General features: G+C 42.4%; 8 protein-coding genes and 1 long non-coding RNA gene across 18 annotated transcripts; 5 read left to right on the forward strand and 4 right to left on the reverse strand.

Moving 5' to 3' along the window:
- Positions 1-35,756: 35,756 nt before the first annotated feature.
- On the reverse strand, positions 35,757-44,310 carry CISH (cytokine inducible SH2 containing protein). Its single transcript, XM_080625549.1, has 3 exons — positions 43,650-44,310; positions 39,265-39,491; positions 35,757-38,746 (listed from the first exon to the last, which is right to left on the reverse strand). Exons 1-3 carry the CDS (start codon positions 43,694-43,696, stop codon positions 38,244-38,246), a joined length of 777 nt encoding a protein of 258 aa, XP_080481675.1. The 5' UTR covers positions 43,697-44,310; the 3' UTR covers positions 35,757-38,243.
- A 10,028-nt stretch (positions 44,311-54,338) lies between these two features.
- On the forward strand, positions 54,339-102,022 carry MAPKAPK3 (MAPK activated protein kinase 3; the record flags this gene model as incomplete). Its single annotated transcript, XM_080625669.1, has 10 exons — positions 54,339-54,563; positions 88,016-88,155; positions 88,969-89,033; positions 91,158-91,237; positions 92,962-93,085; positions 94,943-95,018; positions 95,195-95,319; positions 97,282-97,367; positions 99,980-100,060; positions 101,580-102,022. The coding sequence occupies 10 exons, from the start codon at positions 54,339-54,341 to the stop codon at positions 101,736-101,738; spliced, it is 1,161 nt and encodes a 386-aa protein (XP_080481795.1). The 3' UTR covers positions 101,739-102,022.
- Positions 102,023-153,959: 51,937 nt separating this feature from the next.
- On the forward strand, positions 153,960-365,615 carry DOCK3 (dedicator of cytokinesis 3; the record flags this gene model as incomplete). Its single annotated transcript, XM_080625333.1, has 53 exons — positions 153,960-153,996; positions 176,917-177,000; positions 187,321-187,361; positions 190,229-190,284; positions 193,185-193,281; positions 224,333-224,481; positions 232,896-232,980; positions 238,393-238,434; positions 240,357-240,511; positions 262,551-262,632; positions 269,072-269,132; positions 272,005-272,152; positions 278,470-278,558; positions 282,834-282,959; positions 292,747-292,871; positions 298,165-298,327; positions 298,813-298,919; positions 299,624-299,795; positions 300,479-300,576; positions 302,464-302,547; positions 302,895-302,995; positions 304,283-304,364; positions 309,898-310,068; positions 313,621-313,813; positions 315,624-315,751; positions 316,716-316,862; positions 318,927-319,025; positions 321,154-321,248; positions 322,068-322,143; positions 323,044-323,144; positions 323,420-323,478; positions 325,445-325,593; positions 327,454-327,539; positions 329,513-329,539; positions 329,660-329,755; positions 331,346-331,406; positions 331,827-331,920; positions 332,799-332,947; positions 337,913-337,999; positions 339,683-339,787; positions 343,894-344,035; positions 345,285-345,451; positions 345,989-346,075; positions 346,536-346,715; positions 347,683-347,766; positions 348,970-349,086; positions 350,200-350,321; positions 351,843-351,978; positions 352,458-352,605; positions 358,152-358,270; positions 359,183-359,270; positions 363,210-363,292; positions 363,790-365,615. 53 exons carry the CDS (start codon positions 153,960-153,962, stop codon positions 364,294-364,296), a joined length of 6,087 nt encoding a protein of 2,028 aa, XP_080481459.1. The 3' UTR covers positions 364,297-365,615.
- Positions 330,663-377,240, reverse strand: LOC308224939. Its single transcript, XR_013957625.1, has 5 exons — positions 377,101-377,240; positions 376,446-376,528; positions 367,468-367,561; positions 335,752-335,842; positions 330,663-331,674 (listed from the first exon to the last, which is right to left on the reverse strand). It is a non-coding gene; the product is annotated as an uncharacterized lncRNA (long non-coding RNA).
- Positions 377,241-377,464: 224 nt separating this feature from the next.
- Positions 377,465-382,253, forward strand: MANF (mesencephalic astrocyte derived neurotrophic factor). The gene is made up of 4 exons (XM_080625437.1): positions 377,465-377,610; positions 379,981-380,108; positions 380,884-381,025; positions 382,033-382,253. Exons 1-4 carry the CDS (start codon positions 377,523-377,525, stop codon positions 382,215-382,217), a joined length of 543 nt encoding a protein of 180 aa, XP_080481563.1. The 5' UTR covers positions 377,465-377,522; the 3' UTR covers positions 382,218-382,253.
- Positions 382,254-382,534: 281 nt separating this feature from the next.
- On the forward strand, positions 382,535-391,516 carry RBM15B (RNA binding motif protein 15B). 3 transcript variants are annotated; one of them, XR_013957639.1, is made up of 4 exons: positions 382,535-385,534; positions 387,971-388,151; positions 388,331-388,520; positions 391,401-391,516. XR_013957639.1 is itself a non-coding variant. In XM_080625368.1 (1 exon), exon 1 carries the CDS (start codon positions 382,663-382,665, stop codon positions 385,426-385,428), a length of 2,766 nt encoding a protein of 921 aa, XP_080481494.1. In that variant the 5' UTR covers positions 382,535-382,662; the 3' UTR covers positions 385,429-385,692. The 3 variants fall into 3 exon arrangements, 1 of the variants encoding a protein (XP_080481494.1); XR_013957640.1 differs by having other exon boundaries at positions 388,331-388,459; positions 391,401-391,496; XM_080625368.1 differs by lacking the exons at positions 387,971-388,151; positions 388,331-388,520; positions 391,401-391,516 and having other exon boundaries at positions 382,535-385,692.
- Positions 391,517-391,652: 136 nt separating this feature from the next.
- DCAF1 (DDB1 and CUL4 associated factor 1) lies at positions 391,653-446,462 on the reverse strand. Of its 7 annotated transcripts, XM_080625363.1 has the most exons (25): positions 446,326-446,462; positions 440,896-441,013; positions 436,465-436,541; positions 435,867-435,940; positions 434,757-434,870; positions 431,376-431,513; positions 429,858-430,361; positions 428,577-428,678; positions 427,191-427,349; positions 424,553-424,732; positions 423,548-423,757; positions 422,210-422,379; positions 420,366-420,490; positions 418,040-419,300; positions 416,907-417,105; positions 416,126-416,208; positions 415,163-415,247; positions 413,555-413,788; positions 412,921-413,014; positions 412,343-412,447; positions 411,459-411,532; positions 410,160-410,264; positions 395,967-396,222; positions 392,650-392,705; positions 391,655-391,793 (listed from the first exon to the last, which is right to left on the reverse strand). In XM_080625363.1, exons 2-24 carry the CDS (start codon positions 441,003-441,005, stop codon positions 392,686-392,688), a joined length of 4,479 nt encoding a protein of 1,492 aa, XP_080481489.1. In that variant the 5' UTR covers positions 441,006-441,013; positions 446,326-446,462; the 3' UTR covers positions 391,655-391,793; positions 392,650-392,685. The 7 variants fall into 7 exon arrangements, 6 of the variants coding, with proteins under 6 accessions (XP_080481488.1, XP_080481492.1, XP_080481489.1 ...); XM_080625362.1 differs by lacking the exon at positions 392,650-392,705 and having other exon boundaries at positions 391,653-391,793; XR_013957638.1 differs by lacking the exons at positions 391,655-391,793; positions 392,650-392,705 and adding an exon at positions 400,902-401,288 and having other exon boundaries at positions 396,085-396,222.
- Positions 446,463-491,712: 45,250 nt separating this feature from the next.
- On the forward strand, positions 491,713-535,611 carry RAD54L2 (RAD54 like 2; the record flags this gene model as incomplete). Its single annotated transcript, XM_080625670.1, has 21 exons — positions 491,713-491,863; positions 517,050-517,248; positions 518,599-518,738; positions 520,355-520,486; positions 521,244-521,476; positions 522,307-522,489; positions 522,764-522,897; positions 524,184-524,380; positions 524,900-525,242; positions 526,849-527,026; positions 527,614-527,865; positions 528,463-528,581; positions 528,889-529,004; positions 529,962-530,061; positions 530,406-530,611; positions 531,779-531,954; positions 532,680-532,876; positions 532,991-533,187; positions 533,657-533,746; positions 534,308-534,400; positions 534,619-535,611. 21 exons carry the CDS (start codon positions 491,713-491,715, stop codon positions 535,605-535,607), a joined length of 4,425 nt encoding a protein of 1,474 aa, XP_080481796.1. The 3' UTR covers positions 535,608-535,611.
- Positions 535,612-539,742: 4,131 nt separating this feature from the next.
- On the reverse strand, positions 539,743-551,721 carry LOC308225013 (semaphorin-3D-like). Of its 2 annotated transcripts, XM_080625460.1 has the most exons (17): positions 551,428-551,721; positions 546,806-546,966; positions 546,085-546,147; positions 545,741-545,860; positions 545,311-545,413; positions 544,745-544,873; positions 544,310-544,455; positions 543,990-544,104; positions 543,764-543,833; positions 543,272-543,416; positions 542,970-543,192; positions 542,765-542,853; positions 542,276-542,317; positions 541,905-542,062; positions 541,670-541,734; positions 541,348-541,478; positions 539,743-541,270 (listed from the first exon to the last, which is right to left on the reverse strand). In XM_080625460.1, exons 1-17 carry the CDS (start codon positions 551,549-551,551, stop codon positions 540,854-540,856), a joined length of 2,301 nt encoding a protein of 766 aa, XP_080481586.1. In that variant the 5' UTR covers positions 551,552-551,721; the 3' UTR covers positions 539,743-540,853. The 2 variants fall into 2 exon arrangements, with proteins under 2 accessions (XP_080481586.1, XP_080481585.1); XM_080625459.1 differs by having other exon boundaries at positions 543,764-544,104.
- Between the last annotated feature and the right edge of the window lie 2,415 nt (positions 551,722-554,136).

Below are 554,136 nucleotides of genomic sequence, written 5' to 3' on the forward strand. Positions count from 1 at the left end.
TGCTTCCTTGCATTCACTGTCAGCTGCAGCTTTGACAGTTTCTGAAGCATTTCAACACTTCTTAAATGTCTGACTGTTTCTGCTTAGAGAATATTTTCTTTGTCCTATTCTTCTAGCATTTAGCTTAGAATGTGAAGAGCTCTTCCTAATAAAAATATGAAAGCTAGTGATAGAAAAAAAAGGTATTTTTAAATGTAATTCTCTTATTCAGCCCCCCAGTAGAAATTAGAGGATTAAGAAGAGAGAAGAAAATGGAGTCTTCTGGCTTATCTTGAAAGACCTATTAATAGTGAATTTGAACAAGTGCAGTGCCACAAGCTCGTGCCTTCTTTTCTTGCTTTGTTAAGTGCTGCTGCAGCACTGTTGCTGCCTGTTCTATGCAGTTTGTACGCTGGATTAGTCTTTCAGTTACTGTTTTCTAAACCTGTTGCTGTTCACAAAAGCCACTGACAGAAGCAGGTTAACATTATTGCAGAGGTACTTCAGACAAGTCATTTCCTTCATCTGTTAAGGATAAGGGGCTCAAGGACGTTCTTATTGTACAGTGAATTACAGACCATGACAGTTACATCTGCTCAGTAATTCCTTGTGCGTGGGCTGTGCTCTCTGAAGTGTTTCATGCAATCCCTAGCCTGGGTCACTGAAGCCACATTTCATTTGAACAAGGGTATATTCAGCTGGCCAGGATGAGTGTTTGGAGTTGAAACTCATGGTGGTTTCCTCCTGTCTCCATGGGGCTGATAACCACACATTCCTTTCTTTTAATTTCAGCCCTCTGCAGTTCTAGGAAAAGGGCCTTGATTAAGTACTGAGAAACCAGTCTATTTGCAGGTCTAATTTTGTTGCTTCAATTACATTACTGTATGCTAAATATAGGAAGGCACCAAGCAAATCCCCAGTTCCTGGACTGAACAGGGTGTTCAAGACCACTGTTTGAATTTAAATCTTGTGGCTTGGGCCTCTGTTTAATTCTAGCTAATGAGCCTATTTCTCATAGAGTGTAAATCAGCATGTCTACATTGATTTATGGGCAAGTAGCTGGGTCATCACAGTTTCACACAGCTGAAAATGAGCCTAGTGCCCAAGTCTTTGCTGCCTGTTTCTAACTGAAGGCAGCAGAGATAAATGGTGTGTCATGCTGGTGGAGGTCTGAAGTCCCAGAGGGACAGCAGAGTGCTTTGATGTCTTAGCTGCTGTCTGAGAACCTAGAAATCAGCAAGTGGAAAATGTCTGACAACCTGTAAACTGCTGCTGACTCTACATTGCTTTCTGTGCTGTTCCCTGGGTGGGTTTTGGTTTTATAGCCCCAAAATCCATAAAAGAGAACAATGAAGCCTGCTTGTCTTCTAAACGTCGGCACTGCAAGGTGCTTCAGAGTCCTGTGTAAATGCGGATTTGCATTTTCCTTCTGTGCAGCAGGTGAAAAAACACACCCAACAAACACAAAAGTGCAGCATTTTAAGTGCATGGAGCGCTTGTGTTAGGTGAGAGACTGATGGCACTGGAGACAGACGTCTTATCTGCGGAACAGCTCCTGTGTATCTGAGGGAGCAGCTCCTCCTGCAGTGCCTCTCGCAGCTGTGGCCCTGTCCTGGGGTGACCAGTTGTTAGTCTGACCTGCTGTCTGGCCCGTTCATTCCTGGCCTGTTGGCCAAGATGCCTGGCAAGGGAGCCCGTTTGCTGGGTGCTCAGCTGGGGCCTGTGGACACACATGTCACAGCCTTTCTTTTCATTTCCTGCAGGGAGACTTGACTCTGTATGAAAGATGGTGTGAATTCTCCTCCAGCCACGCTGCTGCCTGCAGACTGCAGCAGGATTTCTCCCTCTGTTCACAGCTCTGTGCTGCTGCCTTGTATTTCAAGGGCAGCTTGTGAGGAACAAACTCAGCCTGATTCCTGTTTTCCTTTTGTGTGTGCCTCGAGGCTCTCCTCGCAGGTGGTGACTGCTCTATTTCCCTGAATCTCATTCAGAGTACTGTACCTACAAGCCAGATACTTGTCATCTCTAAAAGATGTTTGTTTCCACAGAAGAATAGCAATGAGGTTACCGTCTGCTCCCTTCACAGTCAGCCAGGCTGGGAGAAGTCCAAATATCCAATCATCCCTTGGAATTTGTATTGCATGAAGATAAAGCAGCCAAAAATAGTTTCCATGAGCTGGATAGTTCTATAGCTTTCTGTGTTTATCTAACAAGAAAATGTTAAGAAGTACAGTAGGTCGTGCACTAAAGTGAGCAAAATCATGGGGCATGTGGGAGTTCATGGAGATGAGCTTATCATTTATTTATGAGATTAACTTAACCTCTCTCTGCTTAAGAATTGCCTGCAGTTTTCTTGCCTTGCTCTTATGTTTATCTGATAAAAGGAAAAACCAACCCAGCTGTACTGTGAGGAATTGGAGATGCTGAAAGAGGCTTTTGGGGAGGGGAGAGAGGAGAGTTTGCACAGCTCTGCCAGAGCCTTATTTTTTCCTGCCTTCCAAGAACAGGGCTGTGTTCCATCCCCTGCTGCCCCCTCAGCTGGTGCTGGGAAGAGCAGCTGAGTTTAGCTCACTGTTCCTGGAAGTCACTGAGACACTGAGCATCTAGAAACCAGCATTTTCTGTAGCAGGCTCTGCTTGAATGGAAAAGATGAGCTGATCTTCATCCCCCTTGTTAGCTAGCCTGGATTAACCCTCACTGCACCAAGACAGGCTACAGAGGCTACAGAATGTGCTGTCTTAGGAAGGGACAGCAGCTTTCTTCCTTCACTGGGGCCATGTGCCTGGAAGCTGCTCTGAAATACGACGTCATATCACCAGCCAAGTGTATCCCTGATGTAAGTCAGGTTCCCTAGATTTATTCTGTCATTTACTATTTCTTCCCCTTGCCTATCGGATTTGTAGCCGGAGCAGCAGTTCAGCCAGGCAGTGGCCAGTGTCCTCCTGGGCTCCACACTTCAGTAAGGAAGGTGCCTTTTAGGGTGAAAGGAACTGCTCAGCCACAAAATCCCCCCAAATTGTCCTGGTCAAGGTATACTTTGAGAGGGTAATTACAGGATGGTGCTGGGTACTGGTGCACAAAGGGTTTGATAATTTAGAACCATATAAAGACTGTCCGTGCTGTAGAGTAAATTTCAGTCAGTTAAATGAAATTACTTATGTGAGGGTCTGCGTTTGTGTTATAGATAGGGAGGAGGAGTTTGTGGTTTGTAATCTTGTCATTGGGATTCTGTTCCTTGCTGCATGATTGGGACCAAGTGCTGTTCTCCTCTGCCTCGGTTTGCCCTGTGCAGTATAGGAGGTACTGATAACTGTGGTTCAGCTGGGGATTGTGAGGGTTTATAAATACCTGTGAGTCCTCAGGCAGAGATCTCTCTGGAAACACAAACTATTACTGGATCACTGGAAAGGCACTGGCTCATTTGCTTCTTTCTTAGGGTGACTCAAAGCTTATTATTCCACAGCTCTGACTGTCACAGCTGTAGCCCCAGTGCCAGATTTATCTGACTTTGATGCCTGTGATGAATCTGACAAGGCCCAGAAAACAGTTTAAGGTGACAAAACCAAGCAGATGTGTGCATTTCTATTGCTATTTCCATGGATGCAATTAGCTGAAAATGAGTAGTCTAAAGGTTTTTCTCTTTCAATATTTCTGGCTTTCTTTATTCAGGGAAAAAAGAAAATCTATTCCTTTCCCTCTGTGACTGAAAATAGTCTAGGCACCTCACTTGAGGCTTGCCTTGCTGCCTTTCAAGTTTTGTGCTTCATACTCAGCAACCTGTAGTACTGCAAAGCAGACAGGAGGCTGTGGTGTGTGAATCCTGTCCAAGAGTATGGCCTCTTGGGAGGGAGCTGAGTGAAGAGCCCTATCTCCTGCCTTCTCCCTGCCACCACCGAGGAAGCACTGTGGTTTGGTTAGCTGCCTGGACAAACAGCAGTGGGGAGGTTTTCCTGCATGAGCACATTCTGGGGCAGTGTAACAGCACGGTGCTGGAGGCTGCCCACCACCCCTGGTGTCTGCAGGGTGCTGAGGTGCTGTTGGGGCAGCTCTCTGTGTGCGTTGCTCAGCCCTTCTGTTGTGTGTGGTCTTGTTTTAGTTTGTGCAGATTCTTGCTGCAGCGTGGGAAGGTGCCAGAGCAGTGATGCTGATGAGAGTGTAGAAGTTTCTTTGACTGCTTCAGTTCTTGGAATTGGTTTGGGCCAGGCAGCATCCTGAAAACCAGTAACTAGAAAAATAAACTCTATCTGCTGATGCGTTGCTATCAGCACAGATTCAAAGGGGAAGATGGAGCTGCTGCAAAAGAGTGCAGACATCCTGCATAGGCATGAGGTGTCAGCAGCTGAGCCAGGCTCACAAAACATCATTTAAGCAAAAATCCAGGAGCACCTGCTTGGCTGGGCACAGCTTCCTCACTCTATTGTGTTCACAAGGTGGGTGAGTGCTTGCAGGGGGCAGAAAAAACTAACACATGCTTATAAAGCAGGATATCAATAGTTTCAGTCCTTGCCCCTTGGCCTTACAGATGCTGCCTACAGGAACAAAATATACTCCTTTTTCTGAGTAACAGACTGATCACAGTGCAATAAGGAATTACAGTATAGGATCTCACTGAACCCATTATAACAACCACAGAGTTCCACGAAATTGGTTTTCCATCAGCCTCGAGTTTTCATGGGTGAGGAATAAGAATTTCCTTTGATTTGGGTTTTACGATAAAATGTTGCTTTTCTGGTCACAGAAGCTGTAGCGTTGGTTGCCTGGTTGCCTGCTCCCTGCGTGCAGTTCCTGTACACAGTTCTTCTTTCCAGGCTGAATAGCCCTGGGACATTAGGTCATATGAGCTGTGACATTTGTCCTAGAAATACCAAGCTTGAACCTTAAAGTACTCATTATTATTTCCATTACAGAACTATTCAGCATTTTGCAGTTTGGGATGCATTTATTGTTACAGGCATATACTGTCCAGCAGCCAACACCCAGGAAACTTGCATTCAATACCAGTGAGGCAAAGAAAAAGGGAGAAAAGGGACCTGGAGCCCAAGATGCAGAGTGGTTTGTCTCAGGATAGCTGACAGGTTGGGGAAGAAATGAAAATAGGCTTTAGGTCTTCTGAGTCTCAGCCAGCATCTTCACTGCCCCTTAGTTGTGGGTAAAAGTCTCTGAAACTGATGGTTTGATCACTTCCACCTCCTGACTCAATCATAAAGAGCATAACAATTTGCAGTTGAAAGACTATAGAGTATTTTTTAGTGCCATATTGTGCATGGTTAGGACTGTGAAACAGTGCTTGAAATACAGTGTATATCTACTTCAGATGGGCAGAGTGTCTGTCCCCCTGTAGCCCCAGAGCCTACTTGTGTGGTGGAGTGTGAAGCTCTCCTGGGAAGCACAGAACAGTCCCTTCTGAAAGTGATGCTTCTTGGGAGTGGATTACCTGTGTGGGAAGGCCTGGGCTTCCCTAACTTATGCTGTGTTTGTGACTGCTGAGTGGGTTTTGACACCAGTGAGTTGGGACAGGCTGGGGCCCCTTCTGACTCCATGGCAAGTTTTTGTGCAAGCCCACGGGTAGCAGCAGTGTGTCCATGTGCAGCCGTGTCTGCGCTGGGACAGCAAGCACTTCCTGCTCTCCTCAGTCAGGGTCAGTAGTTACTTTGCAGAGGCAAGGTTTTGTCTCTGCGGAGCAGAGGGTTGGAGTTTGGAAGTTCAGTTGGTGCCTGGGAGCTTTACTTGTACAGCAGAGGTTTCCGGAAGTCTGCTCATGCTCTGAGACCCTTTTGCACCAGGCACTGTCCTAACACAGGCAAAGGGCGGACCTTGTGAGTGCTAATGCTGCTTGTCTCTGCATTCATGGTGAAGAAACAGGGACAGTCCTGTATGGCTGAAAGAGAGTGAGTTTTGTGTCATGTTCCACCCTCCTGCTTTAGGGCTCTGGTTGTTTTCTAGGAGCAGCCTTTGCACAAAAACTCAGAAATGGCAACTCTGGCTCTGGTGTGTAGTGAGAACTCAAAATGGATGGTGGCCTCTCTCCCTCAATGTAACGTTTCTTTGTTCTCTCAATTCCAAGGGCATTTTGTTTTCACTGTACTTTCCTCATCAGTCTGAAGTGACTCTCCCTACAATCTTTCCTCCATGTTCTCTGCCCCCTTGCTTGGCCTGCACTCTTGGCTTCTTTCCTCCCAGTATCTCAGGTAGAGCTCTCCCCATCTGTCCCCTCACCAGTCCTGACTGTACAGCCTCTTCTCCTCCTATTGCCACCACCCTTGTCCTCTTCTTTCTCGAATTCTGTCTTTGTTAAAGCCTCCCCTCTGCTTTATAGCTGGTTCCTCTGCGGCTTTTCTCTGCCTGTGAAAGGAGACTCAACAGACTAAACAAGATGTTTGCCAGTTCTTTGCTGTGCTCCTGATAAATGCAGCGCTTCTGTAGCTGCCGGTTCTGCTGCCGGTGCGGGCAGGGAGCCCAGCATCCCCCTCCCACACAATGAGCTCACAGGGAGCTGTCGCAGTTTATTCTAAGAAATCAGCTAATGTACAGTACTCGGCAGACGCACCCCTCCCCTGGGAGGATCAGCAGAATTAGGATGTGCAGCAAGTTATCTTGGGGATTACACAATCTTATCACCTCCTCCAGGGTGCCAGGGAGCAGAGAGCACCAGGCCCTCTGAGTCACACTTCCCCCTGAAACAGGTTTCCTGACTCACTTCCTCCCAGGTTTCCTTAGGTCTCTGCACCAACATCACAAGCCAAAAAAGAGTGTCAGAGACAGGGAAGTCAAGGCAGCCATGGCCTCCAAGCCATCGTAGTGCCTGTTTCATATACTCTCTGCATCTCCTGACTTTGGGTGGAAGGCAGTGCTGCTCAGCTCCTGTGCTCTTGCAGTGTACAAGAGCCACTCACTCTCAGTGCTGGGAAGGTGGTGAGAGTTTTATTTGGCCTGCTAACACAGCTGGGACCTACCAGAACATTTTCAGTTCCATGGCTGGTTTGTATTTTTTGACTTGCAAACACCCCATTATATATCTACAAATGACATGTGCATGAGTGATCACCTTTGTGGGACAGGCAGCTTGTTCTTGTACCATCTGTGTGTGGAACAGAGAGAAGGGGTAGGAGTTGGGAGTGGGCAGAGATGCTGTGGCACAAATCCCGCCCAGGACCCAGCTGGTTGCCAAAAGCAGATGATCTGGGCAATGCAGGTGACCTTGCCTTTCTGCTGGCTCTTTGAGAGCTGGCTCCAGCATCAGGGGGATTCTCTGGTAGTTGTTAGCTCTCTGCATACTTACTGGTTTTCTTCAAGCCTCTGGCTCTGGATTTGTAATTCTCTCTCATGATGAGATGGTCTATGATTTCCTTTATTTTTTGTTTTATTTTTAACAAGCTCTCAGCTGTTGTAGTGACAGGGAGAGCTTGGAAAATCTGACTTTCCAAGGAATCAGTAGTCTGAGGCCAGTAACCAGCCGCATGCAACTGTTCCTCCCTGACACCTCTATTACTAGCATTTCAGTCTCTTGATTTCTTGAGATCTGACTCCTGGGTTCAGAGCACTTGGAATAATGCTCGTGTCGCTCACTCACCTACTTCAGTGGAGTGGGAGGAGAGTGCTGAGTTACTGGAATAGCTGTCTCTTCAATACCTGGAAACATTCTTTCTCTCTGCATCACAGCCTAATTTTGGAGTGCACCATGTGACATAAATTGAAGTTCAAGTTGCTAGTCATCCCCAGGCCTCAATTTTGTCAAGCCTTTATATGACAGAAAGGATCTGTATGAGGTCTAAAAGGTGCGGCTTATCTTTGCAGTGACCTGACTGGCAGCGTGCGTTTCCATGACACGTTGATAGGAAGTCAGAGCCGGGTTTGGTGTAGCAGTCCCATGCAGAGCTCCAGATCAGACTGTAGCAGCTGGCGGACTTCCTGACATCTGCCCCTGATACCACCCATGTGCGCTTTTAAGTCAGTAATATAAAGTTATCCTTCTGACCTGCTAGCTTGGGTCTCCTCCCTGCTGTTCGAGGACACATAAAAGTGAATAGGCCTTTCCATGTTTTTTAGTATGACTTCTCTGAAAACACTAGAAGGAGCTTAACAGAGAGTAAATGTGACATCCAGTTCCCGTGTTTATTTGCATGCTTGTAGTTTGGCTGCTAGACAGGAAAGGGAAGTGTGACTGTATGAGACTCCAGCTGGGACTCCTTGCCTCCTACCCAGGGTGCGTGGTGTTGAATGGAGATTTACTCACACTAGTTAGTGAATAAATTGTCCCTGGGAACCGGATATGAGTTAGTTCTTTGGGAAGTTTGGCTTTCTGTACAGGTCAGTAGGATGGCATGGGACAGCCAGGCCCCACTGAGATGTAGGCAACTTGTTTTCTGCTTCACAAATTAACTCTTTACAAGGGATGGAGTGCTTTGAACTGGGTAGAGTGTATTGTTTTCTGTTACTCTGGTAGCAGAGATGATAAGAAGGGGGTTTTCTTCTTTCTTTCTCTTTTTAGTTCCCCTGTCCCCCCCCTTGCCCTCCAAGCAGCCACATACGCTGCTCGTCTTGTTAGCTACTGCTAGCCCAGGAATGCTGCATCCCAGCAATGATGTCCCTCTGCCTCAGCCAGGAGATAATAGTCATACAGAAGCCAGCAACTGTATTCGTGCAAGGATCATATGGTCAAGTACTGGTTTTAGAGACTTAAGGAAAGACACCTAAGGTTTCCCAGCTTTAAGTTTTCAGAAGGGAAGAAAAGGAGAGCCTGCAGCACACCTGTGTTTGGAGAACAGGAGTAAGAGCACTGGCCTCTGCTTTGGGTAGGGGGAGATGGTTTGGGGAGTCTCCGCAGTAGGGGAATAGGAGGGGCCTGTTGCGGAATATGCCAGAGAGTGTCAGGTTTATCGCTTTTGAAAGGAGGGATTACACATGTGGCCAGATCTTAACGCTGAGCATGTGAGAAGACTGGCATCTCCTCTTGGAAATACGTAGCAGCTGATTACTGTGCCCATTCCTGTGTGTGTTGTGTGACTGTGTTTTTCCATTTCTTTTTGCTCCCTTTGGCCTTTAGACAAAAAAGCTGTAGGATAGAGTGTTGAATTCCTATTAGGAGTGGCATAGGAGAAGCCTGACCTAACACAGCTGATTCTACCACAGGCCCCTCTTCCCCTGTACTCCCACAGCATAGCTTGTGTGGGAGTCAGGTGGATTGAAGAGCAAGGAATGGCTTGGATGTGACTAGCGGAGGAGAGGCTCCTCTGCTAACTTTGGAAAACAGCCAGCTTGGCCCTAGCTGTCCCATGCTCAGAGAGGTGGAAGGATTTCATAATAGCACCTGGTCCATTCTTCCTTCCTCCTCTGATATTCCTGAGTACTATTCTGGAATGGTGGGAATTCATCCCCTGTCTCTACAAAGATTTTCTCTTAATATATCTGAGAGTTAAAGTAGTAGTTTTACGTTCTTGCCTTATGCTTATGGAAAAAGTCCTTGCTTGGCAGCTCTTGCAATCTAAAAAATGCAAGATAAAACCACAACAGATAAAACACAGGGCATGAATCGCAGGAAGGGTTAGCGAGAGAACAGCTTAGATGTAAAATAGTTTAGACAAACTGAACCAATTTATGGTTTTTTTCACAGGAAAGGTTGAAGTTGGTCACAAGAGGAGAGGACTTTCCTTGGAGGCTTGCACTGATTTCATAGATCTGGTCAGAATAGAGCCCTTTGCCCAGCTGCTTCCATGCCTCAGTCTGCTAAACCTGCAGAAGGGGAAAGTCTGTGCAGCAAACAAAAGGCAGCTTTGACGTCAAGACCTGGGACTGTTGCCCTGACACTGGGAGGTGGAGCACAGAAAGGAATCCACAACTAATAGGCCCTGGACTGGAGTGCACTTTGGCAGAGGGACAGCTACTACCCCTTCTTTCCAGGAATAATATTGTTTATTTCTATCTCTCTCTCTGGCTAAAGTTACCCTAGTCAGGTTTCAATTCACCTGTCTCTACCATAAAGTCATCAGCGCCCAGGCAAATCTAATCTGTAGGCTCCCTGTTCTCCATGCCCTCTTCCCCGAAGAGCTACGCTGCATATTTGTTTTGTTGCTTTGCTTTGATGAGTTCATGACCGCAACTTTCTCTTACTGAAGCTCTTGCTGGTGCAATTTAATAAGCGCATACACATGCAGTTTGCTCTCTGTGTGGCTGCATGCGTATGTGTAGATGCTCAAGTGAGGATTGTTCTTGCCTGCGAAGGAGGAGCAGTCTCTGTGTGTCTGTGTACATAGAACTCACTGTTAGCAGCAGGAGGTTCATTTCAGATGGCTCTGTCCTGAGGAGAAAAGGTTTGTTCTGGGAAGTTTCAAAGTGTTGCAACACAATGCGGTAACAACCTGAAGTTCAGTGGATTGGTTGCATGGCTCTGGATTTGTTCAAAGAGGCACTATTTTTACATCAGTTTCAGGTTGCCAGCCTTTCCTGGGCAAACTTTACAAACTGTTGAGTCATGGATCAGGCCTTTAGTAAACTGTCCCGTATTTTCTGTTCTATTCATCTTTCCTAGCTCTGCAGTTCAGGTCAGCGCATAATTGCCCTCTGTGCACTTAGGAACACTTAGGAACAGCCTTTGAAAGTTTAGGAGCTGAATCCCAGCCTGTGTACAGGATGATAAAGGCACCCTCAGGTATAGCTGTGTTTGGATGCGCATGACCCAGATGAAGGAGAACTTCACGACCAGCTTTGGAAAGCTTCACTAAGTAAATCAAATGCAAGTTTGTCTCAGAGTCCTGTGAGTTGTAATCCCAGGTCACTTGTTCTTCAGGTTAGCTAGAGGGAGAAACCTGTAAGTAAAGCATTCCCAACACAGCTGCTACTCAGGCTGTTATAGTAACAGACTTTTCACCAGCTCTTATTTAAACCGTTCAGAGATTTAAGATCATGAAAGTGCGTTGCCACTCTTTTTCCATATGCACACAATATGAATGAGAAGTCTATGAGATATTAGTAGCATGAGAGTTTACAACTCTTTTTGGGTCTGAGATTTTTGAATTAAATTCACCCCTTTAAAATACATGAGTTCGTTTTTCCATTCAGTCAGTTACTCAAGATTGTCCCTGGTGAGATCTGAGTTACTCTGCTGTGTTGGCGGTCATTTGCTTCCACCTCCCACTTCAAATGCAAATGTTAAAATCGAGGAGATTGTGAACTGAGTGTTCATCAGCCTCTCAAATTAAGGAGCATTTAAAAGGGCGTATTTTTCCTTCCAGTTCCTAGTACAAGCCTGTTGCTCTCATCTTACAACACGCACTTGAGGATCTGCAAGTTTTCATCTTGGTTCAGAGCTGTCTGCGTTTCTCTCTGTACTTCCCTAATCTGAATTCCTCACTGTGTATGTGTTGTAAGAGTTTCTTTATGTGTCATACTACACAGAAGCCAGATCCTAAGAAACAGTGAAAGCTTCTCTTTAAAAAATGAGTTTCCTCTTACAACCTCTTGCCCCTCCTGTATGATCAGTGGTTGGCAGATGAGTGATTCTGCTCTTGACTTGTATAATTTCCTGGAAGAGCCTGGCTGCTGGCTGAAGTTACTGCAGGAAGGAGGATGGGAGGGACTGCCTTGTAAGAACGCTGGTGGCAATCAATGGAGAAGAAGGAGTTCTTGGATCTAGTTTAATTTCCCCAGCCTTCCCAAGAAAGGGAGGAAAATGAATGCAGCTCTCCAACACTGCACTGTTCCAGCTGCCTTCTGCCTTTCCAGATAGGCAGTAGCTCAATGTTTTCATATTGAGCAACAGAGAAGATGCTCTGGTCTGTGTCTAAAGAATCTTAACACTTTATACTTGGGTTTCTTGCTTTGTTTTCCATTGCGTTTTCATTAGAGCTTATATTAGGTTGTCACTTAGAGCCTTTGTTGTCTCTTTAGACTGCACTGTGAGAAGAGAAGGTGCCATCCAGCTGTTTCAGCAGTGGAGGAACGGAAGGTGGAGCACTTGGAGACAACAGAAGAGGACTTGAAAGATGAGCACACTGGCTGGGTGCTTCTGATAAACTGATTAGCAGTGAAGTAATTAGCACAGGCACACTGCCATCACTGAGTATTCATGCAATTGGCTTGGATCAGGCTTTCAAGGGTTTTAGCCCAAGTCCTGGTCCTAGCAACCCCATTGTCACAGTAGAGGGGAAACTGGGTTGATAAATTGGATGGCTGCCCAGCTGTGATAGTTGTAGCTGGGAGATGAAAATGGGCAAGTAGAGAATTTCTGAGTATTGGTAAAGGAAAATCAAAACCCTGTTTGAAAACCAGGTGTATGGGAAATCATAGAATAGTTAGGTTTGGAACAGCTTTGTGTTTTATGCTAGCTGGACAGAAGTGCATGATGTGTAGTAATTAAAGCCCAAGAGATGAGGCTGTGACACAAGTAATTTGTTGGGAAAATGCAGCCGATACCTTAGTGGTAGATGAAGAAGTTAACTGAGAAATGGGCTGTGTTTCTTTGGACAGACTTTCAGTGAGTTTCGTGCTCAAACTCTGAGAACCCAGAAGAAACAGGGAGAGGCACGGAGAACAGCAAGAATGGGGAAGATGCTTTTTGTTGGTTTTATTTATTCATTTATTTTTAACCATGCAGTGGTATGAGATCAGGCAAATGACTGACTGCATTTGCAGTGACTGTTCCTTTTAGTTTAGAACATTTGTGCATTTATGTTGAGATCAGAAGAAAATAGGGCAAATAGTTGAGGGGGAAATAAAGGATATTGGAAGTCCCCTTTGGAAAATGGGTAAGATGGGGAGGGAATGTGTGATAGAAGAATTAAGAAACTGAGGGAATTGTGAAGTCTAGAAATCGACTGAGGAGCCACTTTCTTTTAAAGAGTGGGAACAATACAGGGAGTGAAAACAGCAGTTGTGAAGGAAGAGAGTGAGTGGAATATGGCCTGAATAAAACAGGCAAAAAAAAAAAAGCAGCAAAAGTGTGTGAATTGATGTGGGTTTTAATTTGGTTCTGTATGTTACTGATTTCCATCGTTCCAGCTAATGGCAGACTGTTTGCTCCTTCCCAGCTTTACATTGTGTGTAAATGTGCGGGAGCTTTTGTGACAGAGGCTGGGCGTACAGTGACAGCCGGGGTTGCTTTGGCCTCAGTGAATGTGAACAGCATCTTGCTGTCCTTGACAGGGCACAGCTTCATCTGCTGTGCTGGAGGCAAAGTCTTCTCTGGCTCATCAGGAATTCAGGGTTCCTAAGTCTATTGCAGACCTACTCTTTTCTCCTAAATGCTTCCTTTCTTATACCTCCGTCACATGGGATGTAGTGTAAAAGACAGATTTCTGATGCTGTAGCAATAATGAGTGAGTTTCAACACCATCTTGAGGATTAGATATTATTTATAGTTTGGGCAATTAGGCCTTATGGCTGCAGACAAAACTAAAGAGTAAGGAAGGAACATCTTGTTCAGCTGATCAGCCATTCTCTGAGAAAAGGTGCAAGCCCTGCAGTCCTGTCATAGGCAAGATAAAGCAGTGGCACAATTAAAGCTGTGGAGAAAGGAATTAAGGACAGCCATTTCTCAGACTTGAGTACGGCTGCATGTGCAAATTGGTAGCAGCGATGGTACACGCTGTATCAAGAGGTGATTACATGGAGGAAGAGTTATGTACTCGGTTTTGTGTTGCCTGGAGTGTGGGATCACACCTGCTTTGTTTCTATTATATTTTGCTGCTGGGATTCAAAACTGCACTGTTCTGGCTAGCAGAATCGGGATGAAGAGCAAGCATAAAAAATAGCTGGTTTTCTAAATAGAAAAAAATGGTTTTCTTGGAGTGCTTCCTACATCTTCTCTCATATCAATAAAATTACCAATCCTGCTTTGCCCAAGGAAGAGTTAATTTTGCTCTATTGTCTATAACTTAATAGCAGCTTGAGTTACAGCAACTGTAACTTAAACAGCAGATTTAAGGTGTTTTCTATGTAGCTATATGCTTACTAAAAATGTTGCATGTTTATAGCTCATATGCTATATGTCAGTACTTAAGAGGTAGGTTACTCTTAATACTACTTAAGAGGTAGGCATTGTAGTAGAGCTGCCACCTTCTCAGAGAATTGTCCTTAAAGCTGTTGCCCAGCTCACCAGTTGTTCTCCTGCCACTCTAAAAGGGATTTCTGCTTGCATCATGTCGGTGCAGTCAGAAGGGGTTAAGAACATGATTAAACCTTTTCACCTGTCTGCCATCTGCAAGAGTTTAGGATCTGTTGTATTGTAGTCTCAGTTTTAGAGATGATTACTCAAGGAAGTAATTCGATGGGTGGACCACTCGGGGGATAAAGAACTGGCTGGATGGCCGCACGCAAAGAGTTGTGGTCAATGGCTCAATGTCTGGCTGAAGACCGATAACGAGTGGTGTCCCTCAGCGATCGGTGTTGGGACCGGTCTTGTTCAACATCTTTGTCGGTGACATGGACAGTGGGATTGAGTGCGCCCTCAGCAAGTTTGCCGATGACACCAAGCTGTGTGGTTCGGTTGATACACCGGAGGGAAGGGATGCCATCCAGAGGGACCTTGACACGCTTGTGAGGTGGGCTGATGCCAACCTGATGAAGCTTAACCATGCCAAGTGCAAGGTCCTACACCTGGGTCGGAGCAATCCCAGGCATGGCTACAGGCTGGGCAGAGAAGAGATTCAGAGCAGCCCTGTGGAGAAGGACTTGGGGGTGTTGGTCGATGAAAAAATGAACATGAGCCGGCTTCAGTGTGCGCTCGCAGCCCAGAAAGCCAACCGTATCCTGGGCTGCATCAAAAGGAGTGTGACCAGCAGGTCGAAGGAGGTGATCCTGCCCCTCTACTCTGCTCTCGTGAGACCTCACTTGGAGTATTGTGTGCAGTTCTGGTGTCCTCAACATAAAAAGGACATGGAACTGTTGGAACAAGTCCAGAGGAGGCCACGAGGATGCTCAAGGGCTGGAGCACCTCCTGTATGAAGATAGGCTGAGAAAGTTGGGGCTGTTCAGCCTGGAGAAGAGAAGGCTGCGTGGAGACCTCAGAGCAGCCTTCCTGTATCTGAAGGGGGGCTATAAGGATGCTGGGAGGGACTATTCCTTAGGGACTGTAGTGACAGGACAAGGGGTAACGGGTTCAAACTTAAACAGGGGAAGTTTAGATTGGATATAAGGAAGAAATTCTTTACTGTGAGGGTGGTGAGGCACTGGAATGGGTTGCCCAGGGAGGTTGTGAATGCTCCATCCTTGGCAGTGTTCAAGGCTAGGTTGGATGAGGCCTTGGGTGGCATGGTTTAGTGTGGGGTGTCCCTGCCCATGGCAGGGGGGTTGGAACTAGATGATCTTAAGGTCCTTTCCAACCCTAACTATTCTATGATTCTATGATTCTATGAAGCTGCTTGGTATTTAACAGGAGGAGCTAAATTAGGAAGGAGTGAATATAGCTCAGTATGTAGGTAGGAGAAGGAAGAGCACCCCTGTAATTCCCCTCCCAAGGTATTCAAAGACTCAGAGAAACTGTTTGCAACTCATCACTTGGGGTCCTGGTTGTCAAAACTTCAGGCATGAGTAACTCAAAAACTTCCCATCAGAAAGTCCTCCTGACAGCAGGCTTCCTCTAATTAATTATCTTCTATGGATGTTAACAGTAATCCATGGAAACCCCCCACGTTCTGAGGACTGCAGCTTGAAAACCACGTAAGCATAAGACAGCTTGATGGTGCCTCTGGTAAAATCAGTGTGTATTTTCTGATGTCTTTTCTTCCCTTTCTGCGTCAGAAAGGGACTTGAATCTGAGGGAAGTCAGACTCTGCATTCCCATGTGGTCACTGTAGTCATTGTGCTGCTGGGTCAAAGCCAGTGCAGATTTGTCCAGAGACAGTGTTGGTGAGACTTCAGCATCAGCTGGTATCCTTCCCCATCTGGCATGTTCCAACCTCAGGAGGTGTCTCAGGAGTGTGGGGTTTTGTCCATCATTCTGTGTTTGGGTTGAAGGGGTTTTTGCAGTTGTTCCTTCTGGAAAAGTGAGACCAAGTTGTGGACTGGTGTCAGGCTTCTGATCCTCTTGATGTCTGGCTGTTTCTGCAGCCGCTGCAAACAGAAAAAGGACTGTCACCAAATAGACCATGGAGTTTGGGGATGAGGACAGTAAGACAGATGCCTTTTGCATCGTGTGTGTGCTTGATGGCCTCTTTTTAAACTACAGTTTGTAAGTGTGGGTCCATGAAGTTACATCCTGTTGAGGTTTCCAACCTCATAAAGTAAGCTGATAAGCCATGCCATTGGGTTTTTGTGTCCCATGGAAAAGGCAGTGTTGCTCATTGCTCACTGCAGCTTCTGTCTACCTATTTAAACATAGATGTGAACACAGTAGCCCTGATATTATGGTGGTCCATAGTAACAGTACTTACTCTTAGAGTTCTTCCACAGAGATCCGTGTGAACAGCAACCTGGATGTGCCTTGTCTGTGATCGTTGGCTGCAAAGGACCAGGATTGTGCTCTGGGAATGCCATAAAATCTAGATCTTGACATTTTCTTCTTTTTCCTCTTGTGAGGAATAAATAATCTTTTAAGAAGCTGTTGAGAAGGATGTGGAATGAGACTGAAATCCTTCTCTTTTCCAAATCCCACCCCCCCAGTATATGTAAGCAGCAGTAAATATTTTTCATGGCAACGGCCACACTTGAAGATCATGAAGGTGAAAGTCCATAGTAAACTTTCTGTGTTACCCAAATACAATTCTTTGACCTTATGAAAACCAAATAAACACAGTGTATCGTGGCCTTGGGGACAGGCCAGGAAAAACTCTGTAAATGGAGCAATATCATCACCTTTCATTGCAGCACGGATGATTGAAGGAAAAATGTGTGCTGTTGGAGCAAGGAAACCCATTCAATTTATTTACTGTCTTTCAGCTCCTAATTTTCTTCCCCCGTGTTCTGGGTTTTTCTGGCTGTTATTTTTCAGCCAGGTACTCGGGAGAGCTTCCTCCTGAACAGGCTGTCTGTCTGCAGCTACATGCTGTACTGGGGGGAAGCTGCACTGCAGGCCAAATTCTTTCTCCATCACCTTGGCACAGTTTTCTTGAAGCAAGAGGGATTGCATGTGGTTAGTTAAGAAATTGGTCCCAGGCATGTCTGGCTCACTCTATAGACATCTATACTCTAGAAGTACATTCTACAGTTAGGTGTGTGATGGGCTATGCAAACAGCTGCTTAGAGCAGAGTTAGGAACCACGGTGACTCCATGTGAATGCTTGGGAAAGCCATGATGTAGAAAAGCTGCACTATAAAATGAGCACGCTGTCAGAAGTGTGATGATACAACTGCAGTACCATACAGCCTTTGTACACAGCCAGCATGCAGGGAGCTGGTGATGGACATCATTCCCAATGTAGGTTGCCAGTGTTAGGCTTAGTCCAGTTTAAACACTCACTGTTGAGTGGAAAGTTTGCTTCCTAGTGATATTTGTTACTGCTGATGTTTCTGGGTGTAACGTGTGCTGACGCTCGGAAAGGAGTTTTGGAGTGATACTAGGCATGGCTGCCACCTCTAACAGAGTAATTTTCAAACCCAGGAGCTGGAATTACTGAAAGCAAACGCAAGGTATGGCAGGAGCGGGAGGCAGCACCAGGCAGGGGAGCAGGGGAAGAGGTGGGAGCCGCTGCTGACAGTGCAGACAGACTGCAGCTTGGCTCATCCCTGTGCTCCCCAGGACTTAAAAACAAGGTAAAAATAATCCTCTTGGGATTCACATGTAATAGGAGAGGGGAATGCCTGGAGAACTGAGGGGTCTGTGCAGCGTGGTGCCTTCCCTGTCATCCTTTGTCCCCTCCTCTGCCCCTCTTCTCATGGAGCCTCCCCAGCCCTGGGGGGTGAGCGAAGGCCCGGCGGTTCTAGGAAGAGCTTGAGCAGAGTCAGCAGCCGCCAGTTCCGGGAACTGTGGCCCTGGGCCCCACGGGACGCTTCAGGGAATTCTCGCTGCTATTCCAAGGATGGCAAAAGAGCTCGTCCAGTGACCTGGGGCTCCCCAGCGGCAGGGGGCAAAAGTCTGGAGTCACGCCATGGGACTGGGACTATTACCACAGACTTAAGGGCCTGGAAATTTATGCCCCGCTCAGAACTGTACTACAGTAAATTGTTTGGCTTCTTGAGGCAGAGAGAGAAAGAATTTGCTACATAGGAGATACCAGTAGTGACCACAGGAATTTAGAAAAGGGATATGGAGTTAAAAGGTCAAAATTTCCCACTATCAGTCATCATCTCCTTGGTAGGAGTTGGAGAGGGTGCCAGAAGCTCAGACAGATTTCCAGGCCCCGAAACCTCCCACAACCACATGATCTTGAATAAATTAAGCAAGCAGCAGTTAATCGAGGTTGAGCCTGGCTTATGCTGCTGTGCCGCACTTTGTGCTTCCCAGTGCCATGGCTCTCATCAATCATTTGCCTATTTCGGGTTCAGGCCTGCTACATGTTCACTCCTTCCAAAGCAGCAGGCGATGGGAACTTTCTTCCCAAGCCTTGCAGAGCTTCTAAGGAAAACACTCAGCATGACACTGACAAATTAATGTTGTTATTGCTGCCCATTTACAAGATAAAATGATTTCACATGCTGCTGGCAGCCTGGGAGGAGTGAATTTCTCACAGTGCTGGACTTTAAATGCATATTGTACGTGCAGTTACTGAGTTGCTCTGGGTCAACTTCACATGAGCAGAGATTTGAGGGAAGGAAGTATTGAAGTTGGGTATTGGCTTGCAAGATACTTTTATAAGTCACTGTAGCAATGCTGCAGGCTGCAGATAGTGCCTGCTCTGTCTGGGTTCGTGCAGTGCACACGCTGAAGGGCTGCGTTCCTGGAAGAGGCAGTCAAGCCCCCTGCGAGCTGTTCAAAGAGCAGAGGCAAGGAGTCACGTTTATCTGGCCACCTTCTAGGCCAGACCAGATGGGTCCTGTAGGCCTTGACTTCATCGGTGCCATGAATTTTATTGGATATTATCATTCTGCACACTACTCTCGGAGAAGTCCTGCAAACTCTTCCACTTCTGACTCTGAGTTTTGCTGCTCTTTTTTGACTTGAGCTGGTAACCACAGCTCTGTCCCCTTGTGCTCCAGGCCAGCAAGTGCATTGTCTTCTGGGGTTGTTCATTTAATGCCATCAGCTTTTCCGTAGACACTGTAGCAGATTGTTTCTTGTGTCAATATTTAATGTCTTTCTAAGGTGTCAGTCAGCCTCCAAACCTCTTTCTTCCCATGTATTTATTGTGATTCTGCTTCTAGTGTTTGATCAGGCTTTCTGATATTGCTTTTGAGCCTTTCCGCTTCTCTATTTTTTGTTACATTTTTCCTGCGTATTTTTCCATTGTGGAGAAACTTTCACAAAGGAAGAGCTAGCAAAATCTTTTCAGCTCACGTATGCCCTTGGTCTGGGAAGACGCATATGCACGTGTTTAGGGGGAGGCAGATGTTTTTGCTTTTTATGTAAAAAACCTTAATGGATTCACAGGATTATGCTGCTGGAATAGCTGTTTCATCAAAGCCATAGCAACTTTCTTCTTTGCCTTTCATTTTCTTCGTCTGTTAGATGTATTTGGTTTCTATGAACAGCTAATTAAAATGCAGAAGAGTAGCTCTTTATTAAGGTTTTATTAACATTTAATTTGCTTTTTAGTTTTTGGTAGGAGATCAAAAAGCTTAGCTCTTTCCTAGAAAGATAACAAAGGGTTGCAGTGCTGTGCTGAGATAATCTCCCTTTAATAACATCAGTGCTCTCTGAAGATGTGGGCAGATTCCTGCCGGGGGGGGGGGCGTAGAAGGAAGGTGCCGAATGGATGTGTGCCCGTTGGCCAAACTGGAATTTGGGATGCTGACGGTGCCCCAGGCAGGAGCAGCTCTGCCGGCGGGGCTGCGAGCATCCCCCCTGCCCGTGGCGTGGGGGTGTCCTGCACTCTATGTGCTCATCTCAAATCCTAAATCCAAGCGCTCCAGAGTCTGCCCTCTCTCAAGCCATCTCCCTGTACCTGATGCCTCCTCCCTGTCGTGCTGGAGGGTGATGCTTAGTAGGGGGTGATTTCTTGTTACAGCTTCTTCATGGTCTCCTGAGGGTCTGCTGGTGTGTAGTTGATGCAGGCTGTAATGAATGAGAGTGGACACACTTAGCTGTCTTTTAAAGACTGCCTGTAGACTCTCCATCTGGAATCTTCTTTCTTCTCCTAACAGGTTCAGTTTCTTTTTAGGGACCTTTCTGTGCAAAGTCCTTGAGGTATGGGAGAGCAATATATTTGGGTTGTTTGTAGATGCTTTGCTTAACTCCCTTATGGGAGAGACCCATACTCTCAGACCTTTTAGGGTGTCTTCACTGTAACTGAATGTAGCTAGAACAATGTGCACAGCTTTTTCTTTCACGTCTCTATTTTTTCCCTCCTTCACCAAATACTCTTCTTTTGCACATGGGCATATGTTTGAAATACACAGGTTTCCTTCTAGGTTTTGTGACTTGTTGCTTTTTTGCAGAAGAGTCAAGATGGCGCTGAGGGAGAAATTCTATACCAGGTTAAAAAAAGAGAGATCTTTATAGCTTCTCTCTTTCTACTGCTGCAACTGGCCTAAAAAGGTGCAGGTGCCACATGTCATTATTCTCTCAGTTATATGCAATGTCAGCAGCTACTGCTTAGTGGATAGAAACTGCATTTCAGATGTTACTTACTGCTAAGGTAGAGGGGGCTTTGGATGACACAAACTTCTTGCTGCCACTGCTCTGATAGAGTAGTAGAGCAGTTACCATTTTTATTTGCAAAGTCTTGAGTGATTCTGATCCAGCCATTCTTGCATTTTCTATTTACTTTCTTCCTAGGAAAGGTATGGTTTGAAGTTGTGGCATAACTTGTCTATGATGTGTGTCTCCAAAAGGTGAAACAAGTCTCATCTTTCCCATCTGTTAGCTTTCAAGCAAGCTGTGCAGTGATTCCTCAAAGTAGCTATCGGTGAGTTAACTTTTTATCTAATCTGAAGGATAAGATGTTCAGCTTGCTTTTCCTATGGGAAACTGGTATCCTAAAGCAAACAGATCCTACCCCCAAACATACAGATATATTGCTGTAATGCTTCCTTTGTCCTGCCAGAAGAGTACCCCCCTTTAATGCATCATTATTTCCTTTAATTTTATTGTAATCTATTTTCTCTTATTTTCTATTTTATTATTTTATATTAATTTTCTATTCTATTTCCTTTAAATGCATCATCATTTCCTGCCAAAGCAAGTTCCCTTGCAAGTGATGAGCAATGCCTGGGATTTGGCATCTGAGCATGGCTGCACCCTCTGCAGCTTGGCCTGGCTATCCATGGCACTGTGGCTAACTGAGTTGTGCCAGATATTGTTTTGGCTCCTTGAGCAAAGAAGCTTTTGCCTTTTCTCCTCTTGGGTGTTCTCTGTGCCACACTGTCATGCCAAGAGTTGCAGTGGAAAATCCTGCTTGGTGGGCTCCATGGAACCTGTGGGCTGGCAGCAGGGGGTTTGGAGTAACTGGAAAGTAGCGAGAAGAGTTGTAGCATAAGGTTTAAAAACTGTCCTGGTCAATTTGTGGTGGCCTAAGAAGGGTGCAGAAGGTATGAGACTCCCTGTTCTGTTAGCCGTGGGAGACATGGGTCCAGTCTGAAATTAGCACTATCATTGGAAGAGGCTTTTCCCCACAGACTCTCAGGTGGGTTTTGGAGGAAGCCTGTGCAGTTTTCATGCTCAGTGGCGGGTGGAAAGCCTCCAAAGGTATTCACAGTGCCATATGGTTGCAACATGATCTAGTACCAGTGTATTAATTCCCTCCTGATACTGCATATCTCTCCCTATTTGTTTGCCTTCTCACTTGTTAGTTTATTCTCCTGTTGCATGAGACTATCTATCTGGGAGAAGGTTGGAGGGAACAGAGAGAGGGAAAAGGCTTACGAACACCCAATACCCTGCAGTCATGCAGTAGCAGTTGTCTTCATTGGTGCTTCACAGTCCAAAGGAGATGTTTAAGCAGCTTGAAGACTGTACAAACCATCTGTGATAACAGCAGATCACAAGGTGGAGGCTGAACCTGAGCTAGTGCAGCCCTCACTCACCCCTTGTCTGGAAACACTGAGCCTCTGAAACTGCCTGGATGCAAATGGGGGGATCTCTGCAGGATTTCCACCCTACCAGCAGCAATTCACTTTGGCAGGAGGACCTGCTGGTGCCCAGCTATAGCTATGCTGCCTGCAGACCCAAGCAGGAGAGTGCATGCAGTGTGGGCTTGTGCCTTTGCAGCTGGATGATCTGCTACAGTGAGAACATCTGCACTGAGCTCCCCTTCCCTGCTCCAAGGCCTTCCTGGGGAGGGCAGCCACATCTGCAAGGGGCCATTGGGGGTGTTTCCTGCTCAGAAATATTAGGAATTTGATAATGTTGTTTTCTAGCTGCAAGTGCTGGAGGAATTTAAATAGAATTCATGAATCTGGCAGCTACACAAGCCTTTATGTGAATTTACTCCCATAAATAGAAGGTAGCAGGGAGACATTGAAGATGTCATCTCAACTCTGTTCATCCTTCCACTTGATGATTATCTGTGCCTGAGCCCTTCACCTGGCACAGCACTGGAAATCCACTGTTCACATGGGAGAGATGTGAACTTCTAGGCAAAGAGCCCAAGACAGTGTAATGTAAAAAAAACGAGCAATAGTATTCACATGCTGTCCAGCCTATGTTTATGGATAATGTGTTTCACCTCCCTAAATTCCATGTGAACACTTCGTGGTTTCCAAACTGGAGTTTAGAGGTACTGCCTAGTAAGGAATTGTTGTCTTTGTTTTGTAAGATAGAGATGTATGGAGTAATTCTTACATATCCTTTATTGATTTGTGCATCAATATATAACACGTATAAATATCCTTTTTCATAAATTCTTTAGAAAACCTCACATGGAAAAATCTGTAGAAGCCAATTGCTATAAATAGCTGTGGTATGTCGCTGTGTTTCTGTTTATCTTGACATTGCAGCGAGGACCATGATGTGTATGAGGTTTCAAAGTTTGTTTCCTATCTGCTCCGTCTTTATGTTCCATACCCATGAGCTACAGTAGTGAGCAACCTCATCTCTTTTTGAAGTCTGGAGAGATGTTTGTGTACTGCAACAAGTCAGGTTGCAGAGATGCTCAAACCAGAGCTCGTCTGAGCTCCTGCATCTGTTCAGTACTTGGCCATGATGGTATCGGCTTGGGTCCCAAGAGCACCATAGCTTTTTATGGGACCCTGTGTCCCCAGTCTTATAAAACCATGGCCAGTGCCTGATGGGTGCATTCCCATTCAGCCCCATGTGTGCTCTGGTCCATTCTGAGATAGCCTTTTACTTCTGAGTGAGGTTGTAGGGAGTATAGGTGGGATTGAATGGGGTCATCTTGTATAATCCCTTCCACTTTTTAGGTAATCAAGGTATGAGTCTCCCAGCCTTTGCAGTGCTCTAGGTCCTTATAACATCGGGATTAATTATGGAACCCAGTGCAGCAGGAAGATAAGTTGTTTTATGAGTTATTACAGCATAGAGAGAGCAACTGGAGCTCTCCAAATGCAGAGTGTGTGCTCAGTGTCCTTGGCCTTATTGCCACCACTTTGGTGTGCTAATCGCTGCCAATGGGTTTGTGTAGTCCATAGCAGTTCCTGTCACATGATGGATTCTGAGTCATTTTTTGCCCCACCGCTTGCACTGAAAAGCGCGTAAAACTGCCATCTCACTGCTTTTTCCAGGCATTGACCCCCAGACCCAGGCATCCCTCTGGCAAAGTGGATGGTACAGGCTGGGTGTGGGTCTTATGTCCCTTCCAGATACCAGGGAAAGTTCATCATCAGCTTTGTGTGGTTCTGTGAATGCAATTTCCAGCTGATCCTGTGTCTAGCATCTTACCCCCTGGGTTTCCTGTTTCACAGAATTTGCCCACAGAGCAAAGCAGTGAGTGGTGTTTATTATTTTTTCTTTTCCTTTTTTTTTTTTTTTTTTTTTTTGTGTTGTGTTTTTTGTTTTTTTGGTTTTTTGTTTTTTTGTTTTTAATAAAACATATTCAATGAGCTGCTTTAGAAAAGCCTCCCTCAGAGCTCTGATTGGGTATCTGGCAGAGGAGGGACTGCTGTCAGCATGTCTGAGTTCCTGGAAGAGCGAAAGTGCAATGAAAATGACCCCAGGGAGCAATGGGCTTTCCACAGAAACCTGACAGTCTGGGGGAGGGCTGACGGAAACTCGATGGGTTTAAGAGCTCATTTAGTTTCCTTTCTGCAGCCTGACAGAGAAATGGAGGGACCAGTAGTGCTGCACAGAGCTTTAGTCAGAGCCTGTATCAATAGAGTCTGAATGCTCCCTGCAGCACTGCACAGGTAAAGGCACTTCCTTGATGTTGCTGTGTGCTGCAGGGCACCCTGCGGGTATTGTCAGCATCCTTCTTGTTCCTGGAGACTCAGCAGCTCAGCAGATAACTTGTTCACTCCTTATTTACACTATAGATTTTTAATTCTAGATTGTATTCCCATCTGTATGATGTTTTCCTTCCCTTTCACTATTTTACTTGCGCTGTACTTGCCTCCCTGCTTTTAAAGAACCAAATGAACTGCAGATTTCATAGCTGTGATCTGGCCTTTTCCTTGGCTTGTGCCTCTGAGCTGATCTGATGATAGGGCCTGTTCTCATCTTTTTTGATCATTATCATCCCACATGTTCTGGTATTTAGAGAGTCACTTAAAGCTTCTGTCTTCTTTTATCTGAAACAATTGCCTTTTTTCTGAGGGCATTCAGGGAAGAAGGGAAAAATACCACTTCAGTCCTCATAGCAGAGGCCTAAGGAAATTAACATTAAATGAAAATCTGCCTATGCTACAATCTGGAAATAGCAGTAGAAAGGAAAGATCTGGGGCTTGCTTTCCACCCCAGCTTGATGCCTGTGAGTGCAGAGAGCAGTGTCCTTGGTGCAGTCTGAGCTGTGAGCAAGCAGGGGAAGGTGCTCCTGCTTCGGTGCTGTCAGCCTGAGACTGCTGTGTAGGAAAGTGCATGTACCTGCTTTGCATGAAAGCAGTTTTGTTGCTGTGTGCTGCGCAGCAGGAAGACAGCAGACCTTTGGAGCCTATGGCTTCAACTGCCTTGAGTTCAGGAGCTTGTCTTTATCAGGCAGTCAAAGTGCACTAAGCCTGTGCATGGATTTATATAGTGTGCTTGCTGCTTTCCTTGTACTTGCGGTGTCTTCCAAGAGGTCAATTTTATGTTACTTAATGACTTGCTGAAATGATTTCATTACCTTGTGTCTGAAACTGAGACCAGAGCCATGGGGGACTTGAGGTACTCTGTGGGTGCAGGGTTATGCCACCCTCCTGCAGGTTCTGCCAGGCTCTGGGCATGACAAGTAACCCACTCAGGATTTGTTCCCACTCTGGCCGTGTAGGGCGAGCATCACTTGGGACTGCAAGCTCCACTGGCACTAAGATCTGAAATTGTTTTCTTGCCTGCAGAGGTGATTCTTCAAAGTTAAAGTAGAAGAAAGAGGCATGCTGCTATTGGTGTTATGCTTGATCTGTGGCTGCATCCTGCTCAACCACAGCAGATGGAACTCATCTTCTTGGCTAGTGAAAAGACAGAAGCAGCTCTGCTTTCATTTCCCACCCTAGGACGTGTGAGCAGCCCAGTAACAGGAGTTTCCCCACTGGCTCCGCCATTCCCACATCAAAGCCCTTCCCTGGGCTGTCTGCAGTCCCTGCTGCATGTAGTGTGTGGGACTGCCCTTTCGCATGCACTTCCACAGCTTGGGTGACTTAGCTGGGAGCTGCACTGCATTCACCACAACAGGGGAGAAAAATCAAGCCCAAAGTATGGTCCATAGGTTACAAAATATTACTGCACCATATGAAGGGGCAAAAAGTACCTTTCCAAGCAGGGAGGTTGACTACAGTAAAAAAATTATCTTCCCAAGCTCCTTTGATCTGCCCTGGAGACTCAAAAAAGTACGTGTATGCATAACAGAAGTACTTGACATTTAACAGCACCGGGAAATGAAACTACTCAGATACGTGTATGGAGACAGCAGGAGCGAAATGCTGTTTTGTAGCTGGTTTCTTTCCAAGCAAATCATCTTAGTCATTTGTCAAGCAAACACAGGGTGGAATAGGGGTTTGTCATCAGAAGGGTGTAGCTAGATGTAATTAGTAACAGAATCCAACTTTCATGAGCTGACATGGGGAATCAGACCTGTTCAGGTACTCTAATGTTACACTGCTCCTGCTAAATCAGAGTGAGTTTTCAGAGAGGACTATAATTCACCCCAGTCAGCACAAAGCTACCCACCACCACGATGGGGAAGGATGAGCTGTCTTTAGCCCTCCAGCAAGCAGAGTGCTTCTGTCTGTGCAAGAGCAATAAAAGCATAGGGTGCGATCTGTTGGGCGAGAGGTGAAGTTGGAGTGTTTTCCGTTTGAGAGAGAAAGGACCAAGGGGAGACCTGTGTATGGTTTGGAGCCCCAGAGACAGCTTTACTTCCCGAGTTCACAAAGCCAGGATTGGAAATGTGGGGTTTTTTTCTCTACATGGGGCTATGCAGTTCTATGCAGTTGGTTGCCCTATGGACAAGAGGACAGATTTAGTTAAGTCATTGTGCTTCCTTCTATTGTTCTACCAGTCTGGTGGACTTGCCTGTCCTCTGACAGCGCTGGGAAGAAGGGAGGTTGGGCCATTTACAAACTGCTCTTGCTCAGATTTGAGGCAACATTGCAAAGCGCAAGAAAAAGTCACCTTTGTACAGAGTAGCTTTGGGCCTGACTTGCTTTTTGTTAAGGTTACTTGTATCTGTTTGGCCCCAGCAGGGGCGGCAGCGCCGAGAACCAGCCCCTTGTGTGCTGGCCGGAATCATTTCTCCAGAGTTGTTTGTGAGGTTGTTTTCACATTGCACTGCAGGAGACTCTTTGGGCTTGGGTAGAGCTGCGTTCACTTTGGTGATGGGCTTTCTGCCCATTGTTCATAAAGGGCACTCCCGTTGCGGCGGTTCCCAGCCGGGCGCGTCGCCCGGGGCTCTGTGCGAGGCTTTGAGCTGCTGCTTCAGGTCACAGAAAGAAGTCCAGGGGACTCAAGCTCAGTGTGGTCCCCTGTGCCCATCACCCAGAGGATCTCCTCAAGGCACACATCGGCAGCCTTTGTCTCTGCACCACCACGTGTAAATTCACTGACTGGAGTGTTGGTGCAGTGCTGTGTCATCCCCGCGGATAAAGGAATGATTTGAACACAGCCTCTGGTCTTCGGTTGTTCAGAGGATTTTTAGTAAGGTACACAGGATTAATTTTAGCTTAAGATAGCAATAGGAGCTGCCTGATAGCTGGAATAGCTGGTTTGAGTAAACACAGCTATGGTGAGTCTGGTTTGAATTTGACATTGAAGAAATGACCTACTTTTGGCTGGGAGAGCTGTCATTTTAAAACAGATGTCAAATTGTTACTTGGTAACTGTGTTGGGTTTGAAGTGTGTGTAATAGCCCTGCTTTGTCCTCAGCTGCTGAATTCTGTAGCTGCCTTTGTGTGTCTCAAGGTCAGGTTGGTCACCACTGATAATTTTGTATCCCTCAGACATTTTCTAATGATGTGGAAGCAGATCACCAGTACAGGGAACAGAAAGGAGGAATGCCATGGGAACTCCACTCGCCCAAGTACTCATGTCAAGTACTGTGTAGGGGATGTACATTCAGTCCTTGTGTCCTCAGGTTTTCAGTTGCTGCCTCCCCACTGGAGGCCATGGGGGGAACACACGAAGCCCCAACATCTCTCTGCCTAGAAGAAGAAACTCCTTTATCTTCCAGTTTACCTTATGTCCCCTAGACGTGCACATTGTTCAGCTGGGAAAGGAGGGGGGGAAAAAAACCTTAAAAAAAGTTGCTGGGGTTCATAGATTCAAACAATTAAAAAAAAATAATAAAATCCAGAGACTTCTGTATATAGATTGCTGAGCTCTTTGCCATTTCCCTATACTGACCCCATTGCTATAACTGTTTATAGGTTTGCTAGTACCTGTGTACCACCATCCTTTTCCTTGTTGCTGTCAGAAAGTATCATAGCCATGATTCTTTCAGGACAGGGAGTGAGTGCAGGGATTTGTGTCCATGCAGTAGGACTTCAGAACATGTTTCGTGTGGGGTTTTAGCATTCATCTTGGCATACATACTGATCCTGAGGTTTAGATGATGGAGTTGGAAGATGAAGCTGGAGAAAGCCTATGTGACCAGTATTTCACGACTAGCATTCTTCACACACAACATACGTATGATTCTGGGGGTGTCTTTCCCCATACTGAGCTGGGCTCTTTCTCTGGAACTGGTTCCAGCTGGCATGAATGCCTAATGACAGAGACAGTGAAGGGCCTGGTTCTTCCTCCTTTTCCTTTGGTTGATACAATAACACATACATCTCATTTGACTTCATCTCTCTTTGCATCAAAAAGCCAAGACAAAAGATTCATGTAAAAATCAGTGTTCCCTGACATAATTTGAAGTGCTTTCTTTTGTAGGCTTTCATCACCAATTGCCTCTGAAACAGCCTTGCTGTACTGATTTTTATCAGCCATAGGAAGGTTTGAGTGCAAGGGTAATAAAGCAATCCCTTTATACTTTGGTTTCCTGTGATATCATCTTTTGAAGTGCTCATCCTAGAAAGCAAACACAGTGGGACAGCAAGGCACAGGGAATATTTATATCTCTGTAGCTGGTCAAGGTAAGCCCTGTGAGGAGTGTTGACCTCAGCTAGGTACGTCATCCAGTATTTGTTGGGTTGTTACAGGAGATAGCTGGCTACCTGGAATCCACCAGTGTCTGTAACGTGTTCCATTTTCATTAAGTCATTTGTTTTGTCAATAACTGCAGAGAGAATTTTGAGAGCTTTCCATTTCTCCTCCGATAAGAACTAATGATGCTAGGTACAGGGATCACCAAAGGATATACAGCATTTGCTGTAAGTCTTTGGGGGTTTAATTCCACCTAAGAGGGATGCTGGCAGCTGGTGCTGATAGGGAATGGAAAGAGATAGTTAGAAGACAACTTCTTTGACAGTTACCTATTTCCCTTAGCCCAAGCATAAGAAGAGAATGCTTCCTTTGGCTTACAGGAAAAGGATTGTCCTTGGTTTAAAAGGCATTTTGACAGATGTATTTCTCTTCCATCAACTAATTCCTCTAAGAAAAGCTGAGAGAAAGGAGGTGATTATGAGAGTAATAATAGGCTACAAGGAAAACACAAAATAAACATACGAAATCCTGCTTGTTGCCTCCTTCAAACAGGATAAGAAGTAGAAGCAAGATAAAATACTTCTTTTCATTATTAGCTGATAACAATGATATGTGTAGCAGGGGTTATCTGGTGTTGTAAAGTGGACCGTCTCCTCCTGAACTCACCTCTCTTCCCATCCAAGACTGAGTGGAGCATTTCCCCTTCCGGTAGCTGTGATGGACCCTCCCTTCAAAACCATGATTTATATGCAGAAGTAATAACAACATGTTGTTCAATGCATATTTTGTGTCAAAACCTGCTTATACGCTTCTGTGTTAGGAAACAACAGAAGCCAGCATGTGGCATTTTTATGTACTACACGCGTCCGTGTCACTCTGACTTGACACTAGCATGAGTTACTATGATTTCAGCTGCGTGTCTGGTTTGTGCTGGTTTGTGTATAAAAGGCTCATCTTTTCACATAGGACAGGCTGTGTTGTACAGCCAGGCAGCAGAGGGCTAAGGGATGGAAAAAATAATAGTCTCCAGGGGCCTTCTGCACATGGCACATCCAAACAAGAGGGACCCATGTACTAGGGAGTGTGTGGATCTGGACTCTTTCCTGCCCAGCACACAGACTGGCAAGGCACAGTGGAATTCTTACCCTAACCCAGAGCCAAGCTAGAAGGTTATGTGCAGCCTGGGGGTACATGAGTGTATCAGGCGGAAAACAACGTGGATGAAAAGAGATGGAGTGAATCAAGTAGGAGTGGTGTACCAGTCCCATCTGTGTTACCTGAGGGATCCACATTGAAAGTGGAAAGTGCGGCTCTTCACTTTGTAACAGAATCAGAGTCTTCTGTAGCAAAGTGTTTTCCCCTCCACCATAATGACCAAACTCTGATCTCCCAGCTAGTTTTCAGTATCCTGAGGCGCTGAGGTTGTTCTATTTGCACACTCTTGCTTGGAACTGCTGTTTGCGAATACCCCTGAGCCAGTACATTAACTCCACTCCTAAGGGTTCGATCAGCAAGAAGAGGTTTTGCATGCCAAAGGGAAGCCTTTAATCTCCTATATTCTTGGAGAGAAAAGAGTATTAGAGAGTCGCTATGTTGGCCCCACATGGGCACTGCTCGCCCCCAGCTGATTTTTGCCTTGCAGTGTGTTTTTACATGTTTTTTCCAAAGTGTTGCCCAGCACCTTCCAGCCATAAGACAGGACTGGGGGGAAGGGAATTAAAGAGGGGTAAATTGCAAAGTATCTTAGAAGAATGTAAGGCGTATTCCAAATCCAAAGGCTTAGAAGAGAAGACTGTTATTTTCAAAGAGAGTTACATAGGCTTTCCAAAAAGTTCCCTGGCAATAATATTAGGTCATGATTTAGACTTTTTCAGATTCACATTTGAATCTTAACAGCACCTTTTATTACTACTTAACACTTTCAGACAAGTGCAAACACATAACATGTGCACTGTGCAACATGTTTCTTCAACATATTTACAGTCCTGGAGGTAGTGTTTTGAACTCTGCCTCTACAGTGTTTGGCAATGACTGCAATGACACTTGCATGATGGGAAGAGTTGTTGCCAAGTTGGGTAACTTCTGACAAGTATAAACGCAGCTCTGCCTTCTGTAAACTACATTTCAAACTGTTCCAGGGAAGAGACACTCCTGACATTAAAGGCTAGACAGTCTCTCTGATCAGCTGTTAAATCTCTCTGCTGGTTTGCATTGAGCGAGGCCATAAAGAACAAGTAGCCAGGGACAGCTGGGTGGGAAGCGTATCCCAGAAGCTTTGTACTGGGTCTTGCTGTCTCCTTGTCACAAATATAACCCAGATCTCTGGTTTCTAGGAGTTCTCACTGAGGGCTCTGTCTAAGCCAACATAAAACAAGTTGCCTGAGATCAGTCCAGGTTTGTCTGCTCAGTTTTCCATGGACTAATGCTTACATCTCCAGGTGGCATTGCAAATGTTCTGACAGGCATATTAGAGGTGAATTCAAGGGAAGCTGGAACTTAACTGTACAATGCATGATGAGCTTTCCTTTTGCTTTTAAGGAAGAAATGTCCAGGCTATGGTGTGTGCATGTTGGTGGAGCAGTGTGTAAAGGAAGGCTCTAGGTAAGCTGCACTTCAGTGTTGCATTTTCCTGTAATGGCAAATTCATGTCAGAATTACATCAGGGATAAAATCCTTGTCTGTAAAACTAGGCCGATGAAATGGGCCAAATTCTGCCCTGGCATAAATGAATTCCCACCAAACTCAATGGGAAGTGAATGGGATTCAGCTCATTTTGCTTTTCAGTTTTCCTAGGCAGGGCTGTTTCTGTAAGAGCAGCATTTCTCCAACGGCCGTGACTGGAAAAGGTGCAGCATATCTTCTAGATCAAGGCAATCACATGGTGAAGTCATGCAGGCTGCCAGGCTGGAGGCCAAGAAGCTCAGGTCTGGGCTGAGCCCTGCCGCTGAGTTTTGGTTGACCAACTCTTCCTTTGTCCTTCCCTTTGGCAGATTTATAGTGCAGGGTTTTGAGAAATACCAACTCTCTGATTATATGTTTGAACAATCTAATGTGCGGTAGCCACTATTATTTCAAGTCTTCATTGTCACTGCAGTTATACAGGGGTACATTAGAGCAAATGCCTTTTCTGCCTTGATAGTGCTCTTAAAATAGCTGGTCATACAAAGCCTGGCATTGTATTCATATTTGCAACTCAAATCTGAGCTGCTTCAGAGTGCAGTTACACTGCATTTAATGGCATTCAGGAGAAAACCCTTGCCAGTAAGGGCTGGGAAAGAGGACCAAAAGGGTGAGAGTAGTTCCTGTTCACAAAGGGAAACCCCTTTCTGCAAATCTAGGTTGGTGCATCCGATGGGAGCAGATCTGACTGGATGCTTTCCTTTGCTGGGGCCAGCTGCTTTCTCTGGGATTGGTCTTTCCTGTATTTAAATCATTCAAATAATGATTTTGCCAGAATGCAAGACCAGCTTTACCTGGAGCTGACCTGTGGCCATCAAGCCCAACAAACTGCCTCCAGCTGTGATCACGACCACTGCCACAGGAAATTGCAAGGACTAAGCCACAAATGATTTGCAGTAAAATTTCCTTTTTTATCAAGTCTCATCTTTAGTGAATATTAGCTAAATTTTGAAGATTTATTGCATTCCCTCCACTTTCCCAATCTAAAAAGCCCTCTACATTATTATGTTAAGATTGTTATTATGTAAAATCCCAATTATATTTTACTTAGTTTTCATAGTTTCCTTTTGAGGATTAATGCCCAGGCTAACAGTGAAGCTGTTAAAATAATCTCTCTTCCATCTGGCCTACCTCCTGCCTCCCAGTAGCCTTTTCCTCTGAACAAAGTAATCTTTTTTAAGGTGAAAAAACAAAACCAAAACAACTTAGTTCTTGCTAAAATTTGGGAGAGAATGTTTGTGTGCACTCATCGGTCTATGTGACATGAATACGGAAAGACTCTCATTTTATTCCCAAGCCCACTTTGTCACTGTTCTTAAAACCTGGTTTTTGATGTATAGCGGATGTGGTGATTGCTGTCTGATTGATGTTGCAGCATTATGCCTGCTCCTGAGGGCCACTTGTGTTACTTGCTTGTGCACGGTGTAGCAGAAGCCACGAGCTGCTGGTGTTTCTCAGGAAGCAGAAGTGAAGCATGGAAATGGGGTTCACACGAGGCAGCGTTAGCCTCCAGATAAAGCTGTGCCTCCCTGTGTGCACATTCCCTGGCACGCTGGCACCCGTGATTATAAAAAGCATAAATAGGCAGCACTGGGTGTGGGCAGAAAATAGACACGTCTCAAAAGAAATGAGTCAGAGTCTGAACGTGTTATCAACACGCTTAGCAACTGCAAAGCCCTCTCTTTGCTATTGCGCCGTTAGGCAATACTGGCAGCACTGGCTTCCCTTGTACTCCCTCTTTCAAATTCAATGGTATGTTGCTGTGAACAGAAAAAGGCAAAAGGATGAATGTTTCTGCCCAAGGACAAGGCAGATCTCTTTAAATAATATCTTATTTTTACCTTGGGCTGGTTTGTTTCATGTAGAGCTGCCTAGTCTGGTGGGTTTATCTTTTGTTTTCTCCTGTGAATGATAGCTGGGGTTCACTGAATGAGATATAAATGTTGTGACAGTGCTGTAGCAACTGAGTTGGAAGAAGTTACTTGTCATCCCCAGTTGCTCTGGCACCTCCTTACTGGATATTGCTTCACCACGTGCTCCAGACCTTGGGACTGCTGCTGAGTTCATGGGTGGGGAAGAGGACAGTGCATTTCCATGAGGATTGCAAGTGCTTCAGCAGTCAGCAGGGAGAGGCAGGAAGGGACTGTGATAACTGGCTTCTGACAGATTTGAACATGAGATCCAGCAGAGCAGAACCACCATACATACAGTGTCCAGTTAGTTTTGATTTTCATTTTCTTAATTCCTTAGGTAGCATGCTAAACTGACAATGGAATTTGGACTAGAAATGCCACAGAGTAGGTAGATAGCTGGCAACACCTGATCATGTCTGTCGTAAGAGAACTAAATACACTCTGCTGATTCACTTTGTTTCTTGCCGGTTCATCTGGCTTGGGCTAAGGGAAGTTATTAACTTGAGAGGATATGGGGAAGGGAGTAAGATTTCAGGAAGTTGGAGAGGATAGGAACATGTGCACATAAACGGGTTATTTTTCCCTTGCCTGTGTTGCCATTTCAGAAAGCTGAGTATTTAAGACAGAAAATGCTACCATATGTGCCTGACAAGCTGCAGGGTATTTGTGCCGTGGCAGTGAGCCATGGCAGCATGGTTTCAGTCATGGACTGGGACTTCTATTCCCAATCCTGTCAGTATGCTTTTCATCCACTGTCAGTGAGGGCTCCACATCCAAATTCCTATCTGTAGTCAGAAACTGCAAAGCAGGAGAGAATCCAACCAAATCGTATGCATGGGCACAGCAAACTATGCAAGTGTCACTGAGAGAGGTGTGGCAGTTCTCCTGCAATGATGATAAAGGTCAGTCTACATTTCCACGCATGCTCCTGCTTCCAGAGATATGGAACTCTACTGTAAGACTCAGCTCAGTCTGCATGGAGGTTTAGCATGGGAGCTTTCAGAACATGAGCCTGTTTGCTTTAACAAAATGTGCTGAAGATGCAGGAGTGGGAGTTGTTAAGATAACAGCGATGCAGTAAAACCGTGTGTGACTGCAGTTATGTGTTGGCTTGACTCGTGCCGATCGATTCTGCCTTCAGCCTGTAGAAAGGAGCAGCAGGGTTTCATGTATGTAGCTGGGGGGAGAGTTTAGTCCAACTAAGAAATTAAGAAATCACTTAAGAATGCATCAGAAATGCTGCATCTTTCTTTGCAGTATTTTCCAGGGTTTTCAAAGTTCCCTTTCAAAGATTGATGCAGCTTTTCCTTCCTTTTGTCTTCATTTTTGCACTGACTTTATTGTGTTTTCTTTCTACCTTGTCTAGCTTGCTTTCCGCATTTCCGCTAAACCCAAGAGGGATGTGATTGTTTTTGTTTAACAACTTAAACTTGAGCGGATTATTCCGTTGCCAACATTTCCTGGTTGGCGTGCAATGGAAATTACCCATAGGCTCACATTGATGAGGTTGTGGAAACAATGTTCGCTACTGAATGCCTGCCCCACAACTGGCATAGGAAAGACAGCACATGCTTTAGAGACACTTTAAAGCAGGATTTTGAACTTTGAAGCCAGGGGATTCAGAAAGGGAGAATGACAGAGAGGAATTAATGGAAATTCTTTGGTTTTGTGAGCTTATTTTGGTGTTTCCAGTGGTTTAGAGCACACCGTGACTTGCTTTGAGCAGGATGGGGGCACTGTGGCAGGAGCATCTCTCCTGGGAAGTGAGTGCAAAAGGGGCCCAGTGGAGTCATGTGCCAGGAGCAGGGTGGCCTCAGGGTATTCCCTGTGTTTTACAGAGGTGAGAGGGATGAGGTAGCCTCTGGCACCATAGGGCAGATCCAGCTCCCAGTGGTTTCCCCAGCTGTGTGTCTGGTGCATGAGGTGATGAGGAGGGGAAGGGGTGCCGGGTCAGACTGCAGATACGAGGAGACTGAGGCCCAGCAGCAGCAGCAGCACATGAGGAAAAGCTGATGATGCGTCTCCTACCCAAGGCATGGCCTGCCCCTTATGGACTCCATTTTCAGCCATGAGCAGAGTTTTAGGGCCAACTTGAAGCCTGCTCTAAACAAGTTGCCAAATTTCCAGTCACGTTCCGTTTCCTTTCCCCTAGATTGTAATGGTTTTCTATGGCACACAGAAGCAAGGCCAAAACCATTGCTGTGTTTTTCTGCATCATTAAAGAACGTTCCTTCAACCCATACTAACTTGGGACTTGTGGTCTGCCGCTGCTCATCTGTGTGTGGTAGAAACCAGGCCCACACTGATGATGATTCTGGTGTTAACTCTCCCAGTATCCGAAGGGCTTTTCTTTTTGTTAAAGGTTTTCGTGTCTTGTTGAAAAAAATTGCTCAAGAATTTGCCCAGTCTTCTTGGGGAGGATTCTCGTGAGTAGGAAATGAATTCATCCATTTGGATGTTACCAAAGACCTTTACATTGAGTGGCTTCAAAATACATTTAAAATGTTTATTGAAAATCCAAGTCAAATGATTTTTAACAAACTGTCTCAAGATAGAAGAAACTGAGGTTTTGGAGTAAGTCTATTGTTTATTCTTGGTATTGCAGTAGCACCTAGAGAACCCTATTGTGCTAGATGCGGAACAAACATACAACAGAGATGGTCCCTGCCCATGTGAGCTTACAGCCTTCAGCTCAGCCTCTGCATCGTCCTGCTAGGGGTGGAACAGGCATTCATTCTCCTCACATGCTTCTCCCGTTTTAGCTGGGCTCTCCTGGGGCAGTGTGGTCAAACCTGCAAGCTTGAATTCCTCCTTACCCCAGCAGAGAACAGACTGAATAGGAGGCAAGTCTCAGAGCTGAACAACTCGCCCTTTCTCAAACTGATTTTTCACATGCTGTAGATACCAAGCCTGTGGCTGAGCCATGTGGGCTTCCTGAGATCACTGCTGCTCCTTCAAGAGCTGTGGTTCCCTTGTTCCCAGTGTCCTCAGGCAGACAGAGGTGTTAGGATAAAAGGAAGCCTTTTCAGTGGTTTATGGTTTATATCATTAAAAAACCAAACCAAAACACTTTTTTGTTGTCTCCTAAGTTTTCGTTCTCATTTGGTACCTTCCCACAGTTACTGCCATATGGGGCAAGGGGGAAGGATGTAATAAAAAGCAAATCTGACATCACACATGCACTCTGTCAATCATCAAAGTATCAAAACCAAAGCTTGCAAGAGCACAAACTTGTATAAATGTGGTGAAAAAAGAAGGACAGTGACTGAGCACATCAGGCCATCTTGTCCCTTTGGGCAGCTTTAAGATAGGATGGAAAAACTCCACCCCTTTTTTGATCTTGTCTCCTGGATCACCATCCCATCCTTTTCCACCTCCTGTTCCAGCCCTCAGGTGTAGCTGGGGTTTGTCTAATCTAATTTACAGAGCCTCAGAGAGACAGTCCCATTGATTCAAGCATGGTCAAGTCACAGGGTCTTAGAGGCAAAAGAAGCTGAAAAATAATTGCTGCAGACCTTTTCTGTTCCCTTCTGTGCTCTCACTTGATGGTGTGGACTGGCTCCTACAGGTTGGGAAGGCAATGGGATCAAGCAAATTAATAGGAGGGGGCAACTTCTGTCTATGCGTAGTTTGGGGCAGACCCCATCTGCTGTTTGTTCCTCCTACCCACCAAAGAGCAAGGGAAAGCCATTGTGCTTCGTTTGCAGGGGTGTGAGAAGTAAACCCAAAGCAAAACATCCAGTGAAGGATATCCAACATGCAGGTCAGAGAAAGGGAGAGGAGACGTCTGGATCTAGGCAAACAGAAACGCTGAACTGTGATTTCCAGTGTGTGCTAGAGCCTTGCTCTGATTGAAGCTGCGTGCTTCCTGAATAACGCTGGCAGAGGCAGAGCAACTGCAGTCTCGCATTGTGTTAGCAGAGGGGAAGGACAGCTCTTTCTGCTGAGGTGCTTCTAACTTGGAAACCCCCAAATAAATAAATAAATATCCTGAAGCTGTGTGTGTCACTGGTGCAGCTCAGCAGAGCTGTCTCTAAACCCCCACACTTGCTTGCAAGGCAAGGGTAATGTCAGGAAACAGCACTTTCAAGACACAAGCCAAATGCAGAGTGCTCTGAAACCAGCCTGCAAATAAGAAAGTTGGGGTTCTGATTACTTGTTTCTAAATGTTTTGTCATGGACACAGAGAAGATAGAAGAGAAAAAAAAAATGGGATGAGTGCTCCCTGGCTCAAGCTCAATATTGAGAATCTCTGCTTAGAGCTGTCAAGGAAGAAGGGCTTCCTTGGCGAAGTTTCTTGTCCACAACCTGTGGTGCAGAATGCATCTCTGGGAGCTACCAGTGTGCTTTGAGGTTATGATACCCAGTCCCCTGGAGCTAAGAAGGGAAAAAAAAAGTACTCTTTACCTCCGCAGAGGTGGGTCTGAGTCCCACATACGCCAGAAGTCTGGGGGAGCTTGAATGGACTCCTGTGACCTGTTACAGGGACAGGTTCAAACAGATACTATTTGAATGCAAATCCAAATTCCCACAGATTTCTGGCTGTTATTTGGCTGGGAGACTTTCTTCTATTCCACAAAAGAAAAAGAAACAAAAAATAATAAAGTAAAAAGGTGCTTTTAAAATACTATGAGGAGAGAAACTGCCATGGAAATAAATAGTGAAAATAACAATGTTAACATTGCCGGTGTCACAGCAGCTCTGAAATTCAAGTAGTGTGACCATGCCTACAGCACTTTCTCACAGCCACTGTTGGCGCGGCCTGAGGTTCAGAGCTTGGATTGTGTCCCATTGTTCACTGAAACAACCAACTCCTCCCTGGTGCTGGAATGGATTTAGAAAGAAAGGGAGAGGAAAGTTTGATGCAGTCTCTGCTGATAATCAGGTCTGTACTGTGCCCACCTGATGTCGTGCTTCAGCGGGGCAAAGACACAAAGTTCTCTTTATTTCTGTCATGCCTGAGATGTAATGGCCATGCTTCAGAGTTGGAAAGGGTATTGCTTCAAATAGTCCCCCATCCGCCTGGGCAGAGGGAGCTGGTCCACGTTGGCTGTAGCCTTGTTAATCCGCAGCCGGCAGAGGTGCTGGAGACTGGGGATGTTGTCTTTGCGGCTCAGCGGCCGGATGAGTTTCAAGTGTACTGCAGCTGCTGCCATCTCTTTCTGCAGGGGAGGTAGAGGAGACGGAGGCGGGTAAGGAGCCTCGTTCTTGCTTTCTGTTGTGCAGGACATGACATAGTGCTGGATAAGACTGACCACATCTGGGAAGGCCAGGATGCGAGGTTTGGACAAGTAGTTGGAGTCTAGCCGGAACTTGCTGTCAGTGTATTCGATGCGCACATTGGTGGGGCCTCTGTTTGTCTTAACAGAGAGTGTGAACAGGTAACTGGGGTGAGTGCTGTCCCGTACCAGGAAGGTGCCCTCAGGCATCTTTTGGAGATGCTGTTTAGCCTCACTGGCAGTAATAGATCCCCAGTACCAACCTGGAAAAGCATCCCAGAAAGAACTCGTTAGGCCAAGAATGTATTAAAGGACTGGCACTATATTTAAGGAAGCCTTGAAGCCTACTGAGCTCAGAACCTGGTAAGCAACCAAGCCCAGTTTCAATAAGACCTTCAGAAATAGACCATCTCTTAGTTCTTAGGGTTCTTGGAACCCTTCGTTCTAAGGGTTTCTTACCTATGCTTGTCATTGCCATGCTGGGGCTGGGGATGAGGATGACTACTCTTGCAGCTACTGCAGTTTGCAGAGAAAGAGAGGCTTTTTTTGCAATACTCTGTCTTGACTCAGTTATAAAGGACAAAGCGTTTGCTTATGCTAATAATAAATTACTTCAGGATACAAGTTTGTAGAGACTGAAAATACATTTACTGCATCCACAAGCCAGCTATGGCTGTAAGAGAGCCAGGTTCCTATCTGAAGTGAGATCAGGAGATTGCTGCTGGAGCTCAGACTGCAGAGTTGGCTCTCTGCAGCCGTGACTTTGTGAGCTGAACCTTACCAGATTCTCGAAGATAGGAGAAAGTTTTTGCAATACAGAGGAGGTCTTCTTCAGGGTCTCGGATCTGAGGTGGGTTGCTGTCTGGAACTGGTGCTGCAAAGGCAGGTGCAGACTCCTCCTGGAAGGCCATAACTGGGAGAGGCTGCATGATGGGCTCTGACAGTTCCACCGCAAGGCCTCTGAGTGAGAGTCTCCTGATCTTTTCCTCCGCCAGCAAAGGATGAGGTCTGAAAGGAAGAGCATACTCTGCTATGTTTCCTTGCCTTGAAATAGGTTGCAGTGTCTGTTCAGTGCACACTGCATACGTGTTACGTTAAGCAGGTCCTCAATATGAGAATGTTTCAAACAGAGAGGAAAGGGGGAGAAAACTACACAGGTAAAGATGAGCCTTTGAAACAGGGAGAAATAGTTGGCCTCTTCCGCCTTGTAAAAGGTGATCTATCTTGCAATTTAGGTTGATTTTAAACCTGATATTTTTAGATGTTGGCTTGTAGCCTGTAGTTTCAGAGGCAGCAAAGTTCACAGCATCATTACGGCTTCATTTGCACAACGACAATGCTGGAACATTTCTTTTTGTGCCACTGGGTTTGTTAGTCATCTACTGTAATATAATTAGAAGGAGAATTGGGAATAGCTTCAGGTTTGTCCTACCCAATTCCTGCTCAAGGGTGACCTGATCCTAAATGTATCTGTTAGAAATCAGGGTGAGCTGATCTTGTAGTAGAATAATGGGACTTCTTGTTTTAGCTAAGCCTGTTCACCACACAATTGCTAGTGTTCAACTGCATGGCAGAGATCTCAGTGCAACTGTAATCCCTGCAGGATTACAGCAGGAGGAGGTTCTGCCATGACTGGGCTGCTATGAACATTAATCCCTCTGTAGCCTAAAGAGAGTGTCAGTGTAGCCATCCAGCAGGTAAGTGCAGTTCCACAAAAGCTGGAGCTCTCATGGGCCATAGGTGCTCCTTCTCTGCAGCAGAAGGATTCCTAAAGGAAAGCAGAGTCCCAGGGGGAGGGCAGATGCTGGGGGCCAGGGAAGTCTTCATCCCCAGGCAATCTCCTGAACAAAACTATTAGTCTTTTCTCCTAAGCTCTTTGCCTCTGTGTGCCCTGTACTGCTGCATGCCCTGTGTTGTGTTACCCACATGCACTCACTTGCTTGAGACATTCTTTCAGACACTTAACATAAGATAGGTGAGTTTCCAGAGAGATTCAAAGTCCTCAACGTGAGACCATCACAGCACCACTGGAGCTGATGGTGATTGCAAAGGCAGCAGCCTCGTCCTCCCATATCAATGAGAAGTGGAAAGAGGCTGAAGTCATAAGCACTTCCCTTCTCATCTTTCTCCTTCTCTGTGCTTTATGTGAAGAGTGACACTTGAGGTACATACATAAATGTGTTGTAAACTGATGTGCACACTCCACCATCCTACGTATGGGTATTGCAGTACCTAGCAAAATCCCACTAGTGTTTAGAAAAGAACATTCTTTTTTCCTATGGCAAATCACATTTCAGAAGCAGGATATCTACATGACATTCATGATATTTGATGTTCATTATTTAGTTTTTGTTAATGGTTAGGAAGCCAAAGCTAATAAAAGTGATTGCTGGCCCTTCCCCAGGCACCCTTGATTGCATGGACTGTGTTTTCAGTGGCTTTCACAGAACCGTGGATCTGAAGACTTTTCTATCTGGATATTGGTGTTGGGAAACATCTGAGTTCTCTTGTAAGTCCCACCTGAGCTACAGTCGTAGGTGTTGAGGGCTGTATATTTCAAAGACATTTGGTTATCTCCATCTTAATGTCATGGTCTTTGCAAGTGTCTGGCTGCTTGCCTTCCTGGGGGGAGGAGATTCCTGAGATTCTCCACTTCCCCCCATTTTGAGCAAAGAGGTCTATAAACCAGATCCTTCCCCGTACTGAACCTGATAGAGCAGTTTGTGCTGTGCAAAGAGGGTCTGTTGGCAGAGCATTCTCCCTAGGTGTGTTCTTGTGCCAACTATTCACTGAGCTGAAAAGGACAGTGGTCAATGTTAAGTAAAATCAGTCTGCACTGCTTACTGCCCATTTGCTCTGCAGAGCTTGGACACTGCAGTCCAAATTGCAAATCTCTCTGTACTTATTTTCCTCTGGAAGATTTTTCTAGCTACTCTTTGGTTTTGAACAGGAAGAAAACTTTTCTTGTTTTCCTAGCATGGAACTACGTTTTATATATGCCTACTTTTGAGAGGGAATTAGGAGTTGACCAAGAGCCTGGGAAGGAAGAAAGAGAGAGCAAAGTTACGTAGGGAAACGTACTCCTGATTCACTGCAGAAAGTTGTTCGTTTCAAGGGCTGAACCAGCTCACAGTTGAGTCCTCCGAAAGACATCAACTGTGTGAATTTGTCAGTAGGTTTAATAGAGCCACTGTGGATCTCCGAAGCGGAGCCTGTGTGCTTGAGATGAGGTTTCCCACTGTGCTCCCTCATTCTGGCACCTGAAGCTGAAGGAGCCCAAACCTCATGTAGTGGAACAGGGAGGGGGAACTGGAAATTCTCATAGACTGGGAGGCAACAGCATCTTAAACAACTTTGTGTGTGGGTTGAAGACAGAGGGGCTGCTGCTGTGACCAAACAGAGCAGCTCTGAGCACACGGAAGGGAGAGCAGAGGGATCAGTGAGTAACAGCAGACTGCAAGTTTTAACACAGTTACATTTGCAAGAGGGTTAAGAAGAGTTTTCTGGGATAAGGACATGTTGAAAAAGGTACTGGCATGAAAAGTCAGCCCTTTAATGGGGCACAGAAAGTACTTGAAAATAAGGAGCACCTGTATGAAACAAAGTAGAGGGGAGATGTGAAGGATCAGGACTGAGCAAAGCGTTAGTACAACAACTGTGATGCAGAAGAAAACAAATGTACAAAATACAGCATATCTAGCTGGTAGCCTGTGTGGAGTCTGGGGAGAAACAGCAAATGAACTGCCTTGTGCTTTGACAATTAGTCTTTCTACAGGCCATGGAAAGCCAAGAAAGTTTAAGAGTATCAGATGTGTCTGACAACATTTAGTGTTAGCTTTGCAGTTCCTTTGCTGATAAGCTAAACTTTGTGACAGAGTACAAATAGTACAAGAAAAAGTGTATCGAGCTGCTCTCCCTTCCATCAGCCACATCCCAAGACTCCCAAGGGAGCTTGGTCTGAATAGGAGAGAGAGGATGGAGCCCAGGCTATATGAAATCCTATAGGATCGTGAAAACTGGGTAATAAGTTGTCATTAAAATAGATATTAAGAGACAACCATCTACACTTTGGGCTACATAACAAGTGCTTAGTGAGTGAAGGGAAGCAGTAGCTCTGGAATGTTAACCCTGGAGAAAAGCTTCACATGAGTGTTTCACAAAGCCCGAGTTGAAATGTGAATTCCCTTTGCCTATAGGGGTATAGGAGCTGCAGTAGCAGACTGCAAATGCAGGTGAAAACAATCCCACTTGAGTAGTAGGAAAGTGTTGGTAAGCATGAGCTCTGCGTGTCAGTGGAACAGATTTGGGGGGGAAATAGCGAAAAATCCCCATGTTTTAGTCATTTAAAGCAGACAAGGCAAATGCGTTGCCTCTGCGGAAAACCCGCATAGGCAATGCTGGCGCTACAGCTCAGGCTGAAACAAATGCTGACACCTTCCAAATAACGCAGTGTGTGTAAAAATGCTGAATGATTCCTGCAGACCAGGTATTAATGCATGTTGATGACTTTAGCTGGTCACAGAGACACTGGAGTGCCAGCACACCAATACCAGACACTGATACCAGAGAAGGGACATGGTCGTTACCTGTTCTACTGACCAAAAGGGGTGTAACCATACATGTGCCCCCTCAGCTTTCATTCTACAGAATGCCATATGTGGGTAGGTCTGTATATATGTACATACATTTAATCTTTACCCATAAAAGCAATTAGAAAATGAAATTAATGAGTTTAACATAAATATTTACTTAGAAATAGGCAAAAGCATTTGAACTGTGGGGAAGTTTTTCCCTGTAAGCAGTTTGTTGCTGCTGGGAAATGAGAGAAGCCCTACAGTCCCGGGTTGGTGTCCCCACTGGTGTTACACACCCCACTGAACAACACACTCCGAGGTTTTATTGATTTTTACTCCCCCAAGACTTTGAATACCATGTAGCTTGTCAGCAGAAAGCAGGAATACTTCATGGTCCTGTGATTTCAGCCGTGGAATCTAAAGAGCTGATACATAGGACACACAGAACTCAGCAGTGGGCTAGTGTAAGCCATTGCTGTTCCATTACAATCACATATGGCAACTCACATGAGCCAAAAAACTATCCCTGGGAATCTCACTAATTACAATTATCAAACCACAGCATTTAAAAGAAGGTTGCAGAGTCTCTTACCCCTGAACACAGAGGATCATGTCACTCCTGGACCAAGGGAGAAGCATTAAGTCTTCAAGAAGGTGGGAAATGGTTTCTCCTCTTTTCTCTTCTTGTCTCCTTTTTCTTTGCTTTGTTGCCGGAGCAAGCCAGTCCCAGCCTCTGGTTAGAGGCTCACAGTCAGAGAAGGCTGGGAAGCCCCAGCAAACCCCTTCCACTGAAGGGTGTGCTTCAGACACAGAAAAAGCCAAGCCGAAGGCGAATGGGATTGTCCGAGAGAGGCTTCACAGAGCATTCAGCAACTTCAGCCAGGAAGATGTGTGCCCTCTCCCTCTGTGCTTCAGAAAATGAAGTGTTCTTGTTCTGCTTTCCACAGAAGGACAACCAAAAAAGTTTAAAAAATAACCAGAGAAAAGGGAAATTACATATGTTTAAAGCGGAACTAATCTTCCTTCAGAGCAGTCTGGTAGAAAAAAAACATCCTAGAGCGCTCTGAAATAGCAATAAATAGATAGCAATAAATAAAGGTGCTGGGGGAGGAGAGCGGGAGCGCAGCGCCCTGCGTTGGCCCTGTCTGCCCGAGTGGAGAGGCTCGGCGGGGAGAAAAAGAGAAAAAGCCTCCTCGCTAATCTTTTGTGTGCCCCTTTTAATCTGTTCCAGGAAGTGAGGGATTCCTGGAATCGCATTGTATTCACATCACTCTTCCGATATCAGCCACGCGGGAAGGGGAGGGGGGGGGGGGAAAGAGAGGGTATAAATAGCTGTGTCCGTAACGGCCGCGATGCTGTCAGCGCCGCCGGCCGGGGCAGGCAGCGGAGCGCGGCGGGCAGGGCAGGGCAGGGCGGGCTGCGGCCGTGCGGGGCCGGCGCCGCGCGTGTTCGCGGAAACGCCTTTGATCCATTTCCAAGAACTTTCCAGGAACGCGGGGCCGCCGCGGCGGGTGCTGCCAATGGGCGCCGCCGCTGCCGCCCGTCCGCCAATGGGCGCCGCCGCCGTCGCTCGCCCGCCAATGAGCGTAGCCGTTGCCTTCCCCGCCCGCCAATGGGCGGTGCCGCGGCTCCCCCCCACCGCATGCGCGGGATCGCCCGGGTGGAGTGCGGAGGGCCGTGGGAAGCGGCTCGTCGCGGCTTGGGGATCTCATAGCCGTGCCCGCCCGTATCCACGCCGCGCTTCCCGCAGTCCGCTTTAGCGTTCACTTGTTCACACGCGTTTATTTTTACCCACTCCCATCCGGTTTTATGCATTTGTGCTGTTTCTGGGTTTGTAATTTGCGGCTTATCACCCTCCCCGCGTGTCAGCATCCCCCCGCACCCGCAGCGCCTCTCTGGATCATGGGAATGTTTGCGCAGTTGGGTGCTGAGGGAGGTGGTGGCTGTGGGGCTGAAAAGAGAGGCTGCATCCCCCTCTGGTAAACAAGGGGGTTCTGTGGGAGGTTGTCACACTGCACAGGGTGGTTTCATGCCTTGGTCATCTAGGAATTCCCTGTGAATTTGGATTTCAGACTCCTGGGGAAGGTTCGACCACCACCACCAGTTTGTCCTGTGTTTATAGGTCATTGTCAAGTTAGAACTGGGTAACCCAAGAGGAAGAATTTCAGTTACTTACAGCCTTGTTGAACCTTTCATTTTCAAACGCTTTATAACAGAAGCGTGATTGTTCTTTCCCTGCCATGAGTTGCCACCTCTTCACATAGCAGACAGTAGAGAGATTGTGAGAGTGGAGTGTCTGTCACCTCCACTGAAGTAGATTGAATATTTAGGAATATTAGTTACTCTGCTGTTCAGAACCAAAGTGGATGGGATGGGAACAGAGGGGAGGGGAAAGTGATGGTAAGGATAAGGTTTGGAGGATGCTCTCACAGGCCAGACATGAGCCTGAGAGCAGGAAGCCTAAGTTCAGCTCCTTACTCAGCCTTTGCCTCCTGCTGTTTCATTTAGCTGCTGCATAGCCTTCTGCATGCTTCCATTCTTGTTCTTTACTACATCAGGGGCAGCACAGTAACAAGCGCTACTGCCAGTACCGAGCTGTCCAAAGAGAGGTGCTGAGGGCCCTCTAAGCACTGTCCAGTGGGATGGGAATGTCATCAAGTGTGCTCCGCTAAGCAGTTTGCCTCTCAGCCTGAGGCTAACTTCAGCTCAGGCTTCATCTGGATATGGGTAAATTCACAGGAGAGGTGAGGAGCTGGCAGAGGAATTTCAGTTCTCACCTGCCCTATGCAAGCACAACAGTCAAAAGATCATTCAAAGCTGTAGTCCTGGCTCAGAGTTGCAGGGGAATGCCTGCATGCAGGTGCTCCTTCCTATCTCAATTCAGCATGATTTAAAACCTTGTGTTGGTGGTTGGTGGTGCAGCAGCACAATGGATGTGAACAGAGCTAGCCTAGAGAGTAGGAAATGGGTGCTGCCTCCCGCAAGCTGTAGTTAACCTCCATGTTCAGAATGTGTTTCGTCCTCAGCCTTGGAGAGGACACAGGGATTTCAGCTGTTGCGTTTCTAAGGCAGGAGCACTGCAGCCCAGTGCAGACATTGAGAAGGGAGCTTTACTTGCTTTTGTACTTAGAATTGGGCTCCATCTAGTGATCTTCTGGAAAAGTCTTTGTGTGCGGGCTCTGTGCTGTGGGTGGAGTAGCCATTTGTATGTCGGGAGCAGAAACACAACGCTAACGTACAGTGGAAACATTGCATGGAAAGGGGAGTCTCGGTCAGCAGTTCAGTATTTATCCTCCGTGGAAGCAGTGTAGGTGTTCACACCAGTGCAGACCCTACATCACTCAGTATGCACTGCATTCCGATGCAGTGATTTCCCCCTGCAGTCACTAGACCCATGCTGCTCTGAGTCCTACAGGGCCCTGAAAGATGACCATTAAATTGAAGTGGCTGATGTGAGTTATTAATGAAAGGAGCTGTCATTTTCACTGGAAACTTTTTTAGGGGCCCAGCCCAAACCAGTATTCAGGCTAATGCCTGGGTTGTTTTATCTACAGAAGCAGTGATGGGTTTTAAGTCAGGAGTGTTCAGTAATACTTCATCACTGCCTAACCGTTTTGCCCCTCACTGGCATTCCTCACGTACTGGTAATGCCCTAAGTAGGAAACAGAACAGTGTGCCTGCTTTGCCCATGCCCCAGGGTTAGTGTTATTGGTTGCCTGTGCACAGCCGATATAAATTGCTGCCATTTCAACAAATTGGTTGTTTAAACCCAGTTTATACTGGTCTAAGTGGCTCTTCAGGGTTCAGTGTTGAAGAATTAGAAGACTGCAGAGACAGTAACAAGAAATCCTGTTGAGTGATAGGCTTTATTATGAAAGGCATCAAAGAAAGCCCACGATAAAGTCAGGGAGGCAGGAAAATCCAGAAATAGAGATCCAGGTTGTCCCTGAGGAAGTTCACCAACACAACAGCACCATCTACTGATGAATGTGTGTTTGAGAAGGCAGGCGGCCAGAGTCGCCTTCCCACTGCGGGCAGGTCACGCTGCTTCAGCTGCACATTTCTGTAACCTTGTAGAGTTGGTGAAAAAGAAAAATGACATCCAAAATCGTAACTCTCTAGAGTTGTCTCGAGGACTAGACTTGCCTTTTCTGTAAGCTTGTATATGAAAGACTGGAAGTTGTTCCTCTGGCTGCTGTGTGGCTGTAAGCCATCTCTGACCCTCACCTGTGTGGTAATGTAAGGAGTAGCATGTGACCCAACACACATTACAGCAGTAAGCATCTGTCCTTGTTTAGATGGACCATCTCGTTGCTGGGTAGGGCACACCAATTTCTGTAATCATGACACAAGAGGGTGATGAAGTTACTGTTGTGGTTTTGATTCCCCAGCCTGGTGTGGAGTAATGGAGAGGTCTCCAGTGTGTGGGTGAGCTGTGCCATGGAGACAGCCACATCTGAGCTGGTTCCATGAGAAGTGTGGGACAGGAATGGGCTTCATTTCAGACTACAGACACCTTGGTGTTCCTTTAAGGAACTCACTGTATTCATTGTCCCTAGATTTGCTGGCATGTGGTGGCCTAGAAGATGATTGCAGTCCCTAACAGATGCTTATCTGTTAGAGACTTTTCTGCCCATATCAAATGGTGTGTTTCTGCAAAAACTGCCTTCCTGAGAGGCCTGAAAGGCCACCCAGGACTATGAGACACTGTTGTCATACCACTAACTGCAGGATATTTTTCAAATAAGAGATCAATTTCTTGTGTTCCACTGCAGCATAAAATTAAGCAGCATCTTCTGTAGATAGATTGGAAAACTTGTGATGCTTTGAATTTATGATATTTCTGTGAAAACCCCTGCCATTTTTTTTTCTCTCCCTCTGCTGAAATGGAAATGTCCAACCCCCTCAGGAAATGTCTGACTCTCTCTGTACATAAGCTGTGTCCCAGAGCTTCTTCTGCTCTGAGGTCCCTGGGCAGCAACTCTTAGTGGAGGAGCAGGGATTGGAGCCTCCCAAAACATTTGTGATAAGCAAGACAAGGTATCTGCAATAAGGTGTCTGAGTCCAGGATTATAAAAGCAACTGTTGTAGCCTCACCTGTATTTCTGTGGCAAAATGCCTGTTGAGTATGTGGGGATTACAGGGAGGAAGTGATCTTGAGGAGCTGAGGTATTAGAACATGCTCTCCAGGTAGCGAGACTGATGCGCTTGAGACTTCTCTTTCCTTCACTGGCAGCTGGTTCATAGCTACAATTTGTAATTCCTCCTAGAAACCATGTTATAATCCCAGGTCAGGGCAGAGGATTTGAGAGTAAAAAAGGGGTTGTTCCAGTTTGGTGATCACAAAGCATGACGTAAACATCACTGCCCATGAAAGAACTTTATAAGCTGGTGTTACCTCAGCCATGGAGAGAAAAGAGGTTGCTCTGTTTGCTGTTGAGCCTTCCCAGTTGTTTGGATTATAGAAACTATTTCAGTTTGTGGCTTGTTGTTGGGCTTTTCTTTCTCTTTTTGTTTTTTCCCCTTCTTTCTTGACTTGATAAGTCTGAGGCAGACATCTCCAGAGCAGAACTGCAAGGCAGGAGAAAAAACATGTACATAGTCTCTCTTAAGACCACTGTGTACATGACAGACTGCACTAAAGATCCTACAAGAAGCTTTTCTTCTCCCTCATATCACAATATTGTTCTGTAAAGCTGCCCTTCCTTTCTTTTAGTGTCACAGACGCAGTCTCTGAAGAACTTCCTGAGAGATTTAATAAGCTTTGTCTGACTGCAACCTCCCAGTCAGACAAAGCTGTGTCCTCACTTTAACCTGACAATAGAGGACTTTCTCTTTGGTGACATCTATATAACACATCCCAGAGAGTGGATTTTTCATAATGCCAGAAAAATATAAATAGCTATTACTCAGAGAAAGGAGTGTTTCAGAAAAAACAAGTCACAATATTTTCAGCTGATGGTGATAATTTGTTATTATAGCTGGTATTGATTTCCACAAGACACTGCTATCAAAGGACTGACCTCTGTGCAAATCAGTTCTGTATGTAAATAAACTTAGGTAACTAGCATTCCAGTATTACTCTTCCAAAATAGGCTATCCCTTAAAGAACATTTGATGACATCAGCTTTCTTAGCTCTCCAGATGACAGCAAACTCAGATATTTCATTTCATTTTTGCTAAGAAACATGATATTTGAAAGTCTGAAATGTCTCTGAAACCAGATATTGCTGTTGTTGAATTGCTACAGCATGTTCAAAAGGCAGTGACAATAGCCAGTGGGATAGCCAAAATTAACCTGCTGTATTTCAACAGTAGTGCTTTCTGTGTGTAAACCAAGTATCTGTGATTTCCAGTACATTATAAGCTTGGACAGGGGAGAATTAGATTCAATATAAGGAAGTTCTTTACTGTGAGCGTGGTGAGGCACTGGCACAGGTTGCCCAAGGATGTTGTGGCTGCCCCATCCCTGGCAGTGTTCAAGGCCAGATTAGATGGGGCTTGGAGCAACCTGGTCTAGTGGAAGGTGTCCCTGCCCATGGCAGGGGGTTGGAACTGGATGAGCTTTAAGGTCTTTGCCACCCCAAACTGGTCTTTGATTCTGTGAAGTAAGGAACAAAGTGCTGGCTATAGTACAAAGCTGCACTTGGTTAGCACACTAGCTTAGGGAAAAGGGGCTGCTTCCCCAGATCTTGTTCCAAGATTAAGGCTTTATTGTTTGGTTATTTTCTCCTATAAGCTACTCTTCTAGTTTGGGGCAAGGCAGGCACAGCTGAGCTACTAAATTCACTCTTGAAATAAGTTATTTTGTGTTGTTGCTGGTGGGAATTTTTGGTAAAAACAGGATTAATATTTAATTTATTGTTTTAGGGATTTTTGTGAGGATGAAAGAACTTTTGACACAGTGGGGCTGTTACCCTATAATAGTACTGTGCTTGGGGTTTTTTAAACTTCAAAAAGCAAACATCAGTAAATAAATAAAAAGCCTCTTTTCAATGAAAAGTCTCCTGGCTCAGTCAGCTGCAGTGGGCCTGTCAAGCATGGCCTCCATCAGTATGTCCAAAGGATGCTAACACAGCTTAACCTGCCACAAGCAAGAGAGAAGCTGCAGGATTCATGGAGTAAGTTTCTGATCTTATGAGATGTAATTCTCAGGGAGATGTAAAGCTGGCATTTAAAGCAGACATTGTGGGAAGTGCTCTCAGAGCCAGACCAGGGGGCAGCTGCGGCCAAGGTGACCGCATGGCGCTTGCTTGAGTTTAGGATGCCAGAGGTGTCGGGGTTAAATGATTAACCCAGATGTTAACTCTAAGCTGTGTGCCTGGACCCAGCATGCTTGGCCCTTTCCAGGGCTTGTCAGAGAAATTATAAAACCTTAAGCAGCTTAAGAGAAGGACATTGCACAAAGGAATGTTCTCAGCTCTGTGCAGACTGTGCGTGGATTGCAAAGGCCAGGATTTATGAGTGTGGGAACTTCAGAGAAGGTACCTGGCACAGGTCTGCAGGTCCATTCCCCTGAGATGCCACACCAGGTCACTGTAGCAGTCATTTCACCGGTGCAGCACCCAAACCAGACTGCCTTGGGGCTGCCCAGCATGGTCAGAGTAACTCTGAATAACCAGTATCAGCTGAGCATGATCAGGGGAGATGCCCAATGGCAGAGATTCTGAAGTTAGCACAAGAGCACGGGATGGTTTTGGCTGTTACTTATATCTTCTCACTTTTGAAAACACTGTTAAGACTTTTAGATATTGAGAAAAACTCTCAGCAGTATTAGGTTTTCTGCACATGATATTTGTGTTTTGCCTGGGGTAGAGATATGCCTTGTGCTTGGACAGCCTATCCAAGACAAAAAATGCACACAGAAAGCAAGGGAATGTATTTGCTCTTTGTTCCTCAGCTGTGGTTATCCTGGTGTACAGTGGGGCTGTTTGATCCTTGGGCTGGTGCTGGGAAGCCTTTTTCAGAGTTTATGGTGGGTGAAATTAGCAGAGGGTTACTGTAAGGCCTTATTAACCATGATTCACACTGGAATTTTAAGGTCTTTGCCCTGATTAAATTATTACTGGTTCCTGGTAAAACAGTGAACTTTGCTAAGAGCATATACAGACAATACTGAGCAGTGTACCCAAACAAGCACAGCTTTCAGTAAGGTACCCTTTCCAGCAGTGACTTGAAAAATGTGGTTTATATCCTACGAGTTGAACCCTTCTCAGTGGGAGATGGTTTGTAACTGAGACATGTAGAACCAAGTATCTTCACATGGAAGAATCCTGCCTTACTCCCTCATCTTTCCTCCTTTCTTTCTAGGCAAAGCTAATTTTGTAGGAACTCATTCTTGTAATAGTTAGAGTCATAATTCTTAATGAAATTCCTTGCTTCTGACACACTCTGTAAAAAATAGCAACCCCTTGAGTAGACATGTGTTTGGAATTTTTTTCAGTGTTTAATATTTCCCAGAATAGGGCCATGAATTACCTTCTGCTAAACTCCAACGTGCTAGTCATTGTAACTTCTGCTTGCTTTGGTCAGCTATAGACTTCTGTGTAAGAGTTAGAGGGAAAGATCAGTAGTGGGGTGGGAATGGGACCTACACATCAGTGTGAGTATATTTCTCAAATTATAGAATACAGAAGAGATCTGGGAGATTGAGAAGTTTTCTGAAGGGTCTGGCCCCCAGTGACTGAGAGCTCGCTACAGGACTATAGTTACCTCTTGCAAAGAGAAGGAAATTACCATCCAGGACAAATAAACCAGCCGGTACAGACAGAAGCTGTGGGAGGGGAAATAAGAGCAAGCTGCTGACTGCAGAACAGTGTTACTGAAGGTTTGCAGCCTGGGAGCTTACAGTTACGTATACATTTCCCTGAGATGTCACAGTGGGAGGTGGTGCAAAGCCTAAGAAGGCTGGAAGCCAAACCTGAGAAGGAAAGGCTGGAAATAGCTGTTTTCCTCTGGGATTTGATTAGCCCAGAATAGGTGAACAGAAGTAGGGGACCAAGCCCTCCAGTAGCTGAACTGCTGAACGCCTGGAAGGGAAACCTGAGGCAGAATAGCTGTAGCATCCTATCACGTGGCAATATGCTGCAGATCTTCATCCTGCTAAGTTGAACTAGTTTTTATTCCTTGGAGAAAGGACTCATTAGCCCTTTTAATTATTTCCCTAACTGCTAGAACTCCAGATGCCATTATGTTATGTAAAATGACAAATGTATTTTTAATTTGTAAAGCATGTGAACTTTAAGCTCTTTCCAGTGATACAAACACAGCTCCATTTCAACACATGACTCATCTTCACATGTAGGAAAAACTCAGCGTTTCACATTCTTGTAACTGCACCCTGTGCACCAGTGATGAGTGACAGTTGCTGTGGGAACCATCACTTTTAATATCCTGACTGTGCATACAGAAGGTCCAAGAAATACCGACTGCTTATTTGGCAGAAAAACAGCACCGACTCTTTTGGTAGCCGTAGCACATGAGGATCAGTGTCCAGTCTCTAGGCTTTGCTCCATAGCAACAGCCTCAGTGTTTGAAACAGGTTTCAGAGGGAACATGTCGGTGCTTTCCCCTTCCTAAGAGGATGGCGGAGGGAAGGGGCCGGCGCCGCTCCCGACCTGGTCTGGTCTGGTCTGGCCTGGCCTGGCCTGAGCTGGCTTCGCCTCCCGCCCCGCCACCGCGCGGGCGCGCTGCGGTACAAGCCCGGAGCCGCCGAGGCAACTCCATCCCCCGCCGCTCCCCCTCTAGCAGGGCCGCTTATCCCGGTAAATGAGTGACGTGGCCGGTGCCTTAAAACCACCACGTTCCCCACCACGCACTCCTCCGTCCCCGGGCACCGCCCGTCATGCCCCACGCAGCCGCGGGGGTGAGGTAGCTCCGCCCGGGGCCTCGAGCTCCCCCCTCAGCCCATAGGGGCCCGGTCCAGCCCGAACCCCAGGGAGCAGCCAGGTTCTCTCGAGATGGGATCGATCCGATCCGGGCCCCACCGCCTGCAGGCTCCCCTTAGCGCAGGGGGGAGGCGGCGCGCACCTGCCCAGGGCGCCGGGGCGGGCCCAGGCAAACCCCGCCCTCCGGGACTCCGCACCGGGAAGCCTCGGCTGGGGCCGCGCCGCACCGCCACAGGCAGGTAACCGTGCTCCGGCGGGGCCCAGCCGTGGGGCCCCCCTGTTACCACCCTGGCCGTCCCCCGCCGCCGCCGCCTCCTCCCCCCTGCGCGCCGCGGGGCCCGCCTCGCCTCGCTTCACCTCACCTCACATCAGGGTTTCCCGCCTCGCGCTTTTCCCGCCCTCCTCTGCCGCGCCGAGGGGGGGCTGAAGGAGCCGCCCCGCCGCCGGCCCTCGCTGGAGGAGCTGCTCCTCACCCCGGGGCTGCGCTGTGCGGGGAGGGCCTCGGCGTGAGGAGCGGCCTCGGGCTCCTCACGCCGCTTCGCCGGCTCGTGGCTCAGCCGTGTTATCAGGGCTCGGAGGCCCTGGCAGCGGTTCCTTCCCAGGGGCTGCGGTCCGGAGAGGTCAGGGCCTTCTGGTCCCTTCGGTGTCCAGCACGTCCTCGCCTCTGGGAGCCATGGCACTGCCTTTCGACACACCCGAGTTCCTTGGGTGGTTTGATGGTCCCCTCAGTAATGCAGTACCTGCCCTGCGCTCTATGGAGCAGGGAGATTTGGTAAGTGCTGGCCCAGCATCAGGTCTAATACCTGTCTAGGCAGTGCCCTTCTTGGGTTTAACCCAGGTATTTGTGGTTCTCTTGCGTAACTCGGATAAGGCAGGGGACTGTTATGGAGGTTTCTACCTGAAATGCTGAGGCAACAAGTTGTTGATGCAGGTTTATAAGCTCCTTGAATCAGAGGTTATCTCTGTTGTGTTGTACAGAGCTTATCTGAGTGAGACCTTAGTTCACAACTCAGCACAGACCCTTGTTGCGGTAAAAAGTAATGTATAACTTCAGACTGAGATACATATATACGTGTGTGTATATGAGTATTGGAATGGGGGTGACTGGTCTATAAAGCTAAACCAAGTATGCTTTCCTGAGGTGAACCTCCACTTCTGGTCTCTCTAGAGCCTGGTCATCTTGTTAAGAGAGGGAGAGAGAAAAGCAGTTGGGTGTAAGAACGGTCAGTTGACATCGGTTACTAATACCCATTTACATTTTCACTCAGGACTAAATGGCCAGCAGATGGACTGTTTGAAGCACTTGGTTTGATCACCTGAGAGGAGGGACTTTGCTGAGGATACCCTGCAGGGAATCTGTTGGGTATCGCTGTCATCTCAGACTCTTCCCTGATATGGAGCAAAGTGAAGGTGATCAGGAATCGCAGCCAGAGAGTCACGTGGATAGCAAGAGCAGCGTGAAATCCTTGCCTGGGGGAGAGGCCCATGTCAAGCTAGAGATAAAAAAACATGCAGTTACAGATGACTACAAACTCTCCAAACGGGTGCTAGGGTTAGGAATCAATGGCAAGGTACTGGAGTGTTTCAACAAGGAGACAGGCCAGAAATGTGCTTTGAAGGTATGTAGGCTTTTTCTTTATTTCTTTATTTACAGTTTGGAGGTGAGAGTGCACTCCCAAGGCCCTGTAAAAGCTACTTGTTCTGTTGCTTACATTTCAGAGTGCTGCGTGAAGAATTTGACCATGTGGAGACGTTTGCTGTTACTTACAGGGTTGTAATTCAAACTTGAGTCTTTTCCAGAATTTTCTGTGTGAGTTTCCAGAAGAATGTTATCAGTTACGTGCATTTCTCGTGTTCATATTTAAAAGACAAAAAAGCGGGGGAGACAGCAGTGTCGTGTGTTCTGTGAGAAAACTTGCTACATTTTGAATGAACATATTATGCAATACTTGGGAAGGAAACTATTTTGGATCTTGTGCAATGAAATAGTCCTAAATGGGGAAGTGTTTAAATTCTCATTTGTCTTCAGGCTTTCCTCCCTTTGAAGACTTTTCTTAAGGGGCATTTCTAGTGGTTTACTTGCTTATTCTCCACTTTATTATTGCGATCCATTTGCAGAAGGGTATTACCTGGCAAAGCACTGGTTACACCAGTATGCCAAGGAAGTTTAGTAGATATTTATGGTGATAAGTGCCACTTAAATAAATGGGGCAATAACCATTCTTTAGAGAACATAAAGCTTACCTGCCTTTTGCTCTGCAGCTTTTAAACTTGAAGACTTCCCTGATGCCTTTAAACCACATCATTAGAAAAAAAGTAGCCCAGATGAGGACCAGAGTGGTTCTGTATGGTGAGACTGAAAACCAGCTGAAGTAATTGTCATGAGAATTGCTTAAGAAAGTTACCAAGTCCTTGTTGGTGTTAATCTGATTAATTGGTATGTTTAGAAGGCTTTTAGATACCCTTCATTGTATCCATGTTTGCTGACAGCAGAACAAATCTGCTAGTGGTCACCTAAAAGGTCTGTCAGGGTCTGGGTAGTCTTACCTTTACCAAGCTACAACTATCCCCAGCAAAGCCCTTGAACTTCGATGGAGCAAACTGAAAATATCTGGTAGCTTTGTGTATTGAATAGATTTTTAACAGAGAACTAGGAAAGCTTATAATATGGTAACATGCTGATTAATTCACATGTTTCCAGCACTCATTTTCTTTATCACACTGGTTTTTGTATTGGCGTCACGTAGCTGACTCATAGAAGTTTATCATGGGGATACTGGAGGTTTTGGCAGACTGGAACCACTGGGGTTTTGCGCCTGCTTGGGGGAATGTCAGGTTTTTACAGCTCTGAGGTGATCCATTAATCAGATCTGTCTGAAGTGCTATCAGCATTAATTTCTATACTTGGCATACTTTGATGAAGGATAATAGCTAATACTGAAGCCGTTCTCCTGTTTTGAAGAGTTCTGTGGGTTTGTTGCTAATTATAGACCATTCGTACTTCAAAAGTTTTGCAGTCATAAGGGCTGGAAGCATTTTAAAATGAAGTTGCTTCTCCAGAGCACAATCCAGTGGTAACAAGTGTGTTCCAGAGCAAATGGGATCAAATGGGAAATAAATCCCTATGGATGGTAGCATCTACTTAATTAGTTGCTCAGAGTTGGGTGAGGATAAGGGGACTAATGTTGCTGTGCCTTGAGAGTGTCCTATGCCTGGTGAAGAGGAGGAATCTACAGCAGATCCTCTAATACTAGTTTCTGTTTAGCACTAGTTGAGTTGGCTGACTTTTCTCAGAACTTTTAATGTGTATTAAAGACCAAAGTACCCCCCTGTTCACAAACTGAAGTTTTGTTAGGGATGGGGAATGTATCACTAAATTGTTATATATATGTGTTTGTCATCTTCACCTGCCCAGCTCTGGAATATCTGCGCTTTTCTTCTGAAAGGGGCAGAAATACTGAGATTTTATGAGTTCGCTAGGGAGTTTAAATGGCAGATAATAGTTTGCTGCTTGCATGTATGTGTTTCTCATCATTATGCGTTTAAGATCTGAATAAAAAGTTAAATATGCAATTAAGTAAAACTGCCAGCAGCCCAGAGAGAATCCACTATTCTCTCCAAAGATGGTCTAATGAGAAGATTACCCAACAAGGAAAGATAAAAACTGTGCTTGGTTAATTGGCAAGAATAGAAAGATCTTTTCCTAGCCCTGGAGATATTTGCAGGGATGAGAATATTCAGAGGAATTTTTTCTGCTGTTTCTTGTGAAACCTGAACTGTGCCACACAGATCCCAGACCTGCTCCAGGTGAGATTTCAGAGCAAACCATCCAGTCAAACCTGCTCCAGATGAGATTTCAGAGCAAACCATCCAGCCAAAACAGTTATGGAGGAGGGACAAGAAATTTAGGAATGTTGAGAAACAGCCTCAGCGCAGAATCCTTTGTGTAGGTATAGTAGGGCCTTGGCATTTCTGCCTTGCCACTGCTCATACTTCCTAGGTGTGATGGCAGGGTTTGTCGTTCACTTACAGGAGTAGAAAGTGGAGGCTGATGAAGCTGTCGCAGGAAGAAAACAGCTGGCATGACAGGTAAAGAGAAAAAGGGGATGCTGGATGGAATTTTATTCTCTGAAGGCTGCTTGTGCAGAATCCGTTGATATCTATGTATATTTGTGGACAAATACTTCAGGCATGAGCGTGCTCACTGTAACCTACTCCTGGGAAAGGAAAAACATCACTCCTGCTGCTGAAGATAAAGCATAATAGTTTGTTCCCCTTCACACCACACTTGTCCATTAAAGCAGCTTCTGACTTGGCAGATGGCATTGCTTTCTGCCGGCAGGTTTTCTTTTGTATGGGAACAAACCCAGCACAGCCAGGATCTGGATGGAAATTACTCAATGGAAGGAATTTTAACTGAAGTACTCAAGAGGAAAGGGCTCCAACAGGCGGAAACATTCATCCCCAGATCACTACGTACTGGAATTGGGAGGTCCCTGTTGTCTTCTTTAGTCTGTGTCCATAATTGGACCTAGTTAGAATGTCACTAATCATTTTAGAGTGGGGAAAATACAAGACATCCTCCCAGAGCTACTGCTGGTTTTGTTGTTCCACCCCCCAAAAGTATTATGTGGCTCAGTTTACTCTGCTTGGCATTGTGATTTGCCACACGCATTTCCAGTGTGCTTTCAGCTTTGTTTCCTTAGATTGAAATGCCACACGCATTGCTGTCCTGCTCCAGAAAATCTCATCTGGGTGCTCACTTAGATGCATAATGGCATTTTGTGAGAGCACGGGGATTTAGAAAAGTAGCAACATAAAACTGCTGTGCAGGGCTGGCCTTCTAGAAGGCAGCTATGTGTTGGTCTCTCTTTCTCTTACAAATAGAAAACCTTCTCAGATCTCTCCCCATAGCTGATCCAGAAATAGAAGTCAAGTGAAGTCTAGTCACACTTCTAATTTTATCTCTTCTTTGCCAGCCTGCCCCCTTCTGTTCACTTTACCTTTTGGGGCTAAATTTTAACCTCCGCTCTTTTAACACTCTAATCTGCTTGAGTGTTCTCTGCTGCTCTTCACACTTCTCCCTGTTTTTAGGAAGAGGAGGAGACCAAAATAGCTGACTACCTGTGAGGATAAATGTAAACTCTTGGGATTTGCCTCCCATTAAAAAAAACCCTAACCTACACTTTCTTGTTCTTTCTTTCTTTTCCCTTACTTCTTTTTAATTTTTGGCACAAATTCCTGCTATGTGGTGTCAAAATAATATTTCAATATGTTTGATGACCTGCTTCATTTTTGTGAAAGATGATAGAAACAACTCAGAGTGGGATTGAGAGCTAGAGAGTGTTCTGCAGGGGTATGGGGACTTCTCTGCATCTGTAGCTTCAGGACTTTGGTGGATGTTTCAGAATGTCAAAATAGTGTTAGTGTCATTGTCATTGTTCACCTGCAGTAAACAGATGTTGCTTCTTTCCAGGAGAAGAAAAGGAAGGACAATTTGGGCATAGCAGCAAAACAAAGACCCTTGGAACTTCAGGAAAACAAAGTACACTGGTTATGAGCATATTGGTACTTCTGGTGTGAAAACTCTCCTGAATAACAGTGAAGCAGTTGTGAAGTACTTCTGCCGTAAGCCCTGTGCCTATACTGCAGCTGCCTCCCAGGCACCTGAGACTTCTAGCTTAAGGTGTAGTATATATGAATGGACCTACTAGTTCATAGAATTAATTGCAGAATCATTTAGGTTGGAAAAGACCTTTAAGACCATGGAGTCCAGCCGTTAGCCCAGCACTGCCAAGCCCACCACAAAACCATGTCCTTAAGTGAACATCTACACATAGGCCTTATCCTGTAGAATAAGCAATGACCTGCCTCATGGAAAATGTCCTGTGCTGCTAAGTGCCAACAGTACAGTGTATGTGACTTGCTGATTTGAAGACAAATAGGTGAAGCCCAAATGTTAAGTAAAGCAAAAAGCAAACACAAAAATTAGTAGGCTCTTTGCCTTTTAGGTTTAACACTGGTGAATTTGATTGAAGATTTGGTGAATGATACAAATTCTGATCATGGAGTAGGAGGCTCTACTGTTATTCATAAGAGTATTAGCATAACTTTGTGATTAGAAGGAAGGGAAACAGGTAATGGAGAAAGAAATTTTGCAGAAAGAAGTCCTGAAATTACTTGGAAGGCACACATAGGATTATGTAGAGAATGTTGTTCTGCTTTCCAAAGTGGAATCACTGTGGAGAAAGGTAGTCATTCTGCATCACCTTAATTTCATTTAGTCTAGAGCTACATTTCTGCCTTTCACTCAACTTTAATGTTTCTGGTTGCATTAAATAATACTACATCACATAAGCTAATTGCTGGATAGTCTGTTTTCAGTTAGGATACCCTGAAGTCAGGTCATGGTTGCTCACAACTGGAAGACTGTACAGTCTGAAGTATGTTTTTTAAGTTACTTAAGTAGCTGTTACTTGTAAAATACCCTGTTTATTGCCTGAAATAAGATGATGTTTAAGGAAAAGAAGGAAGCAATGAAGAACACAATGCATACAGTGAAAACAAAGTTATTTTAGGCTGATGACTGATTGTTGAATAGGAAATGTTAACAGTCTTCTTAGGTGCTGTAGAGGGCGTTTTTAGAAGAGAAAAAAATTATGCCAGATTAGGAATGAAATATTTCAACATCTTTAGAATTAGGAGGAATATATTGTACTAAGCTAGAACTGAGGTGGGAACTCAGGAGACCCAAGTGTTGGTTAGGTTTTGTGCTGGATAAAGGAGCTCTTGCTTTAGTGGAGTGACTGTATGTTTCTGGAGGAAGTGAGCACTTTCTAGTGTAGTATTCTGTAGTTCCCTTTTACCTACCATGTTTCCTGTAGCCTATTTATACTGGTTTATCTAATGCTACAGGACATTCATGTCAGTAATGCAGCTGAGTATGAGTAATAAACTCTAGGAGCTGTGTATTGTAGATCAAAGCCAGATATGGTGTAGAATGAATATGAGTTCAGAAAAGTTCTAGTTAAATGGCAGCCCCGAGGCTGGAGGAGTACCTGAAATTTGGATAGCATGAGACTGGTCCTTGAATTTTATCCTTCAGTGCCAGTCTTGGTAAGTATTACGTAAATATGCATAAAACACCTAAAATAACATCCAGTCGATTAAAAAGTGGGTCGTTTCTACTGCTACAAGAGTTGCTTTTTAAACCAGTGAGTCATTCAAGACCTGAGTCTTTGAGTGCTTTGTATGTATTTGGACCAGAATGGCACCTTCCAGAGTGTCAGCTAGACCAGTTAACTTAAAAAAGGTGGACTTTATCAGTTTACTTTGAAGATCTGATATTCTTGACTGGTCTTCTTATTTGAAATACAGCAAATAAATAATAAGATAAAAAGAAGGCAGGCTTAGTCTGATACAATAAAACCATGTGTGGTAAATTCTTACAAGGTTCAGTGGCACTTCATGAAGCCTAAAAAGGGCAAGCAGAAAGACAAATGTTACAGAGCAATAAGACATCTTGGAGAAAAAAAAAACAAACCCAAAACTGTGTTGATGCTGCTTTGCACTTTCTATGTTCTCTTGCAGTCTACGAGCAAGCTGGCACAAGTTATACCCTGACTTGTGTAGCAGCAAAGCTTGGGAAGATCTAGGTGTGTTGCCCTGCCTTCAGTTGCAAAGATCTGAGAAAGTATTATAGATATGTGTCTTATTTCAACTGCGAAGTTGCTAAAGGAAGGACATACATGTGTGTTGGTCAGACAGAACTAATGAAGTGACATCCTCTCTGGACTAGAAGAGCCCTTCTCTTTATCTTTCCCTCCTCCCCTTAGAATCTAAATCCCCCAATTCCATTTAACTTAAGTAAAACCTCACTGATTCATGCTAGCTGGGACACTTCTTACAGATAACTAGATTTTGCAAATCAGCTTTAGTGGAAGGGAACAATAAAGCATTTTAAAGTTCATTTACAAGACAAGTGTACTTCAGGCTCATTGACTTACAGTGATACCATCTAAAGAGATGACCAGACTAGAAAAGCCTGATAGCAACTTTCAAAATTTTGGGGGAACTGGGGCTACAACAGAACATCATGGATCACACACAGCTTTCTTTTCCTTAGTATATTTTTCTCTGTCTGTGGTAGCAGCCTGGTCTGAGAATAAGTGACTTCTCATGATATCTTGCTGCCAGTTAAGTCTCAACAGAATAAAGAGATTATCTTCGTGCTGTGATAAATTCATGCGTAGAAAAGGAAGACATCACTGTCATTGGGAGGAAGAGCCAGCGTGAATTCGAGTAGGCTGATAGATGAATCTCTTACACATAAAGACTTTCGTTTTAATGGTATCTAGTGATTATTTTCTTTCTAAACAACAACAGCAACAAGAAAAAAGATGCAAGCATTGATTTATTTAATTATTATTTAATTATGTGCTACATTTTGGGTATTGCTTGACCCCGAAAAGGTTCCCATTTCTCATATAGTGTTCATGTTTTCTTGTCAGAGTTTTTCCATGTTAAATACATCTTTAGAACACCAGACTGTAGGATCATGTGTAATACTCTAATAGCAAAAGTACAGCTGTCTGCATAGCTCCCCTCATTTCTTTGGGTACAGTGAAGTTCTGTGAAGGATTTGTCTTTTGGCTGTTATGCTATGAGAAGACATGGACACATTCATGGAAAGGGAGGTGGCAGAGATGTGGCCAGTGTTGTAGACGACCTGTTTGCTTCATTGGAAAACCATGAGAATGCCTTTCCATCATTATCAGTGAAAGCTAGTGGTGCAGTCTGTCTGGATTAGAGTGTAGAAACTGTGTGGATTGTGGTATTTTACACAGACTTCCTAAGTACTTAAGACGATTCAAAGCTCCGTAAATGAGATTAAGCTGTAACACTCCAGCATTTTAATACCTCAGGAGTGAAGGGGGAGAGAATTCTCCTTCAGCATGTCAATCATGCATGGCCCTCTAGTTCCTGAAGCTTTGTAATAGATGGTATTTTGCACTGAGGCTTTCATGGCTTTTTTTAAGAGAAAAAGCAAATATTAAATTAACTAATTTTTCTTCTAGAAAAGTTTGCTGCTGAATGTACTTAAAAAACCCCAAACAAACCACCCTGAATGTGCCATCTTTAGGAGTGATTTCAGATGTTCTGGCTAAGGAGCCAATCTTATTAAACTTGCACTGTTCACAGATCTTCAGTCTTGCCAGTTCAAACTCTGGCTCTTCTCCATGGGCTTTTTCCCAGGATTATTTTTTTTTTGCTTTGAATACTCTCCTAACTACGCTGGCGTTCCAAGGAACAGGCCCTGAGGCAGCTCCCGGGATCTGAGGCAGCTGAGGACAGATTTATTAAGCCCATTGTAAGGGCTCAGAAAAACTTTAGATTTATTTTTTTTTTTGGACAGCACTGCTCATATACCTGAACTGGAAGGGGCAGGCTGTGGAGTGACTCATGCTCCTCACCCACTGAACTGTCTTGAATGGTGGAATTTAGGTTGCGGCTTGTGGTTTGCCTAGGTGTGGATCAGCTGTGAGCCTTATGAAAGCTCTGGACCAGTGATTTGTAGCTGCTCCTGGTTTCTGTTGTACAGTGGGGTGGAGCTGGGTTTTAGTTTTGTTTTCAAAGGACAGCAGATAAGAACTGGGCAGGGAGCAGCTGCCTCACATCTGGTGGGGCTCCTTAGCACCGAATCTACTGTGGATTTCAGGGGTGGAGAGTCCTTAAAATCCCATTTGCAGTGCTATAAGGCCTGACATTCAGCACTGCTGTAGATGCCAGTGTGGTGCTTGCTTGTAATTCTAATGAGGACAAATCCTATTCTTTACTTGCTTCATTTTTAACCAATAATGTATTTCTTTTTCTTGTAAAGGATGAATTTCTCTCCGGGCCTTATTCCGCTTTCCCACATGTTGCTGGTAGTCAATGTGGCTTTGTCAGAGCAGTCTGGTTTCCAAGCAACGGGGCTGTAACCCCAAAGATGTCAGTGCTGAAGGTAGGGAGGGGAGAGGGCTGCAGTTTCTGGCTCAGCTGCCTTGCCACAGTGGAGGCCCTTGCTGCAGCCACGCTACAGTACAACATCTCCATTGTCTCTTTGAAGAGTAAAAGCCTTTCATTTTGTTCTACTCTTCCCTTTCCAATCAATTTACAGTCAAAATTTGACACTTGAGAGGATGACAGGGCTTGATGGTTCCTTGATGCTTAGAAGCTTCCTGTTCTTTCAAGCACTCTGTTCTGAAGGGCGCTGCTCTGTAGTCTGCTTTTCAAAGAGTTTGTTGGTGAACAAAATAGCACTTGCAGACACACAAAACCTGTAGCAGTAAGTTTGTGATAGAGGAGAGTTGAGCACCATTCTTTCTGACACATCTTTGATGTCTGCTCATGAATGCTAACATGAAAAATGATAGTCCTTTTACCTTGCCCAGTAATGTGAGACCTGCTCTGATTAAACCTGCTTGGATGGGTTTTCTGAGGCACTCATCCCCTTAGGATGGGAACTAAGCCTTGCTCCTATTGACCTTGGAAAATTGCATTGGTTAAAAGTATTTTCTCATACATAGTTAACCTGTGAATTTCATTGCCTCAGGAGGTGAATGGTAGCAATGCTGTGAAGATCTTGAGAGAGAGCAGCACTGCTCTGAGTATTGCCACGTTAAAAACCCAGTTTCAACAAGCTGTACAAGTTTCCTTCTGGATCATGTTGTTACAACTTGTAATTACAAACCTGTCAGGCTAAATAATGAAACTTTGATCTTCAGAAGGCCTCTCTTGTGTTAAGTGTATTTTACACCTTGCTGCTGTGAGTGGATGGGAGAGGGAGGAGGAGCTTCGGGCTCAGCTTTGCAGGTGGCTGTGGCTCTGGGTAATGTCCATCGCTTGCATAATAGTTTCATCTAAGGGTGTGACTTCCTGGTAAGTTGTTCTTGTCTGAACTAGGGTGTAAACATGAAGTGAGATAGATTTTTCACAATGGCTGTTCATATTTAGATCCCTGTTTGTTGAGGCTTTTTTTTTTTCCCTCTAATGAAAGGCAGGGCAGGAAAGCACTTTACTAGACCTGACCCATGGAAATGCAAACAGTGTAATGTTGGAACTTCTTTCCTGGCTCATTCTGGTGCTTATTTTCACTTTAAATAGAAATTACGGTAAAAAGCAGCTAAACTCAGAAGCTGAAACTTTAGTGAAATGGGAAATGAATGCTTTAAACTGGCTCAAATACATGATGAAATCACATACCCAAATGCAGATATGGTTTTAATTCAAATTTTGGATCCCTATTACTAATTTTTAAAGACTAAGCTTTGTGTCTGCAACTTAGAATAGAATCACAACCTGCTTTTGCTAACTGCTTGTGTTCTTACTTTTTATTTCTGTCACTTAACAAGTATCTGGCTCTGCTCTGGAGTTTTTGGTACACAAGTCATTCTTACAGAAGGCAAAATCTCTGGATAGGTGTCTTGTCTACTGGAATTACATGTTTTGCCAGGTTTATCACATTTAGTTGGGTGTTTTTTCAGTTTGTTTTCTGTATGTTTGGAAACCTACAAAGTAGCATCTCTCAGGATTTCCAGCACCAGAGTGCAGGGAAGCAGACTGACAAAGTGAGAGTGGTGGATGAGGAAAGGTCAATTAATTTAGAAACAGTCTCTGTTCCGGTGGATTGGTATCAAGTGGATTTTTTCCTGCAGTCTTTCAGCTCTGTAATAACTTTTTCCTGGTGCTGAGATGCTGTGATTAAAGGCCTCCTGAAGGCAGAGGGAATGAGAGCAACTTTCAGTTCCACCTGCATTTTGGAAACCCTGATTGCTAGGCATGCCTCTGTTTTGGCAGGTGAGTGTAACTGCCTTGACTAGGCCTGGGCCATTATGCCTGTTACTGTTGAAAAATGGGATGTGAGACTCAAGATCTACAAAACCTAACCTCTTACTGCAGTAGGGAGGAGGAGAAAGCAGCAGTATACATTACTGATAAAAGACTTTATACAAGAGCAATTAACTCTGAGTCTTTCCCACCTCTCTGCTGTCTGAATCACTGTTGTGGAGGTGTGAGGAAGGGTGAATGACTGCAGTGTTGAGTGTTTGTGCACAAAAGCCAAGTCTCACAAGGGAAATGTGGAGAAAGTTCTCACAAGCGTTGGTTCAATAAAACAACCAACACAGCAATAATAATCTTTTATTAAATCAAAATATCACAAACTGGTTCTTGGTATCCTTGGGAGTCTTGATTTTTGGCAGTAAGAGTTAATAACGATGTAGGACTGTTTAATTTAAAAACTAAAGTAGAAGTTCACCTGCATCCTATGAGGAAAGGGGCATGTTTCACAGGAGAGCATTTCTGCAGAGGGAGAAGGGTATGAGCTTGGAGCCTGGGTAGGGTCAAGTCAGTGTGAGAAAGGGTTGTGTGGGAGTCCCCTAAGGGTAGGCTTGGAAAGCATCCGTGATCCTGCTGAACGTGGAGTTTCTCATATGTCATCTATTCCATCCATCCCAAGTGTCAAAGGTCACGTGAAGGTTGGTGCTCTCTGCTTTTGTTCAGGTAAACTTTGTGAACTCAAACACCTGAGCCTGTTTGTGCTGTGTGACCTTGTACTGTGCTGAACAACCATTGTCTAACACAAGCTCTGTGTGTTCTGGATACGATTTCTTCATTTCTTCATCTCTGTTGAGGATGCTCTGGCACAGCAGACCAAAATGATCATTTCTGTCTTTTAAAACTGATCTACTGACCTGCATTTGAGCAAGTTAAAGCAGGGATGATTTGGGATTGTTAATATCACTGCTAGTCACCAACTTCTCATGTGCACAACACACCACCTACGTCACTGAGGAACGCTGTGCTGTTTTACATTCAAAATTAGTAACATTAATGTGTTCCATCCTCTCTTGGTTTCCTGCTGTGTAGAGGATTACCAGTAGACAGCTGCATGTTATTTCTCCTTTATGTGTACAAGAGCATTAAATGCTCTTTGGTTGAGATTAGCCATGTTAATATATTATTAATATGAATCAAGGTTCTGTTTTATGGTTGCTTCTTATTACCCAGGGGTTCCTCATCTTCTCTGAAGGATGCTGTCTTTCAAAGCTCCCTAGTACATCAGGCTTTTTTGTAAAAGAGATCACCAGAGTAGAGTTCCCTCAATTTAAGTACGTAACTTCAGAGGATTCAAAGGAGGAATGCTTTTTCTAATGTGCTGATCCTACTGAGAAATCAGGCTGCATTGAGTTGTCTTAAGCTGTCTGCTGAAGCCTTCAAATAGTACTTTAATTAAAAAAAAAATTAACTTTAATCAAGATCATTTACCCTTTCATACCACATTTAATCTAAATCCTCAAGTTATTAATCAAAATACCTTATGCCTTTGGACTTTAGTCAGGCTTTAGATTCCTTTGTGCATTTTGTTGCATGATCACACAGAAGTTTTGGCTGATAATTTTGCATTTCAGCTTGCGTCTCCATGGAGTGATTGGTGTCCCTGCTACAAAACCCATGGGGATTTTCCTCTTCTCCAGTTCCTTTTTTAAAATAGATTAAAGTTAGAAAGTATTTTCTTAAATGACTAAAATCCTGTTCAGATTCTGAGCTGTGCTGATTCTGTGTTTACTGGTCACTCATCATTGCCATCAGGAGCAATGATCTCTTTTCGAGTTCAGGATGACTGATTAGCATTAATGGTTTGTAGCTGACTGCTTGTCTTTTAGGGAATATTTCTTGGGAGCCCAAAAATCAGTATTCCTGAGACTTCTGACATCCTCCTTCATGCCTGGGAGAACTTAATCTGCAAATATTCGTGGTTTTGTGCTTTTGTTCGGTTCATTTCAGACACTTCTCCATGTTTTTTCTTCTGTGTAATAAGGGCAGAAGTCGATTCCCTTCTCTTCCACCCCCACCTTTTTCTACTATTCATTCTCTGGAAAGATTACATTTTAACTGCTAAATGTCAGTAAATGTCAATTTTTCCTTCCACCCCAAAACTTCCATTTTATTATTAAAAATTATCTGAGGGGAATGTAATGTCAGACACTGCTCCTCACAGTTCTCCCCTTTTGCATCTCTTGGATCCATTTAGCATTCAATAAATAGAAACTGTACTTCCAAAGTAGGATTAAATTTGCTGTTAGTCTTCTTCCAAACACCTAAATTAGGGGTTTTCAGTATTGAATTTGTCATGTAATAGTTTGATACATTGAATACTTCAATACATTGAAGAAGAAAACAGTAAAATTGCTTTAAATATAAAACAAGTATTTGTATTCATTTTCTGAGGCCAGGTAGAAGTGATTTTCTTTGTAGCTGATATGCTCCCCAATTAGTTAGTTTTTAACGATTCCTTGGGGTTTTTTACTAGTTATATGTAAGTTCTGGTACATTATTTGCTTGTTGTTTTCTGAAATCATAGCTCTTGTTAGGCCAAAGTAAAATACACTGGGTTTTTTGCATGTTTGTGTATATCTTTGTGTGAGAACATCAGAGCCAGAATTTGCATTATATAGAAAAAGGGTCACAAAGAAACCTTAATTACAGGGAAGTGTAGCCCACTAGAGGCTTGTTTACTAAACACAACTATCCAACAAAATGAAACTTGCAGGATGAGTAACTAAACCCAAAACGTTAAATTCCTTTTTGCCTTCTTCCTGAAAAGTCTGTTGGAGTTTGGCTTGAATTAGTAGCTCAGTTTTGGCCTTCTCTTTGTTTTCTCACTGACTGTGAAAAGAGAAGTCAGTAAGCATTGCTGTTTTCAGGAACTACTCAGGCTTCCATGCATAGTATAAATCAAGGATATAGGAAGTAGTCCTAAAATAGATGGCATACCACTGCTGCAGTTCAACGTAACTGTGCTGCATTTGTGCTTCTGATGACCCAGTGGTAACCTATATTTCTCTGATTTAACACTGGGGCTGTGAGGTCTATGTTCCAGTTTCAACATTTACGTTTTCCTGTCTCTCCACACAGAATTATAATTTGCATCTCAAAAGCTGACGAATGTGTGAGGAGAAAAAAATTGCAAATACGAAGCTTTCGCTGTCTAGTATATACCAGAGTTTACTGAGTTATTTTTGTTTTGTATAGGTGCTGCTATGGGAGCTTTGGAGGAGTTATGTTCATCCAGTACTTAAACTGTTTGGCCAAATGCAAACAGTTGCATATTACATGCAGTTGTTACTTTTCCATGCAGTTCTGAAAGGGTTGGAGTGCACTGGGGAAATATTCCCTGTGTCTGTTTCCCCCTGGGCTGTGTTATGAGTAGTGCATTACATTGTATTGCGCAGCAGTGTTGCCTGCCTGCAGAGCTGTTCTGTGGTACACATCTCCAGAGCAACTGCCTGTAAAGGACGGGCTTTGATTACACAGGAACAAGGGATGTGTGCATCTCTTCTAGCTGTGCATGCTCTCCACTAATCTGAGTTTTCCTTAACACATAGTCAGGTTGGTCTTCCAGGATGGCATCTTCCTTATCACCTTTCAGGTGGCTTCTCTGTTGAGGTTGTCACAGGTACAGAGGTGAGAGAGGATGATGTGGAATGATGACCTCACAGATAAGAAGTGCCCAGCTCAAGCTCTTAGCAAGAGGGCTGTAACCTGAAATTGAATGCAGGTATCAAAGACTGTAGTCTTCTGTAACTTGAAGTTACAACATCTCATTCTGTGTGAGCAGTAACATTTTATATAGTGTCTGGAGTTAGCTGATTGAAAACATGAGCCAACTGTTAACACTGCCTTCCAGGAAGCTTGGCTGCACCACAGGCTGCTTCTACGCACTGTACGTCAGCCGCCTTCCCCTTGCTCTTGCTGTTGAACTGGGGTCTCTGCTTTAGCAAGAGACATAAGCATTAGGCAAAGCCTAGCACAGACCTGGTCCAGTAGTCTTTGGTATCTTTAGCTTGACTATGTTTATTTAAAATTCTCTTCTATTCTTAAAATGTTGTTAATTGGCCCAAAAGTAAGGCAGCATGAAATAAATCATAGAATAGTTAGGGTTGGAAAGGACCTTTAGATCATCTAGCTCCAATCCCCCTTCTATGGGCAGGAACACCTCACACTAAACCATGTCACCCAAGGCTCTGTCCAACCTGGCCTTGAACACTGCCAGGGATGGAGCATTCACAACATCCTTGGGCAACCCATTCCAGTGCCTCACCACCCTTACAGTAAAGGACTTCTTCCTTATAGGTAATCTAAATTTACCCTGTGTAAATTTAAACCCATTTCCCCTTGTCCTGTCTCTACAGTCCCTAATGAAGAGTCCTTCTCCAGCATCCTTGTAGGTGCCCTTCAGATACTGGAAGGGTATCCCTTTTTCCAGTCATTGGCAACTTTACCTGACTGCCATGATTTTTCAAATGTAATGGCAGTGGCTTAGCAGCTTCATTCTCCAGCTTCTTCAGGACCCGCAGATGGATTTCATCAGGTCCCGTGCACTTGTGCACGTTAAGGTTCTTAAGATCTTGAACCTGATCCTTTCCTACAGTGGGCCTGGGGTCTTCATTCTCACAGTCCCTGCATCTGCTTTCCAAGACTTTTTCTAACTTCACCCATTTTATTGCTAGTTTGAAATAGGAAAATAGGAGGCAGTGAATTACTTACATGTAGACTTTGTACAAAGAAGAAATAAGGCATGGCCATGATCTAGTGTTGCTCAGCGGAACTGAGGAAAATAACAACTAATAAATGTACCGGGTTTAAAAGACAGAGATAATGACCACTGCTGAAAGAGGGGACAGTTGGATAAATGAGTCTGAAATATTGGTTTTATTATTTTAATTAAAATAAACCAAAATCAAAGTGAAAGAAAATTACATTTTTTAAAAAAAGCAATGTAGTGGTATGATTTTGTGTAATATAGTGGTGAAATAATGCTAATGCCTAGTTTTGTTTATTGGTTTGGGCAGGCACTAATAACATAAGGCTTTTTCTTCAAGCCTTGGGTTCTCTGCTACACCCATTCTTCATAGAAGAATTTGGCTGAATTTGAACGAAGCAAATGAAGTTACAGTAACAGATGCTGAGAGTTGTGTTAAGTCACAGTTCCTCTGTTTTTGTAAATGATTTTTAAGCAGAAGTAAAAGGTACAGAGTAATGACAGAGTAAAGTAATCAGTACAGTGTTAGAAAATGAAAACAAAGTGGAAGAAATGTAGCTCTCCAGGCATGGGAGGAATAGGCAGAATTAAAATACTGAGAATGGTGCAGACTGATACTTGAGTACAAGTTTATTCCTTTGGGGGACTGATTAATGCACAGCAGCATTGAAAAAGTTGAAGAACTTCCTATGCAGCTGCGCTTGGGGATAGTCAGTAGTATTTGGTGCATCAGGGTTCCTCTGAGTCTCTACAGTAGTGCTGCTGTTGGAACTACTTCATGTGTGGATGGAATTCCCATCTGCATCCTGCAAATTTCAGCATCAAGTGACAGATCTGCCTATCAAGAGAGATGGGGAGCCATCAACTATTTGAATTGTTTCAAGAGTAGGTCATTCTGTTTAATGGGTTTTTGCAAGGGTGAGCAAACATGGAAATTGAATACATATGGTTTGAAGGCAGCATCAGGAAAAGACATCTCAGATCAAGCCGTGATTAGTTTTCTGATATAATTAGCTTCTCATGAAGTATCAGAGTTAATGGTGGAAAGAAACAAAAATAACTACTAAGGTCATTGTCTTTGCTCAGGCAGATATCTGTTCACTTCAGAGAGTGGTTTGTCTTGGTGAAGACATCACAACTGTGACTAATGTGATAATTCTTATGTAAATATCAAAAGGTGATGATCTTGTGAGGTCAGTGGTGTGAGTGCTGTTACCAGGGAACTCAACTGTGCCTCTGGGAAGATGCAGAATTGGGCTGGCCAAAACCTTGCCTGTTGGCAGGGCTCGTAGCTTAGCTTCCCGATGGGATTGCCTTGGTCTATGTGGCTTCTCATCTTACTATTCTGACACACTTGAAGGATGGTATTTCCTGTGCTGAAGAGAAATAGTTTTGCAAGAGTTTTTTGGCAGAATTTTTTCAACCTTTGCCAGTAATAAGCCTAGAGGAAAAAATAGTTTTAAATGCAAATTAAGTTTGTAGTAATTTGCCTGTTACTTGGATTTGAAGTTATTTTCAGGGGGAATTTTGTTCCAGGAGTGTCTCTGCTTGTCACCCTTAAAGTCATCCCAAGTTCTACTGACCAAATTAATGGTCAGTAGAGATGTGTTCACTTTGCCGCAGGTGTATTTGCACTGGGCATGGTGCACACTACAACTGAGCAGGTATTTTCCCACTTGAAAAAGGAATTGAATCCCTGTGCTCCTGAAATCTGTCATGGCTCTGGACAGAGGTACTAAGAGAAACAATCTCTAGTCTGGCCTTTGACTCTTCTACTGTCCCCAAAGGCACAGAGGAACAGAGATCTGCTGGGTACCTGCAGAGTGAAGGAGGAGCAGAGAAGCAGGGGCCTGGAGGTGGTAGAGAATGAGATCTGCTGAGGAGGCATTGCTGAAGGAGCAGGACACAGAGACGGAGGCAGTAAGATGATGGACCAGAGGGACGAGGCTGAGTTTGAATGAGGAGCCCTGACACAGATGCAGAGACAGGGAGCCGAGGGGTAGAAAATGGCAAGAAAAGTAACTGGCCTCTGGGATTTGGAGGTAGAGGACAACAGGAACCAAGGAAGATCTGACAGAGTAAGCGCTGTGGTACTAGTTTCAAGGAGGGGGAAAAAAGGTCATTTGGGTGATGACGCTTGCTAGCAGAGGGTGACAGGATTAAGACAAGGGGTCAGAGGTGCAGATGGGACCAGCCTGAGGATTGAGGCTTTGTTTGTTTGTTTGGTTTTTATTTTCTCTTTTTCCAGAAGATAAACAGAAATCTGCCTGACACAGTGCTCCCCCCTCTAGGCAGGAGTGCATCCCAGCATCTCCTAGTGCCCTGCTTTCTCTCAGACAGCAGTAGCTGTGAAACTCATTGGTATAAAATGTTTGACACCCTCTTGTTTATCCAGAATTCTTATAGTCTGGTTTTGTCATTATCTCCTTTTTTAGCTGACTGTCAGAGGTCTGTGCAGTAGATATGTGAGCTTTAGCTCAGCAGATAAGTCATGAGGGATATTGGTATGAAGATGCATAAGGGGATTTGTTATTTTCAGGGTTGTTTTGCTGTTGCTAGAAAAGAAAAAAAAGCATACCACAAAAACTAGGCAATCTCTCACACATAACTGCTTCCTAAAGTAACAATTTGGGCTGGGAAACTGAGCATTCAGATGTAGTGATTTTCAGGATCCATGCTACCTATATACTTTGACTGTCTTGCACTCTATTTTCTACCACACTTCAGCCTTTTTCAGTGCACAGACAATTATTAGATTGTTAAATGATTGGTTTCAATAGCTGGTTTCACTGTTATTGCTCAGTGTATGGACGAGGCTTCTTCAGGTAATTGTAGACCTACTCTGACAACAGATTTTTTCATTTCCTCCTAGTAGTGCTTTGTGGTTTTCACTCTAATGTGGATCACTGTTATTTCCACAACATTTGCTTTAAGGTAAGTTTGCATTGTCCTTACCTCGCATATGGGGAGCAGAGGAATAGGGTGGGCTTCTAAGAGTAAATGAATGCTCTGAATTTTGGGAGCTCCACTTGAAATACCTGGGATGAGAGTGCTCCTCCCTACCCCGCACACTGAATCGCACGTTGCGCTTTAACTCAAGCCAAGTTTTTTAGACCCAGGCTCTGGTACAGCCGCTTGTGCCCAGCACCTTGCAAACAAGGCTGCAGTTCAGGCTTCTCAGAAATGAGGTATAGGCAGTCAGTGACTACCTGCTTGGCTCAGTTGACTTCCTGAGCATTGCATAAGGCATCAGAAAGGGACAAGAGTAGAATCCAGATATTTGAGAGTAGCGTTCAGCTGTGATAACCACAAGACCTCTCTTATATTGCACTTTCCAGTTTCTATGTAAAATGAAGAGGAGGTGGAAAAGGCTCCAGATAGCAGTTCCTGTCACTCTGCTTTCTGACTTGAATCCCTATTAGGTTCAGGTTGTACTCTGCCTGTTGTAAGGATGAAGTTGAAGAGGGAGGAATAGTGTATAATAATACTGTCTTTAATACAGGCATACAAAGAGAGCAATGTTCAGGTTACTTGGTAGACTAATGGTTCTTCTTTCATCTTCAACACTGAGGGGGTATTAAATGGTTCAGAGAAAATTCAGAGAAACAGCAGAATGATGAAACTGCTACAGTGTGCTGCATGCACCAAATTTATTTTATCAGGAGTTATTACAGCCTCTGTCAGCTCTGTTTTGGAGATTCTCAATTTGTGCCAGAAGCACCCCATTGCAATAAAACTTGAGGAAAGCGAGATCCAGAGACAATTTTTGTCCTAAAAGAAGTCTTTGACCTAGAAAAGGATCTGAGATTCCTGAGTCCAGTGTCTTAATGGCAAGAGCATAGCCTCTTAACCATTCAGTCCACATGTTGCCTGTTTGTACGTTAGTTACTCTGTCAGAAAAAACCCGTGGTATAACCTTACAGGTGCTTCCAGGGCTGTGAGCTGCAGAAACCTTGCAGTCCACACAGCGTGTGAAGGCTGTGTTGCACGACAGCTTTCAATAAGCACTGCTCAGAGATTCAACTGCTGGTGGGGTTATTTTTACTTCTGCTATCAATCACTTCCAGTAAAGCATCGCTATTCTTCCTCAATTTTACTGAAGCCTCTCCAGTGAAAACTGCAACCTGCGCCTTGCCTGCTTTACTGCTAGTTTTGTTGTTGCTGTTGTTGTTGTTAGGAATATGCAAAGAGGGGGATTCAGCATTCTTTTCCTTCATTTTGTTGTACCAAAGTTGCCTCATTTGCCTAGACTGGATCAGTACTTCAGACTTCTGAACTTCCATGCAGTTTCTTTTACAGGTGCTTCTGGATGTGTGTAGTGGTTACAATAGAGTGCACGTGGTTCCGGTGGGAAAACAAGAGGCTGTGTTTCCCCATTTAGCTTTTAGTGGCATGGCTTTAACAGCTTAAATCTGTAAAAGAGTATGAATCTATCTGAAATATCCAAACGTTACCTGGAGGTTTTAAACGCATAGCTCTGCATATTCTGAGGAGTGAAAAGAGTCTGTCGGAGAGGTGGGAGGCTCCAAATGGGCTGGGATGGAGAGAGGGGAAGACATGGGGTGTGCATGTGATGTCTGCTTGCTTTCAAGTGTTCAATTGATGGGACTACCACAGTGAGCTTCTATGCTACCTTTACCCAAATAGTAGAAGCTTAGAGAGAGGATGTCTGAGCTAAAGGTACAATAAGTAAACACATTGGTTGCTGATAATAAGGAAATCTGTGGCAACAGGATTTACAGGTTAACAGCCCATAGATCAAAGATAGGAAGAGGAATGTGGCTGACTGTTGACTGGGTGTCCTGAATTTTGGAACTGGCAATAACACATGTTTTTTGGAAGGTTTGTGTAGTCAAAGGAGATGATATTATCAAGTGCCCTAGATGAAATCTGAACTGAGGAAGACTGCAACAATCTACAGTCCTGTGAAGTATTTGTAATCTATCAATCTGTGATCTTTACATCTGTTAGCATCTTTGCAGACTGGAACCTTTACGTTTCACCTTTAAATTGCCAGGGAATATTGCTGGATCCTGGGATTTAAATATCTTTCTCCCTTTGGCTTTTTCCAGATATTTGTTGGGTTTTGTACGCTTTACAAGGTGTGTAAGACAACTGGGTGGCAGTGTCTATCGGAGAACAAAGCTTTTGCATGTATTGTAAAATAGCAGCGGATTCATGAGCAAGGCCTGCAGGGTTGCAAAGGGAACAGAGCTCAAAGGGGAGTAGCATTTATTTCCAGGCTTCCAAAGACATAGAGGCTCTGCAACCTTAAAGGTTGCAGTGAGGCCTTTCTTGGGCTGATTTTTGTTTAGTTAAGCTTTCCCAAATAATTGCTTAATCCAAATCTGAAGCTGTGTATGCATTATAATGTTGCTTTTCATTTTTTTAGGGGGGGGTTAGAGGGACTGTCACAAAAAATATGTGCTTAGTCGCTTAAGCATCCAGACTTCAGTCGTGTTGCTGTAGCCAAGCCATATGCCATCTTTCTCAAAAGGCAAGATAATTTTTCTTTCTGATGCAGAGGCTGAGACACCCTCTATTAGAACCTGTTATGAAACAGCTTCATGTTCCTATTTCAAGTCCCAGGTTCTTGTGGTCTTTTCACCTAAGGCTCATAGGGATATATCAGTGGAGCAGGCATAGATATTTATATAACTGTCCTTTGGGAAATGAGCAGTAATGTTTTCTCCAGTGCTTGCTGTGTCAGTGTATGTTCTAGAAACTAAGTGCAGCTATCGCATGGCATCCCCCCAGAGACCCTGTGAGAGTCCTGGTGTACAGCTCTCTGACTCTACCACCACTCATGAAACTTGCCTTAGAGGTGTCTTGTTTTCTCAGGTTCTCTTCTGCACCCCCCTCACGCTGCATGTACCCCCCACGCATGAGCGCATGTACCCCTGAGGAGGTTTCCTCACTAAGGCTTTTCCTTTCTTTTGTGATAATTGTTTTTAGAAATACATCCCTTCAAACTGAACAGGAAATGGTATTTTGACTGTGTGAAAACTTTATAAAATAAAATAAAAAAAAAAGTGTATTCCCCACACTTAGAAACATCCAGGAACTTCTAAAACTCCTCATGAGAAATGAGAACAGCCATACCCATCCCTAAAGTAGTGGTTGCCACATAGCTGGGGTCTGAGGAATTCAGGGCTATGTCCCTACTTTGCCAGCTTGTGTCCCAGTAGTGGAAACGGAGAGGTGTAGCAGACTAAAGAAGCAGAGTTCCCTATAAGAGCTGTAAAGACATAGGCAGTGAATTGTAAGACCCTGATGCAGGCACAGCAAGGATGTGGAAGTGGATTGTGCACCCAGACTTAATAACCAACAGCTGATTTGCCTATCTGGGATGTAAATGCAGGGCCTCTTGGTGGGTTTGAATGACAGTTCTGTCCAGAGCCTAAGGAAGCTTCTCTACCAATCTGTTGTATATTTTTTTGTGGAAACTTTTAGTTTTAACTAAAATCATTCTGATCCTGCAGTTGGAGATACAGCTAGTGATGGAAGATTATAAATTCCCCATATTCAGAATATCACAGCCTCTTAGTTTAGAACAGTCAACTGCAAAGAAGAAACTGAGACTTCAAAAGCTCTAAGGTTTAATGCATGAAGGTTTGAAAAATGTCTCCAGATTCTGCAGTAGTTGGTGTCATCATTTAATATTAAGAAGTGTTTTGAAAGTGATGGCATTTGATGTGGTTGAGCTTGTTACCATAGTTGTGAGATGAGAACCATCTATCACTGTCTTGGTGTTCTTTCACTGGACCTTCAGGGATTCTCCTCCCTCACCCAGAGCCATGAGAGTCAAGGAGCTTGCAGTGGTAGGGATGCTGGGGTGCTCTTCCAAGCTGGGCTCTTGCTGGTTGTGAGCAGCCCTTATAACAGGAGGGTCATAAGTGTGCCTATGAATTTGGGCAAATACCCCTCTCCTCCATCTTCTGACACATGATTCTCAAATGGTGAAGACAAACCAAGAGGTTTCTAAAGGTTTTTAAAGTGGCCACAGCTTGGAAAAGGATTGTATGGCCACATGTAAATAAATACAGAAGCATTTCGTTGTCCCTGCCCATGGCAGGGGGTTTGGGACTCGATGATCTTTAAGGTCCCTTCCTTAAAGGGACCCTTCCAACCCAAGCCATTCTGTGATTCTGTGTTTTTTGGTGATAGAAGGGTTAACCCATGAAAGTTGAAATAACTGCCACCTGACAGCTCTTGGGCAAAATCCTGCTTATTAAGCAAGTATCAGCCAGGTCTTACAGAGTGCTGCATGATGTTCAAAATCTGCAAATTTCCCTTTACCCTTCCTGTCTCCACCTGGGGATCTGTATTCTCAACTGATGGGAAGCACATCATGGCCGAGTGCCTTCTCTCCTCACTGCTGCCTGCTGTGGAGTGCTGCATCAGCTCTGCTGTGAGCCCAGCAGCTGCACAGCTCAGACAATCTGATTCTCTGCTAACATGGCTTTAGTGTGGGTATGTTTTCCTGTCACATCTGGGAGAATGATACCGGATGGCACATTGCTTTTGTGAAATCATCACCTCAGAAGTCATTAACACTTTCATGGAGCAGCTGTTTCCACAGTACTAATGTCAGTTGTGACTTTTGGCCAGAAATGTCTTCTGAGTCCCTTTTCTCCTTTGCCCCTGCATTCTGACTCCCTCCTCCTGCAAGCCCAGACTTCTCTTTCCGGCATGCTGACTTGTGGAAATGAGCCAGCGTTGCAGTGTACCACAAGCAGATACTGCTGCAGGGATAGGGGGAGGAAAGGACAGTGCCTTAAGACAGAGAAGTGGATGTATGTTTCAGATTGGAAGGATGAAAAGGATTTAAATTCCTGGAATTATTTTGGTTCAGCAGTGCTTTTGTTACATCTCATTTATCTGACCCCTGTGCAGTCCTCAGCATGGCACTGCTTTAGCCAAGGCATCAAAACATTTGACTTCCAAATATTCTTGGGATCCTCCTCCTCTTCCTTTTGTATGTATAGTCATGAGGCAGCGAACATAACACAAGAGTGGAGAGAAAGTTATTCAGAAATATGAAGGAAATGTTCTTGACTTTGTCAGAAAAGTGCCCTTCAATTTAAGCTGCTCTGTTCTGCCGTTGTTGGTGTCTGACTGCTTTCTGTTATCTGGTTGCAGGGAACGTGAAGCAGTTCTCTAACATCTGAAAAGAAATAGAAGATGGCTGTTGGGGAGGGAGCCCTCTGCTCCCACCTCTGCCTCCACAGCATATCTCAGAATATGAAGAATGTTTAGCAAGAGGCTGGGTGGCTAAGAACTGAAATACAGTGGGCAGCAAAACTGAAGGATATTCCTTGCCTTCTGGAGCTTAGGGGAGATGAAGTCTGGTTGGGGCTAGCAGAAGTGCTGGGCTGTTGAAGGAGAACCTCCAGGGGTTTGGGGCTCGACCAGGCAGGGTGGGAGCCTGGATGGACTGAGCAAATACCTAAACAGGTTTGGATGAAGGGGAGCTGTGGCTCAGGAGGGGGTTAGTTTAGATGGGGCATTTATGTGGCGAGGGAATCTTCCTTAAAGGCAGCTTACATGGTGTTTCTTGAAGGTTTCTGAAAGGAACTGGGAAGGACTGTTATGCTTGGTATGAACTGGCAGCTCCCACTTCTAGGAAGTATGTCTTCTAGGAAGTATGTGTTCTCCAGTGTCCTGGATATTAAAGAGCACTTAATCAAGTAGTGAGTGCTGTAAAGTATGAGCTGCTCCAGGAGGTGCTCTGGGGCTTGGGAGAAGAGTGATGGTTTGATTGCTAGATCTTGATGCTGTTGGGCAAAGCAGAGCTGGGAACCCTGGGTGGCCAAGCTAGTGCACTGAGGAAAATGAATCAATGAGAACTGCAACTTAAATAACGGGTTTACTGCACTGTCACTTGCTTATGTTGGCTCCATCTGTTGAATTCCCTCTTCCCCCAGTTTATTTCTTTCCTTTCCTATGTAATAGTTTCCTTGGCTTTAGAATATATGTTCAAAATAAGCACAAGAAGTCTTGGGAGAGAAATTTACTTTCCTCATTCTCTTAATGGCTTCCTTTGCGTGTCTGTCCTCTGCTAAATGCTGCAGGGGTTTGTTTCCATTCACAGTCACACCATTCTCTGTCATATTTTTGCTATATGCAATAAGAAGTTCTGAGGATCTTCATGCTTGATGGAACTTCAAGCCATCAACCACTGAGCTATCTGAGTTGTGACTTAGAAATAGCTTTAGATCTTTGCTTGCAAATGCCAGTGGCAGAGCTTGCACAAACGTAAGTGCAAAAGCAGATATAGCAATGATTTGAAAAGAAATCTTACAAGTGTCCTTGCTGAAGGTTTTGGGACTTTGTTTTGTTTCTGAAGACAAGTCAAGTTCCCACAGGTGGGAGCTTTCAGGACTGCACGTTTGATGTTGTGCTGGACAGAGTCACTCGACTTAGGTTCTCAAGAACTGGGTGAAGTATCAGTAAGCGAGGGATATGAGGTTCTGTCAGTGCCATTGATGTCTGGGATTTAGCAAGTGTCCCCCGAACTAAGGCTTGAAAGAAGAAGATAAGCCATATGGAATGGGAGAAGGAAGATTTGAGAGTTCTTTGTTTGTTTCTAGGTTCTTGTGTTTGGATGGTTTAGGACTACTTGAGGTCGATGATGTAACAGAAGAGAGAGATACTGCTTGGCCTGGCATGTCACATGGCAGAAAGCACAAATGTGGGTGTAGAGAAAGAAAAAGTGAAAAAAAGGAAGAACAGCAACACATCAGAGAGAACTGCCCCGGAGTGGCATATTGCCAAGCTTTGCATGCATGGATGAATCTTAAATTCACGTGGAAATGAAGGGAGCGTTAGCTGAAAGGGAGTTTGGGTGTGCAGGCAGTGGTATGAGAGGATGGTCTCTTCATTCTGAATTTTGCTACCAAATGGTGGGGCTGCAGAGGAGATGGCTGCAGTTGTGGGAGGAAGCTCATTAAGATATTAACTGTTAAAACGTGGGGCTAGGGTGCAGAGCAGAGTGACAAGACACATGCATGGGAAGTGCCTACAGCATGAATCCAGCATGCACCCTAAGAGCCTCTGTGTACTGGGAAAGGATGGCAAAGACTTCCTGGGAGCTCTCGAGTGGTTTAATCTTTATGACTGTAGTCACACATGCAAGAGCTATAGAGAAAGGCTGGGAGCATCACAGACTCCTCTTGGAGCTGCTGTTATCTGTTGTTAATGAGATTAAGCATGTTGCTAATTTTTGCTTCTACGTTGTTCAGTATTATCACTTCTGTGTTAGTTTTGATACCGCTTATTAGCAGGAAGACTAGAAATAGAACATCAGGCTTAGATCTTCTCAGTACGTCTTTGTTCTGGTCTGTGCCTTCTGCCACATCCTGCTCCATCAAAGGTGCACCATGCCTTGCTAATCCTGGTGTCATTGTCCTGCTGTCCTACACAGCTGTACAGGTGGGTTTCATTGCAGTTTGCATGCTAATGAGCATTAAGCACTCTGCATAACATCTATAATATTTGCTCTTTCATTTGTTCATTTCTTAAAGAAAAACAGAAGTGTAAGGCCATATCTATAACAAAAAAAAGAATCATATTGTTGGGAGGAGAGGGTGTTAGGGGTGGTTAAAATGGAACTTACTAACTGTGGCTGTCAATACTGGGAAGCCTGTGAGAAGGTCACATCCTGGCAGATGCATGTTCCATCCCATTTCATGACCATGAGAAGTGCTAGCATGTTTTTGGGGTATTGCTGCATCGCAGTCATTGCACAGGAGAGAGCTAAAGGTAAGGAAATACAACTGACACTTAAAAAAACAGATGAGAGGCTTTTGTGATGGCCATAGTTCTTGTGGAAATCTGTGTGTGTCTCCGATTGGCCCCAGGACAGGTCTGACTCCTGTAAAGGCAAGATGAGTCTTCACTGTGGGAAGTTTCACTACAGCAGGGTAGCAAAACTTGGCCACAGCGTATGTCCCAAAGGTTTAAGTGATCTTTCATATGCTTTGATTCAAGCATATAAAGTGTTAGATACTCAGGAGATCAAGGTTATAGTCTTGAATTAGTTTTACTGTTCTATAAGTTGCTGAAGTCAAAGCAGAGAGAAAGTTTGATGGGCTTGTGACCTGAGGAAGTGCCACAGTATTTTATACTGTTGGAATCTTCTTAAACAGTAGTTTCACAAGCAAGCTGTATTACTTTTGACCAGCCAAGGACTGAGAGATGTGAATTACTGAAGCCAAGTCACCTGAATCCTTGTTAGGAGAATTCATGAACTCATAGCTGGCAGGAGTGAAAGTTTTGTTGAGGGTATTTTTCCTCTCTTTCTTTTCCAAATGCAAACCTAATATCAGACACTAGAGTGAAACTATAAAGTGTCATAGTTTTCAGCTGGGATTTTAGGTTTTCTTTTCCTCAACTCAGAAACTTAGAGTAAATATAGTGGTGGAGCTCCGGATTATTTTAATTACAACCCCAACTTATTGTAGGTATTTATGCTGTACAAGTTTAGGGAAAACTTGGCCTTATGCTGGTACCCTAAGTGCACTGTAGGAAGAGCAATGCTGCAGAGCAATCAGCCTGAGCATGCTGTGGTTTAGGTGCTGCAGCTGCCGAGTGTCCTGTCCTGTGTGCCTGTGAGTGCTACAGCCAAATCCTTCTTCGAGGAAGTAGATGATAGTCGTGGTGGTGAGGAGCATCTTGTCGTGGAGCAGAACCAGATCAGGGTCCCACAGACCAAAGATCAGACACTGAAAGAGTGTGAATACAAGTCCTGTGGCTTCCCTATTGGTCCCGCATTTCTGTCTGTCTCCAGAGAGCAAAGAGGTTTAAAAACCAAGAGTGGAAAGAGCTTCAGAGCAGTGCCCAGTTTTGTTTCACCTTGAATGGTCATAATATGCATATTAAAGAAGCAGGCTAAGAAAGGATATTTGTGGTGTGTCTGGGTTTCAGAAAGACCTTCATAGCAGGTCTCCCTGGATGCTGCATATTGACTGCAGGTATTGAGTGCTGCTGTCAGTGCTGGCTACACAGCAGTGTTCTGTGGAAGGAGTTGTCAGGAGGAGAAGGTGGAGAGAAGAGATGATCTCTAGGCCTTCACTTGTAAACAAGCATTTGAGGATGTTCCTGTCTGGTAACAGCATGTTAGTAGCTGGTGGTGATTTATTTTTCTTTTAAACTACGGTTGCAATGTTTTGAATAAAGTAGAAGCTGTGTGTAGCTGGTTTGTAGCTGTCACAGCGGAGTCTAAAAAGAATCTTAAGGTGCCAGTAAGAATTATTTTCGCATCCACATAGCAGAGCAAGTGCAGTATTAAAATGCGAACTAATATTATGGTTGTAGCAAAATGCACAGCCTGCTTTTTATTTAGATTTGTATATATCCCGCAGTATTGGATGGACAGTCGCATGCCTTTGGCACTGCAGTTCAAATAGCTTTGTGTAATATTATCAGAATATTCCTCAGGACAGGAGCTTTTCTTCATGAGCATTTTTTGCTCATTTTTGTGCCTGCCTTTTGTTAACCTCGCGTGTTCAAGTGTATACTGGCGCACTGCGTTGCCATTTCAGTTGTATTTGCCATATTTGCTAGCATTTATGAACAAAGACAGTTGACCTTTACAGAGTGAATGGCTAGGTGCATGTGTAATTAGAAAATTGATAGTGATATGTCTCATTTATTTATCTCAGGTTGTAGAATCAGGTTGAGTGCCCAGTGGTGATTTGAATACTGATATAATAAACAACATTCAGAACCACACCAAAGTGATTTTTAGAAGACCTGGTTGATTCACTACAGGAGAGAGGCTTGGAGCAAAATAATATTCATGTGATGTGTGCTCCCTGGGGAAGGAGAAGCAGGACTGCTCGGAGAGCTAAACTCTTCAGCAGATTTGCTGCATGGCCAGTGCACAAACTCTTACAAAGGAGCACATCTTAACCTGTTCTTTTTGTCCGTTCTACTCTTCCCTCCTGTTTTCCCCTTACAGTGCGTGCTTAAGGAATGTGAAGCCCTGCGTGTCAGCAGGAAATTGGTTTCAGAGCGTGACTGACACCACATGCGAGCAGTCCCCTCTGAGCCCTCTTCGGCTCGCTTACGCTGGCAAGATACCAAAGATCTGTTGTAGTTTTTTGCCATTTCAAAGGATGAGCTGAGGAGAGATTGGAAGCATGGAGAGCAGAGGTAGATAAAGAAGGGTCCCTCACTGCAGACAGTAAACCCTGATACACAGTAGATTGAGTGAAAGGGTTAGATACCACAGGCAGGAGTGTTGCAGGATCGCACCACTTGTCTGCTACTACTGACTGTTACTAATGAACTTGGAGGAGCCCACCTCTGGGAGCGGCTGTCTGCTTGAGCACTGATGGAGATGCTGGGTAATGCCACCTGCAGTAGCAGCTTGGGCAGCTCTGTGGGAATCAGGATGACAGTTTGTTTCAATGAAGCCTCTGAGCAGATTTAATTTCTAATAGCCTAAGCTGGATTTGAAATAAAAGCAGAAAAGGGAAAGATTTAGTGATGATCCACCACCTGAGCCTACCCTGCACAAAGTGCCTGTCTCTTGTCTCTTGACTGATGCTTCAGTGCTAATTTGAGCAGAAATGTCTTCTTTTTTTAGTTTAAGAAAAAATTCAGTGTGTGCTTTCTTTGGGATTTGCATATGTGGATTTCCCTTCTTGCTGGGCTGCTGTTGCAAAGCGCCACATGCTTCTTGCTGCAGCTTGACTGACTGGCAGTGCTGGTGCGTGAAGAAAAAAACCTTGATGATTTCAATCTCTTTACTGTTCTAACACAAAGAATGGCTTTATCCCTTGTGAAGAGATCTAGAAACACATAAAGATTGTTAACATTGTATTAATGGATGTAGTGCAAACAATCAGGATATAATAAAAGATAAAATGTTCAAAGCCATAGTGATAGGTCTGTTGTTCTAATCCTCTTCTTTTTGTAGCATAGAGGAGAAAGAGAAAAGAAACACGATCCAAGCCTCCGTTTGCCATCAGCCCCTCTTGAATAAAGCAAGCCTGGAAGAGCTGCTCTGCAGCAAACCATGTTAGTTTCTGTGCATCAGTGTGAATTTAGATTCCAAGGCTTATTTGTAGGATTCAGCATTTTTGTGACAGCTACGTGCAAAGAGGAAAGAAAGCAAAAGAAGTCAAACATTTACCCACTTATGCCTTTTTTTTTTTTTTTTTTCCAGCTAGCAAAATAAAGCTACATTTAGGAGCCTATATATCAGTATTACATGCTGAGTATCCCTAGGAATGAAAGTTTCTGCTGTCCCTTTTCTGTTTTAATAATGGAAAACCTTCCTAGGAGGAAGATAGTGTAGAGATTATAAAACTGCTTGTTTGCTGAAGGGAGAGTTCAGATTCTGGAACTGGTGCAAGTAAGTAAAAGGCGCTTGCAGTGTCAGGTGCTGCTTTAACGTGGCACATGCAATAGATGAGAGCTGAAGTTGTAACACTTCCAGTTCAAGCACCGCACCTGTTTGGAACTAGGAGGAATTGCTGAAGTTTAAAATCAATAAAAGGCATATATGGGGGGTTTAATCCCCTCTATAGGGAACAGACAGCAGGTGTAATAATAATCTGGGTAACCCACTAGTGCATATTAAAGTCACAGAGAAGTCATTGCTTCGTTTCCTCAGCCTGTTTCATACCTGTGCCCAGGGATATCTTCTCTCTTTGTTGCTACAATTTCAGAGTCCAAAATCACTTGCCACTCCCTGGAGTCCTTAGAAGGCTATTTTCTGTATATCAGACTGTTATGGTGTGAGGGTTCCTGCTATCCTTCCTTGCTTACACGACACTGAATCCGTGGAAAAGCAATCAGAAGATACTTGTTGCTTTTTTTAGTCTCCTGTCTTTTCTGGTTTTCTGTTGAGATTCTGCAGAGGGAGGTTTCACACAGCTGGGCAGTTTGTTTCTGCATGGGGTTGCTAACCTGAGCTAGGCCTTTACCCCAGAACAATGAGATGAGGCCTCTCTCCACTGCCCAGGCCCTGAATTACCCAGGGCATCCTGGGCAGTCTGCCTGTGCCGTTGATCCTCAGAAGCAGGCTGCGCACACCCTATGGCTTAGCTCTCTTCCCTCTCCAGCTTTTTCAAATACTAAGAAGAGTTGTGTGAACCACTAAGAGTTAGAGCTCCTGTACTTTCTTGCCTTTCATCGCCTCTGGTTTTGGTTATCTCTCTGTGAGTAGCTGTTAATGCTTGCTGCTTCTGCTTTTTTTAGGTTCAGTAATGCTGAGCTCCAGCAAAAATACAGTTTTCTACTGTGCGGTTCCTGTTCCGGACTATGGTGTCTGACCACAGACATGGGCATCCCCATGCTGCTATGCAGAGGATGCAGCTATGCAGATCCCATGCACTGTGCATGGGATTGCTGATGTTGCTTCCTGAAAAGCATGGCACATGTCTCTTGGATTTGTATTATTTTGAAGTTAGGTCAGTTCATGATCCTGCCCACAGCCCATCGTGACAAGCTGTGGCTCAGCCAAACTGTGTGGGAATTCTAGAGGGATGACTGGGGACTCCTGGAGCTTATAGTGTGACAAACCAGCATGAACCACAGTGCTGCAAAACTTACCTGTTCAGAACTGCTTCTGCACTTGTGCAGAACATCAGGGCAACCTGGTCATAATCTGCTCAAAGCTATTGCAGCAGTAGAAGCACAGCCTCTCTTCAGGCTAAAGAAGGTGGCATAATGTCCATTTATGTTCTTTGCAAGTGTGTTAAATACTGCAGGGCCAGACTTTCAGTCTGTGGTTTTAAATCATCCTCTAAATTTTGTAGGAATTGGTGTTTTCAACCTGCCTGGCTTTTGTTTTACAGGTGTCTGCATCTTTAAGATGTCTTAAAAGGTATAGTTATGGCTTTGAGTTTTAGACATAAGGAAAAGATTTAACTTATTTTTAAGGCTCAGAAGGAGAAATCCAAAGGTTAACAGTTGTTTGATGTATCAGATGTTGCTTGATATGAGTATCTGCTCTTTATTTTTGCATTTCCTTTTCTCTGCTTCTCCAGGTGTCATCTTGACATGAGTACATTCAAACTTGGCACTAAGGAGTACATGAAACTTGCTTTTAGGGGTGGAAAAAAGAAACTGCAGCATCCTTGTGTGTATCGAAATGCCTTGTAAAAGCTCTTTAGAAAGCGAGAATCCAATTCTGTGAAGCAATTTTCATGAGTGTTTGGTATAAACATGAAAAACAACACCTCTGCACACTGTGGAAGCACAGGATACACAGCTTATAGTGCAGTTAATGTTTGTAAAGAGAATGGTTATGTCTCATGAGTAGCACAGGATAGGTGAGAAGGTTTTGAAGCTTAGAAGTGGCATTAATCCAGTAACATCCAACCAGTAGACCCTATAATGCTTTTCTAAACGGCCTGGTTAGTCCTGAGAGTGTTTGGGCTTTATTTTTGCACACGTAGTTTAATGAACTTTTAAAAGAGACCTCTAGGCAACAGCCCAGACTCAGAAGGGCAGAGGAGAAAATGCTGATAGACAGTCCCACTGAGCTAGAACACAGTGGCTGTGAAGAAAAAGTTCCTGAATGGGCTGATGGCTGAAAGAAGTAAAGCAACTGGCTTGGACTCGCTAATGGGCTTTTTGTCCAAATTGGAGCCATCTCTTTCTTTAGGAAGTTATTTGTGTTGGAAATCAGGCCACAGCCAGGCTGGAACAGGAAGGAAGAGGCGGATAGTGATCTCAAAAGGGTGTGCTTTGGGTGCAGAATGACAGCTGTGGAAGAAGTAGGTTGGCTACGAGGGCATTGAACTTGGCAAGAAAGCTTCTTCAGCTCCTTGCACTGCTGCAAATCGTCATGCTGGAGCCTTTGGAGCAGAGCTGAGGGAGCCTGCAGGGTGGTCACAGTGGTGGGGCTCCCTGCCCTTTCACTGCTTCTGAGGCCACTCATCCCCTCCTGCAGCCTCTCTGTGCTTCACAAAAGTGCACTCAGCAGGGGAGTACTTGTCACCATTTTCCTGTTCCCAGCCTCAAAAAGGAGAGAAGCCTCTTACCTTCTGTCCAAGTGGTTCCCAAGCACTTCCCCAGCATTTGGTAACATGTTACGGGCCTTTCCTGCCTGGTTATGGTGTCTGTTCCTGAAAAGGATGTTGAAGCACCACTGTAAGTTTTGGGTTGTGGTTTGGTTTGGGGTTGGGGTTTTTTTGCCTTTTTTTTCCCAGTGATGCAAATTGTATTGGAGTCAATAAAGAAACCAGAATTTGCAACTTCTTTCCTTTAAGTTTCCCTATATTGAGAGGTGCTTGTGACACCATTTGTGCCTTAGCTTGGCAATTGGGTAGAAAAGCAATCCTAATCTGATTCATTGGTCCCTAATGACAGGCTACATGTTAATACTTGTTTTCAGCAATTACACTGGAGTTGTGTTTGACTGAGACCTGATAGCAGACATGAATGAGAAGAGCTTCAGGCCAAGGCCCAGTAGTGCAGCAATGATCCTTTTTGCTGTCTGTTTGAAAACAGTGTCATTGTGTGTCCCCCGGAGTTGGTGTAGTCCTTTTCCAAGGCGAATAGATCAGAGATGATTGTTCTTGGCTTCTTTTTTATTCTGTTTCAGTGCATTTAATGATGCTTTATATACCATCAGTTTTGTTGCTACTCCATCATTACAATTATCATTACTATAGGGCTTAAAGTACCGAACTCAGATCACAGCTGCATTGTGTAGGAACCATACAAATGTGCAGAAAAGAGTTTCACGAAGTGTTAGTGGTGTCTAGAGTGATGATGCAGATGAGAAAAGGCATGATTCAGCACAAAAGCTCAGTTGCAGAGTCTGATGCAGAGCAGTTCTTCAAATAGGCAAGGACCTCTTTTGTACAACCTTGTACGCATTTCTTGTGGACAAGGTTGCAGAATCAGGAAGGATGAGCTCCTACCTCCCCTCTAGAGATTAGCGCCTTTAAAATAACCTGGCCTTGCATGTGACCAAGAAAGGTGTTCAAGCATCTAGATAGTTAAAGATCCCTTTCTGACCCTGATAGGGTCAGAAATTTGTGTAGTATTTAAGCATGTTCAGAGTCAGTGTGAAGGTCCTCATTGTTTTAAATCTCACTGAGCTGAAGGGATCTGCAGTGAACCTACAAGTCTCTTCTCCGGGCAGGTGGGAGTGTTACTGTCCTTAGCAGAAGGATTCTTCTCTGTTGGCAAGTATTGCAAGAAAGTAGGAAAAAAACTGTGGTTTCCCATCCAGAGGTGGGAGAGATAGGTCTGTCTTCATCTGAGATTGAAGATTTCTCCTTACTGCCACTCAAGGTCCTTCAAGTTCCAAGGGACCAGTTGCTTCTGTGTTCCGCAATCTAGGAAGTTGGACAGCCCAGAGATAATGAAAGTCTTATGATGTATTGTCATCCTTTGGCTGGAGAAAGTGCCAGGAGTAGCTTTTGCCACCATCTTTGAGCTCAAATACATGTAGGTGCCAATTTAAAGCAGAATGATACTGGCTCACTGACATTCTTCTCTCCTATTTCTTTACAGCTCCTGTATGACAACCCAAAAGCCCGTCAGGAAGTAGAGTATCATTGGCGAGCATCAGGGTGTCCCCACATTGTCCATGTTCTGGATGTTTATGAGAATATACATCATGGAAAGAGATGCCTCCTCATTGTCATGGAATGGTATGTACCAGCAGCAGCATTGCCCTTTGAGGGGGTGGAGGGAATGAGAGAATATGTTGACTTACGTGGCAGTTGGGTGAGCTTTCTCAGCAGTGGGATTTGGGTTTACACAGCAAACCTTTTGCTGTCTTTATGGAACCAGTGGGGAAATGTAGGGCTGCTTCAGTATCTTCTATGAGAAACCTTAACTGAAAATAAGTTTTCCTTGTAGTCCATGTCAATTGTCCTCATTAAAGCATTGACTTATTAATACAGTCTTAAAAGATATGTCTGTACAAATATGATGTGCTTTGATTGTGATTGTCATTGATTTCAGATGTAAATCCAGTGATCTGACATGTTCCTTTTTGCTGTATTTTGACTTGACCTGTAATACCAAAGTTATTGTTGTCTTCACTGGGGACAAATTAATAATAATTTTCAGTATCTTTGCTTCCTTCTTTCTTTTTCTTTTTTCTCCAACCCTTACAAAAAACCAAGATTGCTATCAGCCTCCCAGTGCCAGCGTATCTGACTTCCAAGCTTCCTTGTGGCAGGGTACATTAAACTGAAAGCATCAGAACTCCTTGGTCTTCTTTTGTTTTCAGTTTATTGTTACCGTTTTGTTTTCAGTTTATTCTATATCAGAAAGGCTTTGTGCATTGATTCAAATGAGTGTGATGTTCAGGAAGCTTTGGCATAGGAGGCAGCATGTAATCTTTTGTAATCTGCTCCTGCCATGGTTCTGTGTGATTATATGGATGCATAGTCAGGTGTTAACTTGATCTTTTCTGCTCTTGTAAGGTGTGGGGTTTTTTGTGCTCTTTGTTTCAGCATGGAAGGAGGAGAGCTGTTCAGCAGGATCCAGGAGAGAGGAGATCAAGCTTTCACTGAGAGAGGTGAAATTCACAAGTTCAAATTGAAGTTTGTGAAAGATTGCTTCTCTCTTTCTCTGTCCCCTTGCTTAGTTCCCTTACAGGATTTTTTCTTTGATTTGGATAATTTATTTATTTATTTTCATTGAAGTCTGTATTAAACAGTTATTTTTCAAAATTCCTGAAAATCAGGAATTCCCAGAAATGATCAAGTTCAGGCACAATGTGGAAGGTTTAGAGGAAAACTCTTCATACAAATCTGCTCAGCTTCTCCATTTCTGAACCACCGCAGCCTCTGTTGCTCAAGTCCCTGGGCTCCTGCCAGACCACCTCTAACATGACCAGCACAGCTCCTGCTGTGTTTTCTCTCTGGCTGCCCCTCAAGCAACATCACTGTGCACAGCTATACTGTGAGGTGATGAACATAATGAGCAAATCACTTTTGATGAAACATCTCTTAGTCAAGGGTTTTAAGTACTACTTGAAAGGAAGTGTTATTAGCCACACTGTAAACAAGTCTGCTTATCTATATAGGGACTATGTGCAAATTGAAAGACCTCCTATGAGTCAGTGACAGAGCTTGCAATAGACTAGTCTTGCCATTTTTATTCTCTTAGCTATATATTATTTGCAGAGTACCACAGGTGTACTTGATGGTGGTTCTCCTTATCCATTCACAACAGATAAAGGCTTGTTTCTGCTCAGGAGTAAAAATGTTAATGTTTGTAACTAGCATTCTGATAAAACGAAGACAAATTTACACCTGCACTTGTAAATTACTGTGGCTGTTTTGCAAGTCTGGTGTAGATGCCAGGGATTTTTTTTTTTGATCCTGTGTTTTGCAGCCTTTAAGTGGTATTAGAGACTTGTGCGGGGAAAATGAGCATTTTCAGGAACTTTATTTGTTCCTCTCTAAAATGCCAAATTCCAGGAGGGAAACTGGTTCTGTGATCATTAGTGACTCCACTCTGCTAAAAACATGACTTTTCTACATTAGATAGTGTTGTAGAGCATTCTAAATACTTACTCAGAAATCATCTGGGAGTCTTAAACAGAAAAACCGCCTCCATTCTTTCCTGAGATAAATGAGCCCAGTTCCACTGGATTCCCCAGGTTCATTGGCTGTATATGTATCAGCCGCAACTGCCCATTAGGAACCAAGGGTTGTGACCTGGGCAAGGAAGGTTTTTCCCTGAAGAAGATGAGTGTTTATGCCTTCTGATTGTCCTTGCCTGAGATGGTGCAGTTTCAGTCTCAAGCATGTGAAAAAAGGTTCCGGGCTGCAGTATGAGAATTTCTAACTCTTTCTCACTACTGCAGCTGAGGTTTCTGCCTATGCAGAAAACAGAGGATCCAGTTAAAGTTGCTAATTGTTTCCTGTCAGCAGAGATGTAATATAATGCTCACTTAATACAATGGGAATGTCACTTCTCCCTGCTCTGAAACCTTTCCCTATGTAACTGAACCCTTCCAGGCTTTAAGAGTACTGCTGCTGCAAGGCAGGTCACCAAACACTAATTTCCCACTGGCGTTACACTGAATTTTAAAAACAGTATTTCCAAGGTGGCAATTTGGGCTTTGCAGAACTGAATTGATGATTTTGTTTCTCCTGAGGAAAAAACTTCTAAAGACAGTGAGGAATGAAGATATGACCGATCCTAAAATTGCTGTGTTGTTCTGGTGCTCTATTTTTAGAAGATCTGTTAGATCCTCCTATTGCCTATTACTCCTGAACTAGAAGCTGAGAGTGAAACTTATGTCTTGGGCAGTGGAGGACATGTCCTAGACAATCAGGGACATGTCCTGGTGGGGGCTTCTTTCTCCTCAGTCTTGCATGTTGCTTGCATACCTGCTCTGCTCTTGCTGCTTTTCTGGCGAGCAAATGAAAGCACAGCTTTACAAGCTCATAAAAAGCAGGATCTCAACCGTTCCATTCGGTGCCTTCTCAGGAGGAAGCAGGCCAGGAATTAGGGGGAATGGTTGCCTGCAAAACCAAAACACAGCTGTTAGGGCTAATTTTAGGTTTTCTAGTCTTGACGCTAGCCCTATATTCCAGCAAGCTGTTTGTAAGTCGTAAGCATTCCCAGGCATGTCCCTGAGTTACAGTGGGAATGTTAATGTGACCTTTCTCTAAAATTGTATTTATAGAGGCCTCTGAAATAATGAGAGACATCGGAACAGCCATCCAGTATCTGCATTCAATGAACATTGCCCATAGAGATGTCAAGGTGAGGTCTGAAGGTGTGTGGGCAGAGAGAAAAGAGCATAAGGTAGAAAAATAAATGGGCATTGGTGGTTTAAATAGACCTAGGAATACAATCAGATGGTCAAAGTGTTCCCCTTCCTGTGCCAGCATGAGAAGGGATCTCTTCACCCCTAGTGTGCAGCTAGGTAAAGGTCAGAGTAGTTGTATGTTAATGCCTTCCAGGTGTGTACAGGATGCAGAGGAATTTTGTAATAGATGGTTAATTAAAAAGCCTGCTGCAATCCATTTAATTAACAAGAAAATAACATTGCCTGAAGTAAACATATACTGGATGCTATACCTCAATGCACAGCCTTTACCAGGTTTTAGCTGTTTTTAGAATCCTGCTTGTGTAAAAAACAATCCATACCACCCAAACCCACAAAACAAATAAAAAATCCCCTTTTCCTTCAGAAACAGGAGAACCTGCATATGTGGGAAGAATAATGCCAATTCCATGCATCCAAACCACTTTAATAGTATAGGTAAATGTTTGGGAAAATGGGGAGTTTCCCAATTCCTACCAAGTGGAACTGTGTTTTATGAGATACAGTTTGTACACAGATCTTGTTGTGGAGATTTGACAGAGTTTGTAGTGTTGTGTTTTGGTTTCATTCTGTGAAGAGCAAAGGCAAGAGAGCTGCACCGAGGGGGTTCCAGCACAGTGGTGAGGCAGTGTGGTGGAGAGCAGGTTACATAATGGTAGACTGAAGCACCTGATTAATTCTGCAGCTCTGAGTATCTGAATTCTCTACAGATGCTTCTGTGTGTTTAGCTGGAGGGAGAACTGTCATCGCTCGGTGTCACTGAGTGGGATGTTTGAGGGTTCTTTAGGTAGGAACTGGAACAGTTTAGACTAAAAATCTGCTCACTTTTGTGGAGCTGTGTGCCATTGCCTATCCCACCACGGAAACCAAAGCTCTTAGCCCCAAACACCCCCTAACCACACTCAGTGAACTCCCATAGAAATAGTTCACATTGGTTCCAATCCTAAATCCTGTTTTCTTTCAAGTCTTTCCTTCTGTATGTCCCTAAACACTAACATGAGAGAGGCTGTAGCTTCCTTAAAACTGAGAAACTGGAAAACAGGTTCAAACAATTGCAGGTTCTGGAGATGTGCTGTTGCCCCTGCTCTTGTGCACAAGCACTTGTACTTCCCTCTGTGCCACTTCTGGTTTTGGAGAGCCTTAATGGAGTATGAAGCTAGAATGGAGTTAACTCTGGTTTCACGAGGCAGAGGTGGGAGGTGGGGGGCAGGAAGGAGGCTGTGGCTGTACCAGTTAATTCTGATGAAGTCATGTCAGTTGTTCATAGAGAGTTTGGATGATGACTTCTCTTGTCTTCCACACTAGCTACTTTAGTGTGGTGCAGAGTGCTGTCAGATCAACTGGTGTGTTGATCAGACAGAACAATGCTAGAAAAGCGTGTAAATTAGAGAGAGGGGTTCAAGAATCCATTAAACCTGATGAGAGTCTTGTGATTTGCTCTCCTAAATACCATGTCAAAAAGGATGTTGATCCTTAGTCTAAGCAAAAATGCTACATGTTGGGAGGGTACTTTGTGCATGGTATGGTGGGGGGATGTGAGAGAAGTAACAAGGCACAGATGCTGGTGGTGATCCAGGCAAGCGAGAATGGTTTGATCTCTGAGCTCATTAGAGACATCTCTTCATTGTCCATTTTATCCTTTGTCTCGGTGGTCTTTCAGCCTGAAAACTTGCTTTACACATCTAAAGAGAAGGATGCTGTACTCAAACTCACAGACTTCGGCTTTGCCAAAGAAACCTCTGTAAATGCACTGCAGACCCCCTGTTACACTCCTTATTATGTGGGTAAGTTATCCAAAAAGCATTGGTTTTGTCTTCCATTCTGTCATCCCTCCCCTTGTAGTGAGCCTGTGGACTGTAGGAATGGATGGGAAGCCTTCTATTGTGAATGTAATGTAAAGAGGTAGCATGCGAAATTTAAACTGGGATCTAACCCAAGCCTAGTCTAGTTCCAGTACAGTTCAGTGCTCCTGCTTTCTTCCTTGGTTGCAGAGAAAACAGCCTTAACAGGGGACACAAATGAGGATCGAGGAGAGAGAACATGTTGCCTCATAGCAGCCTTGCAGTATCTGAAGGGGGCTATAGGGATGCTAGGGATGGACTATTCATTAGGGACTTTAGTGACAGGACAAGGGGTAATGGGTTCAAACTTAAACAGGGGAAGTTTAGGTTGGATACAAGGAAGAAGTTCCTTACTGTGAGAGTGGTGAGGCACTGGAATGGGTTGCCCAGGGAGGTTGTGAATGCTCCATCCTTGGCGATGTTCAAGGCCAGGTTGGACAAAGCCTTGGGTGGCATGGTTTAGTGTGGGGTGTCCCTGCCTATGGCAGGGGGATTGGAACTGGATGATCTTAAGGTCCTTTTCAACCCTGACTATTCTATGTTTCTATGATTACGCTTTGAGCAATCCTGATATTCTGTCTGAGTGATGTGATAAAAACCACAACTGAGCTCTGCTTCATGATTGTTTGAGCGTTTCCTTGTGAAACTTCCCTCAGCTTAACTAGTGCAGTAGGAGAGAACTGGGAGAGCACTGCCTCAGCTATAAAGGTTCTTAAAGCTGACAAATGTAGGAGTTACTAATAAAAGACCAATGTCACTTAATCACAGCTAAATTTTTGCATGTATTTTGTCCCAAGACAGGGCAGTGCGTAATGAAAGCCGCAGTAGGCTGTCCTTTCTGCCCTCATTTTAAAGTACGTTGCTTTTGGTCTTTGAGTGGATAGTCATTTTCCATATGGTATGACTGAGGCAGTCCACATTTGGAATTTCGTTGGAGAGAAAAAGGCTATATTTTTTTTTTTTTTTTGAAGAATTATTTCTACTCTACAATGTAAGTTTTATAGTTTGGGGTTTTTTTGAAAAATACTGTTATTCATTGTTAGCAGCTAATTACAATAGCAGGATTTTTTTCTGATGGTTTCTTCTATATTTCTTCAAGATGGGATTAGTGATAAAATGTGAAGGAATTTACAGATATAGGGTTTTATGCCTTTATATTTGTTTATAAACAAGCTGACATTTCCTTTCTCAACACCTTTTTATAAACCAGCATGATTGCTCATATGTCTAGAGAATCGTTTTCCTCACAAAATCAAGCTCCCTGCCAGTTCACCTGCCTCGAGGGAAAGAAAAAGCATCCCCTCTAAATGGGTATCTCTATTATTTTGTTACTTAGTGAAAAATATAATACTCTGGAGGCCAAAGTAAAATAGAGTGCTCTGTAGTTGCTGGAGCTAAGCACACTCCAGCTAGGTATCATTCAAAAGTTTATCACAGCTCAAATAGGTCTTTTCTGTTCTGATTTCTGGAACATATGCTCCTGCTTCTCTCAGTGCAGTGTCTCCCTGTACACATTTAGCTATAGCTCCTTCTGCTTTTCTGTAATCTTAGTACTCTCTTGAGCAGAGAGACACCAAGGTGAAGAGGAGGGCATTTTGCCAACTCCATTCCTCCTGGTTTAAAGCTATGTCAGATGTGTTTAGGAACTTGTCAATAGAAAATATGACCCAGTTCCTGCAGTGAGTTGCATTTCTTTAATGCATCTGATGCATGTTGTTGAAGTGTGTTGCTACTTACAAGGTGATGAAGATGAAAGGTGACATCTGGTACTCTGCTAATTTCTGGTTTTAATCTTCTCAGCCCCAGAAGTCCTTGGTCCTGAGAAGTATGACAAATCGTGTGACATGTGGTCGTTGGGTGTCATCACGTATATTCTGTAAGTATTTGGAAAGAGGCTTGATGACCACAAGGACACATCTTGTCATATCTGTGCTTACCAGTAATTAGTCACTAGGATCATGCAACCTGCAGAAGAATATAAGCTTGTATGGGACTTTTTAAGAGCTGAAAGGACTTTCCAAGTTCTAAGAGTTCTTTTGTCCACTCTTCCAGCCTGTGTGGGTTCCCTCCATTCTACTCAAACACTGGTCAAGCCATTTCTCCAGGGATGAAGAGAAGAATTCGGATGGGGCAATATGGATTTCCCAATCCAGAGTGGGCTGAGGTATCAGAGGAAGGTAATGATGAGCATGTGTGTGGTGGTGTCCTTCTAAAAGCCTGTCTTGGGTTATGTTTCCTTTTGGTTTAGAACTGAAATTATTTTTTGTAAGGCGATACAGAGAACAACTGGAACTCAGGTACTGGCCAGCAAACAGTGCTACAGAAAGTAAACGACTACAGAAAACTTCCAGATTGCAGCTAGTGCTAGTGAATGCTGAGATTAAACCCTCTGGAAACCAAAGTCTTTAATCCTGAGAAACGAGACTGCCAGGACAGCTGCAATGCAAGCTGAGCTGGGAGAAAGGCAAAATGTATTAAGAAATTATTCAATCTTTGGCCTCCTTGGTGATGCAGTCCACAGGGATGGCAAGTTTTCCTGCTAGCTTTTTGTGATGTGGGAATCTGCCAGCCACCACTTAAATGAAGGTCAACAATTTATTTTGTATAAGTTGTTGACCAAAATCTGCTGCTGTTCAGCTGTGACCTGGATGGGCTCAACCAGTGTCCTGAAAGTGGATGTTTTTGATACCCTCTTATTCTGATGGTATGATAAGCTAGAAGTCTCACTTGCCCTTCCTATTAGAGAGGAAGGTCAGCAACCTCTGAGCATGTCTTTCTAACAAGCCCTTTACATTGCTGTTGCTTGCATCCTGTTATTGTCTGCTGTTTAGCAATAACAAATTACTGATTTGTGCCATTTTAACCCCTCATTGGATCTTATGGCTGCATGTACAGCACAGGCTACTGAGGATTGATAAGGAAGATGTTTTACTTGGAGGTTTCTGGCTTAATATTTTGACTGGCTTGGCTCTTGTTCTTATTACAGCAGTAACTAAAATTCATGGGAAGCTCAGTGAGAGAACATGCACTTGGAAAATTTGGAGGGTTTCTGTGTGCTTGCTGAATGAACACAGATGCCCTCTACCTTTGAACCTATTAAATCAGCTAGTTTATGTGTATTCTTTTAGGATGATCAGGCACCTTCAGCAGACTGCTTCTTTTCCCTCTTTTGTACTCTTCTTGTCATGCTATTCTTTAGTCATTCCATCATTGCATCAACTATGCAGACTTCCCCTGAATTCCCCTCCAGCTTCTGTAATCATTTTAGTGGGTTCTTTCTGTGGTCCCCTCCTTTTCTTTCCTTGTACATTTTAGATTCTAGGTAATCTCTGCTGCAAAACTCTTTTGCAGCCTCACTTGACAAACTTGTACCTCTGGCAGCTCCTTACAAGCATTTAGTCGTCCTGCATTTGATGTTTCTGAAGGAGAACTCTTACTCAGAAGGATTTTTAGGTTTTCCCAAGGAAGTTATGTGTAAGTCTGTCTAAATAATGTTCCTTGGATGCAGTGTTTCCAGTCTGGCTACCCGCATTAATGAAACTCTTGTCTAGACTCTCATCATCTCATATCTGCTACTTAGTACTCCTGCTTTGGCAGATACCATGTTCACAGAAAGCTGCTGCAAAGCTTGTTTGTGCAATCCGTTTCTTCTTTGTTGTCCTTTTAGTGGCCTCTAGGTTGTCAAAAGTTTATTGTCCTTTTCTTTTCCACAGCCTGTGCTAGTTTTTGTTGTGTGTCATTTCTCAAAACATCAGCTTATGCATTCATTCAGACCATAATGTCAGGCTTGTTACCATCTTTCAGACAGGCAGCGTGGCAGCTTTCTGTTCCTGTGTTTCTCTTTCTCTCAAGTTCTTGTTCTCCAGACAGTTGGTTTGGTGATGTAGATAGCATAGCTGGAATCCCCAGTCCTTTGTCTTTCCTTCATATCTCTTGTTTTGCATGTTTTCTTGCTCTGACTCTTTCAGCATAGTAGCCTACCACACTGTACATGGCTTCTTAACATGCTAATAGCCATAGGTAGGTGTTTTGAGTTATGCAACATTATCTTTCTTCATTCAGCAGGTCTTTGCATTCTCAAGGTTATTTGGGAACACAGCAGTAGGCTACAACATGCCATTGTTGGTCCTGTTTTTCAGCCAAACAACTGATTCGCCATTTACTGAAGACTGACCCGACAGAGAGGATGACAGTTTCTCAATTTATGAATCACCCTTGGATTAATGTGAGTTTCGTTCTCTTTTCCCGAGATGAATTCTTACTTGCAGAACTTACTGTGCTATGTGGAGCTACATGTAAGAGAAGGATGATGATTACTGCTAATAACTCAATTAACTTACTGTGCCCTCCACAGAGGGTCATCTGCCTGCAGAGCCACAATTCTTCTTGGTGTTACCAGAGGACATACAGAGAGACACCCACAAGAGCATTCTTGGAAGCAAAAGTCGAATGTATCTCTATCTCCTGTGAGCAGGCAGTCACTGTTTGACTCTGCAGCATATGCATGCGTTACTCTCTTCAAAAATATAAAAATAAACTCTATGTACTTACTTCATCATTGCAGGATTTGAAGAGAGCTATTATTAGTGGTCTCAGGCACCATTGTGCATAGCTGCGTTAGTGTGAACACAGTCCTGGGCTTAGTGGGGATTCTCATCCTTGGCAGAATTTGGAAATGCTGGAGGGAGGAGTCAGGGTCTTGGCTTAGTGCCCTGGGAGAGATTGCCAGGTAGGGTGGTACACAGAGCTATTAATGGTCCTAGCTCAGGTTTCATTCCCTGACTTGGTTGAATTTACTTTTCCTTAAAAAATATTTTTGGGTTTAAAAAGACCCCCAAACAACCAACTCTAATAATGCAATATTAATTATTTCAAACAAGAGACTGGAGTCCCAGGAGTTACCAGGCTGAGTTTCAGGATATCATCTCTGCTCTGTAGGTGTCGCTCAAAATAATAGCTTGTACTTCTCACATTTGTGCCTGAAAGGACACCAGTCTTGTTCTCACTGCCTAAAAAATCGTCAGCCAGGAGCAGAAGCACGTGTACTGCTGTTTCTCCCATAGTGCTTTCTCTGTCTTTGCTGACCCTCAGAGGCAGGTGCAGAAAGAGGCCTGACTAATAGCATTTCTATAGTGTCTGTTGGAAGATCTGAAAGCCCTTAGAATCATACAGAAATGTAGCTGTATAAGATCCCGATGAAGGAGATTTAGAATTGGGAAAGCTGAGAAATTGAAGTTACAAAAACTCCTCAGAACTCGAACAGAACCTAGACAATGTTTCTGTCTTTTCTAACCAAATAAAATTGTCATCACTGTTAAGAATAAATACCTCCAGCTTTAAGTGTTTGAAGACCCAAGAAGGAGGTGTTTCAGAAGTCAGCAGGCGATGAATTTCACAGAATGAGTGGCTAATAGCTAAGGAAGCTACCACCTACAGTGACACATGTTACTTGAAATGTGCATATAACCAATTAATAAGGAGGAGATTAGAGACAAGGTCTATAGATTCTGCTGCACCAAAGAGCCAGGCTAGAATACTGTTCCTGGAAGAATGCTCTAGGAGCTGCAGGTTGACATTTTTTATTGCTGAACCTATTGTTCCTCTGAGGCAGAGGGAGGGAGGGGGAAAGACCAACATAGTGAATGCTTGTGTTCTTCTTTTTCCTAAATCTTAAAGTGAGAACATGTCTGGGGTGATGCCTTGCACAAGCAGGGAAGGAGGATGTTTGTCTTTCCTCTTTTTTAATATCTTTTTTTCATTAAATGGATGACAGAAGCATTATTGTGGACTATGCAAAAATTGGCAGTTAGCTTGTAGGTAAGATTGTTTTATCAAGTAGCAGCTCACAGCAGACAGGAGGGCACCTGCAACACCTCCTCAGGGACACTACTAAATCCTGTCTGCTGGTTTTCTATTTCTCTCATCCCAGCTGGACTTGATAAAACTATACCTGGACAGCTAGGGGCCTTTCCAGAGCATGCAGGAGTCATGATTTCTTCTTCTGTAACTACTGCAGTGCTGCTGTTAGCTCGGTGGGGTCTAGGCACTGCCTCCAATGTAATGCTTATTTTACAGTGGTGTGTGTACAGGAATCTCCTTAGACTTTGTTGATATGTAGCTGTGTCTGGTGTAGGATGCCAGTAGACAGCAAGTCTGGGTAGAAAGCATAAGGAAGATAGAATATCCAAATGAAATTATAAGACTGGTAAGAAAATACCATGATTCTTGCTGAATTCAGCTAGGGAGCTGTCCTTCGTGTTTTAGAAATTGTACCATATTCTAATTTAAAGTATCTACTGATCTTCCATGGCAGGTGAGCATAGATCTTGGTTTTATGTGGAAGAGAATCTCAGGTGGTTCATTGTCTTCCGAACTGTGCCTTACTCTGAATAATGGTATAATTTCCCCTTATGGGCACGTTTATGATCTGATAAACTGGCAATCTTAGTTAATGTATACGTACAAGAAAATAGGTCCTAACACAAATCCTAGAAGATAAAGGTCAATGAATCACTTTAAAACATTGGCTAATGAATAGTGAAATGCCAGATAAAATCTAAAATTAACATAAAAATTTATCCAACACTTGGCTGAATTGAAGCAGAGTCAAAGAAACTTGCCACTGATTTTTCTTTAAAAATACCGTTATGTGGTGACTACAGTACTTTTCTATCTCACACATGACTTTGCTTATTGAGTGTTTAAAAGCATGAATAATGAGGGCCACTGAAGGGCATTAGATAGAGGTTTATGTCCTCCATACACATAGGAGACCAAGCAGTTACTTCCCAAATGTGATTTTGCACACCACTTGTTTTGTGTTTTCCCTTTTCTCAGAGATCAATGGCAGTGCCACCAACCCCTCTTCATACTGCACGGGTCCTGCAAGAGGATAAAGACCACTGGGATGAAGTTAAAGTGAGTCAATCATAGTTCAGATTTCTTGAAGTCAAGTCTGGTGTAGGAGATTAGATGGGCTGGCTTTTCCTTGATCCTTGGAAGATCATGGCTAGTTCGAATAAAACCATGTTTAACAAGGGAAGCATAAACAGTCTTGGTAAAAACAGTAGTGTGTATAACTGTTAAAAACCAGAACGCTATTTGAGCTTCATCTGACATCCTTGCAGCTGTGCCAGATGTGTAAGTGCCAGGTATAACTGATGCTACCTGCTGAGCCCCTGTATGTGATTACAGAGGAGAAGGGGCAGCGTTGAGGGAATTTCAAGTTTGTTAAAGTGAAGAATATGATGGAAGTGTAGGGGGACAGGGTGGGATGGATAAGCTGCATTCTGGTTTTCTCCTCTGTTCCTGTATTGTAAACCAGCATTAAATAGCCTTAGCCTTGGTTATGACATCAGAGGTGAGAAAAACAATGTATCTGTCTTTCCCTTAATCTAAGGGGGTACCTCACCTACAGCTTGTACTGATGACTGTTGAATGTTTCCTGCGAAGTGAAACTATAGAGCAGACTAAAAGTTGTTTGCAAGCCTTAACTCTCTCCTGCTGGCCTTTATCAGGTGGGCATGCTTTTACAGTTAGTTCTGAATTTTCTCCACTGACAATGCTTGGCATGTTGATAATTGCAACATTCCTGAGGTATATTTTACTGATTACTGATTTTATTTAAATTACTGATGGATTTAAGTGGATTTAAATAAAATTACTGATGGCACGGATGTACCCTTACATAGCTCAACAGGCCCAGGTGTTGAGCTGTGTAATAGTAAAATTTCAGAGACCTAGGCAACTTTTGCCGCCTAAGTCAAAGAGATCAAACAGATCTTTTCACTCAGCCTTCTTCATTTCCATTCTTGTGCTTTGTCTAGGTCCCAGAGGTATTCCGTTGGGCCACTGACATTCCCATAATATTTAATCATTTCCCTTTCCTGAACTAAATGCCTAGATGTTCATTAACATCTTGTTGTTCACAACCTCATTTAAAACTTTTAAATTTGCCTACAATTAAACATTAATTCAGACTAAGGGAGCATGTGAATTTGAAGCATATAATTTTAAGCAACTTTATGTGGGCTCTTTATTCCAGTTCCTGCTACCCTAGTTTGGTGAGAGAGCAAGGCAGGCAGTGTTCCGAGTCTGGTACAGGCAGTTCCGGCTCAGAGGCTGATAAAGGCCCAGAGCCAGGCAGTAGGAAATGCTATGCGTAGAGACATGGTGTAATTTAGGCCAGTGGAGTGTGGTCCTGCGTGCTCATGTATGAAACACTGTGTGAATAGTTCCTCCTGAATGAGTCCATGAGTAGAACGAAGCCTTTAGTCACAGTCCACCGCAGCAGGAAGGGCTCAGCTATTTCTGGCCGTCGTGTAACAGAGGGTTCCTTTTTGTACATTCATCTCCTGGCAGTAGTGCAGTAGTGGGGGGGAAGTGGCTGCATGCTCACTGCCTCAGGGATTTCAATACATTGCTTCCTTGGTTTCAGGAGGAAATGACCAGTGCTTTGGCTACCATGAGAGTGGACTATGATCAGGTGAAAATCAAAGACTTGAAAACATCCAACAACCGCCTCCTGAACAAACGCCGTAAGAAACAGAAGCAGGCAGGCACCTCTTCTGCAGCCCCGGGGTGCAATAACCAGTGAGAAGAGAAGCCAAGGACCTTTGGGTGGAGGGTAGAAGTTAAAAGGAACAACTGAAAATCAGTCTGATCAACTCAGTCCGTACCACAAATCTGGGCAATGAGATCACGAAGAAGCTATCCTGCCAAGAGGGAGCAGTGTGAATGATTACATTTTTCTAACTTGAATCGGGGCTTTGCTTTTCAAGTCTTAACATATATGACATGATTCTATTGCATATTGCTGGGGAAGGGACAGTAATACCAGAAATGTTACAGGTTTTTGTTCTGGCTTTGATACTGTTGGATGAGAGGAAAGATCAGGTGGAACTCTCAGAATACTAATGCACTGAGGCTTTAACAGCCATCTACAAGAGTAACTTCTGCTACTGTTTTAAACTTGGGAATAGAAAAATGCCAAGTGTTCTGCTAGGAGAGTTCTAGTAGTTCAAACATGAGTAGTGAGAAAGGAGAAAAATGTCACTGCTCTTTATACAAGTAGCACGGGTGCAGCTCTATTATGGATGCATATGGACAGCATTTCATGTTAGAGTTGGTAATAGTCACTTATTTCCAAACTTACCTCCTATAGTTACAGAATATCACCTCTAAACAGTAATCAGTTATTCCTGTTACAGGAAAAAAGCATCCATACATTTCCATTTTTATAGTTTTCCTCTGCGCTCATGTGAAGATTTGAGTTTGTCTTGGATTCTCATTTGATAACATGTAAGTTTGCTAAATTGTAACCATTGTGTCATGTCTGTGCCAGTCACATCCCTCTCTTTTAATGTTTTTAATTTAAATGGTACTTTATGTGAAGAGTTTAATAAGGATTGAATCAGTTGAAAGTATCCTGCAGAGGATATTGCTGTTCCTCTTGGATCCATAACCTCTAGGGTGTGCAACTGGACATGCAATTGTATACAAGAGACTGCTCTAGAAGAGAGACTTCAGAAATTCAGGAAGAAGTGGTAAATGCCTGTCCTCTGAATGGACCCTGGTGTATGCCAGCATCCCTTCTGGTAATTACCTCCAGGTCCTGTGCCTGACAGCTGCTGATCAGAACAAGTTTTGGGGTGCTGGGGTTGGTTTTATTCCTGGGGTCAGGGAGGGGAGGATGCTACTTTATTTGCAGTGCTTTGTCAGTGTTTCTGCATCCAAAGATTTTTGCCACCTAAGAGAGATCACCTTTGAGTATAACCACCTATTTTTTTCCCCCCATCTTTTGTCTTTGTTTTATGGGATTCTAGCTTTGGTTTGCTGATTTGTTTTACTTTGTGATCAAAATAGTTCCTCTCATTGTATTTTGGTTGTTTGGGGTTTTTTTGGTTTTTGTTGTGGGTTTTTTTTGAAGTTGAGGTGAAACAAGTATTTGTGAAAGTATTATCAGAGTCTGGGGTCAGAATCCTGTGCTTCCAGGGATGCAGGCAAAAATGACGTTGTGGTAGGCAAATAGGGTACTGTAGTGGTAATAGGCTCAGAAGAATGTTGTAGGTTAAAAAGGAAAACAAGGCACTAGAGAGGATCCTAGTTGCCACATCTGACTGCCAAACAGATTTGGTCACCCCCAACAAAGATCAGCTCAAGGCTTTGGACCTTTTTTGGGGAGCCCTGTTCCCAATCTTCAGAATGTTGGATGAGACTTCCATTCTTCTCTGTGAACTGGCCCTAGGGTTTTATAAACTGATTTTAATAAATCATGTTACAACATTCCTTCCTCCTGTCATCACTGATTTGTTGAGATGCTGCAGAGTTTGTATTGCTTTGCAAGGTACATCTGTGTTGAAGGTGGTTTTTAAGATTACAAGGATTTGGTTTTAAAATCAACTCCTGCAAAAGTGTGTTTTAAAATTATTTTGTGAATATAGGTATTTCTGTGATTATAGCGTGTCCTGGTATATTACCCCTCTGAATTATGCAAATATTATTCACTACCTATAAATTATAACACAAAGAGCTGTGACATGTTCAGGGTGCAGCAGTTGGGATTAGAGCCAGATCCAAGTTTCTGTCCCTTTAGCCCAAGTTTTGAGGGTGCTGTGTACATGACTCCTACCTTCCCATCTCTGTGCACCACCTGGGAGATGCATGCTCCCCCCTGTCGTAGCTCATAGGGCAACCTGTGTGTAATGCGGGATGTCCTGGCTGCCTTGGGTGCTGACATTGTTGCAGCCCTTGTTTTTGCTACTGTCTTGCCCAAAGTTTGAGCAGGAGCACTCAGTTTCCAGTTGGCATCTCGTCAGTTTACTCTGCAGCTTGAAGGCATGTATCTGTTCCTGAGCAGTTTTCCATGGGGAACTGTAAACCTCTGATTCCTTCCTGTGGGGCTCCAGTCTATACTGCACTGCAGTTCAGAAGCTGGAGTGATGAAGTGGTGCACTTGGGCGCAGCACTTTCAGCTTTCAGTCCCTATATAGTAGAACAATACCATCTCATTAAATTTGGACTAATAGTTCTTGCCTTCTACCCTGCAGTGACAACATCCAGGAATACTGTAAAGATCATGAAAACCTGAGGAGGGCCTCAAAATGGCAGACATGAAGTGTATGCAAGTGTTGTACCAAAGTGTGCTTATTTTGCTGAAGAAAGGAGGCAGCTCCTTGGGAAGCTGGGAAGCAGCTGAGCTGCAGTGTAGGCACCCTCAAACTGCCATACAGCTTGTGACACAGCTGCCTCCTGTGGCACAGTGGGAGCAGGGGGTCAGAGCTTTCCTCTCATGTTAACCGTATCTGAGCCAACTGGAGCTGTGAGAATCGGCCATGGCCCAGATCTGAGGGCTGTGTTTGCTGCCACCCCTTCCTGGGAGTGCACATGTTCCCCCAACAGTGTTTATGTCTCTGGACACATTTGTACCTCCCTGCAGACATGTGTGGCAGCGTGTGTGTGTGTGTGTGTGCACAGCTCAGCCTCCACTGCCTGTGTGCTCCCTCTGCGGCTGCAGGGCCCTGGCTGCCGAACTGAGCACTCCCGAGAGCTCCCACAGCTCCTGTAGCTGGCATCGATCTCGGGTTCCACGTCACATTTGTGCTCTTGCCCTGCAGGAGCCTGAAGGAGGAGGTTCATGTGTAGTTGTGCAGCAGAGCTTTCCCTTCTGCCTGCTAGCTCTGTTGGATGAAGGGCCCGCCTTCTAGCTGCATTCACACACATTCTAAAGAACTCTGATGTGCTAGTGGTGGTATTTGTGTCTTGCCTGTTCCCCCAGCCATATAGTATAATGGTCTTTTTAGAACCTGCTGCTTAGGATCCAAATTTATAGCCTGTTTTTAGAAAGGATAGGCTATTATAGAACTGACTGTACATTTGCATATTCATCAGCCATATAGAGGAGGTAAAGGGCTGGGAAGGGAAAGAAGAAATGAATGGTCAATAGAGAAGGATCTGAGGAGAACACAGATTAAAAGGTCTATTTATTTTTTTTACAGCAGAAGCTAAAAAAGGACTGTGCACAATTCACCACCCCCATTCCTTTTCATAGCAATTGCTTATGGACCACTGCTTCCCCTTGTGTTTCTCGGCACTGTACTCCTCATAGACATGCATTCTTGCTCACAAGTGCACTTTCTCTGATTCACACTCAAGTGTGTACACAAGCACAGATCAGATTCCCTCCCTCACTTTTCCATTTCTTACACTACACACTTTCTTACCTCTTAGACCACGTGTACCATATCATGAACCTTTTTTTGACGTGGTACAATTAAAAACTAGCATTGATGGCAAGCTCTTGGCCTACTTCTGTGTTTTTCTATTTGTCAAAACCCAGCGTGCAGTCCTGGGATTGCTTTTCCCTCTTAACACTTCACTGCCTAGAGTCTGGAGGCCCAATTATGTAACTGCTTCTGACTTATCTGACATGAGGGATAATGAGAATGCTACATACTCAGTTTGATCTAATTTCCTGTCCTCCTTTTCAATTCAGACTTTATTTGTTCCATGTTTAGACAAAGGCACTTTTGAGAAAAGGAAGATTTAGTGACGAGGAGAAAACTGAAGGTTTTAATCCTTGACTGTCATCATAAGCACCTGCACTGTTTTAAACATGTGCTGAAGGTAGGGAAGACGTGTTAATCTGAATCCAGCTGCTTTGATATATTTCCATGCTTAGCCTGAGGATAAGGCCAGCCATGGGAGCCAGCTCTGCTGTACATAATGGAGTAAAACTTGTCCTTGAGGTTGTACCCCAGCTCATTGACCAGTGCCCTTTCACACTCTCAGCCACAGGGAAAAAGATAGTGAAGGCAAGAAGGGAATGGATTTACATGTTTTGGAGAGGTTTTTTTGTGGAACTACCAGAATTCTTTTTTTCCTAGGTTCCAGGATTTCCCAACTACACCTGGCTGTTCTCAGCAGTGGAGCTGGCACAGCTGAGAATGAAGCTGAGAATAGTTGATTCTCTTCTAGAGAGCCTAAATAGAAGGAAGACAAGAAAGCACATTTGGAAGACAGAGAACACAGGCTTGAAACCTCAAAGAAAAAGGATATTGTTAAAAAGTCTTGCAAGCTAACAAGCCAGGTTAGTTCAGGAAAATACTTAAATGCATCTGGAAAATTGAGGTTAGAGCAATCCCAGGTCGTAACATTTGCTGAAGAAATGTTCCCCTGAAATCTTTGCACCAGGTAAGAAAATGCATTTTGAGCATTAAGTACAGCTTTAAAATAGGATTAGTTTTTTCAGTCTCTGTGGTTAGAAGAATTAAAGAGGCAAAGAGAGTAGAAAATGGGAGATGATATGCCATGTTGAAGAATAAGATATGTCTGCTGTTGTATTCTACTCTAACTTACATTTTTACTGCAAGTGCTACCTCTGTAGAGACATAGCAAGCTAGATTCAAGTTTTTATTAGACCTTTTTTCCACTGGAGGAGGAGGATGTTCCTGCAGTCTAGGGAAATGTGGAATATAACCTTGTGACTGTAGATGAGCATTTATGATCTAGGTCTGCTGTAGCTGCATGAAGGCACAGAGGCATTATTGTCAGTGGGCTTTCTCATACTACTTGACACTGTAAGAAGAAGAAATTGCTGAAATGTGCTGCAGCATTTACCTTCCAGGAGCCACAAGTGAAAAAAATGCAGCTCTCAAGTAGCTGGTGATGACATGAAGGGACAGAGGTGGGTGGTACTTGAAAAGAGTGTACAGGTATCTTCACCTTCTTTCACTTCAGCTTCCAGATCTGTTAATAATAAACATGTTTTAGCAGTATGGGGCTGTGGGCCCAAGTTACCAGTAAAGTCTCTGCTGCTTTGACAGCATGTGGGGTTTTTCCACTGTTAGCCACTGAAACGTACTTAACTTGGTTCATGGTTGCAAACCATTTAGCATTCATGGTCCTGGGGCTGCAATGAAGCTGAATAATTCAGAAAAGGAGGAGTTGCATCGTTTTGTTCCATTTTAAGCTTCTAAATTTATTCTGTTGAATTTTACTGCATTCAAATTAATTACTGGTATTGCAACTGTAACCACTGCTGCTTCTTGCACCTTCCTTATTTGTTAACAGGGAGCATGGCAAGTGCTTCTTTTAGGGAGTGTGTCTTTTTGTCTTTTGCATCTTAGCAGGTTTATTTTGGTTTTGAAATTCACTGGCATGGTTATTTTGCTTAATACTGTTCTCCCAAAACAGGGTAATCCATTTGGGAAACATGGAAGATGTTCTCAAGAGATTTCTTATTGCTTAGCTACTGAAACACCTGCTAAAGCTGAGCTCTTTAAAAAACTGAAAATTATTTAAATGTGAAAAAGAGTGGGTTGATCTGGAAAAGAAACTTCTCAAAAGCCTAAAATTAGAATGAAATGTGTTAGAAGAGAAATACTGGTGGGGGAGGAGGACTAAGGGGTTTTAAAATAAAAATGCTACTGCTTGAGTAATGCTCAAGGAAATTGGGGTTAGGATATTAGCTGCTGCTCCAAGCAGAGCCGTTCCTGAAATCCAAAATAATTATGTTTCCCTAAAGAGAAATCTATAATACAGACTCATTTTTTTTTTTTTTCTCTTCCTGTGGTAGTCTAAAGCAAGGCTCAGTTCACAGAAGCACAGAATGGTTTGAGTTGGAAAGGACCTTAAGATAATTTAGTTCCAACCCCCTGCCATGGGCAGGGACCCCTCACACTAAACCATGTCACCCAAGACTCTGTCCCACCTGGCCTTGAGCATTGCCAGGGATGGGGCATTTACCACTTTTTTGGGCAACCTGTTCCAGTGCCTCACCACTCTCAAATAGCAGTTTGATATTTATAAATGCGACTTTTGAATAAATGCTGTTAGTATCCCACATAAATGGCCCTTTTTTTTTTAGAGCAACTAAGAACAAATCTGCGCTGCAGATTAAGTTGTGCTTTTCCAAAGTTGCCTGAGTGAGCTCCGTTTCTGCTTGCAGAAACCTTGTTAAGGTGAGGTTAGCTTTCTTATTTGCTTTCAGACATTTTGCATTTCTATCTTGCATTTTCTCACTCTTGTGTTTGACTTTTGTCTTAAGTAAAAGTCTAATTAGTTGTCTTGAGCTAATGTTCCATGATCTGTTTTCTTTTTTGGCTCCATTACAGTTGTACCACGTCTTTTATTTCTGAACTTCTTGTGGTGTAAAGTATTGGAAGATTTTTAAGGAACTCCATTACCTGGCAGGAAACTAGAAACTCCATTGTATGTAAAATGGTGAAGAGGAAAGTACCAAGCGATGAGTAATGGTAGGAAGAATATTCCCTCTGAGGGTGATAGAAGACCTCCACAAAGAAATGAACCCCACTAGAACTTAATACATTTTCTGCCTGTTTGAGAATGGGCTGGGGGTATATTCTCCAGTATTTACAGGTGCCTCCTTTAGAGGTAACCCAAAAGGCTGCTGGTCTTCCTTCAGGGTCATTGAAGTCCCCTGTTTGCTGGTATGATGAGCAGCTCTGCTGTGCTTGCCTCCCTGAGACCTCCCAGAGGTTGATGCACTTCTTCCATCATCATTTCTCATCCCCAAGGTGCTGTGGTGAATGCAGGGGTATAAGTAAAGTCATCGGCCCTTTCAGCTCCTGCACACAATGTTTTAAACTTTGCTTTTTTTCAGCTTTATACAGAATAAATATGTTTAAATTTCTTGGGAAATTCTGTTACTTTAAAATCCTATTTCCCATGGGATTTAAGCTTCTTTTTTTCTTTCAATCAGCTCTGTAAAGCACCGTGCTAGTGCCCTGGATTATAAAACTTAATCCAAAACCTCTTGGTGTTGGTTGTACATGATCTCACTGAGAAGTAGCCACTTAGAGCAGAAATACTTTTATTTCCTCCTTCTGGCTTTTAAGTCCTTATGTGAAATACTTCATTTAACTACAAAGAGTTAGATGAGGTGGTCTAGTTATTTTCCTTTAAAATCCTTTGATCTTCTTCTTGATTTTGCTAGTTTGATGAATTTTGCACTGCTTGGAAGTCACAAGTGCTTCCTTTAGAGAGACTTGACTGCAGTATCTCAGTTTCTTAAATATAAAAAAATCCTATAGAAGCTTCTTTTTGCTATAGGATATTTTAAAGCCAAGGAGTAGGAAGGAATTGAATTTCCTGATATAAAGTGACTCAGCTAGGTCTGCCTTCTTGTTTCGTAATAGAGTCTCTGCATCCAGCTCAAACCTTGGCTGGCACTCAGTAGAGTTATCAGATGTTTTCTCGATTAATTTCTTGTTCTGCACAAAGTCAGATTTTAAGCTGTTCCTTGAGGATCCTGGAACAGCTCTCTAGTAAGCTCAAAAAGTGCTTATGACTCTGTGTCATAAGGCATCTGGTGTTATCACTTGAAGCTTCCATCATCTGAAGGTAGCTTGGCTAACAGAAACTCAGTAATAATAAGGGATTAGTTAATACTGTTTGCTTTCCTAGCAGATCTACAGTCATGCACACACAAACCTTCTTCCCATAACTCCAGTCTAATATATAGAATTACTTTATTTGTCCATAAAACCTAAATGGTGGTGTTCTGTTTAGGCAAATTATTTTAAAGCATTTCTTCTAAGTCTGAAACTTTTCTGTGTAGGATTCCTGAGACTGTGTGTTTCCCTTTGGAGCTGATTTTGTTTCCAACTTCAGAAAATCATTTCCAGTGAAAACTTGAGAAGAAAGTTCATAATTGTTAAAAAGAAAGTTGATATTTGTGTGCCATGTAGCATTGCGTATGTTTAAGTAATAATGTGAAAGAATCTAATGAATACCATCTGGACAACTGAAAACCGTGAGCTTGCTTGATTAGGATTAACCACTGCATACAAGAAAGGAGAAATTTCATTCAGATTTCTATTAATCAGAAGTACCATTCCACCAAAATTACTCGTTTTAGGAGACTGTTTGACCACCATGGCAAGACTGATTTTGTGTGCTTACATCTTTGAAGTTATATATCCTAAAGTTAAGTACACATGAAAGTACTTCAGCTATTGTGGGCCTAATGCTTTCAATTCAGAAGTACAAATCGAATCTATATTTACATATGTAGAAGCACATGCTCTGGTGCAAAGCATCAAGAAATTCAGTCTGAACTTTCATTGTCAGGTTCACTTATTTCTTCCCACAGGCTCAATAAAGCAAGGTTCTCACTGCCTGTACGTGTGTGGTTTCATGTCTCTGTCATGTCTTTCCCATCTGCCACCGGACATTGCTTAGTCCAAGGAAGAGGAGTGAAGCAGTTGGGAAGAGGTCTGGCTAGAATTGCCTGTATTAAGGAAGCCTGGCAGGTCAGGTGAAATGGCATAGTTGTCTGTACGCATTGGTCAGTATCTGAACCTCAGCTCTATAGGAAACTAGTTTTGTGGGAAGCTGCCTGGCAGATCACGTCCTATCATCCTGTCCCTGAGAACAGGCCCAGTTCTAGTAGGCGTATGTTGGAGGAGAGAAGGTGTTAGCACAGAATGAGAACTGTGCTGTAATACAAATGGTAAACAGGCGTGAGCAGTCTGCTCTGAGGGCTGGGCTATCATACAGTGTCTAGCAAGGGTTACTGGCAGTCCTCCCCACTTATGGTCTGCTGAGCTGTGTGGCAGGTGAGGGGTAAAGCAGACTGTCTGTGCTGCGTCGGTGGTTAGCACTTGACTGACCACTTGTAAGTCATACTTAAGGGGATTTTCTGTTTCTCCTGACAGAGTTGGATTGTAAGAAGAAAACTATGTTCCGTTAAAATAGCTGTAGCGTTAGTGAAAGGCTATTTTATTTGCTGAACACTAGCTTTGTGTTCATTAGTATGTCACAAGCTATCAAGGAGCATGGCGAAATATTAACTCTTGACCTGAAATGCTGCCAGGCCCAAAGATGTCAGCATGTTTGTTGTCAGTGCTCAGACCAGGTTTGGAGGCTGTCTACCTATCTTTGTAAGTCCTGAGAAGTCCAGGTGACACAAGTCAGTGTGTTGTGGCAATGTCATAGACCAGTGATGTCCAATCTTTCTGTCCAGCCCCGGCAGCATGAACAACATCATCTTCTCATACAGAAGGACACAGCGAGGTAGGTGGCAATTTCTGCAACAAATGTTTGAATATATTTTATCATCTGTGTGATGATTTGCAGGAGCAGAACTTCATCTGTGACTGCTTGTCACAAAAGTGGCAGTACACCACTCACATGTGCAAGACATGTACCAAGGTGCTGTCCCATTATACAGTGCAACCAGGAAAAGAATGACCAGGAAAAAAAATCATAGGGGAATGGCCAAATATTGAATTTCATGTCCTGTTAGACTGTATGTTTAGCTCAGGGGCTGAACATCAGTCTTGTGTGATACAGAAATTAATAGATTCTCTTTGAAAGCAGATCAGAGCAGAGTATGTTCAACTATGCACCGAAGTGCAGAAATACAAACGTTAGACTAAATTCCAAAATCTCAGCATGTGTAGGAACAAAGAGGAAAGCCTTATAAAGTGTACAAGCAGACTTAACATCGCGCCTTGCTTTGAAAATAATTCATAGTAATCTGGATGTTGTTTACAATGCTGTCTGTGGGCATTAAATACTTGTTTTAAGAAAGAACTGTGTGATATTCCTATCTTTGGAAGTTGAAAGGGACTTATTATACACCTTGTGGTGTTTGGAATAATAATCCTAAGGTTTAATTCTGTATATGCTTTCAAGGGAGGTGAGAAAAAGGAGGTGAATCTGAAAGGAGTTGGGATGAAGAGTGGGCTGCACTGAGCATCAGTTCATCTGTATCTGTCTCTGCCGCTGTAGGACTGCAGAGGAGAGTAAAATCCAGGCCTTGGTGATAGCAGAGGATAGACCTTGAATTCCTGTGACTCCTGCATTGGAGGGCAGAACTGAGGCTACAGTAATTTGTTTCTCATTTAGTCCTTCATCTTCTATCTTTATTCATGTCGCTAGAGATAGGATCACTCTGACAGCTCTAAAGAAGGGAGCAGGACATTTCAGGCCGCTGACTGCCATATTTGTGACAAATGAAGAGCCCCATCCATGCACAGAGTGAGCTGCGGAGCTCGAGCATGTGCTGAGTTCCAGCACAGCGTGTATGAGAGATCTGACCTTGTGCTGCTGGAGACAGGGTCCTGTGCCTGGTATCACAGCTGTTCCGTGTTCAATACACCTTTTTTAAATCACTGTTTCGTAGGAAAGATGTGGTCATGCAAAAGACTCCTGTGCTCTTACTTCTGACTTGCATGTATGTCCATTTCCACTGTTTTCCTGGAGTAAGGTTCCTTCCAACGCAAACTATTCTGTGGTTCTATGATTCACACTGTCATTGGGAGTGAACAGAGATCACCCTATGGTCACCTAGTCTAAGCACTGGCAGACCCATGCAGCAGCTATTGACGAAGGGGAGCTAATGTCCCTTTGAATGTCCCCAGTTAGGTTAATTCTGGTTTTTTGCTGTTCATTCATTAGCAGAGAAGTAAACAGTGCAGACAGAAGGTTGTGAAGCAGGGTGTTTATTCACTTGTTTTCTAGCCTTCTCTCCAGATTTGAATGAAGTGACTCACAGGCAGTAATAATGTGCTCAGAGGGGAATTTAAAGAATAAAAAATAAGGTAGGACATGTGAGGCCAAATATTCCTGTCAGGGCACCCACATCTCACCATCCTGACATATATGATTTGATTCTGTTTGCTAAATGGAAAGAATGGCTCAGTTTTACAGGTAGCGAAATCCCCCCAGGTCAAAAGAATCAAACAGGCATCTGATAAGTGCAGGTTGGTTTAGAGATGTGTGAATGGAAAGGGTTGCAGGTGACAATGTAAGGCTATGCAATTCCTTGTAAATGGTTCTGTGCAAAAGTACTTTAAAATCTTTTTCTACCTTCTGTGCCTCTCTGACATGTTGTATGCTGCCAGTCTCTCAAATGCCCATGCCATAATCATGCTCAAACCCCTCCCAGTCTTACGAAGTGATGAAGGTGCAATAGCGCGGCTACGCTGATTTCAAAGATACTCAGGGACTTGTTTGCCTCAGAATCTGGAACTGAAAGACTGGGAAGGGTTACATGGACTTTGGGCAGAGAAGGAAACTGAACACAAAACTAGATATCAAAGATGCACTTTGAGCACTGAACCATCTTTGTCCTCTCCTACAGCCTCTGAAGGAACACTCAGACCCATCTTCATGAAGCTCATGTATCTGCTTTTGAATTGTTTACTAATAAAAGTCTACAAAGTTTCCATATAGAAAGCTGCATGAGTGACAAAGCACAGGTATGTTTTAGCATAACAGCAGGAATTTTCTGCAAGGTTCAACAAACTGAAAGCAGGATAGAGGAATGATAATTGTGGAAATCCTGGGAAGAATTACTTATACTACCAGCAAATCTGATGCTGGAAAAAATAAACTGATATGCACCTATGTGATACTTTCGCATACAGAAAATACTGTTCAGCACTTGTATTGGATTCTGAATTGATAGTAATATCTGTGTTATTTAAGGGAAATAATAGGTGTAGTACTGTCATAAAGACCTCTCTGAATATGGCTTTTTCTCCATGGGAGTACATAACACATGGAAACCTAAACCCTTCAGCCAGCTCCTGCTCTGAAGTCTGCTTAATTTACAAATACTCCAGAAATTGGTACACAGCCAAGATGTTCCACTATTTATTGTTACTTTATTTAAAACTGCTTATTGGTACTTTCTGTGTCATTTCATTTTGAAAGGAGCCAGTATGTCTAGGATGGAGATTTAAGCCACATGAGGCAAAAAATGGGGATGAAGCTGGAGAAGGAAGAGGACCTTGTCAGAGCCTGTAGAGAAGAAGTGAGGATAATTAATCAGACAAATGGAGATAGAGAGCAGGTGTGCAGAGGGAGTAGTCTGATGGAACAAAAGGCAGTGGAATGAAAATGAATGTCAGTTGAGGTGAGTTTTTCTCTGTTATAAATTGTAAACTGTAGCAACAGGAGTTTTCCTTGTCAGCCTGAATTTCTGTTTTGAAAAAAACAGCCTTGCAAACATGAATCAAAGCAGCAGCATTTTAAATGTGTTTTCTTTTTAATTGCAAATTGTTTATTTAATATAAATAAATTGATTCAGTGCTGACTGTTTAAACAGTGGGATAGGAAGCCCACTCACAGCCTATGAATTCCAGCAAATGACTATGTGAAAATGTAGTTTCTGTAATATGGGTAAAGGAATTATATTAGAGATGCTAAACTGGGAAGAGAAAGGGAAATGTAGAGCAAGGGCAAAACCAGTTTTCTGTTGACATGTTTGTAAACCAAACATCGCAGTATTTAGGTCAGTGCAGGAGGCAAAAAATGTAGTTTATAAACTGAAAGCAAAGTGAGCAGTTAAGGTTCATATCCAAGCAGACAGTCTAAGGTCAATGCTCCCATTTCTCTGTGCAACAAAGTAGTGTCACCTACTTCTCCAGGGAGCAAGAGTGTGGCTGGCAGCCCCAAAGACCGTCAGAAATGGAAATGCATTCACTGCTGTCGCAAAGAGAAGCAGCTGGGATCACTTACTTGTCTGAGATAGGAGGGAAATGCTCTCTGATGCCATGTTTTGTTAGCAGTTCCTACACAGAGCTGCTAAGGAGCCTGTTGCTGCACTAAGGCTTTTCAGGTCCTATCTGCACTTTTTTCTCTTCTCAGAGTAGTACTGGAGTGTTTTCTGTGGACATTTTGTTGTTCCCTGGAGGCTGCAAGACTGGGAATGGATGAGCACACCCAGAAGGTTTGCAGGGCAGATCAAAAGGGTTGGCTTTCCTAGATGATAGGAAAAATTTGGAGGAGTATTTTGGAATGGATAAAAAGAAATGGGAAGGAAGGAAGCTTGAGGGATCCAAAGACCATGATCCTACAGATTGGCAAATGGGATCATCTGAGATGGTAACACACCTGAGCTGGTTGTCTGTGGTGTGGCAGCCAAGACTAATGGGAATGCCTACTTCTTTTCTTGCAGCTGGTCCTTCTTCTGACTGAAATGACTAGGAAACACTAAGTGTGATGATGTAACAGCACAGCTGAAGAAGTAAGTTGTTGGTAAAGGAATAAGGTTTTTTAGTAGTAACTGTCTGAAATATCATCTGAGTTTACCCAGAGCATTAGAGTAAGTACAGAGGTGCATGGATCAGGCCCTCTTGGGATGGTGGGGTACAAGTTAGTTGAATTCAGAGTACTAATTCTGATCATTTCTCCTGTTCATCGGATCGAAGTTATGCCTTTAGTGTAAGTTGTCAATAAATTACAAAGAAAATACATTTTGAGCCAAGTGAGTATCAGTGTCTGGTACCTGCAGTTTAATTGTGTGATTTACTCTTCCCACAAGATGACGGCAGGTGCCATCTCTAGATGCACCCCTCCTTGCAGAGTTTTATGATAACTATAAGCTAGCTTTTTGCATGAGGAATCAAAGACTGTTCTAGGTAGGTAGGAAAGGTTAATGGAACTTTTCTGTTCTAGTGCAGAGGAAGCAAACTGACAAGAGTTGTTGCAGCAATTCACAGCCTTTTTTGTTGTAACTCCAAGGAAATATTAGCAGAGACTGGTCTGGACTGAACACTGAACAGGTTATTCCGTAGGCAAGCTCAGCAAGGCAGACTGTGTTCGCTCTTCCCTTTGTCCCTGTGGATTTAACCAAGATGCCTGTTTAGGTCCAGGGTCAGTGGGATCACAACTGTGGTATTTGTACCCGTTTGCTTTCCCTCAGAAGTTCAGTGAGAGCTCTGCACGGAGATGCCAAAGGGTAAAGTCAGTTGTTTCTTGGTGTTAAAGTAGACTAGCCAACACAATTTTTCCAAGGTCATCACTGTTCTTGAACTCTTTGTACTGCAACTTCTCTGCAAATAGGTGAGTTTTGTACTCTATTAGCCAGTAACCATACACAATACACTAAACCCAACCTACCTTCTTCCAGGCTTTGCATTCTTTTATGGAAGATAACCTCACTAAACCATGTCTAATTGTGAACTTAAAATGATGCTGATGAACTTTCTGAGATTAGGGAATTTTTTAATAGTGGTTATTCCTGGAGTTTTTTAAATAATTGGCCTGTGCATGCTGTGCTAACAGATGCCCTGAAGGGCTGCATCAGAGCCCTATAATGGGAAAGTCCAAGAACATCTTTCTTGTATTAAAAATAAAAACATTTAATCCCTGTTAATTTAGTACTTGTGAAAGGAGCAGACTTGACAGCTTCAGTGGGAAGTCCTTTGCTTAGCTATAAACCAGAGCTATTGCAAAATGCTTCCTTCTGTCTGCATCAGCCCTACATGAGATTTCATAATACCCTTAAAAACTCATTCCTGGTGTAAAATGTGTCTGTACTCTCTCTCCAACCTTGGCATCGATAGTTGTGGCATCACAGATGCTGGACCTGTATCATGAGCTCTCAACAATGGCATTTAAAACTATTGTAGTGGGGTGACAGCTGCAGAAGTAGTAGGTTTGGGTCACTTTCATTTAGCACTGCAGGGAATGCACTTACATTCTAAATAACTTTTTCCCTCATTTGTAGGCGAACTTGATACATGGAGTTTGCAGTCCAGTTCTGTTAAAATTAAGTGATAATAGCTTTTAGATTAGCCCTTTCATGTTCACTTTATTATCAATACCTAAATATTTCCTATGTTGTTTAAAAAATTATCTGGATATTTATTTATGCTTTACCCATAGGACATGCCCACAAAAATCAAAACAAAATGTCAAATCCTTAAAGCCTCCATGGAGATGCTGGTGGGTGATCTCTGCTGCTTTACAAAAAGGAAGTTATAAATTCCGTGTTACCAATCCAGTAAGTTAAGAGTGCAAATGTCTAAAGCAGTCATGAATCATTAATTTAACAGGAAAATCAGAATAAGCTCATGAGAAAAATGACTCCCATAGAGAAATCTGTTGTCTATCTCTTTTAATATATGGTATTTACCGTAATCCAAGGTGAATTTCTTTTCGTCCTGTAGAGATTTGAAAACTAAGAGTCATCTTTTATCTGCTTGCTAAGGATAAAAATGTGCCTAGAATACTTTAGGGCTGCTGTGTTCCATAGAGGGTCCCTATTGTGCTTTGTGTAATGTACTCATAGCTCACCATGGGTGTTCTTAAATGGCTTCATTTTTTTGTGAAGCCTTCTTATTTTTAGAATAAGCTTATGCTCTGCTGCAGGTTCCCAACGTTTCATGGATATGCAGATGGAAGAAAATTGCTACCATAAATCAATCTTAAAAGAAAGAGATTGCAAAAGTAGGACAAAGTCCCATCTTCATATGTTAGAAGGAAAAAAATAGGTGGGATTTGAATTACTTCTCCACTGCCTGGGTAGCTGGGTGTTTGCATTAAGTACCACAGTGACTTCTGTTCAGGGGATAATATTTATCTGTAATGCGTTTCCATGGTGTGCTTCAGATAAAAGAAGACACCTCAGCATTTAGTTATGAGCATTGACCTTGAGAGCATGACAACACAGCAAACATTTCAGGGATTGTCTATGGCAAGTTACACTGAAGAGTTTGTGGCAGGGAGGCACAACACTACTTCTAACAAAGCAGATCCTGGCGTCATGTGTGGCATGTGTAGCAGCACACTGTCATTGCAAGGAAGGGAGTATGTGTACATGTTGCTTAGCTAATGGGTTAGGAGCATGCTTGTTAGGGGGTGGAGGGAGATGATGGAACTGGCAGTAAGCACTGAGGGGAAGCACCAGGCACATTGTCAGTGTGGTGACTGTGATAGCAATTCATTGTTATTTGCACTGACAAACTCCTATGTCACTCATAGGATTCATACATAATGCATCAATATTTTCAGAGTACAGTTGTATTCAAGCTCAGAATTACTTTTTTGTGATGTTATTTATTGTGGTTTTCATTGTATCTTGGTTTTAAGTTTCATTTGATTGGGGGTAAAATTACTCATGGAAGTAATACTTTAAAGTTAGTTCTTATGCCACACTTGAAAGTTTATGAGCCTGTCATGTATCTGTTGATTTATCTGATTAAAATGGCTTTTCTTCCCTGGCCTGCTCATAGACTGGAGTTGTGTGTTACAGGCAGTGCAGTGACGACCAGCCAAGCATAAAACATCGCAGGGCAGGCAGTGGTTGCACACAGATCTTTTGAGAAATATCTAATAAATCTGAGGAAGCAAACAAGATTTGCTGAGTTTGTCTTGTAGACATGTGAAGTTAGGAGGCTTCTCACTGCTTGGTTCACTCTTTTCCCTCTGTGTCAGGGATACCTGCATACTTAGGGATACCGAGTGGTGGTGATCTTACAGCATCACCTAGAAACAGCAGATATTGCCACTTCCTCTTTCTCCAGCTTGTTTAAGCAGTGAATCAAACGGAGCATTGCATTACAGTCTTGGTAGGTTGTGTTTCTACTTGCAGGAAAGAAAACTTGCACTGGTGAATGAGAATTAAGTTGTGAGCAATACATGGATGACATCCCAATTCCTCTAAATTCTCTAGAACCAGCACTACTCCTTGAAAAAATAAATCAATTGATTTTAAAAGGCAGGCAATCGTGAAGGGAAGCTAATGAGATTTGTGCAAACATGATGCAAGAGATCTTGGTGTTGGACTGAGAGATGAGAGACATACACTGTCTGTTGCCAGCCGGTGCACAGGTTTGGACAATGACCAGTATATTTTTGTTGGTTTTCACAGATTTCAGGTTTTTCTTTGTGTAGCATGGGCAGTACTATTCCTTTTAACATCTCTCACTTTTTAACTTCCTCTGATGTTGTAAGGTAAATATTTGCTACATTTTCCTTTTTTTGCTTATGGTTTAAATTTCAATTCTCTAAGGCTTTAGGAGCTTGGATTTTAGATTGGCCCGTATCTTTCCCAGTAAAATACAGGAAACAGTGTGTTTGTTTGTATGTATGCCTACATATGTACACATATTTAAATTAGGATACTTGAATACTTGCTGTACCTACATGGGATTTGGCAGGAACTGAGTTAACAGCACATAAGGAGCCACAGTAGGTGAGTGTTGTGTGTTAAATGTTCAGGTGACTTCTAGGGCCTAAGTGAACTTGGAAAGTGCATGTAAGACACAGTATTGCTTAATTTGGGGCCCACATTCCTGAGAATTCAGTAAGCCTCATTCTTTTAGCTTGATTCCCTCTAAGTGAATTAAATTCCTCTGAAATAAGCATGTGTAGGAACAGTTCTGCTTAAAATTCATGCAGTATTTTAATCTGATTTAACTTGCTAGATAGACAACCAATTTTCCTCTTATCTTGCATAATTCACTATGTGGCTAACACTGTAGGATATAATAAATAAAGATTACTTTTCTATTTGACTGGTTTTATGTTAGGATAACCCCCCACAATTGTTAGGAAAATACAGCATTGTAGCACCTTTCTGTGCTATTTTTATGCATATTCCCTATCAACAGCATTAAAAGGAAATTATTATGGTTCCTCTTCTTTTTCAGTGATTATTTAGAGCTAGGAGATTGTTATCTGGAAGATTTGGCTTGATAGTGATCCCTTCTTGTTAATCTGCTGTTCTTAAAAATGAATTAGGATTAGGAAAGTAACCCTTTATCATGAATAATGAAGACTAAAAGAAGGTCACAAGAAGGTTACCTGTAACCCCCATCTGGGCATTTCCTGTAGACAGTTTTGGCTGGAAGGATTTTGCTGTTACATTTTTCTGAACCTGTTTTATTTTACTTTTCTCTTATTGCTGCCCTATAGCTCCAATCATCTGAGAATCTTTTGCACATTATTCTAATTACTCTTCTAAGTTTCTCTTCTCTTTCCTCTGCTGTGTGTCCTCTTGTGGCTGTGCTCTTTTCTGTCCTCCTTTAGTATATCTCGGTCTCATCTTTATTAATAAGCATTTTTTAGCTTCAAAGTGCTTTGAAGAACAGTAAGTTGTTTACAGGGTTCCTATTAGGCAAGTTGTACACCAATGAGGAAACTGAAATTAAAAGAATTAAGGAATTTGCCTTGGGGGAGGTTTGGTGTGCAGACCAGGATTAGGGATCTGTTCCTAACCTTCCATTTTGTGGTTCAGGTGGCACTTTCTTCTTTCTTCCCTGCCTTGTCATATTTCTTTTTCTGTATTCTCTTTTCTTTCTTCCCTGCATAAATTCCCTTTGTATTCATTGAAAAAACATCACCTCTGACCAGGACCTTTGCCAGACGGCTTTGCATAGCAAACACAAGTCTGTTCTGGAAGCGCTGATTCAGCACAGAAAGAGATAGTTTTGTGGCAGTGACAATATTCAGTGGAAACTGTTGGAAAGTGTGCTGGAGCTGGACAGAGCTGCAGTTTGTCACAGGCTGATGAGCCTTCCCAGAAGCTTTGCTTAATGAGGACCTTACCCATAGACGGGAACGTTTCCTGCTGCTGCTGTTGCGTGGTGGTGATGAAGAGTTCCTGCAGAACTGCCACTTTTCCTGTCCCTGCTGTGAAGGGCTCTTAGAAACAGGATCCTACAGACTAAAATCCTGATTAGTCTGTACTTGACCTTAGAGTTCAGTCATGTGTCCAGTGGCAAATCTTCTGCCCACTGTGCATTATATGGAGGTTTTATAGTCAGGTTTTGGATTATTTTTTTAACTTCAGCAGGTAACTATTTTACTTAAATTTAATGATTGTTACCTGTTGAAATCAGCTGGTGATGTTAATATCTGCTCATCCTGTCTTTCCCATAAGAAATTAAGATTATGGTTAAAGAGGTCCCCTCTGGTCTGATTTTCTCTTGAAACCTTAAGAGGTTTTTTTAACTTATATGAGGGAAAGTAAAGTTTGGAGGTATTCAGAATGCCTTTCTTCATGTTGGTTTCATTGCAGCTTCACAAATCTAAAATAGAGGTTCCTGATGAAATGTAATTTATCCCAAGTAGGAAATCGTGTAAGCTATCTTCCAGCTAAGTAACATAAAGAGGGAAAAACATGTCAAGTATGGTTCAGCTTTGTTTGTCTGTGTTTCTTCTACGTATAGGCAGACAGGTCCATTCCTGTAAATCAGAATTTAAAAAATTTTATGGTCCCAATCCTGTGTTATTAACTAAAGCCCATATGGCAAGGGGAAAAGAAACAGCTAGTAAGTAATCCATATTCTGTCTCCTACTGTAAGGCGAAAGATATTGAAAATGGTGTGTGAATGTAGAGCAAACTGCAGCTTTCCAGCTAGAACGGAAAGGTCTTAACTCTCAGTCAAATGACAGTGGGATGATTTAACAAAAGAAACGCAATTGAGACAAGAGATGTGGGGATTTGAAGTCTGGCATCCCCTCACTCAAAAGAGTGTAGAACCAAATCCAGTTCCTTTGACGTGCAGCTTGGCATAGGGCATCCTCCAGTGAAAACCACTGAGAGCTGCATAAGAACAGGCATCAGAAGAATGGCTGAGTGGAACCAGAACACGTCTTGTTTGTGTTTATTCTTGCTTTTACAGAACATTTTCAGTGAGATAACCCATTATTTGATAGTAAATTTATTGATACTGTTTGGGCTTAGCCTTCTGTTCAGAGCACCCTGTGAAGGATTAATACAGTGGTCAGGGTAAGTGTTCTATGGAATTTAGTCCAGCAACAAAGCACCTATTCACTTTTAAAATTAATGGGTAAAGGGAAGAGCTCTGTGAGGAGAAAGGAAGTAATTTGGCATCATTTTCAGTCCCCAGGTCCGTAACCTGCAGTTTCCAGAGACAGAAGAGACCACATTTTCTGATTCAGAGCGGTTACCAGTTTGTGGTCTGGAGATTTGCAGGAGGCCTGAGAACTGCTTTTGAGTGCCCTACCCAGAGAAAGGTTACTTGGCTGTTGCAGGCCTAAATTCAATTGAAAATCCTATTTCTATTGTAAAATATTTTTTGGAAACTGCATGTAAGAGAGTGTGTTGAAGGTATGTGCATGCTCAGGGAGAAATGGAAGGTCCATCAATTAAGTAGCTGAGATGTACTCAAAGGGCACCAGGTTCCTGACCACTAGAAATAACAGCTTTTCCCCTTCTGCTGTCTGAGCTCTTTTGAACTTGAGACTCTCTTTTGCTGCACTGAGGAAGTTGAGGTTGTACATGATGAGGGCAGAGCTGGCTTCAAGGGCTTCTTGGAGGCAGGTAGAAGGAAAGGAACCTTTTGTTCCTTCCTCTAGAACTACCATTTCATTGTTAAATTGGATTCTTTGGACTCTTGTTCATGTGGCATTTGTTTATGTGGTTTTGCAGTCTGCATGGATAAATATTCTATGATTCTGGGAAATACGTACTTCTATTTCTGTTTTGAAGCAAAGCCGAATATCCCATGCATTACCTGGATAAAGAAATCTGCCCAAATTCCATCATTGTTTAGAAGATAATATTGAGTCTTCTTTCAGCTCTAATCCAAAAATATTATATAGTACCACTTTAGAAAGGTACTATGAACACAAGAGAATGCTTCTTCTGTAAGCTACTGTTTCCTTTTTGGAAGCTGGGAAAAAGATGCTATATAACTTTTTCCAGAGCATGGTTTTTATTAATTCTCTGTTTTCCTGTGTGGCATGTTCAGAATGTAAACGTGTATAAAAAGCAGTCACTTAGTGTTCCTGAGCAACCTTTGCTTGCAGAAGAAGGACAGGAGTGGAGGAAGGGTATTGTAATTATATGTTGACCTCTTGCTTCTTGAAAGAACTCCAGAAAATCTGAAATAATTGCCTACTGCACTTGTCTCCCTTTGGGATTAATAAATTCAGGTGTTCTTGTAGCCTCTGAGGTATCTGACCTTAGTGTGATGTGCACACAGAGGCCATTCAGATCAGCATGAAGCAGCATCAAAGCAGAAGGAGAAAGCAGTGGTGATAAGTGCCCCGTGTGGCAATGGTAGATCCAGGCTCTATGTCTCTTACAGGCTCCATGGACTTGCAACCATTGTCACTCGTTTGCCAGGGAAGTCTCTTCCTACAAGGTTAGATATTTGCCTAAGGCTAGGAAGATAAAAAGTCAAGATTCAGGGGGTTGGAGAGAATGAAAAAGGATTAAAAGTTTCATGGTGTGCTAGGGAGGCCAGTCATGGAAGGCTTCAGTTTCACTTCCCAGGGCTATTGATACTTGGTCCCTCTTTATTGGATAAAATACATAACCACTTTTCCACCATCAAAGCTGTTTAGTGTTTGTGCAACCGTTGAATTACATAACTGGCTCCAGATCCAGCACTAGCTTTGTTGTTCCCACTGTGGGCCACTGTGCAGTGTGGATAAGTCCTTATCCAGATGTCTCAGGTTTGTAAATGTGCTAGACCAGGGATGGATCTGATTCAAGAAAAACTCTTCAGTCTTTACTGTTGGTTGGTTTAATTACTGCATTACTCTATGTATTATGGACCTGCTTGAGCATGTCCAGAGGAGGCCACAAAGATGCTCCGAGGGCTGGAGCACTTCTGTTATGGAGACAGGCTGAGGGAGTTGGGCTTGTTCGGCTGGAGAAGAGAAGACTCTGGGGAGACCTTAGAGCAGCTCCAGTGTCTGAAGGGGCTCCAGGAAACCTGGAGAGGGGCTTTGGACAAGGGCCTGTAGGGACAGGCCAAGGGGAATGTCTTTAACCTGCCAGAGGGGAGACTGAGATGAGCTCTTAGGCAGAAGCTCTTCCCTGTGAGGGTGCTGAGGCGCTGGCACAGGGTGCCCAGAGAAGCTGTGGCTGCCCCATCCCTGGCAGTGTTCAAGGCCAGGTTGGGCACAGGGGCTTGGAGCAAGCTGCTCTAGTGGAAGGTGTCCCTGCCCATGGCACGGTGTTGGAGCTGGATGAGCTTTAAAGTCCGTTGAGTCCCAAACCAGTCTGTAATTCTATGATTATCTGTTGTGAAACCTGCTTTTAGGTGCCTGACTTCTTTTGCGTGAGTTGTGCAGTAAGTTATATCTCCTCTGTGAGGTGTGGCATTCAAAGTGGGAGGCCAGTGTGATGACCCTCTGTGTCCCCCCGCAGCTCTTCTCATCTAGGTCCTGTTCCCTGGGTACTTCTATTAGCGCCTCTCCTCTTGGTAGGGTAAAATGAGTGCATTATTTCTGCAGGAATTCATTTGTGGCTGTGTTGTGTATTACACAATGGGGTATGTGGTTCTGCAATTCCTAAGAATATATATAAAATATTTACTGAAAAACCATATTTATGCCAAGACATCACAGAAGTAGATCTGGAAGCACTGGTATTAATAAAAATGTTACCTTCCTATGCATTCACATCTCGCTTGAGTGACCACAGTATCATATATGGTGCAGGTTGAAGACATGATTGTTCTTTTCCATGTAGTGGTTATGTGTTTATGAGGACTCGCTCTGCTGTTGCTAGGAAGGCGTGCACATCAGTGTTTTCCCCTCTAACTGCCTGTTTTGTGAATTTATAGGAGCTAGATGACTTCTCAAATCAACCAGCAGGTTGTGGGTGGAACAAAAGCAAAAGACAAGAGATAGGAGTACTGTTTCAAGCAAAATCTGTTTTCATGGTTCGTTGTTTTGATGGGAAAACAGACTAAAAATGCCTCTTCATTATGTTTCCATATCTTGAGATTTGAATGGAGTTTGTGTTTGGGGTTATTTGTGTGTGTTTGTTGCCTTTTCGTGGTTTTATTGAAACAGAGCAATGTTATTTTTTTAATGCTTAGGAGGCACTGAACTTAGGACAAGCAAACTATGCCTAATATGAAAGTATATGGGTTTTTTGCCTTTCCAAAACTGCTATTTTTCAAGCTCACAAATGTAGTTTTGTCTTTGTAATGACATTGGTAATCATCTGACTTCCTTATCTCCAATGAAAATTGTGTTATTATCTGAATGGATGGGTGCATGCAACACCAATGAAGTTTCTAAGCTACAGATATAGAAAGTGGCTTAGGGCTTTCTTTTTGTTCATTAATTTACCCTGCTGAGGGTTGTACAGCAAAATGGATTGTTTATGCCGTGCAGTTTCTCACAGCACAGACAGCTATGACTAGAGTTTAACAAGTGCAATTTTCTTTCATAAGTTTATTTTGGAAGATGCACATCATTTATTTTCTTTACAGTTACCATGAAAAGTCAAGTTTCCAACTAGTTTGAACTACTGAGGAGTTGTAGCCTTGTAAGTCCCTTGATACCGAAATGCAGAAAGATGACTTTATACAAGTGGCACACAGATCACATTTTGCACCTCGTATCAAGAGATACTAATCCTATGACAGATCACGTTTTACATAGCTTTTATCTTAAGAGTACCAGAGAGCTTGCCAAGTGATATATTCATTCCTACTTCAATTGCAAACACCTGTAAGGTGAATTGATGTTTATCAGCTCAGTGTCTTATATTAAGAAGACAGCATGATCACTACGGTATTTGGATAAAGCTAACTGAATTTAATGTGATAGGATGTAAGCTTGCTTACCATTGCTTAAGAGAAACTCAAAATGCCAGCAAATCTTCACTGGGCTCACTAATGAACTAGTATTAAAATGATCTTCTGATAGAAACGAAAGCAGTCCGAGTAGGCAGTTATTTTGAAGTATTCCACTTCTGCAAAATCTTTCAAATCCATTTAAAAACCTGCAGCCTGATGTTTGAAAGGAGTTTGAGCCTTCTAAAATTGCACTGTATAATTAAGATTCCAGCCATGTGTCATCAGATTCAAAGTAGCACATTGTTTTCTGCCTGATAACATACACTGATACTGTGCTAGCCCTCAGGAAATCCACTCTCTAAAATCTGTAAGGAAATAAAGAGAAGAGGGACTGCCTGGGTCAAGAGTCCAAGCCATTTCTATCATAAGCAATCATATCAGTATAAATCCCTCTGGCAAATGGATTAAGCTTAGTTTCAGAAATGTAAGTTGTCCCTGAAACTCTTCTTGGAAGACTGTAATGGAATCTTATTCCAGTTTTCATTTTGCTACAACCACTTTCTGTCCATTGATTTGTGATGCAGGTGTTATTTAGCCTGGATCATTGTTTTCTCCTTTCCTCCTCACTTAGATAAGTTCTTAAAGCAAATAATAATTCTCTTCTTAGCCTTTGTTTAGACAAGCCAACCTTACTCCTTACGAAAGGTAGGCTTTCAGTTCCTTGTATTTTTATAGTAGTCCCTCAAACTGGTATTGGTGCAGGAAATTGTTACTTATAAAAATGCATTAGCAGAGTTCTAAAGGAGGTAGCTTACCTGATGGTGCTCCTCTACCTCTTCTTGACTTTCTCTCTAAGTCCCAGCATGGCTCTGCAGTGTTCATGATGGTGTCACACAGGTGATTTTGGATCAGCTTTAGATTTACTAATAAAGAGGTTTTTTTCTTCTGTCATTGGCCACAGGTAAGGCTGAGGTTTATGGCAATCTTTTTATTTTATTACTAGTAGCTGTGTATTATTAAATTTTTATCTGTTTTGATTATTCTCTTAAACAAGATCATCCATGAATAAAACTCTTGTGTAAAGCTTAGCCTCTGCATATTCTGCATATGCTGACTATGCTTCCCTTAGGTTGTCAGGAACTCTCACAAGTGCTCTCCTACTTCTTGTACCAACACTATTAATTAAAATACTAAATAAAAATGGTCCCAAATGCAAAGCTGGGAAACACCAGTAGTGATCATCTTCATGCACAGCATTTTCCCATTCAGAGCAGTGCAGTCAGGTTTTTATACTGCTCTCTTTTCATCACTCTATTATTTTTTATGTGGTTCTATACTGCCTGTTTCACAAAGGCACAGACTGTGTGGCATCCAGGTCATAACTTTCCTTAGATGTAAATAAATCTTAAATTGCAAGCAAAGCCAAGTTCCTTGGAGATTTCTTATCTGAGGCTGCCTGTGTTCATAGCCCATCGCAAAGTCTAGGAAATGGGATGTTTTCCTTGCTTTTAATAGTTTTCCTTGAAAACAGAATAAGAATAAATTGAGTAACTCACAGATTGAAAATGCAGTAACTAAACTGATTCAACTAAGACTGAAGTGCTGCAATAATTCAAGTGGGTATCTACAAATTAATATACCTGTAATGAATGCAAAGTGCTGGCATTAGAATTGTCTAGTCTCATTTAATAAGACAATAATCTGAAGGGAACGTAAGAAGCCAGATTCCTTTTAGTCGGGCACCCCATCCGCTGCTATAGTCAATGATGTCTAATGATTTAGCTGTTGGTAGGCATAAAGTATGAGACCCTCAACATAGGTATTTGTTCTGGTATTAAACCCTCTCAAAGAGAAACTGTTAATTCTGATGGTAAAGGCTGATTGGGATTGCTTTATGGCAAAATGGGGGTTTGATTTTCATAGCACTGCTTTTATTATCTGGAATCAGTCAGTGGAGGTTTAGTTGGTGCAGCAAAGCATGTGTGATCTCACATCCAATTAGACTAGTCAGCCTGGCCATAGCAGTAACTTGGGCATTTCACCTTTTTCTTCTGGATGGCTTGTGAAGAGAAGAAAGGAATAGATGTAGCCTCCAAAATTTCTGGGTCATTCTTGATGCATTTTGCCTTTATGCAACCTTTGCATTTTATGAGTGCCATTTACTTCAGGAACTGTGCTCATACCTTCAGCATCTACTTAAGCCCATCTGGTCTACTTCTCAGAGAGCAAAATCCGAAGGGTGAATCAGAAAAGATTAAATATCAGCAATGTGAAGAACAGGATATGTGAGTGGTTTCTGCTGGTAATGTAACAATATCAGGCTTTTGACAGAGACTATGAGATCAGTAACCATAATTTCTTAGAGTTATCTAAGAATCTAATCAACATATTCTTTCCATGCACATGTTCTTGTCATTGCAGTGATCTTTGTGTGCTCACCCTTTCTCTCTTTGAAGTAGTTCCCCAAGACCCTTTTGCTAAATAAAAATCTGGGAGCTACCATCTCTTAATGAACAAACTCTATTTACATTTTATGCAAAAATTATGTAAAAGAATATGCAAAATGATTTATGTGAAAAGAGACTGCGCATATGTGATTATAGGTTTCAGAGGGACAGCTTAAATCAAACCTTGTGGTTCTCATCTGCTGGTTCCTTGTTCCATTGCTTGAATCCTGGTCTTTTAATTTCTTGCTAGGAATTGCTGATTGGCCTAACATTGCCACTTTTGTGAGAACTGGCAGGACCATGGACAGGATAAAAAGCTTCTCAGCTGTAATTACTCATCGTTTCTGAGAATATTCTGGTATTTGCATTTTGCCTAGCTACTAATCTATAGATTAATTATCTATAATGCAATAATAAATTGATTACTATCACTAAACAGTGAAGAGGAGCAGTGACTTCAAAGAATCAGACAGCTGTAGTAAGTCTGAAAGTCACATGCTTGAAGAACTTGCTCTATCTTCAAGCATGGGCCATCTGAATGAAGTTCTTTTATCTGGAGAGAAGTGCATCTGTGCTTCCCTCAGTATGTGTGCAGTTCCTGTCAGCATTAATTGGAGTGCTGGGTGAAATTCATAAAGAAAATAGACCCTGAGCTGTTGGTTTCAGAGCCAGCAGCACAGTAGATTCTACAGTTGTGTATTTGTAATTGTGCCACCGTGGAACAAGCCCTGGGCAAGCAAAGAGACTTGGAGATTCCCCACCTCCCTGACAGCTTTTCTGACTAATTCAGCTGTGCTGGCAAGTACTGCCAGTTAGCTGCATTGCTATTTTCAGAATAAAGAGTATCCAGTACCAGGCAAGAGGTGACAAGAGTGACATTTCCTCCTTTGTTTAACCCTTCTGCCATGTGTAACAGCCATTATGTGGGTGTGATAAGACTTCAAAGGTCCTTTTGAGTATTAATGAAACATTGGCTTCTTGCTGCACAATTGATCTCTCCTTAAATTGACTCCAGGAGTTTAAAATACAAATACCTAGAGGCCTTTTTAGTAGTAGCTTTTCCCTTCTGTAAGCATGTCTGAGAATCTTGCTAGCCTGGGAAAGCAGCCTGTTTTGATGTGTTAAGAAACAGACTGCTTTACTTGAAAGCTCTGTCTTCCAAGAGAGATTGCACATGAGCTACACCTTGCTCACTCCAGCCCACCCGAGCTCTGCCTCTGTATGGGAGCAGTTCTCAACTAGGTCTTTCTCCAGCCATCTGGCATGGGGTCTGCACAGTCTGTAAGTGGACAGACCAAACTTTCTTGTACCTCTCATGATGTCCCAGTGAAGTACGACCTTCCACCCAGCTTCCACCGGTGTGTGGTTGGGACTTCCCTTCCTTTGACAAGACTCCAGAGGAACTCTTGCTCTCTGCTCTCATTCCCAGCTTGAACCTGATTAGATCTGATTTTTAGTTTGAAGGAAGTATAGTAACAATATAAAGGAAGGGTAAAGAATACCAGCATGATCATCTTGTTTGATTTTGCTTAAGATATGGAGAAAAGAGAGAAGTCTTCTTCCAATAAGAAATCTATTTATTCCATAAATTAATAAAATATTTCTGCAGAAAAGTGCAATAAAGAGGTAATTTTTAATGCATAAAGATTACCAGAATAACTTGACTGATCAGTCTGTTGTCTTCTGGTGAATGCAAAGTTTTTTATGCATCAAAAATAACTGCAACTCCAGTTTAAAGCCCGTTTGACTACAGGACCATTCCTTTAAATTTACTCTGATACTCTTCTGATAGCCTTCTAAAACTAGCAGGTGGAGATTTCAGCTTATTCCTTTGGAGCTCACTGAGGACCAGTTTTCTTGGTGGTTTTTTTTCTCCAGTTCTTTTGAGACTGCTCTTGACGTGTGCCATAGCAGTCATTGTTTTCTTTTAAGCAGAGAGAAGCCTGTGGGGGTCTGTCTTCTGAGAGCTTCCCAGATGAGATGAAGTTAGAAAGTGGATGGAGTTATAATGTGGATTTCAGGAGCAGCACGGTCATTGCCTGACACTGAAAGTGTGATGAAAATTGTGTCAGTCCTTTTTCAGAAGTTGCCAGCATTCATTTTTTATGTTAGCAAAATAATGTGTTTTCCCTACTCTAGTTTTGTTGTTACCATCCATCAACCAATGTTGTTACCATTAAACAACCCATCGATGAGGAAAGTAAGCAAATTACCCTGCAGGTGATGTTCAGCATCAAAATATTGAGGCTAAATGGATGAAGTTTGGCAAAATTCTAACTAACTGAAAACTGAGGCTCCTGATTGTCAAGTGTCAGAACAGCTTTAGTGAATAGTATTAGTTCTGCTTTTGCACATTTATAGCAGAAACTTCAGTGAGTCCTAGAAGGTAACAGAGTCAGCTTAATGGCTGTGGAAGTGAATTAATGGCTGTGGAAGTGAAAACTGAAGGTTTTTTCTCATACTGTTTAAATGTCTCTTTGTGTTGGTGTTGCACTACTCAGCATAAAAGTCTAAATGGATTTCCTCAGCTGAGTAAAATAGTACGCAATATCCCGCAGCTCTTGCAGCAGCATTGCCAGGTCTGCTGCTATTAGGAAGTTGATAACTTACAGGAATAACTATAATTCAGTTGAATTTGAAATAAAAACTGTGGAGAATATGTTGCTTTTGGGGAGATGAAAATATACCAGCAATATTGATCTTAGTACCATATGATGTTCCTGCTGAATTCAAATCTGACAGGACAAAACAGATTAAAATGAAGAGCTGGCTGCCTCTCACAGGATTCAGCAGCCCTCTAAAGGCAGGGATGTTGCTTTATGTTTCTCCTAGCGGTTGCTCTTCCTTTCTCTGGTTAGAAAGAGGTGCAAAAGGAGAGCCTCCTGGGTTTCTAGCTGTTTACTTTTTTATGAGAAGTTTTGGATGTGTTTGTTTTGAATAAAGAGCTATTCCTTGAGGCTAGGACATAAAAGAGGTTTGCAAGTGAAAGAACTTGCTGCTTGTAGTGAGTAATTCTTCTCCAAACCCATAATTCTTTCGAAAAGTATGTAGGACCCTGTCCCACTCTCTCCCTGAAATTTTTGCTTTCTCTTTTTATTTTAGGAGCACGAGCGTTTTCATTCCTGTATGCCAAGAACGGAGCTTAGAGTCAGTATAACCATGCAGACTGTATCAAAAAGTGATGAAACTTTAAGGGTAGCTATATATGAAGATTCTTGTCTACTAGGGGAAAATACATAACCTACAAACAATTAAGTTACTGAGTATTGAATTCATCTAAAGGAAACAAACACGTCCCCAAACATTATTCTCGGGTTTCATTTACAAGCTTTGGGCAGAATTTTACAAGAAAAATGATTCCATCTGTTCAGCTAAAGACAAACCTAAAACTTATTTTCAATACAGAAGCTGTAACTGAAGGTGATTAAGTAATTTATTGTAGTTTACAAGCCAACAGCAATATATATATCTATATCTATCTTGTAAAAATCCATATGGTGACATGCAAGCATTTCTCTCCAATAGTATATGTTTAGAAAATGTCTGGCCGTGCCAGTGCTTGAAGCAGTTTCAGAGTAAGCCTTTGGCTAGTGTCATAAAGATCTTCTGCTCGTCTCTGTTAAAGAATGGTGTAAACCAGCTGCAGAACCGGGGCTGGGGCTGTGCACCACACTCTTTCAGATCTTTCCTAGGGCAGAGGTCCAGGTATCTTGGTTTTTGTTAGGTGGAAATACCGGTGTTTCTTGCAGTTGTTTTCAGTGGAGTCTCATTTATTTATTTCAGCAGGCAGAATAGCTTTGTCTGCCTCTCTGGTTATGAATCCAGATCATGAAGCTTTATGGCTGATTGGACGATGTGCCTTTGCAGCTTTGAACCGGCTTGTTCTACCATTCACTGAGAAGTTGGAAGCTAGGACAACACGGAATGTGAAAAAGCAGTTCAGTGCTGAAAGGAATGTACAAATGCAACTAGTTTCTCTGTAGCCCTTTTGCCACGTTCTGGTGAATCTTTTAGCAGCAGCAGAAATGTATCTTAACATCCCTGCTGTAGTTGTGTAATACTCTGAACTGCACAGCACATTTCCTTGCTTATCATTTTCACCTTTCTACTTGAGTTTTCTCTAAGAGTTTTCTGTTAGAGAGGATTAGAAACCCTGGAACTTTTTTTTCCCTATTACTAGGGTAAGATTGTGTGTAATATCTTTCACAGTTCTGGCTACCAAGCTGTCGTCATCCACTTCAGTCATGTTTGTGTCTGAGGACATGCTGCTGGCACCATTTTGTTTTATCTGTGCTAGAAGACTGCCTCTTCTCCTTCTGTTCGTGTGCTGATCTAAGTCCCAGATTTTTCCTTAACAGGAAAGCTCGTTATGTTTCTGTCATTGCAAATTCTCATTTTAGTTGAGTAATCCTGTTTTTAACTTTCCAATCAATCATTGTAAGGTAACATAACAAGACTTTGGTGTGAATGCAGAGTGATCTGTGTTCCATCATGTCTCTTGAGAATGTGTGCAGCCACATAAACCCACCGGCTGCCTGATTCAAAGTGGGCCACTTCTAAGAATATGAGCAGGCATGGCACTTGGATTTGGGGCCAGGAGTGCTGGAGATGATGCTGGTTGTATTTTTGTTTAGGTTTTATTTTTATATAAGAAACAGAAGCAGGACAAACTGTTGGGAATGATAGTGGATATGGCATACAGGAAGATCTTGGAACAGGCAGGTGGCTGTGCTTAGCAGATAATAGCCAGCCATAAGATTTTTATCTATATTTAACTTGCCTTAATGAACAGACTGGTTTGTATGCAAAACTGTTTTCACATTAAAAATGGCAGAAGGAATATTACTTTGAGAAAAAATCAGTAATAGCTGGTGAAAGACCTAAGTTTCATCTTTTTGTTCAATATGGGTTGTTTTCCATTTGTGATTTCCAGAAGTGTTTTCTAATGGATAATCTCTTGAGTAAATAAGCTGTGTACTTCTCTAACAATTCCAAATTCTGAACTTCCATTTTTGTCCTCTCTTGCAGTCACTTCAGTTCTGCAAGGGAACAGAACATTATCCCAGTAAGTCTTTAATGTTCTGTACAACAAGGGAAATTTGGATGGTTTTTTGTTGGTGGTGGTTTTGGATTTATTTTGCTTGGGGATGGGGTTCTTTGATAAAAAGTGTCTTAGACCTAAGTAAACTTAACTTCATTTCAGACTCAATGTAACAAGTCTTTTATCTTATACTGTAGAATGTGCAGATAAATTATAGCTTTGAAGACACTGTAGTCTGATAGAGGACATGCATTAGGCCAGCTCCTCTGCTTGTAATTATTTGGGTGTAGCTAAGCTAATTTACACCAAAAATATGTGTGTTGCTGCTGTCTGAAGGAAGCTGTCGAGCAGCAAATATGCTGACTGAGGTCTTGATAGAACAAGAACTGGATATACTGAAGTCTTGTTTAGAAATTATGTGGGTTTATATATTTCCATATGGAAGGATCTTTCAGGGCAGGAGAATCAAGATGTGTGAATAACTTCAATGATTAAAGTATCCCACAAATGGATCTGTCATGCTGTATATACAGTTCAGAAAAACCTCATTGGGAACAATTGCAATTAATCGCCAAGTGGCCTTTTTTTTCCCCCCAAAGGAGGACAATCTATAGATTTTTTCCATTTCCTTTATGCCTCTCTGGCTTCTCTTGTTTCATTGCCAGTATTCATAGAGTGAAACTTTAAAAATTATATCCATCAAGAAATGTGTATGCCAGGCAAATGCATGCAAAAGGCTGTGTATTGTGCAATGTTTCTGTTCTTTCTCAACATAACAGAGGGGTGAGGAAAGAATAGAAAGAACCACCATGCTTGTATCTTTGAGGTTTTCCAGGGTTGAACACCTTGGGTCCTTGTTTACATACGATGGCTGTTTTCAAATCTAGAGTTCAGTGAAAATTCTTGGATCAAAACTCTTGTTGTGTGCACATCAAATTCAGTCCTGTGGTGCCTCTGGAAAACAGTGCTCTTTTGAAGTTTGTGTAGCCCCTGTTTGTAAATAAGAGCCTCTGACAGTTTACAGTGTTTGGGCCAGTCTTCAAAGACTGGCTCTGGGATTGCCAACTTTCTTCAGTCTCTCTAACTTCATGCATCAAGAGACATTAAACTCCCTTTTCTGCACCTTGTCACAGTACTGGTACCACTCCAGGTCCTGCAGATGAATTCTTCCAGAAGCAGACCTGTGAGCTCTGTTGCTGTTTCTGCACTGGAGTTCATTGTATTTGCCCATACACAGGAGCTCAGGTGGGTAAGAAGAACCTGCCTCTTAACACTTGGATTCACTTTGGGAACGGTGCAATTCTAGTGCAAAGTGTCTGGAGTGATCCAGGTTTTAGAGAAGTTTCTAGATGTGGAGAAAAAGCTATCAGTAAGTTTACTAACGGTTAACAAATGAACATGATATGTGCAGAGTGTGATTGCAAATTTAGGGAGCTCTAAGCCTCTGTTTCCGAACACTGTGAATAGCTCAGGCTTTCTGGCAGTGTCCCTGGGATTATATTAATTTCTCCTGAAGCTGCAAATCGATTAAATTAAATAAATGCAAGACCCCTAATGACATGCTTTAGTTTTCTTTCGATTGCAGCAGCATGTTAATCTTACATTTGGAATTTGCGTCACATGGTAATTTGCTGTTCGAAAGAGCAACTAGTCAGGATCTAGTCATATGTAATACAGTGATCACAGCTACTACAATTAAAAACAGAAGACGGAAGGCTTACCATCCTGCTTCATACACACTTCTATGGTGATGGAAAAAGGCTGCTTTTTTCAGTCATTTTTCATAATTGTGTGGACTTCTAAGGATGTTCTCTAGGTGTAGTGCTGAAACATCTTTTCCAAGAAAATTTCTCTATTTGCTTCTGAAAGCTTCAAAACCACTCTGAGTGTGTGTCACTGGACTCCAGGATTGTGCAACTTGTAGTGTTAACGCCCACTGACGAAGCCATAGATTACTTTTTTATGCTCATACACAAATACACAGGAGATGGATTGCTCTGGCTCACTGGGACAGTAGGGGGGCTCTGGCCACAAGCTTTTGGTGGAATCTCATCTGGTTTTATGCATTGAATTCTCTTCAGCTAAAGTTTGTATCATAATGCCTCTTTTTGCTCCCTTCTCACCCTGTTTCCTGAGCTATAGTGAGGCTTTTGACACCTTGGAGCAACTCTCTTTATCTTGCATCCTGTCCTTTCCTGGTGTCCCTCTGCCATGACATTGCTGCTGTAGCTCTGAACTGGTATCTTTGTCTCCTGGGTGGCGGTTGGAACTTACGTGACTCAAATCTATTTATTCCTTATGGCATCCTTCATCCACTTCCATCAATATCCCAAGTCCCTTTCACTTTTCTTTAAGAAATGACTGAATAGTAATTTCTTATTTAAATGAACCCTTATATACTGTGGGATTGATGTAATATTTTCCACCTCTCTATTTTGCTTATATATCACAGCACTATCTCTAGCTCATGTCTGAGTATTTGTTTAGATTGTAATTGCCTTGAGGTAGGAACTGTTTCTGTGCATGTGTGTGTGCATGCATTGTGCCCATAGGAGCAGCAGCTCCTTTTCTGTCTGTTGAAAACCAAAGGGTTTTCAAGTACATTCCATCTACTTAGTATAGTTTTAAAATATTTCACATAGCCTGATCTGAATTAATGACAAAATATTTAAACGGTTCTATGTTGAGACAGTTCCCTTGACTTTAAATGAGATTTGGGCATTGCTTAAGGTTGCACCTTGAAAGTCTTATCTCTAAAACTTTTTTAATCAAGCCAAAGTCAGGATTGTATCTAAATTAGTGTAATTTACATTTTCTTTTACCTGTGTCCATATAAACCATAATTATTTAGGTTCCCATTTAGATACTCCCAAAATGAGCTTCACATCTCATTTATACACTGCTGTTGCAATTTAATTAAATTAATTCTTACAACAGCCTCAAGTAACAGAACAGAGATGCCTCAACTCTGCACAGTCTTCACTGATTCAGGGCGGTTTATGTAGTCACAAACCAGGCTTTCTGAAAAGCTTGTTTGCTGTACAAGCACTGTCAGTGCTTGTTTCTCTAAGCATTCAGCGTAGTGGATACTCAGCTGAGTAAAACTTGGCCATAGTTGCTAGTGCCGAGCCACACAGTCTGTCTCAGAAGATCGTAGGGGTTTATTTTCTCAAGTTCTCTCAAAGCTGGGAGATGAGGAATCCCTTTGAAATACAAAACCAGGCTCTAGATAGCTCAGAAGTGAAGTGAGTATTTCTTTCTGCTGGGAGGTGTTTTACTGATGTTGGTTGCAAGAATGGCAAAGCTGAAACTGGACTAACAATAGAAGAATAGAAATATAAGGAAGAAATTCTTCACTGTAAAGGTGGTGAGGCACTGGAATGGGTTGCCCAGGGAGGTTGTGAATGCTCCATCCCTGGCAGTGTTCAAGGCCAGGTTGGACAGAGCCTTGGGTGACATGGTTTAGTGTGAGGTGTTCCTGCCCATGGCAGGGGGGTTGGAACTTGATGATCTTGAGGTCCTTTCCAACCCTAACTATTCTATGATTCTGTGAAATTGCTTTTGAAACAAATTTTGAAATTAAATTACAAAGTTAGGCTTCTTTAGTGCTGTTGAGGAAAAATGCCAGGTGATTTTGCTAGTCAACCGCATAGTTGTGTGTGTGTTTTGAAATGCAATTATACAAGTTCAGTATTTGGTATATGTGGTTTTTAACATCAGTTTTCACAGCAGGAGTAAAATTGAGAGAGCAGAATCACAGCCTCTTTTCATAGGAACTCCATACTGAAATTTCTCCTGTTATTAGCTCATCTGGAAACAGTTATCCTTGAACAAACTGCACATATTTTTGCCCACATAAATGGTTGTCCCTGTAGTAGGAAAGCTGTGATTTTTTTCCTTGATGAATTCCTTTGTATCTGTTCCTGACTATGAGGTTCTTGAAGGCCGTTTTTCGCATAAACCAGCTTTACTCTGTCAAGCAACAGTCACAGGAAACCAAGGCTGCAGAAATCCTGCAGGGTCCTCCCACTCAATATTGCCTGGCAAGCCAATTAGCTTGATATTTTTATCTCTAACCTGATTTGGAACTAATTGTAAATTACAACTTCACCATTCTGTTTTCTGTGATAAATGTCCTACTCAATTATTATTAGATCTGCTCCTAGGACAGATGAATCTCCTTTTTTCTATGCCTTACTGTTGTGGCTCTGCAATCTAAGGAGGATACAGAAGCTACCTCTCATCCTACTTCACTAATTCTTGCTCTTAGCCCAGAGAACAGGAGAATGTGTTCACTCTTCCAGACAGTGCAGGATTTTGTGGTAAATCCTTGGGAAAATATATTTACCACAAAAACCCTTCACTGTGGTAAAAGTACCTGTTTATATGAAGGTTCATATCAGTTGTTTTGTATGTCTCAGGCTGCCTTCAAAGCAAAGCCTAATTCTCCACACTTAAATTAAGAAAGTTAGAGCCAGTTCTCATTTTACTCCAAGTCAGTGTTCTCTGAGATTACTATTTTCAATCTCAGAAGGGTCTACCATGAGATGACATTTATTTCAAAGCATGAGATGCAGTTTTTATCATGAGTGCATCTGCCTTTGATGCAATTTTGGAGTAATTCTCTCAGTCGTTCCCATTTTCTGCACCTTCCCCCACATCACTGAGTGGTGTCAGAGCACACAAATGGGATTCTTCCTGGTTAAAGCTAAACTAGAACATGCACCCCAGGAACACCCTTCAATGTCCATTAAGCAATTGGAGAATGTCAGTTCCTGGGTCTGCACCAGAACTTATCCAAAGTGACAGCTATTGTTGATGCCTGGTTCTCGGCACCAACTGTTTTGCTATGCAGGTGTTCTCCTGTCTCACTTTGCAGTGCAGGAACACTGAGTTGACAGTATGCATGTGAATCTTGAACAGAAAGTAGGGCTGTGGTCTGAGAAGGTTCTTCCTTGGCCCAGTTTTGGGAAGTTCATTGGAGATGGAGAAGTAGGATCAGAGAAATAAATAGCTCTGCTCATTACTGACTTTTCTCCATTTCTGTTCCTGCTCTGTGCTAAGGGAACTGAAGATCTTGCCAACTGTTTCAGTTAAGGCTACTGAGCAAGCATGCTCCTGTGACTGTATCTTAGATAAATTACCTGGATCCAATAGCACAGTGTACAGGCCACTGACAGAAGAAGCAGAAGAGCAGTTTGCAAACTGAGTTTTTAGTGTGTCCTAAGTGACAGTACCTGCCTAGCTACAGCTAACAGGAATCATCAGACTCACACCCAGCTCCCCACAAATCTTAGGTACCTTGCTCCGTATAAGTACTGAAAGAAAATGCAAGGTTAATCTATCCAATTTTATCGTCTGCATCTGAGCTTTTCATGTAACTTCAGTGTGGTCATTCAAGCCAGCAGTTCTCTCACAGGCAGCTGAGTTCATGCAGTCGTGCATTGGAAAGTCTCACACAGAAGCGAACTCTCCAGATCACTGAGACAATACCTTTTCTATTAGCACTTTAATCAAGGCCTTTGCTACAGTAAATGTTTAGGACTGTAAGTAATCGGTAAAGACTGCTGATCTGGTAGTACTGCAGTAGGTTCAGCCTAATCTGACAAAAAAATCCCATAAAACATTTACTGCATTAGCTGATGCAGTGAATCATCAAAATAGCAAAGCATGATCTGAATGTTGTGTGCGGCAAGTAGAAATATGCCTAGAATATTTCAGAAGGGTAACACAGAGAAGAATTAGAAAAGGCTGCCCAAAGAAGAGCATTTTCCATGCTGCTCCGTGGGAGCTGTCACACAGAGACCCCCTCAATCTGCTCCCTTTGGCAGCAAGAACCAGTGTGCAGGTGTGGAAATACTGTGTCTGCTTTTAGCATCACAAAGTGATTTTTTAATTGGAAAGTGTGCACAAAGTCGTGATCTTATTGGAAATTCATTCTCTGCCTTCTGAACATCTGACTTTTAGCCACTTCTTAATTGATTCAAGGATTGTGTGGTTCAAAAGCAGTACATGGCTAGGAAAGCTGTTAGAGATTACAGAGTATTAAGAAGTCCTTTTTCCCTTTCTCTAAGCAAAAACAAGCTTGAGGAAACAGTGGAAGGCTCGTCACCTTAGCACAGAGCAGGTGAGTATGAAGGCTGGAACAGAAGATAGTGGATTCTTTTGCATTTAATTCATTTGCTTGGGCGTGAGTGTTGGGCTGAGAGCCCTCGGGTGCTACCCCTGCCTAGCGCGCTGTTCTGCCAGGGAGACAGGAATGTGACAACAAACTATGTGCCAAAGGGTGTGAGACCCTGTCAGCCTCCCACCCTTTGGCACAGGAATCAAGACTGAGGACTGATCATAGTCTGAGAAGAAAGAGCAAGGGTATGGACAGCCAGATAACAAAACAAACGTAAGTAAATATCATTAGAGTTGCATACTTAACAACTGCTAATATGTGGTCTGTATTGACCATCTCACTGACACCCTGCTCGCTAAGCCATCATTTCCAGGATTTATTGAGCCATTCCAAATCTCTGAGGAGATTCAGCCAGCTGCATTTCCTAAATGAACAGGCAGACCTGTAGTTCTCTCCTTAACACCAAATGTAGATGGTATTGCCCACTGAGACTAAGCATAGTCTGTCAATATGCCAGTGAGAGCTGTCAGCTCTGTAGCATCTTCTGGTTTATTGAGCCTTGAAGGAAGTTTAAAACTACAAAAATAAGAAAATTCACAGGATCCTCACAGCTGCAACATTTTTTTTTCCTGGTTGTGAAAATTCCAAAGAAACCAAAGTTTGTGGACGTCTTTTTTATTTTTAGACTCTTTCTGGCAATACGTAATGAGGCTTCTCTCCTTTGACTCATGCACAAATGAAATTCTCTGTGGAAAAGGCTACAAAAATGGTTTTAGTTCTTGGACTAGTTTGTTTCCATAAAATAGACATCATAAAACCCCCCATGTAGCATTTAGTGATGTAACTTTAAAACAAGACCTATATGTGCTAGCATATGTTATAAATATATGTTAATTTTTAATAATGAAAATATATTTGAGTGAGGATCACCTACTTAATAATTCATTCTATAGAAAATGATAACAATAACCAACCTTGAACAACATGGCTCTGAGAATTTCAAGTAAGAATTACCTCAAAACTGTCCTTTCTGGTTGAGCTATTGAATCTCTCTGCCAGTGACAGCCAACCTGGAGTAAAAAGCTGAAACACGAAAACTGTTTTACGTGTTCTGGTAAGTTGTACACATTTTCCATTTACTCCTGTGATTAAAAGTCTGCAGCTATTCCAGTCTGAATAGGTCATCGGCATCGAGCCTTTTCGTTTCATGATGCCTTTGTCTGATAGATTTAAAGAAATCTCCATGAGAAATCTCCTTGAGTGTATGCTCCTGACACTGATCATGTCTCACACTTCTTCCTGTTAGAGCTGAAGAGATTGATCTCTCTAAATCTCTGGTTTAGGAAGCTTTATTTTATTTTTTCAGACCTCAAGTTGGTTTTTGGCTATTTTCCATGAAGAGTTTCTGTTTTCCTTTAGGGGAAGGGTGGATATCACAAGTTAGCACAGTATGTTACAATATGAAAGGGATGCAAAACTCTGTGGTAAGATTAGATTCATGCAAGTTAGAAATAATTGCTTTCCTTTTCATCTGAGTCCATCCAAACTCCATGTTGCTCTCACAGAGACTTGTAGCAGTATGAGGCTTGTTATGATCAGTTCTATAGCTGATTATCGTCTGACTGCTTCATTCGAGTTGTCTGGACTGAGCTACTGCTAGTAACAGTAGTAAAGTCTTCAGAGTGTTGTATTAGTCTGTAATAGATCTGGAATGCCCAGGATGCACATCAGTGGTACTCTAGGAATGACAGTTACCATTATGGTTTTCAGTCTTATAATACTTCTGTCCCAAAAGCATTTTAGCTAACACATTTATATGACATGAAGTGGTAAGCCTCTTATGATTCATATTCCTTGTAAATAGAAATATTTTTTAATATTTCAGCAAATAATCCTAGAGAAATGAGGCATCTGTGGATTGTAAAGATCTGAATCAGTGAAAGTTATTCCTAAAAGTATATTGGATGTCTTACAGCTTCAGCATGCAAAGCTCCTTGCGTAGCATTCATCATTATTTCATAGTTTGCTGGACTAAATCATATGGTCTTGGTTGGCCTCTGAAGCAGTATTTCCTAGGCTGCAATTCCCATAAACATGTATTTAGAATAAAATATAAAAATGTCACTTCTTCAGGTAGCTCACCCTGTTTCTCTGTTGTAAGCAAGCTAATGTACTGTGCATGTATTTCTTGTAGATCACTGTGTCATTTTCAGCATAATACTTGTAACATTATGCAAAGTTCACAACTGCTCTTGGCTATGATCAGTAGATGGTATAGTATTTTCTATTATTGTACTAAATTTCTCCTGAAGTGCCTGTAAGAGGTTACTCTTTGCGTGTCATGTTCCATGTCTGGGAAGAACAAGTCGGCTCCCATGCAAACAGTTTAATGTACATTCTGGGTATATGCTTTGGCTCCTGCACCTAATCTGTGTCCTGTTACAGCAGCAAAAAGCCAGGCAAGTTGATACTACTTCTTTTCTGTTTTGATCATTGTTATGTGATACGTAAATTTTCCTCCCTCCAAAAGAAAAGAGTGATAAATGTATTTTAAAAAATGGGGGAAATGCCCTGAATAAAATATTTGTTTTATTACAGTAGCAATATAATACCTTTTTACTGTATAACACAGTCTGTCTAATGAACATTGGATGGACTGGCAGTGATCTCCTAACAGCAACTGCATCTTCTCTTTGTTTTTGTTGGCTAGACCAGCAAAGTTTCTTCTCTTCGTTTCTTGTCATAGAGCTTCCATTTACCTAATTGTTCTAATAGCCTTTCTTTGGACTTGCATTAATCTTACTGGAAGATGGGTGATGTTGATACATAAAGTACTCCTGACTTTTTGCTTACAGTTTTTACTGAGGCTTAGTTGAGCAGTCTGTTGTCAATGAAAAGATTTGTTCTGTTTCATCCTAGTACCATGTTTGCTTTTTTTTCCCCCTTGGTTGCACCACAAAACAGGCTGATCCTGTGATCAGCCCCACACAGGTTGTTTCCCTCCTCAGTCATCTTCAACCATGTATCTTAAGCTTATAGCAGATGTTATTTCTGAGAGCATGATTTTCCACTTTCTTCTATTAGGATTTATCCCATACTGATTGCTCTGTCATTAAAATTTCTCATTTCTTTCCAAAGCACTCTGATCTACTGTTCTTCCACGTTGTATTGCAGTCAGTTTGTATTAATACGGTTTCTGAGTTTTGTGGAAATGTTATTAACATAAATACTATGTGAAAATATGATCTCAGAAAGAACCCTTGCGGGACTCACACCTCTGAAAACGTGAGCTCCAAAAGAGATCTTTTTTCTCTACCTTGTGTCTCATTGACTATCATAGATCATAGATTATATATAGTTTTATCTAGGAAAGTAGTTACTTTATATTTAAATAAAGCTTATGTTTTGTCACATTTTCTGATTTCCCTGTAGCTTTTCACTCAAAACATTTGAGAACCTTGCATGCTGCAGATGATTGACTGCTAAGGAAAGAGCTGCTTGGATCACCTGTTCTGCATCTAAATGCAGGTAATGAATCTGTCTCATTGTAAGACTGGAATCCAAAGATTAAATATATCACAAATTTCAGATTTCAGAAGAGGAGACACAGGTATCAAGATATTTCAGGATTTGGAGCTGGATACTGTGAAGATCCTGATTAGGCTGTGTTGTGCTCTTTGGCTTTTGCCTTCTACATGTACTTCTTTTCACATGTACACCAAATGCTGGTGTTAATTTGCCATTCAGCATGTGAACCTGTCACACGTGCTTACTGAAAATTGAAAAGGGTTTTTTTTTACTAGATTACCTTTAATTGGCAATAAGAGTGTCTCATTTTCACTGCAGGATAGTCCCACTTTTTGTCTTTTTTAAAAAACATGGCCTGAAAAATCTTTTATTTTATTGTCCTTTCCAAAGTTTAGTTCAAATTGATTTCTGGAAGTTCTGACTTTCTCCCTTGTAAGTTGTACCTCTCTCTTTGATATCGTACTTTTTTAAAGTCCTTTTAGGTTTTTCATTTGCACTATTAACTTTCTTTGGGGTGTTTTTTCTTCTGCAGCCCGCTTTTACTGAAGTCTCTTTGCTTTGTGTTCATGTTTTAGAAATAGTAATCAATTTACAAATTGAATACATTCTAGACCTTCATGTTCAGGTTCATAAGTTTTTCAGCCTCATTAATTTCAGTAAATAGTTACCATAGTTACTCAAAGACTCTTCTTCTGAAATCAAGATTGAGCCCAATGTTTGTTCATCATTCCATTTCATTTCAATTGAATCATCTTATGTGCATTTGCTGCAAGGTTGTTTGATCTACTCTTTTGTAATGTCTTTGTTGCAAATCAAAATCACATTCACAATAGTATCACTTCATGTGCATTTGCTGAACATTTGGGAAAGAAATCTGTCAGCTCTCACACTAAGAAGTATATAGATGCCACCACTAACAGGAACATTTATTTTCCCATCTCTGTCTGAAAAGCTTGTTCCTATATTGATACAATTTCCAGAAGCAAATTAAAAAGTTTTCTAATTAAATCCAATCCTAGAATGCTCTTGAAAATCTTGAGCAAACTCACTTGTTTGCTCATCATTCTCCAAAATCATTTTGGCTCAGACAAGTTGTGCTTTGTCCATGCTACCTCCATTTCTTTAACCTATTGTCTCCTTGTTTCATGGCACAGGTTTATCTGTATTTCTGCAATTTATTTGTATCACTTTTTATTATAATTTGCCATAGATGTTTTCATCAGGTTCTATTAAATGATACGTTAGACATGTGGGTTAATTATGAGTTGCTCAGGCAGCTATCTCACACCCAGCAGTAAAATATTTCACTTATATTGTTATATATTCCCTTTTTTTTTTAGTTACATTTTTTTATTCTTCAGGGATAAGCTGTATTTCCTAATTCCAACTATAATTTGGTATATTTGTGTAATAAATTCTAGTCCTTGCTCTTTAAAGGCACTGGTAGTTATTTTAGTAACATTATTTCTTCAGTGGCTTGTGTGCACAAAAACGTAACGTGTCTGTCCCTTCCCTCAAAGTTACATGAGTTGCTCTAATAAAAGATGCTTACACTGACTTCATTATTTGTGACAGAATGAGCAGCTTGCAAACTGCAGAAATCAATATGAATTCCAGACTAGTTAGTAAGGAATAGTGAATTTATTTTAGTGGGTGAACAACAGATTTTACCAGGTTGCAGTAGAATTAGTATTAGTGGAAGATTACCTGTCCTCTAGAAATCCTACCATTAGCTCCTCCAGACAGCAGCTTGAAATCTTAAATCTCTGCTGAATGCATCCTGTCTGGAGGGTGACAAGGAACAGCTGTCACGGTTCAACTCCAGCTAATGCAGTCAAGCATTTTGAGAACAAAACAATATTTTGAACTACAGGGAATGAGATGCGTATCAGACACCAAAGGGAAAGATTTCAGAGTAATAGGAAAATGTGATAATTCTAAACAGGACAACATCTGCAGCAGTGTATATACTAAGTCTAAATTCATGGAGATCCTTCTCTATTACCAATAGGGAGAAAAAAGGAGTGATTAAAAATTACCTGAATTTTATCTTCATAATCCTAGCAGGTTCAGTTAGCCAAGCAGTCTGTTTGCAGTGTGTGTTTACTTGACAGGCATGTTACATTTGTATATTGGTTGCTGGGTTTAGTACTACTAAACAAACACGTAAGTTTCTTTATCCTGTGTAGGAAGGTTGCAGTGGCTGTAGCCAATCCAAAACCTGATGGTAATCCACCTGATGGTGGATAATTCATGAATCATAGATGAAAAATAAATCTTGTAACTGAATCTATCCTTCACTATGTGTCATGTGTATGTAGGTAGAAGTATGCCTGTAAAAAATAGCTTTTGCAAACACTTCCCTAGGTCTTCCTTTCCTTTTGAAGGAATGAATGGGTTTAATAAAATCTTCAAAGTTGTGCTTTTGTGGCTGAAACACTACCTGGAGCATAGCTGGTGTCTGAGCAGTCATTTAAACTTCTGTCCTTGTTATGTTTCCCATGTGTGAGATTTTGTGCCTGACACTTACCACTTTACGGTATGGGTGTGCTTTCCTCTTTCAGTGGCCTGCCTTCAGATGGAATGTTTCTTTCAGAGCTTTTCTGGAGAATGCTGCACTCCTGCTTCTGACAGTTACGCAGATTTATGTTGCTTTTTATTTAGTATGTTAATGACAACATAAAGAATTAAAGTTTTATTGCATAGCTTTATAGAAGATAAAGAACATATTGTTTGCCTTTACCGAGCACCTGCACAATCTTAGATGGTAATTTCTCTCATGCAGAGGACAGCCTGCTTAATCTAGGCTTTTTCTCCCTCTGATTCAACCGCCTGATTCAGTCACTTCATGATATAAGGTCATTTCTTTCCGTTTTTCAGGAAAGTGCTTCTTGTACAGACTGAGCTGTTTGCATGTCTGTAACACCTAAACAGCATCTTGAGGGGCTCTGGGCTAAGTCTTTACTGCTTGAGTTTAGACAATGGCTGTTCACTGAGCTGGGGTGTGGGAGGATGACTGCAATCCATATTCTTTTTGCCTTGTTAACAACTATCAGCAGTGTACTTACTCTGTTGCTAAAGTGTCAAGAACTTTGTTGAGGAACAGCGTATATTCAATGCCCTTGAGAAGACACATGGATGTAATCTAACTCCATTTCTCTGCTTCTGAGTAGAAGGTAGCTGGATATATCAAGAGCTCTGTGCCAGTCTGACCATACTCCATTATGGCTGGAGAGTGTGTTTGTGTAATTAGTGATTACTTCCTTGTGGCAATAGCTGATGGAAGTGTTCATGCTTTTGTTATTCAGATGAATCAGCTGCTGGTCACTTTGTGCTGATTCACTCTCAGAGCTGGATATAAGTATCTGGATGGATTCACAGCAACTTCATTCTTTTTACTCCAGCGATATGCCAGTCTAAGTAATTGTTATGACTAATTGTTCTGTGTCAGGTAACAAAATACTATTTCTTTTATTCTTCTCAAGAAGATCTTAATTACATTACATAGGTCAAAGCTCTTAAAATAAGTTTCTGTCTTTTTTTTTTCCACTTAACACAAGTGGCACATGTGAGTATCTTTGGATGTAGCTGTGAGTTAGGCATGCATGAGACAAACTTTGCTCTGCAGGAGACAGAAATGGTTTTGGCATGCTGGGAACACAAGTAAAAGATATCTCTTTCTCTTAAATATATGAATATTATAATGTCTTTCACAAGGACTATATTTCAAATACATTTTGGAATCTGAAGCTCATATGAAGCCTTAAATATTGTATACTTCTAAGTGGAAAATCTCACTTTGGGCACATGACATCAGCAGTTAGAAATGTGATTTGACTATCTATTGAACTAATTGCATTTTAATTGTTCCAATCTTAGCAATATTTATTGTTTTAAGGCTCTCTAATACTATCAGAATATATTTTTTAAGTTATTTTGAATATACATACATACAATACTGAATTTATCTCGATTAAAATAACCAAATAATTTTGCAGGTAAGCATATAGGACTGTCATCTTTTTTTAATATAAATATGTAGTTAATATGGACAGTACATTACTAGAAATTGTTAAGCAGTGTTTCCTGGGTATTGAGCACCTTGCTATGACTGTATATTTCCATAATCATTCTTCTCAGTAGCTGGACTGGAATAATATGCCCACAACTAAACTGCATGCACCAGCATTCCTATAAGAAAAAATGAGATGACTTTAGGCAGGTCTAGCATGACTGCAAATTATCCATTACAGTATTTCTAAATTCCATTTTTACCAATTGTTTCTGTTAGTGCAAGTTTTATTCCAAGATAACAACCTATTTCTCTGTACAGGTCAAAAGGTAACAACCTTTAAGGCTGATAACATTGAGTTCAGGGTTGACCAACATGGCCAGCTAGTGCTCTCTTCATGGAAATGCTGAGTTATGGAAACAGTGGGACTTTGTGTCCTTTGCCGGAATGGCTGCGGGAGGTTGACCTGAAGTGATGTATGACAGAGGAGGATGGTGAACTCTTGAATTCAGGAGGTCACAGGGAATGGCCCCGGACTGGTGCCTCATAGGCAGCCCTGACCGCGGTAGGAAGTCAATGCCTTTGGTGTGGCCCCACGGCAGTACCACGGACAGCGCCCGCGCCGCCAGCCCTAGAAGGACAGTGCCAGCACCGGCACCGCACTGAGCAGGGCAGGAAGCAAGAGGGACTCTGATTTCATCTGATCCTGCGGCTGTCGTGACCAACACGTGGAACAGAAAGGCTGTTTTGACCTTTCAGCCAGTTCAAAATTAAATACATCTGCTCACATTTTCCTTTTACAGATCAACACAGTGTATGTAAATAAGAGTCTAGAACTGTTCAGTTATTGCAGAATGGTTTGGGTTGGAAGGGACCTTAAAGCTCATCTGGCTCAAACCCCCTGCCATGGCAGGGGTACCTTCCACTAAAACAGTTTGTTCCAAGGTCCATCCAACCTAGCCTTGCACACTGCCAGGGATGGGGCATCTACAGCTTCTCCAGGCAACCTCTGTCAGTGCCTCACCACTCTCACAGGGAAGAGCTTCTTCCTAATAGTTAATCTAAATCTCCCCTCTGTCAGGTTAAAGCCATCCTCCCTTGTCCTATCAGCACATGCCCTTATAAAAAGTCCCTCTCCAGATTTCTTGTCAGCCCCTTTAGGCACTGCTCTAAGGTCTCCCCGGAGCTTTCTCTTCTCCGGGCTGAAAAAGCCCAGCTCTCTCAGCCTGCCTGTATAGCAGAGGTGCTCCAGCCCTCGGAGCATTTTTGTGACCTTCTCTGGACTCACTAATCCCCGGAGGTGTGTTAGATTGTTCTTAGTGAACAAAGGTGCAATTTTCCCTGAAACAAAGCAATAACTTAGAGAGAGCACTTTAAAATAACAAATGAAAACAAAACCAAAACAACCTAACAAAAATCCCCAACCACATTCACTTGTAGAGATTTTGCTAGGACTTGATTGAGTGAGCACTAAAATCAGTTAAGGCAGCCTCTGGAATGGCAACCCTGTTGCATTTCCATGAGTGATGAAACAAGTTCTCTGATGTCTTCGTTCAATAGTATAAATTTCTTAGCATGAAAGAGATCTCTTTCAAGGCAATAAAGAAAAATATGATAAAAAATACGTAAGGTCAGAAATGAAAAAAGACTCAGAAGAGCATGCTCACAAGAAGAGTTCACAAATGTTTCTGTACTCTCATTTCAAAAAATAAGACAGGAGCTAATTATTAATTTGGAGGGTTTCCTATATCCTGCATATTCAAAGAAATTAATAGGAAAAGACATCAATTTGTCACAAAAGTGCTAATTAACATTCTATGATTTCTGACTCTTCTAATAGGTAATTTGCCGTAGTGAGAACATTAGAGATACGTGAGAATGAGGCTGCAATAGTTTTCTTAAATTTCTTAATTATTTATTAGACATGATTGAAATGACTCTCTTCCTTTTTTACTAACTGAAGAACAAAAAGCTCTGTGTAGTATCAGGAAAACATTTTCTGGCATAATCTCTGATCTGTTTTAAATAAATATCCAGCTTACTAAATATTTACCACCCACACTGGCAGTTTTTGATAATTGTACTTGATGTGCTGCTGTTAAACATCAGTCAGTCCAGTCTTTACTGTTGTGCTAAAAAAACCCTAAAAAATGGTTGTCCTGACTTAATCCAGATGCCTCCTAGGCAAGCAACAGAGAAACTTCAAACTGTGATATGTTGGCATAACAGCATTGATCTATGCTTGTCCCTACACAAGTCCTTGTCTTCTCTGGTTTTATAATTTGTTTTCAAGCAGTATTACAAATGGAGTAGAAGTAACTCCTAACATTTTATTTGTAACTATAAGTTGTGTTATTTGTTCTTAGTTGGTGTTATTGTGTTTGGTTTTTTTTTTTTTTAGGTAAGGCTTAACTCCAAATGCCTAATGTTCTGGAGGGTTTTGAAAGTACTCCTTGCTCTGCCTGCTCTGACTTTAGATTATCTTTGCTCTGAGGAAGATAACACCAGGAACAGGGAATGTACTGGAATATTTTATGCTGACTCCCATTCTGCATGAAAGAAAAATTTTTGTACTAAAGGGATGGATCAATAGAGCTATTGTAATTGAGATGTTTCTAGGATTAACAGAAGGTTACATCTCACATGATAAAGTTAGATGTGTGTTGGTTGTTTTCAGTCATGAGCTTCTACTTCAGAGATAAGGAATAGCTGATGGAGTGATGACTTAACTGCAGGCTGGAAGTGCTGCTTGGTGGGTAGGGGTCTGCTTTCCTTTCCTGCCACTCTGAGAAATGTTGAGGGTTGGGAGCAGGCTTGCTTACAGGCAGCTCATTCTGAATGAGCTTGAAAAAAAGGAGTCTTAAGAGAATGGCCTTTAAAACATTTCTCCAATGCTGAGCACTAATCAGAAATCATCCTGATGAAAGAATGATTAAGTGAACGAAGTTGTGGGGCACCGACACTGCAGAACTGCTGTCATTTGCTGCATTGGACTCATAATGTGATGGTTTGGTCTTTTCTTCGTAAGGAAAAAATCCATGAAGTGGCCTTATGCAATAAGACAAAGAATATAAGTTGACATCAGAAGCTGAGACCTCCTGCTTAAAAGTTTTAGAAGATTACCGCATCAAAGGAAGCATAGCTCCGTTCTTGGGACATGTGAATACCTATTTTGAGGCACAAGCAAGAAACACTTGGTGCTTCAAAAAGACCTGCGAGGTTGTCGGAGATGATGGTAGAGCGTATTTGCTTTGGTTCCTTTTGTTTCTCCCTGCAAGGTGAAGAATTTATAATTTAATGGGAAGTCAAGTTGCTTAATGGCTTAAACCATCTTATCAACAGGGAAAGAATATAAACTTTAAAGAAACAAGAATGCAAAGTTGGAACATCAAGTGTAGAAAAGGAGGTAACTTAAGCAAATTGACTGTCAGAGGGAGTTAAAAATCATCCTTCATTTTTTTTTCTGATAGCAGGGGCTCAGGGCCATGTTTCTAAACCAGGAGTTTGAAGTAATAATAGAAGTAGAAGTAGCAGGATCTATAGCCCGGAGAAAGTGTAAAGTATGGGGATGCTCTTACCTGAAAGAGAGGGCAAGAGGGTGATGTGTTCCATGACACCTTAAGGCTGAAATAACTGAGAAAAATTTGCTTGCAGGGAGGTATGAGAATCGCTCTGCTTTCTGCACTCTGCCCTTCCATTGTCCCTTGCAGAGCATTTGAAAGGATTGTGCAGTTCCCTTGATCTATTTAAGAAAAAGAAACTGTGTCAGATCTCTTCAATCCCGAGCCAGCTGCCTTTCAGATCACATCTATATTATGGCAGGATAGTATGATGTAAGATGAACTATTTAATGTGTTTTAATTAATACTGTGTTAAATACCAACACGTATTCTATTTGGTTAAGGACAATCGTGTTTGCAGTAACTTAACCATAAGCAACTCACCGTAATTCTCACATAACAGCTCCTGTATGCAGTGGGCATTAAGTAACTTTCAGCAGTGTTACTTAAAGTGATCCGTGCTTTCCTTCTAATTTGACTTGTTCAGTTAAATAAAGTCCTGAATCATGTATTTGCCACTATTTCCATATGGTGCCACACAGAAGTTGAGTGGCAAAGACTCAGAATGGCAGCTCAGAAGATTTCTGCCAAGAGGAGGCCACTTTTCTCTGAAACCTGTTAGTGTTGGGGATCCATGATATCCACCAACAGAAGCTGTTCTTGTAGGAGCTCTGACATTTAGAGCAGATTTTAACATTCAGTTCAATTCCTGAAGTTATTTTTTAAAACTTCCAAAAAACCAAAAAACCAAAAAAAAACCCCACCAAAACCAAACCCAAAACCAAAAAAACCCACCTTAAAACCATTTAAATAATCTAATGAAGGCATAGGGTTCTAATTTTGTAGCAGTAGTTTTTAAATGTGCCATTTTTATGATAAGAAAAAATAAAAACACCTTCAGAAGGAAAACTCCTGGAGCATATAACCCTCAGAATTTCTTTTTTACGGTTGCATAATACTACTATGCTTTTCCCATGCTTTACAGAGTAATATGAATATTGAGGTTGGCAGGAGTGAGCTCTAAGAGAGGAAGCAGACAGGAGAAATAATTGTCCTGCAGCCCAGTGCAATGGTCGCCGTTTGCTTTGGTCTGTCTCCTTTGCACGTGGTGATCCTGAATAACTACTTGCTGCCTGGGAGATTAGTGCCTCTGCCTCTTTCACACGATGAGATGTTTGTTCTGTGCTACACTTAAGCTAAGAATATTTACTAAAGCCGTCAGTATTTATGTAGAGGTGATAGGAGACTCATCAGACTGGTGAATGCAGGTATCAGAGGAATGGGTGCAAATATATTCGGTAACTTCAAGTTATGCAAACTTGCATTCCACTGACTCTACAGTGAAATACACACACACATTTTTAACTTCCTGAAGTGGGTCATATGCCCCCCTACTGAATCTCGCTGTTCCAAAATAGGCATCACCAGCAGCAGTGCAAAGAAGTGTTAGGAATAAATATGTAATAATGTGTACTGTATTTCAAATCCAAGTAGTCTTTCAACAATAGGACTGGACCTGTTAGTGCTATCATTTACATGTCCACAAATAGCATAGTTCCCTTTAAACAAGATGTTTCTTGTATACTGTTAGTTCCTTGTGGATCCCATTCTGTCGTCTATTTTGGTGTTCCCCCCCAGGGTTTATCTAACCTTGCAAGGTTCTCACCTTGTCTTCCTGAGTTCACCTTCGTTCCATATTTACTGTAAGAGTCCATTCAGACATGGTAGTATTTTGAAAAACAAAATGAAATTGAATCTGCTGTGTTCTTTCTTAAAGCAGGAAGAGTTTCTGTTCAACTACAGGTTAACTGGGCAGCAAGAAGAATCCATGAAGTGCTGAGGCTGGAGAATGAAGAGGCTGGAAGAATTAACTAACTCCTGTCATTATGGAGGTTTTCTGCTCCCAAAGTTCTACAAACAGATAAAGAGGTATTAATTATTGACATATGCATACATATATATATAAAAGAAATCTTGAGCCCAGCAGCAGCCTATCTCCAACAGATGCAGCTCAATGACTTTGTCAGGCTTTGTCCCTTCAAAAAGCTATTCCTGCATGCTGTGGGAGTGCCTCAGGAAGGAAAGTAATGAAGCTATTGTAAATACATATGCCTAAATGTGAATATGAATTAAGGTATGACTGAATAAGTTGGTTTTTCTAAATCAATAACGCGCAGCCGTGCTTACTGACTGGCCACTTTCTGTTTGCACTCTGCACAGGAAAGCAAAACCCAGCAGCCCAAAATCAAACAAAGGCGCAGACAGAAAGCTGTCCCCTGCTCCGTGTTGAAACAGAAGTTGAACATGTTAAAAAAATAAATAATGAAGGTTTCCACAGCAACCTAAGTTCTGCGGTGCAAATTGATGACTTTCGCTCTGGTTTATTATATAATGATGGAACAGATAGTCTATAAAAAGTGGTGGGTACAGCTGAAGTTTAGTTACGTTATTGAGAAGTTCAGTGCAATCTGAAAACTTCACCCCAAGCAATTTGCTTGCAAAGGTTTCTGAAAATGCTGTGTCAAAAGTGCTGGTTTGTGCCTTTTAGCTTTGGGAAGGCTCTGACTGGAGCAAAGTCACTTGTCTGGCAGAGCATTTGCAGTGATCAGAATTTCAGTTACAGGAGCAGGTTTGAATTACATGAATCAGCTTTTAATTTGCTGTGAGGAATTCAAGATTGGGTTTAATGGAAAGAGCGAAAGTGAAGGATGAACTCAAGATGAAATCTAAGAACTGTTTCAAATTTTGGATGATTATTCCTTGCACAACCTCTACAGAATTTTGCCAGCTCCTCAGAAGCCTTGGAAATTTACTCTAAAACAATATATTAAATCACAGTATTGGATGAATTTTGATCTAGCAGCTGGTGGTGTCACTAGTTAGGGTGCTGACAGCATGTCCTGATTCTACTCCAATGCCAACCTCAAATGCTGCCACTGTACAGCTAGTAAAATCCATTATTTCTCTTTATTTTTAAGCCTAATAACTCATTAGATAGTTTAAGATGATTGAATTTGAATATCTTTAATTGCTCGAAGTAATTTGGAAAGGTTTCCATGAAAGCAGCAGGTGGACTGCGGGTCTTGTCCTGCTCCGAGGCCTCGGCTGGCAGCAGGAGCATCACCTCCGCGCGGCAGCAGCGCCCGGACCGGCATTCCCTTGGGACAAGGGCATGACCAGGAGCGTTTTATCCCCTTCACCCAGATTGATTCCGGCCTCGGGACCAGCCCCCTCCCCCACCCCCTTCCCTCCGGGCCACGCGCCACCGCCCCCGCGCCTCGCGCCCGCGCGCGCCTCGTGCGGCCGCGCGGGGCGGGGAGCGACGGGGGGGTTGGGGGGGGCCAGTGAGGCTGCGCGAGCCGCGCATGCGTGCCGGGCTCCACCGGGAGAAGCGGGGGGGGCGCGGCAGCCGGAGTCCTTCGGCGGTGGCGACGGCGGCGGCGAGAGCGGCGACGAGGAGGCTGAGGGGCCGCCGAGCTCCGCGGGGCCGCCGCGTCGGCGGGGCGGGAGCCCGCTGGGGCGGCAGGGCCGCGCTAGGAGAGGCGCGGGGCCGGCGGCGAGCGCCCGCTGAGCTCTGAGGGGAGCGGCAGCTGTTGCTGCCTGGGCGGGCGGGGGGCGACCTCCCCCCTCCCCGCCCCCGGCAGCGCCGAAGCGGCCCCTGAGCGCAGCCCCGTCCAGAGCGTGAGGCGCGGGCTGCCGGCTCGGCGGCCGCGGAGCAGCGCCCCCGCGGAGGGGGGGAGCGGGAGCAGCCGCCCCCGCTCCATGAGCGGCCCTCGCCCGCCTCGAACTGACCAGGGGAGCCACGGCCGAGGTCGGCTGCCGCCGCAGCAGCATGTGGAGCCCGACCGAGGAGGAGAAATACGGCGTGGGTAGGTGCTGCCACATCTTCTCCCCCGCCCCGCCGACCCCCCTCCCGCGGCTCTCCGCAGCGGCCGGACCGCGGGGGCTGAGGGCAGGCAGCGGCGGCTGCTTCCCGCCACCCCTCTTCGTCCGCCACTGCTTCTCTGAGGGGCGGTGATGGTCGCCTTAACGGCGCTGCCCCTCCCGCTGCCCCGCAGGTAGAGAGCGGGGAGATGGCGAAGGGGGATGGTGGGCCCCGTCCCCCCTGCTCTGCCCGTGGGGCTCTGGGAGGCTGCTGGGGACAGCGGGGTGGGCTGTGCCCGCCGCCTCCCCTGCCCGCAGAGCCCGGCATCCCGTCAGCGTGTGCTCCGACATGGGCTATCGCCCCGAGTTCTTCCGCCGCGAAGCCACGGGCCGCGAGAAGAAAGTCGACTTTCGGGTCCCGATGGCGTAAATAATCAGAAAACGAGTCGCTGAGCCCTTAATCTACTTAAGCCCGCGATTCCTTTTTTCCTCTCCGTTTTAATCTGCGGTTTGTGGTGATCTTGTTGATGTGGAGTTTCGGGCGAGGGAGCTGCTGTGGCGCGGTGGCATTAGGGGGCGTCGGTGATGCACCTGCTCGGCGGCCGCGGGCCCGGTGCTGCCGGCGGCTCCGTTCGGCCGGGCCGGGCCGCGATGCCCGTGGCGCACTGCGCGCCCTGCCAGCGGCTCCGTGTGCTCCTGGGCACGTTGTGTCGGCATTTTAGGTTGTTGGCGATGAATCAGGTTTTATTGCCACAGCGAATCGCGTTTGCGCCCTTGAGAAAGACCATCGCTGGTGGCGTTAGGTTGGTTTGTTTTGGTAATTTTAGTGTGCAGTAATTTCTGAGGAGAGCAGCAATGTAACACCTCGTGAGGTGGAAGGAGGACACAGGCTGTCCTTAACTTCCCTTCCCTTTATTTTGGTCTAATTTATAAAAAACAACCTTGTTGACATGGATGATAATGCAAGTAGGTGGTGTTTGCCGTCGTTAGTCACCTAAATGCTTCATTAAATTTATATTTCTCAATTGTTCGTACTGATTTTTAAGTTCCACAGTGTGTAGCAGTGGTCAGTTTCTGCGAATATTTAAAGTAAATATCGAAAAAGTTGCTGCAAAGATTTGTGAACGTGGACTGTCAAAGTGGGATTTGGACGGCTCACTTGTGGGCAGTTAATGCCGGTGAATATTCACAGCACGTTTTGAGCAGGTAGTTAACAAACAACGAAATGGATCAGTACTTTTTGTTAGTTTTTTATCTTTTGCAAGAACTATTTAGTTTAGTACCTTTAGCATATTTATAATGAATAGAAGTACAGAATTCACTCTTTTTTTATAAAAACCATACTGTGTTAGATGAGAACCTCTAAGTGTTCTTACCTAAGGGCAATATACACAAGTGGGTTAAAATAATACAAGTCATTACTTACAGTACTGTTGCTATGTCACTGGAAGTCTATAAAGTTAACAAGCTTTGTTATGTCTCAGCCAGATGGATGTTCAGAGAATACAAAGCTTCCAGGCTTGCTTATATCTTACCTATTGGTGAAAGACCATCTTTGTTGTCCTAGTACTGAACTTTCTGGTGTCGTTGTAATAGATACTTCGGAGGAACAGAACATTAATTTTTCAAGTCTTGTTGGTTTCCCTCTGTTGCAGTCACATCATCATTTCTCTTTGCTGTGTTGCAGGGTTTGAGACTCAGTTTTGTTTGTGTTTGGCCTGTGTTCTCAAATAAGAAAACACATATGCTACCTGAATCGAAAAGTAGGTGAGCTAATTGTTTTTACACAGATGCATGCGAGGAAAGGGTAGGAAATCTTCATTCAGGCTGTAAACAAGTCTAGAAGAGGCAGCCGGAAGACAGTGAATGAAAACAAGTGTTAATGAATAGTCTGTAGCCTTGAAAATATTCGTGTGAAGTTGGATTTTCCTTTTCAGACAACACATATATCAGTAGGTCTGAGATAATGGCTAAGTCTGAAGAATTTTGGTGATCTTTGGGCAAGTTTGCTATATTCTTGAGCAGCTTTAATTACTTTTCCTAGCTTGATAAGCCTCCAGAGAGTGAGAATAGATGAAAAATGCTGCTTAGGCCTGGAGTTTACAAGTGGGGAGAGGAGTCTCAGTTGAGAACCAGTATTTCAAAAGTAGATCCGTCATTGCTTGCTGGAGTGGTTGAGTTTGTGCATTTTGGAGAAGCTTGTCTATAGATGGGGTGGGGGAATTTGGGTTGTTTGTTTTGGCTTTTTTTCCTGATGCAAGTTGTACCGATTTCATAAATAAAATAATATTTGCAAAAATAGTTTTCTTGGCATGAGTTCCTGAGTTGTTGGTATGAAGGTTATGCCTTAGGCTTTAGTTGTTTAATTTTGACCACAGTCTATCACAAAAAAGCCCTGTGTGTTGTCTCTGTGCTTTTGTTAAACAATGAAAAATTTTTGATCTGCCTTTGGATTAAGGTAATAGACTTTATGTCCCTGTACATATAAGTTGGGAGGGAAAAAATGAGTTATTTCTGTGGCTGGAATACCACAAAGAGCTTTCAGGTGAAATACAAAGGTACGACGTCTGGGCATCCAGGCCCTGTACTACATACCTGTTCACGTGAATCAAGGAAGTGAAAATATCATACAAAGTATGATTTTCTCTTTGAAAATAAATTGCAGTCTGTGTCATCTTCTTATCTACGTAGTTGGCTCAGAGATGTTGATTTATGGAAATTGTTCCTTCAGAAAGACACCACATTCCCTCTCTCAACACGTGGGTACAGAAGGGCTTTGTATTCTACAGTGGCTTTCAAAGAGTTTAAGCCAAAGACATTTCTTAACCTGCTTGCTGGAGTCCCTTCACAGATGCCCCTTTACATGCTCTTGACTTTGCACATGCACTTGACTGCAAGAGCCCAGGTTAAATTTATTGATGTGGATGTCTGGTGGTGCATTCTGAAGTTCTCTTTTCTTGTCTAGCTGTGATTGAAAGAAGCTTTCAGTGCTTACAGTTGTAGACTGCGATTGTATTGCCCAATTCTTATGCAAGTCATTGTATACTTCTGCAACAAAGATATTAAAGGATTACTCAGGATATTTATAAATAAATAATTAAACTGAACACTCCTGTAACAACATTGAAGTTCTTTGCTTGTAGTTCTCAGCTACTATAGCAACTACCTGGTAGCTGTTGTGCATAATTCCCTTCTGTTCTATTTAGAAATACTTCTGTTCAGTGGCTCCAATCCTAACTACACTTTTAGAACTTCAGACTCTGTTGAAAGGCAAACAGGTTTTCCACAGAGGCTGAAGATGACCAGTTATGAAAACAATGAGTGAGATTTCTAAACTGGTTACTGAAGATAAGCTAGCTCTCTAGCCCTCTAGTGTTTTAGTGTTCTTAAAGCAGTCTCTGTCTCTGAGAAAGTATTTACTAAAGTGATCTGATTAGTTACATTAGTCTTCTAAAGCAAGTATTAAATAATAATGAATTAAAAGAAAAAGCAGAGAGAACTCTTTAGTAAATAACTGCTAATTAAAATTTGGCAGATGTGTGAGAGCTGATTATGTATTTCATTAGACTGTCAGTTTATGCTGCTTTAGTTTTGTGCAAGGAGCACGTTTAGGTTATTCACAAGCAAGTGTGGGGTGTTTGTTTTAAATGTAGCTAATCCTGTACTTTGTGTGGCAGACCATATTAAGTAAATATGTGGAGAAGAAGGAAAACCTGCCTGCATAAGCAGCATTTACTTCTAGTTTATTCAAAGAATTGATGTTAAAATCTGGTAATCGTATCACTTAAAATGAATTTTTATCCTTGTTTTCACCACTTTATTGGTAGCAATAAAAAACAAATACATAAGCATGAATACATATAACTAATAGCAACTGTGCCTTGCTCCTACTAAGAAAAAATGTAACATTGCAATGTCCTAGTTACAGTTCTGTGCTGCAGCTTTTGCTTTTTGATCACTATCTTGAGTTTTGATTTATTTTTCTTCCCCTCTCACTAAATTTTGACTTGCACACTTCCCAACTCATATTTGTGTTTGGAAAAACAGGACTGCAGAACTTCTACCCTGTTCCTACCTGTTCACATGGAAGGCAGCTGCTAAACAAGGAAGTGCTTTGCATTGATTGATACTGCAGTTTCTCTGTACTACTGAAGCAGTTTGTTATAGGTTTAAAATGAAAAGTTTCAGAGAGAGATAAAAAAAGTCCCTCCCTGTATTAGGCAAAACCCCATCTTCAGTAATCTGGGAAGTGACATCAATCATTGCAGCTGGGTTCTGTGTTATGGGACGTATATTGTCTTTCACCTTCGCTTTTGTCCCCTATTGCCAGAAACTGTACTTGTCTGGCAGCAGGAGGGAGGTGACTAAGGATATGCTTTGGTGAGCTGTCCTGGAACCAAAGCTACGTGGAGGGATTTACTTGTAAACCTGTGCAGCGGTGTTTTGGGAGGTGGTGGCAATACCTGGGGGCTTGCTCATTAATCAGGAAAACCAGATGATCTGTGGGCTTTGCCCCTAAGGGCCTTTTTTTACCCTTAGGGCTTCAGAATGAACAAAAGAGTTTGTCAAGCAGGGGTCATAAAGGAAATGTATATGTGTTATTTGGCTGAATGAGAAATGAATCACACCTTGAAATGTCTCTGGAAAAGAGCAACTCCCAAGATGCACCCAACTGGAGACTTTCAGCATAGACAGGAAAGTTTAGTGAGGTTTAGTAATGTAGTGGGTAATTTTAGTTTCAGTCTATCATAAATCTGTATTTCTGTTGTTGAGATATAACTTGGAGATTAAATATACTGTTTTGTGGGAAGAGATTAATATATTTTGGCTCATTTATCCTAGAAAAGACTAGCCAAAAGACAGCGTGGTTACTCTTATGAATACTGGGTCTACAGAAGTGAATGAGAATTAATCTGTAAGGTATTACTGGTTTGAGATAATCTAAGTATCAGTTGTCCACAAATACATGTACAGTAGAAATTAGTGCAAACTTTCTAAATACAGGAGGAATGAGGCTGAGAAACAGCTTTTCAACTTGCTTGCAAAGACAAGGAATGATGTGTGTATTTAGCAGTTTATCGTGTGGTTTGCATGGGAATATGGGCATGATCTTAGAGTAAGAAGTGATAGTATCGCAATATGGGGTTTAATGTTTGATGCTTTGATGGTTGTGAGAACAATTTTATCCATTTATTTGTAGTTAAGCCATATTACATATTCAGTTAAGACCTTGAAGACTTCAGCTGCTTGACAGTAGGAGAGCAAAAGTGGTTCCTCTCTGACCTTACCCACAGTGCAGAATTAATTTTATGTTCATACCAGTTTCCTAAGGTTGGAAGTCCAAGTGTTCAGGCTTTTTGTCTGAACATTTGGACTCCGTAACAATGCCTCTTATCTGGTGATGAGAGACACTTATGTTGAGAATTGGCTGTCTTGGGCATACATTTCTTACTGACTTAATGAAAATCGATGGCTGGGCAGGAAAGAAAACTTGCTACAGTAAGTGTGGATAGTAGTGCAGATAAGCAGCTACTGACTTGGTGAAAAGAATGGATAATAAAGTTCTGTGAGGGCTCTTCCTGATGCAACTTTTTTGATTGTTTGCTGGAGAATGTGAAGTGGAACTCTTAATGTGGAGGGGGGCTCTATAGACAGGAGTGCTCAAGAACAGGACTGGGAATAGTGAAAGATTGAAAGTCCAGTGGTTCTGTGTTTGGTTTGTCATGGAACCGTGAGAGAAATGGAGTGAATATGAATATTCATTGGTAGGGAACCAGTTATTTTTCTTTCCTTTTTAATGCAGCAGGTGTCAGTTACAATTAAAAACATGGTCTATGACAGCATGCCTTGAGTGTTTGTGGTTCTTGGGAAATTTGGGTCATTATTTCGTGTTACTTATTTGTATGCGTTGGGTTTAAATTCATTGTCAAGTCTGTAGTGCAGGAAGGGAGATTCTTCAGTGTGAAATTAGCGTGAAAAATTTGAAGTTGTTTCTCTTTTCAATAATTTAAGGCATAGGAATTTGGTGTGTGAGTGTGGGGTGATGATGGTGCAGGTTGTGGTTTGCACTTGTATGTAGGAGGAAGAGAAGAAAGATGCTATTTTTACTAATCCTTCTAAAGGCAGGTTTCTTAGTTTACAGTCAATAGCTCAGCTGGACTTGAGTCTCGCTGTCTTTCAAAGCCCTTCTTCTCAGCAGTTCTGTACTTAAAAAGTCAGACTCCAGTATAAACATCAGGGAAACATGTCAACTATGGCCAGAACTTGTGATCTAGAAAATTCTCTACCAGGTATTTGATGGCCTTTAAAAGACCACAGAAAGGGAATAATTGGGAATGAAGAAGAGTTCTTTGTCTTCATGTGCACAACAACATGTAGGTACACAAGCTTTTTTGATTAATACTCTAATTATTTGGAGCATAGCTCATATGTGGAGGAGCTGTAAATGCCTGATGACCTCCAGCAAGCAGAGTTATCAGTGGCCATACGCATTTCATAGCTTTGTTCTCTTGAGAAATGGGAGCTCTTTTTAGATGTGGCGGTGAAAACTGACCAAAGAATGAAAAGTCTTTGGAAGATTATTCAGCTGTTAAAGAGCCTGATGCAACTTTCTCCTGCTTCAGAGCAATTTTGTTGATTTGTGTAGTGAATTAAGTTTATTGTGTTCTTCTCTCAGCTGTGATACTCATGAAGAGGCTAAGGGAAGCATACAGTAGGTTCTTGGTTCAAAACCAGTTGCAACTGACAGCAGTCTTTTCACTGATTATTTTTAAGCTATGAATCAGCCTTAATATCAGTTCTTTTTAATTTTCTTTGTTGTTTCAAAATCTATATGATCACTGAACCTCAAGGCGAAGAGATGAAATATCTCACTCAAGTGACTGATGTTAAAATCAAACTTGCATTCAGATTTTTGCGTGTCAAAATGAATGTTATGATCTCTTCTGAGATCCTGAAAGCATCTCCTAAGGTTTTTTAGCTGTAATTCCTTCCTCTTAGACATATCTTAGTGTTTGTTTAAACAAGTCTTTTTAGTAAAAATTTCCTGAGGGTATTAGGAAGACTGGTAACTGTGGGTTTGAGCAGACCAAGTGCTGTCCAGTGTAGTTGTGAAGTGATTACTTACTACAAAGATAAGACCCCACTTTAGCGTTTGGCTACATTGTCATTTCTTGAGTGTCTGGATATTAGGCCTTAAGTAAAGCTTATGAAGTGGTGCCAGCTAATTCTTGGTGATTAAAAGCAGGTCATCATTCTGCTTTCAGAGGTAAGCTGATACCACTTACTCTCTGAAACAACAATGAAAGGTTTGTCTAGGTATTATAAGGAAGTTTATGCACTTAAACACTGTAAGTGTTGGCAGTAGGTAGTTGATGGAGTGGTGCATTGTTTTATTTTCTTTGTTTTGAAGATAGCACCCAGAATGCTAGTGTGTAGTTCACTGAGCTTTGGCAGGTGATTTACTGTTCCAGAATGCTCTTGTTTCTGTGTATTTGAACAGCAGAGGCCTTCTCTTCCCTCTGGTTATGTTATGAATGAGATGTTTATGCCAGCTGTTAATGTGGAGTACCTGCCCTTTCAGTCTTCCTCTTGATAAATGAGGCCTTGCGTACATGTCAGAGGAACCAGAAGAACTGTTAAACAGAAGCCTGCTGAAAGACATGTATAACTTTTTACTGGCATGTTTGGGTATTGGGTTGTCTACAGTCCTTTTTCTTGCTGGGGTGTGTGGTCTACCAAAACGAGTTGTAAGGAAGTAGAAAACCTTTTATAGGAGACTATCACAGACAGTGTTAATAATCTTTGTGAGAAGCAGTACGTATGTTTCCAATAACTTCGTCTGGATCTGGGAGGATAGGAGGAGATGTTTCTATTTCACCCATCTCCTCCTTTGTGGAGAAAACGCCTATGGAAATGCTTGTGTCAAGTTGCCCACTTTACCAATGCACATGTTCTCATTTATGTAAGTTTATGTATATAATATACATATTGTACAAAATGAAGCTGTATCTACCTTTGCACCTGGCATGAAGAGAGTGAGCAGGTGAATCATCTACGTACCCATGTTTTTGTTTAAAGGCTGCATTTACTGTCTCTTCCTCTGGCAATGACTCATTAGTACGGGAAGAGCTGGCCCTGGGCACAGAGAGACCAGCTCTGTAAGCTGATGTGCTTGGACCTGCTGTCTGCTGACCACGCAGCTCAGCATCCGCTTGGAACAGCTTGTGCTCTGCTGTCACTAGTACTCCTCATCGCCTTGTCATGCGTGCAGTAATCTGCAGCTATCCATTCTGCCCACTTGCTGTTCTGTTTCAGCCTATCTGAGTATGTTGATCTGATTAGAATTATGATCAAAGTTGCTCTATGTTTTGGGTTGACGTTTTGGTATGTGGTTTGGGTGGAATTTTTTTCCCTTTCTGATAAGTATACGGTTATCTCTGTGGTCCAAGGGTTTTACACCAAGGAAGACTGCTTCTGAAGCATTGGTCTTGCAGAAACAGCTACTCTTTTGACTGTGGAAGTGGGGTAGAAAATAGGCTTCTCTCTCTAAATTTATGTATCACAGCGGGGCCCTAAACTTCTGGTTTTGGGTTGTTCTAGGGTTCTTTTCAGTTCTGGAGTGACTACATTTTGGGTTGCTGACACAAGGCAGTCATCTTCTTTAATAATGAAGGAAAAAAATTATTTCAACCTGGGTGGAGGATGCAATAAGAGAAAAAAGATTTTCCCAATGTTTCAGTTGATGCTGACAACATTAAATAATGTATGTTTGCTTAAGACAAGATTAGAAGAGGTAAAAATTCTTTAGGTCTCATGGAAAAAAAACCCAGCATCTTCAGTTATGTCAGGCAATTACTTCATTTTTTTTTGTATTTTAGTAGCAAATAGTTTAGCAAAAGGGCCAATGTTCTTGTGTGGGGGTTGAAAGGTTTTTTAGGAGTCTTCTAAGCTGTCTTGAGATGTCCACAAATGTTCTTGTGTGATAGACAAGCACGTATAGGCTAAAACACAGTTTTCAACTAAGATGCAGGAGCTGGTATTCTAATAAATATACCTTTATAAATCTGCCCTATTCTTCCCTTTCTCCTTCTCCTCATTTACTGACCATAAATGTCAAGGTAACTTTAGCATGTTATGAACTTACTTAACAGTTAGACAGGAGGACTGAAAGTCTTATGATGTAGTCAGTATAAAATGGGATGGTATATAAAATGCTGTGGGATAATACCTATATTTTTGCATATGTGAATGTGAGTCAGTGGTGCTCTCTTATAGCTAGCTGTATACTAGGCTGCATTCCTGTATGACCAGGATGTTGATGGAAGTTATCATTTCCTTCTTTGGGGAGTCACTCCTGGGGCCTCATCTAGAGCACTGTATCTCACAGTATGAGGGGTGAGGTTAAGAAATGGTTAGGAGGCTGGAGCAAATGATGAGAGAGGAATGTCTGCAAGGTCTAGGGTGGTAAGACCTGTAGAAGAGGAGGATAAGAAGGGGTCTAGTTTGTGGTTACCTACCTTTTGTGGAGTTATGGAGAAGACAGAGCCAAACATTTCTGCACAGTGAAAGGAGGAGCAGTGTTGGTGAAATAAAGTAACGGACATCAATTTCCACAATGCATATGGTACAGCACTGGAGCAGGTTGCTAGAGAGGTGCTGCAGTCTTCAACCTCCAGGATATTCAAAACTTGACTGGTTTCTCACTTTATTTCCTAGTGTTCAGCAGTAAAGTGCAGCCATTTCTGGCTCACATTTGCATTCTGTGGAATGCAACAGTGGAGAATGACTCCACACTCCTCTATGCAAAGGGTGGTATAGTCAGTGTTTTTCTTTTCTTTGGTACTGGAAAGAGGGAGAAGGGTTTCAGAAACTGAAACATCCTTTGTCTCTGCTTAAAAGGGAGAAAAAGCAACTGCTGCATTTACTTCCCACAGAGAGGGAATGAGGTATGGGCAAGGGACTTTGGTGCTGCCAGAGTGGAAGTTGAATGAACTGATACAGATTTACAGGAGGGGATGAGTAACTAGGATGGATGCCTACAAAGCTAGAAGCTCAAAATCAGTCCGTTAATATAGGTAAAGATAGTGGACATGGCTGTGGGCTTTTGGTCTGTTCCTTCAGTTCTACCTGATGCCACCAGGATGTGCAAAACTATTTTAAACAGCTCATGATTTTCCAACCTAATCTCTATTTTTACCTCGGAGGGTAGAGGAAGGATGCTAGCAATAATTCACTTTGCTTGTGAATGATCACCTTCTTCTCAGGCATCTGTTTCTTTTTTACATGAATATTTTCATAGTGATGGCATGACTCAGTAGAAAGAGGCGGTGTTGCTAGGCAGCACTTTGAGCACTTTGCAGATGCCATGTGATGGCAGTAAGCTGCCTTGTAATAATCCATTGGTGGCAGTATTCCTGGCTGAGGTTCTGTACTGCACAAAGAAGCATCTCTGACAGGAGCAGATGCTGCCTAGCAACTGCCACTGCTCCCTAACCAACCTGAAATACCTTCACTTAATTGTAGTGTAATTTTGGTAATACACAGAACCTAAAGTGTAACAGAGTGCTGAAGTATATTTTTCTTCCTCAAGGTTTTGCATGAAAGTTCATTCAGACCATTAATAAGGTCAAAAAATTCTTTAGCCCTCTTCTAAATCATGTCTTTTGTTTAATCCCTACTCTTCAATTGTAATGTTTGGATGGCTTTTAATCAGCTTTTGATAATCTTTTTTTTGTATGTGTGTGTATTACATTAGTGCTGGCAATTCCAATCGGATTAGAGCACTGTTCTGTCTCACATGTACCCATATACTCTGTAAGAAATGCCCCTTGCTGCAAAAACCTTGTGTTTTTTTTGGGTAGTTAATTGAGTATGTACTGTCCTTCATACCTAAATTCTTCATATTGTCCATCTTGCTTAAATAGCAGAACGTTTTAGAAGTCTGGGGTTTGTTCCCTCTTTCCTTTGTAAGCATACTCGCTGAATGTGGCCTGAACTTGCAAATAAAATAATTTTGGGCAAATAATTGAAACTCGCACCCACAATTAATCATTTAAATACTTGGAAGCTATACTGGGAAGGTCAAAACATTCTTCTAGGTATTTGTAGAATAAAATGAAAATGCTTTAATTTTAATTTCCTTGTGGTTCTGCTTCCTTGTCAAATATCATCAGAGTCTAACTGTGCAATTCATGAGGCTGCCAGCTTTAATCAGGCACTTCCACAAAAAATTAATTATATTGGCCTTTAATTTGTTATTAGAATGTGGAGAATTTTTTTCCTTCATAAATTATCTTTGTCTTTTAAATTATTAAACCCACAATTTTCTGTTTGAAAGAACTACCACTTTGTGTTGGGAAAAGGTTGGTAGTTCTGAGGGGCTGAGACTGGAAGGTATGTGGTGGTTTGGAAAGTATGAATTCTTTGCTGCCTGTAGGCATGATCGTGCAACACAGTTGCCTTAGAGAAAGGTAAAGCTAAATCTTGACTCTGGCTGTCTTTTCCTCTGCATGGTAACTTCTGTCAATGTTAGGTTTTTTCCTTGTGCGGTTACATTGCTGTGGCTTAGAGGCTTTGCCTTGTCTGCCAGATCTAGACACAAATAATGAGCATCTGTCACCCTTCTTGGAAAAGAAATTATTAAGAAAAGGTAGTTTGGAAGATTCTAAACCCATAAAAACTGTGTAGAGGAAGAATAGAAATTGATTGATCACTTGGTTTTAATACAAATCCTAGAGGCATTGGTGATACTAGATCCCAAGAACTAAAAACTGCTTTCTATATGATGCGGAAGTGAAGCTTGGAGTTCTGGGGTGATGTTGATATGGTTCAAGAATACGTGGCTGGCTCTGTAGAAGAAGCAGTATAGAAAGTGCTATTAAATACATATATAAAATTAATACTAATAAAACCTACTTTAGGAAGTCTCAGTCCACGGATGACTCAAGCTGGGGAAAGCTACATCCTTGCCCTAATCTAACACCCTTCCTGCACCTCCCGTTTTAGCCTCTGTTAAGGAAAAGGTATAGGATGTAAAGCCACCTTACCTGCTTCAGTGACTCTTACATTATGTTGCATGGAGCCTTAATTATCATCTGGGTATTACAGGGAAGAAAACAATCTTATTCAGCTGTTAAGACTATCTTATACTGCTTGATACTAGATATTTTTAATAGATGGATTAATACAAAATCCACATTTTAAGGGAAGAAACATCCTCATCATAACATTAATTTATTAGTCTGAAGTAATTACATTATTTTCTTAAAGTTTAATCAATATTAATCAATCTTAGGCTCAGGGATTGACTTATCCCATCTTAACTAGTAATAGTGAGAATGACTAGTAGTTAAATATGAGGTTTTTTATAAGGACTGTGCCATTTAAGAGTTTGTTATTTGTGTTTACCCAAAGTAAAAATGAACACCAAACTCTCGGCTGGTGTGATGAGAATTGTGAGTTTAAAATATGGTTATGTGTTACAAAGCATAAATTACACCATCAGAAAACTTTGACATTTGTAGCATAAAACACAATTCAGTATCTGCTGACTGTGATCATGAATTGGTAGGGTATGGAATTAAGTAATCTGGGTATAGAGCAACACAACTGCAGCTGTGCTTCTCCCATGCAATACCCTTGCCAATTCGTTCTGAAATTAATTTGGTCAAAGATATACTTAGGACTTGATCAGTGCAGTGCCTGAATAACTGCAGGCTGAGTGTCGTACAAAGCATTTACAGAAATTAAATGGCAGGCTTTAATCTGAAATGCTTGTTCTGCGAGTGCCAGCTAAAAATATTGCAAGTTACCAGAATTTTAATAAGACTGATAATAATAATGAGTTGATGTCCTGGGTTCAGCTGTAGCAGTTATTTTTCTCCTTCTTTGTAGCTGCTGCAGTGCTGTGTAGCTGAACCTAGGACAGCTGTGAACTGGAAAATACTGTCACAAAGGCCAAGGGCATGTGTACTTTGAAGCCAGTAATAAGTAAATAGAGATTTGTTGAAAGTTTGCAAAGTGATGATTGTTACAGTGGAAGGAGTTTAGGAACTTTTTGTTGTCACATTATGCAACTAAAAAAGGCCCAGTGAAACAAACAAAAAGAGGCATGTTCACAGCTGATAATATGAAATGTAGTGGGTTTTTCTCCAAAGATAACCCATAGAGTTCATTAAATCAAGGCCTCACCAACATCTTAGAATAAACAAATGTGGTTTAGCATATTGGATCTTTTCTAGCAGCAAGGATTTCTATTGGGGAAGAGAAAACATGAGGAGTAAATAATAGTCCAACTTTATGATTAGAGAAACCTAATTTAGATTTCTAGAAGGAAGACGGGACAATGGAAACCTCCTGAACTGATTTTGTTTTTCAGCCTTCATCTAAATTAATACTTCCAATTTCTATTGGCACATCTTGGATGGTGGGGAGGGAAAGGGCAGGAAAAGGGCTCTGTTCATTTATGAAAATAAACAAATTCCTTATTATGGGCTGAACTGTTATTTCATCTTGTAAATAGAACATTAAGCTATGTCAAAATATTTTTGTAGGCTTAACTACAATGTATAGAAATAGGTTGAGAAAAACAAAGTGTGTGAGCAGGCATGTGCCTGAGGCAGTTCATTGTGCTGCAAAACATTTCTATGTATATACTAAGAAAAACTGCTGTTTCAGGGGAATTAGCAGCTAGATGCTGCGTGATCTGGATTTGGCTGTATTGTGCTGTATTGTCTCTGGCATTTACCTGTTCCTGTTTTGGGTTTTCCCACTGTTCATACAGAAAATGTGACACATTTTTATTACTATGTTTATCACATAATGAACATAATTGACATAATCCATTTGAGAAGAAAAATGATGTGTGGAAGCATTGCAACCCAGGTAAGACTGGGTGGGGAAGCTGGGACATAGGGAATTTAATAGAAGGAATTACGAAAGGAAGCCATATTTTAAACTGTACCACAGCAAAAGGGGAAACAGCTCTTTTGTTTAGGCAGGCAGCAGAAAGTAATAATGACACACATGAAATCTAATTTAGCATTTCTCTTAAGAGTGAATTGTATTCTCTTTTTACCATAATACTGTTCACATGAGGTCACAAATCAATAGACTGCAAGAGGCGGCAAAAGTTCAGGCTGTGATCCCAATAATAACAGTACGAGAGCTGTCATAACACTTCAGCCACTTGCCCACCTCATTTAGTGTCCTGCCCTTGACAGTGACCAGCAACAGGCATTTACAATAGGTAGCACAGCAAGGTGAGCGTATGTGATGCTTTCCCAAGACTGAAGTGCTTTCTGGGTCAGGGACTTGTAGAGCCTCAGGTATTGCACATCCATTAATTTGCCCTGTTTGCTTTTGAACAAGTGATTTATGTTTTTATTATCTTTTTATCACCCCCAGCATCTCATGAGGAGTTGCACAGTTTATGCTCTGTGTGGAAAAGTACTTTATTTAGTAAAGTCCTGCTTGGCTTTTTTGTACTGGAAGAGATGATCAGCAATTGTTCCTTGTTCACCCTGTCCATGAAACTTACGAGTTACACTCTCTCCACCCCTTTCAGCTGTCAGTCTTACTGGGGGTAGAGTCCTGTCTTGGTTAACAATCGTACAAAAGCCTTTGTGCAGTCCCTCTCTTGCCTTACTTTCTATCTTTTCTTAATCTGTTCCAACCTTTTAGACAAAGAGGAAAGGGGAAAACTGGCACATGGGGGTTCACTGTGGATTTTATACAGTAGTAGAGGTAATCATAGAATCATAGAATAGTTAGGGTGGGAAAGGACCCCAAGATCATCTAGTTCCAACACCCCTGCCATGGGCAGGGACACCTCACACTAAACCATGTTACCCAAGGCCTCATCCAACCTGGCCTTGAACACTGCCAAGGATGGAGCATTCACAACCTCCCTGGGCAACCCATTCCAGTGCCTCACCACTCTATAACAGTAAAGAACTTCTTCCTTATATCCAATCTAAACTTCCCCTGTTTAAGTTTGGACCCGTTACCCCTTGTCCTGTCACTACAGTCCCTGATGAATAGTCCCTCCCCAGCATCCTTGTAGGCCCCCTTCAGATACTGGAAGGCTGCTATGAGGTCTCCACGCAGCCTTCTCTTCTCCAGGCTGAACAGCCCCAACTTTCTCAGCCTGTCTCCATACGGGAGGTGCTCCAGTCCCCTGAGCATCCTCATGGCCCTCCTCTGGACTTGTTCCAACGGTTCCATGTCCTTTTTATGTTGAGGACACCAGAACTGCACACAATACTCCAAGTGAGGTCTCATGAGAGCAGAGTAGAGTTGCAGGATCACCTCCTTCGACCTGCTGGTCACACTCCTTTTGATGCAGCCCAGGATACGGTTGGCTTTCTGGGCTGCAAGCGCACACTGCAGCCAGCTCATGTTCATTTTTTCATCGACGAACACCCCCAAGTCCTTCTCCACAGGGCTGCTCTGAATCTCTTCTCTGCCCAACCTGTAGCCATGCCTGGGATTGCTCCGACCCAGGTGTAGGACCTTGCACTTGGCATGGTTAAACTTCATAAGGTTGGCATCAGCCCACCTCACAAGTGTGTCAAGGTCCCTCTGGGTGGCATCCCTTCCCTCCAGCCTGTCAACAGAACCACACAGCTTGGTGTCATCGGCAAACTTGCTGAGGGCGCACTCAATCCCACTGTCCATGTCACCGACAAAGATGTTGAACAAGACCGGTCCCAACACCGATCGCTGAGGGACACCACTCGTTACCGGTCTTCAGCCGGACATTGAGCTATTGACCACAACTCTTTGCGTGCAGCCATCCAGCCAGTTCTTTATCCACCGAGTGCTCCACCCATCAAATTGATGTCTCTCCAATTTAGAGACAAGGATGTCGTGTGGGACAGTGTCGAATGCTTTGCACACGTCCAGGTAGATGACGTCAACTGCTCTGCCCCTGTCCATCAGTTTCGTAGCCCCATCATAGAAGGCCACCAAATTGGTCAGGCAGGATTTCCCCTTAGTGAAGCCATGCTGGCTGTCACCAACCACCTTGTTGTTTTTCATGTGCCTTAGCATGCCTTCCAGTAGAATCTGCTCCAAGATTTTGCCAGTCACAGAGGTGAGACTGACTGGTCTGTAATTCCCCGGGTCATCAATTTTCCCCTTCTTGAAAATGGGGGTTATATTTCCCTTTTTCCAGTCATCGGGAACTTCACCTGACTGCCATGATTTTTCAAATATGATGGCCAGTGGCTTAGCAACTTCATTCGCCAGCTCCTTCAGGACCCATGGATGGATTTCATCAGGTCCCATGGACTTGTGTACGTTCAGGTTTTTAAGATGGTCTCGAACCAGATCCTCTCCTACAGTGGGCCTGGGGTCTTCATTCTTACAGTCCCTGCGTCTGCCTTCCAAGGCTTGGGTGGTGCAGTCAGAGCCTTTGCCAGTGAAGACCAAGGCAAAGAAGTCATTAAGAACCTCAGCCTTCTCCAAATCCCGGATAGCCAGTTCTCCTGATAGCTTCCGGAGGGGGCCTGCGTTGTCCCTCATCTGTCTTTTATTCTCTACGTACCTACAGAATCCCTTCCTGTTATCCTTAACATCCCTAGCCAAGTTTAATTCTAACTGGGCCTTAGCTTTCCTAACCTGGTCCCTAGCTTCCCGGACAACATCCCTGTATTCTTCCTAGGCCGCCTGTCCCTGCTTCCACCTTTTATAAGCCTCTTTTTTCCTTTGAATTTTCCTGAGCAGCTCCTTATCCATCCAAGGAGGTCTCCTGGCCCTCCTGCTGCACTTCCTTCTAGTTGGGATGCAACACTGCTGAGCTTGTAGCAGGTGATCCTTGAATAACAACCAGCAGCCTTGGGCCCCCCTGCCCTCTAGGGCTATATCCCATGGAACCTTACTAAACAGGTTCCTGAAGAGGCCAAAGTCTGCTGTCTTGAAGTCCAGGGCAGTGAGCTTGCTGCACGCTCTTCTCACTGTCCCGAGGATCTTGAATTCGACCATCTCATGATCACTGCAACCAAGGCTGCCCTGGAGCATCACATTTCCAGCGAGCCCTTCCCTGTTGGTGAGCACAAGGTCAAGCGTGGCACCTCTCCTTGTCGGCTCCTCTATTACTTGCAGAAGGAAGTTGTCTTCCACACAATCAAGTAACCTCCTGGACTGCCTGTGCCGGGCCGTACCTGCACTCCAACAGATATCAGTGTGGTTGAAGTCTCCCATGAGAACAAAGGCCTGTGAGCATGAGGCTCTTCCTATCTGTCTATAGAGCACTTCATCCACAGATTCCTCTTGATCAGGTGGTTTGTAACAGATCCCCACAGTAATGTCCCCCATCGCAGTTGTCCCTTTAACCGTGACCCACAAACTCTCTGTTGACTTCTCACCCATCCCCAGAGTTCCATACTCTCCAGCCTATCCCTAACATAAATAGCAACTCTCTCTCCCTGCCTGCCGGGCCTGTCTTTTCTAAAGAGCCTGTAACCTTCCATTCCAACCCTCCAGTCGTAGGAGCCACCCCACCATGTTTCTGTGATGACTATTATATCATACCCCCGTAGACGTGCACACATCTCTAATTCCTCTTCTTTGTTCCCCATGCTACGGGCGTTTGTATAGAGGCATCTGAGCTAAGCTCCAAATGAAGCCGGCTCATTGGCTGGAGCAGCTGGAATATCTCTGCATCGCTCTGAGCATTTATTATGGGGGCTGGCAACTGACTGGGAGTGCTGGGATGGAATGATGCCCCCCTCCCCCAACACATCTAGTTTAAAGCATCCTGGACCACTCTGGCAAGCCTCCTACCAAAACCGCTCTTTCTCCTCTTTGCCAGACTAGCTCCACCAGCCCCCAGTAGACCTAGTAATAGTGTCTTCCCTTTTTTTCCTCCAAGATGGCATTTTGCTGGGATGTCTTAGTGGGCAGGGCAGGTGATGCTGGACAGTGGCTGAGCATTGAGCTTATTTCAAGAACTGTGGATGACATTTCAAGGTTTTACTCAGTGCTGTAAGAGCAAGGGGAGAGGCAGTCTTTTTCTATGTAAGGTGAGGATTGTTGTTCTATGAAACAACATGTAGATGAGCTCAATGGTGTTCATCTGCCAGTTCCATTTGTGGTACTTTGGGCCACTGGCAACTCTTTATTACCCCAAATAGCTTGAGTGGCTTCACAAATTTTGTCACTTTTCTAAATGATCAGCTTTTCTGGAGCATTTAGAAATATTTCAAACAGAAACAGCTCCAACAGAGATCCCATTAGAGCTTGCTGGTCAATCTGTCTTCACCGAGAAAACCAGCTGCTACTTTTATATCTTTTTTGCTAGTCATTTATCTGTGCAAATGCCTTCCCACTTTATCACAGCCACGCTCGGTTTGTGCAAGAGCTTTTGACAGGGGCTGTTTGAGAACTTATTTTGTAAAGCCTGCTGAATTGTATCAACTGCATCTTCTTTGTCCACATAGCAAGCAGCTGCTTTAGATATCTAATGTAAATGGAGTAAGCTGTGCACAGATGCACTGACTCTTTCTTAAGATGTCATGTTTATCTCTGAGCCTTTATTCTTTTGAAGCAGTTTCTCTTACTGCTGGTGGCTTACAATGGAGTGGCTTATACTGTGTCAGGGCTTGTCCATAAGCAAGTAAAATGCTTCTGAGTCTGTCCTCTCCTGGATCTTTGGCCTCCAAACTGTTATTCCAATGCCATCAGTTCTTACATGTTATACCCCGCAGTTCCTCCATACCTTCTGCTGCAGCTTGAGAGTAACTGCTTATGCAAACTAGTTTGTGATTTTCTTGTTGATAAATTACAGAGGTACAGAGGGTTTATTTTGCTGTGGCCCACTTTGATACAGTTCAAGTACCACAGTTAAGGAACTTGTGGCTTGGAGATAATTCCTGAAAGTGGCATGTGCTCTTTGGCAGAAGGTTGGGTTTAACTGCTGCCTGAAATGGCATTCTGTGCGGGGAAACTGTGACCTTATAAACTTGAATGGTAGCAAGGGGGTTTAATAAAGGAAAATAGATGCTAAGTATATCAGCAGTCTGTCCTGGAATCCCAGAGGGATCATTCAGATCTGTTACCTGGTGGGTAAAAGCTTTGCTCTGTGCCTGTTTTGATGATGCATTACTTCTGTATTCTGGTGACTGAGGAGATGACTGTTGTAGACTTGTTGGTTGATGGACAGTTTGGAGATGATCATATGCTCTAATGAATTTCTCTGTGGGAAGGACAGGAGTCAGTTACCAGAATCCTCTCTGTGAATTATTTTCTCCAGAATGGTTAAATTATTCCGTATTTCCTACACACATTTGTGCTCATATTTTTCAAATAGTACTGCTAAGAAGAATTCTATATCTGAAACTGACTTCATCAGTAAGATTGAGTTGCATAATGCATTTTTAGCTTAACGAATGATTAACATCCGTAACTTTGGGAGTAATTTTGGGATCGTATACTATAAAATAGCCTCTAATTTCCAAGATTCTGTAATAATCAGTAGTTATTTTTACTCTTCTTTTTTTATTTCAGAGGTGTTAAATTGTGATCTTGTTAAAGAGTTTTAACAAGGTATGGTTTGATGTATTTGGTCTCGTTATTTGGGTTCCATAGTTTTTCCTGACTTGGGTTTAGTGTGGCTGCAAAGTTCAGCTGTGCTTGAGATTTGGCATGTATTGTTTTGAAAATGTGCATTATTACTTTTCACACCCGCTATTGATTATTAAAACGGTCAAGCAGAAGAGACTTGTGTAATTTATGGTTGACAGCCGACTTATCAATGAAGAAATTGGATTTCATACTGCTGTGTGAATTCAGAATGAGGAACATGAGGGGGTGTTATTTTTGTATGAGAACTTATTTTGTAATTGAGAATGCTCATCCCAATTGTATCTGCAGCTGATGGGATCAGTTCATCTCTTTTCTGTGATTTTTGGTTCGTTAGCCTTTTTTTTTCTTGACTGAAGTAGATCTAAGAACAGAGTTTTGGCTGTTCTTAGTAATAGAGTACTCTGAATGCTAAAAGGCTGATTACATGTTGATGCAGTAGAGTCCTTATATTTTCTTTGTGTGACCAGTAGAACCCGTTTATAAATGGACAGTTTGTATCTATAAACTAGCAGATCTATTAGAATGACTTCTTGTGAGCCTCAATATATTAAAGTCGTTATTCTTGGCCGTATTTTCAAAATCTATTGTATCTGCAGTTGGAAAAAAAAACAGTACTGCATTTTCCTGCTACCTTTCCTTTGGCTTTTGTTCCAAGCTCACTTTTTATTGTTAGATAAGAGGCAGGTATTTGATGACCAGAGTACTAGTAGCTGCATCACACCCAGTTTCTTTCTTGGTCGTATTCTTTATTTAGCAGTTTTCATATAGTAAATAATTGTCATAGGAAGCCAGCTGTTTGCCAGTTAAACACTTGAAATGCAGTGTTAACATGCAGTGATGGTTTTCAGGCTGTTTCTTGTTGGGCTCAGTAAGATCAGTCAGTCATTAATCTCTCTATAATTCAAACTACTCATTTGCCTACAACCACTAAAACTCATGTGTCCCGAGATTGGTGTCTCTATGTCATGATAGTCTTGGTTGCCATGTTCAGAAAAGCTGAAAATAGCCTGAAATTTTGATTTAATATTGTCATATATATTAATGTTTTAATAGTTATGTATTTAGAATTTCTCTCATAAATGCATGAATCTTGTTGCTGTATTAACATTTCTCTATTTTTCTGGTGTTCTCAGTAGTAGCTTTTCACCCAGGATTTTTAAAATCTTGTGGGTTTGAGACATACTTGGATTTTTTAGGAAAACTTAAACAATTTAGACTTTGGTGGTCTCTACAGAAAAGTCACATTGTTTTAATGTAGGATTTTATTTTGCAAAGCAGCTTAAAAATCAAAGGTGCTTGTACCTTTCTGTTAAAACTGCCTATTAGAAAGAGGAATATCCTATATTTAAAGGACACTGGTATCTAAAATACTTAATGAAGCTGTTAGAGGTTTGATTGTGTCCTGCATGTTAAGTGTTTGGCAGTTGTTGGTGTTCCTGCACTTTGGGAGAAGCATTAAGTAGTTTTTCTTCGGTTAAAATCCATATTTATGATTTCTCTACGGGCAAAGAATGAATCCAGAATGCTGATAAGCTGAGTGCTTTCCTTTGATTATGTTGTCTGTGTTACTCCAGTCTGGAGCCAGTTGCTGTGTTTCTCCTCTCTCTGTAAGCAAGCATTTACAACTTCATCCAACCAGCATTGACTTCTGGGCTGAATGAGCTGAGAGAACAGTTTAGGTTTGTTGATGGAATCCCTGTTTTTGTTTTGCTCTTTAATGAAACACTGCATTGAGTCTCACTGTGGAAGAGCAAATGTTCGATGCTGTCACAGCAGCCTTCCAGTATCTGAAGGGGGCATACAAGGATGCTGGAGAGGAACTCTTCACTAGGGACTGTAGTGGTAGGGCAAGGGGTAATGGGTTAAAACTTAAACAGGGGAAGTTTAGATTGGATATAAGGAAGAAGTTCTTTACTGTTAGAGTGGTGAGGCACTGGAATGGGTTGCCCAGGGAAGTTGTGAATGCTCCATCCCTGGTGGTGTTCAAGGCCAGGTTGGACAGAGCCTTGGGTGGCATAGTTTAGTGGGAGGTGTCCCTGTCCATGGCAGGGGGCTTGGAATTAGATGATCTTAAGGTCTTTTCCAACCCTAACTATTCTATGATTCTGTGATTCAGATTCTTTCTCATATTGGTGTCATCTGTGTGGGTATTTGCCTTTTGTATGTAGTTTGTTGGGGTTTGCTGTTTCCCTGTGTGAGATCTGTGTATAGAGGTTGAAACTGTTTTGTTTTGATGGAAGTTTTCACTATGCTTTTCTCATATTTTTTTTAAATTCAAGGTTCAAGAAACATCCCTTGTGGTGGGTTGTGCAGTTGATAATCTTAGTTTCCATGCTGTTCCCCTGGACTTCAGAGTTTTTGGCTAACTGCTTGAAGTCCTGCAGAGGGAGGCTTTTAGTCATAAAGGATTTGGTGGCTTTGACACAAAAAGGCGTTCAGGGAGGAGATGAAATGCAGCTCCATCCCATGGGAACATCTCACCCATAGCTTGAATGTTTGCATTTAAAGGAGGTTGTTCTTTTAAATTGGGAAGAAGGAGGATGCCCACTGGAGGTCACTGTTTCAACTCATGCAGTTTCACTTGTAGTGCTCTGGTGTGCATGTGTAGGTGTTGGGACATACTCTGTGTCTCAGCATGTATTTACTTACGACAAAGTACTTGAATGATTGAATTAAATCTGAGCCTAAGTGGGGTTTTGAATGCTGATAAACAGGCATTACAGGACTGGGGGTGGGGGTGGGCCTTATTTGCAGTTCATCCTTTTTTTGACATGTTATGTTTCAGGTAACTACCCATGTCCATGTCCCTGTTCTATTTTGATTACTATGGTTAAAGAATAAATCATAATGATAACTTTTTAAAAATTATTTTTAAAGTTGTTTCGTTTCCTAATTTTTGCAGTGTATTAATTGCACAGAGGATACTTAAATAGTTTCAACTTGGAGGCAAGTAATTCCTGCAGTTGACTTCCTATTGTAATCTTTGCAGTTAGCGCTGCCTTTTCCATTGATGGGTTGTTACTAAGAGGAAGAATTGTGAGATAAGGAAATCTCTGTATGTAATTTGAATCAGAGCTTGGTGATTAAAGCGATTACAAGCCTTGCTTAATTCAAAACTCTTTTAAAAAGCACAGCTTTTATGTTGCTGCTAAGCTCCATTTCTGATAAGGGCCAAAATAAAGATACCTGCTGAGGAAAAGGGGGCTGACAGGTTTTCTGAGCAGCTATGTAATAGCTATTTTTATGTAAGGAGTGAGCTAAAGTGCTATGCTTAGGAGAAAAATTCACACAAAGATTCAACCCTCATATGTGTGTCTCTCTTCTTCCCCACCCTCTAGTGATATGCAGCTTCCGAGGAACTGTACCGCAAGGCTTGGTCCTGGAACTAGGTGAAACTGTCCAGATCCTAGAAAAATGTGAAGGTAAGTGTGATGTCCAAGAAGGAATCCCATTTTTTTATGGAAGAATATGCAAATGTTTTAATCTAGCAGATTTTAATAAGTTGTTTGCAAATCATGATGCATCAAATCAAAGCACTTAAATAAACCTTATCTGACCCACTTTCCGTAGGAAAGGCTGAGTGCTCTTGGCACTAATCCAGTCTGATAGGGGGTCAGTGTGTTTTAAGTTAACCATCTGTCCAGAAAATCTTGAACCCTGACCTGATTGTTGTACTGTAATTGGGTCTTGCAGTGAATTTTCATAATGTAAAATATATAATCAGTATCTTATTTTACTGTATTTTTCTCAGTGCTACTGTATTTCAATTAAGTATATCAGTGTGTATTATTTAGGAGCATTTGAACACATGAAAAATGTTACTGAAGAAATAGGTTAGCAAATCATTTGGGAGCAACACAGTGAAAAATCTAAAGAATATGGGTTTAGGGGGGATTGCTTTGCATTTATCTTTATGCGTGGTTTTGTACCTAAAGGAAAACGCTGTTGTAAGCATATAGCTATAGTTTTTTCTTCAGTGGCTGGAGATGTCTGTGTGTTAACAAATTGAATGGCCTGATCCTTTTGCTTTATTCACATGAATAGTGTGATTGAACTTGTTGTATGTAAGAGAATTATTTTTAACCTAATGTTCAAGCAAGTTGTGTAAAACATGTCTGCTGAGAAGTAGGTTGACAAGATGCAGTATGAGAACATGTTTCACTACTGACTGAGGTGGAATAATGTAACCTTAATCCTCAAGTGTTAAAACAAATTTAAACCCCAGATCCGCACATTTGAATTCCAAATTAACAGAGAGTTGTAGGTTTGGTTTTGTGTTTGTTTAGTTTACACCATTTTTCATCTCTAGTGTTAGTGTTGCTACACGAACCTTCTACATGCTTATCAGGAGGCTGCTTTTCTTCTCTCATGCCTAGATCTGTCTTTTGCTCATGATGATTTTTCGTCTCAGGTGTTTTGTTTCTTTACCTACTGACTTAACTCTTCATGAAAAAGTGACTTCTTACATGCTGTTTTTGAGAGGAAAGTAGTAGCTTCTTCACCTACACGTGTAAAAAAAATTCTGTGGAATGGAAGTTGTACAGTGCAATAGTGATGTTTAATCCATGAAGAACTGTGCTGTGAGCAATACCTGCAGTATTACACCTGCAAATGATAATGTTTAAAAAACCACACATGCTGTAATGGGCTAAGCTTTGCTCAAGCACCGTGTGGTGATTGTAGTCATTCTGTCAGATCTTGTGAATTAGTACGTGGTGCAAGCTCAGGAGAAATTTATTACTTTATATGGGATAGCATAACTCTAAGATAAAACTGTGCATCTTGCTGAAAGCACTCATGGTGTTTTCAAATAAGACCTGGTAATCAAGGAAACTTTCAAACCCCTGGGAAATAAAAGCACAATCTCAAAGGAGCAGGGTGCTTACAGGAAAACAAAAGGATAATCCAGTGTCTCTTTACAGTGTAATAATTAGGCTCTGTATTTCCTTTGCCAGTGGTTTTGAGGATGATCCCTTAAAGCCAGTTCATGCCAGTTTTCAAATTGCTGAGAAAGGAGGTCCTCAGACAAAGTGCTTTCCTGAGTGGAAGGAGGTGTTTGCGCAGGGTTTTTGGGGTTTTGTTTTCTAAGCCCTCTATCCTGTTGTTTTACTGAAGGTGCCTTTACCCCAGACTTTACATACAGAAAAAGATATATTAATTTTGATTATAGTATTTGCAACTCCTCATGATGAAACTCATCTGAATATTCAAGGGGTTTGTGCTGCAGCTCTTGTATGTGTGAATTAGGCCAGAAGCACACTAACTGTGCAAAGTAGGTTCTTAAAAGAAAAGCAAAGTATCCGTTGTTGAAGCATTCTTGTCTGAGTGGTTCTTCAATGTGGTTCTTGGTTTGCCTTGAAAATCTAAAATGAAACATACTTCATCTTCTGCTTCTGCCTTACTTCCCAGGATTCTTTTGTCAGACAAATTGGATAAATTAATGTGAACCCATGCAAATAAAGGTCTCTGCTGCAGGAGTTGACAGAAGATCCATTGCTGTTTCAGCTTCACTTCTTAGAACAGTTTGTGCATAATTCTCTACTAAGTAGGGACTTTGCTGTCTGGGTTAAAAGGATTCTCGTACACACGAACCTTCTAGTGACGTGAAGAATGATTTCAGAGACTTGCTGAAGAATTCAAGGCTGCAAAAGATTCAGATAGCTAGCTATATTTCTGAATGTACGTATTATTAATCAGAATGACTTACTGAATAACTGTATTATTATTCTAAAAGAGCAAGTGCTCTTTTGTAGTGACTGGTGTACAAAGCATTCAATTGCTGCATTTAGAGCAATTGAATGAAAAAGCAGGCAATGTAGGGAATCTCCCGTACTAAGTTCTCACGTACCTCTGCAGCTAAGTTTTATATGTATTCGTAGAATAAAGGAATAAATATATATGCATACACACACATATGTATATGCACATGTGTATTTGTCTCTGAGTCTTACAAATCTGGATACCAATTGATAACAAATTTAACTTTCATTATGGTTGTGTATGCATGTTTTTAAATAAAATGCAGTGAAATAGTTGTCTTTGTTATTCTGGATCTGTTCATGTGCTTGAAATTGGAATTTTTGAGTTTCAGTCAATTTGTGTGCCTGCCATTCTGCATGCTTTCATACCAGGACACAGAAGTCTAAATGGCTGTTTTCTAACCCTACCTAAACCTGACGAATGTCTCCTACTGCATTCCCCTGTCTCTAGTTTAATGTGACAGGGTTGAAACCCATGTGCTGTAGCATCTGCCTTTCCTCTGAAGCTACCAAAAACTCTATCCATGTTTCATGAAATGTGGTGCTGTCTCTGAAGCATGTGATGTTGCTGTGGTAGTTTTATAGTTACTCTTTGCTTGAAGGGCCTCATTCTTGACTGGTCTCACTCAAAAGTTATCAGGACATCAGTTGTGTGCATGCTTGGCTTTCACAGCTTTTCCCTCTCTCTGTTCCCTTCTCTGCATCCTTCCACTTATGATCTTGCCACTTGAGAGAGAATTGAAACAGTAAGTGGTATTCCCTGCTCTACATGCTATGCATTGAGGAGGTGACAGGGTGTGGCAATAGTTTGCCGCCTGTCAGTGCTGAAAGACAGTTTTCTTCTGTCAAGTGACAAAGCTTGAGCATACTTCTTGATTGAAATACACGTGGGCTGCATGTTCTAAAGAACACTCCATTTTTCAAGTAAAATGGCTGTAGCCCTGCTGCTCTCAGTAGCTGTGAGTAACTAACAGCATTCAGAGCAAAATTTTAAATGTCTGTTTTATCCATTTATTCTTATTGCTAGGGAGCAGGTTTATTCGGATTAAAAATGTTACAACTTCAGTGACTTTAATTATTACCTTGGGACTCTCATATAGTCACTGAAGAAACACTAGCTGATGCCTGAAGCACCAGTTAAGAGTATTATCTTACCCATGCAAATTCTGGTATCCGCACAAGTATTTATTTGCATGGTGTTAATGCGTGTGTATGTTAATAACAGTGTTCTTAAGCCATGAGTGTGATATCTTTAACGTTTCCATTACTCCAGCAGTGTGGCAGCATGGCCAAATAAAGGCTGTATGGTATTTGGGATACCTAAGCAGCAGATACAGCTTGAAATCAGGGCTTTTTTTTTGAGAAGTGATAATCTTTGCCATGCTTCCAAGTTGTGCCATGCAGATGAGTGAGGAATTGCACTTCACACTGTCTGTCGTTGCTGTGGAAAAATGCAGATTTCCTTCCACCTCCTGTCCTGTGGCTGGGCCAAATTGAGTCCCTCCTAAGGTCTCCAGTGAGATACCTCTTTTCCCATTTCATCCCATTTCCTCTTTGCCTGTTGTGGAATATGCCAGTGGAGCTGAAGTTGCTTGGACCCACACAGCTGCTGTAGATCTTGCCTAGCTATTAAACTAGTCTTTGGAGCACAGGAGTGGCTTCTTGATGGTCCTCTATTTGGCTAAGGCCAAGATAAAAATCGTTCTGTCTCTTCTGCTTTTGTTGCAGCATTTCTGAGTTCATTGTTAGCGTATTCCTGTGGTTCTGCTGGCATGAGGCTGCTCCCTGACGTGGTGTTGGCAGCCTGGATTAGGTATTCATCTGCTGCTTGTCCTTGTCCTGGCACTGCTTGGAGCATCAAGCTCAGAACAGAGTGGTCTTGGCATTGAGTGGTTTCGGCATCAAGAAGCTTTTGCTAAACAAAGTTACAATCCCTCTTCTGGGTCGCTTTGAATGCCTTTAGCCCTGCACACTAGTTATATGCAGGTTAAAAGATAAAAGCAATTGTTTATTGGCCATTCTGTGCAAAAGAGAGCTTTCTTCCTAGAAAAGATTTGAGGGTTACTCACGCTACTGCAAAGTATACTTATTTTTGTAGGACAAAGGTTTGAATTCTTGAAACCGAATCTCCTAGCAGTGCTTTCTTTAAGTGCCAAGTTCAGCTTTAGGACTTGCCATAAATACTTGTGTAGTTTATTTTCAGAGTTCTGCTGGTTACGATACTGTATGTGGGTTTTTTTCCTGCAGTCTGCAGCTGATGTGACTTTATTTAACCCAGATAGTTGAGCTTTATTTTTCTGAGAAGAGATCAATCCCCTTCAATTAGGACCCTTTTGTTTTTCTGCTACTGGGTTTTCCATGCGGCAGACCTCTTGTTCATTAAGTGGAAATCTGAAAAAGGTTATGAGGTGGCTTTTAGAAATAATATCCTGTTTTGCTCAAGGCACTTCTGAGATCAGAAAACTTTGGTAGCTCTTCTAATTGCTTAGATTAGGAGATTGAGATGTGTGGGCCTGCCCCAGAGCTCGTTTTGCTATTAGCTAAGCTTGCACTATTGCTGGGACTTGTGAGTGAGATCCATCTTTGGAAAGACTACTCTTCATCCGAGAGTATGCAGGTTTCTGGCTTCATGTTTCCCACACTGTGAATTTCCATCTGTACAGGTAGTTGCAGGGGAATGATAGGTTATTTACCTAAGCCTTTTTTTTTTATATGTGGTGTTGTGACAATCCATTTTTCTGTCCTGCTTTTCAGAGGCCTTGTTGAATTCTAGGGTTCAGAGGAGCTAAGCAGGAAGCCTAATGCTTTCTATTGCTGAAAAAGCCCTAGAAGCAAAGGGAAGGGCTGGGGACGCATTCTTGGATATACTGCTAAGTAATTTAGCTTTTATTACTGGCCCTCAAGTAGCCTCCAGTGTGAATATATGTACAGACAATGCATTTAGAAGGAAACATTATAAGTAAGTGCTGGTCTTGATGTACAGGGGAACAGGCATAATGGGGCACTTTTCCTTCTGTTTTCCTCAGATTTTATTCCCATGGAAGTAATTCTTCTTGCAGCTCCTTGAGGGATTCTTTGCTGGGCAGGGTATACAGGGAGCAGAGCTGTAGATCAGCTTACTCTTCACTTTTCTTAGCTTGTATCAAGTGTTGTTGGTATTGAAAAAAACAGTTGCAAATGATTGTGTGCTTTCCTGGGTTCTGTGTTTCACCTAAGAAACATCCTGTTTAGGCTCTATGGTAGGTTTAGCTGGAATGGATCAGTGTGTGTGACCACAGTGTGGTTGTATCACTTTGTGTAGTCTGCTTGGTTTATCTTCTGCACTGTGCAGTACAGCCTATGTAAAAGCAAAGTTGAAATAGGGCTTTAAGATACAGTGACTTGTCCGGAACACACTGGAATGGATATGATTGGTTCTGTTTTCTTTTAGAGTACTTGGATTAAAAGTTTGTCTTGGGCATAGTGAGGATATAAAGCATGAGGTGTTCAAAATCAGTTAAATTGGGAAAGCATAGGTAATTCCTGTGCTGTTCAAGGCCAGGTTGGACACGTCCTTGAATAACCTGGCCTAGTGGAAGGTGTCCCTGCCTATGGCAGGGGGTTGGAACTGGATGCTCTTAAGGTTCTTTCTAACCCGAACCATCCTATGATCCTATCTGGCATACTCAAGTTTCTTCAAAACAAACAACATTGCCCCTCCATTCATCAGAATTTATCATGTAGGTGTCTTTGTCATGGTGTTTACCCAGAAATACACATTGATGCAATGTTAAGATGCAGTCCAAAGTGCTGCATTTGTTCCCTGTCTCCTCATAAATGTTCAGACATAACAACATGTTCTTCAGTTGTTACTGTGCAATGGTGGAAGCAGTAGGCTCATCCTATGCCTGTCTTCTTCTGTGCTCTAAAGAAAAAAGGAAAAAAAGTTTGCTTCCAGTGTCATCCATATCATTGAAAGTATTTTTGCCTCTTATAGGATGCCTTTGTCATTTTGTCTACTTTATTTTGACGTGAAATTCATCAGACCAGTGTGGGATGTATTTAGTGTTCTCCTTCCTATCCTGAATAAGATGTTGTTTAAAATGGTGCTTTAATAGACTAATTTTTTGTTTTCCTATAATAAATGATGTTATACAGTATGGAATATTGCCCCTTTAGCTGATTCAAGTCAAGTATCTTAGTTAGCACCTCCCAGCTTCTTGCCTACTCCCAGCCTACTTGCTAGGGGCCAGCACATCAGGAAAAAGAGGAAGCCTTAGTGTTGTACAAGCACTGTTGAGATGTAGCCAAAATGCAAAAGGTTGGTCTCTTAATAGCAGTATTTTAGCCCTAAACCCAAACCACATGACCAGACAGGCTGCTGTGGACAAAGTTAACTCCATCCTAGCCAGACCCAGGATGGGAGATTTGTTTTTTGAAACCCAGTTAGAATTATCTGTCTTCCTTTCCCTAGGTCATCCATGAGGCCAGGCAGCTTGAGGATATTCTTTGCCATCAGAAAATTAGATGGGGGGAGGTGTTGTTTGCTTGAAGTACAGCTTTTCTCTGTTCCAGCTCTGGTCTTATGCCTTAAGTTCATCTGTCTTCGAATTCTTATTAGTTACTGATAATTACTAGACAGTGAATCTGTTCAAATTGTGGACGCTTATGACTGTTGTTTCACATCAACTTACAAAATTCTTGTAGTTTCATAACCATGTTTTTCTGATCCTTAAATTTTAAATCCCATCTTTTTCACCATTTTCTTGAAGTCAGAACCCCTTAAAGTCCATGTACCACTAGAAAATGAATGTTATAAAGAGTTAACAACTACTTATTTATGATATAGTAACATCTAAAAACCATAGTCACCATTGAGGTTTAACTATGTAGTACATGTTTTAATCACTACTAGCTGAAGCACCTGCCTGGATTTGTTGACTGTTGTGATTGAATCCTCCAAAATAAATGTTCTTTAAAATATATTATGATATCAGTATTAATCTATTTAACACTTAATTCTGGAATGAAGGTTTAGTGCATTTTAGTGAAAAATGGAATGCAGATGTAATTTTCTGTATGTGTTTTTTAAAAAAAAGCATTGTGCCTTTTCTCATAGCTTTTACTTTGAGATACAGAATGAGGTTTTGGTGGTGTTTGCTTTAAGCAAATAAGGAATTACCATTTAGTGCATTCAGGTTCTGATGAGCTCTTTTTACTTTATCTTGCTTGCATGGTGTTGGAGGAAACTTAGAGAAGGGTGATTCTAAAAACGTACCACATTGAAAAAACAAGAAGGGAAAACTAAGATTTGGAGAGCACAATCTACAAGTTAAAAGGGAAATAGAAGAATTTTCAAATATATAAAAGTACCTACAGAAAGGAAGTCAATAAAATGTTTTCCGTAGTCTCCAAGAGAAAAAAATCCTGGATTCAAATAGCAGCAAAGAAATTTCAGCTTAGAAGGTGCACGGACGTTGTCTGAGCCACTGTAATAGGTTGTTCAGTGAGGATTTGCCATCTCCATTTGACATTAATATTCTACGTTTTTAAGTTTTAAGTAACCTGTGCAACACCACCACTTTTAAACTGATCTGGGTGGGTGTGGAACAGCAGAAATACCCTCTGTTTCCTTGGAATACTGTGCAGAAATACCTTGGAATTTAAGTTTAGTGAATGTTGCGTGGATCATTTTCCAGAGGCAAGGAGGGCTGTGTTATTCAGTCCTCATAATAAATTACTGGACACCGTTAAAAACAGGCGAAACCTCTGCGAGGAGAGGTTTAAGGCATGAGCTGGGGGATTTCTCAAGGGTGCTTCCATTCCAGTGTTTTACAGCTCTGTAAACACATAATGTTTCAGCTGTGAGGATTTGTTTTGAGATTAAGAACAGGAAACTCAGAAATAAGGTAGTTTTCTTTGATATGTGTTTTATCCTCTACCCTGCCTATCTCTAAATCATTGATAGACACCTTGGGTTGTGTTCTCACTTCTGAGTTCTGTTCAGCAAACTTAGAGGAAACCATGTTTTTCCATATTGCCTGACAAGTTTGCCATTCTGAGTATCTTGAAGTTGAAATGTATGTTTATTTCTAAGGTTCAGAGTCTGTGAATGTAGAAGGTAGCGGCAGGCTGTTATTTAATGTTGGTAACAATGAATCATAGGATAGATACGTCATTTTTTCTCCTGTGACCTTAAAAATATGTAGCATCTGTTACTCAAAAACAGGTGTTGCAGGCACAGTTGTGTGGACTTACGGAAATTACCCATTTTAAGGAGCTGTATGTGATGTTTGTGCATATATTTATATTGATGTGATTGCCATGAAGTTTGATCAACTATAGAAATAAATGGAAAACAGTTTTACTTTTAAACATAAGCAGTTGCTTCATGGGAAAATAAATCTTTTTGTTATGTCCTATCTTAATGAGAAATTTGTGTGATAAAGAAGATGGATTTTAATTTTTTTCCATGCTAAGATTTGTGTATGTCTTGGATTCATCAATTATTTTCTTTTATATTGAGTCAAATTTCCTTAATAAAACTGCATCAAGATTAGCAGGCTGTGTTTAAAACAAAATCAGTGCGCTCTTTGCCACTTCCGAGCCTCTTGATGAGACTCGTGCCATAGTTCAGCCAAGTATGAAGTCCTTTTTCTGAGAAACAAAATATACAGTTACTTTCGTCTCTTCTTCTCTGTTCTTCATAGCAAATTAATGACAAGTTTTCTTAGCACTCTTTTAAATGTTGCAGATACTAAATCATGTCTGTCCTTTGTCTGTAGGAAGAAAAACATTAAAAGTAGGAAGTTGCAAGAAAACATAAAGAATTTTTAAGGATAGTGGCTTTAGGTTATCTGAGTTTAGTTTTACTAAGTTTGGGTTGTTGCCTGTGTGAATACTGGGCTGCAGCAGGTAGAAGATGATGTGCAGGCAGGTGAACTTGCTGCTTGTGTAGTAGTTGGGCCTGGCCAACTTTGCCTGTAGATCTTTGATGGTTGGGCATGGCCAGGCCTCCTCCATAAAACTCACACCCTGGAACTCATCGTCATCCATGCTCCTGTGGGGTTGTCCAGGCTCAGTTCTTATTGGTTGGTTAGTTAGCTTTACATTCTGGGGCTGGAGCATTAGTCCCAGATATGAGGAGAGCAGCATATTTTAAACAAGAATTCAAGTATTGTGTATCTTACGGAGCTTGTCTACCATGACGACTGCAGTGTGCTCTGTTTCCGTTGTTGAACTGGATGGTGTTTTCAGCACATTTTTCCTGAACCTCGCATGGAGTGACGTTACTTTCACCTGTGCAAAACAGGAGTAACTGGGTTCTGTTCAACTTGTAGCTTTTGCAGCATTGGCTTTTACTCCTGGTTTATTGAACTGTCTGGGGCTGCTAACTGATAAATACAAGAAAACTAATTGGGTTTGTGAATTTAGATCTGAAAGTCTGTTCTCTGGCCTCACAGACATACGAAAGATCAGACACGCACAAAGGATTTATGTTTGTTTAAACAACACTAGAAATGCATGGTAATGGCTTTACCTGTCTTCAAAAAGCCAGGTTTTTAAAGTCTGTACTACTTGTAAAGTACTACAAAAAGGCTCATGTACCAGCACATGAAGAAAGTGTTCAGTAGAGGGTCTTGCAGGAGTGCTGAATGCATCTTTGCCACAGTGGCTAATGAGTGTGAGTACAGTGAGTTAAGTATACTAAGCTGCTTTTATTCCTGTTGGGAATTCCAGGTTCTTAATAGCTTGTCATCACTGCAGAGCAAAAGAACCATAAAATTAAAAGGAAACACCACAAAACCCCCTGAACAAAACTAAAAAAACCCAAGAACAAATAAACAAACAAACAAACACCCAAACCTTATAAAACTTTTGGCCTCTGTGAGGCACAGCTGGTTTTTGAGATGATCTCAGTGGCTGCATATTTCTCAGTCACTTGCTTCTGTGTGAAAGTAAGCAGTGCCACAAATTAACATAGTGTGGTTTATCTGTTTTCAGGCTGGTACAGAGGTGTTTCCATTAAGAAGCCCAATGTAAAGGTAAGCATATATACATCTTTCTAATCTAGTGGGAGATTATATCTATTTTGCTCTTGCAACCTAATAAACTTTTTGTTTTCCTCACCCTTAGTATTTTACTTCTCTAACTTGTTTTCCTGTGGGAGGATTGGATTTATTTTCTAAATTGAGAGAATGATACTCGTTAGTTACCTGAAGGATCAGAAAACTTGCTGACATGTACCATGTAATCTTTCCATCATTTCTAATTCTCACTAAGAAAAACATAGCTGGGGGATCTAGCACTGCTTAATTCAGGGTTTTTAAAGAACATGTTTAAAAAATTGTATTATTAATCTAAGACAACTTTGAAAGAAGTCTGATGAAAAAGGGTATTGTGATTTTGTTCTTTTTTCAGATTTTTATACTTGCATTTGGTTGTTTGCCAGTCATATCCCTTTATTGCTCTTGGAGGAATTTTTGAGTGTTCTGATATGAATTATTTGCAAGTGCATGTATATTTTTGTAAATGTATATATGTATATATACATATGTATATATGTATTTTTGTAAATGTATATACAGGTAAATAGTTACTTCTATATAAGCATCACTTCATTGTCTTTTGGTTTAAATATAGCTTGTGTTTAAAAAAAGAGAGTACCAGATTCCTCATGCTTACCTGTATCATGGAATATTATACTACCTGTATTATGCTTTCATGGCTATAATACTCTCTTAATGGGAAAGCCTACATTCATTGTGTGTGTGTTGGTACGACTTCTGCTTGCTTGTATGTTCAGTTTTGATAGGAGAGCTCTTCAAAGCTTCCTTGGTTTCTTAGGTAACCAGTACAGGATGACAGAAATAAATGGCATTAACTGGAAGTGAACCAAACCAGAAACTGAAGTAGCATTTCTTCCTTTTCCAGACTTCCGTGTGTCTGACAGCATGAACATTTGCTTTATTTCTGATGAAGTCATTCCTGTTAGAGTCATCTTTTTTCCTTCTGCAATTTCAGTCTTGCCTATGAAAAAGGAATTTTTGTTACCATTTTGAATCATCTTTGCTTAGTATTCCTTTCAGCCCCTGCATGGAAACTTTTCTTCCTAGATTGTACTGCTTAAAGCTCTAAAAATTTAAAGCTCAAGTGTGACTTGAGCACTGACATTTTTGTCAGAGGCTCTCAGTTGTTTTTAACCTGAGGATTACCAATCCTGTAATATATATATATATAATATATATAAAAATATATTATATATTATATATTTATATAATATAATATATATAAATATATAAATATAATATATATAATATATATATTATATATAATAATACAATACCTGTATGCCCATGGAAGTGCAGGCTTACTGGTCTTACACACTGGGTCTGCTGTGGGGATTCAGGGCCGTGTGTTTTACAGAGATAATGGACTGCTATGAAAAGTTGGCTTATATTACCTCTTTCCTCGTGTCTCACCACACAAGAACACAATGGCACAGGCGAGGTTAAAATCCAGCCATCATGGGAACAGCAGGAGGCAAATAACTGGAGCTAACCCAAGTGGGTTTAAACAGCTTTGTGTTGGAAAGAGGGAGGAAAACCGGATAGCTCCAGTGTATGCAAGTAATACATTTATTTTTTTTCAAAACCTACATCCTTGTCATCTAATGTAATGTAGCATTCGGAGGCCTGGTCTGGAAGGATACTGATGCTGTGCTGCAGACTGCACAATAGCCACTTCTCTGGCTGTCTTGGCTGACTTACATCTCTCCACTAAATGTTCCCCGTAGTTACCTCTATTACTCACTCCTTTCTGCTGACTGCAAGCTGTCCTCTGAACTCCTCCTACTTGACACACCTCCTTCCTGCTTGCTCATCACCTTACTGGATTATTGGGCTCACTCAGTCTTTGCAGTGGGAAGACAACTGGCTAAACTTAAATGTTTGCTTTTAAATCAGTCTTGTCCCTTCCAAGGCAGCTGTGGAGGTGGTTTGATTCAGTGTGCAGTCCTGTGCTAAGAAGGACTTGATACGCGGGTAGACTCCACAACTCATTAAAGTTGTAAAGTAGGTATGCTTTATTCAGCGCTGAGGCGCACAGGGGATCACCCCTCCAAAATCATGCGCACCTTTCCTTTGACACTCAGTTTGTTTATATTACATGTAATGATTACATAAATGTGAGATTGCTTCACACCTCATACATACGCAAAACCTATTCCCGTCTAGTATTATAATTAGTTTTCTGGCATTCATTCCATTGGTGCGCTTGCGCAGTGCCTCCCGGTGGTGGTCGTTAAGGGGTCGTGAGGATGAAGGCCTGTAGTTCCTCTTCATCACCGCAAGTAACCTCTTGCTTTCACGCAGACTCAAGAGGGTTTCAGCTCCTATCCAAACCTCAGGTTTGGTACAAGCCAGTTTTATGTATCTTAAAGCAGAAACTTGTCAAGCTTGCAAATTTTGTTACTCTGGTTATCTTTTGTTCCTTTTCTTTCTATGGATACTATTTAAACAAGAATGTCTTTTAAATGTTCATCACAGAAGCTATGAATCTCTCCTACTACAATTCTGCCTAGCAGCTGTAACTCCTACAATTCTGCTTCACAAATCTAGCAACTTTAACTCCTAAGGTTCTGCTTCACCAAGCACAATGACTGCTTAAACAAGCAATGTGATAAACGTTAAGCAGGCACAATGTTAACCCTTTATTCCCAGGTATCAGACTAATGTGATGAATTGTGACTAATTTGCTTGGTGACTTTTGACTCTGGCATCTTCTTTGGCACAGTGTTAGAGGGTTTGGGTTTTTTAATAGATATATTGACAACTTTTTATTGTGGCTTAAGATATGAACACTATAAACTGCAAATGTATTTTTCTAATGTACAGACATTTTTCTCTTGCAGGGGATTTTTCCTGCAAACTATATTCACTTGAAAAAAGCAATCGTCAGTAACAGAGGGTGAGTATTTTTCCATCTTTCTAAGAAGCTGCTGTGCTGCTCATCTAGAAGGGAATCTAAGCAATAGTTAATAAAATTGATAGAGTGGGTTTAGGGTTTGAAAATTAAATGTAATTCTGCAGAGCTTTAGGGAGTTTTTTGTTTTTTAATAAAGCAAGACTCAGTTCTCTCGGTTACCCCTGTTCATTTTTAGTACCTCTAAAATTACAATTTTATGAGCACCTGGAACACAAGCATTTTCAAGAACTCTATTAAATATTTTTTCTTTCTGCTTGTTTCTTCAATGGTAAAGTTCTCTATGTCCCTGTTTGTTGTGGAGGCACTGGCGTGTAGACAGCCCATCTCATTTGTCAGCAGAGTTTCAGTGAGACATGATTGACAAGGTAGCCATGTTACTTTGCAACTTTGCAAAAGGATCCAACCTGCCACACCTCAAACCAAAGAATAATTGAAGTACGCTGCTGGAAATACTGTGCCTTCACTGTGTTTATATATAGCTTGTATGTTGCTGGAGGTTGGTTTAGTTTAGTCAGTGTGAATAGCAATACTAATGGCAGTAGAATGTCAGAGATTTTACTGGGAGTAGGCTCTAAAACCTGCAAAGTTTCCTGAGAGATTGACTGAGACTCCTGAAATCAATATCTTGTGTCTTCACAGCTTCTGTAACCTGCATATTCTAGATTAAGGCCACTGCTGGGAGATAAGTGCAGCATTGCAGACAGTGACCCAAGGCAACAAATTAAATGTGGAACATAAACCACATTAAATGGCATTTAGTGAAATACCTGTAGAAAAATGTGACTTCTGATAGTCTTGCTTTGTATGTTTGCCCTCAAAGGGACTGTGTAAAGATTATTGAGAGCAGCTGTAATACTAATGCTTCATAAATTTGAGGTGTAATAAAATTATATATATAGCATAAAATGACTGCTCGTAATGCATACTCTTCTTAGGGGGAAGACCTGTTTCCTGCAATCTGTAGTTAATTAGGACTTAATTCAGAATTTATAAGGGGCATTTATTATTATAATATTGTTGTGGTTTAAGCCCAGGCCGTAAATCAGAACCACGAAGTCCACTTCCCCCCCCACCTTTCTTCCCTCCGCTCCTGGAGGGACGGGGAGGAGAATCGAAAGAATGCAACTCCCACGGGTTGAGATAAGAACAGTCCAGTAACTAAGGTATAACACAAATCACTACTGCTACCAGCAATAAGAATAATGATAAAGGAAATAACAAGGGAAGAGAATACAACTGCTCACCGACCGGTACCTCGCCCCCACCCCACAGTGATCCAGCCCTTCCGGGGACTCTCAGTTCTACGTCCTGGGCATGACGTGCTGTGGTATGGAATACCTCTTTATCTAGCTTGGGTCAGGTGTCCTGTCCCTGCTTCCTCCCAGCTTCCCCTCCTCCCTGGCAGAACATGAGACTCACAAAGTCCTTGGTCAGGGTAAACATTTTGACCAGCAACCAAAAACATCGGCTTTATCAGTATTATTCCCAGGCCGAAAGTCAAAACCACAGCACTTCACCAGCTACTAAGAAGGAGAAAAAATGACTGCTACTGCTAAACAAGGACAAATATTTTACTTAATTTCAGTTATTAAACTGTTGTTCTCTCATCCCATGGGTTTTACCATTTCCTGGTTCTCTTCCTCATCCCACCTTGGGGCGGGGAGGGAGTGGCTGTGTGGCTGGCTGGGGTTTGTCGGCTAGAATTGAAAACACAGTGCTGCACCAGCTACTAAAAAGGAGAAAAGTAACTGTTACAGCTGAATCCAGGAGAGGGTTAATTCACCACGGTGTGTTGTCAGCATCATTCTTGACCTAAATCCAAAGCCCAGCACTATACCAGTTACTAGGAGGAAAATTATCCCAGAGGAAACCAGGACAGCATGATATATAATAATCTTGTGTTTGAGTCATAGACCCAGTGTAATGTCATAGAATCATAGAATAGTTAGGGTTGGAAAGGACCTTGAGATCATCTAGTTCCAACCCCCCTGCCATGGGCAGGGACACCCCACACTAAACCATGTATATAGTAATTATAACAGAGGAAGTGCAGGGTTAGAGGGATGAAAAACATCCAATTTACACGGTTAAATGTTGTCCTGATGTGTATTCTTTTTAAATCCAGCCATATTGTTGAAGGCTGGTCTTCCAGAATGTTTTATTTTTCACTCATGCCAAAAGTTATAAATTTATTTCTAAAAATAATATTAGGAAAACACCTTTCATTGGTTTTGTTTTTGCCTCTCACATTAGCTGAACAGTATAGGGTGATTCCTTTCATCCATTAGTTTTCTGTGGTTTTCTGATGCGATGTTGAACTATTTTGAGTCCCTTCCCTGTAATGCCATTTTATGGATATTGGAAAAGAGCTGTGTTTGGCTTGATAATAGGAAGAAACCTGTGATCTGCTTTAGTGTCCTGCAATATTGAAAAGGTCTCCTGGATAGGAAAGATTCATAGATGGTAGATCTTCTTGGTATTTAATGATATTGGCTAACATATTAATTTGAGGGGAAAAAAAAAGGTTGGTCTGGCTTAAAGAGAAGGGATACAAACCTGTGAAGACCCCACTTCACAGGCAAGTTAATTTAACGTGCTGTAATCATGAAAAGTGTTTTCATTGACCTTGATTAGAATGAAATTGCAGATTTTGAACAGGTAACTGGGAAGTGCTTCATATAAGTTGTTCTTATGGAATGTAATGGAGGAGCAGCTGATACGACTCTGGAGTTGCTTCAGACAAAATGTTCCTCTTAAGATATTTTCCTTTCTGTTAAACAAATTCAAGTTGTAGCATTTCACAAATTACTGTGCTGACATTTATTTCTTTTTCTGCCTTTTCCAGGGCACTTTTCCTAACTTCTTCCCCTCTTCTTGTCTAGGCAATATGAAACAGTTGTTCCGCTTGAAGATTCTGTTGTGACTGAAGTCACAGCGACTCTGCAGGAATGGGCCGTGCTCTGGAAACAGCTGTATGTGGTAAGAACAGTACTTCCTCACTGTATTTTACCTCTCACATCTCTTTGGAGATATGTTGCCTGTATTTCAGTTGATTAGGAAAAAAGCATCATCAACATAGAACTGTTAGATTTATATTATCTCCTGGGGGGTCCGCTAACTGCAGATCACTGATCACTGAGCCGCAGTGGAAATTTCAGCAGTTTTGAAATAAATAAACAAATTAGTGTTCTTAAATAGGAAAGAAATAATATATGTGTTGAGTAACACAAAATGGAAGCCTTCTGTAAGTCCCATCAAAGACTTCAAAGAATTATTCAGACAGTATATATTTGTTTTAGCATCTAGAGTTTGAAAGAAGAAGAACTTGGAGGTGTTTTTGTATTTTTTATTCCTTCATCTATTAGGAATAAAAACTCAAGATAATACCTTGAGTTCTATGCTCATCTATTTTATATAATTTTCAGTTGCTGCCACATAATGTCACCTACTTCAGTTTTCGTTATGTTCTTCTCTTCTTAATTGCCAAATCCCATAGAACAGCAAATAAAACTTGCACATTTGAAAATATTTTTTCTGGTTGTTTGAAGTTTTTTCTCCTTTTAGCTTAGTAATTAAAAGCCAGAACTGTAGGTTGTACAAGCATCAATGTCCTTTCTTTCCTTACTTTAGAGAAATAAACTATATGGGAGTGCAGCAGCTTTGTCTCCTTATTTAAACCTGAAGTGACAGTAGTTAGATCTGTAGGAAATAAAACCAGGAAAGACGCAGTTAAATGAGTCTCGTGTATCTCTAGCATAAGCAGCCATGTCCTGTACTCCCTTCAGAAAGCAATCAAGTCTATCATGAAATAAATTTTACTTTTGTTGCGCTCACTTCTCCTATGGGGATCCTATGCCTCTGAAGAAATTTTCTTGGAAAGTGGCATCTGACCTACTTGGGGGGCATGGCACGCAGTATGCACACTTTTTAAAAACCACTCTTACACCTAGGATTCTTTCTTTTTTACCAGTTCAGATAGTTACCTCTCTGGTGTATGAATAAAGCAATCGTTTCTGGTTTCCTTCTGTAAGATTTCTCTCTCCCTAATGTCAGATGAAGAGGACAACAGTAATACTGACAGTGCTATTAAATTGGAGAAAGTGGGATCATTTTACCTACAAATGAGTTACGCTTCCTCTCTACTAATCCATTTCTTTTTTATTGTTCAAACTAGTTCCTTGAGGGGAGGGAGAAAGCTCTAGCTATAAACTTTCAGTTCGTGATTTTCTTTCTGGGACTTCTTCCTCTTCTAGCTCATTATACTTATTATAACATTGCACATAACATTATTGCACTCTTAAATAACAGGGGAAAGAATTTAGTGTTTTCATAGAACTTCAGAAGGAAGCATCTGTTCCATTATGAAAGAAATTGGCAGAGCTTCAGAGTAGAAAATTTTTGTGGTGGCCTTCTTCCAGAAATTGGGCAGGAGTGGGGATATCTAATCTAGAAATAAACACAGAATTATTTAGGTTGAAATGTCTCTTGAGATCATCTAGTTCAACTGCCCTCCCAAGTAGGGCCAGCTAGACCAGGTTCTCCAGGACTGCATCCAATCAGGCTTCGAGTTTCTTGTCAGTGGGGACTCCACAACTTCCCTGGGCAAAGCTGTCAGTGTTTCACCACCTTTAGTCTTTTCATACGTTGAAGACTACTGATGTAGTACCATCGCTTTTCTAATGTGAGAGAGCAATCTACACTGTTGTTAGGTGGGGAGCAGAAATTTGTCCCATTTATAGACTGTAAAGTTGAGGCCTCAGGAAGTGTACAGAGGTGCACAAAAGGATGTGGCAGAGCTGGAATTAGGATTTTATACTTTGTATTCAGGCTAGAAGCTATGCTGTAAGGTCATATCTTAAAGTATATTAAGAGACTAAATGGCAATACTTGCTTGTTGTTGGATCAGCAGCGGCAGAATATTTTATTAGTCCCACACTGTAATAGGAATCATGTAAGAAATCTAATTAATGTTATTTATCATGCCGCTGTGCCTACTCAGCTTTGTAGAAGAGTTTCTCATTGTAGTGAAAGTTCAAATGCTAATTGTTCCTGCAGATGCTTTCAGTAGGTCAGTACCTATAAATGGTAACAGTACGCACTTCATTGTTCTGTAGCATTGCACTGTAAGACAGCTGTCAAGCAAAATGTACAGCATCTCTTCATGCCTCTGAATAAGCTTAAATGTTCTTCTTGTGCTTTGATACAAAATTCTTACTTGGATTATGGTTTGAAAGACCCAAGTTTGTTTCAATCAAAAATTCTAAGAACTTGCTTTATTGTTATCGTTGAGATACATTGTAAGGTTTGTATTTCTCCTTCAGTTAAACAGTAGGAACTGGACTGCAATGCCCAGGAAACCTGGAGTGATTAAAACACTGCCTGAAGAGGAATGCTATGTTGTTCGTAGATAAAATAGGTCGGCTGGCAGAAAACTGGAGGGAGGAGGAGGAGGACAATGAGAAATGGAAGAGCAAAGTGAAGCACAATTTTGAGAGACACAATAGTAGAAAATTAGTTTGTGTAAAATACTGGCAATTTTCCTCAGTTCCTTCTGACCGCAGAAAGTCCATGATATTACTAGGAAGAGACTGTGCATGGGGAAGCTTGAATAGATTTGAGTTATAAGAGCTGTGCAGTCATTTTAGTTTGTCTGTGAAATACCTATTGGACAGATTAGCCTGAATTCACTATACTACACTGAGCTGTGATATTTCTGTAATTTTTGCCATCAGGGTGAAAGCAAAGTGCTAGTCATAGTAGAACTAGAAGCTGAGACTGAAGAAAAAGGCATTTTTGTGCAGGAAGTTCATAAAGGAACTCAATGCACGAAACTCATTGTCAGCACAGCAGACAATGTCAGACAATTGATCATTGTGCTGACAGTGAATTTGAAATAAAAAGATGTGTGGTGTGTTATTTGCTTTTCTGTAATATGTTATGCTCTTGGTAGCTGGATTCTGGTATTACAACTCCTAAAATGCTAGCAAAATGATAAGATTTTGGAAATGTAAGAGGTTTCTTTCAAATTAGAAAGGGAAAAGGATACAAGTAATACTGGTATGGAAGCTATTGGAATTTGTTATTTATAGTGGATGTTTTCTGTAGCAGTCATAGAATAGTTAGGGTTGGAAAGGACCTTAAGATCATCCAGTTCCAACCCCCCTGCCATGGGCAGGAACACCTCCCACTAAACCATGGCACCCAAGGCTCTGTCCAGCCGGGCTTTGAACACCGCCAGGGATGGAGCATTCACAACTACCCATTCCAGTGATAGAATCATAGAATGGTTAGGGTTGGAAAGGACCTTAAGATTGTCTAGTTCATGATAACCTAGTTAATTCTATGCCTACCTAAAAATCACCTTCCTTGTTACTGAGTAATCAGTAATAGAACTTCAATATTTTGTATTTTTAAAGGAGTAAAGATGATACAACTTTTATGGTTCTGGGGACAGACTTTTTAGCAGGGCCTGTTGCGATAGGACAAGGGGTGATGGCTTTAAAACAAACGAGGGTAGATTCAGACTAGATATAAGGAAGAATTTTTTTACAACATGAAAACATTGCCCAGAGAAGTGATAGATGCCCCATCCCTGGATACATTCAAAGTCAGGTTGGATGGGGCTCTGAGCAACCTGGTCTATTTGAATATGTCCCTGCCTGTGGCACAGGGGTTGGACTCGATGACCCTTAAAAGTCCCTTATAATGCAAACCATTCTATGATTCTATGAAAAGAGCACATTTTTTCCCCCTATTTGAATGTATAGCCTGTGTGCAGATAGATACAGTGTTATGACACTGAAAAATAAAAAAGCAGTTCTTTGCTTTCTGATCTGTGTCCTGGCTTCTAATATGAGCACAGGAACAGTAAGATTTAGTAACTGCTTTCTGTCAAAAAGGTCATTGTTTTATTTAACCTACTGGGTTTGGGTTTTCCTACTTTCTCTGCCATTGTACAAAATCTTTGTGAAGGAGCTCATGGGAAGTGAGTGTTCAGAATCTGCTATTTAAACACTGTATACCAAATTGCTGGTGAGTTGGGTAGAGTTCCTGAGAGCCAGAGCTGACCAGATGTGTATATGCATCTGTATGCACACATACACACAGATATGTACATATACTGTCACTGAGTGTATGGACCCTCTATGTATGTTACTGTTGCATGGCTCAAATACTCTGTGTTGTCTTCAGATCAATTTGGACAGGATGCCTACTTTGTTTTGTGGGAAGCCTAAGAAATTAAAAGCAGGTTCTACTTATCCTTTCTTAGTATTACAAAGGCTTACAAACAAAAGACGCCAGTGATTCACTTCCCCAATGCTTTATTAATATGGAGTGGAAGAGGAAAGAAAAGTTAGATTATTATTGGTACCGCTATAGGAAGCTGAGCTTGTTCTTGTAACTACTCCAGAGGGACAAGGAAGAGAGAGCAGAAAAGATAAAATGAATCTTTGGGAGACTTCTTTAGGCACAGAGGTGGATAAAGATGCAGAATTGCATTTGTTATGGGGAAATGTATGTGTGCAGCTCTTGTGTAGTTGCCCAAATGAGTGTATGACTTTCACTGAGACAGCAAAATAACGCCAGTAAGGTAGATCACTTTCTCTCTTATTCTGTATGTGTTGATAAGATTTGTTATTTTTATAGTACTTCTGGAAATGATCCGCAAGTTCTCTGTCACCTTTTGTTAATTAGGTCAAACAAGACTCCTGTGAGTAAAGTCAGCTTAAAGAGATCACTGAAATTCACAGTTGGAGCATAGTAGCTATTTTAACAGTAAAACAAATTCCTCAGAGTTTAAGATGTGATGTGAGGACTATTTCAGTTGAAATGGCAGATAAGTGTAAAGAGAACAAACGTAACTGCTCAATTTAGAATTTGGTCAGATCAGCTCAAGAAAGGTAATTTGCTACTTTTATGCAGTAGGAGAGCGGGGGAAAAAGTGTGGAGTGACTTCTAGTTTCAGGAGTAAGACCTAATGGCTTGGGGAATAGAAGGTATTTTTTGCCAGTTGAATCTGAAACAAATTTCGTGTTGTCTCCTTTTAAATTTTCTGAGGATTGTGATCAAGGAAAAGAGAGTGGGTAACAGGACTTGGTGCGATTGAAGCTGATTTGGGTGGTTTAGGGTGTCCCTAAAATTGAAGCTTTACTTGAAAACTCCTCTTAAAAACCAGCTGACAGACAAACCCCACCAAAACCCATTCACTGAGTCACTAATGTAGTTTACTTTTGTAGTAGAGTATTTTGAGGCTTTTTTCTTTAGTTAGGTGCCTTTTGCTTTATATCTGATCAAATATGGAACTGCTGATGGATTTTTGTAAAATATGTAGACAGAAAAAATTGCTGCGTGATCCAAACCAGACATACTGCACCTGAGGTCACTTCAGAAGGTCTCCCTTGAAGGAACAGAATTCCTTCAAGTTAAGGCTGAGCATATTTCATACATACCTACAGTTCTGTGCAAGCAAACTCGTGGAAAGATGAGGTATTTGTGCCAAGATATACTTACAGAATGGTACTGCACATTGGTATTGGTCCTCTCTCCTTTTTTGGAGTCGTTTTCAAGCATACCTGAAAATAGGAAATTCCTTTAGGATGGTTGTTCAGGGCAGGGGGGTTGGAACTAGATGATCTTAAGGTCCTTTCCAACCCTAGCTCTTCTATGATTCTAGTCTATGATTGTGAAAGACACATCTAAAAATAATCTTAAGAGCTAGTCTGGCCGTGGTTGACTTTAAGAGGGAGACACAAAAGTTACCACTTCATTATCTGTATTCCTGTGTTCTAATGTTTGGCAGTATTATGGATATTTTTACATATTTATTTTATGTGGCCAAAACCTCAGATACGAGTTTGATGCAGTTGATAGCCTCATTAAGTGCTGCACAGAATATAGGGGAGACTAAGAGTAAATATTTCCACTTCTAGTAGCATCCAGTTCTTCAGTTTCTCAAAGGGAGCAGTGCACTGGAAAAGCACCCAATTGCTTAGCAACCTAATTGGAGGGGTTTAGCAGATTTGTCATTTGATTACTAGAAAATACTTGAACCTTTTTCCTGATTGGGTTGTGAAGGGTACGTGCAGAATGATTTGGAGGATGTAGAGTGATGAACACGTCCGTGCTGTATGCATAAGGTGGATATTTTTATAATTTTATATGTTCAGTCATGGAAGGAGAAAAATCATAAAACCATAGAATAGGCCAAATTGGAATGGATCTTAAAAGATCATCTGGTCCAGCCTTTGGTGGGAAGGGGGCCTGGATGAGATTATCTAGCCCCCTGTCCAGTTGCATCTTGGAAGCATCCAGCATCCCTGGGGGAGTTATTGCAGTGAATGGTTGTTGCTGTAAAAAATTTATGTGAGATGAAACCTTTCCCAGTGCAACTTACGCCAGTTGCCCATTTGCTTCTCCATGTGGCTCTTTGTGAAGGCAGAGCCTACATCCAATCTGTAACCACCCTTTAAGTAGTAGAGTACTGTGCTGAGGGTCCTCCTGTGCCTTCAGAGAGAAAAGACCAAACTCCTTTTGTCTTTCCTCACAGGGCAGGCTCTCCAGCCCTTTGATCTTTGCGGGCCTCCTTTGGACCCACTTCAGTCTGTCTGCATCTTTCATGAATTGTGGGGACTGGAATAAAAAAAACACAATATAGACATGTCACAGTGATTTATATCTACTCATTACCTTAGGCAGTTAGAAGATTTTGTACCTAAAATCATAGGCTTTTGTGCTGCTTAAGTATGTTGTGTTTGGAAAACTGAGTGAAAGTCCTTCTCATGCTTTATTAAATTGAGGCTTGCATTTACATAAATTAATTAGCCATAGTTTCTTGGAGGTCTTTAATGGATGCCATGACCGCTACGTTTCTTCTCTGGTGGAACAGTACTCATGTAGAATCTACACAATATTTATTAGGTCACTACTGTAAAATGCAGTCCAGTTGAGTACATCTGCCTATTAGCACTGACTTGTTGAAGTTCAATGTAAGTGCTTCATATTTTAAGACTATAAAGGGTTCCCATTAGTATTATTTTTCCCTTCCCTATTTTCAAGAGATTTTTTGCAGTCAACCTCTCATAGCGATTTGTGGAAGTCTTTGAGCTTTAAGGAGTTAGAAAGTAGGCATAAGTTTTTATGAGAGTGAAGTGTGATTAGTTTGTAAGCAACTCTTTTATCATTAAAATTTGAAAAATAACTATAATTGGTTTGGAAGTTACTTTCCTTTGCAAAACACAAAACTTATGGTTAGTTCATTGGATTCAAAGAAAAATATAACCAGGAGCAATATCTGCTGTACCTTTCATTTACTTCCACATACAGATTTATGATGTCATTTAAGATTATTAGCATCAACTAGACAGTTCTTAGGTATTTTCAAACAAACAAACAAAAGGTTGACTATAAAACAGAAATTACAAAGTATTAATCAGACTCTCTGGGAGGAATATGTGTTTTGAGTTACCATGGAGATTTTAATAGATTTTTCAAATCAAGACAGAATTAAATGTAAGTCACCTTCTGGTGTCCTTGGCAAGTCCTGCTGTGACAAACTGTGTGCAGGGTGGTTTTATCATTTCTTGCTTTGTAGGAGAATGTTATTTAGGTATTGATACGAGAGGCCATAATAGGCTCTTTTATTTTAATGAACAGAAGGGAACCGCTGCCTTCCCAATACTGAAATTCATGGCAAATTGTGGGAGGATTTGGAGGGTTTGGGGTTCTTTTTTTTTTTTTTTTTTTTTGAGATTAATTTTAAATCTTTGAAGTTTAGAGTTAACAAAGAGCTCTTTCCTTTCAGAACAATATCCAGTCTACTGCATGTGTTACAGTGTACGTGTGAAGTACATGTGCAATATTAAAACATGGGAAATGGATTTTATTGAATGCTGGATTCAAACTAGCTGTGAACAGAAAGCCAGCAAGGAAACAAAATAGAATTTGCTCAGGCGAAACTAGTGGCTGACCTGCAGATGCTTTCAAACTGTTTCTTTTCTGCTGTAAATATACTGAACACTTAATTACCATAGATAGGGAAAGACAATATTAATCCAAAATCCAAACAGGAGTTTGAGAGTTTCTTCATCTTTAACTACAGAGATCTGGTTTGTTCCAAATATGATGTTATGACAGAATTGCACTTGAAATAGGGGCAAATAGTAGTGTGGTTTGATTTTAGTCTTCCAGAGATGTATTTTGAGGAAACATGGCAGTTTGGTTTGGGTTTGTTTTAATTTTAAAGAACAGAAAATAGAGAAGAGGGGGTGGGGTGGGGAAAGAAGGTAGGGGAAATGGCAATCTGGCTTTTTGGTGAGTGAGCAAGCTTGTGTGCATGTATAAAACTGAGAAGGGAAAAGACTGATCACCCCTAAAGGGCATTTATTGGAACTGAAAAGACAGTTTGTTGGATTTCATTTTATAGAAGACAGGGATGTTTTTAAAATAGAAAAGCAAAGAACATCTGTCCTTTTGGCAGCCTGCATGGCACTGTCGTCCATGTGGAATCAGGAAGTTTCCTTCGGTCTTATCTTCGTGTCTGTTACTTTCTAACCATAACCATTTCTGTTGTTGCTAACCATAACAGAGAGGAAAAGGTAACAAACATACAATAATTATAGTTATTAATAATTATTGTAAATTATATATATATGCAGCTATTTAACATAATTATATGTGTTTTCTAAGGAAAGTGATTAATAGAAGGTTTCATGAGTGGGAGAGGTAGAAAAATCACTAACAAGGGTTAGAATGTGTGCACAGTAGTAGTAAAAACCTGGAGCAGCATAGACCGCTGTAGCTGCAGCAGTGCACAGCCATCTCTTGGCCTGCCAAATTTGATTACTCTGCATTGTTGCATTTGGCTGGAGTGGAGGTAATGGTTGACTATTGTGTCCTTCTAAAAAAACCAGGAATAAAAATGCATCTAAATTGCTGGAAGATGAATAGATACTTGATTTTACATAAGGTATTAAGGTGAAATTAAAACATTTAACAAGATTATTAAAGACTCATTTCTTTTTCTTTATTTCAACTTTCAGCCATATGATTATGGACATACTGTTGAGATAATTGGTAAATAAAAATTAATGTAAAAATTAAGTAGGATCACAAATGAAAGCATTGAAGAACCAGGGAAATGCTGCTGCTCTCAATTTAGTCTACTTTTTCTGTAAGAGTTATAAGACCTTCTATTTTGTGGTCAGTTGCTGTATGGTAATGAGCCTGTAGACCCTATTTCTTGTATTTCAACTATTCTCCAGTGAGCAGTGAGTGAGTGTGACTTCCAGAAAGAGGGAGAGCACATAGGGTGCTGAAGCACATAGCCTTGAAGCACTTGGTTGTTGCATGTTAGGTAAAAATGCTTAGGAATGGGGAATATCTGCCTTCATTGTAAGGTTTGAATAATTTTTAGTAAGATAAGCCCTGAGAACCATACATTGAGCCACTGAATGGCTGTTTGTTAGATTGTCAAAATAGAGAAGTTCTGCATGTGGTCATGCAATCAAAAGCTATTGTAAATCATATGTACAGGAGCCAGGGTTAATTTTGGTTATTGTTTGTCCTCATTTTCTTGAGTGCTGGACTTTCTTTTTGAGCAATTTCCTCATAGCATGTTTTTTGTGAATGCTGGAATGAAAAGGGGGAGGATAAATTTAAAATGTATCTTTGGAGACCACTCACATAATTCTTTAAATTGGTTGCCTCTTAGTTTTAAGCTAATAGTGATTCATGGCCTTTGGAGAAATGTGTTCTCCTTTCAGAAATTCTGTCTCCTGAAGTTTTACTGTTTAATATGAGTTATCATACAATGTTTTACACATAAAGATTCTTAATATAGAAGGAATACAAAGAAGTTAATGTATGCACTAATTGCACTAAGGAAATTGGGGAGGTTTCTGCATGAGCTGTCATTTGGCTTCTTCACATCTTTATTGTGTTCCTCTTCCTGTAAATTTCATGGTTGTTTTGTTTCATTTTTCATTTAGAATCAGAGCCTTGCGCTAGCTTATTGATCATGGATACAGCTTTGGGTTTAGTCATAAATGTTGATTGAATATTAAAAGAACAGTGATTGCCAAGTTTGATTTCAAAGTATTTAGCTGCTATCTCTGTACTCTATAGTAAGTGCTTCTTCAGGTGGTGAGAATACTTTATGATTGTACATTACCCCTAAAAATAACATACTGCCTTTGAGGAAAAATAAATACATTATCAGTTGATAGGATAAGTTAACACCAAAAGATAAATGAATTTAGGACACGCTGACTTCTTATAAAACAAACACCCATTTCTTTTTAGTGCCAGTATTCACTGCCAAGATCTAGTGTGTTTCGATGAGATCCAATCCATATTGTGGAAAAAACTGTTGATGCAGTAATGGAAAACATAAATCACATCTACGCTTATATTATTTTCTGATAATCACTGTTACACATATTTCTCTTTGTATCAGTGGCTTCCTGTTGGTATGGGCTGTAGTTTATTTTCTTTCAACTCAAATGCATGCTGCTGCTGGTCCCAAAGAGCATTGCAAACGTTGACAGCACACAAACGCTGCTTGGCCAAACGCTGCCTCTCGTGTGTGGCCAAGAGTGGCTCCTGTGGCTGTTGCACCAGCAAGTTCAGAGATGTGGGAAATTCCAGGGGTGAGGGGGGAAGTAATAGCTTTGGGTACAAAGAAATTGAGTGTTTTTTTGAAAATGCTGAAGTCCACTCTTTTGCTCAAAGCCTTATCCTCAGCAGTTAAGATTGCATGTATATGTGACTTGTCGCAAGACTTTCTGGGGCTGATATAATACATGAAGTCTTTCTTTTCACTATGTTTTGCTGAGCTGTGTGTTGATTTTGGAATGTGCCTGAGCTGAAATGACTTTAACAGATTTTGAAGATCAAGAGTCCCAAGTTCTTTACCTGAATGGTTTTTTTGGGAGGGGTGTTTTTTGGGGTGGTTGGGTTGTTTTTATGTTGTTTTGTTTGCTGTTGGGGAGCAGTTCGGTTGTTTTTTAGGGGGGTGGTTCTTTAGTAAAATGACAGCAGTCTGAATTCAAAGACCATTGCACAACAGGGGAAATAGCATTCTTTGCCACCAAGCTTTAGCTTTTGATCTAAATTAAATTGCAGTTGATGGAGCAGATTCCAGTTTATTCTTTCAGAATTGTCCTTAGAGGTGACGGGGAATTTGTGAATGCTTGCTCTGTAGTCTCTGCAAGAGCAGGCATTCAGAAATGAAGCTGAGATTGCATCCTTTCAGAAGGAAAGGGAGGCTGTTATTTAATACCCCTCAATACCTCGCATGCCACTGTAAGCTGGCACTGCAGCTGAAAGGGGCAGTTTGTCTCCTTCCCGTACCCCTCCCAGAGCCCATTCCCACCCTGTCCTCTCTGGCAGCAGTCAGGTATGTAGGCACCAAGTGGACTGAGGAGCTGTCCTGTGCTGTCACTCGGCAGCTGATTAGGGGGAGTTTGAGCCTCACTCTTGTTTAATCCATGACTTGATTATAAACCTGCATCTTTGATAAACATCAGTGTCACAGTTCTAGGAAAAGGCATGATTACCTTACAGTAAAGTCTTTTAATTTCAGAATAATAGTTATTTTTTTCTTATGAATTAGCTTAAGCTCAGTTTATTGTGTAGAAATGCATGTGTTGTCAGTGTTTCCTAATGCAATAATTAAAGTGCTAGTAGTGACCTTAGTGCCATTACTTTTCCACACCTTCCACTACAGAGAGCACGTAATATTTTTGTCTGTTTTTAGACAGGGTAAGCCAGTAAAGCATTGAAGGCAATAATTTTATTTTGGGAATCCATCTGTACCTTCCTCTGTTATTTCTCCTGAGACCCTCAGAACTTGAGGTAATAGTTAATAAAGTCTTCTTGTCCTATATATAACCTGACATTCTTGGCCATCTTGCAGAGTACATGCTGAAGATGCCATGAGTTACCTGTTTTAAGGAGTAAGGTAGTAACATTTTTGGTCTCAGAGTTTTTGTTTTGACCTAAATAGCTCAAGTTTAATTTGAAGCGCACAAGGCCACTTAGGTTCCGCAGTGAGGTAAACTGCAGTTTCTCTGTGCATCAGGTCTCTGCTTAGTGAGTATCTAGTGACTTACACTGCTACACAGTGAGCATCTAGTGCTTACACTGATGCTATCAGATGGACTTGTTGTTTTATTAGAGGAACATGCTTGGAAGCCAGCTTAGACAGGATTTAATGAATTTCTAAACTGTAGCATAGCTTAGTGGCTCATAATATTAAATGAAAATTATCTTCTTTTCTGGGAAAACTGGGAAAGAACAGCATCAGGGGTTCTTTTTAACCTTTCTTTCTGTGTGTTTACTAATGAAAAGGAAGCTGTAAAGAAACAGGTGTCAGGTTTTCACGAATGTGTTGATAGAGTTAATGGAGTTAACAGAATTAATGTAAATAAAACATTAATTAGGGAATGTTTGGTGGAATGGAGGAGAGGGAAGAAGAAAATACGATCGTAACCACTCTCGTGGTTTTTTTTTTTTTGTAACCACAAAGTAACTTTAAGGGTATTGTATGTAGCTATTGCTAGGATCCTCATATCAGTGTGTGTGGTGACAGAAGCTTTTGATCTTGGAAGTTCCTGGCCCATGTGCTGGATCCTTAGATAGATGTAGTATATTTTTTATATTTTAAAGTATTTTTTTAAAGAAACCCTCCTGTCACTTTGAATGGGGAGGTGCGTATTACATAAACACTGTGTGCTTTTTCAGAAGACATCAAACTCTGTCATCTGTCTCCTGCTCAGTCAAAAAGACCTGTGCAGTGTGACAGATCTGTTTGAATTGGCACAGCACTGGGCTCTGAAGATCTACCCCAGGTTTCTCAGAACTTTTGACAATTATTCAATGGACCTCAGATGTTAAAACAAACAAAATCCCCACCCTAAACGTTGGGAAGCTTATGATTCGTACTTTCATGCAGGAAGCTCAGCTACTCCATTTCTCTCATATTTTGTCTGTCCCCTTTTGTCTCATTCTTTTTCAGGATCCCAATCTGAGCTTGTCATAACCTTTCCCAGGTTCCTTCTCAGTTACTTCCCGTCAGTCCCAGTGATGCATGTATTTGTCTTTATTTTGATGAAACCTTAGTATGTTTTCTTCTGTTTGCTGAATTTTATTGTGTACTTTCTGCTTTCCTACATTACATCATTTTTTGTTTGTTTATTGTTACTATAACTGTTATGAAAGGACAAAGTAGAGTTAAGTGTTGACTTCATTTTGCCTGCAATTAAAAAATTGTCTGGATGATTTATTTAGCTGTCAAGAAGTGATACACAGAGATGTTTTAGTGGTTACATGCAGAGGTACCAAAGTGAAACGGAGAATATCCAGTTGGCTTCCACAAGAGGGAAATATGGCGACCAATCCAGTGCTGAAAAGATACAAACCAAAGAGAAGTTTTTAGTCGATTTTTGTCTGGCCCTTGTGTCACAGGATGTAAACAGAATAGCAGTTTGTTTTCGGGGAGCTAGCAGCACCACTGACAAATTTAGAATCGGATGGGTGATTTTAATGAGCCAGTGTTAGGCTTGTTGTTGGATTTTGGTGTCGTACTCGGAAGTAGCTGCTGAGTTTGCCATCTCAGATCTGACAATAATTGCAGGCATGTCAGCTCTCACTGTAATACTGCTGGCTGTCATCATGTAAATCTACATTAGAAACCCATCTAAATGCAAGTATTTAACAGTTACTCCATTACCAGTATGGTAGTCTAGAAGTAACATAATTGTGATTTGATATTTTTGTTTAAATAAATGGCATTGCTATGTCAGGTAAAGCATTTGAGTTAAAGTATTCAAATAGTTGCATAAAAAGGAAAGACAGATGTTGGGTATATTTCCTTATTTAAAAATGATGTGTGTGAAACAAGCTAAAATAAATCTTTTCTAGTTGTCAGGTTAGTTTTTCCTAAAAAGGCCATACCCTGTTCTAAGATAAAATTTTTCACTACCTTAGTTCTGCATTCCGCTACTGCCTTTAAGGTTTGGTTTCTTATTTTCTAGGTAGATGTGGGAAATACATAATTATGTAGCTCACAGGGATTGCCAAAAAAGCCAGGATTTTCTTACACCTGGACTGAAACGTACACCGTGTGTATAACGTCTATACATGGTGTGACTTCCTAATGCAGAGAGTGATACTATCTCCGTTGCCTTTTTTTTGAGAGAGAAAACATTACTGTGCAGTGAAACCCACCATATTTCTGGTGAAATTATCCCATATTATTAAAGGATATCAGAAAGACATACCTTATGAATCAGCTTTTGTTAAAGGTCCTTAAACTGTTGAATCTCTTTACCAGTTCTAACTCAGACAAAAAGATTAATTTTCTTGGAAATAAGTGGCAGTGTAGAGGGAAGAAATGTTATTTTATTGCTCCTTCCATAGAAAGCACTGGAGTGCGATTTCATCCCTACTGTGAAGCAGACGGTAATTCAGACAGGAACAAGCTTTGAGAAGCCAGGCTTCGTAATGTACACTGCTTCTTGTCCTTATGCCTTATGCACTAGTGTCTGTGCAGTGAGAGTTAGGGAATTCTCCAGGTGAACACTAACCATTTTTAATTCTGTTGCCTTTTTCTGGCAGATTTGATTCTTGATGGGGTTCATTGTACAAGTGCCAGTCAGAGTGTGCATAAAGGAGGCAATACAGTGAGGAGGTTTGAGACTACTTGCATCTGTTTTTTTAGCAGCATGTATTTCTGGTGGGTTAAACTGGCTGTGCTGCCACAGTGTTACACTTTAATAAGTAAGAAGTTACCAATAAAAGATTTTTTTTTATACTATTGGTAATAGTCTAATGGCAGGGGTTATTATATGGGTTATTGCAGATGCTTCTGTTGTGGTTCTTGATTACTGCTGTGTTTATCTCCATCATAGAGTTTTGGCTTAAAAACCAGACAGAAACAGGCAAAAATTACTCTCATGGCTCACAGGCAGTTTTAGTGTTGTGTCTTAAGTTTTACAAGCCTAGAATCTAGTAGATTGAAAGGAACTTTGGGGGGGCTCCAGTACAACCTCTTCCTTCCCTGAGCAAAACCTACTAGAGCATGTTGTTGAGGATCTTGTCTGGCTGAGTATTTGTGAAGATCCCACAACCTCCCTGGGCAAAACTGTGTTCCACATTTTGATCACCTACAAGGGAGGAATATTTTCCCTTTATCTAGTTGGAATTTCCAGTGCCTGTTGCCTTTATTCCTATTCTGTTTCACCTGTGAGAAGAATCTGCATTCAGCTTTTCTACATATTCTCACCTGGCAGTTGTACATGGTAAATAAGTACCACAGATGTCTCGTGACTAGTGAAGAATTGTCTCCCCTGACCTGCAGGCTACATATACAGCTTAGTATATGACTGGTCTTTGCTGCAAGGACAGCACTGCAGCCTCCTGTTCAGCTTCTTCACAGGATCACCAGGTTGTCTTCCATAAAGCTCCTGCCTGCCAGTTGAGTTTCCCTGTTTTCTAGTGCTGACCTTTACTTCAGAAATTGTCAACCATGTCAGAGATAACTGTGCACATCCTTAAATCTGATTACAAGTTGCATTGATAGCAATAAATGTAGGACTTCTGCAGGCATTAACTAACCCTCCCTTGACACTGTGATTAAAGAATTTAACAGTGCAGAATTAGATACAGTATTTGCAAAATGGTTTAAAAACAAATGAATTGATAATAAAGCAGTTGAAAATGGAGAATTGTTATTCAGTGCTGCTGCTTGTAATAGGACTCTGTTCTTGCCTCCTGTTATTTGCTGTTCTCATAATAGGATCAGAAAAAAATGGTGCAGTCTCATAAAATTTGCTGGTGATGCAGAAGTAGAAAGTTAAATAACGATTAGTTCAGAAACAGTACAGTTTCTGTCAGAGACTTGGCTCATTCAAACAGCATCTATTCTAATACATCCAAATATAGAAAGGACCTACAGATGGTGTTTGTGTCCTGAAGTGCAATGACACTTAACATGATGAAACATTATTATGACTAACCAATTGAACATCAGCCCCTTCCTTGATTTTGGTAGTTAAGAGGATAAGAAATCTTGCCTTTATAGGCAGAGGGGCAGAGAAGGAGAGTAAGAGAAAATTTCTCTGTATAGACTAAATGAGGTGATTGTTGAGCAGTTGCTACAGATTGATTCTGCAGTGTCTTATTCAGGATAGATGTGGGAAAACTAGGAAAATTCAGAGGTGATCTGCAGTGCTTGATTCTTGCAAGGTAAGGAGAGATAGGAAGGGGAACATAGTACAGGAGGGAAGGACCTAGAATGGATCTTCGGGTTACCTGGTCCAGCTGACTCCTTTAAAGGCAAGTTCATTTCTAACTATGTGTCCTGGGTTCAACAGTAGCAGTCATTTTTTCTCCTGCTACTGCTGAACCCAGGACACTACGGTATTTTCAACATGTGCTTATCTTGCCTGTTTTTAAAAAACACATCTGCAACAGTGGATATTTTGCAACCTTTCAAAAAGTTCAGTGCGTTTTGGCCCATAGTGTTAAAAGACTTTTTTCCTGAAACCTATACACAGTGTTTCTTTCTGCTGGTTATTTCTTATTCTGCTTACCTTGGACAAGGAGAATAGAATATTGCATTTCTCTTTCATGCAAGTTTTTGGTTAAAATTGTTTTCCTAATTCTTGTCATTTCTAGACTAAAAAAACCTACAGTCAAACCCAGTCTTTAAATATAACATCTCATGGATATTCTTAGTATTGCTTCTCAATGTATAATAGATAAAATATCTAGAGAAGTAAATATAGGAAAGTGACAATAATACTCCAGCAGAAGCCTGGCAAATGAAGAGTGAAGATATTATTTTGGCCCACAAAGCCAACTGTATCCTGGGCTGCATCTAAAGGAGAGTGACAAGCAGGTTGAAAGAGGTGATCCTGCCCCTCTACTATGGTCTCATGAGACCCGACTTGGAGCACTGTGTGCAGTTCTGGTGTCCCAAACATAAAAAGGACGTGGAACTGTTGGAACAAGTCCAGAGGAGGCCATGAGGATGGTCAGGGGACTGGAGCACCTCCCGTATGAAGACAGGCTGAGAAAGTTGGGGCTGTTCAGCCTGGAGAAGAGAAGGCTGCGTGGAGACCTCATAGCAGCCTTCCAGTATCTGAAGGGGGCCTACAGGGATGCTGGAGAGGGACTATTCATTAGGGACTGTAGTGATAGAACAAGGAGTAATGGGTTCTAAACAGAGAAAGTTCAGGTTAGATATAAGGTTAAATATAAGGAAAACATTCTTTACTGTGAGTGTGGTGAGACACTGAAACAGGCTGCCCAAAGAAGTTGTGAATATTCCACCCTTGGCAGTGTTCAAGGCCAGGCTGGATGGGGCTTGGAGCAACCTGGTCTAGTGGGAGGTGTCCCTGCCCATGGCAGGGGGTTGGAACTTGATGATCTTGAGCTCCTTTCCATTCCAAACCGTTCTATGATTTTATGATTTATACAGACAAACTGCATAAGTTCAGTGAGGAGGCAGCCTGTTCATGACTTACAAATGGGTACATGGAGAAAGGTTTAAGGTAGATGATTGCTAATTGAGATAATCTGTCAAAAATCTGTCTCAAGCTGTCAGTTCTGTCAAAAAAGATATAACAAAGTCCAGTATTTACAAATGAAAGCGATGCAAATTCAGAATGGAAATGAAGCCACTTTTTAATAATTGGGGTAATTAACAATAAATTAATCATGGAGAGCAGTTGTTTCTTTATTACTGATATCTTTAAAGCAAGACTGTATTGGATTTTCAGTGATCTGTTACCACATTATTTTATAGGAAATATGTTGCAGCAAGCTGTGAGTGAGTTTCTATGGCATGTGCCCTGCAGGAAGTCAAACTAGATAATCACAATAATCCTTTATAGTCTTGAAATTGATGAATCTTTAAATCTGTTTAGTCAGGACCAGCTGTGTTGAAAAACAGCATTACTAAAATACAATAAAAGATGCTAAGAAAGAGTGGATATACTGCACTGATGTGCTTTAATTCTTTCAGGCAAGAGTTGCATGCAGAAGTCTAATGGTTTTTTAGTGATGTCTTTCTGCTAATTCTTGTACCCCTTTAAACATACTCTTTGTGGTTTTTTGATGACTTTTCTCCTTGGCAAAGGCTCGCTTTTCAGCTATTTATATATAAACTGTGAAAAAGATTGACATTCAATACTTTTTTTGGCTGGCTTATGTTTCAAACAATGTAGAGAACCACAGATATTTTGGATGTCTTTGAGTGGGAGATCACCAAAAATCATTCAGATGCTGTGTAAAGGTGTAAGAGTGAGTCAATAGCTAGTTCTTTCGCTTTTGAGGCTGTACTGCTGCAGCAGCTGAGCATCAGTAGTGTGCTTGAGGGTACTGCATTGCCAGATGCACTATGTTTCAGTCAAGATATAATGCTGACATAACGCTTGTCTGTTATGTATTAACTGGAGTTTTTAACCATTACTTCTAAGCTGAGTGTTAGCCTAATGAGAAAATGTAATTTTTCTTCCTTTCCTTTTGTCTTTTGGCTGTAGAGCACCCTATAACGTTTTAAGCACTGATGGAATCACCTCACTTCCACCTCAGAAGGTGACCCTCTTTAAAATAGATGTAAAACACCTTCAGTATCCCACAGTAACAGGAATGCTTTGGGGTTTTTCTATTTTAATTTTTCTTTGTCATAAGTAAGGAGATGCCCTTAGTGGAAACTGTGGTTTTGTTTTGATGTTACTTGCATCTTTGTTTCAAATTCACAGTTTTGACAGCTGCCAGCCACAGGTCCATTACAAATATTTGCAGTGTTATGTCACTTACATGAAATGAACGTTTTTAAATTGAAGAGGTTGGGATTAGTTCTTTATCCTGGGTGTTGTACCTGTTTTCTCTTAGCTTTTTATTTGCAGCTCTGCTGCTCATCTTTTAACTATTTCAATTTTTTATTTACCAAAACATTGACTGTCTTACAGAGCAAATAGTTATTTGAAAAGAGGCTTTACTTGTAACTTACATCCTGCTTGCTGCATTCTACTGGGTTTTGTGCCTTTTGTTTATCTACTAAATTGTAATTTATGTTTGCAGTCCTGCTATGTCATGAAGTGGCTGTCAGCCCAGTGCCAGAGTTTACAGCTGATCTGCTTCACACATTGTTTCATAGGGTGAAGGAGGTTATCTTTATCTTGCATTTGAATCAGTTATTATCTTACTAGTACTTTTCCCAAGGCTGTATGTGGTGCTGTGTTTACTGTTAAGGCAGAAGAAATTACTTGATTATATAAATCTAATTTTGCTGGACCAGACTCTTGAAAGTATTTCTGGCTGTTCTGAAACCCAAGCCATCTTGTCACAGAGTTGATTATATAGTACATTTCCGTTTGTTATTAGCTGTCTGGAAGCATTTTACCTAAAACATGGGGATATTTTGCACCTAAGCATAGCCAACACCGCCTTCGTGGTTCAGAGATGTCTGCATCAGCGGGGTTGCCAACTAAAACAATTTCTGCTTTTACTAGCTTTGTGGCCTTGACCAGGCAGCTGAGATAGAGGCTCCAGTCAAATGGTGCTACTCATTGATATAACTGATACACTTTGAATCTTTCTCTTTAGGAAAGACTTTGTTCGTCATATATGAACACTAAAATCTGAACTTGAACATGTAAAAAAGGACAGTTGTTCAGTCAGTAGTAACTGTTGGTTTTATGTGTGTGGATCCCATGACCTGCCCTTTATGTCTCCTTCTGTCATGCTCTGAAGTAGGAGTAGCGTAGATGGTTTGCATATAGCTGTGGCTGCTGCATTCATTTCCCTTTTCATAATAGTAGGGGGAGGCATATAATATATCTGAGACACAAATGTGCATCACTGGTAAAAATGTTGGTACATCAATATGAGTTTGTATAGATTGAAATGGCTCAAAGAACCATAAAAAAATTATTACTCTCAGTAAGTAGAAAATACTCATGTATAAGGGAATTTTGGGCTTCAGTTTTCTCCTGTATTTTCCTCTGCTGAGGAAAATTGGTCTCTGATTTTGGAACATCCTTCAGTTAAGATTCAGTATTAGAACTTTCCAATACTTCAAGGAGATATTCTGGTTTTTCATCTTGCCTTTTTCCTCTCTCTTCTTAAAAACAAGGATAAAGGTTAATGTTTCTAATGTGTGTAAAGCACTTACGATTTTATCAGTAGCATTGGGTTCAGTAATCCTCTCCTGACAGAAACGTGAGTCTTGGGTTTCAATGTATCAGGTAAATCTGGTGGATTCATTTCATTCAGCCTATGAAAAGACATATCGTACTGCCTGTGCTGCCTTTAACGGCACAAGAATATGTGCTGCAGGTAAAATGTGAATATAAACTTTTGCTTCCTATTAATCTCTATCTAAACAGCATGATACTTCTTAAGTTCAAAGTCAAGATTTTAAGAACAACAAATGGGATTTTGGAATTAGGCAATTTTTCATTTCTTAATGTAATTTAAGGAAGTGATGCTGAATACTGGGGGAATTACAGTAAATGTTAATGATATTACTAAGTAGTTGTTTGCACAATAAATATTACGCAATAAAACCAGAATTTCCATGTTGTTTGCTGACTCTGAAACAGATTTTTGTGACCAGAATCATAAACAAAATGACAGATGCTACCATAGGTTAAGGCATAAGAAACCAATATGCTTTTTAAATTAGAACTGTTCCTCTTAAGTTGAAATTGTCACTTCTGAAGGGGTGACGTTTACTGGAACCTGTCTGTGAGAAGCAGAGCTGAAACATTTTTGCCATTGAACAATATTGAAATGTCTTTATTTTTTAATTTACATAAGAAGTATGTAGTTAAGAAACTGTTGGAATACATTCAGCCATTTTCTTTAGGGCTTCACAGAAATGTTGCAGGACAAATGGTGGCATCATGCCCAGGGTCATCATTACAAAATGTACTAACCAAACTGGTCTGCAAACAGTGGTCTGTGTTCTGTATATTATTGGAATAAGAGTGTGTGGTTTAGTTGTGGATTGTTTTCCTTAACATTTAAGTGCCCCAATAAAACTATAAAACCTGGCTTTTTAACGTAATGAACTCATGTTGCATGTCCTGTGTGAAGGTCCTAACACAGACAAAGAATTGTCGGAGACTTTTAAGGTTACATGTATTGACCTGGTATTGACTCTGTGACTGCTTTTGAAACTTTTCTTCTTGCTGGTGTCCGTCAGGTCCAAGTTCTCATTCTGTGTGTGTGAATGAGAATATTAATTTTGTGTGCTGCATGATACTATGTGAGAGGAGCTGGAAAAAGGGTGAAAGTACCAGGTTATACACTTGAACTACATAGCAGTGGGTGTGAATTTCCTGTTGAGTATGTAAATAGCCTTGAAAGAGCAAATGTTTAACTTAAATGCAGTGGAAATGTTTTGGGGATAGAGTATCTTTCAACTTTAGTGTTTGGTGCTGCTAAAAGGAAAATATTTACCTGACAGCACGTGTTATATACTGTTACCAGTTTGCATTTCATGGTAGATATTTATCAGGTAAGTTGTTATTGAGACAGGTTGATTATTGCTGAGTAGTGTGAATGTTAATTATTAATATACCTTCTAATAAAAATAGCATGTTTCTTCAAAGTGGAAACAAAAGCATTTAACTCTAGTTTAAAACCCATGTGAAAGGTAATATGATTTCTCTGTCATGCAGAAAAGTTACCTTAAAATACTGATTTATGGGGTGGATTTGTTATATTTGCAAAAGAATATAGCCATTTGGTCATGGGTAGGAAGCTTTCTTCTGAACGTTACAAGTTCTTTTGCATTTAAATAATGGTAAAAAGCCTACTAGAAGTATGAAATATAGAAGCTTTCACACTTATTCAATACTGCTCCAGTTTCTTTCAGAGCAAAATGTTTCCATTTATTACCTCTCCGACGGGTAAATACTGCCAGTTAGTATTGAATGCAGTGTCTTCCTCACATCTGCCAGATTTATGTATTTTTCAGATGGAGGCCCTACAGCTTCCTCTTTTCTAATACATCAGAGGATAAATGGCTTCTGCTGGTACTCAAAGAGTGCTTCCAGCAGGAGGCATTTTGAATGACTGTAACAGAGATGGTAGCAGGAGGTTGAAAGTCCTCCTCTTTCAGCAGATTTACGAATACCCTAAGCTTTGCAGGGCCAGAACTTCTGGGGGAAAATCCACTTTCTGTGGATCAAGATAATCAGTTTTACCTCTGGGAAACCACATAATTCAGCATATATATTTTGGGATGTTAAGCACCGTTATGACTATGATTTTTCTGTAAATAGAGGACACAAGTCTCCAAAGAAACTGATGATGTGAGCAGGGAACATTTGATACCAATTTTAGTTCTGCTTATTGAAGCTTGTTCACTACTGGGACCTCACATTTGCAAACAAGGAAGAGCAGGTTGGGGATGTGAAGGTCAAGGGCTTCCTTAGCTGCAGTGACCTCGAGATGGTATAGCTAAAGATCCTGAGACGATGCAGCAGGACAAAAAGCAGGATAACAAGCCTGGACAAAATCTGACCTCTTCAGAGATCTGCTTGAAACAGTCCTGTGGAAGGAACTAAGGAACTTGGCTGTTTCAAGAATTACCTTGCCCAAACTTAAGCAAGAGTCCATTCCAGCAAGCAGCAAAGATGCCAGAAGGCTTGCATGGATGAACAAGCAGCTTCTAGCAGAACTCAGAAATAAAAAGGAAGTATACAGAAGGTGGAAGAAAGGACAAGGAATCTGAGAGGAATATAGCGATACTGTCCAAGTATGCAGAGACCAGGGTTAGGAAAGCCAGCAACCCACCTGGAGCTGCATCTGATAAGGCACGTCAAAAGTGGCAAGAGGGATGGAACTACTGGCGAGAGTCCAGAAGAGGGCTCCTGGGATGTTTGAGGGACTGGAGCATCTCACATACAAGGAAAGGCTGAAAGAGCTGGGACTGCTCAGCCTGGAGAAGAGAAGGCTCAGGGGGAGATACTAGCAAAGTGTATACATAGCTGAAGGGAGGGTATAAAGAAGACAGGAGCAGGCTTTTATCAGTGGTGCCCACAGTGACAAGGCAACAGGCACAAACTGAAATGCAGAAGGCTCTATCTGACCATAAGGAAGCACTTGTGCTGTGAGGGTAACCAAGTACTAGAACAGGTTGCCTGGAGTCCATTGCCCATGGAGTCTCCATTTTTGGAGCTACTCAGAAGCCATCTGGACGTGGTCCTGAGCAACCTGCTCTGGTTGACCCTGTTTGAGCAGGAGCATAGGACAAGATGACTTCCTGAGGCCTTTGACAGCATCAGTCATTCTATGATGGTTTCTGTTGGTGACAGAGTAACCAAAGGTCCATGTAGATGATGCAGCGAAAGAGTAATGGTTTTTGTCAGAAGCAGCATTTAATCACTTGTGATGCCTCTGTCTTCTGTGGAGGAAATGGTGTTGAGCATGACTAGCAACATGCTTAAACAGGTATTCTCAGTGCTGTCCAATTTGGAGATATCACAAGTCTCATGCTATTTATAGTTGTTCTCAAGCTCCCAAACTCTGCAGTCTTGCAATCAAGATAATGTATTCATCATGTAAAAAAGGAAGAGGAAAATTACGCTTTTAAAGCTCAGAGAAGGTCTGGAAAATGTGAATACTCAGCACAGAAGATCTTTATGCATCTTCCAGAGGCACAACAGAATTATCAGAAGTCATGTACGTGCCTATAAGATTTTTTTTTTTCCCCTTTAGTTGCTTTACAGACCTTTCTTCTTCACTTGTATTTCTGTTTTGGTTGAGCTGATCTTATCCAGAGAGATATTTGGGGCCACGTGCTGGGGAAAAAGGAAGCCTCTTTCATGTTCTTAGGCTCTTTCCTTCATGTATTATCTTTCAGAAGTTTGACGTATTTTTATCTATTTATTTAGTAATACTTCTGAAGAAATATGATAAAGCAAAATGTTGTCTTCTCCTGTTGTGTCCTTTTACATAGCATGAAGCCTTCCAAAAATGGGACACAACAGGAATCTAAATCCCAAGAAGTCATTCTTGATTAAATAGCAAAACCCTTGTATGCATAGTTTTTGTCCCTCAGAAGAGAAACAGAACTTAACCTGAAATTGTATGTTCTTACATTTCACAATAAAAACCAAAGTAAATACATTTAACATACAGAGGATTTGGAACTGGCTTTGATAAATGTAATATGGATTTAAAAGGGGTGGGAGTGTTAATGTTGCTTGTTTTACAGTATTAGGAATGAAGAATTAAACCTATAAGTTTATCAGAATAGTTATCCCCTTCAATTACATTTCCTTAAGCTTTGCTAAAAGTTTATTATGATGATGTGAAATGAGGTTAATGTTGCTGTTACTCCTAAAGAATTAGGAACATCACCTGAATTTCAACAAAATAATGGTAAGCTGCAGTCTCTTCTGCAGTCTTATTCTGTAGGTTTTTCCAACACTTGGCTACCATCAGTTGTAGCCAGGATATAGGGGTGGGCTGGAGACAGGGGGTCCCTTTAGGGTATTTCTTTAACCAAATTTTTCCTTTTCTCAAGGTAATTATCCCACCTACTTTTCTTGAAGAAGCCCGATCTCCCTTCTTTGCATTTATTTTCTGTTAACAAAAATAAACCCCCTAAGCAGCACTAATTTACACCCAGAATACTTGTCTCATTCTGGCCAAGTTGCGTTTCCTGATGATGATGCAGACCCTAAAAGTAACAAAAGCTTCACTAGTAGCATGAAGTCAGACACAAAAGCTGTGCCAAATTTGTTTAAAATTGTTTCTGTAGCTGTAAATGTTGTCATCTGTTACTTGTCCCAATTTCTGTATTAGACAACTCCGGTATCTGAAATGATAAACTTGGAGTTATTTACATGTGTGGTATAACTGATTTTTAAAGTGGAAAAGTTGTTTATACAGGAAATTGAAAAATAGAATTTTCTTTGTGCCACACTGCATTGCTATCAATAAAAATAGATTCTAAATTGCATCTTTAAGTTAGACGTTCAAGGCCTGTGAAGTGATACAAACAAATAGGAAAAAAGTTCTCATCTTGAACAAGGGCAATAGCATCATACTAACCCTTCATAAATCTTCATAATATTCTGTGAAGAGCTCTGAACTTGAGAAGGTTTGACTTGTTAAACACAGAGCATCGTGGTAATAGGTTTAAATATTACTTACTGTCCTTCATGGACAGTAATGGAGATCTTGGAAAACAGCCCTTATCAAAGCTCTTTGTTCTTGAAATCATTAGGAGGACATGCCATCTTCTGTGTTGTGGCATTACCTTAAATGTTGCTATTGCTGTAATGTTACCTGGCTTCTTCTCACCATGATGTTTATAGCTATGAAAAGCTTGTAGGGTATTAGTTTGGTTTGTAACAGATAAAACATATCACCAGATTTTTGGACTTGTTGGTAGATAGCTTTGATTTAAATACACCATTTGGGTTTTGAAGCAGATCAAGTAATTGGTTGGTTTTTGTTTATCTTAAAAGGAAGAAGCAAGTGGACATAGTACAGCCATCAGAAAGTTACTCTACTGCTAAAGTTTGATACATGGTGATGCAGATATGTCATTTAATACAAAGGGAAGGCTTGTAGCAACATCTCTGTTTATCTTGTAAAGGCTTTATTTTGTTGGTTTGCTCTGCTTTTGCTTTCTTTATTGATACTCCATCATTCTTTTTACCTCTGAAGTTTTTGCTTTGTCATGTGTCAGCGTTTTAAGCTATTTTGCACAATTGCTTTGGCAAAAGAGTCTGAAGAATTTATTTTTCTGTCACTAATTTATTCTGCTTTAATACACTCTGAATACAGTATAGAATCAAGTAAAAACAGATTTATAGTGCAATAATTACTGTTTGAAACTAAAAGCTTTGAATATTCATAGAAGAAAATAAATACTATTCATGTTAACTTATGCTTACTAATAAATGGAGAGCTAGTAAATAGAGAACTTCAGGGTAGAAGAATGAAAATAAACCTAAACTGAGGTGCTGTCCTTTCTTAGACTGTTACTTTGAAAGACTAGTGTTATTTATTGAATACTCAATGGTGTGATGTCAAAGAAGTGCGAGCTCAACCCTAAACTCCAGGATGGTACCACAACCCTTTGTAAATGTACTTTGTAGTTTCTGTTGGGAGAGGGTGTAATTTACTCAACTTTATTCTTGCTTTTTCCTATGTCCTTTCTGTATTTTTAACTGTTATTGAAGTCCATTATGTCTAGACATACACATAGACTGCAAGAATATGTTCAAGTACTAGTTGCATACTCAGATTGCTTTGCTTTTCTGTGGGTGGCAGGCTTGATACCTGTGCACTATCCACATCTCCCCCACAAGTTTTACTTCAGTTTCTTTCCCTGTTTGAGACATCCTTGTATTAACCTGTAAAATCTGATCTTTATTCATCAACAGGCACTTGAATACTGTCTGATTTGATGGGTACTGTTTAAGGTTTGCGTGGTAATAATAGTAGAGATTTGTGATAAGATTAAGCTATAATTGTTGCACAAATCTATGAATTCCATCAGAGCTTTACTATAAAATAATTTGCTTAATTAAAAAATCGAGACAAAACTGAAAAGAAAGGGGTGAGTTTGGTGTTTCAGCTTTAGCATTTCCTTTCATGTGCTGTTGATGTTTGCAGGCTTTAATAGCTAATTTAGGTACTGAAATCCATAACAAGGAACCTGGGAAAAGCTATTCACTTGCTTTTATAAAGAAAATAATTTTTGGTGCCCTTCTCCCCCATTATAGCCTAAGGCAATGCTATAGGAAATTTCCTAAGGGACTGCTCTCGAGAGAGCCTAAATCCTGACTTCTTTATAGTACTGTTAAATGAAGTCTTGGTGACAAAATGACTATAAGTAGGTTATCCTCCATAATACAGCATTCCATATATTCTCATATGATGTGGTATTTCTGTAGAGAAGAATGACAAAGGCAGCTTTAGTGTTCAGAGGCACCGCAGGCACGAAGCAGGAAGCTCATGCTGCTGTGCTGCAGCAGGAAGCAGCTTTGTGTCGGCGCGAGTGCGGGCTGGGTTTGTGGTTCCCCTTAACCCCCATCACCTGCGCTGGGTCTGTGCCCAGGTGCGCGCCATGTCCCTGTGGGGAGAGGCCGGTTCCAGCCGGTTCCACCACAGACCCACCTCAGCACACAGCTGAGCCCGTTAGCTGAGCCGGCAGCGCCTCAGAGAGAGTAGGGTTGGGAAGCAGCAAGTGGTCATGCAGGTAGTGAGGATGAGGAGGAGAAGAGTGAGGAACAGCCTCAGAACATCCCAGCCAGAGCAGGAGGAGGAGGTGAGCAGGTATCTGACTGTGGTCTGAGGGAAGGAGCACACTGAGCAGGTTTGTCCTGAAGTATTTCGGCCCAGGGGCAGAACCCAGCTGGAGCAGAGGAAAAGTGTGAGGAGGAAGGAGAAGCAGAGAGAAGCTGCTGGGGACTGACAGCTCCAGTTCCTCTGCTGGGAGGGAGAAAGGGCATGGGTCTTGGGGACAAGGGGCTTTAAGGGGGTTTCATCTTTGTTTCTCACCACCAAACTCTGTTTTAATTGGCAATAAAACGAATTTCTGCCAACTGGATGTTTTGCTGGGGTGGTCATTGGTAAGTGGTCTCCTGTCTTTATCACATCCCATAGATATTTTCATTTTACTCCTCCCCGCTTGGTCTGTTGAAGAGGGGGAGTGAGAGTGTGTCTGGGGGGGGACGCCTGGAAAAGGTCTAAGCCCACCACAAACAACCCCAGACCCATCTTCTGACATGATCTCCACAGAGTTAATGTGGAGTTAGTAAATGGGGAAAGAACCCTGCTGCCAGAACTCTGCCTTTTGATGTGTAGCTGTAAATGTGAAGATTACCCAAGTGTTGATAAGTGTAACTTGTTAGTAGTAACAGAGCAAAGCAATACAGCACATGGGTTTGTGTCTGGGGATAGTAAAATAAGGCAACAAGATGTGCTCGAGGACAGATGTGCTGTTTGTGAGAAAAGAGCCCCCCGTTCATCAGGGCTGTCCAGATTCTTTATCCCTGACACACCTCATTATTACTACCAAAGTTTTTCCATAAATATTTTTATATTCCGGATGTGAAGCGTTTGCAAAGTATGTTCATAAATGCGCAGAGCAGATCGTTCTGGATGGACTGACCAAGTGTTCATTGCTTGGTAGCTTGTGACAAAGCCAGGTGAAAAGTGTGAGGTTATAGGTTGTAGGAAAATTGACTGTAAAAGAGAATGGACACTTGCATACCAGATTAACTGGTATTTTTTTACTCAGCTACTTTCAAGATGATAAAGTTTTGAGTTAGTTTGTGGTGCTACTCTGACTACAGTCATTAAAATCTGTGCATCTTCCTCCTCCTCCTCCGAGAAATTTAGTTTATTAGTCCCTAGAGTCTTGAGGTGTGAGGAGGGGCGTTATAAATTGCTTTCCGACTGTTTCAAACTCTTTTTAGCCTGAATTAAGCTACATTTAACTTTGTTCTAGCTCCCCTTTCACACAAGTATTTTCCTTCACTTAAATGGATTTTGCATCTGTGATTCACTTCATAAGTGTTTGCCTGAGATCACAGCTACAGCTTCCCTGCTTTCCATTTGCTGATACCTCTTTCTTCGTTCCTTATAGAGGACCTTGTGTTGTATGTTTAGATCTCTGTATATCAATACTTGTTTTGTTTTTTGAAGGTGAAATGTTTTTTGAAGGGATAAGTCTGAGAACTAGAACTGAAAATGGCATATTGGAACACAAGAGAGATTGGAGGTTCGAGAGAGGGTTGAGTTTGAGGGTTTTTCTTTTTTAATCACTGCATAGGACCTAATGTGACCAGCTTTTACAAAACTGTGTTCCACAATCTCATTTCTCATTTGTATTTAAAGTAAGTACTTCTGATATGTAAAAATACGTAAAAATACATACAAAAATACATTTAAAAAAATAGTGTAATTTAAAAGCAAAGTGTTCTGGACTTGAATTCACTGATAGCCTTGAGCCATCAGTACAAGAGTGAGGGTGTAGCTCTTTCAGCAGTTCTATTTGGAAAGTCCTAATATGATGATTTTTGTGCTGATTCATTTCATTGCCAACTGTTTTACTAATAGACCCATTAGACGTTTTTAATAGACTGAATTTGCTTATTTGATAGTCACAAACTCCATTGTCTTCACCTTGTGTTAAAAGTTAGAACCTTTTCTTGTTCACGTTATTAGTGTATTACAGTGGATATTTCCTGTCTTCAGCTTATATAGAATTTACTTTGGACCACATCTAGTGGTAAGATCTAACCACAAATCTAGTGATTTTTATACTTACAGCTATAAACGATTATCTTCCTACAGTAAGTATTTTCAGCCCTGGACATGTATGTCTTTGTGTTAGATCTGATGTCTGTATTTCATTTTTCAGGCAGGACGAGAAGCAAGGTTGGTGCATAGTTGAAAGCTTGTGCATCTTTTCATCTCGAAATTGATAAGAACGCCAGATGATTCCATCTGTGCTTAACCTGCTTCCGCAAAACAGATGTATATTCAGGTTCAGAGAAGTTCACAAATTACTGATCAAAATTGATTGCACTGAAATCTGTTTTCCTAAGTCATGCAAATCTAGTGGTCTCTCAGGAAAACAAACTCAAGTAGATGGAATTTCATCTCATCTTACCTATTTTTTGGTAAAACATTTTTTTCTAATAATTTTTTACAGTAGAAAGCACATCTGTTTTTCTTTATGATGTTATTCTGTCAGATCTAGTTTATAAGCACAGGTATCTTTATTTAGAGACCTTTTATAAAGCGCTCATTTACAAGCAGAAACATGACGAGGACAGTGCTAACTTAGAAAGTCTCACTTTCAGGACACTAGTCAGCTTTTTCCCAAGTGAGATTCGGACATTTCAAGCTTTGTATACAAGTGGGAATGGTGCTTATTTGTTTAAAAAACAGCATTCTGCTGTAAAAGGAGGTTTTATTTTTCAACTTTTTCTTGGGGATCCTCATTCATTGCACATTGGCAATTTTATGCAGTGTGAGACATGGCCATGTGGAAAAGAGCTGCCTTGACACACAGTTTTTATCTAGCAGATATTGGAATAGTTTGGACATGCTTGCCTACCTTAGGGTGCCTCAGACTTTCCTTTTTGTGGGTTCCCATATGTCTATTTCCTGCAGGGGCAAAAAGTATTTACACTTCTGGCTGGACTTGGAGAGTTTGGTTTTGCTTTCCCCTCCCTCCCCCTTCATTCTCATATTTGAAGAATGCTAAAGAATAGTAGTTTTTTTAGGAAGGATTGTGGTGGTGGTTTAGACTTCATTTATTTTTCCTGATGGGTGTGGTGTGGGGTTTGTTTTGGGGTTTTTTTGGTACTCTCTATGGTAATATTCATCTTTTAAAGTAGTTTTGCAGGTGGATTTTATCATTAATTGCTTTAGTCCATATTAAAGTGCAGATAACAAATACTCATATCGCTCCCAACACAGATACCTGTGTCAGTCTTAGTAACTGGGATATAAAAAATATTAGGAGTGGTTTTCTTCTGTAGTGAATCATTGTTGCTACTGTTCAGAGCCATGATGTTAGTCACTGGCAGAAAAAGAACTTTTTCACCTCTCCATTACTTTAAATCTAAAATATTGGATTTATTATATGATTGGAGTAAGTGGTTCCTGCTGTACATAATAAATTGTCTTATCAACAGCATTAGGTTCTGTCAGAAAATGGACCCCATAGCAGACTGAGCCTGAATTTTTAGAAATACAAAGTTACTCAGTTTAAATAGCATCAGTTAACACTACTTTTTGGTAGAACTATTTTAAAGCTTGTACAAACTCGATTAATGTTCCTGTAGGGTAATAAATGAAAGTTTGGTAACTTATTAATCTCTCTCTCTTTATCTCTCTTTGTCTTTCTCACACTTTTTCTCTTTCCAAACTTATTAATCTCTCCCTCCCTCTTTCTCTCCCCTCCTCCCCCACCCTCCTTTATCTCTTTCTCACTCTCTTCCCCTCTCCTCCCAAAAATATGCCTTTACAGAAACATAAGGTAGATCTTTTCTACAAACTGCGGCATGTGATGAATGAGCTCATTGACCTACGTAGACAGCTGCTGTCAGGTCACTTGACACAGGATCAGGTGCGAGAGGTCAAGAGACACCTCACAGTGAGGCTGGACTGGGGCAATGAGTAAGTACAGGTACCAGCTGGGTACTGTTTGTTCTGATTGTTTTGAAATAGCTTTTATAAAACATACAAGCAAAACAACCAACAGCTTTTACCTTCCACTAGTATTTGTACACAAGAAGAACTTCTGAGCATTTGGAAATCAGATATAACATTTACAGTGAGATTATTGTTTAGTTCTTCTACTATTAGTATAAAATGAGCTGTCTGCTTATTAGTAGATCTTTTCCAAGTCTCTCTGCACTTTTAAAAGGATTAGGTCACTTTACATATTTTATATGAATGTAGTGAATATTAGGCCTGGGAGGATGTTTTTATAGATACTAAATCCACATTTTTTCAATTGAAGAAGTGTTTTCATGGTTGACGCAATAAGAGGATTTCACTGTCAGCAGTGACATTGGAGCTGGAGGTGTGATATTTAGACTTTATTTTAGGTAAAGTAATTTCTCAGAAGTTTAGGCTGTCTTTGGTCAGTTCCACAGTGAATTTGCTGAGAGGTTTTTTCAGAGCCAAAGATGAGTGCAATTCAGATAAAAGCTGAAATGGAAATAAATGGCTATTAGACAAAAACTAGCCCTTCACCAGAGTTGGTTTTCTTCTGACATAATGTTATCAGACAGTAAGTTTTGTGTAAAACGCATATGGCCTTTTCAAAGGAAATCTCGCCCTCCTCAGACGTTGCTTTTCATCTATAGGAGGAGGATTAGTGCTAATTAATATATGGGGGCAGGGAGGAATTCTGGATATTGACAGCTAAGGAAGAAAGTCAAGTGTTTTTCACTAACGTATCTTTGTTATGACTGTTCTTTAGTCACCTACTTCAGGACTCCCTCTGAGAGACATACTTTAATAAGTTCCAGATCTGACTAGCCCCCATGCTACATTTCATTTCTCTCTTGTTGAAAGCAAGCTTTGAAGGACAGACTAATAGATTTCATCAAGTCATTGTTCTGCAGTGCCAAGTTACAGATATTTTCCATTATCATTCCCAGTGGATTAAACAGGAACCAAGAGACCATTTTTGAACATTATGCCTAGATGGTTTTATTCCACGGATGTATAGATAAAATCAGCATCAGGAAGCTGAAAAAATGTTAGATGAGGAGAGTAGACATGGGTGCGGCAGTGAAGAAAATAGGTTGTTCAGTGAGGTGGCTATAGACATCATTATTCGTGTAAAATCATTAAATACAAAGTACATTAAAGCTATAAAGGTAAATCTAATACATGACAATTATGGAGAAGCATCAGTAAAAACAGTAAATACAAATATGTGATTAAATTAATCTGCTCAGGATGCTTATTTAGGAAAAATATATTTGTATTTCTTACTACATAAAACCAGGTACTCACTTCCCTAGAGAAAAAGGTGTATACTGTCAGAGAGATACATGCTTAAACAGAAGAGGGTATTAATAAAGGAACTGCATAAAAAGGCGTGTGACTGCAAAGGTATTTAATGAAATCTGTACACCCTGCAGTCTGGGATTTTGGAAGGTCTTTCTGCAAAATCACTCTTTTCTGTGGAATTTCTGGGAGATCCTGTCACTTTCTTGTGCCTCCCTTCTCCTGAGTTTATCATAAAACTCATGACCACGTGGCTTAATCTTTTAAAAAACCCTAATTTTCATATACATACTCACACAGTACTGCCCTTTCTCAAATAATGTAATAAAAGAATGTTGATTGCTGATATACTTGACACTTGCAAATAAAAGAAATAAAAAATGTTGTTACTAATGTTCTTTAATGTTAAGTGAGAACCTTAAAACCATGCAGTTTGAGCAAGTCTGTAACTATTCAAACTAGTACAATCTAATAAGAAACATTCCATGACCAAGTAACTTTCAGGAAACAGGTGATCTTACACATCCAATGTGTAGCATGTATGCTTATCTAGTGTAAAGCTACTTTTATCCTGACCTTGATCATTCATGTATTGTATTATTTGGGAAAGACATGAAATTAACAATTCCTGTCACCAGCACTCAGGGTTTTTTTCCATGTGTCGAGCTGGTATCATTTTCCCCTAAATACACTGGCAGTGGTTCTGGTAGTCATCCCTGGTGTTCTCATGGAGTTGGTGGTGATCAAGGGACAGATGCACTCTTTGGATTAGTAAATAAAGAATTTTTTGTAAAAGAAATCAGACTAGTGTCAGAAATACTACAGGGAATTTTTCTTATTTCTATATGCTTAGTCTGAGAGGTTTTGCTCTGTAGTTTGGTCTATTAAAAGTGTAGAAATAGAACTTATTTTACAGTTATTGCCGCTAACCTTTTGTATTGTTGCTAGTAGTTCTTATAATGCAATACTGATGTCCACTTATTTTAGCAATTTGATTTTCTGTTGCTTATATGTTTTCTCCCCACGACAAAAATATGATCCTGGATGCATCCTTTTTATGATGCTTCGTTACTTTTACCAGTTACCCACAGTTAGCTTGGTTTTGTGTGCATACAGTGAGTGGTACTGCTGTATTTCCCAGTTGTTCAAAAGAGCAGAATTTACTACATTCAGGTAAGCATTTAGTGGGTTTAGACATTCAGTTTTAAACATCCTTCTGTGTATTTTTGTAGAGGTGAAATCTCAGATGGTGTCTTTTTTCCTAGAAATCTTACCAGGTTTTTTATACAGAATGTTACAAATACTTGTGTTTTTAAAAATGTTTCACTTGGATACAATTTATTAGACTGTTGATCTGTTGAAGTCTGAGATGGTATTGGAGTTGTCCAATGGTCTGTGAATAACAAGGGGAGAGTTGTATAGCAGGAAACAAAGAAAACATGAAGCTGAATTCTGTAATTTATCATCATATTTTAAATAATGTTATGGAGTTAAATCTGTAGTGCTTCATCTCGTTTTAAATCATATTGTAAGTAAAACAGAAACTTGATTTTTAATTCTTTGGCTTTGTGGGTTTTGTTTAATGAATAGTTAAGTTTTTCAACTTTTACTAGTGATTAGAATGGGAAACCAGAATTAACCTTTAGTAAAAGAACTGTTTCATTCTACAGTCTTTGGCATCAAAAACAGATGAAAGAATCTCACAGAGCTTCTATTTGAAACGTGAATTCTCTGCTTCTGTTCCAGTGCAAAAAATTATTACAGTAGTACATGCTTATCTTACTTACCAAAAAGGCAGATGAGATTTCTTCAAACTAATATAACGTAAAAATCAGAGGTCATCTTAAATCGTTTTCAGGATTGATTCTTTCAGGTTAATATAAAACCTGTCAGGAGATTAACAGAAAGCATCCAGGTTTCTGAGCACAATGAATTTCCTTTTTATACTGAGGGAAGACACTTCTTCGCTATAAATGTGGGGATAGATACTCTATTCAGGCTCAGAAGCAGAGTAGGGAATGGGGAGCCACCAATAGTTTGAGATTTTTGAGAGATAAAAGCCATAAACAAGATGAGTTTGTAGGCTTCTGTTAATTTTTAGTCAAAGGTTATTCTTTTTCACATAAAATGTTATTGAAGTCATTGCATTAAAAGAAATCTTCCAAATAGTTGCCATAAATTCTGCAGAGAAAGATCCACAGAGAGCCAAAAGTTACAAATGAACATTGAAAAGGAAAAGTAGTGTGTGTGTGTGTGTGTGTGTGTGTGTGTGTGTGTGATGTTAGAAATAAATCTTTCACACTGTCATACAAATAAAATGAAACACTGTTTTAAAGCCATGGAATTTCCCTTCTGTCAAAATTGCAGTTGCAAAGCCACTGGCTGTTGCGATGTTAGTACCTACTGGCTACTAACATATATATTATATACTGTTGAGGGAATAGTGTGATCCAGTGAAGTAAGCATAGTTTTTAAAGTTGTCCTAAATTTCAGTGCTCACATCCTTAGAAGATTATTTTTGGACTTTGAGTGACATACCCTAGTGTCATTTTTTCTAATTGACGTAAAAGGAATAATAATAACTTCCTGGCAGTTTTGCAACTATTAGCTCGAAGTTCATAAAATGCATTTGGAGATATGTATTAAATGTACATACTTTATTTTTCTAAGAAGAGATTGCTTCTGTGAGCTATGCAAGTGGAGACCATAGGAACTATCTCTGGCAGTGCTTTGCAATGTAGGTCGTGGATTCCCCTTCAGGTTTCTTTAGGTCTGCTTTTCTCTGTCTCTTGCTTAGATACAGCCTTCAAGGCCAGGTTGGACAGAGCCTTGGGTGACGTGGTTTAGTGTGAGGTGTCCCTGCCCATGGCAGGGGGGTTGGAACTAGATGATCATAAGGTCCTTTCCAACCCTAACTATTCTATGTTTCTATGTTTCTACATATGACATCGTAATAGCTGGAAGTCAGTTTGAGAGTTAAAGAATTTCTTATTACAGTAGTTGTTATTGTTGCAGGTAATATAAAGTAGTGAACGATTTAAACAACCATAATGAAATGCCCTCAAGATTGCAAGAATAGTTGCCATTTCTCTCTAAATATGTATTTTTCCCCTCTCCTGAATATACTTGTAGTAATGGTTGAATAAGAATTAAAACTGTAAGAAACTTTTGGATATCAGTCTTTGAGGAAAGCCTTAATTACCTCTCTCTGTGGTCTTATACTTCCATGCTCAGATGTATTTGCCGCCATTTCCTTTAATCAATTCCTCACTAAGATTGCTTACCTTCATCTCATCAGCTTCATGTTAAGAAATAATTTCCTGTGTAGCATTACATCAGTGCTTTACTAATTTCTTTACAGATTACAGCCCCTGCAGTTTTTTATATAACTTAAAATAACTTGATTCTGTCAAATAAGTTGTATTTGCACAGAAAACTTTCACAAACATGTTTTTAATCAATTTCATTTTCCATGGTATTTCCTTCAAAGTCTTATTTCACAGTCTGCACATAATTTATGGGAATCACTGTCAGGATCATTTCCTTTCCTTTCACCACCTTTAGAAATGTGTTTTTGTAAGAGAAATATGAATAATATTAAGTGAGGCTTTCATATAGTAAGAGAAGGAATACAAGGAAAATGGGTGGCTGCAACATTAAGGCTGAAAAGAGTCAAGGTAAGTGCACATTTATGGAGCAAAGGGGATGAGATCTTGCACACTAGAGATGTGACGAGTTCTCCCAGTCTGTTCTTCAAGAGTGGATGTGCATCTTAAAAGCATTTTTTTTAGTCAGATGGCATATTTCTGCAATATTCTTCTAGGAAGAGTTGTTAGGACTTGGGGTTTTAGGAATTCTAAATGGTGTAGCATTTGTATTATAAGGAAATGGAAAGGTTAGAAATTAGAATTGTTCTTTGAAATTACTGTTTAAACTAATTTGACTTTATCTAGAAGCCCAGTTAATCTGAAGTAGTCTGATGGCCATCCCTTTCAATATTGAAAGTGCTATTTCTGTTTATCTGCCTGTTTCCGTATTAGTTCTGAGACACCTAGAGACAGTGTGTAGTGGACTTTTAATTTCTTTTTTCTCCAAAGAAAGGAAAATTCTCAAGACTTCTACATAGAAGAGGAGGAATATCTAAATTTCAGCTGGAGTTATCCCAGGCATATGCTATCAAGAGCTTATTGATAGGCTTTGGGGCAATTCTGTAGGTATGCTCAGGAAATATTGTTGAAAGGCAGTTCAGTGTTAAAGCAGAACAGAAAACACATAAATTTGCTTGTAAAAGAAAGTATTGTGGAGAGAGAAACTGTCACATAAACAAACCAGCACATTATCTAATTTTTATGCATGCTGTGTTGTGGAGAAATACTGCTTGGCAGCTCGTGCTCTTATATTCCCACAGTGTTTGATACTGGAGAGTGCAAGTGGGCCACTGACTGGCATTGCCATGTCAAGTGTTACGTTGTCAGTCCTTCGCAGGGACCAAATCAAATATACAAATGAAGTGCATAAACCCAGACTTCCACCTGCACAATAAATGGCAGCATGTTAGTAATAAAGCACAAGGCACCTTTATTTGCTGGGATCAAGTATTGTGCAGGATTAGCATAGTATTAGAGAATGAGAATCTTCTGGGCTGAAAATCCATGGTGTTAAGGGATTTAACTAAAAATAGGCTATCGGATAAGTTTCACAGAGATGCCACTGCAGTTGTGTTGAACATTATTAAGCAGAAGATAATACCTCTGTCATGAATTGAGTAATGAGTTCAACCACTGTTTGACCTCAGTTCTCTAGAGAGTTGAAGTTAGGAGAATAGAACAGTATCAGGCCATTGCTTAGCTTTGGCAGCTTTTTCTGTGAAGCTTTAACAGTGCTTTGTAACTGAATTGGAACTGTAATGCACTTAAAAGCGAGCTTGATAACATTAGGAAATAATTTGTTAATATCTGTATGTTGAGGAGAAATTCCTTTATGAATGTACTTCAGGGCTGGGTGTGTTTACCTGGGAATAATGGAATTTTGGAGGTGGTTTAGATTTCAGATTCAGGAAAACTTCTGTGAATATGATGAGCATTAACTTTTTTAAAACAAACTTTCATGGTGCCTCTTTGCATGTTACTGTTTTAGCTCTTAGCATCCTTTTTCTATTATATTTCTTTTATATTTCTATTTATAGATTTCTGTTATAAGTAGGCTCAAGCAGCAGCTGCACGTTAAGGATTACTTAGTGCATTCTTATTTTAATCTTTTAGTTTGGTGAATAGATACAGTAATTTTCCTCTTTGCTGCTGCAGTTTTCAGGTACTGGTTTTGGGCCACTTGTGTCTGTCAGATTTAATCAAAACAAAGCACGGAAAAGGTGTATAACCATCACTTTCACGATTTAGCCTTAGAGTTTAGAAACCAGTATTTGGCATGAAAACTGCATCAAAGAGGGAAAATTGCTCGTTTTTCCATTGAAAATAATAATTGATTTTGGCAAAGAACTAAGAATGTGGAAATCACAGTTTGTCAGTACACTATTTAAATTGCAGTTATAGTAGTGCCTAACAGTTGTTTGCCAGCAAGTGGCCTAGGGCTGAGCTTAATTTTTGAGATGTCATGGTTTAGGGATATAATTAAAGAAGGAAAAACCTGATTAAACAAAGTTTCAACAAGAATTAGGGAGGAATATAATGAAACTTACGGGTAAACTCAGCAGTCATCTGAGGTTCTTCATACAAACCGCGCGTCAAGGGCTTCATACAAACCATGCATCCTTCCATGCTGCTGTCTTAAGTTCATTGCTCAGAAAGACATACTGTGTTGCCTGGAGCCTTCTGTTTATCGCACCATTCAATTACTCTGCAGTAACTGAGAGGTTGTTTCCAACAAATTTTTTCATTTCCATCAGGAACAAGTTTGTGCAGAATGTTCCCTCTCTGATTACAAAATTAAATTGACTTTCTCTTTTCCTTTATGATCAGTGTCAGAGTGCAAAGGTGGTCCATGAGGGCACCTCTTCTGATTTTTTTTTCTTTAAGACTATAAAGTAGTTCAGTATAAAATATCTGTAAATTAAGTATCACAGTTACAGAAGATGAAAGCAGGAAAATGGTTCATTCAGCTGTTTTTTCAGTTTTATCCTGGATGTGTGTGTTTAGAATAGCTTTCTGTTATAATGCTCAGATCTACTTATGCCTCAGAACCTGAAGATCTACAGGGCAAAAGTTGGGTTTCGACACCTTTTAGATTGTCTTATTCTGCACTCTACAATTGTTACTTAATATTGTTAATAGTTGTTAATTTATTTCTGTGGATGCAAAATACCTTATGCTGCCTACTGCTCACATGCAGCTGTGACCTGAACTGCCTTCTTTACTGCAGAATCTTTTAATTAGTCACCCTCTTCACACTGGTATGCTTTTTTTGGTAAAATATTTTGGCTCAAATCAAATGTATAAGCTGTTATCTCAGTTCAAAGTAATTAAAAGAGGTTTTTTTTGTATGTGTGTGTTACAAATACAGATTGAAATTCTTGTAGATGTTGCAGTTATTGTATGTTATAAAAAAACCCAACTATTTATACAATAATGAAGTTGGGGTTTTAGTTGCATAAACACCAATGTCTGTTTGCACAGGGTTGCTAGTAGAACATTTTCATTATGTGTTGAAGGAACCTACTCAAGTAATGCAGCAGAAACCAGAGTAATACACATATATATATATACACACATATATATATACACACACACTTTATTTGCCTGTTGCATTTCCATGTATGAAATTAACTTGTTCTGGATTCTGCACCAATATATTGGCCAAAAGTTTTACCTCACATTAATTGCCACAGCTCCACTGAAGTCAGTGAACAAAAAGTAACAAGTTCATAGTGTATTTTTGGTATTTGCATTTGATTTTATTTAGAAGTATTAGCTGTTTAACAATCAATAATTGCAAAAAGATTTAAATAGTTTCATATTGCTTGTATCATTGCCCTCGAGTAAGCACATGTTATAGATAATAGTGAACACTCTAGTGTATTATAATTACCATTGTTCCTTCATTTTCTTTTGCAGACATTTGGGCCTAGATTTAGTTCCTCGGAAGGACTTTGAGGTTGTGGATTCAGATCAGATCAGTGTTTCAGATCTTTATAAAATGGTAAGAAATCTGTGGGAGGTGCCTTTGGGTTTTCACTTTGAGAGGGAAAGGAGGGGGAAAGTGTATTCTTTAATCTTTTTCTTGATTAGAACAATGTCATAGGGTGAATGTGTTTTTCATTTGCACCCCAGCCACCGGAACAGTCAGTGTCTCTATATCCAGAGTTTAGTAAGAATGAGCCAACTTTCTTTCAGAAATGGTCTGTGTATATGTATTATAATTTTAATTTACAAAGTAACATGGTATGAAAACTGGAAAAGGTAATTTTGAATGTTGTTTCTTCCTACAATTTTCTTGGGTTTAAAATCTATTGTTTCAGAAGCTGCAAAGGAAGTTCCAAAAAAGCCAAATCCATGACATACAGCTAATGGGAATCCCTTTAAACTTTTGCAGAGCAAAGTTAAGGTTGTTTTAGAAAATGTGGATTGTGCCAGTAATGACCTGTAAAGCTGTCGTGGTTTAAGCCCAGGCCGAAAATCAGAACCACGCAGTCCACTTCCCCCCCCCACCTTTCTTCCCTCCGCTTCTGGAGGGACAGGAAGGAGAATCAAAAGAATGCAACTCCCATGGGTTGAGATAAGAACAGTTTAATAACTCAGGTATAACACAAATCACTACTGCTACCACTAATAGTAATAATGATAAAGGAAATAACAAGGAAGAGAATACAACCGCTCACCAACCGGTACCTCGCCCCCACCCCGCAGTGCTCCAGCCCTTCTGGGTAACTCCCAGTTACATCCCCCGGCATGATGTGCTGTGGTATGGAATACCTCTTTGGCTAGTTTGGGTCAGGTGTCCTGTCCCTGCTTCCTCCTGGCTTCTCCTCCTCCCTGGCAGAGCATGAGACTCACAAAGTCCTTGGTCAGGGTAAACATTCTGACCAGTAACTGAAAACATTGGCTTTATCAGTATTATTCCCAGGCCGAAAATCAAAACCACAGCACTGCACTAGCTACTAAGAAGGAGAAAAAGTGACTGCTGCTGCTGAACCCAGGACAAAAGCCACTAATGCATTTTACAATTTAACTGCATTTGGATTCTGCTTCGTTAGTAAGACTATGTAGTACAGTTAACTTTGTTATGGGTAATGATATATGTGTAGATGGAGAAGCGGCATGGAATGTTCAGTGAAAAGTGAATGAAAACCTTTCCTGAGGAAAAAAAAAACCAACAACCAAGCAAACCAGCAGCTACTTTAATACAATTTCTTAGCTTAATGTCTTCGAGAGAAAATAGTGGTTTTTCTACATAAATATTCTTACAGTGTCCCTCTCTTCTAGTAAGCTTTTAATTTCCTATTTTAAAATGATTTCGGCTTTCAGCTACCTAAGATTAGAGAGTAACAGATCCATGCCTAGGTGGGGAGAGTTTGATATGCAAGATACGCTTCCTCTTAAAACAAAGTCATGTTTTCTAAACATGCTGTTTCTGATTTGGATTCTTTGCACCATGTAACAATGGATTTCATGGAAAGGAGTTAAAGTTGTTACCTTAGAAATATTGAAGTTCATCATTCTGTAGTATTGCTAATGTTTGTTCCTGATTTGCCATAGTCCGAGGTGAGTTTGGTGTGATTATAGCAGAGTTTTCCTTCAAATATAGTATCGAAATAACTCGGTACAAAATTCAATTAGTAATGACTCAGAGAATGCAAGGCAAGCTGCTAATAGGATTGCTTTATTACTCTGTTTCATTCTGCAGGGTTCTTTTACTCTGAATACCTGGAGTACAGCAGAAAGCTAATGAATTGTCAGAATAGTCTGATTATGTCACTCGTCTTAGTCCTGAAGAAAATGTGCACAGCACAGTTTGCTGCTCAGTGCTGTGCTGGTATCAGGACATGACCATTAGTCAGTTCATGCTTGTCTCTTGCTTTGGTTTGTAGATTCAAGAAGACACTGCTGTCTTATCGTATCTAGTTCATAGCTAGAAGGCAATTTCAGGAATGAAAATAGCTGAAAACCTGTTACCTTTTTAACTTAAATTGGTCAGGAATTGACATAGGGGAATATGAGTGGGTGTTTTGTTGTTCTGGGGGGTTTGGTGTGGGTTCTGTTGTTTCCCAAAAAGTTGGGGAGAGAATCCTCCTTTTTCCTGGCAAAATACTGAGCAGTTTCTCAAATGAGCAACAAGGTTGTAAAATAATCTTGCTGGAGTAGTTGGGAGAGCCCAATTAGTCTCTCTTGTTTGCAGGATTGTAGAATGTTAAATGTAACTTAGAAAACAGTCTCATATTAGCAGAACAATGGCTGAGATGACACATAAGGCTTTCCTATCTGTGACAGCCAGTTCAGGCATTTTATAGAGTCATTAGACTCAGAATTACTTTCCTTGGTAAATTTAAAATAATTTTCAAAATTTGAGCACCATTTTCAGCTCTCAGTTTTATTGCTGAGTATATTTGTGACTCCTGTATGACTGCTGTATTCATCTCTGTCAGAACTGCTGTGCTTTGAGGCCTTGTAGCTCCTGTTTCTCCAGGTTATTCATGGTGAAGCTAAATACTATTGGCTTCAGGTTGCACAACATTTGTCAGAAATCATTGCTTTACTCCTGAAGGAAACCAGATTGCCCTTTCCCTGGGACAGTGTTTGTGATTTAAGCTAATATGATGGAACACGTTTTTATAATTTACATTACTTTTGAAATTGTGGGAAAATACGTTCTCAGAATCCTGCCACAGAACTCAGTTGCCACTAGACTGAAGCTGTCATTTAGCAGCACAAGTCCAGCAGAATGTCAGAAAAACTTGGGTGGCACTTTTTAGTGAAGGGGTTTACAAGACCCAAATGTTTGAGACATTTGCAAAAATCAGAAATGTTGAAACCTGGTGATCAAATATGTTTGGCTTTTCTCTAAATTTATTGATTTGTGTATGTGTCTTCAGGGTGAATTAAAAAGGTGTGTGTAAGACACAACTACTGGCTGTTACTGCTGGCTGTTAGCCATTACTTTCAACTATCTGAAAAACACCACCAAGAGTTCCTAATAAATAGCCAAGTTTAGAGTTAATGCTGCCATCACCTCATAACTGCTTATTCTTTATTTAAGCGGAAAATGAGATTGGTAAGAGCGCACAGTTATAAAAATTGAAAATAGAGACTTCAGTTGCCCAGAACTCTGCTAGAAAAGGAAACTGACTGGACACAAACTGTGCAGGAACCTCATGAAATCTGTCAGTTGTTTGTTTGTCTAATGAAGACTGGGGGAGGACAAATCTGTGTACATTTGGTTCTAACCCCTAGTAAGAAGATGTTGGTTGAGAAAATGGAGATAGAAAGTGATTTGTTTGAGACTGACTTAGTAATGATAGGACTCGTTCACTTTCCAAATATCATTAGGAAACGAAAAAGGAACAACAGTTATGAGAAGCAAGTCTGATGGGGGGAGGAAAGAAGTAGGTAGGGTTGATAGTTCTTTCAGTAAATCCAGAACATAGCCCCAGTATACTCTCTAACAGGCCAAGTTGGATAAATTAAGAATTCTTCATTGCCTTCAGTCACTAGAGTAAGATAACCAAGAACAAGGATAGAAGAAGTATAGAAAAGTATAATGGAATAGCATAAATGAGTAAATAGAACAGTTAGAAAGGCAATGCACAAATTAAGATATAACAAGCAAATATTGGCAATTGTATCAAGATACAGTTTTTGTTTTTTTAAACAAACAGGTAGTAATTGGGAAACTAAATAGAAGTTTTTATACTGAGGGAATCTTGCACAAGGTGCAAGAAAATAACATGGCACTTAAGATGCTTTTTGCCTCCCTCAAGCTCTAGTAAGTGGGTAAAGTCACTAACAATACCTGTGGAAAAGGGAAAGGAGTCACAACTGTGTGTGTGGAAGTTCATACAGTAGTTATTGGTTCCAGGGCATTTAGAACTATGTACGTATTCCATTTAGAATGTCTAGAGAAGCCATATCAGACATGTTAGTGGCAATCATTGGAAAGAAGGGTAAGGTTCCAGAATGCTGGCACAGGGCAGGAGTACTTTACAACTTTAAAAAAGGTGATGGAAAAGGAGGAGCCAGTGAGCATTCTCTTCCTGTAAAAAAAAAAATGCTGGAACAGAAAAACAGTTATTTGCAAGAAGGAAATGAGTAATAGTGACTGAACTTGTTAAGAATAAGCAGTTTTAATTTGAAAGTTCCAGTTCACTTCCAGAACTTAAAGGTGTCTAGTGGATACAGAGAAGGCAGCCTTTCTCATAGATAGGCATCCCATTTGCTGATTTACAGTCAACTGGGTCTTCCCCAGTTAGTCAGGACTGCTGGTAAATGATAGAAAGTGACTTGATGAGCACTTCTGGCAGCTCCCTCAGTACCCTGGTATCTTCTTGATGTAGTCTCATTAGAAAGATTATCTTTCCTTTTGTGTTAAAAAGTCTTGTTTTGGTTCTGTGTGAAGAACAGTGACATAGTTTGAAAAAAGTATTACCAAATACCTTTTGTGGGCTGTCTTTGGCTCTTATCTGTTTTGAAGCTATGGGGTTATCAACAGATTGTGCTTGTCCTGTTACAGAGTGTATATGTTTGGTCAGAGTAAGATGTTTGGTATGTAATAAAAGGAGGCAAATGAAGAGAATGGCTTGTAACACGTGGTAGTGTTAATGTCAATATTCCAGTTTAAAATGCTGATGTTAAGATGAATGTGTGTGGAAAAGGCATAGCAGAATCATTAATGATATGGTTGTTAAAGCTCTCTGAAACCTTTTCAATTTAGATTAGTATTTAAATCCCCCCTCGGAGATTAAATGGGTTCAGTGAGTCTGGCAGTCCATTTGCTGATTATAACATCTTCTGGCATGAAAGACTTTAAATACAGCATCATCCTCTGAGTTCCGTTTTGGAGATGTAGCTCTTTATTTTAATACTTCTTTACAGGTGTTGGTCAGCTGAAAGTGTAGAAAAGTCTTTAACCATTTATCAGAATTTAATTTTCTGATCAGAGCAATAAGTTTAAGGAAAGTCTAAAATCCATATTAGTGTTTTGAACAAATGCACCTTTTCATAGACAACATACCAGTAGGTGAAGATTAGTACTGAGGTGTTTCCCCATTTAGCAAGAGAATACATAAATTCTACAGTATAGGGTGATAGACTTTTCAGAAAGAAATGCTATTACAGTGTTGGAAATTCTGTCTAGCCTATGACAGCCATTTACTTTAAAAGCTAATTTACTACCTGTAAATTCAAGTAGTTAGGCTAAGAAATGGCTTAACTGGGAAAAGCCTTTAGGAAAGCTAGTGGTCTTGTTCGTGATAATACACTGTGAAAAAAGGCTGTGAAAATCCGGTCATAATCTTGAACAGTCACTTTTTTAAATGACTATTCTAATGCTGCACAAATATAATGTAAGTATTTCTTACTTTCAAAAAGGTTTAAATGTTACTATTTTGTATTTCCACAGCATTTGTCAAGTAGACACAGTGTCCAGCAGAGCACATCACAGGTAAACATCATCTACATACAGACTTTTGTTGTCTTTAAGTTACTGGTACTGTACATAAATGTATGATGGAGATCATTGGGTAAGTCCCTACCCATAGAATACTTCCTCAGAAGATCCCCAGGTAATGGACTAAAGTCCTTCTTCAGCTTTTCTTTAGATCTCTCTTCTTTAGCTCTAACTGTTCTTAAAAGATAACTTTTGTAGTGATATCAGAAGCCTCTCTCTGCATATGTGAGTTGTCTTTCCACCTGCTAACACATGGTTTACTAGGCTTCTGTTCCACATATCCTTTTTGTAGTAATGTAATCCATTCCTGGTCATGGAATCTGGATCTAATCTTTTCAAGGTACCTGTTCTTTCATGGGTACCTGTCTTGAAAGGATGAGGATTTACTTGGATTTAATTTAAAATCCAGAACAAAATTCAATTTAAGCTTTATTTTTAAAGCTAGTACAAATCTAGTTTTCAAGTCTGAAAACTTCAACATTTTCTTTGTTAGTGCATACCTGTCTGTGCACTCGGAGCCTAGTGAGTTTAGGATATTCCTGCAACCTGTTTATTAAGATCAGCATAGAAAGGATATAAAGGGCTATACATATTGAAGGATAAACTTATTTCTAATTATGCTTCTTTCTCTTATCTGTACCCCAATTTTCACTGTTACAAAAAGGTCTCAATATGCGGAGTCAAAATATAAACCTTTCTGCTATCCTTCCAGTACCTAACAGGGCCAACAAGAAAGCTGGAGATGGGCTTTTTACAAGGGCATGTAGGGACAGGACAAAGGGGAATGACTTTAACGTGACAGAGGAGAGATTTAGACATTGGGAAGAAATTCTTCACTGTGAGGGTGCTGAAGCGCTGGCACAGGTTGCCCAGAGAATCTGTGGCTGCCCCATCCCTGGCAGTGTTCAAGGCCAGGTTGAATGGGGCTTGGAACAACCTGCTGTAGTGTCAGGTGTCCCTGCCTTCCCTGGCAGGGGGTTGGAACACAGATGATCTTTAAAGTGCCTTCCAACCCAAGCTGTTCTGTGATTCTCTTTGACTTTATTGATTGCTCATGTTATCTACCATTGTTAAGATTTTTTTTTTTTTTTGTTATACCTGCAGGACATATTAGCCTATAAAGCCTGGCTATAAATCATAGAATTGTGGAACTGTTTAGTTTGAGAAGACCTTTAAGATCATTGAGTTCAACCATTACCCAAGCACTGCCAAGTCCACCACTAAACCATGTCTCTAAGTGCCACGTCTGCATGTCTGTTAAGTGTGTCCACAGATGATGAGTGAACCACGTCCCCGGGCAGTCTGTTCCAATGTTTGACAACCCTTTTAGTGAAGAAATTTTTCCTAATATCCAGTCTAAATCTAGTGCAACTTGAGGCCATTTCCTCTTCTCCTATCACTGGTGCAGCCTCACCAGTGCAAGTATGGGGGGGAGAATCACTTCCCTAGTCTAGCTGGCCCCGTAAGTGACCTCCATAAATGAATTATAGTTGCTGCAAAGAAATAAGGTAACAAATGTTATTCTTAAAAATGCTTTGAAGTCCATCTGTTTTAAATGGAAATCATCAAGAACCACCCTACCACCACGTTATAATAGTTTGTTGTCAGTACCAGAATCAAGACAATATTTGAGAAATAGATGCAGTTGGTTTACTTGATAAAAATGGATTTCAAATGTATGAATCATTTATCTCTTATTTAATTGGTTATCATGGTTTCTCAAACTATTCAAGTTAAAAGTGGGGAAAAACGGGACAAAAACTTAAATCTAGCATGCATCTCTGAGGCAGGATATATTGAGATTAAAGTTTTATGTGATGGAGAAAGTACTGCAGAATCTCAGTTAAAATTATCACGTTGGTCACGTGTCCTTTATTACTGAAGAATTAAAAGTCACTGTTATTGTTTTTAATCAGGTGGATACAATTCGTCAGCGTCACGGGGAAGCTTGTCGTATGCCAGTGCCTCATCACTTCTTCCTCAGTCTAAAGAGCTTCACCTACAATACAATTGGAGAAGACACAGATGTCTTTTTTTCTCTGTACGATGTTCGAGAAGGCAAGCAGATCAGGTAGGACTGTATCAAGTAATTAAAAAGCTTACTAGGTAAAAGATTATGAGCAAAGCAAATAGATTGGAGAGAAACATACGAGCTGTTCTTGTGACACAACTGAAAGGACAAAGCTGATTAATCATAAATTGACAGCCCTGCATTGCATGCTTGAGAACATCAGTAATACTGATCATTGCCTATGACATTTTGTGCTTACATATAAGCAAAGTGTTAAAGCCACAGAATAGTTGAACTGTGTTCAGGTTTCTGACTTTGCCTCCACATATTACTGAAGGTTTTAGTGTTTAGTAGCTGCGTTTTTAGGGCTGTGGTTTAAGAAATACCAGTAATGGCAGGACTATGGTGTATGACTGTTTTGAAAAGGGGGCTGCTGTTTGGGTGCTGAATTGAGGTTCTTTAATGCTCAATCCACTCCTTGCCTTGCAGGCATGTTACAGTGTGGCTTGTTTTATTACTCTTGCTTGCTATATCAATATAAAGTGAACTATTCATATTCATCCCTGTGTCTAGGCTGGACAACTGTGCTACTCAGGACATTGGGGTAGTTGTTACTAATGTTAGCAAATAAGATATGTGCTGTATTTTTCCTTTACAAGTATGTGTTTTGAAAACAGAATATGTGAAGAGTACTGCAGCATATCCCCTGTGTCTCAGAAATTAAGTAGGTGTATCTTAGGCTAAAATGTAGCTCGATCTAAACTACACCATGTTTGTGAGTTTTTTGAGAGGTTGATTAAGGCATGTCCTGAGAGTTGGCACAGACCATGTTTGCCACTACTGTGGTCAAAACTGTCCTAGTTTTTTAGCAAATTAGATTTAGATTTGTTCTAAACAGAGGAAAGAGACCCAAAGTGTTCTTTCCTCTTTTTGAAAAAACATTATTGTGTGAAGAATGTTCATCCAAGAAGTTCAGAGTAGAGTGATAACAGTTTTGTAGCCATCCAGAATACATCCCACTAAAAAAGTGATCTGTATTAGAAAGCTCTAATGACTTGACTGCAGCTTATAAATACATGTCTGCCACCATTTAGTTAGGCAACTTAAAGATCATTTTGCAGAAAATGGCAAGAATGCTTAAGCTGGTACTACATCATGTTTATTTCACCCCCACGAGGTGAGAAATGCTTGTTTTGATGTAGTTAGGAGGACATGCCTCTAATTCCCCTCTTGAGAGAATTAACAAAAAATAGCTGTTAAGAGGGAAAGGTGAAAATGGAAAAACAAAACAAAAAATATGCACAATTAATGAGTTCATACCCCAAAGCAGTAAAATATCAAATTCTTTAGATGAAGAAACCTGCAGGGAAGGGGAAGGGACAAGCTGCTCCCCTGACTATGAAAGGTCTCAGAAATTGCCTCAAAAGGAGATGAATTTTCTTGGGCTGCAGTTTGCATAGTATGTAAACATTGAGTGGGAAAGCCTCAAGAAGGGGGTTTGCCAATGATTAAAAGAAGAAAATAATAGTTATAATGAGAAAAAGCAAGAGAATGGTTCAGACATATTTAAATATCTATAATAATGTTTTGATGTGCAAACAGTTGTTATTACTTAGCTCTTCATCAGTGATCTGACTCAGTGAGAACAGCATAATTTTACATTTTCTTATATCCTGAAGAGTGGTGGAGAAGAAATGTGTAATGAGGCTGAGCTCTGGTTTAGTGAAGGAACTTGAAGCCAGAAAACAGACAAACACACAGCTGCAAATTTAGAATAATGTTTTCATATCTACTTTAAAAGATTAAGTTGCTTTCCTCTCAGGAGACAGTACATTAAGGTAAAAAACAAGCAAAGCTTCTGCACGCTGCATTCTAAATGAAAAAGACAAATTGAGTTTTCTGAAATGGTTTCAAGGTTGATAAATTCCTTGCCCAGACAGTTCACATTGGAGGTTGACTGGCTTTCAGTGTTACTGCTTTGGACATAGCATAGATGAAAAACCTCATGGAACCTGCTTGTTGCAATAGTTATTTCCTAGTTAGATTAAGTGAAGAACTGGTGAAAGCTCCAGTGTCTTTGAAGAGCTGAAGTAATAACATATACCAGTTATGGATTAGCAATCAGAAGGCTGGAGCAGGAGCTGAAATGCAGTTTGAGATATATTCCCAGGTTCTGAATACAAATATGGAACTGTACTGTGTTTAATGGTTTGTGCTGTCTGGAAATGAGAAGCAGCCAAAAGATGACAGTGGGGAAATATGGATAGCAAGAATAAGAATGTTGGTGTTGGAGGGGTAAAACGTAGAGGTAAAAACTGAGGAAAAGTGACTTAATTTTTATTCTTGGCAGAATTATAAAAAGTAAATAGAACTAGATGGATGAATGTCTGCGTCAAAACTTTGCTTCAGTCCACAACGGAAACAACCTGTCAATCAGAGTATGAGTTAATGGCTCATACGAAAAGAGATAGAAATCTTTTATTTGTATGTTTTAAAGTATTTGGCCTTTTTTTTGGTGCAAAAATTGTCATATATTCTTACTTACAGAAAGCATTAGTGTAGCAACAAAATCTTTCCTCCTAAACTTGAATACTTCTGTTTCTTTGCCGTGTGGAAGTTAGCAGAAAATAATGAGAATATTAACCTAGTTTTGATTACAGTCAATGGGGAGTACAGCCCCAAGTGTGAGAAGTACCTTGGGATGAATGAACATGAAATGATAAGAGTTGATAGTAACTAGAAAAGGAAAGAAAGATAATGCTAATGTACAGATGGTGAACTTCAGTAAGGCAGATGTCAATAAACATCACAAAAAGATAGGTAAACTGATACAGAGGAAAGAAATCTTAGAGTTGTCGCTTTCTTAATGATATTGAAGAGTACAAAAGCAAATTGTTTCAATATGAAGGAAATTGTATATATGGGATCATCAGGAAGTCTGTATCACGTAGTCTTTGGTGAAATGGAGCCTGGAAGGAAATATAAAAAAGGAGAAACTAATGAAATTGCACAAGCAAGGATGGGAAGAGACAGAAAATTGTAGGAAAAAAAATGCAATTACCGAAGGACATCAAGGAGAAAAAAAGAATAATTCTATAATGCTTTACCAGCAAGTATATATTTTTTACAAAATCATGAAATAACTGAAGAGATTAAAGGGGACATTAAGCTATCAGCAGATGTTACCAAGATAACCGGAGTATTTAATAGCTGTTTTGCCTCAGTCTCCCTAAGGTCAGCTGCAGTCAGATGACAAATGCAAAAAGTTCTGGAACAAATAAACTATTAGCAGTGAGAAGCTAACCAGATGATAAGTACAAGTCAACAGAGATTTGTCAAGCACGAGTCACATCAGAGCCAGCTCATTTGGTTCTGCTATATGGGAATGCAACGTATTGCCTCAGCATTAAACTTGCTAGGGTAATGCAAGGAGACTCAGATGGAACTATTATAAAAGGGCTGGAAAACTGGTAGAAAACCTGATCCATAGTATTATCCGTGCTGAAAGGATGCAATGAATAAGGGTTTTTTTGGTTTTGGTTTTTGCAGTATTATTTTGATGGGAGAAATAAACTCTATTCAGTAAAGCGATGAGGTTTGGCTACTTTTAAATAGCTCCTTTTTACTAATAAATGCATAAAACCACACATAATTTCAGAAATGACGCATTCCAAAAGCATGAGATCAGTTTTTTTTCTGAAAACAAGCTTGAAGAATCCACTAAGTATGAAAATGGATAAATAAATCTCAGATTTTTTTCTTTGTAAAGCTTATGTTTAAACATGTAAAGGCTTATTTTATTCTGCCTGCGTCTTAAACCAGAATAGATGTTTCTGTCACTGTTTTACCAGTTACCCTATTTTACTCCACTGGGATTTAAGAATTTCTTGTCATCTATAAATAACCTTAATTATGGAGAGTGAATAGAACGAAAACGAAATTCTAATGTGATTGAATTTGAAAAACTGGGCCTAATCAGTAATTATGCATGGAAAATAGTGTCATGCATATTTCTGGTTGTAACTCCTCCATCTGCCTACTTACTGTGTCTTTACCATGCCCATTATAATACAGGCCTCCTTGTGACAGGAGATTGTGGAAGATGTGCTAAGCATCCATGGGAGTGTTGATGGCTTGACAGAGGAAGTCCATGTGTACATTTTGCATACACAATACACTCGAGTCCTTTTTGTTGCGAGACCATACTTTCTCTCCAGTGTCTGTAGGAGGCATCATTTGCTGATGCCTCCTCTTTTCAATACATGGCACTATGAGAAGCCTTATGATCTTTCAGCTAGTCTGTTCAGTCTGAATGTACCACTACCTGGGGTGTTCTGCTTGTTTGCTTATGTTTCTTTTTGCTGTCAATTTATCGTGGTATTGAATTCTGTGGAGTACAAGATTGATCCACTCTGACACGCAGACAGTCAGGAAGTTACATGAGACTAGCTACTTGGAGAAATAAAAAACGTGCAAGTAAAGACTGGATTATAAGAGTGAAAGTTCAGCTGGAGTTGAATGTAGAGAGGGAGAGAAAGTTACTCCCACATGAACATCAGCTGCTGTAAGTACATGGCCAGCAGATGAGCGACAAAGGAAAACATGGCTCAAATTCAGAGCAGGGTAGTATATGGTGCAGCATGAGGAAGAGGTAACTAAGAACAGTGGCTGGTTTAAGTAGTGAGTATTTTGAGCTTAAACAGTTGTAGTAGTAGCAACAGGTGGCTGTACATTTTTCTAGATGTAAATCTACAGTGGAGATTGGTGACTAAGGACATTTATAATGACCTAGTAATGAAACTCTTCAGATTTTATGATGGATTTGGTAAAATGTTCTCAAAGGAAGACATTGGAAGTACATTCTTCGGTTTGCATTGTACATAAGCAAAAGTTTAGTAGCTCCTAATTTGCTGCTCTTGTGCCATCTGTCTTATAATCAGCTCTTCACTTACAAGATCACATACTGTTCGGAGAGCACCATAGCACACATTATATTTTCTCCTACCTGCTTATATGACTGTCTTTGTTATTAACATTTATTATTCCATTCTGTCCAACTCAAAAATCTATGTAACTATTTTTGCAATGTCTTCATGGTACCAGCTTTATTTTGGTTTTGGAAACAAAAAGAGGAAATAATAGCAATTTTTCAGGATATTGCATTCTTTTTCTTCAACATGTGTAACAAGGTTACCCGTAAGTGGTCAGATAGGACAAATGAAGAAAGCATTTAGGGATAGGTAGATGTTATTCAGTTTAAGAACTGCTTTTTCTTTTATTCTTTGCTATTCCAATGTTTTTCTGTATGATGCTCCCAACACATCAATACATGATACGATTATGTTCTGAAAAATAACTAAAATGTCCAGTATTTTAAAAGTCTGTATTAAAGATGTGCAGTCAAAAGCTAGAAGAGTTTAAAGTTAATGAAGATGTACTCTGGAAATCTTACTTAAAGAACCAGAAAGGATGAGAAGTATATCTTTTCCCTACATTAAAAAAGGGGGGAGAGAAATAAAATGGAAAAAAGATGTTACCTTTTATTCTGTGGTTTTGCTTGGGAAGGTAGCAGAGAATAGGATGGAAGAGGCAGCAACTGCTCTAACCAAAAATATTCCTATCGGAAATTAGGATTCCAGTTTACCTAAAGAAAGGTGAAAACCAACTGAAATCCTGACAGCCACTGGGGAATCCTTAATATGATCTTCACGATGCATCCTGTGGATCAACATTACTTTAATTTGTTCAGTAGTCAGAAGTTTTTAATTAAGCATCTTTAAACATAAATTCTGTCTAGGTAAGAATGATTGTTGATCAGAGTCCAAACTTGTCTTGCTCATAATTGTGGCAGATATTTAAACTTGGAGTATTGTATCATTTTCAGTGGCTGGTTCGTTCCTTGGCCCTTTGTTAGTACGGCATGCAGGGTGGGGGTTAGTGCTTTCATCCATAGAAGTTACGCAAACAGAGGAAATGCTTTCCATTGGCAGAGGAAAGTTTTATGGCATATGCAGTATGGTAAGGGTGAGTAAGTCTAGATTCTAAAGGTCACTCAGGAGTTAGTATTATATCCAGCTCCCTGTTTTATCCAATGAAAAGGCAAGTTTAGGTTTACCAATTTTACCAGCACCTTTTTTTACTGTTACGACTCCTTAGTCATAGCGACTCCTTAGTCGTAACAGAGCGTCCTTAGGATGCTTTGAATCCTGAAATGATCATAGAATAGTTAGGATTGGAAAGGACCGTAAGATTATCTAGTTCTCTATTGTTATCTGACTTTGTAGACAAAAATTCTTCCGAAGATTAATATTTTGGATTCAGATGTCTATGGTTGAACTGGAAATCTATCTGCATCACTCTCCATCAAAACTGATTTCATTCTAATATGAGTGACCCTCTTAAATAAGAAGGATCAGATAAAATTACAAAAGGCACCAGTTTTCACTGATCCATCTAATTATTTTCTAGCTGCCATCTATGTCTTGGATTTTTTTCAGTGCTATAGAGAAGGCAAAACAAGATCATAGCAAAAATCATAGAAAGGTTTGGTTTGGAAGAGACCTCTAAAGGTCATCTAGTTCAACCTGCATGCATCTTCAACTAGATCAGATTGCTCAGAGCCCTGTCTAACCTGACCTTAAATTTTCCGCAGGTGAGGCATCTGCCACCTCTCTGGGCAGTCTGTTCCATTTCACCACCTTCAGAAAAATGTCTTCCTTATACCTAGTCTAAATCTACCTTCTTTTAGTTTAAAACCATCATGCCTTGCCTTATCACAAAAGGACCTACTAAAAGTTTGTCTCCGTCTTTCATATAAGCACCCTTTAGGTACTGGAAGGCCACAGTAAGGCCTCCCTGAAGCCTTTCCTTCTCCTGGCTGAAAATGAAGGTGAGTGTAACTTCTACTGAAATGCAGTTGGAATGGTGCTTATCAAATAAATGTTATTGTTGTGTGAGGGGTTTTTTGTTGGGGTTGGTTTGGTTTTTCTTTTGAATCATGCAATTGACATGTCTTACATGGGGCCTGTGCCAGTAGAAGAAAGATAAGGCAAACATGGAAGAATTTAAAACCAGAAGTTCAGTCTTGGTGTGGACTACAGTCTGTTCCTCATGTGAGGGCACATAGCCGTGCACCATGTAGATTTAGTTGTGTGTGTTTCAATATGATTTTGTTGAACAGTTTTGTATTATCTAGGCAGCTTTGAGGGAATTTATGTCAGATGTGGGGGAAAGAGTTAGGTGGAGAAGTAAATGCACCTGCAAATGCAGAACACATTCCTTCCTTCCTTAAGCACATATTCCTTCCACTTAAGTGCTTCCCAACTGGATTCTAAAAATGTAGTGCATGGGAAATTTCTGGGGCTCATCAGAGATAATCAGGTTTAAAGACATGTAGAAATCTGTATACTGATGACCCATCTCTCACACAGTACAATGAAATGAGAGGAAAGATGCTGCATAGTTATGGACCTCGAAAGCTCTGACTAGTTCTCAGGTATGCATATTCCTGCACTTTTTCTGGAGGGGTCTGATTTCCATAGTGCCTCTCCGAGTGCACTACTACACTCTTCCACCCACTGAGGTTTTTCATATGTCCTTTTCTTTTAATTCTGTTTCTCCAGGAGCTAATCAAATAGAGATCTAAGCTTTTCACCTTGCAACAGGTTTGTTTTTTCCTTAAACCATTCCCTTCATTTCCTTTTGCAGGCATCCATTCTGCAATAATTTACTATTAATTTAGGTTTTCTTCAGATCTTATTTTTTCTCTCTGCTGTCAGTATAAGAGGAACATCCGGATGGAATTAGTAGAATTTCTTTCTCTGATTATCATTTAAAATAATTTGATTTGGGAAATAAAATATTCTTTTGTTTTAAGGGGGATGAGGGAGGGGAAAAAAGAGTAATGGAATTAAAATTATTAATGAGAGCCAGTTTGTTAGACTGTGAAGCACTGAAATGAGAGAGAAATGTAGGAAAGACACTAATAGTGTAGTAATAATCTAGGTGGTTATTAACTTGGACTGATTAACATTTCACACCTTTGGTTTTTTACTCTATACTAAACTGTGCCTTTGGGCTTTATCTAAATGACATTACCCAGTATAACTGTAGCCTTACACAATGAGTACATATCATTGTTGGTATGGTTTTTTTCTTATTACTGAAGTGATGAATGTAATAGTGTGCTCAGATTTTCAGATATGGGGGCAGGGTGTGACTTGCTACGAAGAGATGTTTGCTGTAATGTAAGATGCCTGTCCAAAATTTTGTATTGAAGTACTGTGTACTACCAGAGTATACTTCATTCTTCTACACTATAGGTTAATATCCTGATACACATCATCAGTATAAATCATTTGCACTCTAATGTAAGGAAAGAGACAGCAACTGCTCATACAAAAAATCATAAGGCTTGGAATAAAAAAAGGAGGTATTGCAAACTACATATTTTTATAAGCCAAACATCTGCCTCAGCCTCCTCCTACCCTCCCCACCCCCTCACCTCTTAAAACTATGAAATCCAAAGGTATATATTAACATAAATGGTGTGTGGTCTGTGTGGCATAGTAGACCAGATTGAATTATTTTAATGATCCCATCTGCTCTTATAATTAATCTCTTACGTATGTCTTTTTTTCTACTGTATTACATCAGCTGGTAGTTTCCTAGCAGCATCACGATGGACACTGATCTTGACTGGAGATTGCAATTGGGAAAGAGTATGTTGGCAGAACAGTCTCCTTCCAAAGGTTCTGTCTTAGAATTCCAGATTTCACACTGTTCCTCTTTGTTTAGGACAATAAGACACAGGGTGGAAAAGCATGTGTCTGCTCTGAAGCAAGACTTTATCCTTCAGTGCTTAATTTATAACTGCTTGTAGCTTTTCATATGCAAATCAACCTTTATTGGTTGGGTGCATGACAGAGAAAGTCCTTGTTCCTTTAAAAAAGAAATTAATCTTCTGAAGTTCATAAAGTAGCTTCGTTGCCTCATTCTTTTCTCTTGTGTCTTTGATTCTTACCTCAGAGTACGTGGAGGTATTAACGAAGTTAACATGTAGCTGTTTATAAAGAACCTCATTGTGTTTTGTTGGGGTACCTTTTCACATTCTTTTCCTTCTCACTGAAAGATAAAATTGTAATCCATTCTTTCTCAGCAGATGGCTAGGTAAAACACGTGCAGCAGGGTGAGAAAACAGAGACCCATACTTTAAAATACTAGAAATGTAGAAGCAGATCTGTCCAGCTGCCAGATTTCAATACAGTGCTAGGAATTTGATGATTATGAAACATCTATTTCTGTATTAAAATTGAAAAGCAGTAGGCAAAATGAAAGAAAGCAACCTTGCTATTGCTAATAGGTGATATGGGAAGATGTTTTTTGTGGAAATATTCTGAATTTGTAGGTGGATGTTGGGGATGTGAATATGAGTAGTACAGCCTGTCTTGTCTTCTGTCTTAAGAATTTAGTGCCATTGACAAAGTAGCTCTCAGGAGAGAAACATGATTTGGAAATAATTTTGGACTAAAAACAATGCTGTTAATCAACGTCATGATTGATAGTTGGGTTTAGCTGCTCTAAAGTCATCTAATATAAAATCATCTGCCACTTTTTCAAGGCTGAATCAAAAAATTTTGAGCCTTAATGTTTTGCTGTTAATGCTGGTACCATTGTGGCCACTGCAGAAGTAGTGTAGGTGATTACTTTCTATTTGTAATTCATCTCATGTTCTTGAGATACTTTCCAAACAAATTATTTTACCTTGTAAAAATTAACAGTCAAATATATAAAAGTTTAAGATATTAAAGGTATAAAAATATTAGAGAACAGGATGATCATAACTTTAAATGCATCACCTCCTTGGCCTTGTAAACATGTGAACTTCCACCGCATGACCAAACTGGGTTCTGTTTGATCAGTGTTGACTGTGTTAGGAAAGGAAGAATTTTCTCAAGCTCCTACTCACTTGTACAGTCTTGTCCTATTTTAGTATCTCTAAACTTCCATTACTTCTTATAGGTGTTACTGAATTGATAGAGGTCACAGTACTGCTGGGGGGGGAAGGCACTGTAAAAGAAAACATTTGAGTGTTTTGATGGAGTAGAATAAAATTCACCAGTTTGAAACACTGGATTTAGAAATGATGAATTTGTAGGGGAATTGATTTTCACTTTTTCTGCAGTAGAGTTTTCTCTGACACAATATTCCTAATTCAGATGTCAGAATACAAATACATATACCAATTTGCAGCATGTAACCTTGACAAATGTAACAGGAATTCTTCATCTCTTTGTGTATTTATTGATGACAGTTAGCTCCAGGGTTCTCATCATCATTTAGTCATATTTATTTTGAGTCTTAAAATGTCAATAGGAATGTATATCAGCTCCTAATAAATGTTAGCAAGAACAGTTTATCTAAAAGTACATTGTGTTTACACATATCATCTTAAATAATCTTCCTGTAACACGTCCTATTGTAGGCAATTGCCATTGTCTGGGACTTTCATTTTGAACACTAAGCAAAACTTCTGAAGAAGCAAGAGCAAATCTTCCACAAATTCTGTCTGATCGAGCAGGGGTTTGAGTCTTCTCAGAGCTCTGGTATGCCAGGTCAGCATGCTTAATGGGAGAACACCTTTACAGAACAGGTCCATGTGCTCCAAATCAAAGCTGTAGAAGCTGTCTGCGTCTTAGAAATCAGATGCTGCTTGGGTTGAGGGAGGCCTAGCAGCTGGGAATGGCAGAGGGGTTGGAGAGGTACACACGGGTAAAGAATAAACGGGAAGACAGGCATTAATAAGGTCAGAAGAAAAAAAAGACAGGATCACTGGGTAGCTGAATATGGTTGAACAGTCGAAAAAAAAATGAAGTTGGTTAATGTGGAAAGATCCACAATAAAAGCTGTGGCGAAAAAGTTTGGCCACATTCTCAGACTGTAGAACTGACCTTAAGATCCCCTTTTCTGCATTACTTCTCTGTTTAGGTAATAGCTCTGGGAGTGCTGTGACAATGTGTGTGTAGTTATCCCCTGTTAATTGCTTTAAAATATTATCATGTTCCACTATTGTTAGTTGTTCTGTTAGGAAGCAGAAAATTATATTCTACTTTTATTGTGCAATTACATGCTAAACTTTCCATTTGTTATGTTTTTAATAGCAGCCTCCTCATAGTTACTTTAAAATAGAAACATTATCTCATTCACTGTCAGTATAACGATTTGTCTACTGGGAAAAAACAATTTTGTATCATTCAGAATTATTTCTTTAATATTCAGAGAATTTTCCTAGGGATTAGGCTTACTAACTAATGAGGCTTTTCTTCTGCTTAGTCATGAAAAAAATCCATCTTTCTAATTTTTACCTCTTTTCTAGCTATTTGCTCTGTTGGGATAGCTAATCCTCCATCAGTTCCTCCTATACTTCAGTTATTGTGTTCATTTATTGTGTTTTTTCAAGGCAGGTATTTTTCTGACTTATGCAATAGATAATCCATAGCAATTGTAATAAGGAGGATATCTGTTCTTGATCCTGCTCAAGATGGACTTCCTTGAAACCATCATCAGCCTTAGCCCTTGTTCTGATCACTCTTGTTAACACGGAAAATAGGTGGGTTTAATGCACACATACGACAGGGGACAAAGAGCCATTTAATATATAACTTTCAGAAAACACAAGCTTGATCGTTACTGGAGACAGATGTAAGCTACAAAGTATTTTGTAAGGGGTATCTGTATGTGTGTAGTTTTTTAAAAAAGGGCTAAGCAGTATTAACACCTTTTCATTTTCTCTACCACTTGCTTCAGCTGATTTTCATTCCCTAGATTGCTCTCCCGAATCTGCATTTGCTTGGTTTTCCTGTTTATCCCTTTTCTTGTTAATATTATATATTTTAAAGAAACTATGACTCTGGATTTGTATATGAAAGTTGCTGTAGAGAGGTATGTGGTGTTCCTAGACAAAAATCAATCTCATCTCTCTCTACCACCACCCCCTTTCCCACCCTAAATTTTTTTCAGGTTGGGGATTAGATATGACATATCAATAGTCAGGGATACAGATTTTTCTACAGTGGTATTTTGATTTTTTCAGTTGCTAAAGAGAAGGAAATCAATTAGTTGCGGGTATTCAAAGTTGTTCTTCCCTTTTTCTGCTCCAACAAATTGAAAATGTATCATGAACACACACAGCTAGAAGAGATTTTAATGTCTTAACTGGCAGGGTGCAAATACATGTTTATATCAACTGCAGAGCTCAGAGAAAGCAATTACAAGTAATTTCCTGTCTGTAGGAAGGCCTACTCTAATGAATACTACTCTTTATACCTGAGCTTTTCCTTTTGCAAAATTTGCTGTCAAGACCCAGTTCCTTGCCTCTGACTGAAACTGTCAAGTGCAAAGCCAAGTAATCAGGGATATGTAGTTTGTAGAGCAGGAATTAATGAGATAGGTGCTGTATTAGACCTCAGAACCATTAGTTTTTCCCAGGTTAGAGATGCTGATAAAATAGTTACTCTGAAATACGTGTACTCTAAAATTAGAAGCCTTCCCTGCAGTTATGGTCAAAGCATTTCACACCTACCACCTGGCAGGGTCAATCTGGCTTTCTTTTCATTAGTTAGAATCACGATCACTGGCAAGGACTCAGGAATCACACTGCATGACTAAAGTCTCTTTTTCTGGAAAGAGAAACTTTTTTTTCTAGCTCATGGAGAGGATTCCTTTCAGGAACACAAATCTGTACCTTTCATGATGAAAATAACACAAAAATACTAATGAATGTGTCAAATGTTTGAGTGTGGCAGACTCACAAAAACCCAAGGAGAATGTAACTGGGGCTTAGCTACAATTCTCCTGCAAGCTTTAATAGTGTTTTTAACATTGTGGTGGTTTTTCTTTGAATATGGTGGAAATGGCAGGTAGTTATTTTCACTATTCTCTGTTTCCATGGAAACCCAGTGTTTGCAGTAACAGTCTTACTGTAAGCTCTGTAATCCTCCCGCAGGGCTTCTAGCCAATGTGGTAATTTAATAATTCATGAGCATTAGGCCTGAATTTGCTAGGAAGCAAACTGTGTTGCTTGGAGCCGTTTTCTTAGAGCTAGATTAATTTCCCTCACAGATTTGGTGTTCTTTTCTCTAAGATGTCTCTATAAAATGCACTCCATAAACCAAAGCAGTGTACCTTCCCTTCACTTGTTTGTGAAACTGGGGTTATTGCAGATCTGCAGGATAAGGCAGCTCATGAAAGAACTCTGCTCCCTTCCCCGAAAAAGGGGAAAAAAACCAAACACACACCATGAGCACTTGCTTGAAAAGGAAGAGCTGAAATAGTCCCTGAGTCATTGTTCAGATGATATGCAAACTCAAGAGTTCAGCAGAGGTAATCTCAGGGGTTCAGGACTGACAGATAACAATGATGGATTGCTCAAATCTTGCTTTGCCGTGGGATCTAGTACACGCTGTTGGTTTTACATTGTAAGTGGGAACCGAGTTCTTCACAAACACAGTGTCATTCTCTGCATAGGCTTTGATGCTCTCACACTTCAGCTGAGAACTGAAGACTCATTCCGTGGAGCCATGGGAGATTTTATTGTTAGGTCAGTCTTACAGCAGCTGTAAGGACTTGGATTTATTTCCAAGAGGATGAGTAGAAATTAGCAACTCGGAAAGGTAAATGTCATTAACAAAAATAAACTGGAAAAGCTTTTTACAGACAATACTCCTAAATGGACTGCAAATAAATTGCTTAATCATCTTGAGAGTTCTGCCTTTTAAAGTACAATGGCAACATGTAGATTCATTCTGAAATACTTTCACAAAAAAGGAAACTTTTTTAAAAGTATTTATGATCTTTCCACAAAATAGTATTTATAAGGGACTTAAGCTCTTAGGAAGCAGAATTATTTACCCTTTGATTATAACCTTACTTTTCTATTTCTTCACATACTTATGTAGGTGTCATGAACAGTTGTATTTAATTGCAAACCCTTCCTCTTATTGCTTAAATCATCTTTCAAGATGAAAATCAATATTTACAGCAATGGGAGGTGGCTGAAATGTCAGTATACATGTGTGATTTCTTCATGAATGTGAGAGCATCCAGTTGAAGTAGAAGCTCGGACTGATATAGAACTTGTTTCCTTTTTAGATAGCTTCTACAGGGTGTTCTCAGAAGCATCAGGATGCAGTGCTGTCCTTCAGTGACCATTTTGATCACTGTAATGTTTTTGCAGTTGACAGACATGAGACAGATTTTGACAAATTTGGCAGATGGAATGAAAATAAAAATCTGTGTTTTGCCTAGTCTGACATTGTACAAGCAAATATGAGAAGCATCCCATAGTTACTGTTATCTATATTGCAGGAGCAGCCCAAATGGAAAGCCAGGGCAACACAGCCAGGCTTTTCTCTTCGCCACTACACACACAACTGAGGAACAATGATTGCTTTCCTGAAAACTAAGCTAATGCTGCTGCCTTGGGGCTTTAAAATATCTGCTGTGCTGGTTCAGTGTACTTCCTCTGTGATAAAAAGAACAGTTTCACAAGTTAATTTATGCAAATATTAGTTTTTCCAGACTGTAGGGTTTAGAGACTGGAGTTCAGCTCTCTTTCCCCCACCAGACCCCAGGAATTTCTTGCATGGTGCTTCTCTACTAACTTACAGCTGTTTTCATACAAGTGCCTTTTTTTGTAGCTTTAAGAAAATATCTTGGTCATATACAGTAATTCCTAATACAATCCATTCACCTGGTCAGCATAATGTTGTTGTAGAGCTTGTACACACAGTGATAGAGGGAATGCAGTATTTCACGGCTTTGATGAAGTGAACTGCCCGAAATGTGGTATGCGCAGCCAGACTGCAGTGTCTTTAAGGCAAATGTTGGCAAGGTTTCTCTTCTCAAAGCAAATGAATAGCTCATGCTGAGGTCTGTCCTGGGTGACTTGGGCTTGCAGTGCACAGGCTTGATTCTCAAGGTTTGTCTGGGACAAAAAATGGTGCCTTTACATAACATCTTAAAACGTTTGATATTTGTATGCCAGCTTAAATTTTATTCTAGAATTATTGGCATTCAGTAAAAGAAAAGACTAGAAGATACTCTTTAAGAAATTAAATAATGTCATGCTCATCACCATTTCTTAAATGGTAGGGCTGAATATGATGGAAGGAGGTGAACTGTGCTGACAAGCACAGTATATTTGTATGTGGCTTATTCCTGCTAACTTCTGTGACAGCCTTTCCAGATTTTCGCTCCTGTATTTGTATTTTGTATGCAGGGAGGGGTTTACATGCTATACTAGAAGTGTGAGAAAGAAACCCAGGGAGACACTGCGAGAAGATTAAGGACTAAAACATTATAGTTATTGTATGATCTTCTCTGCTACCATATGACCCTTCTCAGGCAGCACTGGTACATATGTCATAGCACCAATATGTATTTTAAAAAGAACCTTTGTTCTTTTAGTCAAATGCTAGATTCTGAAAACCCAGTTAAATGCAGCTTTTGAGAAAGGACTGAGATGTTTGTAAAAATGTTGGGATTTTTCAGTGTGCCCTCAGTTGTTCTTTGGAAATAGGAAACACTGAGGAAAATAAGAAAAAGAAGGGAACAGATTTGTGACTTTAATTGGCATATTGGAATAGAGAGGGTGAAGGAGGCATCTGTTTCTGGGAGAAATGGCTACCGAACCACTACTTAAGACAAAGGAAAGGCACAAGATGTGAAGTTTCTGCTTAAGGGCATTGACACTCTAATATGTTGCTGTCTCAACTTCAGAAAACCAATCTCCTATGCATTGTTAAAGAATGTGTTTTTTAAATCCATGTTCTTTATTATCAGCTTCCAGTTCAAACAGAAAACTGATCTGCAGTCTCTCTACAGTCTACCATTACTTTGGCACTGTACGTCTATGGATGTACAGTGCATTCAGAAATTTATATGCAGGCAGGATTTTTGCCTTGCAACCCCACACTAATTAATACAGGGGAGCTCGTGACTTCATTCCAAGCTCTTCACCCAGCCTTTTGTTGTTATCTTACCATGTTATGCAAAAAGCCCCACAAACAAACAGTCTCAACAAGAAAAACTCCCTACAGGCATAATGCCACTCCTGCTCACCCAGCAGTAAATTTTGTCCCTGTTTGCCCCTTCCTTCATGCTGAAAATGTAATGTCTCAGGCCACTGATTGCTTCCTTCCTTTTTGCAGAAACAGATGCCAGTTCAGTATGGTCCTGCTTTTCAGACAGTTAAAGGAAGCCAAGAAGTGAAACACTACACTCCTTTCATTTTTCATCCTTTCAAGGAAAAGAACAAGAAGCTATTTTACTTGGCTTATCAGAGCAATGTTTCTTATCTTTGAGTAGCTTTAGCAATTATTAATCATGTGAGTGATTGTAAAACCTTATTGCTGCACAAGAGGTGGTTTCACTCTGATGTGAGTTAGCACAGGAGGAGATCTTGCAGTTAAAGTAATTGATGATTACTTATAGCCTGTAGGAACAAGAGGAATAAATAAGCTTTTGTTTAAGATACTGCTACTTACTGGTATAGCACATTTTAGGTCTGAACTCAACAAGGTAAAATGTTAGTTCTTTTCTCAGTTTTGGTTCTTATCTCCAATTTTATGCAAGAGAGAACTGGTTTTGGAGTATTTTCAGAGTAGCTGGAAAAGATAATTTATTTTACAGTAGTTTGATCAAGCAGTCAGATTGCATCAAACAGTACCTCCCCATTCTTCATTTCCACCACTTGTTTGGCAATTATACTGGGTTTTTAAGTGTTCTTTCTTATGTATTTCAGAGTTTTCTAACAGAGTAGCGTGTGCCTGTTTTCTTTAAGTAATTAGAGAATACTCAGTTATAATAAGAATAATGTTTAATGCATACAAACATGGGCAGTTATTTCCATATGCAGTTTACTCAGATTTGATATTTTTGTCTTACTAAACTGGACTTTAATTTTGTCTAGATTCCATCCATGCTTTTGTCTTTGTGCAGAAGATCAGCTTGAGGAATAGACACACTGAAGACTGAATTCTTTCAAAGGAAGTAGCTCCGGAAATAAAAGATCAAGTGACTGAATTCCTCTTAGGTTTCTTGACCCTTAATGTGTGTCTCTGTCTAAAAAAGGAGCTATAATCATAGCTGAAGGCGCTGGATCTTCAGATCATTGCAAATAGGGTTATTCTTCCTGGTTTGCTTTGACAGAGAAATAAATCTGCAGTTGTAAAATGGGCAGCATTTTACTAACTAATTTGTAATATGGGTCAACAGTGTGAAAAGGTTCAAGTCCTTTTCCAGGATATACTAACAATATCAGCACTAGTGAGACCTTAGTGGAATATTTAGACTAGTTCTTACAAACTGTTCTTGAACAGTGATACTGAAGAGGAGAGAAATTCTGGAGATGAGAAACAAAACTAAGTTTAGGACAAATGACCTGCAGGGAAATGCGGGAGAAGTTGAGGTGCTTAGGCTGTTAAGATTGCCTGTTAGCACTGCTCTCTTTTCATTCTCCTTGTCCTATCAGTGGATCTCTCCTTTGACAGAATGCCTCTTCATCATGTTCCACCATTCTCAAATGCTGCAGTTTTCTCAAAGTCCCCTTAATTATTTAGTCACACAAACTCAAGAGGGCTCGGGGGAGGATTGAAAATTAAAAGGAAGGAATTTAAAGGTTGTTACTCAGGTAGTGCTGGAATAAGGGAACAATTGATGAAAAGGCAGGTAAAAAAGATGGTGGTCTGCTTCATTTCTTGCAAAGCACACGAATACGGGGACAGGAACCAGATTTTCTCTGTGGCTGCAACAAAAAAAAGGGTGAATTCAAAATTTTAAAATACTTACACTTGTTAATGGAGCAAAACCTTGCACGAGGCTATCAGATGAGCCTCCAGAACCACCTCTCTTTTGATGTTTTGAAAGCAGACAAAGCAATAGGACTATTGCTAATAAATCAAGTATAAATAGACAGCTGAAAGATTTGACTGCTATTGTCAAAGGGACAGCCTGCACGGGATTCTGTAGAACACAGTATTGTATTCAACTACAGCTATAAAAATTAAATGCTTACTAGTAGTGAAATAGTTTTTCAAAGAAAGTGTTGGAAGTTCAAAAATACTAAACTTACTCGAGTTTTAAAATAAAGTATGTAACATTGTTATTGAGATCAGTGGAGGTAAAAGAATAGCTTTACCATTATTTGTTGAAGAACTTCAGTTTAATGAGTTCTAAGTCTTAGATTCGTAATTTGTGTTACATGATTTAAACTTAAACAGGGGAAGTTCTTGTTAGATCTAAGGAAGAAATTCTTTATTATGAGGATGTTGAGGAACCAGACTGCCTAGAGAAGTGGTAAATGCCTCATCCCTGGCAGTGTTCAAGGCCAAGCTGGACAGAGCCTTGGGCAACATGGTCTAGTGTGGGGTGTCCTTGCCCATGGCAAGGGGGTTGGAAGTAGATGATCTTAAGTTCCTTTCCAACCCAAACCATTCTGTGATTCTGTGATGTATATATGGGCATTTGTATGGCACACATATGTATTATAAATTGCTACAAAGTTCATTCTCTAACAAAGTCTCTCAATGGCTAGTAAGAATTTTTTAAGCATGAATACATTTCTGGGTTCAGTATATCCAGGCCTATTGAACTCAAAGGTATTGCTGTTATTCTTGAGCTGCACTGTGGTGTAAGCTCTTAGTACATATCAGCAGAGTATTATCCTATGCTTTTTTTAGTCTTCTATTTTTTTCCCTAGTTATCCCCCACTGGATGTTGTTGGAGAGAGGATGGTGATAGGGTAAGATGGACTCTTGCATGGAGGGCAGTTTTTATGATTTGTCTATTTTTGCCCTCAATTCAGTTTATCAGTGACCAACATCTTATGATTCGATAGTACTGAATAGTAGCATGTATTTCCTGTATTTTTCCCAGAATTTGAAAATACTCTCAGTCAGCAGTACATTTTCAAATTTCTATTTTTCCCTTTCTCTAATCAATTCTTCATCTCACAGAAGAGCTTGGTGCTCTGCTTGTGGTTTGGTTTCCCTTTAAAATATCAGTCATCCACTCAATTAAGAAAACCAGCCTTGATCTGACCACTGCAATGGAAGTGAAGACATTCGAGGTGTTTATTATATAAGGCATAATAACTTCCAGGGATTTGCAGTCAAACATGAGTGAGCGAGCTTTGATTTCCATTTTGATTTTTGGATGGACATCTTCACTAGTGAATACATTTTCCCCTGCAGACCTAGTAATTATAGTAATTATTATAGTAATATAGTAATTATTTTTGAGTGTGCTCTTAGAGGGTGTTGGAAGATTTACACTTAAGAAATAAACTACAACCATTGTCATTGTTTCAAGTTTAGCTTTGAAGAGGACCAGTATTTATTTTATGAAAGTAACTTCTGTGGCTCTGCAGGTCATCATGGGTTCTTGTTTGTTTTCTTTAAGGAATTTTACTTTTCTTTATGGAAGGAGACATATTTTACAATTGTGTAATTATAAAAAATTAAAAATTGTTAAAAATTGTAAAAAAAAAATAAAAAAAAATGTTGAAACATACACTTGTAGCAGAAATGAAATGTATGTTACCTCCTCATCTTTCTAAATGAAAAACTTTATAGTGAAATTGATTCAAGGATTAAAATTAAATGGATTTAACGAATTAAATTCCCCCTAAGCAGTACTTTTAAAGGTATTAGAAATATTGGTGCTTGATGCTGCAATTTGAAAGGAATATGACTATGAGTTGATAACTCTTTAAATTACTACATATTTTTGCTGATATAAAGCATGATTCCTGCTTGGAAATTGATGGTGTAAGTGTTATCTTCTCGATTATTCCCTGTATTAGCTAGAGCTTATCTGTGAGCATCACTGCTACTGCCCTGCCTGATTCTCTTCTGAAATTCATTGAGGTGAATGCCAGCAACTGACACTAAACTAACACCTATTTGAGTTTCTATTAACATTTAATTGCTCATGTGGTGCTGGAGGGCCTGTTCAGGTGGCCCTTTTGAAGGAGCTACAAAGGACTGAGGCAAACAGCTGGGAGAAGCAAACACTTTGGCCATCCTGCTTGAATTGCATGCTACTATGTGGTTTTACAACCTTAATTAGCTACCAGCAAAATAATGGGCACAAGGCTGAGTTAATGATAAAGGTTAAGAGTGGAATTAATATGGTTTTACTGACCATAGGTCTTATGTTGAAAGTGGTAGCTTAATTTTTTATGGTTTATGTGTTAGGTAGATAGAAGTAGCTATGAACACCTAATATAGTTGTAACTGTTACTGTAATGTACTGATGTGGTAATATTGTACTGCACTCCATACACCATAAAATTCTTACTAAAATATTAGATTTTATGATGTCATTAAAGCTAAGTGTTTGCTAAAACATTATTAACTTACTAATTGACATCTGAAAAAGTAGTTGTAGGTAAAGAACCATCAGATACCTGTTTCTTGTGGTTTCCTTTGGGGCATGTTTGCAATCTCCATGGTTTATAAGCATCTGGTGCAGATTACTTGAAATTATCATTGACTGAGGTTGTGGGATGCATGGAGATTGGAGTAATAGTGAGTAACAGGGAGACTGAAACAGCTAGAGAGCATGATCTGGATTGCTCAGCAAGATGAACTTAAGCAAATAAATATGAAGGTGTATAACAAGGTGACAGAATTGTGATGGAAGTAGCAATTCTGAAAATATATCAGTATTTAGAATGGACAGCATAATGTAGTGAAAAGGCTAAGATATGATGTTCCATAAATTACAGTTAGGGTTGATAAGGACTTGATTTCACATGTGTGAAATACACATACGTGTGTATTTGTAATTACGGTATAGGTGGTACCAGTACTAGACTGTTACAAACTTACATTTTTTAGAACTGTTCATGAAATGGAGTTGAAAAGTTGCGCTCTGGGTGAGTTCCGTATAACAATTCCAGCACCTTTTCTTGAGTTTCTTAACAGCATTAAATGGCTTATTTGTTTTGAGAGATGTTTGCTCACGTCACATAATTGATGACTGATATCACTACCCTGTAAGAAATTTGCTTTTCTAAAGGGCTCTATAACATACAAAGAAAGTGTAACAGAAAGCAGTAGCTAAGCACAGAAACTAGACATCTCCAAGCTGCTGTTCACTCATGTGGTTTAAGGGTAGGAAAGAACAGCCTTTTGAAGCCAGTTACCAAAAGAAGTAGAGTGTACTCTACATCTTTGTATTTTTCAGGCTAATAGTGGACAATATGCTGAAAAATGTGATTTAGTCAAGTAAAGGTTACTGGAGTTGATACTGGATAAAATTGAAAAGATCTGTGATGGCATAGAAATGTAACTGAAAGATCTAATGTGTGCTCTTGCTTTATTTCTGTGAATCTGTAGAAAGAAATTTCTGGTCAATACTTAGTATATTGTATGTCTCGTGAATAAGTTACTTATTTAATTTATTTGTATACAGAAATTCTCTGTCTTAAGAAATAATATCAATGTCCGTGGTTTAACATCCATAGTAAGGATTATTTATCTTGCAGTCTGGCTGCACATGCTCATTTTGCTCTTAAAAGGACTGTTTGATTTTATTTATAAGCATTTCTGTCAATTGAATCTTGATGTGTTTGAATTAGTATATTGCTTCTATAAATAGCATAGTGGAAGGAGGTTGCTTAATCAGTATTCATGTTGCCTGTAGTTTTGAGTGGATTTTAATAAACTCAGTTTTACCAAAGGCAATGTACTCCTCAGCAAGTGCGCCTTAGCTTTTGCCTGAAGTAGTTGTAATATGTTCAAATTCTGTGCTTCATATACTGATATTATTATAATGTTATTGCATCACGAATATGCATCAATGTGATGTTTTCACATGCAGAGTACTTGCTATTAGAAGTCTTCCATGCTATTCCATGTAATGTTATCTACATCTGTGAGTTCTATTATCTATATCTGTTCAATATTATTTGGGATTTAAAAAAAAAAAAAGTATAAAACCTAGTGCATCTTTTAAAAGAAATCTACCTGTATTTTTATGCTGAAGTGTGTACATGAAACTCTTACTAATTTTTTTAATATTGTTTGCTTTTTAGTGAGAGGTTTATGGTGAGGTTAAACAAGAACGGAGGCCCCAGAAACCCGGAGAAGATAGATCGAATGTGTGCACTTTTCACAGTACGTGTCTGTTCCCTTTCTTCTTCCCTTACAATAGTTTGATTGTAGATACAGTCACCCTGAGGGGAGAAAACCCAATTCTTTCTTTCCAGTTTACTGAGTGGAACAGAAGCCAAGTTTAAGTTTTGTTATGGTTATAATTGAATGTTAATGAGAAAATGGACATACTTACAAATTATTCTTCTGGCTAAGTAAATATGCTGAAGTACTTCCTTTTAAGTGCATTTATTCCTGCTTCTAGTTTGAAATTTTGAGAGTATTCATTGCATGTACTCTTAGGTAACAGGTCACAGGTTGGCTTGAATGTGAAGCAAGGCACTTTTTTCCAGAATCTGAGTTTGTCAAACAGCTACACCACCACACACAGAAACCCAGAAAATTGTCCGAACAGATTTCTGTCATGGCCCATTCAAGAGTCCAGGTAGCAGCCCCAGGTAGATGGTGCTGCAGCATCTTCCCAGGTCCATAGCACAGTGTGTGTGATGGAACAGAACAGACCAGGATGTGCTGCAGAAGCAATAGCCAAGTTGAGCTGCAGAGAGAGGTGGTTGTGATAAAGGAAACACCGTGACTTCCAAAGTTTCTGCAGCTGGTCTGTGCAGTAGCTACCCCATCCTGACACAAGGCTGATATGACTGGCGGTACCAGCAGTCTTTAACCATCTGTGCCAGAAAGACAGGATAAGGAATACGCATCTGGCTCCTACCAGATGATACCTCAGTTGGGAGTAAAATAGGCCAACTAAGATTTACCTCCTTTTAATCCTTCAGACTCACCTCTCACCTGACTGCCTTCTTGTTTTATAGTTTTGTTATACCAAGATAGTAGTTTCAAAAACCTCAAGCCTTAATATCCATTCTGTGCTCGTCTTAAGTTCTGTTAAACATTGCCTCAGAATCATGTGTCAGACCGTGATTTTATCTGCGACTTCTTCTCAGAAAGAATATGGAAATCTGGAGACACTGAAACTTAACAGCTCATCACAGAATAACTGTAAGGAATTTCAGAACCCAAGTGTGATAAACACCTTCCATCGTGACGCACCTTTAGCTAGTGCACATGATAGAAGCTCTTTGACAGAGGTATTTTTACCTCCAGTGAAGAAAAAACATGGTAGGCAGCTTTGGTATAAACTTTCGTTCTGGCAGTGAAACCCTCTAAGGTCAGGCAGGGCTGGTTGCTGAAATACAGGCATGGTTCCCAGCACCATTCCCTTTTCTCCTTTAGTAAGATAGCTGAATTTCTCCTTTTAAGGAACAGAATGTACGTAAGGATTTAAGGATGCCCAGTTCTGCCACCATCTGGATATGAGATGCAGGTCAATCCAAGAATAGCACTGATGCTGACATGAGTAGCAGTTCTGGTTTTGGTACCATCAGTAAAGTGCTACCAGCTGATTAAATGTCATCAGAGGTAGCAGTGTCTTAGTATTGCTCCTGGCACTGACTATACTCTTGGTAACTCAAACCCAAGTATCTTCCTTTTCTCAGAGAAAAGTGGCCAGGGAGCAAGGTTCAGCACTGGTGTCTGGATCATATGAAATGGTGCAGTGTTAGAGTAAGAACTGCTCTAAGGATTATTCCCAAAAGGCAGCACAGACTGGTTCATATCAAGTTGGACACTTTCTGGCCTCTAAGGTTCATAATTCTTAAAATATTTTCACCATCAAACTTCCCCCATCTACACTTGTGCCACACTGCTTACAGGTCATGTAAGAATCATCCTGTTTCACACCATGCTGTGAAGTGTGAAACAGTTTTGCTCCACTGACCTGCAAACCAGTTTTTGCACACTTTCCAAGATACAAAAAGAATAATGATATGCTATGGCCAGGGGCATAACGTTCCAGATGAGACCTGCTGCATGTTGCAAATGGGGCCAGCGTAGTATAAAAGAGGCCAGCCCTGAGCATTGCGAACTGGTGCCACTCTGTAGCACCTATCTTTCTGACCAGAGATCACTCCCAAGCTACCTTTCAATTTAGCTGTACAAAAATACCAAAGCTGCTGCAGTAGTAGCTCGCTGGGGTGCTTAGACTTGTTATCTATCACTCTCTCTGGTAGAACGTGTACTCTACATAACAGGAATAATGATAACTGGGAAAACTATTGTACAAAAAATTGCACACTTCTGATAAGATATTTTTCATCAGTGTATTCAAAGAACTTTATGTAGCAAAGTATGTAGCAAAGGAGCAACAAATAATAGCTTTTTGAGTAACCCTTGTATCCACAATGAAATTATTATGATTTCTTAATTATGAAATGCTTATAAAATAAGATAGTTCTACAATTTTCAGGTTTGTTCCTAAGGTTGTGTTAGTTTTGACTCTTGATTTCTTCACTCTCCCCCACCACCCCACAGTATCTTTCTAAAACTCTAATCTTTCCCAGAGGCAAGAAGCCCCATATCTTAGATAACTCAAAGTATGCCTGTCTTTTCCTGCTATCTCTTTTGCTTCTAGGGGTTCAGCTGTCTCCTTGTGTGAGATATCAAAATTACTTAGGTTGTGTTTTTACATCTGCTGTCATATCACACTAAAGGTGAAAAACGGCTTCCTCAGAAGATTAAAGCTCACTCAAGCAAACCTCAGCCTATGCATGCTTTGAAAACATTCCTGTGTCTGAATTAAAATGTAACTGCACAGTATAAGCTTGCTATTTTTGTTAAATACCTCACTCTGTCACCTGTGATGTTTGCAACTGAATTTGGTAAAGCTGTTAAAATAACTGATCAGTGGCAGCCAGGTATCCTGGATTCACTGATTTGGGGATGGTAGTGTTTGTTTTTTTAACATACAATTAGACCTTTATAGGGACCAGCATGATAAAGAACTAACCATTGTTATAGAGTAACACTTTTCCATATCCAGTATGGTGGGGGGAATAGAGGTGATTTTCTAAAAAGCCATGGAATTAGAATTATTATGAAATTATTTTGCTTATCAACCAGTACCATTTAAGAAGCTCAGAAGGATGTGGGAAATAATTCCCCTGTGGACGCAGTCCTAAGAGCACCTTCCTGGAAATTGGTTTATTTATACTGCACACAGGCAAATAATGAACTTGTTTGTCCTTTTTTGGTCCTAAGTCATGTATGTGGATTCTCTGCAGAGAAGTTACCCGAAGAATTCCTCCATGGGGCTGGGGTTTTTTAGTGTTTGTCCATGTCAGTAAGAATTTCTTGCCTTGTAAAAAGTCTCTGCTGTACAAAGTGAAATACAAGGCCATCTGGGCCCACATTTTTTTGTCTTTTGCCTGTGACACAGTATATTTTTTGTGAAATTGAAAAGCGATGGAAGTGTGAACCCATCAATATGTTCATGCTCTCCATTTCCTGATATTTTGACAGCTGCCCTTTGAAAAAATAGTTCTTCAAATTGCTGTTAATTACAACTGGTAATCTGATAGTATAATAAAATTCCCCCTGTCAGATCACACATACTTGCAAAAATCTGTTACTCTCTAGGGTATTAAATACTACCTCCAAGTTTTGTTGCTTTTTCAATGTATTGTCAGGCACTCCTGAAATTAAAACTATGTCAAATCCCTTCTTACCATGGAACTTCAACTTCTCCAAGACATGCATGCTGAAGCCTACCATATGCTATGTTGGTATGTTAGGCGATGAAAGCCTGGAAAGTATGTTCCTTTATTCATGCAACAGCAAAATAAGACTTGAAGAGAAAACGATAAGGAAGATTTATATAGCTTAATTCTTCGGCTTCAGAGAGGCATGATCTGCTAGCTAGTGAGCATACCAAGCAGTGTGTTTGCAACTGTCTGTATATACTGCCCAGAGAAATACAGTGCTCCTTTTAAATGGAGTCAGAAGATACAGCCATGAATTTATTACTTGCTTGCTGTAATTTAGCAATATAACAGTATTTGAAAGGGCCTGAAACTTCTCCTTAGAATAAATTCTCTTTATGCCTAGCTCTCAGTCAGTGGGCCCAGATTTTATTGTGCTATATGTCACTTTAATCTGAAGCTCAGTGTTTATGTGCATTGCCATCATAATCTCAGTAGTTGAGATTTGGTTTCTCAAGTCACACGGGGAAGGAATTTTCTGTGTGACTTTTAAAGTTCATATCTTAGCTTCCAGCAAAATGCAATTTTAATTCACTGAATTAGTTCAAACTAGGAATGACAGAACTTAGATGTCCACAGTTTAAAATTTCTTCCCACTTTATATAAAAATTGGATTTTTTCATTTTACAGTGCTTTTAATACCATTTAATTGTGTTTTTTAAAGGAAAATACTAGATTTTATTTGAACCTGATATTTTTCCAGTTGATTTTTGCATTGTTTTTTCACAAAAAAAAAAAAAAAAGAGAGTATTAGAAGTCCAAGCTACATCTGTGCATAGACAAATCCATCAGTGTTGTCCCCATACACCTGTACATTTTAGAGGTGATGGTTGCTGCTGGGATATGTATCTTTATTCAATTGAAAACGGAAAAAAAAAAAGGTAAAAGAACACATAACTATCATCTCAAGTTGTTCGTGAAGTCATATGTGAAGCCCTTAGAGCTGTTTTTAAAAAGCCTTATGTTGAAATAATTTTGTACAAACCAGCAAACAAATTGAGGAAGATGTGAGGTGATGTCAGTTGCTACAGTGTAAGGGGAGGAGTGAAGTAAACAACAGTAACTGAGCTGAAGCCCTCCTTTTTGGGTATGTCTCTTTCCTATGCATTCACACTTCGCTCTCCCATGTTCTTAGGAAGAATATATTAATCATTTTGCAATTGCAGTTGCTCTTCTCCTGAGAAATGAGTGGGGCAACGCCCTTTACATCTGGGGAGAATTTGGAGGCTCCTCTGGTGTAAGTCAGGACATAAAAGTAAGATGGTAGCACTCAACAGAGGGAAGAAAAAGGCAACAGCTGTTGTTGTAGAGCACAAGGAGCATTTTTGCAACAGAGTCGAAAACATGAACGAATGTTCTCATAGTACACAAACATGTGGTGTTTAGAATCTCCTTGTCTTGAAGGTTAGTAACATAAGGGAAACTTGTTAAACAATGCTAATGTTTTTAGAAAGAAGTGTTTCCTAATTCTTTCCTCCAGTTAGAAGGGAGGAGAATGTCTTTGTTTATAATGTTATCAGAGAAAAGCACAGCATGCCAAGGAAATTGCAATTAAGACAGCTTCAAACATGTGAAGGTAAAATGCCGCGGTAGTGACTTACTGGAAAGTACTTTATGCGTATTTCTTTATTCATTTTCTTTAATAATAAAGCTTTGTCAGGGCCAGTAATACTTTTGTGTCTTCTCTAGCTTCAGCTTTCCTTTTGCTCTTATGTAGGTTCTCCTTTTCCCAGATTTTGCAGTTCTTCAAGATCATTTTTAAGTGTTGACCTGGTATTCTATCACCTGGAACTTCAGAGTTTTCATCCATGTATATGAATGTTTGCCATAAAAATGATGTTTCAGAGATCTTGAAGTCCTGTGTTTTGCTAAGCAATTATCTTAAAACTGAATTTATTTCTTAGTTTTTCCAATACACTGTTTCGAATGTCATTAAACCGTTAGAATGTTTTTTGCTGAATGTGGCCCTTTCCAACTACTGTGCTCTCCAAAATTATCACTCGGCATGTTTCAGCAGTTAGAATGGGGCAGGGAGCATTTCCAGACAACAGTTTTGCATGCATCCTGCCCTGGTTTTGGATGTTGAAGAAGGTTATCTATGAACTAGCTGCCCTTGGCTCCCATGGCCTCATGGTTGAGACGCTGCCTTGCTGCTTTCGTAATGTAATGAACACATGCAAAAAAGAATAGCACATTTACAAGCATTAAAATAAACCATGTCTCTGAGTCTTCCACTTTTTCTTCTGTTGATACTTGTACTTGTTCTGAGGAATTGCACCAATCCACTCCTAAAACAGAGATCAGTTCAAAACGCATTTTTAATCTGAATTGTGACAGTCATGCTGCAGACTTTTTCTAGAGCCATCATGTGACACAAAGACTACACAATGAGAAGTCAAAAGACAAAAAAGGAAAGCAGAAGGAAAGGAAAAGGCTTAGAGACAGGGCTGGGACCTGCAGTCAGGGGATGGGGTGAAGGAAGCCAAAGGAGTTGCAGTTAAGGTAACTCAGGGGTTTAAATTTACCATGTAAATTTAATACAGTCTAATAATGTGTTTGACTTAAGGGTTAAATGAATATTTTAAGTGTTTGCCAGAATTTTGATATATCACTGGAATCAGAAGCTTCAATTTATTTTCCTTTTAAAGACTATTCAACCAGTTATAGTCCTTCTATACTCTTCTTGTCTGTAAATCAGAAATCATAATACTTTCTCTATTTAAAGATGGAGGAGCTAGATGAATGGAGAGTAATACTGTGTGGTTCTTGTTACCGTTTGTGGGAGTTTTGCAGGCCCTTATTTTGGAAGTTAAATTTTTTTAATGTCTGTGTTTTTTCCAATCTTTTAGGATCTCAGCAGTAAGGACATGAAGAGAGATTTGTACATAGTTGCCCATGTAATCCGAATAGGTACAGTATGATTTAAAACTTGAAATATATATAATTAACTATGGTTTTACCTTATTTTAGATGTGTTTTTTAATTGACATTATAATGATTTAACCAGTGAGAAAACTCAGTCGTAGACCAGGCCTGTCTGCTGAGATTAATATTCAGACCAAACGTAGCTGTTATAAAGTTACTGATGACTGTTTCACAGTGATTTTTTTTTCTCAGTATGAAACAATATACTTGAATAAACGCCATGTTTGGGGGAAGATGGAGAAATTAAAAGGCTTTTGGTTTAATGTTTCAAAATTTAAAATGAGGTCATTTTACTGATGATATATACCTACTTTGCAGGACAGGACATCAGCATACCTGACCATTCACATCTAGTAAATCAGAGACTGTTAAACAAATACACATAAAAATCTGGTTTCTGCTATGTAGGAGTCTGTAGTGCTTCCAAGAACCCACACTCAAGTTTAGGAAGATGCCTGTAAAAACATAAGAGCAGGGAAGCTGTCACACCTGTCAGGTGTTCTTCCTGCCTGCTGATGCTGGAAAGTAGCATTAGCAGAAGTACCTGCCTGTGGCAAGTCTGTCAAGCTTGCAGCCCAGCACTTAGCAGCATACACTTGCTGCTTTTCAGGTTCTCTTGGCTGCTCACGTACAGCTGTCTAAAGGAGAGATCTGGATGTGTAGTGCTTGGACCTGACCCTACCCAGGAAATAAAGCCCTTCCTTGCTAATTCACTTGACTAGAAACCCTTTATAGAGTGGGTTTCTCCGACTGTTTGTAGGCCAAGCTAGGCTTAATTTATTCTTGTTGAGATTTGCAGTAGCAGGAATGGAAAGTGTTTATGATTGAAATTGAATTTAGAATGTGTCTTACAAGGCATAGTGCAGTGCTGAAAAGTAGTTCATGGACAGCTAGATGGACTTTTTAGCCCAGTAGTGTGTTTAAGTGAGTGACTATATGACTATATAACTTCTGGTATTGGAATTAAATTGCTACAATCTCTTTTAGATGGAAGGTGTTTGGTAGAAAAAAGCTCTAGTTAAAAAGGGTATCATTAGTACAAGGAGTTAGTACAAGGGTTAACTACAGTTGCAGTTAAATGGTTCTAAATTATGGATGTGTGTACTTCCATGGAGAAATCAGCAAGTATGAATTTTACCTATGTTATGTATGTCTTATTTCAAATATTTAGGCTGAAATTGTTATCAACATAAAATAGGAGTAACAGTCTCTTCAGCTATTTTATTCTAAACAACTGAGTAGTGCACTCTCTTTTGTGTGTTTCAGGTTTTCAGTTAACTGAAAAAAGGCTGGGTAGTGTTTGCAGTGAAAGGGTATTTAACCCTAATTCCAGCCCATTCACTACTTGCATCTACTACCAGCCACAGGTACCTTTTCTGAAATACAGAAGGTCTAAACAGCTTAGTGAAATTGTAGCTTTGTTGTGTTATCCTGTGACTGATAATGTGCCTTCTAAGTCACAAAGGTGTTGGAAGGATTGGTTTTTCATTATATGACTTCACTGTGTCAAAAAAGTGTGGAAAGGTTAGAGTTACTCTGTATCACTGGAGATGGTAAGTGAAGCTTGTACAAAGATACACTGTAGTTCAAGCTCAGATTTTTAAGCTTGACGCAAGAAGTGCTGGACAGATTACTCAGATTACTCGTGTAGTGTTACCAGTTGGCTTAGATTATCATGGTGATTTTTCTGGTCTTGGCATTTTTTACTCCATTAAAAAATAGCTTTAACAATAGAAAGTTGAGCAGGTTTGTACCTCAGAATTCTCCTTTATGCGCTCCAAGACAAGTATGGTAGATGACACAATATATATATAATACCTTTCTTTAAAGCAGCTGTATAAAGGGAAAATTAGTGTAAATATTGGACTGTAATGGGAGGACCGGAGTGAATCCCTGTGTGAATGCAGAGAAGAGACTTCCAGCTGTATTCTTGTCTCATTATACAGATGATTTGTAGTCAGCCCAGCTGGATACAAATACGTGTCATGGAGCTGCGAATCAAAGATGGCCAGACATGATGCTGTTCACTTTGCCCTTGAGTGTTTTATTAACTGAAGTAGGTGATCTGCCTTATTCAGAGTAGTCCAGTCAGTGAGGTGTGTTCATGTGGACCTCTAGATTTGAAACAGTATAAGAGGAAAAAGAGTGAGAAGTTGTGGTGTGTTGACATTGGCTGAGCACCACGTACCCACCAAACCGCTTTATCACTCCCCTTCTCACCAGGACAGGGTGGGGGGGGAAAATAAGGTAGCAAACCCCATGTGGGTGAAGAAAAACAGCTGTTTAATACAGCAAAGGCTGTGAATGGAAGCAAAGGAAAACAAAAAATCTATTCTTTACTTCCCGTCAGCTGGCGATATCCAGCTACTTCCTGGGAAGTAGGACTGTAGTACATGTAGTGGTTGCTCCAGAAGACAAATGTCATAATAACAAATGCCCTCTCTCCTCCTCCTTTCTCTTAGCTTTTATTGCTGAGCAGGCATCATATGACCCAAGAATATCTCTTGGGTCAATTTGGATCAGCTGCCGTGGTTATGTCCCATCTCAAGATCTTGCCCACCTCCAGCCTACTGGGTCAGGTGGGGGGAATGTTGGAGATACAGCCTTAATGCTGTATGAGCACTGTTCAGCAGCAGCCAAAGCACTAATGTGTTACCAACACCTTTTCTAGCACAGCACTATATGGGCTGCTGTGGGGAAAATTAAGTCTGTCTCAGCCAGACCCAGTGCAGAAGGATAGGAAAGGCTGTAAGCTGTAGCTGAAACTTGCTATAGGTATGCATGCTCAGAGGGATAACAGAACAGACAAAATGGCTGCATGTGAATCTCTAATGTTTTAAATTTCTGTTAATTTTAGGTCGCATGTTGCTGAATGATTCAAAAAAAGGGCCCCCTCATTTACACTATCGCCGCCCCTATGGCTGTGCAGTGCTGAGCATCATGGATGTACTTCAGTCAATCTCTGAAATAAAAGAAGAAAAGGATTTTGTTCTCAAAGTTTACACGTGAGTAACTCCTAAAGGAAGAAGGTTAGGAAAAACACTTTGTATATGTGATGAGATACTGAAGCGATGGTAAATACCAAGGTGCCATAAACTGCATTTGCTGCTTTATGCTCCTCACAAGGTGAACTAGTGCTGCTGGCACTGGTTTTTGCTACTTTATTGTTCCAGAAGCTCATAGAAATTAATGAATATTATCAAGGATGTTTCAGGTATGTGATATGCTTCAGAAATTACTGAATATTTCCCTCTATGTGATATGTAAAGCTGCACTTTTATTAATGTGACGTATTTAAAATCTGCTAAGCTGAAAATGAAATAATTATGCACTATTTCTCCTGATGAAGGGAATAGGTACCCATGCCCCATCTCCTATTCGTTATCAGTCATGGTGACCAACAAAAGAAGTAGAAAACAACTGAAGTCAACAGTGTGTGACCAAAATCTCAAAACAAGCCAACATTTTTTGAGCAAGAATCTGTCTACAGTTATTTGTGATTTTGAACTAACAAATTCTTATTATGAAATGTGGTCTCACACTTGTAATAAAGAGGCAACAGACAAACTGTCTGGAGACTGCAAGGAATAGTTAAGTCTCTTGTCAGTGAGGATAAGTACTGGCATGATCTGCTTTGCACATTGCCCAAGATACAACTAACATTATTTAGCAGTGTGTAGCCACTATTCTGAGTACTAAGGTAACTTGGGGGGGGGTTATTCTTTGAGAAGTGCACTCAGCAGCAGAAAATCTGACATTCAAGGGAGCCCATAAATGAAAAATGGCTTTTGCTGTTCACTGAAAGATCCTTGGATATTTCTTCATGCATTAGAAATCTGCAAGTCCAAAGAAAAGTCTCTCAGTCAGTTCTTCCGTTCTTTTTTTGCCAACAGTTATGAAAACTGCAGCAAAAAAGTTACAGGGAAGAAAATGGTCATCTTTCTTCTCTTTGCCAATAGAATCTGGGTAATCTTGGCGTTTTGTCAGCATTCGGTTTCAGCTTGTCTCAAACCAGTGGTTATTCGTTATATAGTTTATGTTAATATTGGCCTTGTAGCTATGGTGTTAATACACTGGAACTGCAGGAGTTTGAATATTTACAGTAGTGGAACATTCTGTATATCAGATTTCTTTTTTGATGCCCTTTTAATGCATTTTTAGCTTCTTACTCACTGAAAAATCAGAGAGAAGAATCTAAACTACTGGATTTCTCCATCTGTCGGTGACAAACAAAAATACTGCAGCCAGTTAGAGCAATCCGGAGTCCTAGTACTATGGTCAACAAAATCACAGGATAGAGAGCTTTCCTTTTCTTCCTCTTAATCTGAAGTGCTTTGTTAATATGGATTCCCTTCACACCACTTAAAGTACCAGCTGAAATGGTTAAGTAGGTTTATACCAGCTGTTGTTCTTCATGTCTGCTTCCTCACAATCTTTGTTTTCAACATCCACACACAGCCATTACTGCCTTCCCAGAGAGGAAGTAGAGCCCATAACAGAATTCCGCTCTGTAATCAGATGCTTGTAATTTTTTATCATTGTTGTCATTTCTTTGGTTTGTAGTAAGTCTTGTACATCATTATTTAATGTTACTGCAGTTTCTTTGTAAACATCTAACAAACATGTTCAGAAGGGAAAACAGATGTATCTGAGGGGCACCTGCTTATCTGTTTTGCAGCTTTCATAGCTGTTGGTCTTCCATGACACAAAGTTTTCACAGGTTTACCCACTTGCATTTTCTCTTTGCACATTCTTTTAGCTAACCTACCTTTTCTTGCTTTTGTAGGCTAAATTTGAAATGACAGATTTTTGTCCTTTGTAGGTTTAAAGTTATATGTGAATGCTTAAACGCAGAACTGATTTTTTTACCTGCTGTTCTCATTTTGATTATTGTTAAAATGCCTTAGGCCAACCCAAAAACATCATAAAGATGAAATAAAGAAGGAGGTGTATTTGTATTTTTAAAGAAGCAGTAAAAGACATTCTTTTTGTACGCTATCTAGCTAAAGCTTACAGCTGCCACAAATGAGGCAGTCAGCATACAGCCAGAAAAGCCTTTTCATGGGGAGAAGCTGGAAAAAATTTGAGACTGAAAACCTAACAAAGGCTGAGACAAATAACATGGTGTTTCAATGGAGACTTCTGCTGGATCCACAAGAGGGAATACTTATGTGAGGAAAAAAAATCAATTTACTTCACCAGTATTTCTCAGCTTGCCTTATTATTGTTAAAGATTTATGGCTGAAAAATACTTCTTTCTCACAATCCAGATTTTCCTGTTTGCTAATCCCACAGTCATATTATAATCTTACTAAGAGGATATAGTACCACAGCTCTAGTTATAAGCTCATTATGTAAAAGCATTAAGGTTTACTTTTATAATTCTTTTTAATAATATACATGTAAAATATTTTACAAGTGAGATGGAAACTAAATTCTCAATCCATTTTCATCTTTTTTATGTTTTTTTTATCTTTAATGGAAAGTTTTCGTCATTGAACTCTTTGTGTCAGTCTTCCCATTCCCCTGAAAACTTTCCCTATTTCTGTTTCATATTATCTTTTTCTTTATTTATTTTGTCCTATTTTCTCACAGTCCTTTTATTTCTTCCTTCTCCAGCACTAGCTCTTAAAATTCCTACCTCTTAATGTGGTGTATTGCCTGAATGCCTTTCCCTTTTGTTAATTCAGTTGTTGCTATTTGCCCAGCTGGACGAGAGTGTACATTGCATTTCTGTCCCCATCTGTCCGACATCAGGGTCTGATGTAGTATGGCAAACATTCCAAATGGTAAATTTACTGTAGAACCAGCCAACCTGAAAAGGTGATGGATGGCTCAGGAGAAAATTCTTGTTGAACGAGAAATAGATTTTGTAATGTATTTGGTATTTAGACAAGTAGAATGGTAACACAACAAAATGCATTACCAGCAAGTGTTTTTGGGCCAGCATTTCAAACTTGGGAGAATATTATTCTTTGTGTTCAGGAAATGTAAAGTGCAGCTTATGTTGGTAGTTGGTACAAAACTAGCTTTAAGCTATCTTCACAGTCCATTGATTTTGGGTTAACTTTGTTCCAGGTTAATTTGCAGGCATAAGTCACTGGAGGCTGAAATCTATTTTAACTTGCTTTCCAGAGGCTGAGCAACTGAAAAATTACCAGAGGTTAGAAACTTTCTGTAGTCTCATCTGTAAAGATGGAGAATGGTACAGAATTTGTCCTAGAGGTTATCTCTGTGCATTAAGGAGAATACTGTTTGCAGTAGGAAAAATTACTTTTAATGTCTTGGCAGTGTGAAGATAATTATTATTTTTTCAACAAGTAAGTTGAACATTGGTTGAAGTTCTGAGTTGGCACAGAACACCACAATTATTGAAAAGGGGTTTGTGCTGTCCATTAATGCCTTAGCTCTGTTGTGTTTTGGTTTTGAGAGATTGTTGAGGCGAGTACAAATGTAGTCAATTTGCCATACTGTTAGGTTCTGGAAGTTTACTTCAGTGCTGACCTGTCTTGAGTTACTGTGTGGATATCTGTTCTGTCCTCCCAGAAAAGATATAGTAGTTACAGAAGGTATAGAGCAGAGCAGTTAAAATGTTTAATGTCATAGCGTTGTTTATGAGAGGGATTAAGAATGTGTGGAGCTTCAGCTTGGAGAAGAGTGGTAGTAGGAAGGGATACAACCAACCAAAACTTAAAAAGTCATGGTGGAGGACAAATTGTTGTTCATGGAATACAACTGTGCAGGAATTAGGGATGCTCAATGAAATTGGTAGGAGATGACATTAAAAAAGATGGAAGAAAGTACTCTTTAGAAAGCAAGTAATGATCTTCTGGGTTGCACGGCCACAGGATCTTGTGAAGACAGTCAGCAATAGCAAGTCCAGAGGGCTTTAGACAAGTTCTTGAACAAGTCCATAGACAGAGGAATAGGAACAGACAAGGATGTACACTCTAACATCCCTAATTTTTTTGGCTTTGGATCCTAAACAGAAGTGTGGCACTTCTGACTCAAGTGCCCAAAATCCAGAAAGAATCAAGCATCCAGGTGAACTTTTGCTGTGTCCTGGTTTGCTGGCTCTCTGCTCATGTGATTTTTATTCCTTTTTTGGGGGGTTATTGTTAAAAGGAATCTGTATTTCTCCATGACTGGAAAGGCAACTGAAACATCTGCTCTGGTGCTGTCAGCCGTCTCTGTTGAATGTAATTTCCAAAATGCTGCAGTGTCCCTGATTTCTCTCTCCAGAATCTTGCCGTCAGAGTAATGAGAATATCCATAGAGCTATAGATAAAGTCATTTACAGAAGACTTTTTTTTTTTTTTTTTTTTATGATGTTGCTCCACTTCAGAATATTTCTACATAAGGCATGGACTGGAACAGTAAGAGATAATGGGTTTGACTTTCCACTGCACAGTTATACCGTCTGATTTTATGGTGATGGAGTAGCATTGTGCTGCAGTAGAGAGTGTTGCCCATTCTTCACTATATTCATATCTTGTTGTTGTCTTTATAATTCTTATTAACCTTGTTTTTGAAGATAATACATTTCAATTTGAGGAAACGGTCCTGAGAAAGGTTAAGAATAGAGGAGGAAATTGGAAATTAGCCATAAAAAACCCCATACATAAAGAAACTCTCATCTAAGTGCACACAATGTTATGTGATTAATCTGAAGTCTCCAAAATTACTAAAGGCATTGGAATGGTGATGGGAGATGTTAGGAGCTACTGGATCCAGTAGCCTGACAGAGATAGGGCTGCCACAACTGCATGCCCCCAGGTCCAGCCAGGCACAAGGCTGAGCCTGTATTCTGTGTGTGCATACACACCATACATACACGTGGAGCCTGCCGCACAGATCAACACAGGCAGAAAGTACACACTAATACTAACACATACACCACCAAAGGCCTCATCCTGTTTTCGTTTCTAGCTTAGTAGGGTAAGAACTTGTTAGTGGAAAACATACATACATATGCACACTACAAACTCCTCCAGTCTGTTGTTTTAAACACTCTGTTCCATCACAGGGCATGGCCAGACAAGCATACTGACAGCAAGCTATCCACATATGCATGGGCTATTTTATACCATTATCCTTCTATTTCCCTGTAGTTTGTATAAAGTCTTGAACAATTCCAAATGCTCTTCCCCAGCATCCTGTAATGAGTCATGTATCACCAAAGGCAGTAGCCCATTTCAGTCTTTAAAGGGATCCAAGCTGACTGATCTTGCTGGATTTTAACCTGGACAATGTGCTGAACATCCTCCTGCAGCAGATGTTGTTCCCCACATGCCATTGTTCTTCTTCTCCTCTGTGGTCAAGATGAGCTTTTAATTGCATATCCTAATAGGAAAGATAAGAGTTAGTAGGTAATATTAGAACAATTTTGTTTATAGGTGCTGCCATTAGGTGATCATCTTGGTAGGATGTGCATCCAGCAGGTTTGAATCTGATTGATAAAGGGCAGCCAGCTGTCCTGCCTGAATGTTGCTTGTGTTACAATCCATACACCAAATTGTTGTGTATTCATGGAACTGATATTAACGACTGAATTTTTCCTGCTGAGAAAATTTTGAGTTGAAATACGAGAAATTTGTTGTCAAATAATTACATTGTAATTTCTATCCTAGAAATGGGTTGAGGATTTACAGATGGTAACATAAGAAATGGAATATAACAGTATTTACAGATTATTTTTAAAATTATGTGTAGATGAACAGAGAGTTGTAAAAATGCTCCCTCAGAAGATGATATATATACAGACATACTTTGTGATGTTACATATTTTCATCCTACTGCTTGGATGGGGGGATGCATCATGTTTCAAGGAACTCTGTAAAATACGTGGGTAAGCAAAAGTCTTGTAAATGACTTAGATACTAAAAAACAGGGTTTCTTTTATTCTCTCAAATTTCACTTCTTATTTCTTGATTTTAACTTTTTCTACTTTACTAAAAAAAAGGTAATATATGACAAAAGTTAATTTCAGTTTAAAATTAATTCATGCAGAGAATTCAAATAGGATGTCCAGACTTCCTCATTCTGTCATAATATGAAGAGTGAAACAATGGCTTTGATGACAGAAAAATCACCACAGGCTCCAAAGTGCCCATAAAAAGGAGAATAACCATTTGGGAATGTTTTGTCTGTGGAATGTCTTCCACTTTTAAAACCAGGAGTTATGTGGTATTTCTCTCATTCATAAAAATCCCACAACCTTTACAAAACCTTTAATGTTATCTCTACAGCAAAGTTGACTTCCCAGACCTAAGATGGTTCAGCATAAAGCTTTTAACTTGAATTAGTGTTTTTTTTATTTTAGGTGTAACAACGAAAACGAATGGTGCCAGATCCATGAAAACATTATTCGCAAGTCCAGCACCAAATACACAGCACCCAGCTCAAACTATGGTAAATATTGACTTGTACATTTTTGTCATAGTAACAGCTGAAGATTTCTGTTAGGAAATTGTTAATTATTTATGACCAAGAAACTCAGTGAGATGCAGGATTATGTATAGCTGAATTTTTCTTTACTTGTGGTGATTTGAAAGTTCAGCTGAAGTTAATTCACTTTCAGTTTACAGGTGAAAATCTGTATCATGTCTGTCAGTTTAACCAGGAAATAAGAAAATGCCAACACCTGATACTTTTCCTTCTCAGATACAGCTGACAATAGCATTAATTCAGCATGCTAGATTTCCTTCATCATTATATCTGTAGTGTTATTTTTATCTCGAGAGAGGTCAGCAATGAAGAGAGAAAGTGGGCTGTTATAGTATTAGCTTACTTTGAGTATTCATTTATTGGCTGTTACAGTTACTGAGTGTAACCATGCTTTTGAAAATTGCTAGGCCATGGGAGGATACAGCATAAGCAGCAATCAGTATTTGCAGAACTCCTTTAAAAGGTGTTTTTTTGTGACACTGGCCTAAGTCACTGTGACCAGACTTGGCTCTACAGGAAGTGAAGAATTTAGATTTTATTCATCAGAGTTCCCTTGAGTAAAACTGTCTTCCTTTTCATCCTGTATTCCCTTGAAAATTCCAGGTATAACACATACCCAGAGCTTGCTCTCCTGAGGATACCATGCGTTCTTGTCAAAAGAAGCAAAACCAGGGGTTAAATTTGTCTTAACATTTGTCTGACTGCTCAGAAAATTCTGGCTCTCCAGAAAACAAGCAGTGGTTTTGTGCCTACAAATTAATTATCAAGAAGACTCTCTGTGATAGTTGCAGTGCTAAATGTTTCAGTTCATAGTTCATGAGAATAACTGTCTTGGCAGGGGTTTTGCCACCTTTCAGATCCCTTTTTATTTTCCTAGCTAATGACAGGTAACTGTGGAAAGTGAATTTTGTCTTATCTTGTTACCTTATTTAATGATTTCTCCAGTTTGCTAATTCAGAGAGATCATTACTGTTCCATCCCAAATGACCCAGCCCATAGGATACAGTTCTGCTTCATTACAGCTCGCTTTGCATTCATTACCACATGCCTGATTTATTGGCATACTGATGTCTGAATACTGATATTGGCTTAATTTCATTTGTTTGCATGTTGAGTTTATTGAGGTATTGTAGTGGAATATGCAGTTCACACTCCTGTAGAAGATACTAAGTACAACAATAAACAAATAAAACAGTCCTCGGGTTTGGAACTTTATTATATGCAAAGCAGGTCTCCTTCCCTGCTGTTCTTCCTGTTCCAGCTAAGGTCATCCACTGCTTATCATTAAAACATTTTCCTGAATTATTTATAACTTTGAAAACTTGGGCTGTTTGCATTTATTTCCAGGGCCAGGTGTCTGCCTAGAACTTTCATTATTTTTTTCCCAAGCATGAACTTTTTTGAAGAGCAGAAAGAAAGGCAAATGGATAGCTTTTTACTCTTGCCTTTGGCTTTTAAGAATAATTATTTCAAACATTTCATTAAGATCTAGTACGTCTCTGGGGCAGGAGGTTGGAACTTGAGAGAGATCCTGTGGGAGGAGCAATATTGCAGGCTGACATGATTTAAGCCTAAGTAGTACAGTTTGGGCCTCTGAGAACCTTACATAGAGGAACTGCTCAGTTCACAAGTCTGATTTTTCCCTGAAGAAAAGCTCATGGGTTGTTTCTCTCCCCACTTCCCAGCTCTCAGACCTGCTGCAAGAAGTAGAAAAAACCCAAAAGGATAGGCTGGATAGGAAGGAAGACTGGAGAGTAGGTTTATAAAACCTCTTAGGGAAGTTATTTGGGGTGGAATATGTGAGAGAATATGTAAGTAATGTATGTAATACTGTGTTGGAAAATCACATTGCCTATTTCCTCTAGTGACTGAATTTTATAGGCAATAGATTGATTCTAGTGCTATTTGTTAAGCACTGGGGGTGCTGGAAGTGGGGAGGTCTGAACTTTCAAATTTGCTCCACTCCTTTCTGCTGGAATTTTTAAAATTCAGTTTCATTTGTTTGGTTTTGATAGCAAAAGAGGATCTAAAATGAACAAGTTTCTCCTGTAAGTGGCAAAAATAATCAAGACTGATTTCTAGAGAATTTATCTCATGTTCTGTTAAATCTTCTGTACACATTCACACACAGATGTACACTCCTGGGTGATACTCAGTGGGTTTCAATTTTTTCCATGATTACAAAGCCTCTGTTTTCTCTACAGTGCTTTGCAGTGCTCTTCTGCCTACTTAGCTGGACAGTTGCAAGTCCATGTTTTGGCAGCCTTTGAGTACATACATGCTGATTGTCCAGCTGGCTGGTTGGCCTCTCTTTTCATTTGCTTCAAAGCTTTATGCTCTTTTTTTCATTCCAGCTCCCAGTATTCATAAAACTTATACAATCTCCATGTTATCTAGGTATCTATTTACTTGCCAGATTTGGCTGAAGCTAAACAACAGGCCTGAATAGTATTCCAAGGGAATAGCTTGGGGAACGACCTGTTAGAGAGTAGTGTAGGGGAGAGGGACCTGGAGGTCCTAGTGGATGGCAGGATGACCATGAGCCAACACTGTGCCCTTGTGGCCAAGAAGGCCAATGGCATCCTGGGATGTATTAGAAGGGGGGGGGTGGTCAGTAGGTCGAGAGAGGTCCTCCTTCCCCTCTACTCTGCCCTGGTGAGACCGCATCTGGAATATTGTGTCCAGTTCTGGGCCCCTCAGTTCAAGATGGACAGGGACCTGCTGGAGAGAGTCCAGCGCAGGGCAACTAAGATGATTAAGGGAGTGGAGCATCTCCCTTATGAGGAAAGGCTTAGGGAGCTGGGTCTCTATAGTTTGGAGAAGAGGAGACTGAGGGGTGACCTTATTAGTGTATATAAATATATAAAGGGGGAGTGTCACGAGGATGGAGCCAGGCTCTTCTCAGTGGCAAACAATGATAGGACAAGGGGTAATGGGTACAAACTGGAACACAAGAGGTTCCACTTAAACTTGAGAAGAAACTTCTTCTCAGTGAGGGTGACGGAACACTGGAACAGGCTGCCCAGGAGGGTTGTGGAGTCTCCTTCTCTGGAGACATTCAAAACCCGCCTGGACACATTCCTGTGTAACCTTATCTAGGTGTTCCTGCTCCAGCAGGGGGATTGGACTAGGTGATCTTTTGAGGTCCCTTCCAATCTCTAACATACTGTGATACTGTGATACTGTGGAAGAGAACAAAAATTGGATGGGAGGTTCATGATGTTACTGGTTCCATTCCCCATGTAACTTGTCTAACAAAACGGTGATTAAATATTTTTTGCAAAGCCCATATATTAAGTTTAGGAAATGACAGAACTTTAGGTGGCTCTTGCAAGATTATGTATACAAGGCACTGTTTGTTTCAGTATGTGGTGTTCCAGTCAGTGAACAGAGAGGGCAGAAAGAACTATTGACTAACTATCATTCATTGAATGAGATAAAGATTGTGGAAAATTACTATGTGAGCAAAATTCTCATTGGTATGTGAAGCTGGTAACGTATGCTCAGCAGATGAGACTAAGCTTGTTAAGCTTCATTCTGGCATTTTCTGGTATCATAATTCTTGACTTTATAACTTTACCAATACATTATACTCATTTTAAGGGTGTAGTGTGCTATGAATTAAAAGCAACTAGAGAAAGCAGTTGGACTGAGATTTACCGTGAAATTAGTCCTAGTCAAGCTATATACAGTTGACACACTGAAAGGTTGCCTTGAAAGAGCTGGTTGATAAACTCAGTGTGACCATTTGGTACTCCTGAAATATGTTGAGGTAATGAAGGGAATTCCATTAAAATCAACATTCCTGTACGAAGTAGTTAAAGAAACAAGTGAAACAGGTATTATACTTTTTTGTGGTATGAAGGATTAAAGGCCCCTTAGAGATACTCTACGGTGTTGTGTGATGTGGTAGTTCAGACAGAGATAGCATTGTTCATACCTGTGTTGTAACCTGCTGTATGTGAGGAATAGAAATAATGCTAGTTACTTCACTGTAACTTCTGACATACCTGTAAAATTAAGTATTCTGGTTTTAATATAATGTTAACTGATCCCTTAAAGCAGTTTTGTTTCTTTCATTTCAGTTTTAAATTACTCCGAGAGAGAAAAGAACTCTGGTTTTATATATTTGTTTCAAATTAACTGTGGAGCAAAGCATTATTTTACCTGCATGCCTTGTACATACAGGCATGTCACCTTTACGTCTGAAAAAATTAACATCTTTGGTTTTTTTCCCAGGACTTATAATATCTCTTCAGCTTCTTCGTGGTGACATGGACCAGATTCGAAGGGAAAACCCCATGATTTTTAACAGAGGTGTTTCTGTTACCAGGAAGCTGGGATTTCCTGATGTTATCATGCCAGGTAAACTTAACAATTCTAATCTTAAACTATTGGTCATTTTTTTTTCTCATACTCTCCTAGACAAGCTCCACTGGGATGGGTGCTTTACTTGAAGAAGATTAATAATAGAAGAGTGGCCTTATTTATCAGTAAATGCCAATTCCAGGTTCAGGGAGGCATGCTAAAACATTTTAATCAAAAAGCATTATAGTAATAGAAGGTGTGAAGTTCACATGTATAGAAGGTGACCTGGAAAGATTGTTTTGATATTCCTCCTCCCTCCCTCACCAGTTAGATGTCTGTCATGTATGCTAAGCGTATAGATTTTTATCTATAAAAATGATTTTGTATCTTTTAAATTAGATTTTAATCTAAAATTAAATTAGATTTTAAATTAGATTTTTATCTTTTAAAATGCATGAAATTTCTTCTTCCCAATAATCCAAAGCCTGGAAAAAGAGTTTCCACTTTGCCACCTTGATTTTTGGAGTTAGTAGGATGCCTTTGTAATGCGTGACAATATGTGAGGCTGCAAATCTGGTGTGATTTTCCAGCTGGCCTAACAGAGCACCTAGTCTGTGCAACAGCTGTCTTGGCTGAACCATTGCTGTACTTTGTTTGCTCCTTACTTCTGGAGCAGCAGCTTGAAATGCTTCTTGTTTTGGCACAAGTTGAGCCAGCCTCAGTATAGCCAAGAGTTCACTTAGGGAGGAAACCAGAACCTAGCCAGTCGTGCAATCAGTCAGTATAAAACCTGGCATTATACTGTCTTGATTTTCACAGTGTAGTAAGAAATAAGCTTGCTAATTATATTGCATGTATAGCATTTGAAATAGTACGTTATTGCTATGCATTATAAACTAAGACCAAGGATGACTTTGCAGACATGGGAAATGTTATGAAAGCATAATGGGAAAAGTATCTGATTTTAGTACTCGAAAGACTGCAATGACACATCAGTATCGAAAGTAGTTGTTGCAGCCTCATTAGGGAGGCTCTTCAAAAAGCACAGTAAGAATAGGCAGTAGGTGTGAAGAAGTTCTAGAAACTAAAGTAAAAGCATTTAGAACAGTATGTGTTTTATTTACTAACAAACTTGAAAATAATAGTAATAAAACAACAGGATGTTGGCTTTAGAGCCAATTATAAGTTTTACTTTCCGGTGACCTTATACCAGTCCCAGTCTTAAACCTAAGCAATCAAATAAAGAAGAGTTTAAATATTATCTGTTGATATGCAGGCACAACTGCTGCAAGGTGATCTGCTGTAATTGAGATCGCAGCTTGAAAAGTCAACTTCAAAAATAACACTTACCTATGAATTGATTTGCCTGCAAGAATTTCTTTATCTTCCACTTGTATAGAGGTGTTCCTCAGGTGCTTCAGACCACTGAATTTTAGCAAGCTTAAGGAACAGCTTTATGGTCTCAGCATTCCTCCTAATTGTTTGTTTGTTTTTTCTGGGCCCTAGCTTCTTTCTGCCAGCTAGCATAGTGGGCTGTCTTCCCTGCAGTTCCGCTGGTTTAGGCAATGCTTTTGTCCAGGGCTTGGACGCACAGGTCAGCAGCTTTCATGTGCAAATGTTCCCACCCTAAACTTTAAATACTCGTTGCACCTAACTGAAATTTCCAAAGTTTCTTTCTCTATTTAAGAACTCTAGCAAAAGTGCTGCCTCAGTGCAAAAGATGTCCACCGAATCTTATGTATATTATGATCTTTGTGATAGTCAGCATAGAGACATTAAGACATTTAAGTAAATTAAAATCAGATTCCTGCACATGTGTGCAGCACTCCTGCTCTAAGGCTCACTATACAGGTGCAGTGGTGATCTTCCCAGCTCTGGCCATCCCATCTGTTTTTCCGATTATATTCTTCAAAGGACCACAGCTGCTTGCTGATGTCATGTTTGTGAGAACCACAATTCTTTTTGGTGAAATCATAGGGATTTTAAGATTATAATCTATTTGGAATTGGGCTCATATACATATAAATCTGCTTAAAATACTGATTGATACAAATAAATATGTGAAAGGACAACCACTGTGCTCTTAAATGCTCGTTGCCTCTCTAGAGGTGCTGGACACCCAGAAGTTCTCAATTCAAAGGGAGCTACACGAGGTCTGCATGTATAGAGTTTAGATGCAAAGCTTTAGGTGTTTGTATTTGGGGAAGAAAAAAAAAGGCTCATGTTTGTGGATAAAGGCAGTTTGTGAATGTCTTTAAACATAGGTAAGAAAAGAAAGGCAGCCATGGAAGTGTGAATAGGCTTTCACTGCAAAGATAAATTATAACATTGCCAGGGTAGAGATACTATGTGAAGAAAGGTAGCCATGGGTGGTGCTCTAAACAAGAATTTTCATTATCCTGGGTATTCTCCAGGGTAATGAAATCTCTGGAAAAATTAGGAGATTAAAATAAAATGTAATGATGCAGTGAACAAATTTTTATCAAATTTCTTAAGAGTAAAAATACGTTTGCCATTATTCAAACGACAGCAGATATTTGCCTGTTGTTTGCTTTTAAAACAACAGATGAGATTGGGGTTTGAGTTTATCTGATGTCCAGGATGGAACATTTGGGTAGGGTAAGTTATCTTGCAGGTTGATGAGTATCTTGCAGGTCAATGAGCCAGGCTATATGAACAAGGAATGCCTGTCAGTTTACTTGCTGCTTGTTGTTGGCAGTTCTGAGCTTTACTGGTATTGTCTGAAGTTAGAAAATACTTCATGGGGGAAGGGAGAGCAAATAAAACACTGAACAAATGAAAAAACAACTCTGTCATGCACGTTAGTGGTTCTCAATCACGTCTGCTGCTTTAAATGTCTTTGTCAAACTACCTTTTCCTTGCTTTGCTTCAGAACTGCTTCTTTCTCATTAAAGACAGGGTTTCCTCTTCCAGAAGGAGCACAGAAAGTTCATGACTTGTATTTTGCAAGTGGATGCAGGTTTTTCAAGGCAGTGTGATTTTTAAAACGTTTTTTGAATAAGTTAATCAAGGCTACGTCACCTCCTATTGTTAAAATATGCAGTGATCTTGCTCCTGAACCAGGAAATCTATTTTTAAAACATACATAGCTCTAACATTTCAAATTAATCTTCTTGGTTATAGGTTTTAACGTGTTCATTTTCTTTTTTAATAGGAAATTTTTTCAAATGTACAGAGCCATTAAAATTCTGTAGCTGTCTTATCACACAGTTTTCCTATACATTTTGTTTTCTAAACTGTAACATTAGTTCCTGTATTGAGCCCTCTTTTGCCCTCACTCAGATATGAGCAACAGAAGTGGTAGCTGGTCGTTATTAAGAAAGAAGGTGAAACTGGTCTTTATGTGCTTATATTTTGCATGGTTATGCAGAACAAGATTAATGTTCTACAAAATCACCATGCCTGTCTTCAATTCTAAAGATAGAATGTTCTTTGTTTCCTACTGTGTTGTGATCTGATAAGGTCATCATAAAGCATTGAATTATCTTTTTTGTCCAAAGCAGAGGGATTCAGTCAAACCAGCCTCCTGAGGAGGTGTGGAGGGGTTTTGTTCATTTGTGGGTTTGGGGTTTTTTTGACTAAATTGCTACTGGGTTTAAGACCGTCCATCTGACCCTGACAATTTTACCTTTCCCCAGAGATAAAAGCAATGAGGCATGTGCTGCTTGCCTTTTGGATTGCAACTTTATTTGTATACAGAACTTGCTGATCAGAAATCTATTGCATAGGCATGGCGTTTGTCAGTTCCCCAAAGGACATCCCTTCCCTTCCCCATGTGCTGATAAGTATTCTGTCTTTTACTTTGATCCTCTGATGAAAAATGCATGCTTCATCTTCTACTTGTGAGTGATGTTTGTTTCTCTTTTTTTTCTCTCTCCTTGTCTTAATTTCCTGGCTTCTCCCCTTTTCCTTTCCCTTTATTCCCTCCTCTTTCTTTCTGATGCAGAGATGAAGATAGTTGGGTGTAAGTGTCTGCTTTTTTGTGTAATGTCTGCTTATTGCTTGCTTTTTCCCATTTTCATATCTTTCATGTAATGTTGGGGACTGGTAAAGATAGCAAATCATGACATCATAGGGAAGCTTTGGTAACAGAGAGGCGTAGATTCATCTTACCAGTCTCTCTCCATACCACAGTGTTCCAGACAAATTTAGTAGCTGTGACAGAGGAATCTTTGTAAATGCAGACAAATGCAAAGGTGAGAAACATCTCAGCATCTGTGAGCACAAAGTAGTGGCAAAAAAATACGTTAAGAAATGGATATGGCAAAATCCATCAGCTGTTCTCAGAATATTTATGGCAAGAGAGTCAATGAGACTAAAACGTAATTATGTAATAATTATTCCCCAAAAGCATTTACAAGAGTTAAAAATATTTTTATCATAAATAAACTTGCAGAGCTGAAGGAGAGAAGAAACAAAATATAGTAAAAATCAACTTTCTGCTACTGAAAGGAAGCAGTTTCAGGGAAATAATTGAATTTAAAAGAGCATTGTGTGACTTCTTCTCTATACACAAATGTCAAACAATGGATAGCAAGTGATCCAAGTGTCATTTGTTCCTTTTCCTAGAAACAATTGAGTGTGCTGTTCACTGAAAGCTAGAATTAAGTTTAAATAATATTTGGGGGCAGGGTGGGGTGGGGGAGTTAATTGCCATAGAGGCAGTAGGTAAAAGCTCTGTTTCCCCTTGCTGTTGTAATATTACTTACATGTTAATAGTTGCATACTGCAACTATTTCCAGAATATAGGCCTAAAAATAATTAGTGACTGGTGAAGGGACAGAGAAATAAGCTGCTGAAGTAGATCTAATGTGATTCCCAGAGACTCTCAGATCACACCAGGCTTCTTAACTTTAACAGGCAAGTAGTAATACAGTGGTCAGTACAGAGAATTTACACTAGTGTCAAAGGCAACTTCACTTTTAAGGGAGAGTTATGCAGCATGAGGCTGGCACTCTTCATCATTTGAGAAGTGACTGGGAAGAAGTCCATAACGGTCAGCCAGCAAGAAGGCCAAGCGTATTTGAGACCCATCTCACGTGGCACACTTTGTCAGTTTTTTCCTTTAGTCTGGTTTGTAAAAATCATGTGGTGATCACAATGTGATTGTGGGCATCACTCTGTTAAACTTGTCTGTGTTGAAATTACTGCATCTCAGGAGTAGTTGTGTGGTTTTTATTTAAAGAAAGTTGCAACTAAGAGCAGGGTGAGATCAGAATCCAGTTGCTGGTACCCTGCTCCTGTGCAACAGCCTCCAAAGCTACCACAGGGAAGAGCTATCCATCAGAAGAGAAACTGGTTTGATATACTTTTGGCCAGAAAGAAAAGCGGTTACCATTATGAAGAACTAGAACAAATACAGCCAAAGCACATTGTAACACTATACATGAATACCAGTAATTCTACAATTTACAGTTTGTTTCCAAGATCTTACTTACTTGCTGGACTGAGTCTCCTAGAGTCAAACCCCTGGTTGTTTCAGCTGCTGTAACTTCATTTAAGTCAGTGGGGTGACACTGATTAGTTGGGGGGATGTTCATTTATATACAGAGCATAAATACATGGGCTTGTTTTGTCTTCATCAGCCATTGTGGAATATGCTCCGAGTGTCCTTCTTGCCCACTGATGCTCTGGAGGTTATTGGCATTATTCTGTAAAATGCCAGTATTTTCAAAAAGATGCTAAACCCAGCCATGTTCGAGAGGCAAGTAGATAGTATGTCATAATGTTGGGCTGTAATTGATTAGGATCATCTCAACAATTCAACCAATACAGACATAAATACTAATTTTTATAGATAGTTTTTTAATATCCTTGGCTGCTTAGACTAAAGTCTCAGTTTCTAAGAAAGAACAATTAAAATTTGCTGGATAAGTATAGTTATTAAATTACTTGAAACTAGACCTGCATATCCTCAGTGTTGTGAGCTGCCACTTTTCCTCAGCTTACAGGTGTATGTGTCCTTTACAGGTTCACAAAGTCACAGAACATTGACTTCTTAGGACACAAATTTGCTAGAACCAGGAAGTCAAGGATCTCTTTGTCTTTCTCCTGTTGGAGGTTCTATGAATTATGTAACTTTTTTTTGACACAGTATCCATCTATATAAAACGGGGACGATTTCTGTCCTCCATGTGCAAAATCTTATAGGATCCCTGAGTAAAAAGTGTTAGATTAAATGCAGATGGTTTCTGTAAATTGTTACTGCTTTGCAGCTCAAGTTATGGGTTAGTCTTCTAGTGGAAAACCTACAGATCTTATCAGGATAAATCTCCTACTTATTCTAATAGATACTAGACAATTATTGGCCGTTGGACTACCTAATGTTATTAAGACTTGCAGGTAATCAATAACCATTTGGAAGTCTTCCAATACATTTCTTTATTTTGTAAACACGAAATCGATATTTGGCTCCTGTGGCCTTTTCCACTGCTCCTTTTTTTCGTTTTTGCTGTTAAAATAGTTTCAAGTGATTTGGGAGAGGATTTCGTTTTAGTATAAGTGAACCCCCAAAGCTATAATTTATTCTTTATAATTTAAACCGTTGTACATTTGACATAAGGCTTTGTAAGTAGGTTAAACCAAAGAAACAGACCAAAAACCCCATGAAGGTGAAGGGAAAGTAAAGGAAGAGCCACATAACACATCAAAAAATAAATATTTTATATGATTGTGAAAAATACTAGTGTCCAGGATATTTCATAAAGAATGACTCTCAGCAACTGCGTATGTAAAACTGCACGTATTTTATTCTAAAAAGCAGTTTGTTTGTTTTTAAATTGAAAACAATTGTAGAGAGATGGGCTTTAAAACAAATACCATTCTAAAAGCTCTCATTAGGTTTTCAGTTCATCCTTGTCAGCCATCTAACACAAAGAGACCTCAGCTTAAGCTACCATCTGCAGGTTTTAGTCTATAAACACTTTTGGCCCACTGGCCTTGTAGCATTTTTATATTCCTGTGCTAGTGCTAGGAGGCCACAGCTAACCCAGTTTTGTAATCAGCACTGCTCTCTTTGTGAAGCTGTGAGGCCTGTGGGATGCAGGTTGATGAACCATGCTGGTTTGCTCTCAGAATGCGGTTTTGCCACACAGAGCCAGTACTGTTTGTACAATAGTTTGCCACAGAGAGGACATGAATTGTCTGCTTTGTTAAACAGGTTCTTTATTTATCATCTTTTCATGATGGAATTAAACATGGGAAAAGCTCTGTCTGCCAAGATTTTTGACTTGAGATGTAGCTGTCATTCCATGTTAGAGCTGACAGGGATCCCTTCTCAATCCTGCTGACCACACTTTGTTCAGTCACATCCAGGCAGCACTGCGCTGTCTGTGCACTCGTGTGGTGGTGTGCAGGCTGCAATTTGCATCCTCAAAATAAATTTGTTACTAAACTGCTCCCTCTGGTCGAGCATGTGCTCTAGTTTCTGTGCAGCCCATTAGTGCAGCTGAGCTCAAACCCCTCAAAACCAGTAGCAATTGGAGAAAAAAGATGGCTTGGGCAGTCTCAGCAAGTAATATCATTAATGGTGGCAGAAAGATACATCTTTGTAGTAAGGTTATTTTCGCTAACTAAACAGAAGTGTTTGAGTTTGTAGTTTGGACTCCACTTCCAAGAAACTGATGAGCTCCATAACTGATAGCCAGATGCTTTTTGTCTTGGCCAGATACTTTTCTACTTTTTAAGACTTGCAGAACAGTATTTTTACAAGAGAAGATGCACCATTATAGTTAACTAAAATACTTTTTCCCTTCTTTTTTTTCTTCATTTTGATGTAAATCCTCTGGTTTTTAGGTCCTTTACACCCCACCCCAAAGGCATATTTTTTAATTAGTGCAGTAATATCCCTCCTGTTAAACTTAACAGAAGATAAGATGCTATTTATAACCAGATGCTGCCTTTAATTCAGGCTGGAAAATTATTTGCTATCTGACATTGGACTTTGTGTAGCCAGACTGTCTTTCAGAAAAGAGGTCATAAATAGGAAGCTCCAAAATGCTAATTATAATGAGTACAATTAATTTCTATTAAGATTCAGAGCATACAAATGGAAACTTTTTTCCTTATGCAAACTGCTAAGGAAAAAGGATGGAAGTCTGTTAAACAGGATTTTCAAAACGGAAGTCCCTACGTAACCTATCTTTTGGGACGAATTTTGTATTTCCTTGATACTTCTATAGTCAACATACAGATAGCTTAGCCTGATTGTGAACAGTAAGATCAGTTTCTCTGTTGTTGTAGACCGCAGAGTATTGCCTTTGATGACTATTCTTTGGTGAGAAAAAGCAGATCAAGTATTTGAGATCTTTCACCAGCCTCTTGCTGTCATCTTTTTCCTGTTAATGAACCACAGCATTTTCGGACCTCTAACTGTGAGATGTTTCAAGCAGTCAACTCTGTGAGAATCCACAGTGAGAGAGAGGTTGATGGAAAAAGAAGCACATTTTGCATACAGATGCCCATTCATAGAGAGTTCCTAGCAAAAAGCACTGAATGTCAGCTACAGAGCTGTATTTTCCATGCTTAAAAAGTTGTACTTACCTCCAGAAATAAAAATTAAACACAGGACTGAAAGCTTCTATTGTTTGTCCCTACAGTAGCTTAAGGAACAAATTCTGTGGGGTTACAGACTTCAGGAAGAATTTAAAGTGCTGCTTTGACAGACACAAAACGATATCCCACACTGCCTGAAAGCAAATGCTGCCTATTTCATTGTGCTTCTGATTAATAAACAGATTTAACTGCATCAGTTTCTCCAAATGGAAGAAATCATACATTCAAGGAGTCTCTACTTTGCTGGATAACCATTCCATTACCTTCATTATTTAGTCTCTTGAGACTGCTTAACAAAATACTTGCCCTGAAAGGGTTTAATTTTTTTATTGCAAATTTTTTTTGTAGTTTTATATATTGTCCTTTAGTCTGTTTGCCTTTCTGACAAGTAATAAGAACAAGTGGTAGGTGTGAACCATCATGAAATGGTGACAGCAACTAAATCTTACAGAAGAATAGGTGCTACCTGCTATCCTTTTAGTGCATGATTTAGGACTGGCTGCATTAGTTTTAAAAGTAGAGTTTCACAAACCAGATTCTTAAAATGAACGAACCAGTGAGCTGGAACTGTGAAATTCAGGATAACAAGATGCTGAGAGGGATGATAGCATTTCTATTTCTGAATATAGTCAAAAGCTCTTGAAAATGAGAAATTGGCAAGTATCCATACTGCCTGCTTTCTTATATCCATGCATATGGATACCAGAGGCTAGCCAGGAGTCTAGCAAAAAAATAATTTCTGATTCCTTCTAAACCCTTCTGAACTGAATTACAACCAGGTTCCCAAAAAGGCTGCTTTTATTTTGGTGTCATGATAAAAAGATATTGTGAAAATACAGAAAATCCTTGAAGTGCTAACTGAACATAATTTTCTGCTGATCATCACAAGAACACTTATTTTTCTTAAAACATATTGGAAATAGGAAGTCTGATGTCACTGCTGTTTTGTCAGGCTTAGCCTGATGCTTCCAAATCAGCTAACTAGGCAAAGTAGTAGAAGGTTTTTTTCCCTTCTCACTTACACAATAAAAGCTAGTATTGATTCTGAGTTCACATTTAATAAAGGCATTACTAACAATGGTCTGATTTTATGCATTGATATTAAAATGTTCATCTCTATTAACAATTAACTTGCTGCTTGGAATGATTTGAGCATCAGCCATAGTCTTGCAGAACACAGAAAACAATTTGCACAATCAAAATATATTGCACACAGGCACAGAGTGTTCTGTGTTGGATTGACACGCGTGACTCCACTCTTTTACTGTAGGTGATATACGCAATGACTTATACCTGACGTTAGAGAAGGGAGACTTTGAAAGAGGTGGGAAAAGTGTGCAGAAGAACATTGAAGTGACCATGTATGTGCTCTATGCTGATGGGGAAATCTTGAAGGTAAGTGCTTATTAACCCTCTTTGAGCTTCAGGTGCCATCTGCTTGCTCCGTGGACGTGTTCGTGTTTCCTTGTCTCTGCTGCAAGGGAAGCACTGAAATAAAACTAAATCTTATTTTTTGAACCATGTATTATGATGAAGTGGTCAGTTAGAAATTTGAAAGAATCTGGAGCAGTTCCCCTGTATGGCAATAGACGACTTGGAGAAGATATTCATGAAAGCTTATGTAATTTCAAATGTGATGTGGTGGGTATAGAAAAAGAAAAATTAGAGTAACTGATCAGAAATAACTGAAGAGTATATGACAAATATCTAAAATTATATAATGTGTGTTGTACAACATGATGAAATGCGATTACAAGAGAGACTTTTAAATCTGAGTTGTTGGAGTTAGTTTTGGGAAATAAATCTGAGTAGCTGTATTGCCAAGGTCTTGACTTTCACCCTGGGATGGCTCCGTTCCAGCTGTGGATGGCGATGGTTAATGTTCTTCTTTCTTCCTGCATTCTTTTAGTATTCCTAAAGAGTAGAAGGTAGGCAAGTCAGCTTTGTGGGGGGGTGGGAAGGTGTGAGGACAGAAATGTAAATGGAAAGTATTCCAATATAAACATCTATCAGAAATAACTCCCCCCCCCCCCTTTTTTTTTACCTCCACTGCCATAAAATGGCTTTCGTAGCCATTACCTTAGAAGAGCCTAAACACCACAGTGCTTGTGTACCAAACTCACTGCCACAGTCTGGTTTGTTGGGTTTGGGTTTTGTTGTGTTTTTTTTTTTTAGTTGAAAAGATGTATTTTCCTTTATTACTATAATTACTTGTGATTCCATTGAAAGTAAAGTATATCTCTTGTAAGGAAATGGTTTGTGCTCATAGCTGTGGCAGAAAGATCACAATCCTTTTCTGTTCAATTGCATTAGGCATACCTTTCAGACTGAGTGACAGATTTTTTAATCATGGCTTTATTTCACAGCAGTCTGCCAAAGACCAGTATAGGTCTTTTCCCTCCAAACTGCAATATCATCGTCTTCAAACGCCAGTGTACATAAAGGCGGAAAATCTTTTTGGAATTGTGACTAGTGATTAAGTATAAAAGCCAAATAATTTCTAGACATTATCAGTCTTCTGCAGTTTTGGTTGGAATGGTCATACGCAGTTTCTAAGTTACCCTTTTCTTACCTTTTCCTGTACCAGTACTTCAGGACTTTACCAGGGGATAGTGGAACAGCGTGGTACAAACAAAGACTAGTAAAAGGCAGTCAATCCAAGCAGAAAAAAAACAGGTGAATGTTTGTCATAAAGGAGACTTCACACAGAAAGGATTTTTGGGATGGGTTGTTTTTTGGTTTTGTTTTTTTTAAACACAAACCACATAGTTAAAATCTATACCAGTTTTTATGTTACTGCTCCTCTGTACAGTTGTAGTTAAAGTAACAAAGATACTTCATTTATGTCAAGGAGATCTTTGGTTCATGACGTCCAATGATGCCAAAGGTCCATTGTGTTTCAAACATGGAGGCATTAGAAGTTTTCTACATAGGAAATACTTATATGATAGTATAAGCTATCGTATCTACTGAAAAATAAGTAAAAGGAGCATCAAGGACACTAGAAGTTGAACTCTCCTTCCCTTTAATTAGAACTCCTCACTGCTTAGGTACATTTTTGTTCTTTCTTAACTGCAGATTGGAACTAGGAAAACAACATGTTAAGACTGTCAGTTGAACTGACTGCAGAGGCATAGTTCAAAAGTGCTAAATGACAATTTGAAGGAATAATCACATGCACGTAAGAGAGAGAATCAGCCACCTAGACCTGAGCTTGAAAACTAATCCTGTCTCTTATTTTTTCGTTGCTGCCATAGTTTCCATATGATTTACAAATTCTGCAAATTCATCTACCAAAGTTAAAGCGCATGAGACAGCCATCTGGAATTGCTTCTAACTTAGTGGGTTATCTTGCCATTTGCTGGTAACACCCTTGTAGAAGACAGTTGACCCTGTTAAGTGTATGTATATGGTTGCTATAAGTCTATAGAAATGCTCTTAAAATTGTAAGGATTCGGTTCCTTAAACTATAGATTTCCAGTTTGTCTCAACTTTCAGAATGCAAATTTTGGTTGTAAAATATAGGCAAAATTTGTGCTTAGGATCTTGCCATGTTTCAGGTGAAAAGCCCACTCAGTTCTAACCCTCCCACCTGTGCAGTGGGCTTTGGGAAGTCTGGGTATCCATTTGTCCATTTGCACAGCTCTGTTAGTCAGGCTTATTTTAGTATCCCAAATGGATACTGGTTTATCTTTTATGTTAAGAATTTAGTTTTACATCCTAGATGGCTTTTTTTTCACTGCAGCCATCAAGTTTGTGTAATCTTCAGTATGTGCACCTAGAGCAGTGTTCTATGAGGAAGGAGCTGGTTTACCCAAAGACAGAATATAACCATTCCTATATGAAGCAGCTGCGAAGAGACTGATAGATCTGGGCTTTCATCTCAATCGTTCAGCATAATCTAAAGGAAAACACTGAAGAGTGCAACAAGACGAGTCTAATAGCTTTTTAATTTAAATGTTAAGAATAAGGTTTGTGTTGGATAGGGCTTGGTGCAGAACTGATGAAGGGAATTGCTTTCTTTGGGTTCCCCGACTCCCAGATGATCACTTGCATGACCCGTGGTTGTTTTCACAGTCAAGTCTAGCTATTTTATTTCTTCTGTTTTCTTTGTGTAATGATGACATTAATTCGGTAACTTTCAGTAGGTGTTATAGTAGAGAAGCTAATAAAAACCTGCAATCTCACAATAGTATGGGCAGAACACTGGAAGTTCAATCACTGACCCAAAGCAGTGCTGCTCTTGGTTGAAATATCTTTTACTGTTCCTGATGTATGCCTTTCCAAAGTAGAGACTGCCAAATGGATAGAGCATGCTGAGTTATACCATACAGCTGTGAAATTGCCACAAAATATTCATCTGATACTAGAATAAAATCTCTAAACTTTGCCTGACCAGCAGCACAATCCACAATTATGCCTTTGTGCATGAAAGTCTTTGTGAGGACTTTAGCAGAACCACACACAGTGTTAAAGAGAATATTCTGTCTGCCTCAAATCTTTATTGCTGTTGAATATATCTTGGTCCAAAAATAGTCCTATTGAAAGCAGTGAAATTATTCCCAGAATATAGTGCTGTCCAAAATGAAAATGAGTATTTTCTTTTCAAAATGGTCTTACTCAATTGTTAGATTCTTTCAATGCAGTCTGAAAAATAAAAACCCTTGACACATTTCTCACTTATTCTTCTTTCTGTTCCAGTATCAGGAATATCTTATTAATCGCAAGGCATACCTTAAATGGTAAAATTATGACCTAATACTACTTCTACTTCAGCTTCCCTTACTTGCCTCTGCCCTCTAGTTCACCTACATACGTGGTTCTCATGGTAACTAGGTGTACCAAACCTATTTTCGTAATGATATTTTTGCCAATCACAACTCAGAATTAAAGATTAAACACTCCTCCCTCCTCAGACTATAGATTGCAGTATAAATGCTTATCAACTGTATTAAAACCAGAAGGAAAGACTCATCTGGTGTTTGTTTATTTAAAGTTCATCACTCAATGACCGATTGACCATTTGTCTGCCTGGGCAGGTAACTTTTTGAGGCAAGAGAAGAAAGCTCACATTAAAATTAGAATTCTTACTGTACCTTACAGAAGAAATACAAACACTGTTTTACTGTTTCCTAAGAACCTCACACAGAATGAGGTTTCATGAAGCCCAACAAGTTACTCTGAACACAGAATATAACTGGAATGTTGCAGGCATTCTGTTTTTACTGCTGCCACCACTACGCTCACTCCAACCTGTTAATATGTGCAACAGTTAATTCTTGTTGCTGTACAAAAAAAAAATCACCTGTATGCCGGGATTGTGGCACATACCCTATGGTGGCTACAGCTTATGTGAAAGGACTAAGTTTTGGGAGTGAATGCTAGTCAGTCGGGTTGGATTAGAGCTTTTGCAGTGAATCTCTGTCCAGGAAGGCTGTTGTTGTGTTGAATCCTGAACTTCCAGATAGCTTTTATTTCCTTTTGGGCTCCTTCACAAATTTTTAACTTTCTTGAAGGCAGAACAATATTACCAGAGGCCAAACTAACTGAGTCTGGTTGATGGGATATGCTTGATTTGGTAGTCTTCTGATTACAGGTGAATAAATCAAGTCAACATTGTTGGTGTTTTCTTGGGATAGAATTTAGAGATGCCTTGAAGAAATGACTAGTAGTTTTTCTTGTCATGGTACTGTTCCTTGTGAGGTGTTTTATACTGCATGTGTTGTTCTGGGTCTGCTTAGCTTCTGTTTCTTGATGCTATCTTGATGATTAGCAGATGCTAATCTTGATGATTAGCAGATGCTAAAAGTGAAGAATCTCCTAGCTCTTTTTTCTGCATGGTTTTGTAAGATGCTATATCTTTTGTATCACTTTGTAAGTACCAGGGCTAGAACATGGGGTAGTGCTTATATAAATAAATGTGCTTCCTGCTCCATGTCTTCATTAAAAAGAACCTTTTACTGGCCGTATTTCAGGATTTCAGTATTTCTCGTTTGCTCATGTTTGGACTAAGGATTTCTGTATTTCCTACATGATATAAACTCATGTTTTCTGTCACCTGTATTTTGAGGATACATAGATTGCTGAAGATCTCTGAGCTTTTTATATCTCAAAGCAAAAATTTAGATCCCGTTGTATTTTTAGGTGATGACGATTCAACAGAAATTCTTTGCTTACCACTAAGGAAGTAGTTTGATTTTCTGGGATTTTCTGGGATACTCAGTGACGCTGGATAGTTGTAGTTTAAAAAGACCAACATTTTTAAGAGCTTGAAAAGTTCAGGTGTCACTTCTGAACCGAGATACTGAAGCAGAAATCTAATTAAATTGTATTTTCAAAGAAGTCTAATATTACAAGTGATGGAACTATTAAGAAGTTTTTTTAATTCATCTTTATACATTTGGACTTACATGTTTACTGTATCTATTCTATACCTGATAGAAAACTTAGCTTAAATAATAATTTCAGATGCAGTATCATGGGTCTCCTAGCTTATCCTTTGATCCAAAACAGTTTAAAGAGCTCTTAAAAAAATTCCGATTTCATTGTGTCTGAGTTTCTGCTTCTGACTCTTCCTTTGTGTCTACAGAAAGATATGAATTATATAAAGGTTGTCCCTGTGCAATAATATGACTCATCCATAGTGATGTGCTGTCTTTTAATCTTGATTTGTTTCCTTTTCTTCCAGGACTGCATCAGCCTGGGCTCAGGAGAGCCGAGCAGGAGTGCATACCACTCTTTTGTGCTTTACCACAATAACAGCCCTCGATGGGGGGAAATCATCAAGTTGCCCATCCCTATAGACAGATTCCGTGGGTCTCACCTCCGGTTTGAGTTCAGGCATTGCTCCAGTGAGTGCCAAATGTAACCAGGAGAAATCCAACAAAGCTGAGGTCTTTCCAGTGTCAATTTATAGTTGGATGAGTCTGTAACTGGGTGGAAAGCAGGAAAGGGGCAGCAACCTATAATACAGCAAAGGTGCACTGCTAATTAGCCAGTAGCTACGTTTATTAAACAGCACATTTAAACCACCATGAACAATCAGTGCAGGGCAAAACATTTTGTAAATGTTCTCCCCTGCTGTGCTTTGCTGTGTTTTCTTGTAGAATGCTTTTGTTACAAGCATGTATATTTTATATTTCACTGTGTTGGGCATGTTTGTTATGAGGCTTGCCGATCATTTGCATAGAATTAGATACAGTGTACTGTATGTTGTTTTTAGGTAATCTGCATGCTTTTTTGTTAGGCATGCAGAGAAGTTGGTGAATAACCTTGGGGTATTTATAGACAGACAGAATATGTACAAATATGGTTCCTTGCTTCTCTCATGCTACAGCAAAAGACAAGGGAGAAAAGAAGCTCTTTGGTTTTGCATTCACTCCGTTGATGAGAGATGATGGCACTACCTTGTCTGATGATATCCATGAGCTTTATGTTTATAAGGTACCAGTTCCTCTCTGTAGACTTCCTACTTATTCCTACTCATCTCTTCTTGAGTTTAAATATGTAACAGTCATTACATTATCTTCCCCCCACCCCCATTAGAATTATGTGAGGAACAGACTAGTAGTAGTTTCAAGATTTTATAAACTCAAACTTGGATGACCAGATACGGACAAAGCCTTCTGTTCTAAGGACAGATAACAGTGATCTAGCTTCTGTTAATCCTATCCATTTTGAATTCAAACGTAGTAGCGTTTATCAGCATTCAGCGGTTTTACCTCCCTGTGGCATTACTCTGTGCCTTTGTAGTATGAAATCATGCTGCACTTCAAATGCAGCCTGTTATAATGCTACAGCTTGGCAACCCTGTAGCAAGGGGTTTGGGGCAGGTTGTTAGGGTTTATTCCCCCTGCTGATTTACCTCTGTTTATTTCTTCGGTATGGTTTTCAGACAGCAGCACTAAGTTCTGCAGTTGGAAGATTGTGATAAGTTCTAAAGAGTCAGTGGGTAGGAGACCACACTTTCTAGAGGTGGGTTTGTTTGTGTATGTACAGGCCCTGAAGGCAGCAAACACAGCTTTTTTTTAGAAGTGTTTTTGTGCACCCAGAAATAAATATAAGTAGTTAGGCAGTTGCTTTCAAGGTGTGAGTGTGTGGAATGAGATAGACTGGGTGCAATTCCATTTCTTGTCCTGTACCCACAGTGTGATGAGAACAGCACGTTTAACAATCACGCACTGTACCTGGGGCTGCCTTGCTGCAAAGAGGACTACAATGGCTGCCCCAATATCCCCTCCAGCCTCATTTTCCAGCGCAGCACCAAAGAGACCTTTTCAGTCTCCACACAGCTTTCTTCTACCAAACTGACTCAGAATGGTAAGTAGTGCATCCTTCAAAACTGCCCAGAGCAACAGGGATTATGAAAAAGAGAAATAACATGGGTATGCTTGCGCTCTGTTTATTTTAGTAAAGCATTCCTTTGTTATAATTTAATTATATGTATGCCTTTTTTTTTTTACTAACATGATTGAAATGAGCAGAAAGTTTTTTTGAGGAAATAAGGATATTGAGAGATGGCAGAGAAATTAGACATTACTGTAAGTGCAAGAGAAGGGTTATGACAGAATATGTTAAAGCAAAGTTAGTTTTCATTAAATGATTGAAGAACAAAAAATTCAATGTTGGCTCTTCTACACAAGCCAGAGGTTTTCTTCATCTTTTTTACACAGTTGCTAAGCAAATAAAAATATATTATGGCAACATCCGTGAAGCTTGGGAAGAGAGAAGTGGATTGTCCACAGTGCAGTGTCAACTCACATAGGGAAAAATGCAGTCTCTGTTCTTTCTAAAGTACTTCGTCATTCCTCTGTTTTTTTGGGGTTTTTTTGTTAGTAGTATTGGACTTACTCCGTATTTCTCTTGCTTACTGTTTTTTTTGCCCTGAGAAGTGTGAACTGCAACAAGAGCAGAAGTGTAACGTACTGAATCACTGATGGGGCTGGGGTTGCCGTTCTTGCCTCTGTGTATGGATTCTAGCTCTTTCTCTCACTCCTCTACAGTGGATTTGCTTGCCCTACTGAAATGGAAAGCTTACCCAGATCGTGTGATGGATATTTTAGGAAGACTGAGACATGTCAGTGGCGAGGAAATTGTTAAGGTATTACATGAAATAACAGGTTTTGGATGTATCTGTGATAGCAGGGGAACTCAGACCTGCAGAGCACTTCAGAATGTTCCCTCTTACTGTATTTTTTGGTTCATGCTGCGAATTTTAAGTGTAAGAATTGGGATTTTATTTTAACATGAAACTGAGCAGGAAGGTACACTCCAAAAATTGATGAGTAATTAGTCCTTGTAATCAAAACAGAGCCAATCTTTAGTAATTCATTCACTCACATGTGCTGCAAGTATCAGCACCAACCGTTATGCTCTGTATGGCCACACTTGTTGAGCCATGCTGCTTGCTGATGTAAACACAGCCACTGGCAGTGGTGGTCTGTGCTTTTCTAGAGGACCTTCTCCAAAATGGCCTAAGTATGGTTGGTCATTTCTAGAGTGAAGAAAACAGATTTGACTCAGAAAACCTGACCTTTCCTATGTTCCAAACAAGTGTGTAGAGGAGAAACATGAGACGTAGAAAGTCAAGTTTTGCTCAGTGGCCAGTGAACCATCCTGCAAACCCATTTTCTAGTCCTCAGCACTGTGAAGTGGAGCTGTTGCTTACAGCACCAGCTGCTGTAGTGTTGTCACCACTGCTACACTACATGCCAATCCCTTGTGTGACCTGAACTTTCTTAGGTCAGATGAACTTCTGAATGCATTTGAATACTTGTCGTTTCGGGGGGAAGGTGGGGGGGTGTGAAGTGCATTCCAGGTATCCTTCTGATGATTGTAAGTGCTGAGAACTCCCTAGAATTTATTTCTGTAAATCTTCTAAGTAAAAGGAGGAGATAATTTGTAATGGTAAACAACCAAAGAGAAGAAACCAAAGCAACATCCAATCGTTTAATTAGTAGTTTCTGATTAAAGCCACTTTGCTGTAACTCATTAGAATGTTGCCATATCTTGAATATTAATGTTCCTGAGAACTTTGTAATGGTAACAGAAGAGGATGATACGTTGTTTATGTTGGAATTCTTCAAGAATGTCATGTTTTGTACACTTTGTTTGCAGGGTAGTGCAACTTATCTGGTTTTTTTTATAGAGAAAAGCATAAGAAGATGTGGGTTAAATTATTCCAAGGGGAGAAGTAATTGATTCACTCCCTAAATCACCTGCCATTTGGCACTGGGATATGCAATAGTTCAGAACAAAAAGAAATTTTATCCTTTCGGGCACTTCATAAATTGTTATATTTTATTTCTAGCTTTCCACATCAGAAATTTAATTAGAATAGGTTACAAAATCATGAGAGGATATGCAGTTGACTTGATCTTCATCATTCTTCTTCACAGTCATCCATTCCAAGGACTGTGCTTTCAGGAAAGAAAATCGCTGAGTTGTTTGCATTCAGTAAGCCTCAGCGTTAGGGGGGAAAGAAACAACTGGCAATATATAGCTTGTCCTAATTAATGCTTGTTATAAAAGCTTTACTTTGTCATACAACAAAAGTTTTCAGTATTAAACATGATTTAGAGCACCAGTTAATGTGCTTCCAAGCCTTAAATTTGATGATAAGCAGTATGTGATACACTGTAATGACATCAAAGTAAGTTGTTTTGCCACTGTTGTTAGGCAGCACTTTTAGTCAGCTTACAGTGAAAGGAACACTCAGTTATATTTACAAATCAGTCATGTGGTACATATTTGTTGTTTTCCAGTTTTTCAGTCATTTTTGTTTAGAAATACTCATTTAAAGAGAAAAAATCTTCATCAAAACAAATGAAAATCTATCACATCGCATGGATAAACCTGAAGTCGTTTGTCTTTGGCAGGTGTTTCATAAAAATACCAACATGTATGAAATAATTAAAGCAGGGGGAGAATAACCTTCTTTTGAATACAATTTCAATTTGAAATTCGTTGTTTATTCATGTCCTTTTAGTTCCTACAAGATATCCTCGACACATTGTTTGTAGTTTTGGATGACAACACAGAAAAGTATGGTCTGTTGGTCTTTCAGTCTTTGGTAAGTTCCTGGGTTGTTACTTTATTTCATGGTCAGTGAGTTTTAAGTTTCTTATTATCATGTTACTGGTATTTTACTTCCATAAAATATGGAATACTCAGCTGGATCCGGCCTTACGTAGTCATCTGTAGTCATCTTGGGTGAGGAGGGCAGATAGTCCAAACAGATCTGAGGGTAGCAATATTTGCTGTCACTTGGGAGAAGCACACAGTAACATAACACTATTACTGACTGTTTAAAGAAACTCATGTATTTCTTTGATCCTTAGCTTGTGTGACTTGCTTATAGAAACCTAGCAACAATGTGCAATTTCCTTTAGTATGGGTTCACTTTTTCATCTCCCACAGGTATTCATCATAAATCTGCTGCGTGACAGCAAGTATTTTCATTTTCGACCTGTGATGGACACTTATATTCAGAAGCACTTTGCAGGAGCACTTGCTTACAAGTAGGTTTTGTTTATCCATCACTTCAAGAGATGGTATTAGCACACTTTTGAACAATGTCACCATCAGAATCATAACCTTCACGTTAGCTGTGGTTTTCAAAAGCAGAACTACAGATAAAAGTTTTGCAGCACAGTTACAGAGAAAAGCAGCTGAATGTCACCTGTGGCTAAGAAAGACTTTGGAATTTGGCTGAACTGGCAAAACCTACTTTCTTTTTTTTTTTTTAAGCTGAAGAGACACTGTCACTCAGCAACAACTCATTATCAGTCTGTACTAATGATCTTCCAAGAGCATATACATTTCTTGTCTTAAAGGTGTTTGGATAAAAGACTTGCTTGAAAGCTTAGAGAGCTAACAGTAATTTCCTCTTCCAAGGTAGACAGGTATTCACATGAGATGTTCTATTTGATTACAGTAGATGTACAATTTCAGGAGATCAGAAACTTAATTTTCACTGTCACTTTGAAGATTCTGCCTTGTTTTCTAGTATCTGAGTTTTGCATCAGAGAATAGGACAGATTTTTGAAAGCAGTAACAGTTACCATTCAGAGTGTTGTTTTTCCTTTCTCTTAGACCATTTATTTTGTATATTTGAGCATATTCCATCTATTAGAAACTATTAAAAATGGCTTATAATTGACTGGTTTAAGCCATTCACACTTTAGTGTAATTAAAACAAATACAAAAATTCAGTCAATGGTAGGTAAAACTGTAGATACTGTACAACACAGGAGAGCATAGTAATCTTCAGAGGGTAAAAAGATGTTCTGCTTCATGTTAATTATCACCTCTTTCAGACAAAACAAATGATTTTTGATAGTCTGATGTCTGAAATAAAACATGCTTTTAATACAACCCTTTAGGTTAGTCCAGATGGTATTGTTTATTTAGGAAATGGATGCATGTATTTTTTTTGTGATCTTTGTTTCTAAAAACTTAGAGGAGATTTGGAATTTCTTATCAAAAAAGAAAAAAGAGGATGTTTTGGTCTTAAAACTGTATTCCATGCCTTTATCAAAGCTGTCTCTTTAATAACACCTCTTTGATGTTCTCCTGGTCTGCCTCATGGTGTAAGTCCGTTGCAGAGAAGAAATTATTTCTGGTTTTGAAACCTGAATAAACATACATATTTTGTAAATTCTGTGGCTGGGACAGCAGTAGGTGACCACTGAAAGGGACTGACATGAGACTGTTTTATAGATTTCTCGCTAAACCCAAAATGTTTGTTGCCTGTCTAATTTTAAAACAGTGCTGAAGTTTCCTCTGCTTTTCACTGTTATATTCAGAGAACTGATCCGATGTTTGAAGTGGTACATGGACCGCTCAGCTGAGCTCGTGCGCCAGGACCACATCCAGGAAGCAATGCGAGTGCGTATTCAGTGGAGTATTTCTGTGTCTGTTCCATCTGTGGCTACAAAAACCCCAGGGAAGCTGTAAATAGAACCCAGGGTAGTCTGGCACTGAGTTCTTATTTGTTTAACCAGATTTTATATATGTGTACATATATATTTTTCGCCAAAAAATTTATTTTGGAGGTGATTCACTCTTGTGCATTAAACCAGAAAAATAGTGTGTCCTTAAGTCCTTTTAAAGCCCTGTGGAGAACTTAAGCGGGGCTTACATGGAACATATATGCTATGGTCATTTATATATGCGGTCTGCACCATGCGCTTCAAGAAGCAGTTATTTTAAAAGTATTAGCCGGAGATGCTGTGGATCAGAGCTACGCTTTTCATTTCTGGCTGTGAGACAGGTTTTTTGTGTTAGGAGTTGAATTTCTGGAGTACTTCAAGGAGGAGGAAAACGAGCTTTTGAGTGGATGGAAATTCTAACTGTCATTGCACAGGACTGAATCACACTTCCGTGATGAGGGCGTGATCTCACAGCAGGGCACAGCTTCCTAATGGTGTGGAGACAAAGGGAATAGTTTTGGTGCTATTGCAGAGAAATCATGGAACAAATAGAGTGTTAGTTTTAAATATATAGTTTAAAACAAAAAGATAATGTGTCATGTACATCGTGTACCTAAATACTAGATTCCAAAATATGTGGCAAGATACTTTTCTCTGTGTGAATGTCCATCTGTACCTTCTTACTCTGAGTAGGCTTGTGTCCAAACATTTGAGTGTGGGCACTTTAAGAGCTGGTAGCAGTGGCAGAGATGAGCACTTCCTTTGTCTCGCTTTCTCCTGTCAGTACAGATAGGTGAAGCATCTCACAGGTGAAGCGCACACACGTACAAACACTATTCGTTTAATTTCTGGCAACTATTTGGGAAAGTCAGAGTTTGTTCCTTGGAAATGTATTTATGCTCGTGTCTTGGTGTATGTTTCAGACTTTATTGTAGCTCTTTCTTCTTGTGGTATTTTTGTTCTTTGTTTTGCCTCCTTTAGTCTGATTTAGTCAGCGTTTTAGAGGAAGTAATTATTTTTTGAGAATCCTGGTTCCATTTGAATGGTATGGCAACACTGCCATCAACTAGCTTCCAAGCTCTCCTGTTAAGATATCCTCTTACTTACAAGGGCATTATGCCAGTGTTTACTTTGTCTTTTGTAGCTATTTACATACTTAGAAACAACTTCTTTGCAGTACTTTTCAACCACAGATTCATAGGAAATGTTAAAAATGGGGCAAAGATAGCTTTTCAAGAAATTAACAACTTCCTCATTCTTTTTGTTTCCTTCCTTCTTTTTTTGAATTACAAAGAAACTTACTAAAATTATCAGATGAGAGGAAGATCTCTAGCTGGAGTGACTTCTAGAGGGTTTTCTTCCCTCTCAAACCACTCATTAGTGCTCTATGCAGTGCAGCAAGTAGAGTTATGTGATACTGTCTCTATGTGATCTGCGTTTTTTGAACCTCCTAGTAAACTTCTTCAGAAATACTAAAAATACGAATGCTGGAATGGCTTTCAGGAGCTGGGTACTCAACACACGGTTTGTGAGAAAGGTACGTGCTTTCAAGGATTCCAAGGCAGCTCTTTGCTTACTGGGAATCTCAAGTGCTTGCTTAGAAAATAGCTGTTGCCTCTGTGAGCGATGTCCACTGGAAAACCAGATAGCCCAGGCCTTTCCAAGCACAGGAATTATAATTACCACCAGAATTTCTGCAGACCCAACAGTGCATCCTCTACCACAGACACTGCTGTCACATCTGATTTGGACAGTTGCTTTTGCAGGTATATGTTGGAGACCCAAACTAAGGTCTTTACCTTCTTCCATTACAGGAAAGTGATTGATTTTATTTCCAGATTTTATTTCAGGCACTTGCTGCGAGTTTGCACCAAAACCGTTATCACTGCTAATGTGTCAGTAGTAGTACTTTATTCTACTGTTGGCAATTTCTGTGGTCTTTGATATTTCACTATATGCTTTGGACTGGTAGTTCTTCAACTGAGAAAACAGAATGGCTCTCTATGCCTTCTGCCCCGAATTAGCTGTTAAATGTAGTATCCTGAAGCAGGTGTTGAAATCTCTCTGCACTCTTTTGTGGCTCTTGACTGCCCATGTACATTCATGATGGATATGCAGATACCTCATTGGATTCTGATTTTTAGCCTTGGCATTAGCAAGCAGTGCTCTAGGCTATTTCTAAAATTACTTACCTGTCTCAAGACTGCTCCTAATTCTCAGAAAACTTGTATGAAACGTGAAGGAGCTTATAACTGAAAGGACATCTGTACCTGGATTTCTTCCCTCTCAAACCACTCATTAGTGCTGTATGCAATGCAGCAAATAAGAGATATATGATACTGTCCCTATGTGAACACATGAACTGCATCCAGGGACTTCTGCCTGTAACTCCACAGGCAGTTTTACTTTCCGCAGTAGTCATGGCAAGACTTAGGAAGTGTCTCTAGGAGGTGCTTTCAGCCTCAGTTATCTTCCAGTGGTAGAATCATGGGTGATTTTTGCCTAGATTGAGGAACACACTGAAAAAGCAAGACTTTTTCTTCCTTAGGAAGTCACATGTTCGTATCAGTGTTCTGGAGCTGAACTGCACAGAACAGGCATCAAACTTACTTTAGGGACTTTGAGGTACTGCATACTATTGCTATGGGGCTTTACGTGAGTCAGTGGTAGGGAAAGGGTCAGTCTTCCAAGCTGATTTCTTCAAACCGCTGATCATACTTTCTGAACCATGCCAGCCAGGGAGCTAGTGAATGAGAGATTAGGAATTGCATCCTCAGCCTGCCTTTTGAGACTGGGCACTCCTCGAAATTGTTTTCTTCACCCTGAATTTAAAAAAGAAATGCCAGTCTGTTGCATTTGAGATCAGTCTGTTTCTGGAGTTATCAATTATTTCATTCAGAAATAATTACCTGATTTGGTGACTTATATTTTATGCAGTCTCACCTCTTCTAACAACATCAGAAAATTGCTGATATAATTGTAGTTGTTCCACACTGGTCAGCCTGTCTGTGGGACTTGCTCCTTCTTTTGGTGCTGATTCCTTGAACTTTGCCCTAGGTCATTTATCTGCTCTCACAAGACTCGCATTGATACCTTCACTTGAACCTTTGTACTTCTTTTCCTTCAGACTGCATCATAAATGCTTATTTACTTGATGCAAGTATGCTGTTCTGTGGAAGAACACACTGACATTAACTGGAAGAAGTTTGCCACCTGCTCTTGAATAGTGAAGTGGATACTCAGAGTCTACAGAAAATGGCTTTTATTCACTTGTTAGGAAAGTGAAAGAGATTCAGACCTTCAGAGCTAAGCTTACTTACATACACTGTACTTCTGATAAGGTTACTCTTTCTACGTACTCCAGATTCTTTCCTAAAGTAATCTTTGGGTTTCTTGAGTCACTCCTGTGTCTTTAGGCACAAATATGCTTTATATCTATGATTTTGTAAGTAGTAAGAGTCAGTTAGTCCAAGTGCTGATTTGTACTAACAAGACTTGGTTTGTGTTTTTAGCATCTCAGCTGTGTGTCTGAACCCTTTGTGGGTTCATTCTAGGTAGCAGTTTAAGGTTGGTTGTGCTAAGGGTGTGGAGTGTCTCTGAGCCTGGAGTTTCACTTTCTACAGAAGATTATAGAACTCCATAGATAAGTCCTCTGATTCATTGCAAAACATAATCTTCACATTGAAGTTACAAGCTTTCAGGTTAGAATTATGGTTGTCTATACCAAACCTGTAAAACAGCTTCTCTAATCCCTTGTTTTGCTGTATTTGGTGTTAGCAACAGTGATGCTAACCTTAAAGAGCTGACTCTTGTGAAGCAATTGACCTTCGTCTGGAAACCGTCTATGAATACACGGTGTTATTTGCTGATGATGTTCCTTGTTGTAAGGAAGCTTCACTGGGAGATGTTTTAGTACAGAATTATAAACAATGTACTGCCAAATGACCCAAGTTGTCATCATTCCTGAAAGAAAGATGGCTGTAAGTATCAGTTGCATTTTGAAATCTGTGATGGCTTTATAAGGAATTTCACATTCCCCTTCTCTATCCAGCATTCTAAACCTTACAACATAACATTGCATCTTTGTGCATATAGTGTGGTGGTTCAATGAGGGGTGCCTTAGGGATGCAGAAACATCTGATGAGGGCAAAAATTGTCTTCAAATTAACTTCCAGTTTTCAGACTGTGAAGGAAGACAAGAATACTTTCCAGCAAATACAGTGCAATATTACTAATATTTCTCTATAGACTATAATGAGTGAAGCTCCAGCCTGTTTGTTTCCCATGCTGAATTTTGAGGATATCATCAAACTATGCCTCACGATGTCTTCTCTTAATCCTGCTTTTATAGTGTATCATGTTAAGCAGTAAGGGAAGGAATGAAGTTGAAATGTCACTGGTGTGTAGTACAGTTCAGTGTTGACAGTTGTATACACCAAATGATCAAAAAGGCCTTGTTGCTGTGTGGAATGTTACATTGCTGTGTTAGTGCCTGTGAGAACCTTTGATCGATTGGTAAGTTTGTTAAGGGCTGCACAGAACAACATCTTTTTCTTCATTGACACTGCTGCCAAATAAGTGGAGTTCTGAATAATGCCATTTACAAAATTTTAGTTAAAGATGTTTAGGTTGCAAATTCAGACTTAATGCAGACATGTCATTGAGCAAGTTATTCTACTACAGAAAGATTACAATTGCCAGCCCTTCGGGACTGCATCATTTCTTGCACATTGTACAACAGTGCTAAATGCCATCTTCTCTGCAGGTTACTCTCCCTCTGCTGGGTGCTCTCCCAGTTTCATGTGTGATGGTAACAGAAAGATGCTTTAACTTATCACAGCTCGAAGTTAAAAGCTGCTCCCTACAGTACTGCTGCCTGCTACTATTTTGGTCTGCCAGAGGGCATCACATGCTGCTCTTGTCGTCTTCTATTTCTGCATCTGCATTTATTTCTGTTTGTACATGTAGCTGCCAGAAATAAAAGTGAACCTTGCTGTTGTGTTCGTAATAAAAAGTAGATTCTCCGTTTTCCAGGTAATCCTTCCTCTGTTGCACTGACAGTCCGCTTAATCTAAAGTAGCTAACTCAAGTAATTGAAGGTAATATTCGAATGGAAGCAGGAGAATAGCTTCTTCAGGCATCTACAGTCATTGTGCCAAGTCATGAGAAAACTGGAAGTCTGTTATCTTCACCAAGATTTTCCTCAAATGACCTAACTCACATTTCTGTTTGACTTAAATGTATGCTGTTTTTGCTAGTAGGACATACTGATAACAAAGATTATGGGCTGAGAATGGGTACTTGCGTGTGAGTGGCTCTTCCCTAACTGAATTACGTAACTTGCAAAATCTGTTTTTCTTTCTCCTTTCTAAAACTGAAGAATTTAGTTATTATGCACTTAGAATCTTTCCTGGTTCTCTTTAAAGCTCCTTTATTTTTCTTTCTTTCTTTTTCCCTGTCTTAATCTCCTCCCTCTCCTACTCCTTAAGGCCTTGGAATATCTTTTCAAGTTCATTGTCCAATCTCGGATCCTTTACTCCAGAGCTACTTGTGGAATGGAGGAGGAACAGTTCCGCTCCAGCATCCAGGAGCTTTTCCAGTCCATCAGATTTGTGCTCAGCTTGGACAGCAGGAGCTCTGAGACCCTCATCTTCACACAGGTTCGCTATTTTCTGCACTTCAGCTGGCAAATGAAAAGGCAGCTATTTTCTGCACAGGTAGTATATACAGGTACATGACAGTTAAATGCAGGTTAGTAGAATTTTCCCCCTCTAACAAGCTGATGATACTGGAAAATGGCATAGCCAGTTAATGTTATTAGACAAACACTGCAACTTTTCACAGATACAGGTGAGCTCAACTGTGAACTTTCAAGAGGAAAGTGACTTGTTCACTAAACTGTATTTTCAAATCTCGTATGTCTTATGGTTGGCTTCAAGAAATTTTTAAATCCTTTGTTGTAGTACTTCAAGTCAATACTTAGGGTCATAGCAACATCACAGTAGAGAAGTTCAATTGATGTACTCACAGTCAGATAAACTTAATTTCAGCATACTCTAAAATTAGAGTCAGAATCACATGCAGCCTGACCACAAGCATACTGTGATACCCACACTAGATTGAATACATTATATTGAATATGGCCTGGGTGACTTCACAAAGATTTCATGTGGGCTTAAGATACTGCTCAAAGTAAGGGAGCTGCTAAGTTTTGTTTCATATTTTAAGACCACTGTACTAAATTACATATCTGTGTTTAAAAGTTGTAAATAGCAATGTCACATGTTTTATGTGTGCGTTAGCTCAGAGAATGGCAAAATGGACCACCTAGAAGAAAGTGAGTTGTAATCACTAATTTACTGTTTATAGATGTTCTGAACACCTATGTAGTTTCCCAAAGAAGCAGTTGCTGTGAACGTTGCAACAAAACAGGGTGACTCCAGTGGTTAAGGAAGCTGCCAGCAGTGTGATCTCCTTCTTAAGAAGCTGCTCTGAAAGATACTGAGAACAGCTACTCTAATCTTCTATTTAATCACCCATTAGTCGGTATAATAAGATAAGCCAGGAACATGAGAAATCAGAATTTTGCTGACAAACTGACAGCAGAAACAGCATCCTATGAATTCAGGCTGGCCAGGGATCTTTGTTTTTCAGTTCTGTTGATCACAAATGCAATAATAGATTTGAGGATGGGGTTATTTTCCCTTCTTGTCTCTTTTTTTTTTTTCTCCTTTCTCTCACTGTGGTATTTCTTACCTTGGACTTTTGTAATTTGTAAAGTCTGTCCTTGTTTAATCTTTGAAAAGTTTGCTTTTTGTTTCCCCCTTGCCACTATGTTGCCCCTTGATCCCAATTGCCCCATAGGCCTCTCAGCCTGGAGGGCAGGCAAGCGGAGCTGGGACTTGTGCCCCACAAAAATGTGGTGGTACTTCAAGGCCGTCATTTAATTCTGTAAGTAATGATCCCCAGAACTGCACAAGTATTTCATCGTGGATGTTCCCAATTAATGGCTTTTCCCTACCCCAAACCCTCTTTTCCTGCATATAAAGTGGAATTTAATGTTTAAGTGGCTGATACTTTAAAACTAGGTAATGTGGAATATTTCAGTAATGAATGGAACAGCTTATGGCATTCACACACAAAGACAGTACTGAGGATGTATACAAGAGAGTGTGTATGTCAAATTGTTCAGAAGAACCAAGGAGTTTATGTACTAGTTCTGGAAACCTGGACAACAGTTAAATATCTACAGAAACACTCGAGGCCCTAGGAGACATAATTTTCTTCACACTTGTCCTCTTATCCAGGATATTAGAGAGATCTCAGTATAGTTCTTTAAAGCAATGAGATTAAAACTGATTATGGCCTTCCAGGCAGTGAGTTTGACATGAGTAATGTTTCAGCTTATTTTAGGGTGTTGTACAAAAAAAAAGGCCCTTCAAGGAACTGATGAAACATTGTAGCTCTTCCCCAAGACAGCTCCAAAGCTTCCTGAAATGATCCCATGCATATCCTTAGATTGCTACTGATACCCTGAATCACCACAGAAATCCTTCTGCTTTATCTTAATAGTTAGAAATAAGTTTAGCAAAACTCCCATAAGGATTTGTTGGGCCGATACTGCAATTTCACTTTTATTATCCCAAATAATTATCCCAAAGAAAAAGATGATGACTGGATTTGCAGTTGTTACCAAGAGTACCATGAGCACTATTTAAATGATTCATATGTGTTGATTTTGTTGCTACATTGTATGTATGTAGTGACAAATAGGTGACAACACCCAGGAGGCTACCTGTGGGTTTGTGTAATCTGAGTTGATTGTTAACAAAAGATGTTAAGAGAGAACAAGTGTGAAGAAGAAAGAGGTAAATTCATATTCAGAATAATTTAATGAGCTCTACAGTGTTACTTATAAAAATAACTTGGACTTTACTCAAAGACTATTAAATAGATATCACTGTTGTTTGAAGGAAAAGATACTTTGAGGAAAGACTTGACAAAGAAGGAAGCTGTGTATTACATGGGATTAGGAGAGGCGTGCCAGTGTTAGAGCCAGCATGGGAGAAGTACAGAAACGTAGGCAATGAGAAAACAAATCTGTGAGCAAAAGGAGAACTTGCAGAATACAAGAAAATGGTGACGGTGGTGAGACTCTGGAAGGGCAGAGCTGAACAGAGAGGTTTGGTAAATCTGAACTTGTGCAGGAAGTCAATGGGGTTCGTGTGGAGAGCTTCAGGCAAAGGGGGTGGCTACAGCTAGGAGGGAGGTGTGCGGTGGTGCTGTGCCTGGGGTGAGGAGGGGTAAAGGCACCTGACCCAAAACCAGGCTGTGCAGCAGCTAAATAGAGCAAGCAGCCAGGAATCTTAGTAGTTTTAATGAGGAAATAGGCATGGACCTTGTGTAGGATGGAGAGGAAGAAAGTTTTAAAACCAGAGGTGTGTGACTGCTGTTAGATATGACACCAAGTCTGTGGAACTTGAGGATAGGGTGATGCAGGGAATTTTCTGCTGTTACGAAGAACTTAATTGAAAAAGTGATTGAAATATGAGATGGAAAGGGTTGGGTTTGTGGTTGTGCTGTTGTTTCTGCACTTTAAGAAACATCTACAAGGATACCTCCAGCTTCCTGGACATTACTGCAAGAATCACGTGCACACTCACTTGCATGTTGGGATGCCTCTTTCACATGAAATCACACCCATCCAACTGCAGAAATGCTGTAATGCCACATGACAGTGCTGCTATGGTTAAGGGTCTGTCAACATGGTCTTCAGAATACTTCTGAAGAGTTTTAACTCTCAGGTACTTGCTTGGTACAAAATTTGGTGTGGAACTCTCATCAGAAGCAAGTTTAGTATTTGTTGCAAAAAGTGAATAAACAGAAATGGACTATTTTCTGTTAACTCAGATTTTTTCTGTTTTATAAGCTATGTCCTAAAATACAGCCTTCTGAATCTTTGCAGTAGGCATGTGTTCCACTTACCATAAGACTTCGTATTTCAGCAGCGCTTGATTTTAAAGTACTACGTGTGGTTTGTTCACTATGAACTTTAGGTATTGCAGAACATTAGCACCAGCCATATTGCACTATTCAGTAGCTTTTTGCAAGCCCTTAATTCAGTTTTGCTGTTGTTTCTATTTCACTGCATTTAGATGCAGTTACTTAAATCAGTATTTTCAATATTCAGTTTCTACCTTTACTTTTTCCAGGCTGCTCTGCTGAACTCCTTTCCTGCTATCTTTGATGAGCTGTTGCAGATGTTCACTGTGCAGGAAGTAGCCGAGTTCGTGCGGGGGACTCTGGGCAGCATGCCCAGCACAGTGCACATTGGGCAGTCCATGGATGTGGTTAAGCTACAGTCTATTGCACGCACTGTTGACAGCCGCCTGTTCTCTTTCCCAGGTAAGACAGAGGTATCTGAGGTTAAGTCTTGCTGCTAACTACGCACATGTTATATTTACTTGTTGCAAACAATTCATTACTGAATGCAAATGAGCTTGATAATTATTTATCTTGGTGGCATCATTGTTACATATATTCACTGTGGCTACTCTTTAAGCTTCCCTGGGGTAGAAAATGTTTATAAATCTATTATGGATAACTTGTAGTTACTGAAGGTTAATAAAAATATGTACATTAACAAACCAATTCAATTATTAACACTGCCAAATCTCTCTTGATACTTTCTATTACTCGTCTGTGGTTGCATGGATAGGAGGGTAACCTGCTTCCCAGCAAGTTTATTGTCTGAGAAATGGGAAGATAAATTTATGTGAGAAACCCACCACATTCTCTTAAAGTATGTCTAACCTCCATTATAACTTTAATATTTCTTTAACTCAACATACTAGTAATCCTTTAGGAATTAACTGAACAAAGAAGGATTGAAGATTGTGAATTATTTCATACATAAGGAAAGAAGCTACAAAGGTAATAGTGTAAGATAAAAAGCACCATTTGGCCTTATCTTCCCTGTAGTGAGGATCTCAAGTTAGTTCACTCAAAGTATTCTACTTGGTGCAGGGTGAGAATGGGAACAACACAGAATTATGTTTAAACCATCCATTGCAATTGTTTATAAACATTTTATTGTTTTTTTAATTTGAAAATCAGCTCAGTGGTCCAAAGGTGGCTGTGAAACAGGCAGTGAAAATTATCTAATTATAGTGTTGGGAACCTATTGATAACAATATTTGTCTTTATGGATGCCATTTCATGGGCAAAAACCTCCTCTCTGTCTTTTCAATAAAGCCAGGTGTAACTTTCCGCCAGGGTCCAGGGCCTAGTCATTGCCGTTAACCTTTATTTCTCCTTTACAATGCCACTGGGAACTAACAAAATGCTTTTAGCTGCTGCAGAGCACCATGACATCTCACTACAGCATCAAAAGCCAGAAAGAAAGCTCCTGCTGTGCAAGGCAGCCCTGACTCTAAAGATGCCACATTTTCCACCCAACATGATGGTAGACCCCTATCCTGTTCCTTCCCATGGAGGCATGACCCGATACTCCTGGATCAGCAGTCTCTCCCATGTCCTATCTTGTCCCTGGGAAAATGAATCAAGTTTCCCAAGTTCTCCTTTGCGTTCCCACCCTACCAGCTTTTCAGGTCTTGCAATTTAAAGGAACATACATTCTCTTTTTCGTGCCTCCCATATGGTGATGATCTGTTTTCCTTCTCTGTCTCCTACCAGTCTGATTACTGACATGTTGCCGCTTTTCCCTCTTTTTCTCTTTTTTCCAGTTTTGGCTACTGCTTTCTGCAGCTGCTACCTGCTCTCCCTTCTTTAATAAGATTAAGGTTTGTAAGCCAGCTAAAAGAGAAGAATTAGCCAGCTTCCAAGAGGTATACATTGGAGAAGCTCTGTTAGCTGTTGACAATAGAACTGGAAAGCAACACGAAGTGAGGATGGGTTTGCACTAAATAAATCAAGATTAGAAAGTCTCGGTTCACAACTGTTCTTCCAGGCTGAATCACTGTTGAGAACATCATGTACACTGCACTTACGAACTTTAGAAACTAGGTGTACTACTCGTTCATTAGATACAGTTCTTAGAGAAGTGTAGTGCAGTCTGTACAACAGAGGTTGCACCAATTAATCAGATGTGCTGTGTGTCAGTAGGCTAGTTTGGATACCAAAAGGTTGCTCATTGGGATGGTTGAAATTGAATTTTCTTTTGGAAGAACCTGCAGTCTGATTTTCCTTCTTTCAGAGTCCCGGCGCATCCTGCTACCTGTAGTTCTTCACCACATTCACCTTCACCTACGACAACAGAAGGAGTTACTTATCTGCTCTGGGATCCTCAGTAGTATTTTCTCCATAATCAAGACCAGCTCTTTGGTAATCTGTGTCTTGATTATTTATTTTTTTTTAATTGTACCACTTATTTATAAAATAAAGAGTGAGAGATTTTTATAGGATTTATACAGGGTTTTTTTTTAAATGAAATTCTGCTAACTTCTGTCAGCAGGAGAAATGAGGGTCTGCTTTTGTGTGTGTGACTCAGAGCATTCTGATTACACAGTGTTCATGCTGTTAGGATGGGAAAAAAAGCATATGCATTTACTGGGTTTGACACTGTTTAATTTTCTTCATCCAAGCCCAGAACTTAGATGTCAGTGGAGTTTAAAAGCTTTACACAGCTCTAGGACTTGCACTTCTGCAAGAGACAGTAACTAGCACTTTGTTGTTCATGTTAAGAGAATACTCTAAAATTATCCAATCAATGAAATCACACTTACTTCTGGAAATTGCTGCTGAGTTTAAACACCCGGCGTTGATGATCACAATAAGCTGATCTCAAATGGTAACTTGATCATTTAAAGCAATGCTCTCACACAGAGAGTGGGGAAGCTTCCCCACCTGACTCTAAAGGAGGAAGCTCATGATGCTAAATATAATTCATACCAATGTGTACTTCCAATTGCAAGTTATGGTTTTGTGTGAAGGGAATGAGATGAAAGGTATCATGGTAATAAGCTAAAATAACACTGCCATGGCATGAAGGTTCTTGAACATAATTTGATCCCGTTGTGTTCTAGAGTGTATGCAGACCTTTGATTATAGATTTACCTTTATGGCTGTGACTCTGAATGTTTCCATCAGAGACTGACGAGGTAACACGCACATTGGCATCACAACAGTGTCTGGTACCAATGTGGAATTTGATTGTACTTCTTTGAACCTCTATTGCGAAGCACTCGATCCAAACAAGTTTGTAGTATGGATGGCTCTGCAGAATTGTCTTTGTTAATTCCATTCTCTCCAGTTTCTAACTGTCTTGTTTGCTCACCACTTACTGTAGGAGGGAGATGTCGTGGAGGAGGTTGAGATGATGGTGGAGAGCCTCCTGGATGTGCTTTTACAAACTCTGCTTACAATCATGAGTAAATCGCAGTCTCAGGAGGCGGTAAGAGGGCAGCGTTGCCCGCAGTGCACAGCAGAAATCACTGTTAGTAACTAACAATCAGTTTCTATTTCCTGCTTCTCTAACCTTTGGTTCAGCCCCTCACCGTCACTGGCACCTCATTATCATCTCTGCTGCATGAATGCCTGGGGCTTTGTCTCCTTCCCTTAATAAGCCACATATCCATTCCTTCCTCTGCGGAGTAGTGAGGTCTGCAGGAAGCAGTGGAGATCAGGAAGTTTTTATGGATTTCCACGTTGTTTTCTTACTTGACTTTGCAGCTGTAATTGAGAGAACTTGAGGCATATGGTAGCTGGGTAGCTGCCTAGGTCTTTACCCTGAAATAGGTGTCACCAAGGGCTATATGAGTATCAGGCTCTGATACCAGATGTTCAGTGAGACGGGTCCCTGTTCTTAACACCCTGGAGTTTCTGTCCAGGCTCACTGGTTATTTCATGTAAATGAAACAGAACATAAAATTAATAGATCCCAAATCAAGTGAGCTGTTGAGCTTGGTGGGAGAAGAGGGGAAAGCCACCGTTTTGTCCATACTGTCAGCATAAGCCACAGGAAAGAAATTTTTCATTCACATGCAATGGAAGAGGAGGAAAAGAATAGAATTCTGCTGTTCAGCTTTCTTCTTTTCTGGATTTGTTGGCCTTTTCTATTCTAGCTTATTGTAGGATTTTTTGCATGTCAGAGTTTCTGATGCAGCTTTTGGACAGTGTTAAGCTGTTGTTCAGAACATCCCTTTTTTTCTAGACTTGCTTTTCTATCAGGCTGAAACCTCAGAGGTGTTGTTGGGGGCAGAGGTACACTAAGGTGCACTTCTCACAAAAAGAGACAAGGTTGTACCTTTCCATGTTAACTCAGATAAAGTAACAAATGGTAGAATCCTAATAAAGAACAAGGCATTTAGTAGTTTTCAGACATGTTCTTTGATACAAAACAAGAAATGTGCTACCTTGCCAATGTCCAATAACATCTCAGTTTCCTTTTACTGCCACCATTTGACTTACTGTTACTTATCACATGCCACCTCACACATAAGAGCACACCTTCTTTTCCTAACAAAGTTCATCCCTGTAAAGTTTATTGGAGCAGCCTACATCAAAGCTTCTGGGTAGATGCCTGAGCCAATTAGAAAATACAATTAAAATGGGACAAATATTCCCAAGTACAAAATCCCCTTGTATTTGTTCCTGAATTTATATTTCACAGCACAGTGATATGTGGCATCTCACTAGATACTGCTTAGAAAGTAGTTTGCATATTTTCCAAATGGAGTGCTCATTGTCGCAGAAAAAATCAGTGTTGTACAAGGAGCTGGCAGTCAAAAGACATAGTCCTTACGTTCTTGGCACTGCCTTGCTTGTTATCTTGGACAGATTGCTTAACTTCTCTGTGCTTTGCTTTCAGATATGTAAAATGGGGGAGCTCATCTTTGGAAAACACTTTGGGATACTGTGGTAACTGGTTAGGGTGCATCTGTTTTGCAGGCCAGAAGTGTAATTGTAGCTCATGTAGGCTTACCCAAACTATATTCAGAACATCTTGCTGGCATACTGCTAGTACTGTAGCTATGACAGCACATAACTTGGTGCACAATAATAAGCCAAGTATTTACAAGATTCCAGACACCTTTTGTAGTCCATACTGATGCCATGCTGTCATCATCTTATCAGTATCTGAACCAGTTAGTTTAAATAATTCCTGGTATGTCTGCATGAGCTGCAGTCACACCTTTGATAGACATAATATATTAAGAAATCAAAGAGGTGATTGTCAAAACCTGCATGCTTGGAGGGCAATTCATTAATGTCTGTATTAATAATTTTAAATTGATTTTGGTTAGACTACAACATTGTTTAAAAGACCTTTAAAACTGGCATCTATGGAGGAGCCTCTGAGAGGTGTACTCCTATGTATAACAGTAATACAAGAACTGTTAACATGCAGTATTTTTTAATCTCTGTGCATGTCAGCTTTCCTCTCATAGGCATTGGGGCCATTTCAGACCCCTCCCTTTGTACCCTTCCCCAGGTTGAGTTTTATATTTATGAAATTCCAGGTTGTCTGAACGAAATGGTTTCTCATTTTGGTCAACAGGGAGAATATGTCTCCTGCCTTTTATCTTTGCTTCGTCAGATGTCAGACACTCATTTCCAGCACTTACTGGACAACTTCCAAAGCAAGGATGAACTAAAGGTACAACAGAACATCATGTTTGTAGGGTGATTCACTGAGAATAGGAGAGCCAGGGGGAATCCCTGCATCATTACTTGCTCTGCTAATCATTCCCATTCACTGGCACTCTATTCATGGACCTTCCTTTCACTTCTATAATAGGTGTTGTATTACGAAAACATTTAAGATCACGGGGGCACTGAATTATCTTAATAACAGCAAATAAAGTCCCAAGATAGATGTTACTAGACACAAAAGGATAATGTTACTGTACCACACAACATAGTCAAAGGAACAGGGGTTCTTAATCTGGTGAATGTAAGGTCATTTGTTCTATAGCATGTTACTAGATGTTCAGTATGCGTTAGAGCTTACTTACTAAGGGTGTTGATTTTATGTCAAAAGAGAATTTCAAGCCTTTTGGGAGATACAAATGTCTCTAGCAGATGAACTCTTTCTTGGCAAAGCAGTAGCTGTACTACTCCACCTGCTGCATGCTTCCCAAGTGTGTGAGCATTAACTTGAATCATGGCCTTTCAGGAGCAGGAGGAGTTGGTGAGGGGTACAGACCTCTGGTGGCCTTTCTGCCACTGACACTCTGAAATAGCACATCTCCCAGCAGCAGAAAATAACTCAGCTTGCACAGGACAGAGGAGAATCACCAACATGATGAGTGTTTAAAGGCAGGATAATTTAATAAAGATAAGATTTTATATAAAATGGTTTTGATTAGCATGGCATTCAATAAGATATGGACAGTAAGAAAAAAAACCTAAAGTGGCAGGCATTTATGTTGACTTAACACATGAAAAGGGGAAGCAGTGAGAAGTCCTCTCTGAATAGGCTTGCAGCTTCTAAACATTGCATGTGCATATAGAGAGGCTGAATAAATCAGGGAGATAAATTTGGGATGATGATTTTTTTTACCTTTAGGTTGCAGGGTTCAGGGTATCTCAGGTTGATCGTTATCTGAGATTACTACCTGTCAGGTAACTTTCTAATTGCTCATAGGAAAATGATTTGTGAAATTAATTCACATTAATTTTAATATGTATTTTTAAAAGCTAAATTATAGTTCTTATGTCAGACCAGTGAAAAGGTTTGTCATTGAACTGAAATTGGTCATTACATGCGAAGAACAAACACTGTTGTACCTCTGATAATCTAAGGATATGTTCCAGGAGTATCACAGAGCCTGGAGCTTATACCCAACTTTTTTTCTAAATATATATATATATATATATATATATATATATATATTTCAATTTTTCCCTTTCACGTACTGATGTAACATTTTCCAATACTTTTTTCTTGCTTGGAAGTGCATTGTGCTCACTTACTACTGTTAGTGAAAATGAGGCCAGAAGTCAGGGAGCTTCTGGTGCTTTACTCTTAGCTCAGTTACACCAAGATATTAACCTACACCCACCCCAATAAAGGAGTAATGGTTGGACAGTTCTGAAGAAGCCTTGCCCTGCCACTTCCGTGCTGTCTTGATTTTGTGTAGAAGAAAAACCAATAAAATCATAGTCTGCAAGGCCAGCAGCTTCGCATGTCACATCCTCACTGTTGTTCTTTGTAGACATAGGGATACAGGTAACCAAACCCAGAAGTGTCTTCAGGTTTGGGAATTTTTTTGGAAAGCAAATACTCAGCTGAATGTGTTTAAGGGATCTTTTCTGCTGCATATCGCCAGAAATGGGGGGTTCTGTTACTCTTTTAAAAAGTGTATGAGAAGTTTTGTTGGGCTTAGCTGTGTGTTCCTTTGTCAAATGTATAACATAAGTGCAAAGACATTTGGAAAGATAGATTAATGAAATGAATGCATTAAAAGATGATTATGATTCCGGTATATTTGAAAATAGCCGCAAATTGACACTGGAACTATGGGAAGACAAACACAATTACACACATAAAGTTTTTCATTCCAGTGTAGATATTAAGATACAACTTGTTTAGTACATCTTAGGTGCATAGGAAATGAATAGAGCCATATCCCCATGTGTGTTGTATCCATGGTTTCAGGTGAATGGCCTAGTAACACGAAGCTCCAGGGGAGCACACAGCTTAATTGTCTGTCTTATAATCAAGAAAACAGATTAATCTGAGCTGCTGGTGGTTTTATTAATTCTGTTTGCCTGTATGACAGGAGTTCCTCCTGAAGATTTTCTGTGTATTTCGGAACCTGATGAAAATGAGTGTCTTTCCTCGGGACTGGATGGTGATGAGGTTGCTCACCAGCAAGTAAGTAGAGAAGCACATATAAACTGTTCATGTTCTGTGCTGGAATTTTTTCTGCTTAGCTGAGCAGATGAGACCTGTGATGCAGTGTGTCTCATCAGACTCAGACGTGGTGATTGGGACAGGAATTCTGGAGTGCTTATCCTCATTTGCAATTAGTTTAACACTCAGGGCCAAACTGGGGCTTCTGTACTCATTCTGTTTCTTAAACTCTCCCAGTATGCACAGGTATCAAGAGTTAAAAGTTTAAACCCAAAGCTGAAGTAGCTGCATTAAGGGTAAGAGTGACAGCAACTATAATAATGCATGGCAAGGAACAGCTGCCCACACCGAATGGTAGCAATGGGCAGGCCTCTCAACTCCCTTTACCAGTAAACTACAGCATTAAACGTCTGGCTCTTCCCATTAACATCACTCCTTAACCTACCTAGCAGGAGGACTCAGTGATTTTTGAAGAGGAGGAGCAGACCCTAGTGATGACACCAAGTGTGTTACAAGTAGTTCAAACTTTAGGAAATGCTCCTCTCTGGGGAAACAAACAAAAAAAATCTTCATGTTTAAAATGGGAGGGAGATGGGTGTAGAGGTGACATGGCCCAGCTATTCAAAATAGACAGGATTTTAAATGCTCCCATGTCAATTCTCAGTCTCTGTTGCTTAGTGCAAATTGTTCATTAAATCAGAGACAGACGCACAACTTCACATAGAACTTAGCAGTGATTCTGTGGAAAATGCCTGTCTCTGTATGTACAGTAACATCACTGTTTTATACACCAGATGGAAATGTTGTTTTTCTGTTTTCTTTCTTTGTCTCTGACTGCAGTATCATAGTTACAACAGTTCAGTACCTGTCTTCTGCACTGCATAAGAATTTCACGGAAACGGACTTTGATTTTAAAGTAAGAACTGATACTCAACAAATGTTACGACATCTTTTCAAACTAGCAGTAAAAAATCAACAAGAGCTGTTCTCTACATTAGCTGATTATACTTGCAGCATTTTTGTGAATATCTGAGAGGAAGATGACCTAACTGATAAAAGACTTGGACTTTGAATCTGCTGTGGAATTAAGGGATAGCAGAACAGCTACAGAGTGAGATCAAATCAGGAAGACTGAGCCCCCTCATAAAGGGAGCAAGTATCTTCATAAGCAGTGGAGCTAACAAAGTGTGGTGTGTTCGAGATTCATGGCTAATGAAATATAAACTCAGTCAATGCTTTTCCTGAAGCTGGGGCGTCTATGACCTTCCCCTCCCAGAGGTGTCTTTTTTTGGCTGTTGATTTAAAACTTGGAGGAACACAGTATCTTGGAGAGTGTTTTCCCTGTGTCTGATGTAGTTGAAAATGGGCAACAAGTTCAGTGTTACTAAGGAAAAAAAAGGCAAAAGCCTCGTTTGGGAAAAAAGGCCAAATTATAGAGCTCTCATTCCTGATTTAATATACTCTCTGGGGATTTTTGAGGAATCAAATCTGTTTAACCTACAGAAAAAAGAATTTAAATCTTTGCTGAATTCACCAAGTTTACTCATTTCTGAACTCTGGTGCTAAGAGGAAAGCCCAATGGCATTACCTTCTTGGGTTTTTTAATTGTAGTTCCTACCACGTTTTAAATAATCCACTGGTATGCTTTAGAGTTTAGTATCTCAATAGTTAATGCATACTGATTAAGTTATGTCTTAATTACAAAAAGAAGCAGTCTGATTCTGCATATAAAGGAATATGTGTCTTGTCTTGCTACACTTGTTTAGAACTTAATCCTTGGAGTGTCATGTTGTAGAACTTCCTTCCTGTGTCACAGGTGTGGAACTCTTACTTCAGCCTGGCAGTGCTGTTTATAAACCAGCCAAGTCTCCAACTAGAAAGTGCCACACCAGCTAAGCGGAAGAAGATCCTGGATAAGTAAGAACATGTTTTTCTGGGTTCCCAGCCTTTTCTGCCACTTCAAAAAGGAGACTGCTTTTTCCACCGCAAGTCCCTGTGATTTGTTATGGAACTTGGGATGTGGAAATGCATGGGAAATAAATAAGTACATCTCCTAATACTGTGTTCAGTGATGAGTCAAGTTGTTCAATATTCTTATGTTGACTTAAATGTGAATTTGATTACATTTTTTTAACATCACTGCCTTGCCAGTTCTTGTTCCATTAGGCAGTTGTCCATCTCCTCTCTTTCAGATACGGTGATATGAGAGTGATGATGGCATATGAGCTCTTCAGCATGTGGCAGAACCTGGGTATGTCTCTTTCTTCTCTGTCCTAACAACCAAAGTCTGCTTTCCTGTTGGAATGTTAATTTTTTTTGCTGTAAAGCAGAAATTTAATTTGTCACAGCTAAAAGCAACTTTAAAATTTTGCAGATGATTCAAAAGCCAAAGTTGTCCTGATTCAGAGTTACAGAATCACAGAGTCAGTTAGGTTGGAGAAGACCCTTAAGATCATGGAGTCCAACTGTAAACCTAATGCTGCCAAGTCCACCACTAAACCATAGCTACGTGTGTTGGATAATAAAGCCCAGAAGTGGCATATACTGAAGCTTCTTTTTTGGTGTCTTCAGGTATCCGATACGTACAGCAAATTCTGCAGTACTACTTTAAGAACACCAAACAGAAAATCCAAACCAAAAGCCCTGCCCACAGTAACACAATATTTGTGTTTTAAAATTTCGCCTTCCTTTTCCTATATATTTTGGTTAAGAACAAGGGAAATATATCTTGCCACAGGTCTGAAAAGGTAAATGGAGATTTTTTCATCTAGGACTTCCACTTTTAGAAGTGTGCTGCAGCAGTCTTGGGTGTAGATAATTCAGGTAATCAGGATTTTATTCATAGGAGAGCCACATAACATCTGTATGACATCAGAGCAAGTCCAGCTAGGCCAGTGTCCCACCTCCCTCAGGGACCAAAAATGATACCTGTGGAAATGTTTTGAGGACAACCAAAGCACGTAGTTATTCTAGATGAAAATAAAAAAATGCTTGCTGATAGGGATCACAAATAATAGAAGGTTCTGAGAGCAGAGAAATCATTAAAAGGGTAAAAGAATGATACAAATGAGATTGGATAACTTGATAATGTGGCTGCAAACAATATATTAAAAAAGCCAAATATGAATATTTTACTTACAGGAATACAGGTAGGAGTGCTGTTCGAGAAACAGGGACTATAAATGCATCATGCTGATAATGAGTGAATGGGAGCTACCTGTAAAATGCCATGAGTAAAAAAGACACCATAATCTTGGAGAAGATGTAAGACTCCTTTGTAAGAGAAGAGGGATGATACTACTTGCCCCAGTTTTTGCATAAGTGCACTTGATTCTAGAGTAGTTTGTCTGGTTCTGCTTTCCTGCTCAAAAAAAAAAACCAAAACAAAACAAGCAAAGTCAAGTTGGACAGAGCTCAGAGAACAGTCAGGAAGATGACTATGGAAGCAAGAAAATGCCTTATTATAAAATACAGAATAAGCCTGCCTCGTCTGGCACAGCTGAGATGATACAGCCAGACTTGATCACAGTTTCTAAGCATCTGTGTGGAGACTAGAAGGCTCTCCAGTAAAACAGAGATCGAATAACCAGAAGACAATGCTAGACAAACTCAAATGAGAAGCAAGAAGCCCATTTTAGATCTTTAGATACAGATATTTATCACTGAATGCTGTTCCAAACATGTCTATTCTGATTTATTCTCTGTGACTGCACAGTAAGCATGCCACAGGAAGAGATTCTTGGCAAAATGCCTTGAGTTTCTGTTGCTGAGAAGCAAAGCAATTTGGTCCTAAGTCAAGGTCAGTTATGAAATTGAGACTTCCATAGCACTAAGGATGAAGAGCTCCGTAGTTCTCTGAAATCTAAATATGCTCTATTAAATACCATTGTTCCCACCAGCCCTTTCAAAATCATTTTCTTTAAGTTAGAAGTATCTGTAGGCTCTTTTCCCCATTTTAGTGGTTAATTTTGACATTTCAATTCCTTTGCAAGTAAAATGCACTGACAGTCTTTGCTGAAGGCTTTCACAGTGAAATTCAGAATGTTCGTAGAGCCTTTGCAAGGAATGGTATAAAGCAAATACTGTTTCTCAGTCCTTTCAGGAAAAGAATGCGTTTGCTTTCCTAATGCTCATGCTGAGACTTTGTATTGCAGGGGTTCCCTATTCTGTCAGTGACAGAGGCTTTTCTTTAATTACAATTGCTTTGTGTTGTACAGGTGAACATAAGATTCACTTTATTCCGGGAATGATTGGCCCCTTTCTTGGTGTTACACTTGTTCCACAACCAGAAGTCCGTAATATCATGATCCCCATCTTCCATGACATGATGGACTGGGAGCAGAGAAAGAATGGCAACTTCAAACAGGTGAAGTGGCTTCCCAAGCATTTGTAGTATTCTTTTCCTTGTTACTGTGTTTGGGGAAATACTGGGGGCAAGTGTCTGGATAAGTGCTCTGAAGTAGTAAATCCTTTTCTTTAAATTGTCATTAATTCATGTGGTTATTTATCATCCACACACTCATTAAAATGGCAGATCTAAACTATCGTTCAAGAATAACAGACCTTTTCCATAACCTGACCTATTAAAGGCCTATGTGGAAAAGCATTACCAGGACCTTATGTTTTTATTCCTCTTCAACTCTCTTGATTATTACTATTGCTATTATTTACTACTATTATTATTACAGTAGCATTTGATCATGGTCCTCTTTTTGTTTGTTTTAGCTTAAGAATAGAACAGTCCCTGCTGTGGCATGTGCTGATACTCATAGTCGAGTTTCAGGACCTATTTACATTTTATGTATTAAGATAAACTCTTCATAATCTTAATTTAATTCTTATTCTCAGTAATGTATTCTAAACTAGAGCTCCAAGATGCTTCTTAAATTACCTGTGGAGCAATTTTTCACACTGTTTTATGAAGCATATATGAGAACTTTTTAAGATTAAAGACAGAATAATAATGTGTATTAGTGAAAATGAAATAGTTAAATAGCACAAGATGTACTAAACCTTAATAGCATCAGCTGCTGGAACCAGGAAATTAGTCCAGTGCAGTGCCAGAGAGCTGACAGATAGATGCATTATGGATTTCTGTCAAGTCATTGTAGATCACAAGCAAGGAGAGGGTAGTTTTTTAAGTTTTGAGTTTCTCTTCTAGAATACTGAACTGGTTCTCAGAAAATACTGAAATCCTGGAAGTTCCTTTTCAAGCCCTTTTTTTATTCTCTCACATTTTAAGGTTATTTTTTCAGCGATACAGAACAACGGTGCAGTCTGATTCATGGGCTAAATCAGGTCACCCTTTAATGGTTTCCAGCACCAGGAGCACCAGCCCCATTTGTGTGCCACTGAGTGATTTGCTTTTCCTTCTCATTTTTATTTTCTTTGCAATTTGGCAGCTGAAAAACAGAGAAACTCAAATTATACTTGTCTGTAAATAAAAACAAGCTGTATTTCTAGAAAAGCTTTCAACTTTTAGGAACCTCTGTCTTCATAGGACTGAAAGTGTGTTTTCTACAAGATTTCCCAAACTACATGAAATGGTTCTGTTTAATGTTGGGCACATTGATTTTTGCACTTGAATCAATTTAATGGCAATGTCTGATACAAAACTTGATAATAGGTGGTATTAGACTGGGGGGGAAATGAATACATGTTCAAAACCTTTTTAAGAGAAGAGAAACATAATGATACTGTTGTGTGAAAAGAAAATGCATCATATAATCATAGAAAGGCTCAACAAATCTGGATTTAATGAACAAATAATCTTCTGGTGTAATGATGTCTGGATGACTGGAAATCACTTACTTAGCAGCAGAACAATCACAAGAGACCAGGGGCAAGCATGAATTAGCTTCTCTGCATGGGTATTCTGTGACAGTACAGGATGTAGTTTATCTGATACACTGGTTCACAGAAGTGTGTCTGAGTGATTTATTTGGTAAGAGATAAACTTCAGAAGGGCTTTTAGGAAGAAGTGTTTCCTCCCAAAAATGTTTATTTAGACCTTAATAAGTGAAAGGATAATTTAGTATTAGTCCTGTTTCACTGAAAAATAAGAAGACTGTGCCCATTTAACTGAGCCAAGGAGAAATAAATCGCTTGCATATAGAAGTGGGCAGCCCCAAGGCTGAGAAATAAAATATTCTTCCAGTCTTCCTAGTGTTTGGAGCTCATCTTTTACATGAGCAGCTAAACTGTGACCAATTGCTTCTTCCTCCAGGTGGAAGCTGAGCTGATTGATAAGCTGGACAGCCTGGTGTCCGAAGGAAAAGGTGATGAGAACTACAGGGAACTCTTCAGCCTGCTGTAAGCTATGCCGGTGTCCGCTCACTCTGTGTGGGGCAGGGTTATTAAAAGAGTCAGAAGTAGCAACCTGTGCATTCAGAGCTCCAGGGCTGATCATCACAGAAAGCAGTAATGGGCTTTCTGGCAGGTTTTCATGACATGGCTTAGTGAAATAGAAATACATCACTCTAATTCTAAAAGGAATATAAACCCCTAAATTCTCTCTGTCTTCTTTCTGTGAAACCTAATATCCTGCACAGGTAAGTAGTTACCATCCTCCTATCAAAATTTGATTTGCTAGAGAAGCCAGTGCCTTTCTTTTTACATAGCAGTAAGTGAAATTGTGGCCTTAGGTTTGTTTGGGGGTTGGAACTAGATGATCTCAAGGTCCTTTCCAACTCTAACTATTCTATGATTCTATGACTACAAGCCTGTACCGTCAAGCAAGTCAGGCCTTGTTTTAGAGCACAAGAGAAATCTCTTTAGTTTCTCTTTAGTTTCAAAATCTCTTTATTCCTCAGCATTGTCCTTTGCTTCTTCCGGTTTCTGAAGGTCATGTTCTGGTTGGCTCAGCAGTTGCAAGGTGCTTCCTCCAGAGTCTGTAATGACACTGTAGTTCCACTCCCTTTCACACAAAAGATACATACTTACAGGATAAACTTACAGACTTTATATCTGACTTTCCTGTTGGTTGATGACTGACCTGTCTCCAAATTTCACTTCCAGTGATCCTAGTTGATTTCAAAAGAACTTAACTTTGAAATGAACTCAAGAGTCCAGAGCCATTAACCCTGAATCTTTTAGTGCTCCAGTGAGCCACAGAGCAGAATTTTCGCCATATATCCCAACCAATTTTACGTGGCCCTCAACAGCATGGCAGCAGTTTGAGGCTCATGCTGGAGCCAGTACCTATATTTCTGCATTTTACAATGGCACATTCATTCAGTTTCAAGATAGATCAGCCTGCCCTGCCTGTGTGCTTATCCTTAGGAAGCTCGTGAATGTATTCACTTTTGATTTGTGTAGATTCAGCCTTGGGAAGTTGGGCATCTTATGTCTGCAGATAACCTCAGGCTATTTCAGGGATAAAGGAAAGAAAATATCTATCCATTGTTATTTTTTTTACTTCATTTACCTGGCAGGGGGAATATTGTGCATTTCTTTTGCTCCAGTTGAAGACATTTGTTACCTGAAATGTTAAGAATTCAGGGACTGTAGCTGGTTAGATGATAGCAACTGGATGTAACCAAGAAACAGCCTGGAAGCACAGCAACCTTTTAGTTTATATTTGCTACTGACTTCTGAGAACAATGTGAACTTTGAGGAAGCAGTTCCACAAAGCTAATAAATGCTGTGTGATAATGAACAGTTGACCCTGAATTCTGCTGTCTCAACTATACTGCTGAAATGTGAGTTGGCTCCCTCAGCTGGAAATCATTCCAGTACAGAAGAGTTTGCCTCTTCTGAGGACAACTGTGGCACCCAACAGAATTTGTTTCCTCCTGCCAGTACAGAAGTGGCAAGTTCTGTACCAGAGATGGAGGTTCAGAGATGGAGTTCATTTCACGTGTAAATTTGCTTCCTTTTTTCACTTTTAAATATCTGATTGTCAGTGTTCGTGACACTCTAGCCTTCTCCCATCCTTCACAACTGTCTCAGGGAGATGCTTGCTGTGGTGTCTGGTTTGCTGAGCAGGAACAAATCGCCTTTATTTACAGTTTAAATAAATTGTGATTTAAGGTATGTCAGTGGCTAATTAGACAAAACTCCATGTAGGGATGAGCAATGAAGAGGTATTTGCAGTAGGATTAGACTCCTTTCCAACTCCTCACTGCTGTTTACAGTTTCTAGGCTACAGGTAATACTGTCAGCATCAACTGCTGCCATGAGCTCTGCTCTTTTGCACAGATTTTACATGACAATGCGAAAATACTTTTTCCCTCTCCTGTCAGTTCTGTAATTTCCTTGTCTTTGCTTCATGCTGCCCGGAGTAGAACCCAGCTCTTTGGGCCTTATCCCAGGTAAGATAGTAATTCTATGAATTTGTTTGATGAGGGAGAAACCAAGCTTTCTGTGGCTGTCTGCATGCACTGTACCACTTCTTTGCAAGTTTCATCTGCTGTATTTCCGTCTCCAAACAGTTTGCTGGAGAAGATTGAGCAAGAAACATGGCGGGAGACTGGAATCTCTTTTGTTACATCAGTTACTCGTCTCATGGAGCGTCTGCTTGACTACAGGTACCTGCTTATATATTCTAAGAAGTGTGTAAAGAGGTAGTACCAAATTTCTTTGCTACAGGGAGTATTGTTTATCAAGCCACATGCTTTTCCAATGGCAAGTACTATGTAAGCAGGTCTAACCCACTGCTGTTATACTGAGGTTTAGTCAGGTTGCTAAATAATTAATTCCTTCTATTACTGCAATGTACTCGCCTAATATGGCAAAACAGATCCCAAATGCAAGAACAAGCTGAAATGCCTTTGCTGGACCAAGATGTGCTGAATGCCTCATGCAGGGCTAGAAAACTTTCCATCTGAGGAGACTGACGTGTCAGCTGGTGACTCATGTGTACAAGACTCCACTCTAAATTAGGTGTCCTTTGTTAAGTTTTAGACTGAAGCTTGCAGGACTGTTGTGTCAATACAGCTGAGCTTTCATTCACTTACAAGAGTATTTTAGTTTCATATATATACAGACAGACATTCAGAGATGTCTTTATGGAATGACGGACAATTTTGAAACTAAATGGAACTACCCCAAATATTTCTATCTTTAGCCTACTGACAGGAGTGCAACTTATTTCTGCTGCTCATTATAGGTGAAAACCTGTGACTAGGCTGGGTATTCTGCAATCCCAGATCATTTTCTGTGCTTTCTGGTTTGCTGCTCTTGTTATCCTTACCAGTTTGATTGGATCTCCTGCTTGTTTCCCCACAGCCGTTCTTGTACAACTGTGATGCCAAGACCAGGTATTGCGAGACCTTTAAAGGGAATGCAAGGGAGCTTTTTTTTTTTAATGACATCTGCTGTCAACACAACTTTGCTACACAGATATACCTTTTCATGCTTAATTGAGGAACAGATACCAGGTTTTGATTTTTAATACACATCAAATCTTTTTAATCCCAGAACAGGACTCGGGAAACACACTGGCATCTCTTGGAGTCCAGCTGCCAGTTAGTCGATGCTGTAGTTCTCAAGACCATTTGCTGTGTCACTGCTTTAAATATGTCTCTTTTTCACAGTTGAATTTGGCTTGATCTCAAGTCACTATTAGTCATTTCTGAAGCCTTTAACTTTTCGTACTGCTTGAATAGGAATGATTTCTAAATTATTCCAGAAACTAAAGATAAATTTTGTGATTTACCCATGAAAAGTGAGCAGTCTAGTCAAAATTACTGAGGTTGGATCTTTCAGCATGCCAACAGTCCACTGGATAGGTGAATTCATGCAAGCTAATGCTTTGACTAGGAAACCACTAAATATTTGCATCTGCATAAATAATATTCTTTCACTTTTATAGTAGATTTTGCATTCAGATGATTTTTGGCCACTGTTAGGTGATTTTTGTTCAGATTGTTGTGAGAAATGAAGTAGCAGTCATTACAGGTGCTTGTTCTCTGAAGCAGACATGTAAGAGGACACTAAGTTCCCGTATCATTTAAGCCATAATACGGAGTTTTTTCTTAGAGGAACTTCATAAAATAAAGTATATGATGACCTGTTGCTTGTGATCTAAGGAAACTCTGGAGGATAAGACAGCTTCAGATTTATTTTCAAAGGACTTTTTTCGCAGATGTATGTTTCAACACTGTCTGCTTTCCTAGGGACTGTATGAAAGGAGATGAAACAGAAAACAAGAAAATTGGCTGCACCGTTAACCTTATGGTAAAGATGTTTCCTTTATCTCTTTGTACTCCTGCGCAATGCTGTCAAAACTGGGCTGGGAAAGGCTGGGATAGGAATCTGTTTCAGGCAAGTGTAGTAGCTTCAGAATCCAAGCACTGGGATGACAGAACAGAACAACAGGGATTGTGCTTGAATTGGAGCCAAATAGCTCAGGTTCCTCAGGGCCTTGTCCAGCTGAGTTCTAAGTATCCTTGTGACAGGTTCCACAACTTCTGTTGCCTTTTCTTTTACCTTTTGACTACCTTTGCTGAAAAAAAAATCATGACAAGATAAAATTAGTGGGTTAAATCAATGTGAATGTGAAAAGAATTATTACTTCTCTTTCACACAGATAACGTAATCTCAATAACTTTGTGCACACACAAGGGCTCAATAACAGCTCTCTCTTTTCTTTCACAGAATTTCTATAAATCTGAAATTAACAAGGAAGAGATGTACATCCGCTACATCCACAAGCTGTGTGACATGCACTTACAGGCTGAGAACTACACAGGTTAGTAACACATCGTACTGGGGTCTGCTTGAAATCCTGTGGAAGGTTTTGACTTTCCCAGTGTTACACTCTAACATCAGATTCATTCTTTGGGAAAAAAATGTATGAATCAGTTCTGGCAGTTGGGAAGGTAAGAATCACAGGATCACAGAATCACTTGGGTTGGAAAGGACCTCTGGAGATCTTCCACTCCAACCCCCGCCAAGGCAGGGCCACCCAGAGCACGTTACACAGGAACGTCTCCAGAGAGGGGAGAGTCCACAACTCCCCTTGGCAGCCTGTTCCAGTGCTCTGCCACCCTCAAGAAGCTGAGGTCCCACTCATTTCCTCAAGTCAAATAATGTATGTCTGTGCCCACACAACCATGTAACTATTTGGTTACACTCTGAATTTTGCATTAAAGTGTTCTAAGAGAAAAACCGATCCAAAAAATCACAAGAGCAGATCAAATTTAGAGGGAGTTTAAAATCGCAAAACCACCATTATATTGTCATGTGTTGTATTTCCCTGCACTGTAGTATTTAAAGAGCACTTAGAAAGTGTAAAGACTCCAATTTTGTCTTGTCCAAGTTCTGTTTACAGCTGCAGATTCCAAACCTAGTTACATACCTGAATGTCTGACCACTTATTTAAATCAAGGAGTGGTAAAAAGAAACTTGACATATTTGTACCTAAAAATCAGGTTTGTAGGAAACAGCTTTTTGCTGCTATTTTAGGTAATTGAATAATTAATGATCATATAAGACTTGAGAATTTTATCTCAGGTTGTAAATCAGAAGTTACAGGCTGTTTAGGAAGCAGGTCTAGTGACCATTCAACTACTGGCTCTATCTGTTTGTTGTCATTGATTCAGTGTTCAATAATTGCATTTCCAACAGAGGCTGCATTTACTTTGCTTTTGTACTGTGAGTTGCTTCAGTGGGAGGACAGACCTCTGAGAGAGTTCCTGCATTATCCATCTCAGTCAGAGTGGCAACGTAAGGAAGGTCTGTGCCGTAAGATTATCCATTACTTCAACAAAGGGAAGGTATGCCAACTTCTTCTCTCTTCCAGCAGCTTCCTTCCCTTTTCCTGACTTACTTAGGGCTTGCAAGCCTGTCCTCTCAGTTCTGGAACTAAATTTGTATCAAAAGCTTTTCTAACTTGACACATTGCTTCTTGGCTTTCTGGACAAAAGAAAAACAGATGCAAAAATGAATATGGGTATTTCATGATGCATAACATTTGGAACTAATTTAGGTAGGCCAACAGGAAAAGCACCAAAACATGTTTACATCTTTAAACCAAACTCTGGATCACCTAATGTGATCGACACCAGTTCCATAGCTTTTTGGGTCAGGACCACATTCTGTAGTTGTCTATGTAGATTGCTGTGTTATGACTCACTTTAAGATTTGTTTTGTTTTTAAGCTATAGAAGTAAATGGCAGGCAGTGCCCTTTATTAAAAAAGACTTAAGTCTTTCCAGTATCACTGTTCAAGTGGCTTTCAATTAAAGTGCAGTTCCATCCATTGCACAAGAAGAAAATCAATACATTCCAATTTCACATATTCAGTTTGGGTTTCCTACAGTAAGTATTTTTATTACTTGCTGCAGAGGTGGGTGTTAAGTCCCTTGTGTCATGTGCTTGAGGAACATTTCAGAGATGAACCTTAGGAGTGGTATCATCTGTCAGAATGTTTTCAGATTTTTCCTTTCTCTAGAAAAATTCCTGCAGCTTCTATTACTGGAAGATAACATCTGTGTGTGCACCTCGGGGTTGCTTTTGCCAGTGATGACAATGACAGTGGCATTAAATACAAATGTGATTTGGTTCTCATATGGGGCTGCCATTCCAGCTCCTTCTTTCCTAGACCTGATAATAGAAAGCTGCATTTGGCAGCGATATTCTCTGCAGAACCTACAAAAGGAAGTCAGATTCCTGTGTGTAGGAAGAAATGGCCTATTTGTGAAGAAGTGATTCATTAAGATTCATTATTTATGAGGTTGTTTTTACCGGAATTGTTCTTTTGTAATAATAGTGCATATGGTTCTCTGCAGTTTCAGAAATTCACAGGGTTTTTCAGATTGCACTTAAAAAAGAATTACTGATTTCTGTAAATACTGCAGTCTTGTGCTGCCTGAGCAGACAAAGATCATCTACAGACTATGTGAAGGAAGTGAGCCTGTGTTTTTAACAAAACCAGGCACTCCATGGATGCACTAAAGGGGACTGAAAACTTGACGGATGTAATTTCACTATAAAACTCCGAACCGATTATAATGTTAACCTCTTGAGGATTTTTCCCCACTGGATGTTTTTGGAGTTCTTTGACTTTGTCTTTTAATACTCTTTTATTATAAATGGTAACCAAATAACTAAATAATCCACTTACACAGTGTATATGTCACTCAAACTGTGGAAGTCAAAGATGCTGAGAAGCCAAATTCTCCTGCTGCTTTTCAGCACTCTTTCTGTTGCTGTGTAACAGGGAACAGTTCAGGGAGTGGAAGAGATTTGTTTCCCTCACCTTATGTCTGATAGCTTCTTTCTACGCTACCCTAAGATGGTCCCTTCTCATGTCCCGAAGAGTGGAATGTGTTGTTCTGTGTCCTGCTGCATTTCTAGATTTAAATTTCTCATGCTGCTCCTGGCATCTCCCACTAAGAAAGGAAGTCAAAGCAGCATTGAAAAGAAGTAAAAAATATCTGCATTTGTTGGTGGGACAATTTTCTCAGCACAGCAATGGGGTAAAACTATGGCCACAAGACTGCCTTGTGAATTTGACATAAAGGCCATGCCAGTGGAGGGCAAGGAGTGGTGGTGTGGCCCATGGCAGGCCTGAAGCACTGCAGTGGGATGCAGAATTGAGTCACTCCTCAGTATTTTTGGCAGCAGCCATGTGCTGGGAAGGAACACAGGTATTGAAAGCCCTTTTAACCTTCACTCTGGTTGTGTGCTCCCTCCTATTGATTCCTGGTATGCTTTGAATTGGTTTCTGGCTCAGTAAGCAGAGCGTGCAGGTGCAGAACTGTAATTGAAGATTTTTATCTTTTTCTTTTAACTCAGTTACAATTTTGTCTGTTAAAACTCAAGGTTTTCTGGTTGAAGAAAACGCGAATAGAACGGTTTGAACCTGACTGATCATGCTTCTGGACAGCAGTAGCTTGAAAACTACACAACCCTTTTCTGTCCAGTTCACTGCTAGATTTTACTAACTAAAATTCTGACCAGCTCCAGTTGCAGCATCATTGTGTGTGTTCTCCTTTGAGCCAGCCAAGTGCTGTGAGAGACCCAAAGCTGTATTTCCAAAGTCATTTATTTTCAGATCACGTGCTCCATACCCAACATTTGAATTTTTCTTGTGTACCCTCATGTAAATTGTATTTCCAAAATAAATCTGCACCCAGGGATGTGAGTAGATACAAGCTGGCACTTATAGAAGCCAGTTGTCTCTCTGTGCCTCCTTGTGTGCAGCCAGTAGCACTCAACTGAGAGTTCCTGGTGCCATAGGAGAAATCTGCAATAACTGTCATATGAATGTGTTTTTCAAGCGAAGGACATGATATAGAACATGCAACCAGATCAGACCTCAGCAAAACAGAAAGTAGTGATGAGGGAAATTAACAGTGGAGACATTAGAAAATCATTTGAAGAGGGGAAGAACAATGCTTTGGAGGGAAGTGACACTTGCATAGCTCATGGAATTACATATTAACTTTCTAGACTGTGAGGATGGTACTCAGGAACATCACAGATTTTAAAACTGAGGATCCCAGTGACTCAGATACCCATTCATTCTTTTTTCCTTTCAAGTATCTTCAAACTATTTTCTCTCTCTAAGAAGTTACCTGTATATTGTGTTTCTTCACTTCTCTATCTCATGTCGTAGCTGCAGAATATTCAGGTAGCAGAGTGGATTTTACCTGTGTAGAAATCCAACTGAAACAGAGAAAGCCTGAGTTATGGTGATAGGAATAGTATCAGGGTACGTGTAAAAGAGCTGGTATAAAGAGAAGTAAGATGTGAAAAGGAGCTTGAAAAGGTCGTATCTTTAGGATCACCTCGAGGGAAGACAGCCAGGTAGCTTTCTGCTTCTGTCCACAAGGCAGATTAGAGAATTATGTAGCATCCCATTTGGAAGTGAGACTCTGCTCACACTCTGTGTGACCAAAGCCATTTATTCCTGGCTTGATGTTTCAGAAGAGACTTTTCCATTATTTCAAGTGAATATAGATCAGGTAAGGACTGAAAATATGTGTTTAGTATCTCTTTAAAGAATGTTGAAACCTGTTAAACAACGCAATGGTGCTTGTGTAAACAAATATAAACACTGAACTGGTTACTGCTGTTGATCCCAATTCAGTGTATGTTTGTATGCCATGGATTTTGACAACCCACAGCGAAAATCCTGTTTGAGATCACAGATACCCGAGTAATATTCTGAGTAGTCAAGTACCTAGTCTTTTAGTTAATTTCTTGTATGTATTATATTTAGCTAAATAAACCTCAGGCTTCCCATCCTCTCAAATTACTGTCAGAATATCCCAATTGATTCTGAAAGAATCTTTTATTTAGCAAATTCTTATGTAAGTTTTTGTAATTAACTGAACCTAACTAGATGAACAATCATTATTTTTGCCTTTTTAGTTCTTACTAAATCCCTTATTTTAATAAAAAAGTTCCTACATGTAGTAGTTTTGCTGTTCAGCAAATAGCTATTTGCTATTTGCCTATATGTAGTAGTATCTGCTATTTTGCTACAATACTACATGTAGTAGTTTTGCTATTCAGAGATAAAAAGCTTTGCTGATACTAAGGATGAGAGACCAAACACTACAAATGTGTGTGAAGCGTTGTAAGGTACTTAATACACTAAATCAAACAGTGTAGAGATTCATTTTTAAATGCAGATACATGTAACCAGAAAAACTATTTCTATATTGAGTGCTAATATTTTACATAATTACTGTTAATTGCTGTTACCAATAATTTGTATTTTAAATTACATTATTTTAACCAATTTGTATTTTAAATTTGCATTATTGTAACCAATAATGTTACAATATTGATACAAATATTCCTAAAACCTTAGGTGATAGTCTTAACTCACACATTAATTTTGTTTTCACTGCAAGAGAGTCCCAGTTAAAACAACTGGCAAGTTAGCCCAGTAATGCATAAAAGTTAATCCAGTAAAGGTTCAGCTGAGGCCTTGGGGGGTTCCTTTATGTAAGTGTGGTAACAAACAGTCAGTCCCCCCTAGAGGTTTCCTATCTCTGCAGGTTAAAGATGATGGAGAGGAGACTTCAGTTCAAGGTGTAAAACGAGCACTTTAAAAAGCTAAGTGATGTAACAGGAGTCTTTCAGAGTGGGGTGCCCAAACGCAGTCTCTCCCTGCCTTACCCCTGAGGGTAATGTGTATGGTGTGCTAGGAAAGATTTACTGTATGCTGACTGGAAGTTTTTTTGCTTTCAGTTCTGAATACGGGTATTATTCACTCAGAGCAGTAATAAAGGTCAGTTCTGACGGTGTTCTGTCCCTGTATTTGAGTGTTTCCCATTGCTTGACAGTTTTGTGCTTTCAGTAGGAAGCAGCAGCCCTATGTGTAGGGGAGCATTTTGGTGGGGAGCTAAGCCCCAGCTCTACTCCATAGAGTTTTACTGCAGAAAGCAAAGGATATTGGGGGTAGGTTAAAGGGGTGTCTAACAAGAAAAAACAAGTGTTAGTTGTATTACCTTTCTCTGCATAAGTTCCCAGTCTCATGAATGAACTGTCAAAAGCAAGCAGTATGTGTGTGTAATTTCAATGGAACATATGCCTCTGTTACCATCTTGAAGAAGGAATTAATCTGATATTTAATGGAAACCATTTCATCACACTGCATTTTCACATCTAATCCCTGGCTTTTCATACCAAATGAATTCGCAAAATTGAGTTTCCATATTCCTCTCAGCTGTGCTGGCAGTAACAGTCTGTTTGCTGTGAGTGTGATCTGCTTTGGTTTCACAGAGCTGGGAGTTTGGAATCCCGCTGTGCAGAGAACTGGCCATCCAGTACGAAAGCCTCTATGATTATCAGAGCCTCAGCTGGATTCGAGTAAGTAGCAGTTTCTCTCATCTAGTCCAACCTCCTGCTCAAAGCAGGGACAACAGTAAATTCAGATGGCCTGGAAGCACACATATTTCATTTTAATTCCAAAAACATGAAGGACAGCTTGTGTCTCACTTGACATGAGAGGAACAAGAGAGAAAGAATGAAGGCAAATGTTTCTGGTGTTCTTAGCAATTTACAAGAACCAGTAAAACCAAGCACATGATGAAATCAGGGCACATTTGCAGCATCATGCTTGAATCAGAAACTCAAAGTTCAGGTTGTTACTTAAAAGCTTTATGAATGTGAAAATATTTCATTCTGCTTTTGTCCCCATGGGGTAGCACGCATGTATCCAAATTTAAGATTTAGGCTATGTGGATGTATTCTTACACATAGTGGTCTAAATTCTCCTTAAAAGTCAAATTTATTCTTACCCAAATATACCTGTCTAATTAGGACTCATGAACTGCACTTCTGAAGAACCTGTTTTCCTCAGAGTGACCCTAAAGAGAGTATAAGTGACCACCTTGGATGTGCACTTTACTGTAGACATGTAGAACATCCTGTTATATAGGAAATGCCGTAATCGTAAATGATGAGCAGGGTAAAGGCTTAGTCAAGTTGTGAATCAAAGGCTTTCTTTCCTAAAACACCAGTAAATCAGCTATTCTTGCTGCTGCCCCATTATTATTTGGATCTAACCAGCTGGCAGGTGAAGAGCATCTCAGCTGATCAGTAGAACCTGTTCACCTCATCCTTTTACTCACCTGTGTGGGATGGGTTTTCTGTTCAGGTTTCCTAAATCTGTGTTGCCTTGAACCAACTTGAATTTCTCCCCACTCCAAAGAGTTCTCTGTGCCATTCACATCATTCAACACATCCCTTTACTCTTCCTGCAGCGGTTTGGGGATTTTCTCCATTTTAGAAAAAGCATTAATGGGTGTGAGAACCGAGAACAAAATCTTGATACAATGTTGGAACTCAGAGCTGCTGTTAGGGTTCCCTGCAGTGGAAGCAGTGATGTCAAACTGCTGCTTCCCTTTAAAAAGCTATCTTTTTGTTATAATGAAATTCCTGTGAGCCTTTCAACTGAGATTCAGTTTGGCAAGGGGTCTTGAAATCCCACTCTGGATATAAATGCTAGCACAGTGCCACAAAGCTAATAATTGGAACTAGAGAAAAGTCCTTTTACTTTTTCAAAACCCCTTTTTCTTCCATGTTAAACCTACTGGTGCACAGAGCTGTAGAAGATTTAATTTTGTTTCAATCTTTTTCATGCCCCTCAACTCAATTAACGCAAACCCAATTGACTTGATGTAATTTCCCAGGCAGTGGTATAGATTTTGAGCTGTAGGAAAGAATAGGACACTGTGAGCTAGGCAACACAGATCTTAATCTCAGCTCTGCCATTAATTCTGCAGTGCTAAGAAGATTACGTGCAAGACCTGTTTAATTTAAAATGAGATACAACGAGAAGATTTTCATGTCATCTCCAGAACTGTAGAATGAGTGTGAGGATCCCATAGTCTGTTCCACCATGAACAGAGACTGTTTCATTAGTAATTTTTAACAGAATTTTGGTCTTTTCATACGAATAGTGGGAGCAAAAGGGTAATGTGATGTCTGAATCTGTCCTGAGATTCTAATGTTTAAGAGTCTGATAGCAGCTATTTTTGTCCTCCACAGAAAATGGAAGCCACGTATTACGATAATATCATGGAGCAGCAGCGCTTAGAACCTGAGTTTTTCAGAGTTGGCTTTTATGGTCGGAAATTCCCATTTTTCCTGCGGGTAAGCCAGGCTTATGCAAAATATGACAAAGTGGAGTAGCAGTTAAAGGCTTTGTACTTTTGCTGTGGAGATACAGCGTCTGCTACCCAGCTTACGGTTTTTTATGCCTGCACAAGTAGAAACAACTTTCTGGCTGAACTGAAAGATGGGGTCCATTGGAAATGTTCTTAGGAATGGAGAGCAGAAGTTTGAGTCATGCCTATGTGTATTTTTGACGACCTGCAGATGCAGCACAAACTGCCTCTATATTAAGCAAAATGCTGTACTGCAGCAGTGCTGGGTCATTACTCAACTAATTTTCATCATCTCAAATTATCAGGCTTTAAAAAGTCTCACACGACAGAATGATTCCAATACCAGAGTGATGACTCTCTTATGCTATCTGCAAGCAAAAATTTCCTCTTTCAACAAAAGCCTAGCAGCTTCTCTGGTCATGTTCTCACTTTGAGCTTATTGTCTGCTGGTGCAAACAACATCAGCTGGGTCTGCAGTCCATTTTAAAAGTGTAGTTGGACAGTTGTTCATCCTATGTACTGTATCCTGGGCTGCATCAAAAGGATCATGACCAGCAGTTCGAAGGAGGTGATCCTGCCCCTCTACTCTGCTCTCGTGAGACCTCACTTGGAGTATTGTCTGCAGTTCTGGTGTCCTCAACATAAAAAGGACATGGAACTCTTGGAACAAGTCCAGAGGAGGGCCACGAGGATGATCAGGGACTGGAGCACCTCCCATATGAAGACAGGCTGAGAAAGTTGGGGCTGTTCAGCCTGGAGAAGAGCAGGCTGCATGGAGACCTCACAGCAGCCTTCCAGTATCTGAAGGGGGCCTACAAGGATGCTGGGGAGGGACTGTTCATCAGGGACTGTAGTGACAGGACAAGGGGTAACGGGTTCAAACTTAAACAGGGGAAGTTTAGATTGGATATAAGGAAGAAATTCTTTACTGTGAGGGTGGTGAGGCACTGGAATGGGTTGCCCAGGGAGGTTGTGAATGCTCCATCCTTGGCGGTGTTCAAGGCCATGTTGGATGAGGCCTTGGGTGACGTGGTTTAGTGTGAGGTGTCCCTGCCCATGGCAGGGGGTTGGAACTAGATGATCTTAAGGTCCTTTCCAACCCTAACTATTCTATAATTCTATGTCTTGCTGTTAGTTCAGAGCAAGCAAGAAATATAATCTGACAACTGCAAATTGATGGTAGATGCCATCTAGCTTGACAGGCCAAGCTAACTTAGAGCGTGCTTTCAAGGCATGTTTTGTGTTCTCTCTAAAAAAGGAGCTTGTCAGGAGATGGCACCACTTGAGCTATACAGTAAAAAGCCACAAAAAGCCAAACTGTACCATTTTGAAAACTGCACTCTTTACGTTTCCCTCTGATTTGGGGTTGGTTGGTTTGTTTGGGGTTTTGGGATTATTTTTTTTAACTAGAACTTAAACTTCGGTGTTTAATTACAGTCTTTAAATGGAAGTATGGGCAGGGGAAATAAAGGCAAGTTGGAATTAACCAAGATGAAAACACCAATGGATAAAGAAGTGGGTTCATGTTATTCAAAGATGAAGAGTGCCATAATGTAGCAGCCTAAATGGGTTTGTGAAACATACCTGCAGAGGAATCTGAAGTGACAGGTGTTACAGTACTGAGCAGTAGCAGCCCTTTGATGATCTCCATACGATCATAGAATCCTAGAATGGTTTGGATTGGAAGGGACCGTAAAGCTCATCCAGTTCCAACCCCTGCCATGGGCAGGGACACCTTCGACAAGACCAGGTTGCTCCAAGCCCCATCCAGCCTGGCCTTGAACACTGCCAGGGATGGGGCAGCCACAGCTTCTCTGGGCATCCTGAGCCAGTGCCTCACCACTCTCACAAGGAAGAAAACTGACAATTTCTTTTTCATATCTAACAGATGTTTCATAAAATGAATGACAACAAAGTCAACATGGTACATAAGCATTCCTACATTTGAAGTAATACCAGTGAATCTAACTTCTCTTACGATGTTGTGGAAGTTTTCTCTTGCACCCTTGCATGGGCGAGGTGCTTCACACCACACAAGTTTCCAGTGCACAGCACTTACTCTTTGTGGAACAGTCTAACAACATGGGTACCAGGCTGGAGACATTAACAGTGAACATGAGCGTACATAATTATAATCCTTGTTAATTCTGCAATTATATTTGGTAGCAGTACTTCTGATAGCAGATTACTAATGTAGCAATCTCATTAAAAGTCATCCTCCTCCTTTCTCTCTCTAATGATCCATACAGCGTACACATTGCAAAGCACAGCCTAAGCCCATTAGCAATCACATCAGCATGGATCACACTGTAAAGAGATTGGAAGCAGCTATTCTACAGAAGAAAAAGATTTACAAGGATTTAAAATTTTCAAATAGATATGGGAGTGATTTAAAATGATCAAATAACTCCATACTCTTTTCTCATTTGTCTATTGCTGTGTAGCTTAAGACAGAACATAACTTCTTTCTACATCTTTAAGGACCCTTTGTCTAGAAATGCCATTGTTCATGTTTCTATGGATTCTGCATCTATTTCTAGCCTTCCTACATAAGCATATTGAAACTGTCCATGTCTTGCACCTACCAGAAGTTCAAGTAAGACCTGACAAGCCACATTCTGAGATCTCGTGTTGGCAACTCTATTAAATTTAGCTTTGAGGTGTTTTCAGGGCGTTATTTTTAGAATCACAATAACATTATTTATAGGCTTACTGTCTTCTGGACTGCTGCAATCAAAAGCTAAAATAGAGAATGCAATGCCATGAAGAGATTCACCTTCAAATATGGACTCACTCCAAATTTAATAATGGCTGCAATGTTTGAGCATTACAGACTGAACTGTCAGGATTCATCATGCCATTTGTCTCCCAGTTCATTGGTTGCTGTGAGTGATACATACAAAGTGACATATGTCACAGCTGGAACATGAGATCTGCTTCCTAAAGTTGAAATGCAAAGCCAAAGATAACTACACTCCTTGGCTGTGTTTCATGATGGGGGTTTGCTGCTTTCTCTTTGATTTTGCTACAAGATCAAGAACTGCTCGGCCAGAACCCTTTTCCAGAGCAATTAACAAAACATGATTGCATACACTGTAGCTTCCACATGCAGGAAACGGAAGGGGAGGAACTGTTCTTTGGTTTATGAAGGTGAAAATTCTTCCTGTACTTCTAGTTATTGCTACAGGTATGAGAGTTAAAACTAGGGTTAAGACACTGTAGGCCAGACTTCATGACACTGAGAACTTTAGAAATCCTGTGTGTTGCTGTTCAAAGTTTGAGATGGCTCAAAAAGCATCCAGGAACTCTCCACAAGCAGTTCAATGCCTTACGAGGCATATCTAAGTGCAAGCTTTTCCATTACTAGGAGAAACAGTTTTGTTCATCAAGAGGGAAGTGCTTTTAGGGCTGAAGGGGAATTTGCTAAGTGGCCAGTGAGAATTCTTGGTAAAGCTCTTCCATATTACTCCACTATAGACAGGGGAGTTCCTGAGGATGGATTGCTCAGCATGATCAGAGGATGTTTGTATGGCTGTGACAATACAGGAGTGATGAAGCAGTGATTTTTGTGAACAGTTGGTTACGACTCCTCTCTAAGGATAACTGATAAATTGGTAAACATATCTATCTCCCACTGTTCTATGGAATGCTGAGGACTTTTACCCATCTAGTGTAAATTGTATTTGACAGCAGCTTTCCCAGTGTAGAGCAGTGAGCTGGTGACTTGGTATTAAGTTTTGATTGATATGTTTCAGTATAGTCCATTTAAAAAAACGTCCCTTTTCAGTTGTCTGAAAAGCAAATAAGAGAAGACAATAGGACTGAACGCTGTGTGTATGGATCAGAGGCATCTTTCTGCTGAAAGGTCACTGGAACAGCCTACTTATTCATCACTTCTTGATGAAATGCATTGTAAAGAAAAAGGAAGGAATAAAATATCAGCTGTGTTAAATGCACATTTTACTCTCACATTAGCATATTGACACTGTCATTTGTCTTTGGGTTTGAAGCAGTAAAATTTAAAGTGAGATAAAAGCCAACAGAATTTAACTTACTTTTAAGGAGACTAGTTTATGTTTGTCCTTCTTGCAGAACAAGGAGTATGTTTGTCGGGGCCATGACTATGAGAGGCTGGAAGCCTTCCAGCAGAGGATGCTAAGCGAGTTCCCACAAGCCATTGCAATGCAGCACCCAAACCACCCGGATGACTCGATACTGCAGTGTGATGCCCAGTGTATCCTTCAATGATACAAGTAGAACGATTGTGTTGTAGAGCACAGAGAAGGGAGGTACTGAGAAGGTCATCAACCTGGACACCTCAGTTCCTCAGTGCCTTAGGTACAAAACCATGTCCTATAGACAAACCCACACCCCTGTCTATAGCAGACATTAACTGGGTCATTGTGTTACGTGCTTTTGAAAAGAATGGTCATGTCTGCTTAGTCACATCCTTGTGTTAACTTTCCATTAGTATTGTCATAATGTGTGTTTTGTGTCCTTAGAAGTATTCTTGGTATCTTCTCTTGGAGAATATTTTGTTGGGAACAGATAGTAGTTCCAAAGTGTTATTTTCCACTGCAGTTTATTTTTCACATCAGTATTATTATATTTGCAGTCTCCCTTTTCCTTTAAACTGCTGAACCATTTCATACCTAAGACTTTGAATCTCATTTCTTCTCACTGGTAATCTGTACTGTGATTTGATGCAACCAGTACAATTCTATATACATTTAAGGACTGAACCATATAACGTTTAATGGGTCTGCAGAGACTTGTAGAGATTTCAGCCATGAGAACACTGCTGTTCGGCTTGTGTGACAGCAGCAAAGATATTGCACAGGCCTTTAACCATCAGGAAATTGTCATCAAGTGAACTCTCCTGAAATAGGTTGCTGTTTCCCACTTGTCTTTTGTAACACATGCTTTTCACTCTTCTTTGCTGTGTAATGCTGGTGCTTTCATAGACAGAGGGGTTGTTTGTACTTATACTTCCGTTTGTTTGTTTATGCTTGCAGAGAGCTTCTCTGTAACACTGAGGTTAAAGTGGTTTAATTAAACTGTACTGTAAATTGATGGAATGAGGACACCTTTGGTTTGTAGACAAAGCTGAAGTATCTATGGTGAAATCTGTCAAACAGAAATATTTAGATACTTAAGTGCATTGACTGAAGTTTCTGCACAAATGAGGCACCTAGCTCTAATAAAACTGATAGGAACTGGGTATTTTCCCTGCTTTAGGTATTTTGGATGTCTTACTACATACTCTCTGCATCCTCAGTTATCTTCCTCTTTGGCTAATCTGGCTGTGAGGTACTATAACTCTGTAGACTTTCCGAGCATTCTGTTGTTTCACTTGCAAAAGAAGAGTATTGGAAAATGCAGAGGAGCGTGACTTACTGAATTCACCATCCTTTTTGTTCCCACAGCAGGGATAGCTTTTCTGTTTGATGTCCTGTGGCTTTCTTTGACTACCTAATTTACAGATCTACAGATCTATGCAGTGACTCCCATCCCAGACAATATAGATGTGCTGCAAATGGACCGTGTCCCTGATCGCATAAAGAGCTTTTACCGAGTCAACAATATCCGGAAATTCCGCTATGACAGACCCTTCCACAAAGGCCCAAAGGACAAGGAGAATGAATTTAAGGTAGAAGTAGTGAATAAGCAGTGTTTAAGTGTTTATCTCTTCAAGGCAAATACTGTCTTGTTATTTTATGCTGATACAGCCTTTCAAGTAACCCTGATTTGGTGGTCAGAGATGCTGTAGTAACTCAAATAACAATAGCTGTTGCATCTAGAGGTTACACACCTGACCTGATAAAAGCATTGTCTGATTTAAAGGTGAGTTGTTGTAGTGCCAGGAGGAATGCATTTTCAAGCAAGGATGGGGCTTTTTTCATTCAGCTGGATTGTTTTTTCTTACTGCCGTATCTATGTCCACAATGTCATCTTGGTTCCCTTGACCGACCTTTAAAAATGAATGGAGATCTTGAATGTGTTGCTTTCTGAATTCTGGGTTTGTTGTTCCAAGTGACTTTCAACGTGACATTCTGCAAAATGAGTTACTGCTCAGGAGGCTGATGTATTCTTTTCTGAACTTTACCCACTTAGCACCTCTAATAAGAGTACAGATGATGTGATTGTGATTCACCTTGTACCTCACATCCTCAATTACTCTTTGCAGAGCTTGTGGATTGAACGAACCACTCTGACCTTAACGCACAGCTTGCCTGGGATTTCTCGTTGGTTTGAAGTGGAGAGAAGAGAGCTGGTAACATTCATAGTTCTGTGATTGGGGTTTGAAATGATGAGTTACTGAGAACATGGGATAGGCAGCTTAAAACTCCTTTGGCTGAAATCTTGCCATTTAAAATGATGACGTTTACCAATGATTAAGTATGTCCTTTTTCTACCACTTAAGTCTAAACAGTTGCTGAACGTAACCAGGGGAATTATGTGAGGGAACATGACAGTATAATGGAGACAGTGCCAAAAAGATGCAATAATTGCACCATTGCCATGTCTTCAGAATACAGAAAGAAGCTGTCACAGTTTGGTGATCTGAAATGCAGCATTGCCAAGAGTGAAGTTTATTATGTAGCTTATTTTGTACAAAGCAGTAAAAACTAAGAGAGATCACTGAACAATCCTAGAGTATCATTTCATTACAAGGAAGATAATAAATCTCAGTGAAGTGTCCATGGAATAAACTATATTTTATTGCTTTTGAGGTTGAAGTAAGTCCTTTGGAAAACGCCATTCAAGTGGTTGAGAACAAAAACCAGGAGCTGAGAACACTGATAAGCCAGTACCAGCATAAACAAATGCATGGTAACATTAATCTTCTCAGCATGTGTCTGAATGGAGTGATTGATGCAGCAGTTAATGGGGGAATTGCACGGTACCAGGAGGTAAGCCAGGCTCTGCTTCCAAATTTACTATCACCTTTTGTCAATTTTATTTCTGTTTCAAAGAGAGTATGACTTAAGAAGATAAGGAATTTTCACCTACATTATCTAAATATGAGGTCAAAACCCCTACTTGATTATCCTGCATCAGTGCATAGCATGTCAACATGAGGATCCAGAGATGGAACTGGAATATTGCATTGCAGTAGGTGCAGTTGACAGTGGGGTTTCTCAAGAATTAAACTTGGCTTAGCTGAAAATCCTCACTTGGCAGGAAAGAGTGAAACAGATTGTTTGTACAGCTTACATTATACATTTATTTTGGAATACAAGCATGTAATGGGACTCATGGTAATTGAGACTGATTGGGCTTGTAATCAGGAAAAACCATGAATTTGTGCTACTCAACCATTATCTTTGCTTGCCTAATGTCAGATTCACTGTAACTCTAAATTGATCTTACATGCAGTATGTTAGTGGGCATCATCTTTGGCAAGCTGTTACTTAAACTCTGCATTGCAAAAGTAAGTCTAGGGTGAAATACTGCAAAATGGCAGCACTGGTCCAGGGGTGTGGGGCACATCTTCCCTACAGAGCTGTGAAGAGAACACTCTCCATGCCTTACATTAGTTACCACTTCACTCACTTAATTTCTATATCTTTAGGCAGTTATGTGAAGGAAACTATATAAAATTCAAATAACTCGATGATACAAGGCTCAGGGGTATTGCTTATCACTGTCACATGGGGAAAACTGGTCAGATCTTCATCTCAGTTGCTAAAACCATACTGTAGTTTTACCCAGATCCCAGAGTGCTAAAAGCAATAAAAATGAGCTGCTGCTGTTAGCTTAATGTATTTAATTTTCCTAAGATGTTTGGACCTTTTCCTCTCATCCTTTGACACCAAGTTACAATGAATTATCTTCCAGTAAGCAGAAGGCTTTTTTCTTTTTTCCCTTTTCCTACAGGCTTTTTTTGATAAAGATTATATCACAAAGCACCCTGGAGATGCAGAGAAGATCACACAGCTCAAGGAACTCATGCAGGAACAGGTACTGGTTTTCAGACACAAAAGAACATTACTACAGTGTCTGGATTCATCAGCAGTTATCAGATCCACCTGATTCGTTCAGAAGCAAACAATTTTGATACAGGAGATCTAAAAAATGGGGGAGATGGCCAAGGAGTTTATGAACAAGCCATTCACCTTATGGGATGTGAGGTGAAGCTCAGCTCAAAGTACATTAGTTCAGTTGTCTCCATTTATTATCCAGTAGACATCTTGCTATGTTTCAAGCTTGCTGTTCATTTTTGGCATTTTGAGTTATGTCTTCCCAGTAAATATCAAAGACAAGAGACAGGCTTGTGCTTAAACTGACGGAGTTGCTTAGGGAGACTTAATGCCTGTTTATATTATCTGCAGTTTTATTTTTCTTTAGTGTCTCTGTGAACTATCTTGATAGATAAAGCTAGCTGGATGCTTTGATGGGAGCAAAATCAGAAAATCACATCCCTCATAACTGACAGTGTGGCAAGATATGCCCCATTAAACAGTGTGTCCAAGTCTGAATAGAGCTGCCTGGCCTGTTTCTGCAACAAATCACTTAACTGCATTTCAGATTTCCCATCTGTAAAATAAAGATAATGCTTATCTCCCTTCAGTCCTCAAGAGGATGTTTGAAGATTAATTAGTTATTGTTTGTACAGATTTTGGATCATGTAGGGAATTATATACATCTTCAGCCTACTATCATCACTATTTTCTTTCATCTGAGAGCTTATATAATCTCATTCAAACACTAGTATTGTATGTTTAACCTCTGAAAAAGTGACCTTTGAAAATAGAGCAACAGAAAGAGTAACTATGCATTGTCACTGCTGCTGTTCTGCTTGAGTATCAGAAACTCCTTTTAGAGGTCCCTGTTGGCAACTTTGACCCCTTTGCTGACACTGGGTGGAAGGAATTTCCTCTGTGTGAGGATGTAATGCAGTTCACTCCGGAGAGAGAATGAAGCTGGTAATTTCTTACAGTTATCTCTTAACATAATCCAACATGACATAAATGTGCTTGTCTCAGAAAGTACTTGAAGTACTGTGAACTAGCCAGGTCTCCTTAGGCTTGCTTCATTATCAGCAGCCTTGTAAATGAACTGTGGCATATTTTAGAGTACTCCCTTGCACATTGACAGAGCTGCAGGACAGGCTCTTAGACACAAGTTATTTGGGTTTGTGATGTAATATTTTCTTTTTACCAGGTACATGTCTTAGGAGTGGGTCTGGCAGTCCATGAGAAATTTGTACACCCAGAAATGCGTCCCCTGCATAAGAAACTCATAGACCAGTTCCAGATGATGCGATCCAGTCTGTACCATGTAAGCTGACATACCCAGAGTTATGATTTAAAGTCTGTTAGTTGCAGTAAGGTTCAGAATAGAACTGGGCTTGATTCAGCGTTGCTGAACCTACTGGATTGCCAGATTATCAAAAGAATTCTTGATTTTTGTGCAAGAAGGAAGTCTGTACCTAGTCAGTACATTAACATAGTCTTTCATTTAATCTAGAAGTTAAAATGTTTGTGTGACCTTTACTGTATCACAGAACAATTGTAAAGCTTGATTTTAAATTACTGCCTTACACAGCAGAAAATGATGTAAAGCAGAGGAAGAAAGATTAAAAGTGTTAGATGTTGAGCTCTTTGAAAGAGCTGCTGCAATTTGGAGAAGCGTGACATGGATTAGGCCCTCCAGAAGTGTTTTTGTGTAGACAGCAACAGAAATTCCTGTTGGAATTCCTCCAAGAATGGTACCTTTCCTTCCATGTGTGCTCTGCTGTACTTAAGTATTCGGAGACAGCTATACTCAAGACATCTTTCCCAGATGGGTCTCAGACATTTGCAGTGCATTCTCCTCTTGTTGGTACAGTGAAATCTTTAGGAATACCTAGATGCAATCTTGACCATTATCACAATCAAACTAAAGGGTATCTTTCTATAATGTGAAAGAATTATCTTAAATATGTCTATTAGCACTTTACTTTCAATGTATTTTCCAAGGTAGCTTGAAGGCTTTCTCCTCCACTCTTAGAAGTGAACACTATGTAAGGATGGCCAGAAATAACAGCACCAGAATTTTAAAATGTGGCCTTTCTCTTTCAAAGCAGATGAGATCTGCAGAGGTCACAGATGCCAGTTTTTGTTCACTACCTTTCTTGAGAGTTTCAACATGATCTGCATTGTTCACTGCACGTTCCTTTGTTTTGGAAAATGCAGGTGGCTATAATTTTGGCCACATTATGCCTCTATTTTTCTCCTTAATTCCTGAAGCAGTGGCTGGAAAGGGTTATTGGAAATAAACAGAATGGGATTTTAAAGCACTACAGCTCTTTATCCTGTGCAAACAAGAACATGGAAACAGATAAGGTCTTTTCTGAGAAGAAAACTTGTAATTTTCCCCGACCAATTTAGCTAAAGTATCTTTCCTTTGCAGGAGTTACCAGGTTTGGATAAGCTGAGTCCGGCCTGTTCTGGCACTAGTACACCACGCAGCAATGTTCTTGTTTCACACGGACCTATGAGCCCAGAGAGCATAAAGCTGGTGCATCGACACAGGTACCTGGGTTTTCTTTGACTGGAATATCCAGGATCTCTGCACACTGTTGCATTAAGATTCAAGGATCTGAGAACTAGCTGTAACAGTACTGCAAGAGGAGGAGGAGGATGAGTTTTGGCAGAAGTGCCTTTTGTCTTCATTCAGTGCTAATTATTAAAGTTTGAGGATTGGAATCAAAAAGTTGAGAAATCCAATTTGCAGCAAATGCTGAACACCTCCAGGTGTTACTCCATCACTTACTATAGAAGCAGAAACAGACATCTGCTACTCAGACCTCCAGATTCAGTCTGACTTCAGAGGTTCCACCTTCTCTTAAGCAAACATCAAATAAATGAGTCCTTACAAAAAGAGTATTTTATTGCTTGTTTTAGAACCCAACTCAATATGTGCCCATTTTTAAGGATCAAAGAATGTTCGTATCATTGTTTTTTATAATTCTGATCAAATCAGAACCCAAATATAAGAAAGGCTGCCGAGATGTTTTGAGTAGAAAGCCACAGAATAGCTCAGCCTTCACAGAAACATCTGAAAATGTGTATGCTTATTCAAACTGAATACCATCTATGAAAACTGAGATCATGATGGAGGATAACAATTGGGATTTTCAAGGCAAAACAGTGGTTTTGTACCCAGCCAAAATTGATTATTTGAAGATGTACATATCCATGCCAGTATGACAAACAGTGACGGGAATGTCACTGAAGCTACAGAACTTTAATTGTACTTTAAGTTGGATTTCTCTTGGTGGGTCTACATGGCTTAGCTGGTTTTAAAGCCTGGCATGAAAATCTGTGGAAGCTTGGTCTTGAGTACACCATCCAGGATGGTGTCATTCTTTTAACTATTAAAATTGAATAGCTCTTACACGCTAGTGACTTGGCAGCTTACAATTGTTGTCTACGATAAAATTTTCTTCCCTCAAATTCCTCACTCTGTAAAGCCTTTTTCAGTTCTGAGGGCAAACAAGGGAGATTTCTCTAGTGTGCACAGTATGTATTTGTGTGTGTGGTGACAAAGAAAATTTGATTTCCTGAAGTGAGATGAGGGTGCAGCCTGCACACCAGCTGGGCTGTATTAATTTACTGTCAGCTACAAAGTTGCCTTCAACTTGCTGAGGCCCAACAGATGCAAGAAGGAAAACTGTATTTTGACCTGTGTGTCTTGTGTTTGGCTTCCTTTGGCATGTGTTTTTGAAGCTGCTCCCACTCATCATGCATCAGCATTAAAAATGAGAGTGGTTTTATAAAGCTCTGCTATAAACAAATACGCACCCAGCATCATGATGTGATGTTAACCTGTCTTTTATTCCAAAATTCTGCATCCTATGTTGTCTTACATGTGACCTTCTTGTCACTTTTTTCACATTTATGGATTTGTTTAAGCTTATTTGGCCTGATTTTTAAAAGCATTTGACACCCAGAAGTGACCTGAAGCAGCAGGTAACTGTAGGTACTTACAGCTTGTAAAACAGAGGTTCGAAAAATAATTATGCCCTTGTTCTGTCCCTGGTTTTGTTCCAGCCCACTGAACTTGCTTGGTTCAGTCCGACACTCGTCATCCTCTCTGTCATCCCACACCTCCAGTGAGACAGGAAACCTGGTTATCCTAACAGACAGCTCTGTGGGGGAGACTGCTGAAGACATGTACCACATGCAGGTACAGCTCCAGCACAGCCAGCAGCGGCTGTAAGAGACGACACAGAACATGCTCTGGAGGGTTACGGTTAGGAGGAGTACACTTCACCTATACACATACATTGCATCTGCCCTGTGATGTTTTTCTCAAAGGGCTGAATAGGTAGAATCTAACATTGGTCAAGAAAGGTGACAAAGTAACTCAGCTAGGTTTGCTTTGGGGAGAAACACTGTATTTGCACAGATCTGGTGGTCCAAGATCATACCCCTGCTCTTGGAAAGTGAGATTTTAGTTGGCATGTTATTTATCTGACCTGTTCTTATGCAGTTAGGATTGCTCTTGGTTTGTGGGAGGGTGAAATGAGTCCCACAGTCCTGAGTGCTGATCAATGGCCTGCACCAAAGCTATTTCCTAGACAGAGTATGCACTGGGTGATCTGAGGCAGGTAAATATCTAATGCACTGATCCACTCAGTCCTCTCTCGATGATGTCTCCTGCAGCTTGTTTACCCTAACTCCAGGTACCAAAGCTCAATCACCAATGACTCTGTTTTGTCTCCATGCCAGGCTAGCCCTTCCACCTCAAGCCTGAGCTCCACTCACTCGGCACCGTCCCAGATGATTAACTCTGCCCCTTCCAGTGCTCGAGGTAAGAACGGATGAGTCCAAGTGAAGGGTTAAGTGTCTCTGCAGGCATTCCCTGAACTTGGCAACGCCAGCCAAAGACCACCTACACTGAAAAACACTGCTGTTTCTCTTTTGGAGCTGTAAATGCCTCTTCAAAAACTGTTCCTTAAAAAAATGCTTTTCATTCTCCAGAAATGGATTTAATGATTTATTTCTTTTTCAGCAGCATTTTGGAATGTATCGTTAATACATGCTGGTTTCAGGCAGTCGAATTTCATAATGATTTCCATTGTTCCGCCACAGCACTGTGCAGGCAGTCAGGAGGAAAATAAGAATAGTCTTTGGTACAGTAATTAAAGAAAGAGAGAGATCATGACCACAAAGAAAAAAAATCATTTTCTGCATTTAATGAAATTATGGCACAAAAAAGAACTTGAGGCAGTTTAGCAGAAATATGTGTACACAAAAGCATAGGTATACAATGAATGTTGAAAGATAGGAATTTTAACTACTGGCATTAAAGAAGGGCTTCCCTGCTGGGAAATTCTTGAAGAAAGGAAAAATGCAAAAACAGACTCCAGGGGTACTCATAATGGTTCTGCTGTTACAGTAGCTGGGCTTGATATTGCTCATCATTTTCTTCCCAAGCCTCAGAGCTGAAGCAAAACCATTTTGTGCAATTGCCTGACTTTGGTAACTTTGTTCAAGTTTTGTTTCCTCTCATTTTTGATTCTCAATTTGCGGGTTCACAAATTTCTCACCACTTTTCACAGGCACCTGAGGAAGGTGTCCAGGGTATAGGCAGAGATATAGGCTGATATTTAAATCTTACCTGTTTTTTCCATACAGGAGAACTGTATGTCTCCTTATGGACAGAGAATACAGAGAAAGGCCCTTTCTCTCAGGCCAGCTCAATCTTGCACTGAAATATTAATTGACTGGCTGTTGTTATGACACAAATGCATCAAAGTGATTTAATGTACGGCTCAGATGGAGTATGAAGGTGAGAAGTGGACATCCTCAGATAAAGGCAAATAGCTTCACGAATTACCAAGGGCTAGAAAGAAAATAATGACAATTCAAATAGTGAAGTAACCAGATGAAACTGGCACAAACAGGAAAGGGAAAAGGGGACTGAGTACAGGGCTGTCATGTCAGGAAGATGTCCGTAAATGGATGTGCCTCAGCTGGCATGTGAGGTCTGAATCTTTGGGGGTCTGGTGCTCACAGTGACAGCCTGTGACAGCCTTTCTGAGCTTGATGACCTCACAGCATCACCAGCTTCCCTCTTCACTGTATTCTTTGTTCTTGCTTAGAAAAACAATGCTGAATGCTACAAAGGGTATAGTGCTGGTGAATGAGCCAACAGCACCTCCCAGAGATGAGAACTAGACACTGTAAATGACCACAAAGAGAAAGCAATAAGAGAAGTAATGATTTTTAAAACTAGTTCAATATATGTATCTGTCTATTTTATTCTTCATTCTTACTAACTTGTTTTGCTAGCCTATGATACGACATTTCTTCTCTGCTAGTTTTGTTCACTTTTAAGTTAGGTGAGCACAGCATTCAGATGTTACCCACTGATGATGGGATTTCACTTCCAGTAAAGTCCCAGATGCTCTCTGTGTTTCACACTGTGCAAGTCACCACTGTGGTTATTACAACACCACTGTCTGGAATGGAGTTGTTTGTAACAAGAAAAAACCCTTACACCTAAGTTCCACTGTGGTAATAGAGCTTTGTTTTTCTCCTTGGTGATTTTTCCTTTTGTTTTGTTTTTTAATTGGGTGAATTTAATGGTGGTGAAAATGAGAGACCAGTATCATAGGCTGGAGCAAGGTACTTCACAAACCTTACATGTGCAGCTCTGTCAATGCACCTCTATCCTTTCTTTTTTCTTTTTTTTTTTTTTCCCTTTTTTTTTGGTATTTATTTATATTCTTTTTAATTTAGTGCTGGTGAAAGGTGCTGGATTGACACCACTGGAGGCTGAAGCCCTCTATTTACCCACAGAGCAGATACAGCATGGGCGGCAGCCGTGCAAGTTTCCCCACGCTGCCCCCACCAATGTGCCTCATCTCTGTCCTGGAGGGACCACCTCTAGAGGTGAGAGGATAGTTCAGTCACCATGACCCATCCAATCCTTGGCCTTTCTGCTGAGACTGCCAACAAAGCTACGATAGTCACGATGCTAAACCACGTTTCACATGGAAAGTATACCAAGGCAAACGATTCATTTCGTACAGGCTACCTAAATTTACTGACTTTGCATCTTTGTCACCTGTGGCTTTACCTTGAGCATGGTTAAGAGGGTTTCTAGGTTTTTGTCAGGTGCTTAAATGCTTCTCTCATTGATTCAAACATTAGAGATGAAAACCGACTATCCTTTTATCCAGATACTTATACCACCTTCTCTGTTTAACTGCAGAGTCCTTCCTGGGGCTCAGCTACTAGCACTGTTCTGAGGGTATCTTTATAATACAGATCAGTTCCATAAGTGACCGAAGGAAGCCATGGCTGTTTGTAACAAGAATCCAGCAGAAATTCAAATCGTACTTCCAATTCTCCATTTCCAAAACATGACCCTTTCATTGATGTTGCGAACAGCAACACAACAAATGATTTGGCCAGTCCAAAGAAAATAATAAAGCCATTATTCCAAAATTTTTAAAGGGTACTTATCAAGACAGTAGATTAATGACTTGATATCACTGAACAGCAGATTAAAGCAGCAAACCTTACATTTGTTCTAATACACACAAGTTAGAGCAAAATTCTTAAACAGAATTGTAATCAGCATACAGTAAGAACTTTTTAACTGTGCTAATGATAAAGGCATTACTGTGTTTCAGATGAACAAGCTTCTTCCTTATTAAGAAAGCAACAAAGGTTTTGGATGGAGGATCAATAAGAAATTCAGAGTTTGGTTTGGCTTCATTTGAGGTGACTCATGAGGCAGTGCTCTAACCTTACTGCAGTTAAAAGATTGCATAAGCTCATGTTTGTTAAGCAGAAATTGTAATGCAAAACAGCCTGGCAAAAGCTAGGAATTGGTTAGGGGGTTTTCAGTAAGTTAATTTAAAATATGGTTGGGACTCCTCCAGGTGCTCTAAAAGCAGTTCCCACTTGACGCTAGATGACTCGCCTCTTAAAGCATTCCTACTCCTTCCTCAACACAGGCCCCTTTTCAAGGTGTAGGAAAAGAGTCCTGGTGCCTTACTCAGCACTTTGCAAGAACCCATATGCTTACATTAAAAACTTCCTTCTTAAAGCAAAAAAAAGTTATGATTTGATGCAGAACTGTTTTCATAACAGTAATGAAAATGATGCATCAGGAGAAGGGATTCATTGATTTTGGAGTTTAACTACATAAAGTTTCAGTTCCATTCCTTAAAACTGCTACTTGTCACAAGTAGCTTAGCATTTTCATAATTACAAAAGAAAAGCTACCTCTGCTTCAGCATAGGTTTTCCTCTCTCATTAATAGTACATTCAGTGCTGCACACATCAAGTGTACCAAGCTACAAGCTAAAGGGAATAAGCCCTGATACATGCTGCAGTGTCTTATATGGCCACTGGCTGCTCTGGAAGCTTTTGAAAGCTTTTTTGACTTTGTTTTTTACATCTACCAGTTCCTGAGAGGAGCCATGGTGGTTGTGCTCGCTCTCTGCAAAGAAGCAGGCCTGATTATTAATAAAAGCTTCAGTTATAGCCACTCCTCTTGTGGCCCACAATTCAAAAGTATCAGTACTTAATTTTGGTTGTAGACTGGATGCTTGGCATAATCTGTTACAATCCTATAGCTATATTTACAAATTTAGGGTACCAAACAGCAGAGCTGTTTTGTAAACTAGACCGCCACCTTAGCACATACGGGATTTTTCAGGTCATGCAGAGCAAGGTCTGTGGAAACTATAATCCCATACAAACTGATGCCACATAGGGGTGGTTTGCATCTTAGATATAAAAGAACAAGGATAACAAGATAAAAAGGAAAAGTTTACAGTGTAGGTTGTGCTGTGACATAGTTCTGGGCACACCTAAACATTCAGCATCCTTACATTGGTCATGCAGAAACAGGACTATCTGTGATATGTGAGAAAAAGAGACTCAGCATAAAGCGTTAACACTGTGTTTTCCAAGCTGATGTTGTATATAAGAGCAAATAATGTTGTCTAATTATGTTTCTGTTTTATGTCTGGGGAGAAAATGAGTTCGGAACTAGAATGCAGATACTCTGCGGCTGTTCATGTCGGAGTGGGGGTGTAGATTAATCTGGGATCTGCCACCCCTGATGGAATTGTTGCAATTGTAGGACCTTATCCTGCATTCTGCTGGACACATTGTTCCTTCCACTGTGTGCTGAGTATCAGTCCCCAAAATTGCATGTTTGCTTTTGCTGGGGTAAAAGCTGCATTAACCAGCACCAATGCCTTTGCTCATATGTTGGAGTGCTGCTCAGGTAATGTGTGTGGTTGTGGAAAGTTTGCAAAGCAGGCATGTATTCCCAACAGCCGGCATGGCTCTGTAATGCGCTGTGTGCTGCCATCTGTTAAGTGCGTGTCTGTGACGCAATGAAATTAGCAGTGCAAATTTTAAGCTCACTCCAGCAGCTTCAGAACATCAATTCCTGCCTAATACTGTGCATCCCAAGGGATGCATGTATCAGTAATATCAGAATTCAGGAAGTCATTAATGAGAATCATTCTCTTGGGAAATCCACTGTCAGCTGTTGCATATTAGAAGGCATATTGTTACATGACACTTACCTTGAAGGATGCGAGTCCCAAATAATTCCACACTCCAGGAAGCTTACATGAAATACCCCAACATTTTAAATGGCAACTATACAGATAACTAAGAGTTAAGTCAAGTATATTCCTACTAGCTAAGCACTGGTAAACGTCCTGCTGTCATAAAATAGCTCAGATACCAACATGCTCAGCAGTACTCATATGTTACCCAGCATCATTGTAAGCAAAGCGCCACCCACATTTACAGACAATTCTGTTTATTATTGGGTTTTGTTTTGCTGTAACAGAGGAAGCTAACCAAGGTATCACCAGCTAAATGGTAACACCTCAGACTATCTCTATGAGAACTGAGGAATGAAGTAGCTTCCTGTAGCTTCCTGCATCTCGAGCTTTTATCCCTTTCTTCCACATTCAGTCCTAAAATGCACAATTTTATGGAATTCTATAACTCTGCAATACTTTATGGAGCAAGGGAGCATTAGGCATTGTACAGCAGCTGATTCCACACAGGTGTCCACTTTTTTTTTATCATGTAAGAGGAAACACTTTTCCAACAGACAACTAGGGACACATGCATCTTATACCCTTCATGTGGTATGTCCTTAATTGTATATAACAAGCCAGTTGTTACCTCATCCTCGTGCTGTGCACCTCACCAACAGTTAGCTGCTTAGTGGGCTCGGCACCATGTTTTCTTGAGTCCTGTAAGATCATCTGTCTGAACAAAGTGCAAGGAGGAGTAGATCCCTGGGCATGCGGAGACCTGGCTGTTGTTTGTCACGTGTATGTGATTGCTCTCACTTGTTTACAGGCTCTCCCTCTCTACCAGATAAGTACCGCCACTCTCGGGAGATGATGATGTTGCTGCCAGCCCATCGGGACCGACCCAGCAGCGCCATGTATCCCGCAGCTATTATGGAAAACGGACAGGTAGCAGATCTCATTTCTGTTAGTTCAACCCCTGAAACCGTGACTTTATTTTTACTCTTTCTGACCACCTTAAAGCTTCCATTTTTATTTCTGGAAAGCACAACGCCTAGCTTAGGATCATTTTGCACAGGCAGTGCAACTTTTCATCCCCTAGAGCCACCCCTTTTGTAGTCAAGTGCTACAAATTGTAATGACTGAAAATTGCAAATACTTCCTGTGAAAATGGACTCTTCTGACTTCCCAACTTTATCCTGTGAGCCCTGATCCACTGCAGGTAGTCACACCATTGTATTGATTAATTTCTCTGGAACCATGGCAATCCTTTGCAGTCTAGCCTCAAAGTTGACTCTGAATAGCTTTATCGTGGTTTCCAGAGGCTGAAATAATATGCTGATACAAGGTTTCCAAACAGTCTGTGCCTGTATCTACTACTTTCTGTGGACAAGTTGAAAAATTAAGAGTGCCTGCATGTAAGCATTTTAATCTGGCCCTGGCGTGCACTTTTGAAGGGAATCACTTCAGTTCACATCAGAGAACTCCCTCACAGCATGCAAACCTCAGAGCATGCACACTCAGTTCTTTCAAGTGATACCAAAGCAAAAGGTGAGCTCCATAAGGGCACATAATGAATTTGAGCTGATAATGGGCACAAGACCAGGCCAGACCTAGTTTGAAGTAACTCCTCCAGAGAAAACAAGCATCGTGGCACATGGTCCTCAGCACTGTTACACTCTCTAGATGCACTAGTGTTGTACTGCAGTACTTGCTAAAGTAGATACAGCCTAAGGTTCCCGTGAATTTTTTAGTTAAAAAACTTTCTCTGCTTAAAAGAAGCCTCAGGGTTCTGCACAGCTGGGCTGTAACTGGTTTCTTCTTTTTTTACTGTTCTTTGCTAACTTTGTTCTCCCTTAGCCTCCAAACTTCCAGCGCGCCTTGATCCAACAGATGATTGGACCATGCAAACCATGCAGTGATCCCAACCTGTCTGTGGCTGAGAAAGGTACTCTTTGTCCTAGTTGGCATGCATGCTTTCTAAAGTACTATTCCTCTTTTCGTGCTACAGCAAGTAACGAATGGGCTTTTGCATCTCCTGGCAGAGTGCGTTCTTTCACATTGTTTTAATTAACAGTTTAATTAGCTGGGCCTTCTGCCAACCTCTGGTCATTTCAGATCATTCACACAAGGGTGGAGTTGCACAAACCTCTTTATTTCAGAACGCTTGTTACTGAAACAAATCCTGCAGTCTTTCTCAAGCAAAACTTCCAAAGCAGCACATGAGAAGCTGTCTGAAAGAAGAGTGCAAGATTTGGACTGTATTTTAAAATCATGAGAGATACTGCTTTTTTTAATATGCACTTTTTTCCCCAAATACTAACATCTCCTGGAATGCCTTCCTGGGGTAGTTTTATGTTTATTGGATTTTATTATTAGGAATGTATACTTTCTCATGTCATTGCTTTGAAAAAAAAATAGGCAGAGCCCCTGCAGAGAAAGAAACATGAAAGAAGAGCAAGAGTTGGTTTGTTTGGTGCCAGAGAAAAGGAGGAGCTTGTGAAAGGGGTGGCATGGACAAAGTGATAGGCTCAAAAAATAACCTAAAAGCAACAGTTTCGTGTATTGCTGGGAGAAGTGGTACCTTACAAAGTTTTTAAGGCCAGGAAAAAACATCACAACTCTCTAGTCTGACCTACAGAATGCACTCCATGAGACTTTTATCAGTAGTTTGGTTTCAGTGACTGTGCCTGAACTGAATTGTATTTTAAGAAAACAAAAAAATCCAAATTTTATTTTAGAATTTCTAAAAACTCATCATCCACAACTTTACCAGTGTCACAGCCTTATGGAGCAGTCCAGCTTGAAACCAAGAGCCAACCTACAGTTCTGGCAAAATGGCAGAACAATGGTATGATGACAACAGAGTTCAGAGTAGGGGGTGAGGGATGAAGAGCTCCATCTTAGCTCAAGTGTTGGTTTGAACTGAACATATGACAGAGATCTTTTTACTGGACAGCAGAAAGATCTAGAAAAGGAAATAAGTATTTATTAGCTCTCTGGGAACAGTACTTAAATTTGTATTTGTGGGCAGTCCTATGCAAGAGTGTAGTATACAATGCAAAGAGAAGGGGATCAAAGGCAGAATCCCCTCCAGAAGCCTGAAAAAACTATGAAAGACACTGATGATGTTCAGTAAGTGTTCTTAGGGGATGGTGTGATGGGAATCCCAGCTCTTCAGCCAGGTTGGTAGCATCAATGCAGTTACAGGCATCATCATTCTAGGTCAGGATGCCATGTGTCTTGGGTTTTGTTAACAGTCGTTCCCTGTGAATTCACCCACCCCCTTCCTTGCCATGTCAGAAGCTCAGCTCACTAATTCTCACTGACAGCAGGGTGACATCAGTCGCCTGGAGCAGAATGGTTCAAATGCAGCTTCCCTACTAATTAAACTTGGCCATTGAACACAGTTACAGAGAGAGAGATGGGCTAGGACAGAGCACTGGGAGCTCCCTGGTTAGGTTCCTCCATGAAGCATTTTGGATAAAACACTGGTTTTAACAGGCAGCAATCACTCTCCAAAAGCTTCTAACCTTAGGATTTCCGGCACTCCTAAGTAGGAGTAAAAGGCCATGAATGAGGGAATACTGAGAAAGTATAAATGGATTATGCACTGGGGTACCAGGTTCTCTTCTTCACATTCTTCTTCTGCATCTCAGTGTTCAAAAAACCAAACCAAAACAAAAGCCAAGCACAACACTCACTGCACAGGCCAAGCCACTGAGGTTTTGTTCTGCCCTTTTCACTTGCTGCTGGTAAACTGCAGGAAATTGTTATGCATCTTGTCCCTCTGTTTTAGCTTTCTGACACCTAATGCATTAGTGCAGATGAGAGCACTCTGGCATGTGTACAGGGTGCTCAGAAAATTTACCTGAAGCCACATTATTTGTCTTTAGATGTAGCCCTTGGTTTGAACCTGTTCTCTGTTAAGTTTCTTACTGTCTTCTTTGTGTGCCTTTCTCAGTTTGAGGGTCTCTCTTTAAAAACATTTACTTTCATATCTTTATGGGGTTTCTTCTGTCTTATGAAGCTGTCACTGTGCAATCTTTTTTGCTTTAGCGAATTTTAGGTCTCAGGCAGCCTGTGTTCATGTTAACTCATGAACTAAGGAGAAAAAATAACACCAAAGCAACTTTTCAGAGTCATTTTAGAAAAGAAACACGCCAAAACATGGCTGCAGGGATTTTAATTAAGGAGAAATCCTCTTCAACTGTCAAATTCCATGTTTATTTCTCCAGGCTTTCATTTTCCAAATGGAAGATGGAAACAGCTATTCTTATCTCAGTTTTCTTCAGTAGACCTCACTATTTTGTTTTCCTTTTTCTTTGCTAATCTGAAGAAACCATTTATTGTTTTTAAATACACATACAATTATTGCCTATCTTCTCAGAACTAAGTAGGGTCTTGCAGTGAGTTTGGAAGAAAGGAAGGTGCATTTTAATGTTTAAGGTTGACAGAACTCTCAAGATCTTGAAAACTGTTCGTATTAGAAGCAGCTTTTATTTCTGCAAAAAATAGATTCACAAAAATCATACTCGGTATCTGTTGCATGAGCAAAGCCTTCCTCTCTCTGTGCTTCCTGATTAACAAAGACATGATCTCTTCAGGTGACTAATACAAGGAGTCTGAACTGCTGTCTGTCTTTAACTGATCAAAATTCTTCATCAACTGTACAGCTTAGTAAATCAGGGCTTTAAACTCATGATTTCTTTTATAACAGACTGAGGTGTGATTTCTCTCATGTCCTTTATTCAGTCTTCACTTAGCCACTGTAGTGTAGCAACAGGCCTTCCTGTGTTTCATGTGGGTTCTGCCACATGTTCATTTCTGCTCTGTCATCACTTACCACCAAGCAGAGATCTAGCTGCTGTTCTATCAGTGAGATTTCATTTCTACTTTGTCAGTGGTTTGCAAAAAAAGAAAACCCTAGCAGAGTTCTACTGCTCTTCAGGTCTGAGAGAAATGAGCCAAGGGGTCATGGTGGGGAGATGGGCAGACTAACACTATGATCACCTAACTCTTGCTTCCTTAACTAAGCAATCTATAAACTTACTTAACGCACTGTAGACTAGACAATGTCTTTGTATGCTTTCAATCCTCATGTTCGAGTCCCTACAATCTGTCTCTCTACTGCTAAAGAGCCCACTGGAAAGCCAGTCCTTCTGGCCGGCCCCACAACCCCCCTGTTACATTTCCCAAGTTAAATCTGTTTCAATCCTTCAGCTGTGCCAGCAGCACCCAGTAGCTGGAGCCTAGACAGCGGAACCAGAGAGACCCTGCCATTCCTGTCTGCCCACGCTGGGAGCATCTTGGCCCTACCAGTGCCTCCCCGAAGCCTGCCCCATGGTAAGGAAATGCCCAGTAGGCCTGCTGCATAAATCCTGTGGAGAGAAATCTACACCATCTGATAGCTGACCTTAGCCTTTGCCCCACCACCACCATATGAAAACGAATCAGAAGCAAAACACCAAAGTCTTTCCTGGTCTGCTCAGTTAGCACTGGACAAAGTTTTCAGTTCTTTTTTTCAAAATCTTCAAATTTATTGCAGTACTTACAGTAATATGGACTAGTGTGTCTTTTCAGACTAGAATTAGGTGTGCGAGTGTGAAACTTGGCCTGGCTTCGTGCCAGTGACCATCTTTAGTAGTAATTTAAGGTTACAAAGCTATTAAATGAAACTTCAAAAGTTCATTGTTTTATGAGCCTGTTGCCTTGCCATGAGATCCTTGATATCAGGGGTGGGTGGAAATATCACTGCGCTTCTCGTTAGCATTTTGTGTATGACACATGCACTCTACAATACCTGGCATTAGAGAGGCTAAACCTCAGCTCTTTGGCTGCAGTAAGGCAGCACCAGTCTGCATTTCTGATCCTTATCTCATTCCAGGACACTACTCACTGCACTTTGATGCCTTCCATCACCAGCTCAGTGATGCTCCTCCGGCACTGCCTGCACGAACTTTGCGCAAGGTAAAAAGCAGGAAAGCAGAGAGGGGTGTAGAAGAAAAATAACAAACTCCTGAAGGAGTCCCCCTCCTCTGCCCCCTCCAAGCAGCTTTTGAATACAGAAACACTGTTTTTAACATGCTAGTAACTTACATATGAGAAAATCCACTGAAAGTTCATAACCTATTCCAGAGTTGAATTCTATAGAAATAACTTACACATGTTCTAGACCCTTTCACTTTCCTTCTTTGCATCATATACCGTGATGCAGGCACCCCGGTTATCACCTCAACTACTGTTTAACCACTCTGGTGGTGGTAAATGCACTTGTCTGCCCACAAGAGGTAATTTCATACAAGTCAGGAGAGGGCACATGTAATGCAATCAATCATCATTGACATTCTGAACACAAATAGAACTGCACCATTGTTAACACCACTGTCAAAAGCTGCAATATGGAACAAGGTGCGGCACTGGCTCCTTTTGTCAGTTTTAACCTGGTTTTGTTTTTCTCCAAACAGTCCCCTCTTCATCCTATCCCTGCATCACCCACCAGTCCGCAGTCTGGTCTAGATGGAAGTAACTCTACTTTATCCGGTAGTGCCAGCAGTGGTGTTTCTTCCTTGAGTGAAAGCAATTTTGGACATTCTTCTGAACCACCTCCTCGCACAGACACCATGGATTCTGTCCCCAGCCAGGCCTGGAACACTGATGAAGATCTAGAGACACCCTACCTCCCTGTCAGGTACAGTCTCTCGGAGCCTGATGTCCTAGAGTCGCTCAAGTCCCAGCCATGCCGAAGCCACTCTGCTCCAACTGGAGTCATTCCTCAGGACACCATGGACCCTCCTGCTCTACCCCCCAAACCTTACCACTCCCGGCTGCCAAACATGGAGAACGAGGAGGGGATGATCATTGAAGATGATGACAAACACCGCCCACTGCATCGTAAAGTGTCCCAACCAGTGAGTGGTGGAAAGGAAGAGCAGGCCAGGGTAGCATGGGAGCATGGCATCAGCGAGCAGTAGGGACAACTCCTGGTAAGCAGCCTGCATCATCATTCCAGGTCTGACTACAAAGCAGAGAGAGGAGGACTCGGAGAACAGCAAACCAATTTTCTACTGCCGCAAGTTTATGTCTGGAGCCCCAGAGCAATCGGGCCAGCATGGGAGGTTGCTGCTTTCCTTTTTAATTTCTTTTTACACCTTTCCGTTATGTTTTTTAACTTTCTGTGCAGTGGACAGTTTACTCCTTCTGCAGTTTCTTAACCACATCGTATGGCAGATGAGCCATGGAGACTGGTAGAAGCTGAAAAATATACTTTTAAGCAGAGGGGGAAAAAATGGGGAATGTGGCAAGTTGATTTTGAAGCTGCTTTCCCCCGGTTCTGAGACGCACACAAGTAGAAGCAGTTGCACTAGGGACCTATTTCTTTGCTGTACAGAAATGAAAGCTCATTGCTGAAATCAGGGATTCTATGAACTGTCAGGCTGGAAGGTGCATGAGCTGCAGGCTATGGAAAGATAGAAATTCTAAGAAGAAATTGGCTCTTTTGAGAGCAGGATTGTACATATCTGTGCAGTGATCTCCCTGCATTGGTTCATAGGTGCTGAGGCAATCTAACCAGTGCTGATGCACTGATTTCCAAGATATCATTTCCAACAAACTGCCTCCTTTGTTTTTTATGTACTGTTTGATTTCTTAAATTTGGCTTTCACTGGCTAAACCAACCTGCTTTCTCATTGGAACCATATGCTATTCATCTGTGCTACAGAATGAGAGGGGGTTAGTAGCCATTGGAGCTGCAACCTAATTGTAGGCCTTTCCCGTGCCCAGCTTTGGGCAGGCTGTTGACACCAGCATTTCTATTCCAGTTAAAAAAAAAAAAAATACTAAAAAAATAAAGAAAAACACAACCAAATTGAGTTTCTTATGCCACAAGCTGGTTGATTGACCCAGCCAGGAAAGTTAAGGTGGCTTAAATGCATCATATCCAACAATCCTTGCCTCAGGGCTGAACATCACAGTTCTCACCAACTTCCATCCCCCAGGAGCTGAGATTCATTCCCTGTTATCATAATGTCCTCAGTCCCCACAAAAACCTCACTGCAGCTGGTGTGCAGAAAGAATCTCCATCCCTCAGAGTAGACAGAGAACACCACATTCAAGAACTGCCCAGTATATAGTGTACACCCTACAGTCAGGGATCTTAAAGGCAACCTGTAAAGAAGAAATGTTGCTTTCCTGTTTTGCTTCTTTACAATGTATAAAGAAGCTTTAAGAGCTGCTGCTTCTCTATTCTGGAAGGTTGATTTCTTTTGTCCTCAGGCAGCAATACAGCCTTCCCCCCCAACCCCTCCATCACCACCTTTGTTTTTATTGACAGATTCCAGAACAAAACCAAGAAACAGAGATATGCAGAGGTGAAGACAGTACAAGCCTATGAACACAAACCAAGCCTTTTAATCAGTATTTGCTTAGTTCAAGTACATGACAAACCAGGAAAAAATTCTGTGAGTGACAGAACCAAGATCTGTTCTTTGAAAAGAACACTGAGAAATCTTTTCATTCCTGTTTTCCTAATTTTTTTTTCAAGAAACTTTAATTGAGAGTATCAAATATTTATTTAGATAAGCAATGTTCCTTCCCCTGACCATGCCCACACACATCTCAGGTTTCATTAGAACCCTCTTTATCCACAGACTCCAAAGCATACTCCAGAGGATGGGAACATACCACCCTCTTTCTTACCACTGAAAAATCTGAAGCAAATTCAGGTCAGAGACTTACCTCCACTATAGAAATTAGTGTCAGAAACAGGAATAGCACACAATTTTTATACTGAATTCTTGCCCTAACCACTGAGCTTCTCATGCCACAAACAGCATAAAGAAGCAAAAAAGGATTATTATAAATCTTTTACAGGTCACCTTTAGCACTACCTCTAAATACAGGACTGGGCAGAGTACATTGTTTCTGAACTTTCCTAAAGATGGTCTGTCTGTACGAAGCCTGGACTGAGCGGTTGTATGAAGGGGATTTTAAGAGGATTTGTTTATTTTCTTTCTCAAGCTCTAGCCCATGCAAAACTACTAAGTTATGAATTTGTTTCTTAAATGGCCTATTTGGCTGGAACAAAGTCTCTCTTGCTTCCTCTATTTTGTTACTAACACAGGCTGCTTGTAATCATTATATCCTTCACAAATAAGACAACAATAATAAAACCTGGCCTATAGTGGATGTTTCATTTCCAGCAGGAAGGAATTTTCCAATGCTAGGACAGTCCTAACCATTAAAGAACCAAGCTGGATCTCTGGTGTAGAACACATATGAAAACTCAACTCAAAATCATGTTTTTGGTGAAGGTAAGTCAAGGTAATTCCTCAGAAGTGAGTGAAGTATGTTCACATACGCTATTCTCCAGTCTGACTGAGACTCTTCAAGTGAAGGTTTCAAGAGAACTAAGTATTCAATTCCATTTCCCCTACCCCTATTGGGGTTTTTTGGGTTTGGTTGGTTGTTGTTGTTGTTTGGCAGGAAGATTAACAGTAGTAAATGTAGTGACTAACTGAGCTTCCTTATTGCAAAAACCCAGCAGATCTTGCAAATAAAACCAAGAATGCAACTAACACGGGACTAAGTCCCAGTCAGCTGGAAAACCTGCCCACTAGAGCTCTAATCAGTCTCCTAAAACATACCATCCTGCTCTGGTTAAAGACATTGTACTACAGCAGTGAGTCCATTTTGGGAGTCTGATATTGCTATGTATTTGTAAGGGTTTGAAGATCAATCAGATCATGTATATAAATGCCTTGTTAATGGCAGTGCCACACAGAGAAGGACAGAATAAATTGCTGAATTTACCAAATTTAAGCTTCTGTGGAGTTAAATTTCTGTTACTGTTCTGGTATCTGCCAAGTGTTCTGTCTCCCTTTTCAGTGCTTGCCTTAAAGGGGACAGAAGACAGAAAGACTTAAGATTTTGGGAATGTTGGAACCAATACTTCTCTGTAGGGTGAGGTGTCTTACAGCATAGTACAACTCCACCACCAAGCTCAGTTCTGGAGTAGAAGGAAGCAACAGCAGTTGTTGCACTTGCCCAGCACGACTGAAGATTCCTTGTATAAACCACAGCAACAGGATGTTTTGAACAGGACCTTGTCATTCTATATTTAACTGTAATTCAAACGTAATACGTACTTGCCTTCATTGGGTTTTCTTTGCATAACAAAATAGCATGTGCACTCCTGAGAAAATTGGTGGAATTCTGCTAGAAATCTCTCACTGGCCCCATCTGAAACAAAAATGAGAAGGAACTACAGTAGTAGAAGAAAAGCAATTAAAACAATTTCTCTGAATCCTACAGTTCTTCTCCAATGGTTGGGTCGGGTTTATTACTATGTGCAAGACCAAGATTCTTTTCCTCCTTTTGGTTTTCAGCTTACTTGCCCTTTCTTAGGTAAGGGATATTGCATATCCCTTTTGTGGGAGAATCAGCCAAAACTGGGGAGGCTGGAGAGAGCAAGAGCCTTTGGGAAACAAATTATGTGATATTTAAAATTTCCTCTGATCATGCTTCTTTGTAAATACCCCCATTTGAATGCTGTGTATTTGTACAGGAAATTGAGCAAAAAATGTATAGATTGTGATGTCTGACTGGTATTCTGCCCTGTAAATGTGTTTTTAACCTCTGGCATTCTGTGCTTATTTAAAAAAGGCAAAAACCTCTAACCACTTCTCTTTTGTGTATTCATGTTTAAAATAAAATGAAAACAGCTATCTTATCTATAATGGAAATCCAATTTAAAAGGAAACAGAATAATTTGTACAAGTGTCCTAAAGGTACTTCATTGTATATATTGTGATAGCATGTTTCCAGAACCAACAAATAAGTGGTGTGAATTTTAGATGTAAATATCTACCATTTGTTTTGGGTTTCTTTCCCTTACCCATTCACTCGACTGCTGTGATGTGGAATTAAAGATTAATACCGGACATTAAAACAGTAGAGCTGTATGTTCATTGCTGTCCTCCAGCCAGGGTTATCCTCAGGCTGAACCCTCGGGTTCACGAGGAATGTGGGAACTGCCATCGCTTCCCATTTTTGTGTCAATGAGGAAAATGGGGGTCACCAAAAGGGCCTTGTGGCTATTACGTCTCGTGAGGGAACAGCTTCCACATTATTCTCTTAGTTGACAGTATTCTATTTAATATCAACTTCTTAAAGCAAGGCACCAGACACATCCACCAGCTAGTCCAGCCAGGTGGGTTTACATGACACCTGGAACAGCCTGAGACAGAGTTTTGAAGCAATGCTTTCGGAGAAGGGCTGAATCAGCGATTAGCTCTCCTTTATGTAAGTCAATGCACAGATCATTACTTGATGAGCAACACATCACTTCTTTTATTGCAATACAAGACATTTTGGGAGTGATGTAATTTCTCAATCTTAGGTATTTAAATACCAATCATTTTAACAGAATAGGTGGGAAAGAATAGTAATCATTCATACACACAGAAACACAGCTTTTTGGAATTAAAGGCCACAGTGACTTCTACCTGCAGGTAACCTCAAAGATGTGCGTTTTCTTCTATTACCACTAACTAACCAGGTCAAGGACAGGAGACAGAAAAAGTAACCTTTCTCCCATCCTGTCTTGAGGAACCAACAAAAAAAAACAACCCCAAAACTTGTCCCGAAAGACATTCAGCAGTAAAATCTAGTAACAGCTGCCCACGGGGTGTACACAGACTGCCAGACCACTCTTGTCAGTAAGTCCATGCCACGTACAAATATAATGAGAAAAACTGTAATAAGGTACTTCAAAGTGCATCTAAAGTACCAAAGTGTGGCTTAGCTAAAGTGTTCCCCTGACATCTGAAAAACACCTGTATAAATCAGACCCAAGCACAGGAATCGAAAACTTTATCTGGCACAACAAAAAATATGTGAAGCCCTCAGCTTTGAACAAGAGTTAAGAAAAAAATATCTACTTTCTGGTAAAACCAGCATCTTTTTCAGTGCAAGTCAAATACTTAAATAAATTATTAATTTATTTATTAAAATAAAATTGAACCAGTAAGTGAAAAGTGAGGTCACGGATATCATCGGGGCTGGCTAGGGTGCCTGTGATTCAGCCCCATACCCAATGTGGATTATTTTCACAGCCCAGTGGAACCCAAGTGATTTCCATAATGTTGAGGACATGACATGACGGGTAAGGAAAGATGCACTCAGGCTGGGAGAGAACCTGCTTGATATCTCTAGAACATCCAATTCAAAGCAAAGTCATACCAGGTTGCTCACAGTTTTATCCAGATGGGTTCATGTCATGGTTCAAACCCAGCTGGTAACTCGGAACCATGCCACCACTCACTCCCCACCCCCACATTTTCTTCCCCCCTGCTCCTGGGGGGATGGAGAGGAAAACTGAAAGAATGTAAACCCCACAGGTTGAGATAAGAACAGCCCAGTAACTAAAATATAATACAATACTACTGCTGCTACCACCAATAATAATGATAAGGGAAATAACAAGGGGAGAGGATATAAAGCTAAAAAAGGAAAAAAAAAAACCAAACAAACCAACAACAATAAACATAAGTGATGCACAATACAACTGCTCACCACCCGCCGACCAATACCCAGCCTGACCCAAGCAGCCATATGCCCTTCAGGGTGACTCCCCCCAGTTAATATACTAGGCATGATGTGCTGTGGTATAGAATACCTCTTTGGCTAGTTTGGGTCAGGTGTCCTGTCTCTGCTCCCTTCCAGCTTCCCGTGCCCCTCCTCACTGGGAGAGAGCATGAGACTGAAGTCCTTGATCAGACTAAGTATTATTTAGCAACAACTAAAACATTGGTGTGTTATCAGCATAGTTCTCAGACTAAACTTGAAAATACAGCACTGCACCAGATAGATACTAAGGAGAAAAATTACTGTTACATCTGAACCCAGGACATTCTGAAACACTTCCATTCCTGTCAGTACACACGCTTTGGGAAACAGCTTCTCATGTCTGATTCACATTATAGCAAAAGCTGCTCTTTCTATTGAGCCTGACCCCAATGTTTGAGGCCATTGCCTCATATGGTGCTCCTGTCTTGCACCACAGTGTCATGGAAACCTCATCATAGGCAGTATAAGTCTGTTACATCCTCCCTGCAAAGCCCTCCATCGTCTAGGCTGAACAAGCCCAGCTCTCTCAGCCTCTGCTAAGAGGGGAAGTGCTGCAACCCAAACCATCTCTGTGGCCCTACAGTGAATTTCTGTCACTTGCCAATGTATCTCTGGCATTGTGGGGCACCAAAACCTGGGCAAGTAGTGTGGATATGGTGTAACAAGAGGCAAGCAGAAGGATATAATGATTTATGCTGTGCTCCTGCTCATACAGCCCAGGATGCTGTTGGCCTTAAACAAAGATGTTGATATTTTGCCTAAAGTAACCCAAGGAACACCAGAGCCTCCCACAGAGCTGCTCCCCACCTAGGCAATCCTTGGTCTTGGTCTATGGCTTTAGTCTGCTGTAGGGGAAAGACTGTGTATTTGTCCTTATTGGATATCATGAGGTTCCTATTGGCCAGTTCTTCCAGCCAGTCTAGGTAACTTGGGATGGCAGCCCTGCCCTCCAGTGTACTGTCTGCTCTGCTATAAATGTTAAGAAAAACACGTAACACGAGACATATTACAAGTCATCTATAAATGTTATGAAAAAAATCACCTTCTCATCTCCTCCAGGTCATTAAAAACACATTAAACAGGGTAGGTTGCAGGACAGAACCCTGCTGCAGGACCACTGCTTCCTGGGCTCCTGTCTTGCAACACTAGTGTCTGAAGCCAGGGTGACACTGGTCAGCTTGAAATCTGACCACCATGTTCAAACACTTCTCCTTAGCTAAATTAAAAAAAATACTTCATCAGGTTTAATCTATGACTTGTGCAACTCAGTATGAATCACAGAATCATAGAATCAACCAGGCTGGAAAAGACCTTTAAGATCATCAAGTCCAACCTTATTCACCCAGCACTGCCAAGTCCTCCACTAAACCATGTCACTAAGCACCTAATCTACAAGAAATACTACCTTGCTGCTCTCCTTTCAGATGGATATCATTATAAAGCTGATAAGATAAAGACAAAATGAAGATTCAGCCCCTTACGCCTCTACATAAATATGTCTCTATTTGTAGGCTCTTAACAAATCACAGACACAGAGACACAGCCAATATTCAGAAGGATATATACACACACACTGCCTAGGCCAGTGCCAAGAGGTCCTAACTACAGGCCTTCTCCTTACTAGTATAAGACAATTCACATACTGCTTCTCCCTTCTCACAGGCCTTACTATCAATCCCACATAAATCAAAACCAAATTTGGAATAGTAGTTCCACAACACTCAGCATTTGTTCACAGCAATAATGTGTTGCATTTTTCCACCAAACACAGTTTCACCTCCACCCTGAAAAAGCAAATGCTGCCCTCACACTCCCCTGAAGCTGAACCCTTCACCCACTCTGACAGCTCTACCTTGATTTGCATTCTCAGACTGCAGAGCCAGCAAAAGTCCAGTACACAGAGCAGCCTCACCATGAACACACAGCTTCCATCCCTCACCCAACTTGACCCTCTAACAACTCCAGCCCCCACAGAGCTACCAAGCCAAATGAACTCTCCAGCTGACTCTGAACATGCTACTATGTCCCTGTAAGCCTGTAGTGACTGGGTGATTAGCCCAGAGAAGAGATGGATTCAGAGAGACCTTAGAGCAGCCTTCTGGTACCTAAAGGGGCAGACAAGAAAGGTGGGGAGGGACTCTTCATCATGGAGTGTAGTAATCAAATGAGCGGGTAATGGCTTTAAACTGGAAGAGGGTAGATTTAGATTAGATATTATGAATAAATCCTTCACTGTGAGGGCAGTAAGGCCCTGGCACACTTTTCTCAGAGAAGCTGGGGCTGCCCCATCCCTGACAGCGCTCAAGGCCAAGTGGCACGGGGCTTGAAGCAACCTGGTCTAGTGGGAGGTGCCCCTGTTTGTGGCAGGGGGCTGGAACTAGATGAGCTTTGAAGTCCCTTCCAACACAAACCATTCTGTGATTCTGTGACTTCTTCTTATCAGGCCACTATTTAAAAGCTGAGCATATTCAAATCCCCCGTTAGCCCCACCCTGCTCCCATCTTCCCTCTGTACTTATTGGACCACCAAAGAGACGTACTGCAGGAGCTCCCAGTGCGAAACAAACATTTATAGCTACCTGGTTCCTCTTCATTTTCTTAACAGCATTTTCAGCTATAGCAACTGCCTGGTTAGAAACAACTTGAATCCCAACTTTGGCTTTATCAACAGGGAAAAGAAGCAAACCATTTCAATGCTGGAATCAATTTCTGCTTCTAGCAGCTCCTTCTCCCTAACCATGCCCTTTTCTGCATGCAGAATTGAAAACAGGTATTCTGTTTAGGTATTATTTATATCACCCACCCTTCTCTCTCTCACACATGCCCAGATATAATGGAATAATGCCTAGCCTTCACTGTAAAACCACCAATGCCCTATAAAAATGGAGTCACAGGTCTACATTCTATGCAGTCACATGTAACACTAAATTCCTACCAGACTACTCATCAATAATCACAGCACGCTGTGGTATCATGACAACTAGTTCCAAAAGTCTGCAAAAATAACTACCAGAAGTCGCTAGGGGTTTACTCCTCACTCAACCACATGCTCCACCTCTAAATCATAGAACAGTTTGGGTTGGAAAGGGTCTTAAGATCATCCAGTTCGAATTCCCTGCCACAGGCAGGGATGCCTTCCACTAGAGCAGGTTGCTCCAAGCCCCATCCAACCTAGCCTTGAACACTGCCAGGGATGGGGCATTCACACTTCTTTGGGCAGCCTGTTCCAGTGCCTCACCACTCTCACAGTAAAGAATTTCTTCCTTGCATACAACCTAAATCTCCCATTTAAGTTTGAACCCATTGCCCCTTGCCCTATGTGGTGGTGCATCCCTCTCTCTCTCTTCTGTACTCCTCTGCTTCCACAAGAATTCCTGTTAGGCCCCAGCCTTTGGACAGATGGCAGGAGTTGGATGGATGTGCACTTCCTGGCTCTATCAGGAACTCTGTCTAAGGGAAGCGCCACACAGGTAACAGGAAAACCTGGATACTCCCTTACTGTATCAGGAGTTCTTTTGAGATGGCAAATTATTCCCCAGCAAAGATGTGATCCCAGGATGAAAATTTACACTGACTAAAGCCCATCATCTTATGACCCTATAAACAGTGGTCCCAAGAGAAAGTCCTTTTGAGCTCTCCTGGACCACAGCAGGCTGCAACTCAGTTCTCTCCCTCTGAGCAGGATCCATCTCAGAGTCCATAAACTCTCAAAGTTTACAAAACAGGGGGATCATTTGCCTGTGCTCTTACTGTTGCTCACTGACATTCAACCCTTTGCCCGTTGAGGAATGCTGAGAAAGCTGATGTGAGGACATTATTAGTGCTAATACTTTTCACTGCATCCAAGGGAAATTTTAAACATACATATGTGTATATATGTACATACATCTACATGTCCATACATCTCCATCTTAGTGTGCTGTGTCAGTTTGGATACTTAATTGTAAGTGCATGTAAGTGCTCCATTAATCAACCGTTGTAGACATCTTGTGATTCATTTTAGCAATACAAACTGCTGTTACATTATATTTGTGCTCCTTTAGATATAAACTGCTGACCAGTTCTGAGACTAAGACTAGATCCAGCCACATCTGGTCTCCTCTCTGAGGAGAGGTTTAGAAAGCAAGGGGGTCTAGTCTGAACCTTGTGACTCAACAGGAGGTTTCCCTTATCCTTTTCACCTTTAATCCCTCTACCTCAGTTTTCCTTTTGAATTCCATTAAACATAAACTGTTGTCCATATCTGACACTAGGCTCTGTCAGGAGTCCAGCCACACCTAGGCTCTGTCAGGAGTTTGGGAAGCAAGGGGCCTCCAGTCTGAACTTCGCAACTCAACAGGGGGGTTTCCCTTATTCCTTTGTATCTTCAGTTTCTGTAAATATTACTTCAATTCAACTCTGTATAAATCACTTTCATAGAATCATTTAGGTTGGAAAAGACCTTTAAGATCAAGTCCAACCATTAACCTATTCCCAATGAAAACAAGCTTCAGACATTTTAATTCCTGCAAGAGGAGTGGCCTGATGGGATTTCTTCCACACGTCTTTACATTTTTATTCCAATGCAAGTGGTCAACTACAAAGTGATTCAGCTGTAATGAAAGCACGAAGGAGAGTATCAGCCTTTTTTTGAGCTATGGAGAGAGGAGTTTTCTGGAGACAAATCTAAGGCTAGTGCTCAATCGAAGCCTGTATTAATCATCACCAATTCAGACACAATCTCTTTCTGTATGTAACAGAGTGAACATTGCCATCGAACTCTGTTGAACCACATATTTATAAATTTCTGTTAAAATTACTTTTGTTAGTAACTCTGTCCATTATTCTTTTAGCAATCCTAAACACTCAGTTTCACGGCATCCTATCACTACAGTCCCTGATGAAGAGTCCCTCTCCTGTATCCTTGTCAGCCCCTTCAGGTACTGGCACAGTAACTCTCCTTTTTCACAGCACTTCACTTCTATTTGGCTTAGCTAATGCTATGACCAAACCCACAGTCAAACATTTCCATCAGCATGGCAAACAAACATAACCACCTATGTCTCTCACAGCACCCCACAGGGTGTATGATGGACACAACACTAGCAACCTCCTCAAAAGACAGACGATACTTTCTGTTTAATCAACCTAACTGCACAATTCAGGACAGGACTATAAACCCTCATCACTGGCTTCTACATCCTTTGCATCTTCATAATAACAATGTAAAACTCCACCCAAGTTTTGTCTACCTCAAATTCTCACATACCAGACAACCTCACCTCTCTCCTTGTACTTGTCAGATCCCTATTTATTCCGAAGAGGGAATTAATTAATATCCTCCTGCAGCTATAGTTTTAACTCAAACATTAAAACAGCAGTAAAAAAGGAGCTAAAGCTTCCTTAACAACCTAGGGGCTTTTAAACAATAAAAGCAACCGACATTTGCATCCCGAACTAAATCCTCAGCCCAATCACACTTGAAAGATAGACATTAGGAACCATGAATCTTCATGCAGCTCAGAGGATACCAAGCCATGCCTCTGGGACTCAACCAGTCTTCTGAGTATTTCCACTTACTGCTTATACATGTAGAAGTCAAGGAATACACTTAAGAAGGGGAGGGAGGGGGTGGAAATAGGCAGTTTTTTGCTTCTCCAACAACCCATCCAACTTAGACTGGTAAAAGTCAGAATGTCCCAACACCACTGAGGACCTGCACAAACTGTTATCACCCAGGTTTCGGACATGACAAATCCATAATGCTCCAGAGAGGCAAAGGCTGGAGGATGGTAGAATGAACAGAACCCTAGAAACCTTCCTTGCCAGGGACCAAAAGAGAAGCAAAAGGTAAAATGAAGGCAATCCTTCCTAGCTGCTGGAATGCTAGAAAATAAACTATGAGTAACAAGAAGGGGGGTGTGTGGGAAATAATCAAAAGAAGTCTTTGTTCTTCCTCAGAGTCATCTGGGGATCCCATATTGAAATACACAGAGAGGATCATTCCCCAAACTCAAATAAAATCACTCATATCCTGTCACACAGCCTGTTCTACAAAAATGTACAAAATTCCTACTTTGTCTGAATAGCTGTTTTGTAACTGCACTCCTTTGATAGTTAAATTCGGAATTAGGAGAATTCAGGAGCTTCACAACCAGGACAAAGTTTAAGTCCTACTTCCAACTGATTAATAAGTCACTTCATCTTACAGCTCTCTTGGCCACTATTCTGGTAAGAAACAAGTGCAATGTAAATAACATAAATCACTTAAGTGACTTTAGTGGGCAATCAGCATAAATTCAGAAAAGCCAATAATCTTCTGAAGTACATCAATATTGAGTAATTCTGGGAATCATTATGGGCTGATTTTTAAAACACAGGCAATAATACCACTACCAATCTTCACAAACACATTTTGAGCAATAACAAGATCTAGAAAGGTGAAAAGCCACCCCTCTGTCCTGTAACCACAGGTGATTTATTCACACTGGTGAGAGAGTATCCTAATTACTACTCACCTGAGAGGTGATCTTGGTTGAACCCAGCTGTTCCTCCTCCCCTGCCTCTCACCTCATTAGGCTTATAATTTGCAGCTGACGACCTGCAAGAAAATTCAGGCTTAGAGACTGGAAAATTCCCCACAGACCATGGCTTTGCCTGGAGCAGCTGGGCTACCTCTTTAGTATTCCTATGCCAAAGAACTCGACAAGCTGTAGCACAGGGTTATGACCTGCAGTTTCAAAGGGATGTGGGAACGAAAGGCAACAGGCCAGTAACTGGGTTAGTGAGAATTAAAAAAATACATAAATAAATTTAAATGAATTTGTTTGCTTGACTCTGCAAAACAGCCACTCAAGAAGCCAGCAACAAGGTGCACACAGGTTTTTATTGCAACTACCTAGCCTTCAGCTATCCCCTCAAATAAATCAGCTTTGTAACTCACAGGGTGTACAAGCATAACCAAAAGCCACCAGCAAAGGGCTTCACCGGTGTGGACCCCAAGGCTAAGGAGCAGCATGGCTGCACTCTCCATAGCCCCACTGAACCCCTCAGCCAGTCTCTCACCACACACCCTCATCCCACGGGAACCTGCAGCTCCCACCAGCACCAAACCCCACGCTGCTCGAGGGCCTCAGGCATCCACCTCACCCTCACCCTCACCCTCACCCTCACCTCACACTCCAACACGGCCTGCAGACAAAGCGTCCCCCGGCACCGTGCCGCTCAGCTCAGTCCCAGGGCAGGTTCTAATCCCTCAGTGCAGCCCCACCGCAGGTGTGAGAATCTGCCCCTTTACAAGATGGCGCCCGCAGCCAGGCGAGACGAAGCGCACGAGGACGTTTTGCCCTTAATAAAAATGGCAGCTGAAAGAGGCGGGGAAACTCGCCGCGAGCCGGCATTCCGCCGTCTCCTCCAATCAGCGGCCGCCAACTCTCCCGTGGAGGCCGCGGAGGGACCAATGGGAGGAGGCAGCGTAGAAGCCGGGCAGGGAGCGGGCCAATGGGGCAGTAGTGGCGGGCAGAGCCGGCGCGGGGGCGACAGTGCCGGTGCCGGTACGGCGGGCGCAGTGCGCGCGGGTTGCCGAGTGAGGCGGGATGTGGGCGGCCCACGGGCTCTGGGCGGCCCTGGCCCTGCTCCTGTTGCCGGCCGGCAGCCGGGCCCTGCGCGACGGGGAGTGCGAGGGTGAGTGGGGCCGGCCCGGAGGGGGGACGGGCCCGGCTCTGCCTGGCTCGGCTGGGGGCCCCTGGGCCCGCTGAGGTGAGGCCGCTCCTTACTGCTGGTTCCCGCAGCCCGGTTCGCTCGCTGGAGCGACAGGCCGGGAAGCGGAGCAGCCCCGCGGCGGGCCTCGGCACTGGGCTCCGGCCGTACCCCGCCCCGCCGGCGGAGGGCAGAGGCAGCCCTGCGCCGCCGGGGGCCGGGCTGGGCCGTGGGGGCGGTTCCTCCCGGGACAAGAAAAGTCTCCAAAGAGTGTCCGAGCGCCGGCGGGCCGCCTGGCAACGCTGCTCCGGGGTGTCGGGGACCTGGGGCGGGGCCCGCGTGTCCCGCGGGATGGGGCCGGGAGCTCCTCGTCGGGAAGTTGCCGGTCTGTTCTCAAGGGGGTAGCGGCAGCGCAGAGTTCCCACGGGAAGGGAAAGCGCTGACCCTTGGAGACCGGATCGTCTCCTTTTCGGGTGGGGATATCGGCGCCTCGGCTTTGGCAGCGCGGGGCATCTCCCCGCCCGCCTCTCGAGCCGGGAAGCAGCGATCGGAGCGCCCAAGCAGGGAGCTGTTACGGGGCAGCGAGTGCGGTCACTCACCGGGTCTCCATTGCTCACCACAGCATTACTTTAACCCCGGCTTTGCTCCTGGCTGCTGGAGCACTGAGCGTCCTCTCTTTAATGTGTAACGCCAGCAGCGGTGCTCAGCCCATCTCCATCGAACTGGGATCCACCTGCCACCTGGATACAAAAGTCTCTGGGGTGGAAGCTGTTGACTTGCGCAGCAAATTAAACTGCTCTTGCGTGGTGGAACAGAACAGATTCCCCAGGGGAAGGAAGAAAAACACCTGAGATGGGGCTACTGGTTGGGAGCTTGTGGTACTAATACTCATCCCTCCCTCCTTTTTGTAGGGAGAGAAACAGTAAGACGGAGGGGGAGGGAACATAGAAATCAAACTTTCGGCTGCTGTCCCGGCACTAGGTTGGACACGGGTTTCTACTGTCCTGTAGCCATCGGTACCACTGCCTGCAGCATCTTTATTCTTTCCAAAGGTTTTCACTTCCAAACAGCACACAGTGGACATCAGTGTGTGTCTGTGACTGGGGACAGACCGATGTGAGGTAAACGATGGTGGTGTATGCAAAACAGTATTTTCCTAAATGGCCCAGCTTATAGTTACTTCTAATTTTAATATAATGACTGTTAGGTTTCTACTTGGTTTCATAATGACCGTACTGGATTTCCTGTAGCTGCCCGACTCCTGTGCCACAGCATGTGTTCAGAGTTGAATGCAGGTTGCTAATGACAACAGTATCTGCCAGTCCTTTCCTGGTGGGGTAAACAAATCACATAAAAGACATAACTTGTGCCTTTCCCTTAGAGGTAGGCCAGTGCCTGGCACTTCTTTCTGGATGTGGTGAGACCCCACAGACCCTTCTGCAGGAACTGGGGCCATGGAGCTCTCAGTCCAGGTGATGCCGATGTTCACAGGCAAGTGTGTGAGCAGCAGAAAGCGAAATCTGGCACTTGGTGAACTCGCAGTGCCCCTCAGTCACGCCATCACACAGATCCTGCGTGCTGTGGTTACCATAGGCATCTGCCCTCCTCCCTATTGCACACAGTGCTATGCTTAGTCTGGAAGTATGCAGTGACGGCGGCCAAAGGGAAGTACGATGACTGCGTTGCAGGTGGCCTCCCCACAGGCAGGAGCTTGGATCTGTCCTCTCAACTGCTGGTGTGCTTGTGGGAGTTCTGTTATCTTTTCCTTCTTTCAGTCTGAAACCAATGCAGAAGCTTGTGGGACTTGAGAGAAGAAATACATCAAGTGGACAGAGCGTGTGATCACATAATTTGGTTTTTTTTTTGGAAATAACTTAAGAACTGAACCAACTTGATAACCAGTGACACTGTATTGCTAAAAACAGCACACGTGGAGTCTTAACGGGATTATGTAGAGGGAGTTGTTTTTCAATCACAACTGATTTTGAAGCCTGACATCTGATAAGTTGTTTCTCAAAGCAGCGGCAGTAAGAGAGAGAATTAAGTTTCCACTGCTTTGTCTTGTATCCCTCAGCAGGATCCTGCTGCTCACTCAGGACAGTATGGAGACACCGGACACTTCTATGGATCTGGTTTCTCAGATGGTCAGAACCCCACCAGAAATACCAGGGCACACTGTTGATTCTCATGTGCTTTGAAAGACTTACTGACATACATGTGAAGTCACTGACTGCTAATGCAGCTTCTAGAAGTTCTGTTCTCCAAATCCCTTATTCTGTTTTCCTGCGAGTGCCCTCTAAGAGCTGCCATCAGGTTACTGCAGTGGTGGGTAACTCCATCCATCTTCCCTTCCAGTGTGTGTCATGTTCCTGGGAAGGTTTTACCAGAGTCTAAAGGACAACGACATTGAATTCACACCTGCCAGTATTGAGAAGGAGCTCTTAAAATCCTGCAAAGAAGCAAAAGGCAAAGAGAATCGCCTGGTGAGTAGTACAGTTCAATGATACTTTGCCTCGTGAGGGAGTAAGTTGTAGAATACTTGGCAAATGCAGGGAAACTGGTGCTTCTGAGTTTGGGTGATTTGGGTTACCAGTTCTTCCTAGTTCTGTGGGCAAAATTGGTCCTGTATTTTTTATATAAGAGAGGACTTGAGGTGTTCAATCTTTTCACCTTAAACCCACTGCCCCCACTCCCAAAGCCCCCAATCTGTCAACAGACATCTTAACTGAAGTGCTGGGGATCACAAAGTTTTTATTTGCTGTAGGCTTGCTTGTGCCTTAAACTGTATTTGGGGTGCTATATAAGCTGTTAAAATATTTATGCTCTTTGGCTGTTTACCTGAAAACTAAAGGAAACCCCAAATTGTCCTAACTAAAGAGAGAGGGCAGTCTGCAAATGAAGAGTCCCAAGGCAGAGACCCTGAGCTCTCCTCAGAAGAAAACTTCAGAGAGGCACTATCAGAGAGGAGCACTTCAGAAAGTCTTCCTCCTTGACCGAAGGAAACTACTCTGAATCCAATTCCATTTTTTAAAGAGCTGAGAAACAAGATGACCAGCCTGCACAGCTTTAACTGCAGTGTGATGGGAAGCGTCTGCTCAGCACCCTGGACTCAGTGTCAGGCTTCCTTTTGCCTGTCTTTAGCAGTCCCTTGGAAAGGTTTGGCAACAGTAAAACCAAGTGAGGAGAGAAGATGGGCAGAAAACTTCTTTTAGAAGCATCTTTCTGTGCATGCCTACCTCATTCTTTTCTCTCTTCTAGTGCTATTATATTGGGGCCACAAGTGATGCAGCCACCAAAATCATTAACGAGGTATCAAAGCCCATGAGTCATCACATCCCCGTGGAAAAGATCTGTGAGAAGCTAAAGAAGAAAGACAGTCAGATCTGTGAACTAAAATACGGTGAGTGGCCAACGTAAGAGGAAATGCCTGTGCTTTTCTGGGGTGTAGATCATTTGGGGTAGAACAGCACGCTGAAGCTGCTCATTCCTAAGTTCCGTAGCAAGATCGCTAGCCCGAGTAGTTGCACAAGCTGGGTTGCCCTCCATGAACACCCTAGAGGGTTTTATGGAGAAGCTCCGGTCAGATTGTTGCTACTAACCCTTTTTAGCTCCTGCAGAGCCTCTGATCTGCCTTGGGCTGACTAACTCTCAGGTCTATCTGCACTACTGTGCCCTGGCCACAATTTGGAGTATCCTATGTTGGAGGGCGTGTGCAGTAAGACTTGTCCTGAGGCTGGGGTTTGAGCTCTGTAGCCCCAGGTTCTGGCAACGGGTCGATAAACACCTCTTCCTCACCTCTGGTGTCTGCTCAGAGCATGTAGCACTCTGTTTCTTACTACCTTCCTTGACCTCTCACGTTCCTGTGTGCTCCAGTGTGTTCTTCCTGACAAGACTAATATGAAGAAGTCTGGGAAATGCCTCCTTCTGGCTGCTTTTCTGTACTTCTGTCCTTCCATTCCCTGGAGACACCGCTTGGATTGTGGGTCTTTATACTTCTCTTTTCTCGTACTAATGTCCTGTTGCTTCCTAAAAAGCTTTCTGTTGTCATCACTTGCCTTTCTTCTGAAATCACTCTGCTACCTTTTATTTGTCCAGTGGAAGAGAGAATTGAAGTATTGCTGCTCAGATAATAAAGGGGCTTTCAGGGCTGTTGTGGAATTCCTACATCTAAGCTGCACCCCAACTTCCTGGCTTCTAACAATGACTTTTAGTGTTTAAAACCATCCTCTGCTGTCAGAAGCCTAACTCGGAGGTGCCTTCTAACCCCCGGGAGCCTGGCACCTCGCTCCCCCGTGCCTTTGTCCCCTCTCCTCCCGTACCGGGCTCCACAGGAGCCGTGGGGCTCCTCTCCTCGCCGTCCCCGCACACGAACGGCCCCCGCTGAATGCGGCTCTGCTCTCCCCGCAGACAAGCAGATCGACCTGAGCACCGCGGACCTGCGCAAGCTGCGCGTCAAGGAGCTGCGACGCATCCTGGAGGACTGGGGCGAGGCGTGCAAGGGCTGCGCCGAGAAGTCCGACTTCATCCGCAGGATCCACGAACTGATGCCCAAGTACGCGCCGCGGGCCGCGGGCGCCCGCGCGGACCTCTGAGGTGGCGCGCGCTGTACCACGGGCCGCTCATTAAAGTACAACGGTCTTTACCGGGCGGACGCGTGTGCTGTGATTGCGGGCCAGTTGCGGGATACCTACGTACATCCGTACATCCATACACTCATTCCCGTTATTCCCGTTATTCCTACCGCCGGGCTGCGGCGCTGCTCGCGCGCGCACCCGCTCCGCAGGGCAGGGGGCGGGGTTTGGCTGCGCTCGCGCCGCTGCCGCCCTCTGTGATTGGCCGACCGCCCCGCAGGCGGGAGGTGCTCTTGCGTCACGTCGCCGTACCGCGCCATTCGCGCCCCTGACGCCGCCATGCGGCGGGACGCGGGGCGATGACGTAGGGCCCGCGCGGCGCGGCGGCCGGAGCCGCCTTCGTTCCCTTTTGTCCAAGATGGCGGCGGCCGCCGGAGGCGTCTCCTGAGCCGCGGGCCCCGGCGCCATGAAGCGGGGCAGCGAACGGGACTCCAGCCCGCCGGGGGCCGGGGGAGGCCGCGCCGCTGCCGCCAAGCGGCCCCGCGAGCGCGAACGCGAGAGCAGCAGCCGGCGCGGCCCGCACCGAAGCTCTGGCGCCTCCCGCAGCAGCCGGGACAAGTCCACGCCCGGCGGCGGCAGTGGCGGAGGCACCACAACCACCAGCGGCGGCGGTAGCAGCGGCGGAGGCAGCTCCAGCTCCCGCAGCCACCGCGGCGATGAGCGCGCCGGCGGCGGCAGCGGCGACTCCAACCACCGCCCGGCGGGGAGCGGCTCGGCCTCGGGCGCCCGCGGCGGCAGCAGCCAGGCCGCCCCCTCGTCCTCCTCTTCCTCCTCCTCGTCGTCCCGGGCGCTCGGCGTGCCCAAGGCCAAGGCCCTGCCCGGCGCCGTGGTGGCCCCCTCGCTGCTGCTGGCCGGGCCGCCGCCGGGCGCCGCGCCCTCGCTGCTGCTGGCGCCGCTGGGGGGCTCGGCGGGCCTGGCCGGGGAGCCGCCCGGCTCCTGTGAGTACAAGACGCTGCTGGTGAGCGGGCTGAGCGCGGCCCTGCCCGACCAGCTGCTGGAGGACGGCCTGTTCCGCCTCTTCCAGCGCTTCGCGGGGGGGGGCGCCGGGGACATCAGTGTCAAACTCTCCCACACGCCCGAGCTCGGCCGTGTCGCCTACGTCAACTTCCGACACCCCGGGGACGCCCGCGACGCCCGGCGGCACGCCCGGGCCCGGCAGCTGCTCCTCTACGATCGGCCCCTCAAGGTGGAGCCGGTGTACCTGCGCGGGGGCCGGAGGAGCCGCACGCCGCCCCCTGCGCCCTCCCCAGAGCCGCTGGGGTACCTGCCGCCCATCCACAGCACCTACCAGTACAAGCAGAGATCGCTCTCTCCTGTCACCAGCCCCTTACTGCGGGAGCCGCGGCCCAGGCACGCTCATGCTGCAGCCGCCGCCTTTGCTTTGGAAGCAGCTGCCATCGGGCTCTCCCGGGAGCGGGAGAGGGCCCTGGATTACTACGGGCTATATGATGAGCGTGGACGCCCTTACAGTTACCCCATCGTGGCTGAGGAAGATCTGATGCCGGAGGATGACCAGAGAGCCACTCGCAACCTCTTCATTGGCAACCTGGACCACAATGTCTCGGAGGTGGAGCTGAGACGTGCCTTTGAGAAGTACGGCATCATTGAAGAAGTGGTGATCAAGCGCCCTGCCCGGGGCCAAGGTGGGGCTTATGCTTTCCTCAAGTTCCAAAACTTGGACATGGCACATCGGGCCAAAGTCGCCATGTCAGGCCGCGTTGTCGGCAGGAACCCTATCAAAATTGGCTACGGGAAAGCCAACCCTACTACCAGGCTGTGGGTGGGTGGTCTTGGTCCAAGTACTTCCCTGGCTGCCCTGGCCAGGGAGTTCGACCGCTTTGGCAGCATCAGGACTATTGACTATGTGAAAGGAGACAGCTTCGCTTATATCCAGTATGAAAGCTTGGATGCTGCCCAGGCTGCATGTGCCCAGATGAGGGGTTTCCCTTTGGGTGGACCGGAGAGGAGACTCCGTGTGGATTTTGCCAAAGCCGAAGAGACGAGATACCCGCAGCAGTACCAGCCCGCACCACTCCCTGTGCACTACGAACTGCTGGCTGATGGGTACAGCAGACACAGAAGCCTAGAGCAAGACCTGAGGGTGCGAGATAGGACTCCTCCACATCTCCTGTACTCAGACAGAGACAGGAGCTTTGCAGAGGCAGACTGGGCCAGCCCTGCCAAAAACGCTGAACGCAGAAACAATTTGGAAAGCTACAGCCGGTCGGTGCGTAGCCGGAGCGGAGAGCGCTGGGGAAGCGACAGCGATCGCGGCGTGCCCAAACCATGGGAAGAAAGGAGGAAACGCCGGAGCCTTTCCAGTGACCGCGGGAGGACTACTCACTCGCCTTATGAGGACAGAAGCAGGACAAAGGCCAGTGGGCCAGCTTTAGACCGCAGCCCAGACCGGGCTCGCAAGGAGAATCACACTACAGAATCCGGAGCTGAGAAAGAGCAGGGTAACTCCCTTCAGAACAATCGTCATGCGACTGAGGAGAAACCCTATCGTGAGCCATCCGATGCTCCCCAGCCTAAAAAAAGGGACAGCGAACGCAATCATCGAACTGGTGAATCGGAATCAAAAACTCATGAGGAGCCAAAATCTGAGACCAAAAAGCTAAAGAATCTATCGGAATACGCTCAGACACTGCAACTTGCTTGGAATGGGCTTCTTGTGCTGAAAAACAGCTGCTTCCCCACCTCTATGCACATCCTGGAGGGAGACCTCGGTGTCATCAATGGACTCCTTAAAGACCATTCATCTGGCGGGAAGTTAACGCAGCTCAAAATCGCTCAGAGACTTCGGCTTGACCAGCCCAAGCTGGATGAAGTCACTCGCCGTATCAAACAAGGCAGCCCCAACGGCTATGCTGTGCTCCTGGCCACCCAGTCCGCCCCGGGTGGGGCAGAGGCCGAGGGGACCTTCCCTGTTGTAGAGCCTGGCTTGCAGCGACGGCTTCTCAGGAATCTGGTCTCCTACTTGAAACAGAAGCAGGCTGCTGGGGTTATCAGCCTGCCCGTGGGAGGGGCGAAGGGCAGAGACAGCACAGGCATGCTTTACGCGTTCCCTCCTTGTGAATTCTCTCAGCAGTACCTCCAGTCAGCACTAAGGACATTGGGAAAGTTAGAAGAAGAACATATGGTGATAGTTATAGTCAAAGACACTGCCTAGCCCACACTGTCTTTTCGAATTCCATGTTTTCTTTGTGTGTCACACAACCCAGTTGTTTTTAAGGCAGATCATTTTGGTGGAGGCTCAAAACACCTCAACCAAAGTGGTAAGATTTTTAGTTCCTAATTAATTTTAATCCCATTTAAATAGAGCCCATTTTATTCGTTTTTAATATGTGACACTGTCTGCTGTTGTTCTGTATTTTTATTTTTTAACTGTATGAAAAGTTGTCAGTAAAGCCTTGTTCACTGATGGATTTCTAAACTTGTGCGCTATCCTAGTTTTTATGGCCTGGAAAGGGCATCCTGTGCTGTCAGGGGCTGGAAGGGAATGGTCCCAACCCAGTTCAGTTTCTCAGGCCCTAGCCTCCTGCTTCTCCTCATCTCCTTATTCATGTCCTGCAAGGTGGGAGGGGAAGGGCGGTTCATTGTGCTTGATGAGAGACTGAAAGGTTGGTGCTAGATCTTGCTTTTTTTTTGGTCCTGATTGCTTTTTATTTCATCAGTTTGAGGCTGGATGTGTTCCTGTTGGCTCTCTGGTTGAGGATAGAAGCCTCCCAGGATGCCAGCTCCCAAGGAGGCAAATCTTGATCAAGGCATGGGTTTTATACACAACAAAACAGTTACAGTTAACACTTGGTACAAGGGTTGCTACTAAGGAGTCAACTTTGTATTCAACTCTGTGAGGTTTGAGAGCACTTGATACATGTTGCAGTCAGAAGTTCTTGGGTAAAACAAAACTGAGGGTTGGCATTCCCAGTTTTATAAAAGGAAAAGGAAAAGAAGCAGGAGAGATGAAAAAAAGGTAATTTAAGGGGGAACCCTCTTGGGCCTGTATTAGTTGTAGAGAAGCAAATAAAGGGCACAAGGGTTTTGGCAAACTAGGTGTCTCTTGCATAGTTGATTGTGTTGCACTCTCTGAACTCCCTTATTGAAAGAGAAACAGCAAAGGGGGGGGGGGTTGTTAAAGTTGAAGCTTCTTTGCAGGCTTACAGAAAAAACCAACACCCGTCTGGCTGGCTGAAAACATGGTCTGTTCCCGCAAGTACCTTGTGCCTGCAGGAAACTGGAGCTCACAGACCGAACTGTAGGATGGGATGGTTGTCATCTTCCCTGTGTGTGGTATAAGTCAGGGGCTCAGAAGAGCAGCCGGGACAGCTTTGTGTGCATACTAACAGGAGGATACATAACTAGTTCAAATGTGAGCTATAGTCCATGCTGTTCGGTTTGGGGATACTGTTATTTTTTAAAATGATGCCTGTAGATTTTAGGAAGCTTATGGAAAATTGTGTGGGATTAAAAACACTAAAGTTTAAAGTTTCTTTAAATTTGCAGGTGGTTTGTTTGTTTGTTTGTTATGGTGTCAAGCAAGTGAACCAAATCTTGGGAGAAGCAGAGTCTGACTTGCACCAGTCTCTGTGACCGAGCAGACTCGCTTGCTGACAGGTGCCAAAGGCCCTTTTAAACCTGTGCTCTCAGGTGTGATTGGTGTCAGATGCTGTGCAGCAGGGAGCATAACTCACTCTAAGGATGCTTTTATTCTTTATTTCTTAACCCTGCAATGTCACAGTAGGGACATCGTCAGCTGATGATGTTTGAGTAGTTGCTTAATTGAATGATGTATTGATAGCAACAAGGGGTGGTTTGTTGGGGTTTGGTTTTTTTCTTTCTTAACTTTTAATACTGTGATTATATTAAAAGTAAATCTAATGAGTTAGTGTCATCATGAGGGGGTCAGTATTTCACTTGATGACACATCTTCTGTACCCCAGGAAATATAATTCTGTCTGTAAGGGCCCGAGTACAGCTACAAGGCCATGGTGGGGGGTGTTTCCCATGGTGAGAGTTGAGCTGGCTCCTCTGCTGAGAGCTGCAGAGTCCAGGAAAGCTGAGTTGTGCTGTAGGAGCAGAGGAGCAACCCTGCTGCTCCCAGCAGCCGAGCCATGCCTCTGGGCTCACCGCAGTGGGCAGTGCAGAGGCAGCTCCATGGCTGCACAGTGCAGGGTAATTGGCCTGCCCCTGGTTTTACACGGTTACAGGGATGCTGACCTTTAACCTTGTGACCGAGTCCCCGATGCTGTTGTAAATGTAGACAGCGCCAAACGTCAACAATTGTAACCGTTGAGTATTACCTGAAACCAAGTGCTATTAAATACCCCTTATGGCCAGAGTCATAGTGATTAGAGCTTTTTGTCAGAGTATCCTATGTGTTGGAGGTGTCCGGTCAGTCTGAGGCAGAGTGCATGGTGCTGCCATAACAAATGCCCCTGGCTGGCTTCTCACTGGCAGCTCCTGAGGCTGTGGAGTGGCTTTGTGTGTGTGTGTTATGGTGAGTGAATGTGAGGAATCAGAAGGGGAAAAAAATCAATACATGATAAAAGCTGCAATTGCTTGATGGCAAAAAGCCAGGGAACCACCAGAAATCCCCATCTCCTGCTTTCCTTTGGAGACAAGCAAATAATAATGGGAAGGGGTTTTAGAACACAAACATCGTCATGCTTTGGGTTGGATAAGATTTTTAATGCTGGGATTTCTCTTCCCAGCAAAGTGCCTGATGGGTGTGAGCATGTGTGCACAAATGGAGGACCAGCAAATCTCCCTTCTACAAACAAATTAACAGGCCTAAGTGAGGAGTCAGAGAGCTTAAGGAAAAAAAAATGGGACAGAAGCAGCATAAGCCCTCTAACCTGATGACCTGAGCCTTCCCAGCTCCACTGCATGCAGGTGAGCCACAGCCATTGTTGGAACCTGCTGTGCTGAGGCCACAGCTCCTGTTCCTGCAGTTCTGGATATGATCCTGTCCTCTCAGACATGAATCCAGGCTGGTCCCAAGAGAAACAGGCCTGAAAAAAGGTAGCTCATTACGGTGAATGTAATGATTTACTTACATCTCTGTCTTACAGCTTGCAAGATTTGGCCCTTAAATTGAGATGGGATGCAGTGCCAGGGAGAAGATAGCTAGTGGCAGGGGGGTGGGACGAACACCACAGCCTAGCTGGAAGGCCCAAGACACTCAGTGATGATGGAAGATGGTGGGTATAACAGTGCCGAAGGGATGTCTTTCAGCCCACCCGGTACAGCAGTGGCTGTAAGGTAACTGAACCAGTGTAATGGCCTGTGTCTCTCTGAGGGTGATCTAAAACTCAAGGTGGGACCAGAGCATGAGGTGATGGATGTGGTGGTCTGACAAGCGTTCAGATTTGAGTTACTCCTCTTTTTTTTTTTCCAACACCCATTCAGCAAATACTCTGTCTTACAAAGCCTCTTTTTAACACCAGCTACCATTTGTCTTTACTGTAACAGGAACATTGACAGCAGGGCTAGACCCTGGCAGTCCCTGTGCCCAACATGTGCTGATGAGCTGACCATACCCTGGTGATTACCCTTAGCTATCAGGCAGGTTAACCAGCCCTGAGGTTTCCACCCTGCTTTCCTATCCATGGCCTACATGAGATTTTATCTGAACCACTGCACTGCAAGGATATGTGTGCAACCTCCCAGTGTGCTGGCACAATGGTTACACAGCTTGGACTCAAGTGTGCAGTGCACTAAATGGGCCAAGCAGTTACTCATGGTCCGCTCACAGCGTGCTCAGATTTCCCCCATCTCAAGTAGTTGCAGAAACAAACCAACCAACCAACCCCTGCTAGTCCTTAACTGGGAATCCCCACTTTGCACCCAGCCTGTTGCAGTCACTCTATTCCTCCAGCACATCTTGAGCCATGCCCCTCAAGAGCAAAGGCAGTAGCCCAGGGTGCAGGCAACCCCCCTCAGCTATATCACTTCAGCAGCTCTGCAATAAGCAAGCAGAGGGGCTGCCCTGGCAGTGCTGGGTGGGTGACCTGTGTGTGGGCTAAGGCCATTCAAGGGAGGTACGCGTGGGAGGGGAGGGACAGCAGATGTACTCACAGTGGCCCGGTTTCAAGTCAAACTTCTGAATAGGAGCTCCGTGCTGGTTGTTTTGGTTCTGTCTCACAAAACTAGTTAGTAAATTTCTCTGACATAGCCAGGCCCAAAACAGCAAGAGATGGAGCTGCTTACAGTTGTGGTGTCACACCAGAAGAAGACACAGACATCTGGGACAGCATCTCCTTCTGGTGGTAGTAGTAGCTCAGTATGTGTTTTTTCTTTCCCTCCTCTTGAGCAGCACATTTTCTTAGGTAAAGTTGCACAAGATGGTTTTTGATAAGGCAGAGGCTGGCTTCCACAGCTGTTGGGTATCCTATCTGATTTCCAATCCCCTCATTTAATCAGAATGCTGCTCCAATTGCTGGTCTTAAATGCTGCATTAATCACAACTTGTTTGTCTTTATCAACTCTGCAGGGTACAATTATCCGTTATAAGTTGCAGCAGAAACTTTCCTTTTTAATTATTAACAAGCAGCGCTGGGTCAGTGCATTAAGTAGATGCCATGCTGGAGGGAAAAAAGCCATCCCTTCTCCTGGTTAAAAAGAAAATCCTTCCTCTTCAAGCAGTGAAACCTTGAGCCAGTTGAGATGAGCACAGGTCTTGGTGGAAAAACTGCTGTAGTGTCAAGGAGCAGGAAGGCTCCTGCTCCCTGTTCTGCCTCAAACTATTCTGAAAGTGGCCAAAACAGAGAAAGAGTAAAAAGCTGAGTGGATGTTATCTGAACACTTGGGAATAAGCAGCACATTTTTGGCCTTGTCCAAGCAAGCAACAAGCACACTCACCTTCCAGATCTGACTCACAGAACCAAGCTGTGTAGTTGTGTGCTCTACAGTGAAATTAAACACTCAACTGCTATTTTTTTCATCCCCTTCTAAGGGCAGGGCCTCTTGTCACGTTCAAACAGGAGCACCTAAGCTGCCTTCTGCCAGTACAGCCACAAGGCAGCCAACATACCACCAAACCACACACAGACGAGGAGGCCCAGTGCTGCTCCTGCCTTCTGACACACAGCGGCAAGGCAGTGAGAGCTCCCTGCAGCTCACTGTGCTTCCGGTAACTCAGCCGCAGGGTGGATCTTCTGGTCCATCCAACCAGATCACAGCCTGACATTAGCAGCGCCTTCCAGCTCCCACATTGCACAGCGAGGGTGTGCTGCTGCAACCCCATGGAGAATTCCAGGCTGTCAGGCAAACCAAACAGTCAGGTTTGAACCCAGAGGCACTGTGAAGTGTCTCATCATGAAGCTCTGGGAGTCCCCAAGGACTAGAGCCTGCACTCCCACAGATCTCACCCCATGTTTCCTTTGCCCTTCCTTATTACAGCCAGGTCAGCACCTACAGCTAGTGGCTCTCTGGGTAAGCAACTCTGCAGAGCATGAATAGGTGGCAGAGGAATGCATGGCTGCAACTCACAGCCAAAAACAGAGACAGGATTTGTATTTAATTTTTTAATAAATACACTTTACATTAAAGAAAAAGGCTTCAATTTGCATTTTCCACACAGAGGGCAAGGAAAAAAAAAGAAAAAAAAAAAAAAACATTAAAAAACTTGAACCATAAAGGGCAGATGGGAGAAAAGAGGGCTCCAACGTCAATCCCAGATCTTCTTGTCTTCAGGAATACCAGACTGACTAGGCCAACACAGGATTTCAGCCTCTCATTACAACTGGCACCGCGACAAGAGTTTCAAACAGCCTATACCTTCAGTTACCAAATGCCCCCCCAGGGCTCTTCCCTGGAGGACAAAAGCACCTGGAAAGCCACTGACCCACTAGCAGGGGTTAACTCCTGTTGCTTCTTTCTTTTAAAAATAAAATCATGTTTAAAAGAAAAATATTCTCACTCCTCACCAATATCAGAACCCATGATGCTCGGATTTCACTGCATTGCATAAAAATGCCTCTTCTTTTAATTTTAAACAATTTTTCTCCCCCACACCTACCCCATGGTAACAAGGTACTACAGGAATACAAAGTTCATCCCCTCTTTACTAGAACACCTGCCTTTTATTTTTTTTTTTTGTCCTTTTTTTTTGTTTTATATAAAACTATTTCTGTTCTTTAGGAAAGAACTTTATACAAAGAAAATATATTGTGAAATATCTTCAGAAGTTTCCTTGAAGAGGAGAATCATCTCAGCCTAAAATAAAAAATAAAAAAAACAAAAAAAAAAAGGCAGAGAAAAGAGGCCTAACCCCAGGTCTCTTTATTGTAGAGCCTCGGACTTAGCCCCGAGCCTCAAACTGACTCAAACCAACACAGCGGATGGGCTGGAGTTCCTCAGGTTGTCCCACGAGAAGAAGGGTCGGGGTGCCCAGGATTGGTTTCCCATTTGGTCTCTGGTTGTCTGCTGGGAAAGGAGCGTCTCCTCCTGCCAACACCCCGCCTGCAGTCACTCCTCACTCATTCAGAGACAGGATAATGTCGTCCTCCAAGTCGGAGTTATCTGAGCTGTCGGCTGCAAAGAAGACATGCAGGTTATGTTTGGTTTGTGGAGGAACACAGCTGTCAGGGCTTGCCAAGCAAGGCAAATCATTTAGAGTTACAAGAGACGGCCAGCACCTGCTTGAGACCAGCAGCTCCCAGCAATGACGCAGGCAGCTAGCACCATTAGTGCATTTCAAATCAATCAAAAGCAGTTAGCAAATCTGCACCAGAGCTTCCTTTCCCTGGTTGAAACAGAGGGTCAAGCTTTAGCAAGTGCAGTCTGTATTAGCTGGCAGGCATTTTACCCCACGACAAGATGGGGAGAAAGACACGAGCAGTAAGTTACCTGCACATGAGCTGCCTGTACAACTTACTGTGCACATCTAAGTGCAACAGCTCTTCAGGCTGGGGGCTGGACAGATCTGGCAGTCATTCCTCACAGCTGTTACTTGAAAGCAAGCTTGACAGTTCCACCAACCCAATGTGGTGAAATATGGCTTCTGTATAATGTGCATAGGGCTAAATCATTCTGCAGCAAGTTAGACCTAGGCTTCCTTAGGACAAGGTTCTTACTGGTCTGTCACTCCCCTCCGCACAGCACAGAGGGGAAACAATCCATACATTCACAACTAGGAGCTTCCTCCTCTAGCAACCCAAAGATTTCTGTAATTAATTTAACTACAGAGCACTCATTAAAGGTGACCTGAAAATCGTAGTTTTCCTGATTTTCTTCATCATGGTACAGAATGAAGGCATGGAAGGCTTTGCCAGAAGCAGTCACACACACACACAATTGCTTTTTATTGTAAGACATAAGATCTCTTCTTCCTCAGTTGTGCAAGAGGGAAGTGGTAGCAGCTCTGGCAGCAAGAGGTCTCCTGCCTTACCTTAGAGGTGATGTTGGCTCTTTTTCTTATGTGATTTCATTGGATGCTGCAGTTAACTAGTGTTAAAAATAGTAAAAAACAAAACAAAAACAGAAAAAAGACACCAAGACTTCCTCTTAGCCATCTCAGTTACACTGGATCTCTAACATTCCTGTCAAGGTAAGCAAGGCCTTCCGGAAGGTTCACCCTTTCCAGGTGCTTTCCTTAGGAAAAGAATCACAGACAAGCAGCAGAGGGCACAAACCCTTTTCCCAAACCCTCCTCCCTGAAGATGAGCAATGAATGCTCCAGTCACACCACCCCTCATACTAAGCCTAAGCTGAAGGGCCAAGTGCTCCCAGAACAGCTACAGCCATGTAAGGGTAGTTGGAAAGCACCAGCCAGTGCTGCAGCAGCTACACTTATGCAGTAAGAGGAAAAGAAGCACAAGCAAGATAATCCAGAAATTCTGGAGAAGAAGAGAAACTGCTGTGGGTTTTATTTTTAAACACCAAAGAAGAGCTTTGAAAAGGGATCTCCTAATTCTTTATTCTCCAGTCTACCACACAGCCTCCCAGTTTTGAACTCAGTGTCCGTAAGTGAACCTGGCTGCAGTCAAATGCTGGGCAGAAGCTTATAGACCTGCCTGGAAATAGCCATTTTCAATAACAGAAATGGAAAGAAGAGTCAGCCATGCTGCTAGTGAGAATTCCATGTATTTTTTCCATCCTGTGCCACACATGCATTTCAAAAAGGACACCCCACCTGTCCAGGAACAACCTCTATCTGCACACTGTATAAACTGCTACAGACAAAACATATCTACCCACCCTAAGGAGGTGGCAAAGGAGGAGGAAGATAAATTTATACTTAAAAGGTTCTCCATGGATGATTCCTGAAAAGAAAATAAAACCCCTCCTAAAGCACGAGGGACCAAAGCAGTTTCAATTGTTCTTTGAATTATTTTGTTTTGAAGCATGCCCACTGTATGTTGCGGAAGTTCATCCAAAACACAGCAATGGTCTGCAGTAGAAGCACTCTAACTATACCACCACGCCTCAGGTCTGTACTGGGCAACAGTGTCCGTGCCCTTACAACTTTTCATTCTGGAACACACTATAAGCAAAGAAGAGGGAAATTTTAATTGCTCTTGCTGGGTGAGAAACAAAAGCAAGCCAGATGAAGTTGAAGTCACAGAGAAGCAGTCACAGAACCCCACTCACCAAACCCTGTGCAAGGACCACACATCAGCTTGGCAGAGCTGCGCTCCCTGCTTTAAGTTCCCAACGATGCTGCTAAGCAACCTAACAGCCACAGAATCGTCTGGCTGCAGCTCCACTGCAATACCAGATCAAAGTTCTACCTCTAAACAGTGTACAGATGTGACCATTTCATAATATATAGCGCTCTGCAGAGCACACTTCAAATACCCAAGTGTCAAGTAGCACCTAGTTTTGTTTCAGGCCATTTCATTAACTGTTCCTGTACTTACTTTCCATTCTGCCCCTTGGACAATTCCAGTTCCAGCACTCTGGGTGCTCTCTTAATAACTTCTGGCTCTGCACCCTGTCCTGGGTTCAGCAGTAGCAGTCATTTTTTCTCCTTCTTAGTAGCTGGTGCAGTGCTGTGTTTTTTATTTTTGGCCTGGGAACAGCGCTGCTAACACCAACGTTTTTAGTTACTGCTCAAATGTTTAGTCTGCCCGAGGACTTTCTGAGCCTTATGCTCTGCCAAGGAGGAGGGGAAGCTGGGAGGAAGCAGAGACAGGACACCTGACCCAAACTAGCCAAAGGGGTATTCCACACCATAGAGCGTCATGCCCAGGATGTAAACTGAGAGTTACCCGGAAGGGCTAGTTCGCTGCTGGGTGGGGTGAGGTACTGGTCTGCGGGAGGTGAGGTGTTGTATTCTCTTCCCTTGTTATTTCGTTTATCATTATTATTGGTAGTAGCAGTAGTGATTTGTGTTATACCTTAGTTATTAAACTGCTCTTATCTCAACCCGTGGGAGTTACATTCTTTCAATTCTCCTTCCCATCCCTCCAGGATTGGGGGGAAAAAAAGGACGGGGGGGAGTAGACTGCGTGGTTCTTATTTACGGCCTGGGCTTAAACCACGACACATCCCATGAGGAAACAGAAGTGAAGTTGTGTCAAAAAGGTCCTGACAGCTACTGGGACAGGCAGAAGTTATCCACAGTCCCAAAGTGTTGAACTGCAATAGCTATTAATGAATTTGAGCTATGTAAATGCCCTATAAAGCCCTGTATTGTATGCCTACTACCTTCAAGAGAACAACAAACTTACCCCACAGAATAACTCTGGCAACCATATGTGGCCACATCCTTAAAAATGACTGAGCTACATGTGAACAGAGAAGACGTGGATGAGTCTGCCAGCCACATTAGTGCCAAAACAGAGCCCTGGCATGCTTAATCCTCCAGCACATAGGCAGGGAAGATTGATTCCACCACAGCCCTCACATTTATCTCCTACAACTGCAGGACTTCACATATCTTGCACTCGGTAATTACTCATCCTTACCCACCTTCTAACTTAAGGTAACTACGTTAATCCCCATTTTACAGCTTGGAAATTAAAAATAACTTGGCTGCACATACTAAAAACTTGTGCCGCAAGAAAAGGGAACAGACTCTGGTGCCACAAATCCCAAGCCTGATGCTATCCTACTCACCTTCTTGTTCTTGTGAAGTCTTTTTACAAATTTAATTGTTACATATAAAGTTTAGACCTTTCTTTCTCATACATACACAGAAACACACACACACAGAGTTAACATTTCAAATCTGTGGAATGCCAGGAAAAAAACAACTTAAATGCTATCCCAAAAGTTATGCTAGCTTCAGAAGAATCTAAAAAAGGAAGTGAAATCAGAAATGCCATGTTTGTTTTGCACTTTAAGCAATTACAGAAGAGAAAGAATAGCACCAAGGACCAAAAATGCTTTTCTGTCCTTACAAGTACAAATAAGGCAAAGAAGACAGGTGAGGTAACAGATCAACCAGTATCTCCTTGAAGGGTGGGACAGACAAGCAACCAGACAAGGCCTCTTCACATGGAACTTCTTGGCCTGCCAAGTTCTCACATATGCACCTGGGAGCATTCGAAGAAAGGAGACACCTTTCTTTCCAGAACTCTCAGTTGTTCTCTCAGATAATAGCTGTTTTTACTGACAGATTACTATGAGAGGCCACAGGTGAACAAGCACGATGATTAGTGCCTTTCATACCAGCAAGAGAGAAAGTCAGCTCAGTCACTTTAGGGAAGACTTAGGTAGAGAACAGGTCGCCTGTGGTCACCAAGCTAAGCACACACTTACTATCTCCAAGAATCAGCTCGACTTCCTCATCAGCATCAGAATCTTCATCTTCACCCTCATCTCCCTCTTCCAGGAGGTTGGCAAGCTCCTCATCATCAGAGGGAGAAAAGTCATTTTCTCCATCCTCACCAGCATTCTCATTGTTCTCATCCTCCTCCAGCTCAGCCTCTAGCAGCTGGTCTGTATCTAGTTCATCAAGGTCATCTGTATCATCATCATCTTCATCATCATCTTCTTCCTCTTGCTCTTCTTCCTCCTATAGAGACAGCAAAAATAGTCCATTGCAGACATTAAAACAAATGTAAAATGAAGTAAGAATAATTGAAGAAAGCATACCTATAGTTTCACTTCTCCTCATATCTAGACATCACACATTATAAACACCACACATTATAAACACTTTCTCTCCACAACTACAGAACATGACACATGCTAGATCATTTGCAGGCCAGCAAAGTCTTATCTGCAAAATGCTGGGGCAGCACAGGTACCATTGGCTCAAGCTCCTGTCCCATACTGGCCATCAACATGTGTCACCACAATGCACTTTTGAGGACATGCAGTAAGACCTGTTAATCCATGGCTTTGTTACTACTCTTATACAAACTGCTTTAGTTTTAGCTGAACCAAAACCTCTATTTTGCACTAAACAGCATGCATGTTCAGTCTCTCGGCCATTCCTGATTTAGATGAGATGTGAAATGTAGAGTAAGATACTATTAGCTTAACCCAATCCCTGAATCACTCAGATGATAGAACTGTTTAAAGCAGCTCAGGAGTCTCATCTTTGGCATTTACCTGTGGATCAAAGTCTTTCTCTGTCAAACCATAAGAATTCGCATTCAATAAAGCAACTGAATTCGTTATTGTATAGATCAAATATAGAAATCTGTGTCTAGCAAATAATACTGAGTGGGAAGAAGCTGTTACAGTCCTATTGTTCTTCCAGATAAACCAGAGGCCAAGAAGTGCCATCACGAGCCAAGCTCTAAGAAGCCTCCAAGACTCAAAGAAAGGGTTCAGTATACCTGCATCTCTCCTCAGCGTCATACCCTCTTTCTCTAACAGAATGCTCTTGTGTGGCAGGAAGGCAGCTCAGGTCATTCAGTCTTAATTGTCCTTTTGTTTCAGGAACGAACATGTTCTGCCAAATTATGAAGCAGTGAAGACAGATATTTAACAACCCACTTCAAGGGTTAGTTTGGTGCTCAAGCTCACCACACTCACACTGGGCTGTTTAGACCACTGTATTTTCAGATCTAAAAGGACAGAGGAAAAATACCTCACTGTCATCTCCCCAGTCTGCTTTTTCTTCAATCAGCACTATAAAAAAATCCACCACACCCACACAAATCCAACATCTGTCACAGGCAAAAGGAACAAGGAATGGCAAAAAGCCTGGGCAACTTTTATTGTTTCTTCACTTGTAAAAAGCAGTCAAGTCTCCACCACTGACCAGAAGTGCTGTGCTATTTAAACGGAGCATAAAAGCTTTGGTTTAGTACATAGAATTTTCTTTCTGAATAAGCATATATTAAGTATAAAATTAAAACAACCTGTGTTAAAGCCTATGCTTATTTTAGGCAATTACAAACTTCAAGTCAGTGAGTCCTCAGATAAGTGGACACTGCTTTTTGAATTGTATACACATTGGGAAAGGAAATACTTTACTTGCAGTTCAGTTTTAAACTGCACTGCCATATCATATTGAGTATAATTTTCCACAAAATATATTGAATTGAGTATAAAAGCTTTCGCCTTACTTTTACTTTTGTTCTGTGCAGTATCTGCAGAGAGAACAGTGTCTTAAACTTGAGTCAGAATTGAAAACCGATTTTTCAGTCTCTAAACTCTGAGACTGAAAAGGAAGAGGTCCATTTGTTTTAAAAGCTTGGAAAAATTAAGCCAAGTTTTTCAGTGTCTGGAAACAGAGACACAACTGTAGACGTTAGGAAAACAGTGTATTGTATAAAAGATTAATTTAGAATCCATGTAGTTGAAAACTAAAGGATTCTGAAATGACTTAGGTACCCTCTGCTTCCACATCTGTGGACTTTCTGAAAGCATTTTTTTCCTAAATATCTAGCCCACAATGACTTAAAATGTCAAACACTACTGAATTTGATTATGTTTCACATTTACTGTATTTATTGGAAACTGAAATACTGTTTTGTCAACATTTTCATTCAAGCTTATGGCAAGGAATATGTAGCAACATCATCTTTCAAATATGGGATGAAATGAAATATAGTTCTAAAAATCTAAAGATTTCTTTCATCTGAAAGAATAAGAGCCAAATTACATAAAGGGTGCATCATTCAGCCGCAAATCAACTTTGAAGGATAATATCAATCAGTGAGGAAACAGTCCTTTGTGAAAATACAAATAGCAACAGAAGAGTAGGGAACTGAAATGTTTCCACCTTTCCAGTTTGAATTACTTAATCTGAAGTAGGCGATTAGAATCAGGCCACACTCATTTAAAAAAAAAAACAAACCTAAGACAAGACCTTAATTATATCTGTCCTTGGTAAACCAGAAAACAGTCTGAAAACCAAGCTACAAGAAGTCACATGTGACAGAGGGAGCACCCACGTGCCTGTTTTCACCAAGATGAACGAGTGACACAGAGCACAGTTCAAGAGGAGTCATCTTAACTACAGAGAAGCCTATACCTCATCTCCCTTTAAAGAACAAAACTTGGAAACTGATGCTTCTGCTAACAGGCAAATTAATTCTGCATTAGCTTCTGAACCATCTCCAAGAACAAACCTCTGCAGGCACACAGCAATCCTCCAGTCTAGAAATACAAGGCTTGCAGGTATGTGGTGAGATCTCTCTTAAGAAAGAACACTGAGCTTCTGCACCCAAAGCCGATCTGTGGAAAATACAGCTGAGAAAGGTGTGAGGAAACAGCAAGTGGAGTCTGACACCATCATATACAAGTGATACCCAGACTGTTAATGGGTATTTAGGATGTATGCTCACCAAATACCACAAATGTCTCACATAGGGATCCATATACAGATAAAAAAAATGGCATGCCTTCCCCAGTGACTCATACAAGCACACCAAGTAACAGCAGTGAAACAAATCCTTGTGCAATGTCACAAGGGAAGATAGGCAGAACAATTATCCCAAACCATATCTGGGTCTGTGAAGGACCCTGCAAAAGCAAGCTCCTACCTACTCATCAGCAGTTCCCAAGAGCTTTGGGTGCTGGTAGAAAGAACCACTAGCATCGACATCTATGCAAAGTAAGCACATACCTGTGCTTATCTTCCTCATTAAACTGATCCACAAGAATCCATGGACCAGCACACTTCATACAACTTAAACAATATCAAGGAACTCTTTTAGCTATCACTAACTTCTTTAGATCCCAAAATATGGTCTTCTATTTGGGCTGTTCTCTGTAAAAGCTGCTTAGATCAGAACTCGAACTGCTCGTGTTGTCCTCTGAGGAATCAGAGGAGGAATGTGAGAATATTCTTTTACCTCTCCAACAGAAGCCACTTCACAGCTGCCAGTTATCTTTGCAGAAGGTACAAGCATAGTATTATAGAATCACAAATTGACCATCTCGTAACCTGTTCTCTGTAAAACATTTTACCTCACTATCAGAACTCCCAACTCACTGCCTGATATTCTTGGGTGCCTACTCTTCACCCAGGGGCACTATTATCACAGTATAGCTAGACCAAAACCCCATCTTCCTATTTAATTCATATAAGATTACAAACAATCCCAACCTGAGGAAAAAAGAAGAAATCCAGTTCCCCCTTTCAAAGAGTAGGCAACACTCACAGGAAGAAGACAGAGCTCAGCTTTTGAATGAAGGATGTCACATTGCCACCCATTTTAGTTACACTGTGATTCAGGCGTATTAATTGTTTGTAGATATCTAAATTTAGGATTAACTTAAGGAAGCTTTAACTTGATAGATAACAAGAGAAGAACAGTTTAGAGTGCCCATTGAGCACTATACTAGTGTTACTTCATCTCCAGCATACACAGATGTCACTGTGTAACAGCTGTGTCCTGGGTTCAGCAGTAGCAGTCATTTTTTCTCCTTAGTAGCTGGTGCAGTGCTGTGGTTTTGACTTTCAGCCTGGGAACAGCGCTGGTAACACCAATGTTTTCAGTTGCTGCTTAGTAATGTTTAGTCTGACCAAGAACTGTCTGAGCCTCGTGCTCTGCCAGGGAGGAGGGGAAGCTGGGAGGAAGCAGAGACACGACACCTGACCCAAACTAGCCAAAGAGGTGTTCCATACCACAGCACATCATGCCCATGAGGTAACTGGGAGTTGCCCAGAAAGGCTGATTCACTGCTTGATAGGGCTGGGTATTATCGGTCGGTATAGTGGTGAGTGGTTGTATTCTCTTCCCTTGTTATTTCCTTTATCATTATTATTATTGGTAGTAGCAGTAGTCATTTGTGTTATATCTTAGTTACTAAACTGTTTTTATCTGAACCTGTGGGAGTTACATTCTTTCAATTCTCCTTCCATCCCTCCAGGAACAGGAAGGGAAAGGAAAGGGGGAAGAAAGGGCATCGGGGGGAGTGGACTGCGTGGTTCTGATTTACGGCCTGGGCTTAAACCACAACAGTTCTTTCTGGCGCCCAGCGTGGGGCCCGAAGGGTTGAGATAACGACAGATCTGACCAGAGTGTGTCTAATTGTATTTGTGATAAGCATTCACTGTTTTGGATTAATAGTCACTCGTCACAATGCTGATTTGTTGGCTCTCAAAGTTGTTGGTTTTGATCTCACAGTTTCAGCATGTCGTACCTTACTTATAGCTGGTATTTGCTGTGTTAGTGTTTATTGGCCGGGGCCCTTGGGCTAAAGTTCTCACTGTACTTTAAGGTAATGACTTGTAATAGGGGCAGGCTCTGGCAGCAGGGCGGGATGGACATGGCTGTGGACTTGTACCTGGCCGTCCTGCTACTCTTCACCATCCTGGTCCTCGTCCTCGCCTCCACCTTTGTGAGGCTGCAGGGAGCCAAGGGGCAGCAGCCCCAGGAGCCGGCGGTGGCCAAAGCTGCCTGGGAGAGCAGCCCCAGGGACCAAACGGCTGCGGGGCCGGAGGCCAGGAGGGAGTGGCTGCCGGTGGAGGAGGTCGGAGTGGTCGAGGAGGGGAAGGAGGCGGCTGCCGTGCAGCTAGAGGAGGCGGCAGAGGAGCCGAGCCCTGCGGCCAAGCCCAGCCCAGCAGTGGCCGAGAGCATCCCCCGGCAGCTGCCCACCAAGCCCTGCGAGCCCGAGCCCCAGGAGGATGCAGGAGACCACGCAGCATTTCCCAGCAAGGCAGAGGAGGAAGATCTGGACTCAGAAAAAGAGAAGCTGGTGGTGAGAGAGCCAGCAAGCATAGCAGCTACAGCCCCAGTGACAAGTACAGCAGCATCATTTGAGAGTTCTGAAGATTCCGAATGGCCTTTGGGTACCCTTGACACCTGCCTGCTGACTGTGATGGGGATCACCATGCTGGCATGCATACAGAGTGCGTTTTGCCCACGACCATTTCGTCTGGTCCCGAGAGTTAAGCAGAGTCAGGTTTGGGTCTTGTCTGGGGTTAGATGACGATATAGGAGGACCAAAAGGTTTTCCCTCAGGCTGGACAGTCACGAGTGGCAGGGTGTGTGGGACAGTATGCGCAAGTATCTGGTCCACTGGGCCCCTCCAGTGCTTTGGAAGCGTCAGAGATGGAAGGCAGCTGTGTGGAGTCCCTGACAACAGGTCAGAGACTGCTGAAGGGGAGGGTGAATTATTTTGAGCCTGGTGGGCCCATGAGACTTCAGGCCATTAGGGCAGAGACGCAACATACAGATGGACTCATGATCAAGGGGTGGACTTAGCAATGGACGCTATTGCCCAGGTTATTCATGAGTGTGAAACTGCACACAGCCTCTCCTGCTCTGAACGACTGTTACAAGAGATAGAGCCTGACATCATGGACCAGATGGACTCAGCAGCTTTACAGGGATTGGTCCATGCACTAAGATAACAGTGCACTGAGATAAGAGTGATCTTCCATATTGTTCTTTGATGCACATTTGCACATACTTCATAGAATCAAAGCGGTTCGGGTTGAAAGGGACCTTAAACCTCTTCTAGTTCCAATCCCCTGCCACAGGCTGGGTCACCTCTCACCAGACCAGGTTGCTCAAAGCTCCATCCAACCTGGCCTTGAACACCACCAGGGATGGGGCAGCTACAGCTTCCTTGGGCAGCCTGTGCCAGCTCCTCACCACTCTCACAGTAAAGAATTTCTTCCCTATATCTAAACTAAATCTCTTCTAAGTTTAAACCCATTCCTCCTTGTCCTATTGCTTCAGTCCCTTATGAAGAGTCCCTCTCTGGCATTCTTGCAGGCCTCCTTCAGATACTGGAAGCTGCTTTGGGGTCTCCACACACCTTCTCTTCTCCATGCTGAACAGTCCCAATTTTCTTAGCCTGTCATTAGGTTCTTAGCCTGTCATATTAGGCTTGGAAACCTTAAGTCAAGTTTTCAGATTTACAGGTCATTTGCTTATTTGACATGGTTTCAACTGTTACAATAAGCTTAATCTTTTCATCTGACACCTCACTTCCTCTCCTAAGAGTCCAAAGCAAGTATTTATGTCAATAGGTTTCTGCTCAACTTCCCCTGTTACTGCTCTATGAACTGTTTGGCTGTCACCACCTCACAACTGCTCCTTCCCCAACCCCATGCTCACCTCCTATCAGCACTTCCAAGTCAACACCTCCCACCTGCAGATACTTTCCAGCAGCAGTCCCTTCACCTGAAAGCACAATCTCTACTGCACCTCAGTCTGAATCATACCATATATATGGCATTACTCCAACTATTCTTATTTTCATATATGAGGATGTCTTCTCTCTACCTGCAAAACAGGTAATCATAGGTCAGTGAAGCTTTTCCCACTTTCTCAAATCTTTCTGCTAGTATTTAATTCACTTCTTGCTATTTGTAGTAGGTCTAATCATCTGCTGGTAAGCATTTGCTTCTATAAATTATTTTCTCTAGTTTGTTGGGGGGGGGGTGTTGTGTTTTGTGGGTTTTTTTGGTTGGTTTGTGGGGTTTTTTTGTTTGGTTTTTTTTTTTTTAATGTTTCCAGAGTCTCATTATTTTGGTCAATTTATTTGCTTTTGCAAGAAACTCCCTACTAGTTTATTGCTCCTTGTCTTTCACCCTCCTCCCCCAGGTTTCTCCTAAGAAAACTAATTTTTAATAATCCAATCTCTTCCAAAATATCAGTATTATTTTAATTAACTATTTGCAGCATGGGAAGGAGCTTTGCTTTCATATAAAAAGACCATATGATTATTCAAATACAGGTTTTACTCCAGAGGAATAAGTCTCCCCTTGGTTTAGTAATTCATCTTTCTCCACAGACAATCCCCTTGTTGTATCTTCTGACAATTATTCTCTTTGCTTCCAAAGCATCTGTGTAGCATATTGGTACTTTCTGATCCTTTGCCATGCAATTCTCCAAAGTGACAAAGTGACAATGTCTGGTTTTCAGTCACTTAAGAGTTTCTATCCAATCCTTCCCTCACACAAACACTTAACACTCCCTGAACAACAGACAATGGAAAATCTTAAATATAGCCAACAGTCCTTCTAGGGGGTCAAGCATGTAAGGAATTTTATGTCCTAGATTACCTTGTCTCCACCCTTCCCCTCAGCCAGCAAACTCAAACTCGTTTCATATTATCATACCATTAAATTCATTCTAAGTATTCCTCTCCTTCACCCTGCGGGCCCGTACCTACTTTTACCTCCTTGGCTATTTCAGTGTTAGAATTTCTACTTCTTTATAGCCATTAATGAGGTCACAGAGCTAAAAATGTAGAAGCCTGGGAATGTGCATAAGTTACTACATGTAACAAGCAAGGAATCTTACCATAGGGTTCTATGCAGATGTAGACATGTGCAGATTTACTACAGGAAACAGCACAGCATACAGTATGTCACAAAGGCAACACATGGAGTGAAGAAATAAAAAAAGCAGTTATTCTCTTAGTCTATGTAAGCAGGCTTAGCTTGTCTAACAATGACTACTTACCTGTGCTGAATGAAAGAGCATCCATGACACAGATAAACAAAAACTTTAAGGTAACTGGGCCTCTGTTGGGTTAGCATGTTCAGTAGGGACTCCTTCAACCGCTGATCTGGTTTTGCCTACGAACTGTTTCCATTTTAACATGACTGTATGTAGCTGACAGCAATCAGTCTAACTCCAGAGTCACTGCCCTCTGTGAGGCACATGCACAAGTCATCCTTTTGCAGTTGATACAGTCCTTAATACTGGGGATAAATGTGTTCTAATGTGACTAGTACATTCTCTGCGCTGCAGGGCTCAGAAATAACAACTTAAGGAGCTCAGAACTAGGTGCAACTTATGAATTTGCTTCTCATCCTTCCTCTCACTGATCTCACACTCAGTCACAAAAATAAGCCCATTCCTTTAACTGCATAACAAAAAACAATAGTGTGTAATGGAATTTCAGAATTTGGCAGGTAAATGCACTCTCCGGTGGATGAGAATTTGTTCCTCATTTTCTCAAGCTTCTGACTGACATTTCTCATCACAGCTGAGGCAGCTTTTATTTTCTTGGATTCCAGCTACTCTGGGAATTCTAGAAAGATGTGTTAGGTGAGAGGAAGTCAACCTTTGATTTCCGTCACTGAACAGGTAGAATATGCTTTTATCTCTGCTGAAGCTGTTTTTCTCCATAACACTAAGTCTAGCCTTCTGAAAGCTCCAATTACTTTTTCCTTTCCACTAATTTCCTCTGTTTGCACTGACAGTTAATGAAATTAGATTCTGAAACAGCAGAAGAGGCTGAAGCTGTCAGTTACTTGCTACTATCTAAAAATGGGTTAAGAAGTACAGGTATAGGGAAAACCTTATTACTATTATTCTTTAAATATTTGGTTTGGAGGATGCCTGTTCAAAAGATGTGTCTGTTATGTTAACAGGTCTTTGACGGAAACCACTCTGTAGTTAGCCTCCCCGGCTGCAACAAAGATCCCTATTAAGGTGTGCAATAAACACATGTATATTATTATCTTTTGAGACATTTGCCTGAAAATACTTGCTCCCAGCTATTAGCCTTTAAACCATCTTGTCTCAAGGAAGGTTTATAAACAAAGTGTATCTTCAAATGTTACAGTAACAGCTCCTGAAAAACTAGGGGTCCCGAGGCAGCTTGTAGTGACAAAGCATCACCATGGTCTGACAGTTCGCAAATACGTGTGCCAATATGGATTAAGGTTTATGGTTGGGTTTTTTCCCCACCAAATAAGTATCCACATGAAAACAAACCTATATCAGACTCACAGCAATAAAAATGCACTGAAATTGCTGTTGCAGGCAAATAGGGGGAAAGTCCTAAAATACAAGTAAGAAACTGGGATCCCAAAGACCACATAGAAAGCTGAGGAAAAACATTCTTCATCCTGGCTAAACCATATGCTAGAATAGTAATTGTCTTTTGAGTTTTTACTGCCTTATCATATGACCTACAACTTTCTAAACCAATGCAAAAAGACAAAACACCTACCATCACCATTTCGATAGCCCAGAAGCACTGCAGGATAATTAACAGTTCTTCAGTTCTGGCAAAAGAAGTAGAACACACTTTATAGGGCAGGGACAGCTAGGTGAAGCAATCTGCTGATGCAGCCATAGATCTCTCTGTACATGACAGTAACTGAGAATACTACTTAAGCCTCATGGATGCAACATCATCCACATATACCACAGAGAGAAAAATAGGCCTTAAAGATCTCATAAGGAAAGAAAAACTAAAATAAGAGGTAAAAATGCACAGACTGAAAATGCTGTAACCCACTCAGAAGATCACGTCATCCAGACTTAAGTTTCAGAGTTTGAGTCTACTCTTTGGTCTACTTGGTTTTAGCTTTTCTGGTAACATAATATTTCTCAAGTGTCCTCTTCTAGTGTGTAGGAACTACCATGTGGCCCTTTCTAGGCCAGACCAGTACATTCACTTTCCTCTGCACCATTTCCTCTGAAATTCCTGGTTTGCCACACTGCAGAAAACAGTAGATTACTGAGTGAAACACAGGATACTAATCAGCCAAGAAACAGAAATAAATAAGAATTAAGCAAGTTAACAACCAAAAGATGGTCCAGCATCTGTATCAGTAGCTCAAATACTCATTTTTGCTAAGTCTAACTCTGAAGGAGTGTATTAAAACAGTGGCAAATACACAAGGAAGAGGAGGAGGATCTTGCTACAGGACTAAAGAATATGAAACTCTGCTTATTTCCCCAGAGTTTCATATTTGTGTAGACTGAATATAGTCTTGCAAATACTTGTGAGACTTGGTCACTGATAGACCCATTTAGATACTCACCTAGCAGTGAATAATACACAAAACTCATGAAAGCTCAAGGCAGAAAGACTAATTCTTTTGGAATAAAACATCCAACAAAAAGAAGCACAAAAATCTGCTCTGGTAAGCATGTTGTAGCTTTGCTTTCCCTCAATTATCATAGTAAGTACAAAGTACAGAGTACCAATATCTGTTTAGCATTTGTTCTGTTAACCAGAGCTTGACAGCTCTGGATTACTGGCCATAACTAGGACAAGGTAGCTTTTTTTATTTTCAGAGCTCTTATATGGAGGGTAGCACAACAGCCAAGGAAGAACTCAGCTACACTGGGGCTATTCTCAAGCATTTCAAACAAAACCATCAACATCTACTGCAGCAATACCAAGCGCAAGCCAGCTAAGTCAGCCTGATCATTTAATCTGAAGGTAATTTATGTAACAGTTCAGTTTGATTTGAGAAAGGGGGAGTAATAGAATTGCTTCGTTTCTTCGCTTAAATGAGAGAAGGAATTGAAAGATACCTAAGGCCAAATTCCCCTGCAAGGTTCATTTTACAGGCTCTCAGTCTTTTGGTTTTCAAAAGCCTGTCATAGAGCTATCAGTTAACATTTGTCAAATCTGACATTAAGAGGCATCAAAATTGAAAGTAAAAAATAATGTCAGGCAGATATTTTTCACAGTTCCTGTCTCAAGCACAATTTTAAAGCAATTTTATTCTGCATCACGTAACTTCCAAGCAAGGCTTGCCCATCAAACATGCACCAATTTGCTTACTTACTACTTTCTGTACCGGCAAAACCTATACTCATGGACCCATGTAGATCATATACAAAAATATATATATGCATAAAGTCAAGGTGTGAAGATACGGAGGCCAAACAAATCAGCATCTGCTCTACGAATCTTGACCAAAGAGACACCAGACTAACGTTGACTCACATGGATTTCCCCACACACCACGTTGATTAAAAAGATCAGAAAGCATCTTCTTTTAGCCAGAAGGCATTTTAGAGTATATGGGAGAAATCCCAACAAACTGGAAAGTTTATTTCCCATTTTTCAAAGCCTAAATCACAGAAACTAAGTAGGCAAGTAGTAAACACATACATATATGTGACCATACGTATACACAAAAAACTCCTGTTCATCAGTAAGCAAATTACTCTTGTTAGCCCTAACAGGCAAATGTGCCTGAGATTCTGTCCTTATTCTGGAAAACCTCTACTCATTCTAGCTCAGCGCTGGATGTCTCTATGGAGACAAAAGTTACATTTTGTAAGCCTGAGACTAGAACAAACCTGGAGGAACAGCAGTGAACAGCTATGGGACAGAAAGCCAGGGGTTTATATTTTGTTAAACACATACAGACTGAAATGAATTGGGGCTTATAGATGTTGTTTATATTAATGCCAAATCTCTCTTACTAAAAGACACTTGACTGTAACCATCCCTAGAAGTTACTGTCTAGGAAACATCTATACACCCCAGAAATGAAGACCATAAAATGCAGCAATTATGTAATATCAACTAGTCACTCTTAGTTTGCAAATCAATCTGAGAGCAGCTTTGTTTGAATACTCCATAAACCTTCCAGAAAAGCTTTTAGCATACTTAAATTCTGCTGGGGCCACCTCCATTTGTAAGACAGGAAACATCCCCAGTCACATTTAATGGATGATAGATACCTTATCACTGCTTGGTACCTAGTGTTACAGCCTGGAACCAACAGCATTCAGACTGTGTCCTCTTATACAAATACAGACCTCCACTTAAGTCAACACATACCAGTGATGTCACAAAACAGCTGCTAGTTAATCATTGTATAATGCAAAATCAATTTCTGCTTCAAACCGGGTTTTGAGATCTCATAAAGAAATAAGCTTACTAAAATATACTGAATGTGAACAAAACTAGCAGAAGCAGACACAAAAATAGGAACCACTGCCTAAGGTAAGGACTGTAAGAAAGTAGAAATACTTCAGAAGGAACAGTAATTTCCCTCCGACTCATTGCTTCCCATGGAATTCTACTCTTTACCCATCATTCAGTTCCTAAACTGAGTCCATCCAATCTAGGGATAGAAACAGTAACCAACAATTTCATAAGAATGGAAAGACTTCACCTGCAAACTGAGAGGACAGGACAGCAAACTGTGTATCCAAACAGAACTACTGCTTCATCTTCAGAATTGCAGTGAAAGTGTAATAGTAACAACAAGCTACAGAGAAAAGTACTCTTTCCTGGGATCTGCATCCAGTCTTCTGAACTACAAAATAAGTTTTAACCCAGCAATAGGAAGATTCAGAGACAGCAAGTGTATCAGAAACCCAGTTTTCTACACAGTGTGGAAAAGCTCAGCAAACTATTACCTTCTGGCATTCTTTGGGAAAAGGTGAAGTCAGCTTTTCATGCAGGAGATACAAATACATGATTTTACTAGAATGCAGACACCAAAGAGCAGAGAATAATGCATTTAAAATCTTTAGGGAATTGAAGCATAAGGTCTTTGCCTGTTCAAGACAAAAAAAGCCACAAAACCCCAAAAAAACAAACCAAAACTCAAAACCAAACCAAGGGAACCCCACATCTGACACCCTAAAAGCTACAAATGGGTCTTTAATGCTCACTGTACTGTAGTAAGTATTCTGCGCTGTGTGTTCTACCAACTGCAGCCCGAGGAGCGATTACTGCAGTTCTTAGCTCTTTCATCAAGTTGCCAGAGATCAAATGGCTGATCTGAGAATGAAAACCAACACATCCCAATGCAAGCCCACACCTTTCTTGAAAGTTCTTCAAACATTCTGCTGTGTAGAAGCAGGGTGCAGTTTCACTGCATCAGTCACGAGTTGTGTCTCATTCAGAAACTGGCAACAAGTTGTGCCCAAATATGACACTTGGAATTGAGAAAAAGGAAACACGCATATACCACCACCTCTACTGGATGTTAAAATACTAAAAAAAAACCAAATCAACCAACCCTAGTATAACAGATCTCAAAGTTTCTAACCAGCAGGTCAAACGAGGTGATTCTGCCCCTCTACTCTTCTTTCATGAGACCTCACTTGGAATACTGTGTGCAGTTCTGGTGTCCCCAACATAAAAAGGATATGGAACTGTTGGAACAAGTCCAGAGGAGGGCCATGAGGGTGATCAGGGGACTGGAGCACCTCCCATATGAAGACAGGCTGAGAAAGTTGGGGCTGTTCAGCCTGGAGAAGAGAAGACTGTGTGGAGACCTCATAGCAGCCTTCCAGTATCTGAAGGGGGCCTACAAGGATGCTGGGGAGGGACCCTTCATTAGGGGCTGTAGCAATAGGACAAAGGGTAATGGATTCAAACTTAAACAGGAGAGATTTAGGTTAGATATAAGGAAGATGTTCTTTACTGTGAGGGTGGTGAGGCACTGGAATGGGTTGCCCAAGGAAGCTGTGGCTGCCCCATCCCTGGTGGTGTTCAAGGCCAGGTTGGATGGGGCTTTGAGCAACCTGGTCTGGTGGGAGGTGACCCAGCCTGTGGCAGGGGGTTGGAACCAGATGAGCTTTAAGATCCCTTCTGAAACAAACCATTCTATGATGAAGACTGAAATACTTAAGGAAACTAATAAATAAACTACAAACTATTATGTCTGTTTACAGGGCACAAAGTTCACACAGGTTCTGCATAGATAGTCTCAATTTATGCTGATGGTAAAGTGACCTGCTTCATATTAGCTGAGATCAAATGAGGCATCTGTACTTTATGGGTAACAAAGAACACCTACGGCCTCTCACATGTAGATGGCTAACAGCTACTCTTGAACAAGTAGGTTAATGCTATACTTCTCACCTGATCATCTTCTTCGTCCTCTTCATCTTCTGCCAGACGCTGCCTGCCCACTTCATACAGTCTGCAAACTGTATCCATATTCATGGCATCCATGCTCCCTTGATTCTGAAGAGGAGATGCCCACACAGGAATTAGCCCCAGGAATTAGGCTCAGTGTTCATACTCAAAGCCACAGAAACATTCCCAAAATCTTTCCCTCCCATGCAGTAGCAGCAGTACAATTAGCACTAAAACCAAGTTCTTTTGATTTCAAGGACCAGTCAAGGAGTGATGTAGATATTTACTTTCTGCTTCCATCATCTGCAAGTCACACACTTACTAGTAGACTTAAAACATTTACTGGATCCTTAACATGCTTTGGGTCCATTCTCACCTAACTGCACACCACTTCCCTATACATTTGCCTCCCTGACGTATCACTGAACCATATGCCTTGAGAGAATGCTAAAAGCTGTCATACAGCAGGAGTTCAAGGAGATAGTAGTCTGACCCCAGCAACCACTGCTGCCACATACCCTGAAGTAACATCTCCAATGGCTCCTATAAATGAAAGTTTTCATTATCTTGGCCTCACTACCTTGACAACTCCAACTCCAGGAGTTACAACATGAAGCTTGTCCTTCTACAGATTCTTGGCTAGCTTTTTTTTGTCTTTAAGGATCAGTGGTTCAGAGTATTAACTAGACAGGATTTTAAATTAGCCACTGAGTCCATACTCAGGGTCAAGAAACTGGGTACTGGCAACATACCATTGAACAAAGAACTGGACCCATTAGTTTAATTTTACTTCCCACCTAACAAACAAGAAGTTTCACTCAGTAATTTTTGCTTCAAATCCTTAGCTTCTGGGATTTTGCTAGGAAGACAAGTGAAAAAGGAACAGTAAGAGTGATTCACAGAAAAGCTCCGTGGGAAGCCCCAGGAAGATTACTTTTCCTGGTTATTTGATATAGGGCAAATTTTAATAGGAAATTACTGGTATAAATAGGTAAAAAACTGCATTTCTCTATGCTTATGAAAAGGAAAACCTCTGCACATTTTAAAGTGGGAAGTGTTTGAAGAAGAGAGGCAAATGTGTTTGGAAGTTTAAGGAATCACAGGCAGAAACAAGACTGCTGTGGGTGGACAAGAAAAAAATAACAACATTTTTACCATCATCAGAACACCACCACTGCCTGGGACATGAATTTAACATCAGGAACGCCAGAATCATCACTTTTGAAGGTTTTAAGAAGAAACTAGAAGTATTGCACTCAAACCACAGCTACAGAGCCCAGAGTGTATTCTTAACTCCTTTACCTCAATGACAGCCAGATAGCAGTCCTTGCTGTCTGTGCACAAGTCGAAGATATTCCGCTTTACATCAATAGTAGCTGGAAAACATCACAAAACAAACTCAGTGGTTAACTGCATATTACTTAATGCTCACTGAAATAAAAGATCTAAGTCTAAAAGCAGATAATAAAATCATAGGACAAGAAACAACAGCTGAAGTGAAATGAACATTTGTAACAATACCTGTTACATTTGTAACAATAGCTGTAATAAAGAATAAACATGTTGGAGACTGTCATAAAAAATAGCCAGGTAAGTTCTTAACCCACTCTGCAAAGTGTCTCATCCCTTGATAACACATTTATTGGCTTCTCTAAGCACAGTAAACAACAGATAATCTTCCAGGATAGGTAGCAACCATGGGATTGAGTTGTGAGCCATGTCTTCTTTCATAGCAAACCCCACATTTGTTTATGTCTGTAGCAGCAATTAGCCTAGCTGCAGAAGCTTTGCAAGCTGAAGGCGAAACTTACAGCAGTCTGAACCACCAGCACAGGGAAATGCTGCTGGGAAAAGGAGAGGGTGGGGAGGGACTTCCTGAAAAGGGACCAAAGACATCTGGCCAAATGACCCGCTATCTCAGATTATGCCCTACTTGGAAAGATGAAAAGGAAAATAAAGCCAAAAATGCTGAACAGGAGCAAGTAAGATAGTCACACGCTGAACAGGATATGATACTTGAACCTATTTCAGTGTTAAACTCAACTCCCCCGCTTCAGTCAGAGCAGGTCATAGCAGGATTTTTGTCACTCATGCAAAGGAAATTAGGAAGTGAAGGTTACTAAGCAGAACTTTCGATAAATTTTTAAACCTCCAGACCAAGCTATTTGCTTCTCTCTTACTCTTACCTATAGGTTTATAATCAGTTGCATTAAATGTCCTGAAAGAAGAGCCAAAGGGACTTCTCATTCTCTCCTCCAGGAGGTCATCTTCATCATCTGCCTGCAGCATAGCTGATACAAAGAAAGATTATCCCACAAATCCACCTTCCATTCATCATGATCATTAATCAACTTAAGATCAAATTAGACTCTTAAATGAATTTTCTTTTTATTTAATAGCTTGGCAAGATCCATTTAATGTATACTTTTCCGAGCTGCCTTTATTGATACTGCAGATCACTGAAACTTAATACAGAGGAGAAAATTCTTCTCAAGCATCATCAGATCTGCCGTTACACACATTTTCGTTTTCAATAGGTTCATTTTTAATCTCACAAGTGAGTTGTGATATTGCTGATGTTAGAAAAAACTGACTTTGTCAGCAACACACATAGCATAAATATCCTGTAAAAAACAGTTCACACATGCTGGTAAGGCCTGGAGTGAGACAGACTCTCTGAAGCTTCCAATTTCACAGAACAAGCATCTACTTATCTCAAACCAGAGGTGATCAAGGACAGTAATGTGAAACTGAGAAGTCCTACCTCCATACATAACTGTGCCAGTATAGTTGAAGACCACACGACACTGGTCCAGTGCAGGTACTGTGTGTAACAAATGAAAAGTTCGGAGGTCCCACTGAAAAAATACAGGCTAAGGAGCAACAATCAATCAAAAGTCTCTATTTCCTTTTCAATACAGCATCAAACAACTGACTGTGTTCAAGAAACACCACTGCCACCCTCTTGCAATTATTATATCTTGTAATATGCAATTCTAGCACCACAATCCCTTCCATGTGCTCAAACTGAAAAAGTTCTTATACTCAAAATGCCATTCCTAGTTATGAGAAGTTACTGCATCAGCTTCAAGGTTGATCTTGGTATGGGATGGGAAGAGTGCAGAGGTACCACACAACATATTACTAAAGAAAATCTCTCTTGCTCTCTCTCTGTGTTAAGTATTTCCTTTAGGCTGTATCAGAGGCAGAATCTAGATTTAAGTTAGCTAGCTCTGACAGCCCCTACTTACTTCAAAGTTCACGGACAAAATTGTTGTTACCATTCATAACCTGTAACACAGCAGATCATTAACACAACTTCTGCAAACAGCTACTTGTTTATCAACATAAATTCTTTATGTCCAGCACATAATTTATCAGAGTGGCCAAAAGGATACAATTTCTGTGTTGACTATGACCTCTAGCCCATTGGGATGGAAAACACCACTGATGGTCATGTTGAATTTGTCAAACTTGTGGATGGCTTGTGCTGATCTGACATCCCAGAGGACACCATCATTTAGGACAAGATCATCAGTGGGGTTAAAAGTGGCACAGTTCTTCTTGTAGTTGTTGGCAAGATCTGGGTTAAACAGAGTCAATAGCTTGTTGCCAGTCTGAATGTCATAGATCTTTTAGATTTAAAAGAAAAAGAAAGATTAGTCACAATTTGTAATGTACCTGTGCCTAAGATCAGCCCATGTTCCCCTTCTAGATTGTTTCAGAATCACCCCATTTCCCATTTTGCTTTTCCATTTCAAGTGAGAGTGTTCCAAAGATAAGCCTTCCCACCAGATCTTTACTTGTTTTTCACAGCTGGAACCTAGCCTCACAACATGTTCTGGCCAGTACTTAGCTTACTGCAGGTTCACTGATATATTTCAATACGATCAGGATTAGCTCCAGAGAAACTAACCCCATTATGAAAAGTGGGCTGTGAAGCTGCAGTCACAAGGTACCACTTCGCCAGAAACTGTTTGGAAATGGAACTGCCTTCAGAGCAGATGGTATTTACAAACACAAAACTCCACACACTGAGGGGGAAAAGAGCCAGAAACTGCTGAAAAGGAGTTAAACTTCCTGAGCTTTGTCTCAACAAACTTTCGGAAGACAAAAAGATAAAGAGGGTTTTAACTAGTACAAAGGCTTTATGACCATCTTCTCAGGTAAATTTGACCTGTACCATCCCTCGGAGCCTAGCCCTCACTCAAACCTAAGAGGAAAACAATCTCTAGAATTAGAAAACAAATCTGTTTACCAAATAAACAAATAAACAGACTGATCTGACTTAAAACAAACCAGAGCAGTATGTAAAAATCACATATAATTTGAATAAGTTACACTGCATGACAATTTCTTATGCAAATACTCTCAAGAGAGACAGTGCCTATAATGAATGTAAATTAGAACAGAAGCAGAGGCATTCTGAAGCCCATGTCTGTCACATTTGCAGGTATTCATGTAAAAAACCAGATTCTCTAGAAATAATTAAAAAATTAAAAATGCCAAATATTAATTAATAATTAAATAGTAATTAAAAATTAAAATACCTAAAAGCAAGTGGCAAATTTGGGGGGCAAAAGGAGGACACTTTTAATAGGCCATTTCCCACAGCTGTTGGAACAACTTAACAGTGGAACTTTTATTATCATTATTACTGACAAATAAGGCAAAGGAGGCAACTTCAGGCACTGGGGGGGAAGGGAGAGGAAGGGGAAGTCCTGCATGATATGTCTCAAAGCAAAACAAAGCAAATGCCACAACTGCCCATAATACTAACTACAGAGGCAAGACATTGCACACATTGTGCTACATTTGGTTTGGAATGGTCAAGTTTATACCCTTAGACACAGGGAGAAGTTATTTGACACTTTCTAAGCTTTCTTCTAAAGCCTCTTAGTTCATCAGTTGCACAGAACATCATAGCACCCGGATCTGTATAGCTGTTCTCTGAAGAATTATATTCTTGTCCCAGCTTCACAACCATGACCTTTGCTGGTACTTACATGGGCAATGTCTGCTTTTGTGCCAATGACCCTATCCTGAGAGTGCTTGCTGAATTCCACATAGTGGTCATCAGGGAAGGAATGCCTGTAGATAGAGTCAGTAAAGAAGTTCAGGAACTGAAGACTGAAATCACCTGTGTGAACCAAGCACTACCCCAACACCTCCAGCAGAGGTTTCAGCAATTCAGAAAACTAAAAACTAGAGAAAAGGCTTTTGCAGGAAAATATCTATTACAAACACAGCCTTTATAGCAGACCAGTGAGAACACAAGCAGCAAATTCAGACTTGTCAACAGGGTCTGCCATGAGCATAACGCTGTTTAGAGGACTGAGCAATGAACAGCGCCATGAATGTTCAAACACTCATGCAAGCTTGGGGCACATGAAACTTTTTATCTGACAAATGCCCCTTAGCTGACCTAAAACAGGTCACACCAAAACTGTTACATACAACTAAGGTAGACAACAGTCAAACCTTACAAAAGCAAAGAACCTTCCATCCATTTTTTTAATGGGAAGGAACAAATGCTAGTACTGAATTCACATTTAAATAGCTTTATTCAGGGCTGAAATAGCTTGTATCCAGGTCTGAAAATTTCACCATGCCAATCACCATGCTAGGGAAATTCTGTAACTGGCTACAGAAATATTGTCAAGATAATTTACAAACATGAGAATAAAAACACAAACATATGTCTTCGCCTTCAGAGACAACAGTGATTCCACTTATCTATCTTGCATTAAACAGGACTTTAGGTAGTCAGAATTCAGCAAAGCTGCCTGTACCAAATACAGTAGGGAAGATACTCAACAGAGGAAAGGAAGCATATTTTATTTTTTCATAAGAGACTTTGAAAGCTGTGCTGTACTGTTCTTCCAGAATTCGTTCTTAAGAGTTTCTGCCTATATTGAATGGTTTTTCTAACTGCAACATACCCCACAGCTGGCTCAGAGTATACCTACTTCATATCAAAGACAGACTTCATTCCCCACAACGCAGACAGAGGTTGGCTCCACGTAGCAGATGTCAGCAATAAAGATCCATCCTGTATTTCCAGTTGGGAGTGGAGGGGGAGGAAGGGAAAAGAATACCAAAGAAAACAGAAGTTATCATTTTGCCCGTACACTTAAACTTACAAGATGAACTTTGGAACTGTAGAAGATTTTGTGCTCATTAAACTATTCCTATGAGGATAAAGTCTAGTTATCTAATACTATGTATAAGAGAAAGAGCCCCTGGCAGACAAAGAAAAATGTTATAGATAACAATGGAAACCATCTATGATTTTAATACATAAAATCAGGATAATCCATGCCTGTATTTTGCTGCTCTGAGAGTGGAGTTCATTCTACTTATAATTTCTTTTATTTCTTCCTAGAATCATCCCCCAAAAGATTTATTTCTTCAACAAAGGGAGGTTATATAAACTCTGATATCTTATCTCACATTTATCGTAAATACATAGTTTAAGCATTTTTCCACTTCCAGGCATATATATTCACTACTTATGAAGGCACACGGCCACTGTGCATCTTTTCTATTATCATGGGAAGAAAAACAAATATTAATTATAGAACTCACAGAGAGCATTTGAGTATGTAACTATTACAAGTACTTTAATGACAGGCATTGCAGCCCACCCAGCAGTGCAATTTAGATTTACATATCCAGATGGGCTCACAACATACTAGGGTTTAGGCTGTGAGAACTTCTAAAACTCAGAACAGGTCTTTGATTGCTCACCCTGGATGGCTCAAGGTGCGTGATGGCAGAGTTATGGCAGTTGTAACTGGCCTCTTCCTGTCCACCAAACACATTATAGAGTTTCAACTGCCCTGTGCAAGTACCCAGCATTAAGAATCGTTCCCTTGCAGAAAACGCGCAACAGGTAAAGCCACTCTCATCCTCATTTGCTTCCCTGAACACAGAAATCGGTCGGAACCTGGAGAAGGTAGAAATACAAAGGTCAGCCAAAAGAGAGAGAAGAGTAAAACTAAAATGCTGTGCGATGATATTAAATCCAGTCGCTAAATGTCATGTAGGTACAAGTTACAGCTTTCTTCTAGGACAAGCTAAGTGTCAGTTGTAAGACTAGCGCTCAAGTGAGTATGTTACAACCATGTTTGCATCATTTCAGGGTTTGTTTTGCAGTATTAAGTGCTTTTGTTAAAGGACATCATTAAGTTGAAGCATATTGAGTCCATCTTCAAACTTGCATTGATGGAAAACCTGTAATGCTGTCACCTGGATAAGTAAAGACAGCCAGCAAAAAAATCTTCTCATAGTTCTGAAACACTCAACACAAAAAGACACAGGACATCAGCCAAGTAACCCCCTATCATAATTTCCCAAGGTCATACTGGTTTCACTGTGAAGATGCTTTCATCTATGTGTCATCTTTATTTTTATAAACTTTACATCATCTTCTAATATAACCTCAGCAATGAAAGCCCACAGAAAAAGATTAACAATTGTGGTGCTGTGGATTCAGCTGCAAGAGCAAAACATGGATTCTTGCTGTCCTGCATCTGTCAGCCAACCAACCTCAAGGCTATGCTACACTCTTGTGTCAAACCGGTGTTACATACTTACCTTCCAAAGGAAAACAAAGAGCTGTAAGCTTCATTAGTCAATGTTGCTACTGAATTAACGTGATACTGGAAATAAAGTGTGCTTTATGTACTAAGGGTCAGTATAAGAAAAACAGAACAACTTCCGAAAAAGCTTTTCAAGGCTCTCCCACTTGTCACTGTTGAACTGAAACACTTTTCTCTTCAAGGATATTCCTCTGTGGGACTGCACAGCCTGAATCCAGGTAAGGCTTTTTGTCACAGGATACATCCTGAGAGGGATCAAGAAACATTTTTCTTCCTTACCTGCTAAATATAAGGTGTCTATCAAAGCAGCCACCGTCCACCCCTCCGTACTTCGGAAAGGCTGCCCTGCGGGTCAGCCGTGAGGTAAAGTTAGTTGGCGCTTGGCGCCTCTGTTTTGGCTCAGGACACTGGTGGGGAGTAAAGAGAGAGAAAGGGGGACAGGTGGCAACAGGGTTCTTGCAGCGGGCGTGCTGCTCCCTAAGGTACTCTGTGATTATACTGTCCAGTGTGGGTGGGGAAGGAAGGTGTCTGTCCAACTGCTTTTTGATAGCTGGGCTCTGGCTGTAGGCGCCATGGTCCGATTTTTGTCGCAACACTCTGATTTTTCTGCCGTTGCAGGGAGATGGCCTCTCCCTGACAAAACTAATCCTGCCAATCAGAGGAGAGTTGCTGGCATAAGAAGGGCCTGGAAGAGCAAGTGGACCTTGGGATGCAGATGGCCTTGCCTGAGCGTGGACAGAGGTGGCAGTGGAACCTACAGATGTGTGGCTACTCAAACGGGCTGAGATGCCATTAGCTATACGAGGAGTGCGAGGCAGGGTCACAGGAGAGGCGGCAGCAGCAACAGGGGTGAAGGCAGATGAATGAGATGCTGCAGTCATAGGTAGATCAGCCTCTTTAGTAAGGATAGATGCAGTTTCTCCTAGGCCCTTGGAGATGAGATGGTTCCGAATCAGGAGCAGCAGCTCCTTCTCAGGAAACGTGATCCTTGACTGGGCCACCACATCTGCTTTCTGCAATCGAGCCAGAGACACATCTGTGCCAATCAGCAATGGCTTCCCCGAGACACGCTCTATCAGCTCTGCTGCATATTTGCAAAACTTGACGTGCTCACTGCGCTTGTCCTGGAGCACCGGCTCCTTCATCAGCTGCTGAATTTGGCAGCTGCTGAAGAGCGGCAGTTTGCTGATGATCTGCCGGACAGTGCTGCTACGCGACAGCCCCACCAAGGCTTTGCAGGCTAGCGCTCTGATCTGATCTGCATCTGTGATTGGCATCTTTATAGACAGCAATGACAGGAGCACTTTGATGCCATTGTTAGACTGTACCACATTCCACATCTTGGCTAATGTGTGCTCACTGCTCTTGGGGGCCTGAGGAAGTTTTCGTCGAGGAGTTCCAGAGATGAATTTGCCAATACTGGAGATCCGATTATCTGGGCCGCACACACAGTTGATGATGATTTGAAGGGCTGATTTCTGAATCTCAGCATCATGAATGAAAAACTCACCCTCAGCAACTCCAAGGATGATACTAATACCTAGTGAGGAAACAAATAGTTTCTTTAGTACTGTAAAATATAACTTACACAGTTCATCAGAAAAGTAAGGGCACCTTCAACAAATTTGTGGAAGAGGTAATTCTGTTTTCATTCTGGGAATTCCTGACATTCTGGTAATAAGTGTAAGACATATTCTACCTCCCTGGCAAAACATTTTCGTACACTGATGCTCCTCCACTTCATCACCAGTAAGTGGTCAATCTTTCAGAGAAGGTGATCAGGCATGCCCAGGAACACAAAGCCTGGGATACCTGGCACAGAGAAAGATGCACAGGCACACCTCTGATTCTTACTGCAGAAAGCAACTGTCTTGTATAAATACTAACAAAGTGGAAACAGAGAAGAAAGAAGGGGACTCTGTTACACAAGCAAAAAAACCCAAACCAACCAACACCCATATCACAGCTTCCAAATGGAGTCAGGCCTGACAAAGCTCCTGTTCCTTTCATGTCGCTTCAGAAGATGAAAACCCTCATTCAAGAAAGAACTGGTGTGTTGTATAGAAAAAGGATTTGTGCAAAATAAATTGTCTTTTGCCTGTATCTATACTCTGCCTTTTTCTATTCTTAAAAAAATAGAGCCAAGCCCCAGTTAGTGCATAAGCCCTAGATTTGATCCAAGCACATCTCATTCATTTGCAAAGTGAACCTGCAAATAGCCATTAGAGCATAACTTAAACAACCATAAGTGCTCCTCTCCCATATTCTCAGATGCCATATCCCCAGGAGAACTAAATTTCTGGGAAGTTCAGGAACCTAATACTCCCATTACAAAAGCAGATTTGCCTCCACCCGTATTTAATGAGCTCTTGAAAACAAGTGCAACTCAAAGACCATGGCTTCGAATTTGTAATCCAACCACAGTGCTAATCATAACACAATCCTAACCACAGTCTACTCTCCCATTTATTTGCATCCTTGACAATAACTCTAAATACATGAATTATTTTAACCCTTGTCTCACTGTAGGTGAGAAACAGACAGCTAAAAAATATGTAGCAGAAGACAACTGATAAGTAAGCCATAAGGACCATATTCAGCTTACCCACAGTGGAAACAGTAGATCCAGCTTCATCTAACACATCCACAGGTTCTGCCAACTGCAACTGGATTTTAGGAACCACAGTCAGGATGGCTAGTACATCCAAAGCGTATCGTACTGTGTCATTCCTGGAAGACAAACAACAGAAAGACTTCTTAGAGGTATACACAGAGAGTTGTTTCAATACATTACAGAGTATTCAAGCTATCCTACTCCAACAAATAGGAGTAAATCAGTCCCATCTGATGTATTTAATGGTGCCTTTTCATTTTAGCAGGTTTCACTTTTAAAGGGCTTGTCTCCACAGAAGCCAGTGCTCATATGCACACCATTGCCTGCAGTCTGTCAACATTTATCCCACACTGCCCACAGGCTCCTAAAAGCACTGTCAACTTCTGTTTATATAAGTAAGAATGTTAAGACTTATCCACAAAAGTATTCTAAATTAAGCTTCTAAATCTAACATAACTCTACATCTTAGATGGAAAACACTTATCTAAAATATAGTCACAGTCAACTAGGAAGGAAGTTTTTCTGAAGCTAAGGGAAGCTGTTCAGCAGTAGAACAGGCAACTGTGATAGGAAAAAGGCATCAACATGGGCACCAGTTTAAGAAAGACACAGGTGTGTGGAAGATGAAAAGGGCTGTTAAGCAAGAGGCAGGAGAGCAGAATGAAAGAAAAGGGGGAAGGTTTGTAAGCCTGTGTGGGAAGGTAAGAGTTAACCCAAGCAGCAATTAGGAAACAGCTGCAGAGAATAAAAACCAGGAGAACAGAAACTACTCAGGGGAGTGCAACCTGAGAGAGGGAAAGGTAGGCAGGGGACTGCAGAAACAAAATAGATTTCAAGGCTTTCAAGTTGAATTAGGAAGTTCAGGCAGGCAGCAGAAATAAGGAGGGTGGGAGTCCTGGTGACAAGAATACTGCTGATGACAATTAGTTACAGCAAACAGTGACTCACCAGAACATATCTCTAGAGATATCTCAGTTCACTCTGGGAAGCAGATGGTCATTAGGATAAATAAAGACTGGAAATTTGTGCCCATCCTCCTTTTGAACTGGGGACAGGATCCTAATGGTATTCTATCACAGCTTCCTTTCTTAAGGATGCTGCAAATATTTTGGGTAGGGAGATGGGGGGAAAGATAACAGAATATTGTGGTGTTCCCAAAGCTTGTCTGCAGCCAAGACAAGGGAGAAAATTGAAAGTGGAGCATCATAAGGTCAGCCCCCACCTAACACTACGTTGAGTTTAACAGCTGGTTGTATAACTTCTAAGAACATGAACCTGAGCAATCCACAGTAACAATCTTCAGTCTTTTTCCTATCTTGAATACTGGCTTGTTGCATATTCACACGACTCCTCTGTACAGTTGTATCTGCTCAGGAAACTTCAAATACCAACAAATCAAAATGATACAGTGTCCTTTCAAGTCAGCTACATTTACTACATCCAAACAGACATTCCACCTCTTTCCAGGATTAAGAGGTCTTGATTTCATCCTCTACTTCGAAGGTTTTTCTAGTCTAACAAAAGATAAATTATGAGACAGGAAGTGGCACAGAACTGTGGTTAAGCTCTACTATGATGCTGAGTTGACAGACATCAAAGGCCTGAGGCATTTTGGCTCTTCAGAAATCCCTCTCTACCTCAAAATTTTAGTCCTGCTTTCCACGGTGTTAACTTCTACAATCCCTGTGTAGCTAGAGCACAGGCCCTAACAGCACTAACCAGTATGGGCCTGTTTTAAATACTATCAGAAAGGTAGAAAACTCTCAAAATGCAACGTCCTGCCCAATAATTGCAACTTACTGCACTAGAATGCAGTACCACAGCAAACTGCTCACCTTGCATAGTACGTCTTCCAGTTGCACGCTATTGAAATGAGCTGAAGCATGAGCTGGACACAAGACAATTTGAGGAAAACCTCTGCTGGCTCCCAGAAGAGCTGTGCTGGACCATATTCAATCAGGAACTCCATCATCTCTACAATCTGCTCATGGGTATATGAACAGGCCTGTGGGGAAATAAGTTGGAAGCATTAGAAGAGATCACAAAGGTTACAGACATGCACTACAATATTCTGCTATCAAGTCCCCCACTGCTGGGATTTAACCAAAAATGACATTCACAAAGAGCAGACCAGAACTGTATCTTGCAGATTAAGTATTTACTGTCTGGTTTATTCCCCAATTAGAAAAGAGTACAGCAACTGTCACTATAATATACAATAATAAGCTTAAGAATAATATCCATTAAGTTTCTTTGCAGTCCTACAAGGCTTAGGCCAATTTAAGAAATTACATTAAATTAAAACTCTACTTAGTAGCTTTTAAGCTATTAATGTAGCAGTCACTAGGTTATCATTCAAAATGTATTTCTGCTAAACCATTAAAAAGGCTGCAAAAATAACAATTAGTTTCTAATTTCTAACTACAAAACCTACTAAAGAAAAAAAGGAAATTTCTAACAAGCATTCCTTTCAATAATTTGTTTAAATTATGTAAGAAGGCAATAGCTTATATACATTTCTTTAGTTACCAAAATAACTGACTTTTGCAGAAGCAAAAACCCCTTTGTGTTTTCTTATTTCAGCTCTTTCACAAAAACATCATAAATTAAACCAGAAACCACAGGTAAATGTGCTCCCTTCAAAACAAACAGCCAAAATCACTTCGCAGGGAGAAAGCAGGAAAAAAAAACCATGGCCAGGACAAGAATCTTCCAGATCATCCCTAAAAACAATGATGTACGAAAGACATTTCTGTTGTCATTATAAAAATCAAACTTATTTCCAAGTTTTCTAACATGATGCATTTTCTGTACATAAAGATACTGTCCTTTCAGAGATTAAAAGATTGAAAATCCCACAAGTATCAAAAATAAACCTGCCTTTAACTTAAGTTTTTAAGAGATGCAAATGGAACCACAGCAGAAGAGCAGAATGTATCAAATTAGTACTCAATCGAATGTAGTTCAGATGAACCTTAAAGGCTCTTCTGTATTTTCCTATCGTAGTGTCATTCCACAAGGCAGGAAAAAAATACAAATAAAATCCCTGTCTCTATAAGTTGCACACTGCTTAGTTATTCCACTGGCTTCCAAAGACATCTACATATTCCTGAAGCTTGGATTCACTTGAAAAATGCAACCACCATGTTAACAGCTTGCAACATGTTACTCACCTTGTAGGGGGGCTGTGGATGGACCAGAATGCCACCCTCAGTGCGCTGGAGTGACTGCTTCACCTGTTCAAGTTTGATAGCAAGATGAGCCTCAAAGTATCGACGCAAGGCCATACAGGTGTGTTTCCCAGTCTGGCGACTGGCAAAGATCTCATCATCACTCAGGAGGGCTCCTTGGTCTTCCAGGTTTAAGATCTCAAGAGTGCTTATCTTCAGGAAGAGGTTGGGTGGGAGGCAAAATAAAGTTTCATCAGCTCACTCTTCAGGGGAAAAAACAAAAGCACCTACAATTCTCAGCTGCACTAAACCCAAACAACTTACCTTGCACACAAGACATACAAGCTCTCTCTGAGAGCTGCCAAAAGTTGGCTGAACAGAAAAGGCTACCTGCATATAGCAAGTCTAAAAAGAATCATTTCCCCCTACCTATGAAGAAAGAAATCCAGAAGTTACATCAGTGTAGATCTGGAGGCAGTGTTGTGCCTAATACTATTAGGCATTATACAACACAAAGTGTGCTCACACCCTGCAGTGACATTCTCAAGTTAGATACAACCTAAGCTATTAGGACTGCACATTTTTTTGTACATACACAGCATAATTTGTGCTCAAAAGGCTGTACTTCTCCTGGAACAAGGCTGGATTTATCTGCATCCAAAAGGGTGCATGACAATATCGCACATGTATGTGGAATGGTGAGAAACTCCCAAGCTAACATTAAGCCACTACTGTTTGGATAAGTACTGCTTAACCCAGTTGTACCAATAAGCTCTTGAAAGGGTAGCAAGTCTCTAGACAATAATCATATAATAATAAGAAAAATAATAAAGAAAAAGTGGTCCATGTGTATGTTGCTTAGAAAACTCATCTCACCTTTCCATATCCTGGGAAGCGAGGACAGAAAAAAACAACCAAGCAAAGAAACAGAACTCTCCACAGCTGCCCTCTACAGGGTGCAAAACCTGACATAAAATCCTGTTCACCATGTAAAACTACAAGCCTTACCAGATTAACCAGACGCCGAAGGCCATCATGCCTGTCAAAGAGCTCCAGAACAGCACGGAAGGAGAAGCAAATGGAAAAGAACATGGTAGCATGGCAGCATCCCGAGGCATGGGAGCACTCCATTAGCCATAAGGTGTAGTTCACTACATCTGAAAGAACATTATGGGGGTGCATGCACACCTAGAAAACAAAATAACATTCCTGAGAAGGCCTTGAGATTGCTAAAGAAAAACTGTCCAAGGAGAATGAGGGTTCTTTAAGGGGCAAATAGACAGAGGACAAATATCAGTTACTTCCATCTTGACCTGGGACATCTCAGACATGAAATAAAAAGTCCCATTTCCAGACCAGTAGAAGAGAGACCCTGTGAAACTAGTAAAAGCTATGATGTGGCAACGTAGCATTAGCAATTGGTCCTTTCCCTGACCATTACAGTCTTAGTGCAGTGTACCTCCAGAGAGTCCTTTTCCATGCCACCTCAAGCTATCCAAAGTATGCTTCGTTAGAGGCAGAGAAGGAAGAGAAGTTTCCACTGAAGAAACAAAAATTCTTCTCAGCGTAACAGTATCATACACAGTTCTAGCAAACTGTGGTTGCATGGAAGTCTAGGGGAACTGCAAGGATCAAACATAAATCTAAAGCTTGACTTTCTGTGGCAATAGACAACTGAGCCAGTCTTTTTGTTTTCTCAGATAGTGCCTCTGAGACATGCAGACCATGTGTTGGAACTGCATTTCTGCATATGTTTGTTAGCTTCTAACAATGAGGAACTTGGAACTCTCTGCCAGGGTCAGTGCCAAGAGGAATAGCACAGAGAGCTGAAGCACTGGCATCAGCTGCCAAATGTCAAGGGAGCAGATTTTTTTGTCTCTGCTGGTGTTGGACATATTCAAAGAATACACTGCTACCAGGTCCAGCCTTGGTTTCACTTCAAGACCAGAGGCTTGGCATAAACAAGACAAAGGACTGCCCTTTGAAACTTGCTTCCTCTGAAATCCAAAGACAAGAGAGGAACGTACCACAGAAAACTGCTCTACCTTGTATCTATATTAGAGATAACATACAGCAGATGAGTTGATGTCACTACAAAACAGCTGCATGGTTTCATGACATGGCCTGAGGAGACAAAATCCTCACATAGCACCCTGCCACAGCTTTTGATTATCCTTTTGAACAACAATTCAGGCAGTAAGTGGAATCAGGAAGAAAAAAGGAGAAAAGAGAGCATACAGAGTTTTCTCATGACAAAGCTCACAGAAACACCAAAGCAGGTTATATGCCACCAGGATATATCTTTCTGACATAGTGGGCAAAAAAAGTGGAGGGAACATTATTCCAAATTCACTTTTATTGCCCTTGTGAGATATAATAAAGGATACAGACACCCCTGATCAATCACGATTACCAAAAGGTTTTTGAACACACTCGTACAAATGCCAGCAGAATCCATACAGACTGAGCCTTAAACAACCACTACTAGTCCAGCCAGTATGTCCTCAAGAGTGTTAAGCTTGTTAAAATCACAATACACACTCAAGACATTGTCAAAAACTAGGAATATATAAGCAGAAATGTACAGTTACCAGTTAAACTGCTTCAATATTCAGCCAAAAAAACTAAACATGAAAACCCAAATAAAAACCCTCAAGCCCCTAGACAATGCCAGGGCCAGGCCAGGAATGCAAAGTTATCACTCAAAGCAGAGCAGAGCTGCAAGGCTTTAGACTACAACTTCGCAGTTGCTTTGAATGTTAGAGCATGATGTTCCTATATGCCAGTACTAATGCTCTCAAGCTGAAAGTTCATCTCTTTTGCTTGGCACGGTAGCAACTTCAGAATAAAGTGGATCAGTTCATAGCACGTAAGTGCTGCTGCCAGTACAAAAAAATAAGGAAACAGAATCAATATTTAAAGTACCTGGGAAACTGAAGCTTAAAGGTGGACTGCCAATATCAGCCTGTTTAAAGTGATCTTGCTGGAGGAACACAACTGAACTGAGAGGACGATTTCTTTTAAGGCTTTTTTTCTATGTTAAAATATGAAGTGAGGAATTTCACCTTCATGGTCAGCTGTTTTGACATTGAGAAGCTCAGGCCACAGAGAACTTTTAGTGTCATTTAGTTTGAGTTCCTGAACAATTCAGACCAGACGTGCACTGGTGGTCTGCTGCACTCCAGCACCATCACAGAGGCTGTGCTGCCGCTTGGAATCTGACTTGTGGTACATGTAACACTGAAGCTATCCACACTGGGACCGTGCATGGAAAAACACAATCTTGAGTATCCATTGGAACAGCCAGGAAAGGAAAGGCAAATGAGAATGGGGGAGGCTTTTTGGTTTTGGTGGGGTTTTTGGAAGAAAATGAAGGAATAGTAAAATGAAAAGGGAGATAAAAGTATTGAGACAATGCTGACAAGACAGAGATCTTCAGTTAGCTCCCTAGGAAATGAAATCCAAACTCTTGAAACAAAACACTCAAATACACCATTATTCATATACTACCAACCACCTGCACATACCAAAGTCTATATAAATTTACTTTTTAGGTTAGAAGCTGTTTGTTCACTGTTTGAACACAGGTAGAAACACTGAGAAACAACAGAAACTGCTGCTGTTACAGTGAAAGCATGCCTCTTACCCTCTCCATGGCATCTTGATTGTAAGACAAATAATACAAGCACATGGAGACCCCTGTTGCTGCCATGGAAGGACGAGGAATCTCCAGCAACTTTTGCACTCCTCCATGAGCAACAAACTCCGTTGCAAACTTGTTGTGCAGCAGCAATGATGCCAAATGCTAAGGAAGGATAAAAGCAGATTAGACTGGGATTCTTCAAACTGTCATGAATTCCATCCCCCACCCCACAGAAAAACAGATGGCAGAAGAAACACATGCTCTGTGCTTTGTTCACCTTATTTTCTCCTCCCATTACATCTAACTGCAGAACGTAGTATTTATCCCAACGGCAAAAACAAAAAAGACACCGTAACTTTGTATTACACATCTTGGAAAAAATACAGGAGAAGCAGAGCAACTTAGAAACTATCCAATTGGCTACCTTAAGTCTTCCTATTCTTTTCATACTTACTTGCCATCATCACCAAGAAATATTTAAATTTGAATTCATAGTTTGTAAATGCCACACTGCCAGCAAGAATAATGTTATAAAATAAAGTTTAAAGGCTATTGTTAAAACCAAAGTCTGCAGCTGCACTGAAGTTTACTACACACTCCTGTATTACTAACACCTTCAGAAGGAACAGTAAGAACTGTAAGAAGTAAGTAAGAAAGAAGGAACAGTAAATCCCATCCACTCCCAGCTGAAATAACCTACAACTCTGGTAGGAACACTGCTCCTTGTAAATAAATTCTCAGACAAATGACAGTGAAATAAGGAGACAGATGACGCTTGGAGGATGAGAGGCAGAGAAGTTACCACAACAGACAGAAAGAACACACAGAAAAATACAACTTGTGCTGCTGCACTGCAAGTTTGGCTTGAATAAGGTTATTTTTGTGGTTCTGTACCTTGGGCAGGTAACCTTAAAGACTAATCACACAAAACTATTGTATTTCAAACATTAAGCTCAGAGATGTCATGCTGGGGCTTCTGGGAGTAAGCCGCTTATGCTTCTTACCCCTCACAAATGTCCTGTGAGAAGACAACCAGTGGAACAACTCAGGAATGCTGTCTAAGGGCAGCAGGGACACAAGCATTTGACCAAAAAAAGAATTTTTATCCTCTTCATTTAGGCAGATGGCAGGAGAAATTAATGGCACTTCCTGCACAAGTAAGATCTTTTCATCCCTTCCCCCCCTTTTTTGATTTTAAATACTTGAGAGCTATAAAACAAAAACCACAATGCATTTAAGCTGAGTGAAAGCCAATTCCAACTCCAGCGAATGCACACAGGCCTAAAGAAGGTGAGCATTTGCCTTTGCCGCAAGCAGTAGATATACATTCAATCCTTTTACAATGTTTATGGTCCATTTTAGACCATAGGCATTATGAAAGTAATTTACCTTAAGGGCCTCAAAAGTGAGCAGCACATCGTTGGTTTGCTTCAGGTCGATGTAGTACATCATCAGGTCCCTTGATCCCAGTTGCATAAAGATGGGTAGCAGCTGAGAAAAACAGTGGGAGACTAGCTGAATGTTTCATGGGAAATATAAGATCTCTTTTGGGTTTTACTCTCTAAAACCCCCAATTTTCCCCTATTAGCAGATACCTGTTATGAGAGGTCAGTGGTAACCAGCTCCATCCATAGGAAGCAATAAAGGTTAACAGACCTCTTGTAATACATCTGCTGACTGCAGCAAGGTGCATGACAGCTGCCACACGGAAATCTTAAGACTCTCCTTCAAGTGCGGCTATGGCAAATCCACACAGATACCACCCTGGCGATAGGTTCCACTTTCCATCTGTGCAAAGACAACTACCCAACAACTGAACAGAAAAAACAGGAGAGCAGGGCAACAAACCAAAACCCTTTGCATAATTCTTTGTGTAACAGCTTTATAGTATTAATTCCTATTTTTATATCCTATTATTGCTGGCATATGAAGTAATCCAGTCAGCATGCAGGGTATTAGGGGGATAATGGTTTCTTTGGCTCTCACTGAAGCAAGGCACACACGTGCACACACATATAACGTATATCACAAAGCAAAACTGTGTTGCTTTGTTCTATTTCAAATTAAGCTAAACCACCTAAAAAAAGATTAGGCAGGAATAAAAGTGGCCTGCAGACCTATGCTAACTTAAGGTTTATGGATAAGAGAAAAAAGGAAACACATTTTGGTAAATCTGGCACTGCCCAACTACTTTGTCCATTTAAGTAACAACAGCTCTCAAAAACATCTGCATAACATCATAACTCCTGCAGAGCTTAAACCACTTCATTTTTAATTTCAAGTTCATTATTTCCTCAGACTTCTAACTGCAGGAGTCTCTCTCATCCCCCAGAGGAAAGATGTCTGTATTTCAAAGTGACTTGCCCTGTGCCATCTAAACCATCACCAAATTCAACAGAAACTAAGAATAAAATACCTACTGCCATGCTCCAGCTACTAGACCACACACCTGCTGGGCTTCAGTTTGAGTGTTACCTACCAAGTAATACTCAAACTAATGACTTCACCAATTTCAAAGTCATCAACAGCTCCAGATAGGTTACCGATCTCCTTCGTATCAACCAACATCAGAATGATATGAGAGTTCTGCAAATTTGTCTCCACAATACCACTCAGTTTTGTCAGGAGAATTCAAGCACAGGGTGCTTCCTCCCACCTTCATGTGCTCACCTCTTGGTACTCCCCTAAAGGAGTCAGGTACTGAAGAATTAGCCTCTGCTCTATGGCGGGAGTCAAAGGGTAAAGTGTATAATTAGTGCCAATCACCCATGGGGACATTTCTGACCAGCTGCTGTTGGACAGTTCAACAAACATCCGTTCTGGTTCTGAAGTGGAGAAGCCCAGCTTCTGCTTGGCCTTCCGGAAGCCGTCTCTTTCATGCTGTTTCCCTGATTTGCTTTTTCTCAGTCCTCCATCATCTAGCTTTGTAGCAGAGTTTACTCTGCTACTGGTCTTATGACTTGAATCAAGATGAAAGGAGATATCCACATCACCAGTAACTTCCTCTTGCTCTCCATCTACTGCCATCTCCCCATAATCCATATCCACAGCTTCTTCATCTAGAGGCAGCAGAGGATCTGATGGCACTTTCCGAGGACTGGGACGCTTGTTTTCTTGTTTTGTTGTCATTTCAGTCACCTGGAGCTCTCGTAGCCGCCGAAGCACCAAAGCCACCTGTTTCACAAAAGCAGCATGCATGAGAACACACTTCTTGCTTTGGTCATGCAACTCACACTGGCAATGTTTTTTGTTCTTATCATAAAACCAACCCTGCAGCATAAAGTGTGTAAATAAATGCTGTGGTGTACATTTACCCAGAGAAATAATGATTTCAAAGTGAATAAGAAAACTCCAATCCTTTTCGCTACAGCTACTTTCATTTTAAAGTATTGGCACCTCATCTCCTGCATAAGAAGGAAGTGGTTTAAAAGCCATTAAAAGCAGATGAGCTATATTGGTGCTAACAGAATCACATACCAGCTTGCACCATCCCTCCATTGTCTCTGCCTAGCCTAAAGGAAACATTCCCTTTGAAAACAGCAGCTTTGACAAATTGCAGGTCCACAGAGCCTAAGGTCATGCTTTTACTTTTAAAGGCTTTCTCTTTGCAAGAATTAGGATTCACCTATGCTTAAACACACCGTACACTGTCCTGGGAGACAAATTTGCCTACCCTATTTTCTAAAAGTCATCTCAATTGCTGGTAAACATCATACAGAATCAACACGAAACTGGTAAAAGGTTTAGTACTGAAGTGAATGAAATTTCATATTAAGCTGTTCCCATGTTGATTTACCTTTCATTTTAAAATCCCTGTCTGGTACATAAATCACAACATGTGACAGTTACAGATGTAAAGCTTCTGAAAATGTTTCTTTAAGGAAGCTATGAACGTGAGTCCCATTAAAAAGCATTATTAGCCTTCTTTCCTAGGTTTCCACTAGTCTTTTTAGCACAACTGGTATAACACAATAATTACACTGCATGCCCCAAGCTCAGCAAATGGGGGAAATCAGTCAGGAAAGGATGGAAAGCATGAGCTACTGACTCGCACAGATATTATAACAACCACCATGAGACCCATATACTAACTCATGTATGTGAACTCCCCACAAATGAAATAATTAAAACCCAAACAAGGTAAGGAAATCCACCCTCTAAAAAGGGAAGTGATGGAGAGATCGTTACCAGCTGCGAGTTCTCATCCCTGTAATTTGCAGCAATATCTTGGTTTTCCATAGCTCCTCCTAATAGTCCCGTTGCATACGTCCTTAGTGGCTGGTCAGCCTCTCGTGCCCACTTAAACAGATTTTCAACTATGCCTTCCTAGAATGAAGAAAATAAGAAAGCAATTCCAACAGTTACATTCCATTTGTAACTTCTCAGTCCCAGGGAAAGCATCTGTTGGTAACAATTCTCCCTCTCTCTAGCAATGACCAGGCTACATTTCCTACCCATCACGTAAGTAAGCAAAAATATATGAAACCAGAAAAAGAAATAAATTAACATTTTAAGCTGCATAAAACTATTACCAGGCATAAGATCTTTGGAATGAGGATTTGCATACCTGCAAAAGCGCTTCTGGAGAGGCCAGTCAACCTACTGCCTAGGAGGCAGCCAAACACTACAGGTATAAATTGATGAGTTGAAACACACAAGCCCAAAGCTCCTGCTGGTTTCACCAATATAGAATCATAGAATCACAAAATGGTTTGGGTTGGAAAGGACTTTGTCACGATTTAAGCCCAGCCGGTAACTCAGAACCACGTAGCCACTTGCTCACTCCCCCTCCGCCTTCTTCCTCCCCCCACTCCCGAAGGGATGGGGAGAATCAAAAGAATGTAACTCCCATGGGTTGAGATAAGAACAGCCCAGTAACTAAGGTATAACACAAAACCACTACTGCTACCATCAATAATAATAATAATAATGGAAATAACAAGGGAAGAGAATACAATTGCTCACCACCCGCCGACAGATACCCAGCCCGACCCAAGCAGCGGTCTAGCCCTTCCAGGTAACTGCCCCCAGTTTATATAGTGGGCATTACATCCTGTGGTATGGAATACCCCTTTGGCTAGTGTGGGTGAGGTGTCCTGTCTCTGCTTCCTCCCAGCTTCCCCTCCTCCCTGGCAGAGCATGAGACTGAGAAAGTCCTTGGTCGGAGTAAACATTACTTAGCATCAACTAAAAACACTGGTGTTATCAGTGTTGTTCCCAGGCTGAAAGTTAAAAACACAGCACTGGAACACAGGAGAAAAATGACTGCTACTGCTGAATCCAGGACAGACTTTAAGATCATCTAGTTCCAGCTCTCTGCCACAGGCTGGGTCACCTCCCAAAAGACCAGGTTGCTCAAAGCCCCATCCAACCTGGCCTTGAACACCGCCAGGAATGGAGCATTTACCACTTCCTTGGGCAACCTGTTCCAGTGCCTCACCACTCTCACATTAAAGAACTTCTTCCTTATATCTAACCTGAACTTCCCCTGCTTAAGTTTAAACCCATTCCTCCTTGTCCTATTGCTACAGTTCCAGACGAAAAGTCCCTCTCCAGTATCCTTGTAGGCTCCTCCAGATACTGGAAAGCTGCTCTGAGGTCTCCACGCAGCCTTCTCTTCTCCAGGCTGAACAGCCCCAACTTTCTCAGCCTATCTTCATATGGGAGGTGCTCCAGCCCCTGATCACCTTCGTGGCCCTCCTCTGGATAAATCTCCAGCAATTTAGCAGATTTCAAAGAAGCCACATTGAACTGACACCAAGTAGAACGGAATTTGGCTAAATCTTATGTTTCACTAAAAGCTTACTAAGGCTAAATTGAAAAGTCTTAAACGAGCAAGCTACCTGGTGCCAGAGGAACTCTTTATACTAATGACTACTCACTAGCCAAAAGAACAATTCTCCACAATGTTTGGGGAGGAGAGAAATGCATGCAGGTATATCAATCTGTATATATGAAGATCTTCATGTTAAATATGGTTAATAATTTTAATAGCAACACAATCTGCAGTGTTCAAACACAGGCTGCCAGGCATCTTTTCTTAACTAGGTTGGATAAGTGTTATTTAAAATTTAAAATAGTCAATTGAAAATACGATGGTTTAGAATGAAAGATTCCTTTTTTACCTCATTTTCTCTCTCTAAATCACTATTGGATGTTGAAACATCACGCAACACATCATTATCATGACACAAACACTGCACATAATTTGAATCACAGATACAATACAGTAAAAAGATCAATTAAAGGTAATAAGGAAGACATACATTTCAATGAGAACTCTCAGCTTACAGATTTTTAAAGAGTTGCCTGTTATATATTTAAAGAAAACTGTATTATTATTTAAATGCTCTGAAATGTCATTAAAAAAAAAAATTAAGCTGACGAGACACAAGGTACCATGGCCACCAGAGGGCCTCTTCCTGGCCAGAACAGCACTCTCTTGAACCGGATCCCTGAGCTACCCTGAAATCTCCTGCATACATACAGGAACCTAAAGGGCCACAACAGAACTCTGTATATTCATAGAACCACAGAATGGTTTGGGTTGGAAGACACCTTAAAGTTCATTTAGTTCCAGCCCCCTGCCATGGGGAGGGATGCCTTTCACTAGACTTAGTTGCTCAAAGCCCTGTCCAAACAGGCCTTCAACACTGTCAGGCATCGGGCAGCCACATTCTCAAGTCCAAAGAACAGTCCTTAAGTGTAAAACTTAAGTGAAAAATACACTCTCAGTTTACCGAGAGACTTAGTCTGAAAGAAAGCTATATCCTCTGCAAGTAGGGAACAATAGTCTTGTTAATTTTTTTGGATTAAAGCCTTGCAGCCTTAGCTTTTGGACAGATCACAAAGACCTCAAATTAAATTCAATCCTTCACAAAGGGAGCACATTATTATTTCATTTTATCATGCTTCAGAATTCATGTCTAAATTTCCAACAGTAAAGAAATTATTTTAGACTTCTGTATCACTACAGAAATCACTACCTGATTTCCAAACTTCAGAAAAGCATTACATTAATTTTCAGATGAGGAAACTGTGGCTCAGAAGTGAAATCTACTTTCTCCTCACTTTCAAGCCTCTGTGCATTCCTTCAGAAAAGCACACTTGCTAACACAGAGAAGACTGATTCAGCTGTCAATCACAGCTCCAGATAATCCCCACAAAGCATGTGGATTTCAGACTGCTTAGTTAAAGTATGACTCGCTTATCAGTTAGCTCTAATACTGCTATCGCTCTGCTGTAGCTGAGGATTACTGGACAAGACTCCTACAGCAAGTTTGCACGCTCTATACAGCCTGTGTCATTCACAGGCCTATAAAATAATTTGAATGACATTTCCCAAAACATTACACTAAGTTCCAGCTCCTCTGTTTGAATCAGTCCTGTTATACCTTAATAGATGTGAAATACCCAAGATTTGACCAGTTGAACATGCCAAGATCAAAAAGCTGTGAACAGATTGTTTCACAGAGACAGGATTTTAACATGGCTTTTTACCAGTTTCTCTTATGGGAAAGACCACTGTAGTACATAATTCACCAAGATTAAAAAACAGGCCTTAGATACCTTTTCCTGAAAGACAACAGCTGTTTCCAGTCCTGGCATGATATCCAGAAGAAGTCGGCAGGCAGCAGTGTTTAATGGAGGTTCTCTGCTTGTCATCACATAAGCGTTCACTAGCTAGAGAAGATCAGGAACAACATTGGTTTGAAATTCAACTCTGAACAAAACCAGTGCAGTGAAAGCCTTACAACTCCCACAGCAGCAAAATGATTAAGTAAGAAATGTCAGTATGTAAGCCCTGGATCTTAAGATGACCAAACCTTAACCTGCTCCCCCCGGTGCCACAGAAATTGAAATTACTTCTCAGAGAAACAGGATTCCCCTTTGCTGTGCACCAACTAAATACCTAACTTGAACTGAACTGTAAAGACAAGTGCCTGTAAAAAAAAAATTGCTGTTTAGTAATACACAAAAAAACCACAAAAACGCAGTAGCTAAAAAAGCCAACATAAAAATAGCACCTTTTTAATGGCATCTATGTTCGCTTATAGCTTGTGGTTTAAGACAGAAAGCTACGTGCAAGCAATCTGTCAGAATCTTACAGCAATGTCTAGTGCTTGCAGGGATGTGAGGCTACCAAAAATTCTAGCTAGTAATTCGTGTTAGAGTATAGCAATGCAAGAGGAAAGTCAGACTCTCGCCTTCTAATTCTCTGTATGAGTCTTCTAGAGCTGACATACAACTCTGCTCCCCCAGGCAGTCCAGCATTTCCAAATATTCTGAGACAGGGCATTGGAATTAGTGGTATTAATTTCACCTACAAAAATTATGTTTTTAAACTTGTATTAGAGGAGCTACGGTTATTTTCAAAGAGATTGATAAGCCTTGAGAAGAGCTATTTCAATTGTTACTACACACATTCCAGCACTCCTGAACAGCTCATGAACTTCCCCTTCCTTGAGTCCCTTTAATAATTTAATGCAAATTAGTTGCACTTAAATAGATTTTAAAAACCACAGCTACGGAAGAGCTAGTCCTAACAGCAGGAAAATAAATATTAAATAAGTAGTGAGGTTAACCAGCACAGATTAAACAAAAATGATAAGGTGATGTCCAGAACTCAAATCACAGAGCAACACAGAATTGACAAATACTGCTGTAGAGCAAACCTACTGCGTTCATGAAATCATCATTCTTGAATAGTATCCTCAGTAAGTGACCAAGCATGCACTCTGGGTCTGCTCGACCTGTGGGAGAAACAGGAAAAGACTCAGCCATCTATCTCAGGATGTCAAGATTAATACTGAACTGCTATCTTCACATACTCTAGTTAGCCAGACCTCTCTCAGAAGGAGAATTACAGAAAAAATCATATGAATTACTCACTGACTTAGCATTTTTTCCTAGCAGGCATTCCATCCCTAGAATACCTGCTAGTCAAAGCACAACACATTTTAGTGGTCTAATGGTATCCAACTATCATTTTCATACAGTGAAGATGCAGATGTCAGGCAAACTGTTCCAGTAACTTGTAAATAAGTCACCTCCAAAAAAAATAAATCCAAGGATAACAAGATAAGAAGCATCACTGGCTGTACATCAAAACTGCCAGATATCAGCACTACAGCACAACTATCCAGTGCAAAAGCAGTTTCAGACCTTGATCAGCAGTAGGTACATTCAGGGTAAAAATAGTTTACTCTTAAACATGAACTACCTGGTATCCATTGTGACAGAGTTAGTGCTGCCAAAACCATTCAGGACATCTTACCTGGGTGTCGGTCATCAAATGGGTCCGGATCCCCTTTGCGATACTCTTCAGTCTCTTTCTCAATCAGCTCGGACATTCTGCAGAAGGAATGACATCAAATGAGCAGAATTCACACTCGGTCTTCTCCTAGGGCACAGCTCCTCACAACAGCCTGTCTGTCAAACTGCTATAAAACAGCTCATCAGCTTTCATTTGAACAGTATTCAGTGCCACTAGAGGATTTCAGACTGTTCACAAGAGGGGTGAGAAAAAAGACTTGCCACTAATACCTCATTCCCCCCATTGCTGTTCCAAAACACGCTGAACCCATATCAACATACCAGTGATATCACAAGCATGATACTCTGAGGGGCCAACACCTCTTACTTATGTTAGAGTCCTAGTGATGTTCTGTGACACAAACTGTAGAGAACCAGAGTAAATAAAGGGCTCAAGAAGTACTTCTCAACATCACATGGTCTTTCTTTTCCAGCAAATCAAGTCCTGAAGAGGTGACTTAGTCCCCTCTCCTCTTCAGTCTGTGCAGGGGCACCTGCTCAAACTGCCTACACAACTTTTTGTTATTTATACATATTATATTTTAATAATACTGTGTGATAGTAAAAGTATTTAATATTTAATAGCGTTGTGTAATCTGTTCAGCATATCCCTTCAGCTCCATCAAAGCTCAACTTTTTAGCCGTGTCAGCCACTGTAATGGGTAAGACAAAGAGAAACTCAGCCAGCTCCCTATTCATAGACCTTCAAAATACATTAAATGCTTAAATGCTCTCCAGACCAGGAAAAAAAAAAAGAAGGCCGTTTTGAAGCTATACCCTCCCCTAAAACGAGAAGCAGCCTCATCAAACACAAGAAGTCCTATGCTCCAATTCATTTAGAATGGGCAGAAGGGGAATTAATTATTTTTTAGTTACACAAAATCAAGAAGAGGGAGATTATCTCATGGTCAAGCAATAAATAATTCCATACTCATCCCCTGTCTTTCTCCATAAAGTGTTACAGCAGAAATATATGCAGTTTGAGGGGAAATAAAGAGCAATATTCAATAAACAGTAGCAAATTAAATCTTATTTCTTTGGTATAAGACCTCATTCCCTCCCCCCTACTGAAATTTAGAGTGGGGTGCAGAGTCTATGTGCAGCACAACATTGTAAAACAAGTTTTTAATACCTTGAGACCAGGATTTATTACACGGGAGAGAGAACCACTGCAAAAACTTTTGTCTTTTGCAGAGGATTTCCCTTACAGAATGCCACTGACTTCTGCTCCATTCTGGTTACTTCCCAGAAAATATCCTGTGCTCCTGTGGACAATTAGAGGGAAGAATATACTTGGTCCTGCCCCTGTGAACTACGCTGACTTGCCCACATGTCAGAGGACGGTGTTATGAAGCCTGCCCAGATTGCAGGAACAGCAAATTAGCTTATCGGGAATGAGCAGAGAACTTTCCTGCTTGTCTCTGATCTGACAATTCTCTTTCAGCATATTGTTTATCCTATGGGCTTCTAATATTTACTTTTCGTAAGCCTGAATGTGAGGAGATGAAAACTGTGTCCCTTGCTAACAGGTGGCACAGCTTGAGCTCTCACGATTTGCTGGCAAAAGCAAGCTACTTATATACTTCTCTGCCAGCTCCTCTTTTTTTTTTTTCCCTGGGAACCAATAGCTTGAGAGGTGTCTGCTGACAGAAAACTGGGACAAATGGGGAGTTGAGAAGCTGCACCCTCAGCTTGTCAGGTCTTTTTAGGTGATAATCAGCATTTTGATAATGTGCCAGAAAGGACAGACAAGCAGCATGGAAAGTGAGCATAACATTCTCATCAGTCCATCCTGCTTAGGTAGGCAGCCAAGCAGCATGCCAGATGAAGCTGCCAAGCGGTTTCAGGGATGACAACATTATCACAGCCTAGATGAAAGAGGCTTGTGAATCACCAGTTATAGGGGGGTTGAGACCATTAGTCACAATTGCTTGAGTAAAAATAAAAAAGCATTGCCTCTTTAAAATTTACTTTCAAAAAGGAAAACAAAAGTAAAACACAGGCTTGTTTACAATACCCTTCTCTTAACTAACACATACAAAGGTGGCTTGTGAAGTGATTCGGATTAATCTATATAGATCAACAGCTTTGTCAATTCTCAGTTGAAGCAGCAGGAGAGTCAAACAACAGTGGTATACATAAAAGCATGACAACCTTGCAAGATTCCCAGGATCTAGAGGGCATAATATAAAGCAATCCTAATATCGCATTAATTCACCATTAATGACCAACCTGAGCCTTTACAACAGATCACAACAGCTTAAGATGCTTTAGGATCCCACACCACAACACACTTGGCTTGTGGAGATGAAGAATGATGTTAAGCTGCTGATTTACTCCCTTTCTGAAAAAGGCTCCAGGGATGCAGTGAGGATCTGACTCCCAGGATTTGCCAGAATGGTAGAACACAACTTGCATCCAGACTATGAACTAATGCTCTTGCAAGATCATTTCAATTTGCAACATTTTGAAGACTACGTATACACTAAATATCTGTTGCTTGCTGACATGCTTTCTGAGCAACTTTTTCAAATCCTACCTTCTGACACTCCAGAGTTCATAAATTCAGGAAACTGGCTTATTTGGAAGTGATAATCAGCTGTGACCTATAAGCCCCACTTATATTGTTGTTCTTGCCCTATGTCAAAACACTCACTTACTGCCCTTCCACATATGCTACTTCAGCATCACATTCAGCCGATCCCCATCCACACAGAGAAGTCTTCTTCTATTTAGCTCAAGAGGAAGGAAGTAGAAAAAATGTCACTCACCACCAAGCATGACCACAGCTTCCTCTGCCTAAAACAATATTCAAGGGCATTACTCTGCATCAGGACACCAGCAAGCTGCAATTGGGGATTCCAATTATCAATTCCAGCAAACTCCTTTAAATCTATGCTGTATCTAAACCCCTCTCCTCCAGACAGACATATGGCTTTCACTGATACCTGAAGCACTGTAAATCCAACTTCTGCCAGAGCCAGTAGATCCCCTTGCTATCTACTGTAAATAAATCTGTATTATCTCCACTAAAGCCAATATACCCAAGCTTTCACCATCCATAACCACTCTGCCTGCTGCACAGAAACCTTGGAGAACCAAGAGAGTTATCAGACTTGTCTGGGCATAAGTAATGTCTGGAACTCAAGAAGCTGAGGGGGAGCAAGAAGTGCCAGACTGCTATAAACACAAGAAAAGACATGTTTAATTTAAATAAATGTCTTTAAATTTCTTAGACTATAGTAAATTTCTGCTGTTTATGCCTGTAAGAAAAAGCCTTGAAATAGCAGGTTTCCTTCAAGACACAAATCAGACAATACACAAAGATACACCAAAAGATGCCTCATGATTTTCAAGAGACCTACTCATTTTCAACTGTTCAGGATTGCCTTTCTGCTGCTCATCTCCCTCTTCTGTGCTGCTATTTTTAAAACGTAGCAACAGCACCCTAGTGGTGCCCACTAGGTGAGACATGGCATAGATCTGTGCAAAGAAGCTCCACCAGATTCCTGTTCCTTCCATTCAGTGCCAGCTCAGGATCCGTGCACTGACTTGTTTGACCAACAATGCAGAACAGAAACCTGGTTTGCTCTTAAGCACAAGTGCAGTTAACTGTCTCTGCATATACTAGGCAGGCCACAGGTCTGTCACCAGCAGCATGAAGAATTGGGTGGAATTTCTGTGAATCTCCTGTTAAAGCAAGAGTAATATCAGTTTATCCAAGACACAATACAACTGACAATTCAAATGATTCTCTTGTAATAGAAGAGGTCTTATAATTAATGGTGTTACTGATACCTACACAGCTCCTTAGTTATTTATTGGTCCAGGGAATATTTTCCTCGTACATACAGTACAACACCAGTCAACCAACATCCAGTTTAAAAATAATTATTCAAGTTTCAATATTTCACTTTAAACATGCCCTATAAGTTTCAATAAAGTCTTTTCCATATAGTCTCTTGAATTCACCCAAGGAGTTGCTTTCACCCTTTCATTTAATCTGACCAATGTTACACCAATCCTAAACCCCACACCACCACTCTGACCAACAACATTCTCACAGCTTTTGATCTTTATCAATGTTTTACAAGCTCTTGGTGAAGACACCAAAGTTATTTCAACTATTTAATGATTCCCCTGACTTCTATTATTTTGGTGAATTTAACTCATGTTTTAGAGACAATCTGTGTAAATTCCCCTCAATATAAATCTTACCAAAAATTGTGTGTATTAAACACCACACTAAGAGTTCAACTTTCAAACCAAGAAAATTAATTACCAACAAGTAATGTTAGTAAGATATGTAAAAATCACAAGCAAAAACATGGTAAAAGCTGCTGTCAAGTATCTTCAGATATTCAGTGTTAGGAATTTATTTAATAGATCTTACCTGGTGAGAATAGGGACCATGTCCTGCCCGCTGCCATGTTCTTTCTCCCATTGCTCAAGCAAAGCAGTGAGCTCAGCCTTGGAGTCCACATGCCCAGATCCTGAAGTCATGGCTTAGCCTAAGGCAAAGGTAACACCCAAAAAAGAAGAGGGGAGGTGTAGAAAAATGAGCAAGAAATCCCATACAGTTTCACTATATTCATTGAAATAATCTAAATCAAAGTTTACACGTCATTGGGAAGAGGCAAGTCAGCAACAAGGAGTGAGAATGAGAAGATTAAGTGACTGCTGAACTTCACTTTCAAAGTTGGAAGTTCCTTTTTAGTCCTTTGCCTGAAGAATAAAGAACAAGCACACACTTCGAGCACAAGTCTTAACTGGTGTATGACAACCCTGACCATGATGGGAAGAACGCACCTAACCACAGGCGTGCTCAGTACTGAAGCTTTTCAAGCTCTACCTTAATGCCACGAGCAGACCTCAGTTAGCCTTTTGCTGTTGCTCAGAGATTTACTTAAAAAAACAAACAACAAAAAAAAAGAAACAACAAAGTTAGGACAAGAAGAGCATGATCAGTGTCATTCTTCCAGTTTAGCACCCTCCAGACAGCTGTGAAAGCACCAAGAATCATATTAGCTTCACACTGCCAAAAAGGCAGAAGGCAGTGGCTCTGAGCAGCAGCGGGCAGTGGAAGGAGCACCAAAAGAGCAGGAGGCGGGAAACAGCAGGTTGCTGCATTGCTACTTGTTCAAGGGCTCCAAGAACAGTCAGCGATTCCAGTAAGAAGGAAGAATGATCACAGGAGGGAGCACTGGAGCAATTACTTCAAGTTTATCAGTGTTTACTTGCAAGACAGCAACTGACAGGAGATTTATCTTCTCATCCTCATAAGTGAGATCCCATTACAGTAGTGAGAGACTTGTCAAGGTACTATTTAACAACAGGAACTATCACTCCAGATTCTGTCGAAGCCTCTGAATTTCCACATGTCAATTTTTGTCAGTCTGATAAAGATCTTCTAGAAATATTAACAGGCCAAACTGGAACAAAATCTGCCCCAAAACACTGCCAAAGCTCTTAGTTTCCAATCTGACAGACTGTGACCGCTGTGAAGAGTGGTAATTTCTGGAGGAAGGAACACCCAATCCTAACTTATAAATTGACCTTGTATTGGTGAGGGGAGAGGAGAAAGGGTCAAAGCAAAAGAAATTCTTTCACATCCAAAACCGCACAAGAATTGTCAGCATTTCATTAGCCAAATAACATGGCCAATATCCATCTGCCATGAGATCAAACATTCCTTTTTCATAACTGACCCAGAGAGAGAACTTCCCAAACCAATGTTAAATACAAATTTAAGACAGTGATATACACATCTACTCCTGAAATACATATTGATGAACCAGTCAAACGACAGGCTGTAAAGGGGGCCATAGGTCAACTGAGATTAAATAAGCATTTATAGGCCAGGTACATTCTGAAAACCATGGCCATGTTTAACCCAGTGTTAGATAACTCCAGCGGGTTAAAAACCTTTTCTCCCTCAGGGAATGGATGAGCAATCCTGCAGCTCTACCTCATGCCTCATAGGTGCTTCAGACTTTAACGTACTGTGACTGGTGAGTTAAATGGGAGACAAGAAGTGAAGATCACCTGCCTGAAGATGAAACTGACTGAAAGTGCACAAAAATCATGCCCCAAAGATGCTGGAAAAACAAACCTGCGACTATAAGACATCCAATGTGAAGAAAACCATTTTAAGAAGTACTTTATGAAGTGAGCATCTGCTACTAAAAAAACCTACCTAAGCATAAAGAAAGATGATGTTTTCTAAATGACAAGTAATTATGATTTTATCTGGAGCATTCACTTTTCATTCATCACAAAATCAGACTGGGGAAATTTGATGCAGATTTATAAATCTCTTTGGAAAAAAAACCCACTTTCTATATGCAGGCAACAACACCTAAGACTGTACACAAGCACTGAAACACCTCTGAAAAAGAAAATTATTCCAAGCTCATAAAGCTCCATTCCCTTTTTTATTAACTGAACAACACTTGCCAGCAGCAGTTTTGAGCTTTTAACTATACAGGTAAACATCCAGACAAATCTACTCAGCCTCAGAACAAAAGTGCTATATCTGCATTCAACCAGTTCAGACATCTCCACCTTTATTCTATATCCCTTGGCTGTAGACTGAAGTGCCTTGTGACCCCAAAGCTTGTGTAAGGCCTGTACAGGCCCTCCTGCAATCTAAAGAATAGTTTACTTCCCCCAAAAACCTTGAATTGCTCCAGCCAGAAAATATAAAAGGTCCAGCAATACCTGCAACAGGACAACAAAGTTCCAGTCAGGAAGACTATGGGAAATGCTCACATTGCCCTCTGGGACACTGTGTGCTACACCATAACCATGCAAAATCAGAAAATTCCCAGCTGTCCCTAAAATCTGGAAAATTACCTCACTTAAAGTACATTATGGGTCTAAATAACCGGTGCTGGCACACAACTGTTTTCCTGAAATGAAGTTAAAACATAAAAACATCACCCTTTCTATAGGTACACAGCAATGAAAATAAATGTCTCGCTAAGGCACCTCAACTATTCCAAACGCCTATCCCTCCCAACCTATTCAAAACAATTTGACTGTTCTACATGGCATCGCAAAGAGCAGCGACAATAACAACTGCCTCAGAAGCATCTGCTTCCACAGTTCTCATATTAATACACATTAGCAGCAAAATATAGATATATGGATAGAATAGTATGGCAGGTGAATAACTTTTTAAATACAAACCTCAAAGCAACTCCTACTGCACTCACTTTTTGCAAGAATTCCATCTTACACCCAAGTGAAGAACTCTACAGAAAAGGACAAGATCAGAAATGGCATGAACTAAACTGGAGCTGTCAGAACTATACCAGCCTGTTAGAAGTGAAGGTCTGCGAGAGCAACTCGGACTTTCACTATTTCCTTTGCACAGGCTGGTGAATAAATTCAATCTTAAGTTGCCTTCCAGGAACAAGCAGAACAGCAAGCAGCAGCAAGACGGGGAGCAGGTATCTCACTGGGGATTTAAATCCAGAGGGGGCATGATTTATCTTTTATAACATTTGGAAATCATGGCCTCTACAGATTTCAGTTACAATATGTAATAAGCTAAGGATAGGAATATTGTTTTTCCAAACACCATTACTGTCAATATTATATTTAGAATCAATAGAACTGAAATTAAAAAAGCATAAAGCACTTTCTCAAAGGATTTGACATTGAAAGACATATTTACAACCTTAACTATCACAGTGAATACTCCCACTGAAAATCCACATATGCATGTTTCAGCACTTGGCATCGCTTTAAGGTTAAACGCTACTTAGTACCCCAATATTATAGCAGAGATTTTGTGAGCACTGAACTGAGATGTAAAAATTGGGACAGAAAAAGGAAACCCAAAGAAGTATTCAGACACAGATACCTGGAAGTACTTGCTACTTACAGGGTTCTAAAATCTCAAGACACCTTAGTGCTTGTGTCATCTTAGTCAGACACCTCTGAATGTCAGAAACCCAAGCCTCACTGACCTCTAACTTCAAACCTCGAGCAGGTCATGACAGTTCAGGCAGTTCAGCTTCACCCTTTTGTTCCCCAACATATTTGAGTGTTGCACTGACTGCAACACTACTCCAAGTCACTCACTTATTGACTTTGTGTTGCATTCATGAAAAGGACTGCAAGGTTCCCAACACACTGACTTCGATGCAGATATACATTTTAAAGTGAGAAACCTCCCAGGCAAAAATGAATCTATTTGTAAAATCTGAAATCCAACAATTTGGTTACTTGAGAAATAAGTGCAAAATCCATATTTTAGCAATTTAAATGGAAAAAAAGAGCCACATAAACCCACAAATCATCCCTGAGGGTAAAAGAAAACACCCAAATTTAATCAACTCTGTAGAAAGACTGCACATTTAAACTGATATGTGGACAAAAATTACACAAGGATTTGTACATCCATGTGGACAGCACCAACTCACATTTTAATAACTACACTGTGACCCAGCTTAAACAATCAAGTTTCATATTGTTCCTAAACATGATTTTATGTGTGGCTGAGGACACAACGTAGATGAGAAGTCAAATATGATAATATAACACTATAAGGGAAAATTAAGAACTTACGATTGGAATCTAGTTACACACACAGCAAGCTGAACAGCGTACCTCTATGTTCATCCGTATTTATAACACAAATAATTCCCTACTTTTTAAAACAATTAAAGTCTCCCTTCAATCACAACTATTCTTTAAATTACGAGACACCAGACAGCTATTTGCCTAAACCCGTTCAGTCTGAAATAACCAGTGGTAATGAACTGTCAACACCAAAGTTCACTTGTGGAAGGAAGTATGCCCCAAACTAACCAAACCTCCACAATCTATGGAGCATAAAATCCTGGTTTGGTGTCATACATGAGGGAAGTCCTTGCTGCTTCAACTTCAAGCTGTAACCCCTAACAATACCTCAATATGGCTAGTACAGAACATATTCCTAGTGTTGCTTTAAATATTTGCTTTTAAAAGGACCAATTTTAAGGCCAGAGAAAACCACAGAGGTATTCAGTTTCTCAGAATTTCTGCTTTTACAAACCAAACATGGAACTATTGGCTGCTCTACCAGGACAAGCACAAAAAAGAGGAACAAACTTCTGCTGCCTACAAAAAGAAGGTAAAGAAAACAACTCTCTGTTTCAACATCAGTTCCCCTCTACACGGCTGGAATCAACATCACGAGGCCCCGACTTGCCCTGAGAAGCGCTGGGCCCGGGCAGGGCAGTGACAGCTCCGGCGGGGCCCGGCGGACCCAACGTAAGTAACCGCAGGCGCTGCCCGTTCGAAGCGGAGCTTTAAAGGATAGCAAAGGGGGAAGAGGGCGCATCCCAAGCCAGGGAGCCAGCCAGCCAGCCTGCCTCCTTCCCTCCCTCTCTACCTCCTCAAGCCGGCTCAGCGAAGCCTCAGGCGGACCGACAACTCCGCAGGCCCCGGAGCAGCAGAAAGAGTCCCAGAGGAAGGAGGCAGGGGGCGGGCCGGCCGGCGGAGCACCGGGGCAGGCGAGGCCGGTGCGGAGCAGGCCCACCCCCCGCCGGGAGAGCTGACAGGCCCGGTGGGGACGGGACAGGGTCAGCGCCCGCCGAGCCTCGCCGCCCCCTTCTCCCCTTGTGCTTCCGAGAGCGCCCCCTAGCGCGGGGGCGGGGCGCGCAGCCCAACCGGCCTCAACCGGCGGCTCTCTCAGGCCCTGAGGGGACCTTCTACCTCTGCCGGCGCGGAGGCCGCGGCCCCCAACCGGTCCTGCCTGACCGGGCCGAGCCCAGGCCAAGCGCGGCGGCGGCGCGGCGCGACCCGCCCCACCCGGACCGGCGCCCCGTACCTGCCCGATGCCTCGCTGGGTCCCCGCCGCTGCCTCCGGCCCCTGATCTCGGCCCCGCACACCCCGCGGCGGCCGCGATTGCTATGGCGGGCACACACTTTGCGCGTCACCACGCTGGGGGACGCGTCAAAGTGCGCGAGGCGGCGTCGCGGGCGACAGGCGGGGAGAAGAGAGGCTGTGGCGAAGCCTCGCGCTCGGCCTCCCGGGAAACGGAGTTCGGGAGAGGAGAGCCCCTCTTGCGCATGCGCCTTCCATGCTGCTCCGCGGAGGTCCCTGGGAGTTGTAGTCCCCGGTGCGCGCAGCCGTTGCCCGCCAGAGCTCGGCCCGCCCCAGCGCACCGCTGCTGCAGCGGCTCATAGCTAAGGGGCGTTCTCCAGGGAGGGAGCGGGGCTGTTTACTCGAGCTTCTTCCAGGCTGGCACTGAGGAGCTATCGAGCAGCAGCTGCCGGCCCTGATACCAGGATGTCGGCCGCGATAGCGGCTCAGCGACATGCACGCTGCCATGCCGCCCTCCAGCCCCACGGGGCACTGCAGGGACCTGCGCCATCTGCGCCCTTTTCTTCCCTTCGCACGCGAAAGCCCACTGTCCACTCGTGCCTCGTTCACCTAATTAACGTTACCTCTGGGCAGAGAGCGGGGTGTGTTAGTGGGAGGGCGGCTGGAGATGAGCTTAGCTGAGGAGCATGCCTGCTTCCGCTCCCTCTGCAAAGTGGTTTCTTCTCTTCTTATCTGCAAGAGAGGAACACCATGCTGTTTCTTACCAGTTAAACAGGGACCGGTTTTGGCAGTGGAAGCCAAACACCCACGTCTGCTCTGGGCCATGCCCAACAGCTGGAAACAGACTGAACTGAAGTGTTTCTCAGACTCTCCTGAGGCTAAACTCCTATTCCCACATCCCCACCCTTCCTCCTGGCTGTGAGAGTTCATCCTCTCCCCTGTCCTCTCCTCTCACAGCCCTCAGGAGAAGCTGTGCACATGCATCTGATGACAGTGTGCACAGAGAAACCCTTCAGCATTGTGTAGCTCTATTTGTGTTTCTTTCCACATGCAAAGTCTTCCAGTCCTCTGGGATCTATTTTTCCTTGTTTGTTGGCTCCAGGGTAGGAGTTGCCCAGCTCTTCAAGCAGTGATGTGCGCTTTCACAGCGGTAGTAAGTTGTTACTCTTCACTGTCCCTTGCCCCAGCATATTGAGTTACCTATGGAGAAGGTCTATGCACTCTTAGCAGGGTTACTGTTTCTTAGGGGGAAGAAGAGCTGGAAGGCTACAAATCTTACCCATGCCCTCGTGGCTGGTTGGAGGATCAAAGGTATCAGACCTGCCTGGAGAGTTATTATCCAGGGAAGAGCAGCACATCCACAGCTGCACTCTCTTCTCCCTGCAAGGCACCAGGCAGCCTCTGGGCCAGCCACAGCGCTGTTCAGGAGGAGGCCCCAGAGGTTAATGCTCCCACCTCCCTCATAGAATCACAGCACCAACCAGGTTGGAAAAGAACTTCAAGATCGTCAAGTACACCCCTTACCCCAGGACTGCCAAGTGCACCCCTAAACCATGGCAATAAGTTCAAAGGGCTAAAAGCAAAATGAAGGTTTCCAGTTCCTGCCACATCTGTGGTGCGCTGGAGATAAGGTCACTTTCAGAGAAAAGGGGGCTCAGTCCCATGGCTCACCCATGCAGATAAAGGGTCTTGGAGCCTGCTGCTTCATTGAGGCTCCAAGAGCCTGGAACATTGCTGGAACAGGATAGCTTGCAGCTACCTCTGCAGTTCTGTCGCAGCCTCCTATGCAGGCTGCCTGAAATGCTCAGGCCTCCAGCTCCTGCATTTCCAGGCCTCAGGAGATATTTGGGAAGGACTCAGTCTAACACCTTTGTTCCCAACAGGGCAGGTGAGGGTTCCACTGGCTCACTTGGCAGGGCTAAGACAGTATGAGCTCTCCTTTAATTTGGGTTGTCTTTAAAAACAGTGAAACCCCAGCTTGTGCTGCAGTCCTCTAGTAATTGCCCAAGTACTGGCAGAAGCTCTTCCCTTAAAAGAATAAGTGAGAGTTAAAAATTAGTAAAGAAGAGGAAGCTGGGTCCTCCCTCTCTTCATAAGCGCTAGCGCTATTCCCAGCTGAGATGCTTCCTGCCCCTCAGTGTGCCCATTAACCCCCTTTCTGACACTGAAACTGTATAACCCCCTACACCAGACAGCATTTGGACAGGTACAGATTCTGCTACCACACTTACAATATATGACTATGAAGTCTTGACTAACTACAGGATAACAACTGCAACAGTGAGAACCCTACAGCAGAAATCCCCCTGAGCAAGTAGTGAGTAAGCCCCCACCCTCTCACCAGCAGTTTGCTTTAATAGTGCAATTGAAGCAGGAAAAACATCAAGAAAACCTAAAATCAACAAAACATCACTCTGGTTAGCAGAACAATAAGAACAGCAGGTCAGCAGCAAGCTTGCACCTCTCACTCTGTAGGATCTTGTGGCTGAGAGAGAGGCCTGTGGTGTGCAGAAGGGGAAGGTTATCTCTGCCTGCTCACCTCCACAGGCTTCCCAGACAGAAAGACAACATACACACATAAGATGGTCAACTGATAGTAATGATGACTTACTGCTGAATCAAAGCTTGGGCACCCTTGAACAAAATAACCACTTCTTCCCATCACTGTCATATCCCAGATCACTTGGCAATACTGTGGTAAGATCAGCAGTTTATAAGCAGAGGATAAACCAACTTCATCAGCCTCTAATAAGCTTCTAGACTTAAGGGCAATTAACTGTGGGATCAGAGGAGGAACGGCACTGGTAAGAGAAGCCAGGAAGACAGAAGCTGTGTTTCCAAAGGATGGCGCGAGTACAGTGAAGAGTGAAAGTACATGGCAGATAAAGGCAGAGCCCCAGGCAGCAGCTTCACCTTCCTGCCTGAGCAAACCTTTGCTCTAAGAATGAGAAAAAAGGCTGTGATCAGGAAGCCCGCAACACTCAGGGTGCTCACTGCTGCCACCCTGTGAAGACAGGGAAGAACCCTTTAGTCCTTTAGGAGCATTAATTGCTTACCTTGACCTCCAGCATAGATCTACACTGATGAAGTTCATTGACTTCCTACACTTCACCTTTTATTAATTGCCCCATCTACCTGTGGGAGTCACTTCACTCATCACCATGTTTCTACTTGCAATTGAGTTTCTGTTGTAGGGTAGTTACTGACTTAGCAGCTACCAACCTCTGCAGCATAATTTTGCTACATGACTCATAGCAGGTGAATAGTAAGTCCAGTAGTAAAGTTCAGTCCCTTCTCAGCACTTGTGTGTATCACCCTGCTGCTGCAAACACACAGCACCCAGCTGGATTCCCCGGCAGCCTCTAGGGAAGGGGACAATGCCAGGAGCTGAACCTTTGGGAGAGTCTAAACCTGCCCTGTGAAGATGCCTATAAACTGACAGGTGATTCTGTACAACTCCCGTGCCCCAGGGGACTGCAGAAAGCAGGCGGGAGGTCAGACGTCTGGGGAGCTGTACCTGGAGCAGAGGACTTTTCCCAGCAGCACTGGAGGCTCGTCTGCCTGCACACCAGCTCGGCTGTGAGGCACTTCTCTATGGAGTGCTTTCCTCCCTTCCAGCCTGTCCCTCTCCTGCAGAGCCTGTGGGTGTCTGAGGAGTGAGCAGCAGACACAAAGCTCTCCCAGGAAGGCCTCAGCTCCAGCCTTAGCATCAACTATTGCTTTTCCAGCCTTTATCTCACCAACTAGTTCAGAGGTTGTTTTATGAGGTGTGATGAAGTACCGTGGCAGCTAACATTTGCAATGGTATCCCTCATATCACAGGAGCTTTAAACACTGTCTAGACTCCCCAACAGCATTTCTTTGCCATGTATATAATGCTAAATTTTTGTATGCTGTGCAAAAATATTGCTTGATGGATTAGATTATGGCCATGGGTGATCTGTGGGCAGCCAGCACATTGGCAAATGGTCTGCTCCCATTCCTTGCCTGTATTTGAGAGAAGGCAGATACTACAGTAGAAAGATGGGAGAAAAGAGGTTCCTGCAGGAGTAAGCAGGGGAAAGCAGTGCAGTGGGATCCTCCCTGCCTGGACAGATGGAGCAGAGCAGAGGGGCTGCAGGCATTATCACAGGTTACCTGCACTCCAAGTGACTGTGGACATATGGGGGAAAGATGTGCACTCAGTGTCCATGATAAATGCTGTGCAACGAGGGAATAGTCCAAGCACTAGATGGCACACCAGGATTATCACACCAGGCCAGCATCCTCTTGGAAGGAGAGGAGAGCCCAAGTTAGCCCAAAGCCTGAATTAACAAGCAACCATCCACGGCTTAGAAAGAGCCATTTGTGTGCAGACATGTAGAGCAAAACCATCCAACAACTGGATGGAGAAATAAAATGTAAAAGTGCAGAACAAAATTTGTTCATTCAATCAAATTCTGAATGTGCTCCTTTGCTGATTCTAAGTTATAGTGGGTAAGGCAGGGGAGACCCCCTCATAAAGAGGCAATGCACAGCAGGCAGCAGAGGTGGATGTTGCTCCAGGGACCACCTCTTCTGAGTGTTATGCCCGCTTTTGTGTATGGAAAGAGCATTCGAGTTTTCTTTCCAGCAAAAAAGGCAGAGTAAAGTGCAAAGAGAAGTTTCTTGCAGCAGATAAAACTTCCCCACTTCCCAGATGTAGATGAAGTGAGGTTTAGTGGCAGCAGGCTGATATTACCTGCTGCAAAAGTTCAAAGGTGGTTATTTGTGGGGAAGAAGAGTGATAGAAGAGTGATAGCATCACTCCTGGAGCATTTTTTCTTTTGGTTGGAGCAAACACAAGCTACAACCAGCTAAGGTATTTATGAGGAGGAGCTAGGGAGAGACCCATTTTTTGGCAGAGGACCAGCAACCATTGTGTATTGTTCTGCTACTGTAGATCAGTAGAAGCAGTACACTTTTGAAAGCATCAAGGACTGTATCATGGCCAGCTGCACTAACTCTTCTGGACACTCTCAGGGTCTGCAGGACTTGCCATCAGGCAGACAGTGCACCTCAGGCTTTCCAAGTGTTTGCATGAATTCAGCAGTGCAGACACAGGCTTGCCAGCCTGTTACCCCTGAGCAATCGTGTGGCTGAGAATTTAGTGCAGACTGAAGAGAAAACACAGATATACATCTAAGAACATAGAAATGCAGAAGAATGTAGTTCATCAGCTCAGATACTAATGAAAACGTGAGCAAGCAAACAGATTTCTTCTAAACAGTCTAGTGCCAAAACCCTCCATTCAGACACTCAGGCCAATGCCAGGAGCACATAACTCTGCCTAGCTGAGCATATGAATGACAGCACATCTGCCTTTGCAAGTTAAAAGTCAACAGGAAAATTAAGTAATACAAAGTGATCACTGTTGTGTGAAGTGGAGGTTCATGCACTGGCATAAACCTCTTGCTTCCCGTAGCACAGCACCCGAATCCTGACCTTGCTGCAGTACTAAAATACAGTAGCTAGTACTGGGCAGAGTCTTGCTCAGAACTTTATGCTCAGCTTCTCACAGGCATCCAGCAGCTTCAAGCAGACATTCATACTTCTCCCAAATCACCGTCATGTGTGGTTATTGGTGTGTCCTGTGATATATGGGCTGTAAATTATCCGGGGGGACGCAGCCGTGATCCAGCAACTGGAAAGGAGAACTCTGGGAGAGAGGAAGTGCACAGATAAACCGCTTACACAGAGCATGCAAGGGAGAACATGAAAAAAGTAAGGGATTGTAAGTACACAAAGCATATTGCATTATAGCAATAAGATGTGGTTTTCTGACCAAACACATTTGTCTAACTGGGAATGAGTTACAAGTTCATTTCAGGTACCACACAGAATCCCTTGCTCATTTTTGAGGTTTAACAAGGGTTTTCCCTTTTTTATCTGTTTTGTTACTATAGCAAACAGCCACTCAACCAGCAAAGAAAACTCTTTGGAGGAAATAGCAAGGGAAGATTATGCACAGCATGCTGTGAAATGCCTGCAAGACACACTGGGAATATAAATAAATTCTTCCTAATGTTTTCCAGCAAGAGGGATCTTAGGGATTACTTGTAACAACAGCAGCTTTAAAAAACAAAGACTAAACAAACCCAGGAAACAGTATGTTTTTAAGACAAGTATCCTTTTTCAGAGGAGGAATGGGTTTGGTTTGGGTTTTTTCTCTCTTTGTAAGAGAGAATGTCAGGCCTTAAGTGCAGGTTATATACCTGTTCCCCTCATGACTTCTCTTTACAGGAGTTAATTGGGTCAAGTGTCTGTATGTGACAGTTTTGATGCATGAGGAAACAGTAAGCAGGCTGCCAAAGGTGGGCTATAATGATTACAGGCACTGTAGATATGTGCAAACATGTTAATTATGGATTCATGCATCATTTTATTGCTGAGGGATTCCATCAAGTGTCTTAGTAACAGCTATGTGGTGTTTGTCGTACGTACCTCCTCCAGTATTTGGCAATCCTAATCTTTAGCTTGACAGTGGTGGTGGTTACTGCTTCCAAACCTCTGCACATATCAGCTCCAAGGAGCCACGTGTGCACGTACCACTGTAATCACTACTGAGACATTTAGATGGACCACTGTAAAGTCTGAACACAGAAAACTTTACTCTCGTTTACGTTGAGCCACATGCAGGAGAAAGCTCTGAAGCTGCCATAGCAGCATAAATACTTCAACAGCCTTTGACACAGGGAAAATTGTCAGCTGAAGTTAGGTAATGTAGAAGGACTGGCTGCAGGAACTTCTGCTGGGATTTACCCAGGACACTTGCCCTAAGTTTCTCTCTTCCATGAAACAGCTCATGTCTTCACTCGAAAGGAATGACTTCCTCTGGCAACTTCCTCTTTGTGCTGCCCTGACCCCAGATGGCCTCTGCAGCCCCAGAAATCCTCCAGGACATAGGTACATTTCAAGGCAGCTTACTGAAACATGAAGCACCATCAAGCCCATACCTCGGAAATGCAGGCATGCCTCAGTGCATGATGTTAGTGGCACAGACCCAGCTCTCCGTCATCATGGATGACTTCATAAAATGTCAGGTCTACTGCTGAACTCAGAATTCCAGGGCAAGATGGCAGCACTTCCTTGAGGGCTCTTCCCATCCCTCTTCCACTTGTTCTCTTGTATTTTCAACAGTGTCTCTTCTTTCTTCCACAGGCTCTGTAGCCCTAGTCAGTGGGAAGGGAATATAGCAAGAATGAAGTTTCATGCATTTCCTTGCACAACTAAAACAGAAGCACTTGATGATAGAGCAGAAGGAGAAGGTGAAAGCACTGAAATTTTAGGAATTAAATCAGTGCCAACCCATAAAGGAGAAAAGTGCCACTGCCTCCCAGGGCACAGCACACTGTGTTAGTGACTGCAGAGACATACTGATGGGCTTTGCTTCCCAGGGAGTTCTGTTTTTGAACATTTAGTTGCATTTGAAGGAGTGCAGGGAATTTTGTGTAGCAGCCTATTCCTTTTGGGATGCAGATAAGTGTTGGGATGCAGTTCCTTATCCTTATTCTAAAACCAGCACTTGTAAATGATAACCAGAAAAGCATCTGAACATCCTCTCTGCTTCTGGGCTGTCACTAGGAGTGGTTCAGATGCCCAGTAATGACTGCTAATGCTAGTAAATTGGTGATGTGAAGCTCTTCATCACTGTGCAAGCTGAATGCCCAGCACACTCTTATAATACACACCTCATTCTGTAATGGAAGAGGATTTGGAGAAAGACACATTTTTACCACTTCTGGACCAAAAGGAGCAACAAGCTGTAAAAATACCAAATTTTGTGCTGAGCATTTACCTGTGTGTATCATTGAGAGGTTGTGAGTATACTTGACTTGCAACAAGTTGCATTTGTGTGGCAAACCTTAAACCTGACAAACAACACTGTCTAAAAAGTACATTACTCCAGGTATGTATCTACCCGTAGCAATATGATTGTTAAGTTGTGATAAAATGCATCTAATTATGAAATAGGGGCATTCCCCACTGAGAAGAATTGATATATTATCTTTTTTCTCGATTCTTTCTGCTTCAAGTCTTTTTCAGAGAAAAATATGCTTTTGAGCTGCTGGACATACCAAAGCGCCAGTATGACTGGATAGGACTGACAAAAGTTTTCCCTGTATTACCTTATTTGACAGTCTGTGTTTTGTGTTCAATGCAATGTTTGTTTGCTTTTCATAATACAACATTACATTTTAATGCAGTGTCTGGGCAGTAATCTTCACTGTCTGGAAGAGAAACAATGCTTTAGCCCAAAGAGAAGTTAAAAAGACAGGAGGAAGTGATGAGAGATGTTTATGGCTTTTACAGGCTGTTTGGACAGCAGAACTCACAGGAGATTTCAGCATTAGCTACAAAGCTTTGAGCCAGGAAGGAAGAGAGAGGCGTGTTTAGCCACTACTTGAGGCTAGGATGCTATTTTCCATAAAGTAGAGTTTTGCATTGTAGCTGCAAGTAGCAAGGTTTGTTTTATCTTTGGGTTGTGGGAGTAAAATGCTGGTCCTCCTTGAAATACGTGGGATGTTGGTGCCTGAGATAATAAAGGCAAGATTTCACTGTAGACATTTTGAATCACCTCCATCCAGCCTCTCCCAGGATGCTGGTTGGGATCATTCCCAGCCAGTTTTGTAGCAGACAGGTGTGTCAGGCAACGCTACCTGCCGCTGAGCTCCTTGTGATAACACAGCCTTCTCCTGTTATGTTCTCCTGGGCTACAGAAAACTGCCCATGAGCCACGGGAGAACCTCCTGGAAGATTAGTGGCCAAGGGAGAGCCACAGGGAACAACACTGCCTGCTGTGAAGTTTTACAAACCAGCTGTGGTTACTCACCACCCAGGAGATGAATATTTAGTGTTTGCTTTAAAGCAGCATCTCCAGATCTTACCATGCAATGCCCTGTATCTCCCTTTCACAAAGACAACCAGCTAAAAAGGGAGTGCTGAGGTCTTCAGCACTTCTGAAGTAGTTTGCTCCTTGCCTGGAGTTGACCAGCATCACTCTTCCAAGAGCCTTGCAAAATGGGAAGGGAGGAGGAATAAACTAGCTTTCTTGCAGCCACGCACGATCACAAACCTGTTTGGCTTCTGGGCTGGCAGCAGAGACTCTCCAGACTTTCAGAGAAAAGATTTTGCTTCTATTCCTGATGCTGAGATTTTGGCAACACATGGATTTTGTAGTCAGTGAAGTTGTACCCCTTCCACTGTGCATGTAGGAGAAGGCATCTCCCTGCAGACACTATCATATGCCACAGCTTATATCTCCCTTCCTCAGGGAATAGTACCTGATGATGGGAATTTGCCCAGTTAGGAATAATCACCAGGAGATATTTGCAGCTGTCTGAGGTGGGGTTTGCTAGAGGGAGGGCTGTGGCTCCTCTCTTCCCCATAAAAGTGTTAGAGGCAGCAATCTTAGTCCTGAGCTGAGTTTTCCTGGAAGGACTCTTTGACTTCACCCTGCCTTTCTGCAGCAGTCACAGCACGCAGGTCTGCAAGTTTTGCTCAGGGCTTCTCATCCTATCTCCAGCTACATGATGGTGGTAAATGGCTGGGAGCACTTGCATCCCAATTCTCTCCTGGGAATTCAGCAGTCTCCTTCCCATGCAGGCAAGAGCTGGGAGCAATCCACTACTGCTCAGCTCTGCGCCCAGACTGTATGCAAGTAATTTTAAACCTAGGGTGTTGACTAGTTGAGTATGACTAAGAAAATGAAAGACGACTACGAAAAACAAGTCTGTGTGCTGTGGAATGTATCTCCAGCCCGAAAAAAGCTGAAGAGCTCCACGATTCTCCTGCAAAGTCCTGAGATGTGCTCAGATCTCCTAATATCAGAGCACTGAAAGCCAGAGTCCCTGTCTCCAGCTCATCTCCCAGCATGGCCCTCATGCTCAGAAACACCTCCTCTGCCTTGTGGCCTTCCACGAACCTGTATCAGTGGAAGAACTTCCTCTGCCCACTGCTTTTCACTCCTGTGGAGCAAGTGGCTGTGCAGAGGATCAGCCAGAGCTGTCACCTCCTGCTGCAGCCCTCTGCTCCACATCCTGTCCGTTTGGGACTCCATGTCAAAGCACACCAGGGTCACTGTGCCCATGAAAGCCGTTGACAGGAATATGCAAACTTGTCTGGGTAAACTTTACTTCTATTCCTTGGCTGATTCCTAACTCTCTACAGGTACAGTTCCAGTCATTCTCCAGCTTATTCTGTCATTTCTGCATTTGTTCTTTAATTTTTCCCCTAATACATCACACAATTCTGGTTGCTATGCAGTGTTTCCAGGCTCAGCTATCCGAATAATCCCCTACCATGGGTGTGTGCAGCTTGGATGTTTTGTGTGGATGCTTTGCCGATTAATTTGCCTTTTTTTGTGTAGTTATTTTGGATGCTTGGAAATAAATCGAGACTGAAACTGTTACTAATACCTTCCCCCTCCTAGTGCCAATAAGCTTCAGCAAATACATGTTTTCAAAATCATCTTCTGTGTGGTCTAGACCAGGGTGCAGACAGTAATATAAACTGTACGGCTTAATTTACTGTCCAGTTTTGTTCTCACCAGTGCCATGCCAATGAGGAAGGTGGCTAGAGAGGAGCAAAGAAGTAGCACAGTACAACTGCAAGCCAGAAAGGAGACATCTGGACAGGCCGTGTGCTGGCTGATCACATAGAGCAATGAGGGGATTCCCAGAGGCTTCTTCTTTTACCAGAAGCTGGAGAAAAGGAAGGATCTGACCCCTCTTTTCTCCATATGCTGAAGACATCCCAGTCCCTGGACTGTTAAAAAGCAACCATTTACTGTTTCATAACCCTTTGACAGTGCCTGAAAGGGAGTGCTGCACAGTTCCCAAAGCTCTTCAAACAGGTATGTTGTCACCTCAACTGCTATTGTGGTCTGTAAACAGTAAGTCTCCAAAAATAATCGTCCAGCCTCTTGATTGCTTTGTCCTCCCTTCCTACCTGCCAATGGCCTGGGCAGGTCATGTTGCATATGAGCAAGATAGGTCATTCACCTGCCTAGGCTCCAGCCATGCAGGTGAAGAGACAACATTTAAATGTGCCTTCCCATTTTATGCATCAGGATATATTATGCATAGAAGCACCCCCGAGACTACCTCCTTCATAAATGGTTTCCATAATTTCCCTACTTAAATACATTCACCATCAAAACTATTTTGTTAAGTCATGCCCCACAGATGGAGCATAAGAAGTTCCATGTGAACATCAGGAAAATCTTCTTTACTGTGAGAGTGACAGAGCACTGGAACAGGTTGCCCAGGGAGGTTGTGGAGTCTCCTACGCTGGAGATATTCAAGGCCCGCCTGGACAAGTTCCTGTGTGATGTACTCTAGGTTACCCTGCTCTTGCAGGGGGGTTGGACTAGATGATCTTTTGAGGTCCCTCCCAACCCTTGGGATTCTGTGATTCAGTGATTCTGTGAATGAAAATGTGCTTTTGAAACAAAGAATCTCCTGAATCTCAGAAGCAATTGTAAAGTCAGAGAAGTCAATGAAAGGGAGAGATGCTGTTTAATGTAGTTTAAACGGTTGTTGTTTAGCAGTTGTTTTTCACGAGTGAAAATGCTTTTCACTTGTGGAAAAACATGAGTTTCCATATTGCAGAGGAAAAGCAGACTACAATGATGTTAGATTACTCCAAAATTCAGATACCCAGTGCAGGAGGACATAGACTGCAGAGAGCACTGGTTGAATTACACCAGTATATTTCCACTGAGTGAGGAAGCAGGAATAACTGCTGTGAGATTCCTTCCCAGTGCCAGGAAATGCTGGGGTGGTACAGCATGATGAATTATGGCTTTTAAGCACATCAGTTTCTGCCGTCAGTACGATTATGTTAATCTTCAATTCCACCAATGTTCTATAATGATGTTTTGGCATCACAAATGTGACTAATATCTACCGATAACAAAACAGGAGGACTTCAGAGTAGCAACAAAGAAAATAGGTACAAATCAGAAGATCCTATAGCTTGCATTTATAAATACAACCTATATTACAACAGAAGCTGTTTGAAACATTTAAACGCTATTTGCAGTGCACAGGATGTTGAGGAAACCCCTCTAGTACAACAAGCTCTGCATAGGGGGCGATGGCTGCAAGGCTCCAAGTGGGATGCAGCTACAGACACCAGTGGAGCATCAGGAAAGGAGCAGCTCCTGGTGACATTAGCAGCTCATTGTCTGAGCAAGCAGTTCTGTGTATGACCAGGGAGTCTCACATGGTTCATTGCCTCAGGATCACAATACTGAAAAGGAAACATTACTGCTAATAAATAAAAAATGAAATTAACAGTAATCACTAAAATGGGCTCTTAAATCAAAGCATTTGCAGTGTTTACAGGTGTTTAATAAACAAAAGATTATCTCTACATGAAGAACAAAGGGAGAAAAGAACCTACTGAAAAGCAGAGAGAAAAGCTAGCTATCTTGTTTTATGGCTGCAGATTAGTATAAACCCTGGATGAGTCTGAAGAATGAAGAAGCAAATATAGGTCTTATCAGCATTAATATAAAAAATGCACTAAATTCTCTTTCCAAGCCTTGATAATCCACCCATAGTCCTTCGGCCCGGTGTGCATCTGCTCAAAACCAAAACATCTTTTACTATTACTCATTTAATTGCACATATCCCTCTTTGCTTCCAAACCAAACCTTTTCCTTTGCCATGCTCATCTGCAAGAATAGACATCAGGATAAACAATTCAAGTGCAGCAAAACAGGAAAACCCTTGCTGTTTCTAGCTGTTCTATAGCCATCCTATCTACCAGCATCATTTATACACAGTTCATAGTCACAGCAAAGCCCCACAATCTTCATCAGCAGACAATTTGAAGGTAGAGGCCAATGACTTCAAGCACAGAGGGAAAAGCAGGGACTGAGAAGTAGTCCCTCACTTCTTTATCAATAATGAATACCTGCTGCTCTTAAAGAAACAAGAAATCAGGATCTAAGTGGATCCTAGGACCAGCAGGGCAGGGGTCTCACCAGCCAGTGCTCATACCAAAATACCTGAGTCAGGTAAGCCACCCTGGCTGCAGAATAGCACTCAGCATCCATCAAGAACTCAGACCATTAGGAAAGCTTACAGTGATAAGGCAGAGCCAAAACCAAGCTAAGATGCAAGTCTACAGACTACGTGCAGCCATACTAACCAGAATTGAGCACAACCATCGGTTGAATTTGAATATAGTCCCTGTGCAAACGGGCAGGAGGGTGGAAGCCCCAGGTGAAGCTGGTCACGGCCATTAAAGCCCTTTAGAGCCCTGACATCGGTGGCCACATATGGAGACAGTGTTATTAACACAGGAGAAAAACCCATTGTATGGGGTATCAGCAAAGTTAATTCCTTTGGAGAAAGCTTATTTAGCATTAGGAAGGAGGACTTGACAAAGAAGCAGCAGGGTAAACCTGTTCACCTTAGTCATGGATCGTCTTATTTTAGCACATGAAAAACACTGAGGTGGTTGGTGACAGCCAGCATGGCTTCACTAAGGGGAAATCCTGCCTGACCAATTTGGTGGCCTTCTATGATGGGGCTACGAAACTGATGGACAGGGGCAGAGCAATTGACGTCATCTACCTGGACGTGTGCAAAGCATTCGACACTGTCCCACATGACATCCTTGTCTCTAAATTGGAGAGACATCAATTTGATGGGTGGAGCACTCGGTGGATAAAGAACTGGCTGGATGGCCGCACGCAAAGACTTGTGGTCAATGGCTCAGTGTCCGGCTGGAGACCGATAACGAGTGGTGTCCCTCAGCGATCGGTGTTGGGACCAGTCTTGTTCAACATCTTTGTCGGTGACATGGACAGTGGGATTGAGTGCGCCCTCAGCAAGTTTGCCGATGACACCAAGCTGTGTGGTTCGGTTGATACACCAGAGGGAAGGGATGCCATCCAGAGGGACCTTGACATGCTTGTGAGGTGGGCTGATGCCAACCTGATGAAGTTTAACCAGGCCAAGTGCAAAGTCCTACACCTGGGTCGGAGCAATCCTAGGCACGGCTACAGGTTGGGCAGAGAAGAGATTCAGAGTAGCCCTGCAGAGAAGGACTTGGGTGTGTTGGTCAATGAGAAAATGAACATGAGCCGGCTTCAGTGTGCGCTCACAGCCCAGAAAGCAACCGTATCCTGGGCTGCATCAAGAGGAGCGTGACCAGTAGGTCGAAGGAGGTGATCCTGCCCCTCTACTCTGCTCTCGTGAGACCTCACTTGGAGAATTGTGTGCAGTTCTGGTGTCCTCAACATAAAAAGGACATGGAACTGTTGGAACAAGTCCAGAGGAGGGCCACGAGGATGCTCAGGGGACTGGAGCACCTCCCATATGAAGACAGGATGAAGAAGTTGGGGCTTTTCAGTCTGGAGAAGAGCAGGCTGCGTGGAGACCTCATAGCAGCCTTCCTGTATGTGAAGGGGGCCTATAAGAATGCTGGGGAGGGACTCTTCCTTAGGGACTGCAGTGACAGGACAAGGGGTAACGGGTTAAAACTTAAACAGGGGAAGTTTAGATTGGATATAAGGAAGAAATTCTTTACTGTGAGGGTGGTGAGGCACTGGAATGGGTTGCCCAGGGAGGCTGTGAATGCTCCATCCTTGGCGGTGTTCAAGGCTGGGTTGGACAGAGCCTTGGGTGACATGGTTTAGTGTGGGGTGTCCCTGCCCATGGCAGGGAGATTGGAACTAATTGATCTTAAGGTCCTTTCCAACCCTAACTATTCTGTGATTCTATGATCTCCTCTGTTCCCCAGCTAATGACAGAAAAGTAGAGCTGACTATAGGCAAAAGGAAAAAGCAAAGCGAACACCAGCCTCCCCCGGCTCTGTGACTCAGCTCCTCTCTTGGCAGAAGGAGGTTGCCTTGTCTCTTTGGAGTGGCATAAAAGTTGGTTGTGCCTCCAGTAAGGACCAGCCTAGAGCTGTTTGCTGGAAAGACATAACCCCTCAATGTCTTCTCCTTGTAGCTTCCAAAGCACAGCTGGGAGCAGGGCAGTCCTGACCAGCCACAGGGTTTATTTTCCACTAAGGAAGGTGAGAAGATGATTTTTGCCCTGTGCTGCGCTCTTGTCCTAGGTAAGTGAAATGTCTTGGGATGCAGAAAGCTCATGCTAGCCTGGAAAGGGTCAGTGCATTTTGGGAGTGGATTTGTAGGCAGATGCTGTTTGTCCTCACCTTGCTGCACCTTCTGTAACCAACTGGCTTGGAAGGAAGATTTAAAAAGAGTGAGCTGAGCCTGGGAGGGAGCATAAGGTCTGGTTTCTCAGGTTGGGATTAGAAGCACAAGATTCTAGTAATGTGTTGCTGTGAGGCTGTATTTTGTTTGCTTATTTCTTATCGCACCACAGTATGTCATTCTGCCTAAGCAGAGCAAGAAGAAAATTATGTAACTTCAAGATGCTTTTGACCTTGCTGTGAATTTGCTAATGGGCCTTCACAGGTAGTTCAATGATTCACTTACATGCGCTGGAGCCGTAGGTTTAAATTTGTCCTCCTCTGTAGGAGGTCTGAGCAATGCAGGTCTCTGTGGGCTTCGCTGCTGGCCTAACAGTCTTTATCCTTGTAGTAGGTGGTTAAAGAGGGTGAGCCTTGCGTTAGCCAGGTACCCTGCTGTGGGGATTGCCAGGATCAGCCATATGACCTTTTCTAATAAGGTGTTGCCTTATATTAATTTTTAAAGTTGTTTGTTTTGTTTCCCTAAATGTATCAGTGCCTTTCCTATGAGTAAAGCAGCCTATCTTGCCCTTATTTCCCCCTGTTACTCTGTATACTATCAAATCTTTGGTATTCCTTTTCCTCATCTGAAACTACAAACCCTTCCACCTTCCTCTAGAAAAGGTGGTGCCTTGCTTTTCCTTCCTGTTGCCTTCTCCAGGTGGCTGCACCCAATTCTATCACTCACTGTTTGAGAATGGGATGTTGAAGAGTGTTTCCAGTGAGCAGTGCTGTGCTGAGTTACACAATGGCATTACAGCATTGCAATACTGTAATCCCTCCCAAAGCAGCTCACCACAGGGTTAAGAAAACAAAATAAATGCCTGCTCTCTAAGCAGAGAGATCGTGCTCTGTAATGATGCTGAGTCTCTTCTGGATTGGGCTAGTGCAGAGCCAAACATGCAGAGGAAATATTCAAGTTGTTTCATGTAACGAGGATTCTTGCACATAACGAAACTCACTTGTTTCTGTCGTCCAGTGTCTGGTTCTCAGCCCCTTCTAGCGGCGGAAGGAGAAGGCTGCAGGCTGAGTGTTGAGCAAGTGAAATCTGAGCTGAGTATCATGACACTGGTTAAACGTCTGTGAGGCTGAACCACCACGAACTTAACAGGCTTCTCTGAGATAAGACTCCTCGGTAACTTCTTCAGCACAAAGCTTGATGTTACATTAAGTGTTATGTTAGAAATAGTCAACTTCTGCTTCTGATTTTTCACTTTCTTTCCCTCTGCATGACTGCTTGAATCCTTCTCTCAGGATGGAAACAGTTTGGCAGCACCTGCAAGGCTCCCCATCCTGTAGTTTAGGTGTGCCTGCTGTGAGTGAGGGACTGGCTGGAGTGCATTTCTTTCTTCCACAGTGGGATGGTGAGGGAGCAGGCAAAGGGAACACAGAACAGCACCATGAGCAAGCATCGAATGAATGGGGAAAATCAGTCAAGTAAAGGTATGTGGAAAAGGAGAAAATGCAGATGTGGTTAAGCAGGTGGATAGTGCTGTGATGCAGAGCACTGTGTAGCACTGCTGGACAGGGAAGGTCTCCAGGAAGCATGAAGCAGTGTCACCATGGCACACTGATTACTATGCCTTCTTCAAGTCAGGTGGTAACACAGGTTAGACCCAATACTTGCAAGAGAAGTCTCTAAGAAAGGGCATGTCCACCAGCAGTAGGAACTGTGCTGTAGCGCTTTAAGTGCTGTCACTAGAATACTTGAGAAACAATTGCTGTGATTTATAGTCCCATCAAACCCAACACACTTGTGCCAGAGATGAGGTTTGTGATTGCTTTGAATGGGGTGTCATATGCTGACTCCCAGCTGCCTGGGTTATAGGGTGAAATTCAGACCTGCTCCTGTGACTGTGTTTGTGGGCAACACCTTGCTAGTATCTGTATCTGCTCTGTTTCCAAGCATCCTATCACAGGCTTTCCGTTTCCAGAACTCTTGGACCGAGCTTAGGTTGGGAGAATCCTGAAGTATTCTAGTGTCAGGCAGAGCTGAGTTATCCTCCTGATGGGATACGTATTTTTCTCCTGCTCTAGAGACAGCCTCCATACAGCCTTGTTCCCTGTGGCGGGGTAAGTAGGTAGGTTTAGGAGATGCTTCTATAACTTCCATGGAAAGCTTTTGCAAGGGCATTTCAGCTCCCTGAATGTTTTGTAAATTATTGCATTTCAGAACATTTGTTCAGAGGTGCAAAGACCTTCCCCAATCCTGCTTTTCACCTCTTTTAAAGACCCTGAGGTGGGGAAAGGCCCCAGAGTATATAAAGCAGTACTGACCTCCCAGTCAGGATACTGAGCATCAGTGCAGCAGTTACTTGATAGACACAAAACTGAAAACTGATGGCTCTATGTAGTGAGATCTACCTTGAAGCTCTGATCACAAAAGTTGTGAAAGATAATGCTTTGAAAGTGCCTTTTCCAAGTGGCATGAAACTTCATAAATTGTGCTCTGCTGGACAAGAACAACATAGCCAAGTGCAGAAGTGCTCACGGTTATGAGAGAATCAATTAGGGCATGTTGATGAATAATGCATGTGCAGCTTAGGAGGGATGGATGACATCGGTTTTATTTTTGTACTGTTAATTGAGAGTGATTCTAGGACAGAAAAAAGCACAAAGGGAAGATGGGGAGCTTTAGGGGAGTTCTGGTTGGAGTGTCAGAAGCTGGAGGCTCACCAGCAACACTTCCTGTCCATTAAGCTGTAAAGACCTCAGGAAGGGGAATTGTGCTAATGTCCTCTACAGCTCCTAATCCATGTAACCGATACTGCCCAAGAACCCAATTCAGGCTGTAAATGATATGATCATTTAAAGAGATAGAAGTTGAAGCTGTTGCTTTGAAATCTGATGGCATTTTCTGTATTAAGATAATGTCTGCCTTGTTCCTTTGGAGCCCAGTTGTAGGATATTGTTCAGCTCTATTTATCCCTGGGTATGAAGCTCTGCTCTTCCTTGTATGTGCAGGGGCTCTCTAAAGTAGAGCTGGTGCAGTGGGATGCTGGGGGAAGCCTGGGACTCTTGTGGGAAATGATCTGTTGCTGCTCATTCTATATGTGGCAAAGTTTCCCATGTACTGGTGTGCAGCTGAGTCATGAGAAGACAGGACAAAATCAACTGCTCTACGAAACTTATGGGTCTCCCCTTGGGCTTGTGCACTGGCTGGCTGTGCAGAAGCCAGTGATTCTGTATCAACTCTGGCCTAACTTTTACAGGCTAGAGCAGGAGCAAAAGAGGAGTGGTGCTCCACATCCCTCTACATTGGTGTTTCCAACATCCAGCTAAGGGAATTTTGCCAAGCTCAGGTGCCTACCCAGAGCAAAGCCTGCTGCAGGTACCCATTAGTGTTCACTTGAGGTGAAAGCCATGAGGGAAGATGAGAGGGCACACTACTGCAGTAAGCAACCAGCCACTAGTCTCCAGAGAAACCATGTCAATTTTTTTGTGTAGCATTTCTGGTGATGGTTGATGTGTGCCTGAAAATCTGAGAAGGCACTTGGAGAGTTTTGTGAATGGTTGCTTCACTCAAGATGGGTGGAAACCACTCATTCCACGTGGGAGATTCCATACCGTTCCTGAACTTGCTTACCTTAGGAGAGGGTTACTCCTTCAATCTCATCTTCTACAGTGATGGTAAAGGACAACTGGTAGCTTTTTAAGGGGCCAGAGCTGCCATGTGTGGTGGGACTTGAGGGTACTTGTGTTTCCTTGAGGAATAACACCTGATGTTGCAGGCAGCTCCCCTCTGCCAAACCCAACACATCCACTGGACAATATGGATGTTTGATCACAAACGCTCACTGACTTAGAAATATAGTAGTTGTACATCTATAGAAGCCAAGAATAATTTTCTAGGTCTGTTTTAGCTGCCTTGGTTAACTTCATAGGAACAAGGAGAAGGTGCTAGCTGCTGGAGTGCTTATGGGAGTGGCCTGTGAAGAGGCCACCCTTAGCTGGACTGTGCTTGTCAGTGCAACTGTAGAGCAAACAGCTGAAGCATCACGTTTGTTTAATGTTGTAATGTGGAATAAAATCAGACAAGAACTCACTGCTCTGCTGACGGCTCTTCTACCTGCTTCAACTTCCACTTGTTCCACTCTGCCTCTGAGGCTTCTGCCATCATGCCTCTTTCTGAATGTCTCCTCTGTGTGGCAGGTTGGGACAGGGAAGCAAAACCTGGAATTTCATCTTGGATTTAACAGAAGGAGGTCCCATGGAGGATTTCCATGTGTCTAGGTGGAGAGGCAGGTGAAGGCTTTCTGTGATACCTCATGTCTTTGCAAAGTCCCAGGGACATGCAGTTTGTGAGGTGACTCTGCGGTGGTCTGGTGCTTTCATTCTGGATCAGCTCTGGCTTTCCTGAAATCTAGGAGACCCTTGAAAGATGAAGGGTTGAGTTATACTGACCATGCCACTGTATATCCAGAGTCAGATACCAGTCTCCCGCTTTTATTTTTCATGTCCTAGATATTTGAGTACTGGCCTGGGGAACCAGACAGGCACTTTCTTTGCTGTTCTTATTAATTTTCCTTCCTGTTAACAAAAGGGAACACCAGGCTCCTGCTGTTGTACAGGATAAGCAGCACGCTCTCGGTGTGGTGTCACCAGCATGTCCTGGCAGTGACAAAGGCTACTGGTGTGCTGGGCTGTGTCTGTCCCTGGGACCATGGCCAGCCGGTGGAGGTGAGCAACGAGATTCCTTTTACTCAGCACTCATTAGATCGCATCTGAAATGCTGTGTGTGGTTTTGGACACCCCCCAGTCTGTGAAGGAGGTGAATTTAAGCAAGTCATGTGGAGGTCGTGGAAAGGTTGGGGTGTAAGTGGGTGGGTTGAGCTGCAGAACGGTTTGGGGGAACTCTGGTGGTCATCAGCTACTCATTGGGAGGGTATGGAGGTGAAAGAGCCAAATTCAAGTCAGGAGCATGAGAAACGGTGGTTGTAAATGTAAACGGGTCTTGCATCAGACTGGGTACGAGGGAAAGTTCTCTCCTCTGAGGAAAGCAGCCTGGTGCTGGAGTTGGAAGCTCAGAGGCTGGTGGAGCTTCACACGTGCATGGTTTTAAGACCAGACAGGATAAGGCCCAGAGCTGAGCTCTACAGTCGCTACCTTGAAGGGGGAGCGGAGGAGAAGACCCCCTGAAGTCGCTCAACCTCAGTTACCATGGCACCCTCTGGCTAATTAACAGCATCCCTCGGGGAGGGGGGATATCCGCACGCTCCATGCAGCCGACGGCACCAGCATAAGCTGCCGAAGCTCCCGCCAGTGACCAAGGCGGTTACCCACTCCAGCCCCTAGGTGGGCTCCGGGACTGCCGGCCCCGCTCCTGGCCTTCCCGGGCGGTGGATGGGGCCGGCAGGACTCGGGCGGGCCGCGGCGGCGAGGAGCAGCCCGGTCCCGCGGCCAGCGGCTCCTGACGGCCGCCGAGGAGAGCCGGGCCTCCCAGGGCCGGGGCGCCCCGTTCCCGCCGCGCCGTTCCCGCCACCTTCCCTCCCGCTGGGGCGGGGGGAACCTTTCTCCGCCCTGCGGAACCTTTGCGGCGGAGGCGCCTGTTGCTGCCCGGGGGATCCTGCGCCTGCTCCGGCGGGGGGTGGGGAGGGCCGGACGCTGGGTGATGCGGCCACCGAGCGGCGGCTAAGCGCCGAGACCGGCACGGAGGCGGGCGGGTGGCCGCCAGCTCCCGGGGCCCGCCGCGGCCCGCAGCCCCCCCGCCCCCCGCCGAGGTGAGAGCCCAGCGCTGCGGCGCGGCGGGGCGGGGGAGCCGCCGCCACAATGGGAGCGAGCCGGGAAGGGGCGCGCCGGCAGAGGCCCGCGGCTGCCCGCCCCGCCCCACCGGGGTGTGTGAAGAGCAGCGTGGGGCTACGGCCACCCGGTCCGGGGGGGGCTACGGCGGTGGGTGAGCGGGCACCCGGCCTGGGGGGCAGTGGGGCAGCGGCTGCCGGGCCCGGGGAGGCGAGTGGGGGCGGCGGGAAACGAACCCTCAGCCTGAGGGGACCGGGGGATGTTGCTGCCGTCGGGCCCGGGGGTGGGAGGCCGGTGGGGCAATGATCCCGGCTGCTGTGGAGCGGCGGGACAGCGCCGCCGGGCCGGGGGGGGTTGGGTCCCGGTGCCAGCGCGGCGGCCAGGGCTGAGCCTGGCGGCGCGGGGAGCGCTGAGCTGCTCCCGGGGCAGGGGGGCGGCTGGGCGGCCACTGCCAGGCTCTGGGGCCGGCAGGGCAGGGCGGCTCTGTCAGCATCCTGCCGAGTTTCGGTCGGTGCACGCCGTGTTTCCGGGCCTAAGCGAGTTTCTGATTTTGGGGGTCCAGGGCCAGCGGGGCCTGAAGGTGTCCGGCTGTGCCCGTGTGCGGTGGTTGTCACACTCCCGCAGTGACTGAACGGCAGCGATCTGGTAAATAGACGCTCAAAGTAATAATTCAGTGTCCGTGAGGGACTCGCTGGTGACCTTTGGAGGGGGAGGTTCGGTGCGTTGAGCTGTTCCCGCTTCTTATTTGATCCTATCTAACCGCTTTTTAACCTGCTCTCTGAGTGGAAAGGTTTGTGGGTGACTTTTGCTGGTGGTTACATTGGTGACTGAAGTTCCTGTGCTCATGTTTGAGAGAGATGCTCTAAGCTCCACTGATTCCACACACCCCCCCGCCCCCTCATTGATTTGTACAAAACCGGTGCTTTGGAAAGTTCTTAGTAAATCACTGCACAGTCTATATGCAGCTGGGGAGGTTTTATTAATAACAAAGAAAAAAGGAGCTCTTTTCCCCCTCTTCTATGCTAATAAGATGGTAATAATCACAATTGGTTGCCTTTTTAACTTTCTTACAGTTGGATATTCTTTGCGGAATATTCTTTGTATGGTTATCCAGGAATCTTGCTTAGTGAATAATTGCTTAACCTACAGGAAATCACTGCTGAAACTTCTGTATTGATGCAAGATGTTCCTGCTGCCTGGTTGAAGGTGGTAACTCCCCTCCTGGACTTAGAGTAGTGGACTTTGTGTGGACTCTCTGTCTGCTTCAGTGCGAAATCAATTTGTTCAGAATAAACAGCCTTTGTTTTGATAGTTCTGCTTTAGGGGCAGTAGCCCCCAGCAGAGAGATGAAACCAAACCAGCCCACTGAGACCACTGCAGGTACTTTTGATGGAGCTCTGCTGTGGCCTTGGTTTGCTAAGTGAGGTTTCTTTCCCTAGGTGTGAAGCTATACATCCTGAATGCACAGAGTGAACAACATAGCTTCATATCCTGTGACCTATCAGCATCAGACTATAGGGGTTGTTCATTAACGGTAGGTGCTGAATGTGAAATTTCCAAGAAAAATGCAGTTGCAGCTTTAAGGAGCAGCTGTTGTGGATGTGTGATGTTTTCTGGGTTGGCAGTGCCTCACACTGAATACCACCTTCTCCTCCTCCAGAAAAGCTGTATGTTTTAGCTGCTGTGTTCCAATTGTACTATGCTGGGGTAACTGGTAACTTCTGCATCCCTCAAATATCTTGAAATTCCAGTTCTTATGTTCGAGAGTATTGCAGATCCTGGATGGGAACATCATGTACTCTTTTGAGGAGATGAACCGAACAATGTGTTTTCCATCTCATATCAATAGTGGTTGCATTTCAGTGGAAATTTGAAAAGTGTAATCTAGCATAGAAAATTGTAACAGGCCATTACAGTGTTCTCTGGGATCCAAGTTGATGTCATAGGGTAATTTGTGTTGGAAACAGCCTCAGGAGGTGTCTAGTCCAATCTGTTGCTCAAAGTGGCATCAGCATTACGTTCAGGGCAGGGCTTTGTTCTCTCAGGTCTTAAACCCTCCAAAGACAAAAGATTCATCAGTCTCTGCATCCCTGTTCCAGGGCTTGAATGTCCTCTCAGGGAAAACCCTTTATTTAATGTCAGGTCACAACCTCTGCTGTTGCAGTTTGTCTCTTATCCTCCTGCCACATACCTCTGTGCACAGTCCTCTTGATAACCTCCATAGGTACAGGAGATAAGCTGTCAGCTCCCTGAGGAGCCTTTTCTTCTCCAGTCTGGACAACCTCATCTCTCGCAGCACCTCTGTGCGCAGCAAGTGCTCTATCCCCCTGAGCATCTTGGTAGCCCTCCACTGAACTCACTCTGGTTTATCTATGTCTTTCTTGTAGTGGGGGTGTCTGAAACTCCATGTGGTGTTTCAGATGGCTCCAGAAGTGCCAAGTGAGAAGGCCTGGTGACTTCCTTTGCTCAGACAGGCTGTGGTCTGGGTACAGCCCAGCATACTGTTAGCTTGTATCACTGCCAGGGCACATTGCTGTCCACCACAGATTACATTCTGTGTTTGTGGGTGCATATACATGTATGTATTTATATACACATGCATACAACTGTTTGTCTGTCATCCTCCTCCTGTGCATCTATGAAAAGAGCCTCATTAATGTGTATATATATGTGTGTATATATGTGTGTGTGTATGTGTGTATACACACATGTCAAATTACACCTTCCGCAGCACTGAACAGTTGCTTTTCCATCCTTTCCACACATTCCTGTTGTTGCTAGTGGTGACTGTTGACTACCTGGCCTTCCCTAGCTCTTGTACTGTTGCCCATCCCCTGGCTGGTTGTGCCTCGCAGCCAGCAGGTCTGTCTGTAGCCTTGCCTTGACTTTGTTTCTCAAAATTCCATTGTTTCAAATACCCCTGAGATGTATCTCAGGTTACTAGGCTAGGAAGGGAGTGGCAGTGGAGCAAGGCTTTTCCCATGAGGATTGAGTTGAATCCCATTTGATTAAATTCAAATCCGGAACGTAGTAATGTAAGAAGTGTGTTTTCAAATAGTGTTGTTTATGGGTGTGAGTTAAATGAAACATTTGTATGCAATATTTTGAAGGAGGCAGTTAGTTGCAGTGCAATTATGTTCATGTAAATTCTTGGAACTTGTTTTCTTCAGGTGCTTAGAAGTTTTTGGGAGATAATACCCCATAGGATAACTATTCTCTGCTAACTAATTTTCTTATTTTAAACTGAATTCTGGAGAACTTGGTTCCTGCAGAGGTTAAGTACCATTTGATATTCCTACGTACTTGGTTCAGATATAATTCTGAGACATGTGTTTTCTGCTTACACAAACTGATTTCTACATAATATTTTCCTGATTGTCAAGTGTGTTTGAGTTAATTACAGCCAGGTTTGTTTCAGAGAATGCTCATTGCAAGACAGGAATTTGTTGTGTTTAAGCAAAGTTTTTAGCTATATAAAAAGAAAAGAATTTTATAGAGAGCTGTGGTTTTCCCCTGCCCCCCAAATCAGTGTTTATTAGAGTACTTGCACCAACACAGAAGTAGAAATCAGACTTGTAGAATAGCATGTGTAGAGTCTGATATTCAAGTAATTCAAAACAATGAATGGAAATTTCTTGTTAACTATTAGAAACCTTAAGTTTAGTTTTTAGGGGTTTATGTTTATTAAGAAACAATCCTAGAGATGAAGAGGAATGATAAAGTAACACCGTTTGTTGTTTTGAGAAACAGGCAGAATTAGCTGATGAATTCAAAGCGTCATTACATACTGTGATAAAGAAGAAGGTGGAATTACAGGTAGCTGTGAGAGGGGAAAAATTGTTGAACAAGCATGTTGAGAAGCTGTTTGGACTTCTGAGAACTTGGTGGTGGTGCTTTGTTGTTGTTTTGTTGTTTCTTTAAGTCATTTTCTTTTAAACTAGCTAGCTAGTGACTTTAAGTAATGCCAAGAAAGTTACTGATCAATATTTCGTATGTGGTAACCAGCAAATGCTAATTACACGTATTTGTTACAAAATGAGTGTATCTGAAGTTAAACAAGTTTGGGAGGGGGAAGGGTGAAAAAGTAGCCATGCAGATAGAAAACTTACCAAGAATCATTGCTTTAAAAAATACCTCAAACTATAGAAATAGGCTTTTAGAAGTTCTTGAAGGTCAGACAGACCGTTGACTTGATTTTATGTCTGAAGTGGAATAGCAGAATGTCAGTTTAGTCCTGTGAGCAAGACTGATTCAGTGCTATTGTAATCTCCGAGCAGCTGTGATAATTTAGATCTTGTTCTTGCTCAGTGGGAATGCTGGAGTTCAGGTCAGCCTGACACCTCCAGAAAGCTTGTGGCATTTCGAAGGTAACTAGAACTCATCTGAAAGAGGAGAAAGAAAAAAGTATTACATTACTTAAATTTAATAACAGCATTTTCAGCATGCTCTAAAATGTGCAAGTAGAAGCGGTGATTTGAAGCACTCTGTGGTGGCCTGTCAGCTTGTCCCAGAGCTGCTCTTCTGCAGGTGTATCTGAAGTTTGAATGCAGGAACAAAGAATGGGAGAATGAATCAACTTGGGTATTAGTGACAGTTGACTATTCAAACATTAGAGAAGATATAAAGGCTGATACAAGCCTGTCTAGAGGAAGTATTGATTCTCTGCTTGAGAAAAATGCTGAATAACGTAATGACTGAAGGTACCATTTAAAGATGCAGAAATCTGAAGTGGAAGACTTTTAGCCAGTTGCTTCAAAAAGAAGCTGAAGAAATCTATTAAGTTGCCCTAGTGTGGCTTGTAGTGTAAACACAAAGTACAATGCTCAAACTTCATGAACGGTGTCCTATACTACTGTCCTAAATCTTAGGAGTTTTTGAGCTGTGCTGTGCAGTTGCCATTAGTTTCTTAAACACCTATCTGAAAAGGAGGAGAGCTGATGATGAACAAGCTTCTTGCTGATATGACTTGATGTGACTCTGTCCTCTTCTTCTGCTACATTGCACACATGATAGAAGCCATAGTAGATGCAATACACTGGCACAAGACACTTTCTACTGCTGTAACTGAAATTTCTACAAGAATTAAGCATATTAACAGAAGCTCTCTTCTGTCGCTGTAACTGATTCTATGCTGGTGAACTCCTGACAGATAAGTAGAAAATCCAAGTTGGAAAAGCTCAATGTACCCACATGGTTTCTTGTGTTACAAATAGGTCAAAATTTTGCTGAACATGAGGACTTTGATCAAGGTCTAACAATTAAAACAAGATGCTTTACATAAGAGAGCCTTAAGAGAGGCACAGAACTTACAAAAACAGTTAAAGAGGTTTGTAGTGATTTGGCAGATAACTACTCTGGCATTCTCTGTGGAAAGCTAGCTTGATCTAATTAACAAAGAACTGGAACTATGCAGCGACAGAACTCATTACCAAGTGCAGAACCCTTCCGTTACTTGGCTGATATGGCTGATCAGGTACAAAGAGCTTGTAGGGCAAGCAATGTATGGGTAAAATTGAAACATGGTGGAGGTAATTAAATCTTGATTTGATCTTTCTTCCCTCAACCATGAAAATTTTTACCTAAAATTTCTGCTTGCAAAGAAAGCTTTTTCTAGCCATCAGAACTGTGGAAATGATATTTTAGAGATGTGATGATTCAGCGAGATTTTCTCCATTCTCTGATAACCTCAAGTCTTACCCAGGATATCAGCATCAATTAAGTGTGGGGGTTTTATATTTGGAGTTGTTGATTCTGGAATAAATAGGTTGTTAAACTGTATTGTTTTCATGTGAATTGCTCTAACTGTTTGTTGTACCCACAGGCAACAACAGCAACCAACCAAACCCCAAAGCAAGCAAAATCTATGAACCTAACAAAGCTTTGAAAGGGACTGTGGAGTGGAGGTACTCACACAGCCTACAAAGTCAACTTACAGAATGGGATGTTACTAAAAAAGGAACTGATTGAGGAGGGCTGGTGGTAGGATTCACTCAAAATTAGAATCATAGAATCATAGAATAGTTAGGGTTGGAAAGGACCCCAAGATCATCTAGTTCCAACCCCCCTGCCATGGGCAGGGACACGTCACACTAAACCATGTTACCCAAGGTCTCATGCAACCTGGCCTTGAACACCGCCAAGGATGGAGCATTCACAGCCTCCCTGGGCAACCCATTCCAGTGCCTCACCACCCTCACAGTAAAGAATTTCTTCCTTATATCCAATCTAAACTTCCCCTATTTAAGTTTTAACCCATTACCCCTTGTCCTGTCACTCCAGTCCCTGATGAAGAGTCCATCCCCAGCATCCTTGTAGGCCCCCTTCACATACAGGAAGGCTGCTATGAGGTCTCCACGCAGCCTGCTCTTCTCCAGACTGAAAAGCCCCAACTTCTTCATCGTGTCTTCATATGGGAGGTGCTCCAGTCCCCTGATCATCCTCAAGGCCTCCTCTGGACTTGTTCCAACAGTTCCATGTCCTTTTTATGTTGAGGACACCAGAACTGCACACAATTCTCCAAGTGAGGTCTCACGAGAGCAGAGTAGAGGGGCAGGATCACCTCCTTCAACCTACTGATCACGCTCCTCTTGATGCAGCCCAGGATACGGTTGGCTTTCTGGGCTGTGAGCGCACACTGAAGCCGGCTCATGTTCATTTTCTCGTCGACCAACACCCCCAAGTCCTTCTCTGCAGGGCTGCTCTGAATCTCTTCTCTGCCCAACCTGTAGCCATGCCTGGGATTGCTCCGACCCAGGTGTAGGACCTTGCACTTGGCCTGGTTAAACTTCATCAGGTTGGCATCAGCCCACTTCACAAGTGTGTCAAGATCCCTCTGGATGGCATCCCTTCCCTCTGGTGTATCAACCGAACCACACAGCTTGGTGTCATCGGCAAACTTGCTGAGGGCACACTCAATCCCACTGTCCATGTCACCGACAAAGATGTTGAACGAGACTGGTCCCAACACCGATCCCTGAGGGACACCACTCGTTACCGGTCTCCAGCCGGACACTGAGCCATTGACCACAAGTCTTTGCGTGCGGCCATCCAGCCAGTTCTTTATCCCCCGAGTGGTCCACCCATCAAATTGATGTCTCTCCAATTTAGAGACAAGGATGTCGTGTGGGACAGTGTCGAATGCTTTGCACACGTCCAGGTAGATGACGTCAATTGCTCTGCCCCTGTCCATCAGTTTCGTAGCCCCATCATAGAAGGCCACCAAATTGGTCAGGCAGGATTTCCCCTTAGTGAAGCCATGCTGGCTGTCACCAACCACCTTGTTGTTTTTCATGTGCCTTAGCATGCCTTCCAGTAGAATCTGCTCCAAGATTTTGCCAGGCACAGGTGAGACTGACTGGTCTGTAATTCCCCGGGTCATCAGTTTTCCCCTTCTTGAAAATGGGGGTTGTATTCCCTTTTTCCAGTTGTCGGGAACTTCACCCTCCTGCCATGATTTTTCAAATATGATGGACAGTGCCTTAGCAACTTCATTCGCCAGCTCCTTCAGGACCCGCGGATGGGTTTCATCAGGTCCCATGGACTTGTGTACGTTCAGGTTTTTAAGATGGTCTCGAACCAGATCCTCTCCTACAGTGGGCCTGGGGTCTTCATTCTTACAGTCCCTGCGTCTGCCTTCCAAGGCTTGGGTGGTGCGGTCAGAGACTTTGCCAGTGAAGACCAAGGCAAAGAAGTCATTAAGAATCTCAGCCTTCTCCAAATCCCAGATATCCAGCTCTCCCGATATCTTCCAGAGGGGGCCTACGTTGTCCCTAGTCTGTCTTTTATTCTCTACGTACCTATAGAATCCCTTCCTGTTATCCTTAACATCCCTAGCCAAGTTTAATTCTTGAAGTCAAAGAGACTGTTAAATGGCTGGTGAGTGCCAGTGCTCTGGAGGATCAAAAAATTGTAATTAAAGTTCTTGTATCAAACATGCACTTAAGTAAGGGATTTATGTGATAATTGTATTCCCAGGCTTCCTCTAATGATAATCAGTGAGGGTGTTGTTGGAAAGTGAATCTTGTTTAACAGATACAATTTCAGGTATGTTCAGTGAGTCAAAATCTAGATTAAACATAGTGGATGTGAGAAACAATATGAATGGAGGGTTTTTCAGGGATTTATAGTAGGTCCGGGGATTTGTAGTATATTTATCAGTGGCCTGGAAGAAAACATGATGTTAGAGCTGATCAAATTTGTGGATTATGTAAAGGTTACACTGAGTGGTGAAGCGTGAAGAAGGAATGGCAGCTGTGCAGTGTCCTCTGAGTTGTTTGGGTAACTGGGTCTAATATTGTCAAATATGTTTTTATAGAGCTGGGGCACAGTTATGTGTGTTATGGGAAAGGCTGTAGGTCTAGAATAAAGAATTGTTCTTCCAGACACTAGTGACTTTGGAAAGGATGGCAAGAGCATGGCAGGTACATGGCAGTATGCAAGTCCTCAGAGTAACACTGTAGATATGAGGGCTACTAAAATAAGCTACTTATTTTTAAATATTAATGTATATCTGTAGTAACAGGATATACTGAATCAGGTCAGAGAGGTGAGATCTGCTGGGGAATATTTTGACCGGGTTTAATATTAGTGTTTTTTAAGAGGTGTTCAAAAGCAACAAAGATGTAGTGCTCAGTGTTGCTTGGCTGATAAGTCACTCATTATAAAACTTTTTCTGAAAGTGCTCGATTGGTTTAGCTTATCTCGAAGTATTTACAAGTTACTCAATTTTCTTGGGCCAAAATAGACTGTGTACCAGAGGGCTCTTTAGTTTAGTGGGAAAAGCTGTTGATAGCAGCCAGTGCCTGGAAGTTAAAAAGATTATTTCAAATTAGGAAGAAGGCACAGATTGTTAACAATGAATGTGATTAACCTGAAGGCATTAGGAAGATGCTTGTAACTGTTAAGGGAAATGAGGATGTTTCCATCACTTGAAGTCATCAAGTCAGGATGAAATATCATTTGCAGGATATGCATGAGGAATATTTGCACAGGTACACTGTATGTGTGCTTGTAGATCTACAAATGTAGATGCCACCATACAAATGCAGCAGTACTTGCACATTCAAACAGATCTTGCCCAGTTGTGTTCAGACTAGGTCTCCCTGCTTGCCCAAACTGAAATTAGTCAAATGATCTGATTATGATAGCTGTTAATTTTCTGTCAAGGGAATAAATGTACTCATATGAACCACTGTAATTTTTGATGATGTGGTAAGGAAGGGGCTGTATGGGGAAGGACAGGGATGACCGTTTCATTTCCTGAACAAACTGGAATATCTACCCACGGGTTCTTGATGGCACATCAGGACAGTTGATTGAGATGTTTTCCTAAACCCTTCTGGGACGGTGATGGCAACCAGTCCAGTTGTGACAGCAACTAACTCCTGGTAGGCATCTTTCCAGACATCTTGATTATCTCCCCGTCACAGAACGAGTGTGTACCTGGTCATGTGATGGAGAAAGGGCAGTGAGAAACAGCCTGCAGGAGCTGGATGCTTTGCTTGTGGCACATTGCTGCTAGATGGGCTTTTCCTCAGGTGCTCCCTCAACTTCAGTAGGAAATGGATGTGTACACCAAACAGCTATTGTGCAGAAGAGGTGCTTCCAGCAAATGTCAGACATAATATGTATTTTCAGTTGCTCTGGTTTTGGGAAAAGGCAGGTGCTGTAGCAAATGACTGATTCATCACTGAAAGAGACTGTTCCGCTGGAAGAAGTCATCTCCTTGGAGCATTTTCCAGCCAAGTGCTCCCTTTCCCCCTCTGTCACTTGTATTATTATCTTACCAAGGCAGGCGAGGTCTTGTATTCTACTCTTTGCACTCTTGGGCTGTCCTGTGCAGAAACACTTAGATATAAAATCCTTTTGTTGAGGGAAGCTGTTTATACCTTAATCTTTGAAGTTCCTTGCCTCTTAGAGGGGGTGTGTCTTTCCTAACTGTTACCTCGCCTGATTCATTTTACTAACAAAGAGAAAGCAGTGAAGAAAGAGAGGCAGAAGTGGTTATGAATGAAAAGTTTCTTTACTTGCAGTTTACAAGGAGCCCCTTTTTTGTAAGTGATCTTCTGGCTTCTCTTTACATTTCCTTCTGCTCAAGGAGTGTTTTAAGTTAGAAAGTCCTTCCCCACATGTGCATTTTTCTCCTTGCCTGTGGTTATTGCAGGCAGTTGCATCACTAGAGGGCTGGTGGAGTCCTGCATCTGGCCGCGGGGTCTCATGCCTCAATGCAAGCTTTGGAGAGTGATACAACTTGTTGTGTAGCCCTGAGATTTCAGTGATTGGCAAGAGAAAGGCAGCAATGATGAATTACAATCATAATCATAGTCTAGACAGCATTTTTGTGCTCTGTATGTCATTCTGGAGGGCTGTCAGCCTTCACAGCAGACCAGACTTAAGAGGACACAAAGCTTGAACTTGAGGCTCCTTTCTCTTTTATTTTTCTCTTACAGGTAATCATTGTGAACTAGAATGGCTCTGAAAGTAATGATCCTTCTTTTCTAAACTTTTTGCCAATCTCTGTCAGTTTTCTAATATTTTGGATTATAGTTTTCCTTAAAATGTACTTTAAATGGAATTCTCAAGTTTTTCCAAGTCTTGCTGATTTCACTACAGCTGTTGTTATTATTGTGGAAAAATTACACCACAAGAACTGCAGAAGAGTGAGAGCTGAAAATGAAGCTGTAATTTAGCTAACATTTCTGCTGATTTCCTTATGGAAACTTCAGACTGGTACCAAAAAACCCCAACTTTGAAACCAGACACTCTTTCTAGATTTCCAGAAGTAATGAATCTTCCTTTTGAACTTCAATTTGTATTTTTAAAAACTTAGTAAAAAACCCCTCACCTTTACTTTACAGAAAATGGATTTGAAAATTGAAATTTGAGATGCCTTTTCCTTAAATAAAAATAATCCTGCAATCTCATCTGCATTTTTTACTGTCCAGGTTTCAGGTTAGCTCAGTTTTGCTAGTTACATGCTAGCTGAAAGAATCTCAACCCTACCCTTTAATGGGCTTTTTGAGTTCTTAGAGAATCTCAGTTTTGTTTTCTTCATCAGTGCTTTTTTGATTTGTGTTTACTGTCTTAGATAACAAAAAAGGATGTGGCACAGGGGAAGCAAACAATTTTTTGGCTGTTACTCTGTAAAATCCCATCACTTTCATGCTGCTGCTACCCATGAGTATTTTCAGCTAACTCCACCTCTCTTGCTATTTGTGGTAGGGAAGATTGAGGGGGAACAGAGTTAATTGTCCAGGAGTCTGGATGAGATTCTGGGGATGGGTGAGGATTGTAGAACTCAGGAGACTTCAGGTTTTTCTGCTTTGTTATGTCTTAACAGTGTTGGAACTCCTCCTTCATCCCATACCAGACAGGTATTTTTCTCATGGCTGCTGAGGAGACCTGTCTCTTCTCTCCTCAACTATCTCTTTGCTTGTCTGTGACATTAATATTAGGTTGTAAAATGTCTAAGGGGTTACCTGTGGCCTGGGTCAGTAAATGGAGACCAAGAGTAGTGGTTTCTGGAGTAGCAACTTCATTGGTAACAGGAGAAAGAATAGGGAAAGGCTTTTAGGACTTCATGACAAAGGTTGTTATGCCTCCTTGAGCAGTTTGGGTGAAGTTCAAGTGTCAAGTGAAACAAGCATAAAGCCAGCAGGGAATGTGTGAGAAGCTATGTATACCAGTATGTATTTATGGCTGGAACTCCACAGTGGCCCTAGGTTGCACAGGATGGGTTGGAGTGTCATGCTGTTGCAGGAAGGTTAGTCCTCAAGTGGAGAAAGCAATGCATGCCAGGAGCTGGGCTTTTTAAGCAGGCAGCAAAGTATAGTGTAGATTGTGAGCAAAGCAAAGGTGTTTGACATCAAGAATAAAATAAAATATTGATGCCCTGCAGATCTCAGGGAAAGATCTATGTTCTAGGACAGCCCAGGAATACCTGCTTATCCCAGATGTAATAAAATACAACATGAAAACAAAGAAAGGTAGAGGGATAAAGCAAGTGATTTTCTTTTATTCAAGTACTAAAAATTAGCCCTTGATTTTGGGCAAGGGCATCATGGCCAAAGCAAATTCCTCTTAATGAGGTTAAGAAATTACCCATTTGTTCTAATGTTGCAGGTTGCATTGCTTCCATTTGATACCACACAGAGGTGTTCCTTTCATCAGTCCTGCTTGAGTGCATTTAGGAGAATACCTGCCCTTACCTGGAGAAGTTTCTGTCAGTGCTAGTTACTAGTTTCTCCAGGTCAGGGCAGGTTATCTTCCTGCTCCCCAGAATGGAGCCTTATCCATTCATAGCCCCTTTAATGCCAGTACCCAAGTGTAATTGCAAGGACCTGTTCACAGAGGCTATAGTTAAATATTAAGGATTTACGTGAGGAGATCTATTGGTATTTTGCTTTGAGCTCTGAGCAGTTTAAAAGTGTTTGCTATGGGGAGAGAGATGTGCACAGCAAAGGCGTCTAACTGCATGGTATGATGATACTTTTGCCCTTTGAATGGCAGTTGCATTGATTTGTCAATTAAAAAAAACCCAAACCCAAAATGAACTTCAAAAATAGATACCCTTCCACACAAACCACATAGCGATGCCATGGCTATTTAGAGGAAACAATTGAGAGGACTAAGTATGAGAATGTTCATGTTTCACCTCAGATACATGCACCATCCTTTTGATTGATGTTTGTATTGAAGGTAAGGAGGCTTTGTCACAAGGACCACCTCACTCGCTCAAATCAAAATGCTCTCCCTCCTGTGTACTGCAGTAGCATTCTGGCCACTCTCCATGGCCCTGTGGAAAGTGATGCCAGCTTGGTCAGGCCATACCCAGGGCTGTGTATTCCCACCCTCTGACCGTTTTTCCCCTTGTGCCTGCACAGCTCTTCATGGAACTTTGGACTAAATTGCATATGGGAGCTGAATTTTGCTTCCAGGTTGGTTTTCAGCTGAATCAGTTTGCTGTTCAACCATGCAGATAGTTGTGCTGGCGCAGTACGCGAGCTGTGTGCTGGTGGGAAAGAGCAGCTGCTGCAGAGTGTGTCCGAGGCCTGGGAAGCTGCAATCAGCAAGAGGGGAAAATGGGAAATTTAATGAAGGCCAAATCTTTATTATCCTTCTGGTGCCTGTGAAATCTGAAAACTGTTTGTCAATGTCAGGGCATGTCACTGTCTCTCTAATTGATAGGATTAGCATCAGGTTTTGGTTGCCATCTTCTGTTTATTACTCTCTTTAGTCTTTGCATTTATTATTTGCATCACTCATGGATGAAAGTGAAAGAAACTGCATTCGTAGTGTAATGTAACTGTCCAGAGGTTTAGATTACTTCTGCTGCATTGCTGCTTCTCTGAAAAGGTGTCTGGCTCTGGCTTCTCCTTTCCAGAAGTAGTACAAGAATTGTATATTCCTTCCTTAAAGAAGTGCCAAGGTTATGGAGTGCATCTCAGCTGCCAAACACAAGCTTCTGGGCATGGGAAATAAGGAAAGTGAGCTTGTTTTTGCAGGGGATGTTGGGGTGTGGGAGGTAGCAGGAACAAAGAGTATTTCTTAAATCAAGGAGTTGTTGTAGGAGTGGTGTCGCTGGTTGGGTTCTGAGTTTCTTGTCCGTATGTGTCAACAAATGGAGGGGACAGGACCAAAAAAATAAGCCTTACAAAATCAGTGCCTTGCAACACTTAGTGGATGAAGTGTACCACAAGCTCTAAACTGGAAAGCAAGTGCCTTGAAAACTGGATGGCAAGATGACTATTGCATAGAATAAAGAAGGTTTGGGGTTGAAGAAGTTAGCTGCTTTGGAGATGAGATATTTGGAGAAAAGGTGTTATCCCAGAAGAGAACTTTCCCTAGAATGTTGTCCTGTTACCTCTGGAGGAGAATTTCCTGGGGAAGCTGGTTTATCTGGGGGAGAAGCTCTTAACTCCGGACAATGCACAGTAATAGTTACCTTAACCAGCATTTTTAAGTTTCTGTCTGCTGTAACTTCACATCCTGTTCTCCAAGGAATATGAGCAGCTAAGGTCTTTATTGTGTAATCTGAATTGATTTGTAACGGCAATAGTTAACTACTTCAGAGAAAGAAGACCCAGATAATTAGCAGAGAACAGTGAGGAAATTGGTGATCTGCTTTGTCATGAACACTCCCTAAGAAAATGTTTTTTTCTGACTCTCCTTTAAAAAAACCCAAACAACCCGAACCAAAGAAGTGCCTTTTTCTTCCTCCTGTACTTACCATAGCACTTGTGAAAAACCAGAGAGGAGATCTTATATTTCAACCAAATCAATGCTTCTAGTCAGTGAAATGCTTATTTTAACAGAACGAGTAGTTAGCTTCTGCTGCTGGTGGGGAACCTTTTTGTGAATATATATATATATATATCTTTATATACACATATGCACACTTTTATTGTGATGAGAAGGTGCATCCTCTAGGAAGTCTTTTCTTATTTGCCTTCTTCATTCCTAACAGAGAGAATTAAATGAATTAAATTGAGGGAGATTTCACCGTGCTGCCGGTAAATCTGCTCTGGAAATGCCTGCCATGTAACTAGTTTTCTCTGTTAAAGAATGCTATTAATCACAGCCAGGAACTCATGTCAAAAGCAGAGTTTTAGTTACTATTCATATTTGAGTTCAACCCAAATCAATAATGATCAAGAATTCCTACAAATTAGATAAATGGGTAGTCAGTAAAATGACTTGGCAACCTTGGCTAATAATTCAGTAATCCAGCTAATAATTGAAGAGGAGGGGAGGAAAAAATAGAGATGGGACAAGAAATTCTGTTCCTGTTATATTTTGGGAGATACAGGCTGATGAGTTGAGGGATGTTGACTTCTTACAGCATATGGTCCCCTTTGCTTGGGATGGTAACATGTCAACAGGACGCTGGGAGAACTGGCTTGTCTGCAGTTCCTTCTGTATGTGCTTGCTGGGCATGTCTGCCACTCAGGCAGCATTTGCAAATGCTAAGTGAGCTTGGCTAGAAAAAGTGGTCACTTGGAGAAAGCAGTTGACTGAAACTTGCACTCAACTTTGAGAGAAAGCATACCCAAAAGGTTAAGGTTTTTTTAAAGATCACAGCTGAATGGTCTGTATCATTCTGCTTCTGAATCTTGGAAACATAACATTTGGATTCTGCAGGAGTATGAATATCTCTACAGTACTGTCTGTTCGGTAAGAACAAGTACTACAAAAGACATTCCTAACATTTATGAAAGAGGATTTATACATTTGGGAGATAGTGACATTTTTACTGTGAAAGAGTCATGTCTAATAGCCAGCAGCTAATTCTGTAGCTGACTGTTGTGGTGCTTATTCACCATAGTGATTTTTAGTATTTCCTAGTACGTTGCTTTTCAACTGCACCTTCTTTTCTTAGCACTGGATATGCTTGTGCCTGTTCATTATGGCAATTCATGTCCTGGTTAACGTTTGTTGGGACTGGACAGTTGGATATGTTTACCAAAAGGGTATGGTGACCCACAGGGTATATTATCTTTCTGTTAACATTTGCATATTTCCTTAGCCAAACTTGCATTGTGCTGCTTTTAAAGCTCTTTTGGAAGTAAGCTGAAGTATGTGGAGTCACAAGCATAGAATCACAGAATGGTTTAGGTTGAAAAAGACCTTAAATTCATCTAGTTCCAAGCCCCATGCCATGGGCAGAGACACCTCACACTGGACCATGTCACCCAAGGCTCTGTCCAACTTGGCCTTGAACAGTGCCAGAGACAGGACATTTACAGCTTCCTTGGGCAGCCTCTTCCAGTGCCTCACCACCCTCACAGTAAAGAATTTCTTCCTTACATCTAACCCTGATTAAGTTTAAACCTGTTACCCCTTGTCCTATGGCTACCGTTCGTGATGAAGAGTCCCTCTCCAGTGTCCTTGTAGCCCCCTTCAGGTACTGGAAGCTGCTGTGAGGTCACCACGCAGCTTCTCTTCTCCAGGCTGAACAGCCCCAGCTTTCTCAGCCTGTCTTCATATGGGAGGTGCTCCAGCCCCTGATCATCCTCATGGCCCTCCTCTGGACTTGCTCTAACAAGCAATAAGCTAAATTTATAAGCTAATTTATAAGCTAAAAATGTAATAACTACATCATGAGACTCATAGCTCAGTCTCTTCTGTGAAATAATACCTATTATCTCTAAGTAGGATGTTTTCTCTGTGTGTATGCAAATGATCCCCTAACAGTACTGTATGGTGAGAGGCAGTAAGCTCCATTCTTTTCCTTTGCAGGCCTGTCCAAACCATTGGGAGGTTTTGAGCCAGCAAAACACAACTAAAGTGGTGCTTCCATTACAAAGGACAAAACCACAGGAGGCTATTTCTTCCAGTTGCTTTCCATGTGAGCTGCCTATAGTGTCAATCTTAAGTATTATTGAAACAAATATATTTGTGCAGGATAGATGAGGATCTGTATGGGTGTTTTATTTTGACCTGTTTAGTGGAAAAGGCAAAAATCAACGGATTTTGGTGACTTTGTTTTCAAAACCAGCAGAAGAGTGACCTTTATAAGTGGCGCTGCATATTATAAGTTTTCCCAGCACTGTGCAAGCAGTATGTTCTGTTGGAAGGAATGACTCTGAAAGAAACCCCTGTTCCTGACAGTTCTTAATCTTCTAATGGATTCTTAATCCACAGTGGAATCCAATAAAAATTAGTTTAATGTCTGATAGCTTGACAGACTGCAGCAACTTGGGTCTAACATATGCTAATTGTCATCTTCGTATCATGAGAGTTCAAAACTGTTTATTTCCATTTCCTCCTACTTCAGGATTTTTTGGTTTTCTTCTTTCTTTTTTTGCTGATGTTCAAGTCTCTTTGGTAAACTGTAGGTGGCATTAGTAATGCTTTCTCGTCGCTAGTGTAATTATCATTGCTGGAGGTGGGGTAGGGAATAAAGAGGAACAAAACCATGTTAAATTCTTCCTTTTTCTAAAAACTGCATCAACCAGAACCTCAGGTTTTAGTCCAGTTCTGAAAAGGAAGAAAAGATGAGGCACCAAAACCAAACTTCCAGACCTCTTCAGCTCTTTCTAAAGAAATGCAGACATACGACTAAAAGAAGAGTTAAACTGTGTTTACTTTGCACACTGTCATCAACGGATCACATTGTGACTGGTGTCTGTCTCAGAGGAGATGGTGAGTTGCCCTGGCCTGCTGCTGCTGGTGGGAGAGCTTGTTTCCTGAGTAGAGATACAGTCAAAAGCAGTGAATCATTCCCCCGATAATGAAATGTGCTGCTCTGGGAGGCAAAGGAACAGGAGTGTGTGTATGGGGTGATACTGAGAAAACAGGATAGATCAACTAGGCCTTTCAGCATTGGGAAAACATGCAGGGTTCCTCATTTTGAAAGATGAAAACATTATTTGTGGGCTGTTTCAGTGTGTTTCTGTGGGATACCCTTCAAGGAAGTAAGCCATAATATTAGCATATCTCAATGACCAAAGCCATAGTTTGTCTTCATCAAATAACAGTGACTGATCTTTACTTGAGAAGGATGTTAGTTTGTTGCTTTTTCACTCCTCTCTGTTCCACTGCTTCTGTTTATGTAATTTATTCTTGATTTATTACATAACTTCTTCTCTGGCACCTATGTATGTGTAACAAGAGCTTAAACTCCTAGAGGGATCTTTCAGTTACAGAATCATAGAATAGTTAGGGTTGGAAAGGGCCTTAAGATCATCTAGTTCCAACCCCCCTGCCATGGCCAGGGACACCTCACACTAAACCGTGCCACCCAAGGCTTCATCCAACCTAGCCTTGAACACCGCCAAGGATGGAGCACTCACAATCTCCCTGGGCAACCCATTCCAGTGCCTCACCACCCTCACAGTAAAGAATTTCTTCCTTATATCCAATCTAAACTTCCCCTGTTTAAGTTTTAACCCGTTACCCCTTGTCCTGTCACTCCAGTCCCTGATGAAGAGTCCATCCCCAGCATCCTTGTAGGCCCCCTTCAGATATTGGAAGGCTGCTGTGAGGTCTCCACGCAACGTGGGATTTGAGAATGGTTATCATTGCAGGGTAGGCAAATTTGCCCCAAACTACTCTGCCATATAAAATGTATTGAATATAGTTTGGGATCCTGACATGCTATGGCCTGCTATCGAGTCTTCCCCATCATTTGAAATCTTTTCTTTTTATTTTACTTCCCTCACAGGTACTGGTTGTTTTTCTATAGCTATAGCAGCATGAGCAAAACACATAAAAACACAGTTGGAAGTGGCTTCTATGTTGAAATGCTGTTTGCTTTGAAAGCAGAAACAGGGATCAAGGAAAGTAAGTTTTTCTCAACATTTTCAGGAATACAAGTACCATTTATACAGAAGTTGCCAGAGCTAAAAACAACTGGAGGTTCTGTGAAGTAAGAGACAAGATTTTTGTTCATTTGTGATAGTGTTGATCCGGATGAATATCAGTAATTACTGGAAGCCAAGCCATTCACATGCTTCTTACCTCAGCCTGAGCGTTTATGGAGCATAAAACAAGCTTCCCTTCTAGATAGTGTGGTTCACGGGTAAGGAACACTTCGAGCTGATTTATAGGAAGTCAGTTTCTACTTTAATATGATTAAATAAAATCACTTTTAAAAGCAATGCAACATTGTTTAGTGAAATGATTACATATAATACTTACATATACACAAACATTAAAGGAGTTTGCCCATATCTGCTGGCTCTGTCCAGAGGTAAAGAGCTCGTCAGTGCCTTACAACATCTGTATGGAAGTGAGCGCTGACACTTTGTGCGAAGTATTGAGGTTTTTTCTTTAAAGGTTACAAAATGTTGGCACTCCTGGCAGTAGGGTGTACCCACGTCCCTGTTAAAATGCAGGGAGAGAGGACCCTGTGGCAGGAGATTCCTGCAGGAGCTGATGGTTGACCCGTGTGTGCCACTGCCACCAGTTCAGGTTGTGGCAGATCTGCAGATGCTGCCATTGGCTTGCGCTAGCTCTTTTTGTTCGGGATCACAGTGGGAGCCAGGCCTTATGTAATGTTCATTGTCACATTCTCCGTTCCAGCACTGTCATGTCAGCAGAGGGGAAGGATTAGCTCTCCATTTTCTTTCTTAATGGGTTGGTTTTAAGGTGGTTGGTTGTTTTTTTTTATTATTATTCTGCTTTCTTCCACCCCTTCTTGCAGCAGCTTTTGTTAATTTTGTTCTCAGGGAACAACCAGTTTCAGGCTGTTTTTAGTAGTGTGTTGCCTTTTAGGAAGGCGATTGTTAACCTAGAGAGAATGAAAGAGCAAGTCCTGCAACTCTCCAGGACTGATACACTGAAGCATTTTTTAAAGCAGTCTGTTATTTTTATTCTAGATTCCTGCTCCCCACAAATCACAGTGGTCTCCTTAATACTCACCTCAGACATGGGCGAAGACTAAATGCATTGTGCCTATGTTTATGTGGGGTGGGGAGAAGCGTCCCTTCTTGCTCAAAAGGCTGATTCAGGGCAAGCAGATGCTCTCCAGTTTATGATTTTTCAGACTGTTGCTTTGTCTTTTCTTCAGTTTAATATTCCTGTAAGTAAACATATCACTTATAGAGGGGATCAATGGCACTTAGTTTTGTGGTGATTTGAGCAGGAGGAAATGAAGGAGGAGAATTGTTTTCTTCCTTCCCAGCTAGCAATGTGTGGCCACCAGTTACCTGTGAGTCACAGCTGAAAAAGTGTATTGCTCGAGTCCTAACAGTCTCAGACTGCGAAGGAAGAAGGGATTTAAATCACGAAGTAATCAATTAAGGATTGCTTTAAAGGCAATTTGTGGGAGTTATAGCTGGGGAAAGAAGTTCCTGTGGGTTTTTCAGTAAGAAATCAAGTTCACTTTGTTAAAAACATGTAGGAGATCTGCAAGTTTAGTATTGGTCAGTAACACTGTCGGCTCTTTTTTGAGATAACATCCTTTTGAGTGATTCCCCCCACTGTTTTTTACATGATAATGTAAAATAGAGAAGTTCTAATATTTGTTAGACTCAAACTACCCAGACCCAACGATCTCAGGTTTATTTCTTACTGCATTTTTGCAATAACGTCGCAAGTTATGACTTGCAAACAGTTGCAAGATTTTTTTATCACACAGAGAAGCTTAAGGTCATGACTTTTTTAGTGGTGCATTTGTATGCTTTATAGTAATTTTCCATTAGGTACTGAAGGCTACTTGTAAGGTATCAAAACTGTGCTAGCAGCAATCTGGCAAAAAGATGAGATTTCTCCGGATGAGCCAGCTGTTACCTTTGTACACATCCAGTTTGAAGCATTTGTGTGTGAGCTGAGTGTATAAGAGGAATCTTATGGCCCCAACCAACCCACCATTTTGCTGCCACAGAAAAAAGGTAAAGGAAATTATTATTACCATAGAACATGACTTTATATAGCAGAAACTGAAGAGCATTGTGCAGCGCTGACTTTGAGATACCTGGTTTTATTAAACTGTCTGTGCAAATCCTCTTGTGATTTGCCAGCGCGCTCAATCCTGTTCCTGTGGCCAGGCACCACAATGACTGAAGTGAGGTCTTGGTTACAAAACAGGCTTTAAGGGACAAATCTTGATGAGTCCCAGATATTGGGCTTGGCTGGAGGTTGGAGAGGTGATGGAATCCTCTTTACTATTCAGCACTGTAGTAGCATTAGTGTTAAACCTGGAGGCCCAAGGGAATCCTGCTCCTCCTTGGCCAGGTGGGGAAGGACTCTATCTGCCCTGCCTTGCATCCTTCCTTGTCTAGATTTGTAGTAGTTAATTAAATAATAGTTTAGTTTATAGTATGATGAGTACTCTGATGCAAGTAACAATGTTGTACAGAAATGTACAGAAATCACCAGATCCCATGATGCTTGCTGGTTTTTTTACTTAATAGTGTGGCTTATGGCATGTGTGACCCTGCAGTGAAAAACTGTCACTCTCTCTACTTCATATGTAAGAAAAAATGGTGACTATTTTCTACTTTTTTCAAGCCCTTGCAGAGTGAAAGAAAAACCCAAGGCCAACAGAAATGTGCCCAAATGTGCAAGCTCTTGAAGTTTCCTCATCCAGAGCTGGGCCTTCTTCCTGTGCCTGCTGAGGAGGCAGCAGCCATCATCGCATGGCATTTACTTACTATCTCAAATGTTCTACCTTAAAAAAGCAAAGGCCCAAAAACTTTGGAACTATTTTTATCTTTGTTGAAAGACAGGACATAATACATGAGAGAGGCTGTCTTGGATGTTAATTTGATGTGCAGTTGATTGCAGGGTTTAACTTCCTGGATAGGATAAACATGACAGCTCTTTTCTCCTCCCTGAGTAAGCAAGAGGAATTTTTCAGTGTTTTCACCCAGTACCCCAGCAGCCTCACCATGTATTTGACTGGCCACTGCACTCTATGGACTTCTGCCTTTCTGTAGTGAACCGTGGTGTGGCTGACTTGGTTTGTGTTTCTTGGTGCTGGTAAACCCTCCTTACTGCATAATGCTTGAGGTGTGCAGCATCCCATTTTGCATCAGGGCAGAGGGTTTGTGGATTGGTTTAATGTGGGACAGCCAAAAAGTCCAGACAAAAAGTAACTTTGATTAGTGAAGGTAATCTGTTTTTCTCTCACAAAGTGCCCTTCCTACAGTGATTAGATGTTGAGCATGGTGTGCCTGTGTGTGCAAAGGCAAGAGACGGGGCATGTTGGAGTAACTCGGCCATAAAACAGTAGCAGCAGCTACAATCTGGCCCTGTTGTGTAATTCCCCTTGGTGGAAGGCTCTGAACTGGGTCAGATCCGTGTGAGAAACGAGGGCAGCCTCGTGGTGTGTAATGTGCACCTGCCTGTCCTGCCATGTCCCCGCTGTGTGCTCCAGTGCCACCAGGCAGGGTGGGAGCCCTCCTGAGACCCTAGACTTACGCAATGGAGAGCAGCTGTGGAGCTGCCAGAGCTGAGGAGCAGGATGGGAGAGAGGAAGCCAGACAGCAGCATGACAATAGGCACAGAGGAGTTAACCATCTTTGTTTCACCCAGCTTCTGCGAGATTTAATTAAGTCTTTCCCAAAGCTTCTTTTTAACTCTCCTGCATATGGCTGGGGCTGCTGAATGGATATCAGGAGTTACCTTATAAAGAACATGTACTTACTGCTAAACAAAAATAAAGCATAGATTAGAGCCCTTTTGTATTCCAGTCTGAGATACAGCTGCTCTCCACTGAGTTTGATTTTATTTATAGAAATACAAAGACTTCTATTCTTTCCTTTAAACAGTTTTCAGAAAGTGTTTTGTGGTGGAGTTTTGCCCCCCCTTTTTCTTGTTCTTTTTTAAGGATCTGCGACAAATGGTGAAACATGAGAGATGACACACAGGAGGATGCTGATGGGAGAAACTGTATCATGTGTCATTCTTTGACCTGGAGTGTTTAGTGGCATTCAGCCCTTCTGCTTTTCCTGTTTGTAGATGAGAATTCATTCTTGCCATTTTGGTAGTGTTTGTATTTCTTCTTTTTTGTCGTTTTGTTGGTCTTTTTTTTTGGGGGGGAGGTTGGTGCTTAGTTTAATGGGGTAGTAAAACATGGATACTTTCTAATGTGCTTCTGTTTATACGGTTTCCAGCAGATTGCATGTGCGGTGCTTTATAGCACAGTATAGACAACATGGGAATAAATAAATCTCTCTGAAATCCCAGGTGACCAGCAAAGACGCACAAAAGTAACACTACTGCCCATCTCCTGAAACGTAAAGAAACACATGCACCTTTACAGTTACAGGTTTGAGTGCAACCTGTAAAGTGTGAAAAAATGTCTGTTTTCCGTAGGGCTGAACATCAGCCGGAAGAGCCCCACGGTTGCTATTTAAAAGTAAAAATAAACCACTGTTTTGAAGTACCTGTAGACTTCAACACAGCATTTGTCAGGAAAAACTTCCGATAATAGACTGAGTTGTGCCTGCAGTCCTTCACTGAAGTCACCAGACATCAGAAGTAAGCGGTGCTGCAGGTCCTTATATTGCAGCAGGCTTGACAGCAGCGGGGCTCGGTACCTGCCTACCAGCAGGCCACAGAAGCTGAATTAATCTCTTTGGCTTGTGTAAACTGGCAGAGTTCCACCGAGCTAATTTAGATTTTGGCCTTTTCTACCATCTGCTCGACAAAGCCAACTTATTTTGTGTGGCATGTGTAATAGTGTAGGGACTTCAGTTGTCTGCCTGATGGCAAAGTGCTCCTGGGACCTAGTGGTGAAAGGCTTCCCATTCCAATAGCAATCTCCACAAAGCCTGTTCTTCCCTCGTGTTTATTTTCTTTCAGACACTCTTCAATGTTATTGAGGAGCTGAGAGAGGCAAAGCAGGAACTGATGAGTTCAGCTGGAATAATTCAGCATGCTTGACAGTTAGATTTTCAGCCCTGCTTTACAAGGGTGTTTAGTTGTGTCATCTACTTACTGCTGAAAAACAGCTGAAAATGTTTTTTTTCTGGGTTTGTAGATATATGTGCTGCCTTCTCTGCTTCCAAGTCCTTTTTTATTTTTTCTTTAAGAGGTTGATTAGTTCTCAAGCATTTTATAGTTTACATTGGAAATGTGATGTAAGTAGGGGGCACTGGAAAATGAGTGATGAGGAAATGTTTCCCTCGTCTTTCTTTAAAGCTTTCTGGGGAATGTGTGGGTAGAAGTTCTTCTGAGGCTTGCTTTTTGAACACATCCTTTGCTTTATGTTCCTTGAGATCAAGATGCCTTCTTTATTTTCCTTTCTTGGTTGTGTCTCTTTCTTTGCATCCATCTTATGCAGCTCTTCTCTGATAATTCATTGTGTATGAAAGAGGAGTACCCAGGAGTACCCATTACTGTTCAGAAGTGACAGTGCATGTTGTGAAGAGATAAACTTGTGACTTTGTGGTTGCCTTGGCCCTTTCTTTGGGCTTTGTTGTTTTGTACCATGATTTCTGCTGTGTTGCACTGGAGTAGTGTAGCAGAGGAATTGCACAGCGAGCTCCAGGTCTTGTTCTGTGGGATTCTGTGACTGAATTTTTTTCCTATGCTTCCTGTTTGGATGGTAGTGTTCAGAACTTGTTCACATCATTCATTTATTTTACATCTTTGTATAATCAGACATTGATACTAGGGATCTTTCTGCTGTATACATGTCAAAAGATACCAACAGAGAGATGCTTTTTTTAGAGATTAGTCAATATGTTGGTTCTGATACTGATTCTACAATGCTGGGCCAATATCATTAGGATGCGTTGCTTATGGTATCCATTTTCTACACAGGATTTTGTGTGCAGCCTGATGTAACTGTTATTTAAAAGACTGATGGCAGATTTGTGCTTTTATATGCAGTAATCCATCTATGATCTTGAGCCTTGAGCCTCACAGGTTGGGATTCACTGGGCTTTATTTACCTCTTTTCTTGCAGGGCTGCCTCACGGTAGAACATGAGCAGGTAATGCACAAGGAGCATCACTGGGAATCATGTCAGACGAGTCAATCTCAGGGAGTGATCCGGACCTGGACCCGGACTTGGAGCAGGAGGATATGGAAGAGGAGGAGGAGGAAGATGAGGAGGAGGCGATGGAGGAGGACAATGATGGGGATGACGAGGAGGACTTACTTGATGAGAGTGGTGAGTGGGGTTGTGGATCTCTGCATACATTTGTTATACAAAACTGGTGTTACTAATTTTGGTGAGTGACACATAGGTAGATTGCATAAGGGTTAGAGTTTGTCCAGTGCTTGGTAGGGAGAAGTGCTTATGTGGGTGTTCAGTTTAAATAGGGATTTAATGTAGGTTAAACTTGGACTTTGGGACAAAAAAAATAGAATTTCATCATAAAAACAAGCCACAACCATAAATTGTAAAGAGGATAGAATTTTTAAAATAGCTACAGATTTTGGGAAAGCCATTGTATAAAGAAGTTAAATAAATCAATTTAGTTACTTGTATTATTAACAGGATCTGGTGTCATTAAACATGTTTGCATCACTGGTTTGCCTGTAAGTAAACAATTTAATGAATGCTATGGGCAATTATTGATTACTTACAATACTCATCTTTAACAACTGGAAAATATTCCTTTCTGACAGCACCCAGGTTGAGTTTATTTTCGTTTCGTTGACAGTATGAAAGGTGGCTGTGCTAAGTTGCCACCTTCTATCCTTGTCTGGTTGTAGCTGCACCACTCTCCTCTTCAGTTAGGAGCAGTATAGCTGTTGTGGACCTGTGCTGTGCAGGTTACATTTGAGGTAGATTAGATAACTGTTAGGTTCCTGGCATGATCCTAGGAATAGGATTGTTGATCCAGCAGAAGGACTGATGTTCAAGGGCACGTAGACAAGAGTACATGGCTCAGGTGGGAATTCCCCATGCTGTGTTTGCCAACAACCTCCTTCTATCATAAAACTACAGCCCAAGCCTAAGGGAATGCTGTGTTTGCTTCTTTTAAAATTGTGATTTTTAATCATTTCAAAGGGTGAGCAGATTTTGGAATGCACCAAGTTAAACCAACTGAGAATAGAATGTGTTTAAAGACAGACACTTCTAGTTACTATTTTTATTTTCAAGGTACATTGTTGTCCTCAAGTGTTCTTCGGGTGTTTTGTTGTTTTGTTTGTGGGTTTTTTTCCCCAGGAGATAGCTATAGGGCCATAGATTACTTTGTTTCAAAGAGACTGGTGGTGACCTCTTTGCTTTGTTTATGGAAACCTGCACCCAAGGGAGCAATAGGAAGCATGACGTAGCCAACTTATTAACAGAGAGGAGTGGCTGTATGTCATGTCCAAGTGGGTCATTCCCCATGGCTATTTTACCATGGACCTATGTATTTTATCATCTACATCTATATTATTGTGGCTAAATACTCATAATTGTCAGAATTATTCTTTCCAAAGCAAGTAAAATTAATATAGGTTTATCAGAACATCACTAGCTGTCATGACAGCTGTTTATTTTCTTCTTTAAACACTAGAAAAATGTTTATGCTTCATATTTCTTTAGTGACTAATTAAAAATAAATTTTAACTAATGTAGGAAATAATAAGGAAGTGTAAAAAGACAATTTGCATATAACTAACACAAAATGTCCATTAGGTACAGATAGAACTCTCTCGTGCACAATCTGAGCCAAGGTAGATTGCATCTGAGGTTTCAGATTGTTTCAGCTTTAGTTCTGTCTGCCAGAATAGCAGGATGCTTTCTGTATGCTTAGCTGTATAATTATTGTTTTCTGTGGAGATGTCCACTCGGCTTCTCCTGATACCTCTTCACAGCTGCATACTGCCTCAGAAATGTCATTTGATATCTCTATTACCTTAGATCTAATATAAAACCAGTCTCCTGCTATTTGGCCTGTGAAATACATCTAACTTCAGAATGAAGAGGATCATTTTATTTTCCCCATCTGATGTTTATAGTCCTGTCTCTTTGTTGATGACCCTTGTTCATAAAAATCATCTTGGCAACAGGCAGTTACTTTTATTCACAAGAAGAAAGTTTTAGTGTTTATACTATGGAGTTTAATAGCTTAATTTTAGTAATTTCTGTTAAAACTTTGTTCTCCCTGTTGCCAGATGTGCTGTTCTCCTCCCCTGCTTGTATTGCGGTTGTTCTGTAGATGTTCCAGTGGGGATCCTGAGGGATCCTTCCCTTGTGGGCGGGCTCTTGTGTATTTCTAGCGCTTCAAGATTTGGAAGATTATTAATCTATCGCTGTTATTTCCTTGGAAGGGCAACAGGCTGCAAATATGTTTTCTCCAAACTGAAACTGATGACTTGTTTTAAATTACAGTGATTATAGCAGTTATAAACCTAACATTTTTACTACTTGCTTGCAAAATAGTGGGTTTGTTTTAGAAATGTAGGTTTTCCATGTTTTGATGGTGACTCGAATTACTTAAGAAACTTCCAGGGTTCATGTAAAGTTATCTGCACAACTGATGGTAGATAGTGTAGTCTCAGACTTAGCATTGACTTGTGTTTTGCGTGTTTAACCTGCTTTTATCCTTTTGATATATGCTGTGTGTGGAATTAATACTTGTGGTGGTTTCAGTTTCAGAATTTTCTTGGATTTCTTGTTACATTCTGGTAATGAAGAGCTTTGGTGGTGTTATTCTCATTTCTGCTCCAGGTTTTGTTTGCATTTAGTATAGGCTGTCCCATAGGTGGTCTAGAGTTTTCCTTCATCTGGAATTCTGTGGTACTGCTTTGATGAAAACAGTTCCTAAATCTTCTCCCTCTGCCCTCAGTGAAGAGAAGGAGTACAGAAGAGTAGTTTTCTGAATATTTCTGAACAAGTGAGAGCTAATAAGCACATAGTTTACATCCTCTGTGCAATTCTTCAGTGGTGATCAGTTAAAGAACCTTAGCATTATGTTTAGGGGCTCTTAAACATAAGAGCCCCTTTTCTAGAACACTTCTTCCAGGATATAGCTACCCTGACACTTATATCCCCTTCCCAGTGGCTGCCAGACTGTACACCCACTCTAGCAGCACGCTTCAATCCTAGCCGGAGGCTTCCACTGGTTTTCCAGCCTTGTCATCCCTGCCCACTGCATCTGTTTTCTCATCACTTGTGGGTAGCGGCACTTGTTTTATCATGTTTGATTTTGTGGTACGAGTGCGTGACGGCTAAGAACTTTTTTTGTTAACTCCATAAATCATTTTCACTCAAAATGTGATGTACTGATGACTGTAGAGATAAAGAGCTGTTTCAAGTCCTGCACTTCTTCTCTGATCCTGGTAGTTGCTCAGGGCTGTGCAGAACTCCATAGGAATAAAAGCTAATTTGAGCAAAGAGGAAACAAACCTCCAATATGGATTTTACAGATCATTTCAAATGCAGGGACTGTTTATACCTCAGAGCTTTCCTGAGGAAAGCTGTTTAGTGTTTGAATGAATCCCACTGTAGTGCTCTGTTTTTCAACTTTCTGAATGTCTTTGGATTATTCTGATTGAAGTCTCTGGAGTTCATCATCTCTTATACGTACTGCTGTAATTCTGTTATTAATAGTGATGGCAAGTTGCTTGTTTTCTTACCTCTGAGTATATGGGTTAAACACTTTTTTGAAGTGTAGTTCAGGGGGAAAAGTGTAAAGGGCTGGTTGTTTCAGTTCTCCTGAGAGATGCCTTAAGGATCTTTCAGAGCAGACACTGTTGTCAAAGACTTCTAGTTGTGTTTGCATTACAGGGTGTGTGGTACAGCACACGGGAATTTAGAATCAGTACTTCTGGGGTGTAGCAGTGGATAATTTTGCAGTACCTTCTTAATGTACGGATATATCAGGCAGCACCAGCTAATAGCATGTTAGGTGCTGCTATTGTGATATGACAATCTCCATGCAATTGGCCTTGTCTTCTGCCTGTGCTGTCCACTTTGTCCATTTTCTGTCTTCTCCTCCCCTCTTTCTTTCCGCAGGGCTGGGGGCATGCTGGCTGCACGCCATCTCTGACTAGTGGAGAACAGAAGATGGAAGCAGTGCTTCTCTTCCCACTTTAGACTCATTCTGTTACTCCTCCTTGCTGGCAAAGTGCTGGAGCTAAACAAAACTGATTTGTGTTGGATTTCTATGGACATATGGACACTTAAAAAGGAGTGAATGAGGAGCACAGTTGTGTTGGTGGTACAGAATCCCAAGTCCCAGGAGTGTGGAGGACATGCAGGTGCCTGTGCTCTTCTACTCTGCAGCTTCTTAGTAGAGTGAAGGCACCAGGCAAAAGTCTCAGAACCTCTAAAGGTTTGGCACAGGGGGTTAGTAAGGGGAAAGAGGTCCTTTTTCTCACCCTCACCTCCTAAAGCTGTGCTAATCCCTGCCTTTGACATGTGATAGTATCGTGACAGATTCAAACAGAGCTAATGTTGTTTCTGGAGCGGGATCCAGAACGTGTTTCAATGGCTGCATTTTTTTTGAACTTGAGTGTGCAACTGGGCACTCACAGTTTTGAGTTTCCCAAGGTAGCAAGGTGGGAGTTCTTGACTTCAGATGACAGCCACTGTTCATTCAGATTTGAAAAGCTCTTTGCTATCCTCAAGCTCCTGCAGGAGGAAGGCTTGTTTATTTAAAGGAGTACTGCTAGATCAGCTCTGTGTACAATTTTCACTTGGTGGTTGGGGAAAAAAACATTGCATGAAATTATAGCAAGAATGGATTTTGTTTAACGTGATGATGTTCCTTTGTGGGTCATCATCATGCACCAAGAGGTGCAATTACATTGAAAGTGAAATGGATTTGTAGCTGCCTAGATAATTTCCTTGTCTAACCTGATGGGAAAAATCAGTAGCTAACACCATCCTTACTAGGAAGTTCATCGGTGCCTGGGGTTATAAAACCTGAAATTATTCTGGAAGTCTGTTTTTAAAGTCATGTGGAAGGTTGGGGTTAAGATATTTTTAAATGATACATGAATGCATCCTTGAGGTGCGGGGAGATGCTGCTCATTTGGAAGGTTGTGTTATTCATGTGCTTCCCAGCCCAGAGGTGTTCCAGCTTTTCTTCTCCCCCACAACGTCCTGGAACAAAACAAAACTGTGGTGTGTGTAGGAGTCCCCAGCAGGATGTGTGGGGTTGGGAATAGAGCAAACTTTTGTCCTTACAGGGGAAGAGCAGGAAGTCTTTGGTATAAATCTGTTCACTTGGCAGCCTCCTCCTGCTCATGTACATGGGGTTTTGCATCTCATGTGAAGTTGTTAATGTAAATTAGGTCATGTTATACTCACCTGTATGAAACTGAGAGGCAGAGGAAGAGTGTGGAGACAGTCTCCTCAATAATACCCTGCTAAATGATATCATTTTATATCCAAATTTAGGAATACCCATACTGCTGGAGGAAAAAAGAAGATAAAACGTGGGGAACTGCTGTTAGAAAGTAATTTACTTGCACTTTTTACTTCATTTGGGTGGTCCTTCTTGTATTGGTAGATGGATATTAGCCCCAGCAACCTGAAATCTTTTTGCCTTCTATTTTTGATCAGAATGCATGTTTTCTCTTGGGAAACACTGATTTTAAGTTTTCCTTATGTAGTAGAAAATGAAATGCATCCCTCAAGAAGAGGAGGAGCAAATACATGCTTGTTTCTTTGATCTCTCAATTCCTTTTAGAAAGCAGCTTTTCACAACTGTGTCTTTGGGTGGTTATTGAGGGTAGGTGGGCAGCCCAAGGTCCAGGCAGCCTCTGGCAATATAGCTGCTCCTTGAAGAACCCTTTAATGAGATGCTTCCCTCTGCTGCATTACATGGGTATAGTGGACTTGACTGCTGCTTGTTTTCTGCCTCAGACTGGTGATAACATGTGCTTTGATCTCTTGCCCTTGTTGTTTAACTGGAGGCTGGTGGCAGGCGCTAAGGAAAGGCACAGGCCTGTTGGGGTAAGCTTGGAGTGCAGAGGAGGCTTTTGTTGATGAAAGTGGATGAATCGGAGAAAAAAGTGTGGAAAGAAACAAAAGTCATTACTTCCCTAAACCCAGAAAAGCACTGAGGGTGGCCATGAGGGTTGCTTCTTTAAGCTCGGCTGTGTTCTGTGTGTACGTACGCCAGAGTAATGGGTGCCAGTAAGTGCTAATCCTATAATTTAATCTGCAGGTTACTGTTTGCAGAGTGGAAAAGTGGGTTTCTTGGGGGGGAAGAGAAGTGTGGTGACTGACATCTTTCCATTTTTTCCTTGGTGGACTTTCTTATCTTGATTCCTTTATTTTGATTACTTGTGGCTGGATGCAGCTCCCTCTAGAGTCCACCAGCACTATTTCTAATGAAGCTAAAGGGCAAATCCTGGGGGACGCAAGCCTCTTCTCAGCAGTAAGTTTGTTGCCTCTACAAAGACCCTAACCTTTGTAAGCCTGGGAAGCTAAACCTGAACTTCTGTGTACCACTGTGCCCTTTGCTATGCTTAAACAACTAGGTAGATTTTAATGCTTGTAGTGACTTTTCATAGACTGCCAATAATTGCATGCAAAGATGATGTCATGTGTGATATCAGAGATACAAAAGTAATTGCTACATGTGAAAACTCACTTTTGAATTAATATCCTGCATATTGGCATGTGTTTAAACTTTATCAGATTGTTATGGGAAACTGCATTACTTTAGCAAATGATCCTTACTGATCGGAGTGTTTAAATATGCTTTATCAAACTCTGGGGATCAACATCAAGTCAGCTGGTTGTGGGTAACTCAGCAAATGTGAGTCCAGCTGCAGATACTGGATGCATTTGTCAAGTGAATTGCTGTAACTAAGAAATTGAGGGAGTTTTGCTGTTTTCTCAATCCCTAAAAGGGATAAGAGCATCTCCAAAGTTGCTTTCCGTCTGCTAAGCATACGCTCTCCACCTCTGCAAATCCTATATTGAACACTTGTGTTGTTTTCCCAAGACCCAGAAAGTTCAGAGCTGGCTGTCTTCAATGTTTCCACAGTCCAGCCGAATAAAATATGAAAGACATAGTTAGTATCCAAGGTGAAAAGAGACTGGATACTAGCACTTGCAATTTTAGCAATCTGGTTACTGAGTAAGGCAGAAAAGTTACACGGAAATTGCAGGGAAGAAGGTTTGCCTCTCATTTAGGCAACAGCCCCACTGATTTTTCTTGGAGCTTTGGTTTATTACCGAAGGCTGGGTATTTTACCCATTATTTTAACTCTGTCATTTTCACTGTAGTACAGTCTTGTCTTTCACAAGGAATGATGTTTCTGTGTGCTGTCTGAGGGCTTTGGACCTACCCAGCTAGCAAGTGTCTGTGTACCCAGCACGTTGTACGGGAGCTGCTAATGCCCATGCAGAACCTGTGGTAGGCACCCAGCACCCAGCTCCCTTGAAAGTGGGTTTACTGGACTCACCAAAGGGTGACATTAAAAAAAAGTTCTCGTGGGTGCTTTGCTGGGAGCAGCCAGTACTGTGTACTTTGTCAACTCCCTTTGTGCCAAACCCAAAGCTGCATGTTGCCTTTGGGGGCATTTTGCTTGGCTGGGGCACTTTAGGTTGCTGGAGGGTGACAGAGGTGGAGTTCCCTTGTCTACAGGCTGTTTGCTCATAAATGGGAAGAATAGAGGCAGGTAACAGGCATGGAGGAGTGGTGCCTGGGCTTTGTGGGGTTTTACTGACTGACTCCAGCATTTTAACTAACCCTGTGAACTAGGTTATTCTAGGTTATTCTCAGCAGGGTGAGGTGTGGCTTGACAGCTTCGGTGGGAAGGAAAGATGCGATCCTGACAGTGCTGTCCCCCAGCCCCCTTCGCAGGGAATTACAGACTGACGATGCTGCAGGTCAGTCGCTGAGCTTTTCACCATCTGCCTACTCTGCCTGAAAGTACGGACTGTGTCCCAGTGTCCTCTGCTTATCCTAAGCAGGGGGAAGCTCCGAATGAAAACGGTGGTGACTCCTCTGCCCGCCTCCCAGGCTCTCTGACAGCGGCTTCCTTTTTGAGAGGGTGGCACAAAGTCTGGCATAGTCTCCATGTTATATAACCTGGAGTAATGACTTGCTTTACTTCTTTAAAAGGAGGTGATGACGCCAGAGCTCTGCTTCCTTCAGACCTACCGGCTGGGCGCAGCAACTGCCTCATCTCCTCAAATGATGTGCTGGTGTAACTAGCCACGCTTTTTCCCCCCCTCTTTTCTTCCTCTTTCTCTTTGGTGTATTGCATATGATGGAGTACAAAATAGACATCCTTCTGTGTGGTTCAAGAACAGCCCACGTTCATGGCTTTGCATTGTGTATATATATATATATGGATATGGATTTTTTCAATTATTTTTTTTCTTTACCTGTAGCTACATGCTCTCTTAAAGCTGCCACAAATGTGAGAATAGCATGGGTAGAACGGTCAATGAGTAAGCAGTTTTTAGCTATTAGTTATTAACAAAGAATTCTTCCAAGTCTTCAGTGGAGACAAGTATCTTGTTTCTTCCTGCTTTTCTCGTAGGCTTTACGGGATAATGGGGGTTGTGCTTTGTTGGCCAAAAACTTGCTTTTCTCTTTTTCCGAAGGAGCCAGAGAATCTGTAGGGAAGAGCAGTCGCACTTACTTCTCTCTCATGTTTGGTACCTTTTTCCCTATGTACATTTTCAATAGCCAGGATTGTACCACACCGAGTCATCACTCATAGTTCCAATACTCTGTCTTGTGCCACTTCTGCAGCCATAATAAAATCACAAGGAAACTAAGTAGCCAATTTGTAATGTGATATTTTCCCTCTAGGACAGGTAAGGACTGGTGAAGTGATTTTGCCAGGATCACCTGATGAATGTGATGAAGCCAAAATGAAAATCCTGTGCTTTACAATTTAGGTAGTGCCCCTCTCATTTTCAAATGTACTGAGTGAAACACTTCTCTGTTTTGCATTTGAGTTGCAATTATGCCAGAGGTCCCTATTTTTATTTTTCCTTCATTTATCTGGTATTGTGCTGGTTTTAATGACAGGTTAACTAAAATGTGTATGTTGTACAGGTGTAATATTTTCAGCCAAGAAGCAGCAGCAAGTTTGGAAGAAGGGGAAACTGTTTTTATTCAATTAGAGCTATTCTTAGGATTTTAAAATACAATATCACATTATATCATATTACTGTTCTTGGCTTTATTTGTTATTGGCTTTTAATTTCCTCCTTAGGCTTTCTGGAAAACAGCAACAGTGAACTTTCAGAAGTGTCTGGCTCATGGTTTGGCTCAAAGTTTTTTGATGCAAGACCCATTTATTTTAGTAACAGTAGTTTGTACGACAGATGTTGAAAAGGTCTTGCTCACATTTTCTTCAACATGCAGTTCACTGACTCAGTCCCAAAAAATTCTAAGTAGGAGTCGGAAGACATTATTTTCACTTGCAAATACGCAAATAGGAATGAGACAGGAGACAGCTACAAGAGACAATCTTTTGGGGTGAGCAAAACCTTGTAGTTTAAATCTCTGTCAAAACAAATTTTGCAGTTAAAACATCTGTGGGTAATCTTCATCTGTGTAAAATATTTAATTACTTGAACTATTAGAAGCAATTTAAAAATGGCTCTTTTGTGTACTCTTAGCTTGTGATTTATGTCAAATTCTCACTTAAATGAAAACCGAAATGAAATTAAAGTTGTAAAAAATCACTCTTTTGTGGTGCACAAATACCTCGTGTCATCTTCAGCAGCAGAAATGTAGTGAGTTATACAGAGAGATGATAATCAGCTTCTTGAATGTAACTGGGATTGTAACTCAGTGGATTTAGCTTAAGATGATGATAAATATCTATGATATAAATCCTCCCACTTAAAATTAGTACATCTTGTTTTCTTCAGTGCATTTAAACAACCTTTGAAAACCTGGGACTGAAGTCTGAAGCAGTGGTTTGCCACAGTGACAGAATGAAAAGTATTTGCAGAAGGCACTTCATTTCGTCACTATCTGTATTTTGTGTGCTACACCACCACCACCCCACTCTCCATTATGATTTAGAGTGTGGTACCAAGGTTTATATGAATACAAATCAAATAAGAAAAAAACAGATTGATAAATTTTATGCCTTATATTTCAGTTCTAAACTCACTAAAGTCAATTGAAAGACTCCTCTGTTTTTCTGTGGTTGGTTTAGCTCTTACTCAGTAAGTTTTTATTTACAGTGCAGTGTTTGTTTAAAAAGCAAACGATTCTTAAAGCCCAGCAATACTCTTTCCAACAGATAATATTGTAGAGTTCAAGTTTGATTTCAGCTGAACTCTTTTAGGTTGATGAACACCACCTTATACCATAACCAACTCAAACCTGATATTCTTGTGTGTTTTCCATGTTGCTAAAACAACATGGAAGACAGGACAGGGAAAGTGGCCTTCATGGTATTTGTGCATGCTACTAGCAGCTAGCAGCTGATGATCAGAGTGAAATATGGCTGTCAAGCCTAGTTTGTATTTAATAACTTACAAAAAATTCAGGTTTGCAGCAGCTTCTCTACTTGTTGGAGATCAGTGGAGTGTGTAGAAGCAGCTGGTGGATGTGGAGCATGCCTGTGAGAAAGCTGTGGGATGGGGAAGGGACTACGCAGCCAGCATGGAGCAGTCGAAGATATTCAGGGAAAGTCTGTTCTGCAGGGCAGAAATGAAGGTGAAGAGCACACAGGGTGGTCGTTAGAGAGAAGGGAACAACCCAAGCTTACAGGGACTGGGAGCATGGATCCAGTGCCTCTCACCTGCACTGTGCTAGATGGGCTTGGATCAGGTTAATGTTGAGCAGTCCTGGAGCTGCTTGGCCTGCAGAGCTCAGCAAGGGGAGGGCAGTGGGGTGAGAGAACCAGGTTCAAAGTGAAGAACAGGCATGGGGATGGGGAAGGAGCTACTCCAACTGGAGAGGGTGGGGAAGGAGAGTAACTTGCAATGGGTTTTGTAATATTTTGTTGAACCTTTGTAGTTGATTCCTCTCTTGCCCATCTCCAATGGTCTGTGCTATACAGAGGAGCTAGTGTCCTGAAAACTTTACAATTGAGCTTCTTGTGTGTGTAGGCAGATTTAGGTGCAAGTTTTAAGCATTAAGAATTTGCAGTGCTCGGGGATGCTGACACTGCTGGTTAAAAGACTTGTCAGTTGAATAAAAACCATGTTCTGAAGGGCCTTTATCTTGATATTCTATGAAAATACAAACTTTATAGTGACTTTTTTTTTTTCCTTAACAAGGGAATCTCATATGTTGCTGCAAGGAAACCTCTCAAGTGACAGCAGTTTCTTGAGAAGCCTCTTCTGATGTATAGCACAGTCATACAATTACAGAGAGCTGATGATTTGAGCATGAGGTAGGTAAGGTTTCAGACCATGTAGAGGAGAGAGAGCATTCTTCCTTACCAGCAAGGCTGGCCTCACAGAAAAGCTATTCAGTAAATGGGCTTATCTGTAACAAGATTACCTTCCATGAGGAGATAATTTTATAAACTGCTTCTGGCAGATTTAATTCTTGGCTGTGTGGATACATCTTTATCATGCCTAACAGCGATGGCCTCACCAGTAGGCTGTTTTGAGTAGAAAGGTGCTAGAAAAATTCCAGTTTGCACACTGAGATGAAGAAGGGAACTCTTTTTTTATTGCTGTGTGCAGGTATAAGCCACCTGTTTCTCCCAGTGTATTGAACTTCCATTTTCCTTGTGCTTGATTGCTGTAATAAGCATGTGTTGTATTTTAACCCCCGCAGGCAACTCAGCCCCACGCAGTCACTCACTCATTCACTCCCCCCTGATGGGGTGGGAGAGAGAATTGGAAGAGTAAAAGTGAGCAAACTTGTGGGTTGAGCTAAAGACAGTTTAAGAGGTAAAGCGAAATAAGGAATTCATTCACTACTTCCCATGGCCAGGCAGGTGTTCACCCATCCGCAGGAAAGCAGGGCTCCATTCATGTAACAATGACTTGGGAAGACAAATGGCATCTCTCCCAATGTTCCCCGCTTCCTTCTTCTACCCCCAGTTTTATATGCTGAGCATGATGTCCTATATCATCATGGGATCTATATAGGGTGTGGGATATCCCTTGGGTCAGTTTGGGTCAGCTGTATCCCCTCCCAACTCCTTATGCACCCCCAGCCTCTTAGCCAGTGGGGTGAGGAGCAGTAAAGGCTTTGATACTCTGTAAGCTCTACTCAGCAGTAACTGAAACATCCCTGAATTATCAACATTGTTTCCAGCACAAATCTAAAACAGATCCCATCCTAGCTACTGTGAAGAAAATTAACTCTATCCCAGCCAAAACCAGTACAGCATGCCTGGAAAGTATCCAGTTGTATTTACACAAATGCTGTCTTTAAATCTTGCTTCCCAGTTTCACGAATCTGTTAGGTCAGATGCTGAGGTTATGTTTGGTTATTTATTCTAACCCTACAAAGTCCTTATAAGGTCTGCTTGCAAGATCCTCAGCTATGTACTTAATATATTTGTCCCTCTTCCCCCTTGATAAACAGTGTATGTTTTTGTGTACCAGCCAGGCTATTTGAATCTGTGACATAGATGAAAGGCTGTCTTGTTACCAAGCCTCTTAATTTTAATACAGTTCATCTTTTCTTTGGTAAGATTTATATGGCTCTAATGATGAATATAGCACCTTTGGTTTGTTTCAAAGTTGTTTGTTTCAGAGTACCGTGAAGGATATTTTGATGGTAACAAGGATTCACTGTGTCCTACCCCACCCTCTTGAATGAAAGGTCTGATAAAAATGGCTGGAGTCACACGAAGGGTAACCCGGCTCTGCCTCAGCTGCATTTGCAGACCTTTAGATCAACCTGTACTGTTGTGAGTGCTGCTTGTTACCCTGGAGTCCTGCAGATCAGAGCTAGGGCTCTTCAGTCTTGCTTCGGGCTTTTTGAGCCCATCCTGGTTTTCCTGGCTTGCACTTGGCAGTTGTTTCAAGCAAAAAGCTGACTTCATTATGTGGACAAATGCTTGCTAGCAGTGAGTGGATTTCATTACCTGTCTGTCAGCCCAGGTTTGCTCCTTGTTACTGACGTTGGATATGCCTGTGAAGGGAATCAGGCATGGAAAAAGACTGTAGCACTGAAGAAGGTTAAGTGTGATGGTTAGCCTTTTAGTGTTCAACCACAGCTTTAAAATTCTTATTCTCTCCTGTACTTATTCTCTCCTGTACCTGTCCTTCTGGTGCAGATGGAGAATGCGGAGGAAGGCTTGCTTAGATTAACTTGCACTCCACACATTCAGACAGGTTTGTTTCCTAAAACCAGAGAAATCTCATTCGTAGTCCATTTGCTGCAGTCAGAGCCTTCTGCAGCCTAGCAGTGCTGTAGCAAGCTGCTGATTTAACAAAGAGAACAGGGTGCTCTTTCGCCTGTTACTGTGCAAACAGGTTGCCGGCTTGCGTCGAATCGCTCTGTTTCAGTCTCAGTTGTTCAGGTTTCTTGGAAGTTAGCAGGCGAATACTGATAAAATCACAGATACCACAACTGTTCTCAAAGCCAAAAAGGCTGTACTTCTTTTTAAACTCATTCCCTTCCTCTTTTCCTTTTGTGCTGTGAAACCTGGGAGCAGGGTAATGTCCCTGCTCTGAAGGTGCTGTTGTCTGTTGGGATTCCCCTTGTGCGGGGCCCCGTCAGAGCCTGACGGTTATGTAAGGATTTTTATTTTATTCCCAGTCTTGGTCTCTGCCACTAGTTGAACTGGATCAGGGCTGAGTGAATGGGATCCGATCTGTTGCTCCCGAGGAGAGACCTCCCCCGTACACACCCACCCAGCCTCCCTGCTCTTCTGCTCTTTTAAAACTCCTCTCCCCGGCATAACTGAGGTTGCTCTGGCTGATCGGAACACATTCCGAAGCCAAACCGGGCGGGCAGTGCAGCTCCAGGCACCCGTCCCCAGTGGAGCAGCAGCTACCTGGGGCAGGACTGTGTTGTTTGACTCCCCAGGCAGGGGAGGAGATAGTCACAATTTTTATTTAGGCTGAACACGAGGCATATTTAAGCAGTTATATAAGTGACCCGGACCGTCTCGGCTGGGTGCAGGAGGATGTGTGCGTACTGATTCCCGTCACACCGGCTGGGTGGATTCAAGCACTAGAAGCTATTTACCAAAGTTATTTTCAGAAACCTTAAGTGCAGGTTTCGCTGCCTGTACCCTGGACTGTTTTATCAGGAGGCATTTCCCGCTTGCAAACTGAACAGCCAGTGGGAGTGGATTTAGTGTTCGCTGGGCTGTGGGCAGAGATAAGGAGTTCTCAGGAGTGACTGGAAACTTTTGTCCTGAAGACCCTGAGACAAGAATAGCAGAAGGCTGAGAGTGTGCAGCCTCATTGAACGAGTGCTGGGGCAGAGGTCTTGCCTCGGTGCGCTGAGCAGCATGTTACTCTTGGATGAGTCTCAGCAGTTTCCAGGTAGGACACAGGTTGCTTTTTTGTGGGTTGATTTCCCCCCTTCCCTGTTTTCTTTTGCCTCTTGCTTTCCTGTTACAGACCATTCATTTACCTGTCCGTGTGCTGGAGCACCCTACTCAGTGGCTAACAAAGTGCATCAGGAACCCAGACTCTTCTGTGGGGCTCAGGTTTTAATTTGCTACCTGCCAGGCAGGGCTGGAAATGGTTAAGTTTTCAGAGTCTTGCAGTGCTTGTTGGTTTGATGAAGGGGATATGAGAAGGAAGCTTGCTTTCTCTTTGTGCTTTTAATTCTGAAGACTTTGATGTGACACTCTGAGTCTGGCTGTTATTGTTTCTGCCGCTGTCATATTGTAATGCTGCAAGAGTAATTTTTAGCAAGAGAGGAGGCAGTTATTAATATCAATGTGTTGTATCAGTCTGATTTTTATATCTGATGTCCTCTCCCCCACCCTTTCAACTTTTTGTGTATACTTTCCCCTAACATCCTACTTTATAAGAGTTTCAAGAGCTTCTTTTGTTGGTGAAATATGTGGTGACTTGCTGACCAGGCAGCAGTATGGGCACCGGGCAGAGATGTTGGTGCTTGCTCCAGATCCCCCAGTTAGTGCCTAACAAACTAAGAACTACTTGGCTCTTTTTTCCCCCTCTATCAAATGGAAGATGCTGGTGAAACCCTGACATGAGTTTACGGTTTTGGACTGGCTTCTGTTTAGTTTGCTTGCTGGTGGGAGGATGTTGTGTGCTGGAGAAAAACTTGGTTCAGATTTGAAGAACTTTCTAAATTTGTAATTTAACTTGTTACTTTGAGGTCAGGTACTCAGGGCTGCCAAGCGTCTTCCACCTTGTTCACGTGACAAATACCTCCAAAGTTCATGCTATGAACTTAATAGGTCAGAACTGGTTCCCAGGAGCTCCAGCTCAGGGTTCCCAGTTTATTGTAGGAGTCCAGTGCAGCATGGTCGTCATGAGGAGTTTTGATGGAAATAAGCCATGCAGTATCTGTTGAAGGGAGTGGATTCTAGCAAAAAACCCTCCCTCTTTTCTTTCTTTCTGATTTCTGTGGTTGTGGTGGCAGGACAAAGCAGCTAATTCTGTGAGCGTGTGAACTGAGAAAGGAATTATGATACAAAATGAGTTTGGATAAATGAGGAATCTGGGTGATACAAGTGGCTTATGTAACTCAGTATAGATAATAGGTATAAAAAAGAGAAGACGGGAGGGAAAGATGGGTTTGGAAATGAGACTGTAGGTCATAGTTGAAGGAAGTATGCAAGGTTAGAGACCTTGTAAAAATTTCTGTCGTAAGGTTATTTTGGGGTCAGTTGTACAAACCTGAGAGAGCAAGAGTGCAAATGAACTCCTTGTACAGCATTGCTTGTCAAGCCATAAGGTCTAGAGCAAGGTTTATCACAGGCTGCTCTACCGGTGGGAAAAGTACCTCTGTTTGAGGTAGCCAATCTAATGTGGCTGTGCTCTGAGTGGTAAGTCCAGGAGGGTCTCCATCCCACTTCTCCATTGCCTTTTGTCCCCAGAGAGGATGATAAAACTGCACAAGGTCACAGAGTGAGTCAGGGGCAGAACTGACACATCATGTTCTTCCTGCCCTTGTGCTTCAACCATGGCTCAGCGCTTCTTTTCCTGTCTGGTTTATGTGGCTTTTTCTCACTCCAGGTGCCTGAACACTTCTTTAGGGTCTTCAAAGTAGCAAGCACTTGTTTATGCAGTGCTTTGCTATCTGTTTATTATTTTATAAGTGTTTCTGGGAAGTTAGAGAGGATTTTAGTTGGTTTTTTCGCTAGCACTCACCAGGTAGTACATCAAGGTTTGTTGCAGTACATTACCTGTTGCGCTGCAAGAAAAATGTCTTTAAATAAGAGCCCTGTCTCTTCCCCATATACACATATGCTTCTGTTTTGACTGTAGAAGTAGTTGTAATTTTAGCAGCCTTATGAAGGAACCAGGCCTTGCTTTGTTTATTTGGTATTTTTTCAGGCTGTAATGTACTTAGCTTTTGGGGTGTCACATGCTTTGGATGGGGCTGTCTTTGTGACATTGTGGCTTCAATTTGTGTCAGTCTGACTGCCATGAACAACTTTGCAGCCCTTTGTCAAGCTCCTTTAGCAGGACATGAAGCAGTACCAATATTTTGAAAAGGAAAACTAGAAACAGATTGTTCTTTGAGTGGTGGTGTTTCATCCTGGTCTCATTAGCTTTCTCCAGTGCTCTTGGTCACTTTTCTGGCTGCAGCTGATGGGAGAAGTGCCAGTGGAATGCGGTGGCACACAGGCTCAAACTCAACAATTTGCATTTTTTACCCAAGTGATGCCTCCCTCATTAAACAGAGTCCTTAAAAATTCCTCTGAAATGACTTTAGAGACTGAAGCAGAAAAAGGGGATGCAGCTGAAGTTCTGTGCTTTGTTACAGTTCTAAAAACATCCACAACTGTGTTTTGTTTTTCCAAGAAATTATATTTAAGGAGAGGAAAGATCCTGTTGGTCAGAGCATAGGACAGGGAGCCAGCAGCTTGGGAGTTACTCTACACTGATGCCTACCTGATTTCTCTGCTTTAGTTTCCTCCTCTGCAAGATGGACGGGAGAGTTTATCACAGGTTATTGTAATGACCGGGTCATGCTTGTGAACTCCTTTGACACTGAACTAAAGTGCGAATACCAGGTATTATACTTTCAAAATCTCTCCTCTCATATCATTGCCATGATGAGCAACAACAAAGGAGCACGGGGATGCTGAAGGATACTTTCTGCTGGGTTTGTTTCCCATGCTGCTCTTTCAAATCAGGAGTATCAGTTGTCTCATGTCCTCCCCCCATGCCGTTAACAGGTCCTGAACAAAGCTATGGTGAGGGCTTAAAGCAGAGATTAAAGCTCAGATTGTGCTTGTTGTTTGTTTGCCATTTTGGTGGCCTTGGGAGCGTGTGGCAGCAATAATCCCTTCTTTATTATTTCTCATTGCTCTGAGGGTGTTCTGGTATAAAGCTAATACACAACTCCCAGCTACCTAGTGTAAACTAATGCTTATGTAATCATTGCATAATGCAGAATGCTTGCTCCCCTACTCGTCCTCTTTTCTTAGTCCCTGAAATTTATCCCTAGAAGAGTCACGGTTGCAGCCAGCTGGATTCACTGTGCTGGGAACAGTCAAGCCCCTGTATGCATCTATTTTCTGAAGTTGGGAGGGGAAATTTATCTCTGTTACCTAAATCAATATTCACCCACCTTAATAGGATAGAGCAGATTTTTCATTTGATTTTTTTGTAAAGTTTTGAACTCTTGTGAAAACAAGGAAGATCTGGGAGTTAAATCGGGTTACTGGTGGTTTAGATCCCTGTTGTAATTTTTGTAACCTGGCTGACAGCTATATTCTGGGTTACTAGTTAACTGGGATAGCCAGAAAGGGGAGGTTTCAGCTCCCTCCTGTGCACAGCTTGTTAAAAACTTCCCAGCACTCGAGCCTGGAACACTTCCTGACTCCGGTGCAGTAGTTTTATGTAACTCAGTTGCTCTCGCACACCCCCGGCTAAAGGACAAATGTAACCCATCCCTGCTTCACTCCCTGTGTTTCCTGGCTTTGTTTCCTTGTCTTGACTAATGCTCACAGTGCCTGCGTGAGAGGAGAGGCTCCTGTGAAGGAGGCAGTTTACATTTTAGGTTTGAGGTTATTAAGAGAAGTAATTTTGATTATGTACATAGAAGAGGGATGCCAGGTAGCAGTGTGCCACCTTTCTCCAGTTCTGGCCATCTCAGAGCACTATGAAAATGCCCGATTTGAAATTTCACAACCCACCTTTGAGCATATCAGAGCTGGGAACGGGCAGGAGGTTGCCCAGTGCTCCGGAGTAACCAACCACCTCTCCTCCTGGTCGTGCTGGTGCGAGGGAGGACAACCTGCCGGCCTCATGCAGGGGCTGTGGTGTCATGGGGTGCCAGTGGCTGCCAGCCCGTGCCATACAGCCGTTATATAAGTGCTCTTTGGGGTTTATGTAACCCGGGTCTCAGTGTCCGCAGTGCTGAGGCCCCGCCAGAACAAGATCTCTTGGGTATTTGGGGCCCGGTTCTGCTTGCATAATCCCAGGGTTAGAAGATATATTGTCTGTCACCAAAGTTGGCTCTCTGATATTCCAGTTTGCCTCTCAGCACTTCTTGGATGCTTCCTTTCCGTTTGGTTTTTGGGTGGAATCTCCCTTGCTACTGCCCTTCAATTCTGCTGCCTTTTGTTTCTGAAGTATTCCTTCAGGCCAGGAAGGGAGTTTTATTCTGCAGCATAGCCTCATCAGTAACTGATACGCTGAAAGACCTCTGAAGGGAAAAAAGAAGGGCAGTGCTGCCTTGTAATTTATCTTTTAAAGTTTTCCATCGACTGGGGCTTAGTTGCTGCCCAAGGAGTCTGGAGATGGGTTTGGCTGTTGTGTGTTCCTGGTCTGGCTCCCTCCCTGCGCTCTGACCCACAGAGCCTGTGCTGGTGATGTTTTCTTCAGAGCTCATCTCACATCTCTCCCCTCTATCCTGTGGTCCTGGACTGGGGATGAAGGCAGCCTGCCATCTCTCACCACCAGTCTGCATATTCCACGTAGGTGTCTTGAACCCTCAGCGGCTGATCGCTTTACGTATGAAAAATGTGTTACTCAGACTTCAAGCACTGCTATTTGTTACACCAATAAGACAGTCTCTATGTCTGGTTACAGTGACAAGGCTGAGCAAAAGTCCTGAAGTGTTTAACTCCTAGATAAATTGGCAACGGGGATGAAGATGTTAGAGCTGATGTACGTGCTGCTTGACAGGCAAGGGAAGCTTCTCCTGGGAGCAGGCACTCAGGGGCTGGGCAGACTCAGCCCAAAGGATGCCTTTGTGTCTTGCAGTACTGTGGCTGTGACTCAGCAGGACACCAACCGCTGCAGCCAGCATAGAGCTGGGGTGAGAGCAGTGGTGGACATCAGTCGTTCCTCTGATCGGTGGGCTGTGTTTCGCTGGAGTCGAGTGGGGACTGCACACAGCGAGGGGCTGGGGGCTGCCAGGGTGGAGCACAGAGGAGAGGACATCCCTGAGGGGCAGCCCGATGAGCGGAGGGGTACCCCACACGTGCAGGAAACCATGGGTGCAGAGAGAAAGCCGATCCCTGCTCGTTGCCAGCTCTCATGCTGGCAGTGAGCGGGCAGCTGGAGAGGGCCAAGAGGTGTCCAGTGCAGGGTGCTGCTACATGGGCACGGAGCGGCTGTGCTGGGTTATGTAAAGCTTACATAATTAGTGCTTTGTTGAACAGCCGTGGCCGGGAGGAGCGCCCTGCCCTCCGAGACTGAGCCCCATTATTTTCTGAGGAAAACAGAGCCTTGTTGCTGATTAGCTGCCCTGATAGTGGCTGCAGGGGGTGGCCATGGCCCTGAGTCCCCCGAGGGGCTGTGTTCCACTCCATCCCCACTGCAGGTGGCTTTCCTGATGCTTCTGGAGGAAAGAACCAGGTGTTGATGTGTGTCAAGCCCTGGGAAAGGGCTTTGTGGCTCTCCTGGATGTTACAACAGGTAGGAGGAGGGAGTCTGAGCTTCCCCCTTGCTTTTGCCTACACTGTCCTTGAGAGGTTTCGCAAGCAATTTCCTGCCTCCAGCTGTGGGGTGTCAATGCTGCCTTTGTGAGAGGGTGCTCTGTGCAGACACCCCTCTTCCCTTCTTGCATGACATCCATGCACCAGTTGCATACAGAGAAAAATTAAATATTTTCAGAATATTCTATGTTCCACAGCTGAATACAGGATGAGCCAGAGCACTCTGGCTGTTGCCAGCCTCTGAGATGATTGCTATGCCACAGTCAGAGAACTGCTGTTCCTCAGGTGTCATGGACAGTTGAATTGTGGCATCAGCTTCATACCTCTCCAGTGCCCAGTGCACTGGGAAGGCATCACGTAACCCCAGAGAACATATTCCATCCTGTCAGTGCCTTTGCAATCAGGCTTGCCCTGCAGATTCCCTTCTCTAGCCTTTGGCACGGTTGTAGTTCAGTGTGTCAGTGGCTGCAAGTGTTGCAGCTGGAGCTGTGCAATTAGTCTTGCTTGTGCCATCCCTCAGTGCTCCTCCCTTTCTTGCTTTGACAGCTCAGTACCGGCTGCAGTAGTACCAGCTAGTACTAGCTAGTCTCTGACAAGCCTTTGCCCACAAAGTGCATGGAAGTTCCCAGAACGCCTGCGATGATATTGAACTGCTCCTTGCTCATTGTGCGGGACAACAGACAGCTCCCAAAGCAAGAATTAACTCCTTGCTGCTCTTCATGCAGCTGCCTTCCTCACCATGGGTACACACCTCTGTCCTTAGGATAGGAAATAATTCCCAAAGGCTCAGCAAAATAGTGCTGTTCAATAACCTGAGTTTCCATGGTGAAATGATTTTAGAAATAAACTAGCGTCTGCTTTTGAGTGGTGTGCCTTCCCTGGAGACACTGATGTTACTCTAGCAGAGAAGTTGGCCTCCTGGGAGGATGGTGTACTTCCTAGCTACCCACATTAGCTAGCTAGTAACTGAGAGGTAAGGAAGTAATCATCTTACACAGTGTTTTGTCCATTGAGGGGTCTCATGGACCTTTTTGAGCAACAGCCTCAGGTAGGGAACCTTCAGGCCTTACCCTGAATGGCAATTTCTGTACCTCTAGGATTATTGGACTGTTTCTAGAGCCGAGCTGTGGATGTCCACTTATGTGTGCACAAACATGGACTTACCAAGGTTTGCCTTAGAGTGTGGAGATTGGATGCAACTATAACACCATCTCTCACACACCTTGGCGTCAGGAGACTGTTAGTTAAAGAAATCTCACACCTCAAATAAATGTACCTGCTGCTTCATGACACTTCACAGCAACCTGTGCCTCTTCACAGAGCAAAGGCTGTGTGTGTCAAGAGCAGTTAATTGCTGAATCTAAGATGCTAGAGAATATTTTCCAGGCTGCTTCCCATGCTGTTTTAAGGGAAGTTTGAGAGTACGCTGCAAGGAGGTGAGGAGGTGAGTTTTGTAAGTGTGGGTGCAATAGAAAGTGCCCAACTGTGGGACAAATCATTAGCTCTGTCAGACATCATGAGTCACACCTGTGTGCAGTGTTTAGGGGCAGCTCCAGCAGTCACACCACAGAGGGAGCATCTAAAGCAGAGCAGAATGAGAGCAGTCACGACTATTCCTTACAGAGACTTCTAAAGTGTAATACACAAGTGTTGGTCGAGAAGCCAAACACCTCCCCCTGCTTGTATGTACAGCTGGGGGTGGTGGTTGCTGCTGCTTATTGAGCAAAGAAAACTGGCAACCCCTGGTTTGCAGCACAAACCAGAACCATGCTGCAATCACGTCTGTTGGGTTTTGATAGTGCAGGCACATGTAAACCTTTAAAGTGCATGATAGAATAGTTGTGCCCCTCTTGGCGTTCAGGGTGCCTTGCAGGATAGAGTGCCTGGGTGTGTGCAGTGTCTAACCCAGGACCTGCACAGTGGGAACTGCTTGGAGACCTCTCAAATGGAGAGCTGTAACCCATCTGAAGAAGCTTCTTGAAGCTTACTGTCTGCATTGCTGTTATCACCACTACCCTCAGGAAACCTTCTTTGTAGATCTGGTACCTCTTCTGATGAGCACAATGCAAAACATGCAACAGAGCTGGTGTCAACCCAGCAGCTGTTTGTGTTCCGGCTGATTCTCAGTGCCCACAGTGTGTAAGCATGGATGGGTTTACATCCTCATCGGCCACCACAACTGACCCATGGCTGTCTGCTGCTGAGCAGATTTGGGCCACTCTTTCACCCAGCTGTGCTTGGGCATATGTGGCTGATCTCCCTGTGCAAGGCTGTGCTTGGGTTGTTACCTGTGGGCTGGTGGCAATACTGTTCTCATTCAAGCAGTGTGGGTAACTGCTCGCATCTTCCTAGAGTGCACTAGCTGCGTGAGCATGATCAGGCAGTTGTCAACATGCAAACATGGCTGATGAATTGATGAATTTGTGTGTTGTGTAAAAAGCTACTTGTATAGCCATGTCAGAGTAACGTGTTGAGCTCCTGTTACAAAACCATAATTGCATTGTAGATTTAGTCTTGGCAAAATTGGGGCAGGTATTATTCCATTGATTACCTGATGGGACATGTTCAATGAGACTGTTCCCACACTCACTCCAGCCTAACTCCAACTTTGTCTTGCACAAAATGGGTTTTTGTGTATGCATTTATTGCTTCCTGTTGTATTCCTGTCCCAGTGTGGGTGCCAGTTACACAGCTTGGAGCTCACCGTGCCGGAGCACAGCCACGCGGCTGCAGCAGGGAGCCTGGCTGTTCACATGCAGTAAGTTGTAGGCTGTGTACACAATCAGGAGTTTAGTACAAAACAGCAACCAAACCATTCCAGCTAGTAACTGCCAGCTTGTGTCACAGGTGTGGTGGGAGCTGTTGCATGGTTAAACTTGTGATTTTATCACTGTGTTACTTAAGCTTTGTTGAAAGTGGCTTTATTCATTATAGTGGCAAGGATGAGCCCAGCCTCAGGAAGTGGGCTGTCCTCTGTGCACTGATTGCTGCACCTCAACCAGTGTGATGTTTGGCTTTGTCACTAGTTTGGAAGAGATCTCAGTGTCTAGATACATATGTGTCAGGAATGTGGGCTGAGGCACAGATTGTGTTCCTCACCTCAGAACTTGTATTGACAGGACAAACACCAGCCTGAGCAGACATGGCTGTGGCAGATGAGAGCTTGCACTCAGTGCAGGACCAAATTTATCATCAGATTTTGGGCTTCAGGCTCCTGGTCACGTAAGTCATATTTAAAAGCAACCTGTCTCATCCAGCTGTGCAAAGGTTTCACCAGAGCTTGTATTACGTATGATTAAGAGGAAAGAAAAGCTGAAATGCAGAGGTGGAGTGAGTCTACGTAGGAATCGGACAAATAAGAAAACATAGAGAGGAGACATGTAGTGGCCTCACCTTTAGGCTGCTGAGCCCTTGGGTTTTGTTAGCATCACCCCCATCCTGAAGGCACCTTTTCCCAGCACAGCAAAATGGGTGGCAGAGTCACTGCCAAAGGAGGTGACGTGGATAATCGCTGGGGTGTGGGGAGAAAAGTGCTTCCTCTTCCAAACAAGCATGACTTTGTGCTCTCCGATGCCTTGTCAAGGTCCCCTGGGCTCAGGGTGAGATGGCAGCAATGTAACCATGGCAGTGTTTGTCTCCGGTTTAATGAATCATCCCAGAGCGTATGGTCACGTGTGCAGCCTCCCTGCTTCCCTTTGCCCTATTTCATCCAGTCTTTTGATCTAGTTACATAAGCAGGAGTCAGGAGGGCCAGGGGGAAGGAAACGGTGTCCGAGAATTGCAGGTAGTGTGACTGAAACTTGTCCATAGCTCAAGCAGCAGAGCTGTTGTATGGGAAGCCTGAGAAACTGGGTTTATTCTCAGCACAGTTCTCTGTCTGCAAGTGCATGTGATGTGTCATATCTGAGCTTGGAAGTTTAAGAAGGCGTGGTGGGAGGACAGGGCTCCAAGACCTTGGCTGTGGCAGGAGAACTACCATGGCTGTAGCAGCAAACCCTTTTGCCTTTAGCTTCACACGCAACGTAATTCTTGCATTCATCATGAGATCTGTTTTATCCCGTAAGTTGTGGATACCTGTTTTTCCAGTATATGTAGGACTTGCTGGGGCTGATGTTTGCAGAAACGTTTGAGCTGCTCTGCTGGTATTGATCCATGGTGGGATGAGCCCTGAAGTCCTAAAGGAATTCTGATAGACTTTGAGCAAATGCTGGGGCAGGTCTGGTGGCATGTCTGGAGAGGAAGCTTGCAAAATTGCTACTTTTGACTGAGGTGTGGATCTAGTTCTTGTCATCTCGATTTTAAGAGGTGATACCGGTGGTAAGGTTAATTTAATAAGCATATTAACATGGCAGCTGTAGAGGTGCTTGTACATGGAATGTGCTGTACTAAAGCATCCTTCATTTAAGCTCCCAGCTCTTTGCTTCTACATCCCAGAGTCACAATGTGAATTTTGTTGGTTCTGTATTACTTCATCTGCTACATTCTTCTACACTAAAGTTGTCTTTCATTCATAATTCTAAGTGTCAGTCCAGTTCAGTCATTAACTCAGATACACTGTATAAGCAAGAAAGCTGGTTATGAGATGAGGTTCAGGGTATCTCTTTGCCTGACACAAGGGGACAAGATGCTTCAAAGAAGCTGTTATAATGCTTGTCAAAACCAGTTTACTTCAAGGGAAGCTTTCGATAAGAAACATTTTCTTTCTGTGTTCTGCAAGTATTAGTTTGGTCACTGACAGCCTGTTGAAGAGCAAAATGTCACATAAGAACAAGGTGTCATTTCACATAGTGCTTAAGACTGAAATCAACCATTAATGGAAGTCTGAAAACAGTAGAATGCAGATAAAAAGGAATGCATGTGATTTATAATGTGGAAAGAGTATTGCCACTTCCTTCTTGTTTTTAAAAGAGGTTGCCAGAAGTTACCATTTAAATCATGAGTGGGGTCTGGTGATAAAACCACAGAGTGGGCTGCTAAGCTATGGCCCAGTGTTTGAACCACATAACCTCTTGCATGGTATGTCCTGTTAACTTGGAAGGTGGTTACAGGTGTCATATAAATGGAAATTTCCACCTCTCTTGAATGATGTGTAACAAAGAAAGAGATTTGAGTTCCTTGTTTTTATCAGAGCTCATCAGGCCCGTGTAGGAAAATAGGCATTTGGGGCAGCAAGTGCTCTACATGGACTGAAATAAATTTGCCTTGTTTTCTTGTCGGGATGCTTTTGGGTTGTGTGTTAGTCTTGGCTTTCACTGGGAACAGACCCTTCACTGTGAAACTTAACACACTTTGACTGGCTGTTGGGGATAACCCGTTTGCACCTTGAGAGAAACATGTTTGCAAATGAGTGTGAGTAGGGATTGTTGGTTTCCATTCAGCTCAAATACTGACAAACGCTCAGGTAAAAGCCAGGCTGGCAAAGTTGTTCTCATGTTATTACCTCCTTGTCTTTTCAGACCAACCCCAGGAAGCTGTGTTCAGCAGTGACCATGTTGAACACACAGAGGATGGAGAATGGCAGCGCTCCACTTCAACTACCTCATCTCAGAGTGAGCGGGCAGAGCGACACTTGCAGAACCAGCACAAGAGCCTGGCCTCTGAGGACACCAAAAAGAAGAGGGCTCAGAAACCGTCTCACATGCGGAGGAACATAAGGTAAACAGAGCAGGACAGAAGGAACTAGGGTCCTATTATAGCCCTTTGGGTAAAAACAAAATCTCTGGACTTTGCTTCCGCTGCTGGCAAACCAGATGGCTTTTCTTTTCAAAAACCTTAGGATTTCACTAGTGGGAGTAGTATGTTCTCAGACTGGAGTGCTGCATGTGGGTGCAGACTTGTTTGGTATTTCAGAAGAGTGAATATTTGGATATGGAATATATTGCAAAAATGGTGTATTTGCGGCTGGCTTTTAAAACATGTAATTGAAAAACAGCACCACCATTAAGTAAATATCCAGTTTCAGATATTTGCTGATAATGGTCCTATTGCAAATAGCCTAAAATATAGTCCTCCTCTCTGCTATCTTGGTTAATTGTTGGCAGGATGCTGTGACTGAAGTGTTGGAAATCAGTTTAATCTGGATTTTATAAGGCAGTAATTGATTGCATAAGTCACCACATATATCCTGGGACAGGTTGTGAAGTGGTAATTTCGTTTGAAATTCTGTTCAAGGGGATCTAAAATGCTTAAAGAAGTCACAATGGAGCAGGAACTCCTGTGGCGGCAAGTAGCTCTTTTGCCCTGTATGTAATGCCCTGCTGGTCTTTGGTTCATACTTAAGCTTGTGCAGGCTGATTTTCTAAAAGCCAAAGGAATGAGCATTGACTAGGCCTTGAAAACTGGGTTGGGTGGATTTAAAGGTTAGTTCAGGGAGCTGCATTTTACCACTCCTTCTACTGCACCCCTCCTCCGACAAAAGAGCCTTCACTTCCAGGCAGCAGATGTGAAACTGAAGGGGGGAGCAACTTTTGGAAGTAATGAGAATTACCTGTAAGTTAAGATGTTTTTAGAGCATCCTTTGAAACAATTGCTAAAGCCATTAGAATTCCTAGTTCCTGGAAATAGTATGTCAGGGGAGAATCAGGGTGATGACTTTTTTGTGAGTGAATTGATGCCTTTTGTATCTTCTTTGCATGACTTTGTGCGTTTTCTGTTTATAAACTGCATAGCAATAGATAACATCCTTTCAGGTGGACGAACTTGTCAGTGATTAACCTAGTTTAAGGATATTCTCACCCACTCACAATTTCCCTCCTTTCGTTATTTTGCTTCTGTCAAACTTCCATCTTTTCCTTGACTAACAGTAGTGTTACCTATAGTTGGGAAGCACAGGCCTGAAATAGCTGTAGAATTTGTCTATAGAATTTGGAGATGATGTTTCTAGTCTATGTAGCTGACAGACTATCTTCAGCTTATCAATCATCTTTGGAGCCAGCAGTACAGCCATTCATGTTTTTGGAAGAAACTGAGAGTAACTAAATCATGGTTTTCTGCTCCTGTGTTCAGAAAGCTGTTGCGTGAGGACCAACTGGAAGCTGTGACAAAAACAGCCCAACAGGAAGAATTGGAGAGAAGGAAACGGCTAGAGCAGCAGCGGAAGGATTATCCAGCCACTATACCAACCGTACCCCTAGAGTTTCTTCCTGGTGAGTAGTGGGAGATGTCACCTGAAGCAAGATTCATAGGGATAGAAGAAGAAGGTAGTGCTGTGCTTGTCCATGGTAAGACATGGGGTAATGTTTTTAAACTAAAAGAAGGTAGATTCAGGCTAGATACAAGGGATTTTTTTTTTTTTTATGATAAGGGTGATGAAATCGTGGCACAGGTTGCCTAAAGAAGTGGTAAATATCCCATCCCTGGAAACATTCAGGGCCAGGCTGGATGTGGCTCTGGGCAACCTGATCTATTTGAAGATGTCCCTGCTCATTGCAGGAGGAGTCAGACTAGGTGACCTTTAAAGATCCCTTCCAACCCAAACCATTCTATAATTCTATGCTGCACTTGGACTTTCAAGTGTAAACTCTTGAAAGGGCAGTTCCAAACCACTTGTGGGTTCAGTGTAGTAACTCAGAAGTTGTAGTTAGTGTTCAGTGTAGTTACCCAGAAGTGAGTTCCACTTCTGAGTTAGTCCTGAATTAAGATGCTGCGGCTGTATGGCGAGAGGTAACTTTTGTTGAAGGTATTTTGACAAGTTAATTGCATGTAAGCAGGATGCTGGAACAGGTCTCTCATGTCTTCCCAACTGCTGTGGAACCTTAAACCAGTGGTCTTGACAGAATTGCTGTGACCTTGACCCAGGTCATACTTATACTGTGAATGATTTGGTAATACATAGATCTGGTACTAGAGATGGTAGAATAATAGGCTGGGTGCACATATGTTCATGGTGTAACCTTGTCCTTTATTGTGTGTTCCAGCAAGCAGTGAAATAGTCGGTATAAATGGTTAAGCATCACCCTTGTCTTCTGGTGGATATGTCATCTTACATTGTCTTATAAGCTGGTGATTTCAGTGCTGCATTTTATAGCACAACCTCTAAGACTGGTGTAAAGGGCAGAGAAGTGCAGTTGGAAGTTGTGGTGGGGGTAAGGAGTTCTTGAGTTGACTTCGCCTCTGGAGAAAATGTATATTGTCCCTCAAATGCAAGTGTTCAAAACGTTTTTACGAGTAGGGGAGAAGGAATAAGAGTTATTTAGAAGAGTTTAACTCTTGCAGAGTAGGTTGTAGCCCTTGAAGAACATCGTTGCTTGCTGAGTCACTGCAGTAGTGCTGATTTGGTCCTGTTAGCTAGTCTCTCCCCACATGGCAGCATTAAACATGCAAACAAATGGTCTTGATCAGCAAAAGTTTTTTATGATATGTGGGATGTAATTATTACAGTGTCCCTACTAACAAAAGGGCTGTTATCACCCCTTCAGCAATTGGTACTTTTTCTGCTGGAGGAAGAACAGCTTTTACTCCTGAGACCCCACCCAAAAAAGGGACTTTAGCGTGCTGCATGGTTGGTGTACCCTATCCAGGGTATGCAGTAGAGAGGGTGCCTTCAGCAATGGGCTATTGTTAGGCATATTGAGAAAGAAGGAGATTGTGACCCAGGAAGCTGAGTCATAGCAGTATTGTAGACAGTGAGAGTCTGTTATGGAAAATTCCAGGGATAAGTTATTGAAGCAAAAGTGGAAGAAAATACTGTCTGGTTTCTGAACAGTTTTGTCTCCTTCCCCATTATTATGAATTACTTATTGTTTGTAATTTATGTTTGTAGAGGACATAGTTTTCAGAACAGCTGAGGCTACCCAGCTCCCTCCTCAGGTCCTGGCTGAGGAAGTGATCTGCCTAGATAGTACCAGCAGTGGCAGTGAAGATGATGCTAAAGGAAAAAATAGCATTAAAGATGGTAAGTGACCAATTGCCTTGGCCTTCTCTTCTCACACAATGCTGTTTATTTAGCCACAAATCTCCTGTTTTCATCTAGTCAGATGCTCCAGCAGTGAATCGCTGCAGATTTTTGTAGGCCTATTGGTTTCCAAATAAATGGCTAGTTCTGGACTTTGACATTTATAAAATGGCCGGCACTCTTGCAAACTTGTGTTTATTTCTGCTTTATAAATGCACTTAATTTTGCTCAGAGCTCTGCTGAAGAATGCTTATTTGAGATTTGGCATCATCTGGTGTAATTAAAAGAAGCATCAGAGTATTCAGATCTGCAACTGAAAGTGCTCTTTGTGTCCCTTGTCCCATATGGATCTAACCTGACACTTCTATGCCACTCTGGTAGACTGCCTGATTTCCTTGATGGTCCTTAGACATTATATCAACAGATAAAATGCGTGTCTGGGTTTGGGAATTAAGAAGACATGTGGAGGAGACTTACAGAAACTGTCTCATGTTCTGTTTGAATCAGCTCAGGGTAATGTTCTCAGAAACATGGGGAAACTCAGGGAAACTCATGCTTTTATATGCTGGTCTGAGGGGCCTGATGTGTGCCTGTATTGTGCCTACTTGTTCAGAATAGGTCATTAGGCCAGTGTGGAACTATAAAAGATGGTAGCCTTATTTTCCTGATACAGTTTTTTAATTTTCTCGGCAGCATGATAATCCTGATGGCAAGTTAACCTTTACCCTTATTCTGTCCTGTTTTGATTACATTACAGAAGTGATTGAGCTGAGTTCAGGAGAGGATGATGCCCTCCAAATTGTGGACAGCAGTGACTCTGGCAATGAAGGGGAGGAGGATGGCAGTGAAGAGAGCAGTGGCTCTCATGTGAATGATGCCTTAAATCAGTCAGATGCTCTGGGGCAAGTCATTGTCAATATCAACCATCCACCAAATGAGGAGGACATTTTCCTAGCTCCCCAGCTTGCACATGCAGTAAAACCTCATCAGGTAGGTTTAATAGTCTTGAAAATGCAACGAATTCAGGTAATTGTAATTTCAGCAGAACTTCTTTGGTTAGCTCTGTCACCACTCTGGTTGTGGCAGTGGCTGTTGTGGACAGGCAAATGATAAGGACAAGTTAAAGGAAGGCCAGGGCTATTGTTATCATCAGACCTTTGCAGATTTAGATGAACACTTTAAAAATAGAATTATATTTATAATCAACCTAATCAACCCCAATTCCGATTCTCTGGCTACAAGTGAATTTTGATTTATTGTTATAATCTCAGGAAATTTTATGAGTATCTAAAAATATTTTCTGAGCTCTCCTTAGATTAGAATACTGTAGTGAACTTGAAACATCCCCTTTATATCTATTACATCATATTAGTGTATCTAAATATATAAAGGGGGAGTGTCATGAGGATGGAGCCAGGCTCTTCTCAATGGCAAACAATGATAGGACAAGGGGTAATGGGTATAAACTGGAACACAAGAGGTTCCACTTAAACTTGAGAAGAAACTTCTTCTCAGTGAGGGTGACAGAACACTGGAACAGGCTGCCCAGGGAGGTTGTGGAGTCTCCTTCTCTGGAGACATTCAAGACCCGCCTGGACACATTCCTATGTAACCTTATCTAGGTGTTCCTGCTCTGGCAGGGGGATTGGACTAGATGATCTTTTGAGGTCCCTTCCAATCTCTAACATACTGTGATACTGTGATACTGTGTGATATCTTCATGGTTTATGCAATCCTGATGTGCTTACCACTCAAAATTCGTACACACCTTGTTTTTTTTCCTCCCACAATTCTAATACCTTTCGTGCTTTTCTGTCTAGATTGGTGGGATCCGATTCCTGTATGACAACTTGGTTGAGTCTTTGGAGAGATTTAAAACCAGCAGTGGGTTTGGGTGCATTTTAGCACATAGCATGGGCCTGGGGAAGACAATACAGGTCATCTCTTTCTTGGATGTACTTTTTCGGCACACAGAGGCAAAGACTGTTCTTGCCATTGTACCTGTAAGTAGCCATGTGAAGGGCTGGCTGAGGGGCTTCTTTGCCCTACTTCTTTCTTAGCATAGAGAAGATCAATTATTTGTCCCATCCCATGACAAGCTCCGTCATACCCTTGCTGCTCTTCTCCCTCTTTCATCCCCTGTGTCCCTGAGTTTGCATGGTGTGGTCTGCTCCTCTCTGGGCACAGCTGGGTGTCATTCCCTGTTCTCATTTTTACTGTTAAAATCATGAGTGCCTCAGTTTGGTTTTTAATCCTTCCATGGCTAACTTTTTTCAGGTGAATACACTCCAAAACTGGCTAGCAGAATTCAACATGTGGCTCCCAGCACCTGAAAACCTTCCTGCTGATTATAACTCCAAAGAGGTCCAGCCCCGCACCTTCAAAGTCCACATCCTGAATGATGAACACAAGTAGGTGCCACTAAAAGCCCTTTTGAGCCCTTACACTGCATCTTATGGAACTGTTATAAGTATTGCTGTTGCAGACTGTTTAGTTTGGGCTAATTCTGTGCCCTTGACTCCCAGATCTTACCCACTCTGCATTTGTTGTGGATACTGTCTTGAAGGGAGGATTTTGGTACTTGGGAAAGAATAACTGCCTTTCATTCAGTGTTTATATCTTGTACTTCCTTCTCACACTGCTGATGTGCCTTTCTGTTCTATATATGCTGAGATCAGGAACCCAGTTCCAGAGACAGAGCTGCTTCTGCAGAGAGGTGCAAAAGAGCTATGGTTTGTTTCTGGTGGTACACTGCTAGTTCTGTCAGAATCCTGGGATTCCTGAGGCATGTGCCCCTGTACCACACGTCTCTCATTTTAAATGTGGGTTGTTCTTTTTGTGAGATTTTTCACACACACTGGGGTTCCTCTACCCAACACTGTGACTTTCTGTGAATTCTGTTGCCCTTGAGGAATTCTGGCAAGTTATGCAAAGCCTCCTTGTCCAGAAAGGAGACATTAGTGATTGCAGTTACAGCCTGGTCTGGAGTGTATTCTTGGCTCATGGGTCTCTACTTCCTTTCTGGGTCATTAGTCTTGCATGGCTCAGGACAATGTAGTGATCGTAAGGAGGAACTCTCAGTTCATCAGATATGTTCATACACGTATCTGCTGAGATCTTCACCTTCTGGATGGAATTGTACTTGAATCTGCTGATGCTACTTCAACCATATGTTTACTATTGGATAGGATCTGGTGTTCTCTGGGAGGACTGAGTGAGCACAGTGCCTTGATTTGAACCAATTCTGAGCAGGCTGGCAGGGAAGGAATAATTAAGGGACACTTTCATTGGAAGAGACGACAAGGCAGGATAAACAACGAGACAATTGCAACCATGTACGTTAGTGACAATGTTTTTTGCAGAGGTCATCTCCTCTTATATACTACAGCTCTTTAAAAAGATGCTCTCAAGTTTTATATGCTTTTGTACATGACAAACTTCTACAGCTCAGTTCCTGTAAGGATTTGTCATTCTCAACCCTGCTACTGTGGCACGTAAGAGACAACTTTTCTTTTCCTCTCTACCAAATTGTGTCCTGAAGAAACTTCACTGTATTCCTCTGTCTGGTTTGATGTGAGAAAGTGCTTTAATTAATTGAACAGGTTTCTTTTTCTCTTGGCAGACTCCAATCCAGTGGTTCAAACTGAAACTGGAGAGAAAGCTTACAACTTATTTGGCTAATTGGTTTGTTTTGCAGGACAACAGCTGCACGTGCAAAGGTGGTGAATGACTGGGTGACAGAAGGTGGTGTGCTGCTGATGGGATATGAGATGTACCGTCTTCTCTCACTGAAGAAGTCCTTTGCCACTGGCAGGAAGAAGAAAACAAAGAAACAAGCTGGCCCTGTCATTATTGACTTAGATGAAGAAGACCGGCAGCAAGAGCTTCTGAAAGGTGGGAGGCCAGTCCTAGAGAGAGATAAAGAGTGTGATCCTGTTGTCCAGCTGGCTGTCAGCTCTGGCAGCACAGGGAAACAACCTATAACTTACTTTTAGCATCCCTGACACAATCAAATTTTGCTGGGCAGGATCGTGTCTGTGGAGACAGGAGGTTGTTGAGCTTTGGTTTAGTCTGTTGTTTCTTGCAATAGCTGCAAGTAAGTATAGAAGTCTGAACTTCAGGATTTGTCTGTGTGAGATTCGCCAGTCCGATCTGATGCAAGACACCCAAATTGATAGAGTGCAGGTCATTGAGCAGAAATTAAGGCACAGTTATGTCTGGTCATTACCACATTATGCTAAATTGGAGCTAGTCACATTTTATCTCTGGAATCAGCCTTGCTTTCTGTCACTCATGAATACCGCTGTTTTTCAGAACTGCCTTTCTTTTTCCGTTTGTCAAGTTGGTGACCATATAAAACCAGAACTTTGTCTTATTCAACTCTAACTAAGACTTAATTCTCCTTGTCCTCAGGGATTGAGAAAGCTTTGTCTCGCCCTGGCCCAGATGTGGTTATTTGTGATGAGGGACACCGGATAAAGAACTGCCATGCCAGCACTTCGCAGGCCCTGAAGAACATCCGCTCCCGCCGGCGGGTCGTGCTGACTGGCTACCCGCTCCAGAACAACCTCATTGAGTATTGGTGCATGGTAGACTTTGTCCGACCTGACTTTCTAGGCTCTCGTCAGGAATTCAGTAACATGTTTGAGCGCCCTATTCTGAATGGGCAGTGTATTGACAGCACCCCTCAAGACGTCCGTCTCATGAGGTATCGCAGTCATGTCCTGCATAGCCTGCTGGAAGGCTTTGTGCAGCGGTGAGTCCACAAGGAGTTCTTGATGATAGTCCATGCAAGAGTTCTTTCATCCCAAATTAGCTTGCTTGTTTGCTGAGTTTATTGCAATACAGGTGATCTTAACTGCCTTATGGAATCATAGAAAAAAGAAAAGACTCTTGAGATCATAGAGTCCAGCTGTTAACCTAACACTACCAAGTCCACCACTAAACCATGCTCTTAAATGCCACATCTACACGTATTTTGGATACCTTTGGGTATAGTGCCTGAATCACTTCCCTGGGCAGCCTGTTCCAATGCTTGACGACCCTTTTGGTGGAGAAATTTTTCCTAATACCCAACCTAAACCTCTTGTGGCACAGCTTGAGGCCCTTTCCTCTTGTCCTGTCACTTGTTACCTGAGAAAAGAGACCAATAGCCACCTCATTACAGTCTCTGTTCAGGTAGCTGTGGAGAGCAATAAGCTTTCCCCTGAGCCTCCTTTTCTCCAGACTAAACAGCCCCAGTTCATTCAGCTGCTTCTCATACAGCTTGTGCTCTAGATCCTTCACCAACTTTGTTGCTGTTCTTTGGACCTGCTCCAGCACCTGTGTCTTTCTTGCAGTGAGGGATCCAGAACTGAACACAAGATTCAAGGTGTGGCCTCACCAGTGCCAAGTACAGGGCAATGATCACTGCATTGGTCCTGCTGGCCACACTATTGCTGATACAAGCCAGGATATTCAACTGGCTGTTGACCAAGACCCCCACGTCCTCTTCCTCTGGGGAGCTTTCAAGCCACTTTGCCCCAAGCCTGTAGCGGTGCATGGGGTTGTTGTGACTCAAGAGCAGGATGCAGCACTGAGCCTTGTTGAACCTCATACAATTGAGCTTAGCCCATCGATCCAGCTTCTTAGGCTTGAGTTTTAAACAGGTACCTCAACTGTGTTTGTGGGAGGATCTTAAGCATACAGAGGACATTCTTGGGTTAGCAGTTCCATATTTACGTCAGAATTTCTGTCTTGTTCAATCTGTCGACTGTAAAGTGGTCCTTACGGCTCTGTTTTGCCTTGGGGGTAGAAGTAAAGTTGGTTTGCTTTGGTACCACAGTCTCTGATAATGGAGAACAATACCCCTAACTGCACGAGTGATGTCAGTTTTATTTTGATGTCTTAATAGTTAATTTCAGTATGCAGTTCTTGACATCCTTTACCCAAGGATCTGAAAGTGTGTCATGAACCTTCAGTCATGAAAAGTGACAGTGACTCCACCGCTCTGGAAACAAATGAGCTTTGTTTCTCAGATGAGGGTTCTAAGATGCTGGACCAGTGATTTGGATGGAGATTTTAATCATTGGCAGAGCTAAAAAGAGATCATGGAAAGCAGGACTTCATCACCCTCTTAACCCCATGACCTGTGCTAGAAGACTATAACATTTGAGAGCTCTGTAATTGTGCTTACAGTTGGTTTTGGCTGCAGGGAGAGTATCTTGGAAGCGTTGTGCATTAGAGAAGTATGCAACTAGAGGTCTTTTTCCTTGCAGCCAGGTGGGCAAGAAGTCAAAATCTTACCCTGCAGGCACCCACAGAGAGATCAGATTGGGAAATTCCCTTCCCTCTATTAACCTCTCTCTTTATTTCCTCCACAGGCGAGGCCACAGTGTGCTGAAGGTTCAGCTCCCATCTAAGGAAGAACATGTCATTTTGGTACGTCTGTCAAAGATCCAGCGGGCCCTTTATACTGAGTTCATGAACCGGTTCCGAGATGCAGGCAACAGTGGCTGGCTGGGACTCAACCCACTCAAAGCTTTCTGCGTCTGTTGTAAGGTAGGTTTTGGCAGGAGATGTAAAGAAATATTGTAGGATGTGAGGGAAAGCCAAGAATAGGAGTCAAAACAGGAGGTCGAAATGTGGTTGACCAGGCACATCTTCTCTCCCCAGAGTGCCCTGCAGTGGCCCAGCAGAATTGTTATACCCACTTTCAGAACTGGGGTGCAGGGATGTTAAATGTCTTTTTCATATTTGTGTAAGAAACCTGCAGCCATCAGCTGGTACCTTATCTATTTACCTGCTGCAGTGCAAACAAGCAGCTTCCTCTGTGTTTGTGCTATGTGGGGTGCACAGTGGCCTTTGGTTTGTTCTCAAGGAAAGAACTGAGCAGTTTTAAAGTTGGGATAGCCTGAGTTAAGACGGTTTATACCTTGTGTTGTGGCAGAGTCATGTTTTCTGTTTTCACTACCTTAATGCAGTCAGACTTGTTTTCTTTGCAGTGCCTTGCAGTTCCATGTGGGGATGGTGAGATGATTGAACTATTACTTCTTTCCTTCAAATAGGTGTGGGAGCTTTCAGTCCACAATCATTGGCAAACAGCAGGCCAGCGCAGGCCTAACCACTTTCTTTTGTTACCCCTTCAGATCTGGAACCATCCAGATGTGTTATATGAAGCTCTGCAAAAGCAGAATCTAGCAAACGAGCAGGATTTAGATGTGGATGACCTTGGCACAGCAAATACTAATTCCCGCTGCCAGCCTCAGGGAATTAAAGTCAAAACAGAGAGTAATGCTTTGGCATCACCAGCTGGAGAAGCTACCAACAGCAAGTTCCTTCAGAGCGTTGGCTTCAACCCTTTCCAGGAGAGAGCAAATCAGGTCGTTACTTATGAGTGGGTGAGTACCACTGGTAGAAAACTCATTTGGCGTGTAATGATAAACATCAGTTAGGTACTTTGGAAGACTGTACCTCTTTTTGTTAAGGCATTTTTCTGAAGTAGGACAAAGAAAGTACTCTTCTCTTTAAGAGTTGGGAATTTCTCTTTACCACATGGCATCTTGCTAAGCATGTCTGCAAGGTGTTAGGGTGGGGTTTGGGGGACTCTCCTGAGGCTGGAGTGCAGGCAGCACTCTTTTATACCATTGATTTCATCTGACCAAAAAGGATGTGGACTTCGTTGTTTGAAAAAGGTGTTAGGGTAAAGTTTAATCTAGATAAGATGGTGGTAAATTTAGTGGGCTGGAGGAGAGATCTTGGGATAAAGAATCATGAGAGGTTAAGAGGATGCTCATTCATCCATACTCCAAGAAGTCTGTCATCTGGAGCTTCTGGAATGTGAAGTAGGCAGCAGTAGTTGGGAGTAACATTGTCACCTCGACCAACTGAATGTCTGTAACCTCTCTGCAATGACTTATTTCTCTCACCAACATTCACTGTTGAACTGAACAGTGAATGAGCAACTCCACCTGTAATAGTCTCCTGTTTCTTGGTAGGCCAAAGACATCTTGTGTGATTACCAGACAGGAGTCTTGGAGAACTCACCTAAGATGGTGTTACTGTTCCACTTAATTGAAGAAAGTGTGAAGCTTGGAGACAAGATCTTGGTCTTCAGGTAAGCAAAGTTTCAACCACTGATCCTACATTCACTAAATGCTGGAGTAGTTGGACCCCTCCTGGTATTAGGAGGTTGTTACACAAGGTGAATAGTGTGGCAGTTCCCCTTTTCTCCTTTGTTGCATTAAATCCTGTTTTTTCTCCATGGATTTTATACTTCTGCCACTGTCATTTATTACTGGGAGGTGTGCTGCTGCAAATGGGGCTTGACAACCACCAGTGCTGGCATGGTTGGGAAAGAGTTCTGATTCTCCACCTTTGCTGCTATGGAGGCTTTCTCCTGAACAGAGATCTTGATTTTGCAGCCAGAGCTTGTCTACCTTATCTGTCATTGAAGAGTTTCTGGCGAAGAGACCGATGCCGAGTCCTCCAGGCTCAGATGGAGGAGTTCACAACTGGGTCCGAAACATCAACTATTACAGTGAGTGCAGCCAATCCTCTCTTTTGAGGTGACATTGTTTGATCCTCTGTGATGGACTAATTCCTGAAAGTCACCTACCACCTTGTAATTGTCCCTGTGCATCAAAATGCTCTTTTGAAGCATTCTTCTGATGAAGTTTCTTTCAGATTTCCTACTTTAGGTGCTTGAGAAGACAAAGTCAGTTAGGTAGCAAATAACTGATAATTTCTAAATCCTCTTATCAACACCTTGTTTAGAAGATGTTAGACATATTTAGCAACTCAACTACTAGTGCTTTTTTAAGTTGCAAAAGATACTTTTTATTTCCCATTTGGCTATCTTCTAGATCTTGCTTCCCAAGCCAGAGTCACTGTGGAATGCTTTCACTAGCTCAGGGCTGTGAATTCCTCCTCCCCTCTTCCCCAGCTTTAAGTCTTGTTCTGGCATGGGCTGTTGTTTTGTGTGGCTACTTTACAAGCCAGGACTGAGAGGAGCAGTGAATATGGTGTTCTGATTTTTGCAGAGCTGCCAGAAGTAAGCTGCTGCCCAGGAACAGAGATACAATACCCCCCTGCACTCCTTTAGACCAGTACTCTCTGTGCTTAAATCCAGTCTTTGGGGTTTTGCCAAAGGCTTTCTCTTGTTCCTGCTGTTCTTGCTTGCTATCCATCTTGCCTAATACAGAACCTTAATGGGCTGGGTGTTTTGTAGCTCTCCCAGTCCTGGTCTTGCCAAGCTTGAGTAATGTTTCACTTAATCTTTCAGTTGAACAAATCCCAGCCTGGCTGACTGTGTTGCACCTGCCTGGCTGGGCAAATTAGAGATACAGAGCTGAGGTCCTGGAGTGCGTGACTTGAGGAAGACCTGTAATTGGTTGGGAGCAATTTACAAAGCTCAGTGTTTGGGAAGTGGGTTTGTTCTGATGGGATTCCCCCAAACATACAGAGCTTTTAAATGTGTCTTTAATTTCCTTCTCAGGACTGGATGGCAGCACCTCTGCCTCAGAAAGGGAACGACTGATTAACCAGTTTAATGATCTCAGCAACACCTCTGTTTGGCTCTTCCTTTTGTCCACACGGTAAGTTGGCTGGAGCAGAAAGCCAGAGTGGAGGACTCGCACACTGATGCTCTGTATGCATATGAGGTTTCAGTTCTTAGGTTTCTTCATAACATGCTCTCAAGACTCTATGAGATGATAGTGCCATCTGCTTCTGAATTCCCTAGGGATGTAGAATTTTAGCCTTAGTCCTCTGCAACACTTAACAACAGTCCTGGAAATCAAACATGAGTTTGAAATTACCTGCATGATCGGAGGGAATGTTCATGGACTTTTCATGGACTCTTGGCTATGATGATTGTCCCTGCTTAGAAGCTTTGAAAATTGGCCGAGGCAGCAATTTGAAATTTGCCTTTCATTTCCAGTGCTGGGTGTTTGGGTGTTAACCTCATTGGAGCAAACAGAGTCGTTGTGTTTGATGCTTCTTGGAACCCGTGCCATGATGCCCAGGCTGTGTGTCGAGTGTACCGCTACGGGCAGAAGAAGCCATGCCACATTTACAGACTGGTTTCTGATTACACTCTTGAGAAGAAGATCTATGACCGTCAGATCTCCAAGCAGGGCATGTCAGGTAATGTTGAGGCACATGGCACTCCACTCTTGGTTTTCAGGCCTTTTAGATCCTTAAAGTCCCATTTCTGTGGTTTTCATAACTTCTGTTTTTATAAGGTTGAGAAACAGACAGCCAAAGAAGTGACAGAGATACTATCCTAGGGCTGTGTTTGACATTTGCGAGTTAAGAGTGACATGACATCCTATAAGCAATTCATGGCAGAGCAGTAGGGGTTATAGAGCCAGCATCCTGCAGCAGGGTTGTGCACAACCTGTCTTAAACTGGACATTACTTATTAAATAGCTCTGTACTTCAATTTCTCCAGCAGCAAGAGGGGGAATATAATGAAATTAAAATACGTATTGATACCTTTGACTGATAGTCCTTACTTAAGGGCCAAGAATAATGAATTCATTCCAGTTCTGACCTGCGCTTGTACCAGAAATACCTTTTGTGCTGGCTTGTGCCGGCTGTCAAGCTGCTCTCGTAGAGCATGCAGCTGGGGGTTGGGGTGACCCAGAAAGAGTTCTGCTGCCCATATCCTTTTTTGTCTCGAAATCTAACTCCAGAGGCAGCAGCCCAGCGTGATCAGTATGCTGTCTTGCACTTAAGGTGAAGACCCCTGGCAGCTCCTGGCCTGGCTCCCAGGAGAGTCCTGGCTATGGATGTTTTCTCCATGTGCTCCATTTGCCCTGTGTGCAGAAACGAGTGTCAAAGGAAAACTTTCAGGATCTTGTGAGCGAGGGACCATTGCTGTATTTCTGAGCTTTCAACTCCAGAGAGTTATGAAAATTTCAGCTCCTAGTTATTAACTTGAGCTTTTTTAGTGGGAATTTTGGGAGGGCACATACTGACATAGCTGCAGTTCTGTCTCAGGGCTTGTATGCTTTCCATTTTGTGATGTGAGACAGGACATCATCTGTAATTAGCTTCATGTTTGTGTATGCTAGGAGCCCAGTGATTTTGTGCAGTGTGGAGGACAAAGGCATTTGTCAGCCTGATTTGGTCAAACAGGCTTATCTCTGAACGTGGCTTATGATTTTTCCTCCTGCCCTGACATTTGCAGAAGGCTTCTGAGGATGATGCAGATGGCAATGAGAGAGCTCTATTAGGGCAGGAGTGTAGGAAGAGCAGCACTACTTATCACTTCTTTTCTCTGCTCACTCCGCTCCTTGTCTTTTCCAGATCGGGTGGTGGATGATCTAAACCCAGTGTTGAACTTTACTCGACGGGAGGTGGAGAACCTGCTGCATTTTGTGGAAGAGGAATCTGACCCTGCTCAGCTCTCCCTCAATCCAAGCAAGATAAAGGAGTCTGTTCTACAATTAGCCTGTCTCAAGTATCCTCACCTCATCACCAAGGTAAGACCAGCCTTCTTCCTTGCTGGCACAGGCAGGAGTAGGTCTGAAGGAGTCTGGCTGTGTGATGGGGACATGGTGGCCAGGAGGATACATGTGTGTGCTGGTGCAAATAGGTAAAAAATCCTCTACAGAGGCCCCTAAGAGCCTTGCAATATCTTCTGCACATTTAGAGCCACCTCTGTCCTGATTAGGTTTGGGTGCAGGTTGTAGGGCATCCCTTTCTTCAACTTGGTGCTGGGTGGGAAGGTGGCAGTGGCATGTCCCAGCTTGCTGCCACCTCTCTTTCTGGTGTGGCTTTAAAACAGAGCTCTGACAGCCAGAACTTGCGTGCGTTGTCAAGAGTTCCCCTGGCAGGGTGGTGCTGCAGAGTGGGCCTGTGACTGAGTGCCATGGCTAGTGTCTTGATAGTCTGTGTGCTTGTGCTCAGCCTGGCCTTTGGCTTGTGGGTTTTACTGTGTGCTCATGGTAAGCAATGACTTTGGCTGGGCAGGCTTAGTGATGGCTTAGCTGTCTCTCTTACTCTTCAAGCTGAGCTTTGGTCAGATCCAAGCATTGCCCCACGCATGCTTTGCCATGCCCAGCTCTGCCTCCAGCTCCCCTCTCCTCTTCCTCCTGCCTGGGATGGAGACAGTGCTGATGCAGGAACCGCGTGGCTGCCATTTGAGGCACGTTGGTTCCCTCTTGTGGTGTGTTGGTGTCAAAACCTCGGTGCTGTGGGGTTGCAGGAGCCTTTTCAGCATGAGTCACTGCTGATCGACCGGAAGGAGCACAAGCTTACCAAGGCAGAGAAGAAAGCAGCCAAGAAGAGCTACGAGGAGGAAAAGCGAGCATCCGTCCCCTATACCCGGCCGTCCTACGCACAGTATTATCCAGCCAGTGACCAGAGTCTGACGAGCATCCCTGCCTTTAGCCAGAGGAACTGGTGAGTACCTGCCTCTTCCTTTTCTTTCTGTGCTGTAGACATGAAATGAAGAGGCAGAGGATGCTTATCCCTGTCATTTGGGGCACTGCACTTTCCTCCTTCTTCTCTCACTAGGCGACCAGTCCTCAAGGGTGAGGACAAGCCAGTGGCAAGTGTCCGCCCAGTTCAATCCACTCCCATTCCTATGATGCCTCGGCATGTCCCCATAGGCAATGCAGGATCAACCTCAAGTTCCAACCCTGCTGTCAACTTTCCCATCAACTATCTACAGCGAGCTGGTGTCTTTGTGCAGAAGATTGTCACCACCACAGGTGAGTGGTTGATGTTCACAGTGAGTTGAGTTGCGATGCCCATGGTGAATTGAGGAGTAGGGTGAGTTGCTGATGCCCACATGGGCTGTGAGCATCAGAACCACTGATACTACCTCTGCATTTGAATGGTTCCTCTGTACCTGGGGGACTTTCCCTGCAGGTGTGCAAAGGGGGTGGGTCTGGTGGGTTGTTTAGAGTGAATTTCCCTTTAGAGGGCCTTAAGTACTGTCACCAATTGTCCTTGTTGGAACAGGGGAGATGCTGTGCCAGAGCATCATGGTTTTTGCTTCCTTGAGCCCCTGCTCCCTTCTGATGCTGCTCAGAAATCAACCCAGGGCTTGGTTCTAGCAGCACATATAGAAGAGACGACTGCATTGAAGCTAAAGGGTTTGGTGGTGCACCTCCCCACTCCTGACTGTGGCTGGTGTGTGATTTCATGAGCACTGTTCTGTTTCTTCCCCACTGCCAGATATTGTGATTCCTGGTACGAACACATCCACTGATGTACAGGCAAGAATCAGTGCTGGAGAAAGCATCCACATCATCCGAGGGACGAAAGGTAAGGCTCTGTCTTGGTAAGACTTGTGGATAGGGTCCTAGCCAATGCTAATTAGCAAAGACAAGGATGTAAAAGGATGAATCAGTCCCTCAAGATGAAAAGAAACAAGAAGGGGAGGAGATCTAGACTTTCAGTGGCTTGCTTGCAGCCCATGCTTTGGGTGTGCTGCCATAGCTGATGTGTCAGGACTATTGCAGCAGTGGCTGCTCATGCCTTTGAGAGGAGCTGTTGAACTTTGTGGCTTGGTGTCTCATTTTCACAACACATACTGCATATACTGTGGCAGCGAAACACTTCCTGGTGCTCCCAGAGCAAACTTAGTCTCAAGCATGAAGTTCCACATTTCTCTCCCACAGCACACTGGGAGGGGGAGCTCCAACACAGGAAAGCTGAAAGTGGAAGTGAGGAGTGAGGAATGAGGAAGGGGACAGAAACCCCTCACTGACCTCCCTGCATGATCTGTGGGCTGGCCTTATGCAGCACTGCTGTACTATTCCTGTCCAGGCAGTCTCACAGGCTCCTGGATTCAGGATGAATGAAGTTGTTCTGCCTCTGTTCCAGGGACGTATATCCGGACCAGCGATGGGCGGATTTTTGCCATCCGGACCACTGGGAAGCCAAAGGGCAATGAAGACCGTCGAACAGCTGCCTCAGGTAGGGGCTTGTGAGCGCTATGTGGGGCTTACTTACATGCTTTCCTACCTGAGTGTCTGGGGTGGTGTTCCTTGGCCATGTTCCATCATGCCTGTGTTCAGAGCAGGCCCCACAGTCTCCCCACGATCCTCCCCACCTTCCTTTCTGCTGTTGCCTCTCTGCCCCCAGGTTTTTCTCCAAGGTTGTCTTTCTCACCTCCTCCATCTCTTTGTTTCCAGGCTCCCAAAGCTCATCACTGGAGTCCACAAGCAATGGCAGACACAGTGCCTCATCACCGCAGCTCCCCAGCACGGAGGAGCTCACTCGGCCCATATCCCCTGACAGCCCCGAGATCATCAGTGAGCTGCAGCAGTACGCAGAGGCAGCGGCTGCCCGGGAGTCCCGGCACAGCTCTCCCAGCACCAACGCAGTGCAAGGCCTCCCTGCCCGTACGGACAACGCACCCAGCTTAGCAGCTCGAGGAGCCGAGCAGCATGTGGGGATTCACTGCATGCCTCCCTCCGTGTCTTCAGCCCTGCCAGCCACCAGCCAGCACATGGATGCCCACTCAGTGTTGGACTTACGGGGCAGCAAGCGCAAGTCAACCTCACCATCAGCTCCAGAGGAGCAAGCCCGCAGGCAGCAGAAGAAGCGGCAGTTGCCATCGTCCGTGCAGCCGTACGAACACGGGTACCCCGTCTCTGGTGGGTTCACCATGCCTCCTGTCTCTTTAAACCACAACCTAACCCATCCATTTGCCTCCCAACCAGGAAATTCCTTATACATGGGCACTAGCTCCTCTTATTACCAGCTGCCCAATTTACTCCCAGACCCTCATCTGGTGTTCCCTGTGACTACTGACCCTCTGCTGACAGCCGGCACCGCCAGCTCTTCTGCTGCTACCTCAGTCACCGCCAGCGTCCCCTCATTCATGCTAAACCCTTCTCTGACAGGGGTGCTGCCCAATTACTCGCTTCCCTTCACGCAGTCACTCCTGCCCGAGCCCAGGATGTTTGCTCCTTTCCCAGCCCCCGTCTTGCCTAGCAGCCTTCCCAGGAGCATGGCATCTGCCTACCCTGGCTACATGTCCCCTCACTCGGGCTACCCGGCTGGGGGCCTCCTTCGGTCCCAGGTGCCTCAGTTTGAAACCCAGGAGGTCCCAGAGGTGGGATGCAGCTCTAATGACGAGGACAAAGACGACGATGTTATAGAGATCACAGGGAAATAATGGGCCCAGCTCCTGCTCAGTCTCAGCTCTGCCAGGAGGCAAAAGTTGCAGGACCTTTTTGGGAGACAGGATTTCCCCTCTGGGCCACGGCAGCGGGTGGAGAAAGATGCGAAGGGTGTGGCGTGGGGGTGGTTTTGTTCTTTTCATTTTGTTTTGTTGTTGTTTTAGCTGTCAAGGATCCGAACTGTATTAGGAGCTGGGAGATGGGAGGAGGATAGAGTGGACCCATGAGGCCTGAGGGCCGGGGGGAGCAAGAGCCAGGGGAGGAGGGGAGCAGCAATGCAAACCATAGGAGTGCCTCCCTCCCATGCTCTGTCTGTCTGTCTGTCACTGTTCTCTGTCTTGTCTGGAAGGGGGAGGCTTGGTGCTGCGAATCAAAGCCCTTCTCAGGCCTGGAGGCACAGGCCTGACCACTGGCAGGGCCGAACTCCCTTTCACACGAACTGCCTTATCTGTGAACTTCTCTCACTCCGGGAGGTGTGGGCTGGGGGTGGGGGGGGTGACTCCAGCAGAGGTTGGGGACGAAGTGTTTTTACTGGGGAGGGAGTGGGGGGGCTTCTACATCATGTATGGGGGGGGTGGGATTGATGTGAAAAAAAGAAGAGGAAAAAAAAAAAGGAACAAAACACCCCACAAACAATTTGTGATCCTCTTCAAATTCACGTGGAACTAGTGTGAGGTCTCCCGGCAGCCCCTGCCACAGTGGTGAGGGCAGGGCTCTGGTGGGGGCTCCCTTGGACCCTTCGGGGGGGTCACGTCCAAGGTAGGTTGGTCCTGTGGTTCTGATGCCAGCTCTGTGTGCCAGATGAGTGGAGCAATCCCAGATGTCTCAGTGGCCATCAGAGGGGAATCCTAGCGACTTCCCTGGTTCTGTGGCTTTCCATGGCCATGTCTCACCCAGCTGTGGCCCACCACGGGAGGTGGGCTCCCTGCTGCTTCTGAACAGTTCAAGGCAAGGGAGAAGGTTGGGGGGACACACACACACTGGACCCAGTGCTAGTTGCTGTTGAATCTGATTGTAGCAACTTCCCCCTGCACAGAATCTCTACATTAATTTATTTCATGAAGGCATAATATTTATTGTTTGGAGGAGTCTTTCTTTCTACTTTTAAATTAATTTCCATATTAAAAAATAAAATGCTGGCCTCCATCATGCAGTGGTTGTTTGTTGGGTTGTCTATGTGGGGAGAAGCAGCTGGTTGACCAAAGCATAGCCTAGAAGCAGGGCCAGCTGCGGAGGTTACCTCTTTCTGAGCAGTGTCATGTTGGCTGGATGTGCCCATCAGGGGATCATGTCAGAGCAGGGAGGAGCTGCTCTGCGTGTTCTGCAGCAGCTGGAAAGAGGATGGAGTCCTCCTGTTGTGTTGGGGCAAGTAGAAAGGCTGTAAAGCCTCCCATGCTCATTCCCAGTGAGGAGAAGGGCTGTGGGACATGCAGAGTTAGGAAGGCAGAGCTCCTGTGCTTGGCTCAGACCTGCTCTGCGCATGGGAGCAGAGGCTGGCCCTAGCCCTGACAGCAAACATGCTGGCTGCTTACCTGGGTGCAGGGCTCCTAAGGAGAGGCTGGGCTACTCAACTGCAGCTGGACTTGGTGTGTGTGACTGTGTGAACTTGTTAGGATGAAGACTTGGAATCCAGGAATCTGTGTCGCGTCTGGGCGTTACCAGGCAGATGTGCTCCCTTCCTTGTGTGGGATGTTCCTGGGACCTTAGAGCACTGGTAGCTTGTAGGAGACCTCTTGGGCTGTGGAAGCTGCAGTCACTGGTGTTTGCTGGGACCAACTAGTAGGAAAGGGCAGGATGTCCTGACATCCTCCATCAAAGGGGCGATGGAAGATTGGGACCTCCCTTCCTGAGCGAGGGGGGGGGGGGTGTGCACGCATGCACTACAAAATCATAATAAAAGATGTTATGGGACTTTCCTAGTATCTTTCTCTGTTCAATGGACATTGTCTGTCAAACATAACCACGCCATTCATAGAAGCCTTAGATCAACAGTTTAGCTATGCAAATTATTTTAATTATTTTTTGAAAAAAAAAACCCAAACATTAAAATAGTGCTTTCTTCTTTAACATATCCTAGGAGTTGAAAACCGAGGGGTTCTGAGCAAACTGCTGGACAACTTGTCTTTGGATGCACCATGGAAATAAAAATCAAACCCCCCCACAAAAGTAACAAAGCAAATTAACTGATGGTGTTCATGCAAGTTTCTCCAAAGACTTGACAGTGCTGCATCTGTGAGTCGTGCCCTCCTGTGCTGTGTGTGTCCACCTCATGCACAACCCTGTGACACTGATTGTATGACGAGCTTGCCCAGATGTCCGTTGCATTCTTGTGAGGCTGTCAGTTTTCCAGTGGATTTGGGAATGGACCTAGGCAAGGGCTTTCCTTGTCGAGAGTAGCAAGCGTTGAGACCTGCGGGTGCATGTGGGAGGCCGGAGTGGGAGCAGCCCCTCACCAGTGCCCTGCTGCAGCCCCTGTCCTCATGGGTGGCAGTCAGGGCAGTGGGGTTCATCTGAGGGACCCTCCCAAGTCCTCTGTGGCTCTGTGCTGGGACAGGGCATAAAGCTGCGGCTGGGGCAGTTGGCACTGCAGCTCTAGATGTGATACCTGTGCTGTTTTCTCTGCTCCTTGCCTCTCCAGGAGAGCACCCGGGGCTTCCTCAGCAGGCCCTGATGAATCCCATGCTGTTGTCTGACCTCCGGGGGGTTCCTTGGCACAGCCCAAGCCCTGTGGCTGTAAGGAGCTGGCAGTGGCCAGCACTTATCTGCTGCAGGGTGCACGCTTGTGCAATGGGCTGGCAGTTCAGGGTGAAGTGCAAGGGCTCTTCTGGCTCCTGCATGGCCATGGCAGCTTAAAGACCCCTCATTGCCCTCCTGTGCTGTGTCCGTCCCCCAATGCAACCAGCTGACAGTGGCTTCCTTATGCTGGGATACATCTGTGGCTCCAGGCAGCCACAGCATGGTGACCCTGCACTGCAAGCACCCAAGTAGAGCCCCAGCCTCCTGTCCTGAGCACGGTGGGGCCATGCAGCACCTCTGTCCCCCTCATCAGCCCCGTGCACTCCCTCAGAGCCTCGGCAGAGAGGTGGTCACAGAGGTAATAGTGATACCCTGGCTGGGGGCTGGCAGCAGCTGGGGGTGCTCCAAGGCAACCAGAGGCACCTGCAGCGTGGTGGGCAGGATTTCCTCCACCCCACAAAGACCATGATGGTGTGCAGGTTATGATGGGGCTTTCCAAGTGGGGGGACCTCGCTGAGCCCTAAAGCCTCTCTCCCATGGAACTTCTTCTCCCCCTCATCTGCTCTCCCCAGATTTTATTCTTTTTCAGCATGTGGTTGTGCTGCAGTGGGTTCTGTCTGGGTTTCCCTGAGCCCAGAACAGGAGCTTTCCCTGCACGGGTTAACTTCTGCTTTTGCTGCTGAATTTTTATCTCCCAATGACCGGATGGAAGCAGCTGCCAGTTGGCAGCAGGGCTGTGGGTGATGCTGAGGGTGTCAGTGCAGGACTCTGCTGAGGGGTTTGGACACTAAAGAAGATCTCTGAGCACAGGGCCGTGGGGGTGTCCAGCTGCCCCCCACATTGGCACCCAGCCTTCAGCCCTCCTCTTTAAGGTGGGAGGTTTCCACTCCTGGGCACAGTTGGGTGAAGGCTGGGTACTGCTGCAGGACATAATGCCCTGGGCAAGGAGAGGGACTGTGGCTGTGCCTCAGTCTTGATGTTCTTGTTGCTTCCTACTGGTAGTGGCCCTTGGGGTATTGGGAAGGTCTGTGGGGAGAGGGCAGCGCAGCCCAGCCTGGCCCATGGATTGGGCAGGATCTGCTGCACACTGACCTCCCTGGGGTGCCAGGGTGGGGTGGATGCAGGTACTCGTAGAAAGAAGATATTCCAGCAAGCAAAGGATGCGATTTCCATGGGGGCTTCACTTCATATTTTGGCTTAATGATGTCAGCAAATTGGTGAATGCAAGAGAATTGCTGTTGGTTTGTGGGTGGCTTCCAGGCCAACAGGGACAAGTACAGCAAATACCTTCATGGCTGGTGTTTCTCGCCACACTGGAGTGAACTTTGTTAATCCAGTCTTGGAAGTACCGGGGGGGGAGGGCTGGGGCGGGGGGCAGAGGTTAAGAGGGGAACATAGTCCAGTTAGGATACAGTGAGGTGATGGCTCCTTGTGACTCAGAGCAAGTGCTCCCTTCAAGGGGACATGGTGGAAGGGAGGGAGAGCAACCTGCCGCCTCCCAGACCACAGGGCTGCTTGTGGCACCAGGCTCGGAGCTGCAGTCTCTGGCAGACCCAGGGAGCCTGAAGGAATCCATCGCTGAGTCTCATCTGGGGTTTTCTGTTGGTTTGGGGTTCTTTTTCTGTTTTTTTCCTTTCTTTTTCACTACCGCCTTAGTTTGTGGCCTGTCTTTTTGTGGTTGGAAAGAGGAGTCTCGCTAGCAGGGTGGGTTGGTCGGATGGCCCCACGCATGATCGTGTGCTTCCCTCTTCTCTGTGTTGAATGGGACGCGCTCGCCTGATCTCCCAGAACAGAGACTTTGAACAATTTATTGTTTATATGATGTATTTATTTTTACTTGTGTTTCATGTCATTTTTTAAAAAAATAATAAATTGTAAGTTGGTATAACTGCCTGGTGGCTCTCTTTCATTTGTTTTTGCAAAATACATGTCAAAATCAACCAGCTGGTGTGGTCTGAAGTGGAGCAGAGCTGGGTGTGGGCATCTCTTCAAACCCCAGGTGCCCAGGCCCAACAAGGAGCTGTGCCCTGCTACCTCCAGTGGCGTTTGGAATCCACTGGTACCTGTGCAGCCACCCAAGTGAGCATCCCACCGGAGCCTGCTCCCTGTGGAAGGGAGGGAGGCTGGGGGCACGATGTCCGCGTCAGGGCTGAATGCTGCTGTGTGTTGAAGAGCCATCTACGGGAGCTCACCGTTTCCCTTCTCTGTCCTCTGTGCTTATTATTGCTGCTGATAACAATTGTCATGAAGGGCCAGGGGAAAACAGGGAGAATAAATATTCTGCAGGGTGTAAGTAGCTTTGAGTCCCGGAGCCGGTAGGGGCTGCGTGCCCTGGCCCCAGTGTGCCCTGTGGAGAGAGCATGGAGGGGACTGGCAGGTTTGAGGTAGTAACAGCGAGGCGCTTTGTGCACAGGAAGCTGAGGCGTCTTGGAGCTGATCCTGTGAGCGAGAAGGGCCCCGGGCGGAGCGGGGAGGGAGCGGCGGGCGGCCCCTGCTCCTCTGCCCCTCACAGGGGCTGGCGGTGCCGCCGCACCCGGCCACTCTTGCTGTCCGGGGATGGGTGCTGCCACTTCTGGTGCCAGGCTTTCTGCCGCTGCCTCTCCTGCAGCCGCAGGGCGTTGCAGTAGACGTCCAGGCTGGTGCCCGGTGCCCCCAGGGCCCGCGGGAAGCCCTTGTAGCCGGGGTGCAGGTCAATGCGGGGCCGGGGGCTCTGGTGGGTCCCTCCCAGCTCGGCTCCCTTGCTCCGTTTGTAAGGTGGCAGCTCCATGGCCTCGTGCCTGATAATGCGGAGGCTGTACCGGGTGAGGGGCCGGGAGAAGAAGCGCTCCATGGCCTGACACTCGTAGGTGCCCGCGTCCTCCGGAGCCAGCTGCCGGATCAGCAGCCCCTGCTCCAGCACCGAGAAGTGCCCGTTGCTCCTGACCTGAGGCAAAGGCAGAGCACCGTGGGTCAGTCCCTGGGACAGAGCCACCCCTGCGCCTCGTTCCACTGCCCTCGTACCTCGCTCATGCCCGTCTCCTCGCCGTGCCGCACCAGCCACCGCACAGTGGTCTGCGGGGAGCGCGCCAGGCACTCGAGGAAGGTTGAGTTCTTCTCCACCCCAAACACCAGCTTCTCCACAGCAGCGGTCCCTGTGCGGGACAGGACAGGGGAAGGGTGAGTACCCTGCACGGGAGCTGTGTGTGGCAGGCGGGGAAGGAGGGAAGCACGGAGCACTCGGCACAGGCTCTGCGGTGGACACCGGGATCCCAGCACTGTGCTGGCCTTGGGCAGAGCTGGTGCCTGCACCGGGCTCCCCGGGGAGGCTGGGGCTGGTGCTCACCCTCTACGGTGTCCTGACACTGGCTGAGCGGGTCAGACTTTAGCACGTCCTGGCAGCGGGCACGCCTGTGGGGCAGCAGACAGGGCTGTGGGACCCCTCATGGCAGAGCAGCAACAGAGAAAGGAGGGCAGAGGGGCAGTAGGGGTCTGGGCTGATGGATAAAGCTCGCCCGTCCCTGCTCCAAACACCATCCTTTTGCACGGGAGCAGCAGGGCTGGTGCGGGTCCACATTCACCTCTTCTCGGTGAGCACGTGTGGGGCGCAGGTCCTGCTGTCCCAGGTGCAGTAAGGGTCCCTGGCCAAGCAGCAGTCGGTGCAGGTTTTGCCGTAGAGCTCGCAGCGGTACAGGGAGAGCTGGATCAGCCCGTGGGTGCTGCTCACAAACAGCTCCTGCTGCTCAGGCAAGAACAGAACCAGTCAGCACCCATGGCTGGGGACTGGGGCAAGGTGCGGAACCTGCCGTGCTGGGGTAGGGGCAGTGGGAAGCAGGGGGAGTGTGAGGCAGAGACCCCCGAGGCTGCCCTGGCAGGATCCCATTCCCTAAACATGCAAGCCCTGGGGACAAGGCACCCAGGCAGAGAGGCTGGGGCAGGAGGGAGGACTCACCCTCTTTGGTGACAGCTTCATGTCCAGAACGGGAGAAGGCACCTGGAGGGGAAGGAGAGGGTGCTGCAGCCCTGTGGGTACATCCTAGGTGCCCCAGCCCTGTGAGCACCTCCTGGGTGCCCCAGCCTGTCAGTGGGGCTGGGACCCTGGCCCAGGTCCCTGCTCCCAGTTCCACCAGCTCCATACGAGTAGCCTGGGCTGGCTCTGCTCCATGTGGCCCTGCCTGCAGCCACGCTTTCAAACCTGGGCTCAGCCCCCCCATTTCAGTTCAAGCTCTGGTGTGCTCCCCTATGCCCCCAGGGACTGGATCGAGAGCTGAGAGATGATGTGGCTCTAGTGCTCCTGCTTCCCCTCCATGGTAATTGCATGGGCTGCCACTGGCAGAGAGGCGAGGGACACAAGAGATGCCAGCAACCTGCTGCAGGAGCTTGAAGGAAGGATGCCAAAGGGTGAGGGGAGGATGTGTGGTCCAGCCCTGGCCTCCCGTACCTTAGTGACGCTGATCTCCTCCAGGCTGATCACCTCGGTGCCACGGCTCACGCCACCGGCCAGCCCCACCTTCAGGACTTTACCTTCATCTGTGAATGCAGCGGGAGAAGGAGCTGTCAGGGCCGGTGTGCCATGCACTGACAGCATCCCTGTGGTGACAGCATCCCTGCGCTGACAGCATCGCCAGGGCTGTGTGATTTCCCACCTGTGCCAAGGAAGAGCACGTCGTAGTGCCGGTTCTCCATCTCCAGCCTGTGCACCAGCAGGCGCCGCAGCCGGTAAGGAACATTGACCCTGGCCAGGACAGGCTGGCGGCCCTGTGGGTACACGGGCTCCCACATCAGCTGGTGGGTGCGCATGAAGCTGATCACCTCGTCGGGGAAGTCTTTGGTGGACTGCAGAAGGGGGTCATATGTCTCGCTGGGGCACTGCATGGAGGCACGAAGGCTGCATCAGGGCCAGGCCACTCTGTCCTGCCCCCTCCCACCCTGCTCCCCAGCCCCTTACCGTGCCAGGGCGGGGATAGGGAACACGGCCCTTGTATTCTACCCAGCGGTAGTCAAATCCCTCCTTGTGTGCGAAGGGGCCGCTGAAGGCAGCTCTCACGGCAGCCATGGAGTAGATGCAGACAGCAGAGCCACTGAAGACACCGCTGTGGGGAGCATGGGGCTGTCAGTGTCCCTGCTGCTCCACGGGGACACCCTTGAGCCCATCCACCTCCTGTCAGCCCTGGGGTTGTGCATGGAGTCCCTTTGGCACAGCCGGTCCAGCCTGGGCAGCTGCTGGCCATGCCAACACCAAGCCTGGTGGCTTGGCAGGTGGATTGGTGAATCAGCAGCAGGGAAAGCAGTGACTTGGCTGGTGGCCTTTCCTCTGCCAGCTGGGTGCCAGTCTTGCCCTCCTGCCCATCCAGGGCTCTCCATCTCCCCATGGAGCAGCACTGGCGAGTGGCTGGTGATCTGCACTGCCCCAGGTAGGGGGTAGCACAGCCCTGCTCACCTGGAGACCGTGAAGAGCCCAAAGATGAGGGGGTTCTGGGGATCCCGGGTGCGCAGGAGGAAAACATCCTCTGCAACGAGACGGGTGGATGTGAGGCACAGGAGCTGGAGCGCCAGTACAGGGGATGTAGTGGGCATCCTCAGTGTCAGTCCCACCTCCCTGGGGCATGCTGGGAGGAGCAGCCATGGCAGTGCTGCTCTGGCTGCAGGCTGGGCTGTGCACTCACCGAGCTGGTCAAAGTGTGTCTCGGTGCCGTGGGGCCCGGGGATGGAGCACACCAGGCGGGCCTTGAGGAACGTGCTCCAGCGGTTGATGAGGCTGTGCTTCCCTCCAACGTCGTTCTGAGCACCAACAGGCAGGCTCAGCCCTCTCTGAGCCTCCCCCACACCTCACGCTCCTCCATCCCCATATCAGGTCACCCTCAGCCCTGAGCCCTCTGCTCTTTGTCACCCTCATGTCCTGCTGTTGGACCCAGCTGGGCCCTGAGGAGGTGAATCCTACCTGATGGGACACCCAGCCATGGCCTGCTGGCCTCTGGTGACTGACCTTGCAGACCCGGGCCACCCTGGCGTGGATGTGCCTCCTCTCCCACTGCCCGGCTTCCATGGCTGTCTCACGGAAGAAGATGTAGACCTTGTCATCATGCGGGTTGTAGGTATCAGGGATGGCGTAGGCACCGACGAATGCAGGCTCTGCAGGAGGAAGGAACAGCACAACATGTCCCTGTGCCCTGATCTGACCCTGTGGTACTGCCCTTGGGAGCAGTGTGAGATGCTGAGGGTACAGAGGGAGCCCCATGGCAGAGCCCCATTCCTGATGCTCAGGCTGCAGAGTGCGTGCTGGAGCTTGAGTCCCGGCTGAGGCTTCATCAGTGCCTCCCCCAGCAGAGGTGAAGAGAACCAGACCACTGAGCTCTGGGCCCAGTGCTGGCCCCAGCCTCCCCCCAGCAGGCAGGAGAGCCCCCATGGCCCCTGTTCCTACCATGTAGCCAGTGGTCCTGGTTCTGCTCCGTCCGAATGTAGCTCTGCTCAGCCCCATGGACCCAGGTCCGGAAGAAGGCAGCGCTGCTGCCCATGAAGTCACTGGAGGTACCAGAATACAGCTCCCCATCTGTGGGTCAGAAGGGTGCTGGGTGGGTTGGGTGCTACTGATGGAGGCTCCCTGGAAGGTCTCCCCTGTGTCCCCAGAGGTGCAGGGAGGGTGGAGGTCACAGAGCCTGTCTGGGAGCATTCTCCAGACCCATGACCCAGCACAGCTGCTGCCTGGCCCTTCCTCAGCGCTGGTACAAGGTGGGCAGGCTGCTGCTGCTGCTGCACTCCCCGTGTGTGCGCTGCTCCATCTACAACCGCACTTGTGATTCTGTGCAGGAACCACAAGGTCACGAGCTGGGCTGGGAGCAGGCTCTGCAGGATGGCTCCTCTCGCTCACACACACTTGGGCACCAGCCCAGGACCACAGCAGGAGCAGGCACTGCTGCCAGCACCTCCCAGCACAGATCATTCCCAGCACTCCCACCTTCGGCATCCTCTGCTCCCCGCTCCTCTTACCCACAAGGAGTCCTGTGAAGGGTTCATGGGGGCTGTACGGGCACCGTCCTCGCCCCGACTCCAAGGAGTGAGTCACCAACCGCATGGTGGGAGCTCCAGGACCCTGCCAGAGCCAAAGGAGAGGTGTCAGCCATGGGGGAGCCTGGAAAAAAGCTGGACATGTGGAGAAGAGCTGGAAGTGCTGGGCTCTGATGAGCAGGTCCCTTGAGAGGGCTGCCAGGACCTGGTGCTTTCCCCACGGAGGGCACCCTGGCACTGCCACACCAGGGCTGCTACTTGCTATGCTCAGCAAGGCCACCTAAGTGCCAAGAACCACCAGGCTGGCCGGCCACCCTCCCCTGGCTCCGGGGCTCCCTATACCCCCCACTTGCTGAAGGGGGGGTCTCTTGCCATCTGCAGTGGGTATGGGTCTGGCCAGGGTGTCCCTCACCTTGCTCCGGGCTCCCAGCTGGATGAAGGCACAGACGGGCTGGTAGGAGCCGGTCCCGCAGGCAAACACGTGGGTCCTGTTGAAGGGCTGGAGGAGGCGGATGAAGTTGGCACACTCCGTCTGCGCGAGGGGAGATGTTTGTTATTGGGCTGAGCCCAGGTCTGGGCGCTCATGCCCAGCTCCATGGTGTGTCTGCTCGGGATGCAGGAGCCCGGCCAGGTCTTGCCCTGGCAGCTGGCAAGCTGAGCTGAATTCTGGCTGGCTCAACAACCTCATGTCAGGCAGAGCGCAGGGCTCCCTTTTGAGGTGATGTTGGTGTTTAATACCCGTGGTAAGCTGCTTACCTCCACATTCTTCCCAGCCAGCTGGCAATGGTCGACCTGTTCCCGGGAGGCTGGCCAGAAAATCTGCAACACAAAGACCCCAGGATGCAGCCCTGCTTTCCTTGACCAGGGGCACTGGTGGGAACATGCTCGGCCGAAGGGCGCTGCCAGGCTCAGGCACACGGTGAGGGGCTGCTCTGCAGTGGCTCTGACACTCTTGGGTCCCCAGGGCCTGGCTGAGCTTGGCAGGCAGCCTGCAAACAGGCTCAGAGGGAATCTGGCACAGGGTCAGGGCTGGGTGGGCCACGGCACGCCCGTCAGTGGGCAGGAGATCCTGGATCCCAGCCCGTGGGAACGCCAGGCTGCAGCGCCTTAATGGGCTTTTCTTTTGTTGGGCTGGAGCCGCGCACCCGCCAGCAGGATGTCTTGGGATGACATTAGTGGTCTCGCTGCTGGAGCTCCTGCAGCAGCAGCAGGGATTAGGTGGGATAACAGGGCTCCAGGCACTGCCCTTGCACCGCACCGGGGTCCACCCAGGTCTCCTGGCCCTGTCCCTCCTCGGCGTCGACCCATCCCAGCGGGGCTCAGCATGGCCAGGGATGGGTTGACCCTACTGATTGGGACATCCTGGTGTAAATGTGTCCCCGGTGACGTTAGAGCAGCCCAGCTCAGAGCACATCTACCTCCACACCCCGGCATGGAACCAGGAGCGGCTCCTGGGGAGGAAGGGGCTAGCACTGACCTTCTCAGGCTCCCTGCTGGGATGGTCCAGGTGGAGCAGGAAGATGTGGTTTTTTGCTCCCACCATCAGCCAGGCCCTGTCTTCATCCACCAAAAGGGCTTGGAAATCCATCCCATCCCCAGAGGCCAGCAACAGGCGAGAGCTGTTGGATTTCAGCAGATCTGTGGAGCACGTTGTGGGAGAAAGAGAAACCTATCCATGAGCAACACAACAAGCAGCCAGAGGCCCAGTGCTGCCCCTTTCCAGGACAGCTCTGGCTACCCACCTCTGCCCAAAGGAATCTAACTTTCCAGCCAATACCCTAGCAAAACCCCACCATCTCGGTGACCCAAAGCTCATCACGAAGCCTCCTCCCATGAGCCTACCTGGAAGAAACAGTGAGTCACCCCTGCAAAGAGGAAAACTGCGCTGACCGTGCCCTGGGCTGGTTTGCAGGGTTGGGGGCCCAAGGAGCCCAGGCTCCATTTCAGAGGAGCTCTTGGAGTCCGAAAGCCTCTGCACCCTGAAACCATGGGGAGAGGGCTGAGAAGAGAGGAGAATTGCTTGCTGTAACTCCGGGCATGTTTCTCTGGGCTTCAGAACAAAAGAGTTTACATAAAAAATGGGTTTTGGCTATCTGCTGGGGCAAAGCATCCCTCCAAGAGAAGGCTATGTAGAAACACAGCTGCCACAGCCCAGCTGGGACACCTTCCCTCTGTCCACTCCAAGGCCTTTTAGTGTGCCATGGACCTAGCTCCATGTGGAGCAGAGACATGGCAGCGGGAAAGGCTCTGCTGCTCAGGCTGTAGCCCCTCCTGTGCAGCAGCCAGGGGTGGCCAGCATGACCCCTCCAGCACAGTTGCAGGCACGTGGGTGTGTGAGAGGCACAATAAGCTCTTGTCTCCTGGTTAACTGCTCCTGAAACAACACCCCTGGGGCTGTGATGTGCAGCACCAGGTTTGGGGCTGGCTGCTGGGGTGAGCATCCCCCAGAACTGCCACAACGACTGCTGCACCGGACATGGGATCACAGCAGCTGTCATCCCAGTGAGCTCCTGCTCCCAGGGATAAAGGCAGGGGAGGCCAGCAGTGAGGTTGAACCTTACAGCTTCCAGAAGTTACAGCACACTGCTTTCTTCTTCCAAGGCAGTGGGATACAGCTAGGGACAGGCTGGCTACACTGGCAAGGCTCTTGCCTTTGGTGCTGTGCAGGAAAAGGTGCAAACACAGGGCCATGGGAAGGGGACATGGAGATAGACTGCTGCTGGATGGGAGGTGAAGCACAGCTGGAAACCCCAGGGTGATCCATAAGATCCAGGCTGAGAAATGACCCGAAATCATGTGGCTTGGAGCAGTGTGTCAGAACAGAGGGGAGGAAGCTGTCAAGGGGAGCAGTGCTGGCCAGGTGATGCGTCACGGGTGGACGTGCAGCCCCAGGTGCAGGTGGGGTGTACGTGGGCACGGGCATGGCTCCATCTGAAGGGAACCGGCTGACCCGGAGGCTGCGTCTCTCTTCCTTCCACCCCGTTTCCAGGGCAGAGGGGAAGCGGGGCCAGTGCCTGCGGGCTGGAAATGCCGCTGACGTCTGCTGGTCCCTGCGGGGGAAGGACCTGCTGGGCCGCAGGCAGCAGGCAGGGATCGCTGCCCGGATCCGCCGCAGCCAGGCTCGCTCCCAGCTGGCGCTTCCTTCTCCCCTTCCTCCAGGGTCAGGCTCCAGTTACTGTGGGACACAAACCCTCCTCTGCCAGGAGCTGCTCCCGGCTGCCTCAGAGAGCTCCTGACCCTCCTCCTGTTCCCACAACTGTTGTGCACAGCCCCACTTCATTCCCCCTACCCTTGGGTGCCGCAGGGCTCTCCTCTGGGTGCCATGGGTAAAGGGCAGCACATTTCCAAGCCATTTCCCAGCAGCTGAATGGGATTAACAGCTGAATTCCTGTCCCTGCCTGTGGGCCATTGTCACTGCTGGGTCCCAAGCGGGCTGCTGTGCATCACCCACCCTCCTGTGTCTGCCAACACTGCCGGCACCTGCCCAATCGGGGGGGAAATGCCGGGCAAGTCATTGGGAAGTTGAGTTGGGGTGGAAGGGAAGGTCAATGGGTGCAATTAAGTAGATCTGCCTGAAGTATGAAGGCAAGGGTCAGGCAGGATGATAGAGGAGCCCTCCCTGCTGCTGTGATAGTCCATGGGAGGATCCTGGGAGGAGTTGCTGCCCTGCACTGGCACCATGAGCCCTCTGGCAGGGTTAATGGACTATGGGGATCTGAGCCTGACTCTGTGGCAGTTCTGCTCCCTCATCAAGGGGATGTTGAGTGCCACACACACAAGGCATTTGATACAAACCCCAACCTCGAGGCAAGGAACCAGGCGGTCTTTGCAGCAGCCGCACAGTGGCTAAACCGATGGGTGAGCACAGAGAAACATCCTCTCCTTTGTGTTCATTGTCTCCCAAGGCCGCAGTGTTTTTGTTTATTGTCAGGACCACTGTAACCGCCTTGTCCCATCCATCATCTCCTCCTGCCCCTCAGCGACAGCATCCTCCGTGCAGGGCGACCCTGGGCTTCCTGGGGTCACAGCCCGGCTGTGCTGCAGGGCTGCCCTCTCCCCTTCCCCCAGACATTACACAGGGCAGACCTCGGAGAACATCCCCAAAGCCAGGGGGAAGCTTGGTGCTAAACCTGGCTCCAGCCTCTCACTGCTTTTGGCTGATAAGAGATGCCAGTGCAGCTTGGTGCCGATAACCAGAGACCCACCAGCCACTTGCTGTATGGAGATGGCTTCTGGGTCCTGCCCAGATGAGCTGGCTGCAGATCAGAGGCTGGCAGAAGACCCATTTGCCAGCTCCTAGCTATGCCTGCCCTGGTCACTGCAGTAAAAGGAGCTGGGAGGCATGCTGTGGGCTCGCTGCATAGCTGCACTGCTCCATGGCCTCGGAGAAGAGAGGCTTGGCTCCGAGCAGCACCAGGGCTGACACAGCCTGATCCAGAGCACCCAGAGGCTGCCTTTCACAGGCAGTGATTGTTAGTGTGCTATTATAAACCTCCCTGGCAGGGTGGGAGCCACTGCTGTTGTTCCTGGCCCCATGCCCCATGCCCCATCCTTCCTTTGCTCTCCCAGCCTTTGGTGCTGTCATTTCCTTCTTTCAAGCCTCTTGCATCTTCTCCTCCTGCCCCACCAAGGGCTCTGCCTGCCTCCCCCCTGCTGGGATCTGAGGGTAAGGCTGATCCTGTAGACGTACTCTCAAAGGCCTCCTTTTATTTATTTATTTTAGGGGGTTTTAAACCTAAACTTCTCAAGGCATTGTGTCCTTGAACCTGCCCCGTGCTGTCCGTGAGTCACATCCCCTGCCATTGTTCACGTTGTCCTTGAGCCCTCCTGATGCTGGGAGCTTCCTCTTCTGCCTCTGCCCAAGACTTGAGGGCTTTTGGCATGTCTGGCCCCAGCACACTGTGGAGCTTTGAAGTCTGCAGTCCCTCTGTGCTCCTGCAGCCTTGCTCTGCCTCCTCTGGCTCCAAGGAAAGGCAGACCCTGCACCGTGTTTTCAGTATGGGCTATCAGCAGGGTCAACTCCCTGCAGGGATATCCTGCATCCCTGGGAGGTCCAGCTCTCTTCAGTCACAAGCTGAGGGCATCTATCACCTCTCTGGCTGGAGAGGAGCTTCTCAGGGTGATAGAGCAGGCCAAGAGGATGGCACCAGAGCTTTAAGTGCAATAGCCTTGGAAAAGCTGCACTGCAACCTCACAGCTTGTAGAAGGGCTGGTTGAGCCCTGGGGACGTGCTGAGCTGCCTGTCCTCCAAAGCAAGTTGCTCTTTTTCACACTAGAGAAGCTGAAAGCAGGTAAATTGGCCAAGCCTGTGCTGCAGGTCCAAGGCCGGGTGACCAGCTGCAGGGCTCTGCTCTAAGCTCAGGTCATTCCCCTGCAGAGACCCTTTCCCTAGAAGCTCCCTTTCTGCACTTCTCTGCTGGGCTGTGCACTGCTCTCCCTGTCAGTCTGCTCTCCTTGCACCTTCCGATCACTGAAAGCAGCCCCTCCTTTGCATCAGCAACCTGTGCCTCCCCTGAAGAGCTCACAGTCTCAACAGGCAAGACAGGTGCAGGGAGAAGGGTGAAGTGCAGAAGGGAAATGATCAGCACAGGATCAGCCTCTCCTCGCAGGAAAGGAGGGGTAAAAGCAGGAGGGCTCTGCTGGGGCGGTACTGTGCTGGTGGGAGGCAGGGAAAGGGGCCAGCAGCACTGCCTGGGGTTCAGTGTCCCCACTGCACTGTGAGCATGAAGACAGGGGACATTCCCCTGGGGCTGCCCAGGTCAGCTCCAGCCCAGGACACACCAGAAGATGCCCAGAGTGAGTCTGAGCAGAAGGAGATGTCCCTTCTGGTCTCCATGTTGTGATGGACCAGGGCAGGGTACTCCCTGCTCAGCACCCTTCTCTGATGCCAGCAGCACCAGTGCAGCATCCTCAGGTGCTGTGCTTGGAGCTGCATCCCTAAAACATCCCAAGGGCCCAACATGTGGAGATGTTGCAGCTGTAGCAGTGGGGCTACTGCCTGCCTGGCTGCCCCCTTCGCTCCCTGCCTATAGGACGCTCTGCCAACCCTCCCAAGCAGGATGCAGATCCCAAAGACACCCATTTGGGCAGCCCCCTTACCTTTGTAGGCGAGACGAAGGCGTGGGGCATGCTGCTTCCATGCCTTGCTGCTGCCCGGCTGCTGCAGGAGGAGGCAGAGCAGGACTGCGGCGAGGGGCAGGCTGCAGCGAGGTGCAGGATGCATTCTGGTGCTCAGGAGTGGGAAGGGGACACCTCGTCCTCACAGCACCATGGTCCAGCGCTGAGATGCCACCTCCACTGCCAGCTGCAAGCAGAGGAGGGAGAAGGCTGCACTGCGGTGGGCTGTGTGCTGGTCAGGACCCTCAGCCCGCCGGCCCCTGGCTGCAGAGGGTGCTGCAGGGATGGTGAGTGATGGTGTGTGACGAGGCACAGCCTGGGGCGCTGCGGCACCCACCACAAGCGCCTGTCAGTGGTTATCAGAGCAGAGCATCCGCAGGGCTCCGGGAGACAAGGCTTGTCTGGAGGAGCTCCTGCAGCCCGAACTGGCTGAGCTGGGAGGGAAAGCAGGGCCAAGGAGGCGGATGTCTCGCTGGCTGGGCTGTCCTTGCAGCCTCAGCGGTCATCGATGGTTCTGGTAGGGTGAGGAGCATTCTTGAACATCTCCACTGTTGTGGGCTGTGCTGGTCCCTGTGGGACACCTTGCACCCTCCACCTCCGGGAGCTGTGCTCACAGGGTCAGTGTGGGTACTGTGGCTGGGAGATCCCTGCACTGGCTGCTACCCAGGATCTCCAGCATGTTTCATGTCCAGGGACTCCAGAGGACCAGCTATTACAGCCTGCCCAGGGAAGGTGCCATGTGAGGCCAGAGTGCCCATGGCATGTGATACTTGGGAGTGTTTGGATGTGAGCATCCTGGGGGTGACTGATGTGAGGGAAGCAGTGAGGAGTGCCTGGGGAGCAGTACACACTCCAGCAGGCTTTCAAGGCTTGACTCTTCTGCTAAATACCTGCTCTGCTCCCAGTGCTTGACCAGAGCCTGGTGAGGGATCCCAAACATTCACCTTATCTCAGGATGGGGTTAAATCCTGTCCCTCTGACTGAAGGGGGAGTTAAAGTTTTGGAGCACTGTCCATAAATACCACTTCTGTGATCCCTTCAGCATCAGCCATGGCTCTGTGTGTACAGGATACATCACTCTGGCTGGCAGCTCTGGTCACCGCAGACCTCTCCAAGGCCACCAGCATCCGCTGGCTCTGGGATGCTGCAGGCAGGAAGGACTCTTACATTCACACTCCCACAGGGATGTGCAGGGTTTCAGAGCCTCCTCCGCCAGCTCCCACACCTCCTGTGGGGAGCAGGGCCAGCCTGCCAGCAATCTGCAATTAATTCAGGCAATTTAGGTGCTTTTCCCTGCTTATAAACGTCCCAGCCCTAACTGGCAGCTGTGAGTAACTCCCCCTCTTGCTGCGTATTAAGTTCTTCCAGTTCCATGGCTGAAAGATTTTAAATGAGCTTTTTGCCTCATTCCTGGCCAGAGGCTCTTGGCTCTGGGAGCAGGGGATTTCTGCAATCCGGTGGAGGACTGTAGGAGAGATGGTGCAGCCGAGCCTCTCCAGCTGCCTTGGTCTCTGCCTTCCACAAGAAGGAGCACTCACCCTGCTTAGGGCGCAGGTATTGGGCTTGTGGAATTGGGGTTTCTCTCCGTGCTGGCAGGAAGGGAGCAGGCAGCAGCCCCTTGGCATAGCTCCTCTCCTGCCCATTCCCTGCCCTTGCTGCTGCCTTGCTTTCACTCTGGCCAGCACAACCTGCTGCTGCTCCCATCCAGGAGACCTGCCACCACCGTGGACCTGGATGCAACCTCAGGGTGGCGGCTGTGCTGTTTTCTGTCTCTTTAGCTTGATTCTAGAGGAGGGAGCTTCCCAGGTAGGAACCCCATCACCCACACTGGGGACCCACTGACAGGGACTGCTGCCCTCATTTCCCTCCCAAACACCTTCCCAATGGCTTTCATGTGCTGGGGATGCTGCAGCACTTTCAGCTCTTCCCTACACTCAGCCGCCTGCAATGGAGTCTCTCAGACCCATACTGCAGACCCACAGCCATGCCCTGAGCACTGCAGTCCCGGGGTCATCACAAGGATGTGCCTGGGATTCAGCAGGGATGTTTCTTCCTTGTGCATGTGCATTCGGTCGCTGAAGGACTTGGGAAACTGCTGGCCTCTAATTGCAGCTTTCTATAAATGGAGCAGGGCCTGCGCTGGGCTTAGGTTTGGGCTAAGCCAGCCCTGGAGGAACCTTCCATGACCCAGAGCTCCAGGGGATGCCGGGGTGGGTTGGCATTCTGAGGATGGCAGGCAGGGCACTGCTACTGCCTCAGGACACACGCGTGCATGGCCACGGGGTGAGCTCTAAGGATGTTTCACATGCCTGCAGCAGGGGCTGGGGCAGTGGGGCAGGCACGCAGGCTCCTGTGTACAGCTGGGTTATACCAGCACTCCAGCTCCTCATCCTGCCACAGGCAGGTTTGATGGTGGCAGGAGCCGCAGCCACACACACAAGGAACCCTGAGCCCTGGCAGAGCTTGGCTGCAGGGTCAGGGATGGTGAGGATTGTGCTGGAGGGGCTTGTCAGAGGATAACCTGCAGTGAGAAAGGCTTCCCCTGTGTGTCATTCTTTCACCAAGACTTCAGGGCTCCCCTGGGTCATGCCCAGGCAGCAGTGAGAGACTTGGCACGTCCTTCTCCTGATGCACAGCCAAAATCCCAGGCTCAGCATCCCTCACTGTGCCAGTCAGAGCAGAGACACTAGG

Source organism: Psittacula echo (assembly GCF_963264785.1).
Source record: "Psittacula echo genome assembly, chromosome: 9".
In the NCBI taxonomy this organism is placed as follows: Eukaryota; Metazoa; Chordata; class Aves; order Psittaciformes; family Psittacidae; genus Psittacula; species Psittacula echo.

What these genes read in the sequence shown, in the direction of transcription:
- CISH (XM_080625549.1), bottom strand. Translation starts at nt 43,696, where the DNA reads ATGCTTCTCCCTTGGTCCAGGAGTGACATGATCCTCTGTGTTCAGGG. An exon ending in ATGATCCTCTGTGTTCAGGG is followed by an intron (nt 39,492 to 43,649) that starts GTAAGAGACTCT and finishes TCTTCCTTTCAG; the next exon opens with ACCTCATCCTTTGCTGGCGG. An exon ending in CTCCTATCTTCGAGAATCTG is followed by an intron (nt 38,747 to 39,264) that starts GTAAGGTTCAGC and finishes ATGCTTTTCCAG; the next exon opens with GTTGGTACTGGGGATCTATT.
- MANF (XM_080625437.1), top strand. Translation starts at nt 377,523, where the DNA reads ATGTGGGCGGCCCACGGGCTCTGGGCGGCCCTGGCCCTGCTCCTGTTG. An exon ending in GCGCGACGGGGAGTGCGAGG is followed by an intron (nt 377,611 to 379,980) that starts GTGAGTGGGGCC and finishes CTTCCCTTCCAG; the next exon opens with TGTGTGTCATGTTCCTGGGA. An exon ending in GATCTGTGAACTAAAATACG is followed by an intron (nt 381,026 to 382,032) that starts GTGAGTGGCCAA and finishes CTCTCCCCGCAG; the next exon opens with ACAAGCAGATCGACCTGAGC.
- RBM15B (XM_080625368.1), top strand. Translation starts at nt 382,663, where the DNA reads ATGAAGCGGGGCAGCGAACGGGACTCCAGCCCGCCGGGGGCCGGGGGA.
- DCAF1 (XM_080625362.1), bottom strand. Translation starts at nt 441,005, where the DNA reads ATGACTTCAGGATCTGGGCATGTGGACTCCAAGGCTGAGCTCACTGCT. An exon ending in ATTTGATGACCGACACCCAG is followed by an intron (nt 435,941 to 436,464) that starts GTAAGATGTCCT and finishes TTTCTCCCACAG; the next exon opens with GTCGAGCAGACCCAGAGTGC. An exon ending in TTCGGCGTCTGGTTAATCTG is followed by an intron (nt 423,758 to 424,552) that starts GTAAGGCTTGTA and finishes CTCTTCCTGAAG; the next exon opens with ATAAGCACTCTTGAGATCTT.
- LOC308225013 (XM_080625459.1), bottom strand. Translation starts at nt 551,551, where the DNA reads ATGCATCCTGCACCTCGCTGCAGCCTGCCCCTCGCCGCAGTCCTGCTC. An exon ending in AGGAGATCAGCGTCACTAAG is followed by an intron (nt 542,318 to 542,764) that starts GTACGGGAGGCC and finishes CTTCCCCTCCAG; the next exon opens with GTGCCTTCTCCCGTTCTGGA. An exon ending in GTGTCAGGACACCGTAGAGG is followed by an intron (nt 541,479 to 541,669) that starts GTGAGCACCAGC and finishes TGTCCCGCACAG; the next exon opens with GGACCGCTGCTGTGGAGAAG.